General features: G+C 46.2%; 1 protein-coding gene across 2 annotated transcripts; it reads left to right on the forward strand.

Moving 5' to 3' along the window:
* The first annotated feature begins 11,776 nt into the window (after window positions 1–11,776).
* RBM46 (RNA binding motif protein 46) lies at window positions 11,777–454,554 on the forward strand. 2 transcript variants are annotated; one of them, XM_086963306.1, is made up of 6 exons: window positions 11,777–11,924; window positions 20,909–21,083; window positions 56,284–56,751; window positions 173,665–174,447; window positions 231,748–231,813; window positions 453,698–454,554. In XM_086963306.1, the coding sequence occupies exons 2-6, from the start codon at window positions 20,933–20,935 to the stop codon at window positions 453,874–453,876; spliced, it is 1,647 nt and encodes a 548-aa protein (XP_086819432.1). In that variant the 5' UTR covers window positions 11,777–11,924; window positions 20,909–20,932; the 3' UTR covers window positions 453,877–454,554. The 2 variants fall into 2 exon arrangements, with proteins under 2 accessions (XP_086819432.1, XP_086819431.1); XM_086963305.1 differs by having other exon boundaries at window positions 231,748–231,865; window positions 453,698–453,804.
* The last annotated feature ends 122,162 nt before the right edge of the window (window positions 454,555–576,716 follow it).

Raw genomic sequence — 576,716 nt, forward strand, 5'->3', positions numbered from 1 at the left:
AACTGCAGGCAGTGCCCTTCCCTGAGCCTTAATGTGGTATTGCAAACTGGCACCCAAAGGGATTGTGCAGCAGGGGGTTGGGCCTGCTTGTCCCAAGGACAAAATGCACATTAAAACTTGTTGCCCTTGACCCCAAACAATATGTCCTGGGAGTCGGGCTATAGGAATTCCACATCCCTGTATACTTTTATATTCTTGGTATTTCCGGCTCCTGCGCCTGGCACTCCCCATCTTCGACGCCCCTGCTTGGGTTGGTTTATAGCTTCCCTCTGAGGATTGGAGTTTGGAATTTCTAATTCCTGGTTATGATGGCAGACACTGAGTACTGCGAGGAGGAGGATGCTGCGTATGGATACCAGGGCCAGCAGGATTTCTATGAAGGAGAATCCATGGAGGATATCATTGATAAAAAGCTAGACGCCAAATTGGACAAAGCCCTTTCGTCGGCCCTCCTCCCTTTGGCCAAGAAGCCGGATTTACTGGTCCCTGGTAAGCCTCTGCCCCTTCCAGACAAAGACTCTCTTCAGCCCCCCCCCAAGAAGGTGGCACTTGACCTGACCTGGCCTCATGCCCAATCATATGAGAAGATTTACAAATCCAAAGAGTCCCGTTCCCAGGACAAATCTGTGAACTCTCCCCCCCCCGAATGACACCACCACGGATGCAGGCACCGATACTGATTCTTCGGATGCCGCCCCCCGCAAACGCACAAAAAAGCGTAAGCATACTTCTCTGGTCACTCCCACTCCCTTTTCCTTTGACCCGACTGACATTGTCCACCCCAGGTCCTCCGACTGGGTTCCCCCTCCTGCTGTGGCGGCCTACCTGGAGACTCACCTCCGTAAGGGGTTTGATAAAGAGGTTCGCTCCCGCCTTAAGTCCGAGTGTCCCGCCCCAATTTACCCCACAAGGTGGCTATCACACCAGACATAGACCCCTCCATGACCACCTTTCTAAAGAAGTATAAGAAGGACCCTAAGAAAGGGATTGATCGCGCGCTCAGAGCGTGCCAAGATAAGGTCCTGGACCTTTAGGGCCCCTTTGCCAAAATCCTAGAGTTAGCCCTTCAGGCTCAAGAGACTGGTGACGCCATCCACCCTGAGGTTTTGGCGGGCTGGGCTCAACGAGCCATTTGTATGCTTGGTAATGCGAACTGCGCTCTTGCCTCTGAACGACGGAAGTCCGTCCTTCTTCGAATCGACCCTCAATTGGTGGAATTGGCTTCCTCGGAGCCGGGTCCTTTGGCGGAGGGGCAATTGTTTGGTGATAATTTTGTTAAGGACATTGCCAAGTTTGTCAACACTTTATGCGTCCCTGGACAAGTCTCAGGCCTCATTGAAGCGTGTGTTACATCAGGTCTCTGGTAGGGCCGGGCGTGGCAGAGGACGCTCGACCGGCCGCTACTCAAATTCCAGTCCTCAAAGAGGCTACGCCCCTAGAGGAAGAAGGGGGTCTACGCAAGAACCGGACCAGGCCGTATTTTACCCGTCAAGATCACGCGGCTTCAGGGGCCGCTATAACAGAGGGGTCAATCGAGGCTACAAAAACTTCGATAACCAGTCTTCCGGTAAGTCCCTCTCTTCCTTTGCTTCCGCTAGGGGGAAGGTTGCGTCATTTTGTCAAGAATTGGACAATTCTCACTTCAGATGTGTGGGTCCTTCGGACCGTCCAGGGTTACGAGATAGAGATGGTGTCTTGCCCGTTGCAGCCCTTCCCCCCTCGTCCTCTCCTTTTTTCCCATCTCGAACAGAGTTTTATAGACTCAGAACTGGAAGAGCTTTTGACAAAACAGGCCATTGCTGCAGGGCCCTTCCTCCCGGGAGGCTTCTGCAGCAACGTCTTTCTTGTGCAAAAGAAAGGAGGCGGCCAGCGCCTTGTGCTGAATCTGAGAGATTTCAACCCCTTTGTTACGCATCGCCACTTCAAGATGGAAGGCATCCATCTTTTACGAGACCTTCTTTTGGAGACCGATTGGATGGTAAGACTGGACCTGAAAGATGCCTATCTGACGGTCCCAGTCTGCCCATCACATCAGAAGTTTTTGCAGTTCCCTTGGAAAGGGCGCTGGTTTCGTTACAAGGTGCTTCCTTTCGGGCTGTCCTCAGCCCCTTGGGTGTTCACCAAACTGCTCAAGCCAGTGATCTCCCGCCTCCGGGAGATGGGAGTACGTCTGATTGTCTATCTCGACGACATGCTACTCCTGGCTCAGGACCGGTCCCTCCTTCTCACACACTTGGAGTGGACGACGTCCTTGTTGCAAGGTCTGGGATTTGTGATCAATACCAAGAAATAGGTATTGATACCGAATCAACAGATGGAATTCCTGGGCTTCCTGATAGACTCAGTCTCGGCCCAGCTTCTCCTTCCCCTTTCAAAGATCAGGTCCATCAAGAGGGAGATAACGTCCACCCTGGCCAAAGAGAAGATTTCCTTGAGGGTGTTGGCACGGATTGTGGGCCTTCTGGCCTCGTCGATTCAAGCCATCTTCCCCGGCCCCCTGCATTACAGGGCTCTACAGAGAATGAAGATCTTTTACCTACAGAGGAATTTTCATTACGATCACTTGATCCCTCTTTCCCCCGAGTCCAGGGAGGAACTTCAATGGTGGCTGGACCACATGTCAGCCTGGAACGGCCGAGCTATTTTCGGCGCAGCCCCAGATGTGGTGGTGGAATCAGACGCCAGCCAGTGGGGCTGGGGCGCTCGCTGTGGCGAGTTTACCACAGGAGGACGTTGGTCAGCAGACGAACTCTCGCTTCACATCAATTGTCTAGAGTTGCTGGCAGGGTCCTTTGCCATCAGGTCTATCTTACCGCTGAAGAGCAATTGTTGTATTCTCCTTCGGATGGACAATGTCTCCGCGGTGAGATACATCAACCGATTGGGAGGGACGAGATCCCGGATGTTGGTTCACATTGCGAAGGAATTCTGGCACTTCTGCCTGGACCGCAAGATCTCCGTTGTGGCAGAATACCTTCCCGGGAAATTCAATCAGGTGGCGGATTGGAATTCCCGCTTTCTCCTGGACTCCAGCGATTGGAGGCTCCACCCATCGCTGTTTTCCCGGATCATGACTATGCGAGGCCCTTGTCGGATAGACCTGTTTGCCTCGCGCCTCAATGCCCATCTTCCCCTGTTTTACAGTTGGAGACCGGATCCGATGGCAATGGGGACGGACGCGTTCCTTCACCATTGGGGGCACCAGAGGAATTATGCGTTTCCACCTTTTGCACTGATCCCGAGAGTAGCGGCGTCGCTACGCCGACAGAAAGCGACAGTGGTGTTGGTAACCCCATTTTGGTCGACTCAGTCGTGGTTCCCCACACTGTTGGAGTTGTCAGTAGACCTCCCCTTCCGGCTCCCAGTCTTTCCAACGCTTCTGGAGGACCCAGTGGGGGCTTGCCATCCACTGGTCCTGCAGAACCAACTGTCCTTGATGGTGTGGACGCTCTCCGGAGACATGAACGCCTTGCAGGCCTTTCACGAGAGGCTTCCAGTTTTATGCAGCAGGCATGGGCTCCTTCCACCCGAAAACGGTACACTGCTTCGTGGAAGAAGTGGGTGGGTTGGTGCCTTTCAAAACAGGTGGATCCCGTGGGATCAAATATAACGGAGGTACTGAATTTTTTATCTGACTGCGCTACGTCGGGCCTGGCTTACAGGTCAGTTAACAATTTCAGGTCTGCTATTTCTGCTGGTCACGACCATATAGACGGTAAACCTGTGGGGATGCATCCCTTGGTGTGTAAGTTGCTTAAGGGTGTGAGTGTGGCCAACCCTCCTCGGCCCAGGTATTCCACCATGTGGGATGTTAATAAAGTGCTGAATTTGTTGGAATCCTGGCCCGATAATGGTGCTTTGTCTTTAAAGCAGCTTTCTGCCAAGCTTACCATGCTGTTGTGCCTCATTTCATGTCGGAGGGTGTCAGATGTCAGAGCTTTGGATTTGGCTGGGAGGATGTTTTCCCCTCAGGGTGCATCCTTTGTCATTACTAGACGTACTAAGACCATGTCTCGCTCAGTTGAATACCCGGCCTTTCCACACAATGGCAAGCTATGTGTTCTTCAATGTCTTCAATGTTATGAGGAGCGTACTAGTGCACACAGAATTGATCCTTTGGGGCAGTTGTTGATTTCTATTCAAAAGCCATTCAAACCAGTCGCTGCTGCTACCTTAGCCAGATGGGTCAGGTGGATCATGTCAGAGGCCGGCATTGATACTTCTGCTTATGGTGCACACTCTGCTAGGGGTGCGATGGCTTCTAAAGCCTACCTACTGGGTTCTCGCTTGGAAGATATCCTGAAGGCAGCGGACTGGTCCTCAGATTCAATGTTTAAAGTGTTTTATTACAAACCGATTCCTCATGTTTCTGATGCTGTGATTGACGAGCTTTGATGTGAGCTTTGAACCAGCATAATCAGAAGCCTCCGGTCCTGCCATAGAATACAAAATTTTCTAGCTATCGTGACAAGAATTTTAGATTCTATTAAGGACACGGAGGCGAGGATTATCCCACCCGTTGGGACAGTTATGCAACTATTGTTGATTACATGACGTTGGCTAACCTTTTACACCCACCCTTTGAATATTCTAGGTTGTGGGAGTTTTTTCTCAAACTTCTTTTTCTGTTTTAGGAAATGACTCCAACAAGAGTTGATTGCCCCCTGTGGATTTCGGCTGCCGTACCTTCCTGATGGAGGATGACTTCTTGCTGTTCTGGATTTCTCCGTTGAGAATTATTTATGGAACTGTTTCTCTCCGTTGAGAGCTAAAGACTTTGTTCAATGTGACGAGACTGTTCACGAATGCTCGCGCAAAGAAAGAGGAGGCCTGATTAGTGTCTCTATGTTATATATGCTTATGACCATTGTGATTGGTTGATGTAAGAGAGGCGTGGTTCAAAGCCTCATGGGAAATGTTGTTTTTTACATTTGTAGTTTCATTTTCATTGGCTGCTGTTTGTGCAGTAAAGAAATGAGAAAGCATAATCCTCGCCTCCGTGTCCTTAATAGAATCTAAAATTCTTGTTGCGATAGCTAGAAAATTTTGTATCCTCCACTCAACATGCCAGGAATCAGGTGAATCATGAACAAATTTCATTTCAAGGTTACAAAGTCAGGTACAATACTGAAATGTCTCAATGCATTCACAAATGAGAACACAATCGACTCAGGGTAATTCAGGGCTGTTCAACACCAGACATGAAACGCAAGATCCTCCAAAATCAGCTCTCACTAAAGGAAATCATCAGGAAGGCTGAAGCGGGAAAGCACGCCAAAGCAAGAGAACTGCACCTCAATGCGAGAAAGGAGGATAAGAGAAATTAGATGTTTCTCATGTTGTGAGCAAAGCTCAAGAGACAGTAAGAGATGGAAAGAGTGAGGGCAAAGACAGACCAGCAACAAGATATCACAATAGGCTATGAGATGAAAAATAATCGGATACAATACACTCGGCAGAGGAGAATGGCAAACAATAGATTCATTGATTTTGACAGCCAAGCAGAAATAACTTCAAGGAGCCAATAATCAGACTTCCCAGACTATTCCGCAGAAACATCAAGCAGTGGGACAGATCACATAAATTGCACAGATGACAGCATGCCTAACAAACAAGAAGAAGAAACAAACTACAGAAGATTGGGCAATTCACCTGAACTTTGGAAACCGGTATACAAACACACCCGAGACACCAACCCCTCATTGAACTTCTTAGACTTTTCCGAAGAAGCATCAAGCAGTGGGACAAATCACACATGTGGCACAGATGACAGCATGCCCAACAGGCGAGAAGAAGAGACAAACCACAGATGAATGAGAAATTCCCCCAGACTCTGGAACCCGGTATACGAACACACTCGACACCCCTATGTCAATAAGGAGAAAACTGAGAGCCGACAGCTAACTTCACAAGGGGAGGTGAGACAGAACGCACTGGGGCCAAACAAAAGAAAAAAAAACACTCAGCTATCAAATGATGCTCCCCGTACTAGAGAGCACATAAGACACTTCAAGAGATTAACCCAAAGAAACACCCTAAAGATGTCTCAGACTCAAGGAGCAGTTCATCACAGTCATCGGCTCAAAAGATTCACCAGTCAGACCTCACCCAAAAGAACTTCCTCAAAGGAAATCACCAGAAGACTCGTCTGATTCAGAAAGCGTGTCAGCACAATCACTCAGGTCAACGGAATCATCTGGCCCATGCTGTCAATCACCCAAATACACAGTGGAATCAGATAACTTTCTCCCCGTTCAGAGCAACACATCACATGCCGATGACTCAGAACAATCTCTTACCCCACAACACAACCTGTTATTTCAGCTATATTCACATCAAGACATGCAGATTATACCTTCACCTGTGACGGGGTAGGCTGGCTGACTCAAGGAACATGCAGAATAGGAAAAAAACTTATGGGAAATGACCCAGAAATGTTGGGTAAATGTTGTCTCATCACTTCATAAGAAAGGCCAGCACGTGTTGGCAGAGACATGTCATTCTCAAGGAAAGGGGATGAAAAAGGAACATGCTAATGCATGGATGGTCAAAGACTTCAAAATTTCCACAGGCGACTGGGAGTGGGTGAGGCAAAAAAACAAAGTAAACCGGTCCAAGAGCCGACCCCTGCTCTCGTCAAGCGGGGGAGAGGGAAAAAAACTCACCCCACCAACAAGCACAGTTCGCAACAGAAACCACTCTCAACATCCACAGAGCGAACAAACCAATTGAGCAGCCCTAAGAATGCTCACCTCACCAACGACTACACCCTGCAACAGATATCACTCTCAACATCTGCAGACCCACTTTCAACATTCGCAGAGCGAAGAAACCAACTAGAGTGCCCAAAGGATGCACTGAAGAGATTGACTGAATTTGTGTGTAGGGGGCGGGGGGGGGGGGAGTCATCGCCTCTAAGAAAGGACATTGCTATCTAAGAAGATCGGCGATCTAGCTGGTACGGGGAAGTGAGATTCCAGGAATTTCCAGGGAGGAGACTGGAAGCAATGGTTTTCCCTCTCTCTACATCGGGGAAAGTAGAGAGAAGAGGACATGAGGAGAGTAGCTTCACATCAGTATAAAAGCTGAGGATTAATAAAGATGAGTTAATAGTCATATGCTAGATGCTGTATTTTATGCATAGTGTTATGTTTGCCAGTGATGTGAAGAGAAACCTATACCCCATCTTTCAAAAACCATCCAGTTTGCACATCTAAACTTTTTAAAAAGTCTAGAGTTGCTAGATTTACAAATGTGTGCTGCCTCTTTTCACTATCTAGCTCATAAATGAGGGTCACTTTTATTTTCGTGCCCAGGTTGCTTTTTGGCTCTAGTCTGACCTTGAGGCAGAGAGCCACTCTCCTGTCTATTTAATAAAAGCCGGAAAGACGCTAAGAGCGGCTTCTGCAAACATTGTGCCCATGGGAAGTAGACCACTCCCAGCTAGAAGACATGGAGCCTTACGTATCCTAATCCAGGGACGACAATAAAACACGTCAATCTTCAGTGAGTACTGCTACAGTGCCTATTGTTTGGGAGTATCGAAATCGATAAATTAGCTAATGGCAAAACCCCAGAAGGAATTCCACTGACGTGACACCCCACAACCCGGTAGGATTGTTACAAGAGGATAGGACCTGCACCGCCAGACTCAAAGGTGAAATAAGATTTTGCTGAAGCAGACAAACAAACTAGAATAGATGCAGTTTCTTTTGACAACAGATAATAGGCTGGCGTCCAGGAGGGGAAAGGGGAAGGGGAGGCTATATGAGGAATTAAATGAGTGCAGAGTTTATTTGTTTAAAAACTACTCAGGTGCCGTTCTGGGAAGCACTTCAAATGCCCGGGTAACTGTACTTCTTTAATTTGAAAGGGAGAGTCCCTGCGTGTCTAAATACAGGCAAAGTACTTTTAATGATGGAGTATCTCAGTTCTCAGCATCCAATAGATACTCGCTGGGACAGTGAGTAACAGCACTTCTAGATTTCCATTTCAAGTACTGGACTGGGGGAGTATGTTCAACTCATTCAATTAAGGACTGGGACAGAGTAGGATTAAGGAGGTAATGAAAGGAATAAGTTACATGAAGACAGTGACAGAGGTAAACTGAGGGAAGAAAGGGGACTACTGAAATTAAGGAAATGAACAGGCACTGGAGAAAACCCCTAGCACTAATAAAACTATATCTCGCCCCTGGTCGTTAGAAAATATTTTAAATACACCACAAAATTGCTATTTAGTTTTACTAGAAGGAGATGCAAACTTTTGATTCGATAGAGGGAATTTAAAGGAATCGAGTTCCACTTCACTTCCTGCCCTGCCCGCTACTAAACGTCCTAGCTAACTAGACTTTATAAAGCATAAACGTAATACACCTTCAGTACATGCCAATAGTCCCCATTCAAGAGGAAGACGCCCACTTTTGAAGCCAAAAAGAACTTTATTTCAGATGTCTCCCACCTGAAATTGCTACTGATTCAATAGAAATCAATAGGGAAAATAAATGTCCCTATTTCTTTGTCCAAATCTTCCAATTTCCTATTCTAAAATGTTGGCAGGCGTAGCTAGAGCTTGTGGCGCCCAGGGCTATCCCTCAGATTGCCGCCCCTGGGGGTGAGGGGTGATGGGGAAAAAGGACGGCGAGCACATGAAAGAGGTCAGAGAGACACGTAGTATCGCCGCCAATAGTTACCTCGATCATGCAAGCCCAAGCACCGTGTTTGCCGCGGGATGATTTGTTGTGGCCACTCCACTGCCATGGCTGTAGGTGGCCGAAAAACCGAAATGTCCGGGCTGGCGCACCCTTCACCTTGCTGGAAATATAAGTAAATGAGACTGAGTGTGAGAGCGCACTAATGATGTCACTGATTGTTATTAAAACTGCTTCATAAATTTAGTGCACAGTCTGCATCAGCTGTCTGCCTTTCTGTGATACACTGAAGTTCTCTGCAGTCACACACAGTGAGACTACAAGAGTCTCATTCTGTCTGGACTCAGGTCACACACTGTGTAGTTCAGGGACGAGCCACGCATGTGTGACATTTTCATAATTTCAGTGGAATTATGAGTGACTTTTTAACGGCTATGACTGACACTTTCTCATGAGCAAAATCAAGCAATGAAGACGAGGGAAACATATCATATATGTACTATAGCACATAAAAAGGTAAGAGCTGTCATTCATAATGACAATGAGAGAGAGAGAGAGAGAGAGAGAATCAAGGAGAGCAGCACTCTAGAGACAGTAAGTTCAGGGACTTGCAGGTCTGTGGACTGATGCTGGGCGATAAAGTAAAAGGTGTACTGTTTTAAATTGTTTCTTGTGGAAGAATTACCTTTCAAATTATATTTCTAAACGACTCTAATGCATGTTACAATTGTCAGTGTTACAGTGCTTCAGGATTGTGAATGCAAAAGCAGAAGAGCTAATAAAATATAATACAGATCTTCCTTTAAACTAATTTACGAAACGGTCACTGTACTGGGGACCTCTATTCAGCAAAAAGACCAACCTTTCCCTCGCAAAGCTTGATGTTAGACCATCTCACTATCCACGTCACAATATCAATGTAAGATAAAATTATCTTACAATCATCCAGGTATGCGTGTCAAATGCCTGCTCAAGAGTCCCCTGGATATCTCCAGAAGCAGCAGATTGGTTACGGGCTCCTAAACTTCTTAAACCAATTCTGGCCTTGCACGCTCTATAATTGCAGTTAGACTCAGGTCTACAGCAGGCTGAAGGGCAGGCACAGGCCTGAGCCACCATGGCAATAATCAAGTTGGCCCCCAGGCCCACCTCCAGTGAAAGCCGTCCAGGCCACTGTCTCTGGTCTACAGCAGGCTGAAAGGCAGGCTCAGGCCTAAGTCACCGCGGGCCACGGCAATTCAAGTTGGCCCCCAGACTTGCCTCCAGTGAAAGCAGTGGCTTCTGTACTGTCTTGACTCCCGTGAGTCCCGGGCGGGGCCATCCAGTTTTCGTCTCCCTCGAAACAGCAGCTGATAGCACACGGCGGCTAGGGCACTAGCTAGGGCCGATGTGAGGTAAAGCAGGCAGCGCTGTGAGCGTCACAGCCGGGTGCCATGATTAATCCTTAGCGCTCCGGCCGTGATTATTTGTAGCAGCGCTCTGGCCACAGTGATTTGTAGCGCTCCGGCCACGGTAATATGCTGCGCTCTCTCCGGCCATGATTATAGGCAGGCCTCCTGTAGTAAAGTATAAAGGTAGTTCCAAGCAGGTAGAGAGTTGTAGCAGGCAGGTTTATTCGCAGCACAGAGAAACACAGCAGATCACCATCTGGCCAGACAGCAACTGACACAGGTGGAATTCACAGGTAGAATCATTACAACAATAACATGCTGAAAGCTCCATGTAGGAGACAGACCTCCCTCCTCCAGCCATGATAAACTAACCAGCCGCCTTTTTTTTTAGCTCTCTTAACAAACTCAGCGCTCCAGTTGCAGGATGTGCCGTCCGACGCGATGACGCACGTCAGGCTGACTGCGAGAGCCGTGCCACAGGATTGGAATCATCATCATCATCATGATACACAGTGGAGTGGGGGGGGCAACAACGGGCGAGGAGGAGGCAAAGTCCGAGGACACTCACACAAAAGAAGGACTTACTTTTTGGCAATTAATTTGAAAGCACCGCCTGCACTGCAGTCTGCAGTGCTTTCAATTAAATTGTCAAAACTAAGTCCCGTTTGGGTACTTCAGAATCTGACCGTTGAAATCTCTGATAGCACACACGTTTCTTATTTTTCGCTAGTTGTTTTGCTTGGAAGGATCAGGAAACAATATCTCTATTCTTTTAGCTTGGCTGCTGGCTAATTAAAGTTAGAAACACAAAGCCTGATGCTGGAATGCATTTTGCAAATAAAATCAGTATGTTCGGTAGCAAACTCTGAGTACAATTATTATATTATTTCTTGATGAATTTGAAATGTTTTTATGTGCGTTTTCTGCAGGGACTAAAGTGTTGACATTAGTAATTTAGCAATTTTGAATAAAACAGTTATGTCGTTTTCACAATAAAGTATTAACTACTAGTTACGCATTCGAAATCGCAGGACTGACCGAGCATTTTCTGTTTCAAACTCAGAAAAATACAAATAAATACAAGTTTATGTTTCTAAGCTTGGGCACTCTGCTTAAATCGCCCTTTGAGAGGCTGGATACCATCCTTTCTCCAGCATCTTCTGTGCCATCCTAAGAAACACGTGCATCCGTTTAGCGATATGCTGAGATTTGTTAATTCCGGAAAATGAAATAAGAAAAACACTGGTGGCACTGCTTGCGTGCACGCATGCCACTCGAGTCCGCAACGAGGCCATAGTGACTGGGCCGCGGGCGGCAGCGGCACTGGAGGCCCGTTGCGGCCGCGGCCACCATTATAATTTATTTGGGAACACAGTGTTCATTCCCAAATAAAATATAAAGGCCGCCACGGCCGCATCGGGCCTCCAGTGCCGCGGCCGCCTCAAAAATAGTGCCGCCTGGGGCGGACACCCCCCTCCCCTCCGTTAGCTACGCCACGGCATGTAAGACTTTCGCAGATGGAGAATGTTAGAATATTAATCATTAATAATTATTTTTGGGGCATCCCCCTCCTCTTCCACTGTACTCGAAAGATATTCTAGTGACATGAACTCATATAACAGACCGTGGCCCCTCCCCCTGACCCGCGTGCCCCTTCATTCCCGTATTTTACCCTACCTCACCAGTGCTTGTCACTTCTCTCTAGCTTCCCGTAGGTGCGTTGTGGTGAATCGGTTTCCGGGTTATACCGTGTACGTTTCAGGAGAAGCAGAGCGCGAGCGTGAACACGAGCGACAACGTGCTCCAAATTCGGGCCCGTCTCTGCCTCCACCGACGACGGTTGGCGAATAAAGAAGGGAGAGAGCACGTTTGGAAGAGCATCGGTGAGCCGGGGGCGGGGGTGGGGGGGGGGGGGGGGGGGGGTTATTTGGTTGGGCCTTAACGGGATCAGGCGGCGCCTGAGGTCAGATGTGCCGGGATCTTTAGTACAAATGCTTTTTCACAAATCAGACTAGTGTCAGACATAATGAGTAAGGCTCCCGGTTTTTCATTGGTACGGATTTTTACAGATAAATACAGACAGAAAGCAATGTGTTTTCTGTCTGCATTTATTTTTAAAAGTGGATAAGTACAGAAAACTGGGCTTCTCTTATGTGACTGTCCGTGCTTTATTTTATGAATTATAGACCAACAACTGAACAGAAGGACAGCATGGGAAGTTAAAAAAAATGGATTAAATTTCTTTAAATAACGGCAAAGGTCAACATATATTCTTGATTTACCTGTGGATGTATTGTTATGTAATATTTGGCAGCTTAAATAGCTAAAACACGGCAGACATCAAAGAATGACTTTGTGTCAGTTAAATAAATATAAAAAAATTGCAGTTTTACAACTTCATTTATCCGCAAAACACAAAATAAATATGGATGAATACAGTTAGAGTGGGCAAAAAATAAATATGGATAAATACAGACTGAGAAGTTAAAAAGATAAATGCCATAAAACCGGGAGCCCTAAGAATGAGTTACATACGGATGCTGGCTAGACACCATGGGCTCTGTAGAGAAGCCGGGTCCTGTTCTGTGGGTCCGGCTGAAGATAACCTGCTTTCCATCCATTGGTTCTTGGTGCAAAGAGATTCAAATAATGTTGTGTATGTGGTATGGATCTTGATACACAGGTGGGCAAAAAGACCCAGCACGGTGAGGAGGGTGATCATAGCCTGCACTACAGTTGTAATGTTGAAATGCTGCATAATTGTTTATTCGCCCAAATACAGTAGATACCATGATCATAAGGGAGGCTGAAGAAGTTCATGGTCACCCAGTTGCCGATGATTTTCTGTGAATGTGTATGGGTTATACAATATTGCGACCCACATTGGGAGATGGTGCAGGACCTACACTTCTTTTGGTCTCGAGGCTTGTGGAGGATACGGCTCGATGGCCAGTGATTGCACTCAAGGGGTTAATAAGTTTGATCTAGTTTTGGGGGGTGGGAGGGTAGGGATGTGGGGCGGAGATTTGCACCCTTTTTGCCATAGGTTGAGCCTAGGAGTCTTGTATATTCTGCCTAGGGGTGGGGGGTTGGTGGAGTTGTTCAAGCAAATGTTATGTACTGTTGACGTGTTTTGATGGTGTGCTCCTCATGTCCGATGGAACTTTGATATGCTACAGTGGATAATGATACCCTGTCGGTGGACCCTGCAGGCTACTGCCCATAGTCATGTAAAATGCAGGGAGTAAATTTAAGGTCCTCATGTTGAAGGTACGGGGACTAAATAGACTGGAGAAACATTACTGAATACATGCCTTTCCTAAAAATATATGGTATTTTAATTGCGTTTCTGCAAAAAACCCTTATGAGGTGAATGTATTGCGAGCCTGCCGTAAAAGTGGAGGGGACGGGTATATGCCACCTCTTATTCTGGATTTGCATGAAGGGCCCATACATGGGTAGCCCCGTTTAAGAAGTTGCAGCTGGGTGCGGACCCAGAGGGAAGGTACGCCATACTGTATGGGACACTGGAAACTCACAAAATCTGCCTAGGAAATGTTTACTTACCTAAGGTAGATAGCGCAGAATGCTTTGGGGAGGTGAGGATGGCATCACAGGGGTTCACGCCTGCTGAGAATATAACAGCTGGGGATTTCAACTGTGTTCTGGATGCAGATGTAGACAGATTTCCCCCACCATCCTTCAAGGCACAAATCCATGTATGACAAACCCTAAAGCAGATGATGACAGAACTGAGATTGGCGGATAATTGGTGGGCCCAGCACTCATGGGCATGCACATATTCCTGCTACATTTTTTGGAAAAAGGGTATGCACCGGGCATAGTGCTGAGTTTATAGTTGTGCAGCAGCTGTAACATAGATAACTCTAGAATCATAAATCTTATACTTCAAATTATGAAAAAATATATCATTTTGTTATTTTCATTTCATTTTTTTATCATTGTCGATATCAGAATATAAAAAACACATACATACATAAATTCAATGATCATTTGTTATAAAAAAGTACATATCAAATTTCTCCTAAACATAAATTACCACAAGAATATAAATGAGGTATGGTCTGCCCACAAGGCACCAATGGCTTAAAGTTCCAACAAGTGGGTAATCACAGATGTTCATAGTCTACATGAGTTATTTTGAATATCACTATCATTTTGTGAATACCACACATACACAAAAAACACTGGTTACAGATAGTTTTTGCCACCAACACGTTTCGGGTATTAGCCTTCCTGAGGGTGTTCTCACCAGTGGTAAATTAGAAATAGAGAAAAATTTCATATCAACATGTTTCTACATCACCGCTGCTAATGCACTAAACTAGTGTCGCATAATACTGATAAACCCCTCCCCCTCAATATATACAAGGATACTTGAATTCAAGATTCATCTAAGATGGTGAGATCTTTATTAGTAGACCATGAACAGGTTTGTTTGCCCTATATACAAACAGAGGGGCGATGATAAAAAACAGCTCTTTCACCTTAAAGTAATTATAAAATTGATTAAATAAGTGGCGATAAAAGAAATCTTATGGCTCTACCAGAGTTATAAGTGTGAGCGTGTAACTTTAGTGTGTATATATGGGTGAGAAAGCGAGCAATGGTGGAACTGCAATCTTGAATTCAAGTATCCTTGTATATATTGAGGGGGAGGGGTTTATCAGTATTATACGAAACTAGTTTAGTGCATTATTAGCTGTGATGTAGAAACATGTTGATATGAAATTTTTCACGGTGCCAGCAACGTCGTCGTCTTTGCTGAAGCACTATCGTCGGTATAGACTCAAGGCTGCCGTGCGAGAGGGGGTAATGCGTTGTGAGGGGCCCACAGGTAGCGGTGCAAGCAGCGACATCGGTTGACGATCTGGAGTCTGTGGTGCTGGCGTCCATGGGACAAGACTGCGGTGTGGGATGGGCCGGTGGTCAAATAACCTACAAGCAGTACCCCCAAACCACTGGGTAGGCAGCGGCGTCAATGTAAGTTTGGAGAGGTATTGTCGGTGAGACCAGACTGCTGTGCAAAGTGGGGCGGTGCTCTGTGTTCTCCACAAGGAGGATCCACAGGTCACGGTGCAGGCAACGGCATCAGTGAGGGCATCGAGCATCGTCAGGAATACCAGGGCGGCAGTGTGAAGCAAGGTGTGCGGAGTGCTGTGGCCACATGTCATGGTACAAGTAGCGGCTCAGTGGTAGACTTCGTAGTCGTCGGTGAGACCAGGGTTGTAGTGCAAAGTGTGGCGGTGCCTTCAGGTCACGTAGCTGGCAGCTGCATCGTTGACTGCGTCAGGTTAACTTTCCTCCTGTGTGACGGCTGAAACCTCCAGTTCCAAAAGCCGGTACCCAGAAGATGTTGAAGTCTTTGATTTCCCAGAGACTTACAACAGGAGGCAAGCTCTACATCAATCCTTGTAGATACAAAGGATGCAGAAAGCGCAGTCCAGTCCTTTCCCTGCACAAGCAGAAGCAGCAACTGCAGGCCAACTCAGCGAAGCACACAGCAAAGTGGCAGTCTCTCCTCACAGCTGTTCTGGCACTTCTTCCTAGCAGGTTCCTTAGTCCAGCAGTAATCTAAAGTTCGGGGGTCAATACCACATTTTCCTTTGAAGCTGGTACAAACAAAGTTCCGATGGCACACATAAACCAGTTCAGCCTGGCTCAGGCCAGGTTCAGCATATGAGGTGGAGACAGCTTTACGAGAGGCAGCCACAGTCCACTCTGGTGCAAGCGACAACTATTTCCACTACTCTAAATGCAGCTAGGTCTATTCAGCCTGGCCATGAGTCAGCCGGGAAAGGCAAGGCACACCTCAACCCGCCCCTGTTTAGTGTGAATGCACAAACCATCCCCTGTTAGTCTAAAACCCAGACAGATAATACACAAAACAGGCAGAGGTGCATGGATGGTTAGACAAGGAAATATCCACTTTGGGAAAGTGTTATTTCCAAACGCATAATGAAAAAATAATCTTTACTAAAGATGTATTTTTAAATTCTGAGTTAAGGCATACTAAACTCCATTTCTCTATCTTGTCCTAATGGAAAGTTACGCTTGTAAAATGTTACTGTGCATCTTCCATGATAGCCTATGGGACAGACAGCCTTTCCATAGTGAAAAATGAAATACACAGTATTTCACTATCAGGACATGTAAAGCACACCAGTACATGTACTACCTTTCACAGACATTTGTCACCCCGAGTGGGATGGGTATGCTCACCACACCACTGGATTCAAGCAAGCCGGGCTGAAGACGGCTGGAATGCCAAAAACCGGTCATCTGAAGCTTGTTTCCGGTCCAGGGAAGGCATGGCTTGGCAGTTCGGGCTGGACTGTTCCCATGAGGAACAGGGTCAGACTGATTTGCATAGGCCATGTCTGAACTGGGGTGGGGAGGAGTGCAAAAAACCGATGGATTTAGGTCTATATCTCTGTACTGGGGTGAATTTATGACATTGTTCTGCATTCTGTCCATCAACTGTGGTTTTTGCATTTGTCACCCCGAGTGGGATGGGTATGCTCAGACGTGAGTCCCATGCTCTCCACACCACTGGATTCAAGCAAGCCGGGCTGAAGACGGCTCGAATGCCAGAAACCGGTCCTCGGAAGCTTGTTTCCGGTCCAGGGAAGGCATGGCTTGGCAGTTCGGGCTGGAATGTTCCCATGATGCACAGGGTCAGACTGATTTGCATCTGGCCATGTCTGAACTGGGGTGGTGTGGAGTGCAAAAAAGCGATGGATTTAGGCCCAGATCTCTGTACTGGGGTGAATGTATGACATTGTTCTGCATTCTGTCCATCAACGGTGGTTTTTGCATTTGTCACCCCGAGTGGGATGGGTATGCTCAGACGTGAGTCCTATGCTCTCCACACCACTGGATTCAAGCAAGCCGGGCTGAAGACGGCAGGAATGTCAGAAACCGGTCCTCAGAAACTTGTTTCCGGTCCAGGAAAGGCATGGCTTGGCAGTTCGGGCTGGACTGTTCCCATGAGGCACAGGGTCAGACTGATTTGCATCTGGCCATGTCTGAACTGGGGTGGTGTGGATTGCAAAAAACAATGGATTTAGGCCCAGATCTCTGTACTGGGGTGAATGTATGACATTGTTCTGCATTCTGTCCATCAACTGTGGTTTTTGCATTTGTCACTCCGAGTGGGATGGGTATGCTTCAGACGTGAGTCCCATGCTCTCCACACCACTGGATTCAAGCAAGCCTGGCTGAAGACGGCTGGAATGCCAGAAACCGGTCCTCGGAAGCTTGTTTCCGGTCCAGGGAAGTCATGTCTTGGCAGTTTGAGCTGGACTGGTCCCCTGAGGCACAGTGTCAGACTGATTTGCATATGGCCATGTCTGAACTGGGGTTGTGAGGAGTGCAAAAAACCGATGGATTTAGGCCCAGATCTCTGTACTGGGGTGAATGTATGACATTGTTCTGCATTCTGTCCATCAACTGTGGTTTTTGCATTTGTCACCCCTAGTGGGATGGGTATGCTCAGACGTGAGTCCCATGCTCTCCACACCACTGGATTCAAGCAAGCCTGGCTGAAGACGGCTGGAATGCCAGAAACCAGTCCTCAGGAGCTTGATTCCGGTCCAGGGAAGCCATGGCTTGGCAGTTCGGGCTGGACTGTTCCCATGAGGCACAGGGTCAGACTGATTTGCATCTGGCCATGTCTGAACTGTGGTGGTGTGGAGTGCAAAAAAACGATGGATTTAGGCCCAGATATCTGTACTGGGGTGAATGTATGACATTGTTCTGCATTCTGTCCATCAACTGTGGTTTTTGCATTTGTCAACCCGAGTGGGATGGGTATGCTCAGACGTGAGTCCCATGCTCTCCACACCACTGGATTCAAACAAGCCGGGCTGAAGACGGCTGGAATGACAGAAACCGGTCCTCGGAAGCGTGTTTCCGGTCCAGGGAAGGCATGGCTTGGCAGTTCGGGCTGGACTGTTCCCATGAGGCACAGTGTCACACCGATTTGCATATGGCCATGTCTGAACTGGGGTTGTGAGGAGTGCAAAAAAACGATGGATTTAGGCCCAGATCTCTGTACTGGGGTGAATGTATGACATTGTTCTGCATTCTGTCCATCAACTGTGGTTTTTGCATTTGTCAGCCCGAGTGGGATGGGTATGCTCAGACGTGAGTCCCATGCTCTCCACACCACTGGATTAAAGCAAGCCTGGCTGAAGACGGCTGGAATGCCAGAAACCGGTCCTCGGAAGCTTGATTCCTCTCCAGGGATGGCATGGCTTGGCAGTTCGGGCTGGACTGTTCCCATGAGGCAGAGGGTCAGACTGATTTGCATATGGCCATGTCTGAACTGGGGTGGTGTGGAGTGCAAAAAAACGATGGATTTAGGCCCAGATCTCTGTACTGGGGTGAATGTATGACATTGTTCTGCATTCTGTCCATCAACTGTGGTTTTTGCATGGGGGTACTTTAGGCCTATCTGAGGGGTGCCTTACATATAAGTAAAGGGAAGGCTTGGTCCTAGCAATGGGTGCACTTGCCAGGGCGACATGGCAGGAAAAACTGCACGCAGACACTTCATTTGCAGTTCTGAGACACGCTTGAAAAGCTACTTGTGTGAGTGGCACACTCAGAGCTGCAAGCGCACAAGTATCATTTGATTTAAAGGCCCTGGGCACACACATTACACAGTACTAGGGAATTATTAGTAAATCAAATATTCCAATCATGGAAAACCAATAATACACAATTTACATGGGGAGTATATGCACTGTAACACTGAATAGCTGTGGTAAAGTGCCCCGAGTCCTTAAACCAACAAAAAGAGGTCTAAAGCAGGAGGCCAAAAAGCTAAAAGTTTGGGGGTTAACCCATAAAAAAGCCAAGTCTGACAGCGTGATGCTGAGAGTTACTGACACAGCATACCTGGCCAGGTATCTATCTGGCCACTCGTCCTACTGACCTACTGCTTGACTAAACTCATATCTCGAGCGACACTGTGGCGGATGAAAGCAGAGGCCCTAACTGAGCCCGTTTACAAGAGGGTGATCGTTGATGCAGTGCCAGATTACTTTAAACATAACTGGGAAGGTACTCAGAGTAGGGCAACAGAATAGGATGCAATGAAAGCATATGCTCAGAGGGTTTGGTATGGCAGCCACCACAGGACAGAGATTTTGCAGTACAGGAAGAAAAACTGTCAACCTCAGTAATAGCCCTCCCACATGATCAGGAGGTGCACTCAGAGTGGTTCGAAGCCAAGAGACAGACTTATTCCTTATGGGATAGACTTGAGAAGCATGTGAGACTCTCCTTCAGGCACCGCTTAGATGTGGAGGGAGACAGGACATGGTGTATGTTGGCCAGGATGATCAAGCAATAGAAGTGCACAGAACCCATACTGGCTATTATGGATCGATTGGGGTGCGAGGTATCCAAGTAACAGGCCATCAATAAGACATTTGTAGAGCATCTCTGGAGGGTGCTTATTCTGCCCCTTAGTGCCACAAGACCTCTGGTCACAGCCTACCTGGAGGCGCTTCCGTTGGCGCATCTGGATGGTGAGGAACGATAGCCCCCTGACAAAGCAGGAGATACTTCTTGCCTTAGACTCCCTTAAGTCAGCTAAGTCCCCAGAAGGGATGGCCTAACTGTGTAAGACTTTCCCCAAGATTTTGGCCAATAGCTATTGCCGGTATATGAAGGCACTGGAGCAGGGGGAACTTCGTCATTCCATGAAAGAGGCCCTCGTTATGCTGGTCCCTAGGCCAGGGAATGCCCCGCTGGATGTTGCTTCTTATCGCCGTCTTTCCTTGTTAAATGTAGACCAAAGCATTCTCAGCCATGTACTGGCAGCACAACTGCTTCCCTACCTCCCAAAACTGGTCCACCCGGACCAGTTGGAGTTTATCCCCTCAGGATCACACTATGTAATCTGCGACGCTTGGCGCATGTCCTTCAATCTGCCTGCTTGAAATAGGACTATTATGCCTTAGCCTTCCAGGTCATAGAGCGGGCATTTGATTGCATGTGCTGCGAATATATATGACAAGTAAGGGAGAGAGTGTGGCTGGGGTCCAGGTTTGTTGCCTGGATAACGTTGCTGTACACAACACCAGCAGCACATGTGCAGACAGGGAATCCTGTGTCTAAGGAGTTCCTATTGAAAAGGGGTACACAGCAGGGTTGTCTATTGTCCTCCCTACCGTTTGCCCTGGCTGTGGAACCTGTGGCATGTAGAGTGTTCCAGATGCTGAATGGTTGGGAGATTTAGGTGAGTGGGAAGATTCACGTAGTGTCATTATATGCAGATAAAGCATCTACTTGCACCGTGTGCTGTAAGGCTATAGATTTACTGAGAATAGACGTTAAGGTACTCGAGCCCTCGTTGGTAGGCAGGATTAGTCCTAAATGGGGTGGACATACCTCCATAACACTGTAAAATACATTTAAGGTATTCTTAGCATGGTAAAGGGCAAACCAAGGACCTTACGTAGAGTTTGGGAGATGGGTACTCCATTCTAAACATAATTGAAATCTACAAATCCACAATATCCTAATGCACTTGTTAGAAGGCAGACATATATGTAGTCTGCCTTATTACAAGTGGATTAGGATATAATGCACTTGTAATAAGGCGTGACTACATGTCAATCACTTTTGTGATGGTATACCTATCCGCCAAACTCTGAACCAGGCCCTTAATCAGTGACTCTATGGAGATGTCAATATTAGAGAACTACACATATTGGTAGGTATTTTCTTTTCTATTTGGTGTGCAAATATACATTAAATGATACCTGTATATTCTCTCTTTAAATATAATTTTTCCATTCCTGTTACCACTTTAATGTTTTTATTTTGCTAGCATATATTTGAAATAACCGAGACCATGAATGATGACAATGCAGATGGAACAAATGGAGGCAGTAAAGGTCGAACTGGAACTCAGAATGAAGCAGCTTTACTGGCTTTGATGGAAACTACTGGTTACAACATGGTTCAAGAAAATGGCCAGCGTAAATTTGGTGGCCCTCCACCAGGTGAGAATCTGTGTAACATTTCCCATTGTAATTGAGTAGCATACACATTTTTGTAATAACCTTAATTTGAACAGCACAGTAATTTCTAACAGGCGGGAAAAGGGATGGGACATTTGCTATGATTTGTGCCACCAAGCACTTTATACTCTTTCATTTGATCTTATGCCCATTCGCTTGTAGACAGCCTTACGTGTGTGTTCTTCCATAAGGTGTTTTAATCACCACTGGCTTGCCAAAGCTCCATTAAGGGAAGTTGTGAAGGATTCAAGGGCTGCCTACATCATTCTCTTTCAGTGGTTAGGCCGCACTCTAAATAGCGAAAAATCCTCTTTGAAACCACACAGGAAATTTCAGTTCTTGGCAGCGGTAGAGGGCAGGTAATTTGGAAAGGCATTTCCTTCTCCAGAAACATTGATGAAGCTTCAGGCCATGGCAAAGAGCCTCTCAACTGTGCAGTCAGTTATTGTCAGGCAAAATCTTTGCTGGGCCTGACATTCTTGTACATAGGGCTTCTACCCTTTAGCAGGCTCCAAATTAGTCCCTTCCAACAAGAACAAGTCAAAAGACAACTTAAATAAGCCCGATTACTCCAGTATTGGAACTTTCATAGATTCATAGGCTTGAATCCTTCCCCGTCGTTCAGATGGGAGCCCCCGGTATATAAAAATAGCAATTCTAGCACATACAAAGCAGAAACCATTTCAGTTTTGTCCACCCTGTTACGAGCAGAAAGACTCGACCACTATGCACTGGTGCTGATAGTAGTTACCAACTCAGTTGTATTTTAAAATAAACGATAAGCTTTTAAACAAGGTGCTGTCATGCGTTATTCTGTAAAATTATAATATCTTCCATCTTCAAAGCTTATACTTCAGCTTTTACTCATTGTAGACTCATCAATTAAACACGAAAGTAAAAATAAAAATAGCATTTACATGCCCATATTTATTCCACAACACATAATCATCAATCCAGATTTCAAGAATTTGTTCTGATCTTATATCCTTTTCAGTATGCCCAATGCATTTCGGGCCGGACAGGCCCTTCCTCAGGGGCCTTGTATCTATAAAATATATGTAAAGCAATTTCAATCATTTCCTCAAAGAAATAGTACCATCTTCTTCAGTGCTGATCTTCAGGATTCTGGCATCACCTTATCAGATAAAGAGAAAAAGAGTCTTTTTAGAGCCTGTGCCACCAGCTCAAAAAAAGGCTTCACACAGACAACCCTCACAGTGACTGTATTTATTGCCTATAACCCAACCATAAAGCAAAGGACTGGAAGGTATGTTGTACCTTTTCTAATAAAACTTTGAAGGATCATGAAGTGCGCCTTCTTATATGGCTCCAGAAACTTAAATCGAGAAAGGAAGTGATCTCGAGTGAGGACAGTGATGACATCCCCTTCATCACCCAGAAGGTCCCAGAAGAGGGAAAGATTACATGACACCGATTGGTGAATGTCCAAAAAAGGTCCTTAAAAGACATCTCATGGGCGCCGTCCCTCAAAATCTCCTCACAAACATGAAAAGGAGAGAAAGGGGAATTCTTTGGGGGACAAACTTTCCTCTGTGCCTCCTGAGGAAAAGATGTTGATTAAAAGTCCATCGTCGATGGGACAGTCGACGAAGAAGCCTTCACCGTTGTGGGCAAAGCAGAGGTTCGTCAGTCTTTGACGAGTACCGTACCGACGTCAACAGTAGTGTCTATGACTCCGTCGCTGAAAACTTCATCACCGTCGAGTAAGCTGTCGACGATGACATCATTGACGATGCCGGGGATAACTTCGCCGACTACATCGACAACGCTGACGGTGTCTAGGAAGACATCAACAACGATGACAGTGGAGACTGCTGTGTCGACGACCTCAATGACGACGACATTAATTACAACATCTATGGCAGTAATACTGTCACTAATTGTTTCCAATTTGCCATCGATAGCTACCTCTCCGACTGTGGTGTTGTTGGCAGTACCGTCCACGTGATCCTCGACAAGGGAAAAAACACCTGAAAAAAGAGAGAAACCTAGAACGAAACAGATTACACCAGAAGGGACCTCACCCAGCAAGGTTACAACTCTGTTACCTTTTCACCTGTTGGAAGAGCAGGATTCTGAGGAAGAGTATGACGGTCCTTTTAGCTACACGAGTAGCCCATCCCAGCTGCATGTTAAGTGCCAAGAGGATAATTTTGAGGAGGAATATGGAGAAGATCAATGCTATATTCCTCAGCAGGAATACCATCGGGATTATCAAGTAGAGGTAGCATGCATGCCTTCAGCTTTGCCAACCAACCAACAATTTATGTTAGCTGACTATAGAAAAAGATTTCCTCCAGCACTTGCACCTCCTGAATAGTCTACATTGGCTCCTCGGCCACATTCTATCTCTTCTACTCTGAAGAGGGTTCAAGATTTGCAGGCGGAACCTCTACAGAAATCACTTCTATCAGCTCCTCAACAGGAGCCAGGAACTACAGATAATGACCAGGAAGAGGGGGAACTCAGAGATCCTCATAGAGAATCGGACGACTACCTCATTCCCACACCTTCTTCTCCTTCTCCGGTACGCATTGACTCGTCACCAGAAAATATTGGTGGTTTTCCCAATTTACTATGAAGGGCAGCCAAGAGATTTGATCTACCAATGCCAACATCTAAAACTGCGCCCTTTAGGAAATCAGTGAGAGCTATCCCTATTGTGAGTCATGTATCACAAGAAGGACTCAAAGTCATGAAGCCACCAGCAATAGTGACACCAGTGCTATCCAGATTGGAAAAGAAATACAAGCCTCCAGAGGATGCTCCAGCCTGCTTTGTGGGTCATCCCAAACCAGACTTGGTAATCTCTCAGGTAATCTTTCAGTTTGCCGTTACTAGTTGCTTCTGAGAACAATGTCATCTTGCATCCCTCTTATTCCTTTCTGTCGATTAAGAATGCATCCATTACAAGAAGAGCTGGATTTATTTTATTTATTTATTGTATTTGAAACGTTTTATATAGCGCTAGCTAGACACGGAGGTATCATAGTGCTTTACATGAGGTAGGACATTGTTTTAGAACATTGTTACATAGTTACATAGTTACATCAGTTTCTGTAGCATTGCGTAACATGGAAAGGGAAAACAGTATAACATAGTTACATGAGATTATTAAAGCATAGCATAACATAAAGTACTTTAGGGGACACAGAAAGGTCAGGCTGGAAAAGGGGAGGCAGACAAAGAATCACGGTGGAAGTATACAGGGGAGGGAAAAAGAGACACAACGGGGAGACGAGGAAAAATAATGTCCTAAGTCCGGTTGGGTAGGTGACCGCTGAGGGGTGAACCAGAGCCAAACTCCTCTACAGCTGCATAGAACAGCTCCACCGGGCATCGACCAAAGTTGCTCAGGTACCGTGGTACGTACAGATAATTAAGGTTTTTTCCTGGGGGTCATGCATGGTGGTATGGATAATTTTGGCTGACAGAGATCCGAAATACTGCTAAGTTTGCAATGGCGTCTTTTGAGGATGTCCTTACAGTCACGCCAGGGTTGATCAACTCTGTGTCTGGGTGGACCCGACTTAAAAATATTTCCCTCGGTCTCTCTTTTGTCACCATGCCTGCTCCGCACATGATCACTCCTGATGCCTCCCTTGGAGGATGGGGAGCTTCCCAGAAACACCTCCCGGTCAGTGGATGTTCGCAGTGTCAAGACCAGCATCTTCACATCAATTTGCTGAAGCTCAGGGCAGTGAGATTGGAATTGCAGTCATTTGTGCCGAAGATAAGGAATACTACTGTGTTGGTCAGAACGGACAACACAACAACGATGCACTATTTCAACAAGCGAGGCTGCAGAAGATCCTTCCCCCTCTCTCAAGAGGGTCAGAGCATCTGGAAGTGGGCGAAGCAAAAGGGAATCTATCTGAAGGGTGAACACCTTTCGGGAAAGCGAGATACAACAAAGGACACATTAAGCAGGCTCAAATCGACCTGCCATGAATGAGAGATTCATCAACAGACTCTAGACAGCATTTTTCTCAGATGGGGCAGGCCAACACTGGACCTCTTTGTGACATTGCAGAACAAGAAATGCTGGTACTTCGCAAGTTGGCATCACCAACTGAAATACTGGGGGAATGCATTTTTGATGGCATGGTCAGGCATCTTAGCCTACGTTTTTCTGCCGATTCCCCCCCTGCCACGGTTGCTCATGAAGATCAGACAGAGCCCTGCAGGATGATCCTAATAGCCCCATTGGGGCCTCGTCAACATTGGTTTACAGAACTGCTCCTTTTTTCAGATACACAACCTATTCTCCTGCGTCCCATTCCATCTGGCGATTTCCCAGGGACAAGTGTTACACCCAGATCCCAAAATCCTTCGATTAGTGGTATGGCTCATGAACACTGTGAATTTCAACATTTTGAAATCCCATCTGAGTGTAGAGATGTTCTTCCAGAAACTCTGGCACAGAGCACTAATAAATCGTACAGGATAAAATGGAGAAGATTCTGTATATGGTGTCTGTGAGAAATTGGCCTGGTATATGATGTCCACAATTCTAGTGGGGACCTTGCACCAGTCCAAACAACCCTTATTGATGGTAGGCTGTAAAGTCAACCTTATCGAAAGCTATCCTAGTGGTAGCTGTGGAGAGCAGCCTTCAGGCTAAGACTTAGATGGGAGTTAAGCTAGTTGTTTTACCAATTATAATCTCTTGAATGATCAAATGAAAGCACACCACACAAGGTATATATCAAATATATATGTATTTATTCTAAACACAACCCCTCAGGACTCTTTATGAGGTCAGAGGTAAAACTACAATACAAGGAACCTAATTAGCATACAATAGGTTGCACAGTATATGTTATGCTCTTGGGGCCTCACAAACCATATACTAAAATAGTGGAATAAGAACCACGTGAGAGTTAGAAAGCAGGCCTAGGGCCTGTAGAACCGCTTGGGCTACCTATAACCACCTAAGGTTAGAATGCAGGGGGCCCACGGGGTACGCATGCAGTGTCTAAACACAGCCGCGGATCACCATTGACTTTCTATGTAGAGCGAACAAGTTACAATTTTAAAGAATAATGGCACTTCTATGTGAACTATGATGGAACCCTTTTAGACTAGGACTCTTCGAGAGTCAAGACCCACGGGAGCACCGGAGTTCTCGTGTTGCCTCACCCAGGGAAGCCAGGTGCATAGGTGTCTTTTGGTGTCGGGTTTCGTTGTCGATTCCAATGGAGAGCTGCGAACAAATGCTGCAGGCAACCAGAGGAAAAGTGTCCGGGTGGATCGGAGTTGTGAAGATTCTGAAAGCAGAGGAGACAAAGTCTGGGCCACTAGCCAGTGACCAGGATGCCGAGGAGAAGATGCTAGCCGATGTTGGATGATTTCAGGTGAAAGAGGTGAAGCATGACTCTTCAGTGACGAGGACCAGGAGGCGTCGACGACGACCAGGAGCTGGATTCGAGCTGTGCCACAAAGGATCTAGTTGACTGCGATGTCAGAATCCAGATTTGATCCAACAAGCCTTGGCAACAGCAACCCACGCAAGATGACAAGTCTGGAGCAACCAGGAAAGCTCACTAAATCAAAGATGACCCATTTGTGGGGCTTGCTAGCCAACAGACTAGGAACAGCAAAGGGGCCTCGAGCGGAAATGCACAAAGCGGGCCCACGGGACACACGTGGAGTGGAGGTCTCTGAGCTTCGGTGTAAAAGGTGCTCGGGCACGGGCTTCAAATACCCCAATGCACAACTTCAGGATACCTCGGGAAGTAGGTGCAGTTGCAAAGATGCAGGATATCCAGAAGTTCCGGTTCCACGTCTCTCGTGTCCACTACAGGTCTCAGCTTTGCTGGGAGGGCAAGTCAGCATCAGAGATGTCTGGTAGTCCGTGTCTTGTGTCGCAGATTCTTCGGGATCCGGCGGGAGCCTCGAAAATGCAGACCAGCAAATATGCAGTTGGTGCCTGTTTGAACAGGGTAGTCACTCCTTGACAACAAGGGAGATTTCTTCCATCTTCCATTCGAAATGGAATGTTGAAGGTCCAAGATATATGTTGCAGAGTTTCGTCCAGGGTAATCTAAAGTCCTAGAGACTGGGGTTCTATACTTATAGTAAGTTTAGCGGTTGGACTAACTCTAAGGTCCCTCCTATGGTGGACCTGGGGAGAGGGTGGTTACACCCCTTCCCCTTTGCCTTTGTCCAGTTTCGCACCAGAGCTGGGGCTGAGCGCCTCAGCATCCGGTTTGAACTGGGAAATGCATGGAGCACCTTGTTTGCCCCAGCCAGTGCCAACCCACCCTGCCCCAATACACTAACGCCTGTCTGGGGACGTGCCAGCACCTCCCTGGACAGGAAACCTATTGTCCCGGCCTCCCCTGCCGGAGTTTCATCCAGCAGCAGGAGGTCAGGCTCGTGTCTGTGGCAGCAGCATCCATTTTGTGATGCTGGGGCTCTGTTAACTTTAGCCAGGTTTACCAGTAACTACATGTCTTCTCCCTCTAGAAGGGTGGAATTCTACCCCCGCCGCCAGAACTGACGGCTGGTAGTATTCCAAAGTGATTGACACCTTACACGACATGTTTTAATAAAGCCAAACCAAAGTTAGCATTAACCGCGAGGATTATAATGCACTTAGGAGTATATGGTATGGCTATATCATAGAGCATCTATAAGGAGATGGTTCCGAAAGCTGCAGAAGGACTCAGCTCATGCTAGGGCACCCTCTCACACAAAACCAAGCACTCTGCCTCCAGGATTGTAAAGGCCTGCCATAGGAGTGACTTATAGGTTACTATGTGTCTATATATCAGGTAGATATAGGTATACTATATCTAAGTAAGGGGTGCTTACACCACCTCACCCAGGCTGTAAGTACAGACCTGTGGTGTCAGGTTGGAAGGCTAACCAGGGGTGGCACAATACATGCTGCAGCCCCTGGTAGGCCTCTAGAGTCCCTATGCCCTGGGTATCTAAGGTACCATACACAGGGGCTCACAAGGGTGCCTCAGTAACCAATCTGGTATGTACCTAAAGTACATGGTATCAATTTAGAGAGAGGACAGCTAGGCTGTGGGCCTGAGTAGCAGGCCCACTAAAGTCGAAAAACCAGTGAAGCACAGCAAAACGTGGGGGTAACCATAGGAAGCAGACCCTACTCTCCTACACAACCCTACTCCCCAAACGCAGGGGCATTAAAATAACCTTGACCAGTTGAGTCTTCATGTTCTAAGTGGAAATATCTGGAGAGTCCATCTGCATTGGCATGGTTACTCCCAGGTCTATGTTCCACTGTATAGTCCATCCCCTGTAGGGAAATGGACCACCTGAGTAGTTTGGGATTTTCACCCTTCATCTGTTTTAGCCATAGGAGGGGCTTATGGTCTGTCTGAACTGTGAAGTGAGTACCAAACAAGTATGGCCTCAGCGTCGTCAGAGCCAAAACCACAGCAAAGGCAATCCTCTCAACAGCTGACCAATGCTTCTCTCTAGGGGTCAGCCTTCTGCTAATTAAAGCTACTGGCTGGTCCTGACCTTCTTCATTCAATTGTGAGAGCACAGCGCCTAAACCCAGCTCAGAAGCATCTGTTTGAACAATGAATTCTTTGGAGTAGTTAGGACTTTTCAGAATTGGCGCAGTGCACATGGCCTGCTTCAGGTCATCAAATGCCTTTTGACAGCTGACTGTCCACTGAACTTTCTTAGGCATCCTTTTAGAAGTTAAGTCATTCAGGGGTGTCACAATGGAACTATACCCCTTGACAAATCTCCTATTGTATCCAGTCAGGCCCAAAAAAGCTCTGACCTGAGTCTGGGTGGTTGGAGCGACTCAGTCCATTACGGTCTGGATTTTGCTCTTCAATGGTTGAACCCGGCCTCCACCTTCAAGGTGGCCCAGGTACACAACCTGACTCTGCCCTATCTGGCACTTAGTAGCCTTGATAGTTAGGCCTGCTCTCTGTAGGGCCTCCAAAACATGTTTCAGGTGAATCAGGTGAACTTCCCAGGTGGAACTAAAGACAGCAATAGCATCAAAATAAACTGCACAGTCTTCCAGGCCTGTGAGGACTTTATTAACCAACCTTTGAAATGTGACAGGTGTATTTTTCAGACCAAAGGGCATCACCACAAACTGATAATGCCCACTAGGGGTTGAAAATGCTGTCTTTGGCTTTGCATCATCAGCTAGTCTGATCTGCCAGTAGCCAGCTAGTAGATCAAATGTGTTCAGAAATTTGGCAGATGCCAACTTATCCATGAGCTCATCTGCGCTGGGTATTGGATGGGCATCTGTCTTAGTGACAGCATTTTATATTTATGTATTTATTTATTTGTTTAATGCGATTTTCTATAGCTCGAACATTACCCGAAGGTGTCAAAGCGCTTTACAAAAGAACCAGGCGATACATAAGGACTTAGGATTACATGAGTTACATAAAAGATACAAACAGGAACAAAATTTGCAAATGTACAAGTTGTAAAGTCACACAGGGAAGAGATGCAAATAGAAAAAATTGCAAATGTACAAGTTGTAAAGTCACTCAAGGAAGAGATACCAATGGATAAACTCTAAGAATCACATAGGAATGGTAGTGAGTACAAAGGTCTACTACATATACTAGTGGTTAGAGTTATCTCTATATACATATATACAAATAGTAGATTTTCTCAGGATTACATTTTAACCGCGATTCGGCTTAGACAAGCATTGAGACCTCTGTAGTCTACACAAAACATCATCTCTCTCTTACTACCCTGGGTGTGAGGTTTTGGCACTAGGACTACTGGACTAGCCCAAGGGCTATCTGAAGGTTCAATTACTCGCAATTCCAACATTTTCTAGACTTCAGTCCTGATACAGTCCCTGACATGATAAGGTTGCCTGTAAATCTTATTTGTAATAGGCAGACTGTCCCTAGTGTCATTTTTAACAGGCAGACTGTCCCCAGTGTCCACTTCATGAGTGCACCAGGTAGTTTGACTTGGAGTCAGTGAAAACATGTCTGTATTGTTGCAGAACCTGTCTGCAGTCAGTTTGCTGCAGGTCAGTGAGGCTGCCTGCCAAGGCTACACCATCAACTGACCCATCATCAGGGTTCTGAGAGAGCAGGTCTGGGAGAGGGTCACTCTCTTCCTCCTGTCCTTCATCAGTAGCCATGAGCAAGCCCATGTCCGCCCTGTCAACATATGGTTTCTTTTTTTTATATTCATTACTGTATTCGACAATTAAGTCATAAAAGCATCACAAAACATACATTTGTCACAGTATAAGATCCTTTTAAAAAAGACATTTACATTTGTCACAATATAAGATCCTTTTAAAAAACATTTACATAAATATTTAAAATGTTAAGAAAAGATTAAACTTCACAAGACTAATGTCGAATATTCTTTAAAAGTAGGGGATGGAAAGAAAATTTGCAATGGCTATAAACATCAAGTTAATCCTCTCAGTTCAGTTAAGCGTAACAATAACTTCCTCCTCTTTAAAGCTTTCACAATCATCCTTGCTATTGTCAATTCATTTTTGATCGAATGACCCACGCCCATTTCAGAAACTTTGCGATTGCTAAGGCAATTGGGAGGCTGGGGTCCGTACTTAATATTCATATCGCCTCATCATGTTTTTGTGTGCCAATTAATCAACATATTGGTTTTATCCATATATCCCGCGGGGCTGTATATAACGGACAAAAAAACAGAAGGTGACTAGTAGATTCTTTTTTGTCCCTACACTTGGGGCATTTGTCATCATTTGTCCCAGCCCACCTAGCGGTAAACGACCTTATGGGAAGAGTACCTGCCCTAAATTAAAAATAGAGCTTGCGATCTAGGGGTTTCTCAATAGCCTCCCAATATAATTCCAGCGCTGGATACACCTTGAACTCAAGAAATTGCTCTGTGAGATGGGATGAGATCCCTTCGGCACATTTCTCTGTGATGAACATCTCCCAGTATATTGCCTTCATATCTCTTTTGGATGGCAATAAAGCATTTGCTGGGTCATCCGACAGTTTACTCAAACCCATTCTAACTAGCAGAGATCTAATTGATTTCAGCCAGTTAATTTTGTGAAAGCGATCCTTCTTAATAATTTCTTTAAGTCCCCGAGCATAATGATATAATTCCTCTGTTTTCCAGATTCTGCGCCAGTACAATACAGGTCGCAGAGTGGCCAGATCTTGCACTGTTCTTTTACCAAGATCCCAAAACAGGGGAATTAGAGGGGTATCTTGGGGGGCATGAGTAGATTTTCTCAGGAATTCATGTTCTACTAATGTTAACTTCTTTAAATTTGCAAACCCCCATAGTTCGGAGCCATAAAGAACAGAACTTAAGCCTTTTATCCCATAGATCTCGAGGAGTGGTTTTACTGGTTTAGTAAGAGATGTTTTAAATCTTTTGAGGAGGATACTTACCTGCTGCTTGTGCCTTAATACAGTCATATCTAACCGGCTATTCCAGCACATATCACTCTGTAGATTGACCCCTAAATACGTGAAGGCGTCAACCTGCTGTAATGGGCAGTTATTCATATGTATACTTACCTTGAACCGTTTAGTTGCATTGGGGCGTTTGGGTTCGGTAAGGACCATAAATTTTGTTTTTGCAATGTTTATTTCGAGACCGCGCTGGTGGCAAAAGTCTGTGAAGCGCAGCAATGCCCGTTGGAGACCACTAGGTGTTTTTGAAATAATCAAAGTGTCGTCCGCGAACATAAGGATCGGGACGCACTCTCCGGCCATCACAGGGGGGTCAGTAGGGACCAGGGAGTGGTAGTCTGCAGCCCCATTCACGAAGAGTGAGAACAGGGTAGGCGCCATAACGCAACCCTGTCTCACTCCCCGCTCAACAGGGAAAGCATCTGTAACAACGCCTTGCTTACCCCACCTGACCCTAGCATAGGTGTCCTTGTGCAGACGGACAACCAAGGTCAGCAGTTCCGGGGCCATTCCTAGCTTCTCTAAGACTTTCCAAAGCTTTCCTCGGGGAACAAGGTCGAACAACGCCCTCAGGTCGACGAAGACTGCATATAATACCCCTTTTTTTCAGGACAACTGTTCGCCAATATAAAATAATGAATCGAAAAACCTGGTCTCTCGTACTGGTCCTCGGGCGGAAGCCAGCCTGTAATGGGCTCAGGATGTCCCCTTCGTCCATCCAATCCTGAATTTTTCCCAGGACCAGGCGACCCATTATTTTTTGTATAGAATTAATCAGGCTAATAGGCCTGTAATTGCCTTCTTGGGACTTATCTCCTTTTTTATAAACCAGCACAATTTCCGCTCCCTTCCATGAATGCGGAACTGCCATCCCCTGGGGAATAGCATTAGATAGATGGGCGATATATATTCGGCATCTCTCCTTATCATTTAAGTATAGGTCCGTGGGTATACAGGCCATCCCCGCGGCCCGTCCCTCGGTTACTGAGTTCAGGGCTCTATCCACATCCCCTAGACTAAAAGCAACACATTTATAATATGTAAAAAGAAAAGCCGCCGCACTTTGATTATCTTCTGTGTTCCAATACTGGGGCTTAAAATACTTAATCCAAGAATTTTAGGGGATGTTATTTTGCGGGCTATTTGCCCGACCGTCCCCATCCCATTTGTAAGTATCCCAGAATAGCTTTGGGGTTTTGGACAAACATGTGCCTTTAAGTTCCTGCCACAATTGCTCTTCCCATACTCTTTTTGCCCCGCTAGTGACTTTTCTATAGTTACGCCGGGCAGCTTTTATCATTATTGGATTTCTGGATTTAAGCGCTAAGCCCAACTCAACCCGAGTTTCCCTACATAGTTTGTTGTACCAACTCTCTGGTTTTTTCCTTGCTTTTGCCTTGGCAGTAACAGGTTTACAGAAATGGGCTTTAAGATTGGAGAAAAGATCAGCGTGATCTTCCCCAAATGGTTTATACACCATCCCATCAGCTACATCTAGCCCTATTTTACCAAGCACCTTATCTACACTGTCCTTGATGGCATTTATTGTTTCTGGTTGGTTAATCACTTTACCCCACTTGAGGTGACGCTCATCATTTGCTAGAATGGTTTCTGGGGCAAATAGATCTTCTGACAAAACTGCCATTCCCTCGTGACCCAATCTAAATAAGGCTGTCAAGGGATTATGGTCACTCTCAATACAAGTCTTCACTTCCATATCAACAAGTGAGTGCCAAAGCTTCAAATGGACAAGCAAATAATCTATTTTACTTGACCTTATACCATTGTCATATGTTTTTCTCCCCATCCTATCAGAGGGTGGTCGGCCATTTGCGGCCCTTAGCTGGTTACCTAGGCAAAGGCCATTCAACTGTAATGCAGCCTCAGTCCATTTGGCTATAGGGTTAGTCTCTAATTGAGGTACCCCCCATCTAGTCTAGTGTCTTCTTCCTCTGACATATTCAAATATTCCAGTCCCAGGGGTTCAAAAGTTGTGTTTAAATCACCTCAGATTTTTTCCCACCGTGTATCCCTCTAGCATAAACATTAAAAATATACATTTTCATGCTACCCGGGATGCCGAGCTTAACTGCTATTATATCCCAATGCCTAGCTGGGAGTAGTTGAATGCTGCAACTTAAGTGTTGTTTAACCCAAATCACCATTCCTCTCATTGGACATCCCTTTAACCCTCTCACAGCAGGGACATAACAATTCAAGTAGCCTGGTCTAAATACTGGTTCAACAGCCCAGGTCTCTTGAAAAAGACAAATTTCGAATTCATCAATAAAACTTAGCCAGCATGGTGACACTAACCCGCCAGGTTCCACGATATTATTGAGGTCAAGGAGGTTGTACACCTAGGCCCTCCATCTACATCATTCCCTACTACAACGGGGCTAGATTGCTGCAACGAGTAAGAATCAGTAGGGAGGGTGGGACTTATCCTACAAACAGTTAACTGAGTAGGGGAGTTGCAACCAATCTGTAGCTTAGCAATTGCATTATTTATCTGAGGTCTCGTCCCACATGCATCTGGTCTAGCATTTTCATTCACCTGTCCCTTGTTTCTAACTACAGAATCCTTGGGCGATTTTATTATGCTCTTACGGTAGTGCCCTACCTCTTTTTGTTGTCAGTCGCACTCCTCCATTCCCGATAAGACCGAGAATCTATTATATAATTTTAAACTCTGTGGGTCCTGTACTGGTACATAAAAATAAATCAGTGGAAGAGCCTGAATCTGGGATCTAAAATCTACTTGAGGCCAGTTGCAAATGTGCTCTACACATCTCCTATCCCTAAAGTTAATAATGACACAATCGCCCCTAATTGTCTTCGAGCTTCTGCCCATCCAGTTAACCCTTCTAACAAATAGTATCTCTGCATGTATATGGGTTGGCAAAGGTCGATTAGCATTAAGCCAAAAGATACATTTATTTTTTAATTCCATATACGTCTCCCTCTTTCCCTGACCTAATGATGGAACCCCTGCTTGTACTACTACATAAGGGGCTGACCCAGGGGGGAGTTCTATAGTTGCCAAATTAGATACTACGGGCCCGATTCACAGAATGAATTTAAGACTAAATCCTAAACTTACTACTATTTGGTATTCACAGAATGCATGCACTTACTACTTTCGGGATTCACAGAATGAATTTACTACTTTCAGTATTCACAGAATAGATTTAAGACTACTAACTTTACGTCCGCGGCACGTTGCGGCCGAGAGATGGAGATTTCAGCCATGGCTAAATCCCCACCTCCGAGCCGGAAGCTCCGCCTCCAAGCCACAAGCTCCGCCCCCAAGCCCGAAGCTTCGCCACCGTGCCGGAAACTCCGCCTCCGGGCCGTAATTTCCGGCCCGAGTGTGGACATAAAGTTAATAGTCTTAAATCTATTCTGTGAATACCGAAAGTAGTAAGTTCATACTGTGAATCCCGAAAGTAGTAAGTTCACTCTGTGGATTCCTAAAGTATTAAGTGCATTCTGTGAATACCAAATAGTAGTAAGTTTTGGATTTAGTCTTAAGTTCATTCTGTGAATCGGGCCCTTGATGCTCTGAAGGGCCACTGGAGGATGGGTTTGATTGCACAACTGGTATACTAGTCACCACTTTTTTTATCATTGGCGATCTGTGCAGATTGAGTTGCCCCTTCAATGTTGGTTGAGGGATTGGCAATAGGGGGGACTTCAGATGTATTTGCTGTGGTACTAATACTACCATTCGGTGGAACATTAGGAACAACAGGAACAGCTCCTGCAATAATTTGCCCTGCCGGATTTGGCTGTGTACAGTGTAAGCCACCACCCCCATTCCCCACCCGCTTCTGAACCAAAGCCAACAAGAGTTCAAGGCATACTAGTCTATTCTCAATGCAATCCAGTCTCTCATGTATCGGGTGAATTTTTTTCTTGATGATGAATTCCAGCTTTTTCCAGAACAAAACGCCTGGATCGCCCGATGATTCACCCTCCACACTTGGCAATGTATTAGCCTTTTTACTAGCTGGAGTCAATGGGTCTCGACAGTCTACAGTGCTAGATGTAGAGTTCTCCTTGGTTTCTTTTTCTTTTCCTTTTTTCCTTTTTTTTGCTAGAGCTTGTGCTTGAGCTTGAACCCTTGGGCATTTACTCATTGGTGCCATACCCTTTGATTGTAATGCTTGAGCCGTATTGGCACCACTTGTTGACCTGGTCTTGATACTACATGTGGTCAGCCCTTTCGAAGGGATACCTTGGTTTGTCTTCGCTAAAGAATCTGTAGGCCGTTGTTCCGGGGATGCGGTATATCCATCAGGCAGAGAATTGCAACTACTGTCATCACCCCCCAAGGAACATAATGTATCCTCAGGATCAACCTCGTTGGAGACAGGCGACCTAACGCTAGCCAGCCTTCCCATTGACGACCGCTTATCAAAAAGAGGGTCTAAAGATAATCTTTTGTCAGTCAGTTCAATGTCTTTTGCCAGAGCTGACAACACTCGTATAAGAAAATTATCTAAAGTGCCCATTAGTGCCCCTCCAGTATTTTTCCTACTATCCTCTCCTACAGTAGAAGGTGTGGCCATGGTAAGTCAGGTGGAATTCACAAATTTTACTTTTCTTTCCAATTGCTTTTGCAAATCCGGCCACACAAAACAGTCTATGCCTAATCGGAAATTCACTGACCTTATTCCAGAGTAAATGTTAGAGGGTTAGCCCGTCCCGTCCTTGCTCGTACTTGAACCGGCTTAAACGGGCCCGCCCTTGGCCCGGGCTTCGCCCGGCTCGTCCCGCGATGCGCGGTGAAGGTGCTGATTATATGCACCTGGGCAGGGCTTTGCGGGAGTGTGTAACTGTGCCCCGGTGCCTTCTGGGCAATGTGGTTCGCGCTCTTCTCCTGCACTCAAAGTCCCCAAATGCGAGCGTTTCCCGCGGAGCCGGAAACGCGAGAGATGAAGGGGATTGTCAGTGGGGGGGTGCGTGGTTCACCTCCAAGACGTGGCCCCCGCTGCTGCTTCGCACTCCAAAAATCCGCACAGAAGTTTCAGTCTGTTCACATGAAGCACCATATGGGGGCTCCTGGGAGTTCCAAGATCTAGCAAATAGGTAACCTCTTCCTTCTGTTCAACAGTAGTGTGGGGTCCTCTCCACTTGTTTTGCCGAGGTGCTGGGACCACAGGCTCCAACACCCACACTCTAAGTTCTGGCTGGTAAACAGTCAGCACAACCTTTTGGTCATGCCAGGCCTTCTATAATTCCTAGCTAGCCTCATGGTTTTTGGTTGCCTTTTTCATGTACACTGCCATCCTGGAGCAGAGACCAAATACATAGTCCACAATGTCATGTTTAGGGGGTTTGAGAGGTAACTCCCATCCCTCCTTCACTAGACAAAGTGGGCCTATGACAGGGTGCCCAAACAGAAGTTCAAATGGGCTGTAGCCAACCCCCTTCTGAGGAACCTCCCTCAATGCAAACAAAAGGCAGGGTAGCAGCATATCCCATCTCCGCCTGAGCTTTTCTGGGTGACCCTTAATCATACCCTTTAAGGTCTTGTTAAATCTTTCAACCAGACCATTGCATTGTGGGTGATAGGGTTTGGTGAACTTGTAGCTCACTCCACACTCCTTCCACATTGCAGTTAAATAACTAGACATAAAATTTGCACCTCTGTCTGATACAACCTCCTTAGGGAAACCCACCCTTGAGAACACTCCCATGAGGGCTCTTGCCACCACAGGTGCTGTAGTGGTCCAAAGGGGTATAGCTTCTGGGTACCTGGTGGCATGATCCACTACAACCAGGATAAACCTGTGCCCAGAGGCTGTCTCTGAGGATCCATTGGTCCAACAATATCAATCCCCACTCTTTCAAAGGGAACCCCCACCACTGGTAGTGATATAAGGGGGTCTTTGTAGTGCCACCTGCTTTGCCACTCGTTTGGCAGGTTACACAGGAGCGACAAAACTCCTTTGTGTCTTCTGACATGTGGAGCCAGTGAAGGTGAGGGACAAGCCTGTCCCAAGTCTTGTTCTGGCCATGATGTCCTGCAAGAGGAATATCATGGGCTAGTGTCAAAAGAAAGCCCCTGAATGCCAAAGGTATGACCAACCTCCTGGAAGCACCAGGCTTGGGGTCTCTACTCTCTGAAAACAGGAGCCCTTCATCACAATAAACTTTATGGGTGCCACTAGCATTCCATACAGCCTCAGCAGCAGCTTGCTGTCTGAGGGGTTCAAGAGAAGGGAAGTCCAACTGCGCCTCCCTCATATCTGCCCTGGAAGGTCCCCCTGTCCCAAGAGACTCAACCTGATCAGGTTCAAGTTCTTCTAGGACAGTTCCCTATTCAGGCTCACAATCAGCTTCCTCAGAAGGCTGATCCTCACTCTGAGGCAGGGGGGAAGGCACTGCCTTAACCCTACTGCTCCTTTTCCTGGGAGGCAACTGGTCCATTATTCCAGAATCTAGTGCCTGTTCAATGTTAGACTTTTTGACCTGTGACCTAGTCGCTGCAAGGACATGTGCTGAGATTCCTAACATTTCTGCATGAGTCCTAAACTCCACTTCAGACCAGGCTGAAGTCTCTAGGTCATTGCCAAGCAAACATTCTACAGGGAGGTCTAAACAACTAACAACAACCTTCTTAAGGCCAGTTACCTCTCCCCAGGAGAAATTAACAACTGCCATACTATGGGTGGTAGTGACATTGCTAGCATTGGTCACTTGGTAGGTTTCACCAAGTTTGTACTGTCCAGGGTCCACAAAGTCAGGTATCACCATTGTGACACTGGCACCTGTGTCCCTGTAGGCCTGAGCCTTTTTCTCATTGACTAAAGGAGTTTGTCTGCACTTGCCCAGGTTACTGAGACTCGTAGAGGAGGACATAACCATGCCTCCATCACAGATCAAAACAGCTTGAGTTGGTATTCTGACTAGGTCAGAATCCATCTTAATTCCCAGGGTTAACCCTACTACACCCTTCTGTTGAGAACCACCACTTGGAGCTGAACTCGGGGGAACAGTTGCCTTAGGGGCGATGGTGGCTGGACCTGTCTCCTTTTTGGTGCACTCACTGGTCCAGTGAGTATTATTTTTACAAACTTTGCACCATGGTTTTCTAGGGCCTTCTTTCTTTTTGGATTGGGGACCCCGACCATTAGAAGCTTTTTGGGGACCTTGTGAAGACTTCTGGTCTTTAGCTTTCTCCCCACCCTTTTGGCATTGCTTCTTCTGGTCACCACCTTGGTTCTGTACCTTCTGCTTCACCCTGGTTCTGACCCATTTGTCTGCTTTATTTCCCAATTCTTGGGGAGAGTGTTGGAAGTCGTAGTATTCAGGACACCACACAGTTGGTAGGAATACAACTCTTTATTGGTCATCCAACTCTCCTCACTGAGGAGCACCTCAACATTCCACAGTAAGCTTCACAGTGGGAGGACCCACACGGGTCAGGGAGAAGGGGTGTACGGAACATACCAACTGGGTTCTAACACATCTCCCTTCCTCATATTGAGTTCCCACCATGCACGCCAAGGAGATAAAACTTCACAGAGACTAGTGGGCTCCCTTGGGGGAACAGCAGTGAACCTGTAGAAAAAAGGTTATGGCAGCACTTTAGCAATATTGTCACAACTCCACCATTGACCATTTTCAAACTGAACAACATTTTTTAACACTTTGACAATCTTGCTGGGAGCATGGAACTTGCTGTTGTCAGTTCCCAATTTGGTGTTCTTTCTGGCCTGCGCCATGTCCCCCACTTCCCACCTTTGCAACTTCACACCATGTTTCTTATCATACCATTGTTTGTATACATCTTGATGTTGTTTGACCTTCTCTCCTGCTTCCTCCCTGTCCACATTCCTGATATCCCCCCCATTTAACCAACAAGGGTTAAACTTGGTACTAGGCTCCCTCCCGCGTAAAGACACAAAAGGAGAGATCCCAGTTATTCTATTGGGCGAGGTGTGATAAGCCCACAAACATTCCCTCAAACAATCCTCAACGTCACGACCATTTATGGTGGCCAGCTGGATATTTTCTTTGATAACCCTATTTGCCCTCTCCACCATGCCATTGGCTTTAGGGCAATAGAGCGCTGTGGTCTCATGTTTGATTCCAGACATTTCCAGAAATTTCTGCATTTCCTCAGAAGTGAATTGTACCCCATTGTCAGCAACTAAAGTGGAGGGGATGCCCTCTACACAAAACACCTCCTTTAGGAATAGAATTACTGCTTTGGTGTTGATAGTGTGTACAAATTTTTGCTTCACCCAGTGGGAGGTATAATCTATCAGAACCAACATGAATCTCTTTTGTACCCCAAGGTTTTGCATGGGTCCGATGATGTCTAAAGCTAGTTTATTCCATGGCTTGGTTGGAACCTCCACTGGAGACAAAGGTGACTTGTGTATCACTTTTGTCTTGTCGCTTCTGGCACATGCTCCACACTCTTTTACAGTTTCCTCTGTCATGTTGTCCATTTTAGGAAACCAAAAGTTTGTCCTCAATCTTCCTTTCGTGGCACTACGCCCAAGGTGGCCTTCGTGCGCCAGGTCTATCACTCTTTTGCGTAATCCCTTAGGCGGAATTACCCTGTTGTTGCGGTACACCCTCCCATTGATGACACTCAATTCATTCCGTACCTCCCAGAATCCTTCCAGTTCTGCTTCAACATCTCTCTTGTTTATGGGCCATCCTTTCTTTAACCGCTCCACTAGAACTTTGAGTTCACTGTCTTCCTTCATATTCTCTTCCCACTCTTTCTCCGTGATGGCAGGAAAATCCATCATCATTATGGGGCTGTCCAAAACTTCCTCAGGTCCCTCCTCCACCGGTAGTGGTGACCTCGACAGAAAATCGGCAATGACGTTTTCCCTGCCTGGTACGTGCTCGATTTTGAAGTTGTAATGTTCAAGTCCCAAGATCCACCTGCTGATGCGTGGGGTGCAGTTCTCTAAACCTTTCACAGAGAACACATACATGAGGGGCTTGTGATCCGTCTGTATCGTAAACCTTATTCCCCATAAAAAAAACTTGAAGTGCCTGACCGCCCAAAAACACGCCAGGGCTTCTCTTTCTATTACAGAGTAATTTTTCTCTGGTGAGGTAAGACTCCTGGATGCATAGGCAATCACTTTTTCATCTCCTCCATCCTTCTGGATTAGGGCGGCCCCCAACCCGTAGTTCGATGCATCCGTTGCCAGGATGGTCCTCTTGGTTGGATCAAACGTTCCTAATGCAGGTGAGTTGATTAGATCTTTTCTCAGAGTGTTGGCAACAGTCTCCAGCTCCTCATTCCACACAAATTCTTTGTCCTTTTTCAACATCTCTCTCATGGGCTCACACTTAGTTGCAAAGTTTCCCACATACTTTGACATGTACTCCATGAGTCCCAAAAAAGATTTGAGTTCTTCTTTGTTGCGCGGACTAGGCGCTTCCTTCACTGCGCGGATCAAACTCCCTTTGGGCCTGAACACCTGTTCTGTGATGGAATGGCCCAAGTACTCAACTTGCTTCACCTTGATTCTGCACTTTTCATTTTTTACAGTTAGGCCTGCATCCATGAGTATTCCGAAGACCTCCCTGAGTACCTTGTCATGTTCTTCTGAGTCCTTTCCGTAGACCAAAATGTCGTCTTGGAAGCACATGGTGCATTCCACCCCCTCGAGGATCTTCTGCATGACTCGCTGAAAGATGGCCACCGCAGACGCAAGGCCAAACGGCATTCTTCTGAACATAAAGGCTCCAAAAGGCGTAATAAACGCAGTGAGAGGCCTTGAGTCTGGGTGCAATTCGATCTGGTGGTACGCCATGGATAGATCAATTACGCGAAAAATTTTGCGGGACCCATTGTGCTTAGCATCTCGTTGATGACTGGCAAAGGATGTCTCTCCACCCAGATGCAGTCATTTAAACTGCGCAAATCCACACAGAGGCGGATGCCATCACCACTGGACTTGGCCGCGAGAACAATTGGGGCCACCCACTCAGAGCATTCAACCGGTTGTATAATGTCCAAATCGCACAACTTGCGCAGTTCATTTTCTAAAGGCTCCTTCAATTTGAGGGGCACTGTGCGCAGCCCTTGCACTACTGGTTTTGCATTTTGTTTTAGTTTGATCCTATGTTGGAAATTGTGCAGGCATCCTAGTTCTTCCTTGAACAGCTGGTCAAATTCCTCACAGATATTATTACTTCCCAGGAACTTTTCCGTAAGTAACACCTGTTCTGCACTATTGGGATCCAGTATAATCCCCAACTCCTTCTGATGAACCCATCCCAAAAGGTTTGAACCAGACTTGACCACATAGATATTTCCGTGTGTTTTCCTATCCTTAAATTGTAGCTGCACCTCCTTCATCCCCAGTAGGGGTATACTGCCCCTATTGTATCCTGCGGGAGAGATATCAGGATTCTTTAGATCGCTAATCTTGTTTTTCCCCATGGACTCATAGTTGTCTTTATTTATCAAGGTGAACGGAGAACAAGAATCAGCTAACATTTCAATGCGCTCATCGTCAATTAGTACTTCACATTTAGGATATATGGAATTGACAGTGTCATCAACATCTTTAATCTGTAAAATAAGTTTTTCCATTTTTTGTTCAATGCATTTCACTTCTCTATTGGCACCCCTATCAGCTCCTCTTTCATTCTCCCTAGGATGTAATTCGCCATCGCGGCATACCCTGGCGAAATGCCCCCTTCTGTTACATTTCTTGCAGGTGACATATCTGGCTGGGCATTGGAAAAAGGTGGCAAAATGGTTGTTACTGCCGCAACGATAACACTTTGGACCTTTCTCCCTGTGTTCTACTTTGGTGCTAGCATTTTCTCTAAATTTCATCTTGTACACCTCTACTCTCTCTTCTGCATCATTTATGGAGGCTACTAACTCTCCCTCAGGTTTCATTTCCTTGACACATCTTGCGGTATGTTCCACTGACTTTGCTATCTCAACAGCTTCTTTTAGCCCTGGATTCTTCGCTAACAGTTTCTCCTGAATACGTGGATTATTTGTACACCTTACCAATTGATCTCATATTAAAGAGTCAGTAAGGTCCCCAAATTCGCAAAGCTGAGACAAACCCCACAATACAGCAATATAATTTTGTACAGACTCTTGCTTCCCCTGGCATCTCTTAAAAAACTTATGTCGCTCCAGGACCACATTTATTCTGTCCCCAAAATGCTTCTCCAACTTTTCCATGGTCTGCGCAAACACATCCACCTCCCCCACAGCATTCTCATCACGCTCTGGTACAGGTAAATTCTCATACACTTTGCGCCCCTGCACACCCAAATTGTGTAACAAAATGTGCTGTTTCCTTATGGAATTAAACCTCTGTCCCCCAATCGCTATCAGATAGGACTCAAGAGTTTCACCCATTCTTTCCAAGTTATCTCAGGTTCCCCAATGTCATTTAGGAAAGGCGGGGGTTGGTTCATGCTTGCAGCTGCCATGGTGAAACCCTACCACCCGGGGGAAAGAAAAGGGAAAGGAAGGAACCTGGGGGTGGGTGGGGATTTACGTGTCCTCAAGGAATTCTACCTTGACAAAGGCACACACGCCTTAAGTAACGTGAATGATTTTAGAATATTCACACAGTTTAGGCCCTAGGAAGGATGTGAGTTCCTCTGTCCTCAAAAGCTTTCTACACTCGGCAAGGGCACCAATTTTAACACAGTTCGACCCTTGATCCTAGGACTAAATCTGGATAACGCAGGCAGATATAATTCTCACAGGACCAGTTCCTCAGGAGACCAACGGTGGATGGTACAAGCAACTATGGCACATATAAAAAGTTCCCTCAGGGGATACCAACAGAAAGGTCACAATATGGGTGTACGTCCTCACCGCCTCGACTTCTGGGAATCGGCCTCCTCACAGGGTGTACCGGCAAAGCACACACACGGACAATACCTCAAAAGAGACGGAGGAGAAAGCCGCCAGGCTCCGCACTCACTTTGAAGATTAAGGCGGAAAATCCCCACTGAGACGTTGTGAGGGTGAGACACTGCTCACAATTCTTTTCTGTCACACCAGCACGCAAACGCAAAGCAACCCACACTTGCCGCCCAGATGCGCTCTGTCACAAGGATTCTCTGTGGCCAGGCGGGCGGGTTTCCTTGGAGGCTGCGCCGGGCTGAGACACTGCTCGCTGCTGTGGGAAACCTCCGGGCCCGGGATGCGCTCTGTTCCCTGACTGACAAAGTAGGCAGGCTGATCCCTCTGAGGCGGCGCCGGGCTGGAACACTGTTCGGCACTGCAGGTCCGCACTCTTCGTCTACTCACACGCTGAAGGGGAAAGGCACTTAAAACGCCACAGCTACCAGGTACGCCACTTTAACAGCAATGTTCCTTACAAAACTCCTCACTTGTTCACCTGAACAGACTTGGAGGGTTGGAGCCCCAGGGTAAAGGTCGGCTCGGAGATTGAAACGATCACTCAAGACCTATTCTGTCATCACAGGCCCCTGCTCACGTCCTGTCCAAGTCACAAGTACGCCAATAGGACGAGAATCTGCGCATACACTCCTCAAAAACGGCTCGTAAAAAGGCTCCCTTCACGTCCTCCGTCCGCTTTTAAATATGAAACACGTGGGAAACCACTGCTATCCTTCTTCTCGTCCTCCCCGGAATGGATAGTAGGTCCCTACTTTCCACGAGCCTTACTTCTTTTCTCCTTTATTCTTCTGTGTTGAGAGAGTACTCAAAGGGGAGATGACCATCACTGTCCCCTGCACAGTACCGTCGCCAGTGTTGGAAGTCGTAGTATTCAGGACACCACACAGTTGGTAGGAATACAACTCTTCATTGGTCATCCAACTCTCCTCACTGAGGAGCACCTCAACATTCCACAGTAAGCTTCACAGTGGGAGGACCCACACGGGTCAGGGAGAAGGGGTGTACGGAACATACCAACTGGGTTCTAACAGAGAGGTCATATCAAAGTCAACCAAGTGCTGATACAACAACTGGTTTTGACAATTATTAAGAATCTGTTCTCATGATTAGATTATACAATCCTGTATAGTCACACACTTTACTGGCTAGTAACCAGTCTTCCAGAGCCTTAGTAGCAAAGTCAGTCCAGTCCTGAATCTGTGTCTTCTGGGTATCTCTGAACTGCAACCTGTACTGTTCAGTGGTTAGGCCAAACCCATCTATTAGAGCACTCTTCAGGACTTTGTAATCATCAGCATCCTCTTCTCTGACAGTGAGGAGTTTATCTCTACCTTTGTCTGCAAAGGAGAGCCACAAGATTGCTACCCACTGCTCCTGGGGGTACCTTCTGTACTTTGCAGGCCCTTTCCAGTGCATTGATCCATTTGTGGATGTCATCCCCAGTCTGATAGGGAGGTACAATCTTGTTTAGGTTTCTATGGTCATAAGACCTATCCCTACCACTAGGGATATTGCTGCCACCAGGGGATTCTATCCCCATCTTCTTTTTCTCTCTTTCAAAAGCTACGGTCTCCCTTTCCAAGGCAATCTCTTGCCTTTTGATCCTGAGCTTGACTTCTCTCATTCTAGCGTCATGTTCCCTCTTCTCGGGAGAATTTCTTCTCCTATGAGATGAGGCAGAGGACCCTATTTATGACCCAGAAAGGTTAGATTCTACTTAAGGTGATCTTGGCCTTCTAGGTGCACCATTAGTTGCCTATGTGGGGGGATGGAGGGAGGCCCATTTTGGCCCACTTCATCTCCAGGTAGTCCTGTTTCTCCCAGGTTGGGTCTATTGACACCATCCAGGTCTGCATCCCCATCTTCCTCAGAGTCCTGGTGGGGTACTCCACTGCAATCCTCTTCAGTTGATGGTTGCACCCTATCCCCATTACCTAGTCTATCTAAGTCATCTTCCACTAAGATATCTATCAGGTGTAGGGTGGTGGGACTTTGTCCTTGCTTTAATTTTCTTATGACACACAAACCCCTTAACTCCTGGAAAAGGAGAATGTGTCATATTTAGATGTCTGCTACATCTGGCAGAGATGCACTAGCTTCAGCCCTTAAAGCCATGACTAGTGAGGTGTGATGTGTGCACCTACCTACACTACTTGATTTCCTTCTAGAACCTCTCTAGGAGTTGTAGTCAGGGTGTGCTAAGTTCTTAACACCTACAACTTCTAAGTTCAGTAGAACTTATGTATAATAAGCTTGATTTATATGTACCTACTGGTACCTTAATGTGATATTTCAAATGATATTCTCAAGACTATTTGGTAAAACAATGCAAGCTCTAATCCCACACGCTGCACACCAATGTGAGAAGATGGCCTGGTATATGATGTCCACTATTCTAGTGGGCACCTTGCACCAGTCCAAACGACCCTTATTGATGGTAGGTTGTAAAGTCAAACTTATTGAAAGCTATCCTAGTGGTAGCTGTGGAGAGCAGACTTCAGGCTAAGACTTAGAGGCCAGGTAAGCTAGTTGTTTTACCAATTATAATCTCTTGAATGATCAAATGAAAGCACACCACACAAGGTATATATCAAATATATATGTATTTATTCTAAACACAACCCCTCTTATGAGGTCAGAGGTAAAAGCACAATACAAGGAACCTAATTAGCATGCAATAAGTTGCACAGTGCATGTTATGCCCTAGGGGCCTCACAAACCATATACTAAAATTGTGGCATAAGAACCATGTGAGAGTTAGAAAGCAGGCCTAAGGCCTGTAGAACCGCTGGGGCTACCTATAACCACCTAAGGTTAGAATCCAGGAGGAACGGAGATGCTCAAAAGAAAATTGTTCTTTTGATAAAAGACCCCTCACTCACCAACCTGGTTGGTGACATGCTTCATCATCGGTATCCCACCTGGACAGCTGAGTGCCATCCGGGTGTGCTGCAACACCTGATTACAGTGGAGCGGGTAGATTTTTTGTGAGTGTGATGTGAAAAAAGTGAGTTTAAAAATTGGCCAGGTATAACTTCGATGAAAAAACTTTATTCCGAAGCTACTGGACAATGTTAAAAGCAGTAATATCAACTTATGTTGGTTAGATTGACCGACAGTATCTATGTGGGTGCAATAGGGTTTACATGTTTCAACCTGTAGAGGAAATTCCCAGGTTTTCTTCAGGAGGAAGTGTAAAGACACCTGGGCGGTATACACACACTAAGGTGTACCCAACCCTCGGCCATTGTGGCCTAACTGCTACTTACAGTCAGGTTGCCTTGCGTCCAAAGTTAGGCGTAAGGAAAAAAATATTGAAACCTGTGAAAACAAAAGAATAATCACAAACATTCAAATACATACAATATCATGTGAAGTGCTGTGCCCTAGGGCTCACAAATTAGACGTGAGCATTAATGAACCACTACTTGGAAATGTATGAAAGTGGTACATTAACTTATACTCACTGGCGCAATTGATACCGAGTGAATGACACTGCAGTGTTCTTTTTCCCTGTATATTGATCTATTACAGGACTGCCCCAGGGCACAGCACTTCACACGATATTGCATACTTAGAGCACTCTGCTGGCACTCGCTAGCATGTTAGCCATCACCACACCACAATAGTATGCATTTTATTCGCTCAAGCTACACTATCGATGGGGAAAGCATGGAGCACCTGGAACACAGAGAAACCACGTTGCAGGCATGTATTTGAATGTTTGTGATTGTTCTTTTGTTTCCACAGGTTTCAATATTTTTTCCTTACGCCTAACTTTGGACGCAAGGCTACCTGACTGTAAGTAGCAGTTATCTCCTTTGTTATTACATAGAATGCAGGAGGCCCACGGGGTACACGTGTAGTTTCTAAACACAGCCGCGGATCACCATTGACTTTCTATGGAGAACGAACAAGTTACAATTTTAAAGATTAAGGGAACTTCTAGGTGAACTACGATGGAATCCTTTTAGACTAGGACACTTCGAGAGTCAAGACCCACGGGAGCACTGGAGTACTCGTGTTACTCACCCAGGGAAGCCGGGTGCATAGGTGTCTTTTGGTGTCGGATTTCGTTGTTGATTCCAATGGAGAGCTGTGAAGAAATGCTGCAGGCGACCAGAGGAAAAGTGTCAGGGTGGATCGGAGATGTGAAGAAATTGAAAGCAGAGGAGACAGAGTCTGGGTCACTAGCCAGTGACTAGGATGGCGAGGAGAAGATTTCAGGTGAAAGAGGTGAACCATGTCTCTTCAGCCACGAGGACCAGGAGGCGTCGATGATGACCAGGAGCTGGATTCGAGCTGTCCCACGAAGGATCTAGTTGACTGCTGTGTCGGAATCCGGATTGGACCCAACAAGCCTTGGCAACAGCAACCCACACAAGATGACAGGATTGGCTTTAGTGCAGACCAGCAAGGTCTGAGGGACTCCTCCTTTCGAGAGGAGGGGGCGCACACCTGGAGCAACCAGGAAAGCTAATTAAATCAAAGATGGCCCTTTGTGGGGGCTTGCTAACCAACGGATTAGGAACCGCGAAGGGGCCTCGAGTGGAAATGCACTAAGCGGGCCCACGGGACACTCGTGGAGTGTAGGCCTCTCAGGTTCGGTGCAAAATGTGCTAAGGGCAGGGGCTTCAAATACCATAATGCACAAATTCAGGATACCTCGGGAAGTAGGTGCAGGTCCAAAGATGCAGGATGTCCAGGAGTTCCGGTCCCACGTCTCTCGTGTCCGCTACAGGTCTCAGTATCCAATCTGGTATGTACCTAAAGAACATGGTATCAATTTAGAGAGAGAACAACTAGGCTGTGGGCCTGATGAGCAGGGCCACAGCCATACTAAACTTTAAAAACCAGTGAAGCACAGCAAAAAAGTGGGGGTAACCATAGGAAGCAGACCCTACTCTCCTACAGTGTCAGGATTCAAATGTTCATACTCTTTGGTCCTCACCTCATGAGATCCTTCCTTACATCCTGCTATTAGCGAAGTCTGGATTAGCACATCCCTCGATTAAAGTCCACCTAGCTGCTATATCCTCATTTAGGAAGACATCCTCAGGACCATCATTATGGTCAGAAAGGATCATTAAACAGTTCATGAGAGGCCTATTCCACACCTTTCCATCTGTTAAGCTTCCACTACTTCTCTGGCATCTTAATATAGTATTGTCTCAACTCATGAAACATCCTTTTGAACCCATAGTTAAGGCGGACCTTAAGTTCTTATCATGGAAGGTTGCCCTTCTTCTGGTGCTGACATCTGCCAGGAGAGTTGGGGAAATTCAGGCTCTGAAAATACAGGAACCGTTTCTACAGTTTAGGGATAACCTTGTCATTGTTTGTACTAATCCCAAGTTCATCCCCAAAGTTCAGTCGGACTTTCATTTGAACTAGCCTCTTATCCGTAAAACCTTTTTTCCACTTCCAACAACTGCGGTGGAAAGAGTGCTTCATTCGTTAGATATTCTGTGCTGTCTGAAATTTTATCTGCAGAGAACAAAGACATTTCACAAATCAACCCAGCTTTTTTATCCTTCAGTGCGCCCAGAAAGGGCTATTCTCAATCCAAAAGTGCGGATTGCTCATTGGATCTCCAATGCAATCCAGTATTGCCATCAAGCGACAAGAAAGCCTTTGGGGGCACAAGTGCGTGCTCACTCTACAAGAGCAATCTCTACATCTGCTGCGCTTTTTGCTGTAGTTCTTATCCCGGATAGCTGCAAGACTGTAACCTGGAATAGTACCCAAACCTTCACCAAGCATTACTGCTTGGATGCATCCGGTCACAGTGTAGTAGCAGTAGGCCACGTGGTGCTGAGAAACCTTTTCCGGTGATGGTGAGCTCTCTCCTTCACCCCTCCTTCCTTTCTGTTGTAAGACTGCACACAATTTTCTGTATGTAGTTATATATGTTTGTGTTCTGATCTATTACCCTTAAAAGTTCTTATTATGGTACTGTTAGAAGGTGGTTCTGACACTATGGGCCGCCTGGATTTTTTGCTTTTTGAGCACCTAATTGTTGAGCTTTTACTGTGGGGGAGCCTCATAACTTGGGACTCACCCACAGTGAACTCAGGATGTAAGAGACTGCATGGAGATTGTACTGGTGTCCCCCTGGATTGATCAGGCCTCTGCGCAGCAGCTGGAGTAAGGGACACCTGGCTGGTTACATGCAGACATGTGTACATGCGTGTAGGGGCTGCGCAGGGGAGATTCCTAGCGTGTGCAGTCCAGGAGCAGCTACAAGGTGAAGGGTGTGGCAGGACTTGTGCAGAATTGGGTGGTGACATGGAATAGGGTTTATACACTGGGGAGGAACATGCCAGTAAAAATCAGTGTGTTTTACTGTTTTTCACTTCATTATTCCCCTATGGGGATGTGGAGCCCATGTGCTAGATTAACTTTCATAAGGCCTACAGATTCCCGACACGCACTAAAGTCCACTGTAGCGGATGTGAAAAGGAGTATTCTGCAGAGTCCAAAGTCATATTTGTACTGCTTTTGGGTCATCCAGAAATGTCACATTTCTCTAGGTCAGTCATAACCAGGACCAGGCTGAGGGCTGACCTCAGCTGAATGGATTGATAACCTTTCTTCCACAAGCTAAGGACTCCTCTCCAAAAAGAGAAGATGGGTGGGGCTACAGGCTCATCCATCAGCAGCTATCACTGAGTGCCAGGCACCAGGCTGCACCAAGGAGGGAAGGCAGCGAGGGGGTAAGGAGGTTTGTTTCAGAGACCATGTGGCAAGAGACCCTGGACGACGCCATCTTGAACAACCCCAGAGGCTGGATAAGAAGGAGGGAGCAGGGGCAGGGCAGTGATGTGTCGCTGTTTGATAGGACCAACAGAGACTTCCTGCCAGCTCCCTACTCAACGTTTGAAAAGTGCTTGCACATTAAGAGAAACTCTCTCTGGGGTGGGGTCTGCTGAGGCAGAAGGTGCTGGAGCCTGACGATGGGCATTTGAAAAGAGGAACCCCCTGACTGCTCCCATGGGCCCCAACAGTGTCAGCCCAGGACCGGTGCGCAGAAGCAGGGGCCTCTATGCTGCACCATCTAAATTGTTTTTTAAATTTCTATTGTTGCAGGGATTCTGCTTTTATACAGAACTGTGCATAGAGACTTGGGACCTCAGTGAATTAGGGTGTGCCAAAACTCACCTTAGTACCCAAAATCCCCTACCAGACTAGCATCAGTGTCTCATTAGCTCTTTCAGAATACCAATGATTAGACAACCCAGAACATGCGACTTAGGTTACCTCAGGCAATATGGAAAGCATGAACACTCTTTCTTTATACTCTCATACCAGTCCAAAACAGGGAGTAAAAGAAGACAAATTTGATTCTAACGTTGTGTTCTCATGCGCAGCATCTTAGCTAATACAAGCAGACATATTATTAGAAACAAGATTACCAGCATAGTTACTATTCCATAAAATACAAAGGGAGAAAGCATGTTATAATGCTAAATGGAAACAGGTTTAAAATATCCCTATATTTCACCCTCCGTTGCTAGTAGGTTATTTTATATCTACAGAAGGTCTCTTGGGATTACTTAGGCGGCCCCATACCTCTGGTATCAGCAGAAATGGATGACATCAGATTCTCCACCAGCTCTCAGCACAGGAATGTTCTCAAAGTGTGTGTGATCATGCCTACGCAGTGCATTATTAAACGCGCCAATCTCAGAGGTGGCCACAGCTGCATATGTGTTATGTCTAGAACGTGCTCTGATCAGTCCGAACAACAACCACTGTGTTGAAATAACCTTGAAGGCCTCGGCACTCACTGTTCAGACTAAGCTTTCCAAGCAAGTCTGCTAATATAGAAAAACATGTTATTCTCGTGTGAAGCAAAACACTCTGCTAAACTTTAAACATTTAATAAAGTGTTGCTGTGTGCAAAAGGCAGCAGAAAGAAAAAAATGGTGTTTAAACTTCTAATAAGCTCATGCCAACTTAACACTGTGTGAATGCAAGGCTCAGCCCCACGACACAATCTATTTGAAAAGGTATATTATAGTGATCAGACCATGGCAAATCAACAGCCGTTCCAACTGCCATAGAATTATTTGCAGAGAAGATGAGGTTAATTAATTGACCTTTTTCAATTACTTGTTGCTCTAAATTCACTGCTTTCATGGCATAATTAAAATCCTTGAAGTCACAGTTGTTCGCTGTTTCGCATCATATATAAATACCCCCATCATAAAAAATGTAAAGATTTTAGTAACTAAGGGGTCTTTTAAACTTGCTTTGAAAATGGCACAATAGGTGGCTGATATAATAAAAATACACCTCATTTTCTTTCTTAGTGTTTGATTGTAAAAAGCAGTTTCAACCTGATGGAAATAATTGTATCGGGCCCGATTCACAGAATGAACTTAAGACTAAATCCTAAACTTACTACTATTTGGTATTCACAGAATGCACTTACTACTTTCGGGATGCACAGAGTGAGCTTACTACTTTCGGGATTCACAGAATGAACTTACTACTTTCGGTATTCACAGAATAGACTTAAGACTACTAACTTTACGTCCGAACTCGGGCCGTAAATTACGGCCCGGAGGCGGAGTTTCCTGCTTGGGGGCGGAGCTTGCGTCCCGGAGGCGGAGCTTCCGGGCTGGAGGCGGAGCTTCCGGGCCGGAGGCGGAGCTTGCGGCCCAGAGGTGGGCATTTCAGCCATGCCTAAATCCCCACTTCTGGGTCGCAAGCTCCGCCTCCGGGCCGGAAGCTCCGCCTCCAGCCCGGAAGCTCCGCCTCCGGGCGAAAGCTCCGCCCCCAAGCCGGAAACTCCGCCTCCGGGCCGTAATTTACGGCCCGAGTTCGGACGTAAAGTTAGTAGTCTTAAGTCTATTCTGTGAATACCGAAAGTAGTAAGTTCATTCTGTGAATCCCGAAAGTAGTAAGTTCACTCTGTGAATCCCGAAAGTAGTAAGTGCATTCTGTGAATACCAAATAGTAGTAAGTTTAGGATTTAGTCTTAAGTTCATTCTGTGAATCGGGCCCATCCCCTTTAACGATTTGCAAATGTTATTTAAAGAACTATAACAAAGCCACCCCCATCCCCTTTTTACTATCTTGTCGAATCAGCTTGTATCTCTTTGGAACTGCAGCTTAGAGATCCGGACCAGAACAGTCCTTGAACCAAGTTTCACAGAGGCATAATAAAGACAGCTTCTCTGACTCCGAAAGGAGAGCATTCTCCTCCACATGTTTGTTTAAAAATCGACAGTTAAGCAGTATGCCCTTAATTTTAGGCTTTAGTGATTATTTCGGGCATATAGATTCCTTTTTTTTACTGGATCAATATTGTGGTAAAAAATATTGTTGGCAAAAATATTGTGTCAAAAATATTGTTTATATAATATTGTGTTCCTATTCATATAATAGTAAGCATCAAAGTATCGGGGATAAATATAGTTGACTATAATATAATCCATAAATATACAAAAATATAACTTTTTTAATATAAAGATTGTAAAGTAGTAAATGATAAATGTTGTATTATAAAAGTAATATAATATAAATTTGTTTCATTTTACTAATATATATATATATATATATATATAGTAGCTTAATTAACAATATTTATTTTACATAATATTATTTTTAATATTTTCAATATTGTAAATTGTATTACTTTGAAAATATACACACACACACATAACTATATAAAACACATACACAATAAAACCATACAAAGTATAAACGATGCAATAACAAAATAAATATAATCATAGGCAATAAATAAATGACTACAAATACAACCCCAAAAACACATTTAATAAAAATATTATAAACTTTAAAATAAATTTAGAAATTAAACCAAATATCATAAACTATTTTCAAAAAACCTATTCACACTATAAAGTCTAGTTAACCAATATCATGACAACTATTGGAGTAAGAATATTAAATATACTATTCCCACTCTAGCTTCTGAATAAGTAGGGAAAGTGTTGGACTTCAGAGGGGTACATTTCTTATTCCTACCCCAGTGAGTGCAACAATAGCGAAAGCGTTGGAGTTCTGAGGGGTTAAATTTACTATTTCCACTTCAGTCTAAACAGCAGTAGGGAAAGTGTTGGACTTCAGAGGGATTCATTTTACTGTTCGCACTCCAAACTGTGCAACATTAGGGAAAGTGTTGGACTTCAGAGGGATTCATTTTACTGTTCGCACTCCAAACTGTGCAACATTAGGGAAAGTGTTGGACTTCGGAGGAATACGATTTGCTATTCCCACTCCAAACAGTGCAATAGTAGGGAAGTGTTGTACTTCAAAGGGGTGAAATTTACTATACCCACTCCAGTCTGTGCAAGGATTTCTGACTGGTGGAATTTACCATTCCCACTCCAAACAGACCAACGGTAAGAAAAGTGTTGAACTTGGAAGAGGTTAATTTGACTGTTCCTACTGTAGTCCAAGCAAGAATAGGGAAAGTACTTCACTTCAAACATATTACATATATGAGTAACCCCATGAATGTAGAAAAAATGTTAAACTCTTAAATAAAAGTTATTAATTAACATGAAAAATTATAACATGTATTTAAACAGTAGTAACGTAAAATTACTATATAAACTAAAACATATTAAAATCAATAGAACATAATACTTATAACAACTATATTACTGAAAATGATATTAAAAACATGGATATCCTATAAAACTATATTACTTACCTCAAAAAACGATGTTCTTGTCAATGATATTTGTGCATGAAGATATTTGTGTCACAATATTTAATTTCCGATATTTATGCCTTCCACTATTTTAAACCTGATATTGTGTCTAAACACCCTCCTGTGAAATGTGCCGATAAATAATATTGAAGCAAAGAAGAAACGTCTTCAGGTAAGTTCCAACGTGAAGTTTATTAAGGCACTGCACCTATTCACAGGAGTATGCCCTTCATTGAAGCATAACTGTTGAATGGTTATTTCAACTGTTAAGTGCTTCAACGAAGGAAAGCACAATGAGAGATGCTCCTTCAAACATAAACATGTTTGGAGGTGCTTGTGCCGTAGGCAAAGAACACCAAGAAATAAATGAAAACAGACTTCAATTACAATGAAATGAGTCCTTTACATCAACTCAGACTTAACCTGTGGAAAGAAAATGTTGAATTAGGACATATAAAGAATCCTTAAACTTTGTAGGAATTAAATAATTACGAAAAGATCTATGCGAGTTTGAAACTGAAGGAAAAGAAGTAGTGGAGGTTGCTTGGTTTGATGAAATAACATCAGTAAGATTATTAGAACAAACATGTTTATTACCACTTGAAACTGAACGAGTGGAAAATGTGGAAGAGGTGTGATCTTTAAAATTGTGGTGAATGGAGTTGGTGGAGGTATCAGAGAAAGAACCTATAGGAAAATGTGAGCAATCATAATTGTTTACAAGACAATGTATAGAGGTAAGAATTTAGTTGGCCTTTACAGATAATAACTTGACTAAAGCTCTCTTATTCCACCAAACATAATCGTGGATGCTCATCCCATCCTCGTCGCCAATTGTGAAATGTACCGATAAACAATATTGAAGGAAAGAAGAAACTTCTTCAGGTAAGTTCCAACTTAAAGTTTATTAAGGCACTGCAGCTATTCACGGGAGTACGTCCTTCTTCATTGAAGCATACTGTTGAATGGTTAATTCAACTGTTAAGTGCTTCAACAAAGGAAAGCACCACAAGCGATGCACCTTCAAAGATAAACATGTTTGGAGGTGCGCGTCCCTTTGGCAAAGAACAGCAAGAAATAGAATACAGAATGCAGCATATGAACATGTGAATAAACAATGTAAACAGACTTCAGTTACAATGAAATGAGTCCTTTACACCTCCCTACCATATCTGTATCTTCTTTTGTACAATTGCTCCTCCTCCCACAATTAATATTCACCTGATTCCTCTCATGGGTATTTGTTATGGGGGACCAAAAAACGGGCAGCATGTCCGGCGCTTCTGGGAAGCTGATGGCCCAGACACACCTGCATTTGGCGCTGGATCGGACGCTTAGCTGATTCCCCTACATCGTGGAGTTGTGGGCAGCACATCAGACACTAAACCAACGATGGCCTCCTCCTTCAAGATAGTGGGATACCCAGAATCGCCCAAAACTAGAGCTAGATAGCGAATTTAAGCCACAAGAGTCCGACTTACTAACTGGAGGTCTATCCCATGCCATTATTGGAAGAACTGAAGGATTATGAATAAAGATTTCTCTCTGGGGCACATTTGGCGATGGTGGATCTAGGGAAGTCTTAGGAGTTTTAAAATCCTTTCCTTTGCTCGCTCTAGGTTGTGTTGGCTAGCTTCAAGTGTTGGCTACACAGTAGTGCTATTTCCAATTGTGCAGTTCTTTAGAATGAATGGATCCAGAGATAAGTAACTTTTTCTTTTTTCCAGTCTCAAGTATGCCATTATTATGAGATTTATTCTCAGTGTGAGAACCTATTTAAGATAATTTACAGGAGAAAACAAGTAATGTATATGTATAATAATAACTATCTTATTTATGCATTTGTCTATAGGCAATCACTCATTTTCCGTTCCTTCCATTTCATCGGAACTGTTGAGCCGTTATGTTCATTAAAACTAAACTAATTAATGCCTCTTGATTGGTTGTGTTTCAGAAGGATAAGGTTGACTTGTCGACAGTGAGCATCGTTTATACAAGCCTTTGCCTAAGTGCTCAATTAACTCATATAACAGGTTGCACGCATTCTGAGCAGCACTTACTGAAATTCAGAAAGTTGTACCTTGTTGAAGAATGCATGCATATGGGAAGTGTAATTTGAGATGAGCAAATTATGCTATTATGCTTCTTTTTTTATTTTTATTTTAGGGTGGGATGGCCCTCCGCCCCCTCGTGGCTGTGAAGTTTTTGTGGGTAAGATTCCTCGTGACATGTATGAAGATGAACTTGTTCCAGTTTTTGAAAGGGCTGGAAAGATTTACGAGTTTAGACTCATGATGGAGTTCAGCGGGGAGAACCGTGGATATGCATTTGTGATGTACACAACCAAGGAAGAAGCTCAACTCGCCATCAGAATGCTTAATAATTACGAGATACGTCCTGGTAAATTTATTGGTGTATGTGTAAGCTTGGACAATTGCCGGTTGTTTATTGGAGCAATTCCAAAAGAAAAGAAAAAAGAAGAAATATTTGATGAAATGAAAAAAGTTACCGAAGGAGTTGTTGATGTCATAGTCTATCCGAGTGCCACTGACAAAACAAAAAATCGAGGTTTTGCTTTTGTAGAGTACGAGTCTCACAGAGCCGCTGCCATGGCTAGAAGGAAATTAATTCCAGGTACGTTTTAGGAATTCCCTGTTCTTAGTAATCATTTCTTTGTGGACAAGTTATAATTAACTATAGCGTAAACGTTCATCAATTGGTAGTACCCTTGCATTTTTGTAATTGCATTTAGAAAAACAGACAAACTTGCTGGCTGCTAACATTTCCAAGTTATTTTCATTCACATATTCATCAGTTCAAATGTTTATAAAAAGCACAACTTGCGTGTGAAACCATACTGGTGTTTCTGTGTGCCATTTTCACATTTAGATATATATACTTAATTCTGCTTTAGCTATCCAGTCTGAGACCCTGTTTAGTGTCGCAAATTCGTTATTTGCAGCCTGGCAGTGTATGCTGTCTGAAGCATATATAACATGTCCAGGTTGTCTGTGTGATATTTTGGACGTTCCTGATTTCATCAAGATTTCACATAGCACATCCTCATTGGAAGCTTACATTTCGTTTTCTGTGAAAGAATAACTTCTTTGAAAGCTGACCCTTCATCCATGTATTTTCTATTTCTACATCATGAGATATTCATTTATATTCTTAAACATTGAACATCTCCAAACAAGTGCCGGTTCCGGATCACCTTTAGAAGAGAGACAAAACACTCTTCAAATATAAAGAAAGGCATTGCCTATTAAGGGGAACATGTTTTAGCTTTTAGTATAGGAAATAAATCCATACACTCAAGAATATAAAAACAAGAAAACAGCCTCTTTTTTTTTTTCTCTTTTTCTTTTTTTGTCCTCATCTCACCTATAAGCGTATAGCAGAGTGTTACAGCCGTTGTTGCATCTCTGGGCTCCCTACGGCCAACTGCAGTTGCTTAGGTCGCCCGACCAATTCCCTTTTACCAGAGTTAAGGTGTAATCATAGGACCGGGTGCCCAAGCTACTGTTTACCTAAGCAACCTTAATTCCTGAACCATGCTCACAAGGGGTTGCCAAAGATTACTCTGTGTGCTGCCTAAGCCAGCACGGTCGAGGCTGGCCATTGCCAATGCTGATTGAAGCCACTCTTCCGTTCTTGGGGGTCTAGGATCTTTCCATTTTGCACAGATTTCCCAACGGGCCAGCAGAATAAGACATAGCAATAGTCCTCTGTCCATCCCTGCGAGGTCCTTTGTTGAAATGCGATCATCGACAAAGAAGACCAGAGACATTTACTGCTATGTTCAAATCAAAAATCTTACGAAGAAAGTTCCCCACCCCTTCCCAAAACGGGACCAATACCGGGCACTCAAAAAAAACATGAATGTGTCCGCTTTAGGGGCCATACATCTGTAGCATTTCGGCACCGGGGTAGCCACAAACTTCGCAATTTCTGCTGGGGTGTAGTATATTCTGTTGTTCAAAGAAGTGATTCTTTTTTAAACTGGCAGATTTAGTATATTTGTAGAGAAGTGTTAAGGAAGGTTCTAAGAGATCCCCTATAGTGGACTCAAAGGGCGATTGATTCCATGCGGAGGCCTGCGTTGGGATAATCTGATTGTCTGCTTCCACCAGCTTCCTATACCAGATTGAGACTTCTTTCTTCAACGGTTGCGGTGATAGACAAAGAAGTTCTAAATCCGAATCTCTCCTTATCTCCCCGATCTCCCCCTCTAGCCACGATTTTAGTTGTAAAAATGTAAATCTGGATAAACCAGTACCTATTCTGGCTCTTAGTACCTCCCAAGGGTGTATTCCATTCAGGTCCCCCAGGTCTGACCAAATAGAGACTCCAGCTCTCCTAATAGATACAGCCAACCCATCCTTAAGACACAGGGGGTCCCTGGTGAATCCCAGACAGGGGCGTAGTCTGAATAGTAACTTATCCCGCTCCTAGTCCTTACTTTCAACCAGGTTTCAAGTGCATTCCTTAGAACCTTCAAACGCACTTTCTTGAAAAACTTTGGTGCCCCAAATTTGCATAGAAACCCTTCTGTGCTATCGCCCCCCTCATTCTTAACCAACTCTTCAAGCAACAATCCCCATACTGAACCTCCCGGATTAGCCAAGAGCATTCGTGTGGCCTTAAATTGAAATGCTACCAGATACCAGCTAATGTCTGAAAGGGCAAGCCCGCCCTTAACCAACTGCCGCCTTCATTTCTTCCATGACAGTCTCACTCCTTTATTTCCCCATATAAAACTCCCTATCTTACTTTGTATTTTCTTAATGGCCTGCTGTGGGAATGCCAAGGGGATGGCATTGAAAATATAAGTTAGTTTGGGAAGGATGGTCATCTTAACCAGATTTACCTTACCGAATATGGTTAAGGGGAGATTCTTCCATCTAGCAAACAGACAATCTAGTTCCTTAGTAACTTTCCCTAGATTCAAAGGTGCAATTCTGTCAAGATCTTTCACAATCGTGATGCCTAGATATTCGAATTCCGTGCTGGCTTGGCCCCTCCACTGCTCGATATTCCAGCACATTACCTCCGTCTTGGAGGAATTGGCCAGATAGCCGGAAATTAGGCCAATTCCCCCAAGAGGGTCTCAACCCTTGGAATGTTTACTGCTGCATCCCTTGTGTAGAGGATAATATTGCCCGCATATAACACAATTTTTGACGAGTACTGCCTAGATTTAAAGGGAAGGATTTGTTCGTCTAGCCTTATTTCCTGGGCCAACGGCTCTATATATAGGTCAAACAGCAGGGGCGATAGGGGACACCCCTGCCTAGTTCCCCTCTGTATCTCAAAACTAGGGGTGAGTGAGCCATTGATCAAGATCTTAGCTGAGGCTCCTTCAAAGCACTGTCTTAGAGTGTGGATAAACACCGGCCCACAACCCATTGTTTCCAATACCTCCCAAAGATAGGACCAACATACTCGATCGAATGCCTTGGCGGCATCTAGGCAATTACCGCCAAGGGGTCCGCTCTAGCTGTGGCAAGATCGATATTACCTATAAGAAGCTGCGTTTGCTCCTGTATGTATCGTCCATTTAAAAATCCCTTCTGGTCAAAATTGACCAATCCGGGGGCCAATTTGGTCAATCTCCCTGCTAATATACCCATAAAGATTTTATAGTCGAAATTCAGCAGGGAGATCGGACGATAGGAGTCAGCTCTCAAAGGATTCTTCCCGGGCTTAGGTATTAAAACAATGGTTGCCTCTCTCCAGGAGCTGGGGACTTTCCCTGTAGGATTATAAATTGATTATACCAAGGTTCCTAAAACTGGAGTAACCTCATCGGCTAGATGTTTATATACCTCATTTGGGAGGGCATCCAGGCCAGATGCTTTCTTATTTTTTAAAAGCCTAATTTGGGTGCCTATCTCTTCTAAGGAGATCGGGGAATCCAGAAGCTCTTTACCTGTTTGCGTAAGGGAAGACAGAATTTTAGTACTCAGCCATGTCCGAATTTGGTGTTGTGAGGGAGACATATTTTCTTTATATAAGTTTGAAAAAAGGGAGAGCAAGCAGTTGGTAATGTCTACAATATCTATGGATCTATCCCCCTCCTCATATATAATAAGTTCACTGATGTTATTTTTAATACACTCGGATCTGGCTTTCCATGCAAGCAAGGCACCGGTCAACTCGCCATACTCGTAGTTCTCCATGTTCTTATTTACCCATTGGGCCTCACATTTATCCTCCAGCTTACCTCTGAGGTCTTTTCTTGCTAGGTCAAGATCTTCCTGTACCTTTATCGTCCTTTCTATAGGCCCCCTTGTTATACTGACCAGGGCAGCCTGTAAGCTTTTAATTTTACCTTCCATCATTTTAATCTCCTGACTTTCAGATCGATTTTTAGAACATATAAGGCCATGAAGCCGACCCCTTAAATTAGCCTTAAAGGCATCCCTAACTATCTCCATGCTCGTAGAGCCTACATTGATCTCGAAAATCTCTGTGGATGATACTTTAATATTCTGAATAATGTCAGAATCCTCCAACTTTACCCTGTTAAGTGTCCACCGAGGCGGAATTGCGTTGGTCGTTACGTTATAAGAAAACAACACAGGGGCATGGTCTGAAAGAAGAAAGGGAAGAATGAATATTGAAGATGTTTCAGTCAAGATTTCTTTAGTCACTAATATATAGTCAATTCTTGAGAAGTGGTGTTTTTTTACTATGAAAAGTAAACCCAGCAACCTCTCCAATCATCCCTCTCCAGGCATCTACGAGGTCAAGGTCATGAATCACATTTTTCATTTCTCGGCGGATATGGGGTGCCCCAACATAGTGGTTTTGATTTGACCTATCTTTAAGGGGGTCCAGGAGGACGTTAAAATCTCCCCCGACGATCAATGGCAGACTCTCCAGAATCAATTTGAAATAAAGTTTGGAGATGTAAGATGCATCGTCAACATTTGGACCATAAAATGAGGCACAGGTCAACTCCTTACCCTCAATGCTTAAACGTGCTATTATCCATCTCCCTGTTTGATCTGTCTGAATCGAATTAATAGAACACATCAACCCTTTCTTTATTACAATCGCCACTCCCCGGTTGTTTATGGTTTGACTAGAGAAACAAAAGCTCTCCACCCAGGAGGTGTTAGAGAACAATTTTTTTGATTATTCGGCGGTTAGGTGTGTCTCCTGTAAGATACATATGTGCGCCTCAGAAAGCTCTAAATATTTCATAATCAATCTCTGCCTCCTTGGGCATCTCAAACCATTAACATTCCAGGAGATAACGCCCTTTTTTCTATATTGTGCCATCCCTCCTGCCATTTGTCAGAAATCCCCTGTCAGAAACAACTCGTCTCTACAATAAATTCCTAAAGTGAGATGAGTATTTTTTCATTTTATCCTCTTGCTCCCCACCCTGTGCTCCCCTACCCCACCCCCCACCCTGCTGTGCCCCTAAACTCTCATGAGGAACCCTCCCTTCTTGAATAGCGAACCTATATGGCTGCGCCCACCTCATAGCACAAAAAAAACTAAACGGAATTGAGAGAAAAAAAAAACATTCTTTCTAAGTCGCTTTTCTACCCATGTTTTAGTTTAGTTTAATAGGGTTATTTCCCTGCTTTCTCCTCTCTAACCTTCTCCATAAATCCGTCCACTTCCTCAGTTGTACGAAAGAGGCGCATTTTGTTGTTGTACATAGTTCTTAACTGGGCTGCGAATCTTAACTGGGCATTCACCCCCAGGCTTTTTGACTCCTCCATCTTGCTCCTAGCTCCCATTGCTTGGTGGCCGTTACGTGGGATATGTCAGACCTTATCTGAAACGAAAATGGCTCAAGACCTGTAAGTGAGAAGGAAATCGACCCTCCCTTCAGACCTGCAGACAAAATCTATTCTTTAACCGTATACGAGAGGAAGTTGACCAAGATCTTCCTAGGCTTATGTTGACCAGGTTTTTTCCTAAAGGGGTCCTGATGAACCCTTTGGATCTCTGAAGACAGATTTACATCCGATACACCTTGGAGGACTGTCCTTTGCAGCAGCGAGATTATAAATCCCTTAAGACCCAACTCCTCAAGGTTCTTTGGTATGCTTAGGAGTCTCAGATTATTTTTCCGCGAATGGTTTTCCAACCTCTCCAAGTCGTCTTTCAATGATTTATTCTGGATTGCCAACTTTGCCATATCCGCTGTGGCAGACTTAATTGCTTTCTTGATTACTGGTAACTCTGCCTCTATTTGATCAGTTCTCGCGGCCACCTCCTCTAATTCCTGAGCCATTGCCTCACAGGAGGATTTAATTGCTGCCTGGTTAGCTTCAGAAACCGAAAATCTATTTGCCAGATCCGCCTGATTCGTCTCTGAGATTTTAAAGCCGCTAGTCATCTCCCCCTTCATTGCAATTAAGATGTCTGAGAGGGTATGCACCCCTAATCCTGTTTCCGACCTGCTCTGACTGCACACCCCCAGGTTCACTCATCATATTGGTACTTCCCTTAGTGGCATCCATAGTGACAGTTTCGTCCTCAGATGACTTCTCATGCAGATCTTCTTGAGGGGGATAGGGCTGCACATCCTGAACTTCTAGAGCATTAAATCTGTTAGATAGAGTCACTCCAGGGTAGGATCCAGGTGATGTCTGAAGGGGGCTCCCAATAGGCTGCCTGATTTCCCTCTGCTTACATTGCTGAAATGGAGTTAACGGGGGGAAGCCTTGCTGTCGCCGGTTGGCGCCTTAGTTTTGGTTTTAGGTTTAACCCTAATTTTAGACAGCCCTTCTTCCTTTCCCTTTCGGGTGTTTAAGTCAGCCGCGCTGCTCATGCTGTTTGTAGAAGACATGACTCTCTGGTAGGTCTTTAGAGAAGGGGTTATTTTATTTTTAAAAACAATTTTCTTCTTCCCTCTACTTCTCCGTCTGCTTTTTGGGGCCTCTCTTGACTCTATACCTGTCTCCACCTCCATATCCACATCTGCTTCAGCCTCTCTTTTAGCTACACCTTGTCTCTTCTGTAGACCCTTGTCTCCCGTCGCTAAAATAGGAGGAGACTTCCTGGGAGTCACTATTGGCAAAATGATGTCAGAATTTTACAATGTATGAGCAGCCCTGGCCCTTAGAGTATAACGATTCACTTTGGGAGGCACAGGGTGGGGGAGACCTGATTTCATTTTTTCTTCCGTGTCTGGCACCTCTATCCTATTACTCTCCACCTCCACCTCCACCTCCACCTCCATACAACACGGATAATAAGAACAGGAGAAAAGCCGATACTCGACAGCCCTAAAAGCATGGACTCTCCCCAAATTGATTTACTTCCATCAAGCCTCTCACCGAGCCTCCCCGTACTCCCATATAGCAGAAAATTTGGCAGCCCACTTATCTTGCTGATTACGGTGACTCCAAGCTCAGGCTTGGTGTGCTCTGTGCCAAGCAAGGAACAAGACCAGAAGCAGGCAGCGTTGCGCGGCCTCCGCAGCCGAGCAGCCTCCTCCCACCTCCAGTCTTCACACACCCGTTCAGCCCTGTTGGAAGATGCTGTAGGAGAGTAGGGTCTGCAATCCTATGGTCACCCCAGATTTTTGCTTTTTGCTTCACTGGTTTACGACTTTCCCTGGCTGTGGGCCTGCTAATCAGACCCACAGCCTAGCTGTTCTCTCTCTAAATTGACATCCATGTACTTTAGGTGCATTTACCAATTGGTATTGGGTCACTCTTGTAAGTCCTTGTACAGTGTACCATAGATACCCAGGGCATAAGTGAACCCAAGGCCTACCAGGGGCTGCAGCATGTATTAAGCCACCCCTGGCTGGCCATCCAAATCTGACACAACTGGCTGATCAATCAGCTGGGGCAAGGTGGTGTAATCACCCTTTGCTTTAGATATAGTATACCTATATCTAAACCTAAAATGGACACATATCCTCCTATAAGTCACTCCTATGGCAGGCCTTAACAATCCTGGAGGCAGAGTGCTTGGAATTATGTGAGATGGTGCTCTAGCATGAGCTGAGCCTGTCTGCAGCTTTCGGAACCAAGTCCTTTAGCTGTTTCCACGATAACGCTATACCATATACTCTTAAGTGCTCGCGGTTATCGCTAACTTTGGCATAGCATTATCAAAACATGTCCAGTATGGTGTCATACGAATTGGAATACTACCCCCTTGACAATTCTGGCGACGGGGGTAGCATTCGACCCTTCTAGAGGGACACGACATGTACCTAACTGTGAACCCCGGTTAAAGTTAAACTCGAGCCTCAGCATCACAAAAAGGATGCTGCCACCAGATACAAGTCTGACCTCCTGCTGCTGGGAGTCCTTCCAGCGATGGAGGCCTGGACAAAGGGTTTCCTGCCTTGGGAGGTGCTAGCACCACCCCAGACTGGATTTTGTGTATTAGGTAGGACAGGCCTGAAAGGAATTAGACATGCCTGGGGCACACAGGGTGCCCTGTGCATACACCGGCTCAAACCAGTTGCTGGGGCACTCCAGCCCCAGCCCTGGCGTGAAACCGGACCAAGTATAGGGGGTGTAACCACCCCCCTTCCCGGTTTTCATAGGAGGGACCTAGTGAAAGTACAGCCCCCTTTAGGAGGGTAAAGGTAGGAGCTGGTCCCATTCCAAAACAGATTATCCTGAATTGATTTTACAAGAAGAAACTCTGGACTTCGACATTCTGCTCCACAGAAGACTGAAGAAATCTCCCTTGTGGGCCAGGAGTGTCCACCCTGCAAAAGCAGGCACCATCAAGCGTTCCAGCGGTTCACTTTGTCGTCCTCCCAAGTGGATCGAGGCTTCAAAGCCCGACGAGACCCGGACTTCCAGACCTCTCCGACCTCTACCTACATCTGCAGCACAGCTGAGATCCGTGGGTGCGACGAGATACCGGGGGCCGGCCATCTTGAAGAAACTGCACTTCGCTTCCAGCACGACTTCTGAGGTATCCTCGACGAAGTGCTTTGGGGATTGAGAAGTCCCAGCCCCGAGCAGCTCCTGCACAGAAGATCAGCCCTCCAGCATCCACGAGATCTTTTTCTTGATTGCTGCTCGACGCGTTGTCTGGTCGCTTGCCGGCTGGCTAGTGCCCTCCTAGATGACGATCCTTGAAATCCACACTGCTGGTCTGGTTGCTCCAGACTGGCCCTCGCTTCCCTGCAAAGGAGAAGCACCCCGGACCCTCCTGGTCCGCACCAGACGCCAATTCCACTCAACACGTGGGTTGCCTTTGCCAAGGCCTGTTGACCCCGAATCTGGATCCAACACCGCCGAGAGCGAGAGCCTGTGTGGGACAGCTCATGCCTCCATCCTGGTCGTCGAAGACACCTCCTGGTCCACGTGGCTGCAGAGTCAAGCGTCCACTCTTCACCTGATCGTGACAACAGCATCTGGTTCCTTCCTGGTTCCACTCCAGTCACTGGCTATTGACTTTGAACATTGTCCCCTCTGCTTTCAGGTCTTCAGCTTTCCTGATCCACCCTTGGATCACACCGGACATCTTCCTCCTGGTCGCCTGCAGCATCTTTTCTTCTAGGCTCCATAGACTTCAACGCAGAAACCCGACACGACTTTGCACCTATGCACCCGCAGCCTGTGGGTGAGGTAACAAGAGCATTTCGGTGCTCAAGGGTAGATTGACTCTCCTAGTGTCCAGATTCACAGTCGTTTTAGTCCTATCTACTCTTGAACTGTACTGTCCATAGACGTTGTTACGCATCTCGCGTGTGAGTTCACACTCTGCACACGCGTTCCGTGGGCCTCCTATTACTTACCTAAAGTTAGGATAGTGTAGTCCCAGCGATCCTACAGCCTCTGGACAGCTCCATTCCTTCTATCGACTTCCTTATACCACTTGTTTAGGATATGGTTTGTTGCGCCCCTAGGGCAACATTGTAACTCGTGCAACTTAACGTATTTTTCTTAAGAGTCTTGTCATGTGCTTAGCCCTCTGACCTCATAAAGAGTTCAGAGGTGTATGTTAGTTAATAAATATCTTGTTTATTTTCATAACTACCTATGTGGTGTCCTTTCATTTGTTATTCAAGGGGTTATATGTGGTAAAACAGCTGGCTTCACATGCCAAAAGAGTTTAGCCTAAGACTGCTTTGTCCATGCTACCATTAGGATAGCTGGTCTATAAGGTTGACTTACAACCAATCACCATAAGGGTTGTTTGGACTGATACAAGGTGATCACTAGAACTAGTGAGCATCATATATCAGGCCAACGTCTCACAGACGCCAGCGGAACTCCACCGATAAAACAGCCATCGCAGCTTCTGGCATAACCCCTCGAAGGTTTTAAGTAGCGGACAAAGGAAGGAATCGCAAAGTAAATATCCGAAGCCTCAGCTCCCGATTTCGTAAGGCATTGAGGTGGGCGCTGCCGCGGCCGTCCATCTAGCAGGCCGCCATGTTCCCCGAAACCCTGCACGGCCTCATTAAAAAGAGCCAAGCAACTTTACTGCATTGAATGTCAGAAAGTGACAGTCGAACTATTCAGATTCACTTTCTGTTCTATGGACAGGACACGGACCTTAAAGGTTCTGTCCTTTGCCACCTTTCATCATACAACATTTTAGATGTTTAGGCTGTAATTCAAAACCTTTCTCACATGTAATTTTGGTTTCCACTGTCAAAGGAGGCCCTGTTTTCTTACAGAAATCTAACAAAGGAGGATGGAGAGGGGGTTTGAAATATTTTTCCAGTGATAAATTAACACTTAGCATATTTTCTCTGTATAATATATGGGTAAACTTTCCTTGCTCATGGCTTCTGAGGAAAAAATGTATCCAGCATTTCAATCGCTCTGGATAAAAAATCTTCTGAGTGGCACTGGTTTCTATACTGTTGTGAGCACATCAAGAATATTTCAGGGGTTAGACTCTTTCCTGCGTCTTTAATATGTTGCCTCTGATACTTAAAATTAAAGGGTCTCTTAAATGCTTCCTGCCAATATTCAAATGCGTGAATCATTCCCTATTGTCAAGATTGGGAATCATCTGCAACCTTAAATATATCAGTAAATAATGTTAAAATTGCCATATACATTAATTAATAGGAATGTTTGTTTATTAGCACATCCACCTCAATTGAAACAACACATACTTCAGCCAATGAGGTGGAAGTGCTGAGCTTCTTGCTCCTCTAAGAGGCCACCATGGAACATTTTTCATTGTATGTCATTTGTGAGGGAATCTCAGATAAGAGTTCTGCTCTACCCTGTCTGTGACCCTATTCTGATACTTTTCCTTGTCTTCCCTGGACCTGAACCAGACCTAACTTTAGCTTTCAGCGTACTGTGAGTTGTTTCTGATGGATACATCTGCCAGTGGATTCCTCACCTTGTGAATATCCCCCTGCGTTAGCAACATTCAGAAATTCTTTTGTAGCTCTTCACGCCGACGTGGATGACGTCACAGAAGCGCAGCATTGCGCGCGGCTCCGCTGACGTCACCAACTCCTTAAAAGGCCTACGTCGGCCTGATGACATCAGTTCCCTTTTTTCTGCGTCGTCGAAGCTAAAGGTTTCTTTAGAGATCCTCGGTAGCTCTATTTTTACTGTGTTACTGTCAAGAGTTTTCAGTGTTTTCTTGTAACTCTTTCAAGATGTCGTCGAAGAAGACCAGTTTCAAGCCCTGTGGAGAGTGCGGTAAAATGATGTCGTTCACGGATCCGCATGAAGATTGCGTGTGGTGCGGGTCATCTGACCACGACGTCCAGGGTTGTCCAAGTTGCAGAAAAATGAACCCGAAGGCTTTGTGAGAGAGAGGCTAAACTTCTGGTTGCCAAGTTAAAAGGCAAGAAGGAGAAGAAAAGATCAAAGTCTCGCTCCAGGCGTTCTAGGTCTCGCTCGAGGTCGTCTTCGGGGCATGCTTCTAGGTCAAAAAAGAAGCATAAGAAGAAGAAGCATGCGTCTCGGCGTCATTCGGAGAAGGAGTCGGACCCGAAGTCGCCAAGTCGTCGACATCGGAAGGATTATCTTTTCCTTCACCTGCTGCACTGGATCCGGTTCCTCGTGCCAAAGAACAGGTTGAGCTGAATCCTGTGCCTCCTCAGGAGCAGCCGGTGGGTCCATACCCTCCATTTCCGGGCCTGGGACGAGACCCTTCGCATTATTTAAATGCGATGTATGGGGTGTTCTCGAGAGCCATGTACCCCTCTGGAGCACCTGTTGGTCCCATGGGTTCGATGGCTTTTAATCTTGGAGTTCCACAAACGTATGCTCCGACTCCGTTCATGCCTTTCATGCCGACTCCAGCTCCAGCTTGGCATCTACCGGCGCCGCCGAGGTCTTCGACGCCGATACCTTCTTCACCGGCGGCAGTTCCTATTCGACCACCTCATTCGCTACAGCCTGGTCCTTCGGCGCCGAGTTTGACGCCGGCGGCGGTTCCGTCGGTTGCGGATCCGCCGACGCCGATCCGGAAGGAGAGGTCGAGAAGGGAGACTCAACTGCTTCTGGAGGAACGGAGATACGGAGAGATGGAGATGGAAGAAGGCGAGTTGCAGGAATCTGAGTATTTCTTTGATGAGTTGAGGGAAGCTAGTGGCTTGGAACTGTCTCCAGATTAGGAGTTATCTTCTGCTCCAGATGCCCCGTCAAAAGATGTGGCTCCATATCATGTGGTCACAAAGAACGTGAATTTAAATCTTCCCACTGCGGAATTTAAATCTAATATTTTAACAGAAGTTCTCCACTCTCCGTCTTCAGTGATAGAGGCTATGCTTCCTTTCAATGAGGCGTTGACAGAGCCAATCTTGGAAGTGTGGCGTAAAACTCGTACAGCTCCAGCGGTCTCGAAAGCTGTCGCGGGGAGAAATAGGGTGGTTCCTGGTGACCCGGACTTCTTATCTTCTCATCCTTTGCCCGAGAGCTTGGTGGTACAGGCAGCATGCTCCAAGAAATCTGCAGGTGCCTTTCCGCAGGTGCCTGGGGACAAGGAATCTAAAAAGCAATGATCAGTCGGCAAAGAAAATCTTTTCTTCAGCTAGCATGGCTCTTAAGTCAACGAATGCCACTTGTCTCTTAGGGCGATACAGCCATGCTTTGATGGACTCTGTAAAGCAATTAGCCCCTAAGATTTCAGAGGAGGATAGGCAGAAATGTAATGAGGTACTTGTTGACACTCAGGCTGCTGCTTGCCAATTCATCCAGAGTGGTTTGGGCACAGCTGACTCTGTGGTGAGAGTTATGGGCTCGTCTATTGCCTCCAGGAGAAAAGCCTGGCTGAAGTCCTCTGAATTTTCTGCGGAAGTCCAAGCTGCCTTGGTAGATCTGCCGTTTGATCTCACGATCTTGAACCTTTATCTGAAAGAGGAGAGGGTCAAGATGCTCACCCTTGCGCAGGTTCTTCAAGCGATGCTGGAAGAAGACTGGATGGTGTCGATCGACTTGCAGGATGCGTATTTTCATATTCCCATCCTAAAGTCGCACAGGAAGTATCTCCACTTCACTGTGGGATCGCAACATTACCAGTTTGCGGTCCTTCCGTTTGGTCTTACTACTGCACCTCGAGTCTTCACTAAGCTGATGGCTGTGGTGGCAGCACATCTCAGAAGGTTGGGCATTCCAGTATTCCCTTATCTGGACGACTGGCTTATCAAAGCGGAGTCGCCAGAGAAGGTGCTCCATCATCTGCAAGTCACAACTCAGTTGTTGTACAGATTGGGCTTTTCGATAAATGTACCCAAATCTCACCTGGTGCCCTCCCAGCGCAACCTGTTCATAGGTGCGGTACTGGATACTACTGTGTGTCGGGCATTCCCTCCTCCACAAAGGATTCGCGACATACAGGAAATGATTCCTTTATTCTACAATGGAGCGGTTATTCCAGTCCTGAAGGTCCTTCGTCTGCTCGGTCTGATGGCTTCCTGCATTCTGTTGGTCAACCATGCACGCTGGCACATGAGGGCACTCCAGTGGTGCCTCCGCAGGCAGTGGTATCAGCACAACGGAGATCTCAGGGAGTCTGTGAGGATCTCCAGAGAAGCTGCAGCGGATCTGTCTTGGTGGGCGTGGAAGGCAATTTGTCTCAAGGAAAGCCTTTTTAACTGCCTCCATTGGTGGCCACAGTGATAACGGATGCATACACCCTAGGGTGGGGTGCTCATCTGGGGGATCTGGAGATCAGGGGTCTTTGGTCTCCAGAGAAAAGGTTGCTTCACATCAACCTTTTAGAATTGCGGGCAATACGTCTGGCGCTCAAGGCCTTTCTCCCTTCCCTTCGCGGTCAGTCAGTTCAAGTCCTGACGGACAACACTACCGCGATGTGGTATGTCAGCAAGCAGGGAGGAGTTGGGTCGCAGTTTCTCTGCAAAGAGGCTCTGTCTCTCTGGTCCTGGGTTCAGGATCATCAGATTTGTCTGATGGCAAATCATCTGGCCGGTGTTCTAAACGTACATGCAGACAATCTCAGTTGGAGGTTTTCGGCCGACCACGAGTGGAGGCTTCATCCAGAGGTGGTTCATTACGTCTTTCGGATGTGGGAAACTCCTCAGGTGGACCTGTTTGCCATTCTTGAGAATGCTCACTGCCCGTCATTCTGCAGTCTCCAGTATCTGATGCAGGGGCTTTGGGGGGACGCGTTTCAGTTGAGTTGGGGTTCGCAACTCCTTTACACGATTTCTCCCATACCCTCGGGTTCTGAGGAAGATTCGCCAAGACCGGGCCCAAGTCATATTGATCGCCCCGGATTGGCCAAGAAGGGTGTGGTACACAGATCTTTTCCACCTCTCCTCGTGCCCGCCGCTCCGTCTCCCTCTCAGGGCAGACCTCCTCTCGCAGTCGGACGGGCAGGTTCTACACCCCCACCTCCAGACCTTACACCTTTATACCTGGAGATTGAACGGGGCAACCTAAATTCTTTTTCGCTCCCACATGACGTGGTGGATGTCATCTTGTCAGCCAAGCCTCATTCCACGAAGTCTATCTACTCTTATAGGTGGTCCAAATTTGTTTCATGGTGTGGGGAGTAATTTGTTGATCCTTTGAAGGCTCGATTGTCTGACATTCTGCAGTTTGCACTTTCTTTAGCACAGCAAGGGATGGCTGTAGCTGCAGTCAAAGGTTATCTTTCGGCATTACTTTGTCTGCCGGATCAGCCCTCATTATTCAAATCTCCTATTGTTTTAAGGTTTTTGAAGGGCCTTACAAATACATTTCCTCCTACTCCTTTTATTATGCCTCAATAGGACTTGAATCTTGTGCTTACTTTTTTAATGGGTTCACCTTTTGAGCCTTTGCACAGGTGTCCCTTGGGACTTTTGTCTTTTAAAACGGTCTTTCTGATTGCGATCACCTCAGCAAGGAGGAGAGTGAGCTTCAAGCTCTCAGTTCGAAGCCCCCATTCTTGACCACTCATGATGAAAGAATGGTACTTAGGACCAGGGCTGCTTTTCTGCCTAAAGTGGTAACCCATTTCCATTTGAGGCAGTCTATTACCCTCCCTACCTTTTATCCTTCCCCTCACCCTTCCAAGGAGGAGGAGAGACTTCACCGTTTGGACCCTAAGAGAGCGGTGAGCTTCTACTTTGACAGAATCAGAGAGTTCAGAGTTGATGACCAGCTCTTTGTGGCCTTCGTTGGTGCCAGAAGAGGCAAAGCGGTGCACAAGCTCACGCTATCAAGGTGGATTGTCTTGTATATCAAGATATGCTACTCTCTGGCGGGTAAGGAACCTCCTGAAGGTTTGAGAGCTCATTCTACTAGAGCAAGGTCTGCTACATCTGCTTTGTCTACAGGTGTGCCTGTAGAGGACATTTGTAGAGCGGCTACTTGGGCCTCCCTCCACACTTTCACAAAGCATTACTGCTTAGCAGCCGAAGTGAGGAGGGACGGTCACATTGCACGTTTTGTCCTGCAGGATTTTCTGGTATAGGAGGGTGGACACCCTTCTCCGGGAGTGGGGACTGCTGTGGGATTCTATTCACAACGTGAGGAATCCACTGGCAGATATATTTATAAGAAGAACAAGTTACTTACCTTCGGTATCGCTTTTTCTGGTAGATACAGTATCTTTCTGTGGATTCCTCACATGCCCACCCGCCTTCCCGTTGTCCACTCTTCTATACTTGCATTAGTAGCATTGTTTTAATGTATATATTTTATTGTAAAAGGAAATGTGTTGTTCAAATTGCTTTCCAGCATTCTCCACACACTGTGTGTGTATTACTTTGATTATTTGGTACTGTGTAGGATAGGGAATAGGTTTAATTTACTATCCAACACCTTCCCTACTATCCACGTGGACTGGAGTTGGAATAGTAAATTAAACTATTCACTATCCAGCGCCCCAAAGCACTATGCGTTGTAAAGGCATGCGTTGTAAAAACCGCATTGCAAAGGCATGCGTGGTAAAAGCATGCGTTGTAACTGTCACTATTCTCGTCTCCTCAGGATCAGGGTGATGCTGAAAGGGGTCCACCTCCTGATTTCCCCACACTCTGACTGTACAGAAAACACAGAGCGTAGAGGTAATCAAGCGAGGGATAAATCAGGGAAGGTAAGGAAAGGGACAGGAACGGAAGGGACAGCTGAAATGACAAGAAGAAAGAATTATCACATCAGTTCTAACTACTCTCTTTCAATTCTCGCTAATAAAACGATACATACCACATAAATCAGGAGGGGACCTCGGCCTCTCTATACCATAGATACTTCTCTATACACAAGTGCCGCCTGTAAGAAAACAACTGATTACTGATTGTTCAACAACACCTCAAAATACATCAATGAATATGATACCACACACATACCCATATTATGCTTACCTTGAAACGATAAAAGTTCTCTCCAGTAACCCAGCAGAGTAATGTTTTGATAATGCAACCTCAGTTCCAAACACTGAAGTATAATGGATTCAGGATAGTCTTGCAAACAATGCCACGTTCACCAAGGACAAAAAATAGCACACAAAATAGTATTCCTAGCTGGGCCCAACTAATTAGGGAACACTAACAAAAATAGAAACGAACGAAATGCAACCTCCTTCGAGGCTTACCAGTTTAGTAGACTTTATTTACACCAGTCAGTGTTTTTGGGTTGCGAGCGTTTTCTCGCCTTCCTGGTAATCCTCCATTGGCGTTTCTTCCTCGCGGCGTCCGCTCGCGGAAAGAACCAAACACTAAACAGGTTTCCTTTACTCGAACCCCAAGAGAATTAAATCCAAACTGTTCCTGGAAACAGGACGCCAACCACTGTAGACCTGCCCTCGCGGCAGCCGCACGCGAACGGGTAAGTCTTTAGGACATGGAAACGCCCTCTGTAGTTCGTGCTCTCAAAACCAAGATTCTCCACCGATACTCGCGTTTCTCCTTCCGCGGCAGCCGCACACGGAAAGATAACAACAATCTCAATGTTCCAAAGTCTTTGATCCTGGATAGTAGTTCCCGAACATAGAACTCAACACCAACACTCACAGGTTCCAAAGAGTAATCACTTACAAAGCCCCCTAGTGGACACCAGGAATATATAGATTCAGTTCTGCCCCCACTTTAGCATTATGGGATTTGTAGTTCGGCAGGCGCAAATATGCAAACCCTGACAGTATGCCCTCCTTATTAGCACCTTCTAGCCCCAGGTTTCCCCGGATTCTGGGCATGGAACAGTCGAACAGCACGAGGGGCATGCACTCCCATACACGGTTCCCAGGAGTCATCCTCCGAGGTATACCCCTTCCACAAGATCAAATACCACAGCTTCCCTCTTCGGTACTTTGAATCCAAGATACGAGGTACCTCAAACTCCAGCTTGCCGTCTCTCACTACTGGAGGGACCTCCTGACGCCGTCCTGTTTTGGCTGGTTTCAGTAGACTGCAATGAAATACTGGATGTATCCTTAAGGAGGCTGGCAGCTTCAGCTTGTATGCCACTGGATTCACCACCCGCAGTATTTCATATGGTCCGATGAATCGAGGGTGGAAGATGCTGCGGTAGCGAAAACGGATGTTTTTCGTCGGCAGCCACACCTTATCCCCCACCTGGTATACTGGACCCTCCTGACGACGCTAATCTTCCCACTTCTTGTACGAGGACTTCGCCTTTTCCAAGTGTAACTGCACCCTTCTATGGATCTTCAACAATGCCTTCATCCGAGCAGCAACGGTAGGATGGTTTTGCACATCGCTAGGAATAGTAATAGGCAAGGTATCAGCATGATAACCAGTGTTGGCACGAAACGGAGATTCTCCCGTAGAACAATGCCAGGCGTTGTTGTATGACAACTCTGCCAGCCACAACAAAGATACCCATGAGTCCTTTGCCTCTTCAGCGTAGCACCTCAGGTATTTTTTAAGAGTTTGGTTCAGCCTCTCCGGTTGGCCATCAGACTGCGGATGGAAACTCGTAGACAAAGCATCCTTCACTTGTAACGCCTTACACCACGTGTGCCAGAACCTTGCGACAAATTGCGGCCCATAATCTGAAATGATGACCTTGGGGATTCCGTGCAACCGCACCACTTGGGTCAACAACAACTGCGCTGTTTGAGCTGCTGTAGGGAGATTTCAGCATGGAATGAAATGTCCCATTTTTGTCATGCTATCCACCACTACCAAGATGGCATCACAACCTTTATCCATCGGTAGTCCCAAAACGAAATCCATGCTTAACACCGGCCAGGGCCTAGAGGGGGTAGGTAGTGGCATCAGCAAACCCTTACTCCTGGATTGTTCACTCTTAGCTCTAGCACACGTCTCACACTGATCGATCCAATTTTTTACGTCTTTTGTCATTCCCATCCACCAAAACTGTCTTTGTAACGCCTGAATGGTCTTCTGATGACCCGGATGACCAGCAACCATGGCATTGTGAAACCAATTAAAGGCCATCAAACGCAATTCATGCGTGGGAAGGAACAAGGCGTTATTCCGCATTGGCAATCCATGTTTCAGTGTGCGTTGCTTTTCTTTCCCAGCCCACAACTGCCATTGGGATACGGAGCGTTGTTTACGTACCGCTTCGATAAACTGCTCAACTGTAGTGGCACACACCACCCTCTCTGGAGGTAGAATCGACAACTGCTCTCCTTTTGAAGACGCTTCAGAATCCATTTGATGGGACAACGAGTCCGCCTTTTTGTTGTCTGCCCCGGGACGAAAAGTGATAGTAAAATCGTACTCCGCGAAAAACAACATCCAACGCATTTGTCGTTGCGAAAGGTGCCTAGCCGTCTTCATATATTGCAGGTTTCGATGGTCTGAGAACACCGTAACAGGTTGTTGTCCCCCCCACAAGTAAGGCCTCCACTCCTGAAATGACCTCTACACCGCCAGCAGTTCTTTTTCAGCCACTGTATAATTCACCTCCGCAGGATTCATTTTTTTGGACAAAAAGGCGACAGGGTGCAGCTGACCAGTATGTTTGTCTATTTGCGACAGAACCGCTCTTATGGCGATGTCCGAAGCATCAGCTTCCACTACAAATGGGACATCAGATTGTGGATGTCTCAAAATAGGTCCAGAACAGAAGGCCTTTTTTAGCTGCTCAAATGCTTCCCCTGCTTCCAAGGTCCAGCAGAAGGTAACACCCTTTCTCAACAACCGGGTTACTGGAGAGGCTAGCTGCGAGAAATGGGAAATAAATCTCCGATAATAATTGGAGAAACCTAGGAAGCATTGCACATCTTTCACACTCCTAGGAATGGGCCATTCCTGCACTGCCTTTACTTTTCTATCTGCCATCCGAAAACCCTGGGGACTCAAGATCACACCCAAAAACTCCACCTCATTCACTCCAAACTCACACTTGCTGAGTTTACAATACAAGCAGTGTTCCTGTAGTCTTTGGAGGATCAAAATGACCTGACTAACGTGCTGAGCTGGGGTTTCTGAATAAATCAGAATATCATCGATATAGATGACAACAAAGCGGTCGATGTATTCTTTCATGATGTCGTTGAGAAAGTATTGGAATGCCGCAGGGGCATTACAAAGCCCGAACGGCATCACCAAATACTCAAACAACCAAAAGCGTGTCTTAAACGCCGTCTTCCATTCATCTCCGGCCTGAATCCGTACAAAGTGATATGCCCCTCGCAGGTCCAACCGGGTGTATATGTTGGCCTCCTTCACCTGGTCTAACAGGACGGGTATGAGTGGAAGAGGATAACGGTTTTTAACCGTGATTTTATTCAGCTGTCTGAAATCTATGCAAGCGCGCAGCTCATCGTTGGCCTTTGAGATAAAGAAAAGAGGTGAGGCCGCTGGGGAACATGATTGTTGTATGAACCCCAATGAGCAAAGATGTTCTAGATACTCTTTTAAATACTTCGTCTCAGAATCAGACAGCGCATAAACCCGACAGGTAGGTATCTTGGCGCCTTCCACCAAATCAATACGACAATCATAGTCGCGATGAGGGGGAAGCTTTTCAGCCTCCACTTTGCTGAAAACGGCTCGATACTGATGATACTCTACCGGTAAAGCCACCTCTTTCTCTTCTGCAGTGGCCACCTGAAAAAACCTGTGCCAAGGATAACGTATGTGACGCACTGTCCTTCCGCAAACGTTGGTACACACAGAGCTCTGATGTGAACTGGATGGTTTTTAACTTCCAATCCATCAAAGGATTGTGTTGCCACAACCAAGGCATTCCTAGAATGATTTCGTATTGTGGAGCCTCTATCATTATCAGCACAATGTATTCTACATGATCCCAAGGCTGTCCACAAGGAGTCAATTCTAACACCTCTGTATGTTCTACTATGGGACCTGACTTCAACGGAGTACCATCCACAGCCAAAACCAGCTCTGGTTTGTGAGTGGGCACTTTCTTAAGTCCCAAATTCTTCACCAAACCGTAGTCGATGAAGTTCCCCGTAGCTTGAATCCACCATAGTTTTCACGGGAAACTGTTGTTGTCCTGAACCTCGAAACATGGGCAATACTACATGAGACACAGAGTCTGCACTATCAACTACTCCCAAGGACGGTATCCTCCACTCCTTAGGGGGTGTTTGCATACTCTCAGACTCCTCACTTATATCCTGAATTTCATAAGTATCGTCCGCTACCACTGCCACCACCTTCTTAGCAGGGAAAAACAAACTCCTTTTCTGGGGTTTCATAGTACAGTCCCGCACGTAGTGCCCTTTTTTACTGCAATACATGCATAAACCTTGAGCACGTCTGCTTTCTCTTTCGGCTTTGGTTAAAGGAGGACGAACAGCCCCTATTTCCATAGCCTCAGGTCCTGAATCTTTCTTTAGGGGGGCGCTCTCCACCTCATACCCACTCTCGGATCGACCACCCCGCCTACGCTCGCCTCCCCTCTCAGAGAGACGGTGGTCCAAACGCAATGTAAGATTGATCAACCCTAAACAACTCGTGGGTTGGGGGTCAATTTGTGCCAGGACGTCCTTCATGTCTTCATTCAACCCCTGATAGAAAAGCGCCATCCTTTTCTCTTCGGGCCAGGCAGTTTCCCCTACCAATCTGTTGAATGTAGTCATATAGGTTATCAAATCTTTTCTCCCTTGGCGTAGACCCAGCAAATCGCGGTCTGCACTAAGGGTGGTAGCCCGCCTATCAAACACCCTCTCAAATTCCCTTCGGAAGGCCGCCCAATCCGTTAACAAAGGATCATCTTTGCGTACTAAAGGGACCGCCCAATTTGCTGCCTCTCCCGTCAAGTATGAGATAGCAAAAGCCACTCTAGCGTGATTAGTGGGGAAGGAAGCTGGCCTACACGAAAAGTGCAAGGAGATCTGGGTCAAGAACGTCTGTATCTTAAGAGGGTTCCCAGCGTATCTCTCAGGACTAGCCAATGGTATCGGCGGGGGCACTGTGACTTGTATCTGTGGGACTCCTGCCGAAGCGTCAAAAGGATTTCGGGTTTGCCTATCCAACCTTTCTTTAAGAGCCGCTGTTTCGGCTCGAGAATTGACTAACTCCTGCTGTACAACCAATAAGGCCTGCATTACATCTTCTAGTGTGGTCATCTTTCAGCACACCATGACCGGGAGGTACTTTATTTTCTTGGGTAAGTGATTCTGTCACGATTCTCGTCTCCTCAGGATCAGGGTGATGCTGAAAGGGGTCCACCTCCTGATTTCCCCACACTCTGACTGTACAGAAAACACAGAGCGTAGAGGTAATCAAGCGAGGGATAAATCAGGGAAGGTAAGGAAAGGGACAGGAACGGAAGGGACAGCTGAAATGACAAGAAGAAAGAATTATCACATCAGTTCTAACTACTCTCTTTCAATTCTCGCTAATGAAACGATACATACCACATAAATCAGGAGGGGACCTCGGCCTCTCTATACCATAGATACTTCTCTATACACAAGTGCCGCCTGTAAGAAAACCACTGATTACTGATTGTTCAACAACACCTCAAAATACATCAATGAATATGATACCACACACATACCCATATTATGCTTCCCTTGAAACGATAAAAGTTCTCTCCAGTAACCCAGCGGAGTAATGTTTTGATAATGCAACCTCAGTTCCAAACACTGAAGTATAATGGATTCAGGATAGTCTTGCAAACAATGCCACGTTCACCAAGGACAAAAAATAGCACACAAAATAGTATTCCTAGCTGGGCCCAACTAATTAGGGAACACTAACAAAAATAGAAACGAACGAAATGCAACCTCCTTCGAGGCTTACCAGTTTAGTAGACTATATTTACACCAGTCAGTGTTTTTGGGTTGCGAGCGTTTTCTCGCCTTCCTGGTAATCCTCCAGTGGCGTTTCTTCCTCGCGGCGTCCGCTCGCGGAAAGAACCAAACACTAAACAGGTTACCTTTACTCGAACCCCAAGAGAATTAAATCCAAACTGTTCCTGGAAACAGGACGCCAACCACTGTAGACCTTCCCTCGCGGCAACCGCACGCGAACGGGTAAGTCTTTAGGACATGGAAACGCCCTCTGTAGTTCGTGCTCTCAAAACCAAGATTCTCCGCCGATACTCGCGCTTCTCCTTCCGCGGCAGCCGCACACGGAAAGATAACAACAATCTCAATGTTCCAAAGTCTTTGATCCTGGATAGTAGTTCCCGAACATAGAACTCAACACCAACACTCACAGGTTCCAAAGAGTAATCACTTACAAAGCCCCCTAGTGGACACCAGGAATATATAGATTCAGTTCTGCCCCCACTAGCATTATGGGATTTGTAGTTCGGCAGGCGCAAATATGCAAACCCTGACAGTAACTTCATACATCCTGTGCGAAAGCATCCCCATTACCGAGATCCTAGCAGTAGGATCTTTATATAACGCCTGCAATGCTACAATAAATTTTTTACCAAATTCAATTTTGTCTAAAAGTTGCCACAGATAATCCCATTGGACATGGTCAAACGCTTTCTCCGCGTCCAATAAAATCAATGCTAAATCCCTCTTTTCAGTCCCTGCAATATCAAATAACGTTACGACTTTGTTTACGTGTGCCACCGTACCCCGCTTAGGAATAAAACCATGTTGGCTCAATGAGACCAGGGGCGTTATAATTCTAGACAAACAGTGGCCAAAATTTTTGAATATATTTTGTTATTACTATTCAGTAAAGAAATTGGGCGGTATGATCCCACTAGTTCTGGTGGTCATCCTTTTTACAGAACACAGCAATCGTAGCATCTGACCATGACCTGGGTGGATGTCCAGCCTGTGCTAACTGTACTACCTTTAACATCTCTTCTTTAATTAAATAAAAAAACATCCTATAAAACTCCCCTGGAATCCTGTATGGCCCTGCCGCTTTGCCCAGTGCTAAACTTTTAACCGCAGTTTCCAGTTCTTCCATTATGATCGGCCACTCAGGTTACTCCGCAGAAGAGAGATCTAATAATTTTACTCCCTCTTCAAAAAATACATTCTGACCCCCAGCAGTTCCCTGCTGCTGCGTATAAAGAGCAGCAAAAAATTGTTGAAAAATTGAGAGTATCTGCTGGGGGTCAGAATGGGGCTCCCCGTTCAGATCCCTCAGAGCCTGAATATTTCAAGCAGATTCCTTCATTCTAAGTCTCATAGCCAGCCGTTTCCAAATAGTTTCTCCAAATTCGTGACTTTGTTGCTTAAAAGTCAAATACTAGCATTCTCAACACTCCAATACCCCAACACATTAGCCCGATGTTTTGAGACACTGTCTAATAGACCAGCCAAATCACTAAAAGGCCTGAAGCGATACCCTTCATTAAAGCACCTTCCGCCTCTGTCAATGCCTCATAATATCGAGCTAGCTCTAATTTATGTTTTTTTTGCTGGGCTAACCTAAAACTTAAAACTTCCCCCCGAAAACAAGCCTTAAAGGTATCCCAAACTGTGGCAACAGATGCTCTGCCGTTGTTATTTTCGAAAAAACCCTTAATCCAATTACCGATATATTCCTGAAATTCTTCATTTAAACACAATTTCCGATCAAATGTAAAGTTATTTAATATAGTTGCCCCAGTATTGGAACTTTTATAGATTCCCATGCTTTGTATCATTCCCTGTCGTCGGAATGGGAGCCTCGGTAAAAAAAAAATACCATAGTAGTAAGCACAAAGTGAAAAAATAGGCCTAGGCCTCATCTCATTTTGTATCTTATCCACCTCTTTTTGTAAAAGAGACCAAATTCTTGCAATAGCCAATCAGAGCAGCCTCACCCCATAGAACCTTCCTGAGAGAGCCTCAGAGCCTCAGATTTTTTACCGCACGTTGTGCAAGGGAGTCTCCATTGAGCTCTGCTCAATTTTCTTCACTTCTGAGTATATTTCTACAATTTTTTGCCTGTTTTTTCGTCATGTCTGACAAAGAGAAGAAAGCACTTTTTAGAGCCTGTGCTACTTGCTCAAAAAAGAGGATGTTTGTTGAGGACAAACACGAAGACTGCATATACTGCTTATACCCTGACCATAAGGCCACTGACTTCAAGATTTGCAGGACCTTCTCCACCAAGACCTTGAGGGACAGAGAAGGCCGCCTGCTGACCTGGTTGCAAAAATTTAAGGATTGCAAGGAAGTTCAGTCTTTGGACAGTGAGGGCTCTTCTTCTGCTGTGCCATCAAGAAGATCAAAGGAGAGGGGTAGGTCTCCCCCTTCAACATCTAATGAGCCCCATGCGAAGGCCTTGCCTGGGACCTCTGATAGGTCTGATAGGCCTGCTTCCCTAAAATCTCCTCACCACGGTGAAAAGGAGAGGCAGGGACAGCCTGAGGAGTTGCAGCCTACAAAAAAGGCTAAGAAGATCGTCTCTGTGACTTCACCACCTTCAGAGAAAGAAAGAGGGGTGAAAAAGCCTTCATCTATGCCTCAGGACATTGATTCTGACAAGAAACAACGTTCCTCGGCGACGAAAACCACAGGTACGTCGACGATTCCTGTCAAGAAAGACTTGTCTCTAAAACTGGCCTCGTCGATGGGCTCCTCGACGATGGCTTCTACACCTTTGACGATGTTTAAGACGCCTGATTCCTGTTCGTCGTCGACGAAGCTGACTTTTTCAACGTCGATGACGACGAGGGTAGCGTCAACGGCGATGACGACGACAAGAACTACGTCGACGTCGACAACGTCGACGACGCCAGCTACCATGATTCTGACGACGAGCTCGTCAACGACTCCGTCAACGATTCAGCCATCGTCGACGAAAACCATCTCACCGTCGACAACTCAGCCTTCGACAACGAGCACAGTCTCTTTGACGGCGCTGAAACAGTCGACGAAGATTCAACTGTCGACAACGATCCCGTCGACGTCGTCGTCGACGACTGAGAAAATCTGCATTTCTCAAAGGAAGAGGCGTATAACACCAGTTCCAAATCCTGGTCCCACGGGAGGTCGAGGAACCGGTCGCGGGGTCGGAGTCATCGCAGCTCTAGGAGTGGACATCGGTCGTCAGGATCCAAGTCCTCAGGTAAGAGGCATGAGAGGTCGGAGAGACGTCATCGTTCCTCCGATCCACCCCGACGCTGTGATGATGCGGCCGGGGGTTTGGGTGACCCCACCCACGCAGCTCCGACGGAGTCGCAAGAGTCGCCGCCTGCCACACACCTTCGGGTCCCTGGTCACGGCGCGTTGCCGGAAGAGATCGAGCGGTATCTTATGGCCATGAGGTCCCTCCTCCTCAGTCGGGTTCCGCCGCGCCTCCGGGCTAGTCGGTCCCGGCTGGAGGCCCTAGCGGGTTGGGTGCTTCGGCCCCGACGCCGTCGGGTGCCTCGACCCCGACGCTGCTGGCGTCTTCGGTCCCGGCGCCGCAGGACCTCACCGGATCCACTTCCGGATCCGGGTCGTCGCCGGTCGACCTCACGACCTCACCCGCGCCAGCCCCGCGGGTGTCGCCCCCGGCGCCCACTGCGGACGTCGTCCCCAATCTTCCCCTCGGTCCGACTCTGGCGCCAGAACGGCGTCGCTTCCGACGGCCTTTGGAGATTTTTATTTCCATGAGGAGGCCCCGTCTGTTGCACCTGTTTTACAGGAGACGGGTGACGAGGGTGACTGGGAGGGGTTTGAGGATCCTCTGGCACTGGAGTGCCAGTCTCAAGAGGACTGGACATATGAGCTTGGGGAGGCCAGTGGTATTGACACTTCGCCAGACACTGGATTTGTCTCCCCTCCCACCGTGGCTACGGAGGAGGGGGCTGCTTATAGTGAAGTGTTAATGAGGGCGGCCAAGTCCTTAAACCTTGAGCTCCCAGTCGCGGCCGTGAGGACTAACTTCCTCACTGAGGTACTCAAACCGCAGGCAAGGTCCAGTGCGCCTCTAGTGCCGTTCAATGAGGCCTTGTGTGATGTTCTTGTGGGCACTTGGTCCAAGCCCGCCACAGGTCCGCCTGTGGATAGGAACGTGGCCAGACACTACCGCCCGGCACCGGGCGACCCTTGCTTTTTGTCCACCCATCCTACCCCCGAGAGCCTGGTTATCCAGGCCTCTACTTCCCAGACCGCATTCCCGACTGCTCCGTCCGATCGGGAATCCAAGAGATATGAACAATTAGGGAAGAAAGTGTTCTCGTCCCTGAGTTTGGGGCTGCGGTCTGTCAATACCGTGTGTCTCTTGGGCCGCTATACCCACACCCTGTGGGACACGGTTGCGGACGTGCTGCCACAATGTCCGGAGGAGGTCCGGGCTAAACTCGCCCAAGCCCTTGTGGAGGGCCGAGATGCAGCGCGATATTCCATCCGGTGTGGGCTGGATACCACGGATTCACTGGGCAGGGTGATGGCAACGACAGTGGCGGTTCGATGCCACGCCTGGTTGAGGTCCGCCAACTTTTCGGCTGATGTCTAGGCCACACTTCTGGACATGCCGTTCAATGGCCGTCGCCTCTTTGGCGACAAGGCAGACCATGCGCTTGAGCGTTTTAAGGACTCCAGGGCTACGGCCAAGTCCTTGGGCCTCTCGGCCACACGCCAACAATCGGGTGCCTTTCGCTCCTTTCGTGGCCATGGAAGGGGCGCCCCCACACGTGCTGCCAGCCACGCACCGCAGAATGTTCAACAGCGCGATGGCGGCCGTGGAAACCGCCATGGCGGCGGTCGGGGACACCGGTGAGGCCAGTCCACACCTCCCTCCGCAGCACCTGCCTCAAAACCTTCCTAATCCGAGTTTTCAGGCCCATGTGACGCCAGTGGGGGGCAGGGTTCGCCATCACCTCTCCCACTGGCGCACTGTCACAACGGACAGGTGGGTGCTGCAGATCGTCCGGAGGGGCTACTCCCTCCCCTTCGAGGCAACCCCTCCAGCAATGCCACCGCAATTCCACCGCGTGTCGGGGGATCACTTGCAACTTCTGCAAGAGCAAGTCACGGCCCTCTTGGCCAAGGGGGCCATCGAGCGCGTTCCTGGGCCAGAAGTAGGGTGTGGTTCTTACTCCCACTACTTTCTGGTTCCCAAGAAGGGCAAAGGGGGCCTACGCCCTATCTTGGACCTACGGAACGTGACGGCTTCCTCCGGAAGGAGAAGTTCAAGATACTGACTTTGGCTCAGGTCTTAGCTGCCCTGGACCCTGGAGACTGGCTGGTAGCGTTGGACTTGCAGGATGCTTATTGTCACATCCCCGTCCTGCGGCCGTCCTGCCGGCCCACCGGCGTTACCTGCGGTTCACGGTAGGCCACAAGCACTTTCAGTTTACTGTGCTCCCCTTCGGCCTTACCAGCGCCCCACAGGTGTTCACGAAGGCGATGGCAGTGGTCGCAGCTCATCTGCGCAGGTTAGGGGTGTCAGTCTTCCCCTACCTCGATGACTGGTTGTTGAAGGCGGGCTCACCCCAGACAGTCGTCAGCCACCTCCAGACTACGGCCGACCTCCTGCACTTTCTGGGGTTCTCCATCAATGTGCCTAAGTCGCACCTGTGTACCTCTGAGAAGCTCCTCCTAATCAGAGCGGTTCTAGACTCGGCGCAGTTTCGAGTTTATCCTCCCGAACAGCGGGTTCGGGATATTCAGGCTCTGATTCCGATCTTTCAGCCTTTATCCCGAGTCTCGGTCAGGTTGACGCTGCGGCTTCTGGGGCTGATGGTCTTTTGCATCCTTCTGGTGCATCACGCCCGGTGGCGGATGCGGTCTCTGCAGTGAGACCTGAAGTTTCAGTGGGCCCAGCATCAGGGCAACTTGTCCGATCATGTCTTGATCTCGGAGGGCACTGCAAGACAGTTGCAGTGGTGGCTCACGGACCGCGATTGGGTCAGTGGCAGATCCCTCTCCCTACCCCACTCGGAGCACGTGGTTGTGACGGACGCGTCCCTCCAGGGCTGGGGAGGCCACATGGGAGAGGCGGCGATCAGAGGCCTCTGGTCTCCGGCGGAGTCCCGGCTCCATATCAACCTTTTGGAGCTGTGGGCGATCCGACTAGCACTGAAGGCATTCCTCCCCTCTGTCCGGGTGAGTGTAGTGCAGGTGTTCACGGACAACACCACCGCCATGTGGTACTGCAACAAACAGGGCGCGGTGGGGTCATGGACCCTATGCCAGGAGGCTCTCCGCCTCTGGCAGTGGCTGGAACATCAGGGCTTGACCCTGGTGGTTCAACACCTGGCAGGTTCTCTGAATGCCGGGGCGGACGAACTCAGCCGTCGCTGCATGATGAATCACGAATGGCGTCTGAACTCGGACGTGGCGCAAGGCCTCTTTCAGCAATGGAGAGAGCCTTGGTTAGATCTATTCGCCACAGAAGAGAACGCGCAATGTCATCAGTTCTGCGCGTTGGAATTTCCAAGGCGGCACTCGCTCGGAAACGCTTTTCGTCGCGAGTGGAGTTGCGGACTAATGTACGCCTTTCCGCCTATACCACTTCTGCCCAGAGTGCTGAAGAAGATCAGGCGCGACCGGGCCCAGGTTATTCTTGTGGCTCCGGACTGGGCACGAAGATACTGGTATCCCGAGCTACTCAGCATGCCAGTCGATCCCCCGATTCGTCTGCCTTTAGGGGAGGACCTTCTGTCGCAGCACCCGAACCTGTCCAGTCTCCACCTACAAGCTTGGATATTGAGCGGCAGCAGTTGAGGCCATTTGACTTGCCTCCGGAAGTCTGTGATGTCATTCTGGCAGCCAGGCGTCCCTCCACAAAGTCAGGAGGATTCCTACACTGCATAGGTCCTAACTGGGTATTTAGAAGAGCGTATCAATAGTTTGTAGCTGGTTAGAGGTGTGCATGCACAGTGTATAAAATATTGTACCTGCACTTGTGTTAGTGACTACGCAATTCCTTAAGTATACGACTAATAACTGGAGTAATTCCGATTCGATTGATACTTTATTCGATATATTGTCATATCATAAAAGTACATTCATCATAAAAACATTGGCATTAAAACACATTTCATTAGAGTTGTTTAAAATTTTCTACATACAGTTAAAACATAATATGACCCAAAGATACATAGCAATATTAAAATCACAAAATTTAAAAATAGATAGTTGGCGATCGTGTCCGTACGTCCTAGTTACTGGTACCATTACATATCCTTGTGCGGGTGAGCCAAGCACTTGATAGGTATTTAGCCACACCGCAAACAATAAACAGAGGGAGCGTGTTGGTTGTAATAATTCGTAGAGCAACCCAAAAGTCTCTAGTCCCAAGCTCCCTGCAAACTGGTCTAAGCCATCTCTGTCTTGCCCTCTTATATATTTTGAAGCCAAACAGAAAATGTGCAAGGGATTCTGATTTGCAGGGACAGCAAGGACATGCACCGTTCTGTGACCTTGTGGCTCTCCATCCTTTGGTGAATTGATTAAGAGGTAGAGTTCCATATCTCATCTTTAAAAAGATCACTCTGTCTCTAGGTATTGTTATCAAGTCTAGAAAGGGTTCCAGCTTCCTGATTGATTTATGCTCTAGAAATTGTGTGGTTAGAGTACCCCACCTTGGATTTCTCAGTTCTTGAGCCTCTACCCACTCCGAGTACATTTTCTTTATTACTTGCTTTGGAGGTGGTGCCTGGGTAGTCCAGGATTCTATTAGCCCCAGCTTCAGAACCAGCTCTTTAAGTTTATTTATCCAGAGTATTTTGCCACCGCTGTTCAGAGCAATCAATTCATCCAGCACTAGGGCATTGTGGGCAGGCTCTGGGCTCCTCCTTAAACGAACCCAGAACAGCAATGGCCGCAGATGAACTAAATCTAAGATGTTGCGTTTGCCCATATCCAAATACAATGGTTTCAGTGGGGTAGATACGGGTAAGGCAGCCAACTCCCTAATAAATTTATTCTCTGCCTTTACCAGTACCTCAACATTTTCTCCTCCCCACAATACTGCCCCGTATGTCGCTGAGGGGATCGCCCTTCCTTCATATATGGCCAGAGCAGGGCCAATTGGTCTACTGATTGATAATCGCTGGCTAATACCATCAACTTTGTTTTTGGTCGTGTTGATAGCTAATCCACGCTCATCGCAAAACAGACTAAATTTGTCCAGAAGTTTCTGCAGACCCATCGGGGTCTTGGCCAGCAGAAGGGTGTCATCTGCGAACAGGAGAGTTGGTGTTTTCTCTCCTGCCAAAACCGGGGCGTCTGCACTGTCCTCCCTCAGCCACTCCACAACCCCATTGACAAAAAGGGAGAACAGTGTTGGCGCCATTACACATCCCTGGCGTACCCCCTATTCACGGACACCCTCTCCGTTAACTGCCCATGGCTCCCCCTTCTAATCCTGGCGTAGCTATCCTCATGGAGCTTAACTATTAGTTCCAGAAGATAGCGTAGGAAGCCCATATCCAGTAGCACCCTCCAGAGTTTGTCGCGAGGTACCAAGTCAAAGGCACTTTTTAAATCTACAAAGGCCAGGTAAAGTTTTCCCTTTCTAACAATGACTGTTTTCCAATAAATTCCCCAAAACCTGAAGACTTGATCCATAGTCCCCACACTTTTGCGGAAACCTGCCTGGAAGTGGGAGAGTTTACAACCCTCCTCAACCCATCTATATATTCTATTCACAATCACCCACCCAACTACTTTTTGCATAGCATCGATTAAACTAATCGGCCTATAGTTGGCGGGGTCCTCCTTGTCGCCTTTCTTGTGGATTGTGACCACTTCTGCTCCCCTCCAGGAGTCGGGGACTGGATGACCAGCAAGCAATAAATTTATCAAGGGGGCAATAAAATTGGACCATAGCTTAGGATCATGTAGAAACAAGTCACCTGGTATCCCATCCTGACCGGCCGCTTTTGCAGGAATTATTTTCCTTATAGCTGTCTCTACCTCCTGCACTGTAAATGGCTAATTGGTTATTATCCTATTATTACTGGGATGTGCTTGATCCAGACCTAGTGAAGTTACTTCCTTCCCACCTTGATACAAGTTAGAAAAGTGTGTATACCATTGATGTTCCGTTATATGATTGGATAGGGGATCAACACCTTGTCTGTCTAGATTGTTTATCATTTTCCAGAATAATATTGTGTTCTTGGAGATGGCTGCCACCCTTAATTCCTGCCAGTACTCCTCCTCCCAATCCCTCTTGGCCTTCATTATGCAGCTTTTGTAATCTTTTCTGGCCAAGCGCACAGCTACATTATCCTTCCTCTTAATCGCAATGCCTATTTCCCTTCTTTTCTTCCTACATTGCGCCGTATACCAGGGCGTGCTAGCTTGTCGGTTACAATTCTTTGAGGGACCTCTACTCCCCTTTACAGAAAAGAGGGATCCAATGTTCCTTATCAAGGTGTTATAGGAATCTTCAAGGCTAAAGTTAGTACTATCCTTGTTAGCGGCTAAGTTCACAAGAACCAGTTCTCTAGTATGTGATTCAACCATTCCTCCTAAGGAGAGCAGACAATCTTCTTGGCCTAGTATTCTGTTCCACTTAAGTTTACGGTTTCCATCAGACGGGATGAGCTCTTTTGTAATCAGTATAGGAGTTTCTACTGGATCCCTCTCCCTCCCCCATATTATTCCCATACATAATGTATTATGGTCGCTGTCTTGTTTCTGTACAACTTCCATGTCCATTAGTTTGCGCCAGGAGTTGGTATCAAGCAGGATGTAGTCAATACGGGAGGGACAACTCAGTTTATTAAAGGTCATTGCCCCATTTGGGTCAGATGGTGTTCTCCCATTCAATGCACGTAGATTATATTCTACTGTGAGTGCATTCAATTGTAACACTCTTGGTGTCCACTTTTTTATGGGCACCAGGGTTAACAACGGGATGGACCTTGTTCTATCATCCTCATTCATACCCATAAAGTCATCTTTGTCCAAGGGTTCATAAGTGCAATTAAAATCGCCTCCAATGACAATACTGGACAATGGGCGAATACCTGCCAATGCCCCCTCAAGTAGAGTTAATGCCACCTCAAGTAGAGTAATTTCAGTGTTGCAAAGAAAGTGTGTGCTGAATTTGTAAGGGCTTAGGTATTGGTGGAGTGATAGGATACATAGATAGTGCTGGATGGGTGATTGGAGAATTGCTTGGGACATACAGAAGGATTCCTAGACTGCATAGGTATTAACTGGGTATTTAGAAGAGTGTATTATTAGTATGTATCTTGTTGGAGATCTGCATGCATAGTGTACAAAACATTGTACCTGTACTTGGGTTAGTGGCTAGGCCATTCCTTAAGTATATGACTAATAACTGGAGTAATTTCAGTGCTGCAAAGAGAGTGCATGCTAAATTTATAAGCGCTTAGGTATTGGCAGAGTGATAGGATACGTACATAGTGCTGGATGGGGGAATGGACAAGTGCATGGGACAGACAGAAGGATTCCTAGACTGCATAGGTACTAACTGAGTATTTAAGACTGTATCAATGCTATATAGCTGATTAGAGGTCTGCATGCATAGTGCACAGAATATTGTAGCTGTACTAGTATTGGTGTGTCTATGGTTTTGAGAATGGTAGACTGTATTTTAGGGTGTGAGTAGGTGCATCAGATGATCACGTGGATGATGTTATCAGTGATGTCATTTGAGATGTCATCAGTGATGTCACTCACCATGTCATGAGTGATGTAATATGTGACATCATCAACAGTGGGTATGCGACGTTTACAACGCATCCGTTACAACGCCGTTCCATTACGACGCGGTCATAACAACGAAAGTTGTTACACCGAATTGCGCTGGGGGGCGCTCAAGGATAGTAAATCATTTAATTTACTATCCCAACACCTTCCCTACTATCCACAGGGACTGGTGTTGGAATAGTAAATTACATTTTTTAAATTTGCGCCCCCCCCCCAACGCAAGTCGTTGTAACGACTTGCGTTGTTACAACCGCGTTGTAATGGAACGCGTTGTAAAAGTGTGCGAGGTAATGACCTACATCCTCAACAGTGCATTGCGGGGACGATAGTTATAATTAGCACAACTAACTATTAACAGCTGAATTTCTCTTGTTTTGTACGAATGAAATGTCCAACTAACTGTCCCGTCCATGAAACCTGTGTTTTTTTCACTGAATTTCTGAGGTTTTCTAAAGGCTAATTTCTAACTATAATGTCCCTAAAACTTGTGTTTTTTTAGTTAATTTTTTACAAATATGTATTTAATCTCCTCTCACTCTTACAAGGAAGGAATCAGCACTCAGGTTGTATTTTGGAAGTATTTAATCCGCAAGGGACGTGATCCACGAGTTTCGGCTCGTCTCAACCTTGATAACGATACAAGACGTCATTGTAGCATCCTTATTTCAATGTACAAATGCCTCCAGTTGCCAACATTAACAAAAGACGACATAATACTTTAATACAAAAAGCTGGCAGCCATATTGGCCTGGTCACAATGTGAAAATTCAGGAATTGATACAATAAAGAAAAGAAAACAAGTGTTAATATGCACACAATGCATATGGCTGGGTTCAAACTGGAATGTCATGGTGAGCAAAAAAAGGATGGATTTAGGCCGAGATCTCTGTACTGGGGTGGATGTATGACATTGTTGTGCATTCTGCCCATCAACTGTTGTTTTTGATCATGCCACATGTTACCAGAAGTCACTGAATCTCCCCATGTCTAAAACCAAAATGAATTTGTTCTTGTGTGATGTAACCCATGCTCATGTAAAGCACTCCAATACCGGACAAGTCTGCACTATATAAAACTGCAAAAACACAAAAAATAAAAAGTGTTTTGCACACTTCTGTCATTGGGCTACATGTGGGCTACATCTGGGTGATATTTGTGCTACATTTGGGCTCTTTTGTCTCTGGTGGCCATCTTGGAAGACCTATTTGTTATGAAGTTTCCTAATTTCCTCATTTACTATAGTCTCCTCAGTTGGAAATACTTTCAGTTTTTTACTTTGATTCCATCACAAAGGCATCAGATGTGTCACACATTTGCCATAAATTCAGAATGTTAGTACTCTAGTTGCTCATTAGATCACAGTAGTAAAGCTACTAATCACCAGGGAAGTCTGCTGCTGGTATTCAAAGTGCATGTTTCAGTCTGCATGTTAGAATCTTTTAATGAACTAGAAGAGGATTTGAGAAGTCAAAATGTGTCCTAATTTTTCTTTCTGCAGCACTAATCATAATTTCTATGGCAAAATGAAGCCCCTCATTTTGTTCCTTTGCAAATTAAATGTTTCAAGTCTTACCACTTTATTTCAATCAAGATGGCTTCAGGTGTTCCATACTTTTGTCATAAGTAAGATTGTTAGCGCTCTAGTTGTTCTTTAGAACACTCTGGGACATTCTGTCATTGGGCTATACTTGGGCTACATCTGGGTGATATTTGTGCTACATTTGGGCTCTTTTGTCTCTGGTGGCCATTTTGGGAGACTTAATTGTTATGAAGTTTCCTAATTTCCTCATTTACTATAGTCTCCTCGGTAGGAAATACTTTCAGTTTTTTTACTTTAGTTCCATCAAGAAGGCATTCAGATGTGTCACACATTTGCCATAAATTCTAAATGTTAGCACCCTAGTTGCTTATTAGATCACTGTAGTAAAGCTACTTCTCACCAGGAATGCTGCTGGTATTCAAAGTGCATGTTTCAGTGTGCATGTTAGAATGTTTTTAATGAAATAGAAGAGGATTTGAGGAGTAAAAATGTGCCCTAACCTTTCTTTCTGCAGCACTAATCATAATTTCTATGGCAAAATGAAGCGCCTCATTTTGTTCCTTTTTAAAGTAAATGTTTGAAGAGTTGCCACTTTATTCCAATCAAGATGGCTTCAGGTGTGCTATACTTTTGTCATAAGTAAGGCAGTTACAGCTAGATTCATGAAAGAGCCGTTTTGCGAGTCCTTAATAGCGATTATTAAGGAATCGCTATTAAGGACTTGCAAAACGGGATTCATGGGAAACGGAATTCATGTAGGAATCGCAAAATAAATTGCGATTCCTACGCATTCCTTATTTGCAATTGGCTTATTAGCAATTAGCTAATCAGAAATAAGATAGCGATTTCAAGGGTGCCAGGGGTGTCCAAAAGACACCCTTTTGCACCCCTGAAATGCAAATTTACACAGGTGTTGCGCACACACATGTCCAAAGGACATGTGTGTGTGTGTAACATACAACTGAGAAAAATGCACAAAAGTGCATTTTTCTCAGTTTTCGCTATTTACCACGAAGTCTGACTTCGCGGTAAATAGCGGCAAATAATAGCGAATTCGCTATTTTATAATGGTTCATGAATAGCATTTAAGGAATCTCAAATTGAGATTCCTTAAATGCAATCGCAATTTGAGAAATCGCATTTTTATGCGATTTTTATGCGATTTCTCAAATTGCGAGTTCATGACCCGTTGATGAATTTCAAATCCCATTTTTGCGGGCGCAAGCGGCCGAATTCTGCTATTCTCATCGTTTGCGCCCGCAAACATTCTTCATGAATCTAGCTGTTAGCACTGTAGTTGTTCTTTAGAACACTCTGAGATGCTGCAGTAGAACACAAAGGAATCAACTGACAGTCTCCGCCCATGTTGGTTGTACATGTTTTACTGAGAATGTCAGACTTCACTCTCACATGAATGAGAAAGATAATGTGAATCTACAGAAAATATGCTCTCAGTTTAGCTTATAGATCACCTTCTAAACCACTGTGGGAAAACATGAGAAAATAGATTTCTCTCAAACATGATTCTTGATATCCCAGTAGAAGGCTTTTTCACATGGTAATATCACCTTAGAACACACCACAATTCCTAAAATGAGTATGGTACCATCAACAAATGATTTATAATGTAATTAAAGTCTTAAAACCTTCTATTAACTGGAATGTTTTTTAATCAGGTGCTATCATGTATATTGGTCCCAAGATGGCTGCCAACACTTCTTGGATGAAGTGCTGACAGCCAATCAGATCTCACGATGAGATGTGGGGTTAGGCTCCACCCAGATATATATATATATATATATATATATATATATATATATATTACGAAGGTATATATAGACAGTACTGCACTTTCATAATTAGAGGCAAAAGCACAAGTATGTTTTCTATGCTTTTTGCTTAAAGCATATCACATGATGTGTGCACGGTGGGCGGGCAGTTTGAAACTAAGTTTAAAATGCCTCATATGCTGCCAAAAACTTTGGTGTGAGCAAGAGCACGGCTGTGCTTGAAACGCGTTGCAGCGGAGCAGGGCGTTAATAAAAAAGACCTTCCTGCCTGAGTCCTGTGGTCTGTCCCTTCATTTCCTGTGTTCTGGTGCTGAAGGATTGTTGCTGTTATATATATATATATATATATATATATATATATATATATATATATATATATATATATATATATATATATATATATATTTATATATATATATATATATATATATATATATATATATATATATATATATATATATATATATTACCTAATGGCGGTCGCCAGTAGGTAGTTATAGTTAGGATTGGCTACCACATAGGAAATCCGCAACATTATATTGGGAATAACTCTGGCGCCGGTTGAGGAATTTGTGTGCAATTTTCCAAAATTTTGGGCAGCTCCGCTGCGCTCCTTCCCTGAAAGTTTCGGGGGGATTCGTGAAGTGGGGGCTGAGAAAAAAGGGGGGTCCCAAAACGCGTTTTCTTCATGTTAATTTCCATAGGACGGTCTGACAAGTCTACAGTCCGAACCGTTGAACGGAATTACGCCAAACTTGGCAAAATTGTAGGGACTGGTACGCAGATGTGCCTTTGCTATGTTTGGTGAAAATTGCTTCAGTGGTTTTTACGAAAATTTACTTCAAAAACACATATATATCTATAGGCGCACTCCGAGCGCTCACCGGTGCGCGTACAGGGGAGCGCACCTGGCGCGTTACGGGAGTGCGCACGCGGAAAGCTGATTGGCTGTCGGGTGTCTGTCAACATTCTAAACAGTCCGGAGAGTCCGCCATCTTGTGTATCGGTAGAATCGAGACACAAGAGGTGAAAAAGAAAGGGGGAAATAATTAAAAGGGGGCAGAGTAGACACCCCCTGACCCCCTAGGTTTTCTGAGGGGGGCCTAGAAGGACCCTGAAGGGCAAAAAAACCTTTTTTTTAATTTTGAAATTTTCGCGGGGTAAGCACTAGATGCGTTCCCGGGTACGCTCTCCGGTTCGCGCACCCTGAGCGCACCAAGGGGAAAAACAGTGTAAAAAAATAGAGTACAAAAATAAAGTAGGGTGTTTAGAGGAAACTGATGCATTGCTGGAGTGTTTAAAGAAAAAGGGGTAACCCTGTGTCCCTCAGAACCTGGGTAGTTAATGGTTAATAAAACAAATGGTTCTGTCGGGTGAAAACCAAGAGTGATTTATACAGTATTCTTATTATGTCAGAAGAACCCCCTCTTATGACAACACAATTCAGACCCTCACAATTAATGACTCGAGGTCTTATTCATTTGCATTTTCATGTTTATATGAAGTAAAGTCATTCAGTTGTTTCTTGAGTACAAATAGACTGTCAGGGTGAATTATTGTGCAACAAAGTGACAATAGTGAATAGTGCTCCAATAGTCCAGGCAACCAGCGCAGGTTAAAAGGCCTCAGCACAAAGCAGCAATTTAAAAGAGCAGGAGGTCCTGTAGCGCATCCTTCCCATCAGGCACCCCTTTCAATAGCAACCCTCACACAGGCAGAGCTAACCATCATCAGACAATTGTGCCAGCATATAGGTGGTATACGGACCCCAGATGTCGCGGGGACGGGAGCGTTCTGGTAGTTCTTCATAGTAGCACGTCAATTGATCTCGACAATTTGCCATGTCCTTTAACCAAGTTTTTACATCCGGTGCCCGTCTCCCCCCCCCCCAGCAGGTCGCCACACTGCGCTTAGCAAGTTGCAGCGCCAGAGCCACCAACCGGCGAGCGCCCAAAGGAACTCCAGACACCATTCCCAGCAAACATACCCGTGGCGTCGCCTTAATAGACACCGAGGTCATAGCAGACAACGCCTCAGTCACCGCCACCCAAAACCTAGACACTCGCGGGCATGTCCAAGCCAGATGCAGAAAGTCAGCCACAGCAGCCCCACATCGCACACACATAGGGGAGTCACGCAGGCCCAATTTAAAGAGTTGCTCCGGTGTGTAATACCATTGCTGCAAGAATTTATAATGCAAGAGTCTGAAGTTACCATTAACAGCAAACTTCCCGGTCATGGCACAGCACTCTTCCCATTCATCCTCCAGAAGCGGCTCTAGCAGACACGCATCCCATCTAGCCTTCGCAGCAATATCCATACCACCCTCTTCATCTTGTGAAATTTTGTACATCCTTGACACCATTTTGACTCTAGAAGTAGCAGTGTACATGAACTGTAGCGCAGTCTGCATGGGCGGCTCTAACGGAAAAGTCGGATAATGAGCGCGCACTGCGGCTCTCAACCGGACATACACAAAGGTAGCCATGGTGACATTATTCGTGCAGTCCAGTATGGGCGATAATTCCAGAAAGCGGCCTGCCGGAAAGACGTCCCCCATCGTGGTTATGCCGGCATCTTGCAGGAAATGCAGAGCCCCTATCTCACTCGATACTGAGATGTGTTCATGATGAAGCAGTGGCATGGCCGGCGCATAGAGAGGCAACGAACAAGCGCGTCTGCCCAGTTCCTGCCACGCTCTCGCCGTGTTCTGCACCGTGTCCACCTCGTCCCGGTCATATACAGAATGTGAGTTTACAACCATCGCCTTCAACGGCAGCGGTTGCACTGCTGCCGCCTCGATCGCCACGTGCGGAGTATATGGCGGCGCCAAGATCCAGTACGAGGCAAAATGCGCCTGCGCACATAGATAATAGAGCTTCATGTCAGGCACCGCAAAGCCACCCCTCTCATATGGCTTAGTCAGGGTGTCCCATTTCACACGCTGTTTCTTTCCCCCCCCCCCCCCCCCCCCCCCCCCAAGCTAAAGTAGTAAGTAGTGACTGCAACGTTGTGAAAAAACTCGACGTCAAATGGAGCGGGATGTTGACAAAATAATATAAGAATTTGGGAAGCACAAACATTTTAATCAAAGCCACGCGGTCTGCGAACGATAGCGGCAGCCGAGTCCAGCGCGCCACTTGGTCTTCTAAGTTGGAAATGGCCACACCGTAATTAGCCCGAATCATTTCTTGGGCTTCTCTATGTATCCAGACACCCAGATAGCGGACAGGTTCGTCAGCCCATTCCAAAGGGAATTCTAACGGGCATGGGCGCGTAATAGCCATCAGGGGTAGCACTACAGACTTTCCCCAGTTGATCGACAAGCCGGAGAAACCCTCAAACCGCACGTATTCCCTGAGCACCCCATCTAGATATCTGTCAGGTTCTCGAACATAAAGGACCATGTCATCCGCGTACATGGATTCCGCCAGGGAGTGTAGACGGAAACAAAGGGACGAGGATGCATGTCGCTGCCGCAAAATACAGGCTAGCGGTCCCATAATGATGGCAAACAGTAACGGCGAGAGCGGGCACCCCTGCCTCGTGCCCCTTTGTATGGCGAACGGTTCCGACACGCGTCCGTTCACTCGCACTCGGGCCACAGGATTAGTGTACAACAAAGCAATTAGCGACGTGAAAAAGAACGGCACCCCCATACGATGCAGTATGGCCATCATGTAACTCCAGGCAACAGAGTCGAACGCTTTGGCAGCGTCCAAGAGGACCGCCACCGCAGCTAAGTCAGGTTTGAGTAAGTGTAGGACCGCGAACAGTGCTCTGAGGTTATGTGTGGTGGAACGCTCCGGGACGAATCCAGATTGGTCCGGCAACACCATCACCGGCAATAATAGTTGCAAGCGAGTGGCCAACACCTTGGCGATAATCTTAACGTCTGTGTTCATCAATGACAACGGCCGGTATGACTCACAGCAATCCAGAGGTTTGCCGGGCTTCAGAAGGACTACCAGCAAGGCCTCCCTCAGCGTCAGAGGTAGTTGCCCACAGTCAAAGGCCTCCTCCAACACCATCGCCAGATGCGGCAGCAACAAATCCACATACTCCTTATAGAATTCTGGCGGCAAGCCATCCGTACCGGCGGCCTTGCCGCTCGGCAAAGCCGCAATCGCATACTTCAGTTCGCCCTCAGTGACATGGTGCATCAGAAAGTCCTGCTGCCCCTTCGAGAGCCAGACCAGCGCGACGTCCTCTAGATAGTCAGCGATTTCCCCGTCGTTTGCCGTGTCCTTATGTGCATACATGTTAGCGTAGTATCGAGTGAAACAATCCAAGACACCCTCCGCATCGTCACAGTCCTATTGCCCTCCCTGATCTCCTGCACTGTGCACTGTTTAGCCCAGGGTTCGCGTAGCCTGTCCGCCAGGCCCCGTCCGGGCCTGCCACCCTCGCCATAGTACCGTGCTTTGGCACGCTTGGATAGGTACTGAACCTCCTGATCTGCCAGCTCGTTGTACTCCGAGACCTTTAGGCGCACGTCCGCCAGTAAGCGAGCGGAGGGCTCCAGTTCACATTGTCGCTCCAGACTTAACAACTCACGTTCCAACCGTTCCATAGAATTCCTAAGCGATTTGAGTACCCCGGCCTGCATGCCGATACATGTGCCCTGCACTGTCACTTTAAACGCCTCCCACAGCACACCCGCACTGGACACCGAACTAACATTTTTATCAAAAAACATTTCAATCTCTGCACGTAAACCCTCTCGCATAACCTGATCGTTCAGAACACCGGCAGGCAGCCGCCAGGCAAACGTTACATGCGCATGCGACGGTAGCTGGACCTCCATCAAAACAGGAGCGTGATCGGATAAAGTACAAGCCAGATGTTCAGATCTCGCCACCCAGCCACTCACATCCTTCGTCACCAACCAGTAATCCAACCTCGACCATGTATCATGAGCAGAGGTATAGCAGGTGCCTTCCCGCACTCCAGGATGACCCAGGCGCCACACATCCACCAGCCCCAGCACCTCCATCCCATCCCTGACAGCCCCGCATGCACGCTTCATGGACGATTGGCGCGTTTCCTTTTTTATCCAACCCTTGATCCAGCGTCACGTTCAGGTCCCCCCCACAGAGAATCGCCGAGGGAGGTAGCTGATAGATCTTATTCCACAACGTGACATAAAAATCCGGATCATCGATGTTGGGTCCATACACATTAACCAACGTGACAAGCGTACCACACAGTTTTCCGTGCAATATGATATAGCAACCTTCCTGATCGACCTCCTCATGCAGATTCACAAATGGGATGCCTTTTTTAATGAGAATCATAACACCACGGGCATAAGAGGAGTATGAAGTGGCCACCTTGGTACCAGCCCAACGGCAAGCGATCGCCGTAGCCGCCTGTCCACTGAGATGTGTCTCCTGCAGGAAGGCCACCTGTACAGCGTGTCTAGTTAAGTACGCAAGCATCTGCCTAGTCTTTTGTGGTCTGTTAAGACCCCGCACATTCCACGTTATCCAATTCAGCGTACCCCCCCCTAGAAAGAATAGCAGATAGTACATATATTTAACCATTTGGTCTCAAATGCACTTTCCGGCCAATATACAGTAACAATGACAGTCCTTCCATTTCCCACCAGAGGCAGCCCCCAGCATCGCCAAACAAACCCTCCCTGCATGTACCCCCATGTGCAAAACTCCCCCCCCAGAACCGAAAACCCTGGCAACCTGATCCCCACCCCCCACCCACTTCGGCACCCCCAACCTGCCAAAGCCATCCCCAACCCCTCAGTGCCCACACCCCAACTGTCGCACCAAACCAATTGTGGGGAGCTCCCATGCGTGGGGGCGTAGAGGTGCCCAACTCCCACTAGCAAGCTAAGCAGGAGGGGATCGAGCAAACCATCCAACCCGTCCTCTCCAGACCCCCAGCGCCGCGGCACTTGCTAAAACATCCCAGCCACAATCAGTGGAGGAGGCAGCAGTACAGTCATCAGCAATTGCAATATATAACTGGGAGCGGGCACAGCAACAGGACAATAGGAACCCTCCCAGGAAGCAGCCATCCCCAAGACCTCTTCCAGAAGGCAGATGCAACCCATCTATATGGGACTGCGCAGAGGCCCAGGAGCCCATCCTCAACCAACAATATATCAAACAACAGTGCAGCATGTCTCCCCTCCAGAGCCATAGCCCCTCTGTCGTAGCAGCACAATGGTCACATCCCGCCTCCACCCAGCAACCGTGCATCAACCCCAACATGTAAGCAAAGAACACTACATTCGTCACAGCTCTGCGGCCAGGTCACTGTTAAGAACAATACAATAGCGCACGGACCCAGCAGCCCACCATGACAGTGTACAGGCATCAATTAGCCTATGAGAAGAGTGGCGCACAGTGAGGTCTCAACTAGTATGGTCAGCATCAACAATGACGCCGAAGGAGAGCATAGACCTATGCCGCTGCATCGCGCAGCTCCTCCTCCCCATCTTGCACTGCATTAGAATCTTGTTTCCGTTTTTTTTGTTTCTTCGCATACTCCATGGCTGCCTTAGGAGATGTAAAGATGTTATTGTCCGCCGGCGGTCCGATGCGGAGGCAGGCCGGATAGAGCATGGCATATGGAATGTCTTATGCCCTGAGCATTTGCTTGACCACCTGGAATTCCTTCCTCGCTGTCTGTACCGCCACTGTGAAATCAGGATAGAATTCAAGTTTATTGCCCTGATAGTCGATGGCGCCCTTCTCACGAGCCAGTCGCAGAATCACATCTCTGTCTTTATAATTGAGTATGCGGGCAATGATGGGACGGGGCGTCGCTCCGGGCACTGGACGCTTCGCCAATGAACGATGTGCCCGCTCTACTATGAACACTCGGGACAGCTGATCCGCTCCAAAAATGTCTAACAACAAGCGTTCCATAAAATCCTCCATCCGACCCACATTGGTGGACTCCGGCAGCCCCGTGACGCGGATGTTATTGCGCCGGGACCGTCCTTCCAACTCCTCATTCTTGGCCTGGATGACCTCCAAAACACGCTCCATGTTGAACACCTTGGTGGAAGTAGAGGCCAGGCCGTCCTCGGTGGCAGACACTCTCTGTTCAACTTCTCCCATACGCTCATTTTGTCTCTCAAATTGAGATGCCATATGGTCCAGCCTGTGATTCACCGCCTCCATGGTACCTTCTATGGACTGCAGCGTTTTTTGCATCGCCACCAGTACAGCCTCCAAATTAGGTGTACCCCCAGACGCCCCTGCAAGTTCCATGTCCGGCGGCGTCCGCGAGGCCGACGTCGTGGATTTCCTAGCATCAAATGTCAATTTGGGCTGATTCCTTTCAGGCCTGCCCATAGCGCCAGCACACCGTCACCAGTAGCCCACACCGTATCAGCAGCAACCACCAGCAAAGCAGGCAGGATAGCCAGCCACGAAGATAGGTTGGCAGACACCACCACCAGGGAGAAGAAGTGCCAGCAACCAACAGGCAGTACCACCAGCCGGCAACGCGCAGGAAAGCAGGGCCCAGCGTGGAGCTCTCCAGGCGCCAATCACGGCCTTACAGGCCTCCAGCAGCCCCAGTCACCAGGACGGTCCACAGATCCCAAGATGCCTCCAGACGGTATCGCAGCTTCAGGCCAATGCAGCAGCAGCACCGGAGCAGCACCTCAGCCCCCCGGGGGCACCGGCGGCCGGCAGAGCAGGAGCCACGGCCTCCCGGCAAGCCCCGCCGTTTTGTAGCTGACCGCCAGGCAGTCCGCCGTCACACGCAGCACCTTCACCGCCGCAGACCCTGGCAGCCCGCCGCAGGAGCCTCCTCAGCACCACAGAGCCGACACCAGTCACATCGGCCCCCACAGCCGCGCCGGATCGCACCCCGCCCCCACCAGCTACAGCTCGCGCGGAGCGGCCCAGTGCGGCCCAGTGCGGCCCAGCACCACCTCCGCAGCCCCGGGCTTTCCCAGGCCGTCTCCCCACTCACCGCAACCGGCAGACGCCGGAGTCGAGCCAGACAACGACCTCTCTCCTCCGCCGCAGCCCAGTGCCGCTCCTCCAGTCCCGACAGGGCCAACCAGCCGATCCGGCCCCGCAGGGATTCACGCCGGGCACCACAGGATTCCGTCTCCGCGGGCAGAGCTCTAACGCAGGGCCGTCCCAGCACACCACGTTGTCAGGGCCCAGCCGGCAGAGCAGTCGGCAGCACGCACAGTCGGGCCGGCTAGAGGGGTACACGGATAGCCAGTCGCTGCTGCCTCACTCCCAAAGGTAAGCCCGCTACGCTGGGGTGTCACAGGGACAGATTATGCAGGATTTTAAGAAGGATGTTGGCTCGATCTGGCGGAGCCTCACATTCGTGCGGCCATCTTGCCTGGCGCCCTCTAGCGCCCCCCTTGAGTGACGTTTTGATAGCTTTACGGAAATGTAAATTCATTTTCATTTCGTAAATCAAAAATAGTGCTTTTATAAGTATGGTACTAAATGTCTTGCGTTATTATTTACTTTTCATACATATTTTTCTCTCGGTGCGCTCTCCGGAGAGCTTACTGGTGCGCGCACCCTGAGCGTCCCAGCAAAAAATGATTAAAAAAAAAAAACATTGGAAAAATATTTTTTAAAAATAAATTAAGAATAATTAATACTTACACAAAATAGCAAATAAAAAAAAATCGTAGGTTACAAACTCGATATAGAAAGGAATTAGCTTTTAAAAAACCTTTGAAATTCTGTGAAAAAACCAGAGGTTTTACAATCGTTATAGTTAGGAAATAGCATTTAAAAAACCAGTGAAACCTATGTATTTATTAGTGAATATATATATGTGATCAAGGCTTTGTGCCAAAACGTTATGGCGACAGCTGAATAAAATCTAACCAGCATCTGAAGTTTTGTCCGTGTCTGTGTCCAGCGTGATCGTAGTGAGAGCGATTGCGGGAGGAAAAACGGAGGTTGGTTGATATATATATATATATATATATATATATATATATATATCTCTGCCACTCCACTCCACAAGCAGGATGCAGGCGCTCTCTCCTCTCGAAAAGAAACGTGGAGCACAGACCCAGGTAAGTGTAACAATTAGTTGGTTTATTGAGCTGTTACTCAGTCGGCCATTACGCGTTTCGGTACTGACGTACCTTGATCACATGACACAGTAAATGGTCACCTGGTTTCTTATATACCAACATTAACATTTTTTTCTTTCTTTTTTGTGATGCAATTTTAAAGTGACAGTGCTCCTTTTTACAAAGCTGTGCAAGTAACGCTATACTACTGGCATGTTTAACATTTTCTGGCTCATTGGCAAGCTGTAATTCACTTGTATGTGCAATATTACATTATACATTTAGATACAAGCGTTTCTTATTTTCTTGTGCAAATCCGCATTTGTGAATGTGCAACTTATGCAAATTATTATTTCGGTATAAATACCACAAAAGATACCCTTAGATAAAATATGTACACATCTAAGCAAAATTTACATATGTTCTTGTGCAAAATTCGCAATACAGTACAATTCATCACGGTATGAATACCATAGAGCATCTAAGGGATATTTTATATATCTCCTAGATTTTGAATGTTATAAATATATAAATAAATAAATATATATACATTTGTTAAAAAAACATTTTCTCTCTCAAGCTCTATTTTATATTCTAGATATATCTTGTCGGTTTCAATACCAGAAGTGCAAGAACGCATGTGCAAGATTACGCTTTTCTGTATATGTTTGTCACATATTTACGGTATCTTCGGGTTTTTTTGGGGCCAGATGTTTGTTTTTGACAGATTATAGCGTAATCTAAAAATCCTACTCAGAGGCCTCTGATAAGGATAAGTATTTAGTGAAACAGAAAAGAAAAGTGAACTCTTATCGTTAATGTGCAAACCCTGATGATGAAAAAAAGGAAACTTATTTATAGTGTTACAACCAACAACCATAATTTTGTATATTATGATTGTTACTAAAAAAAGTTGCAATTAGACTACTTTTTTATTATTTTTCCATTTTTTTGTTATTATTGAGGCCATTTCTTTCTGATTACACTTATATTTTATGAGATTACACCAGTTTTCATTATATTTCTATACTATATGTGTATAGGTAGTTCTCTTCTATCACTTCAAAAATTCTCATCATTCAGATTAGTGATGTTACATAATCTTTGACTATTTTTATAGGCCTGTGTATAAGTCTTCTGTTAAGTTTAGCCCATAAGGATGTTTGGAATCTAGCTTCAATATAGAGCTAGTTTCCAGTTTTCTTAGTTTTTCATCCCAGTCCCCCCCTCTCTTACTTGGGGGTATAGTGTCAATTAGATAGTATTGGAGTAATCTGACATCTCCCTGGTGTTTCTCATTAAAATGACGGGCAACTGGGTAAGTTGGATCTTTATTCTTGATTGCACGTATGTGTTGCAATATTCTTTTGTGTCCCTGTAGTTTCGTACTTCCAACATATTTTAACTTACAGGGACACTCGAGGATATAGACCACGTATTCAGTTTTGCACGTTAGCATGTGTTTAATTTGTTGGTCACCTTTCCCAAATGCTAAGGCAAAACTCTTTTTATTCACTCCATTTAGGCAAGCTTTACAAGTTTGACACTTGTAAAATCCTTTCCTCTGGTTAAACCAGTTCTTTTTAGGGATTTCTACCGGATTGTTTACTACTAGACGGTCTCTCATATTTGGCGCTCTACTATGGGTGACCGTTGGCTTTTTTGGTAAATGTGGACCTAATATTGGGTCATTTTTTACCAATGGCCAATTCTTCTGAATGATTCGTCTAATTTCTCTGTGTTGTTTATTGTAGCTTACAATCATTCTGAACTCATCTTCTTTTTGGATCGAAGTTTTTAGTACTTCCGTGTTTGCCTTGGCTAGTGCTGTTTTTAGGAGTGAAGTTCTGTCTACCTCGTTGCTTTACTTTATTACATGTTCAATGCATACTCTAGAATAACCACGTTCTAAGAATCTGATTTTACTGGATTCTTTTGCTTTTAATAGTTCTTGCGGGGTGCTGCATATACGTTTAATCCGTAACATTTCTCCGTACGGAATGTTTTCTACTAGATGTTTTCGGTGGTGGCTGGTCGCATGTAAAATGGAGTTTACCGCTGTCGGCTTTCTATGTATTTTTGTCTCCAAATTGCCATTTTCTATATATACCTCAACATCTAGGAATGTCACTTTAGTAGGGCTGATATCTGCAGTAAAGTTCAAGTTGATGTCGTTTTGGTTAAGTTTATCAATGAATATTTCAGCTTCCATTTTCGTGCCTTTCCATATAACAAACAAATCATCGATATACCTCCACCAACATTTCACATGGTCATTTAGTGTGTTGTTAAAATTTCTATGGAGGACCAGTTCCTCCCACCACCCCATATGAAGACAGGCGTAGCTAGGGGAGAAACTGGCCCCCATATCTACGCCTCTTATTTGTTGGTACAACATATGCTGGAAAAGAAAAATGTTATTATGTAAGCAGAACTCCATCATATCTAACAGCATTCTACTGTGTTCAGCATAGACTGCATCTCTTTGATTAAGATAGAATTCTGTTGCCCGCATGCCATCTCTATGACTAATGCTTGTATATAACGAGGTAATATCCATAGTTATCAACAGGAAATCTGATTGCCATTTTAGGTCCTAGATTTTGGCCAAAAAGTCCCCTGTGTCTCTCAAATATGAGGGTAGTCTCTGGACGTGTTCTTGTAAAAAGTGGTCGATATATTGGGACATGTGTTCCGTTAGGCTGTTAATTGCGGAGATGATTGGTCGCCCGGGCGGGTTTGATTGATTCTTATGGAGCTTAGGTATGAAATATAACACTGGAGTTGTTGGAGTGTTATTTTTCAAAAATAGAAATTCTTCCTTGTTTATCAGGCCTTTGCTCTTCCAGGCTAGTAATTTTGCATATAGTTTCTCATTTGTCAATTTTAATATGTTTTGATCACATCTGCGGTAACAGTCTTGGTCCATTAATTGTTTTTGGGCTTCTAGTAAATAGTCAGATTTTTTCCAAATTACTAGGTTGCCCCCCTTGTCAGCATTTCGTATCACCACTTGTCTATTCTTGGATAGCTTGCTCATCAGTTGCTTATATCTTGTTTCCATCTTTCTTTTCTTTCTGTTTTTTGGTTTGTTTATAGCCATGTTTAGTTCTTTGAGTTTTTTCGTGATTTGTTCATGGTAGATGTCTATTCCATCTCTAGGCATGATTGGGACAAATTTTGACCGAGGTTTGAAATTGGTAGTGCATGTTTTGCTATTTTCAACTCTTGGCGCAGTTTCCATTTCATATTGTGGTTCATTGCTTTGTGTTTGCGTTGATTCCATTTCTGCCAGTTCATCAATGAATAATCTTTCTTGGGTATTGAATATTTGGTCTGTTTCATCTTGACCACTTGTCGATGGTATGTCAGATATCGGTTTCTCTTTTTCACCTTTCAGCAAATGGTGTTTTCGCAGTTTTAATTTTCTAATGCCTTTGTAAATATCCATTCGCGTTGATGCATAATCGAAGGTGCTCTCAGGGGCAAAAGACAGTCCCAGGGATAGGAGTTGTAGTTCAGCTGTGTTTAAGGTTATATCTGATAGATTTGTAACCGTTATGTTGTTTGTGGTTGTCATTACATTTGGAGATTTTACTTTCGATTCCACCTGCGAGTTTGATATCTCCTTGTCGGCTCTCCTTTTCCTTGCCCGTCTCCTTTCTCTGCGTTTGCGGGTTGGGTTTTTGATTTTCCCGGTGGTTTTGTTGTTTGGCGTTTCGGGCGGAGAGTTTGTTTCTGTTCCTCGACTAAAAAATCCAGCTCTTCAACCAGCGTGATATTTGTCGGTACTCGCCCAGCTCTTGTGTCCTCTGATTCACTTTCTATTGCAGAGCTTAAGCTGGAGGTTGAGGATCCTCCCTGAATATTTTGTCGGGTGTCTTTATTTGCCTCTCTTATACCACTGAATTTTGAGATTTTCATGTTCTCATACTTTTTGGCAAAAGTAAAAATTCTACCACATTCATAGTCATTTTTATCTCGGTGATACTTGTAGGTTTTACGTTCTCTTATTTTCTCTTCTTCTTTTTGAAGCCTATTTGTCATTTCTTGTCTTAATTTGGCTTCTTCTTCTGTTTGTCCCATATTTTTTATTTCTTCATTCATTTCATCTATTCTTACTTGTAGTTTTGCGCGGTCCGTTTCCGCGTACTTAACCAAAATTATCATCAACTTCCTTGATGACTCCAGATTGGTTTCCGCCCATTCTCTGAGCATGTTTGGGTCAGGTGTCTCGTAGCTTGGTGCCAGGAGGATGCGCAAGCCCCTCGGCACCCGTTTTACATCCAAATATCTCTGCAACGATCTCCCCTCCCACCATTTACTTTGCTCTTGTCTGCACACCTTCTCAAGTGCCCGAAATTTATCTAAGTGTATCACTTCTTGTGTTTGATGTCCCAGGTGCATTCTGGGATTTGGTGTTTACTCGCGGTGTTGCTGCCTCATCAAACATTTCCACCGCTTTGGCCTCCCGATCTCTTAACGTGTCTGCCGACATCGTAACAGCTCATACAATTTACCAATTGAGTTTGGCGTTTTTGTCTCTACCGTACCCGGGTGTTTCTTAAAAATGTTCAAACACTGCCGGTCGCGTGACAATGCTCACTTTACTCGTCACCCAACTTGTAGATGCCGTGCTGTTTGTTCTTACCTTCAGCTTTTCGCCGGCACGTCTCGCGTATATATATATATTACCTACTGGCGGTCGCCAGTAGGTAGTTATAGTTAGGATTATTTTCATTGCAAAATCTCAACATTCTATTGGGAATAACTTTGGCGCCGGTTGAGGAATCTGCCTGAAAATTTGCCTCGCGGCGCTCCGGTCCTTCCCTGAAAGTTTGGGGGGGATTCGTCAAGCGGGGGCCGAGATAAAAGGGGGGTCCCAAAACGTTTTTTCCCCATGTTAATTTCCATAGGGCGGTCGACCTCACTTTTAGCCCGAACGGCTGAATAGATTTCCACCAAACTTGGCAAAATTGTAGGGACTGGTAGCCCGATGTGCCTTTGCTATGTCTCAAGATATGTGCTCCAGTGGTTTTTGAGTAATTTAGGTTCAAAAAATATATATATCTATAAGCGCGCCCAAGTACGCGCACCGGGGAGCGCACTGGGCATGCTACGCGACTTGCGCGCGGAAAGCTGATTGGCTCTCGGGTGTCTGTAAACATTCGAAACAGTCCGGAGCGGCCGCCATCTTGTGTCTCGGTAAGATCGAGACACAAGAGGTGGCAAAAACAAAGGGGGAAATGACCATAAGGGGGCAGAGTAGACCCCCCTGACCCCCTAGGTTTGATGTGGGGGCTATAAAAAGGGCCCCGCGGGGCAAAGAATTGTTTTTTTTTTTTTTGCGGGGGGAGCGCCCGGTACGCACACCGAGGAGCGGACCGGGGAGCGTTCCATGAGGAAAAAAGAATGACAGCGTTTTTTAAAAATGAAGCCTTTTTAGGTTTCGACCTGGCGAGGGCACGCAGTGCCCCTCCCAGATCGAAAACTTTTGTCAACAGTATGGATGTTCGGACTGCCTCTGTTTCCCATTGGCTAGCTTCATAAATGGAGGCTAGCCATTGGGAGACAGAGGCTGTCAATCACGCTTTCCCGGAAAAACGCGATTCGGGGGCGTTTCTCTGGCTTTTTTAAGTCCCGCCCCTTTGCCCTGGGCCGCGCTGTGATTGGCTGCTGGCCCGGGACACCCCCGTGAAGTCATTCCCCGGGCCGCGCTGTGATTGGCTGCCGGCCCTGGACCTGACTAGTTTTGTAGTTTCATTTTAAAGTACTTCGTAGCTGATAAGGGGCAGAAGCGCGTTTGCGAACACGTGACACCCCATTCCTTTAGTGTTTTGTTTGGAGGTGTGTGTTTTCTCACTCTGGGTATGTCGCTAGTATTTTCGCTGAGTGAGAAGTGCTACTGTCGTGTTTTTGTCTTTCCTCCTTTTAACTTGAAGTGAATCTAAACGGGCCCGAGACTGGGGGTGCAGACTGCAGAGCCTTCGAAATCGCTAGTGTGTGGACGGAGAAAATGCGTGAACGGAGCGTGGCCTGCGTGGGAAGAAATGCGGACCAACGCGCCATTGTAAAGCGCGCGCAGGGTATCTTTGGGGCGCATTACAAGGCCGCGGCGGCTCTCCCGAGAGACGAGCGAGCATCGGCCGGTTCCCAGGAAGATTAGCTGCTGAGCTGCCGAGGCGGGGCCGGGTCGGAAGAGCTGTGATGTGTTTCTTGACTCGTTCTTTCCAACGAGTGCCATCTTGCTCGGAAACCCCTCCATTTCTGTGGGCGGCCTGATGACATCATGCGTCTCGCTGGACCTTTATTGGGCCTTTTATGTAAGCCGTAAATGCAAAATATTTGACTGCGACTTACTTTCTACACAAAACTCCCTCCCTCTCAATCTCCCTGTCCCTCCTCTCCCCTTCTCCGGGGCCCTCCGCTCTCCGCTTCGGTGCGCACTCCCTTCCTCTCGTCACATTTTTTCCCCTACCGCTCTAATTCGCCTCCTCTCCACGCGTCTCTCGCGCATGCATGTTCATGGTCTCTCCTCTCCGCACATCCCTCCTCTTCGCTCTTCTACTCTCTCAGGTGCGCATCCCTTGTCTCCCATGTACTTCTTTCCTGCACGCGGAATCCTCTCCCCAGCTACATTACCTTCTAAACTCAACGTCTCTCCCACAAGCACAGTTATTCCTTCCCTCGCTCCACTTAGATTCCTTTTCTAACCTCTACTTCTGCCTCATGTGTTCATTCCTTCTCCCCGCGTGGCCATTCAACACTAGCCGCTCGGTGTCTTCCATATGCTGTCTTTTCTTTACTGTATTGCTTTTCAGAGTGCCGATGTCCTCTGGCTTCCAGCACCTCTCACCTGCACATGCCCCTCTTCCCTATCTCACGCGCACCTTCGGTCCTCCGTGCCTCACTCGCTCCTTTCACATCCCCTCTACTTCTCTTCTATGGACACTTGTACTTCTTCTACTTCTCCACCAGCACAGTGTGTGTTTCCACTCGCCCGTAGCACCGGAGACTGAAGCACTTCCTTCTTAGGGTGACAACCGTCTTGCTGGTCATTATGGACACTCTTTCCAGTTCTGTACTTTTATGTGATCACACTATGCATTATGGGGGGTGTAGTGGTGCTTTGATTCCATTAGAACACAGCTGAAAACAATGATTTGTAGATAAAAACTCTAGTCCCACTAAATCTTGGAAGTGCTTATTCACACACACACATATGCAAACACACACTCTCTCTCCCTCAACAGGTGCACCACTACCTCCTCACAAGCACGGACACATTTTGTAAAACAGGTTCTTTAACCCACCATGCCATCTTACTGGCATGAAATCTCTGATCTGCACAACTCTGCTGCAAACACTTATCCCCCTGAGCTATCTGACTGCTATTGAAGCTTGTAACCGGAAAGTGATGAAGGTAACAAAGGCCTTGTTCAGTTTTGGGCAGAGGCATTAATTCCATACTAGTCTAGACCCTTCTGCCGCCCTGCCATTTCCACATCCACTGGTGGTAACTGTTCTGAATTAATGAAATCTCTGAATGGCTGCTTTGTGGAAACAGCACCTTTTAGAGACTTCCTAGCTGTGCAGAATTCTGGGCCTACAGGCAGAACAGGAGAGACATCCTGTGGCAGTCCCAGGGGATTTATTGCGCTTTACCTGGCCGTGTGAGGGCTACATGGCACCAGGTCAATCCGAAGGGTTACCTTCTCTGAGGGCACAATTAACTCCCCCACCGGCCCACTCCCAACAAGAGGGGAAACCTCTCCTGCATGCCCGTTGTATCGCTAAGGTCATTTCTGTGATCCCCTCTTTGTCTGCTGGTGTTTGTGCATAACATGGCTTATGGGTCGAGGTTTGTTTGGCCACTGGCAAAGGCAGGGATGCCACCACCTGCTTCTGCCTTCTAAGTGGCACCCGGGTGGCAATATCTTGCTGAAAGGAGTCTAATGCTACTCAAAGCTGATGTTAAAACCATGGCAATATTTTCGCAGTGCTTAGTGCTTCGATGTACTATAAAGTCTTATAAATTGTTGTTTATTTTTCATAACATCATTTTTCCTCCCCGGTGCCTCTGAATCCCCCTTCCCACAACCCTCTATGCTTCCAATGCCCCTTAAACCATCCTCGTCCCACACTTGTATCACGTTTTCTAATTGGGGGCACCTTGGTGGGTGCTGGGAAGATATGAGACTCACAACCCTCTAATCATATTGACCAGAATACACCCCCTCCCACTCATCTCAACTCCCTCATGAACATTCTACTGTAGTGATATCTGCCCTCTTCCTTCTCTCCGTAATTCCACCCACCTCATATTTTACAAGTAATACGGGAGGCACATGGATCCGAGCACTGGTGCAATCCCATGCACTTGGGAAGCATGCAGCAGGGCCCGAATTATGCAGGCGTGATGTCCTGGTTTAGGCTGCAGCACACCATGACACTGCACCCGATTACAGTGCGGAAACAAACTCTGAAATACTGCGCCTGCGCGGAGGAGGGGGCATCATAGAAAGACAGCGCCCCTGTCCGAAACTACTACTCCATGTTTGCCCGGAGGAGGAGCATCTCCCCTCGCAGGAGGGCCGTGTGCATCAAGAGATGAGCGGCTGGTGCCATCGGTGGAAGGGATGGCTGGATGCCCTGAGTGACAAGCGGGGATGCTGTGGGCTGCTCTGCCTCTGGCCAATGAGCTCACAGGGAGGAAGAGTGGACAACCCTCCCCTCGGTGACTGAGAAGGGCTGGCGCCACAGTGAGCACGTGGAGATAATGCCCCTTCTCAATCAAAACTGAGGGTTACATTGTTCTTAGTGAGTACGAAGAGATAACTGGATGCCCCCCGCCTCTCTGTGACTGAGAGGAGAGCTGCTCAGTCTCAGAGATTGCAAAGGGATGACGTCTGTATCACTGAGTAAGGAGGGCTGGCATCATGTTTCATTGACTAAGACTAGCTGCCCAGCCGCTGATGGCTGTTCTGTGTCAGTGAGTAAGAGGATAGAGGTGCCTGGTCTCAGTGAGGAGCAAACACTTTGCTCAACTCATTGTGCAGAGGAGAGGGACTGCAATCCTATCTCAGTGAGTGACAAATAATCTATTCCTTTTTTCAGCACTAGAGAAGAGAGAGCCCCAGTGCTTTATTTGTAAAAAAAACATAAGTGGTAGCGCCTTTGCCAGGAGGCCACTGTAGTTTTCACCACCCATTGCCCCGGACATTGCTACCAATGACATTATCAAAACAACTTCTAACCATCAGATTCCTAAACGTTTGACAATTCATATTATTTTAGCCTCCAAAGCTATAAGAATGGCTTAGGTGGCAGGTATGAAGCATTTAAAATGTACATTGAATTAATAAACAACAATTGTTGCGCTCATCTCTAAATTCAACAAACAGCCCTACCATGTGGCAGACTGTCATGAGAGCCGGTGTTGATAAATAAGTGGCGGTACCGAGCACCGGAAACCACTGGCTCAAATTAAGCACTACAGTTGCCATATCTTAGTGAGTAAGAGGGGATGCCTGCCTTCACTCCGTGAGACAGACTGGGAGACGTTGCATGTCTCAGTGAATCAGAAAGGCCCACTTTCCTGACTCTGTAATTGAGACAGAATGTCAGTCTTATTTCAGTGACTAATAAGAGTTGAAAATGAATGTTGGTCTTGCTTCTGTGAGTCTGAAGGGATCTCTCTGTTGTCTCTATGAGTGAGCATGTGAGGCCAACGGTCCTATGCTGTGAACACTCTATGGAGTGCTCGCTATTTTTATAGACGTTCCTCACTAGTTTCACTCATTTTTTGGACCTGCATCCTGCGACCTACGATTATCAGACGCAAAGATGTTTGGTGCTCCAGGCAAAACTGCATTTTGCCTTTTGGGCGGCTCCCAACCACCAGGTTGAATGCATTTTTTCATCCATTTTCCTGTTTTTTGGCACTGCCTTGTGGAGGTCACTGAAGCCTGCTGTTTACCCTGCCCCATGCACACCACAGAAGCAAGAGGTGGGTGTCCGAAGAGCTTCATTTCTCGGGCGAGTGTTCCACGTGGCTGCTTGGCTTGGAGTGTTACCGGTGTCCATGTACAAACCCAGAAAGGCTAGAGCAGCTACACCTTGTTTAGGTTTCGGCCTGGCCGTAGCACTGCAAAGCAGTGCTCCGCCCAGGGCGAAAACTTATGTCCTACAGTATGGGGCTTTGGTCCCGCCTCTGTCTTCCATTGGCTAGCTCCATAAATGGAGGCTAGCCATTGGAAGAGATTGGCTGTCAGTCACTCTTACCCCGTCGGAACGCGATTTGGGGGCGTTTCGGTGTCTTTTTTTAAGTCCCGCCCTCTCCTCTTCCCATTGGCTGGAATTTTACCTTCCAGGCAATGGGAAGGGGAGAGCACAAAAAACACGCCCGAGCTCTACTCCATCGCGCTCTCGTCTTCTTTTTCACTATTACCCACTCGCTTTCCTCAAAATTTGGGACTGCTCAGCCATGCACATGTTTTTTCTTTTAAACGTTTCTTGTTTTTTCTTTCCTACGAGTGCCATCTTGCTCGGAAACCCCTCCTTTTCTGTGGGCGGCCTGATGATATCATGCATCTCGCTGGACCTTTAAATAGTGCCCGTACGTGTGTGGTACGTTTTCTATTCCTCTTTTTATTATCCTATTCTGTCGGACGTCGGGAAGCCGCCCCTAACGCCATTGAGCCGAAGCAAATCAGGTACGCGATTCAGGTTTGAAACGCTTCTCCCGATCGGCTGACTCGATAGAGTTTGCTTTTTTAGACGAGCCTGTGCGTGAGTGTACGCCTTTTATTAATACCGGCTCACATCGGTAACTTTCTACCACGTGCCTGTTAAACGAGTGCATGTAACTTATCCACACGAACCTGAGCTGGAGTGTACGCCTGTCTTTAATGCGGGTCTACACTGATAATATTTTACCGCACGCTTGTTAAATTAGTGTATGTTATCCTTCCACCAGCCTTTATACACCTTTATGGGATTTTACTTATTTGATTTTTACAGCTTCGAGCCTGAGCACTATCCTGTGTGGTCCCGGCGGCATTATATTCTCATACTCGCTGTTAAGGTAACCACAACTGCATATTTTCACACTGCCCCACTCCTAAGTTGCTGAGAAGGTACGCCGGGGTTTATTCGAGTTTCGAGACAGAACATGTGGAGGTGTGCCCGACTATTATTCTGATAGGCAGGACCGCACGCCATAACTGCAACTGATGCATTTGTAGTGGGGGACGTAAAGGTATTTTATGTGTTTCTAGAGATGGGCGTATGATGTTACCTACCGCCCCCCCCCCGCAGTCAGACATGGACCTCTCGCTGAGGCCAGTCCCCTAAACATGACGGCCGCTTTGTCTTATTTTCTGCCACATTTTACAGAATGAGGTCTTTTTGTCGTAGAGATTAACTAAAGACACCGTGGACCATCCGCCCCCCATTGCATAATATGCGCTACGATCTCTAGGCCTATTTAGATACAGGATGGCCGTCTCACGTGCTTTTTTACATTTCGGAACAGAATATATCTGTCTCTGGGACTAATTAAAGGCACCACGTTGACACAACGTCACTGCTGGTTTACATCCATTTATGAGGGCTTGTATCTCACAGCTCTCTGATCCAACAACTATTAAGCCCAGGTAAGTGCTTCCTGCCAGTAACGACAGGCCTAGCTGCCTAACTGCTAGGCGAAAGGAAATGTGAGATGTCCAACCTGAATTTATGTACCATTTTGTAGGTGTGCTGTATGAACCACGGTGGAACCTTGATGCAATCCCTGGTCGAACTAACTGCGAGTAACTCCTTTTATAGAAAGTGTTTTGAGCAACCCCTGCGCCAAAGTATGCTCAGTGTTGGTGGAACGTTTGTGACAGGTATCTTTAGTCCTCTCTAAACAAACTCCCTGTGTTGGATATCTTGGTAGGTAACATCTTGGGATTTTCTCTTTTTCACCCTATGTTGGTAGATAGACGTTTTGCTGTATAAAGTTGGTAATGCATGTATGGTTCTGCTTGTCTTCAGATTAATTACACTGAAAGGAGGTCTGTCACTCTGTCACAAGAATGGTGTCATCAGTGATGTCATGAGTGATGTCACTGAACATGTCATGAGTGATGTAATATGTGACGTCATCAGCAGTGCATTGCAGGCGTGCAAGTTATAGTGAGTCCAACTAACTATAACGTTGGAATTTCAATGGTTTTATGCGAGTAAAATTTCCAGCTAACTAGAACTGGTGTGAAACCTATGGTTTTTTCAGTGAATATATATATATATATATATATATATATAATTTTTTTTTTCATTTAATATCTAAAAAATTACTGAAGAGATTTACACCATTTAAAAAAAGGCACGAGTCTGAACCAAGGACTACCTCTTTGCCAAATTTGGTGTAATTCCGTCCGGGCTGTAGCTGCAAGTAAAGGTTCGTATAGGAAATTGCATGGGGAAAACACGTTTGGGACCCCTCTTTTTTCTCGGCCCCCGCTTGACAAATCACCCCGAACCTTTCAAGATAGGAGCGGACTGGAGCGCCGACAAGTTTTGAAAATTTTGCGAAGATTCGTCAACTGGCGCCAAAGTTATTGCTAATAGAATGTTGCGGATTTCCTATGGAAAATAGGTCCTAACTATAAGTGCCTACTGGCGACCGCCAGTAGGTTATATCTCTCTCTCTATATATATATATATATATATATATATATATATATATATATATATATATATATATATATATATATATATATATATATGTACAAGACATCAAAAAAGTATATACCGCTACAAACAAGAAAAAGTTTTTCATCTCCAAACAAAACAGATGCTATAAACAACTAATCAACAAATTGCAAACTAATCCCAACATCATCGTGAAACAAGCAGACAAGGGCAGTAATGTGGTCCTCTGGCCCAGAGATATGTATTTGAAGGAGGCGGAAATACAACTAAATGATACCACCTGCTATCACAGAAGTAGCATCCAAATTGTGAAAACTACGTGGGTGGACCAATATCATAAGTTACAAGCATGGAGAAGTGCGGGCCTCCTGTCATACGAGGAGTTCCGCTATCTAAAAAAAGAACATCCGGTTATTCCCTCTTTTTATTTAATTCCCAAAATCCACAAAAATAAGGATACACCACCAGGCCGGCCTATAATTTCGGCTATTGACAGTTCAATGGAACATGCTTCCAAATACATCAACTTCTTTCTTCAAGATCACGTCATGTCCTTAAACTCATATGTTAAAGATTCATTTGATTTCCTCAGCAAAATTGAGCGTTTTGCTTGGGAAGCAGAAATGTTACTAATGACTTTGGATGTCTCATCCTTATATACCCCCATAAGACATTGCGATGGACTCAAGGCTTTGGAACACTATCTCAACAAATGTCCTCCCAACCCGATGGCGCATAACAAAATTCTGTTGGACATGACCAAAATGTGCCTAGAGCCAAATTTCTTCATCTTCAATGGGGTCATCTATCAACAGGTCAGAGGTTTGGCGATGGGGGCCTGTTTCTCCCCTAGCTACGCGTGTTTACACGTGGGGCTATAGGAGGAACAGGTCCTAGCTGGCCACACCAGGATTTTATTTCCAACAATATTTTACTATACCTACAATACATTGATGATGTATATCTTGTTTGGAGGGGCAGTATTGATAGTGCAAAAGCCTTTGTGGAAGTAATCAACATAAACAACATCAATTTAAATTTCACTTCCAACATTAGTTCCATCTCTATATGCTTTTTAGATGTGGAGGTATTTGTGGAAGGCAGTAAGTTGTCCACAAGACTATATAGGAAGTCCAGTGCGGGTAATACAATCATACACGCAAATAGTCAATATCCAGCTCATCTTATCTGGAGCATTCCCTTCGGGGAAATGCATCGGATTAGAAGAATCTGCAGTACAGATACCGAATGTGCGGCTGCACAGGAGGCTTGCAGATTGCGCTTCCTTGCTAGAGGCTACTCAAATACTAGTCTGGTGAAAGCTATTCAACAGTCCAATTCCGTCAGCAGGCAAGAAGCTTTAGTTCCTAAGACAGAACTAACATGAAAGCTGACCAACAGCACGTTGGGGCGCTAGAAATTTCCCCACGGGTCATTTTGACCTATAATCGTCAACATGGAGATCTTAGAAAAATCATATATAAGAACTGGACTTTAGTGCAAAGTGACCCTGTCATCGGTCACAAAGTGAGCAAGAAGCCCATGCTCACTTTTCGTAAATCCCCCTCCATGTCGAAAGCTTTGGTCAGCAATACCATCAAACCTAAAATTTGCATTACTTGGATGGCACTCAAAAAGGGTTTTAAAACCTGTCCTCAATGTAAAGCCTGCCGTTTTGGCAGCAATAGGACACATTTCACAAGCCCTTTTCGTAAGGAACCTATTGCTATTACCAAGTGGCTAACCTGCAAGACGGAATATGCTATCTATGTGTTGGAGTGTCCGTGTGGGCTACAATATGTGGGCAGCACCAAGCTGCCCGCTCACAAACGGATACTCCAACACATACGGGCAATTTCGGGACATGACCAAAATTATCCGGTTGCCAGGCATTTCGAAGTTAAACATCGAGGCATATCGGATCAGCTCCAGTACTTTGTTATAGATGCAGCAGAGGCATCAAGAAAAGGAGATGACTGTGAGGCCAAACTCCGTCTCCTTGAAACCAGGTACATACTGGAGCTTAACACAAAGAATCCGAATGGATTGAATGACAGGGAAGATCTATATACCTGCATTTAGGATCCAATATCATGCCAATAAGACCTGTCCTGATATTGTAAATAATGTACTGGTTTTTAAATTAATTTTCTCTCTTTTTAAATTGAGAAATAAGGTGACTTTCGGATAAATTGTTTGTAACTCTTTTAATCCATTTATAAATATCAGGAATCTCTACTGTTTTACATACCTTTTTGCACTTTACAATAATTTTGCACATTCACTTACATGCACTTTATATGGTCTAGCAGACAGCTTTACGTGGCAGGCCCACTTGGGATTTATTTGTTTGAATTATTCAATTTGGATTACATAAGTTACACAATACTAGGTTTTGTTACCAATGTACAGATTTACGCTGTTTTCCTCTTTTCTTGACAGTGGAAACTGTGTTGTTACGAAAAGGGATAATATCATTATTGAGTTACCCAGATATGTATAACATATGGTCATACTATGAATTCTATCGATTTCCTTACATAGACAAATTTTTCGTCATGTTTGTTTAGGAATGGAAAATATTTATTTTCCAATTTAGAGGATAGATGTACCATATATACAGCTTTTATAAATGACTTAACAATGTTAAGGTTATTTGTATATACAGACAGTTTCAACTCGATTTTCACAATATTTTAGAATTGTCTAAAGATATTGGGATCACCGCGTTTTTTGCACAGTATTTCTATCATGTTTATTGTTAACCATGTTGCATTGTCACTTTAAATTGTCTGCTTGCAGGTGAGTAGTTTGTCATGTGATCAAGCCTCCTTGGAGGCAAAACGCGTCATGGCGGCAGCGCTGGCATTCATGCAATAAATCACTCTTTTGCACCAGCAATTATTGGGTCCACTCTTCGTCAATTTTCAGTCGAGCAGTGCGAGTCTGCGGTGTGTGACGAGTTTCCTAAATATATATATATATATATATATATATATATATATATATATATATATATATATATATATATATATATATATATATATATATATATATATATATATATATATATATATATATATATATATATATGATACCAAACTCCTCCACAGAAAGAAGAGCAGCAGCCACACAGGGGAAACCTTTGGAAGCAACTTTATTCAGATTTTGATGGCGAATGCATTTCGGCGATTTGAGCCTTCCTCAGCACCCAAGAAGTGTTACACGCACTTCCAATTATCGCTGAATGTTAAAACAAGCCGCCCCCTCTTGATAAAGCAAGCGGCCAGGCCCCCTGATAGCATACCACGCACCTGTTGCACTTCCTTGCATGCTACGGAACTGCAACTCCCAGAATACAGTTCCAGATTCCAGGTAGGTAGCGCTGTAGAGTTTTTACACAGTGGTTTGGGGCATCGGTATAAATGGCGAAAAAGGAAACTTTGGAGTGCAGTCTTGAAATAAAAAATAAACAAAATTCTCCCTCTGGTTCCTACAACGCCTCAGCCTGCCAGTCCAAGTGTTAATAGCAGCAGGCGCAAGTCTCTCACACATCTCGCCCAATGTCAGTTCAGATACCTGACAACTGCTCCATCTCGTCCTGGACGTCTTGGCGGGCTACGGAGCAAACCAATCCCTTGGATCAAAAACAAAGTGCCTAAGCGTTTGCCAGTATCCTCCAAGCCACTTGAAAGGTGGAGCCACTGTTGTTGCGTCTCTGGCTAACGCAAATTAAATGATACCAAACTCCACCACGGAAAGAAGAGCAGCAGCCACACGGGGGAAACCTTTGGAAGCAACTTTATTCAGCTTTAATGGCGAATGCATTTCGGCAATTTGAGCCTTCCTCCGCGCCCAAGATGTGTTGCACGCACTTCCAATTATCGCTGAATATTCAAACGAGCCGCCCCCTCTTGATAAAGCAAGCGGCCACGCCCCCTGATAGCATACCACGCACCTGTTGCACTTCCTTGCATGCTACGGAACTGCAACTCCCAGAATACAGTTCCAGATTCCAGGTAGGTAGGGCTGTAGAGTTTTTACACAGTGGTTTGGGGCGTCGGTATAAATGGCGAAGAAGGAAACTTTGGAGTGCAGCCTTGAAATAAAATATAAACAAAATTCTCCCTCGGGTCCCCACAACGCCTCAGCCTGCCAGTCCAAGTGTTAATAGCAGCAGGGGCAAGTCTGTCACACATCTCGCCCAATGTCAGGTCAGATTCCTGACAACTGCTCCATCTCGTCCTGGACGTCTTGGCGGGCTACAGAGCAAACCAATCCCTTGGATCAAAAACAAAGTGCCGAAGCGTTTGCCAGTATCCTCCAAGCCACTTGAAAGGCGGAGCCACTGTTGTTGCATCTCTGGCTAACGCAAATTAAATGATACCAAACTCCTCCACGGAAAGAAGAGCAGCAGCCACATGGGGGAAACCTTTCTAAGCAACTTTATTCAGATTTTGATGGCAAATGCATTTCGGCAATTTGAGCCTTCCTCAGCGTCCTTCTATTAACTGCAATGCTTTTTAATGAGGTGCTCATGTATATTGGTCCCAAGATGGCTGCCAACACTCACGATGAGATGTGGGGTTAGGCTCCAACCAGAGAGATATATATATATCTATATATATATATATATATAGATATATATATATATGAAGAACAAAAGGTGCCCTGAGGCGGAAACGAGCCAGCTTGCAGGGTGGTTTGCACCACGAATTTATTTAAGCAGCTTGCACAGTCCAAAGTTACAATTAACACTCCTTACGCGTTTCAAAGCTTCACAGCTTCTTCGTCAGAGGAAATTCACCAAATGTCAAGGAAATGCTGCCTCCAAGCATTTAAAACGCATGCGCTAATTATTGCTCCCAGGTGGGCTCTGTGAAAGGCATGCTGGTGCTTGTAGTAAAGAGACAGGCATGTTTTACCTCCGTGGGTTTCCAATTCATCCGTGACAAAGATAAAGTTCATTAAAACACCCATGTGGACCTCCGGGCCGTGACTGCTGCTGATAACATCTTTCTGCCCTGCTGCGCCTTGATATCCACGGGAGATTCCTGTAGAGAGGCCCCACACGACCAGGGGTGGCAAGTTCCCTGCGGCCAGGCTGCCGCAATTTAATGAAGAACAAAAGGTGCCCTGAGGCGGAAACGAGCCAGCTTGCAGGGTGGTTTGCACCACGAATTTATTTAAGCAGCTTGCACAGTCCAAAGTTACAATGAACACTCCTTACGCGTTTCACAGCTTCTTCGTCAGAGGAAATTCACCAAATGTCAAGGAAATGCTGCCTCCAAGCATTTAAACGCATGCGCTAATTATTGCTCCCAGGTGGGCTCTGTGAAAGGCATGCTGGTGCTTGTAGTAAAGAGACAGGCATGTTTTACCTCCATGGGTTTCCAATTCATCCGTGACAATGATAAAGTTCATTAAAACACCCATGTGGGCCTCCGGGCCGTGACTGCTGCTGATAACATCTTTCTGCCCTGCTGCGCCTTGATATCCACGGGAGATTCGTGAAAAAAGCAGAGGTTTCACACCAGTTATAGTTAGGAATTAGCATTTAAAAAACCTCTTAAATCCACTGAAAAAACCATAGGTTTCACACCAGTTATAGTTAGCTGGAAATTTTACTGACATAAAACCATAGAAATTCCAACGTTATAATTAGTTGGACTCACTATAACAAGAGCGCCTGCAATGCACTGCTGATGACGTCACATATTACATCACTCGGACATCGTCAGTGACATCACTCATGACATCACTGATGACACCAGTCAGTGAATGTGTGTCTTTCTTTAAAATTAATGTTTAATATTTGTATTTGTAGAGGTTGATGGAAGAATAAATGGTTAAATAAGTGTGTAAATGGATGTGTTTTTTAAAAAAAATGATTGGTTAACTGCCTTATTAAGTGTATTTTATTGAATACATATATTAGCGAGTAACTTTTAAATAATGAAATATATGTATCAGTGTTTCACTTTGTGTATAAGTAGCTGCATGGGTTGGTGACTGACTCACTGTTTGTATGTGTTTTGAAGACAGCAGATGTGCAGGACTGTATGGGTGGATGAGTGTGTATATGTGTGTGTTAGCAAGTGAATGACTGTCTCACTATTGTTTTTTTTAGTAACGACATATATTTTAATCTAGTGTATGTGAGTTTTGATGTATATAAGTGAGTATATGTGAGAGTAAGAGATTTTAAGAGTTCCTGTTTAAATAAGTATATGTTTATATAAGTGATTGTTTAAGAGAGTAAGTATGTGTAAGTTTCCTTAGAAGTAAAGAGGTAGTGTGTATAGTTTTATATGCAAATAAATGGATGTTCAATAATTTATTTGCATGTGTGAATATGTGTGTGAGTAACTTTTGGATGACTGTCGGTATATAACAGGATGTATAGATGTATCACTACATATGATGAGTGAGTATATGTATGAGTGACTATATAGAACTGTTTGTAAACGAGAAGATGTGTATATAGATGGTGGAATTAATGAATTGGTTGTTGTAACTGGTATGGGTATTTCCATTTTTTTGAAAATGTTAGTTTCTGTTTTTGAATATCTATTTTAAGGGTTACATTACACTAAAAGGAGGTCTGTCACTGTCACAAGGATGGTGTCATAAGTGATGTCATGAGTGATGTCACTGACGATGTCATGAGTGATGTAATATGTGTCGTCATCAGCAGTGCATTGCAGGCGCGCTTGTTATAGTGAGTCCAACTAACTATAACGTTGGAATTTCTATGGTTTTCTGTCAATAAAATTTCCAGCTAACTATAACTGGTGTGAAACCTATGGTTTTTTCAGTGAATTTAAGAGGTTTTTTAAATGCTTATTCCTAACTATAACTGGTGTGAAACCTCTGGTTTTTTCAGTGAATTTCAAAGGTTTTTTAAATGCTAATTCCTGACTATATATAGGGCCTCAAACTTATGAAATGTAATATTTTTTATAATAAATCCTATAATGTATATTTATATAATACTTTTTTTTGCCCTGGTGCGCCCCGGGTCGCGCACCGGTGAGCGTCCCATTAGCGCTATTGCCGCGAACGAAAACATCATGACGTATCGCGTAGCCGTGTGATACGCACGGCGTAAGCGCACCCGGAAATACTCGAGCGAATACGTTAGCGCAACGTAATCATCTGACGCGCTTACGCGACGCGCCCCGTGGCGCGTCCCGTGGCGCACCCCCGGGGGCGCGTCGCGTAAACGCGTCGGGTCATGTGACCTAAAAATAACACTTTTTATCGGTGCAGAACAGTTTTAGTTTCTAAATGATTGAAGCCCAGGTCATGTGACCTGAAAATAACACTTTTCGTTGGTTCAGGACAGTTTTTTTTTCCAAATGATGAAAGACCCCACCTTTTTTCCTTATTCTGACTTTGTCCTTTGACTGAGGAAGACCTGTTTGGAAATCTATCAGAAATATTTTGTACTTTAAAATGGCTACAGTAGCAGCAGCAGCTGGAGCATCTGCACCACCACCACCACCACCAAGAGGACCACCACAACATTACATTGGTGGTCAAGAAGAGGAGGAGGGGAGAAGGTGGCTGCCAGAAGACAATACCCCATACAAGCCAAGGCAGCACATTGTATGGGAGTTTTTTTCTATCCCAGAGGGCAAGAAGAAAGTTATCGCGCCCAAGGTGACTTGCCTAATCAGTAGCATGGAACTTTCAAGGGGGAACTCTAACAAAAAATATTCTTTTGGTAATAATACCATGATTAGACACATGCAGCGCAAGCATCCGAACAACTATGCTGCCGCATAGGTGAGAGAACTGGCCAGTAACCCTCCCCAATCTTCAACCACCACCTCCAAAAGAAAGCAACCCACTCCATCGGGACCAGAGACAAGAGAGACGATCCCTTGCATACAACCACGGTTTGGGGAATTCAGAATTACATGTATTTTTTGTGGTAAGACCATCTCCTATGGTGAACAGAGCATAAAGCTCATCCTCCTTGCTGGTGACAACCACAATTGCCCCAAAAAACCCAAATTTGTTCCTGATTTATTTTTGCTCCAGTTGAGCTATTTTCAATTCCCTGTTTTTTGTTTCTCCCCATAAAAATAACAAAAAATATAGAAAATAGTTCATAAAAGCCAAAAAAAGTAAAAAATGTTCAAAAAACATTAAAAAAATATAAAACGGGAGGAGCTACGACAGCAAGCAAGATGGCCGCATAGTTTCCCGGCTCCGCTGACCCCCGTCTTTCGCTCGAAGATCCTGTCGTATATCCTGATTTCTCACCCCATATCCGGGTGCATGAACTACTCTGCGGACTAATGGTGCAATCCAGAGATTTTTCCGACATGGTGGAGTGGAGTTATGTTGAGGTTTAATTTGAGGCATAGCCCAGTCTGGAAGCCGGGGTCTCAAGTGTTGGTCTAGCCGGGTCCTAGCGGACCGGAGAGAGCGGCAGGGTCCGGTCCATGGAACTTCCGACATCTTTATGATTGCTTTGCTGCCGATCTGCTGCCTGGAACTGTACCGGAGGTGAGGAGACGAGTGACGCCCGAGGTGGTGTGTGTGGGGGTCCGAGACCCGGGGACCTGGCGTTTGTAGCGCCGGTGCCGTCGGATCGGAGACTTGGTGCGCACTAACGCCTATTGACGATTGGTCCCTCACGGTTCATTCCTGCTCCGCTAATCTTACCCCGGGGAAGGCGCCTCTCCGTGGGGGTCAATATGCTTGATGCTATGCGAAATCCGGCGGAGCGGGTTCAGTGCGGCCCGTCATTGCGGTCAGTGATGGCGGCCCTTGCGGCACTTCGGGCGACTATGAAGACCCAGGCCTGGAATCTGATGTCGGCGGCGGACGGAATTAGAGGATCGGGACCGGACTCTGATTTGCTGCCCCAGACCCGGTGGCCAGTTCCTTACCCTATTGCTACCCCAGCGATGCAATTTGACCCGGTGCTTGGAGCTTTCCATGCCCCTACAGAAGTGGAACGGTTCGAACATGTGGAGATTGCGATGCACCTACAAAGTCGGAATCTTTGGAACTGCAATTGGTGGAGCATTTCACTGCTTTTCCCGATTTGGAGACGTTTGCTTGTAATTGTGATCTGTGTCGAACTGTGTCGCACCCCCTTCCCAGCTGGTCCATCAAGATGGCGGATGGGATAGTGCCTGGTCTTAGAGTCGGGAAGGGGCATCGTTGGACTCTAGCGTCTACTTTGGGACTTCCCATCCTTTCTTCGACTTATAGACTATGTTTCGACAACTTCTGTTTGACCTTTGACAATTTTACGGTGGGGCTCTCTTTATCGGAGGGGATCAGCAAATTTGATCGACGGGGCCAAGGCTGAGACTGTTGTTTGAGGTTTCACAATTTTGATTTATCGGTAACGGGACTGCTTTATTTGGTTAACGGAGTACGGGGCGGGATTTCTAGTTTCCTCTGATGTACTGTTTTATTGTGGTCTGCTTGATCGTGTTAGCATTGCGGGGGATTCTTCGTTAAGACGGGGGGAGAGTCCGGGAATGCGTATGACATAGCCCTCCTCCATTTCTCCTTTTTGGGCAGGGTTTTAGTCCCTTCTTTCTTTCCCTTTTCTTCTTTTTTTTCCCTTTGTTCTTCTATATTTCGGGTTCATTTACGGGGCGACAGGCACGCTGCTAGGGGGTTAGGCCTTAGTCATCTGCAGGGGTGCAGGGTGGGTGGTTGGAGGGGGGGGATTTTGTTTTTACTATTTGTTTCTATGGCCTTTTTTTCTTCTTATCTTTCTTCGCCTTTTCTTTTGTTTCTTCTTTTTCGGGTCAGCGTAGTGGGTCTATTCTTTTGTCAATTGTCGACTTTTTATCTGTGCCTATACTTTCTCGGTACTTCAGTACCATCGGGCGGGCGCTCCACTGGTGCGAACATTAATTGTATGCTTGTTTATCCTGAATCGTATGCCTCAGCGCCACTGTTTTGAATGAAATCGAACTAACTGTGGACCTCCTACTATTTTGCCCGCCCTTTATACACCTTTGTGATATTGTATGGCACCTGATCCTTCTATCTTTATATTATAAAATGGAACCTTTATTATCCTGCTTTTCGTATAATATGCTATGCTGCCAGTTTTAATTGAAGTCGTGCTGTATTCGCCTCCTGGGAGGCCGAGTTTGGTTCTAATTGCTTGGTTGAAATGATATTGATTAGCGGCCAGCCCTGGTGGTTGTAGGCCCATACTTGTAACTGGTTGAAGTATCAATAAAGGTTTTCCAAAAAAAAAAAATATATATATATATATCTATATATAAAACAACAAAAAGAAGAAAAAAAACAGTTCTTTTTAGAACTACCTCCAATTTTTTAAAAAAAGGCCACATTTTTTAAAAAGTCTATCATTCTTTTTTCTCATGGAACGCTTCCCGGTACGCTCCGCGGTGCGCGTACCGGGCGCTCCCCCCTGTGCAAATCAAAAAAAAATATTATTTTTTTTGTCCCGCGGGGCCCTTTTATAGCCCCCACATCAAACCTAGGGGGTCAGAGGGGGTCTACTCTGCCCCCTTATGGTCATTTCCCTCTTTGTTTTTGCCACCTCTTGTGTCTCGATCCTACCGAGACACAAGATGGCGGCCACTCCGGACTGTTTGGAATGTTGACAGACACCCGAGAGCCAATCAGCTTTCCGTGCGCGAACTCGCGTAGCGCACTGGTTAGCGCCCCGGTGTGCGTACCGGGGAGCGCTTATAGATATATATATATTTTTGAACCTAAATTACTCAAAATTCACTGGAGCACATATCTTGAGACATAGCAAAGGCACATCGGGCTACCAGTCCCTACAATTTTGCCAAGTTTGTGGGAAATCCATTCAGCCGTTCAAGCTAAATGTGAGTTCAACCGCCCTATGGTAATTAACATGGGGAAAACACGTTTTGGGACCCCCCTTTTATCTCGGCCCCCGCTTGACAAATCCCCCCCAAATTTTCAGGCAGATTCCTCAAACTGCGCCAAAGTTATTCACAATAGAATGTTGAGATTTTGTATTGAAAATAATCTTAACTATAACTACCTACTGGCGACCGCCAGTAGGTTTTATATATATATCCGGTAGCACGGCACTTCGAGTTGATGCACAACAAAAAGGCCGCTGATTTGCGCTACTTTGTGATAGACACTGTCCCTCCCCAGAGAAGGGGCGGTGACCGTGATCTATTACTGCGCAGACTGGAAACTCGCCATATTATCCTACTAGACACTAAGAGCCCGAATGGACTCAACGCAGGGGAGGACTGCCACTCTTATCTGTAACTTTAATCAATCTATCTATAATTCCAGTTGAGCAACATTTTAAGTAACATAGTATCTGCCTCAGACCAAATATCACATTTTAACATCACATTTTTTCTTTATTATTCACGGGGTTGCACAATTAGCTCGGAGTCCATAAATGAATCAACTTTTAGCATTGTATATGTTAGTAGGTAAAATTGGTACACGATAGGAGTAGTACAAGTAATATACCAGACTTGCAAATAGGTGTATATATTATGTTCGAGGCATGTGGGCTGCTGAATTCATATCTGTGCATAGATCGCTGCCTAGTGTTGGGTCCGGATGATTGCACATTGTTGTCCTGGAAGAGTCTTCGAAGTATCACGAGATAGGTGGCTCCACCCCTGGACTACAGTGGGCATGGGCATCGACTCCATCCCCAAATTGTTTTTTTCCGCCATTGGGTTCGGATGTCTTTGGTTCCCTCTTGTCGGAATTGATAAAATTAACTTAACTTTACTCGAGACCAAAAGGTCTTTAGGACTTGCGTCGGTATTGTTTTGCGTTCGGCTTCGCAACTTTCCTCGGCTCCAAGCCAAGCTTGTACTTCCGCGTGCTTTCGGTGCGGAGGGCCTAGTCGACGCTTCAGACTCTTCGACCATCCATCATGGAACGAAGTCCATTCAAACGATGTCCGGTGTGTAACTCGAAGTACCCACACATCGATGTCCACCCGGTGTGCAACAAGTGCCTGTCGCCGGACCACGACGAGGCCAAGTGTATGGCCTGTTCCAGGTTCCGGTCCAAGAAAACACTCAAGCTCCGTCGAGCTGCGCGCCTGGAGGCCCAGCAATCTGCTCCGGCGCCTACGGACATTCTCGATGCTGGGGAGGTCGAGGATGAAGATATCCAGGACATCTCAGAATCTAACCCCGCGTCGGAGGTCGAGGACGACTACGACGCCGAGGCCGAAGATTTCGGTGAAGTCGTCGAGGAGGTAGGTGACGGCGACGGGGCCTTTGGGGCCATGGAGGATAGCTCGGACGAAGAGCTTCCTCAAACTGACTCCGGGGCCATTCAAATAAATAAGGCCCAGGTCGAGGGATCGCATTCGGGCCTTACCCGAAACCTTGTTGTGGGTTCCTCGGCCCCGCCTGCTGGCCCGGCCACGGACATTGGTACCGATTCACTCCCGGTGACACAGAAACCGAAAGTGAAATCTACGGTCTCGACGCCAGAGATATTGAAACCGAAAGTGTGCATCGCATTGGTTGGATCGAAGACTTCGGAGGCCTCGGCGCCGAAGAAATCTAAGATGGCTGTCGAGCCGAAGAGCCACGTCAAAATGGCCGACCCGAAGGCTACTACGTCGAAGCCGAAAGTTAAGGGGTCGGACGCGACCGCATCGGCGCCGAATACTATCGACGCCGGCAAGGGTCGACTCGATCACAAGAAGATGGTCTACGACCCCAAGAGGTCTATTACCGACCCGAAGAAGCGGCCAGACTACCCAAAGACCCTTTCTGCCCCGCTTCCACACGACAAGGCCAAGGGAGCTACGCCGAGTGTGTCGACTCCGAGGGGAACCTCGTCGGACTCCACTCCGAAGCAAACCTCTAAAGACTCTGTCGAACCGGCGCGTCCATCCGCCGCGTTCGCGAAGAAGGTTACGGAGTCCCTACAGCGCATTAGGGACGGCGCCGCAGCAGTCGAGCCGAAGGACCCTCCGCCGGCCAAGCCTCTGGAGAAACCGGCAAAGGCGCCCACGCCGATCCTTTTCACCTTGCCGCCTAAAACAGCGCCGAAGGCTTTCGCTGCTAAACCAGGGGCCGGCGTGCCCGAGAAGGTATCTTTGACGCCGAAGGCATCGTTGGTGGTCCTCGGCCCACGGCCTCAACAACTTTCAAAGGAAGAGCGTCAAGAACATTTCATCGACGCCTAAACGGGCAGACTTTCCCTCCTGAAGAGGAAAATCACCCCGGAGCCCCAATTGGAGTCGTACAAGATACCACTCAAATGGAAGATGGACTCTGCTGGTAATCCAGCCTTGGTGGAGCCCATTTCACCACAGGCTCACGAACTCTCGCCCACTCACTCCAATGTGGACGCTGGTGAGGGCGACGACGAGGATGAAAACAGCTATCCCGTCTACACAGACCCAGAGGATGTGGCAGAGCCCTGGTCTGCTGGTGGTGAGCCTGGGAACCCGCATTCTGGGCAGGACCCTCAGCTCTTCTCCGTGAAAACTTCCCCCACTGAGGACTCTGCGGCTTTCAATGCCCTCATTGAGCGGGCAGCGGCCAATCACAACGTCGAGCTGCATGCTGACCCTGTGGACGTCGACTTCCTCTTTGACACCTTTTCTGTCTCTGAAAAGACTGTAAAAACACTGCCAATGCTGAAGGGTGTTTTAAAGCACGCTGCTGAGGTCTTCAAAGAACCCACCAGGGCGAGAGTCATCAACCCGAGGATAGACAAAAAGTACAAGGCGGCGCCCACTGATCCAACTTATATTAAGGGACAGTTGCCTCTGGACTCCCTGGTTGTCTCCAATGCCCGGAAAAGGGCCAACTCGCAAACTACGGGTGATGCTCCTCCCCCAGACAAGGAATCGAAAGTCTTTGAGGCTTCGGGGAAGAGGCTGGCAGCACAGGCAGCCAACATATGGCGCATCTCTAACACGCAGGCGCTCCTGGCGCGTTATGACAGGGCACACTATGATACCCTAGAGACCCTTTTGCAACACCTACCCGATGAATATAAGGAAGGGGCTGAAATGTTAATACAGGAGGGGAAGCTGATCTCCAACGCTTCCATAAAGTGCGCTCTGGACGCGGCTGACACCGCCGCACGTGCGATTAACACTAGCGTTATGCTTCGTAGACCTGCATGGCTATGGATATCTGGGTTCAAGCCGGACATTCAAACCACCATCTTGAACCAAACGGTCAACCCAGATCACCTGTTTGGCCCAGAGGTTGATACCACCCTTGAGAAGATGAAGAAGGACACCGACACTGCAAATCCATGGGTGCCTTGCAGTCCCAGCAGTTTCGGAGTGGGTCCTTTCGTCGCTCCAATATTAGAGGCACCTCAAGGGGTCAAGTTTCGCAGTCCGCGCAGTTCTACAAAAGCAACACCCAGACTACTTATACCAACAAGGGTTGAGGTGGATACCGCGGCAACAACGCCAAGGGCAGAGGACGTGGCAACAACAGCTCCAGGTCCTCTACCGCCAACAAACAGTGACGCATTGTCACTGCCCCCCGACCACACAACACCGGTCGGGGGAAGACTCCAGCAGTTCCTGCCCTTGTGGAAGTCCATCACCACGGACAGGTGGGTCAGAAAGCTTATCCAATTTGGTTATTGTCTGGAGCTCACATCCACTCCACCCAACATACCCCCAAGGCACCGTCCTATGTCCGGCGAGCATTTGCACTTATTGCAGCAGGAGGTCACAGTCATGCTGCAAAAAGGGGCAATAGAGCTCGTGCCCTTGTAGGAAAGAGGCTCAGGAGTTTACTCCCTGTACTTCCTGATTCCAAAGAAGGACGGATCCCTCAGGCCCATCCTGGATCTGAGGCCCCTCAACTTTTACATCCTGTCCGAGCATTTCCACATGCTAACACTGCAGCAAGTTCTCCCACTGCTTCAACAGGGGGACTTTCTGGCAACTCTGGACCTGAAGGATGCGTACTTCCACATTCCGCTACATCCTTCACACAGAAAATACCTCAGGTTCACCATCCAAAACCAGCACTACCAATTCAAGGTTTTGCCTTTCGGGGTCACCACGGCACCCAGGGTATTCACAAAGTGCCTGGCGACGGTGGCGGCGCATCTGAGACGTCAAAACATCCACATCTACCCCTATCTGGACGACTGGCTCATTCAGGCAAAGTCGGCCCAGCAGTGCGCAGACCACGTGTCCCACACCATTCACCTCCTGCACGATCTGGGATTCTCACTGAATTACCCAAAATCCCATCTCCAGCCCGCCCACATACGGCAGTATCTGGGTGCAACCATAGACACTCTGGCGGCCACAGCCCAGCCAAATTCAGTGAGAGTCGGCAGCATTCAATCGCTGATCCAAATGTTCAGACCTCAACACTCGCTTCCAGCAAGAGTGTTCATGCAGTTGATAGGCATGATGGCCTCCTGCATCTCCATTGTCCCGCACGCCAGACTACATATGCGTCCGCTTCAGGAGTGCCTAGCACGTCAATGGACTCAGGCTCACAACCAGTTGAAAGACCTAGTGTTGGTGAGCGGCCGGGCATACAACTCTCTGCATTGGTGGAATCCACGAAACCTTTACAAGGGCCGACCGTTCCAGGAGCCTGTGCCAGAGAATATCCTGACCACGGACGCCTCTCTCCAGGGATGGGGAGCGCATGTACTCCAATACACTGTGCAGGGACTGTGGACGCAGCAACAGGGGAAGATGCACATCGATGTTCTAGAACTGATGGCGATCTTCATGGCACTGAAGGCTTTCAAAGTACATCTATGCAACAAGGTCGTGTTGATTCGGACGGACAACATGACGGCAATGTACTACATTCAAAAGCAGGGAAGCACACACTCTCCGCAGCTGTCTCATCTGGCTCAGAGCATGTGGAAGTGGGCCATTCAGAGGAACATCTTCCTCATGACAGAGCACCTCCTGGGCAAGGACAATCAGATGGCGGACCTGCTCAGCAGGCACAGCCACCAGATGCACGAGTGGGAGATACATCCATCAGTACTCCAGCCGTACTTCCAAAGGTGGGGTCATCCAGAGATAGACCTGTTCGCCACAAAAGAGAACGCAAAATGCCAAAGCTTCGCCACCAGGTTCCCACACCCACAGTCGCAGGGCAATGCGATATGGATGAACTGGTCAGGCAAATTTGCGTACGCTTTTCCCCCAGCACCTCTGATACCGCTGGTGGCACGCAAGCTCAGGCAGCACTCGATGACTCTCATCCTGGTTGCTCCAACGTGGGCTCGCCAACCATGGTACACCACGTTTCTAGAACTGTCCGTGGTACCGCATCAAAGGCTACATCTCACACCCAGCCTTCTGACGCAGAGCCATGGCGACATTCAGCACCCAGATCCGCAGCAGCTCAACCTGGCGATCTAGCTCCTGAAGTCCTAGAGTTTGGCTACCTAAACTTACCTCCCAACTGCATGGACATCATTCGGGAGGCGAGGAAGCCCACTACTAGAGCATGCTATGTGGCAAAATGGAAGCGGTTTGTCATTTATTGTGCGAACCACAGCATTAATCCGCTGAATGCTTCTATTCAGAACATCATCAGTTACCTTTTCCATCTGTACAAGTGTAATCTGGCCTATACTTCCATTCGCATTCATCTGTCTGCAATGGCCGCTTATCTCCAAAATAGACAGCACCTTTCACTCTTCAAGGTGCCTGCCATCAAGGCTTTTTTGGAAGGCCTCAAACGAGTCATTCCACCACGTACTCCACCAGCCCCTGAGTGGAACCTCAATGTGGTTCTTACCAGGCTGATGGGTCCTCCCTTTGAACCACTGCATTCCTGCGAGATTCAGTTCTTGACATGGAAAGTGTCTTTCCTCTTAGCAATTACATCGCTACGGAGGGTTAGTGAATTACAAGCCCTCACAATCCAAGAGCCATTTATCCAAATTCATTCCAACAGGGTGGTGCTCCGCACTAATCCTAAGTTTCTGCCCAAGGTTGTGTCTCAGTTCCACATCAACCAAACAATCGAATTACCTGTTTTCTTTCAAAATCCTGAATCGTTGGCGGAGCGGATGCTCCATACCCTTGACGTTAAACGGGCCCTAATGTATTACATTGATAGGACCAAGGATTTTAGAAAGACTAAGCAACTCTTTGTCGCCTTTGCACCACACCACAAAGGTAACCCAATTTCCAAGGCTGGTATTGCTAGGTGGATCGTTAAATGTATCCAGATCTGCTATCTGAAAGCAAAACGTACTCTTACCATTCCACACAGAGCCCACTCCACCAGAAAGTTGGGGGCCTCTATGGCATTCCTTGGAAACATTCCTTTGGAAGACATATGTAGAGCAGCCACATGGTCTACCACACACACATTTACTAAGCATTACTATGTTGATGTGCACTCCAAACAGCAGGCAGCTGTAGGGCAGGCTGTTCTCAAAACACTTTTCCAAACTGCTGCAGCTGGCACGGGCGGCCGCCGCTAAAGGAGGGACTGCTATGTATTCTATGCACAGATATGAATTCAGCAGCCCACATGCCTCGAACCGAATATGCTACTTACCAGTATGCATCTGTTCTTGGCATGTAGGGCTGCTGACATTCATATCGCCCGCCCTCCTCCCCGGCGCCTGTAGAAGCTGCAGTATTCACATATACTCATAGCATGGTCATCATTCACTAAGTTTCACTCTATCTTGGCCACAGTGGCTAAAAAAAATCTGGGGATGGAGTCGATGCCCATGCGCACTGTAGTCCAGGGGAGGAGCCACCTATCTCGTGATACTTCGAAGACTCTTCCAGGACAACAATGTGCAATCATCCGGACCCAACACTAGGCGGCGACTATGCACAGATATGAATGTCAGCAGCCCTACATGCCAAGAACAGATGCATACTGGTAAGTAGCATATTCGATATTTATGATCATTCAAATTGTCTGTGTCTTGCATTATGCAACGACTGCTCCTTTAATATGCACTTTCTCACATAGCGCAAAATCTTTAAGAAAGGTTTTTGAGCTTTAAGAAAATTGGTTATATAACTGACTTATTGTAGCTAGAGAGAATCAACTATGTGTGTATATATATGAATTTTTAAATGAGTATATATTTATATGTATTTATTTATTTATTGATTTTAAATTCATTGCACAATAAGACTCAATTGCACATTTTGTACCAAATTTTTATCATTTTGTATGACCAAAAGATTATTGACAGTGTCCTACTTACGTTTATGTATATCAATGTATTTATGCAGTAACTTATTTCGACAGAACGCTTTCTATTTCTATGACGTTACTGTTGATTGGCTCCGAGTAATTTATAAAGAGCACGCCCGCCTTGTAATGTTGTCATGTGATCAAGGTGCTGTTGGCACCGAAACGCGTCATGGCGGAGTGGTGATGAGCGAATAAATAAAATATACCACTACTCACAGATATCGGGTTTGCTTCGTCTGTCCTGCTGCTGCTGCATGCTGCTGCCGACGTTCTATGCCGAATACATATATATAAAAGAATTTGAGCTGTATTTACCTGCTGTGGGCTCTTTCCTCTTCGTGGGTGAAGTTAGTTTTGGATATGGAGCGGTCACGCCTACGCCGCGGAAAGAGCCCAGCTGTACCACAGACCAGCTGTTACACTACCTGATGTGACGGCAATGGAGCAGGAGCCGGTATTGAATGTGCTGAGGTGCCGGTGTAGAGACAAGACTGCATGCCGCAACCCATTCGGGTAACATTTGTTTTTATTGAACTGTTTGAGGCACACGTCCCACTTGGGTAATAGAGGAACACTGCAAACACCATGATGCCATGCGAGTGGCGACGCCCCATAGGGCGGGGACTGCAATTGATGAAAGGTGTTCAAAAACGCTGCTGCCGCTTCCAGTTCGCTAACCAAAGCCCCTGATGAAATGCTGTGCATGAAACGCGTCGGGCGTATTGGACAATCAGCCAAGCAGCAATCTTTTTCTACATGCGGCAACATCCAATAAAAGAATTTGAGCTGTATTTACCTGCTGTGGGCTCTTTCCTCTTCGTGGGTGAAGTTAGTTTTGGATATGGAGCGGTCACGCCTAGGCCGCGAAAAGAGCCCAGCTGTACCACAGACCAGCTGTTACACTACCTGATGTGACGGCAATGGAGCAGGAGCCGGTATTGAATGTGCTGAGGTGCCGGTGTAGAGACAAGACTGCATGCCGCAACCCACTCGGGTAACATTTGTTTTTATTGAACTGTTCGAGGCACACGTCCCACTTGGGTAATAGAGGAACACTGCAAATACCATGATGCCATGGGAGTGGCGACGCCCCATAGGGCGGGGACTGCAATTGATGAAAGGTGTTCAAAAACGCTGCTGCCGCTTCCAGTTCGCTAACCAAAGCCCCTGATGAAATGCTGTGCATGAAACGCTTCGGGCGTATTGGACAATCAGCCAAGCAGCAATCTTTTTCTACATGCGGCAACATCCAAAAAAAGAATTTGAGCTGCATTTACCTGCTATGGGCTCTTTCCTCTTCGTGGGTGAAGTTAGTTTTGGATATGGAGCGGTCACGCCTAGGCCGCGGAAAGAGCCCAGCTGTACCACAGACCAGCTGTTACACTACCTGATGTGACCGCAATGGAGCAGGAGCCGGTATTGAATGTGCTGAGGTGCCGGTGTAGAGACAAGACTGCATGCCGCAACCCACTCGGGTAACATTTGTTTTTATTGAACTGTTCGAGGCACACGTCCCACTTGGGTAATAGAGGAACACTGCAAATACCATGATGCCATGCGAGTGGCGATGCCCCATAGGGCGGGGACTGCAATTGATGAAAGGTGTTCAAAAACGCTGCTGCCGCTTCCAGTTCGCTAACCAAAGCCCCTGATGAAATGCTGTGCATGAAACGCGTCGGGCGTATTGGACAATCAGCCAAGCAGCAATCTTTTTCTACATGCGGCAACATCCAATAAAAGAATTTGAGCTGTATTTACCTGCTGTGGGCTCTTTCCTCTTCGTGGGTGAAGTTAGTTTTGGATATATATATATATATATTACCTACTGGCGGTCGCCAGTAGGTATATATAGTTAGGATTTTTTCTCTATGGGACTTTTGAAAATTCTATGTCTAATAACTTTGGCGTTTGTGGACGGAATCGGCTGAAATTGTCAGGAAAATGGCACATTTTGTTTCTGAGCAGCCCCTGAAAATTTGGGGGGGTTTCGTCAAGGGGGGGCCGAGAAAAAAGGGGGTCCCAAAACACGTTTTTCCCATTCATTTTTCCATAGGGCGTTTGGCCTCACTTTTAGCTCGAACGGCTGGATGGATTTGCACGAAACTTGGCAAAATTGTAGGGACTGTTAGCCCGATGTGCCTTTGCTGGGTCTCAATATATGTGCTCCAGTGGATTTTGAGAAATTAACGTTTAAAAAAACAGATATATCTGTGACAGCGTCCCGGGTAGCGCTCCAGTTCGCAAATTTTTCGCGTAACGGAGCTTTGCGAAGCGAAGCTGATTGGCTCTCCGGTGTCTGTCAACATTCTAAACAGTCCGGAGCGGCCGCCATCTTGTCTCTCGGTAGGATCGAGAGACAAGAAGAGGAGAAAAACGAAGGGGGAATTTAATGAAAGGGGGCAAGGTAGACCCTTCTTGACCCCCTAGGAATGATGTTGGGGTTATTAAAGGGTCCCGTGGGGCAAGTAAAAAAAAATGATTTTTTGCGGTAGAAGCGCTTTTCGGTTCGCGAATCGGGTAGCGAATCGGGACGCGAAACGGGAATTCGCCATTTTGTGTTTCGTTTTAATTAAATTACAAGATGGAGGAAAAACAATGTGAGAAATGGGTATAAGGGGGTACGGGAGACGTATCCTGACCCCCTATGTTTTCTGAGGGTGGCTGAGGGTCTTCCAGCGGCTGCGCGTGAGTTATTTTTTTTTTTTTGCTGCGTGATGTCTGTTAACGTTCGATTCGAAGGAAATCAGGAAGTGTTGACCGCCATTTTGACACTGCGAGTAAATATATTGTTAAAAATAATTGTTATAAATTAATCCGTATTGATAAACATTGTCTGCGCCAGCTTTTTTTCCAATGCCACACTTTTGTTGTGCACGGCAGCCATTTTAGATGCCTTGACCAGACCCACTCTCTGCACGACGCTGATCCTCAGCATGGCTCCCCACCCTCGCAAGCATCTCCCCCACGCATTGGTCACCCCCGCTCTCTTTTATGCATGGGCAATAAACCTCCCCCCATCTGCGCTGCTCTTCCCTGAGAATTACACCCTGTGCCCGCCCGACACCTCCCTTTCACCCTATTCACTACCGCACCCTCTGACACTCCTCTTCCTTTGTGTCTGATTGTCCAGGCCGGTCCCAGGCTATCACCTAGCCCTGCGGATGTAGTTTATGGCCTCAACTGTAAAGAATCACCCCTCTTCAAAGGAGTTACAGTAGATCAAGGCCCCCACCCCATGAGATCCGTCACACCACACACGTTCCAACTATCTGATAACGATCCTGTATTGTGATTGGGGAGGGGATGCTCACTGTGAGGGTGTGTGGGACCGAGCCTGAAGCAGAAGATTCCAGGGATGACTTTTTGTACATCAAAGTCTTCACAATTATGTGTCACATTAAAAATATATAGCACTCCAACAAAGTAGTAGGATTATAACACTTTAATAACTTATAAATATATACAAAGCACCAAAAACAGTAAACACGTTAAAAAAAAAAAAAATTTAAACTCAGCAACAATGGTCAGTAGCGGTCTGTTGTGCGAATAGTCCGAAGGCAGCACAACGCGACAAGATCTGGACGACACCCCCTTGCCATTCAGTGGTTTTCCGCCCGCTTTTGCTGCACTGTGTCTGGTCAGTAGCGGTCTGTTGTGCGAATAGTCCGAAGGCAGCACAACGCGCCGAGATCTGGACGGCACCCAGGTGATGTCCTTTACTTGCCGCACTGGTTTTGGCATCCTACAATGCTGCACCGAAAAACGGCGTGGGGCGCCCCGGGGGGGGGGGAGGCGGCGTGAACGGGACTCCCCAGGTGGAAGCTCGTCTGCTGTAGTGGGGCGCCCTTTTACCGTTTCAGTCACCAATCAGCAGTTTTCCGCCCGCTTTTGCTGCACTGTGCCTCATCCGCCATTTAGCTGTTTACCGCCCGCTCTTGCGGCTACAGCGTCTCGCTCACCATCTAGTTGAATTGCGCCCACTCTTGCGGTGCAGCGATAGGCGGCTGCCACAGGACTCTTAAAATGGTGGCCAGCTCTTTGGATTTGGGCCTGGTCCACTAAAATGGCCCTGGGACACCTTGGAACTCGGACGCTTGCCTGCTAGGGCATGGGCCCCATTCACGAAAGCGTCCCCTCTTTTGACTGATTGTTCTTGTTGCCTATTTCTTCTGTTGTCATTTAACGGAACCTTTTTGGACTGCCGAAAGGTGTTCGGTCCGACCGCTGGTTGGTGGAGACATTTGGACTATATCCTGGACCTGCCCGGCCTCGCACAAAATGGCCCTGGTATAAATGGGACTCGTAACTCCTTGTTGTGTACTGGTTGCCCAACCTTGATATCACGAGATACGTATGCAGTTTTGAAGCACATGGCGGGCGGGGACGAGAATTGATTGAACATTTGGACATCCCTATTGATATTAAGTTCTGATGTGTTATTGATTACTGTACTATTGAAAGTTCGAATTAACGTCACTCATGGTACTTGCCCGCAAATGTATATCTAGATAATTTTATTGTAACTGGCCCTGTCGTACTTTAATTATAAAATGTACGTCCCCCGATTCCGCAACTGTTAGACACCTTACTTCTTGCAACCTAATGGCCCGCTCGTTACGTTCTTCTACAGTGTAAATGTCCCCTCATCATATACGATTCCAGTTTGCTCCGTGGCCTGCCCACGTGGTTATAGGCCCGTATTTGTATACTGACATTTTCACAATAAAGGTTTTTGAAACAAAACATGGTAGTAGTACCTTTTTTGGTATAGTTTTGAATAATAGCCACTGTTTTCGAATGAGTAAAAGGCAGGTGAAATAAAGCAGCCCGATTACATGACGGTTGAAAGGTATAATACGCAGGAACGCAGTAAAGATAAATAGTCAAGGGCTGTTGTGTTTTCCACTCCTGCAACATAAAGTGATCGATAAGAATCCGATATTCATGCCTATCAGCTACTAAGACAGCAGGCCGAGCCTCTTTTGCTCAACGGCACCCTCATGGGACGAAGAAACGCCCTTTTTCTCGAAATAGGAATATTTTACTTGCAGGACAGTTGTAAATTTCCCGGTAAAATACATTAGCCTGGAACATTGTTAGTGATAAACTGTAAATGCATCTGGGTCCTTTGCTTTACAAGTCAGAGCGAGAAAAAAAAAGGTGGGGCTTTCATCATTTAGGAAAAAAAAATGTTCGAAAGCAATGAAAAGCGTTATTTTTAGGTCATATGACCAAGCCTTTCATCATTAGAATAACAAAAGTAAAATGAACCAATGAAAAGTTTTATTAACAAGTCACATGACCTGTTATGCTTACGTTACGCGCTGCGCGCCGCGCTCTGGATCGTTTCCGGGAAGCTGCGCCTCGCGCACCGGAGCACTTCCGGGTGCGCTAACGCGGCGCGTCATATGACGCATTACGCAACAACGCAGGTCCAGAATATAGTCAAAATGTCTCCACCAACCAGCGGTCGGAACACAACCCCTTTCAGCAGTCCAAAAAGTTCTGTTAAATGACAAGAGAAGGAACAGGCAACAAGAACCATCAGTCAAAGAGGGGAGGGCAAGTTCTTCTCTACCGGGTCACGTTGGGTCAGCGTGCATAAATACGAAAATGTTTTTACCTTCCACGTACTTGACATTTACAGCTTTTGATATTTGCTATTAAAAAACCATTGAAATTCACTGAAAAAACCATAGGTTATAGACCATATATAGTTAGGAATTAGCATTCACAAAACCTTGAAAATTCACTGAAAAACCATAGGTTATAGACCATATATAGTTAGGGATTAGCATTTACAAAACCTTAATTTACTCGCACAAAACCATTGAAATTCGCATATATAGTTAGTTGCACTAACTATATATCGCGCACCTGCAATCCACTGCTGATGATGTCACATATTACATCATTCATGACATGGTCAGTGACATCACTGATGACATCACTGATGACAACACCCAGTGACTGTATATTTCTGTAAGGTTAAAATATGTCTTACATATTGAAGAATGAGTGGATGTATAAGTGTCTGGATGAAGGATTTAGTAGGTGGATGACTGACTGTATGAGTGAGTGATTAAATGTGTCTCACTGAGTGCATGGGTTAGTGACTAAACTGTCTTAATTTGTGCATCATTATGTCTGTTGTTCTGTGAACTGCTGCATGTGTTGATCAGTAGCTATATGAGTAACTATATGGGTTATTGATTGGTTGCCCAAGTATTTGTATGGGAGACTGAGTGTGTGTGTGGGTGGCTGGGAGGTGTGTGACTCTGTGCATAGATGTGTGAGCAGTTGATTCACTATATATATGGGTTTAAAAGTGCATGTGGAAACAGCTGTATGGGCGGTTGACTGTCTGCCTGAGTGTATTGGTGAGTGAATGGATTTCTCAGTGCTACATGTCAAAGTAAGTAAATATGTAAAACACAGTACATGTGAGAGTTGACAAATATAAATAACTGTGCATAAGAGCCAGTGAATGTGTGAGTGGCTGTATGGATCATTGTGAACATGTATCAGGGATTATATAAGAGAGTAAATATGTGTTAGTATATGTTTGAATAAGTAAGGTGTGTATAACTGTATAGTTGAGAAAATGGAGGTGTGATTGATTCTTTGCATGACTGACTAGGTGTGTGAGTAACTCCATGGATAAGTGACAGTCTGTGAGTGTCTGTTTATACTGATTGTATCTAAGGTTTTATTAGAGTCTGAAGATGTTCATTGTATTATCACATAAATGATATCATCAGTGATGTGATCAGTAATGTCAAATGAGATGTCATCAGTGATGTCATCAGTGATATCATTTGAGATGTCATCAGTGATGTCATCAGTGATGTCATTTGAGATGTCATCAGTGATGTCATCAGTGATGTCACTGACCATGTCATGAATGATGTAATATGTGACATCATCAGCAGTGGATTGCGGGTGCGCGATATATAGTTAGTGCAACTAACTATATATGCGAATTTCAATGGTTTTGTGCGAGTTAATTAAGGTTTTGTAAATGCTAATCCCTAACTATATATGGTCTATAACCTATGGTTTTTTCAGTGAATATATATATCTATATATAATATAGATATATATATTCACTGTTTCACTGAAAAAACCATAGGTTTCACACCAGTTATAGTTAAGAATTAGCATTTTAAAAACTTATGAAATTCACTGAAAAAATCATAGGTTTCACACCAATTATAGTTAGGAATTAGCATTTAAAAAACCTATTAAATTCACTGAAAAAAACATAGGTTTGACAGCAGTTATAGTTAGCTGGAAATTTTACTGACATAAAACCATTGAAATTACCACGTTATAGTTAGTTGGACTCACTATAACTTGCGCGCCTGCAATGCACTGCTGATGATGTCACATATTACATCACTCATGACATGGTCAGTAACATCACTCATGACATCACTGATGACACCATCCTTGTGACAGAGTGACAGACCTCCTTTCAGTGTAATGTAACCCTTGAAACACATATTCAAAAATAGAAACTAAAATTTTCAAAAAAATAGAGATACCCATACCAGTTACAACAACCAATTCAGTAATGCCACAATCTATATACACATCCACTCATTCAGCAACAGTTCTATATAGTCACTCATACATATATTCACTCATCATATGTAGTGAAACACCTATACATCCTGTTACACACCGACAGTCATCCAAGTTACTCACACACATAATCACACAACACATAAACTATTGAACATCCATTTATTTGCATATACAGCTATGCACACACTACCACCTTACTTCTAAGGAAACTTACAAATACTTAATCTCTTAAACAATCACTTATAGAAACACATACTTATTTAAACAGGAACTCTTACAATCTCTCACTCTCACATCAATACTCACATATACTAGAATAAAACATATATTTAGTTACTTATAAAGACACTAGTGAGACAGTCATTCACTCACTAACACACACATATACACACTCATCCACCCTTACAATACAACACATATGCTGTCTTCAAAACACATACAAACAGTGAGTCAGTCATTAATGCATCTATGTGCTAAGTAATACCCCCACCGAACCATACAGACACTCATACTGATACAAAAAAAAACATCTAATAACCCATCACACACACATGTAGCTACTCACCAACCCATGCAGCCACTTATACACAAAGTGAAACACTGATACTTATATTTAAATATTTTAAAATTACTCGCTAATATATGTATTCACTAAGATACACTTAATAAGCCAGTTAACCAATCAATTTTTTTTTACAAAAACATCCATTTAGACACTTATTTAAAAATGTATTCTTCCATCGACCTTTACAAATACATATGTAAAACATATTTTTTTTACAGAAAGACACACATTCACTGGATGGTGTCATCAGTGATGTCATGAGTGATGTCACTGACCATGTCATGAGTGATGTAATATGTGACGTCATCAGCAGTGCATTGCAGGTGCGCAAGTTATAGTGAGTCCAACTAACTGTAACGTGGGAATTTCAATGGTTTTATGTCAGTAAAATTTCCAGCTAACTATAACTGATGTCAAACCTATGTTTTTTTTCAGTGAATTTAATAGGTTTTTTAAATGCTAATTCCTAACTATAACTGGTGCGAAACCTATGGTTTTTTCAGTGAAATTCATAGGTTTTTTAAATGCTAATTCCTAGCTATAACTGGTGTGAAACCTATGGTTTGTTTCAGTGAATTTCGTAGGTTTTTTAAATGCTAATTCCTAACTATATATAGGGCCTCAAACCTATGTTTTTTTCAGTGAATTGCAAAGGTTTTTTAATAGCAAATTTCAATAGCTATGAAATGTAATATTTTTTATATTGAATCCTATATTGTATATTTATGTGATTTTTTTAATGTATATTCATGTTTTTTTTTTTTTGCCCTGGAGAGCTCCCGGTGCGCGTCCTGGTGAGCGCACCGGTAAGCGCAGTCTTGCGGCTCGCCCCGGGGCGCGCACGGGTGAGCGTCCTGTTACTGCAATTGCAGCGAATGAAAACATCATCGTGACGTATCGCGTAGCCGCGTCCGCGTGATATGCACGGCGTAAGCGCACCCGGAAGCACTCAAGTGCATACGATCGCGCTACGTAACCATCCGACGCGCTTACGCGACGCGCCCCGTAACGAAGCGCGTCAGGTCATGTGACCTAAAAATAGCACTTTTTATTGGTTCAGGACAGTTTTTTTTTCCTAATGATGAAAGCCCCCACCTTTTTTTCTCATTCTCACTTTGTACTTTGAGTGAGGAAGACTTGAGTACTAATTTGTACTCAGAAATGGCTTCAGTAGCAGCAGCAGCAGGAGCATCTCAGCCACCACCACCACCACCAAGAGGACCACCACAACACCACAGTGGTAGAGATGAAGAAGAGGAGGAGGAGGAGGAGGAGAGGAGGAGGTTCCTGCCTGAAGATACTACCCCAAATTGGCCAAAGCAGCAAATTATCTGGGAGTTTTTTTCAATCCCAAAGGACCTCAAGAAAGTAAATGCGCCAAGGGTTACTTGCCTAATCTGTGGCACTGAACTTTCAAGGGGGAACCCTAACAAAAAGTACTCTTTTGGCAATAACACCATGATTCGCCACATGCAACGCCGGCACCCTAACAACTATGCTGCGGCAGAGGTCAGAGAACTGACCAGAAACCCTCCCCAATCTTCTCCCAGCACCTCCAAAAGTCAGCAACCCACTCCATCGGGTCCAGAGACAAGGGAGATGGTCCCAAACATACAACCCCAGTTTGGACAATACAAAATCGTTTGTATATTTTGTGGTAAAACAATTACCTATGGTGAGCAAAGCATTAAACTCATCAACCGTGCTGGTGACAACCACATTTGCCCCAAAAAACCTTCATTTTTTCCAGATTTTTTTTGCTCCAGTTGAGCCGTTTACAATTCCCAGTTTTTTTGTTTCTCCCCATAAAAATAACAAAAAAAAATAAAATTTTTCATAAAAGCCAAAAAAAGTACAAAATGTTCAAAAAAACAAAAAAATATAAAGCAACAAAAAGAAGAAAAAAAAAACAGTTCTTTTTAGAACTACCTCCAATTTATAAAAAAAAGGCTGAATTTTTTAAAAACTCTGTCATTCTTTTTTCCCCATGGTACGCTCCCCGGTGCGCGTACTGGGCGCTCCCCCCGCGCAAATCGAAAAAATGGCCCCCACATCAAACCTAGAGGGTCAGGGAGGGGTCTACTCTACCCCCTTTTGGTCATTTCCCCCTTTGTTTTTGCCACCTCTTGTGTCTCGATCCTACCGGGACACAAGATGGCGGCCGCTCCGGACTGTTTGGAATGTTGACAGACACCCGATAGCCAATCAGCTTTCCGCGCCCGAACTCGCGTAGCGCGCTGGTACGCACCCCGGTGCGCTTACGGGGGCGCGCTTATAGATATATATATTTTTTTAACCTAAATTACTCAAAATCCACTGGAGCACATATCTTGAGACATAAAAGGCACATCGGGCTATCAGTCCCTACAATTTTGCCAAGTTTGGTGGAAATCCATTCAGCCATCGGGCTAATAGTGAGTTCAACCGCCCTATGGAAATTAACATGGGGAAAACACTTTTTGGGACCCCCCTTTTATCTGGGCCCCCGCTTGACGAATCCCCCCCCAAACGTTCAGGGAAGTAGCGGAGCTCCGCGAGGCAAATTTGAGGAAAATTTCAGGCAGATTCCTCAACCGGCGCCAAAGTTATTCCCAATAGAATGTTGCAAATTCCCTATACAAAATAATCCTAACTATAACTACCTACTGGCGACTGCAAGTAGGTAATATATATATATATATATATATATATATATATATATATATATATATATATATATATATATATATATTACCTACTGGCGTTCGCCAGTAGGTATATATAGTTAGGATAAATTCCCTATGGGACTTTTGAAAATTCTATGTCTAATAACTTTGGCGTTTGTGGATGGAATCGGCTGAAATTTTCAGGAAAATGGCACATTTTGTTTCTGAGCAGCTCCTGAAAATTTGGTGGGGTTTCGTCAAGGGGGGGCTGAGAAAAAAGGGGGGTCCCAAAACGCGTTTTTTGCATTGAGTTTTCCATAGGGCGGTTGGACTCACTTTTAGCTCGAACGGCTGAATGGATTTGCACGAAACTTGGCAAAATTGTAGGGACTGTTAGCCCGATGTGCCTTTGCTAGGTCTCAATATATGTGCTCCAGTAGTTTTTGAGAAATTAACGTTCAAACCAAGATATATATCTGTAACAGCGCTCTGGGCAGCGATCCGGTCCGCTTACTTTTCGCTTATCGGAACTTTGCGCGCAGAAAGCTGATTGGCTCTCCGGTGTCTGTCAACATTCTAAACAGTCCGGAGCGGACGCCATCTTGTCTCTCGGTAGGATCGAGAGAGAAGAAGAGGTGGAAAACGAAGGGGGAATTTAATGAAAGGGGGCAAGGTATCCCCCTCTTGACCTCCTAGGAATGTTGTTGGGGTTATTAAAGGGTCCCGTGGGGAAAGTAAAAAAAAAATGATTTTTCACGGTAGAAGCGCGGCCGCGAACTGGTAGCGAAACGGGAATTCGCCATTTTGTGCTTCGTAAATTAAATTACTAGTTATAAGTGGGTACGGGAGACGTATCCTAATCCCCTATGTTTCCTGAGGGTGGGTGAGGAGGCTGATATATGTTGATACATCTCTTCCAGCGGCTGTGCGTGAGCTTTTTTTTTTTTTTTGCTGCGTGACAGTCCGGAGCGGCCGCCATCTTGTCTCTCGGTAGGATCGAGAGAGAAGAAAAGGTGAAAAACTAAGGGGGAATTTAATGAAAGGGGGCAAGGTATCCCCCTCTTGACCCCCTAGGAATGTTGTTGGGGTTATTAAAGGGTCCCGTGGGGAAAATAAAAAAAAAATGATTTTTCACGGTAGAAGCGCTTCACGGGCCGCGAACTGGGCCGCAAACTGGTAGCGAAACGGGAATTCGCCATTTTGTGCTTCGTTAATTAAAGTACTAGGTATAAGGGGGTGCGGGAGACATATCCTAATCCCCTATGTTTCCTGAGGGTGGCTGAGGAGGCTGATATATGTTGATATATCTCTTCCAGCGGCTGCGCCATCTTGCCTTTTTTCGAATGCCACAATTTTGTCGTGCACGGCAGCCATTTTAGATGCTAGGCTGGTCCCAGGCTATCACCTACCCCTGCGGATGTAGTTTATGGCCCCAGCTGTAGAGAATTCAGACATGCCAATTCTCCTGATTCAGGCGTGTGAGTACTGATTTCAGTGCTAGTCTCCCGCCTCCCGATTTCTGCAAGCAAAAACCCGGGGGCATATTACTAACAACTAGCGATAATTTTTGTCTATAACTTGTTTAGAGACAAAAATTATCGCCGCACATCGGCGATTTTTATCGCAGATAAACCTTGCTATTATCGCAGAAAAGTCAGCGATATTCATGTATTATCGACCTAATGCTCTTAGCCATGTTATCCACCTCCCATTGGATAACATGGCTAAGACCTGCTCAGGGCAGGTGTTAGCTTTTGGAGATATTCGCGCTTAGTGCGAATATCTCCAAAAGTTGGTAATAGAAGGTAGCGATGTTAGGGACTGTTTCCAGTCGCTAACATCTTGGCACGCCACTTTGCATGTCATTAGTGATAAGTATCACTGACATGCAAAGCCGGGCCCAAGATGGTCGCTATCTCCTTTTAGGTGTCACTAACTGGTGTTAGCGACAGCTTGATAATAGGGAAATAATTTTATCTCCGCTTTCATGGTTTTTAAAGCCAAAAAAGCGGAGATAAACCCCCTTGCTAATATGCCCCACGATTCCTTGGGGGTTTCAGCTGATAGGGCTTGGTATTGTGTTACATGGTAATTTTTCCATGAAACGTCAGAGGGTCGATGTAGGGGTTCTAGAAGAGGTGATAAACCATTTAAGCCTCATGAACAAGCGCATGGTCTTTTAAAGATTTCTGAAGTACTCGGGGCGGCGGTGTGTGTGTGCCCTCTTTCAGGAGCGGGCGGGGGGGCACTGCCAGCAACTTGCCAGGTCAGGTAGTGTTCAACACGTGCATCACCCTTTCTCTGCTTGCTATTGCGCTCCATGCTTCGGAAAGGTAAGAAAAAGAACGTGCATTTGAGTTTGAAATGTCCGATCCTGCAGCAGCACACTTCCAAAGCCCACACATGACAATAACCCGATTCAAGGCCCCATTCACCCGTTTTTCAAAAAATAGATAACACTCCAACAAAGTAAGGTTATAAAACTTTATTAACTTTTAACGATAATGAACAGAACAAAAACTAAAAACATTTAAACATTTATTAACACAAAAAGCAACAATGGTTAGAAGCTGTCTTTTGTGCGAATAGTCCCAAGGCAGCACAACGTGCAGAGTTCTGGACGGCACCCAGGTGATGTCGCCTGGGTGCCGCACTGGTTTAGGGATCCTACAATGCTGCTCCGAAAATTGGCGTGGGGTGTCCCGGGTGGGGCGGGGGGAGGCCTCGTCAGTAGCGGTCTGTTGTGCGAATAGTCCCAAGGCAGCACAACGTGCAGAGTTCTGGACGGCACCCAGGTGATGTCGCCTGGGTGCCGCACTGGTTTAGGGATCCTACAATGCAGCACAGAAAAACAGCGTGGGGCGTCCCGGGTGGTGCGGGGGGAGGCCTCGTCAGTAGCGGTCTGTGTCCAGTGTCACATGGCTGACACAACATGTACGACAGGCACCCAGGTGATGTCCAGTAAACTGCCGCACTGGTTTTGGTATCCTACAATGCTGCTCCGAAAATTGGCGTGCGGCGGCCCGGGGGGGGGGGGGGAGGCGGCGTGAACGGGCCTCCCCAGGTGGCGGCCATCTAGCTGAGTTGCGCTCGCTCTTGCGGCCACAGCGTCTCGCTCACCATGTTGTGGAGTTGCTCCCACTCTTGCAGTGCAGCGATAGGCGGCTGCCGCATGGCTGTCAAAATGGCGGACGGCTCTTCGGTTTTGGGCCTGGTCCACTGAAATGGCCCTGGGACACCTTGGAAGTCGGACGCTTGCCTGCTAGGGCTTGGGCTCCATTCTCGAAAAGCGTCCCCTCAGCCGTGAAGATTGTATAAAAGTCTTGGGGGCCCCCGACTCCCGCAGGCTTCCGGTGGGGAGCGGCTGCCATGATTGCTCGCGGAATGACCACGACGGAGCCACGAGATGGTGGTGCTCTCATGCTGACGCCAGCTTCAGTCTGAATGATCCAGAAACAAGGTGGGGCTTTCATCGTTTGGGAAAAAAAATGTTCTAAACCAATGAAAAGTGTTATTTTTAGGTCATATGACCAAGTCTTCCATCTTTAGGAAACCAAAAGTAAAATGAACCAATGAAAAGTTTTATAAACAAGTCACATGACCTGTTCTGCGGCATAGGGCTACAAAAAGCGTAGAAAATCCGTTGGCACGTGAGGCGGCGTCAGTAGCGGACCGATGTGCGAATAGGCCGAAGGCAGCACAACGCGTCGAGATCCGGATGGCACCGAGGTGGTGTCCAGCAAATTGCCGCACTGGTGTGGCCATCCTACAATGCTGCGCCGAAAGACGGCGTGTCCAGCTGAGTTGCGGTCACTGTCAGTAGCGGACCGATGTGCGAATAGGCCGAAGGCAGCACAACGCGTCGAGATGCGGATGGCACCGATGTGGTGTCCAGCAAATTGCCGCACTGGTGTGGCCATCCTACAATGCTGCGCCGAAAGACGGCGTGTCCAGCTGAGTTGCGGTCACTGTCAGTAGCGGACCGATGTGCGAATAGGCCGAAGGCAGCACAACGCGTCGAGATCCGGATGGCACCGAGGTGGTGTCCAGCAAATTGCCGCACTGGTGTGGCCATCCTACAATGCTGCGCCGAAAGACGGCGTGTCCAGCTGAGTTGCGGTCACTGTTGCGGTACAGTGACTCGAACGCACCGAGATCCGGATGGCACCGAGGTGGTGTCCAGCAAATTGCCGCACTGGTGTGGCCATCCTACAATGCTGCGCCGAAAGACGGCGTGTCCAGCTGAATTGCGGTCACTGTTGCGGTACAGTGACTCGAACGCGCCGAGATCCGGATGGCACCGAGGTGGTGTCTAGCAAATTGCCGCACTGGTGTGGCCATCCTACAATGCTGCGCCGAAAGACGGCGTGTCCAGCTGAGTTGCGGTCACTGTTGCGGTACAGTGAGTCGAACGCGCCGAGATCTGGATGGCCAAGTTTCAAGTTTCATCTGGCAGTTTTTCTCCATCCCTCCTGGATCAAAGAAGGTGAATGCTAAATATGCCACCTGCCTCATCTGAACATATGAAGTTAACTTGTATACACTGTGGTGCTATGCTGTCCTATGGCAACATGAGCATCAACATGATGAATACGGCATTCGAAAATCATAAATGCCCTAATGCACCCAAGAAGTAATTTTTTTTTTGCTCCAGTTGAGCCGTTTTCAATGCCTGTTTTTTGTTGTTTCCCCTCCATCAAGAACAAAACAAAAATACAAGGCGCTAAGATCCGAATGGCAAGTCCTGGATGTTGAGTGCCTCAGTTGAGAGTTCTGAGTAGTGCTTGTAAGACTATCTGAAGTTTATTATAAGAATCAGAGTAAGTTGAAGACTGTCTGAAGCTTATTTGCACCTGCTGCAGCTTCACTAGGTCCGGCGGAACTTTTTTCCTTTTCTTTTCTGCTTCTTTTCCTACAATGCGTTTCATCTGAAGACACGACCAGGTCCCTGAATGTGTGCAGGGGGACGCTATTGATTGAATGAAAATGGCGGCTTGACACAAAGCTGACTCAAGTGTTACTGTTGGTGCTATACAGACAAAAATTGGTTTTCAGTTTGTACATTCTTCATGTTTTTTTTTTCCATCCAAGTCTGATTGAGAGTTTGTAGAAAAATGGCTTCAGATTTTCCACATACTACTCTTCAACATTCTTCCTAAATGTAACAATGTGAAACTCACTAGGAGAACGGCTGTTTCTGTTTCCTTTCAAAATGCTGCCACCAATATTTTCTGAATGGAAGACACCATCTTGTAGCATAAAGGGCCGAAAGGGGTTCTGGTCTGGCCGATGGTTGGTGGAGACATTTTGACTATATCTTGGACCTGCCCGGCCTCGCCCAAAATGGCGCCGGTATAAATGGGACTCGTAACTCTTTGCCCGCAAATGTATATCTAGAAAATGTTATTGTAAGTGGCCCTGTCGTATTTTAATTACAAAATGTACGTCCACCGATTCCGCAACTGTTAGACACCTTTGTTCTTGTCACCTAATGGCCCGCTCGTTACGTTCTTCTACAGTGTAAATGTCTCCTCATCATATACGATTTGAGTTTGCTCCGTGGCCGGCCCACGTGGTTATAGGCCCGTATTTGTATACTGACATTTTCACAATAAAGGTTTTTAAAACAAAACACGGTAGTAGTATTTTCATTTGTAAAGTTTTTACTTTTAGTGACTGTTTTCGAATCAGTAAAAGGCAAGTGAAATAAAGCAGTCCAATTACATGACGGATAAAAGGTATAATATGTAGGAACGCAGTAAAGATAAATGGTCAAGGGCAGTTGTGTTTTTCATGTCTGCAACATAAAGTGATCGATAAGAATCTGATAATCAGGCGCATCGGCGACTAAGACAGCAGGTCGAATCTCTTTTACTCAACGGCTCCGTCATGGAAGGAAGAAACGCCCTTTTTCTCGAAAAAGGAATATATTTTACTTGCCAGACAGTTGTAAATTTTCCGGGAAAGTACATTAGCCTGGAATATTATAACATATGTTTGAAAAAAAAATATTGTTCGAAAATAATAAAAAGCGTAATTTTTAGGTCATATGACCAAGCTTTTCATCATTAAATTAACAAAAGTAAAATGAACCAATGAAAAGTTTTATTAACAAGTCACATGACCTGTTATGCTTACGTTACGCGCTGCGCGCCGCGCCTCGGATCACTTCCGGGTGCGCTAACGCGGCGTGTCATAAAACGCATTACGCGACAACGTAGGTCAAGAATATAGTCTAAATGTCTCCACCAACCAGCGTTCAGAACACAACCCCTTTCAGTAGTCCAAAAAGTTCTGTTAAATGACAACAGAGGGGACAGGCAACAAGAACCATCAGTCAAAGAGGGGAGGGCAAGTTCTTCTCTTCCGGGTCATGTTGGGGCGCTACCGGAACTGATCGAATTGGTAGTCTACAGTGTTTCTGGATGTTTCAGACTAAAGCTGGCGTCAGCATGAGACCACTACCATCTCGTAGCTCCGTCGTGGCCATTCCACGAGCAATCATGGCAGCCGCTCCCCACCAGAAGCCTGCGGGAGTCGGAGGCCCCCATGACTTTTGTAGAATCTTCACGGCTGAGGGGACGCTTTTCGAGAATGGGATCCAAGCCCTAGCAGACAAGCGTCCGAGTTCCAAGGTGTCCCAGGGCCATTTTAGTGGACCAGGCCCAAAACCGAAGAGCCGGCCGCCATTTTGAGAGTCCTGTGGCAGCCGCCTATCGCTGCACCGCTAGAGCGGGCGCATCTCAACTACATGGTGAGCGAGACGCTGTAGTCGCAAGAGCGGGCGGAAAACAGCTGAATGGCGGAAGAGGCACAGTGTAGCAAAAGCGGGCGGAATGGCAACTAAAACGATAAAGGGGCGCCTCACTACAGCTTGTCTTCAGGTCAAACGGATTGTGGGACAAGGTCCAGAATTGAAGAGTCATCAAAAGGCAAAAAGTACCGCCGGACCCCGGGAGCCGGCCGCCTATGTCGGGGGCGATCTCAGGCTACACCAGTGCTATAAGACTTGGGGAGGGTGTCGGAGCCAAGCGTCTTCTCCGAGTCCATGGCCATCACAGCGCCCCTCAGGGGCCTCCGTCAAGCTGTTTAGGAAGGTAACATATCATATTGTTTTCTAATGCAGTCAGGTCCACAAACGACACTCACTTACTTTGAGAATAGTGAAGCTGCAGTAGGAGGAAATAAGCTTCAGACAGTGTTACAAGCGCTGCTCAGAACTCTTAACTATGGCACCCAACATCCAGAACTTATGCTATTTGAGAATGGTAGTGACATCGAAGCATCTCGGGGACCAAAACCATTAACGTACTTTCACGTATGAAAATCTTACTTGGGGAGGGGGCAGGAGCGAAGCGCCCCCTCCCAGTCAGCGCCACCACACCGTATGTTGAAAATCTGAAGCCATCGTTCTACAAAGTCAACCAAACTTGGATTGAAAAATCTAGAAAAATGTACAAACTGAAAACCAGTTTTGGTCTGCATAGCATCAGTAACAACGCTTGAGTCAGCTTTGTGTCAAACCGCCATTTTGATTCAACAAAGCACAGGCATTGAAAAAGGCTGAAATTCAGAACTCTAAACTATGGCACCCAACATCCAGGAGCTTGCTATCCGGATCTTGGAGCCTTGTGCTGTTTTCGATCTATTCACACATCGGTCCACTACTGACATCATCTTATAAACCAACGTTATGTAAATAGTTTTTTAATAAAATGTTTTACCCTATTTCTTTGCTGGTGTGTTGTCTATATTTTTAATATTTGCATAGGGTTTGTCATTATTTTGTGCGGGATGGGTGATGGAGCCGAGCTGTCTTGCAGCCCTCATGGTGTGGAGCTCAGTTCATCTCACTATTTTCGTATTTCTCAAGAAGGGTTGTTCCTAATATTTCTATTTTAGCGAGGTCAAAAAGAGATCCAATTAGTGGCCTACTGATTTTGCTCGATTACTTTTATTTTTTTACACGATTTTTCACTATCTGCAAAGACTAAACAGAGTATTGCGACTTTGTGCTTGTTTGTAAATAGAGAATGATCCAAAGAGAACCAATTCTAAAACAGTAAATGCTTGGACAACAATCAATCAAATGGAGAGACAAGGAGGTACGACGGATTACAACGGGGGTAAAGGCCTGCGTTAACTGCCCTTCTGTATCTGCAAAGAGAGAGTACTAACAAAGGCAAAAGAGGGGAGGGGGGGGGGCAGCGTTCAAAGCACATCAGCGTGCATAAATACGAAAATGTTTTTATCTATCACGTACTTGACATTTTAAAGCTTTTCATATTTGCTATTAAAAAACCAATGAAATTCACAGAAAAAACCATAGGTTATAGTGGATATATAGTTAGGAATTTGCATTTACAAAACCTTGAAAATTCAATGAAAAAACCATAGGTTATAGGCCATATATAGTTAGGAATTAGCATTTACAAAACCTTATTTTACTCGCATAAAACCATTGAAATTCCATATATAGTTAGCTAACTATAAGCGCTAACTATATATCGCGCACCCGCAATCCACTGCTGATGATGTCACATATTACATCATTCATGACATGGTCAGTGACATCACTGATGACATCTCAAATGACATCACTGATGACAACTCAAATGATATCAATGATGACATCTCAAATGACATCACTGATGACAACTCAAATGACATCACTGATGACATCTCATTTGTCATCACTGATCACATCACTCATGTGATAATACAATGAACCTCTTCAGACTCTAATATAACCTTACATACACTCAGTATAAACAGACACTCACAGACTGTCACTCATCCATGGACTTACTCACACACCTAGTCAGTCATGCAAAGAATCAATCACACCTCCATTTCCTCAACTATACAGTTATACACATCTTACTTATTCAAACATATAATAACACATATTTACTCTCTTATATAATCCCTGATACAAGCTCACAGTGATCGATACAGCCACTCACACATTCACTGGCTCTTATGTTCAGTTATTTATATATCTCAACTCTCACATGTATTGTGTTTTACATACGTACTTACTTGCACATGTAGCAATGAGAAATCCATTCACTCACCAACACACCCATGCACAGTCAACCGCTCATATAGCTGTTTCCACATGCACTCTTGAACTCATACTCCTAGTGAATCAACTGCTTACACATCTATGCACAGAGTCACGCACCTCCCAGCCACCCACACACACACTCAGCCTCCCATTCAAATATTTGGGCAACCAATCAATAACCCATATGGCTACTCTTATAGCTACTGATCAACACAAGCAGCAGTTTACACAACAACAAACATACTGATGCACGAATTAAGACAGTTTAGTCACTAACCCATGCACTCAGTGAGACACATTTAATCACTCACTCATACAGTCAGTCATGCACCTACTAAATTCTTCATCCAGACACTTATACATCCACTCATTCTTCAATATGTGAAACATATTTTAACTTTACAGAAACATACAGTCACTGGATGTTGTAATCAGTGATGTCATCAGTGATGTCACTGACCATGTCATGAATGATGTAATATGTGACATCATCAGCAGTGGATTGCGGGTGCGCGATATATAGTTAGCGCTTATAGTTAGCTAACTATATATGGAATTTCAATGGTTTTATGCGAGTAAAATAAGGTTTTGTAAATGCTAATTCCTAACTATATATGGCCTATAACCTATGGTTTTTTCATTGAATTTTCAAGGTTTTGTAAATGCAAATTCCTAACTATATATCCACTATAACCTATGGTTTTTTCTGTGAATATATATATATATATATATATATATTCACTGAAAAAACCATAGGTTATAGACCATATATAGTTAGGGATTAGCATTTACAAAACCTTATTTTACTCGCACAAAACCATTGAAATTCCATATATAGTTAGTTGCACTAACTATATATCGCGCACCCGCAATCCATTGCTAATGATGTCACATATTACATCATTCATGACATGGTCAGTGACATCACTGATGACATCACTGATGACATCTCAAATGACATCACTGATGACATCACTGACATCTCATTTGACATTACTGATCACATCACTGATGATATCATTTATGTGATAATACAATGAACATCTTCAGACTCTAATATAACCTTAGATACAATCAGTATAAACAGACACTCACAGACTGTCACTTATCCATGGAGTTACTCACACACCTACTCAGTCATGCAAAAGATTAATCACACCTCCATTTCCTCAACTATACAGTTATACACACCTTACTTATTCAAACATATACTAACACATATTTACTCTCTTATACAATCCCTGATACAAGTTCACAATGATCGATACAGCCACTCTCACATTCACTAGCTCTTATGTTCAGTTATTTATATATGTCAACTCTCACATGGACTGTGTTTTACATATGTACTTACTTTGACATGTAGCACTGAGATATCCATTCACTCACCAATACACTCATGCAGTCAGTCGACCGCCCATACAGCTGTTTCCACATGCACTTTTGAACCCATACATTTAGTTAATCAACTGCTCACACATCTATGCACAGAGTCATACACCTCCCAGCCACCCACACACATACTCAGTCTCCCATACAAATACTTGGGCAACCATTCAATAACCCATATAGTTACTCATATAGCTACTGATTTAAACATGCAGCAGTTTACAGAACAACATATATAATGATTGCCAAATTAAGACAGTTTAGTCACTAACCCATGCACTCAGTGAGACACATTTAATCACTCACTCATACAGTCAGTCATGCACCTACTAAATCCTTCAACCAGACACTTATACATCCACTCATTCTTCAATATGTAAGACATATTTTAACTTTACAGAAACATACAGTCACTGGGTGTTGTCATCAGTGATGTCATCAGTGAAGTCATTTGAGATGTCATCAGTGATGTCATCAGTGATGTCATTTGAGATGTCATCAGTGATGTCATCAGTGATGTCACTGACCATGTCATGAATGATGTAATATGTGACATCATTAGCAATGGATTGCGGGTGCGCGATATATAGTTAGTGCAACTAACTATATATGGAATTTCAATGGTTTTGTGCGAGTAAAATAAGGTTTTGTAAATGCTAATCCCTAACTATATATGGTCTATAACCTATGGTTTTTTCAGTGAATTTTCAAGGTTTTGTAAATGCAAATTCCTAACTATATATGGTCTATAACCTATGGTTTTTTCAGTGAATTTCATTGGTTTTTTAAAAGCTAATATCTATAGCTGTAAAATATATTCTTTATTACGTGACGTATCACGTAGCCCGTGAGACGCCTCATGATGCATCGCATAACCGTGACGTATCGTCTCTGCAGCGCAAACCAAACCCGTAACGTAAGCGCGCCAGAGCACGCTTAAAGATATATATATATTTTTTTTACCTTAATTAGACAAAATCCACACGTGCACATATCACAAACGTTCCAAAAAAAAACAATATGTCGGACTCCCATTACGCTGCCAGTTAGCTGCCCGGTTAACGTACCGGAAAGCACCTCTACCGCGAAAAATCGCAATATTTTTTTCTTTTGCCCCGCGGGCAACTTTAATAGCCCCCTCATCAATCCTAGGGGTTCACCTTACCCCTTTCCTTCATTTACACCTTTTTTTTTTCCACCTCTTGTCTCTCGATCTCCAGACTGTTTACAATGTTAACAGCCAATCAGCTACTCCTCAGACTCCCGTTACGCTGCCGGTTAGCTGCCCGGTTAGCTGCCCGGTTAGCTGCCCGGTTCGCGTACCGGGACGCGTCTCTACGGCGAAAAAATCTGAATTTTTTTTAAATTTTTTTTTTGCCCCGCGTGGCTCTATAATATCCCCCTCATCAATCCTAGGGGGTCAGAAGGGGTCTACCTTGCCCCCTTTCCTTCATTTCCCCCTTTGTTTTGGCCTCCTCTTGTCTCTCGATCCTACCGAGAGACAAGATGGCGGCCGCTCCGGACTGTTTACAATGTTGACAGCCAATCAGCTACTCCTCAGACTCCCGTTACGCTGCCGGTTAGCTGCCCGGTTAGCTGCCCGGTTAGCTGCCCGGTTCGCGTACCGGGACGCGTCTCTACGGCGAAAAAAATCGGAATTTTTTTTAAATTTTTTTTTTGCCCCGCGTGGCTCTATAATATCCCCCTCATCAATCCTAGGGGGTCAGAAGGGGTCTACCTTGCCCCCTTTCCTTTATTTCCCCCTTTGTTTTGGCCTCCTCTTGTCTCTCGATCCTACCGAGAGACAAGATGGCGGCCGCTCCGGACTGTTTAGAATGTTGACAGACACCAGAGAGCCAATCAGCTTCGCATCGCAAAGTTCCGATACGCGAAAAGTACGCGAACCGGAGCGCTGCCCGGAGCGCTGTTACAGATATATATCTTGTTTAAAACGTTAATTTCTCAAAATTCACTGAAGCACATATATTGAGACCTAGCAAAGGCACATCGGGCTAACAGTCCCTACAATTTTGCCAAGTTTCGTGCAAATCCATTCAGCCGTTCGGGCTAAAAGTGAGTCCAACCGCCCTATGGAAAAATGAATGGGAAAAACGTGTTTTGGGACCCCCCTTTTTTCTCGGCCCCCCCTTGAAGAACCCCCCCCAAATTTTCAGGGGCTGCTCAGAAACAAAATGTGCCATTTTCCTGAAAATTTCAGCCAATTCCGTCCACAAACGCCAAAGTTATTAGACATAGAATTTTCAGAAATCCCATAGGGAAAAAATCCTAACTATATATACCTACTGGCTATCGCCAGTAGGTAATATATATATATATATATATATATATATATATATAGAGAGAGAGAGAGAGAGAGAGAGAGAGACATACTGCACTTTCATAATAAGAGGCAAAAGCACAAGTATGTTATCTATGTTTTTTGCTTAAAGCATATCACCTGATGTGTGCACGGTGGGCGGACAGTTTGAAACTAAGTTTAAAATGCCTCCTTTGCTGCTAAAAACTTTGGTGTGAGCAAGAGCACGGCTATGCTTGAAACGCGTCGCAGCGGAGCAGGGCATTAATAAAAAAAGACCTTCCTGCCTGATTCCTGTGGTCCGTCCCTTCATTTCCTGTGTTCGGGTGCTGAAGGATTGTTGCTGTCATATATATATATATATATATATAAATATAAATATATATATATATATATATATATATATATATATATATATATATATATATATATATATATATTTTTTTTTTTTCATTTAATACCTAAAAAACTACTGAACAGATTTACACCATTTAAAAAAAAGGCGCAAGTCTGAACCAAGGACTACCTCTTTTCCAAATTTGGTGTATTTCCGTCCGGGCTGTAGCTGCGACTTAAGGTTCCTATGGGAAATTGCACGGGGAAAACACGTTTGGTACCCCTCATTTTTCTCGGCCCCCGCTTGACGAATCACCCCGAACCTTCCAAGATAGGAGCGGAACGGAGCGCCCCACAAGTTTTGAAAATTTTGCGAAGATTCGTCAACTGGCGCCAAAGTTATTGCTAATAGAATGTTGCTGATTTCCTATGGAAAATAGGTCCTAAAATTAGGTCCTAACTGCCTACTGGCGACCGCCAGTAGGTTATCTCTCTCTCTCTCTCTCTCTCTCTCTCTCTCTCTCTCTCTATATATATATATATATATATATATATATATATATATATATATATATATATACACATATACATATATATACATATATATACACACACACACATAGGGTCAACGTACATGTACGTGGAGTCAGCTATACCGGTGAATATTTTCGTACTCAGTAGTCTGGCTACGATATAGTTTTACCTCGATCTTCCCTCCCCGATATCCTGAAACCACACCCTTTCTCCCACAATTTCCCTGTGGACCCGTGGGTTGTAGCCAGTGGTGTACTATGGCTATGCATTAGCACCTACTAATCCTGGTTCTGCAGACTTGTGTCTTATAGTATGTTTTTCTGACTTGGGGACTATATTTAACAAGCATTTGCAATGCAATAGGTCTCGCGTTAGGAAGGTTTGAGCTATTGGTATTGTAAATGACACATTTTTTATTTATGTTTTGTTTTTGAAAATAGCGAAATTAATAGGTTTGTCATTTACAATGCCAATAGTTATAACTTTCGCAAATGTGACACCCATAGCATTTGTAATGCAATATGTGTTGTATTTACGTGACTTACATGTATTGATATTACAAATAACAATGGCTTTTAATGTTTTTCAATAATTAATACTTAAATAAAAGTTATTGTAATTTATAATGGCAATAGCTTAAAGTTTTGTAAATAACTTTTGTGAAGATTATGTTCAGTGTATTTTATTGTGACGAAAATCCAAGAACAGAAGTGAAATATTAACATCTTTTTGTTACATTTGTAATAAAGCTTGAAACATTGAGAGAACATATTTGAACCAGGTGTTGTTGAATGGTTGCACAGATTGATGCTGTGGTGGCTCTGAGTGATGTTGTGATGGCGTTCAGTGATGCTGTGGTAGCGCATAGTGATGTTGTGGTGCCCCTGAGTGATGTTGTGGTGGTGCGGAGTGATGCTGTATCCTATGCTATGTTTTGTTTTGCTATCCTATGTTTTGTTTTGTTATGCTATGCTATGCTGTGTTTTGTTATGCTATGTTTTGTTTGCTATGCTATGCTATGCTATGTTTTGCTATGCTATGCTTTGTTACGCTATGCTATGTTTTGTTAGGCTATGCTATGATTTGGTGTGTTTTATTATGCTATGCTTTGTTTTGCTATGCGATGTTTTGCTATGCTATGCTATGTTTTGTTGTGTTTGGTATGCTATGTTTTGCTATGCTATTATATGTTTAGTTTTGCTATGCTATGTTTTGTTGTGTTTTGTGACGCTATGCTATGTTTTGTTGTGTTTTGCTATGTTTTGGTAAGCTATGTGTTGTTATGTTTTGTTATGCTATGTTTTGTTATGTTATGCTATGTTTTGTTATGCTATGCTATGTTTAGTTTTGCTATCCTATGCTTTGTTTCGCTATGCTATGATATGTTTAGTTTTGCTATCCTATGCTTTGTTTTGTTATGCTATGCTTTGTTGTGTTTTGTTATGCTATGTTTTGTTGTGTTTTGTTGTGTTATGCTATGCTATGCCTTGTTATGCTATGCTATGTTTTGTTGTGTTTTATTATGCTATGTTTTGTTATGCTATGCTGTGGTGTTTTGTTGTGTTTTATTATGCTATGTTTTGTTTTGCTATGCTATGCTTTGTTATGCCATGCTAAGCTTTGTTTTGTTATGCTATGTTGTGTTTTGTTTTTTATGCTATGCTGTTTTGTTGTGTTGTGTATTTGTATGCTATGCTATGTTTTGCTATGCTTTGCAATGCTATGTTTTGTTATGTATGCTGTTATGTTGTGTTTTGTTATGCTATGCTATGTTTTGTTGTGTTTTGCTATGTTTTGTTATGCTATGTTTTGTTATGCTTTGTTTTATGTTATGTTAATGTATGTTTTATTGTGTTATGCAATGTTTTGTTATGTTATGCTATGTTTTGTTCTGCTATGTTTTGTTGTGTTTTGTTATGCTATGCTATGTTTTGCTAACACCTTAGCTGCTTTGGAACGTCCAGCTCCAGTGCTGAACTTTCCATTGCACAGGTGCAGTTGGAACGTCCAACGGCCGACGGCAGCTCTCCCGAGGTAGTGGTGCCGTCGGCCGCTGGTATAGGCGCAGCGCTTAAGAGGCTAAATTATGCTATATTTTGTTTTAGCTATGCTTTTTTATGTTATGCTATGCTTTGTTATGCTATGTTTTGCTATCCCATGCTTTTTGTTGTTGTGCTATGCTATGCTGTGTTTTGTTATGCTATGCTATGTTTTGTTATGCTATGCCGGTGAGGGTGGGTGAGGGGGTGTGAGGATGAGGCGGTGTGAGGGTGAAGGGGTGTGAGAGTGAGGGTGAGGGTGTGTGGGGGTGTGATGGTGAGGGGTTGTGAGGGTGAGGGTATGAGGGTGAGAAGGGGTGTGAGGGTGAGGGGGGTGAGGGTGTGTGAGGGTGGGAGTGTGAGGGTGAGGGTGTGTGAGGCTGAGAGGGTGAGGGTGTGTGTGATGGTGAGTGAGGGTGTGTGATGGTGAGTGAGGGTGTGTGAGGGGGAGGGGGTGTGAGGGTGAGGAGGTGTGGGGGTGTGAAGGTGAAGGGGTGTGAGAGTGAGGGTGAGGGGGTGTGATGGTGAGGGGTGGTGAGGGTGAGGGTGAGAGGGAGTGAGGGGGTGTGAGGGTGAGGGGTGTGAGGGTGAGGGGGTGTGAGGGTGAGGAGGTGTGAGGGTGAAGGGGTGTGAGAGTGAGGGTGTGAGGGTGAGGGGGTGTGGGGGTGTGATGGTGAGGGGTTGTGAGGGTGAGGGTGAGAGGGGGTGTGAGGGTGAGGGTGTGTGAGGGTGAGAGTGGGTGAGGGTGTGTGAGGGTGTGAGTGTGAGGGGGTGTGAGGGTGGGGGGTGTGTGAGGGTGTGTGAGGGTGAGGGAGAGTGAGGGTGAGGGGGTCCGAGGGTGAGGGTGAAAGGGTGTGAGGGTGAGGGTGTGAGGGTGAGAGAGGGTGTGAGGGTGAGGGTGTGTGACCGGGTGAGGGGGTATGAGGGTGAGAGGGTGAGGGGGTGTGGGATGGTGAGTGAGGGTGTGTGAGGGTGAGGGGTTGTGAAGGGGTGTGAGGGTGTGAAGGGGTGTGAGGGTGTGAGTGTGAGTTTCCCCCAAATTACCCTCCTCGCCAGGGTTATTGTTCGGAGGACCACCGGCTTCTCCTGCAGGAAGAAGTCCTGGCGCTGTTCGGAAAAGGTGCGATAGAGGTGGTTCCAGAGCAGGAAAGGGGTCAGGGATGCTACTCCCGGTATTTTCTGTTCCCCAAGAAGGATGTCAGGCTTCGGCCAATCCTGAATCTCAGGAACTTGAACTTGTATCTGAAGCAGGAGAAGTTCAAGATGCTCATCCTTGCTCAGGTTCTTCAGGCGCTGATGGAAGAAGACTGGATGGTGTCGATCGACTTACAGGACGCGTATTTTCATATTCCTATCTTGAAGTCGCACAGAAAGTATCTCCATTTCACGGTTGGGTCGCAAAACTACCAGTTTGCGGTCCTTCCGTTTGGTCTTACTACTGCGCCTCAAGTCTTCACCAAGGTGATGGCAGTGGTGGCAGCACATCTCAGGTCAGGGATACCTGTATTCCCGTATCTGGACCACTGGCTGATGAAGGCAGAGTCGCTGGGGAAGGTGGTCCATCACCTGCAGGAGACAACTCAGTTGTTGCACAGGTTAGTTTTTTCGATAAATGCACCCAAATCTCAACTGGTGCCCTCGCAGCGCAACCTGTTCGTAGGTGCGGTACTGGACACTACTGTATGCCGTGCATTCCCTCCTCCTCAAAGGATTTGCGACATACAGGAAATAATTCCTTTGTTTTTCAATGGAGCAGTCGTTCCAGTCCTGAAGGTCCTTCGCTTACTCGGTCTGATGGCTTCTTGCATTCTGCTGTTCAACCATGCACGCTGGCACATGAGGGCACTCCAGTGGTGCCTCCGCAGATAGTGGTATCAACGCAATGGAGATCTCAGGGAGTCGGTGAGGATCTCCAGAGAAACTGCAGCGGATCTGACTTGGTGGAGTGTGGAAGGCAATCTGTCACGAGGAAAGCCTTTTCATCTACCTCCATCTGTGGCCACAGTGATAACGGATGCATCCACTCTAGGGTGGGGTGCTCATCTGGGGGATCTGGAGATAAAAGGTCTTTGGTCTCCAGAGGAAAGGTTGCTTCACATCAACCTTCTAGAGTTGCGGGCAATACGTTTGGCACTCAAGGCCTTCCTCCCTTCCCTTCGCGGTCAGTCATTTCAAGTCCTGATGGACAACAACACGACCTCAATGTGGTATGTCAACAAGCAGTGTGTGTGAGGGTGAGGTTGTGTGAGGGTGAGGATGAGGGGGTGTGAGGTTGAGTGGGTGTGAGAGTGAGGGGGTGTGAGGAGGTGTGTGAGGGTGAGGTGGTGAGGGTGAGGGAGGGTGAATGAATGTGAGGGTGAGGGTGTGTGGGGGTGTGATGGGGTTAGGGTGAGTGAGGGTGAGAGGGTTGTGAGGGTGAGGGGGTGAGAAGGTGAGGGTGAGTGACGGTGTGTGGGAGTGAGGTGGTGTGCGGGTGAGGGTCCAAAGTAAATGGTGGCAGGGCAGACATCATAAGACAGAGAAAAGAGACTGCGTGGTCACTGCGTTGGTCAGTTTAAGAATCAGGAGGGGCAGAGTCAGCACAGTCTACGAGGGATCAACGTGTCTAGAGGCTAAGCATAGCGGGTGTAGCATTGCAGCTAGCAAGTCGAGTGTTTTCTGAAAGGTACATCTGCCAGTGGATTCCTCACCTTGTGAATATCCCCTTGTGTCAGCAACATTCGGAAATTCTTTCATAGCTTGGCGCCGACGTGGGCGACGTCATAGAGGCACGGCATCGCGCGCGACTCCGTTGACGTCATCGACACCATATTAGGCCCACGCCGGCGTGATGACATCAGTTCCCTTTTTTCCGCATTGTCGACGCTAACGGTTTTCTAGGGATCGTCCGTAGCAATTGCTGTTACCTGTTATAATTGTGCTTCATTGTCTTCTCTCTCGACATGTCTTCGAAGAAGACCGGGTTTAAAGCTTGTGGGGAATGTGGCAAAACCATGTCCATTACGGATCCACATGAATGCTGCGTATGGTGTCTAAGCTCCGACCATGACGTCGAAGACTGCCAGTCTTGTAAGAAGATGACACCTTTGGCCCTCGGGGAGAGAGAAACCAAGCTTCTCGTGGCAAAACTTAAAGGCAGAAAAGAGAAGAAAGTTCGAGGTCTCGAACTTGGCGTTCGAGGTCGAGTTCTCGTTCGAGGTCGCGCTCGGACTCGTCCTCGGCCCATGCTTTGAGATCTTCAAAGAAGAAACATAAGAAGAGAGCCCATGAGTCCCGACATCACTCGAGGAAGGACTCTGGTTCAAAGCCGAAGTCACAGGTGAAGCTGGTTCAGAAGGTCGTCGTGCCTTCGACTTCGGAAGAGCAGGACGCTGAGTGTGAAGTGTCACATGCGAATTCGGCAGGTTGACTGAGGCAGATAACGAATCCATCTCCGGTTTCGTCCCATCCTTCAGGTCGGGAGAATGAAGGTGAGGAGGAGGTGGTTGGTGAGGGAGATGCTCCGTTGCCCGAGTGTCCGTCAACTCCAGTGCACCAGCCTGAAGAGGAGGTCGACGTCGTATCGACTCCGCGCCCTCAAGAGCAGCCAGGGGGTTCGTACCCAGCCTTCCCGGCCCCGGGTTAGGATCCGACGCAGTTCCTAAATGCAATGTTTGGGATATACTCCAGGGCTATGTACCCCACTGGTGCTCCTGCTGGTCCCATGGGTCTGATGGTGTTTAGTTTGGGTGTTTCCCAGACCTATGCTCCTGCGCCCTTTATGCCGGCTCCAGCGCTGCATTGGCATTTTCCGACGCCGGCGAGGCCTTCAACTCCAAAGCCATCGACGCCGAAGCCGTAGACGCCGATTCCATCAACGCCGAATCCATCAACTCCAATGCCGAACCCTGATGGACCTCGTGTGAAACTACCTCGTCCGACGTCGGTATCAGCGCCGGCACCGGCTCCGACGGAGTCGACAGTGGATCCGTCGCATCGTATGTGAAGCACAGGTCGAGGCGTGAAGCCCAGAGGCTTATGGAGAAAGAGAGGTTTTGTGATTAAAATTTTGAGGAGGGTGAGCTGCATGAGTCTGAGGACCCATTTGATGACATGACTGTGGCTAGTTGCCTTGAACTGTCCCCTGAGTGGGATTTAGCCTCAGTGTCGGATGCACCCTCCAAAGATGTGGCTCCTTACCATGTCGTGATAAGGAAGGCGGCAAGCTTATTGAACATTACTCTGCCTATTGCTGAGTTTAAGTCGAACCTTCTCACAGAGGTCCTTCACTCACCATCTTTAGTGATTGAACCGATACTGCCATTCAATGATGCCCTAGCAGAGCCAATTTTAGAAGTATGGAAGAAACCTTTGTCAGCTCCTGCAGTATCTAGGGCTGTTGCCAGGAGATATAGAGTTGCTCCTGATGACCCGGAATTTTTGTCCACTCACCCTCTGCCTGAGAGTTTGGTGGTGCAGGCTGCCTGTTCCAAGAGATCAACAGGAGCTTTTCCACAGGTTCCTGCAGAAAAGGAGTCAAGAAAACAGGATCAAGCTGCTAAAAAGGTTTTCTCCTCCGCAAGCATGGCGTTGAAGTCTACAAACGCGACCTGCCTGATGGGGCGTTATATCCACGCCCTGATGGATACTGTAAAACAGTTGGTGCCAAAGATACCGGAGGGTGATAGAAAAGACTTCCAGGAGGTAGTCTCGGACACTCAGGCTGCAGCAAGGCAGGTGATCCAGAGTGGTTTGGACACAGCAGATTCTGTGGCAAGGGTCATGGGCTCTTCGGTGGCTACGAGGAGAGCTGCATGGCTAAAGTCGTCTGAGTTTTCTACAGATGTCCAGTCTGTATTAATGGATCTACCATTCAAAGGATCTAGTTTGTTTGGCAAAATAGCAGATGCTGCTTTAAAACGTTTTAAAGACAGCAGGGCGACGGCTAAGAAGTTGGGCCTTCAGACCAGGGGCACCTTTGGGAAACGCTTTAGAGGGTTTGGCAGATCTTCTTTTCGTTCCTACAAGTCGACTTAGCAACAGCCCCAGCCGCAGCAAAACACACTGTACAAGGCGTAACGGGCAGGCACGGGTCGTGCCGGGCGTTACACTGGGGCAGCGACGTCAGGCAGGGGAGGGTCAGGGTGGGGGGATGTAAAATACGGGATAAGGACCATTAGAGGTAAGTATCGAAAATAATAAATAAAAAGAATTTCGTTGCCCACTCTGCATCGCCAAATGTGATGCAGAGTGGGAAACAAAATTCTTTTTTTTTTTTCGATACTCACCTCTAATGGTCCTTATCCCGTATTTTACAACTCCCCACCCTGACCCTCCCCTGCCTGACGTCACCGCCCCAGTGTAACGCCCGGCACGACCCGTGCCTGGTACAGGGGCAGACAGAGAGCATGTCCCAGTGGTCGTCAAGTCGCCTCCTCCTCTTCTTCCTCTTCCCCTTCCCAGCCCCCTGCCAACGCAGCAAAGCAGCCCTAGATCCGCCATTCCGGATCATGCGGGCCCTGTGGGGGGCCGGCTTACCCATTTCCTACGAGATTGGGAATTGATTACATCGGATCTTTTGGTTCTCATTCTTGTGGAGAATGGGTATGTTCTTCCCTTTCTAGAGTTTTCCCCAAATTACCCTCCTCGCCAGGGTTATTGTTCGGAGGACCACCTGCTTCTCCTGTAGGAAGAAGTCCTGGCGCTGTTCGGAAAAGGTGCGATAGAGGTAGTTCTGGAGCAGGAAAGGGGTCAGGGATGCTACTCCCTGTATTTTCTGATCCCCAAGAAGGATGGCAGGCTTCGGCCAATCCTGGATCTCAGGATCTTGAACTTGTATCTGAAGCAGGAGAAGTTCAAGATGCTCACCCTTGCTCAGGTTCTTCAGGCGCTGATGGAAGAAGACTGGATGGTGTCGATCGACTTACAGGACGCGAATTTTCATATTCCCATCTTGAAGTCGCACAGAAAGTATCTCCATTTCACGGTTGAGTCGCAACACTACCAGTTTGCGGTCCTTCCGTTTGGTCTTACTACTGCGCCTCGGTGATGGCAGTGGTGGCAGCGCATCTCAGGAGGTCAGGGATACCTGTATTCCCGTATCTGGACCACTGGCTGATCAAGGCAGAGTCTCCGGTGAAGGTGCTCCATCACCTGCAGGAGACAACTCAGTTGTTGCACAAGTTGGGTTTTTTGATAAATGCACCCAAATCTCAACTGGTGCCCTCCCAGCGCAACCTGTTCATAGGTGCGGTACTGGACACTACTATATGCTGTGCATTCCCTCCTCCTCAAAGGATTCGCGACATACAGGAAATGATTCCTTTGTTTTTCAATGGAGCAGTCGTTCCAGTCCTGAAGGTCCTTCGCTTGCTCGGTCTGATGGCTTCTTGCATTCTGCTGTTCAACCATGCACGCTGGCACATGAGGGCACTCCAGTGGTGCCTCCGCAGATAGTGGTATCAACACAATGGAGATCTCAGGGTCAGTGAGGATCTCCAGAGAAACTGCAGCGGATCTGACTTGCTGGAGTGTGGAAGGCAATCTGTCACGAGGAAAGCCTTTTCATCTACCTCCATCTGTGGCCACAGTGATAACGGATGCATCCACTCTAGGGTGGGGTGCTCGTCTGGGGGATCTGGAGATAAAAGGTCTTTGGTCTCCAGAGGAAAGGTTGCTTCACATCAACCTTCTAGAGTTGCGGGCAATACGTTTGGCACTCAAGGCCTTCCTCCCTTCCCTTCGCGGTCAGTCATTTTAAGTCCTAGCGGACAACACGACCGCAATGTGGTATGTCAACAAGCAGTGAGGAGTGGGGTCTCAGTGTCTCTGCAGAGAGGTGCTGCGTCTCTGGTCCTGGGTTCAGGACCATCAGATTTGTCTGATGGCAAATCATCTGGCCGGAGTTCTGAACGTTCGTGCAGACACTCTCAGTCACGAGTGGAGGCTCCATCCAGAGGTAGTTCGTCAGGTCTTTCAGACTTGGGGAACTCCTCTGGTGGATCTGTTCACCACTCACGAGAATGCTCACTGCCCGTCATTCTGCAACCTCCAGTTTCCGATGCAGGGAGCCTTGGGGGACGCATTTCAGTTGAGTTGAAACTCGCAACTCCTTTACGCGTTTCCTCCCATACCCTTGATTCCTCGAGTTCTGAGGAAGGTTCGCCAAGACCGGGCTCAAGTTATATTGATCGCCCCGGATTGGCCAAGAAGGGTGTGGTACACAGATCTTCTCCACCTCTCCTCGTGCTCGCTGCTCCGTCCCCCTCACAGGGCAGATCTCCTCTCCCATATGGATGGGCAGGTTCTACACCCCCACCTCCAGACCTTACACCTTCATGCCTGGAGATTGAACGGGGCAACCTGAGTTCCTTTTCTCTCCCACACGATGTGGTGGATGTCATTTTGTCAGCCAGGCGTGACTCCACTGAGTCCATTTATTCCTATAGATGGTCTAAGTTCGTTGCTTGGTGTGGGGAGAAGTCCATTGACCCTTTAAGGGCTCGTTTGTCCAATATTCTCCAATTTGCTCTTTCCTTGGCCCAGCAGGGTTTTGCGGTGGCAACTATTAAGGGTTATTTGTCGGCCTTATCGGCTTTCCTTTGTTTGCCGGACCAGCCCTCTTTGTTTAAGTCACCTATCGTTTTACGGTTCATCAAGGGCCTTACCAATAAATTTCCTCCAACTCCTTTTATTGTGCCTCAGTGGGACTTGAACCTTGTACTTACTTTCCTGATGGGTTCGCCTTTCGAGCCGTTACACAAGTATCCCTTGAGGCTTTTGTCTTTCAAGACTGTTTTTCTGATAGCAATTACCTCGGCAAGGAGGGTAAGTGAGCTTCAAGTTCTTAGTTCAAAGCCCTCGTTTCTATCCATTCATGCTGATTGAATGGTTCTCAGGACCAGGGCTGCTTTTCTGCCAAAGGTGGTAACTCCTCTCCACCTGGGACAGTCCGTTACCCTTTTATCCTCCCCCACACCCTTCCAAGGAGGAGGAAAGGCTTCACCGCCTGGCTCCATCACCTGCAGGAGACAACTCAGTTGTTGCACAAGTTGGGTTTTTCGATAAATGCACCCAAATCTCAACTGGTGCCCTCCCAGCGCAACCTGTTCATAGGTGCGGTACTGGACACTACTATATGCTGTGCATTCCCTCCTCCTCAAAGGATTCGCGACATACAGGAAATGATTCCTTTGTTTTTCAATGGAGCAGTCGTTCCAGTCCTGAAGGTCCTTCGCTTGCTCGGTCTGATGGCTTCTTGCATTCTGCTGTTCAACCATGCACGCTGGCACATGAGGGCACTCCAGTGGTGCCTCCGCAGATAGTGGTATCAACACAATGGAGATCTCAGGGTCAGTGAGGATCTCCAGAGAAACTGCAGCGGATCTGACTTGCTGGAGTGTGGAAGGCAATCTGTCACGAGGAAAGCCTTTTCATCTACCTCCATCTGTGGCCACAGTGATAACGGATGCATCCACTCTAGGGTGGGGTGCTCGTCTGGGGGATCTGGAGATAAAAGGTCTTTGGTCTCCAGAGGAAAGGTTGCTTCACATCAACCTTCTAGAGTTGCGGGCAATACGTTTGGCACTCAAGGCCTTCCTCCCTTCCCTTCGCGGTCAGTCATTTTAAGTCCTAGCGGACAACACGACCGCAATGTGGTATGTCAACAAGCAGTGAGGAGTGGGGTCTCAGTGTCTCTGCAGAGAGGTGCTGCGTCTCTGGTCCTGGGTTCAGGACCATCAGATTTGTCTGATGGCAAATCATCTGGCCGGAGTTCTGAACGTTCGTGCAGACACTCTCAGTCACGAGTGGAGGCTCCATCCAGAGGTAGTTCGTCAGGTCTTTCAGACTTGGGGAACTCCTCTGGTGGATCTGTTCACCACTCACGAGAATGCTCACTGCCCGTCATTCTGCAACCTCCAGTTTCCGATGCAGGGAGCCTTGGGGGACGCATTTCAGTTGAGTTGAAACTCGCAACTCCTTTACGCGTTTCCTCCCATACCCTTGATTCCTCGAGTTCTGAGGAAGGTTCGCCAAGACCGGGCTCAAGTTATATTGATCGCCCCGGATTGGCCAAGAAGGGTGTGGTACACAGATCTTCTCCACCTCTCCTCGTGCTCGCTGCTCCGTCCCCCTCACAGGGCAGATCTCCTCTCCCATATGGATGGGCAGGTTCTACACCCCCACCTCCAGACCTTACACCTTCATGCCTGGAGATTGAACGGGGCAACCTGAGTTCCTTTTCTCTCCCACACGATGTGGTGGATGTCATTTTGTCAGCCAGGCGTGACTCCACTGAGTCCATTTATTCCTATAGATGGTCTAAGTTCGTTGCTTGGTGTGGGGAGAAGTCCATTGACCCTTTAAGGGCTCGTTTGTCCAATATTCTCCAATTTGCTCTTTCCTTGGCCCAGCAGGGTTTTGCGGTGGCAACTATTAAGGGTTATTTGTCGGCCTTATCGGCTTTCCTTTGTTTGCCGGACCAGCCCTCTTTGTTTAAGTCACCTATCGTTTTACGGTTCATCAAGGGCCTTACCAATAAATTTCCTCCAACTCCTTTTATTGTGCCTCAGTGGGACTTGAACCTTGTACTTACTTTCCTGATGGGTTCGCCTTTCGAGCCGTTACACAAGTATCCCTTGAGGCTTTTGTCTTTCAAGACTGTTTTTCTGATAGCAATTACCTCGGCAAGGAGGGTAAGTGAGCTTCAAGTTCTTAGTTCAAAGCCCTCGTTTCTATCCATTCATGCTGATTGAATGGTTCTCAGGACCAGGGCTGCTTTTCTGCCAAAGGTGGTAACTCCTCTCCACCTGGGACAGTCCGTTACCCTTTTATCCTCCCCCACACCCTTCCAAGGAGGAGGAAAGGCTTCACCGCCTGGCTCCATCACCTGCAGGAGACAACTCAGTTGTTGCACAAGTTGGGTTTTTCGATAAATGCACCCAAATCTCAACTGGTGCCCTCCCAGCGCAACCTGTTCATAGGTGCGGTACTGGACACTACTATATGCTGTGCATTCCCTCCTCCTCAAAGGATTCGCGACATACAGGAAATGATTCCTTTGTTTTTCAATGGAGCAGTCGTTCCAGTCCTGAAGGTCCTTCGCTTGCTCGGTCTGATGGCTTCTTGCATTCTGCTGTTCAACCATGCACGCTGGCACATGAGGGCACTCCAGTGGTGCCTCCGCAGATAGTGGTATCAACACAATGGAGATCTCAGGGTCAGTGAGGATCTCCAGAGAAACTGCAGCGGATCTGACTTGCTGGAGTGTGGAAGGCAATCTGTCACGAGGAAAGCCTTTTCATCTACCTCCATCTGTGGCCACAGTGATAACGGATGCATCCACTCTAGGGTGGGGTGCTCGTCTGGGGGATCTGGAGATAAAAGGTCTTTGGTCTCCAGAGGAAAGGTTGCTTCACATCAACCTTCTAGAGTTGCGGGCAATACGTTTGGCACTCAAGGCCTTCCTCCCTTCCCTTCGCGGTCAGTCATTTTAAGTCCTAGCGGACAACACGACCGCAATGTGGTATGTCAACAAGCAGTGAGGAGTGGGGTCTCAGTGTCTCTGCAGAGAGGTGCTGCGTCTCTGGTCCTGGGTTCAGGACCATCAGATTTGTCTGATGGCAAATCATCTGGCCGGAGTTCTGAACGTTCGTGCAGACACTCTCAGTCACGAGTGGAGGCTCCATCCAGAGGTAGTTCGTCAGGTCTTTCAGACTTGGGGAACTCCTCTGGTGGATCTGTTCACCACTCACGAGAATGCTCACTGCCCGTCATTCTGCAACCTCCAGTTTCCGATGCAGGGAGCCTTGGGGGACGCATTTCAGTTGAGTTGAAACTCGCAACTCCTTTACGCGTTTCCTCCCATACCCTTGATTCCTCGAGTTCTGAGGAAGGTTCGCCAAGACCGGGCTCAAGTTATATTGATCGCCCCGGATTGGCCAAGAAGGGTGTGGTACACAGATCTTCTCCACCTCTCCTCGTGCTCGCTGCTCCGTCCCCCTCACAGGGCAGATCTCCTCTCCCATATGGATGGGCAGGTTCTACACCCCCACCTCCAGACCTTACACCTTCATGCCTGGAGATTGAACGGGGCAACCTGAGTTCCTTTTCTCTCCCACACGATGTGGTGGATGTCATTTTGTCAGCCAGGCGTGACTCCACTGAGTCCATTTATTCCTATAGATGGTCTAAGTTCGTTGCTTGGTGTGGGGAGAAGTCCATTGACCCTTTAAGGGCTCGTTTGTCCAATATTCTCCAATTTGCTCTTTCCTTGGCCCAGCAGGGTTTTGCGGTGGCAACTATTAAGGGTTATTTGTCGGCCTTATCGGCTTTCCTTTGTTTGCCGGACCAGCCCTCTTTGTTTAAGTCACCTATCGTTTTACGGTTCATCAAGGGCCTTACCAATAAATTTCCTCCAACTCCTTTTATTGTGCCTCAGTGGGACTTGAACATTGTACTTACTTTCCTGATGGGTTCGCCTTTCGAGCCGTTACACAAGTATCCCTTGAGGCTTTTGTCTTTCAAGACTGTTTTTCTGATAGCAATTACCTCGGCAAGGAGGGTAAGTGAGCTTCAAGTTCTTAGTTCAAAGCCCTCGTTTCTATCCATTCATGCTGATTGAATGGTTCTCAGGACCAGGGCTGCTTTTCTGCCAAAGGTGGTAACTCCTTTCCACCTGGGACAGTCCGTTACCCTTTTATCCTCCCCCACACCCTTCCAAGGAGGAGGAAAGGCTTCACCGCCTGGACCCTAAGAGGGCGGTGAGCTTTTACCTGGACAGGACGAGAGAGTTCAGGTCGGATGACCAGCTGTTTGCTGGATTTGCTGGCTACAGGAAGGGGAAGGCTGTGCACAAGCGCACGCTATCAAGATGGATAATTTTATGAATCAAGATCTGCTACTCCCTGGCGGGTAAGGAACCTCCAGAGGGTATAAGGGCTCATTCCACTAGAGCTAAGTCTGCAACATCTGCTTTGGCTAGAGGTGTGCCTGTAGAGGACATTTGCAGAGCAGCGACTTGGGCCTCCCTCCACACTTTCGCGAAGCATTACTGCTTGGATCCCAAAGTGAGGGGGGACGGCCGCTTTGCGCACTCAGTCCTCCAAGATTTCTTGGTATAGCGGAGCGGACACCCTCCTCGGGGAGTTGGGACTGCTTCGGGAATCTATTTTACAAGGTGAGAAATCCACTGGCAGATGTACCTATCAGAAGAACAAGTTACTTACCTTCGGTAACGCTTTTTCTGGTAGATACAGTATCTGCCTGTGGATTCCTCACTGACCCACCCGCCTCCCCGTTGTCCACTCTTCTATACCAGAGTAATTGTAATGTAATGTATATATATATGTATATTATTTTCAAAGGAAATTTTTATTTTAAATGTTTTCCTGCATTTGCTTCACACTGTGTGTGTGTTTCATCTTGACATTTGTGTACTGTGTATACTGTATATATATCTACTGTCATTGGTCCGTCCGTGTGCCTCGAAGGCACGGAAAAAAGGGCGGAACTGATGTCATCACGCCGGCGTGGGTCTAATATGGTGTCGATGACGTCAGCGGAGTCGTGAGCGATGCCGTGCCTCTATGACGCCGCCCACGTCGGCGCAAAGCTACGAAAGAATTTCCGAATGTTGCTGACGCAAGGGGATATTCACAAGGTGAGGAATCCACAGGCAGATACTGTATCTACCAGAAAAAGCGTTACCGAAGGTAAGTTACTTGTTCTTCAAGATGAGTGTCCCTAGAGAAATTGCAACACAGCAACAGCATTTGAGGAGCAAGGCTACTGTAAACAAGCAGTAGGCTTTCACTTTCGTCCAGAAAAAAAACCAACGATAAAGTTGCCGAGAACGCCGAACAAAACAGGCATCCCCGCGAAATGGATGCAAAAAAAATAAGCTCTCGGCATTGCTTTGGCGGGGGCGGGGGAGCGGGAGCGCATTCCTTTGAAGTTGGATGCCAAGGCTCAGACAAATGGTGGTGTGCGATGTGCACGTGGGGGGCGGGGGAGCGGCAGCTTTGAAGTCTGATGCCCAGGCACAGACAAATGGTGATGTGTGATGTGGCTGGCAATGATGTGCACGCGCTGGGCTCACATTTCTTTTCCGCTTACTATAATCTCGCCTATTTATCCCTGCGGGATAGAATAGGCGAGACCTAAAAAGCATTGTTTAGGTGAGCTCTCTATTTTCAGGGCTGTTTCAGAGCATAACCTTGTCATAGTCCTCAGTAGTTAGTTAATTCTCTGCATTACCAAGTCGTGTATTAATACGTCTTCTATTTCTCCACATCTGGAACAAGATTATGACCTTCATGGGTAGATTTTCTTTCTGTCAAATGGATCCATATAAATGTTTTGCAGGAAGTGGAAATGCACTAATTTAAGTCTGGCATTGTTTGAGACCTCTTTCGACTGTGAACATGTTTTTTTTCTTTCTAATTAGATGATGAATTCATTTAAAGCTCTTTACCAGTGTTATTTCCCCCTCAGGGGTATTTGTGTTTTTTGTCTGCTTTTAGTGCTATTTTAATTAATTGAACCTGTCTATGTTCTTATCCCGGGTTTAATATGGCCGCTTGTGTCAGGAACACTTGAAGAGTTCTTAGGAACCCTGTCCCAAATTCTCTGAAATTCCCTGCCAGTGTGGCATATTGGATCAATTAGGTAGATCTTACCCTGAAAACCCCCCAGTCCCTCAGTGAAAGTGATAAATGTGTTGCTTGGGAATAAGTCTCCCAGGTTGTTACAGCCATTTTGCCATCGTTTCAGCGTAGGAGTATTCATGTTACTGCTGCTCCCCAGGTGATTCCAAATTGGTGCACTAAGTATAAACCCTCTTCTCATAAGGAGTATTGTGAGGGGTTTATGCTGGTAGGAGCCCTCCAATTAGTTTCCTCCCAGTTGTGTGATCATACACCATTTAGTTGCTTTCTTGAATTGGCTCTTTATATAATAAAGTTCCAGCTCTAGGAGCGCAAGGCCCCTTTCTTCCTAATGCAGTTTCATTGTGGCTACTTTAATTTGAATCCTTTTTTAGTTTCAAGCTTATGCTATGCCTTGATCCATCACCTGTTCTCCTGACCTTTTCAAATGAAGCATGATGGCCCTAAATAGAGATTATCTGGATGCGTTCTAGATTGGAATCCAACAGTAGGTGAATTACAAAAGCAAAGTTAACTTTTTTAAACAAGAATGTTCTCCACACCCTGCTCTTGCCCCCTACCATGTACATTACACCGGGCTCACTTGCTACCTCGCCCCAGTTACTAGCGCTGTAACACCCCGGACTGCAACCTCCTCCACACTGACCTGGTATTGGACTAGGATATGGGAATGAGGGAGTTTGCATTTGCATCACTTGGTGACTAGGTTCTCACATGTTGATTATGGGAAAGAGCCTTCGAACTAACAATAACAGAGTCACTGTAAAGACAACTTTATCCTTTTTGTTCTAGGTACATTCCAGCTTTGGGGCCACACTATTCAAGTTGATTGGGCTGACCCCGAAAAAGAGGTTGATGAAGAAACAATGCAACGAGTTAAAGTATTGTATGTGAGAAATTTAATGATTTCAACTACAGAAGAAACAATAAAAGCTGAATTTAATAAATTTAAAGCTGGAGCCGTTGAACGTGTCAAAAAGCTTAGAGATTATGCATTTGTGCACTTTTTCAACAGAGAAGATGCCGTTTCTGCAATGTCAGTAATGAACGGGAAATGCATTGATGGAGCAAGCATAGAAGTGACTTTGGCAAAACCAGTAACTAAAGAAGGTAGTTGGAGACAACACTTGAATGGTCAATTTAGCCCCAATTCGGAAAATATTTTAGCTTTTTCAAATAAAGAAGATTTAAATCAAAAATCACTCGGTCGATCTCCAAGTCTTCCAGCTCGTCTTAATGGTCAGCATAGCCCAGCCTCATGTGAATTGGAAAGATGCACGTATCCTTTTTTTCCAGGCACAAAACTAACACCAATTAATATGTATTCATTGAAATCCAATCATTTTCATTCTGCAGTAATGCATTTAGACTATTATTGTAATAAGAACAACTGGACTCCTCCCGAATATTATTTGTATTCAACTACGAGCCAAGATGGAAAAATACTTCTTGTCTTTAAAGTGGTTGTTCCAGCCATTGCAAATAGCACCCACAGTTATTTCATGCCAGACAAACTGTGTACGACGTTGGAAGATGCAAAGGAGTTGGCTGCTCAATTTACACTGCTGCATTTAGGTAAGTGCACTTTCTTGACCTTTTAGATGTAACCTTTTTTTCTTAAAGAATACATGTCTAACCTAGACTACATCCCTCTTGTTCATAAATTCAAATCCATGTTCCGCAAATTGTTCTATGTGTTGTGGTCTCCATAAAAAAATACTGCACAGCCATATTATTTTGTAAGTAAAATAACCAGCATGATTAGGCATGTGCAGCTAAATCTTTATTCCTCATCCCCTTCTAGTATCCAATGTATTTTTTAATAATTTGGTACACGTTGTAAAACAAACCCTGCAGCCACACAGGAAATCCTTTGTAGGTTTAAATTAACATAATGTATTAGTCAGGTTCGTTGTGCCTTAAATTCCAGTGGGGAATGATGTATTTGATATTTTTGGAAGATTCACTTATGTGTAAAATTATTAATTGTTTTTTATCCTGATAATCATGTAAAAGCGGTGAGACTAGCAGGACATTTCTTCAAGGGTCAGTATCGACAGAGCCAGCTGACAGCTTTTTCTTATACACAAAGAAAGACCAAAAGGCTGCACTACTTCGTTTATGAATTTGAATCATTATGAAATCAAACCACTGTTTCTTCTCACCAAAAAGAGAAGCCTCAGTTAAATCACTGACAGCTTTCCCTGAAGAAAAAAACAAAACCCAGTGTGCACAACACATAACAAACGTTCCACCATAGACTTGATCATCACTAAGGAAAACTAGATTGTATGTCAGGCTCCGGAGACGAGGATTAGGCTTAACTTTCTTCACTTTTATTCACCTGCAGCCTTAAACATCATAGCATTTCAACAGTAAAACTACATTTCTCATAAAACCTTACGAAAAGAAGACAAATAGTCCATCCAATCAGGACACTGCACTTCCATAAAATAATCCCTGAAGACCCTCTATGCCCCTCTTTCTCCGCTGCTCTGGCATACTACAGATAAGTTCCTTTGAAATTCTCTATTATTTCTGCTTTAATGTGCTACTACTTGCGGCGATATTGGGCAGGTAACATAGGAACCCGCTGAGTTTCATGCCACTGTTTTTTCAAATTGCCTTTGTGTACAACTAGGGGTTTTCTCTCCACAATGCTCTCTCTCTTACACAGCCGCTTCTGATTGCCATGCTCTGGTGCACAGTGCGGCCTATCTTCCGCTCTATGGTGTTTACCAAGGTACTGAAACCGGTGGTTGAATACTTGAGAACTTGTGGAGTGCGATTGATCGTCTACCTGGACGATATCCTGAACATGAGCCAATGCCGGCTATTCCTGACTGAACATTTGCAGATTACTATCGACCTACTCGAATCTCTCAGATTCATGCTTAACGAGAGGAAATCTTCACTCTCCCCATCTCAATCTTTGCAATTCTTGGGGTTCATAATAGACTTGGTCAAAGCTACCCTCAGTCTCCCATCTTGAAAATTGACCAAGATAAAATACAAACGAGGAAAACACTGTCCAGACTACAGATATCACTATGTCAGTTAGCACAACTTGTGGGACTTCTCTCACCCTCCATGCAGACCATCTTCCCAGGCTCCCTCCATTATCATGCACTTCAGCATTGGAAGACTTCCCATCTTCAATGGGGTCTTATGTTTAATAATCTGTTCTCACTGCAGAGAATTCGCCACAGGTGGAAAATGGTCTTCCGCAGAACAAACCCTCTACATAAAGTGCCTGGAATTAATTACAGGTTCTTCAGCAGTCAAATGCTGCACCAAGGACAAGGTTCAATCTTCTGGCCTTCAAGGACATGGTTCAATGTTCTGCCTTCTCTAAATGGACAATATGGCTGCAGTGAGCTACATCAACCACCTGGGGGAACGAGGTTGAAAGCTCTGTTGGACCTGGCTCAATCATTGTGGAAGTACTGTCTAGCCATTAGATCTCAGTGTTTGCAGAACACCTCCTAGGCAGGTCCAGTCAAGTGGGAAACTAGTAGTCACAGCATTGGAAGGATGACAGCCTGTGCAAACTTTACCCTCCTCCATAGATTTATTTGCCTCTCCGCTGGATTTCCAACTGGACAGGTATTGCAGTTGGAGACCGGATCCCAATGTGGTGTCAACAGATGCGTTTCTCTAACATTGGAGCACGGAGACGGGGTATGCATTTCCACAGTTTGCGATGATAATAAGACTATCCACACCAGTTCGAAGACAACATGTGAATCTGGTGGTGATCACCCCGTCTGGAGGTCTCAAGTCTGGTTTCCAGCTCTGATGAAACTTTCTTGGGATTTTCCAAACTCTCTGCATGGCAACCCTCATCACTTAGTCCCAGCTGGCTCATTTGTCTCATGACCTGGAGGAGTACCAGGAATTCTGGAAAGTCCGATACATTTCACGAAAAGCTGCCTCCACTCGACAAAGCCTGGGCAGATAACACTAATAAAAGCTACTGTTCTGCCTGGTCTCGATGGTTCGGTTGGTATTTCCAGTGCCAAGTGGATCCCTTGAGAATGGACGTTGTCAATATCTTGAATTTCCTGGCATCTCTGTCCTCAGAAGGTTTGGCCTGTAGGTCAATCAATCTATCTCAATTGGCTATTTCAGCGGGCCATTTGCCAATAGCTGGTCATCCAGTTGGGAAGCACCCTTTGGTTGACAAGTTTCTAAGAGGTATTAGGTTATCGGTCCCTCTTAAGCCCAGATACTCCAACTTATGGGACATAAATAAGGTTCTGTGTTATCTAAAATCCTGGCCTTCGGATACGTTCCTGTCGCGTAAACAACTGTCAGCAAAGTTAGCTACCTTATTACGCTTGATTTTCTGTTGAAGAGTTTTGGATATACGAGCGTTGGCTATAACAGGTAGAGTATTCTCCCTCGAAGAGGTGACTTTTCATATGTGCTATAGAAGTGAGTAGATTGTGTCATATCAAATAACAACTAGAGAGAAAGGGCATGAGCAGGCACTTCTGTACCCTAGTCAATATATTAACAACAACTAAGGAGTGACTAAGTGCAAACGAATAAAGAATATTTAAACAGAAAATCGTTTTAGTGTCTTTTTCTTTATATATATCTCTCTTACTATCCCCCTCAAGGACAAAGAAACCCCTTAACCCCTTTACTGCTAAGGCATTATTATTAATCTCATATAATTTCCATTGAAATCAATGGATAAGTCCATGACGAGTTACCCTTGTCATTAGCATGCAAGAGGTTAAAGAACAATATTCCTAAGGGGAACCAATGTCCCTGTGTGATTTCCAGAAGGAAAAGAAAATCTTATCTTTTTTTGTAAAAGGATCCTCACTCACCACTAATTGGTGACATGCTTCATCATTGGGTCCCCGCTGGGGTGGCCGAATGCCCCCCCCCCAGCGTGCTACAAAGCCTGTTTTACAGCGGAGCGGGATGTGGTGAGTGCAACAGTGCCCAAATTAAGGTGCGAGTGTAACTGTGGGTACAAAATTAAAAAATACAAGTTTGTTGCCTATACAAAATTCTTTAATACCGTCCAACCTGTATTTGGTTTAAAACAAAGTGGAGGACAGCTAGGTTCTGTTTTAGGAAACCTGTGTCCTTTAAAACAAACAACTGGTCAACATGTTTCTGCTGCTACAACTGCAAATTCGCTCAGCATTCGTCAGGACCTAAATTATGTCCACCGGTGGTGTACGCGTGCTAAGGCGCACCCTCCCGTGAGACTCTAAATGTGAATTTTTTTTTGAAGTTCAGACCATATTGTGTTATTCATGGTTAGTAGCCGTGGTAGCTCACTGCGATTTGCAGGGGCACAAAAAACCTGTGGAGAGGGTAAGAAAAAGACAATACACAATAACATATAATGACACACACTGACATAGAATAAGCTCATTGTAATAGCAAAAAAAGTGCATAGCAATGTTACATGCACAATGTCAGAATGGTGTCAAAGCCATTGTTTTATTAAGGTGACCATTCACAGGCACTCCAGAATTCACAGAGAGCCTTCAAGGTTTTATGATGTCCCCCATAGGTAGAGTGAAAAACTTCTCCACCCAGAAGTGACTTCAAACGCTGTATTACTGCTGCTTTTATTTAATGTAGGCAGAATGTCAAGGGAGTATACTTTACTCAGCCTATCACTGCCAAAAGTGATAATTAAAAGAAATGTAGCTATCGTACTTCGTCCTAAATGGTATAGTGCCTCTTTTAATAGTACCAGGAAAACCAGTAAAAAAAAAACCTTTGTATGAGTTTAGTGGTGCTTTTTTCAGTAGCGACATACAAACACAAACACTCATTTTACGAGAGCAAAACATTCTCCCCGTGTGTCGAGACAGCGCGGGATGCCTTCACGCGGTGTCTATCTTTAAAAAGAGGAGAGAAAATGTTATCCCTCGAACAGAAAGTGTTTTTCCTTGTTGCCGCTAAATCGGATTAGAGCCTGTGACTTTGAGCACTCGCGACTCCCCGCATTGTACCTGCACTCTGGGCTGCTGTCTCCCCGGAAGTAAGGTATGCTTTCCCGGGATCGTGTTTATCTTGCAGTACGAGGAAGTTCCGATCACGTGGGTAGCTTAACGTCACGTCGTTAACGCTAGGCTTCAACTCTTAAAGAGGTAGTGTCTGATATCATGCTTGTATTCGGGGTTCAAATCCCCAATGGGCTAGATGGTGTGAATATTACAATTCAGACATTACTCGCCAAAATTCATAGTGCACGGTGTTAGTTAATGTGATGATTATAAAAGTGTCCGACATATGGATTTTTTAGTTCAAGGCTAAAAGCCGGCAGTAGGCTCTTCCAGCGGGGCCTTGAGGTTAGACTTGAGTCATTAATTACATATGAACTCAGCACTGGTCAGTCAAATAAAATTGCTGATTGGAAAATAGAGTACCCAGGGGTTTGTACACAACAGTGGAGGCCTATCATGAGATGTTATACACTAGTTCAGATTATGTCAACCCAAACTAACTTGACTGAGGAATTCAGAACAATGATGTGGCCTTAGTCACTATCTTAACACACTGCCCCAAGGAATATCATCGTTCAGCCCGGATTTGTTGGTGCCCAAGCGATAAATCCAACGTTGTTCTTTCTGAAATAACGCTGCTTCTAAACCTGTTTCCAGGTGCTCCAGAACTGTCCAATTTAAGTCATTAGGAGTGTGGTTCTTTTCTAAGAAGTGTGCAGTCAGCTTGGTTGTTGCTCTGTGACAACGGATATTGCTGCGATGTTCGCATATCCTTGTCTTGATGCGTCTTGTCATGCCTATGTACTGTAGGCTACATCGGCAAGTTATTAGATACACAACGTTGGTGGTGTTGCAGTTTGTGTGACTGCGCTGCTCCCAACGTTTACCATCAGCCAGGTCCAAAAATTTGGTGTGGGTTGTGAGATGGCAAATATTGCAATTTCCACACCGGAAATGCCCTGTGACTGGGGGTAAACCCCATGCATTTAGTACATTGGCTTCCCGTTTACCTGGGTTTACCCAAGGTCGTGTGTGTACTAGGGAGTCTTTTAAACTGGTGGCTCTTTTGTACGAGAAGAGGGGCTTCTCCCATTTATTTTTGTTGCTAGTTAGAATTTTCAAATTCTTTGATATGCATTTGCTTACGGTTTTTGACAAGGGGTTAAAAGTCGTGACACAAGTCAAAGGGATCCCTTCGTTTCCAGTTTTGGGATGGTCTTCTAGGAGCCCGTCCCTTTGTCGATTTCTAGCTCTTTTTTGGCTTTTGTCAATTATGCCTTTGGGATACCCTCTGTTCTCCAACTTTGTTTTCAAGTCACTCGCCTGTTGTTTATAGTCAGATAGATTGCTGCAATTCCGGCGTATCCGGAGATACTGCCCATACGGGAGATTCTCCCGCAGGGCCCGAGGGTGGTAACTGGTAAAGTGCAGTAAGTTGTTTTTAGCAGTTGGCTTGTAAAAGGTTTTGGTCTCAAGTTGGTCACCATTCCTGCTGATACTAACATCCAAAAAAGTGATGTTATCCGCCGCATGCTCATGTGTGAATTTAAGATGGTTGTCACAAGTAATTCACAAAAGCCAAAAAAGAGCTAGAAATCAACAAAGGGACAGACTCCTAGAAGACCATCCCAAAACTGGAAACAAAGGGATCCCTTTGACTTGTGTCACAACTTTTAACCCCTTGTCAAATGCCGTAAGCAAATGCATATCAAAGAATTGGAAAATACTAACTAGCAACAAAAATAAATGGGAGAAGCCCCTCTTCTCGTACAAAAGAGCCACCAGTTTAAAAGACTCCCTAGTACACACTCGACCTAGGGTAAACCCAGGTAAATGGGAAGCCAATGTACTAAATGCATGGGGTTTACCCCCAGTCACAGGGCATTTCCCATGTGGAAATTGCAATATTTGCGATCTCATAACCCATACCAAATTTTTGGACCTGGCTGATGGTAAACGTTGGGAGCAGCGCAGTCACACAAACTGCAACACCACCAACGTTGTGTATCTAATAACTTGCCGATGTAGCCTACAGTACATAGGCATGACAACAAGACGCATCAAGACAAGGATATGCGAGGAGGAGGAGCTACGCGGGCATCCAAGATGGTCGCGTGAGCAGAGAGCTCCCGAGACCCGCGCCGCCCTTCCTGATATATCCTGCACATATCCTGATTACTTCAACGGGCTTTTGGAGTACTACTCTTACTGATGCTGTCGATCCTTTTTTGGTCGAAATCGGACCTTGGGGACCAACTTTCTACTGTCCTCAACCTTCCGGCCTATCCACCGATGCAACCGGGGTCTCGCCTGCCTGCTATGGCCGAGCTGTAATGCAACAACAACGGCTGCCTGACATCTGGCCCACCGGTGATGTGCCACTTTCACTTTCGGTTTTCGGCCTCATCGTCTTTGTCTCCTCCTATTTTGACTTCGCCTGCCACTCTCACGGAGCACTCTTTCCTTCATCGGGCTGCAAAGAGACCCCTGGCATTCTCTCTTAACATCACACCTCAGAGTTTTTTGGGCTCATCACCGCCCCGCCGACCTGGGCGTCTTCGGCTGAAGCTGCATGCAACATGGCGACAAAACCAGAGGCGGAGAAACGCAGGAAGGCTATGACTCGGGGTGGGTCGATCCAATCTAATATGATCGAGCGCTATACCCAGCCAAGAGGCTCCCCTGGTGTTGCTAGTGTTGGCTCTGAAGGCCCTCGAACGGACATGTCGTCTTCCACTGAGGTGTCACTCCAAGACCTTCTGGCCGCCATCTCTGGACTTAAGGCCGATATGAGTCAGCAATACGAGGCCATCGTGTCCAAGATAGACACGGTGGCTGTGGATGTTACTCTTATTCGAGCCGATTTGGCTAAGACGAATGAGAGGGTGAAGGCACTGGATTTGAAGGCATCGAGCTTGGTGACCGACATGGCGGAGGCACAATCCGAGATTGGGAACCTGCGCTCCTCACACGACCTACTGCTCAGACGCATGGAAGATTATGACAATAGGGCCAGGCGGAACAACATACGCCTGGTTGGAGTGCCGGAAAGTGATGGTGCTGCCTCGATCGATTTACTGGTCGAGGAACTTATTGTTGCTAAACTCGCTCCGGTTGGACTCAGCAAGTTTTTTGCCGTAGAGCGTGCCTATCGTTTCCCAGGAGGTCAAGTGAAGCCGGGTGGCCCGCCGAGGCCCATCATCGCGAGGTTGTTTCATTATCGCGACAGAGACGCTATCCTGCTGGCGGCTCGTAAACACGGCACGTTGAAATATGACAATAACTCTATCTCCATCTATCCTGACTTCACCCCCCAAGTGCAGCGACAGCGGTCTGGATTCCTCGGAGTGAAGCGTCGCCTAAGGGACCGGGGACTGAAGTACGCCATGTTGTTTCCAGCTCGTCTGCGGATAGAGTTCAGGGAACGAGCTTATTTCTTTGATCAACCGGACCGTGCTAATGACTGGTTGGACTCGCTGCCTACAGAGGATACGGAGAGTGGAGGCCCTGGTGGTGCGGAAGGTGGCGCAACGGCCCAGGAGTAACGTGGGCCCCCGAAGGTCCGACCTGAGACTATGGACTATGTTGAGTAAATTCACTGTGAAATCTAGGTTTATGCCTGGGGCGGTGCGGGTGCGGGTGATTTCTCCCTTCCTCCTCGGGGTGTTCTTTGTGTAGACCAGATGGGGCGACAGGCACACTGCAGTTTGGGGTGGCTTTTCAGTCAGCAGGGGTGCAGGGTTGGGGGTGTTGTAACGGGTTCTTGGTTGGGGGATGGTTCTTGGGGTCTGGGTTGTGTTTTGTTCTGTTTGTTCTGTTCTCTTTTACATGGTATTTCACTGATTGCGAGTATTCCGGCACTGGGGTTGTGGGAGGGGGTCGGGGCAGATTGTCTTTGCTGTGATGGGGGGGGGGTGAGATGCAGGTTCTTTCATGGAACGTCAACGGTTTGGGTGATAGAATCAAACGGGGCATTGTTTTACAGTTTCTGAGGCGCCATGCCCCTGATGTTGTGTTCCTTCAGGAGACCCACTTGATCGGGAATGCCTGTAAGGCTCTCGACCGCCGGGGCTATCGTTTGGTGGCTCACGCTGGTTTCACTTCTGGGTCCCGGGGAGTGGGTATTATGGTGAAATCCTCCCTAGCCCTTGCAATTGACGATGTTACATTGGACGATCGGGGACGATATGCTGCTGTCTCTGGGAGGTGGGAGGGTAAACCAATTGTGTTAGTGGTTGTATATATTCCCCCGGGGCTGCAGGCTACCACCTACGCCGACCTCGGCAAGGCCCTTCTTGGTCTCCCAGATGGATTGTTGATCATGGGTGGGGACTTCAATTCTGTTATGTCTGGCGAATGTGATCGGCTGCCTTCAAGAGTTCTACCGCCTTCCCAAATGTGGCTCAATGAGATGGCCGATACCTTTGGTCTGGTGGACGTTTGGCGTTCACTACACCCGTCTCTCCTACAGTATACCTTCCACTCTGGGGCGCATGGCAGCTTGTCTCGCATAGATTATTTTTTTATGCTGGCTTCCACTCTGTCCACCGTCCGGGAGGTTCGCCATCTCCCACGGGGTATCTCTGACCATTCCCCCTTGATGATTAGGGTCTCTGTGGGTGGTTTGCTTGGTAACAGGATTCCCCCTGTCCCCCCCTGGCACTTCCGAACCCCCCGGCTCCGCTCTGATATGGTGAAGGCGATTGACTGCTACTTCGATGAAAATATGGGCTCTGTCACCTCCCCTACTGTTCTCTGGGAAGCCTTTAAGACGGTTATTAGGGGCTCCGCATTATCTCTCATTGCTGCTGAGCGAAGGACTAAGAGGGAGGCTGTTCAGGCCCTGGAGACTGAGTGATCTCTGCGCTTGAAAGTGGGCTGGGTGGAGACGACACGCCTGCGCTGTTGCACACGCTGAAACTGAAACAGGCTGACTACAAGGCCTGTGTCACTGATGCTGCTAAGTTGATGCGAGAGAATCAATTGGGCCGGCTTTATGATGTGGGTGACAAAGCTAGCAAACTCCTGACATGGCTGGATAAGGCTGAACGAGCGAGTCGTGTTGTGCCTGTTATTGTTCGCGAATCTGGTGTGACTGTCTCCGACCCTGGCGTGATTGTTGATTGTTTTGTGGACCACTTCCGGAAGGTTTATACCCCGGTGAGTGACCGTGATGAGGCTGATTCCAGGCTGTTATTGCGGGATATAGCTCTCCCTACTGTCTCGGAAGAAGATGGCCTTGCTCTGGAGGCTCCCTTTACCGTGGACGAGATTGCTCTCGCCATCCGATCGTTACGCTCGGGTAAGGTGGTAGGCCCGAACGGGTTGCCCATTGAACTCTACAAACTCTGCCCAGACAAGATGGCCGCTCATATGCGCAGCATGTTTCTCGATGCGCTTGAGGCTGGTAGCCTCCCACTTGAGCAGCGCTTAGCTGCCATAGTGGTCATTCATAAGGATGGCAAACCTTGTGACCACTGCACCTCCTACCGTCCCATTTCTCTGCTAAACACGGAACCCAAAATCCTGGCCAAGGTTCTGGCCAATCGGTTGCTGAAGGTGATTTGCGATTTGATCCATCCGGATCAATCCGGTTTCATCCCGCACAGGAACACGGCCCTCAACCTGCGTAGGCTTCATGGTGTTCTCGCGAGGGCTGCAACTCTCGCGGAGCCGGCAGTGGTGGCCTCCCTGAACGCCACTATGGCCTTTGACACCATCGAATGGCCCTATCTCTGGGCGGCCCTCGCCAAGTTTGGCTTTGGCCCTAACTTTATCGCCTGGGTCAAGCTCCTTTACGCACAACCACTCGCTCAAATTGTGGTAAACGGTAGATGCTCTGACCCCTTCCCATTAGGCCGTGGCACTCGTCAGGGCTGTCCGCTTTCCCCGCTCCTATACGCGCTGGCGCTTGAACCCCTTGCGGCGTGGCTGCGGTGGGAACCCTCGATGAAGGGGATCCGGTGGACACCTGATCTCGAGGATCGCGTCTCATTGTATGCCGATGATATCCTCCTTTATCTCACTTCCCCCCAAAAGTCTCTTAATGTCCTCTTCGACGTTCTTACATCCTTCGGCAGGAACTCCGGGTTAGTCATCAATTGGACCAAGTCCTGTGTCTACGCTATAGCCGGGACCTTTGCCCCGCAGGTTCCCTATCTTGGTGTCGACGGACAGTTTTAAATTTTTGGGGATTCATGTCTCTACGGTCTCCTCAGTCCGCTACGAGCGGAACCTGTATGCTCCGCTCCGCCGACTCAAGCAGGATGTGAGAAGATGGCGTGATTTGCCCCTATCTCCATTGGGTCGAGCGGCGCTCTTTAAAATGATGTCGCTCCCCCGCTTTCTTTATGCTCTACAAAACTTTTTCGACCCTGTCCCCGCTCGCTACTTTCGCGAGATCGAGAGTCTGCAGCGACAACTAATTTGGGACGGACGCGCCCGTATTGCATTGTCCAAGCTCACCCTCTCTTGGTACGATGGGGGTATTGCTTTGCCGGATATTAGACGATACTATTGGGCCTCACATCTGAGTGCTATCAATCATGCGACGTACTCTTCGGACCCTGCTCCCGCCTTTGCTCTGGACAAAATGTTATTGCCCGGTGGCAACTTTAATAGGGCTTTGTACTCAAAATCACCTATCCGTCTCCTTACAGGTCCCACGAAGTGTGCGGTGCAGGCCTGGAGAGATGCTACTGTGGCCACGGGCTGGGGTGGTAAGCTGACGCGTATGACGCCGTTGTATGACTCGGATCGGTTGGGCAGCCTGTGGAAGACGAAAGGGTTTGATAAGTGGGACATGATTGGGATTAGTAAGGTGGAGGATCTGTGGGCACGGGCGCGGTAAAATCCTTCGCTCTTCTGAAACTGGAATACCGGCTCGATGACAGGGAACACTTTCGGTATCTGCAGATCCGGCATGCCTTGTCCTCCGTCTTTCCCCCTGGTACTGTTATTCCGCAGTCCTCCCCCTTGGAAGATCGTGTCTTGGACGGACATCTTCCCGATAGCACGATCTCCTTGATATATAAAAAGCTTATTAACAATAGGGCGGACCAACTGGAGAAACTTCGCGCTTCTTGGACTGCTGACGGTCTCGAACTCGACGACGAGGACTGGCAGTCCGCTGTGTCCTCCCCCAAGGAGGTGGCTATTCCGGCTCGGCTTCGTTTTGTCCAGCTGAAGATCCTCCACCGTGTGTATGTGACTGGAGCGCGTCTGGTACGAATGGGTCTAGTTTCGGATGGACGATGCAGGCGTGGGTGCGGTATGGACGGTACCTTCCTCCATATTTTGTGGGAATGCCCGATGGTTTCGGCCTTTTGGTCTAGAGTGCATGATGTTATGGGACGTGTCACCAGAGTCCCCCTCCCCCCCGAAGCACGCCGTTGCCTGCTCAATGTGTGGGAGCCTTCGGATTGTAATGCTGCTCAGACGCTCTGGGTCACCTTGGGCAATATGGTCGCGAAGAGAGATATAGCTCAGCTCTGGGGCTCCCCTAGACCACCATCGCTAAGTACTTGGAAGGAGAACATGGACTGGTGCATGTTTCGAGAAAAAACGGTATATGAGGCACGTGGGCGTCCTAGGAAGTGGTCCAGGGTCTGGGCTCAATGGAATTCTTATCGCGGAGATATCTGCTCCCCCCCGCTTGACTATGAGGCTCCTCTCCCCTCTTCCCCATGATTGACGTTCCGTTTCTTGTTTTCCATTTCCTCTTTGGTCTTTTTTCCTTTTCCCCTTCGTGCTCGCCCCCCCTCACCAGCTGCGCTCCTCTACTTGTCGGTCATATCTCCCCCTTTCCCCCCCCCTTCTACGACCCTTGCCAGTATGATACCATGTGTTTGTGTGTTGTTGTTTTTCTCTACAAAACCATAAAATTAAACCTTCCTTATCCTGTTGGGTATGATGCTATGTTCCATATGATAATGTATGCTCAATAAGATTGCTTTAACGGCGTACTGTCTTCTAATCTCTTCTTATGTCCCGTCGCATGTGTCATAGCGGCCGGCCCCGCTGGGTTGTAGGCAGACGCTGTGTACTGTGTTTTTTATGAATAAAGGTTTAAAAAAAAAAAAAGACAAGGATATGCGAACATCACAGCAATATCTGTTGTCACAGAGCAACAACCAAGCTGACTGCACACTTAGAAAAGAAACACACTCCTAATGACTTAAATTGGACAGTTCTGGAGCACCTGGAAACAGGCTCAGAAGCAGCGTTATTTCAGAAAGAACAACGTTGGATTTATCGATTGGGCACCAACAAATCCGGGCTGAACAATGATATTCCTTGGGGCAGTGTGTTAAGATACTGACTAAGGCCACATCATTGTTCTGAATTTCTCTGTCATGTTAGTTTGGGTTGACATAATCTGTACTAGTGTGTAGCATCTCATGATAGGCCCCAACTGTTGTGTACAAACCCCTGGGTACTCTATTTTCCAATCAGCAATTTTATTTGACTGACCAGTGCTGAGTTCTTTTTTATTATTTTATTTATTTGGAGTCAGCAATACATCACAGAAAAAGGAAGATTTTTAAAAGTACATATTTTGATCATTCAGGACACAGGCTTAATAATTAATTCTCATAATCTTTAAATACAAAAGACAAATAATCATTCCAAACATACATTAGATAAATAGTTAAGACTTCTAAAATGGAAAAGCTCATGTAAAATCATCAGAATATAAATAGGAGGGGGAGACAAGGTGTATAATTGTATTTCCAATATCAATAAACATCCAAATATGCTAATTTAACATTTCATACATTTTTTACATGAGTCTCCCTCCAATTGGTTACCGGGGCCCAGAACCTTCTTCCAAAGTCCCGCACTTTCCCCCTCTTATACTCATATAGGCAGATCTCAATATTGTGTATACCAAGGAGTCTAGATAGCCACATTTGAAAAGATGGTGCAACTGTATCCTTCCACCCCGCAGAGATCAAGATCCTAAGAACAGCGACAGAAATAAATACCAGTGCTTCTTCTTCCTTGCCCAAATTTAAATTCGAATCAGTGCCCAAAATCATCAGGGTAGGGGATAGATCGATCTTATGACCTAGCAGCCCCTCCCATAGTTTTTCAATCTCTTTTTTCACTGGTGTCAAGAGAGTGCAAGAGAAGAACATATGCAGTAGATCTGCTTGGCCACCCCCACATCTTGGGCAATTATCGTCCGCTCTAGCCCCCCATATGTGTAATTTCGCCGGGGTATAGTATAAGTTAAATATCGTTTTATAGTGTTGGGCTCTTAGGTTTGTAGCTCTGAATATTCTTTTATTCTATTCTATAGCCAGGTCAACATCTACATTCGGGTTCCCTAATTTGTTAGACCATGCAACCTCTGTTTTCTCAACATCATCCTTGATCTCAGCCCGAAGGATGTTGTATAGAGGCTTGATTTTACTGCATCCTTTGGACAATGCTTCCAAGAGGGGACTATTTTCAGGGGGGGGTGGTTTTGGTTTAATGGACTTCAGGGAGCGGTCAACCTGGGTATAGGCGAACCAGTGATTATCTGGAATCCCGTACCTCCTTTGTAATACTTCAAAACTCATAAATCCTTCTGCATCCATTATGTCTCGTAGCGTATTGATGCCCAATTCACTCCAAATTTTTAAAACCCTTCCAATCCCAAGCCTTGAAAAGAGGCTGAATCTATGGGTGTGGATATAGGCACTAATTTTGGGAATATTACACAGTTTTCTGCTGGCCTTCCACACACTCCAAGCACTATCAATTATCTTATATCTTACTTTTTTATAAAATCTTCGATCTACTTCACATAACATGATACCAGTAGCCTTTCTTCCCAATAATAATTCATAAATGGAGGGGGGTTGATAAGCTTCGGGTCTAACGTTGTCCGAATTAACATCTAATTGAAATAGTATTTTCATTTGTATTAAGAGACAGGTCCAGTGGTATAGCCTTAAGTTAGGGAGATCCAAGCCCCCCCTTTCCCGCTGGAGAGATAAAAGACTTGTTGACCTTCTTATTTTACCATATTGCCAAATAAATTTGATGAAGACCGACTCCAGTTTTGACATTATTTTTCCCTCAATAAATAGTGGTATGGCTCTAAAGAGATATAAAAGCTTTGGGAACATCGTCATCTTGACTGCATTTATCCTGCCGATCAAGGAGAGGTGTAGTCCATCCCATCTTTTTAGGTCCGTCTCGATTGATTTTATCAATGGTAAATAATTGCCTTCCACTATTTTCTCTACAGAAGCATAAATTGTAACCCCCAAATATATTGCTGCATCCACATATCTAGAGTCTGCCTTTACCACATTTCCTGTACATATTATCTGAGTTTTTGCTTTGTTTAATAGGTAACCTGACTTGGAGCCAAACTGTTTTGTCAGATCGACCAACGTTGACATTGCTTGTTGGGGATCCTCAGTAAAAACGGCCAGATCATCAGCATAGGCTAATATTTTATTTTCAAAGCCATTTATTACCACTGGTTTTAACCTAGGGCATCCCAGAATTGCCTGAATAAGTGGGTCAATATATAGGGAGAAAAGGATCGGGGAACATGGGCATCCTTGCCGGGTTCCTCTTTTAATGTTAAAAGTATCAGATTTCTCACCCATGACCGTGACTCTTGCCACAGGATTAAGATACATAGCTTTTAGAGCTCCGATAATTTTTTGCCCAAAACCTCTCCCTATCAAGATTTCCCACATATAGCTCCACACCACACGGTCGAAAGCCTTTTCCGCGTCTAGCAGGATCATGGCGACTTTCCCCCCCGTGACAGCATGGGCGTCGAATATAGCTATTGCTCTGCTTGTATGATCGGTAGTACCTCGTCCGGGAACAAACCCATGCTGCCACGGAGAGACCAGACCGCCAATGACCCTGCCCATTCTAGAGGCCCATATTTTGGAATAAAGCTTGGTATCGGAGTTAATCAAGGATATCGGCCTATATGACCCCGGATTCTCGCTGGGTTTCCCTTTTTTGTGGAAAATAATGATGTTTGTCTCTTTCCAAGATTCCGGGGTTTCTCCCTTGTATACTATCCCATTAAAGAGGTCAGCTAATAAAGTTATGATTACGGATTCAATACGTTTGTATACCTCCAAGGGGAGGCCATCCGGGCCGGCAGCCTTCCCTGGAGCCAACTCCTGAAGGGCAGTTTTAACTTCCAGTTCGGTAATATCTCTGTCCAGTTCCTCTTGAAGGGAGGGATCAAGACGGGGACCAGAGTCTTCTAAGTTCGTATAATGCCCCCCGATCATTGTTTCTTCATCATATAATTTTTTATAAAAGTCTCTAAAAAACACGGAGGATGTCTGTTGTTTCTGTGTACTCTCTACCTCTTTCTTCTATTTTTTTAATAGTGTTTTTAGACCGTTCCTGCCTAAGTCGCAGGGCTAAGGCTCTGCCGGCGTGTTCTCCAGTTTCATATCGGCTGGATCTTGTAGCCTGATATTCACCCATCGCCTTCTGAGTGGAGATTTTCTGGAGATCTGCCTTGATTGCCATAAGTACTTTATGGGTGTTGCTACCGTCTCCCCCTGATGCAATGACTTTCACATGCTCTTCCTCGATATTCATGAGTCTATCAAGTAATTTTTCTTCTTCTTTTCTATCATCGTTTCTTATTTTGGTCGAATAGCTAATAGTTTCTCCCCTCAAAGCCGCTTTAAAACAATCCCACACTATGTTCCTGGTAGAGCTATATCTATTGGCCGAAAAAAAGTCATCTGCCCAGCTCTTAATATGACCATTATAAAAAATGGGGTAACCCAAAACGGTTGTTGGACCTAGGTAATTAGTATTAGCAAAGACAATGGCCCAACCCGTGATTGTTTGTTGTCTAATAAATCATTTGCTCACAGTTGATCATTTATAAAGTTACATGAGGATTAGAGTTATTTTCCTCTGGGTTGATCAAATCAAAAAAGTATTCATTCTATTAACAAAGCAACCACCTAACACAACTAGTTTATTTACAAAGGAGTTTTAATATAGTACTCCAAACACAGCGAGAAAATTATTTATATACATTTATACAATATTCAAAGCAAACGGTAGAGGAAAGAGCAACGTGCTTCTATCAGGGTGCCGGAAAAAGAAGAAAGAAGTGATTTGAAGGGAAGGAGGTGTAAGCCTAAACAGAAAAGTGACATAGGGTTTTAATTGAGTTGAAAAACAAAACTGGAATTAATCCAGCGTATTATGAAATCAGGCCACTGCTGATGTTATTGCAATTTTGACATTCATACAGTCTTAACTGGCATGTATAATGTTTCAAGAAAATAGTGGTCCTAATTTTGGAAAAAGGGGGGCGTCGACGTTTCGACCCGTCTTGGGGTACAAGGGTGACTGGGAACCTCGACCTGCGGGTCTTCCCCAGGACGTGTGAGGCACAGCCATCGTACCGTAGCTAAAAAGCTGTGAGCCCAATGAGCTTTTTGGGAAGTTCACGATCCTCCTGTGTCTCGGAGAAGGTGAAGTAAAATGGTCACAGTCCCACTCCAAGTTAGTGGTCGTGGACCGTCAACACTATAACTCAGATGATGGTAACAAAAGTGTTAACACTGCTCTTATACGAGGACTCATCCGTTACTTCAGGTGTTCGTGTGTGAATTTCACCGTGGGTAGGGAAGATTTGATCTTCGTCCTGGCGTCTGGCAGTGCTTGTTATCTCTCCGGTATCACTCTCAATGGGAACCGTTCTTATGCGTGGACGTTGTCTCAATTGCCAAAATACGGGCGCGGGTTGTTTGTCAGTGGAACGCGACTCGCCAGGAAAGGACCGCACGTAGCGCAATGACGTCACTCCGACGTGTTAAGCGCTCGAGAATCAATTAACATAGAAGAAGGACTCGCTCAAAAGAGTGAAATTCACACACGAACACCTGAAGTAACGGATGAGTCCTCGTATAAGAGCAGTGTTAACACTTTTGTTACCATCATCTGAGTTATAGTGTTGACGGTCCACGACCACTAACTTGGAGTGGGACTGTGACCATTTTACTTCACCTTCTCCGAGACACAGGAGGATCGTGAACTTCCCAAAAAGCTCATTGGGCTCACAGCTTTTTAGCTACGGTACGATGGCTGTGCCTCACACGTCCTGAGGAAGACCCGCAGGTCGAGGTTCCCAGTCACCCTTGTACCCCAAGACGGGTCGAAACGTCGACGCCCCCCTTTTTCCAAAATTAGGACCACTATTTTCTTGAAACATTATACATGCCAGTTAAGACTGTATGAATGTCAAAATTGCAATAACATCAGCAGTGGCCTGATTTCATAATACGCTGGATTAATTCCAGTTTTGTTTTTCAACTCAATTAAAACCCTATGTCACTTTTCTGTTTAGGCTTACACCTCCTTCCCTTCAAATCACTTCTTTCTTCTTTTTCCGGCACCCTGATAGAAGCACGTTGCTCTTTCCTCTACCGTTTGCTTTGAATATTGTATAAATGTATATAAATAATTTTCTCGCTGTGTTTGGAGTACTATATTAAAACTCCTTTGTAAATAAACTAGTTGTGTTAGGTGGTTGCTTTGTTAATAGAATGAATACTTTTTTGATTTGATCAACCCAGAGGAAAATAACTCTAATCCTCATGTAACTTTATAAATGATCAACTGTGAGCAAATGATTTATTAGACAACAAACAATCACGGGTTGGGCCATTGTCTTTGCTAATACAGCTCTTAATATGGGCAGTAAATCTGGCATCCTCCAGTAATCTCCTCTCAAAAGACCATGGTGGTCTATTTGTTCTACGGTAGCTCCTTTGATAGGTTATTACTAGGGGGTTATGGTCAGATAGTATTCTTGGTAGTTTAGTAATGGTCACCTTATTTATCTCTGATGTAGAGATAAAAAAATAATCCAGTTTAGAGTGCTTCTGCGCAGGATTAGAAAAATATGTGAAACCAGAGTTATTGGGCTCCTTTATTCCCCAGATGTTCACTAGATCTAATGATTCTTTCAGGGATTTAATTGCCCTGTAAACTCGTGGTTTTCGACCAATATATTTTACGTTATTCTCCCAGCTAGCAGAGATATTTAGGCCACCACATATTATTACAGGTGCAGCCCAGCCTGCGAGTTCAATCTCTAAAAAATCAAATATTTCTGGGTCATCGCCATTCGAACCATAAATTACACAAATGGTAAATCCTAACCCCAACTCGGCAATCACCCATCTGCCGTAGCTATCTGCTTTTACCTTCTTAACCCCCCCCAAGGTTTTCTTTATCAGGATAGCCACCCCTCTGACCGTTGAGGTTTGTAGTGAGCATGCAACCAGATCAAACCCATTTATTGACATGAGATTTCGTTTTGCCCATGGGAGGTGCGTTTCTTGGAGGCATAACACATAAATTTTATTAAATTTGATAAAATGATTCATCCTTTGTCTTTTCCTCCAATCATTTAGCCCTCCGATATTCAATGTACATATTTTAATGTCAGACATCTTTATTTCTAGTTTGACCTTTTGTCATCTTCTCCCTCTTTGATTTGGTATTAACTATCGACTGAATCAAGTGGTTCCTGTGTCCTACTATGATCTTGGCCATAGTGATGCATACTGAACTCCATTTTATGACTTTTTCCCCTTTTTTACCCCCCCATAGCCCACCCACCACACCCAACCCCCTCTTCCTCCCACCACCCCCCACCCTGTTCGCCCAGCACTCCCACCCACTCTGTGAGGCGCACAACACTTGTTTGTGCGTGTGATGTTCATGCAGTTGCAAATGAGGATACCAAAATACCATAATTAGTTACAATAAAGTTACACCCAGGAAAAAGAAGATAAAAACAGCTACCATAATTGTGACATAATTGTGTCACAAATTGTGACAAAACCAGCTTAAACACCTCCTAACCAAGCCTAACCAAGCTGACCACACATGAGGAATCCACACATTACATTCCCTTTTTTTTTTCCCCCCTTCTGACCATTTACTATTATTTGTCTAGGCTATCCAAATATTCTTTTGCCTTAATCTCAGATGAGAAATATAAAGTCTTCCCTTCATTAATAACCTTAAGCTGGGCTGGGTTTATTAGGAAGGCTTGAAGTTTCTTCTCTTGAAAAGGCTTTATTAGCCCTCTTAACCGCCAGCGTCTTTCCACTGTCACGTGGCAAAAATCAGGGCGGACAAAGAAAGAAACACCATCGCAGTTCTTCTTTGCATCTGATCTTGCCCTGTCCGAGATTGCCTGCCGGAGTACAAAGTTACCCAGAAAAATAAGCACTGCCCTGGGTTTATCTCCTTCTTTAGTATTTTTCCTTATTTTGAAGGGAATACGGTGGACTCTCTGTATCTCTTTGGTCCAATCCCATCCGGGCAATTCGGGAAAAGCCTGTTGGAAAAGTTTCACGATATATGCTCGGATATCTGACCCTTCTCTTCCCTCCGGAATTCCTAGGACTCTAAGGTTATTCCTTCGGAGACGATTCTCCATCTCCTCCAGCTTCCATTGCATGTCTATAACTTGGGAGCATTGAGCCTCGACTTTAACCGTAGCAGCTGCCATCTCAGTCTCTGTAGCGACCACCCTCTCCTCTAGATTTGACACTCTATCCCCAGTGGTGGCGCATGCCTTGGAGAGCTTTCTCACTACCCCCTGCATTTTTCTCGTGGCAGCCTGTGATTTTCTACTATCTTGGAGTGTCTCCTCGCGGTGCGCCAATATCTCCTGGTGGATTGTCTCAAGTAGTGACATTTGAGTTTGTTCCATATGAGGGCTTCCTAGTAGCGGTTGTGTGGAGGAATGATCCCAGGTGAGCTCCTGATGCTCCTGGTGCTCCTGGTATTCCATCTCCTGACTCCAGTCAGCTTTTTTTTTCCTCAGGGCTGTGGTCGGGATATTATCCTCCAAATCAGTGTCCGTCTCCACACAGGAGCTACGTTCCTCATCCTCATCAGACCATTCTCCTCCGTCGGAAACTGAATAGAATGCCTCGCTGGGATCATTTTCTTTATCGCCGCCTCCCCCACCTATAGCGCCATTTAGTATCGTATCATCTTTAGTAGTAAGGGGATTTAGAGGTTCAAGTAATGCTCCATCTGTATTGCTGGTGTCTCCCCTAGTGAGTTGAGTGCCTGTGTCCAGCTCCTGTGCCTCAGTTATAGCATCAAGGTTTTTATTTAATATAGGGGCTGGATTTAAGCCCGCTGCCTCCGTTACATTCTCAGCTTTATTCTCAACTTCATTTATCTCAATAGTATTAATCTCCACTACTGTTCCTGTTGTTGATAATGAAGTTGGTATTTGGGTCTTTGGGGAACCCGGCTGGTTTAAGTCATCTATAGTCTCAAGTGTTTTATTCTCACCAATATCTTTGCCCCCCTTCTCCTTACCCGCTTTTACCAGGAGGTCCAAGACTGATGTAGCCGCCGACCGGGTCTTGGGAGCCCCCTGCTGACGTTTTTTTTGTTGCGCATCAGGTAAGGTGGTGGTCTCATCGTTGCAAGAGTTATTGGGGGCTGCATTGCCTGCATTACCAGCTTCTTCTTTTGGCATTTTCTTTCTCTGCGTTGATTTGGACCCCTGGTTAACTTTGGGCGCCATTACAGACAGAGTATTCTGCCTATGGCACCTCGCTGCTTGACTGGCTTGGCTGCAATCACCATGCGCTGCTTTGCTTTCTTTTCTCCCTTTGATCCTACTGCTGCAGCAGCAACTCGGTCGCGCTTGATTCTGCTCTGACTGCTGGTGTAGAGCGGCGCTTCCCCAGCCACCTCCGCTGTTCCGTGTCGGGTCTCTCCTCAGCGGCTGACTCCGTGCTTGACTCCTCAGCTGACTTCGCAGCTGACTCCGCCTCTCAGCAATGCGGAAGGCGAAGGTAGCAGGTAGAGACTTCAGAGTCAGCCGAACCGCCCGTAGAATCAATTTCGCCACCACGGCACAGGTGAGAGTCAGCATCCCACACAGCCCTCCGTAAGCCGGCAAATGCTTTCTTCCGCGAGTAATATTCAACCGCGGTTCTTCATTTCCGATGCAGAGCACCTTCAGAGCCTCAGAGTGTGGATTCCCCGGCAAATGCTTTCTTCCGCGAGTAATATTCAACCGCGGTTCTTCATTTCCGATGCAGAGCACTTTCAGAGCCTCAGAGTGTGGATTCCCCGTGCATGTAACTTTGTCCCGAGCAGATTTTCCGTCTGTATCCTCACTGCAGTACTGCACCGGCCGTTCAAGCGGCCGCCATCTTGCCTCCCGCCGACCAGTGCTGAGTTCATATGTAATTAATGACTCAAGTCTAACCTCAAGGCCCCGCTGGAAGAGCCTACTGCTGGCTTTTAGCCTTGAACTAAAAAATCCATATGTCGGACACTTTTATAATCATTACACTAACTAACATCGTGCACTATGAATTTTGGCATGGTTTAAGGAGTAATGTCTTAACTATAATATTCGCACCATCAAACTCATTGGGGATTCGAACCGTGAATATAAGCATGATATCAGATACCGGCTTTTAGCCTTGAACTGAAAAATCCACATGTCGGGCACTATCATTACCATCACATTAACTAACACCGTGCACTATGAATTTTGGCATGGTTTAGGGAGTAATGTCTGAATTGTAATATTCACACCATCTAGCCCATTGGGGATTTGAACCCCGAATACAAGCATGATATCAGACACTACCTCTTTAAGAGTTGGAACCTAGCATTAACGACGTGACGTTAAGCTACCCACGTGATCGGAACTTCCTCGTACTGCAAGATAAACGCGATCCTGGGAAAGCATACCTTACTTCCGGGGAGACAGCAGCCCAGAGTGCAGGTACAATGCGGGGAGTCTCGAGTGCTCAAGTAAATCACAAGCTCTAATCCGATTTAGCGGCAACAAGGAAAAACACTTTCTGTTCGAGGGATAATATTTTCTTTCCTCTTTTTAAAGATAGACACCGCGTGAAGGCATCCCGCGCTGTCTCGACCCACGGGGAGAGTTTTTTGCTCTCGTAACATGAGTGTTTGTGTTTGTATGTCGCTACTGAAAAAAGCACCACTAAACTCTTACAAGGGTTTTTTTTTAATGGTTTTCCTGGTACTATTAAAAGAGGCACTATACCGTTTAGGACAAAGTACAATAGCTACATTTATTTTAATTATCACTTTTGGCAGTGACAGGCTGAGTAAAGTATACTCCCTTGACATTCTGCCTACATTAAATAAAAGCAGCGGTAATACAGCGTTTGAAGTCACTTCTGGGTGGAGAAGTGTTTCACTCTACCTATGGGGGACATCATAAAACCTTGAAGGCTCTCTGTGAATTCTGGAGTGCCTGTGAATGGTCACTTTAATAAAACAATGGCTTTGACTCCATTCTGACATTGTGCATGTAACATTGCTATTCACTTTTTTTGCTATTACAATGAGCTTATTCTATGTCAGTGTGTGTCATTATATGTTATTGTGTATTGTCTTTTTCTTTCCCTCTCCACCAGTTTTTTGTGCCCTTGCAAATCGCAGTGAGCTACCACGGCTACTAACCGTGAATAACACTATATGGTCTAAACTTCAAAATAATTTTTCACATTTAGAGCCTCACGGGAGGGTGCGCCTTAGCGCGCGTACACCACCAGAGGACATAATTTAGGTCCTGACATATGCTGAGCGAATTTCCAGTTGTAGCAGCAGAAACATGTTGACCAGTTGTTTTTTTTAAAGGTCACAGGTTTCCTAAGACAGAACCTAGCTGTCCGCCACTTTGTTTTTAACCTAATACAGGTTGGCCGGTATTAAAGATTTTTGTATAGGCAACAACCTTGTATTTTTTAATTTTGCACCCACATTTACAGTCACACCTTAATTTGGGCACTGTTGCACTCACCACATCCCGCTCCGCTGTAAAACAGGAGTTGTAGCACGCTGGGGGCGCATTCGGCCACCCCAGCGGGGACCCAATGATGAAGCATGTCACCAATTAGTGTTGAGTGAGGGTCCTTTTACAAAAAAAGATAAGATTTTCCTTTCCTTCTGGAAATCACACAGGGACATTGGTTCCCCTTAGGAATATTTTTCTTTAAGGGGTTTCTTTGTCCTTGAGGTGGATAGTAAGAGAGATATATATAAAGAAAAAGACACTAAAAAGATTTTTTGTTTAAATATTCTTTATTCGTTTGCACTTAGTCACTCCTTAGTTGTTGTTAATAGATTGTGTCATATCCAGCATTTCCAGATGTTCCCAAACTATGTGTTGTTAATACAGTAAAAGTTTATGAGGCTATGACAGAGGACCTTCGTCCTCCCGGAGAAAGACAATTGTTAATCGCTCTCTCTAAATCTCATAAAGCGGTTTTTTTCTCCTTCTATTGCCAGATGGGTCAAATGGACAATGCAAGAGGCTGGTATTGAAATCTCACAGTTTGGGGCTCACTCGGTGAGAAGCCTTTTCGTTGGGAGCTAGAATAGAGAATATCCCCATTGTAAACACTGGTCATCAGACTCAACTTTCAAGAGAGTTTACATTAAACCAGTATCAAATCTGGCAACTCTAGTGGTGGAAAAGCTTTAAACTAGCCTAATCCTCGCCTCTGGGTTCTGAAATAGAATGACAAATTTCCTGGCTATCGTAATGGAACGTTTCAATTCTATTAAGGACACGGATGCAGGGATTAGCCCACCCACTCTTCTAACATGGTTAGCCGTCCCACCGACAAAATATGAGACTTTCGGTATGTTGGGGTCATCTAAATGTGTGTAATTCATGCATACAATGTTTTGTTACGGTTTATCTTGTTAGACATGTTTAAGTTGATATTTCCACTCTGCTGATTAAGAATGTTAGAAATGGGATTTCTGGTTGGCTAAGGCTTGCGCCAAAGCCAGGCAGAAACCACCATTCCTACGTCAGGGCAAGGAAGTCACCCGCCAAGACAACCCCTGCTCACCCTCTTGGTAGCTTGGCACGAGCAGTCAGGCTTATCTCAGAGGCGATGTGTAAAGCATTTACGCACGCACCCACCAGCAACAACATCCAAGGCCCCCCACAAAAGGAACTCCACACAAGGTATATGTAAAAATAGCCTTTGTATTGCAAAACACACTAGATAGAAACACCTACTTTACAATGTGCCAACAGGCACGGGCAGAATTTACAGGGGATTATGTACAGGACAGGGCCACAGGCACCACTGTCAGGAATATGCACTTAGTAGAACTAGCACTTAGAACATATAACAATCAGAAGCTTCACACATGATGCATAGAACATTCAGAGGTGTAGGAAAGACTCATGATGTATAAACATACATTCAGCGGTGTAAGGAACAAGTAACATGACGCATCAAAACACATTCAGAGGTGCAGGAGAAACACATGATGCATAAACTTACATTCAGAGGTGTAAGGAACAAGGCACATGACGCATTTAAAACACATTCAGAGGTGCAGCACAGGAGAACACATGATGCATAAACAACACATTCAGAGGTGTAAGAACAAGGCACATGACGCATCAAAACACATGCAAAGGTGCAGCAAAGAACAATTAGCAGAAACCACATTAGCACAGAACTTACATCAAAGTCCAGGTTGCGCCACTGCGCCGAAACCTAAACTTAGCAGCTGTCCACTACTTGTTGGGCAGCTGAGGGACAAGACAGGGCCTAAACGCTGCAACTGGCACTAAGTGCTGTACAGCTGAGTAAGGCCATGGTAGGGATGAAGGAGTACGCCTCACTCCTAAAGTTCAGAGTACATGTCCCTAAAAGAAAGAATCTAAACGGTGCTGCTGCCCATTACTTGCTGGGCAGTTGGGAAGGACAAACTGCGACATGGGCCTTCACTGGCCCTCTGGAGGAAAGACTGCGCAAAAGGGTTGGAGCCATCTGGCTCTGGGAAGGCATTTTGCGCATTTTAGACCCCTCTGGGCTCTGAAACAATAAGGGGGTGTGGGAGCCTCGTGGGCTTAGGACAGGAATGCTGCCAACACTGGGAGCGGCCCGCTGCCAGCTGAGGCCGCTCTACCAATAGAAATGCCCCCGAGGTCGTCGGAAACTCGACTGGCTCTGAAATACACTGTGAGCATGGGAGCACTCTGGCTCCTTGAAGAAATCAATGCCCCCATCGTTGGAGCCACGGGGCTCAGCATGGGCTCCTCAGGCCCTTCAACTCAATAATGTGCCCATCTTTGGAGTCCCCCTCTGGGGACTCGGAAATAATGCCCTTGTTGTGGGAGCCTCAGCAGGCTCTAAACATTCAAAATGCCCCGTGAGCTTCTTGTGGGCTCTAATCAATATCCTGCCATCCGGCGTTGGTGTCCCCCCTCGGGGGACTCTGGACCAACTGTGCCCCCCCACTGCAAACACAGGGCCCCACTTACCGGGACTCCTGGTGCGTCGGGGAGCTCCACTCTCTGGTGCGGTGATAGCGCTTTGCGGGGCTCTCTCACCACGAGACCCCGCCTTCACATAGCGCCCGGCTCCCTTCACCCGGTCCCCCATCTCTGGACTGGGACTCCAGGTGCGACGTCGTGGCAATTCGGGGAGGCGGGTGGGCTCCCGGCCTCCCCACGCAGCACGAGCTCCTCTTTGGGCGGCGGCAACCTCTCCGGTCTCCCTCTTTTTTATTTTTTTTAATTTTTATTAAGTATAACAAGCAAGGCAAGAAAAACAATATACAGAGCGCTTTGTTCAAATTAGGCCAGATAAACAGTACATCAAATAATAAGTAATCATTATGAGGAAGGGAGGAGTACAGGGGCGAAGGAGTAAGCAGACAATAATGCAAACATTGAATGTGGGGTCAGGGGGAGAGTGGGATATCGATGTTATCCACTGCAGGTGGTGTACATATGTCTCCACGATACCTATTCCACAGCCCCCAAACTCTATGCCATTTCCGGGGGCGGCCAAGGGCCAGATACACCGTTTTTTCCCTAAATGTGCACCAGTCCATGTTTTCCTTCCATACTTCAACCGTAGGCGGCCTTTGGGACCCCCACAGTTGTGCAATATCACGCTTAGCAATCATGGCCCCCAGGGTCGGCCACTGGGTCTGGGCTACGTTGTAATCCGTAGGGTCCAAGACATTTAACAAGCAGCGCCTGGCCTCCGGTAAGAGAGCAATACCCTAACTTCTTTCATTACATCATACACCCCGTTCGAATAAGCCGCCACTTCAGGACATTCCCAAATAATATGAAGAAATGTCCCAACCAGTCCGCATCCCCGCTTACACAAACCCTCCTCGGAAAAGCCCATCCGAACCAGACGGTGGCCCATGATGTACACCCTATGAAGAATCTTAAGCTGGACCAGCCGAAGTCTCGCTGGACTCGCGACCTCCTTGGGAGAGGAGATCGCCGATTGCCAGTCCTCGTCATCCAATTCGAGGCCGTCGCGGACTCAGAGAACACGCAAGGGCAACCGGAGATCCGACCTATCGTTGAACAGCTTTTTATAGACAAGGGAAATAGTACTGTCTTGAACGTGACCTTCTAGCAATCTGTCTTCAAGCGGGGACGACTCAGGGACCACCTCCCCCATCGAAAAGACTGACATCAATGCATGGCGAACCTGGACATAGCGGATATACTCTGAGTTTCCCAATTCAAACTCCGTCTTTAAAGTATCAAACGATTTCACTTGTCCCTTAACCCAGAGGTCTCCCACCTTGCTAAACCAATGAGGTCCCACTTATCGAACCCTTTCGTCTTCCACAGTTTACCAAGTCTATCAGAGTCGAAAAGTGGGGTCGCTAAAGTCAAGCGGTCCTTCCATCCCATCGAATTAGTTGCATCTTGCCATATACGAACTGCCGTCTTAGTAGGCCCCGACAATGACTTGACCACTGATTTCGAGTACAGTGCCCTATAGTAGTTACCCCCAGGCAGCAGCAATCTATCCATAGCAAAATCAGGCTTCAATTCGGGACCATACAAACTATGATTAATGGCCCCCAACTGAGACGCCCAGTAATATCGCTTGATGTCCGGGAGGGCAATATGCCCGTCGTACCACAAGAGTGTTAGTTTGGCCAGCGCAATGCGAGGTCTACCATCCCATATCAGTTTCCTCTGAAGACCCTTAACTTTACGAAAATAACTAGCGGGGACTATATCAAGAGTGTTTTGGAGGGCATAAAGAAAACGAGGCAGAGACATCATCTTAAAGAGGGCCGCGCGTCCCAACGGCGAGAGCGGAAGTCTACGGCAACTCGCGACGTCCTGCAGCAATCTGGTTAAAGGTGGGAGAAGATTCAGCTCATACCGAGCCACAGGGTCCATAGAGACCCAGATACCGAGATATTTAAATCCCTCCTGTGTCACCTGTATGGGGCAGTTACGCGGAAGGAGGGGGACGTCACCAGAAAGAACGTACAAATAGGATTTTGCCCAATTGATAATAAAACCCGAGTTTCTACCGAAGGAGGCCAGAACATTGCAGAAGACCATCAACGACTTTCTGGGCGAGGTCAGATATAGCAAAATGTTGTCTGCGTAGAGCGAAATGCGATCTTCATACTCAGAGGACCACCGAATACCCCTCATCAAGGGCTCCCAGAAGATCCAGGCAGCGAAGGGCTCGAGGGCCAGGGCGAACAGGAGCGGTGACAGGGGACACCCCTGACGAGTACCGCGCCCGAGACCAAACGGAACCGAGACTCAACCGTTTACTACAATTTGCGCAAGGGGGTCTTCGTAAAGAAGTGTGATCCAGCCGATAAAACCGGGACCAACACCAAATTTAGCTAACGGAGCCCACAGATAAGGCCATTCAATAGTATCAAAAGCCATCGTGGCATCCCAGGACGCCAAAATGGCCGGCTCGTGTAGCGTTGCAGCCCTTCTGAGAACTCCGTGCAGACGCCTGAGATTCATTGCAGTGTTACGATGGGGAACAAAACCGGATTGATCCGGATGGATCAGTTCGCTAATAACCGTAATCAATCGATTGGCCAGTACCTTTGCGAGAGTCTTAGGCTCGGCATTCAAAAGAGATCTAGGTCGGTACGACCCACACTTGTCCCTCGGTTTCCCCTCCTTATGTATAACAACAATTGTCGCAAGTCGCTGATCCCGGGGGAGAGAACCACATTCACGAGACTCTAAAAACATATCTCTCAAATAGGGAGCTATCTTGTCGGGCCGCAACTTGTATAGCTCTATCGGCAGCCCGTTAGGACCCATGGCTTTACCAGACCACAAGGAGCGGATCGCAAGGGCTACCTCATCAGAAGTTATTCCGCTGTCCATTTGTTCTCTATCTGCTTCTGAACGACTCGGCAGAGCAATGTCCCGTAGCAACAAACGAGAGTCCTCCTCCGGCCTATCTGACACGGGGGAGTACAATGTCCGAAAATGATCAGCGAAGCAATCAACAATCTCCACAGGGTCCGAGACCGCATACCACTCGCCATCTCAATCTCAGGCACAACACGACTAGCTCTGTCCCTCTTGTCCAACCATGCTATCAATTTACCTGCTTTATCTCCCACATCATATAGACGACCCTGTTGCTCTCGACTCATGGCTTTAGCTCCATCCATAACCAACGCCCTGTATTCCAACTGTTTTAATCGCAAAGTATATGTCTTTGTGTGGGTGACCTCCTGTTCCAGATCTAACTCATGGTCTGCTATTTCAGTCTCGACCTTCACTACCATCTCATCTCTCCGTTTCTTAACGCCCACAATCAGAGACAGGGCTTGGCCCCTGAGAACTGTTTTAAAGGCCTCCCAAAGCAACACTGTGGACGAAACAGCCCTCATTCTCTGAAAAATATTGATCAAGTGACTTTATCAAATCGTGACGAGTTTTAGGGTTGCGGAGATACCAAGGGTTGATTGGGGCCACCCGCCCCTCGGTCCCCGAAGACAATTCAATCCGAAGCCACAAAGGAGAATGATCAGAAATTCCCCGAGCCATATGTTTAACCTCAGCGACAAAAGGCGCCTGTGCAGCAGGCACCAAGACGTAATCGATCCTCGAGAGGCTACCATGGGCACCAGAATGGAATGTGTATTGCCGCTGAGTGGGGTGCAACAGTCTCCAGCAATCTACAAGGCCTAAAGTATCAATGAAATCATGAAGCCAATTCTGCGCCCCCTTGAGGTCCCTAGGTGGGTGTCTATCAGAATTACCAGATACAACCGCATTAAAATCACCACCCAGTAGTAATGATCCTTCGGGGAGAGCAAGGATAACCCGTCTTAAGTCTGCAAAGGTAGTTGACTGTAGGCCGGGAGGGACATATACGGAGACCAGGGAAAGGGTCCTGCCCTCCCATCGACCAGTAAGAACGACATAGCGCCCTCTATCATCGAGGACCGTTGCATCAACTTCCAACGGGAGAGAGTTCTTAATAAGAATACCCAACCCCCGGGAGCCTGAGGAGAACCCTGTATGGGCAACCAAGCGATACCCCTTCCTATTCATAGCATGGCATGTATTTCCTATCAAATGAGTCTCCTGAAGTAGGACCACATCCGGGGAGTGACGTTTTAATAGCTGACGCCGTACGCGAGCAAACAGAGCAGGTCGCCGCAGCGAAACAGTCCGCTTTGAAATCCATTAACGAACTGAAAAGCCTTTTGTTTGAATCGAAGATCAATGAAAGGCCGTTCCCCCTTTGATTGTATATGCCACGCAATCTAATGCGAAGAAATCTGACACTCACGAGGCAATCCATTAACTGCAATGATACATGAGTGACGTACAAGTGCCTTGTTCAGTTTTGGCTCCATCCAGTCCGTGTCCTGAGGAGAACCCATAATAATATTGTGGTTCGAAACGCGTTGACCCCAAGCCCGGGAAAAAGAAGAAGGGTGCCACTAGGGTCGTTAAAAATGAATATATTCTGTTACCCCTAGTTTTGCAATTCTACAATTTATTTTCTCATCCCTGGCTTAGTAAGACAGGCAGGCAGTACTTATGAACGGTTTGTCCGCCTGGCTTCTTGTACCTAATACGAAGGACTGGTTCCTAGCGCTAAATAATTGTTAGGTATCTGATTAAACTGTTTTTGGTGTTTTTTCTAAAATCGACAGTATTGATTGTGTATATTTTGAACACTTGTATATTTATTTCACACTTTTTTTGTTTGTATGTATTTTTCACTGTTCGATGACTGTTTGTTTGATGACATATACAAAACAAATGATACAATGTTTTTCTAAAAATAGATAAAAATACTTAAATAAAATAGTTGATCCCCAGAACTGATAGGCTGGGTGTTATCCAAAATTCAGAAACAAATCTGTCTGGCTATTTACTTTGTTGAGTACATTTGAGTGGTCCAAGCCAGTCCAGATATAGGACCCAAACCTTTTTCTTTGCCCTGTTTTAATAGCTGCAGCACTACCCCACGCTTTATCCTATCCCCCAACCCTTTCACATTCCAGCTCATAGCCTCAACCCCCTACCCCCCATCCCATACGAGGAAGAAGATCCAACCCCAAGAAGAATCTAGCACTTCAATCAGAATGTCTTGCAATACTGTGCCTTGCAGAAAAAGAAACTGGAAAACCAACAAATCCCCCCTACCCCCTCACCAACAGCCCATTACAAACCCCCCCACACTGCACCCCTGCATAAGACTAGAAAGCCACCCCAACGTGCAGTGTGCCTGTCGCCCCCACATCTAAACTAAGCTACAGAAAGTCAAGCAGAGGAGGAAAACGACCCACCGATAGCCCCGTAACCCCCCGAAATGTCTCACAGAGTCATATTATACAATTAATGCACCACAGTTCGAAGCCTCCGAAAGACCCCAGGAACCAGACAATGATAGCGCTTATTCCTGGTCCATCGATCCGCCCTCTGCACCACCGGTCTGCCCGTCCTGCGGATGATGGGTTAGTAGAGTATCCAGCCAGTCGGCAACCACTGGCTGGATAATAGGTCGATAAATAGGTCCGCTCTGCATGTTCAATTCGCAACTTGGCCGGAAAAAGCATGGCGTACTTGAGGCCCATCTCACAGAGTCTCTTTTTTTACACCAAGAAAACCAAGTCTCTGTTTCTGAACAGCTTGGGTAAAGTCTGGATAAAAACTGATGATAGAGTTCTCAAACTTTATGGGACCGCCCGCCCGCGAGGCCTGCAGGATAGCGTCTCTATCACGGAAGTTAAAAATCCGTGCTATCATAGGCCGTTGTGGGGCACCCGTCTTGGGTTTACCACCTGGAACCCTGTGAGCCCGTTCCACAGTGAAAAAATTACTCAGTCCCTTGGGTGCAAGGTGATTAATAATGAGGTTCTCCACGAAGAGATCAGCTGCCGAATCCTCCGCCTTCTCCGGAACCCCGATGATACGGACATTGTTCCGCCTAGCCCTTCCTTCAAAATCCTCCAGACGACGCGCAAGGAGGTCATTGGAGGCCCTCAAATTGCGAACCTCTGTGTGTATCTCGACAACATCGTCCGTCAGACCGAAAGTCTTAATGTCCAACAATTTAACCTTTTTGTTGGTTTTCGTTAGGTCCGTGCGGATCAGATTCACATCAATCGCCACTGTGTCGAGTTTGTGGGCGAGAGTCTCCATTTGTTTCCCGAGGGACGATCTGATCCCATCGATGGCGGCCATGACGTCTTGTAGGTTAGGCTCTGCCGCTGAAGTCAGTGGATCTCTCATTCCCTCCAGCGACCTACCCGGTACACTGGGCGAGACCTTAACCTGGGCATAGCGGTCCATGATGTTAATTTGGGTATAGCCACCCCGCCGAGTGGTCTTGGACCTCTGTTTGTCCCCCTCCGGTTTCCCCGCCATTGTGGAAAATAGTAGGTATGGTCCCAAACTGGGGTGGGGGGATAAAGAGCAATCCAAGAGGCTGAGTGGTGGGCTATGCCCGGCAGCAATCGACGTTGGTCAACCTGAGACAGTCAGACAGAGTAGAAAGATGGAGGTCTCAAAGGTCCCTCGAGCGGAAGTGCAGAATCAGCCCGAAAACACAGCTAAAGCGTCTCTCCAAGGCAGGTCCATCCGTGAAATACACACACTCGAGTGCCAAGCCAGACCGTCGCCTTCGGCGAGAGGGATGCACTCCCAGTATCGGGGCTCTCCAGTAGGCAAAAGCGAAAGTGAAAGTGGGCTGGACCGGTCATCTCCACCACCCCAGGCCGATGTTGTTCAATTACATCTCGGGCACCATGCCAACTCCACAGCCGGGCATCACAGAGGCGCAGGCCTTAATCTTCAAATCGTCAAAACTCCGGTTCCCGGGGTCCGATCTGGATTCTGGTTGCAGTTTTTGCCTCCCCAGTGGTTCGTCTTCACGAAGACATATATAAAAGTCAGGATAGTCTGAAGGATATATGCTGGAGGTTACGAGGGTCTAGGGAGCCCTGTGCCCACGCGGCCATTTTGGTTGTGCACGAATCTCCTCCTCTCCGGTCTCCCTCTTGACCCGGGAGACCGGCACAGCGGCAAAGGCTTCCCCCAGGCAGGGGGAAGCGGAAACAACGTCCTCCCGGCCCCGCCAACAACCAGGCTGCGGGCCGGACATCTCCTTCCGGCATAGGAGAGCCCCGGGCTGCGGCGATGAGGCGGGAGACACACAAGGGGTCGGCTCCCTCCAAATAAGCAATAAAGCGAGGTGGGCATGCGCTGGGGGGCCCAAAAGAATTGGCGGCACGGTCCCTGGCAGGGTGGGCACCTGCCAGGGAAAGTCGGCAATTCAGCGGGGCAAATGCTGGGTGGGCACCGGCTGAAAACAAACAGCGCTCCCAAGCGCTAGGCAAAAATAAAGCGCTTCCAGGTGCTAGGGTCCTAAAAGAAAGCAACAAAGTCCTTCAGTAGTCCAGGAAATCAGCAGTCCAGGGGCTGGGCAGGGCCCAGGGAGGCAAGCCTTTCCCTGTGCCCCAGCAGCAGCACGCCCCTGGCAGATTCAGGTATGCACACAAGTACATTTTGTAAGGGGACACAGCCCCTTTTTATACTATCAAAACCTTTCTCTCAGGGGGCAGGGTGTGGGAAAAACCAGTCACAGCTGATTTTGGAGTACTTTGTTTTCCTCAGCCACCCTTTCCATTCACCAGGCAGGCTAGGGTCATCAGTCGCACCACAGGGGGCGGAGCCAGCATAGTGTGGGGAAAGCCCAGCTCTATTCAGGTCCCAAGTGCACCACTCCCTCACATCACACATGCTAATCTCAACACTCACCACCGGGGCAGACCCATGGAGCCTGGCACACCAGCTAGCTCCAGCCAGTCACAAGCCAGCACATTCACTGCACAGACAGGCACACTTCTAGAAGTGGCACTTCCATATTAGACACAAACACGCTGCACGCATCATTGCGCAGCATTCAATCACACGAGTCCGCACATACCAGACTCAAGCCTGCACACCCCACGCATCAGGAACTACCAGGGACACAGACATTCCCCATGCATTCCTATGGGAGGGCAGACCAACCTTACTCCACCACTCAGAGTGCGCACGCACTTTCCACTGGGACACAGTGAAAGTGCGCAGAAACCAAGAATCACTATCCCCAGGTCACATATAAAAAGCAAAAAGTTCAGGGGTGAACCTGCCAGAAGGGCCAAGTCCAACAGTTGATATTTCCACTCCGCTGATTAAGAATTGAATCCCGATCAATTGAAAACAGACATCTTACACTATTATTTCTTTCTCAGAAGAGGAAACCAATGAGCAAGAGTGAATTTCGGAAAAGACAGCTGCGTTCATAGTAGGAAAAAGGAGCATAGAGAGTCTCCAGGGATTATTATATGGAAGTGCAGCTCCCTGATTGAATGGAGTGTTTTTCTTCTTTTCCCAAGGACTTATGGGAAATGTAGTTGTATTTTTGAAATCCTTTAATGTTAAAGGCTGCTGGTGAATAAAAGTGAAGAAAGTTAAGCCTAATCCTCGCCTCCATGGTCTTAATTGAATGGAAACTTTAAATTGGGATAGCTAGGAAATTTTTCATTGCCACTAAAGCATATGTTTGTAGACTGTTTTGGCGATCTATAGACCCCATTTGAAATCCCACTCTCTTATGCTGCCTTAAAAGACAAGCTATGTTGCGTTTAACAAGAAACCGAAGGAACATTTCCTTCCTAGACAAGGAAATCGCAATTATATTAGTCTCAGCAGTATAATAAAGAGGTAGACTGACCATTAGAGAACAGACTACAGCATCACACTGCAGCTCGTGATGAACTAGCACCAATTGTCCTATATATATAAAATAAAAAGTCAGCAGCATGATCCTTTTACCACTTCAATGAAGAGATGATGCAGCTTGTGATGAACTAGCACCAACATATATAAAATAAAAAGTCAGCAGCATGATCCTTTTACCACTTCAAGGAAGAGATGTGGGTGGTGAAAATATTAATCAAGCATTGACGATGCCAGTAGCTCTGACTTATCAAGAAAGTGCCCTTCATGCCCTTGATGGGTTTGGAACTCAATAAGTCATCAAATGTGCTTTATGCCTCATTTTATGACTCATACATCCATTCATATATCCACTAACTCATTCTTGCTTTCACCCTCTACGTAAACCACAATAAAACACATAAAAACTCTACAACATATGCAAGATAAATGAAAAGAATGCAAATAGAAAACAGAAAACATTCTGGCATCTAAACACAGCAGGCAAATGCTTGCAATAATTAAACTAAGCATAGCGGGTGTCTGTCTTGCAGAGCTATAGTCTGTTGTTGTTCTAAAGTTTCAGCATGGCCATCGCTTTTAGAATCAAGGTGTGGCTTCGGTGGGAACCATCGCTCAAGGGCATTAGGTGGTCCCTTGACTTCGAGGATCGTATATCATTGTATGCAGACGATATATTGCTGTACCTCACTTCCCCTCGTAAATCATTGGGAGTCTTGTTTGACGTTTTGAGTTCCGTCGGGAGAAATTCTGGCTTGGTTATTAATTGGGCCAAATCCTGTATTTACTCACTTACTGGAGAATTGCCTCCCTTGCCCCGCGTCTGTCCGATACCGATTTCGCACGTCAGTTTTAAGTATTTGGGGATCTATATATCGTTGGACTCCGCAGCACGATATGAGAGAAATTTGCTTCCTCCGATTATCCGGCTTAGATCGGACATCACGGCGTGGTGTGGTTTGCCGCTGTCCCCGGTAGGGAGAGCGGCCCTCTTTAAGATGATGTCTCTTCCCCGATTCCTGTACGCCATCCAAAACACGCTTGATTTAGTGCCTGCCAGTTATTTCCGCGAGATCGAGGGCCTCCAGAGGAAGCTTGTGTGGGGCGGTCGACCTCGCATTGCACTGGCGAAATTGACTTTGCCCTGGTACGATGGCGGCATAGCGTTGCCTGATATCAAACGATAATATTGGGCATCCCAATTGAGTGCAGTCAACCATGCAATGTACGGTCCTGTCCCGAATCCCGCATTCGAAATGGATAGATGGCAGCTACCGGTAGGCGACTATAATAGGGCGCTCTACTCTAGAGCGGCTAGGAAGAATCTGACTGACCCCACTGGGGTTGCGGTATGGGTGTGGAGTAGTGCAACCGCAGCCACGGGGTGGTCGGACAAGCTGACTAGAGCTACCCCCCTGTACGCGGCGGAGAGACTGGGCAGTCTTTGGACGACGAAGGGATTCGACAAATGGGATCTCATCGGCATCAGTAAGGTCGGAGATCTCTGGGTCAAGAACAGAATCAAAACTTTCGACGAACTCAACCAGGAATATACATTGAGTAATAGGGAGCACTTCCGCTATATCCGGATCCGCCATGCGCTTGAGTCGGTCTTCCCAGCCAGAACCACTATTCCAGAGTCTTCTCCCCTGGAAAATAGAGTGCTTGACGGATACGTCCCCGATAGTACTATTTCTCTCATTTATAAAAAACTTATCAATGACCGCTCGGATCTCCTTGTACAGATTCGTGGGGCTTGGACCAGCGATGGACTGGAGTTGGATGATGAAGACTGGCAGGCCGAGATATCTTCCCCCGAGGAGGTCGCGATTCCGGCGCGTCTCCGGCTGGTGCAACTGAAGATTTTACACCGCGTCTATGTCACGGGTCCACGCCTGATGTGTATGGGTTATTCTGTGGATGGGTTGTGTAGGCGCGGCTGCGGTATGCTTGCTACTTTTCTTCATATTAAATGGGAATGTCCGGATGTTGTGGTATTTTGGAACCGTGTGCATGCTGTTATGGAAGAGGTGACGGGGGTTTCGTTATTGCCAGAGGCCAGACGCTGTTTGTTGAACATCTGGGAGCCGAATGACTACAGCGTTGCTCAGACTCAATGGGCCACCCTCGGCAACATGATAGCAAAAAGGGACATAGCCCAACTGTGGGGGTCTCAAAGGGCACCTCTAGTTTCAACATGGAAAGAAAACATGGACTGGTGCATATTCAGAGAAAAAATTGTATATGTCGCCCGTGGCAGGCCCAAGAAGTGGGGGAGGATATGGGGCCAATGGAATTCGTATCGTGGAGAGATTTGCTCCCCTCCTTTCGTAGAAGTCTCTGACATCCCTCTGTCCCCGTGACCGTGCATTCCATGGTATCTACATCTTATTGTATACGACTTGCTTGCCTACTCTCGGCCCCCTTCCCTCCCCGAGATCCTCCATCCTTCATCAAATTAGCTCCTTTAGCTTTGTCGCTCCCCCTACTGCTTGAGACATCCACTCAATGTATAGTCTATCGCCTCGATTTTTTTGTTTAAGTGTTTGTTTTATAAAATATAAAATGTGAAACCTTTTGTTTATCCTCCTATCACCACAGGTTCTCTATATTGCCATGCGGTATCGCTGCCGGGCCCACGGGTTGTCGGCTGATGAGCTGTGTAACATTTAGAATTTGGTATTTATTGCTACTTGCCGGCCTCTGTGGTTGTAGGTCTGTAATTGTAATGCTTTTCTTGTAATAAAGGTTTTCAAAAAAAAAAAAAAAGAAGTAGGTCAATCACTACCGGAGAATGGTCCGACAGGCCACGTGGTAGTATGGTCGTGGCATCCACCCTTCCAACCCAGGCATGGGGGACAAATAAGTAATCAATTCTGGAGAAGGACTTATGTACTGCTGTAACACATGTGTATTCACGATGTTGGGTGTGTTGGTGTCGCCATGCGTCTACCCATCCCATCCCTCTCACCGTGCCATTCAGTTTAGTAGGTGTATCCGATAGCACCTCACCCCCAGTCTGTGTCGATCCATCCGTGCATTCATCACATCATTCCAGTACCCACCTACCACCGCCATAACATCTGGTATCTCGGCCCACACACCAAGCAATTTTTCTATAAGGGCACCTTGCAGCGGAGGTGGGGCGTAAACACTCCCGAAGACTATCGGCTCAGTGCCTATCCTGCCCTGAACAAACACATATCTGCCCTGTGCATCGACCCACTGAGTCTCATGATTATAGGACAACCTACGGTGCACCAAGATGGCTACCCCTCGAGATCCCCTCACAAACCCAGCATGATACACCTGCTGAAATCCATAGCGCTGTAGACTGAGGGTCTTGAAACCCATAAGGTGAGTCTCTTGCAACAGTAACACATCAGCCCTGTCTCTCTTCCCCTGTCTCAGGACTGCCCCTCTCCTTATCCTGTCCAGCATTCCCCGTACATTCCAGCTCACAACACGCATCGATGCCCTCTGTAGGCTTGATTCAGAAGTGTCAACCGCCATTCATGGGCAGAAAAGTAAACGGCCCAAGCTTCTGGGGCCACACACACACATCTTGCTTCAATAGGACCCGAAAGAACACTGTGCAGATTAACGCATCCCACCCTCCCCTGCCCCCCTTCAACTCACACCCAACAAACCCTCCAACCCCCACCCCGTTCCCAGTCACCCTTTCAACTTCCCCCCTACCCCCCACCCCATACCTTAGTAACATTGAAGTACCTGTCGCGGTATAGATGATCTCCGACCCCCAACGGGAGGTTAGAGACCCACTATCCCAATGGATACCCATGAACTACCCACAGAGCCCCAACTCACCCCCCGCTGAACAAATTCCTCTAAACTGAGGGGTTTCGACCGCCCTCCCGTCTTCGTCCCCCAACCCACGTCTCATGGCTACCCAATTACTTATATCATAGGTGTCATAGTCGATAGATTGCAAAAGGTTTCATCGCTCACGAGATGGGTGCCGGCCCCCGACCCCTCCCAAGGGCTTGTGTCTGTAGTCTGCCAAGTGTCTTTGGGTCTCATGCATCCGGATTCTGAGAGTCTGTAGTTTCGGTCGCCTCCGCCGCACCATCATTAGGAGGAGTATTCTTCTTAGTGCGTGACTTCCAGTTACTCCTGCTCGGCGATCGCCGGGGAGTCCTGGGGGGCCCCACCGTGGATGACGAATCCGAGTCTCGACCCGGAGGGGTATTTACTCTTATGCGGACCGTTTCATCCGTCCAGGCAAAAACTTCTTCCTGAGTATTAAAGAATTGAGTCCGGGACTGGAAGGCCACACGCAGGCGGGCCGGGTAAAGCAGGGCATACTGGATATTGAGGCCCCTCAACCTCGCCTTAGCCGCGGTAAAGGACTGAGGTTGTTGCTGAACCAGTCTGGTGTAGTCTGGGAATATGAGGATTTTGTGGTTTTCAAATAGCAAAGATCCTTCACTCGCGCTTGTCGCAGGATTGTGTCGCGGTCGTGATAATTGAGCAGCTTGGCTATCACAGGCCGCGGGCGAGCTCCCGCCGGCGGCTTCTGGGTCAGTGCTCGGTGCGCGCGTTCAATTATAAAACAAGGTGAAAGGGACTTCGGAGGGAGCCACCCCTCCAACCATTGGGTCAGAAAGGCCTCCATGTCGCCCTTCTCACAGCCCTCCGGAAATCCCACGAACCGCAGGTTGTTCCGCTGAGCACGTCCTTCCGCGTCCTCAGCTCGCAGTGCAAGGCCCTTCTGAATCTCTTCCATGTTGGCCACCTTCTTCTTAAGTGTCGCCACGTCGTCCTCCACGCCTGTAATTCTGGTCTCAGCCTAAGTGATGCGGGCCACGGCGTTGCGCAGGTCCTGACGCAGTAAAGTAAACTCAGCTCCAACTGCCCCTATTTTCGCATCTAGCATGTGTCTGGTTTGCGTTATCGCTGCCATGAGGGCTGCATTGTCCGGGCCAGATAACTGAGGGCCTCCGGATGCCCTGGCTCCTCCAGTTGGCCCAGTAAATTTATCGATCGTGCCTTGTTTTGAGGCTCCTCCACTGTTGCCACCCCTCGTCATGGCTATCACCGGATATGTGCACAAGGTTCAGAGCACAGCTGGGGTTTCAGGTCGGTCACCCTAACCTCTCTGGTCACAGAGCCGTGTCCGGGCCCTTCCCGCTTTCTGAGCCTTTGGGGAGGATATCTTCCGCTCTCAGAGCAGTCTGCGCTGTCGCTTGTGGTGTCACTTCTCCCTGCCCTAATGGCATGGTGCCCCCTTAAGTTTTGCCACAAGCGTTTACTCCATGTCCAATGCTGGGGGCATATCTGTCACAGCTCTGTCCAGGAGCCACTCCGGGGGCACAGTCGCCCCCTCCAAGAGCCGGCAAGCACTGGGTCTGCGCCAGATCGTCCACCTCAGTCACTGGGCCCTCGGCGTCGCCGCCAGCTCGTTGCCATTCAGGGCCTAGGTTTCAGCTCCACTGCACTTCGTCCTCGGAGATCACCCCCATGGCCCGATTCTGCCGCCGAGAGAAGTGCATGCAGTGGCGCGCCGCGTGTGCAATTCAAACTGGTCAGGGTCGCTGCCGGGCTCAGTACAGCGCGCCCGCCTCTTTTGCAACGAGCGCCGCCACTGCCATCCACGACCCGCCGGGGGGTGGGGGGGGAGAAACACCAAGGAGAGTGTGTCCGCAGCACGACAGTCCCCCCTGCGGTCCGACATGACCGTTAGAGGCCGACCCAGCCCCTCCCGCACTCCCGCGGCCCGCACAGCCTCCGATTCCTGGGTTGCGGCAGCAGCGGTGCCGGGAGCTCCGTGTCCTCTGCAAGGCACGATTTACTCACTGCGGGCCTCCGTGTGTCGGGTGGAATGGTCCGTCCACCGCTCCCCGCTGGTCCTGGCTGCGCCGCACTTCAGCCCGGATGCACCCGGACTCGAGGTCCCGGCTTCCACCGGTCTGGTAGGCCTCTTCACCTCAGGTCTCGGGTCGCCGTTGGGCAGGCGTCCGAGGTCCCGCAATTCACCGTCAGGGCTTCCCTGCCACTTCCGATGCCGATGTATCCTAGTTGAGACGTCTCAGGGTTGGGGAGACGTAGGATAAATGTCAGATAAATCACCGGCGGGACGGAGCTCTCTTATGCTGCGTCCGCCATGTTCGCCGCCTTGGCCACCGGGTCCGTTGTTTTTAAAAGTATTTTTTTTTTTACCAGACACTTTATACGGAGCCTTTACTTGGCTCTCGCAAATCGACAGGCGCTCATCCCCTACTTATCGCTCCTTTTCATAAACTTCGAGATGGCCTTCGATACGGTGGAAGAGCACTATCTCGACAAAGTCCTTGCAACAATAGGCATGGGTCAACAATTCAGCCGTTTCGTCCACATCCTTTAATCCAACCCCCAAGCTAGGGTGATGGTCAATGGCTCTCTATCTGAGGTCTTCCCAATATGGAGGGGCAGAGGCAATGCTGCCCCCTCTTCCTGCTCCTTTTTGCACTGGCGATGAAGCCCCTGGCGTGCCTTATTCGCGCCGATGACTTAATACAGGGCGGGTCGTAGGGGAGCCACACGAAGATAAGATCGCATTATATGTGGACGATGTGCTGCTCTATCTCGCAGACCCGGCCCACTCCGGCCCCAGATGTCTCCAATCGCTCTAGCGCTTTGAGAAGGTCTCGGAAATCCGGCTGAACCCAACCAAGTCAACCCTCGTGCCTCTCCATCCCTCTAGGGAGTGCTTCGACTGGGAGTCTACCATCCCTATTAGACAACAGTTGTTTAAATACCTCAGCATATGGGTGGCCCGAATTGGAATGGGCGCTGAACGTCACCCCGATGGTTATGCGGGCAGAACTGATCTCAGTCACAGGCAAGCCCTACCACTTAATCCACTCGGACGGGTTGCATTATTTAAAATGATGATCCTCCCTCGCTTCTTATATATCATTCAAAATACTCCATTCCATTACCCCCGTAGCTGGTTCCGAGAGATCGACTCCATGACCACACGATTCTTATGGGGCATGGGCAGACCGTGCATGCCCCTTGTCCGTTCTTTGTTGGAGGAATGGGCATGACTGACCTGTACCTACACTACCTAGCGACGAGGTTGCTTGTTCTCCATGACTGGTTTACAGGGGGATGGTCTGGCCCCGCCTACCAAACCGATCTTTGAGACATGGACTTTCCTCGGATCCAAGCCCTCCTTTATGGCACACTTGTCCCCCAAGCGCTCCCAGCGGTAACCCGAACGGTCTTCTTGGCCTGGCGTTTGGCCTTGCGTCTCACATGCTGGGAAACTAAATTGACTCAGCAAACGCCACTCTGGCAGGGTACATGGCTCAGCGAGGTGGCAGCATTACAAGGGTTTGCACATTGGGAGCTCATTGGAATCTCCCTGCTGGGCCGTGTGTAGGTAGGGGATCATATACGGTCTATTCAGGACTTACAGAGTTTCTTTTCCGCCACATCTCACAATTTTACAAGTACTTACAAATTTGACACGCCCTCATTACGCACATCTCCGTGGGTACCACGTTTCCTGAATTCAGCTCCCAGAAGGACAGGTCATGAAGGGGAACCTCGGGAGTGGAGGCATATCGCGCATATACAGCACTCTCACAAACAACAGCCCCACATCTCTGGACCCGCTTAGGGCTCGCTGGGTGGGTTGGTTGGGCCCCCTTGAGGAGGAGGACTGGCGGGACGCTCTGATGGCCCCCAAGCAGATCACTACCTCGGCCAGACTCTGTCTCGTCCAGACTTACTACCTCCACACCGCAGACCTTGCTCCAGACCGGCTGCAAAAATCAGTTCTGCGGTCCTCACCTGACTGCACGGGATGCGGCACCACCCAGCGGACTTCTTCCACATGGTTTGGTTGTGCCGCTATCTCGCAAGGTATTGGGATAAAATAGAAACAAAACTTACACACATTTTGGCGTGGCAAGTACCCATTGGACCCGGGCAGACAAATTGTTCCTGCGCACTACTATCGTGGTGGCCAGACGAGACATCGCCATGGCCTGGGCGCGGCCTGACCGCCCCACGATCGCTATATGGCACTGGGGGGGTGGACTGGTGCGCCACTCAGGAGAAACTCTTCTTTGAGGCCAGGGGTTGTCCAGCCAAGTATCAAAGGGCGTGGGGCAAATGGGGACACCAGATTGGTTAAGGGACCGGAGAGGGGAGACGCTTGTTTTTGTCATGATGCTGAGTGCCCGTCAGATGTGCCCACCGTGTGACTTCACATCAGATGCTTTCTATTGTCAAATATGTGATTTTGCATTCAGTGCTGTCAATGTAATTTTTGCCTTTGTTCTATCAAATCAATAAAGTTGATTGTCAAAAAAAATTAGTTTTTTTAACAGTCTCAAAGGGAACATTTGCAAATGTTTACCACTAACTTTCTGTAGTTTGTATAAAAAATTATGTTTTGCAGCCGTAATTAGGTCACAAAACATTAATACTATTGCAAATCAGTATTTGGAAGAATCGCCTTAAACACTTACTAATACACACAGGCATGTCTTCAAACTAAAATTGCCTCGCTTAATTCTAAGTATAGAATTAAGAGAGGATGATACCCAAGCTGCTGCGCGCCAGGTCATTCAAAGTGGCCTGGATACGGCTGACTCGGTGGCTAGAATTATGGGCTCTGCAGTGGCTACGAGAAGGGGAGCTTGGTTGAAGTCTTCAGACTTTTCTCAGGATGTGCAGGCTACTTTGTTGGACTTATCATTTGATGGTACAGGTCTGTTTTCTAAGAAGGCTGATGCTGCACTTGAAAGATTTAAGGATAGTAAGGCCACAGCGAGATCACTTGGCTTACAGACTCAATCCAGAGTTTCCTTTCGTAGATACAGAAGATTTTGGAAGTCATCCTTTTGCTCGCAAGGGCAGCCTCGTCAGCAGCAGCAGCAACAAAATACGCTGTATAACTCTTAAAGAAGAAGAAACGGAGGTCGTCCAAGAGGTCGTCAACCCTCCTCCTCCTCTTCCTCTACCTCTCCTCCTATCACCGCAGCAAAGCAGCCCTAGATTTACCATTCCCAGTCATGTTGTCCTGTGGGGGGTCGGCTTACCCATTTTCTGCGGGATTGGGAATCGGTCTCTACAGACCAATGGGTTCTCAATCTTGTGACAAATGGGAATTCCCTCCAAATTACCCTCCTTGTCAAGGGGCTTGCTCAGAGGAACATCTCCGTCTCCTACAAGAGGAAGTTCTGACCTTGGTAAAGAAAGGCGCGATAGAGGTGGTTCCAGAGCAGGAAAGGGGTCAGGGATGCTACTCCCGGTATTTCCTGATTCCCAAGAAGGATGGCAGGCTTTGCCTAATCCTGGATCTTTGGATCTTGAATCTTTATCTGAAACAAGAGAAGTTCAAGATGCTTACCCTTGCGCAGGTTCTTCAGGCGCTGCTGGAAGAAGACTGGATGGTGTCGCTCAACTTGCAGGACGCGTATTTTCATATCCTGATCCTGGAGTCACACAGGAAGTATCTCCGTTTCACGGTGGGGTCGCAACATTATCAGTTTGCGGTCCTTCCATTTGGAATTACAACTGCACCTTTTTACCAAGGTGATGGCAGTGGTGGCAGCCCATCTCAGGAGGGCGGGGATTCCTGTATTCCCCTATCTGGACGACGGGCTGATCAAAGCAGAGTCTCCAGAGAAGGTGCTCCATCATCTGCAAGAGACAACTCAGTTGTTGTAAAAGTTGGGTTTTTCAATAAATGTACCCAAGTCTCACCTGGTGCCCTCTCAGCGCAACCTGTTTATAGGGGCGGTACCGGACAGTACTGTTTGTCGAGCATTCCCTCAACCTCAAAGGATTCTCGAAATTCAGGAAATGATTCCTTTGTTTTACAATGGAGCGGTCATTCCAGTCCTAAAGGTCCTTCGCCTGCTTGGTCTGTTTGCTTCCTGCATTCTGCTGGTCAACCATGCACACTGGCACATGAGGGCGCTCCAGTAGTGCCTCCGCGGCAGTGGTATCAGCACAACGGAGATCTCAGGGAGTCTGTGAGGATCTCCAGAGAAGCTGCAGCGGATCTGTCTTGGAGGAGCGTGGAGGGCAATCTGTCTCAAGGAAAGCCCTTTCATCTGCCTCCATTGGTTGTCACAGTGATAACGGATGCCTCCACTCTAGGGTGGGGTGCTCATCTGGGGGATCTGGAGATCAAGGGTCTTTGGTCTCCAGAGGAAAGGTTGCTTCACATCAACCTTCTGAGATTGAGGGCGATTCGTTTGGCACTCAAGACCTTCCTCCCTTCCCTTCGCGGTCAGTCGGTTCAGGTCCTGACGGACAACGCGACCGCGATGTGGTATGTCAACAAGCAGGGAGGAGTGGAGTTGCATCTTCTCTGCAGAGAAGCTCTGAGTCTCTGGTCCTTGGTTCAGGACTACCAGATTTGTCTGATGGCAAATCATCTGGCCGGAGTTCTGAGCGTTTGCGCAGTCAGTCCCAGTCGGCAGTTCTCAGCCGATCACGAGTGGAGGCTTCATCCAGAGGTGGTTTGTCACGTCTTCCGGACGTGGGGAACTCCTCAGGTGGACCTGTTGCCACTCACGGGAACTCTCACAGCCTGTCATTCTGCCGTCTCCAGTATCCGTCGCAGGGAGCTTTGGGGGACGCGTTTCAATTGAGTTGGGACTCGAAACTCCTTTACGCGTTTCCTCCCATACCCTTGATTCCTCGGGTTCTGAGGAAGATTCGCCAAGACCGGGCCCAAGTTATATTGGTCGCCCCGGATTGGCCAAGAAGGGTGTGGTACACAGATCTTCTCCACCTCTCCTCGTGCCCGCCTCTCCGTCTCCCTCACCCCCACCTCCAGACCTTACACCTTCATGCCTGGAGATTGAACCGGGCAACCTGAATTCTTTTTCTCTCCCGTCTGATGTGGTGGACGTAATTCTTTCGGCCAGGCGTCTTTCCACCAAGTCAATCTATTCCTACAGGTGGTCCAAGTTTGTTTCCTGGTGTGCAGAGAAATCTATTGACCCCTTGAGAGCTTGTTTGTCCGACATACTTCAGTTTGCTCTTTCTTTGGCCCAGCAGGGTTTTGCTGTGGCGACTATAAAAGGTTATTTATCGGCCTTGTCGGCATTCATTTGTTTGCCGGACCAGCCGTCTTTATGTAAGTCACCTATTGTATTACGTTTTATAAAAGGTCTTACCAACAAATTCCCTCCAACTCCATTTATTGTACCTCAATGGGACTTGAATCTTGTTTTAACCTATTTGATGGGTTCACCCTTTGAACCCTTACACAAGTTTCCCATGAGGCTTCTGTCTTTTAAGGCTGTTTTTCTTGTAGCAATAACCTCAGCAAGGAGGGTAAGTGAGCTTCAGGCTCTTAGTTCGAAACCCCATTCCTGACCATTCATGCTGAGAGAATGGTACTTAGGAGCAGGGCTGCTTTTCTGCCTAAGGTGGTAACTCCTTTCCATCTGGGGCAGTCTATTACCCCTCCTACCTTCTATCCTCCCCCTCCCCCTTCCAAGAAAGAGGAGCGGCTTCACTGTCTAGACCCTAAGAGGGCGGTGAGTTTATACCTCGATAGGACTAAAGACTATTGTGTGGACTACCAGCTTTTTGTTGGATTTGCTGGCTGTAAAAAAGGAAAAGCGGTGCACAAGCGCACGCTGTCGAGATGGATTATCCTGTGTATAAAGATCTGCTACGCCCTGGCTGGTAAGGAACCTCCAGAGAGTATAAGGGGTCATTCTACTAGAGCAAAGTCTTCGACTTTCTGCTTTGGCTAGAGGTGTGCCTGTAGAGGATATTTGTAGAGCCGCGACTTGGGCCTCCCTCCACACTTTTCCGAAGCATTACTGCTTGGATAAAGAGGTGAGGAGAGACGACCACTTTGCGCCGTCTGTCCTCCAGGATTTCTTGGTATAGCAGAGTGGACGGAGTGGGGACTGCTGTGGGACTCTATTCACAAGGTGAGGAATCCACTGGCAGATGTATCTATCAGAAGAACAAGTTACTTACCTTCGGTAACGCTTTTTCTGGTAGATACAGTATCTGCCTGTGGATTCCTCACTGACCCAACGCCTCCCCGTTGTCCACTCTTCTATACCTGCTAAGTGTATATTTTAAAAAATTTGTAATTTAAAAAATTTGTAATGGATGTATTTATATGATCATGCATATTGCATTGATATCACACTGTGTGTGTTGTTTTGAATACTGTGTACTATGTATACTATTACTGTTTAATGTCGGTCCGTCCGTGTGCCTCGGGGGCCCGGAAAAAGGGGCGCAACTGACGTCATTACGCGACGAGGCCCTATTTTGGATCCAGTGACGTCAGTGGGGTCGCGAGCGGAGTCGTACCCTCTGTGACGTCGTCCATGACCTCGCCGGCAAGGAGAGCTACAAAAGTTTCCGATTGGCTGCTGCGCAGGGGATATTCACAAGGTGAGGAATCCACAGGCAGATACTGTATCTACCAGAAAAAGCGTTACCAAAGGTAAGTAACTTGTTCTTCAGTGCCGTCTCCTTGAAAAAGGTGAGCCTATTTATCTCATCCCACCTTCCGCATTGTAATCATATGTAAAACTTGTCAATACTACTTGTTAATCTGTTTCAAGAAGTGAATCTATGAAAGATTAAATTTTGGAGTAGAAAAAAGTTACATGTTTCTGCAGTTTTCCAGTGTTGGTATTCTTCCTAGATTCACATGGTGCACATTCACCAAATAGATGATCCTCTCTTACTTTGTTCCTAGTTATATTCTTGATATTTGTGCTAGATATCTGAGGTGGCTTATGGGAGAGGTGAGGTTGATGGCATTCTCACCTCATTGGCTAAGGTTGGAGACTTTTCTAGTGAGGAGTATGTACTAACATAGGGGCATTGTTCTAAAGTCTTTCAGGTAGTCAGAGCCTTGTATTTTTGTTTTAAAGTTATCGTGGGAATACCACTTTGAGAACTGAGAATGATTTAAACATGCAAATATATGAAAGATATAAATGTTGTGAGAACTGCAGGCACAGGTAAATAACTTTTTTATACATCTAAATACTTGTCCCTGTAATAAACATTATGTGGGCATGACCACTAGAATGGTAAATTAATGAGTACAAGATCTCAAAAGTACATGAAAAGTAACAGACAAGAGGTTTGGACATTTTGGTAGCTAGGAGGTGAATTCGGCTCCTATTGGTATTGACAGTGTGGCATAATGTATTGACTTATATGTTGACATGAACACTTGGAAGTGAATAAAATTTCACTTTTAATGTTATATTTGGTAGCCTTTAATAAAAGATGTTAAACATGGACTATACATGGTTTAATGAACCAGCAATGTTGACAAAATGGTTCTGTCTACATGTTCTATAATTAGTAATTTCAACAATAGATATTCTATGATTTATGTACATGATTGATATTAACTCTAAATGGCAATGGATGCTTCTAACCACAGGTTAGTATTAGATTCCTTACCTTAGAATATCCCCAGGCGTCAGACTGGATCCGGAAACTTTTGCGTAGCAATACCCCTGTGCGTCGGTAGGCGTCTTCCGCGTCCGTCGTCGGTGTCGTTAGCGCCGGAATGATGTCGCCGGAGTACTTAGATGCCGCCCTCGCTCGCTGACGTCACTTCTCCTTTTTTCCGCGCCAGCTAGCGCAGATCCGGAGAAGCTCTACCCCTTAGTCAATTTTTGACTAAACTTTTTTTTCTTTTGACCTGTTTTTCTCGAGTCGTTCGACTCCTACGGTGCCGGTAGGGATGCCCGGGTTCAAACCCTGCTCCAAGTGCAGCCGACTGATGTCGGTTACGGTCCCAATCGCCGGTGTTTTCAGTGTCTAGGCCTCGACCACGACGACCGAACCTGCTCCGACTGCCGGGCCCTGACGTCTAAGGCTAGGCAGTAGCGGTCCCGCAAGCGGCTTGAGCTCTGGCAGTCGGCTCCGCGCCGTTCAAGGTCCCGGTCCCACAGGAGGTCGAGGGACCGGTCGCGGGGTCGGAGCCCTTGTAGTTCCGAGAGTCGGTAGCGGTCTTCGGGATCAAGATCCTCAGGTAAGAGGCATGAGAGGTTGGAAAGGCGTCATTGCTCTTCCGACCCACCCCGACGCTCGCACGACGCGGCCGGGGGTTCGGCTGACACCACCCACGCAGCTCCGACGGAGTCGCGGGCGTCGCAACCTGCCCCATACCTTCGAGCAGGTTGAGGTGTCTCCCTCCTCCGCCGGACTCCGTGGCGCCTTCGGACCCAGCGGTCCCGGCTGGGGGGCCTAGCTGGTCGGGTGCTTCGGCTCTGACGCGTGCTTAGGCCCCGGCACCGTCGGCGACTTCGGTCCCGGCGCCGCAGGCCCTCACTGGATACGGTTCCGGATCCGGATCGTTGCCCGTCGACCTCACGACCTCAACCAAGCCAGCTCCTAGGGTGTCGCCCCCGGCCTACGGGCAACGTCCTGCCCTCAATTCGGTTCCGGCGCCGCTCTCGACGTCATATGGAGAGCACGAACCGGCCCCATCCTTTGAACCTGCATACAAGGAGATGGGTGACGAGGGGGATTGGGAGGGGTCTGAGGACCCTCTGACACAGGAGTGTCAGTCTCAGTAGGACTGGACAGGTGAGCTTGGGACTGCCAGTGGGCTGGACACCTCCCCAGACACTGGTTTTGTCTCCCCTTCCACCGTGGCTGCGGAGGACGCGTCTGCCTACAGTGTGGTGCTGACGTGGGCGGCCAAGGCCTTGGGCCTGGAACTCACCCGTCGCAGCCGTGAGGACTAACCTCCTCACTGAGGTCCTTAAACCGCAGTCAAGCTCGGCTGAGCCTCTGCTGCCGCTTAATGAGGCCTTGTCAGATGTTCTTTTGGGCACGTGGTCCAAGCCCGCTACAGGTCAGCCTGTAGATAGGAACGTGGCCAGACGCCACGGCCCGGCTGCAGGCATCCTTGCTTCCTGTCCACCCACCCCACCCTCGAGAGCCTGGTCATCCAGGCCACCAACTCCAGAACGCATTCCCGACGGCCCCGCCCGATCGGGAATCCAAGAGGTACGAGCAATACGTTAAGAAAGTATTCTCCTCCCTAAGTTTGGGATTACTTTCAGTCAACACTGCGTGCCTCTTGGGCCGCTACACCCACTCTCTGTGGGACACGGTCGCAGACGTGCTGTCACAATGTCCGGCGGAGGTCTAGACTAAACTCAACCAAGCACTTGTGGAGGGTCGAGATGCAGCACGGTTTTTCATCTGGTGTTGGCTGGATACCACCGACTCACTGGGCAGAGCGATGGCAACGACGGTGGCGATTCGTTGCCTCACCTGGTTGAGGTCCGAGGTCCGCCAACTTTTCGTCCGATGCTGTTCGATGTCCGTCACCTTTTCGGCGACAAGGCAGACCATGCGCTTGAGCGCTTTAAGGAGTCCAGGGCTACGGCCAAGTCTTTGGGCCTCTCGGCCCGCACCAGCAAACGGGTGCCTTTCGCTCCTTTGGTGGCCAAGGAAGGGGCGCTTCCACATGTGCTGCCAGCCACGCACCACAGACTAACATCCAACGTGGTGGCGGCCGTGTAAACCTCCGCGGCGGTAGTCGGGGACAACAGCGAGGCCAATCCACACCTCCCCCGCAGCACCCGCCTCTAAAGCCTCCTAGTCCGTGCTTTCAGGCCCATGTGACGCCAGTGGGGGGCAGGGTTCGCCATCACCACTTCCACTGGCGCACTGTCTCTTCTGACAGGTGGGTGTTGCTAATCGTCCAAAGGGGCTACTCCCTCCCCTTCGAGACGTCCCCTCCAGCCATGCCACCGCAATACCACTGTGTGTCGGGGGACCACTTGCAACTTCTGCAAGAGGAAGTTACGGCCCTCTTGGCCAAAGGAGCCATTGAGCGTGTTCCTGGGCTGGAAGTAGGACGTGGTTGTTACTCCCACTACTTTCTGGTACCTAAGAAGGGCAAAGGGGGCCTACGCCCTATCTTGGACCTACAGAACGTCAACGGCTTCCTCCGGAAAGAGAAGTTCAAGATGCTGACACAGACTCAGGTCTTGTCTGCCCTGGACCCGGGAGACTGGATGGTAGCGTTACACTTGCAGGAAGCTTATTTCCACATTCCGGTCCTGCCGGCCCACCGGCGCTACCTGCGGTTCACGGTAGGCCTTGAGCACTTTCAGTCTACCGTGCTCCCCTTCGGCCTGACCAGCACCCCACAGGTGTTCACGAAGGTGATGGTGTGGTCTTAGCTCATCTGCGCAGGTTAGGGGTTTCAATCTTCCCCTACCTCGACGACTGGTTGTTGAAGGCGGGCTCGCCCCTGACAGTCGTCAGCCACCTCCAGACGAGGGCAGACCTCCTGCACCAGCTGGGGTTTTCCATCAATGTGCCGAAGTGGGTGGATTCTGTGGCAGCGTACTTCCACGATAAAATCAATGACATCCACAAACTTTTGCCTCAGCTCCCTCTCATATGTCAGACCATAGTCTCGCCCACTAACAGCTGCAGGGACCTCAACAATTGCATTTCTACACTAAGGGAGTTTCACCATGCTCAGAAACAGAGGTTGAGTTAACCCTGCACAAAATGAAGTCTGGAGCCCCTGAAGACCCTGCCTCTCCTCAAATTCAAATCAAAAATAGCTCCTGTTCTGATCTCTGCCTTAACGAAAACCTTGAATCAGTCCCTACTGCATTCCTCTGTCCCATTACATTGGAAGGAGGCCGTAATAAGACCTATCTTAAAAAAACCTTCAGCCGATCCTAAATTACTCCCTAACTATCGGCCCATCTCCCTCCTCCCCTTGTTTGGGAAGATTATGAAGTCCCTAATAAATAAACAACGCAAAACACATCTGGAGACTAACAAACTCCTGGACCCATCACAGTCTGGCTTTAGGGCATTCCACAGTACCGAAACTGCCCTGCTCGAAATTGTCGACAATATAAGAATGACACTGGATTCCAACCAGTCGGCCATATTGGTCTTGCTCGATCTATCCGCTGCCTTCGACACCATCTTGCATCTCATTCTTTTAGAACGTCTTGCTGAGGTTGGTGTCGAGGGCTCCGCATTATGCTGGATAAAAAGCTATCTGACAAACAGGCGGTCTAAGGTCCAAGTTGATGCTTATTCCTCCAACTTCTATGACAACGATAAGGGTGTCCCTCAGGGGTCAGTTCTGAGCTCTACGCTCTTTAACCTGTATGTGTCCCCCCTCGCAAAGGTTATACGAGCACACGGTTTTGGAACCGTGTCCTACGCAGATGACACCCAAATATTGATTATAATCAATCAGAACCCAGACAAAACTAAATTGAGGTTAAAAAATTGCATGGTAGACATTCATGACTGGATGACCAGGAACTTTCTAATGATCAATGCAGGCAAAACGGAGGTCATGCTCTTTGGAAGGGCCGAAAAAATCTGGTCCGAAGATTGGTGGCCAGCCTCCCTTGGTCCATGCCCCTCGCCCAAACCTTCATTTAGGAATCTTGGGGTAACAATCGACAATAAGCTGTCCATGTCTGATCACATAAGTAAAGTAGTATGCACTAGCTTTGGCCCCATGCGTAGTCTGAGGAAAATCTTTGAATGGATTCCCCTCTCAGCTCGCATGATCATAGTACACAGACTCATTGTCAGTAGGATTGATTATGGGAACGCACTTTTGTCCTCAATAAATACCACGCTCGTGGCTCGCTTACAGGTTCTTCAGAACACCGCTGCAAGGCTGGTGCTCGACCTTCCCTCTCGCACCCTGTCATTGCCCTGCTTAAAAACCTTGCACTGGCTCCCAATACAAAAGCGTATAAAGTTCAAATTATGTTGCCTGGCCATAAATCCATCAATGGTCATGGTCCAACATACCTAGAACAAAAGCTTAAGGTCTACCACCCGGCGAGAACGCTTAGATCATCCAGCAAGTCTCTCCTAAGTGTCCCTAGGGTACGTACGGCCAGAAACGGTGACAGGGCATTTAGCAAAACAGCCCCTGAAGCCTGGAACTCCCTGTCCCTCCAGATTAGGACAGAACCCGATTACCTGAGATTCCGCAGACAGCTAAAAACCTGGCTCTTCTAGCCCTGCCTTTGCCCTGTTCTGGGTCTCTGTCTGGAGGTTCTCTGCAAGCGCTCTGAGACCTTCGGGTGATTTATGCATTATATAAATGCAAATGAAATCAAATGAAGTCACACCTGTGCCCCTCTCAGAAGCTCCTCTTCATCGGAGCTGTTCTCGACTCGGCGCGGTTTTGGGTTTATCCTCCCGAACAGTGGGTTCGGTATATACAGGCTCTGATTCCAATCTTTCAGCCTTTATCCCGGGTCTCGGTCAGGTTGACGCTGTGGCTTCTGGGGCTGATGGCCTCCTGCATCCTTCTGGTGCATCACGCCCGGTGGCGGATGCGGGCTCTGTAGTAGGACCTGAAGTTTCATTGGCCCAGCATCAGGGTAACCTGTCCGACCATGTCCTGATCTCGGAGGGCACTGCAAAACAGCTGCAGTGGTGGCTCACGGACCGCGATTGGGTCAGCGGCAGGTCCCTCTCCTTACCCCAACCAGAGCATGTAGTTGTGACGAACGCGCCATCTTTGTTTAAGTCCCCAATTGTAAATAGGTTTTTGAAGGGCATCACACACATGTTCCCCCCAGTTCCATTTGTGATGCCTCAGTGGGACTTGAACCTTGTTCTTACCTATCTGATGTGTGCTCCCTTTGAGCCACTTCATAACTGTCCTCTTCGCCTTCTTACTTTGAAGACTGCTTTCCTGGTCGCCATCACCAGGAGAGTGAGTGAGCTACAGACTCTTTCTTCCAAACCTCCTTTCCTTTCTGTCCATCCGGACAAGGTTGTTTTGCGGACAAGACCCTCTTTCCTGCCCAAGGTTGTCACAGCCTTCCACATCGGGCAGTCCATCACCTTGCCCACCTTCTTTCCGCCTTCGCATTCCTCTAAAGAGGAAGAGCGGCTCCACCGTCTGGACCCAAAACGTGCACTCTCGTTTTATCTGGATCGCACACGACAGTTCCGGGTGGATGACCAACTCTTTGTTGGTTACGTGGGAGCTAAGAAGGGACGGGCGGTGCAGAAACGGACCATCTCTCGGTGGGTCGTTTTGTGCATCAAGGCATGCTATTCCTTGGCTAAGAAGGAGCCTCCTGTTGGGCTGAGGGCCCAATCCACTCGGGCCACGGCGGCTACTACTGCCCTGGGTCAGGGAGTTACCTTGCAGGACATCTGCCAGGCAGCTACGTGGGCCTCGCTGCATACGTTCACAAGACACTACTGCCTGGACAGCCAAGTCCGGAGGGATGACTTCTTTGGTCGTTCTGTCCTCCAGGACTTTCTGGTGTGATTATTGGTTCGCAGACCCACCACCGGGGTTGGTATTGCTGGGGTATCTATTCTAAGGTAAGGAATCTAATACTAACCTGTTTCTTTCAGATGAACAAGTTTCTTACCTTCGGTAACGATATATCTGTAAGAAACAGTAGTTAGTATTAGATTCCTTACCGACCCACCCATCCTCCCCGTTCTGCGAACCGATATCTAGGGTTCAGGTCATCCCCTTTCAGGGCCCTAGTTTCATGGCACCAGTGTTGGTTCTATCATGGCTCTGCGTATCTGGCGCGGAAAATCTGTGTATAAGAACTGACGTCAGCGCGCGAGGGCGGCGTCTAAGTACTCCGGCGACGTCATTCCGCCGCGGACGACGCCTACCGACGCGCAGCGGTATTGCTACGCAAAAGTTTCCGGATCCAGTCTGACGCCTGGGGATATTCTAAGGTAAGGAATCTAATACTAACGACTGTTTCTTACAGATATATCGTTACCAAAGGTAAGTAACTTGTTCTTCTCACCTTAGAATGCTCGGCAGGAGCCAGACTGGATCTAGTAACTTTTCTCAACAGTGCTCCATGGCGCCGCTATTGGACGTCATGCGGTTATGCGTTGACGCTGTACAGCCCTGGAGGGGACTGAGTAGTTCAACAAATGTGTGCCACCCCTGCACGCTGCTGTCAATGTTTTTTGTTCATGTGCCTTCCTACGCAGATCTAGTGCTCCGTTCCCAATTTTGTTGGACTTCCTGTGAGTTCTACAAAACAAATTCTAGTGTGCTAAGGAACAATGTCCGCATCTAAAAATACAACTTTCAAACCATGATGGAGCAGCTGAAAACATATGATTGTCAGACCTGCACAAAGGGTGTCACTGGTTTCTGGGTTTAAACTGCAACTCAGCATAGTGTATTAAATGTGCCATCATGCACCTGAAGGCCATCCGGGAACAGGAGGTGAAGATATACATCACCAAACACAGGAAGAAGTGACCTTTGCATAAGTTAGGCTCCTGCTCCATGTTGCAGTGCAGACTTGGCCCTGCTCCCAAGGCCGTTCTAACGAATGGTAGGTGTTTTGCTCAAAAGTCCTCCGGTAATTCAAAATCAATGCACAAACATTAAAAAAGGAAAGTGGGACTTGACCTTGTCCTGCCACTCAGAACCTAAGGAAAAGATGTAAGGGTATCATGATGTGAGTCATTTACCTTTAAGGTATTAGGTAATGGAGCTAATGCCTCAGCTGATGTTGGTGTTCCCTAGTTTTCTCATAGTCACAGGCCATCAATGACACCACATTTGATTGAACCTTCAAAGATGCCATGCTGTAGATTTTTTGGTGTGCTTCTGGTTCAATCTGGTGCACATTTGGGTTCAAGGAAATGCAAGAGCACCCAGTCTGGTTACAGCCAATGGATACATCCTTGGCACCATCTGACCCCTTGGCTCCTGTTTCAGCCCCCTTAGGGGCACAAGTACATGCTTCCACTCCAGCTCCAAGACCTGCGTAGCTCTCGTCCATGTTGATATTTGTACCTACACCTCCGGCGAGCCAGTTCTGGCACCAGTGTCATACACTAAACCAACTTTAGCTCAATCTCGACCTACGTTTTGCCCCAGGATTACAAAAAGTGCAGGCACTCATCATGAACCCAAACCCTGATTATTCACCTCTACCAGGGTGTGCATGTCAGTAGAGGCTCCATTATCTTTTTGACTCAGATTCAGAGAAAGGGATACCCAAGATGTAGATGAAGAGGGTAGTGATGTGGCTTTTTACATGAAGTTACATGAGGTCTATTGGTTCAAATCCTCTTCTGAGGCAAGGTTTAATTCGTCTGTTGGGCCAGCAATGGAAGAAAGTGCCTCCTTTGCAGTGGCGGCCAGCTCAGGTTCTGGATTTACAGCTACCTTTAATCAAGACCATAATGAATGTCTTGACCGAAATTTTGCAGCCAGGGCCAGCTACGTCTGAGCCCTTGGTACATTTTAGCCAGGCCTTCTCTGATACATTAATGGCTACTTGGTCACAGCCCTGTTTCTGCCCACTGGTAAAGAAGCGGGTGGCCAGGTCTCCAGTTGCATTTCATTGAGAGTGCTGTAAATGTCAGTGGGCTGTATGGCTTCATGTACCCACAAGGGGTCTAATGCTAGGGGGCGGGTTGGTAAATGGTGTAATGATGGTCGCCCATTCTATCAATTCATCAACAATATTCTCATCTTGTTGCACTCTTCTTATATCTACCTGTTCTGCTGTTGCCCATTCCATGTTTGTAACCCAACTACTAAGCTTCAGTGGGCTTTTATTTAGCTTGTGGATAGCGATGCATCTCTTAGCATGGACAAGTCCCAACAGCACAAACTTCCTGCATAACCACCTTTTTTTCTTCCGAGGGAGTAATCCCAACAAGCAATAGTTCATATTGGGTTGTATCACCTTATTGGTGCCCCCCAGTGTATACTTATTACTTCCCTCCATACATTTTGCATAATACCGCAGGCCCAGGTTACATGGATAAAGTCTGCTTTCTCAGTGTGACATCTAGGGCATCCTGAACTATGCCTGTGATATATTTTAGCTAGTTTAAGTGAGGTAAATACTTCACATGTCCATAATTATATTGTATCAGTTTAAAGTGAGTGTTAACAGTCATCATTTTCCCTCCCTTGCAGATAAATCCCCACTCCTGCTTACAGGGATGTTATGCACATGCTCTGTGACATGGGCTGTGAGATCTTGCAGGCAGTCCCATAAGACCTTCGGGAGTCTTTGGCTCAAATAATTAATGATGGCCAGGACGCAGGCCAATATGTTATCAGTGCTGGTCTAGATTCTATTGATTGCCTGGGGAGGGTAGCTGCAGCAGGTTTGTACTTCATCAGTACACCGAGATGCACTCCACAGGATTGTCTTAATGCCCTTTGATGGGTCACTCTTTTGTTTGGTGAGGAAGCAGACTCTGTATTGGAGCGCTTTACGGAAAGCAGAGCATTCCTTAGGTTCTTTGACCCTTGTCAAGCAGTTTCCACAGTAATTTAAAACCTGCAAAGTCTATTGGACCCTTCCAAATCTAGCAGACAGAAGTCCTTAAGGAGAGCAGAGGTAAATCTTCCACCATCCTGATGGACTTACCTTCATCTTCCATGCCAAACTCAAAATCAGGGTCATGTTGGCTGTAAGTTAACCACTGTTCCCGAGTTGTACTTTTGAGCATGGAGTATGTTTTGGGAAGGATCTGTTGATCAGCCATATCAAAGGGGGAGTTGGTGTATATTTTTCAGTCAGAAAAACCTAAAATTAGGTGTCATACAGATGTTGTAGGAGTCAATGGTTGAGAGTGTGTAGGCATGTCAGTTCAGCATAGCAGAGCTAAATGTGAATCTAATGAGAATGTTTTTATGGGGAAGATCTGTCTCTACTTGGTAAGTAACTTGTTCTTTTGAGCATCTGTTAACCATAAGAAACACAGTCTTTCCTCTGCACTTGTTAAGGATTCCACTATCGATTCTAATAATAATCTTACTGTTTTACACGTTTTTAGGAATTGAGAATGTTTTGGCATTACCAAGGAGTGGTGACAGGAATAAGGTTTCATCAGCGGAAAGAGGCAAGATGGATCTTGATTTTACAGTCTTCAAGCCCGGATGGGATGAGTGATGGTACTGACTGGACCCATTTCTTGTAAAGTGATATCTTTTTTTCACATTGTGTGTTTAGTTGCTCACGTTTGTGCATAGTTTTTAATATCTGCTTCCCTGAAATAACTTTAGTCATTCCACCTTGTATTTGATCCACTGTGCAGTATACAACATCATACTGGAAAACCTTTTATTTCAAGCTTATTTCTGTGGTCATTGATAGGTTGTGTGTTTATTTAATATTATTATAATCCAAAGTATGCCTTCTTAGCTTTAGGTTCATACATTTTGAGTTTAGTCGAGGTAATTTAAGAGGTGTAACAAAATAACCTGATTAACTCATCTTTAGTTCAGCATATTTGCTTTAATTGATTACACTACCTATAGAGCATTATATGATACCACTAATCACATTACTAATTCTTAGTCTGTGTTCTCTGAAGTGGGTAATTCCTGGGGCCACTTGGCTCTCTTGAAAACAGAAACTTCAGATCCAGTAGCAGTCAACCAATACTTCATGCCAGATTAGGAGTTTATCAGATGTGGCCAGGCCGTCAAAAACTGTCTGTTCAACCATCTGCTGCTTTGAAGGTCCGTCTGTCCTATTTAACATCAGTCAGACAGCACTATATGGACCTAACCTCATTCAGAACGTGTGCATGTGTAGACGCCTAGCCTTCCTTCACAACAGTAGTCTGGTCACACACATGCCCAAGACCTGGATGTTCGCTATCATGTCCTTTTAAATAATAGCCAAGGGATACTATGCATGTCACAAAGTAGTTTTATTAAGACACAGTAGTGCCTACATATCCTGTTTATTAGAGATCTGAACATGTCCAATATGCTTTACATTCTCCACAGGAGTTTGAGCCTCATGAGACATTTAATTAAAGGCCTAGTGCCAGATGTATCAAGCTAAATTGCGATTGCAAACGCTGAAATTCGCGATCATAATTTAGCTGTGTGCAATGTAGATAAGCAAAAACCTACTCGCGAAAAAAGGAATCACAAAATTTGCGATTTAGAGAATGGCAATTTGCGATTCCCTAAATGCTATGCTAGTAGCCATCGCAAATTGCGATATTGCTTTAAGGAATCCCAAATTACCACCAACTTCAAATTGGTGGTAAATTCCGATTTCCTCAAGAAATTCATTTTTTTCCTTTTTCAAAGTGCCATGTGGCACCCATACATGCCCTTAGGGCATGTATGTGCGCCACATATGCACACATGCACATTTCAGAGGTGCAAAAGGGTGTCCTTTTGGAACACTTGCACTCTTGAAATTGCGTGCGCAATTTGCGAGTACCTATTGGGTACTCGCGAATTGTGCACGCAAATCCCATTCATTCCTATGGGCCTCTTGACCCATAGAAATGAATAGGAAAGGGATTCCTTAATTGCAAAACGCAATTTGCGATTCAAAATTAAGGAATATGTAGGATTCGCAATTATTATTGCGATTTCTACCTACATAGCATTTTGCAAGTCCTTAATTGAGATTCGCCAAAAATCGCTATTAAGGACTCACAAACTGCTACAATGATACATCTACCCCTTCGTTTCATGTATGCTGGATACAATGTTCTGTCGCTATTGTGGCAGATATCCCATGTCTTCCATGTTACAACTGCGTTATTTACTTTGATTCTGGTAATTCAGCAAACATATCTTTCAAATCCCAACCCTAAAGCTATCTAACAAAACATTTTCGTTTTTAAGGTCATGCTTGTAGTTGGCTTATGCATACATTTGTTTGTTAACATTGTAACATGTTAACATGCACAACTAGAGGTTGTGCATGCAGGAAAGCATTGTTTGTATTGACACAGAAACCATTGTGGAGACACATAGAGACTCCTGTACTGGTCGCTGTCTCGTTTACTCTGTAACTAATGTGACGGATAACCCATCTGCTGACTTACAAATGTTTTATATCCAGTTGCATTTATAACAAAGACAGTATACCTGTCCCATTTGTGGCGTAGTATTCCTGCCTCAAGCCACAAAGAAGATTTATGTGCAACCTTAGTATTACTAAGCTGATGAAACATACCCCTTTATCGTTGCTCCATGGCCTTCAGCTCTCCATCCAGTCAAGGTGGGCCTCTGCCAGAACGCACCACTTCATGGGATGCAGCCTTTGCTGCACCCGCTTTTACTGCTGGGAGGATTTTCCCAGTTGATTTGCAGTGATAAGGCTGGTCCACCGCTTAGGGTCGATCCAATATTTTCGACAGTGGATGCTGTGCCACCTGTAGACCCCATGTTCGGCCACTCTTTTTGCAGTAGCCTGCCAGATCTTCTTCTTCCTATGGCGGCTGATCTACACAGACAAAGATAAAGAAACAAAAAGAAATTCTGTTAATAAACATGTAATTGCAAGCATCATAATTTGTTATTAAACATATTAGCATATATTGTTCTGATATAGTAGTATTACCCAACAATGTTTATCTTTTGATGACAGACATCAGTCTTTGTGCTATGCCATTAATTACAATACTGTGTGCCTGGTTTCATGTTCGGTGGAAGGGTTACTCCATCACAATGTTACAGATATCCCATCCACCTTATGACAAGTACATTATGTCCTATGGCATTTGTAATAAAAAGTGGACAGGATATGCGTCATGTTGTGACGGAGTAACCATCTTGCAGAATTCTAACTCATGACCTTTGTTTTTCATGGAGGGCTCCTCCATCAGAAACGGTACACTGCCCACCAAATTGCTGGTATGCATGCTGTCTTTAGAGTCAATGGACTCTTTCCAACATCAGGGTCCCTGCTTGCTTGGATGATAGAAAGCGTTGGCCACCCTTGGCTTAGCTGTTGTTGCATTCTAAATCACTAATGCTAACCCTTACTCATTCAGTGGAAAACGTGACATGCTTTGTGACACCATGGATGCCCCTAAATATGCCTGCAGATTGTTGTGGCCCTGGGTGACCACCCAGCTTCCCCATGCTAAAGAGAGTCCTTGCATTGCCTGACTACTCTGGTAGCATGTTTGTCTATACATGTGACAGGGAATTTACTCTGGGTCTGATTTTGAGTTTGGTGTAAGTTATTCCATCTGTCATTGTCTAAAAGGACATTACGTTCCCCGTCATGATGGATTTCTTTACACCAGACTTAAAATCAGGCCAAGAGTAGTGTCCCACAGTACAATAAATATGGGAGTATGTGGTTAAGATTGCTATGATCTAGGAAAGTTTGGTGGTCGCCCAAGGGGCAGCCATGTTCATGTTTTTAGGTAATCCAAATGTGAATTTAAGTGGCCATTTGTCTTGCAGTATCTTGTCTTTTGAAACATAAATTGGGGGGTTGGGGAGCTAAAGTTTTAGTGGCAGGTTTCATACTCTGGATGACATTTAATGGTGCAGGTCACCTTTGGATGATTTGAAACAGCCAAGTAGGACAAGATCAACAGCAGGGCTGAAAAATGAGCTTCAGCATGACCACAAGCTTACCATTAGAAAAGGATGCACACTCTACTTTGCCCTCTCAGCAGCCGGTACCAAACAAGTCCCTTGTCCAAATTAAGCTCAGCTCACTCCATCTTTGTTTCCAAAAGATGGGCAGTATTCCGGGTAATGCAGAATTTTTTAGAATGTTCCATTTTTGATGAGTGTAAATGTTAGCCCATCTGCACAACACATGCATCTACACTTCCCACCTCACTTGACTGATTAATCTCTGATTGCCTCCAACAAAGGGCAGAAATTTGAAAACAAACTTTTTTTGTGCTTTTCATTTAACTGTGGTTTTGTCTATTTCCAAAATATGATTTCTAGTTTCACATTCAAAGGCAAACGGAAAATCTTTAGCCCATTAGATAGTTCTGGAGTTTTACCTCTCATTGCTTCACCTTCTTGAACTTGTAGTTTTGCTTTTCCCATTGTAAGTACGAGCCTAATAATGCAGAAATCCAAGATGCTTGCTAAACGTCGAAGACTGACTGGTGGTGTTACACAGTTTGGAACTACATGGGAACAATGAAACCCTGTTTATGTGTTTTTCGGAGGGTTCACTCTTATTTACATCTTGCAAAGCAACACAAATTGACATACCCATCTCTTTCGCTTTTGTATATTTAAAAGGTTTATATCAAACTTATATAGCACTCAATTGAGGTATATCATGGACAAGAGAAATGTAAGCTTCCCTAAGACAAAGTCCTGGGAATGTGGAGTGTTTGTCTATACCCTGTGAGTGTAGGCTGTGTGCATTGGCACTGTAAATACAGGATGTGTACCTGTGAGCAAATTATGTGTCCCAGTTTTTTTGTGTTTGGGTCCCCTGATCACAAGATGTTTCCTTGTCTCTGTGACTAGGGTTTGTGTGCCTGGGCTCTGTAAGAGTAACATATGTGCCTGGGTCTTGTGATCACTATGTGTGTGCAGGATGTACACTTGAGCCATGTGAGTGCAGGATTCTAGTTCTTTTATTATGCCTGGGGCTTATAGACCAGGCCTCTTGCAAAGTTTTTTTAGTGATGCATCCTTGCCATGCACCTTCTAGAGCCCACATAACATTTTCATCTAATTTAAAGCACTGCATCCGGGAAACCTTGTGTAGGCCGTCCTCTGGCAAAAGACAGAGAACAGAGCTAGAAGTGGGAATGGCGCCCATAAACGTGAATGGAAACTATTGGCTAGCTTATGTCATACATAGTTTATCCAATGCCCCCAAAACACATAAAGCTGTCAAGAGCAAGGACACAAGACGGTTGCCAGGTATGGGCAGCCCATTTGAGACCAAGGTGGAAAGACGGATGTATGATGTTACAACGCATACTTGTACCACGCATACCATTACAATGCGGTTTTTACAACGCATACCATTACAACACATAGTGCTTTGGGGCGCTGGATAGTGAATAGTTTAATTTACTATTCCAACTCCAGTCCCCGTGGACTCTAGGGAAGGTGTTGGATAGTAAATTAAACTTATTCCCTATCCTAGAGCGCCCCCCAGCGCAATGCGTTGTAATGGTTTGCGTTGTAATGACTGCGTTGTAATGGTAGTGCGTGGTAAAAGATTCGTTGTAAAGGTTGTATACCTGGAAAGACCAATGGGGGCCTGTTAGAAATGGGATTCCTGGCTGGCTGAGGTTGGCACCAAAGCCAGGCAGAAATCACCACTCTAATCAGGGCAAGGGAACTACTCCTGAGAATGCCCCCTGCTCACACTTTAGGTTGCGTGGCGCGAGCAGACAAGGCTAAACTTCGGGGCGCTAGTTATGCATTCATGACCTTTCACAGTGAAACACACTGATTCCCTCCACAAATGGACACCAGGCTGTGGTTGTGTAAAAAATACGTAAGGCAGTGACCTATCACAAGACCAGTATAACACAGTTTGAGGCCACAAGATCTTTAAATAGGCAAGAGTTCTTTGGAAATTGTTTAAAAATACTTCTTCTTGAGGTTTTAGGTACTCTAGGCCAGTCTTGGGCCAGCTGGACGCTTCATAGCGCTTCTGTGCGCTTTAAACTGGAGAAATCAGCAGGCCCTACCAATACTCACACATCTAGCGTGAGCAAGCGTACGTCGCGTACAGGTCTCCTTTTCATATGACACGTACAGTTCACCTCAGCAATATGAAGCGCACAGTGTACGGGTGAGGTTCCAGGCTCTCACACGGTTTCTCAGTACCCTATGCAGGGTTTGAAGTGTTGTCCTTCAGTTCACAAGTGCCCGAGCTCTCTGTAGCGCTCTTGTGCGCTCAGCACGGGTGAAAACTCCGGGCCCTACCAATGCCTACGCCTCTCGCGTGAGCGGACCTACGCGGCGTACAGCTTCTCGACAGAAATGACAAAGCGTACCCGCTTGGGAGGGAGATGCGAGGCGTACAAGATTTTAGAAGAGGAATGCGAGGCGCACTCTCCCCCTCTGCGCTGCACACACTGGGAAATAAAACGTTGCGGGCCCGAGCCCGGTGCAGCTTAAAGACTCGTTGTGCAGAGGGTCGGTGCGCTGGTCAGAGGACGCGCTGGGCACTGCAGGCGTACGCTGGCTCAGAGAGGGGCGCACAGCGATTGTCGGTGCCCCGAAGGTGAGGGGCAGGCATACTTCTTGAGATAGTCGTCCCTCGTGCAGGGGAACGGCTCGTAGGAGTCTGGTGCGCTTCGGAGCACCAGTGTGACTTGGGACCTTTCCTCCAGCGGGTGTGTGCGCACAGAGAGGCGCGGCCCACGACCTCAGTACCAACTGTACTGGGGTCTCCAAAGGGGGCGGCACGGCCTGTAAAGCCTCCAGGGGGGGTGAAGCTGGGTAGCAGGGCACGTTCCTACGTGCAGGCGGCTTTCCCAGAATCGATCACCAGCCTCGCAGGAATTCCAGCGGGAGGGGGGAGCAAGCGCTTCAGCGCGCTCCTGATGGCAGGCAGGGGCAGAGGAGCAGGCAGCCTGACCCGGGGGCAGAGAGCGACTCCAACAGAGCGAGGCTCTCACGGGTAAAGGGCAGGCGAGCTCCTGAGTGCCACAGCGTAGGAGGGGCAATGAGGGTGCAGTCTCAGCTCCAGCAAGAGGCACACACGGCACGCAGTACAAGGCGAGCGAAGGCACAAGGAACCCACTGATCCTGGGGTTCCGTTCAGGGGGCAAGCTCAATCAAGCCCTTGCAGAAAGTTTCAGCACAAGTCAGCAAAGTCCTCTTTAGGTCTCTTCCTCTCCTTCCTCAGCAAGGCAGACAGCAGGCCAGTCCTTCCAGCTTCTTCTTCTTCCTTCTAGTTGGGCAGAGGTTCGTTGTGGGACACAGGATCTAGTTTCTAGGGAGCAGGGCTCCTATACTTATACTCAGTTTCTTTTGTTTCTTCAGGCCAGGGGGGCCTTTGCATAGCCTATTTCAGTTTTGAAGCACTCTGTTGTGCTGTTCCTGGCTTTTCCTTTCAGTGTGAGGGGCAGGGACATCAGACGCTCCGCAGGAGATGGAGCCAGCATTGTGATGACAGGGGCAGCCAGGAGTACTCTGTTGACAGTCCTCCCTCTTCCTGGGCCAGGTGTCGGGCTGAGTCATCAGTCGCTCCCCAGGAGGTGGAGGCAGCATTGTGGTGGCAGAGCACAGCCCTGTTCAGAGTCCAGGGGCACTTCCACCTCCCACCAAGGTGTAATCCTTGCATTCACAACCTGTCATCCCCCAGCCCTGTCACTCACACAACCCAGACAGCAGATACACATCCTAGGAGAGGCGGGCTGAAATGGTTAGGCAAGCAATGCTAACTTTCTAAAAGTAGCATTTGCAAACACAGGATATTAAAATAAACTTTACTAAAAGAAGTATTTTATTATTATGAGTTCAGGCATACTAAACTTGACCTTCTACCATGTTCCCTGAGCCTGCTGGGATTATAGAGTGTAATAATTCCAGCAGCCCATCTTGGCTTAAGAGAACAGGTAGCCTTACAATAGTGAAAAACGAAATTGTCTGTAATTCACTATTAGGACATGCCACACATATCAGGGCTTGTCCTACCTCACACTTACAATGCACTTTGCCCTATGGCCTACCATGGGGGTGACTAATATGAAGCAAAGGGAAGGTTTGGAGGCTGGCAAGTGTGTGCACTTGCCCAGCCAGCATGACAGTACCAGACTGCACGCAGGTTCTGCAATGGCAGACCTTAGACACATTTTCAAAGGCTGCTTCTGTGGGTGGCGCAACCAGCGCTGCAGGCCCACTAGCAGTATTTCCATTTACAAGCCCTGGCACTCCTGGTGCACTTTACTGGGGACTGACAGTAAATCCAATGAGCCAATCACGGACATTAATCACATATACATTTTCCACAGGGAGAGCATATGCACTTTAGCACTGGTCAGCAGTGGTAAAGTCCCCAGAGTCATTAAACCAACAAAAACAGGTCAGAGAGAATATTGGAGGAAGGCAAAAAGTTCAGGGATGACCCTGCCAAGAGGGCCACGTCCAACAGGGCCTCCTCTACCGTGGTTCACTAAAAGGATGAACATGAGGAGCATCAGTAAAGTGAGACAAAATATTTGTTCTGCCTTTTTGTTATGGATGGTTGTGGGAGGGAGCATGCTAACAACCACAAAGTCAACACATTCCTGTCAGGGCTTGTAGCCACCTTTGAAGCAGCACTTAATGATTCAGTAGAAAAAATCAAAGAATAGTCACTCTTCCATCATTTCAAAAAGTCAGGTCTATGTAGGATTTTAGCCCCGATAACAAAACACTTGTTTTCTTGCTCTCGCTCTCGCTCTTAGGAAGTATAGCTCATGCTAGTCTATACGTCTGTGGGAAGAGCGACACATATCAGAATTGGGGACTGTTTTAACATTTTCTGTACCTCTGCCCTTTGAGTGAGCTATACATGTCAAGAACTGTTATCTGACACTTCTCTGTGTTCTTGCTGGGAAGATAAAGAAGGTAGGATAGTGATGTTTGTGAAAGGTAGAACAGAGAGCAAGGTAAAGTGGGATTTTGGGAAGGATTGGGACCCTTTGCAAAAAACGGTGTTGCAAGTTGTAAAATACACATAATACCTTAATTAGTATCAATTGGAAACAAAATGCAACAACGTCTTAGTGATCTAAATCAAATCTATCTTGTTTTCCTCCAAAGGATTCAGTTCATAGCAGTAATTCTGGACTCCGGCCTAACAAATAAATAACTTCTCTTCTTCAGAGAGGGTGATGTAAATCTCCTAGACAGTTGATCGCTTTATGGCAGAAAAGAATGTGACGTGCTGTCAGTTCCAGATGTTTCTGGGACTATTTCACGCTCCAGAGAGGTTCCCTGAAACTCAATATGGTGTAACACTAATGTCAGCACCAATGATGATCTGTCAAATCCTAACCAAATCAATTCATCCATGTTGTGAACGTAATATGTTGGGCACATGCTGCCCTACTTTTCATAGACTGCTAAGAGTTCCAGCAAGCAACACATTACAGAAAAACTCCCAAGTCACTGTGTAGGTAGATCAGATACACCCCTGCACAAGTTCTCCGCCTTTCACTAGCCCCCTTTCATATTGACAATTTACTGTACATCCTACCCACTAGTTAAGAATGGGAATGATATGTAAATGGAGTATGTACTTTCCTTCGTAGTGACTTCAATTTTCTTTCTGAAGGAAATGCCACATATTGAGAATAATCCACTAGCTGAATAGTATATATTTTTTGAGTTTTATATAGTGCGAACTTGATCCGAAGGTATCAGATCGCTTTACATGAGCACTAGTTTGCTTTACAGACAGACACATTTATTTTGGTAGGCACAGGGAGATAAGGTGATTTGCCTAGAATCACAGGATGTTAGGCATCCCTGTAGGAACTCAAACCCAATTCTTCAGCCTTAAGGTCGACCGATCTAGCTACTAGGTCACGTCCTCTGGTTAAAGAAATTCATCTGGTCAAAAATATTCCATATTTAGCTTATCCTCCAGAAGATCTAGGATTTCACTTTGCCTCCTTAGGGGTCACTCAAGTATTGGCATACATTGGGGCCCTTGCCAAAATGGATTCCCTGCTTGATTTAACAGCGGGAGAATTTGTGGGGAACCCCTAAAATTGGATTCTGTCTTTCAGAAAAAAATTATGTCCTTCGCACACTTGTTTTTTTTTCCCAGTGCCTGGATAATATTTTTAGATTTTTTTTCACTTCACCCATGGTTGGCACATAGGCTTAGAACAAGGGAGACAGTAGTGAAGGTGGTGGTCCACTGTCTTCTAGTCAGTGCAGTGGATTCCACAATGATGGAGAAATCTGTGGCTTTACCATTGCGAAAGCCATGTTCTCCTAACTTTAAGAATAGGCAAGGAGCCCAGGAGTTAGTCAGACTTAGGGTTGTTAAAGGAAACTTAACTGTAATCCTGCTCCTACGTTTTCACCACAAAAAGAGGTCCCCTGAAAACAGAAATAAGAGAAAGAGACTAGTAATAGGAGAAACAGAAGAGACAGATTGAAGGAGGCAAAAAATAATGGAAATAATTTAGACACTCTCCCTGTTCTTTGAGGACTTTTGAAGCAGGAAAAAGAGCATTGTTTTGACGGAGGACGCAGGGGAAGTGGAAGTTCCTAAGACACCCTAGGATGCCTTATTTCACAAGATTTGCATCTGCCTACCACACTTGAGGGAAAAAGGAGAGCTGAAAGCAAGCTGCATGGCCTCTGTATTAAAGGCCATGCAGTGGTATTACAGAAAGAGGTTCCTCCAGAGCTCCTGAAAGGACCTTCCCCACGGCTCCTGGTAAGGGTTACAGCATTTTCATATGCAGCTGCAAAAAAACCCTTATCAGCTGCCACAGGCAAGTGATTTGCTGTTATTGTTAATAAAGTTATAGGAGGGGAGTGGCAGAGCACTTTGCATTATATTTCTTGAGTGACATGAGATAGATATAATAACAAATCCTCTGTCATCCACACCCAAGAATGCTTTAATTACCCAATATAAGAGGCATATGCTCTTTTCCTGAAACCAATCCTTGAAGCACATTCTGGACCAAGGCATCAATCATCACGAGAGCTTGTAAAAATAGTGTGAACTTTAGGGGGAAAAATACATTCTCCTAGTGTTAGACATAGCCAGGTTCCGTTTTTATAATAAGTAAAATAAAGCAGTTTATTTCCTGATTGTCGAGTTTGTGTGGATGATTGTGAGAAAGATTCCTTGAATGGGTGATGAAGTGGATGAATGATTTTGTTATGAAATTAAATGAAAAATGAAAATTTGATTTTTACAGCACACTTCTACCCTGAGGCCTCGTGGCGCTTGGACCAGGCGGGCGGAAACAAATCCAGGCTGTACAGATTAGTGGAAGAGGAAGGTTTTGAAGAGTGTGTAAAAAGTTTGTAGATCAGTTTGCTGCACAGAATGGGTGGCAGAGAGTTCCAAAAGGTGGCAGCATTCCACAAGAAGGAGCGTCCCCCCCATCTGGCTAGTCGTACTTTCTGTGTGATTGCAAGGAAGGCTGTACTGGAACGCAGTCTTCTAGAAGGATGGTAGGGGGTCACTAAAGAACGAATCATAGCCGGGCCTGATTTCCACAACGCTCTATGAGCTATAAACATCACCTTAAATCTGATCCTGACCTGGATTGGCAGCCAGTGGAGCTTCTTCAAGGCAGATGAAAGAGACTGCCTCCGTGGCAGCTCCAGAAGTAAACGGGCCGCGCAGTTCTAGGTCACCTGCAGTTTTTTGATGGTGGCCAGTGGTGCGCCCAGTACAAAGCATTCCCGTAATCTAGGCGGGAAAAGATGAGAGCCTGCACCATAATCCTATGTGCCTGGAAAGGGAGAAGAGGCAACATTTTCCTTAACAACCTCATCAGGCCGAAGCAGGTGGCAGAAAGCTTGGTAGCTTGGTGATTAAAGCAAAGAGCGCTTTCCAGCCACACTCCCAGACTCTTAATCTGATCTTTAGGCACTGGCATAGCGCCGAGACAGGTAGGCCAGACCAAAGCTGCTCTGGGTGAGGGAGACTTACCCAGGTACATCAGTTCTGTCTTGTCCTCGTTTAATTTAAGATGAGAAAGTGGCATCCAGTCGGCTCCCGCTTCTAGGCAAATGCCCAAAGTGCTAGATGATCCCTCAGGGTGGTTAAGAGCAACCACCAGTTGGGTGTCACCTGTATAGGTGACAATTTCGATGCTGAAAGGAAGCACTATCCCAGCTAATGGCTCCATATAGACATTAAAAAGAGTAGGGCTCCAGAAAGATCCCTGAGGAACCCCACAGCTAAGGGGCCATCGTTTAGAAAGAGTAGCACCCTCGAGACCTGAAAAAAGCGGTCTTTCGAAAAGTATTGCAGGCAGGTGAGAGGCAGACCTGTCACCCCAAGATGTTTTAATCGAGAAAGCAAGATGTTGTGATCCACAGAGTCAAAGGTCCAGCAAAGTAATTGCTGCTGTGCCGCCTTGGTCCACGTGCCTCTGAGCACCCTCTGTCACTGCCAAGAGGCCTGCTTCTGTCCCGAGCTTAGGACGGAAACCTGCTTGGGAATCATGGAGTAGATTGTTAGACTCCAGGTGGTGAACCAAGATGGGATTAATATGTTTCTCAAGCAGCTTGCCCAACCAGGGAAGAAGGGAGATGGGGCGGTAATTGGCCATGATGGAAGGATCCAAGTTGGGTTTCTTCAATAATGCTCTAACTTGGGCACATTTCCACGCCAATGGCACCTTTTCTGAGGTGATGGAAGCGTTTAGAACATTCAGGATTACTGACCGAATTACATCCGTAACTAGCGTAAGGTGGCGCGGAGAGGCTATATTGATGGGAGAACGAGATGTTACTCTGGACATTAGTGTGTTCAGTAGTGCCTCATCAAGCAAAGGAAACTCCATTAAAACACACTGTGGATTCAGAAGACTACTCTCAGTACCAGGGAAGACGGATTTGTCCTGAGAAGGAGTAAAAGAAAGGGAAATAAGCTGAATTTTTTGATGGAAGTATTCAGCCTCCTTGTCATAACGTGTTTGGGCCTCTTTAGGATTAGGGAGTTTTTGTGGAACGCTGATAAGAGATTTGGTAATCCGAAAGATCTCCCTAGACGAATTGGCGGCCGTGCTAATCCTGCCCTCATAAAATACAGATTGCGCAGTTCTAATTTCAGCCTTATAGTTTCTGATTGCTTCTCTATAGGCATTTCTACTGTCAGCTTCTGGAACCTGCCTCCAACTCCTTTCTAGTTTTTCAGTTATTGACTGAAGTGTATTGATTGATGAATCACTCACGCTCATTTATGCATTCATCTATCCATGTACCACGCAACCCATTAAACCACAAATACTCAACCACTCCTGAATGCTTAGACTCATAATCCATTCTTCCAACCTTCTATTCACCCACTAACAGAACTATAGAAGCTGAACAATGCAGGAACGAAACACGTAAACTTTACTTTCCAATGGGTCTGATTTAACTGAAGATGGATGTATAACATCATAAAAAAACAAATTTCACTGAGGTTATGGTTTCTTCTGCTGATATACCATAAAGTATGTTAAAAAACATGAAATTGTATTAACAAAACACAATTAAAGAGCAGTTATGGTTATGAAATAAAACCTAAAAACCCCTGAAATTAGCCAGTTATGGTTAGTGTTACACAAACCATAACTCGTGCCCCCATCTGAAATCCATAAATGGAAATGGATTTCCCTGGAAGATGTTTGTGATCTGTGGTGGTGGCTATTGATGGAACACTTTGTCTGCAGGAACCCTTTCTGTCCTTCTCCGGCAGTGGCCACATTTATGACCTGTGCCTCATCTCTCAGTTAGTGATAGGATGCCTGTGGTCTCCCTGGAGCAAGAGTCACAGATCAGCCTGCTCAAGCTTTGGGCTATGTGCCTGCCCATCGAGGCATTTCTGCCTTCTATCGACATCAGGTTGTGACAGAAAACTCAGCCGCAATGTTGAACATCAACAATCAGGGTGATGTAGGCTTATGTATCTTGTTTCGGGAAGTGCTGCGACTGTGGTCTTAGGTTCAGACTCATGATGTCTGGCTGAACCCAAACTTGGAGGACAACAATGTCCGTTGGCATCATCTTCCTGATCACAAGTGATGTCTTCATCTGGTGGTATATCAGTCCATCTTTGTCTATGGAAATAGCCCTCTAGTGGGCCATCTCTGCGACTCTCAAAAACACAGACTGTCTGCAGTTCTGCGCTCTGCAGTTTCCTTTGCAGAAAGCTCAAGGAGATGCAGTCCAGCTGGAGTGGAGGGTCTATGTTCACTATGCATTCACTCTCATCCCTTTGATTCCTTAGGTCTTTGGGAGTTGTGCCTGAACCTGGTGCAAATTAACCTGATTGCACCGGACTGGCCACGCAGTGTGCGGGTATCATATCTGCTACGCCAGTACCTTTGTCCTCCTCTTCTGCTTTTGCTCAGGGTGTAATTCCTTTCACAATAGGAGAGCAGATTCTGAAACAAACCTTGAGAGGCGCCACATTCGTACCTGGAGATTGAGTACATCAAACTGAGCTCCTTTGACCTGCCTGTTCTTGCGGTGGGCATCATCCTGTCACCTCATCTTCTGTATCACATCTGTTTATTCTGTATTTTGTTTTTTTGTTGCATGGTTCACTGAGGAGGAAGTTGATCCTCTCAAAGCAAGTTTCTCCAATGTGTTGCGCTTTGCTGTTTCCTCTCCGAGCAAGACTTGGCTGTGGGAAGTGTTAAAGGTCATCTTTAAGCTTTTCTTTGTTTTGCGGTTCAACTTTTGTTATTCAGTTCTCCTATAATTATACGCTTGTCGAATGGCCTGACCCGTTTGTTTCCCCTTTCTCATGCCTCAGTGGAATCCTAATCTGGTTCTCATATTCCTGCCAGGTTCATCCTTTGAGCTCATGCACAGTTGTCTGAGGCGATTGCTTACCTTGAAGACTGTGTTCTTGATTGCCATAACCTTGGATCAATGTGTTAGCAAGCTGCAGACTTTTTCAGTTAGTAATCCGTTTCCATATTTTTTCCCAGAATAACTGGTTCTTCAGAATAAAGCTTCCTTCCTGTGAAAGATGGTTACTCCATTTCATGCCAGTCAGTACATCACTCTTTTAACATTCTACCCACCTCCTTATCCCATTCAAAGGGGAGAAACAGTACCACCGTAGAGCATCACAGGGCCCTATATGTTTGTTTTGACAGGACCCGCAAGTACCAGATTGATGAGTATGTTTTGTTTGGCTATGACTTTTCCAAAAAAGGCTGGTGATTCAGAAGCAGAAAGTGTTGCAGTGGATTGTATTGCACATCAAAATATACTACATTCTTACCAAAGACAAGTCAACAGGGCGCAAGGACCGCTAATTTAGCATTGTTCAGGTGTATTCCTGAACTCAATATCCACTGGGCTGCAGTGTGGGCTTAGTCTACACCTCTGCCAGGCCTAGTCTCTGAAGAGAATGTTAATTCCCAATTTGCCAGATCTGTGTTGCAGTTCTTCTGGCAAGGTAAGTAATTTGTGAATGTAGCCTGGAGATCATGCCCCGACAAAGGTACCTTCATTTTTTGTAGATCAGACAAAGTGAATTGGCAGGTTCAATTGAGAATTACCCCAGTGTACTTCTCCAGCAATGTAATAGCTGCCTAGCGTGCCAGAGGTTTGGGACCTAGTCCAAAATTAGTGCACTGAGATTGAAATCTTTTAGATGGTCCTTCTTGGATGAGCCAATGGAGTAATCCCTTTAACACATCACCCTCTACTAGGAGAGCTCGCCACCTGTCTTGAGGTATGAAATTGCCATGCGTGGGCTGCACAATTATTTAGAGGGTTAATTCTAAGTAGCTTGTGTGTATTCTTGCATTTGAAAAACATTCCTTGGAACTCAGAACTGCTTATGGATAGAGGCAGGGATTTTTTTTAACTATGCTGGTAAAGTCTCTTTGGGACATTTTAGTATATGGCTCTTTCTGTCAAACCAAACGTGGGATTGAGTAGCTTGGGGAAGAAAGTATAACAATTCAAAGAAGCTGTGGGCATGAGCATACAACTTCATTGCTCTCATTGCTAGTGTCCTCTTATTTTTGATGGGACCAGCAACAGCAGTTACCAGCCCCACCACATCTGTAGGTTTTTCAATATTACACAAATTTCAGTTGTTTAAAAAAGCTGAAATCTCAGGGTGAAAATCTGGGAAAAGGAGGAAACATTTAGGGAATTAGACCCGGAATTATACTTGATATTTCCTCATGTCCTAGTGGACTTACAGGGGCCAACTCATAATGGCTCGATTTGCCCCTCTTCCAGGATTACCAGTACCCAATGTATCAGTAACTCCAGTCATGGCAACATCTGGACCTTTATTCCAGGCCACTTATGAGAGCCTATATGGGGGAGTGTTCTTCAGCCAGAAGTGGTACATGCCCAGAGTTTAGGGGTTCTACTCACAGTCTCACTCCTTCCCTGGCATGTCTTTATACATCATGATGTTTAATCAAGGACCTTCATATAGGCATGAGCACCATTCCTATAATATTCTTGTATGTAGAAGCTACAGTAATTTTATTTCTCTGAATCCCACATCACATTGATAAATGTAGGTGTGTCCAACATGCAAAGTTATATTTTTTGTTGCCTGTCAGATAACCTAGATTTTTTCCCACCATGGCTTCTTGGCCTCTATTGACACAGGCATCCAAATGTTTGCGACACTTGGGCACCAATCCCCATAACATCAATGGTGGCTTGCTTTATTTGTGATACTGTATATGGGGAGTGCTTCACACTTAACTCAATGATTTTACACCTGTATTATTGACCTCACCACAGAGTGAAAAGTCTCCGGGGAAATGAGTGTATGTGGTATATTATCTGTGTATAAGAATGCTTTAATGGGAATGAGAGACATTTGGAAGTAGAGCACCTATGATCAGAAAGTAGTGACTACTGTGGACCCTAAACTACAACTGAATGCAATAGATGCCACATTTCAGTTAGGTAGCATCAGTTTTATTGTTGCCATTATGCCTGTCAGGTAAATCACATTTGTCTATCAAGGGATCAGGTGCCACATTCCAGTCTCTTTCAACCAGTACTCTAGGTGATTGAAATTCAGCAAACATCCTAGATAGTGTACAGACAAACCATAGATTCTGAACGTTATGTGCATAGATGATCAGATTTAGTAGTACAGTAAGCATATTTGTATGAATACGTAATTGGCTCTTGGGGTTCAGCCATTTCCTGAGGAACAATGGGAGAAATGATTTTCCTTTAAGAATGGCAACCCCACTTTGCTTAAAATACGCAGTAGCACTGGAAGGGAGAACTTGTGAATCTACTTTACGCCTGCTGCTAACCACATATCCCCCCCCCCCACCACCACCACCACCACCACAGTCCCTCTTCAGTTTTAAGGACTCTGTTTCTGATAGGTGAGATGGGGGATTAGTATCATAAATGCCAAGTTTTCTGATTCCTTAATTGTGACATCCTTGTGTTTGTGTGTTTATGTGTAACATTTAATTGATGTACCAGCTCCTGCGCATAAGGGGTAATTCACAAGGCTGATTTAAAATGTTTCTCCTCCAGGGGATCCCCATTAATAGACATAAGCACTGACTATTCCTGCCCCTGTGTTGGGAGTCCGGAGCACTTAGTCGCTTAACAGAGTTGGAATTAGAGACAGGAAAACATTTCTTTTACCATTCTAATATATCTTAACTTTTTGTGATATGTCTTTATTGTGAGGAAAAGGCACAGATAGATCCCCACAAAGTCTATATACTATATCTTCCCGAAGATCACCTTCCTTACTCCTGTAATCACTGCCAGACCTTCTTCACAGCAGAGAAAAGTTTGAAGACACTACTAGGTCTTGCAGAGGCCTTGGAAAAGGCCAGTCCCAGAGTGCTTTTTCCTGTTTCAAGGACTCCCCCAGTAGGACCAAGGAAAGGATAGAAGACATCAGAAGATTGATTGACGTCAAGAAGTGTGATGGCAAAAAACATGAGGTGAGAGACTGACAATCTAACTGCATGTTCAGTGTCATCGGATATAATGTTGAGGCACCACTCAAGGACATGACAGTACTTGACTGTGAAAGAACCCCTGTGGTTTTGATTTTAGACTCTAGGATTTGAATTTCTATAAGCATAGTGTCAGCTATGCGTTTCGAGGTTTGGATGATCAGAATCAGCCAGTCTCTAGTGCACCTCCAGGCGATCAGTGCTTATAGAAATTCAAATCCTAGAGTCTAAAATCAAAACCACAATAGCTCCCAAGGTCTTCAGCAAGAACTTATATGACACGAAAAAAAACAACAGAGACTTTAGAGAGCACACACTTACGGTTAAGATGGATAAATTCAAGAAAGATCTTGATAAGTTCAAGTTTGAGAAAATGTATCCTTACTCTAGCGATACTTACACTCCCCCAGACTTTGGTACTAACGCCCGTAGGAAGGGATCATCCTACAGTACATCTAGCTCTGGCGACAATTCATCTGGTAGTGATACTGGCAGTGATAACTCATACACACGAGGTCGGGGTCAAGGCAAAAGGAACTTTAGACATAACTGGAGGGGGAACCAACAACAACAATGGTGGTCACCCAATCCTTGGCAGTTCAGGGGGATGCACCCTTTCTTTCCACCCCAACAACCGGGCCCATTCCAACAGCCCATGGGACCTAATATGCCGAACTTCCCCGGGAATTTCCAAGCAAATAACTTTAACGGGCAGCCTTTTTTAGGGTATGGCCGGGGCAGATCTCGGGGCAGGAAGAGAGGGAACACACAGCCTCAAGTTCACTTCAGCCCCCCATCAACATCGACAGAAGGGAGGACACTGAGGAGCAACTCGTCCAAAAACAAGGAGACCGGACAAAGCAGTGCAGCCCCAGTATAGTCATGAACTTGAGCAGTCATGTTTTGACCCAGGAAGAGGAGGAGGCCCTGAATAAAGGATCGGGCTTTGTGCCCACTCATTATAATGATGAGTTTGAAACCCGGCTAGAACTAGCCAGGTTCCTGAGGAAAATTAGATTACACTTTTTCTTCGCCAATAAGGAAGCAAGTGCACGGAGTGAGGAAGATGTTAACACAGGACTGAAATGCAAGTCCACCTTTACTCCCCCCACCATCTTATGCCTCCCCAAGTACTGGCCTATGAGCAGGCCCTAGAGAAAGAAATGGATGACCTTTTCAGTACCAAACATAAAGTTTTTCATAATTTGCCTAAATCACATCACTCAGCACTCAAATCTCTGACTGATAACAAGGACTTAACAATAAAGCCAGCCGATAAGGGCGGATCGATTGTTATAATGGACACACAAGTCTATAGAGCTGAGTGTCTCAGACAACTCAATATGAGACAATCCTATGCCCCCCTGAACCATGACCCGACAGATGAGCTGAAATCGAACATCAAAACAATGGTGGAAGAAGCATCTTCCGAGGGATGGATCACCCCAGCTGAAGCCATGTATCTTCGCACTGAGCACCCCAAGATGCCTTACGTCTATACCTTACTCAAGGTTCACAAGGAGCAACGACCGCCCCCAGCACGTCCCATAATCTCCGGGATAGGATCAGCCCTGGAACCCCTTTCCACTTTTGTGGACCATTTCTTGAGACCCATGGTGCAGGAAATGCCCACTTATCTCAAAGACACTACCGACCTACTAAGATTGATACCCAACATCGAGTTTGATAGGGATACTGACCTCTTAGTTTCATTCGACGTTGAGGCACTCTATACCTCGATCCCGCAGGATGAGACTCTGGACGTGGTACACCAACTTCTTTAGTCTAGAGAACTAAACAGCATCACTCCCGTCCAAATAATAATGGCCTGTGCCACTCTGGCCATGAAGCAACATTTTTTTCAATTCGAGGACCAGGTTTACCTTCAAACATCAGGTACCAGCATGGGGAGCGTTTATGCCCCCAGCTTAGCGAATCTGTATGTTCACTCGTTCGAACAAAATCATGTACTGAACCAGGCTAATCCTTTCATCGATAAACTAAAAACCTGGAAAAGGTACATCGACGACGTCTTTGTTGTGTGGAGAGGTACCAGCGAGAGTTGCTTAGAATTCTTGGGTTGGCTGAATAGTAGGAATACCCACCTCAAATTCACCATTGAGATCGGTCAACTACAACTAGCCTTCCTTGACCTTCTGATTACAGCAGGACCGGAAGGCCTACAATCGGAGCCCTACAGGAAGCCTACTGCAAGGAACTCCCTACTGCTATTCGATAGCAACCATCCACGAGCATTAAGGGAGAGCCTCCCTTTTAGCCAATTTTTACGGGTACAGAGGAACTGTTCCACGAGGACAGCTTTCAAGAAACATTCGAATGATTTGAGTACGCAACTGGTGGCTCGTAAATATCCCCCCAAACTTGTGAAAAGGTCCATGAAAAGGGCTATGAACAACAATCGGGAAGCTTTACTGGAACCGAGACCTCCCAAGCCGGACTTAGACCGCCTCACCTTTGTTCATACATTCGGGAGCCTGTCGAACAGCATTCAAAGTGTGGTTAAGAAGCATTGGCCAATACTAAACTCGGGGCGCCTTATCCTTCCTCGTCCCCTGGTCTCCTTTAAGAGGGGCCCGAATCTGAGAGACAGACTTGTGCATACCAGGCCACGCGATGAGATGCCTAGAGCCATAGGCACACTGTGGAACCTCCCACCTGTCCAGGGACATCATCCCTGTGGCAACTGCCAGGTCTGTGCACAGACAAAAAAAACATTGGAGATTGACATTGGGACTGCCAGATCTTGGAAGCAAATAAAGTTCATAAATTGCAATAGTGATCATGTGATCTACCTTATCACCTGCCCCTGTGGGTACAAGTATGTAGGCATGACCACACGCAAGGTCCGCATACGGATATCAGAGCATAAGAGTACGATCCGTTGTGCAAGACAAGCCACTAAGCTAACTGCCCACTTTTTGGAGGCCAAACATCTGGCCACTGAATTCCAGTGGACTGTACTGGAACAACCATTCATACCAACACACACAGCAGATGTGGCCGGTTACTTAATGAAAAAAGAACAAAGATGGGTACTCAAATTGAAAACCCATAAAGAGGGCTTGAATGACGACATCCCGTGGTCCACACTATAACTGATTCTTTCCGTAGTACCATCAGCTAACTTCAGCTCCAGTGTTCTGTATAGTCTTACCGACAGCTGGAGGTAGATAGCTGTATCCCCAGCTCGAGGGAGACAGATATACTACATTTCCCGTGACACTGCCACCCTGCTTTTGGCTATATTTAACCATGAAACCGGATTATAGATCCCTCGGCATTTAACTCTCTGGTTAATTATAAGCACTCCCTGACAGCTTCGCTTTTACTCTTTGGTTAATGATAAGCACTCCCTGACATCTTCGCCTCAACCCTACTTAATAAATTTAATTTTTCTGTGGGTCCAGAGTGATGTGTGTTTGAATTTAACCTAGGTTTATACCTTGCCCGTGAGCACTTTCAATACTAACGCTGCTCTGGTTAATTATAAGCACTCCCTGACAGCTTCGCTTTTACTTTATGGTTAATTATAAGCACTCCCTAACAGCTTCGCCTTAACCCTACTTAATTAATTGTCTCTGTGGGTCCAGAGTGATGTGCGTTTGAATTTAACCTAGCTTTACACCTTGCCCGTCAGTGCTTTCATTACTAACGCTGCTTACTTTCCTCAATTCCCCCCTGACAGGACCGTGTGTATTAAGTTCCTGTCACTTGTTTACCCCCGTCTCCTTGACTACGTGACAACCGATTCGGCATGAGCCAGCTACCCGGTACCCAATAGGAATGCAGCACGCATCCTCTCCTATCATGAGACGCGATTTAGCGCCCCGCGTGACCATGTGACCTATAGCAGCGCGGTTACCAAATAGCTTCCCGCCTGCTTGCAACTGGTTACCTTGACTACGGCAAAGCCCATCCCGGCCTGGTAGCGAGTGGGCGTGCACTCCTGTATGCGTCTGCACTTATCCTGAGACGCTACGGAACGCCCCACGTGACCACGTATCCAATGATTGCGAGGCTTATCTACAGCCCCGCGTTAGCTTTCGGTACCTCCCCAGACGGCCAGGACGCCGGCCAGGAGTACCGACGGTTAGGTAAGAGGAGCACTTTCACCCTGCCGCTTTTCCAGCGCATTTTCCGCCATGGGTGCCTTCACTCAGACGGAGCCTTTCCTCAGAAAATGATACCACTTCAGCTGGTTTATGTGACCATGCATCATCGGTTATTGGTAGTGAGAAGTGTTCGGTTCTGTTATGTGCATTCTATGTTTTAACGTGTGTCCCGCATGTTTTCTAGAGCGGTGCTTCATTTTCCCCTGAGCCTCTGCCAGGTGGGGTGAGGCCAGCCTGCCTTACAGATTTAGGTAAGAGCTAACAACATTTGGCATTTGAAATTTCGTTCCAAATGTATTTAAATTTTATTTACATTTATGAAGTGCTTTCTTAAATCAACACTTCGTGTGTGTTTTCTAGTTTAAACCATAACCTATGGTCTTACTGTTTAGCCCATTTGCTATTGATAGCTACACCTCCCCTTTTCTCTCTACAGTGACTTGCACAGACTGTAAGGGCACCCGGAGCATTCAGGTGACCGTGTGCACTTGTTTATGTTTCTTTGGTGTCACCTTTCACTAGATTTACTTTCTCACTTTGGTGCAGTAGTACTTATCTCATATTTGGTCCTGATGAAGGCAAGGACGCAAGAGTCCATTAATTGCTGAAACTTGTCGACCACACTTACCTTAGGCGGTCTACATAAACAGACAGCCTTAGGTTGCACTATTTTTAACATTGGTATGTCAAGCACACCTGGAATAAACTTTGTCTAGTGCTTTTTCAAAACCAATTTTAAATACACTTTTTCTTGGTTTCTCTTCTCACACTTTTTCTGCACTGCACGCCCCAGTCCCACTTTTACTGCCACTCACCAACATCGAGTGGTATACCACACTGTCGTTTCCAACACCTACTGAGGACACCCCCTACCACCGGGTTGACCTCTGAGTAGGACACAATTGACCTCTGACGGTTGGTACGGATAAAATCCCAAATGATGAAGGGCGGATCCGAGTGGTGACTGATGGGTATTTTTCCTCATCCTCTGAGAGCTCTCTGTGACGTAACCTGTGGGTTCTTGGTTGGTTTCTTTAACTCATGGGCTTATTGGCTTGAGACCCTCTGGTACCTTTGTTGTTTATGAGTTCGTATGGGGACTGTACCCAGAGCTTGGTCTTTAAACTTCCCCTAGGTCCTCCCTTACCGTATTGTTTTGTTGCCTATCCACAACCAATCAGAATAGCCTCACCCCGTAGAACCCTCCTGAGAGAGCCTCAGAGCCTCAGATTTTCTACTGCACGTTGTGCTAAGGGAGTCTTGTTAGAAAGAATGTAAGACACAGGAATGTTGCAGTGAGGACTTTATTCCACCATCCACTCTCCAGCTCAACAGCCACAAAAGCGTCTCCAACATTTTAAGGTGAGCTTCGGTAGGGTGTACCAAAAGAGGAGGCAGGGAAGGGGTGGACGGAATGTACCATATGTAAAGATAACTACAACACACCTCCCTTCCTACACAACCTAATGAAGAGAGGCATATTTCAACAGAGGTGTACATAGCAGGAACTTGTAAATGACAGTAGATAAATAATATAGCATAACCAGAATAACTTTTCATGGGTGTCACGTGGGTAGAGAACAAAACCCTCTAAACATCACATTCCAGATCTTACAATTTTATCACAACTCCACCATTGACCATTGTCAAGTTTGACTACATTTTTGAGGACCTTGGTAATGAGGCACTGAGGGTAGAACTTACTCTGGGTTTGCCAGTTATTCTCTCCTAACTTGCACAACATCCCCAATTTCCCAACTAGGTGTTCTCACACCATGCTTCTGGTTATATCGATTCTTGTAATTGGTCTGATGAGAGACTACCCTTCTCGCCCCCTCTTCTTCATCAGGGTTCGCTTTCTTGCCACCCCCTAACCAGCTTGGGTTAAACTTAGTGCATGGTTCTCTTCTGCGAAGCAAGATAAAAGTGGAAATGCACGTGACCAGATTCGGGGAGGTGTGATACGCCCTTAAGCAGTTCATCAGATGGTGCTCCATGTTATGACCATTGACCACAGCTAGTTGAATGTGTTCTTTGATCATTCTGTTGGCACGCTCAACTAGGCCATTGGGTTTTGGGCAGTACAATGCCGTTAGCTCATGCTTTATGTCCATGTTGGTTAGGAAGTCCTTCATGGCCTGTGACGTTAATTGGACCCCATTGTCCATCACAAGGGTAGAGGGTATGCCCTCTTTTGAAAATACTTCTCTGAGGAATTCCAACATCGAATTGATGTTAACACAATGCACAAACTTCTGGGAGATCCAATGTGAAGTGTAGTCAATCAAGACGAACATAAACCGCCTCTGAACGCCCAAGCTGTCCACGGGCCCAATGATGTCCATGGCTACCGTTGGCCATGGTTTGGTGGGTACTTTCACTGGGGAAAGGTGTACCCTGTGAACAGATTTCGACTTGTCGCTCCTTGCACAGCTCACACAGTCCTTGACTAGTTGTTCCGTCATTGTGTCCATCATTGGGAACCAATACGTTGCTCTGACTCTCTGTTTTGTGATGCTGCGCCCCAGGTGTCCTTCGTGAGCTAGATCAACTATTCTTTTCCTGGGTTCTTTGGGTGGTATCACTCTACATTGGCGATAGATTTTTCCCTTAATGATATTCAACTTGTTCCTAACGTCCCAGTATTCTTTCAGTTGCTCTTCCAATCTGCTCCTCTTGTCGGGCCATCCTTTTATTATGGTCTCTTTGAGTTTGCATAACACCATGTCTTCCTCCATGGACTTGTTCCATTCTTCTTCTGTGATAGCTGGATTGTCTACTGCCATAATAGGGTTGTCTAGGGATTCTTCTTGGACCACAATCTGTAGAGGAGATCTAGATAAGTAGTCTGCGATCATGTTCTCAGATCCAGGCACATACTCTACTTTAAAGTTGAAGTTCTCCAACCCTAATATCCATTTACTTATACGTGGGGTGCTGTTTTCCATACCCTTTACCGTAAAAATGGAGGTGAATGGCTTGTGGTCTGACCTGATGGTGAAAAGCAGACCCCAAAGGAAAAACTTGAAATGTCTCACCGCCCAGAAGCAGGCCAGGGCTTCTTTCTCAACTACGGAATAGTTTTGCTCTGCACTGGTGAGGCATCTGGAAGCGAACGCTATAATCTTCTTTTCCTTCCCTTCCTTTTGAAGAAGGGTTTATTAGAGGCGTCTGTGGTTAGAATAGTTGTCTTCTTGTTATCAAAAACCCCTAGAGCTTGGGAATTCAGGACTTCTACTTTCAGCTCATCCTTTATGCTCTTCTTTCCAAAGAAACTTCGAGTCCTTTTTCAGGAGACTGCACATCGAATCACATTTTGCAGCGAAGTTCAAGATGTATTTGGCCAGATACTCCATGAGCCTGAGGAAGGACTTAAGTTCCTCCTTGTTCTTCGGGTAAGGGGCATCCTTCACTGCTTTTAACATACTGTCTTTAGGTCTGAACCCCTCTTCCGAGATAGAGTGGCCCAAGTATTCCACCGATATATATTTTACATTTGTTCTGTTGAACTGTCAGTCCTGATTCGGTGAGCCTCTGGAACACTACTTTGAGGGTACTGCCATGTTCCTCCACGTTGCTAACGTACACCAGGATGTCATCTTGAAAATACATTGCTCGGTCTATTCCACTCAGGATTTGCTGCACGAAGCCAGGCCAAAAGGCATCCTCTTGAACATGAATGTCCCTTGGGAAGTTATGAAAGCGGTGAGTGGCCTGGGATCAGGGTGAAGATCCACTTGATGATATGCCATCGACAGGTCAATCACACTGAAATACTTTGCTTGTCCCATCGTACTGAGCATTTCATTATTATTCGACAGAGGGTGCCTCTCTACCCAGGTGTTCTTGTTGAGACTGCGAAAGTTCACACATAATCGAATTCCATCACCATTGGCCTTGGACGCGATCACCACTGGGGCCAACCATTCTGAGCAATCCACCGGTTGTATTACACCCATCTCACACAATCTGTTCAGCTCCTTCCCCAAAGGATCCCTCATGAGTTGAGGTACAGGTTGTAACTTGTGGACTACAGGCTTGGCATTAAATTTGAGTTTGATCTTGTGCTGGAAGTCATGTAAGCAGCCCAGTTTCTCTTGAAATAGATTCGGGAATTTTTCGCAGATGGCGTCCCCACCATGGACCTTTTCTGTAAGTAGAACTTGCTCTTTGCTGTTAGGGTCTAGGATGATGCCTAAATCTTTCTGCTGCTGCCACCCCAGCAAGTTGGATCCCGACTCAACTATGTATATCTTACCATGTGTTTCTCTGTCCTTGAATTGAATCTTCATTTCTTTCATCCCCATGAGTGGTATGGGTTCCTTACTATAACCAGTGGGGGAAATGTAAGTTTTTTATTAAACGGTCTCTCCTTGTTCTCCCATATTCTTAAAATCTACCTTGTTGAGTAGCGTGAAAGGCGAGCACGAATCAGCATACATGGTCACACTTTTATTGTTCAGTAGAACTTCACATTTAGGATAGATGGCATTTGCAGAACCAGCATCACTTTTCAACTGCAAAAATAATTTCTTTTCACCATCTGTTACACATTTAACTTCTCTGTTGTACACCTTTACTCCTTCTCTGTCCCCATCTCTCGTGTGGGGCTCTCCTTCTCTGCACACCCTGGCAAAATGCCCCCTCTTGTTGCATTTTTTACAAGTTACTTTCCTAGCAGGGCACTAGGGAAAATTTGCTAAATGATTACTGCTGCCACATCTAAACATTTAAATTGCATTTCTTTGCTGTTAAACATCTTACTCACATTTTCTTTACTTACTACCTTGCAAACTTCCAGTTCTTCTTCTTTGGAGCTAAAAGTAGCTACTACCTCACCACTAGGCGTCATTTCTTTTATACACTTGGCAGTGTGTTCGACAGATTTAGCCATCTCAATCGCTTCTCTCAGCCTAGGGTTCCTAGCTAATAGTTTTTCTTGGATGCTGGGATTGTTAGTGCAACTCACCGGTGGATCCCTTATGAGGGAGTCAGTGAGATCACCAAATTCACACAACTGTGTCAGACCTCACAAGGCAGCAACATAGTTTTGGACAGACTCTTGTTTCCCTTGCACTCTGTCGAAAAACTTATGGCGTTCCAGTACAACATTTATCTTATCACCAAAATGTGTTTCTAACTTTTTAACAGTGCATGTAAACAAATCAATATCACCCCCTTCTTCCCTTCCTGTACGATCAGGTAGAGTCTCATATATCTTCCTCCCATGAACTCCTAAATTATGAAGGAGGATATGTTGCTTCCGCAGGGCAGTAAATCTCTCACCGCCAATGGCAATAATATAAGACTCGAAAATTTTGAACCACTCCTTCCAACAAATTTCAGGTTCCCCTATCTCATTTAGGAAAGGGGCGGTTGGCTCATGCTCACCGCTGCCATCATGGATACCCCGGAAGAGGGAAAGTAGAAGAAAATAGAACCAACCCCGACAGGAGGTAAAGAAATGGGTCAAGGGGAGAAGAGAATGAAGGAGGAAGTAGAGCAGCAAACCCTATAGTGACACGAGTAGCAACCTAGCAGGGTGCAGAGCAACAAAACAAATATGGGAGAAAAGGGTGGCCTGGAGGATAGTACCCGGAAAGTACACACAGCAAGAAATATTGAAAATAAAGAGGTCCCACTAGAAAAGAGGCAGGAACTCCTATCCTTTATCTATGAAGCAGAATTTAAAATATAACCCCTAGGAAGGAAGGATGACAATGCAATTTGGGGACGAAACACGTGCCCCACAATACCTTACTATAAGTCCCAGATGAAGGTGACAATCCACCGCTACAAACACCCCAAGAACGAAACTTAAATGCTGGATATCTGTAAATAAACCCCCCCCGAACGCGGGGAGCACAATGACAATAGAAGCAAAAATAAAAATGATACAAGTCCGTGTCAAAAGATTGTGGCCAATAGCTAATAGTTATGAGGCACTCAAAACGGAAGGAGTCACAGAGGGAAAAAGTCACCTTGAAGACCGGCTGTGTGAAGGATGGCGCGTTGACTGGAACTGACGCGATGTTCTTCTTGAAGACCGGCCGTGAGGAGTCTGGCGCGTTGACTGGAACTGACGCAATGTTTGTCTTAAAAACCGGCCGTAAGGGGGCTGGTGCGCCGGCAGGAACTTTGCAACCCGATCCGTGGTATGAGGCTGGGGCGCTGAAAACGTCTTCCTGACTGGAACCAATTCTCAGGGTTGCAATGTAGGAAGTAGACTGGTGTGCCGGCAGGAAATCCTCAGACAGTGAGCATGGCCAGTAGAGGTTGATGAGATCTGGGTATCACAAAAATAAGACGGGGTAGTGAAACCGGTCCGTCCTGGAAAAGCAACGTCCAAGAACCTCCGCAGCTCACCGGTCGCGGACACAGCCGTCACCCGGCAAGATTCACAGGGAGCGCAGCGAGTTCGCTGAGGAAAAGGAACTTGTTGAGACGATTTCTGTAGCAGCTAGTATATCGGCGCTCCCAGAGGGAATCACTGCTGACTCGCCAGAAAGTCCTGGGTAACTGATCACAACAGCGCACTATCACCAGCAGGTCTGTGGAGCCGTCAGATCCGAAAGGTCTCAAGTGCGTATGAAACACGGATATAGGAGGCTAGACTCTGTGGATGGCACGGAGACAGTCAGGAAACACCACTCGACCGTGGTTGCAGCTTGATAAACAGCCTCTTCAAGTATGGACAGGACGGCACAGCTTGCGGAGCACTAATAAGATGTACGAAAACAAGGCTGGAGGCTTTAGATGCGTTGCGGCAGTAGCAAGGTAGCAATAAGGTTTGCTTGAACTGGAGCACTCTTTGGAAAACAGCAGTGTGGACGTACTGGTTAAGATGGTAATGCAGGCAGTCAGAAGACACAGACGAGGGTTGAAGTACCAGCAGGATACACAGCTGGCAGTGTGGAGGTATTCTGAAGGACAACGGAGATACTGGAGTGGAGAGAGTACACAGAGGGGAGATGGTCAAGACTGCCCCCTTCGCAGTGGTCGTCGCCAGTGTTAGAAAGAATGGAAGACACAGGAATGTTCCAGTGAAGATTATATTCGACCATCCACTCTCCAGCTCAACAGCCTCAAAAGCATCTTCAACATTCTAAGGTGAGCTCCGGTAGGGTGTACCAAAATAGGAGGCAGGGAAGGGGTGGACGGAATCTACCATATGTAAAGATAATTACAACAAGTCTCTTCTGAGCTCTGCTCAGTTTTTTCTTTCTACAACTTGGAAAATCAACCTTTTACTCAAGATGTCGGATAAGGAGAAGAAAGCTTTGTTCAAGGCTTGTGCTACTTGTTCAAAGAAAAGACTTTATGTAGAGGACAAGCATGAAGATTGTATATACTGCTTCTACCCGGATCACAAAGCTACAGAGTGTAAGAACTGCAGAACCTTCTCTACTAAAACATTAAGGGACAGAGAAGGAAGACTTCTGACCTGGCTGCAAAAGATGAAATATAGAAAGGAGGTCATTTCCAGCGACAGTGAATATTCATCTTCAGCTTCCTCATCAAGAAAATCTAAGAAGAGGGGTAGGTCTTCCCCATCGACTTCTGCTGAGCCTCCTTCTAAGACCTCTCAAAAGACCTCTGATAGGTCTAGTAGGTCTAGTCCCCGAAAATCTCCTCACCGAGGTGCAAAGGAGAAAGAGGGATTGGTGTCAGAGAAGGTTTCCTCTCAGAAGGGATCTTCTGTTGTCTCTCCACCACCTGGGAAATCAAAAGATTTTAAGAAACCTGTTTCCCTACCTCAGGAACATAAATCTGACAAGAAAGCCCGCTTGTCGACGGTGTCATCTGCAGGTACGTCGACAACAAGAACGAAAATCCAGAAAACGTCTGTTTCTGCCTCGTCGACGGGACGGCAGCGTCGACGACGACAGCATCGATGGTGACAACGTCAACGGTGGCAGCCTCGACGACGGATGCGTCGACGGCTGGGGCTTCATTCTCTTTTTCGTCAACGACGCTGATTACCTCAACGTCGACAAGGATGTCACCGGCAGTGGTGTCGACATCCACGAAGACTACGTCGACGATGGCAATGACGTTGACTGCTTTAATACTGACGACGAGCTCGTGGACGAGGACGTCGACGATATCCCCTGCGTCGACGATGGTTCTCTCTCTGTCGACTGTGCTCTCGTCGACGATGACTTTGTCTCCAGCTATGTCGACGACGATCCCGTCAACGGTGGTCCCGTCGACGGTACAAAAAGTAAAAATTTCCATAAGAAGACGCCAAATCACACCTGAAATGACATCCCCACGCAGAGTGACGCCTTTACCTCCAGCTTTACTTTTAGAGGAGGACTATTCAGATGAGGATGATGATTGTCCATATGGGCCCGTCTCAGTTCCAGGTAAAATACCAGGGTTCTGACTCTGATGGCGACTATGAGGAAGAACAGCGGCCTCCTTCTAGTGAGAGTATGCAGAATCGATCGCAGCAGGGTATGGTCTCTATGCCTTCTTCCTTAATAATTGACCTGCAGATGATATTAACGGATTACAGGAGAAGATTTCCTTCTCAAGTCTCTGAATCCATTCAGACACCTCCTCCACCACCACCACCTCCTTCGGCTGTGGAGGTTCAACCAAGGGAACAGGTACCTGCGGAGGGGAGCCAGGGTGGCCCCTCGGGACAGGTTTGTGGTGACAATAATGACGATTCCTCTGATGATGGAAGAGATGTAATGGAGGTTCAAGATTCGAATAGAGAGTGAGATGAATATATTATTCCAGATCCACCGTCTCCTTCACCGGATCTGGTAGACTCACCTCCAGCTGACATTGGAGGTTTTCATAACCTTATGGAAAGAGCTTCAAAACGGTTTGGACTTAAAATTCCAATGATTCAGTCAGACTGCTTTCTCTATGATTTCAAAGAGCCACACAAGAAATCTCTCCGCTCTATTCCCATCGTAGAGCATGTTTGGACTGAAGGTGTGAAAGTCATGCAGTCTCCAGCAACCGTTGTTCCGGTCCTACCGCGGCTGGAGAAGAAGTACAAGGCCCCTGAAGGATGTCCTGCGTGCCTGGTTGGCCAACCTGGGCCAGACTCTGTGATCTCCCAGGCGGCGCAAAGGAAGTCAAAGAACCCATCAGCCCCTCTGGCTTCTCCACCTGATAAAGAGGGTAGACGTCTTGATAACGTGGGGAAAAGGTTCTCCTCAATGTCAAGTCTACTGGTTCGTGCCTCCAACGCACTTGCAATTTTAGAGCGATATGATCGCCAAATGTGGTGCGATATGTCTCAGTTGGTGGATCAGTTACCAGACACAGCTAAAGCTGAGGCTAGAAAGATTTTAGAGGAAGGAGAACGCTCTTCCTTGGATATAATTGACTGCGCCATGGACATAGCCACAACTGCTTTTCGTGCCTTGGCAGGTTTGGCTGTTCTCAGAAGACAGGGCTGGCTTTGGTCTGCCTGGTTTCGCCCTGAGGTGCAGAATAAAATTTTGGATTTGCCTTTTGATGGTGATATGCTTTTTGGGAAGCATATAGATGATGCCTTACAGGATATCAAAAAGGACACTGAAAAACTAAATCCTTAGGCATTCTTCAATACCGTAAGGTACCATTCCGTGGAGCAAAAGGCAAGAGTTTTTCCGGCTATAGAGGAGGATACCACTAACGATATTCCTCATATTTCAAATCTTCCCAGACCTACAAGCCGAATTATTCACAGAGGCAGGGCCAATCGGCATCTTTCTCTCGGCAACCAACAAGAGGCCGTCAAGGTCCACAGGGGAAGGATTCATCTAAATGACAACAGCGGCCTCTTGGCTCTTTCTACTGTTCCTCCCCCTCCGGTAACATCAGTTCACTTTCACATTGTCTACACAGCTCGATGCTCATTACATCAGACCGGTGGGTCTTGAATATTATTCGATTTGGCCACCCGTTGGAATTTCAACAATTGCCCCCTTCAAGAGCTCCTCGCACCACTGAGTCAAAACATCTGCGACTTCTCCGTCTCGAAGCCCATCAACTAGTCATCAAGGGGGAAAAAGAACTGGTACCTCCCTCTCAAAGAGGAGAGGGTTTTTATTCCAGATTTTTCCTGGTTCAGGAGACGGAAGAAAAGTGGCGCCCAATATTAGACCCAAGGGAGCTCAACACCTATCTCATAAAGTTGTCATTCCGAATGGTTTCTCTTCAATACATTCTACGTCTTCTCAATCCAGGGGACTACATGGCAGCTCTGGATTTAGAGGATGCATATTTCTATATGCCGATCCACCCAGCTCACAGGCGATATCTACGCTTCACAGTAGCCAAGATCCATTTTAAATTCAAGGTGCTTTCGTTTGGTCTCAGGTCCGCACCACAGATATTTACAAAGGTGTTGGCCCCATTGGCGGCGTTTCTCAGGTAGCAATCTCTGGAGGTTTTTCCCTACCTGGACGATTGGTTGATAAAGGCTCCATCCTTTCAAGCAGCGTCCAGGGCGGTCGACTGCTGTATTCAACTGTTCAACTGGTTGGGTCTTCAACTCAACAAATCCAAATCAGTCCTTCTCCCGTCCAGGACAGCCAGATTTCTGGGATCCATTCCGGATACAATCAATGCAAAGCTTTCCCTTCGGAAGAAAGACAAAAGAGACTCATTCTCTCAGCTCGTCTCTTACAAAGGAAGAAAACTCTGTCGGTCCGTCTTTACAAATCACTTCTAGGATCGATCTCATCTTGCATAGCATTAGTTCCGCACTGAAGGCTACGAATGCGTCCTCTGCAAGAGCAGCTAGACAGTCAATGGTGCCAAGCAAAAGGTTCTTTCGAAGACAAAATAACAGTTACACCAGAAATGAAAGAGGCAAGCAGCTGGTGGACAATAAAGAAAAATATTTCAAAAGGTCTCACTTTCAGGATCTCCCCATGTCCCATGGTTCTCACCACTGACACTTCGCTAGAAGGTTGGGGAGCAGTGTTGCAGGATTTACAAGTGAGCGGTCATTGGACGCTCGAGCAGCGCAAGTCCCACATCAATCTGCTGGAACTCAAAGCCATTCATTTAGCATTGCAAGCCTTCCTTCCAAGAATACAGAATGGATTGGTGCTGGTTCGTACGGACAATACGACGGCCATGCACTATATAAACAAACAGGGCGGGACGAGATCCCGAGTTCTTTCAAGGGAGGCCCAAGAAATATGGAACTGGGCAATTCTCCACAGGATTTCTCTCATGGCGGAACATCTTCAAGGTACACTCAATTCAACGGCAGATGCACTTTGTCGTCTGAAATCAATCAGCCACGAGTGGGAACTGGATTAGGACACTCTTGATCAGATCTTCGCAAGTTGGGACACTCCAACCATAGAACTGTTTGCGACCCCAAAAAACAAAAAATGCTGATACTACGCAAGCAGGGATCACCATCGAGGATCACTGGGGAATGCTCTTTCGATAGCCTTGTCTGGCGCATTTGTTTACGCCTTTCCTCCGATACCCCTACTTCCGAGGCTGATCAGGAAACTCAAGGCAGAACCTTGCAGAATGATTTTGACTGCACCAGCGTGGCCCCGGCAGTTCTGGTTCACGGAACTCCTCCTACTCTTTCAAGATCAGCCGATACACCTACCGCCCATTCAGTCTCTATTGACAATGTCTCAGGGTCAGGTGCTGCATCCGAATTCGGTCTCAATCCAGTTGACAGCGTGGCTCCTGAGTACAGAGAATTCCAGAATTTAAACCTCTCTACAGAATGTAAGGAGATACTATCTCAAGCCCGTGCACCGAGTACAAATAAGACTTACCATGCAAAATGGAAATGTTTCTGTCGATGGTGTCAATGGCAGAATCTCCATCGGTATACTTCGGCTCCACACCAGATTTTGCCTTATATTCTTTCTCTAGCTAAGTCGGGTCTGGCACATTCTTCGATCAAAGTACACTTAGCTGCTATCTCTAGATTTAGACGGACATCCACTGGTCCTTCTCTTTGGTCTGCGATAATTATCAAGCAATTCCTGAAGGGCCTTTTCAGGGTTTTTCCTCCGGTCCGGCCTCCGCCTCTAGTCTGGCAACTTAACTTAGTTCTGGCTCATCTAATGAGAACCCCATTTGAGCCGATTCACAGAGCGGATCTTAAATTTCTTTCATGGAAGCTGGCTCTTCTTTTAGCCTTAACATCGGCTAAGTGGATAGGTGAACTCCAAGCACTCCCTATTGTGGAACCTGTTATGCAGTTCAAGAAAGACATTTTAATCCTTAGAACAAATCCAAAGTTCATACCAATGGTCCCGACGGATTTCCATTTGAATGAGCCGGGAGTTACAAAGTCTTTTTTCCCTCAACCAACTTCTCCAGCAGAAAGGTTGTTACATTCCTTGGATGTCCAGAGATGTTTGAAATTTTATCTGGAACGCACAAAAAGCTTCAGGAAATCATCCCAACTCTTTATTTCCGACAGTGCTCCACGGAAGGTGTTTCCGCTTTCAAAACAAGGCATATCTTGTTGGATTTCCAATGCAATTCACTTTTGTCACCAAGAAGCAGGCAAACCGATAGCAAGATGTGTTCGGGCTCATTTGACGAGATCAGTCCATCATCTGTGGTCCTTTTCGCAGGAGTCCCGATCAGAGGCATTTGTAGAGCAGCTACGTGGAGCAGTACCCACATGTTCACAAAGCATTACTGCTTGGACTCTTCAATGGGAAGCGAAGGCAGTCCTGAGAAATCTTTTTCAATGAGAGGTGAGCTTTTCATACAATCCCTCCTTCCTGTATTGCACATTTTGTATCACATACTGTATTCCTCTCTATGGTGACAGGTTACGTTTGTTTCCTATGATAAAAAGTGTGATAGGATGTATTGATACTCATGTAACAAAATGTGCTGTTATTGCTTACTGCTAGCTACTCTGATACAAAGCATCTATGAAAGTTCCAATACTGGGGCAAGAAAAGAATGGTAAGTTTCATAGATTCCTATGCGCCCACCCTCCTCCCCTGGGAAAAGCTCAGCCTTTTACAGATGTAGTTACTGTTACACAACGGCTAAGAAAATCTGAGGCTCTCTCAGGAGGGTTCTATGGAATGAGGCTATTCTGATTGGTTGTTTAAACTTTTTTTGGGCTCTTTTACAAAAAGAGGTGGATAGGCTAAAAAGTGAGATGAGGCCTAGCCCTAGGCTTCTCTTTTGTACCTACTGCTATGGTATTTTCTATTTACTGAGGCTCCCATTCCGACGACGGGGGAGTGATACAAAGCATGGGAATCTATGAAAGTTACCAATACCGGGGAACCAAAGTTACAGGTAAGTAACTTGTTTTCTTATCACACTCCTGAAATGGTATTGTCTGGTACACCATCACCCAGGAGAGTGGCAGCACCTAGATTCTCACAAAGTCTGGTAACATCCTCTAGGCTTTCACCTAGAATCTCCCCATCACAATCTCCTTCTGTTTCCACAAGGCCACTGGAACGAACAAATCCATGTTCCCCTTATTCAACACATAGGTCTGAAAAATAATCCAAACATCGTTCAAGATGTAAATCAAGATCTAGATCTCAGAGAAGGTTTAGAGGAACAACTCCATTTTCTAACTATAGGTCAGGAAGTACCAGTACAAGTTCTAGCAGGAGGTGTCACGATCTCATCATAGAACAGAATCTTTGACATCTTTCTTGGATCTTTGATTCCATCAGAGAATGCTGTCATCTTTGAATCATTGCATTAAAGCACATCATCAAGACCTCTCCTCCTTCTAGCTCCTAATCTTCTTGAGCCAGCAATGCCGTTATTTCTAGCACCTAAGGCAATAACGTGCTCCATCGAGGCTTTTGATAAACAAAAACCACCTCACGAGGACCATCTGTTCCTTAGATCAGACCCTCCACCGGATTCAGTTATTGTTGCTTAGGCAAGGAAGCAACACACCATAGTACCTTCTTCTTCTGTACCACCAAACAAAGGATGCAAACCAATATGTTCTCTGGGGAGAGAAAAATGTGTGGAACATTAGCTTCCACTATGAAAGCTGCCAGTGCTAATGCTCGTTTGGTGAGATATGATCAATCTCTCTTGGACTCTCTTCAAGGTTTAACCACAGACTTCCTAAAGAGGACAGACCAGACTTTCAAGAAGTCTTCAATAAGGGCATGCTTGTCTCCAATTATATAATTGGTTCAGCAGCTGATAGGTCAGATCTGGCTGCCCATAACTACTAAATAGTACAAAAAGGGGGCACCCTCTTGGAGTTTATTTCAGGTCAGGGAGTAGAGGGGAGAAGAAATACCAACACAACTGAAGAAGCTCCCTCTTGACCTATAAATACTTTTATCACGGGAGTTACCTCTCAAACACAGGGCATACACCAACAATGTATACGCAAAATGTGAATTTTTACTCATTTTATTTAATTTTTCTGTAAAAAAGCCTTTTTTTCATGATATCATATTTTTCAAATGCAACAGTTATAAAAATATACATTATTCAAAGAAACTCCAGGGGAAATTCTTTCAACACAATGGAGCTATAAATATATATCCTTGGTTATTCAAATTCATGTAAAAAACAGAATCAATTAAATGTGCACAACCAGGTAAAGAGCCACACACACATACTCATACATACTTCCTAAACATACATTCCATCACAAAAACAACCATAAAGTATCCTATAACGTTGAATCTGTTGTCCAGTTGGTGACCAAAGTCATTAGATTTGAAAGGAAGGGAATTGGTCGACGCATTTCGGTGGAAAAACAGCAGTAAGGACCACCTTCATCAGGACCAGTCAGAGACAATGCGGTATAGGATCTCTAAACCTGGGATGTGAATCTGAAAGAATATGCACAGAAAATTATAATTTACTAGTATGCCCTATAGTACTTAGTGTAATCTCATTTACATTTGAGACAACAACATGGACCAACACACACACTCAAATTCGCACAGCCTTACACCACCAAGTGATACCTTATAACCCACAAAACAGAGTATGATAACCCAGTATCCGAGAAAGAAGAGACATTTCTATACAAGAATGGTCCCAGGTCCAATTGCAAGCTAAAAGGCTTGTAGATGAGTACCTTTCTAGAAAACGTGGGTACATGTCTCATGGAAGTGTTCCTACTGGATTACAGCCCACAGTGACACGATCTAATGTGGGAAGGACATAGACATTACTAATGCTCGCTACGTTTGGTATTGACCTCAACAAAAAAGGAGGTTTTTTATTTATTAAGGAAACATAGTCACCAATAGTTACCTGAAGATTTTCAATGGGTGTGCCAATAGTCAGGGGAACCAGATTCATACTTCTTTTATTAAAGAGGGTAAAACCGTTGTTTGCTGAAAAGTATAATAGTAGCGAATGCTGTTCAACCTTGATTAGTATGTGATGCCTACGATAGATAGTAGCCCAAAAGAAAAACCCTTTACCTGTAAGGTTTGCAAAAGGGCAGAACAAGGCAGAGGACGACTTTTCACAATCTCTAAATATGGCTTATTCTTCGTGCAAGCTGTGGAGGGGACGCCACATCTATAATAAAATAATTGGGAGTCCATAACATATAAATCCTTTCAAAATAGAGGTAAGACCTATTTTTTATTAACACACATAGGCCTACTTACTTTTGAATAATTTTTGTGGAAGCCCTTTGTGTGTCCCATACGCCACCATAGTACAGTGTCACTTTAAAATGCAGATACCTGAAAGAGAACATTCATACAGTGTAAAAGGGGGGGGCTAGCTCTTCAAAAACAGCGTCATCTACTTTGAAGAGAGATGTTATAGTCCCGAGTGTAACAAGCGCCTGCAGCTTAGATACAATTATTTCTAAAAATATATTGCTTTTGTTTAAGCGCACTTGTTGCGTGAGTATCGTGATACGGATAAGCCAACCAACGTTTAAACACGCACGCTCGCGCATAAAGGTGGTTACACCCTCACCGTAGCTATTACTCCTCCTCCCTCTACAAGACGACACAGAAGTTTAAACGGACATGTAGTGTGAGTATCATGATACAAATATGCCAACCAGCATTTAAGCACGCACGCTCGACCATAGGGGTGATTACACCCTCACCTTAATCATATTACTCCTTCCTCTACAAGACGACACCGATAGAAGTCCGACACCTAGACAAACAAATGCTAATATTAGACCCCAACATTCGACTTACGTTTCCAGAAGAACGAGAATTCCTAATCCCCATCACAAGCCGCCTCCGCCTTCGTCCGCAGTTGACTCCACGCTAAAAGGTATGGATCAAACCACCTTCTTAAATATCCCGCGGAGAGTCTCTTAACACGCTACAGCTGTGTTTGTTGTGTGCCGTACGCTCCACGTAATCAAAAACTGCCCTCGGATTAGAAAGATAGTCATAGACAAAGGACTAAGCCAAGTACCGCCATCTTGAAGTGGTGTCGGCGGAAAACCCGGACGCTGCCTACTACACAAGCCCCAAATGACCAAACAATTAGTTATTGCTCACAGGCAAGTGGGACAGATTTCAATTCTTAAAGGAACCATACTTAATCTCGCAGTCTCGACACACAGATTTCAATTCTTAAAGGAACCATACTTAATCTCGCAGTCTCGACACACAGTATATGGAATGGTGCATTTGTTTACATTGTCAGTAATGTGCCAAATGCTCAATAAATTCACTCCGAATGGCACAATCCAAGTTATACCCCACAGTCCTCAAATCCAACTTATAAAAGAAGGAAGATGAATGGGGAACAAATATGTATTTAATATTTCAAAAAATTATATATATATATATATATATATACGTCAGTAGTGATGTATAGCATACAGCTGGCTATTCCTGAATAACAACGGCAATTACACATAATTGCATATTTCAAATGGTTGGGAGCTGGCTCATACTTACAAGAGAGTGGTGGTAACACATATCTAAAATGAGTCACGACGCAGATATGGGCATAGCTGACAACACAGTACCAAATCTGCTACCAAAGGCTCCCTAAAGGAGCAGTACACAATCCTTATATTTCAAATGTTAATAATTACCAAGGATTGGTAATGATCCACTGAATGAAGAGATTCAGTGGATCATTAACAGAGTCAAGGAAAAATATCCAGAAACACTCACGTCGTTTACGCGAAATATCCATGAGGGTACCAACACTCCCTTTTACCTTTTCTAAGATGCACCACCGAACATCATTTTCAGTGTCTAACAAGAGGTGCTTCCATGCGACTGTTATGAACGGCAGATTTGTGTTCGCTAAGGCGAACACGAAATTCACGTCCTGTTTCACCAATGTAGATCATGTTGCAGGGGCAAGAAATGCAATAAATTACATTCTTGCTCCGACAATTGGTGAAGTCCTTAAGTTGAATCTGTTTATCTTTATACACAAAACAGTCTGTGATGCAGGCTGTGTCACATGCGTGGCAGCCACCACACCTGTGATTTCCCAAAACAGGTGGTAATACCGTGATGGTACTTTGCCTTATCTTATTAGGACTTTCAACTCTTGTATGGACTAAAATATCAAGTAGATTAAGGTTCCTGCGGAATGCTACCAATGGTTGTTTCAAATTGGGTTCTTCTTCTCCTATATTCAGTATCTTCCAATTTTGCTGGATAATATTTTTCAGATGGAAGTTAAACGGAGAGTGATTCACCACACAGACCACTTGATCTTTCTTTGCACGGTGATTACTTTCCAATAGGGCGTCTCTGTTATAGTATTTTGCCCTCTTATAGGCATGGCGGACTAGACGATTCGGATAACCTCTGACTAACAGCCTCGATTTAAGAGCATCCCCGTGCCTGTGGAATTCGGACATAGTGCTACAGTTTCTTCGAATACAAAGAAACTCTCCAAATGGAATTGAGTCTTTCTGTATACAGGAGTGGTAACTTTGGTATTGGAGATTTGTATTTTTAGCTGTAGGTTTACGAAACAGACTCACCTCCAAAACCGAGTTAGCCCCAGATATGCAAATATCCAAAAATTCCACACTTTGTGTACTGCTGTTAGCAGTGAAAGTTAAGTTACAATCACTAGCATTAAGCCATAGTAGATATTATTTTAGGGAATCTTCATCGCCTCTCCAGATCAGAAAAATATCGTCAATGAAGCGCCTCCACGTAACAACATTGTCGAAAAATGGAGCCACATCATTAAAGACATTTCTCCTCTCCCACTCTCCCATGTAGATATTCGCGACACTAGGAGCACAGGAAGCACCCATGCTAGTGCCCTTTATTTGTTGGAAAAGAGCCCCATTGAACTCGAAAAAGTTGTTGAATAAGACAACTTCCAGGCATTTCAGTATAAATCCATCCGGTCTATCACCTTGAGTCCTGGAAAGTAGGTCAGCCACTGACTGTAACGCTTGACATTGAGGGATGTTAGTGTATAACGCCTCAATGTCAAGCGTCATCAGTATCTCAGTCTGAGGATTAAATGCCATACCTTCCAATTTCGAGATGATGTCAACTGTGTCGCGAATAAAGGAAGTATAAGTTCGGGTGAGTGGACATAGAAAATAATTCTCAAATTTTGAGAGTGGCTCGGTACTAGAGCCGATGGTAGAAATAATAGGCCGCATGAGATGGTCAGTCACACATTTATGAGTTTTAGGGAGTCCATAGAGGGCTGGTGTGACAGGACAGGATTTGTTTAAAAAATTGAACTCCTGTTGGCAGATATCACCTCTTTCCAGAGCTTTGCTAGTTATATCATCAATAGTCCGTTTGAGTTTCGTGAGATCCCTTGGGTGTGCTTTTCTGTAATGGTGGGTCACTGATAACATGTTATTAATCTTGTTATCGTAATCCACTTTTTTGAGAACGGCAATCCCTCCCCCTTTATCACATGGTTTTACAATCAACTCTTTGTTTGATTTTAAACTCTGGAGGGCCTTATTCTCTTTTACTGTAAGATTGCTACAAACAAAATGAGAGGTTTTTGCTAGCCTACCCACTTCTTTTAAAACAGTTTGCTCAAAGACATGGGCCTCCGGGCCAACCATTTCGAATGTGGGAGTAAATTGTAAAGGGGGTTTGCAATGTGAGCGGTTGGTTTTCACTCATCATTGCAGGGCGTTCTTGAAATAATTTTTTTAGACAAACCTTCCTAAAGAAGGAAAAAAGATCTTGATATAGTTTGAAGATATTGGGATGAGTGCTTGGGACAAACGAGAGACCTCTACTAAGTACGGAACGTTCCTCATTATTAAGCTGCATAGATGACAGATTAAAAATTGGTAAATCATCATTCCTATCTAGTGATGTCATGTCATCAGTGTTCAGCGCCAATATTGGTTGTGTCTGGTTTTGACATATGGCTGTTGATGTAGAGGGGCTCCCTGCTGTGGTTCCCTCCTGTCTGGTTCCCAGCGTTTGTTCCTCACACGAAACTGACCTCTCCCTAAAAAAGGGGATGACTGCCCTCGGTATGTCTGATGCCCCATTGGTCTACCGCAAAATGGTCGTCCCTCATAATGTTGTTCTTCATTGTCGTGGCCTATTTCATTATCAGAGTCAGTTGAAAATGTGTCCGAGAAGTTAAGACCTCGTCTACGATATCTGTTGGAATTTCCTGATTGTCCTTGATTATAGTTATATTCTTGATAGAAGGTAGCTTGCAGGTAAGGATATGCCTTCTCCTGAGTGTACCATCTTATGTCCATTTTTAATTTGTCAGTTTTTTTTGTTAGTGAGGTATATTTCAAAGTTTTTCGTATCAGTATTAATCCTTTCCAATCTAGCCTTCGCCTCTTCAAGTGCAGTAGAGGATTTTACTTTTTCCTCCAAAGATATAATTTCCTTGTTTAAGGCTTCCATCATATCCCTGGCTGTCTGGATGATAAGCATCATCCAGTTCCTGGAGCAGCGGTTAGCAATGAGCGACCACCGCTCCAGGAACTTTCTGACCTCAATGAACAAGGCCGGTATATTCCTGACTCGTAGACCTGACGGAGTAACTCCAGATCTTAAATATTGAAGCATATAATGTGCATGAGACTCCATGCGCTTCAATCTCTTCCTCATATTGAGAAGGTTATTCCACTCCACATTCTCACTCTGTTGTACTGGGATCACACTATCACTGGTAAGGGCTCTACCCACCAATGCTGTAAAATCTTCATCAGTAAACCCGAAGGTTTTAATTCCTTCCATTCCCAGAACTACTGCCACAGTATTTGCGCTAGAAGGCGCTCATGGCTTAGGCTAACAGCTCTTAAACCTGAAGTGTAACAAAGAATCTTGAACTTACCATTCTTGCAGAATGCACTCTTTGGATCAGATGCCGATGGCATATTGTGATATATGAAAACCGAGTTAGAAACATTGAAAGCTATGGGCTTAGAAAAGAGGAAACAATATAGAAAGAGATACAGGCCCTATGACAGATGATAGTAACCTCAGAGGGTTAAAACTCCTCATTGGTCTCATCACCAGCAATGCAACAACGACAACAAAGGCAGTCTTACCTCTAATGTAAGACCTCTAAATGGAGAGGAGAATAACATCCACAACCTGCAAACTCGGAAAGCCCTCCCATGAAACAATGAATCTCTTCTTCCTCAGCACTCAATCACTCCTCTGGTGTGAGGAAGCATTGTAGCACTCTTTACAGCGTGGTTTCCTTTAACTGGAGACAAATGCGTCTTGAATTTTTTTTTAATGGATATTCTCTTGTTTCAAGTCCCAACCGCCATCTGTGCCTCCAGCCAAAATATTGGCCAATCAACAAGGCCTATTGCAAAATGAAGTCATTATGTTACTGCATAGAAATGCGGTGGAAGATGTTTCTCTTTACCAAAAAGATTAAGAATTTATTCTCAGTACTTTCTGGTTTGGAAAAAGACCAAAAGAAGAATTCAGACCCACCCTCGACCTCAGAGTACTGAACAAGTACATAAGGAAAGAAAAATTCAGGATGCTTTCATTGCACAAACCTCAACTACATCAAGGAGACCGGATGTGTGCCATAGATCTTTAAGATGCCTGCTTCCACATTCTAATAATAGCAAATCATCAAAAGTGCCTCAGATTTATAGTAGGAACCAGACATTTTCCGTACGAAGTTCTACCATTCAGACTCAGCTCCTCGAACAATGGTAAAAACAAATGGCTGTAATTTCAGTACATATAAGGCGACAAGAGAGCTTTGTCTACGTTCATCTAGATTGCCTAGACACTTTGGCCAAATTAGATCTTTTGTTAAACCTAAGGAAGCCCACAATTCACCCAGCGCAGAGAATGCACTACCTTGGAGCTATCATAGATACCCATTCTGTAGAAGTGTATCCTTCGGAGGAGAGACTCGTCAATCCAACTGAAATGTCACAATCTATTGTAAACTCATCCAATGGCACAACAAATATCCCTGCTGGGATCAACGGCTTCTTGCATTTATATGGTTCCTCATGCCAGGCTTCACATGAAGCAGTTGTAGCAACTTCTAGAGGACCAGTCTGACCTGTTCTTAGACAGCTTGGAAAATAAACTGTTTTTCTCACAGTTGGCTGTTAACTTCCTTCCATAGAGGACCAGACAGAAGAATCAAATGAAAAGGATCTCATTCCATAAAATCTCTCACTACAAACTCCAATCACGGACGCATCTCTCCATGGATGGAAAGCGCACATGGCCATTTAGGGATCCAAGGATTGTGGTCAGACAAAGAGTAAAACCTACCTTATGGACTTCCTGCAATCCCCTTCATATCGACAGTACTGATCAGTTTTTACCAGTCCAAGACCAGAACAATAATGATAGCACCGGAATGGCCTCGTCAGTAATGGCTTGCGGAGCTCCTTCACAGGCCGGGACTGGCCGTAGCATGCACCGGGCAATTCCCAGGTGCCTCGGAAGGGTGGGGGCTGGTTTAGGGCCCGTGAGGGCCGATTTTATTACAGGGCAGTTTTTGCAGCATGGCTGCAAAATCGGCCCAGTAACAAAATCGGCCGAAAACAGGCCCTGGCAAGGAGCTTGGCTGCACCCCCAACCCCTGGGTGGGTGGGGTGATTGGGGGGCCGCCCGAGCACTTTGCCAGGGCCGGTTTTGGTTCCCAGTCCGGCCTGCTCCTTCACTTAACCAAGCATCCATACAAGAGACTGCCATGCAGACAGAATCTCCTGTACAAGCGTGGAAGCCAGATCCTGCGCTCTAACCTTCCATTACTGAACTTGGCTCCTTAGCACCTGAATTCCTGCAATATTGCCATCTAAAATTACCAAACATTTGCACAGACATTTTACGGGAGGCCAAACGTTCTTCAACTAGAAAATTGTCACCTTTAAGTGCAAGAGATTTTGCATTTGGCGTGTTAAAATAACGATGATCATCCGCGTTTCAAGAAGACGTGATAATCCCTAACTTACTTCATTTAACAAGATCCGGTTTGCAATATTTTTCTCTTAAAATACAGCTTGCGACTATAACTGCCTGCAGGGATGTATGACGGTACAACGCGTACCGTCACAACGCATCCCTTTACCACGCATCCCTTACAACGCAAGTCGTTACCACGACTTGCGTTGGGGGCGCGGATTTCGAATAGTATAATTTACTATTCTAACACCAGTCCCCATGGACCCTAGGGAAGGTGTTGAGATAGTAAATTTACTATTTTTAATCCTTTAGCGTCCTCCAGCGCAAGTCGTGGTAACGACTTGCGTTGTAACGGCCGCGTGGTAAAGGTACCGCATGGTAAAAACTTTGTGGTAAAGGATGTTTACCGCCTGCAGGAATTCCCCTTCACAAACTGCCTTCTTTAGAAGGCCTGTGGTTAAGGATTAAGGTATTAAGAAAGTATTCCCTCCTGTTAAGTCTCCTTCTCCTCCATGGAAATGTAACATTGTGCTAGCTAAATTAAAGAGACGCCCCTTTGAACCAATTCTCAAAGCCTCCTCACAGCATCTTACATGGAAGACAGCTTTTTTTGTTGCCCGCAGAGTACGTGAAAAACAAGGTTTATGTACTACTGATCTATAGACAGGATTCCATAGTATTAGAGTGGTAATGAGAACATATCACAGTTTTCGTTGTAAGGTGGTTTCACATTTTCATATTAACCAAACCATTTATTTACATACATGTTTTCATAATCTGTCAACTCCAGAAGAGAGATATCTGCATTCCCTAGACGTGAAAAGAGTTCTGAAATTCTGCCTAGCCAAAACTAAATATATAAGACAATCAGTTCGTCTTTTCATAAATTATTGTTCAGGAAGAAAAGGTTTAAACTCATCAACGCAGTCTATTTGTAGATTCATATTTTCCTGTACACTACTTTCCTACCTGGTAGCTAAGAAGCCCCTACCTGATAACCCTAAAGCACATTCCATAAAGGGAAAAGCTGCTACTATTGCCCGTCTTAAAAATATTCCCATTTCAGGAATCTGTAAGGCCGCTAATTGGAGATCTGTTCATATTTTCACTAGAAACTTCTGTTGTCAGTCAGTGCTTATGGCTAGTTATGAGGATCTCCTGGGATAGAAGGAAACATTACCCACTTGTAATCCTAGTTCTCTTCCAGGGAAATCCTCATCAAAATCATAAGCAATCCCCCTACATTCCCAGTCAAGAAGTACTACAACTTTCATCAATATTACCCCAGGATCCTCACTTTCCTAACTTTACTACTACTAAATTGAGAAAAATCCTAATTTTAAGACTTTCGGTATTCACAGAAGGCATTTAGGATTTCTAAAGTTAGGAGTCCTAACTTTACTACTACTAAGCTGAGAAAAATCCTTATTTTAAGACTTTCGGTATTCACAGAAGGCATTTAGGAGTCCTAAAGTTAGGACTACTAACTTCAGTGGATACCGAAATGAGTAAGTGCCTTCTGTGAATACCGAAATGAGTAAGTGCAATCTGTGAATACCAAAATAGTAGTAAGTTTAGGATTGAGTCTTAAGTTCATTCTGTGAATCAGGCCCAATTACTCTGGGACGCCCACTTCTACAGGATTACTGGCACCAAATTTTTAAGGAGGTAGACACACACTTTGAAACAGACATCCCACGCTTCCCCGCATACGTGCTCCTGGGGTTACCTAACGCACTGACGTATCCACTGAAATCACGAAGAGGCCGACTGATTGCGATCGCACTGGGTTCGGCAGTGCAGAATATTGTGGCGCATTGGCGATCCAAGCATGTCCCCACACACCTGGGATGGCTACATCGTTTGTGGATCGTTCTGGGGATGGAGAAATTGTCCCTTTCAAGAGCAGGGGAGGGAGCGCGCTATGCGGAACTGTGGAAACCATTCTTGTCCCTATTGGCATCTGAGTTCACGGAGGTAACCTGTCCCAAGTACCTCCGACTTTTGAGACTGTCAGATACAGACACGGAGACAAGCCCTCAGTGATCTGCCATCACAGACTTTGTAGGCCCCCGGCCGGAACGCAAATGAACCATGGACCATGGGGGTGGGGGGTGGGGAGGGTGTTTTTTCTTTGGGGGAGGGAGGAACTGGGGAAGGGGGACGAGGGTTTAGGGTTTGAGAGACATTGCGATTGATTACGACAGCGGCACCAGACTTCCAACGAAGGTGACGCAGGTCATCTAGCTCTCTGGCCTCTCAGTGGAAGGGGGGATGCTATGCATCAGCGAAACGCCCCAACCACCTTAGGTTTATGACGCGGCCGGCCCTGTTGGTGTTGTAGGCGGCTTGCTGTGTATTAGTTTACAGTCTCATTAGGTGGTTGGTTTTTGGGTACTCCTCGACACTGTGAGGTGGGTCTGCGCTCAAACAGTTTTGTCATTTTGGAAATGCCATTATGTATTACCATCTGTTGCACCCTCAATAAACATATGTAATACTAAAACCAATCAGCACCCCAAAAGTGGTCAGACTGGTCAGGCCACAGAATAGTACAGTCTAATCAGTGCTCAACTGCTTCGTCATAAATTACAAGGCCCTCATTTGGCTGGCTGCTGCGCGAAGGGTGCCACTGTCTTACCGATAAGCAAAAAGAGTACAGCCATCCACCAGAAGGCCGGGAAAAAAGTGCTACCACGCTGAGCTTTCTTTTCATCTGATTAAGTAGTGTGAGTAAGTTTTAGAAGTTACCAAGGATTGTGCAGATTACATTAAGGGTGGTAGGATGGTTTGCTGTATAAAAGGGGAAAAATAGTAAGACCTACCATCCATTTTAAATCAGGGATTGGTGCACTGTCATTTGAATCACAAGTAACAGACTTGCACAAGGCGATAAACACCCGAATGGTGGTCAAGCTTTCCTTTTGCAGGTTTTGAATTGGTAAAGCAGAGGATCATCAAAAGATTTTTGTGAGATGTTCTCACTCTTAACGTATCAAGGCATGCATCATTATTTGACGACCTCACACACTGGGGTAGAAGAGGAACAAAGGGATTAGAGGGCCCAATCCCCCCAACCAGGGACAAGCAGGGACAGAGTGTAGTGGTCAACCTAAACAAAATACATCTGACTGAGCTATAATTAAAAGTCCTTATCAAAGATCTTAGATGTGTCCCAACTCAAAGGCATGACAATGTCACCGTGAGAAGAGATATTGCTGAGTTATCCGGATCATATGGTTAAAACCCTATTTTTCTGTCTAAAATTACTCAGTGATGGTAGAAACAAGCTGAAGAATATTTATTGATCACCAAACAAGAAGCTGATTTCTTGGTAGAGGCAAGACCAACTGTGCCATACTTCTATATTTTGCCAAAAACACGTAAATACAAGACACCTTCACCAGATCGCCCTACTTGGCAGACATAGCTTCAGCATTGTAACCCCTGTCAAAATTTGTGGACCATTTCCAGAGACTGTTAGTGAAAAGAATGCAATCTTTTATACAGGACACCAAAGACATGCTCATGGTTTTGAGCCAAAACCAGTTCAATCAAGAGGACCAACTACTTATGATGCTAAATGATGCTAGATGTGGAAGGTCTCTTCAGGAGGAGTCACTATGAGTGCTTAACCACCTGCTTCAAAAGGTGGACTTGACTTCTATAACCCCACGTGAATCTGTGATTTATTGCGCACACACAGCCCTTACAAGAAATTACTTTAGGTATGAAGAGGAGTTCTACCTACAGACCCATGGGACTTTTATGGGCAGTACTTTTGCCCTCAGCATGGCCTGACTGTATGTTCATGCCTTTAAGGAAGAACATTTTTGCAGTGAGGACAATCTGTTCCTTGTCACGCAACAAATTGCAGGAAGTTGTCTTCTTGCAATGCACGACTTGTTAGTAAATCTGTCCCTTAGACTTTAATGAGAGACTACCCGACAAACATTGTTTATCTCCTTTTTTAAACCCCTCTACGCTACTAGGTTTCTAACTCCTTCTTGTATGATATGATTGATGTTATTATCGGGGTAGTAATGGTAGTGCTAGATAGGAGTTCACTGTGCCTTTGGAGCATATGCAGTTCATACAGTCTTTTGAAGAAATTGCAAATCTCACACACCAAAGAGCAGAAACTCTTGTGTTCACACAGTATGAAACACAACGAATATATTCTGTGATTAAGGAAACTGAAAGTGCCAGTACAAGTACCAGATCTATCCAATCCAACATAAAGCAACTTCTATACATATAAAAAAAAAGCCATCAATCAACGTCTTCACGCAAGCACTTCAATTAAATATCACAGAGAATCCCCAGGGGACTAAGAGTATCACTCAAATCCACGTTGTGCAAAAAAAACACCAGATTCACAGAAATGTGGCAGGCAATCCTTAACCAATGTTCCCTGGACCTTATACTACTAATTATTGAGGAGTTATCAAAGCTTTTAGAGGATCTCAACAAAGAAATATCTCAGTTAAAAGAAGAACTGAGGGAAACCATGACTAAAGAGAGTGCGGATGAAACACTGGAAGACCTCAATAAACAAGTCAACGAGTATACAAAGGAGATTAATAGGAGGAAAATTAAAAAATTTAAAAGAGCTACTATAGACTATAAATCAGGTGAAGTATATAAGTGGGCAGACATTTACCCTCAGAGGAGACAACAGAGATCAAACTTCGGACGATTCTCAGATATAGATGCTTCATCATCTGATGATGCGCAACAAAGAGATCAACAACCAAGAGAACAGAGGAGTCAGATAAGTGAAAAGAAAACTCCTTCCACAAGCGACTGACAGTCGTCCTTTTTTATAGAGAGGCCAAAACCCCCCAGACGAGGCAGGATGGGAACCTCAAAGAAACAAATCACAACTTGTTGCGAGAGGCATTCGAAGCCAGAGACATTAAATATTAACATATCTAAACAAATATTTACTGAACTTCAGATTAACACCTTACAAAAAGGTTCTTCTTTTGTAAGGACCTATCATTTCAACATCTTGGAAGCAGAAGTTAGTTGGTATAAATTCATGTGCACCCTAAGATTAAGCACTTTTTCATTAATATAGTGGAAGAGATCCCTCACCCACAAATTGACACTTTGCTTGGATTACGAAACAAAAGCACATTCATAGCTCCAGTCGCTCATAAGGTGTTAGACGCTTTTGATACGATAGAACAAAAAGAACTACGCAACATTTTTAAACGAACAAAACCAAGATCGTCTAACGTCACACAAAAAGAAAGACAAACGTTAATTCAAATAGCTTCCAACCCAGAGGTAATGATTTGTCTAGCGGACAACGATGGAGCGATGGTTATCATGGATACATGTTATTACATAGAGAAGGTACAAGAACATGTACAAGACACCAACACCTACATGGAAGTGTCATTTGACCCTACTGCAGATTATTTTAAACTTTTGACGAAAGTCATTGATGACTCTCTGGAAAAAGAAACAATTACAAGAGAAGACAAGAACTATCTCATTAAAAGCAACCCATCAATCCCTTATATAAAAATGATACCAAAAATACACAAGCTTACCTCAAGACCTCCATTTAGTCCTATTGTTTCCACAGTGAACGCCATACTCAAACCGATTGGTAAATACTTGGACAAACCTCTCCAACCTCTTGTACAAAGAATGTCAACCTATATAAAAGATACTACAGATTTTTTAAACATCCTGGAATCCATAAAATCCAAAGTGACCACTAACACCATCTTATGTTACATTGATGTAAAATCATTATATACTTCCATCTCATGATCTAGGTATCGCTGCGGTTGAAGCTTTTTTAATCAACTGCGATAAAGATGAATAACTCAAAGTATTTTTGATGGAATTATTACATTTCACCCTTTTTCCACAGCTATTTCAGATGGTAAGACGACTTCTACATCCAATCATCAGGAACTTCTATGTGCAACTACGCTGCACCGATGTATGCCAATTTGTTCATGCACCGATTAAAATTGGACCATATATTAAACCTAGAATTATGGCTAAATAATCTTACCATGTACAAGCTATACATTGATGACATATTCATATTATGGAAAGGGACCCAAGTAGAATTATTGGAGGCCATTGAAACACTCAATATGGTAGATGAAATAATTAATTCACCTCAACAATTGCGATTCTCCTATTAACATGACCAGAGAATCTGGATTTCATTAAAGACACGGAGGCTAACATTATGCATATAACTTTTAATGCAACTCCAAACAGCCGCATATGTCATAAAGCAAAAGTTCCAATGGAACAGTAACAACAAAACAATTCTAGAAAGCACCAGGCAATCAGCCTCTTTTAAATAAGGAGAGAAGAAGAAAGGAAATGTCCAAATGAGAAACTCAATGAAGATGCTTCAAATAAACGATGAGACTTCATATAAACGATGAGACTTCATATAAACGATGAGACTTCATATAAACCAAAGTAAGTGAAAGTTCCAAGATCCGAAGGAAAGGGAACAGGAACAAAGGTTCACGAGAGGTTATCTGAAAAGAAAAGAAGTGTAAATAACTCTTGGAATATAAATAAAGATAAATCCTGAAAAGGAATTTAAAGAGTTAAAAATAAAACATTCTATTAAATGTAATCTGAACATTGTAAAAGCAAGATTAACAATGCTAAACAGAGAGAAAAATATTATTAACCATCAACCACCCAGGGAAGGGTGGGAGGGATAATGTTAGCCTCCGTGTCTTTAATGAAATCCAGATTCTCTGGTCATGTTAATAGGAGAATCGCAATTTCATTACAAGACCGGAGGCTACCATTATGCATGTTGGTAGCTTTGTAAAACAACATCAGACATATGAGATATAGGTTTGCAATAATGATGAGCAAAGGTTCTAGAATTTGACCAATCAGCAGCTTTAAGAATATCATCTAACTTACCTCCTGACCAAAAGGACTTACTGGCCATAGCACAATCAGTACAAAACAGATTACATTTTTGGATACATGCATAATCAATGAAAATGGACAAATGATCACCAAGGTGAACACTAAAACTACAGATCGCAATAATCTATTACATTAACATAGTTTTCACCAACCATCATTAAAAAAACATTTACCTTTTTCTCAGTTACTATGACTCAAAAGAATTTCATCTAATTATTCTCTTTTTAAGGAAGGTTCGATGACCTGCATTAGGAAATTTAGAGATCGGAGTTACCCGGAAACCATTTTACAAGAAGCCATCATTAAAGTAGAGAACAAATCACGTGAAAGTCTATTAAAAAAACACTACTTTCAAAGAAAACGCGAACAGAAGTGCTTTCGTGTCCAAATTCTCTACTCGTAATCACCTCATTAAAAAAACTGTGTTAAAATATTGGCCAATGCTTAACTCAGAACTGTATTTCAAGGGCATCTTTGAATTACAACCACGATTCGCTTACCAGAGAACCAGAAATCCTAAACAAATATTAAGGAAACCAATTGACACCAAAGAAAAGAATTTTAAAGGAACTCTATCATGTTTGAATTGTGGAAGCTGTAATTCTATCATTAAAGGCAACACCATTAGGAACTCCAATCGTGGAACATCCATCAAGCTGATAGTGACAGTTACATGTAACAGCGAAAACGTTGTATACGTGTTTAAAAGTCCATACAGATTAGCATACGCTGGAAAGATGGAGCGTAAGACAAGGATACCTTTGAATGAACATAAAAGAAATATACGCACCAGAAATATGAAATCTACGGTTCAATGAATCACAACGTCAGCCAATTAAGATTTTTGATTCTTGAACAAATTCCCATATTACAGGGAAGAGAAAACACTCAGTTTCTCTTGCAAAGAGAAGTACATTGAATTAACATTTTGGACTGTGTTAATCCAAAAGCATTTGAGGCTGGATTTCAGTTGCTTTTTTATAAATTCTTGTGCTAATTACCTGTTAAATATTGAGATGTATGTAATATGAAGGTTCTTAGATTTTTTTCACCGAGATTGATACATATGATTTCGTTGGAGGCATGCAACCAACTTTGAAATTCTTAGATTGTTTTCGGATCTTTGAGATTCACTTCACAAGCTTAGCCTTATTTGTTTATACAAATTGATGTTTTTGACAGTTTTTATTAAAATATGTTTTTCACCTCTTTTCTTTTCAAACTTGCACAAACACTCGGAGACAACATCATTCATTAACCGCATCGCTGCGGCGCGAATTCCCCGCCCATGCTGACTCTGCCTTGCGCTTGCGGAGTCATGGCGGAACGGTTCCGTCGTCCGCACAGCTCACCCGACGTGCATGACGGAACCGTTCCGACAACAGCATCGAAGGGGTTAATAGAAAATTGCATCTAGAACTTTTTTCATGGCACCCTTGTACTTCTTTTTTCTACCACCATTGTCATAAACAACTCTTGTCACCATGGACACTTCCGGCGGATTTCCGGTTTTGTAAACTCACCCGAGATTTTCACTTCACTAATTTTCTATCATTGTTAGGAAACACCACGCGTCGCTATGGATACTTCCGGGTTTCCAGCCTTTTAAACTCACGCATGACTTTCACTTCACCACAACACACAGAGAATGGTCGTTCACGCTGACCTAACTCTAACTTAGGTAAACCTCTGGCACAGCGCCAGGATTGTGGTTCTTTCACGTTTTGTATCACTCGGGGATAATAAAGCCACTTTTAATCTTGAATTTTTGCTCTATGTGCAGTCTACAGCCGCACTCTGTTTTACGGAGCGAAGGCACGATAAATTGGATCAACCACGCTGACTGCATTTTATATATTCGAGTAAGCGGGCAGCACAGCATAGTTTGCGAACATGTTTATTGTTAAGTAGCAGAGTCCTTTCTAACATATTCCACTGATGTGTTTAGTCTATTTCACAGATACCTGGACTCTATTAAAAAATGGATGCACGCGATATTTAGTGAGTGCCCCTGTGGGCGGTATATGCATATCTATACACAATTCAGTAACACTTTGTCACTGTTTTTTTTTTTCATTTTTATTCTGTTTTTTCATCGTTGTTGCACTTTATTTCGCTTTTTTCATGTGAAATTTTGATAGTGATGCAACCGAAGTCGTTAAATCAGTCACCTTGTCACTCGTAAACTGCACAAGCAAGCCACTATCGGTTACTTAATTTCCCTATACTGTGACGCATGGAGCGTGCAGACCTTCCACTTTCATTCACATTAACTTAATGGGCATTATATGTTTCCCCGTATTGGTTTCTAATTGAGTCACTCCTTAGCACGTTGTGATTCTTCTAATTTTTTTTCTATCACGATCTATTTCTTCAGTATGCACATTAGTGAACCTTTGTTTATTTAATGACACAATTGCTTCATTTCATACAAATGGCAAACTTGCCATTATTCTTGTTGTGACCTTGAGTTTCCTCTACGTTTCAGTAATTACGCAGCTGACGAGGGGCTATTGCCCGAAATGCATTGGACACGTGAACATGGATTAGGTTTCAAACTTGAAATGACTTGTTAAGATGAAATAACGGATGATAACCACAAATAAATCACTTTCAAGGTTAAATAAAATACAATGAAAAAACTTGTGCACCATATGACTTTCTTTTCGAGTGCAAGTAGGAGACGCCCCTCATTTTGTGAGATGTGCGCTTTTTTAATTTACTTCATCCTAATACTCAGGAGTATTCACCTACCTACACAACCTACCTTTCCCAGATTAATAATTATTTTTCACACTGATGACTTGATTTGAAAGTACCACTGGGATGATTAAAAAACATTAAAAGTTGGTCATAAGGTGAAATCAATGAATCACTAGACCTGAAAAATATCCTGCTATTATCAACATGTTTCGACCACCAAGGTCTCAAGTCTTCTTCAGGGTTTAAAACAGGAAACAAAAGTTTTCCTAACATAGTACTTTATGGCCAAGTTCTTTTTCCTCATAATGTGTATTGATTATCAATAAACCAATTGATTTCAACAATTTCTTGCTGAAATGCATACAAGCTCTATGATGCCCCATAATGTTGGTATCCATGCTAATGTAAACAATTGAAAGTGAGTATGTGGAACCTAAAAAAATCCCAAATGAGAGAATAGTAAAGTGCAAAATGTGTTTGAAGTATAGCGACCTTGCTTTACTTCTACGTGTGCAAATTTACAAATTAAAAAAAGTGCCTAATGAATGTATGTATTGAAACTTATTGCACTCCTGCCTTAATTTAAATGGCTTATGACTTTGAGTTTTTGCCATTATCGCAGGATTATGTGCAAAACAACAGCATTTGCAAATTGCCTTTTAGTTTCCTATATCGGAGGTTTTAACCAGAAAAATACACGTTTGATAAATGATTCCCACAATTATAAATATGATCTTTCTAAAATCTATCATAAGAACTTAATAAATAAATACATACGATAAAAGTCACATGAATATAATTCATTCATCATAAAAATTTCCTAAAAACCAACAATAAAAAGTACTCATAGTATTTAAAATATTTCATTCAATATTTCATTATTTTCTACGTGCAAAAAGTGGTTTTAAGGCATAGATATTTTTTATTTGAAATCAGGTCATTATAATTCATTGGATATAGATATACATATATGTATGAAAAATTTAGCGTATGACACAGTTTTCATTCAAAAAACCCTTTCTTACAAACCTGTATCCTGGATATACATTCAATAAAAAGATTGCCACTTACCCCAGACATACTAAAATACGGGCTTCATGGCAAAGTGTGGGGGACATCTTCTTCATAGTCACACACTGATAATACAAAATTGTTTGCAAGCAAAGATCTATGACTGAGGGTGAGTGTCTGAATAGTTTCAGCGCTCCGTCCATCAACTCCTTGTGTTTGCTTTGTTTGCCCCAGTTGACAGGGTAGACGTGGGTCCCTTGCTCACTTTGCCACTGGATTTAAGCTAGCCTGGCTGATGAAGGGTGTTAGCCAGAAACCGGTCCCAGGTTGCTCATTTTCGGTTCAGGGAAGACCTGGCTTGGCAGTTCGGGCTGGACTGTTCCCATTAGGCACAGGGCCAAGACTGATTTGCATATAGCTGGGTCTTAATTGAGGTGGCGAAGTGAGCTAAAGAGTGATGATGAATTCAATCAGATCTGTGACTGGGGGTGAGATCTGAAAATTTTCAGCGCTTTGTCCATCATCTCCTTGTGTTTGCTTTAGAGGGCAGGAATGTGCCATATCTACTTAGATATGGTGCATTCCTGCTGTCTAACTGCGCTATCCTCATGCCAATGCGGGCATACTTACGCTACAGTTCAAGGGTGCCTATGTTAATGAGAGGATTGTTTTTTGCAGGAAGGGACATCTTCCTGTGCAAAAACAATCTACAGAGGCAGAGACCTCTGACCCTGCTCGCAGGCAGGTCCCTCCCCACGCTGCTGCATGGCTCTGCCTGCATTGTTTTTGCCTAATCTTGTATTTTTCCCCTGTGCCTAAGTTGCTTTCTTGCCCAGACTTGTTTTTATTCCTCCATGCCTGTACCTGCTTTCTTGCCCAGACTTGTTTTTATTCCTCTGTGCCTGTACTTGCTTTCTTGCCCAGACTTGTTTTTATTCCTCTGTGCCGGTACTTGCTTTCTTGCCCAGACTTGTTTTTATTCCTCTGTGCCTGTACTTGTTTTCTTGCTTAAATTTATTTTTTCCTTCCTGTGCCCAGTTCTCCTGCGGCCCCTGCCTGTTTTTCCCGCTGCTGCGTCCCTGTCCCCCTGCAATCCCATCCACCGCCCGCTCCCGCCTCCCAGCTGCTCCTCCTTCCTACATCCCCTCATATGGAGGCCGCGCAGCGGCCGCGCCAAAGGTGCGCCTAGACCGCGTCCAATGCCTGGACCCCGCGAACGCCACGACGCCCGACACCGCAACAATGCCAGAATACTCCGCGCTCTCAACACCGGACGATCTTACACCTGCTTCCTGAACGCCCGAAAGGCACCAACGGAGCTTTCACCTGCCAGAACTGCAGCTTCACAAGCATCCGCCCCACCATGCTGCCGACCAGGAAAGAACCCAACCACCTCAGATGCATCCTTCTCAACACCCGCTCCACCCGAAACATGCTGTTGAACTCTGGTACCTACTTGACTCAACCTCCCGAGACGTCGCCTTCCTTACGGAGACCTGGCTGAACCCGCCTCGGCACCTGACATAGCAATAGCCGTCCCTGAAGGCTACAAGATTGCAGGGACCGCACCAACAGAGCAGGAGGAGGAATCACCATTGTCCACAGAAACAGCCTCAGAGTCTCGACCAACACCAACAACACCCTCAGCACCACCCTTACAGGAACCCTCATCTACAGACCTCCCGGACCCTGACCACAGTTCAGTGACTCCATCACCAACTTCGTCAGCACACATGCCCTCGCCTCCACGGACTACATCCTTCTCGGGGACCTGAACTTCCACCTCAAGAACAACAACGACACCAACTCCACCACCCTGATCGACAACCTAACCAACCTCGGCCTCAGACAACTCGTCATAACACCCACCCACTCCGCCGGTCACATGCTTGACCCCATCTTCTCCGCAAGCCCCCACGTCTCCTTCAACCACACCACCGAAGTCCACTGGACCGACCATCGCTGCATCCACTTCACCTTCAAGAAACCCACCATGCAACACCGCACCCAACAGATGCCTCGCCGCTGCTGGAGCAAACTCACAGAAGACCAGCTAACCACCACCCTCACCCAGAGCACACCCCCCGACCCCACCGACCCCCGACACCACCGCCCTCAACCTCAGACAGTGGATCAACAACTGCGCCAACACCCTCGCCCCGATCAAGAAACCCTCCAACAGTCACACCAACAAGAAAGCCAGCTGGTTTACTGAAGACCTCCGGCCCTCCAAGCAAACCTGACGAAAGCTAGATAAGATCTGGCTCCGTGAACAAACACCGTACTGCCACGCAGCCCACAAGAATGCCACCTGCAGACACCATCACCTCATCAGATCTGCCAAAAGGGCCTCCTTCAAAGACCGCCTAGACAACAACACGCACAGCAGCAAAGAGCTTTTCAACATCGTGAAGGAACTCTCCAACCCCAGCTCCAACACCAACGACGTCCCACCCTCGCAAGACCTGTGCGACTCGCTGGCCACCTTCTTCCACCGCAAGATCGCAGACATCCACGACAGCTTCAACGCCACGACCGCCGGACAACCACTGAGACCTCCGCCCCCACTACCACCATCCGCACCAACCACCTGCTTTCCCGGACCAACATCAACCACGCCGACACCATCAAGATTATGAACACCATCCACTCCAGATCTCCGTCAGACCCATGCCCACACCACATCTTCAACAAAGCCAGCAAAGCCATCGCACCCCAACTCCGGAAAATCATCAACACCTCCTTCGAGACAGCAACCTTCCAGGAGAGCTGGAAGTACGCCGAGATCAACGCCTTACTCAAGAAACCCAAGGCGGACCCCAAGGACCTTAAGAACGTCCGGCCCATCTCCCTGGTCCCGTTCCTGGCAAAGGTCATCAAGAAGACCGTCAACAAACAACTGATCCGCTACCTCAAGGATTACAACATACTGGACCCTTCCCAGTCCGGGTTCCGCAGCAACAACAGCATCGAGACTCCCCATATCGCCGCCACCGATGACATAAAGTCCCTGCTGGACAACGGAGAAACGGCGGCCCTCATCCTCCTGGACCCCTCATCCCCGGATCCACCCCTTTGGCGTGGGACGACTCCTGGTGGCCGACCGCACTGGTAACCGCCCCAACACCTACCGACCACGCGCGCAACCTAGGGGTCATCCTCGACTCCACCCTCTCCATGACTAAACAGGTCAACGCCGTCTCCTCCTCCTGCTTCAACACCATCCGCATGCTCCGCAGAATCTACAAGTGGATCCCCACTGAAACGAGAAGAACAGTCACAGAGGCCCTCGTCAGCAGCAGGTTTGACTACGGAAATGTCCTATACGCAGGAGCCTCGGCCAAACGCCTGAGACGGCTCCAGCGCATCCAGAACGCCTCTGCACGCCTGATCCTCGACATCCCTTGCCGCAGCCACATCACACCCCACCTGAGAGACCTGCACTGGCTACAGGTCAACAAGAGGATAACCTTCAAGCTCCTCACCCACGCACACAAGGCACTCCACAACACCAGACCAACGTACCTCAACAGACGACTCAGCTTCTACACCCCCACCTCCAGCTCCGCTCCGCCGACCTCGCCCTCGCCACAGTCCCCCGCTTCCCAAGAGCAACCTCTGGCGGCAGTTCTTTCTCCCACCTCGCCGCCAAGACCTGGAACACCCTCACCATCCACCTACGGCAGACCCAAGACCTGCTGACCTTCAGAAAACTCCTCAAGACCTGGCTTTTCGAGCAGTAGCAGCATTCCCCACCCCAGTGCCTTGAGACCTTCACGGGTGAGTATTGCTCTTTACAAATGATATGATTGATTGATTGATTGTTTTCTTCTTTCTGCAGCACGTGTAGAAAGAAGAAAAAACAAGGATATTTCTTCTTTTTACATCTCACCAAGAAAGGCATAGCATTTTGACGCATTCCCATGTTTACTAGTCTTAGTAAGTCTGGGGAAATACCAAAATCTATGGGTGGATGCATGGGAACACCCACACTGCGCCCCTGGAATGCCTTCCCAGGGCAGAGGAAAGCAAGGATTGGCCTTGCTTTACGTTACTCTAGATTTACTAAGGCACTCGGAGCCATGCAAGTTTGTGTTGCCTTGTGCACCCTTTTGTGACGCAATGGCAATGCAAGGGCTTAGTAAATCTGGGACTTAAGGTCTTGTGATTTAGGGCTAGATGTAGGTAAATAGGATTTAGCGATTCTAAAATACCGAATTTTACTGATTCGGTATTTTAGAATCGCTAAATCCTATGTAGGTAATAATTCTGTAAAAATTACCGAATCGTTAACATTCGGGAATTACCGAATCGGTATTTACCGATTCGGTAATTGACATTCATTCCTACGGGAGGCCCATAGGAATGAATGTCAATTACCGAATCGGTAAATACTGATTCGGTAAAATATGGAAATAGTCAAGGGTGGCAGGGTGTTACTTTGACGCCCTGTTGCACCCCTGAATAGTGCTGGTGTGCACATGTGGCATACATACATGCCCTAAGGGCATGTATGCCTGTCACATGGCACAGGTGTAAATGCACAGATTTGCATTTAGAGAGGAATTCCTTATTTACCACCATCCAATAGTTGGTGGTAAATAACAAATCCTTAAAGCACAAAAGCACTCTATAAAGTGCTTCCTACATCTCATTTACCGAATCGGTAAATGATGATTCGGTAAACACCGAATCGGTAAATGATGATTCGGGAAATACCGATTTGTTATTTACCGAATCGGTAAATATACCACCTACATAGGAAAAGCCTATTACCGGTCGGTAACGGCCGATTACGGCCATTACCGACCGGTAATAGCCTACCTACATCTGGCTCTTAGAGTACTGTTTCAGAGGAGATCTTGACTTGAATCTTTCATTAGTTGTACGTTCCATAATCAGATTCATTCCATTTATGTTAGAACTTCTTCATGTTGCTCCTTATGCGTGTCAGAACTGGAGACAGATTGTAGTTTATTTGCAGAAGAGAATATCTCCAAAGGACAGCACACTCACAGTGTGACAAGTAACATACAAGTAACACTATCTCAGGGAAAAGAGGGGCAAGAAAAGAGAGAGAGACAGGGGATGTACTGTAAGTAAGTCAGTAAGTAAGTCAGCTTAGCATACCTTAGGAATTCACAAGGACTCGCTAGACCTGTGAGTTCCTATTGCAAAAGCACACATCATATTAGGAACAGATCTATAACAACCAGGAATCAACCAAAGATACAAATGAATGTGCTGCTTACCGAGGTTGAGTATGGAAAGGTCTTTAACTACCGCCCTCCTAGCAGAATGCAGCCAGAAAATGTAGAGGGGTAGGGAATGTTGGTCAAGTAGAACTTGAGCCCTAAGCTTCTCATTACGTAAGCCGATACCTGATGGACAGTAGCACAAAATGGTAAAAGAGGCAACATTGTCAAAGATCTGCCTAAATCATAGCTAATTACTGAGAGAACTGAGGAAAGGGATAACACTAACCATGTTGGGAAGCACTAAACAAGTGGAAACTGAGTCAGAAGCGGAGAAATCCACCAACCAATATTGCCAAGCATCACAGTAGTCCATGCTTGTCCTTTTAACTGACACTTCCACTTATAGCCACTTATATATAATTTCAAAGTTTATTCGAAGTAGTTGAGGAATTAAGTCAGGTAAAAATCTCATCATATCCTCCTTCTCTGCATTCTCGGGAATGCTATTGAAATACATTTTCACAACTAGAGCAATCCTCCAAGTTCATAAAATGTTTTAAGAAGGTGCCACACATCCTGGCCCTGTTTGGGATTTTGTCCTATCTATCCTGTTAGTTGAGTATAGGCAGTATTTGAAGGTGCATATATCAGCACTGATGGTTTTGATTTCTGAGGACATAGATGAGTCTGCAAAATCCAAGTTGGTCATTGCCTAAACAATTGCGGAGTTCTTTCATGATGGATTTAAGTGTGGTTTCTTGCATCTGCGCCTCCTCTTGTCGAGATGTACCTTTGATGTCAGTTAGTGCTTTAGTGAAGAATAGTTGTCTTGACGGCACATTGACAACAGTTCTGTGTATTGATTTTGCAAAACATCACAATGGAGGTGGATGTTTGAGTTCTAGTATGATTTCTGTTTATCAAAGAATGCCCCCCAAACCATAGGAAAGGAGCACAGGGTGTGCATGTAGGGGTTTGGAATGCAGTGAAGTCTTATCTCTCAATAGTATATTGAGCAAAATCAAGTGCATCCGTGAGAATTTCATATCAGGATTGTTAAAGACACTAGCATACTGTGTTGCGATAGTTTCTCGAGCAAGGATTTGTACCCTGATACGGTTGATGAATTTGTCAAATAGTAATGACCCAGTCACTTGGATGGGGTGCAATTACTGATACCGCGATAAAGTACTTGCATGGGTCATGTAATCTTTCAAGACCAAACTGATTCTCCAGTAATGAGGGATAGCAAGTTGTCAAACCTCTGTTTTGGCAATCATCTGTGTTCGCAAGTAGTTGCATGCAGGTAACTATTCACATCAAAGGAAGTGTTCGTAGATACAGTGTTATGTAACTGCATTGGTTATTTACTCAGATTGTACCTTGTTATGGCAGACCGCGCGGACTCAGGTCATTGCAATGGGGGGTTAGAACTTGAAGCAAAACCTACTGCAGACTGCCCTCAAGGGCCATGAGGAACAGCAATGCACCCCACTATATTCCGCAGAGCCCTCAAATTGCTGGAGCTCCATCTTCTGCAGCATGCCCCCTACCAGAGCTCTCCGGACCAAGGGTCTCTACAGGAAAGTAATAGCCACTTTACAGCTGTTAGCGTTTGATGTTGCCCAATGGAGCTGTTCACATAGCGTGAATAACACGCCTCCTCTGTCTTCTCTTTTGGACCATCCTCCAGCTCCATGTGTGACACAGTAGCTAATGCAACCTGATGCCAGTGAGTAAAATGAACACCAAGCTCACGTCTATGGTCCGCACCATGTCTGTCATGCGGATGTCAATGTTTGTGTTTATATTAATCACTTAACAGTGCATAAAGTGGTTGGTTTCTCTGCTTCTAGATGGACTCCACTTAGTGTTTTTCTGATGGCTAAAAAATACCTCAATGTTTAGGTCTTCTGTCACTCCTGGATGAACTCCATTGTATTTATCTAGCAGCAAAACAGTGTCTCAAGTGTATGAAGTTATAGTGAACTTCGAAGGAAACCGTATAGTATTTTTCTTGTAGCTTAATATTTCTTCCAGAGATTATGCTACTATTGTTCCCAGGTATACTCCATATGCTATTTTTACTGGTGGGTTAACAGTGCCTTAAAGGCCCTGTGCGTCTGTTGCTCTATAGAGTCAATTTATATTTACTGGTGTTTTAGTAGTGTTGGCAGTGGTTTAGCTTCTTTCGTGCCTAGGTGAACTCCAAATATTGATTACCTTGTCATTTAATAGTTCCTCAAATGGGGGTAGGGGCAAAAGCAGAGCAAAATGGCTGCTGTCTGATAGAGCTCCTTGCTCTCCCAAGATATAGCCCCCAAAAAGCCTGAGTTTCCAATTGTTGGCCGTACTAAATGGTGACAGTAGCGGGAGAACGTTTTTTGATGCTTGGGGGTCTGGAACTCAGGCTGAAATTTCAACATATGTAGCTCTCTGACTTTGTAGAAGCCATGTAGTTCTAGGTAGCAGGGGAACCCGAGAGTATCAGGATCCTTGAGTAAATGTTTTTTTTAATTGCTTTTATTGAACAAAAGAAAACATAATTTAACATTCTGTGCACGCCGGGTGGGTCACATAGCATGAGGGTTTTCGTCGCGTCACAGGATACATTACAGTAATAATCACATTTAGGATAAATGGGAGTCAGACATTTCCAATGCGGGTACGGCTGCCGGTGGTTCGCACAGGTCACCCCTGTATGTATTCCAGAGCCCCCAGACCTTCCTCCACTTGCCAGGACAACCCCTGGCGACATATACGTTCTTTTCACGCATCATGCACCAATCCAGGTCCTCGGACCATTTGGAGAGGTCCGGAGCTCGAGTGGCTCCCCACAGTTGTGCAATATTCCGCTTTGTAACCATACATGCCAGGGTCATCCATTGCTTCTGTGAGGAATTAGGGTCAGTTGGCTCCCACACATTCAACAAGCACCTGCGGGCCTCCAAAGGAACCTCTATTCCCATCTCCTCTGTCATTACCTCATGGATCTTGAGCCAATACACACTTACATACTCACAATGCCACAGTATATGGAGGAAGGTTCCCAGCTCACCGCAACCTCTCTTACAATCACCACTCTCTCCACGTCCCATCTTAACCAATCGAGGTCCGGTGATGTAGATCCGGTGTAAGATTTTTCATTGAACTAGCCGGAGTCTCATCTGGATGGCTACCACCTTTGGGGAGGAAACAGCTTCACCCCAATCTTCATCATCCAATATCAGACCATCCTCACCCCACTTTTCACGTAGCCTCTTTAAAGGATCATCCATATGATTTACGAGCTTCCTATATATCAGGAAAATAGTTTTTTCTGGAAGGTGGCCATCGAGCACCCGGTCTTCAAGAGGCAATGCCTCTGGGGGCACCTCACCCCTCGGGACTCGAGCCATCAGAGCATGTCAGACCTGGCGGTAGCGGGAGTGCTCAATATCATTCAGTTCATATTTTGCTTTCAATGACTCAAACGTGTGCATCTCTGTCCCGTTCCAGACATCCTTCACCTGGGAAATACCAATGAACTCCCATTTATCAAATCCCTTTGATTTCCAGAAGCTCCCCAATTGCTTGGAGTTGATCAAGGGCGTTGCTAGTGTTATTTTACCCTCCCAACCCAAAGACTTGTTCTCAATGTGCCAAATTTTTACCGCATGGGCGGTGGGACCCTTTAATTGAAATCTTCCCGTCCCAGCGTACAACGCCCCACCGATATCTCCCCCTGGTGCCTGTTCCCTATCCATGGCAGTCCGTATACAATTTGATTGATGGCCGCCAGTTGGGATGCCCAGTAGTACTTTCTCAGATCATGGAGTCCAATGCCCCCGTCATACCAGGGAAGGGTCAATTTCAGAAAAGCTATCCTAGGTCTACCCTCCCATAAAAGCTCCCTCTGTAGTCCTTCTATTTCTTTAAAGTAGGACACGGGGACTGGGTCCATCGCATTTTGCAGTGCATACAGAAATCTAGGAAGGGACATCATTTTGAACAACGTCGCTCTTCCTGCGCAATGAGAGTGGAAGAGCCCTCCAGCGCACCACATCGCTTTTCAATCGGCTCAGAGGGGAACCTAGATTGCGCTCAAATCTAAGCTTTGCATCAAACTTTATATAAATGCCTAAGTAAGTAAATCCCACCTTCTCTATCTGAAGAGGACACGACTGCGGGATCACTGGTGGCTCCCCGGACAAGCCAAAGAGTACAGATTTCGACCAGTTAATCATAAATCCAGAGTATCTACCAAAGATTGACAGGACATCAAAAAAACACTTCAGTGACCCTCTGGGCCTGGTGAGGTACAACATAATATCGTCTGCATGAAGTGAGATCTTGTCTTCCCACTCCCGCGTCCATCTCAGACCGCGTATTGTTAGGTCCCATCGGACCCATGCCACCAAGGGCTCCAGCGCCAGCGCAAAGAGTAACGGGGATAAGGGGCACCCCTGTCTCGTGCCCCTTTGTAATAAAAAGTCAGCCGATTTACGGTTGTTGACCGTCACTCTCCCTAAGGGCTTAGCATAGAGAAGTCTCACCCACTCTATAAATTCCTCCCCAAAACCCAACTTTGCCAGCACCGCGAACAAATAAGGCCACTCTACTCCGTCAAACGCCATGGTGGCATCAAGTGATACCCACTTTAACCAACCTCATGGCCAGCAATTTAGCGAGGACATTAGGCTCCGCATTAAGGAGGGAAATAGGCCTGTATGCGGGGCAATGCGTCTTGGATTTCCCTGGCTTATGAATGACAACTATGTTAGCAACTCGTTGGTCATAGGGGAGTTCACCCTTTTTCCTACTCTCTAGAAACATCGCACACATGTAGGGCGCGAGTCTCTGGGCATGTAGTTTGTACAACTCAAATGGTATCCTGTTAGGGAAAATCTGTTTCCCAGAATCGAGCTTCCCCCAGCGCACGCTGGTTCTCTGACGAACTTAAAAAGCAGAAACAAACTAACAAACAAAGAGAAAGACTCTGGCGAAAGCACTATGACCCTGAGAGTAAAATACTATATAAAGAGTCACTCACTCGGTACAAACACATGGTTGCCGAGGCAAAAAAAAGCTTACTATGCCGAACAAATAGACAAGGCAAAAAACTCATGTAAGGAGCTATTTGATATAACTAAGCGTTTGTCAGGTGCTACGCAGGATCTCACACCCCCTCCTTCACAACATCTTTGCGATGCCCTATCCGATTTTTTCTTCACGAAAGTCAATGATATTTTCCAGGCTTTCTCCCTAAACACCAACATCGATCCTTATCCCCTTCCTCTTACGCCGCGTGACAATATAATTACACGCTTCGCTGACCTCACTATGGACCAGACGCAGAGCCTCATCTCAAGGATTAAAACAGGGTCAGCACTGGATCCTTGCCCGCTCAAAGTGCTTACACCAGTTATGGACACGCTGATTCCAGTCATTACACAGGTCTGTAACGCTGTGTTCAGGTCGGGCATTTTTCCTGACTCCCTGAAACACACGTTGGTTAAACCCCTACTAAAAAAACTCAATCTTAACAAAGATGAACTAAAAAACTATCGGCCGATAGCCAGTCTCCCCTTCCTGGCCAAGGTCATAGAAAAAGTTATGAACCAACAATTGTCGGAGTTTGTTGAGCGGCACCAGTTGCTTGACAACACTCAGTTCGGTTTCCGCAAATGTCATGGCACGGAAACCGCCCTCCTAAAAGCGGCAGATGATATCCGAGCCATTCAAGATCAGGGGGGGACAGCAGTCTTGGTCCTGCTGGATCTCTCGGCGGCCTTCGACACGGTCGACCACAAGATCTTGGCCGACCGTGTCGAACGATTAGGGGTCCATGAAACAGCGCTGGACCTACTTGTATAATTTTTGGCTAATAGAACTCAGGCGGTATCCCTTGGACCATACCAATCTTCTAAGGTGTCCTTGCCGTGTGGGGTCCCCCAAGGCTCGTCCCTAAGTCCGACACTCTTCAACATCTACGTGTCGGACCTTGCTAGTGTCATCAAAGCTTTTGGGATGAGCCTGACCTCCTACGCCGACGACACCCAATTGGTATTGGCCATCAAAGGGGATGGGGAAGAAGTGGCCACGTTATTCACCAGGGCAATGGTGGCCATAGGTGACTGGATGGCCACGAATTTTCTCAAACTTAATTCAGATAAAACTGAAGTGGTCATCTTCGGTCACCTTTCTCCGAGCTGGTCACCAGTATGGTGGCCAACATCGTTTGGAACTCCTCCCAGTCCAGCTCAGAAATTTGGGCATCATCTTCGATGCAGGTCGAAATTTTATGGCACACGCCAACAAGACTGCTGCAACTGCGCATATGAAACTTAGAATGATCAGGAAAATACTACCTTACCTACCTGACACTGCTGGGAGAACTCTGGTCAGCTCACTAGTACTGTCCGCACTGGACTATTGTAATGCCCTATTTCTAAATGCACAATCCCGGGTGACTAACAAGATGCAGTCAATTCAAAATGCTGCCGCCCGGATGCTGAAAAGAAAGGAGGGGTTTGGCCCAATAGGGAAGAGGGTAGGTAGGGCCTATTAATGCCAAAAAAGAAGGATTTACCTATGCCTCTATGTACATGATTACAACATTTAATGTTCATCAAAGAGAAAACCACACTGTTAGTTAACTCAGACAATTGATTTATGTGAATTATTTTTTGAAGTTCATAAATTGTCCGTTACTTACGACAGGAAAGAATACATAGTCAACTTCACATTGAACACACAAAAAATTTTTTGCAAGGGAAAAAGCACAAAAAACAACGTGTAAACAATTATTGTGTGAATTATAGTGAACATATCACCATAAAGTGCATATACATTGTACACAGTGATTGAGCAATTGTCTCAAAAACAGTAAACAACAAACTTTCATAAAGTTCAATCAGATGATAACAGTTTGGGGGGTACGTCTTATTCAATACCTGCCCAACTTCCTGTAACACTATTTATTATGGTATTGTGATTGTGTGAATACAGGAAAAAGGAAAACCCAACAACAATTAGGACATGCCAATAATTTTGGGCAAAACATTGATGCTAAATGCCAACGCGTTTCGAATGCCAATGTACAAATCATCGGATTCTCATCAGGGCGTGGAGTTTATCCGTTGGTACTGTTTAGGGAGAGAGAACAAGGAATTGGATTTAGAAAGATGAACATTTAAAATAAGGAAGCTTTTTCCAGTTGAATGCATCATCCGATGCAGCATACCTTCGCATAAGGTATGCTGCATCGGATGATGCATTCAACTGGAAAAAGCTTCCTTATTTTAAATGTTCATCTTTCTAAATTGTTTACACGTTGTTTTTTGTGCTTTTTCCCTTGCAAAAAAGTTTTTTGTGTGTTCAATGTGAAGTTGACTATGTATTCTTTCCTGTCGTAAGTAACGGACAATTTATGAACTTCAAAAAATAATTGACATAAATCAATTGTCTGAGTTAACTAACAGTGTGGTTTTCTCTTTGATGAACATTAAATGTTGTAATCATGTACATAGAGGCATAGGTAAATCCTTCTTTTTTGCCGCCCGGATGCTGGCGGGACTCCCCAAGTTTGCATCGGTTTCAAACACTATCAGGGACCTTCACTGGCTTCCGATACGCAGCCGTATCAAATTTAAATCATTGTGCATTCTTTACAAGGCACTCACCAACCATGGACTCCATTTCCTTAAACATAATCTTCATCACTATATCCCAACCCGTTCCCTCCGCTCCTCTCATCACAGCCATCTAGTAGTGCCTCGTACCAGAACAGTCACTTGGGGTGACAGGCGCTTTTTGGTTGCCGCCCCTAAACTCTGGAACACCCTTCCTCTTCACATTAGGACTAGCCCTTCCCTCTTCATATTTCGCAAACAACTTAAGACTTGGCTATTTGACCAATAGTTTTACTCTTGTAAGGTCTTCATAAACACTGATCCATCCCTCAAGTCAGCGCCGAGACGCCTACGGGTATTCGCCGCGCTCAATAAATGTCAATAAATAAGTGGCTTTTCCAGACTTTGGGCCTCTTATGGCCTGCGCAATTTCGTCGGCAGTGAAAGGGGGGGCTAAATACTTCCTGTCTTCGTCAGACAGAGTCGGCATCGCTATATCTTTTATCATTAGGGAGGAGGGTGGGTAACCCAATAAACCCTTGTGGGCTTGGGCCGATAATGTATCATGGATAGCTTTAATCATGTATTTGTGCGAAAAAGCAGCAGCGGACCTTAGAATGCCGCACCTAAACTCCAGTGCCAATTAGTCCATATTCAAGTAGGTTTGTTGTTGTGCTGCCAACCCCGACACCAGCTGCTGTTTGGCATCGCTGTGCTTTCCAGATCAATTGAATAGTTTTTTAGATACTCATGGGGGCGCACCTAAATGAAAGTCCAAAAAAGAATTAAGTAGAAAAATGTTCTTTATTATCCTTGTCCAGCTAAAAAGTACATCAATAAATTATGTAGCGAGTTCAGCCAACGCGTTTCACTCCCTACCAAGGAGTTTCTTCAGGGCGCTACAGATGTTTTCGCGGTATTGCGTTTTAGAGTTCCCTCTGTAATCACACTAGTAATTCTCCGGATCTTTTCTTCATTCCGGTATGGTTCTTAAAGTTCTATGAAGTACCGCTCCTCCCTTGTCTTCTCTCGTTATTGCGGACTTTGTATATTTTGTCCAAGAAGCAGTTCTGGTACTCCAGTGGTTACCCGTCCCTGACTGTATTTGTTCGAGGTGGGTACAGTGCTGTAGTGTCAGTCGTTTGATTTCAGCGTCTCGGCATGGAACCAGCCATGCCGAGACGCTGAAATCAAACGACTGACACTACAGCACTGTACCCACCTCGAACAAATACAGTCAGGGACGGGTAACCACTGGAGTACCAGAACTGCTTCTTGGACAAAATATACAAAGTCCGCAATAACGAGAGAAGACAAGGGAGGAGCGGTACTTCATAGAACTTTAAGAACCATACCGGAATGAAGAAAAGATCTGGAGAATTACTAGTGTGATTACAGAGGGAACTCTAAAACGCAATACCGCGAAAACATCTGTAGCGCCCTGAAGAAACTCCTTGGTAGGGAGTGAAACGCGTTGGCTGAACTCGCTACATAATTTATTGATGTACTTTTTAGCTGGACAAGGATAATAAAGAACATTTTTCTACTTAATTCTTTTTTGGACTTTCATTTTGGTGCGCCCCCATGAGTATCTAAAAAACTATAGCTTTAATCATGGCACTATTTTCTTCCTCGGTGTAAGAGGCCGCCGAGGGGTACACCCCCTATAATATGAGGCAAACTCTTCCGCCACCTCCTGCGGATCAGTAACACTGCACGCTTCACTGACAATTAACTCAGGCACAAGTCTGGAGGCTCTCTCCCCCCTCTCAAGCCAAGCGAATAATTTCCCCGCTTTATCACCATGCTCGTAGATTCTGCTCTATATATCATTGTATTGAGCAACTGCCTTTTCCCGGGCCATGCTCTTATACTCATCCTGACGGAGTTTCAAACGATGGAGACCGTTCCGATTGGGCGACTCTGATATTTCTTTCTCTAAGGACATCACCTCTGTCTCCAGTCTAACAATATCTGCCTGATGTTTCCTTTTATTCCTCGCTGCCAGGGACAGAACCGCACCTCTGATAACTGTTATGTAGGCCTCCCAAAGTATCCCTGCCAAACTTACACTGCCAACGTTTTCATTAAAATACTGGTCTGAGAGGCGTACAGTCTCCTTTTTCACGCACGGATCCTTGAGATACCACGCGTTAATGGAGGCGACTCTACCCGCCGACGGACCACCATTGTCTAGCCGCAACCACACGGGGGAATGATCAGATACACCTCTGCTCATGAACCCGGTTTCCCTAATGGTCACTGCTTCTGAGGCTGGTATAAGAATATAGTCTAACCTTGGCATGCTACTATGCGCGGCAGAGACGTGAGTGAATTGCTTTTGCGTGGGGCTTCGTGTCCCCCTGCTATCTACCAGACCCAATGTTTCTAGAAATTCTGGGAGCCACCGCTGGGACTGACGGAGAACCCTCCCTGGGTGTCTATCAAGCTCCCCATCTAACACAGCATTGAAGTCACCCCCCACGACGAGGGGACCCAGGGGGAGCGTGATAAATACGGCGCCCAGGTCTCGGAAGGTGTCAGATTGCAGGCCAGGTGGATAATACGCCGACAAGAATGTAACTGTCCTACTCTCCAACTGAACGGAAACACCCACATACCTGCCTCTCTGGTCTACCCATGTCGATCGAATCTCAAAGGGAAAGGAGTTTTTTAACAATATTCCAACTCCCCTTGAACCTGTGGTAAACCCTGCGTGTGCCACTAACTTATATCCTCCTTTATTCAGTGCCGTACATCTATTGCCAATCAGGTGTGTTTCTTGCTACAATACCATGTCCGGGAAGTGCCTTCGTATGAACTGATTCACCATCCCCCGCTTGATCCTATCGCCCAGCCCATTAACATTCCAGCTCAGTATCTTCATCCCCAATCCTTTCCTTTCTTGCGACATTTACCCTATTCCCATGACAGTAAACACCCAACGTGAACATACACAATTATTCAATGATTTCAAAGAAATTAAGCGAAAACCAAAAAAAATGACCCCCAACCCCACCCTACCACCCTGCACCCCTGCATTTGGCCTGAGCCCCACCCCAACTCGCAGTGTGCCTGTCTGCCCCCCCACTAATCTGAGGAACTAAAAGTAGTAACAGGGAGGAACCCGATGTCCAGCCCCTTCCTCCACAGCATTATTCCCGAATTATACACATCTGCAAAGTCCCCCTGAACGCTACATTAGTCCACTACACGAGTCCACAAATAAAACACCATTGCTGTCGACACCTTCCTCATCCCGTTCCTATTCCAACTCCCCTTGAACCTGTGGTAAACCCTGCGTGTGCCACTAACTTATATCCTCCTTTATTCAGTGCCGTACATCTATTGCCAATCAGGTGTGTTTCTTGCTACAATACCATGTCCGGGGAGTGCCTTCGTATGAACTGATTCACCATCCCCCGCTTGATCCTATCGCCCAGCCCATTAACATTCCAGCTCAGTATCTTCGTCCCCAATCCTTTCCTTTCTTGTAACATTTACCCTATTCCCATGACAGTAAACACCCAACGTGAACAGACACAATTATTCAATGATTTCAAAGAAATTAAGCGAAAACCAAAAACAATGACCCCCAACCCCACCCTACCACCCTGCACCCCTGCATTAGGCCGAAGCCCCACCCCAACTCGCAGTGTGCCTGTCTGCCTCCCCACTAATCTGAGGAACTAAAAGTAGTAACAGGGAGGAACCACATGTCCAGCCCCTCCCTCCACAGCATTATTCCCGAATTATACACATCTGCAAAGTCCCCCTGAACGCTACATTAGTCCACTACCCGAGTCCACAAATAAAACACCATTGCTGTCGACACCTTCCTCATCCCTTTCCATCTTCCTCCTCTGCGTGATGGTGCTCTTCGGGATGTTCCGACGCTCTGCTGTCCGCCCAGTCTGACGCCACCTCGGGGTTATCGAAGAACCAGGCCTTGCCATCCACTTCCACCCGCAGTTTCGCCGGAAAGAGCATTGAGTATCTCAGTCCCTTGTCCCTTAGTTTCCTCTTTACCGGGAGAAAACTCTGTCTCATTTTCTGCACGGCCTGCGTAAAGTCTGGAAAGAAGGAAAGCGTGGTGTTTTCATAATGCAGCGGGCCCGTGGAGCATGACGATTGTAGAATCACATCTCTGTCTCGGAAGTTCAGCACCTTGGCTATCATGGGGTGGTGCTCCTGGTTTTGGCTGACCTCCTGGCACCCTATGTGCTCGTTCGATTGTGAAAAAATAGCTGAGGCTCCTTGGCTTCAGATGGTTAAGCACAATATCTTCCACAAATAGATCGGGTGTTTGGCCTTCTGCTTTCTCCGTTACACCAAGGATGCGTACGTTATTTCGCCGAATGCGCCCTTCGTAATCATCCAGCTTTCGGCGGGTATCTTCCTGTGCCGCCTGTAGGTCCCGTACTTCCCGTTGCAACTCCGCCACATCATCCACCAAGCTGGAAGTCTTTAGGTCAAGGGACTTAACCTTTTCGCTGGTTTTGGCGTGATCAGCCCGCAATAGGTTGACTTCCAACTTCACAGAATCCAATTTAGCTTCCAGTGCGTCCATTTTCCCGACCATGGCGGCCTGGATGTTGTTTATCGCCGCCAAGAGATCCGTCCTTGTCGGCTCGACCGGTTCGCCTAGTGGGTCCCCTCCGTGCGTCAGAGTCTTTCTCTGCTCCGAGGGCGACCCCTTGGGCTGAACGTATCGATCTATCTTGTGAGTCTGCACATTTTTCGGCCCTCGCCCTGACCGCTTCAACGCCATCCTAGTGTTCACACCTAGCCGAGAGAACCTCGTCAGCACCCCAGGGCTCCACTGTGGCTCCACCACCGGCACTCAAGCCCACATCGGAGGGCGGCTCCCAATTATCCTCGCCAAACGTTCACCCGAGTTCATCGCATCTTCAGCGGATCAGTTTCGGTTTCGGATGTGGGCCGCAACTTCCTGTTAAAAGATCCGCTGTTTATCAACTAGAGTCCGGGGTGTATGAAGCACAATGGTCCCTGGATGAAATGGGGTGTAGGCCTCCAAACTCCAGACGACGTTCTGATGGATAGGAATGCTCGATTCAGTCCCAAATTTCACCAGGGGCCCAGCTTCTTTTCCCCTATCGATTGTAGGGTTCGGGCATCAGGATTAATTCAGGATAGGTTTGACAGAGGGACGGAGTCTCCGGAGCTAAGCCTTCACGCGGCCATCTTGGTCACGCGCTTTGCTCCTCCCCCTTGAGTAAATGTTTTATTTCAAGACAATGATAACTTGACATACATAATCAACATTATTTTTGGCCAAATTGTTATTTATTTATAACAATCAAAAAAAACTCATTACCAATTGTACAATTGGTGTGGTTGACAAACATGCTCGGTGCACTGTGCTAGGTGATAAACATGTGAGACAATAGGGAATCAAGGTGCATATCTTATATCTTAAAAAATGAAAAGCACAACCTGTTAATAATTCCTAAACAATGTAGATGTGTGCAATTAAAGTTGACGTATTGATCTCTTAAGAAATTGCAGGATCATCTTCAGGACTCTTGACTTGACCGAGCCAGCTAGAATAAACATAAGATAGAAAGGAGTAGTAGGAGGACACAATAAGGAGATAGTGTAAGGTAAACATAGCCCAACTGCGTCTTTATAGGAACCCAACTATGATGCAGATTTATGGAAACGTTGCACCAGACGATGGGCACATTACAGAGGTTTCTTCCACAGCAGCCTGAACCGCAAACATCGACCCTCAGCACCAATGCTACCTCCTCCCTGAATCCTAAAACTTCTGCTGCCAACCCTTCTGCAAACAATTATATCTCTTCCCAGCCCTTCATGCTTCCCTAATGCCAAATTCAGTTCAGTGCCCAGGCCGACTGACACCTAGGGAAAGGAAGAAACAGTGTACATCTGTTTCAGACTGTATGACAGATATTGAAAAAGAAGGCAAACATTTTGGGGAAGGACATATTGATGATGATGGGCTTGATGAGTGGGCAGAGTACATTCTTCCTAAGGGTGGCAGCAAATAGCCTATAACCTGATTTGCTTGACCATTATACTACCCGTCTTCACACCCTGATGGAATGAGCAACATAAACATTTGAGTTTCCAGTGACTTGCATTGAGTAACTATGTTTTCTACATGGCTTCAAGGAACAACCTCAGAAAACCACCAGCAGATCTATTCCAATCCTGGAATTTTGCAGTTCCGGGTCTCTGAAGCCAACGTGTACACATGGCACAGGTCAGGCAGTCCTACCCCCCTTGGAAAACAAGGCAACACAATGCTTCACCAGCCCAAAACCATCATTGTAGCAGCGACCCATCTTAGATCAAAAAGCCCTGTTAGTCCGGATTCTCCACCTCCAGACAGGGATGGCAGTCTCATATTTTGGCTGTATAGCTGAGACATCCATAACAAGCATTGGCATAGCCAACACATCTCGCCTTTTGGACCTTATAAGTATTTAGCCATGCAACAGTTGATGTTGTTGCACCAAGGATATTGTGCTGGATAACTAAACACTTATAAGGTACTAAAGGCGAGACCTATTGGCTATACCAGTGCTTGTTTTAATTATTCCCCCGAAAGCTTCTACTTTCCTTAGCACCAACTGGTTTTGGGGATACATTATCCAGGCTTGTTCTGACTGTACAGTCTGGCTATATGTAGTTTCCAATTTTTCCAGCAATTGCTAAATCAGAGTTAGGCCTGGAGCAAGCATCAGCCATAACCACCAAAGCCCAGTGCTGCTTAAATGTTTGGAGGCAACTAACAAATTCCACAGTTTGAAAGTGCCAAACTGTCTCACTATATCTACATTTCAGGAGTGGAGAAACTGTGGAGAGACTGATTGGCTGCCCAAACTAAGCTATTTTGGCCTAGCACGAGCCCAGACCCCCAATCCAAGATGGCCTCCATGTCTCGGTCCTGTGCAGAGGTGCCATCTAGTGGTGATCGCCAGTACAGTTGTAGTTTTTCTCCTGCTACCAGCTCAGCGGGTACTGCTCTTCTCTCACTGCCCAGTGCCCTATTTCTGGATGCGGTTGGCAATTTCAGCAGACTGAACTAGCTGGAGCAGCCTCCCTTTTAACACCCTCAATCATGGCTACACTGGCGCTGCTCGCCTTTCTGCTGGTGCTGCCCCAGTATCGGCGGCCGAGGGCCTCCTGGAGCCTTACGATCGGCTCTACGACAGTGTGGTGGAGGCATACTACCGGAGGGACTGGACTTCGGTCATCCTGTACATGGAGCTGGAGCTGCGAAGCCGGGCAGCCCTGCTCACCCTCCGGGCATGGTGTCATGGGCACTGTGAGGGGCTGATAGAGCCTGGACCCCCAGAAGACCCCCGACCCCTGAAGGACCTGTGCTTTTTCCACTCCGTGCTGTTCCGGGCCGACTGCCTGAAGAGTTGCGAGCAGCGGCTTCTCTGGGCCCCCCTCTAGCCTCTATCAGATCGCTGAGGAGCTGGAGATCAAGTTCACCCAAGAGGAGTCCCTACAACTACCTACAGGTGGCCTACTTCAAGGTGGGAGGGAGCCGGTCTTAATGATTTCAAGTGGGTATCGGCTCACAGTGGATCCCTGGAACAACATATTCTCTCTGTGAAATTGAATGAAGTACTTTTATATGCATGTAAATGTGGTGCATTCTGGGAGTTGTAGTTCCATCGGACCCCATTTGGAGAAGGGAACAGTGTTTACCTTTGCGGAACAATCTATGGGCAGACACCCACAACGAATCTTGGTGTTTGGGACATCAGCAGCAATAGTATGGCAACATTCTGGGTGCCAACCAAGTAGTGTAGGGTATTAGCTAAGGACTTTGAGAGATTTGAGCATTGGTAGTTGCTGTGGGGAGGTGGGCTATATAATGAGAGCCACCCATGCACTATGAGCATTAGTCATAAAGACAAGTGTTACAGGGAGGGCGAGGCAGTACGACAAAGGGCTTTGCTACAAAATGTTGGGCTGTGTAAAAGAAGCCTGTCCGGTGGGGCGCTAGAGGGCGCACATGCAGAATGGCCGCACTTGAGTGAGGCTCCTGCTCGCCTGGGATCATAATCCTTAAATTATCTTTGAAAACCAGCCTGGAATCCCGATCGGAGCACATGAGAGTGTTCGTAACGCTTAGCCCCACACTTGGTGCAAGTTTGAGGCGAATCTTTCGCAGCACTCTGCAGAAAACAGCGTGTACGCATCTGACCGGCAGCAACACCACACAGTGAGTGCACGGCAGCGAGGAGCTACGAGATCCCGCGGCTTATCACCGGAAGTGCAGGCCCGAGTAATGGCGCCACTGAAATAAACCAGATATGCGCTGACCTTCACTTTATGGCGGCTTGAAAGGCGACAAGGTGACATGACCAGGAGGAAACTGTTCCCTACTGTCACAAGGTGAATGGGATATCGTCGTAAATAGACGATCGGTACAACGTAGTGACAGATACACGTGACGCAGTTGGGGGCTGCGCTGGTGCTGGCTGAGCCGCCATTAAGACCTGAGCTGATCGAGACTGCGGCTTAGTTGCGGGGGACGGCTGCGGTCTCGCACGAGCCTCTAGAAAAATCCCACATGGTAGTGGCCTCCTCTGAGACGGTGCTGACGTGTGGTTAGCCCTGGGAGGACCGCCGCTGCCTAACCTGAACCTCCCTACTTCGATAAAAGCACCGCGTTGGGAGAGTTGACATCTGGCCGTTGGTGCGGTTGGTAGACAGGACGTGGCGGTTCTTAGCGGGAGCAGGGGAGCCACTCCGGGGCTCATGCAGGATTGCACTTCGAGACTGCCCGGCCTGTAAAGTTGAGGATGTGCTGACGCTACACACAGAGGCAGTGGGACATATGGCCTACTGGTGTGACTTGCTGATTGCGGCAACCACACGCAACGTAGAATTTGGGTAGCCCAGATCGGAGACAAGAGCTATTCCCACTCGCCAAATAATACCACTCGCTGGAACCTGATTCACACATAACCTGCATCCCTCACAGGACATTGTATATGTGACGCTACGAGGTGGACAAAAATATAGCGCTAGCGGCTCACGTGTCCATGTGTGAGCGGTCCCGGCACAGCTGACTTCGAGCGCCTACAGGGAATGCAGACTCGTTGAACGGCCCTGGTGTACTACTGACCCACTTATATTCTGATATAGATTTGTATGATACTCAAATCAGAAACCACTGGCCCTTTCCTATCTGCAAATCCAGGATTAGACACTTTTGGTATACAATTACAAGCACCGATCTTCACAAGGAGCCACGTGTGTGACAACCCTATTGCCTGCCAATAGTCCTGGACTCGAACACACCATGCGCAAAACGGATAATCGTCAGACTAAGTTGTCCTATGATGCCGGGGCTCCCAAAAAACCGACAAGGAGCACGACTGAGCTAGGTGGATCGCAAAGCCCATCGACGACAGGGGCGGGAGCCAGCTCCTCCACCACGGATATGCTACAGCTTATGCAGGAAATGAGGCAAGGCTTTGCCACTGTTGTGGACAAGATGGATCGCATGACGTCTCAAATGGACGCTATTGCTCACAAACTGGATGTCCACGAAGAGCGACTCACGGAAACTGCAAGACGTATATCGGCCAACGACGATGCCACAGCCTCCCTTGCCATGCAGCTTACAAGAATGGACAATATCCTCAGAGTGATTGCCACCAAGAATGAGGATTTGGAGGCGCGCAGTAGGCGGAACAACATTCGCGTAATAGGTGTGCCAGAATCCACCAACACAGGGCAAATGGAGGATTATGTGGAGAAGGTCCTCCTGGCTGCGATCGGGCCTGAGGCTTTTTCCAAGCAGTTTATTGTCGAGAGAGCACATCGTTCGCTTGGGCCACGGCCTAAACCAGGTGCACCACAAATACCCATCATTGCACGCCTCCTAAACTACCGAGACCGCGATGTGGCGTTGAGATATGCGCGAGCCAACCAAAACGTATCATGCGAAGGCGTTATTTCTCCATTTATCCTGACTTCACACCAATTGTACAGGAGCAGAGGCGTAAGTTTTTGGAGGTTAAAAAGAAGCTTCGCACTCTGCAAATAGATTACGCTCTTCTGTACCCAGCTAAATTGAGACTGACTTACCAGGCGAAGCAGCATTTTTTCATGAACCCTCAACAAGTAGAAGATTTCCTAAAAACTCTGCGACGAGCTCGTGCGAGCAATGGTAATCGTGATGAAGACGGGCAGGAGAATGACGACCTGCTGGCAGGCGACCTCTAACATAAGGTACCGGCACACAAGATATTGGGCTATCCTGAGGGCAATCGCAGGGAGGACTATATATGAGTTGCTATTGTGAATGTCAGATGCTGAAGAACCGAAATAAAGTGGACTGCTATTGGACTGCTGGTGGTAATGTATTCCAGGCACCACCCACCTTCCCTAGAATAAGCCCATATAGGGTTAAAAGAGACACAGGGTGAAGGTGTAGGGGGTGTGAATGTGTGTACCTTAGATGCCTCCATCAGGGTATACCCCAATGTTGATACTTGTGGCACTGCTGTTATCAGGGTGTTTTCTTAATGTTATGGGTGGGGGTGGGTTAGGAACTCTGACAAGTTGGGGATGCTTCAGTGGGAGGGGGATGGGGAGGGTATTTCTTGAGTTGCATTGAGACGTTCAGGGACATGGAAAGTTTTACAGTTTCACTACAGGACAGATAAGGAAGTAACAGACTGGAATGCAAGGTACGTAGATTACTGGATAATGGGCAGAAGATGCCAGGCGCAGCGGGGCATAGTATAGACCTGTCTGCGCAAGTTTCATTGGATATTACCTTGACTGAACTGCAACAGTCCGTAGATGAGAGCGGGGTTGATAACAGGTACTATGATGTAGAGGGCATGGCACGCGTCATTCTTACCAAACTTTCGGCGGACCATGTGGGTGGGTCACAGGGAGTAATCAGTGCTATAGCTCTTTTCAGGATGGAACTCGATTATGGCTGTTACTAATGGAATGTCTCACCTGACTGTTATGTCTTGGAATGTCCGGGGGCTTAATGAGGCACGCAAGTGCAGAAATGTCATAGCTTACCTGGAACGCCAGCAAGTACACATTGCACTATTGCAGGAATCTCACTTAGTACCTAGATTGAATCATGCTTTTGCGAGTAGATGGGTGGCGGTTAGAGTGTTCGCTTCCTACTCCTCGTATTCCAGGGGTACTGTTATTCTAATTAAGAAGGCTGTACAGTTTACAAAGCTTGGTGAACTTAGTGATGCAGAGGGCAGATTTGCCTTGTTGTGGGGAGACTAGGCACTGTACTATTACCATTGCTAACTGTTATGCTCCGAATGTCGACATGCCAGAGTTTTTTTACTGTATTGTGGGGGAAAATTGTTGATATTGGCTCGCAGAAAAAACTTTGGGGCATGGATTTCAATGTTGCGCTAATACCTGCAATGGACAGAGCAGATAGCTACGCGCAATATAATAGGAAATCCAGAGACGTATTGAGTGGTATTATAGAAGAGGGAGGCTTGCTTGACAGCTGTCGTTTCTTACATCCTGGTAGGAAGGAAGGAACACATTTCACATCCTCTACCAACACATGGGCTCGGCTCGATTATTGTCTCCTCTCCAAAGGTCTAAGTGCAGACATGGGCAAGGCCCTCCACCTAGCCAGGACTTACTCAGATCACTGCCCAGTACTGGTCCAGCTGAAATTACCAGGTTATGATGGAGTTAGATCCACATGTAAATTACAACCCACAGCCCTACTTGATACTGTTTTCAGTGCGGAACTGGGAGAGGAGATCACCAGCGTTTTCCCTCGTAACAAGGGGTCAGTTAATAGTGTCGAAACAATATGGGAAGCTTTCAAGGTCACAGTGAGGGGGTTCTGTATTTCTAAAAGCTTTGGGATATTGAGAGACATTAGAAACACTATACGAACATTAGAACACGAGCTGAGAGCCTTAGAGGCGCAGATGGTTGAAACTAATAATGGCAGACTTCACAAAGATTTTAGGAAGAAGTTGTCAGCTTTTGAGGAAGAAGCAAATAGAGAGGTGAAGTTCAGAGGGAAACATTGGGTCGCTCGCAGGTACTGTGAAAGTGAAAGACCAGGCCGGGCACTTGCAGAAATTGTCAGGCATCCTAGGTTTGGAAATAATGTGCAAGAAGTAGTCACAAAGGATGGTGAATACTGTTGGGATACGGAGGGCATGCTCAGAACCTTTCACACGCATTATAAAAAACTGTACACGACTCAAGAGCACACGACGGTCAGTAACAAACAGTATTTTCAGGAAATAGCGTTGCGTTGGCTTGAGGATTGGCACAGGCAATTCCTAGCGGCCCCCCTGGAACTAGAAGAGATTAGGGAGGCAATAATGTCCCTCAAAAATGGCAAGGCATCGTGAAGCGATGGCTTGCCGGCTGAATTTTATAAACATTACATAGACATAATGGCACCAGATTTCAAAGAGGTTTACGAAGAATCCATGGAAATGGGCATCTTGCCCTGCTCGATGCGAAAGGTAATTATTACCTCACTCCTAAAGCCAGGGAAAGATCCATCAGATTGCGACTCTTACCGTCCGTTATCCTTAATCAATTGCGATGCCAAAATACTGGTTAAGGTGCTCGCCACGCGTGTCTCCTTGTTAATGACCAAAATAGTGCTCCCAGATCAGGCCGGATTTGTTCTGGGACGATCCACAAGCCATAATCTGCGCACCCTTTTCTGGCTAATCCAAACCATCGCACCTGACTTACCTGTGGCAGCTGTGTTCTTGGATGCCACAAAGGCATTCGATTCGGTTGAATGGCATTACCTATTTACCGTCTTAAACTAAATGGGGTTCCCCAAAATGTTCATAACATGGATTCAACTGTTATACACACAACCCACAGCTAGAGTCCTGATTAATTGCCAACTGTCGCCACACTTTTCGATCACAAGAGGCACCATACAAGGCTGCCCACTTTCCCCTCTACTGTTTGCTATGGTAATAGAACCCCTTGCATGTCGTATACGACAATTACATTCGACAAGTGCGTTTAGATGTTTCCAGAGGCAAATAGGGTTATCGCTATATGTGGACGACTTGACACTATACGTTAAAGACCCTCAAATGAACCTTAATCCATTTCTAAGAGAGATTCTTGTATTTGGCAGATTGTCAGGCATACAGGTAAACTGGAAAAAGTCACAATTAGTTCCCCTTACTACAGCTGTCACACGGTTTCAGCTAGACTACCCACTCGAGTGTTGCGATTCTGACCTCCGCTACCTGGGCATACAGATATCCACAAACATTGAAGAGACGCTGCGTATGAATTATGGGATGGCAATCACCAACCTGATGGACACAGTGACGTGCTGGATCTCACTGCCGATCTCATAAAGATGATAGTCTTACCATGCTTCCTTTATCTGTTCTCAAACATACCCTACTACCCAGGTCGGTTCTTCTTCAGCACATTACTCTCCGAATTAATACTCCTGTTCTGGGGAGGTAAACAGCCACGCCTTAAATGGTCTACAGTCACACTGCCATATGATAGAGGGGGGTTTGACGTGCCGGACTTCGAGATGTACTACTTGAGCGCACAAGCACAATATGCATTTCATTGGATGGCCCCAACACCCTTCATGCCACAATTAGCAGCAGAGGATTGGGTGGCACATCCGCTCCCATTATCTGGCCTCCTACACGGCCCAGTATCGGTTCTCGACACTAACCCAAACACGGTCACATGCACAGTGGATGCCTGGCAACGAATAGCACGTAAATTACAGGTGGAGCTGCTGTATGCCCCGCATATGCCACTAACCTATAATCCACAGACGCCCCTCTTACAAGAATCGGGGTTTAAGGGGATGTGCAGACGCCTAGTGATTACGACATGGGGAGATCTATTTCACGAGGGCCGCCTAAAAAACAGGGAACAAATGTTCCAGGGACTCCAGGTTACCCCACTAGAGCTGTTCTATTATATACGTCTCTCACAGGGACTCAGACAGGTATTACCGGATTACCCGACTGAACCTATAGTAACCGCCCCGTTAGCTAAGATGTTGAGCTCGGAACAGATGGGCACTTAGGGCCAGATGTAGGTAATTTAATTTTACCGATTCTAAAATACCGACTCATACCGAATCGGTATTTCAGAATCGGAAAATGAGATGTAGGTAAAAAAATCTGTAAAATTTACAGAATCAGAATCACTCGGTATCTGAAATCGGTATTTCCCGTAATTCCCGAATCAGTAAATACCGATTTGGTAAAACACATGCATTCCAATGGGCCACACGGCCCATAGGAATGACTGAGTATTACCGAATCGGAATTCACCGATTCTGAAAATACCGAATCGGTAAATACCGATTCGGAAATTTTAAACCGACAAACATGTGAGCCTGAGAACCAATCAGAAACACCAACCACACCCAAAAACAAAGGTACAGGGGAATCAACCAATTATAATCAAGCACCTCTCCCCAGTACCTGGGAGTGGCCACACCCATGCAGGTGCAGAAACCAACAGTCAAGAGATCAGGAGGACAGACTGAGGATCAGGCTTCCCTGAGCTAAGCTGAACAGCACCATAGAGAGTCAGGATGGACAGAGGGATGCAGCAGAGCGCAGAAGAAAATTGAAATTCAGCCCTGAAGAACTGCAGGTGCTTGTTGCTGAGGTTGTGAAACATTACAGCAAGATTTTTGGGAAACAATCTCTGCATGTTGCAGAGTCAATCAAGCGCACCACCTGGATAGAAATACAGACAAAGGTAAATGCCATTGGTGTCACCCACCGTGAAATTGACGATTTGAAAAAAAGGTGGTATGACCTTCCCTTAATAACAAAAAAGAAACTAGCTGCCCACCGTAAAGAAGCTGCAGCAACAGGGGGAGGCAGAATCCGAGCACCACGACTCACCGACATAGAGGAGCTGGTGGAATCCACCCTTGAGCCTAAATGCATCCATGGCATTGGTGACGCTGACAGCTCCGCAAGAGCTGCAAGGAAAAAAGGTAAGATACATGTACATCATCATGAAACCATTTTCCTATTCCCCTTCCCCACTCTGTGTGCACAAATCAGACTCCAGAACAGGTATAACTAATGGCCAGCAATGCATCATGGGAGACGTAGTCATAGGTAGATACCTCAATGCAGTCAGCATACCACACAGCAAGGGATGCGACACACATGTAGCATAAGCAAATGAGGGACAGGCAAATGTGTGACATTAGTGTGATTTAATCAAGAGACACAGGTGAAGTACTCAACTGACACAATGTCCATGTCTGTCCACGGGAGAGTCTTCGCGCAGCACAGCAACTGAAAGGGAGAAAAGGAGAGAGGAAGCTGGTCCCAGCACAGTACATAGAGGGAATGACACAGAGCAGGCAGCCAAGACACCTGAGGACACAACCACACCACAGCCTCTGTCTCCTCTACTGTTTGGGAGTCAGGAGTCAGGAGCAGCTGCACAGTCCGCCACACCAACAAGTCCGTCACCTGTGCGGGAAAGGGCAAGGCGGCTGGATGTGCCCCCTCCCCGCATACTAGAGACATCTGAGGAGGAAGAGGATGAGGGTGGAATGGCAAGCAATCCACCAGAGTCAGCCAACGCTGAGCAGCAGCCCACTCCTAGAGCTGTGCGGGCCAGTGTCCGAGGACGAAGGTCACAGGAGAGGGCTGAAGGGCGTAACGATCAGGGGGTGTTCTGCGGTCTGGAGGCCACCATGGTCAAGGTCCAGTGCCTGCAGGTAAAAGCAATGATGGGAGTTCAGAGACAGGCACGCAGCACCAACAACAAGCTGGACAATATAGACAAGGGCATAGAAAACATGTCTGAGAGCATGCAGTCGCTGGCAAATGGCATGACAGACATGACCCAGTTCATGACCATCCTGTGTGACAAGTTGGACAGGGACCACCTGGAGAGGCGCAGGGCTCGAGTGGATGTGCGGCAGCAGACAAAAGCCCTAAACAGATTTGCTACTGCAACCTCCCTGCTGTGCAAACGGTCAGTAGCGATGCAGGATGCTATTGTTCAGTGCTGCACCAATTTATCCGTGGGCATGGGCAGAGTGATCTCTTCCATCGAGCTCATGCTCGCACAACAGACAGCCACTCGTGGCGAAACATGTGTGGTTGACAGTGAGGAATCCACCAACAGGAGTGGCGCAAGCACTCCTGTACCAGAAATACGCAGGCGCGACAGGCGTCATGCAACAGACACAGCCCACACAGAAAGCCATGACACACAGCCCCAGCAGTCCCACCCTGTAATCCGTGGACGTAAACATTGACTATGCCCTCCACCCAAAGGAAAGGTTACCGTGGTGCTAACTGTAACCAACCAGTCATGGACATAGAAATTTCGTGTGACCATTGTGTGGAATCAAAGCACTTACGTAGTGAAAACTAAACTACGTACATCATGATCTTTGCCTGTCTGTGTCTCATTACTCACTCAGAAATATTGCTGTGTGATCTCGGCCCGTCTCAGTCTCCCATCTGTAGCTGGTGCTCCTACTGTAGCATGGGGCTCTTCCTGTTCAGTGTCATCGTCAATGTCCTCATGATGTGTGATCTCCACCTCTGTGCCTTCCTTGGTGGCGAGATTGTGTAACAAGGCACAGGTAGCTATGATTTTGCAGCACTGGATTGGAGTGTACTGGCGTGCTCCTCCACTCTTGTGGAGGCAGCAAAACCTGCTCTTCAGGAGTCCAAATGTGCGCTCCACAACGTTGCGTGTGGATCTGTGAGCCACATTGTACCACCTTTCACTTCTGGTGGATGGGTTGAGGTAGGGGGTGAGCACAAAGGGCATATGCACTGTCGCCTAGGGGGGGAAAGATTGACATTAGTTGCATGTACATGATACATTAATCTACTCTTTGTGTCAGGGTGTGTCAATTTCATTTACCTAGCAGGTATCTGTTTCCAAATTCCCAGGCAACTAGGCGTGTGTATATCCCACTATTCTGGAATATGTACGAATCATGGGTACTCCCGGGGAATTTCGCAACTATGTCTGTGATGATGTTGCCGGTGTTGCATATGACCTGCACATTGATGGAGTGCATAGACGTCCGGTTCCTGTATGTGTTCTGTGGCTGCAGGTGGACAGAGTGGCTGCAGGTGGACAGAGTGGTACGTGGGTGCCATCTATGCAGCCTATCACGTGAGGGAAGTGTGCCAGTTGATAGAAATCAGTCTTGGTCTTAGCAAGTTCCGCAGGTGTGTCAGGGAATAATATATAATGCTCCATCCTCTGCATCATGGCGTCAAGGAACCTCCTGAAGAAGCGGGACAAGCAGCTCTGGGACACACCGCTCACTGCAGCTATCACACTCTGGTAGCTCCCAGAGGCAAGTAGGTGTAAGCTACACAGGACCTGCACATGGGGTGGGATGGCGTGGGCCCTGGGTGTTGGGTGCTCCAGGAGTGGGTGTAGGTCCCTGATCAGGTCCTGGATGGTTTGGGGATGTAGCCTATACCTCTGGAGTATTTCAGGCTCTGTCAATTGGAAAAGTGTTATCCTCTGCCTGTACACTTGTTCCTCCCTTTGCCATTCCCTCTCTTCTGCCTGCAGTCTCTGTCGCCTTGCAATGACGTAGAAAGCCGCCATTCTGCTTACACTGTTGCATTTTGGGTCTCTATTTATAGCCTTCACCTGGTTACCACCGGCATTCATTCCATGGTAAATACCGACTCATAAATACCGATTTTCTGTGAATATGAATTCGGTAAATATGTATTTGGAAAATTTTGCTTCGGTAAAAAAACGACTCTTATTTACCGAGTCGTAATTATTCCGACTCATATTCACAGAGTCGGAATTATTCCGACTCATATTTTCCGAATTGGTAAAAAATGGGCTCCTACATCTTATTTCATGGTTACCGGTCGGTCCAAATTTTACCGTTTCTTATTTACCGAATCAGTAAATATGAATTCGGTAAATATGTATTTGGAAAATTTTGCTTCGGTAAAAAAACGACTCTTATTTACCGAGTCGTAATTATTCCGACTCATATTCACAGGGTCGGAATTATTCCGACTCATATTTTCCGAATTGGTAAAAAATGGGCTCCTACATCTTGGGCCCGATGTAGGTAAACGGGATTTTCCGATTTCAAAATACCGAGGCGGGCCGAATCGGTATTGTGAAATCGGAAAACGAGATGTAGGGAAAAAAAAACGAATGAATACCGAATCGGTCGGCATCGGTAATGAGAATCGGTACGTTCCAATTGGGCTCGGGCCGAATCGGAAAGTACCGAATCGGCTAACAACGAATCGGAAATTACCGAATCGGATAACACCGATTCGGATTTTACCGATTCGGTAAAATCCGATTCGTCAAAAGCCGATTCAGCCAATGAGGTGGCTCCCCCTCCCCCACCCAAACAGGGAGTGGCAACACTGGCAGGTGCAGCTAATTAAGAAGTTTCTGGAGAGCCAGCCTGAGCTCAACACTCACAGTTTGCAGCAGTGGGAGTAGGAGGTTGCCAACTGAACTGGAGAACATGGCAGAGCAGTCAGAAAGCCAGAAGTCCTCCAGAAGAGGAAGCCGAAGTTCACCAACACCGAACTTCAGGTGCTGGTCGAGGAGGTGGTGAGGGTGCACCGCCAGCTGTTTGGCAAGCTGTCCCTCAACGTGCCAGACAGCACCAAGAGGAGAATCTGGGCCGACATCGCCCAGAAGGTGAATGCTGCGGGTGTCACCCCCAGGTCTGTAGAAGAACTAAAAAAGAGGTTCTATGACATCCGCAGCCTCACTAAGAGGAAGATGGCTGAGATACAGAGGCAGGCTGGAGGCACTGGAGGAGGCAGGAACCCGGCGCCACCCCTCACCGAGCTGGAGGAAATGGTCTCCAGCACTATTGAGAGGGAGAGTGTCAGTGGAATCGGGACCCTGGACAGCTCTGCGAGAGCCACAGCTACAGGTAAGAAGCATGCGCATCATGACACACCCTACCAGACACCTCCCCATTAGACAGAATGCATAGGCAAACCCCAGCACAGTACTGTCACCAACATACAAGAGACAAGCATCATGGTACATGTAGTCAGCAGAAGTTAGCTAAATATGGCAGTGCAGAATCACAAGACAGGAAACAGTGTGACACAGTGTAAGAAGATGCAAGGACATGTGGAATGCTATAATTGTACTGACTGTAATACATCGGCACTCAGTTTACAAATGCTTCTTTGTACCTAGGGGCCCCATCAGGCGGAACAACAGTGGCATCAGAGGGAGCAGCACCGTCCGACACTGCAGTCGCAGGGCCGAGCACCAGCCAGGCAGGCCAGGAGGAGGAGGAGGAAGGAGACACCCCAGGGCTAGGAATGGAGGGAGTCCTGGTCATTGACTTCGATGCACTGCACTCCCCAGTAATGCCCAGCACACCCCCCTTGCAGTTCTCCCCAGAGAACTCCCCTACAAGGGACACCATTCCGCCTACACCAGCTCCTGCCACAACCGTGGCCTTGCCACCTGTTCAACCTGTCCCGGGAGCAGGGGCTCAGGGACCGCCCAGCTTCACACCCCCACCAGTGGCACCCCAGCCCACTCAGCAGGCCGGAAGCAGCAGTGCCCGGCGCCGTACCATCACCACCACTGCTGCACCAGCACGGGAGGGCAGTGTATTCCTGGGCCTGGAGGGACAGATGGTTAAAATTCAGAGGCAACAGGCAAGATCCACCATGGCCTGCCAACGCCAGCTCCTGCAGCACAACATGCAGATGGGAGAGTTGGTCAAGGGATTCCAGGCCGTCGTGGAATCCAACAAGGAGGTGGCAGCAGGGTTAGGCAGGCTAACCACTGCCATCACCCACTCATCTGCCAGACAGGAGGAGCATGAGCTGGTGCGCAGGCGGGATGCCCGGGTGCTGAACCGGGCCATGGGCCGCCTTGCAGCGGCGACGGCACAACTGTGCCATCGCAGCGCCAACCAGGAATCTGTCCTTAGTCAGCATACGGCTGAGCTCACTAGGGGGATGGCCAGGATCACCACTGCTATGGAGGCCATGATAATTTCAAACACCGCCTCCAATCCGGCCCTGGACCTGGGTGATGCTGGGGACAGCAGCAGCCGCAGCAGCCCGGCCAGCGCTGCGTCTGAGCCACGGAGGAGCACCAGGCGCTCCGCTGATGCTGCTGGGCATTCAGAGGGGGCTGAGGGACACCCCAGTGGGTCTGGCAAGCGGGCAAAAAAATAGCCTGGCAAGGGCGGGTGAGGCAACCAGAACCTTGGACTTTATTTTATTTACCATACTCCATTTTTTGATGCACATCAGTGCTGTAACTGTGGTGCACCACTATTAAATTTTTTTTTTCCAAGCAGCATTTAGCTGTCTTTGCATCTGTACTCAGTCAGAAATAGTTCTCAGTGATCTCCTCACGTCTGTATCTGCCATCACTTGGCGTACACACCCCAGCTGGCTGTGTCAGTGGCACAGCTTCGTCGTCGTCATGGTCCTCGTAGTCAGACAACTCCACCTCAGTGCCCTTCTTCACCGCAAGGTTGTGTAACATTGCACATACAGCTATGATCTTGCAGCAGGTGATGGGGGTATACTGCCTTGCACCTCCACTCTTGTGCAGGCATCTGAATCTACTTTTCCAGATGCCAAAGGTCCGTTCAACAACATTCCTTGTGCGTATGTGGGCCCGGTTATACCTCCTTTGGCTGGGTGTGGAGGGGTTGAGGTAGGGGGTGAGTATGAATGAGCGGAGGGCATATGCACTGTCGCCTGGAAGAGAAAGGGGTCACATTAGACAAATGCATACATGTATTCCACCTACCTACTATGTGTTATGGGGGTCTGATGATGTGTCTCACCTAGGAGGTATCCTTCTCCAAATTCGCCAGCCATCAGCCGTGCATATATGCCGCTCTGTTGGAATATATAGGAGTCATGGGTACTCCCTGGAAATTTTGCTACCAGGTCTGTGATGGTGCACTTTGCATTGCAGATCACCTGCACGTTGATGGTGTGTGTAGATTTCCGATTGCGGTATATGTATTCGGTGTCCGCTGGTGGGCAAATCGGAATGTGCGTGCCATCTATGCAACCGATGATTTGGGGAAATTGTGCCATCTGGTAGAAGTCAGCTTTAGTTTGTAGCAGTTCTGCGTGGGTTGCAGGGAAAGAGATGTATTGGTCCATCCTGTCTATCATGGCGTCAAGGAATGTGTGGAAGAACCTTGACAGGCTGCCCTGGCTCACCCCTCCTGCTGCTGCTACTCCACTTTGATAGCTGCCAGACGCTAGCAGGTGTAGGCTGCATAGCACCCGGACGTGCGCAGGGATGGCGTGTGCCCTTGGGGTGTGGTGGTCCAAGAATGGCTTGAGATCCCTGATGAGCTCAAGTATGGTGTCAGAGTCCAGCCTGTATCTCTGTAGTATCTCTGCCTCTGTCAGCATGAACAGGGTTATCCTCTGTCTGTAGACCTGTTCATTTCTTAGCCATTCCCTCTGTCCTTCCTGCTGTAGCCGTAGCCACCTCGCAATGACATAGAAAGCTGCCATCCTGCAAGTTGCAATGCATTTTGGGACTGTTTATATGGGTTGGAGTTGGTTACCACCTGATTGCAATCCATGGTAAATACCGAGTGAATTCTACCGATTTTGAGCCGATTTCGGTGTTTCTGTGCCTCCCTACATCTCCCCAACTGTCGGAATCGGGGAATTTCCCGATCGGCGATTCATACGAATCGGCATGTTTTCCGATTCGGCTCATGTCCGAATCGGTCTTTGTACCGATTCGGTACATGGACCGATTCGGTGATTTTCCGAATCGGTGTCACTAACGATTCGGTACATGGACCGAATCGGTGATTTTCAGAATCGGTGTCACTAACGATTCGGTACATGGACCGAATCGGTGATTTTCCGAATCGGTCTTTGTCGCGATTCGGTACATGGACCGATTCGGTGACTTTCCGATTCGGTGTCACTAACGAATCGGTACATGGACCGATTCGGTCTTTGCATCCGATTCGGTGTTTTTCCGATTCGTTACATATCCGATTTTCGGTATGTACGTATCGGATTCTTTCCCATTCGGTACTCATTCCGATTCGGTTTTCTATCCGATTCTTTATGTTTTTGGTTCCCTACATCTCGATGGCTGTTTACCGATCGGTAAGGGCCAAAAATCGGTATTTTCGGCCGTTACCGATCGGTAACGCCCTACCTACATCGGGCCCCGTATTTCATGGTTACCGGTCGGTAACGGTCGAAATTACCGATTTTCGGCGGTTACCGACCGGTAATTGGCAACCTACATCTGGTCCTTAGTGTCTAATATATGCTATATAAGAATACACAGCCCAGAGGTCGACAGCCCGGCACGTATGAAATGGGAAGAAGATATCGGAGGTACAATAACTGACGACCAATGGCACTACTGTTGTGCGATGACTGCGCACATATCTGCTAGTTGTCGTCTAAAAGTGATACATTACAAGATATTACAAAGGCTTTATTATACACCAGTGCTGAAGCTTAGATTTCGATTATCAGAAGATGATAGATGCCTTAGATGCAAGGCGGAAGGGGCAGGATTCATACATTTGGCATGGGAATGCCCTGAGGTATGGGCCTATTGGACGGAAATCCACACGGCTCTTCAGACTATTACTGGATGTACCTTTGAAAAAGACCCAATGATTATGCTGCTGGGATATACCATGCAGATACCCAAGCAGCACCGGAAGTTCATATCCTTGGCATTGCTGCTAGCAAAACGAAGAGTAGCGTGCCGCTGGGGGCAAGGAAGGGCACCTAAATTTAAGGATTGGTTATTAGACCTCACATATAATCAGGAGCAAACAGCGGTATATGCAGACACATTGCCAGTGAAATGGGGTCCCTTCCAAGTATATTTACGGAACACTACAGACAACCCTAGTAGTGATAGGGAGATAACTGAAGAGGACACTATAACAATCTCTGACCAATGACAGAAGAATCTTGTACATGGCTCAATGCATGGTATCTACACGGACTTTAATAAACACACATGACATATGCATCATACAGTCCTACTAGTAGCAAGTGTATTAAAGTAATGCGAAACAGATTGCATGATTGCTGCCCATGGACAAACTACATTTTCACGACTTATTTTGCTAGGTTTATTTCATGACGGACAGCTTTGCTGCAAGAAATAAATTTAAAGGATGAATAACCCACTTTTCCTTCCAGATCCTACTTTCCCTATTGACTCTTGGACTCCGGTTGGAATTGATTCGAATGCATGATGTTCTAAATACTATGTACTGTACGTTTGTCGTAGCTGCATTCTTGCCTTGTGCCCGCCTAACATGGAATTCAGATGTTTTTATGTATGTTGCAAAGATGATGACTGTGCAATTGCCCTGCTCATGTACCTGTCTCTGCATTAGATAAAAATATAAATAAAGTAAAAAAAAAAAAAGAAGCCTGTTGGGCGGCACCTTATCTGAGTAATACAAAGTAGTTCGATAAAATAGAAAAGGAACGCACTTTGCGAGGCACCAGTTGATAAGGTATCTATAACAGCTCCTCATCAGCCCATACCTCGAAGTTCACGCATATCAGTGTTATATCTATCACCTAGCGCTGGTTTGTGTGGGGTCATGCACGATTCATTGCCTCCATTACCCGTCGATAATCTTTTTGCCAGTAGTTTAAGGAGCCGTCATTATCTTAGTAACAACATATGCATGACTTAGACTCTAAAGTTTTAAGCAGCGTGATACCCGTCCACAAAGCGCTTCGGCGCCTCGTCAGTAGATGATAGTAATACATACTTCTACAATACAGTAGGGTGGCATACTTTCAGATGTCCTTGAGCTATACTATATAAACAACAAGAACATTAAGGAGGGCCAGAGGGATGTTTATAGACCAGCCTAGGTATTATCCCTCAAGAAACTACGTGTACAACATACAAACCTAGGGGTCTAAAAAGAGGGTATCTGAAACCTCTAAAGAGGAAGTCTTAATGTTTTCATTAATACATCAAGACAGAGTCACGACTTACTACTAGTTTATAAGGGACAGGGAATGTCAAACAAAGGACCACCAGTGATTGCAGAGGAATATCATATAGGATTACAAAGTGCCTTGCCTTCCGCCAAAGACAAGATAGACCAGCCATATCCCTACTTGGACGACTGGATTGTCAAGGCTCCGTCAAATGCAGAGGCTCATGCTTTCACAGTGGCCTGCTTAAGTCTGTTCTGTGAACTATGACTCTACTTGAACACCGAGAAATCATCCACCGACGCTGTGATAAGATTGCATTTCTTATAGACAAATTTGAATTCTGACCTGGGGAGCGTTTTTCACTCTGAAGAAAGAGTGACACAACTCCAGGCCAGGGCAAATACATTTTGCTTGAAATGACAGCATCTGTCAGGATATACAAATCCCTCCTAAATCTCATGTCATCCTTCATCGGCCTGAGTTCTTTCGTAGTCTTTGCATGATGCCTATCCAAATAGAGGGGATCATTTGTGGAATCAGGCAACTGTGTCTTGGAGCGACACAGTGATACTCTCCAGGTGGCTCAAACAAGCCATGCTGTGGTGAAGGTTCGCATCAAACATCAAATCAGGTCTTCCTTTTCAACCATCAACAAACAGGATAATCCATTGTTTATACTTTATTGTTTTCAGCATAAGCCATAACAATAGATGATTAGCAATGACTGAAATGGCATTCATTTCAGACTACTAAAATGCAAGTACTAAATAAAAGCATTACACTTGGGGTCCATAGTGTAAAACAGTCTCGCAGCTTATAAATAATAGATGAATTATCTCATGTAGTACATATACAGGTTGCAATAGATGGCATCCACATTAGCTCATTCAAAAATGAGCTATGCAGGCCAGATATAATGATCCTCTGAAACATATATAATAGGATAATCTGTTGTGTAGCAAAAGGTTAGTCCATCTAAGCATGGTGTTATATTGGAGGATTTCAACAATGGAACAAGCCATTTGCGATCTGCCACCAGCATCTTAGCAAAAAAGTATAAACTGGCACAATGTGACTCGTCTCCCAAAACCTCAACTGCAGAAGTTACTGCTTACAGGAGACTTTCTCCATTTTACCAAGTAGACTGCAGTTGAAAGAATATCTATTCTGAGCTTTAATGTAAGTGTTGCATGCCTCTGGGTGTACACACTCAAGATATTACTGGAATCTAGCTTGTTGCGTTATTGAGAGATAACTAGATGTTAGTAAAGCTTGCCTAGAGATGGTAGTTATAACAGTGGGATTATTCCAAAAATGTTCGAGCCCCAGATCTGTAATAATATTTCTTTCATATGCTGCCCAGGAATAGTTGGTACCACTTCTATGGGCAAATACCTCAAATATAGATTTTACATTTGTTGGCTCACCATTATTTCTATTCAGTCATAACCATTACAACATAGGAACATAATGTAATAATTTCAGACATGGCTTTAACACCTGTCTCCATATAGAGAGTAAATAAAGGGCATGGCTTAAGTAAGGATCTTAAGAAACCATTTTCGATTATTTGCAGATCTCATGTCTTAATGCAACCCTTAATGCTAATGGATTCGCTCCCAGCATTATTTAACCCCTTTAGTGCTAAGGCAATACTATTATTCTACTCTAATTTCCATTGAAATGAATGGTCAGCGCATGACGAGTTACCCTTGTCATTAGAATCCAAGGGGTTAAATTCCAGTATGGCTTTAGTTGTTAGCTTAAGTACAGTTATGGGCTTTTATTGATGTGTGAGCTATTAGCCATTATGCGCCTCCTGCCACGCATTTCGCGTGCCTGGAGGCGCTTAAACATCGGAGGCTCCCTCTAAGGAGCGGGGGTGATCTACGTTGAAGCAGGGCCACTGGACTTACCTGCAACGCCGCATCAGTCGTCCCTGGGTCCCTGACGCTGCTGGTCCCCCTGCCGCCGCCAGCAACATCCCGCGGCCGCAGAGGGGGAGACCACAGCTCCCAGGCTGCACACCGACTGCCACGCATTTCGCGCGCCCGGAGGCGCTTAAACATCGGAGGCTTCTTCCGCGTCGCGGGACGCGCGCGAGCGGCACAGGGCTAAGCCTGGGACAAGGGCGGGACCGTCCTAGGCCTTATAAGGCCGGGCCGAGCCACCCCACTAACGTGTGCTGTACAGCTTCCTTATTCCCAGGTAACTAGGAATGTATCGTGGTATATGTCACTGTCTTCTGACCTGACTGGTTAACTTATTTCTAACAACTGTGACTATGGCCCAGCTACCAGGGAAGGGGAGGAGGCCGACGAATAGCATAACTGGAGGCAGTGTGGCAGGGACTCTGGATAACTTCATCACAAGAGCGGCCGTAGTATTGGAGCGTGAAATTGCCATTACTGAAAAAAGGTTATCTTTGGAGCTTTTGGGGTCAAAACGGTCCTCTCTGGGGAAAATGCAAAATGCCAGGACACCTGAAAAATCGATCCTTACTGAAAAGACTATCCCTACTGAAGTGGGTTCAGTTCTAGGGAATCATACTCAGACTCTGATGGGTGTAATCTAATCACTAATGATTCCTCTGTTAGTATTTCATTTCCTGATGATCACCATCCAATAACATTAACCACTAAGAAAGTCCCCGTTATGGTGAACCAGAACTTAATGGCCACAAATATTACCCAATCAGGGAAAAGGAAACGGGGAGGTGGTAAACAAATGGGGAAAAGATCTAAAATTCCCAAAATAATAAACAACCCAGTGAAAGTAATTCCCGCCCTGAATAACAAGACTATAAACACTCCCCTTGCACTGAAGCAAGCCGCCCCTAAGGCTACCTCCAAAGCCATACTACCTTCTTCTGGGTGTTCCATGCCGGGCTCCAGCGAAATGGCTGGTCTTATGCCCCAAATTGAACATCTGCTAAAATCCCTTATACTGCCCCTTGTAGAGAGGTTGAAGGTGATAAATCAGGATCTAGGGAAGCTACAATTGGTGGCCAGAGAAAAATACCCAGATGCTGGAAAGTCTTAATGCTAACCTAAATAAGGGGGTTCCACCGCCATCTCTTCCCACTCACACCATAACTTCCCTCCCTGCTCCACGTCAGGAATCTAACACTCTAGTTGCAGAGCAAGGGGTCAACTTAGATATAGAGTTTGGAACAAGCAATGTAAGTTCTAAGAAACAGGGGGCTCCGGGGAAATCTAATGTATTGACCGCGAACCTTCAACAGCCAGTCGGAAATATTTGCCCAACTCCACAACCTGCGGCAACAAGACCCTCAGCTGTACCCCCCATAGAAAAATTCCGGTCATCGATCGACCCCCGGAATCGACACCACTGGTGCTGGTTCTTGCTAACGTACCACCCTTGCCTGTTGGAACCAAGGAGGATTATGACCAATTAAGGAATAAGGTCACCCACTGGTTACAACGCAATACAAGGCTGGGCTACATGGCGGGACGTAATGTTATTATGTCCCGACGTGTTTCCTGGATAGGTAGCTCACGGAAAACAAGAAATGGAGACGGCATTGTGGTTAATTTTAACGATCCATCAATAGCAGAAAGGGTGTTTAGAGATGAGAGGGAAGGTGGGGAGCATAGAGGTCAGGGAATAGAGATATTGCCCCTGGGTTTTTTCTATAGGGGAATTGATAAAAATAGACTGGATGATAGAAATGGGGTAAACCGCAATTGGACACCCTATACCAGAGAGCAACAGAGGCTGGGCTTGCCACTGTTAACCTCACTAAGGGAGCTAATCTGGGGTAGATATGCATCTCCGTCCCCATTTGAGACCCAAAACCGATACGCATTAATCTCCGGGCTTAATGACTGTGATTGACTGGGTGGACAAGGTTATAGCTGTTATATTAAAAATCCACCACCAACACTTAGTAGTCTAGCAGTCATTCCTGTGCTTGAGCCTGCATCCCTGATGGCTGAATCAGACAAACCCGACTATAATTTACAGGAGGGGTCTAGTGACGATATTTGCCCTGAAGTAGTTTTGCCCATCTCCCCGGTAGACGTCATGCAGGGGGTACATGAGAATAACCCAACCCACAACGTTCTCTTGTGGAACGTGGCAGGGTTAGGGCGTGAAGTTACGGACCCTTTATGGGTACAGTTCGTTAGTAAGTTTATGCTTATCTGTCTCCAAGAAACGTGGCTAGTAAAATGTGATATCTAGTTGGAGGGGTACCCAGCTTTTTTCTTCCCAGCAACTAGAAGTACTAGTGGTAGAGCTAAGGGAGGTCTTGCTATCTTTGCATCGCTGGCCCTTCGATGCAATATTAAGAACATTCCCACTGCCAACAGCAATATTCAGGCCATTTCCCTGGGACTCAAGGCCGGCTCCCTCCTGGTCTACTACTATCTAGATCTTTAGTACCACATCTGATGGGCTTTTCCATCATCCCAAGTTCACATAGCGACCATAATCCTGTCTGTGTGACTTTAGGCGGGAACATACTGAAGACAAAAGACAGAGTGATAGCTAGTATTAATCTCCAACCTACTGATGGAGGGCGTCGGATTAAATGGAAAGAGATCATCCCGTCCACCTTCCATGAGTTACTTAAATCAGAATGTAAGACAGAATTTTCTTGTTGCCTCAATCAGGAATCATCTCCCTTGTATATTCTAAAATCTTTTGAAGAAATCTCTTCTACAATAGGGGGTATGTTACTCGCACAAGGGAGAAAGAGTCAGCCTAGTGGACCCAAGTGGTTCTGTCACATTTGATCCAAAGCAGCAAGAGACCTCAAGGTCGGGTTAAAAAAGATACTAAGGGATAGGGCTTTGATCTGCATCCTTAGGAAAAACTATAAAAATGCCCTAGCCAAGCGCAAGTTAGAAATAAAGGAAGTATTGTGGACAGAACTTCTTAACACCGCAACTTTGGGCAATAGTTCCAGGTTTTGGAGCACAATAAACCGCTCACCTTTCTTAGCGGAAGGGGCCGGTGAGGTGGGCTCCAATATTATGGAGGAGGAATGGGTGGCTCATTTTGAAGGTATCTTCAAAAATACATCCTGTAAGACTTATATACCGTCAGGACAAACAGGTAAAGAATTAGTGGGTTTTATGGAGCATGAATTCAGGGAGGGCATCGCTAATTTGTCCAACAAGAAGGCGCCAGGACCGGATGGCATCCCCCCGGATTTATTTAAATCAGAACCCACCTTTTGGGTGGGGATTTTGACTGCCGTGGGTAACGCGGCCACCAGAGGAGGATGCCCTGTCTCTTGGGGTGTTTCCACGATCGTCCCGGTACATAAAAAAGGGGATCGTAACTGTACAAAGAACTACAGGCCAATCGCATTGATTGATTCCGTTGTCAAGGTCATTGGGGGGGGGGGGGGTGATTCTTAAGAGACTGTGTACCTGGGCAGAGGAGAACCAGATTATCTCTGGTATACAGTACGGGTTTCGCCCAGGTCATTCCACCACGGCCGAGTGTTTAAATCTCTGTATGATCATAGAGAAGTACACCAAGGCTCGCTCGGGCTCCGTTTTGTTGGCCTTCATGTACCTCTCATCCGCCTTTGATTGTGTAAATCGGGGGGTTTATGGGGGTCCATGGAGGCCATGGGGGTGGAGCGTAGCCTGGTGGACTTCCTGAGGAATCTTCACAGGGATACCAAGGCAAATGTCAGGTACTCTAAAGATTTAAAGGTATCAAGAAACTTTGTAATTGAAAGGGGGGTCAGGCAGGGGTGCATATTAGCCCCGTTTCTTTTCAACTTATACATAAATGACCTGGAAGGTGTATTGCTGGAAATAGGGGCTGATTATCCGTACGTGGAAAGGAGAGGTCTGCCCGTCCTCTTGTATGCGGACAACGCAGTCCTCCTGGCACGCACCCCCAAGGGGATTCAAACCCTTTTAGATGCATTTCATGAATTTATGGACAAACGCAATTTGTCCATAAACAACACCAAATCATATGTGATGCAGGTGGGGTCTCGCTTAAAAAAACAGTACCCGTTTGAGGTGAATGGTACGAGGGTGCTACACTGTACAACATTCTCCTATTTGGGTGTCCTGCCGGGGTCTCCAAACCGGTCCTGTAGGGCCGGACCCATGCCAGATTTTTTGGATATCCCCATTGAGATACATGTAGTTATTTTAAAAATCTGGCATGGATCCGGCCCTCCAGGACCGGTTTGGAGACCCCTGTGCTAGACAATCGGCTCAACTGGGCGGCACTTTTAAACAAAAAAGGGGGGAGGTTATCAGGGCAAACGCAGCACTGTTCGGATTTGCAGCTAGAATGGGTAACCACCCGTTTGCAGCCATGCTCAAAATCTATAGGGCAAAGAGTGTGTCTATAGCAAGTTATGGCAGTGACCTATGGGATATCGCGGGCTGCAGGGCCTTCAGGTTACAGAAAATAACTTCTTGAAGCAGCTCCTGAGTGTCCCAAAGGGAACAGCAAATTTGTCAGTCTATGAGGAAACAGGTATGCCATATATAAGTGATACATTGGCCCTTCGCCCCTTAACATTTTGGCTACAGTGTTGGCTCAACAAGAATCTAGGCTTCACACACAGCATACTAAGAGAAGCCTTGAGCCTTGATAATAGATGAAGATCCCCTGGTTAAAATACCTCAAAGCAAATTTTAAAGAGTTGGGACGTCCCGATTTGTTTTTTAATCCAGACTGTATCACCAGGCAGGATGTTATGTTCATAAAGCACTCCTTTATACAATAAAAAACAAATGGATAGAGAGGAGAGAGAGCTGCTGAACCCCAGTGTGAGGAAACATTTGATGCTTAAAACCTCCACAGCTATAGAGCAGTACTTATCTTGCCCATTGCCAGCCTATGAGCGCTTCTTATTAACAAGGTTCAGATTTAACCTTTTTCATCTTTTATTGGCATTTTCAAGGGGCAGTAACAGTGGGATGGTGTTAGCACCCTGTGGCTGCGACAATTTGTCTCCACAGGACCTGCTCCACTTTCTTTTCTTCTTTAAATATTATACAACTCCCAGGACTATCTATTTATTACCTCTTTTAAAAAGACTTAATTTTATTCAAGTACGCCCGCTCTTTTATATTTGCAACTGCTTAACTTTGATTGTATTACATTTGTGGCCGGGTTTCTTAAATGTGCAATGAAATATAGAAAATGTTTGGACTTTTAATATCATGGCATTCTATTTGAGCCCACTGATGTTGCTTTTTGCCCTCCCTGCCTTGTGCGTCAATATGGTCGTTATTATACAATAATTGATTTTAGCTATTGTATCATGGTTTTAATGTGCATGTGTTGTTTTTTTTAAAGTGTGACTTTTATGGTTTTAAACAAAGAAAACCGAATAAAGTATTTGAACTTGAACTTGAACTATTAGCCATTAATTGGAGGTTGTCTTCTCAGATTGGGGACTGCTTTCACTACCATTAGCTCGGTCTTAGCAGCATGGATGATGAGGTATTTCTTCTTGCAGTAGTTCTCAAATGAGTCCATCAACTTGATTTGTTTCTGGAATGTCTCCAGAATACAAACCAAGAACTGGATTCTCTAGACCCTCTAGCAGCACATAATTAGCCAACATAGGATAAGGGAGGGAACCCAATAGACGTTAACCCACACAACCCACTGACAAATACATGAAGAAGGTTTGTTTTAGGCCAAGGTGAGTCCCCAGGGTGAGTCCTATGGTGCAGATTCCCTGGCTAAATCCAATCTAGCTCGTTCATTAGGTACATGTCTATCCCCAATCCCTGGTATAAAACCATAGGAATATTGTCTTTAGTGGTACTATAAGAATACTTTGAAGTGAAATCATCAGAAGGCTTTTCACCTTTCAGTAGTGCTTGTGCTTGTAGGTGAGTTGTTTCACTCTTCCCCTCCGGACTAAACCCGGATTCTGGACAAATGACTCTGGCGATTCTGATCGGACTCAATTTCTCGGTCCTCTGGACATCAGCACCAATTGAAATCACCCATAAGACTGCAGCCCGCCTCGCATCGGTTGACTCCATAGACTTTGACTGGAAGACATAATTCACAGCCCAGCCATTCCAGAGGCAGCCTCCACTCGAGTAACTCCTTACAGCAGGTCCAGACTCATGGTTTCCTGCTTATGCATTTCCCGCACAGACTCTCTTTTTCTCTGCCACAGTTGTAGTAGAGCACTTTTCAAGAATTTTGTACCCTTCGTCCTGATGATGACCTTGATTTAAATAGGTCGAAACGCTGTCAACTTCACAGCGCCATTCGCGGCAATCAAAGGGCCATTTTTAATCCATGAAATTGTACCTATAATTGTAAAAACGTTTGTTCTTTTTACCGCCTAACGTTGTACCTTAAACACTTGTGTCACTGTTCCGTTCACTCTCTACAACACTTCCAGTGCACATTTGGTTGGTATGGTTACTGCAATCTAGTTGTATTATAGTGCTTCTATAGGCAAATGTAATGTAAATTGATACTTGTATAGCGCACTACTCACCCGCAAGGGTCTCAAGGCGCTTCTACGAATACCGCTGTGGAACCCATCCTGGCTTTCCCTGTGAGGCGTTCACTCCTGGGCACCCCCAAGGTGGAGGCCAGGCATCCTTAGCGTTGTGGGGGCCGTTGTGGAGATTAAGCAAGCTATTGCCCAGAGTTGCAGAGTGGGACTCCATGATTGGAATAGGCACCGAGGCGAGAATTATCAGGTCTGTGGAATTTTGAGCCCAAGACCCGCTGAGACGGGGAATTGAACCCTGGTCCGGGGCTAGACCTCTGCATCAGGGTCTGCCGCTCTAATCATTGAGCCACACTTCTCCACAAATAACAACCCTTCCACCTTACTTGTTTTCCCTCATCCTTTTGTCCCTGTGCTATGTGATTAACACACTCTCTGTGAACAGTCCCCGTATATGATATACCAGTTTAGACATTGTTCTATTGTTATAATACTTACTCAGCTGGGTCAACGGGTTTACTCCTGTTTCTGTTTACTTGTCACTAAAATGTCTGCATCGACCTGCATGTCTAGTGACTTAAATAATCTACTCCTAATTGTAATGCTCTTGAACCATAAACTGGTTTTAAATGATGTAATCCTGGGCAAATATTTTAATTTAATGAGCCGCCAGTTTCTTCATTGTGACATATGGGAGCACCTTCAAAAATGCGAGTTCAGCATCTCTGCTGTACAAAAAACTCTTTTGTTTGATTTAATAGACCAAACCTTTGCTCAATATATAAAACAAATCTAGCCACATATAGGATGTGCAAGACCCACGACTTGCCTCTTAGTTCATTAACAGCATTATAAATGGCGTGGGCAGGCATGTTTCTCAAATTATGTTTAAAATCTATTACTTTTAATAAGTACATATTCAAAGCATGAAGTGGTAGCGCACTGTAATTTGCAAGTGAAGGGTTCTGATTATGTTGCTCTTATTTAAATCTTTGCATCACATTTCTCAATTACCAAAACATTTGCTTTTGTATATCCTATTGATATTTTGAAATATTTGTACTATCTATTTACAAGCTATTTAAATGTTGTGTTAAAAAGGAAACTGGCATCTTACAGCCTTTTGTTTCGCAATAATTTTCAGACAGCTCACTTGACAAAAACCCTCTAATTGTAGTAAGTAGCAATAAGTAAAAAGACAAACTGATATTTGACCTCTTTCCTACAACAAATGTATCAAGATAAAAACGAGATTTGAAGGCATCTTTATTGCTCATTTACTTGAACAGAACAGATGTTCCGCCAGAACGGACCAGAATGTGCTAAAGATAGCTCGACCTGATAAAATCTGACTCGCCATTGCAAGAGGGCAAGTAGATTTTTCGAGGCCTAATATGGAGCCGACTTGACTAGGGGCTCAGGCACATCGTTTGACGGCCTAAGCAATGTAGAGTAAAGCTGTGATGCAGAGAACCACCGAGCTGCATCTGACCAATATCTGCCAAACAGTCAGGTGGGAGCCAGACGACAGTCTGGGTGCTCCCTGGGCGGCAGGCATTTAGGGCTGCTTTGATGGAAGTTTGGACTTAATACAACTCATCAATGGTGTACCCAACCAAAGTCTATAAAGAGACTTATCGTGTACACAGGAATGTAGTAAGTGTTTTTCGATAAACTAAAGGCCCGCTCCTGATCTGCAGCAGGTTGAACCATGGTACGGACCCCCCTGGTGGGGCAAAGAAAGGGCAGGCCTTGCCAATATACATAGAGTGGTTCCTGCAGTTCACCTAATGCCCATCATGTTATAGCTACTCTGCAAATGCCCCATAAAGGTTGGCCAGCAATCTAGATTTCCTCTCTGGGTAATCGCATTGATAATCTTTGATATGCTTGTCATGCATGAGGATGTATTTACACAATGTTGTTGTTGGTTTGTTTAGGGCATGGGCTAGTCAGTTGCTGGCATGTTGTGGTTGCTAGTCTGAATGAGTAGGATTTTGGTAAGCGCAGCAATGGCAGCATATAGGGCTCTCTACACCATGGCATTGCACCACAAGGATAGGTTTCCACAGGGCTAATAACAGATAGAACCTCCAGCCTATATGTTGGTCCAGGCAGATCTAATATATTATGTTTGTGAGAAATGAGAACACTTACCCACATCCTCATGTGGAATATTCGTGGGTTAAGTAACACAAACAAAACCAGGCCAATACTTGCATAGTTAGACAGACATAAGATTGCCATAGACTATCTCCAGGAAATGCACCTTGGTACTAATGCTGGCTGCCATCTGGCAACAAAATTTACACTTAAAGAGCTATAGCCACATATTCCTCCAATGTCAGAGGTAGAGCTCTGCTGCTTAAGTGTGGTATCCCCTTTCGACTGCTCAGTAAATGACCAATAGGCTGGTATAACTTGGTCCAGGTAATTGCTAATGGTAAATGTGTCACACTAATCGATGCATATAACCATAACACAGACAACCCTGAATTTAGACAGATATGGCACAGATGTGCTATACACGCACTAAAAAGGGCAGAAATGTTATTGGAGTCCTAAATAAACACATGGAATGTTTCAGAGCTGCTGGTCTCGCACAAATGCAGTCACACTTCCGCTGGCTGATATAATATTGGCTAATGGACTGGATAATGTATGGCAATAGAGAGAGAACTCTCCACCAAAGAGGGTGTACATATCTAGTGCGCATAATTTTTGGGCCCACTCAATTACTGGATTAGCACACACGATGTGTGCCTTGTCAAGGTTCATTGAGCATCTTCCTCGCTCCAGTAAAGCTAGTGTTTAAGATTCTCTTCCAGGGGATCCTCATCAATAGTCATAAGCATTAGAATATTCCCGCCCATGTGCGGGACCCCAGAAACACTATATTATATGTGCCCCACATATATATACACATATATATATAAATAATATATATATAAAAAACAAGCAATAGCAGCCAAATCACATTAGAGCTGAAATATGCTGTGAAGAATTTCCACCATACATGAATAATAAGCATTAGAAACATGAGAAACAACACCAAAGATTGTTTAGAAATTGTTTTAATGCTCAGAAAGCAGTAGAAATTCTCATAACTCACTGGAAGCATAGGAAGCTCCCAGGCTGCATTGCACACACACAGTCTAAGAAGACTGAAAAGCTAACCTGTAGCTGAATAGCAAAAAACTGACACTGTGCCTTTAAGGCACTCATGACCCCCTGTATCCCATCATGCCCCAGGGGTGACAGTTAGGTCAGTTGTTCTTTCCGGCTCCTTCAGTGAAGGACCCTGGTTACACAGCTCCACTATTTTTCTGGTTTTTGACAGAAAAATTGCTTCTTTTTGACAACTTTTGCTCTTACTTCGACATCTTACATCTAGTCAAGTAAGATACTGCTTGTTTTCAGCAGTTTGGTGAGCATTTTCCTCTGAAAATGCCTTCACTCTTTGATAAATGCCCTTCTTGTGGCAAAAAGAAGGCCAAGTCAGACAGCCACGACGTCTGTATCCTTTGCCTGCCTGAAAATCATGATCCAGGCAACTGTCCTCATTGTGAGAACCTGTCAGGAAGGACTCTCAAGGACAGGGAGAGATTTCGAATTTATGGCCTGGCTCACAGAGCTTCGAGAGGGAGATCTCCAGTGAAGAAGGGCTCCAAGAAGACTCAAGCCTCTTCAAAAAAGAAGTCTTCACACCCTTCAACTTCAGCATCGAGCTCAGCGCTGAGAAAAGATCCACAGGTGGAGTTTTCCTCTTCGAAACTACCGTCGACGGCGGGCTCGCCGTCGAGAAGAAGACCAGGTACGTCGACGACGTCGAAAGAACCAGCTCCGTCGTCAAAATCACCTCCGCCGTCGTCAACCGGGCGGCGATCGGCGTTGAGGAAGGCTACTCCGCCGTCGTCAACCAGGCGACGGTCGGCGTCGAGATCCATTACCCTTCCGCCGTCGTCAACCAGGCGACGACCGGCGTCGAGGGAGGTCACTTCGCCGTCGTCAACCAGGCGACGACCGGCGTCGAGAAGTGTGACCCCTCCGCCGTCGACAGCGACTCGTCGATCGGCGTCGAGGGCGTTGTCTCCGTCAGTGCAGCAGCAGCGCTCGGCGTCGAGGGTGCCCAATACCCCTCCGCCGTCGTCGCACAGGCATTCGACGTCGAGGCAGCGATCTCCGTCGACGGCTAGCCATCGCCGTTCGACGTCGAGGCAGAAAGCTCCGTCGACGACAGGACGAGGTCGTTCGACGTCGAGAGAGAAGCTTCCGTCGACGACAGGACATCGTCGTTCGGCGTCGAGGCTGAGGTCCCCGTCGGCGGCCGGACACCGCCGTTCGACGTCGAAGGAGAGGGCTCCGTCGACGGCTGCTCATCGCCGCTCGACGTCGAGAGACTACAGAACCTCTCATGGACATTCGAGGTCGAGATTGTTTGATCCTCCGACTCCTCGAAAACATTCGACTGCGAGAAAGGAACGCTCGACGTCGAGACACTCGGATATGATCATGGTGACAGAATCTGCTTCTCACCATTCATCTTATCGATCCTCTGGCTCCTCTACTGAGCATTCAAGGTCCAGAAGCCCTATACACAGAACTCCTGAGCGTCGTCCAGATCCTTCGGCGGGGCGCATCAGGCTGTCACCTCGATGGTACAGATCCTTGGACCATTGGCGAGACGCTGGGCCTACCAAGCGTATGCAGGAGTATGCCAGCCCAGACCACAGGTCTCCTCTCCAAGACCTGATGGAGGAGATGGACAAGCGTAGCCCTCCCAGGCGCACATCCCCTGTGACGCTACCCTCTAAAGCGCCAAGAAAATCCCATTCTCCTACAAGGGAACCTAGACTGGAAGGTCGGAGAAGGTCTCGATCTCCTACAAGGGAACCTAGACTGGAAGGTCGGAAACGGTCTCGATCTCCTCGGGGCAGATCTCCCGTGCGATCGCCAGCCAGATCCCCCAGGGCATCCCGATCTCCTAGAAGGGAACATCGGACAAGAGATCGGGTCAGATCTCGCTCCCCTAGACGGGAGGAGCGTTCAAGGAGGTCGCGGGAGCGAAGACTTAGTACTCACCATAGACATAGACGTACTCCGTCTACTTCCTCAACTTCTTCTACCAGATCGTCCAAGAGGGACTACTCCCCGACTTTAACTAACAGTCCAACGTCCAGGTCCTCCCCAGTGGATGATATTGGCACGTATCTGGATGTTCTGCAGAGAGGTGCGCTTAAACTGAACATCGAAATGTCCGTCCCTCAAGTAACGACGACAGTCATTTTTGAAACCTTACACAAGAAGGCCATCTCCAGACCTCTGCTGCCTTTGGTTCCGGGGATTATGGACCCTGTCAAGGAGGTGTTCCTAACCCCGGCAGCAATCAGAGCAGTCCCGGCACGCATTCAGAAGAAGTACAAACCGGCGGCTTCTGACCCGGTGTTTGTGAAATCTGACCCTCCAGCGGACTCTGTCATCGTGGCAGCGGCGAGGAAGACACATGCGGTTGCTGGTTCGTCTTCAGTCCCGCCAGATAAGGACAGCAAAACCCAGGACTCCTGGGCTCGGAAGGTGTGCAACTCTGCTGCTTCCACTCTTAAGGTCGCCAGTGCAGCTGTGCTCCTGGGTCGGTATGACAGAGCCTTAGGGGACTCGATGGAAAGATTCAAAGCCAAGCTACCGAAAGAGGACCAGCAAGACTTTGAGGAAACTGTTACGGAGGGATGTCTGGTGGCAAACCATATGATAAGCAAGGCCGCGGATGGGGCGGTGCTTTCGGCTCATTCCTATTCCCATGGAGTTTGTGCCAGAAGATCGGCCTGGTTGCGCCTTACAGGTCTAAAACCGGATGCTCAGCATCGGATTCTAAATCTTCCCTTTTCGGGTTCCGCTCTCTTCGGTGAACATGCGGACGAAGAGATGACCCGAATGAAGACTGAGCTGGACATGGTGAAGGCGGTGGGCTTGGAGAAGAAAAAGGAATTCAAGCGCCGCTTCAAGACCAACAGGGGGAGAGGGGCTCAACAGAGGGTTCAAACCCCTCAGTGGTCCCAAAACAAAACTCAAGGGAAACCCCAATTTCGTGGCAAGCCCAGCAGAGGAAGGGGAGGTCACCAACAGTCCTCCAACACCACGAGAGGAGGGAAGGCCTGAACAGTGGCTTCCTCTGACGCCGTTGCCCACTCCAGTGGGAGGAAGTGCTTCACAACACCTGGCAGAGTGGGTCAGCATCACAAGAGATCAGTGGGTGCTGAATATACTGCGCAATGGATACAGGATACGTTTCCGTGCTCTTCCAAAGAGCGTCCCTCCGAAGAGCTCTTGCCCTCACCAACTAAGCTTGCTCCGACGAGAGGTAAAAATCCTGCTGCAAAAAAGAGCGATAGAAGAAGTTCCTCTCGCTCTAAGAGGAAAAGGAGTTTACTCCAGATATTTCCTTGTCCCCAAAAAAGATCAGGAGGACAAGTTCAGACCCATATTTGACCTACGACTCCTAAACAAGGTTATCGTCAAGGAAAAGTTCTGCATGTTGGCGCTTCACCAAATATGTCCTCATCTACAAGCCGGAGATTGGATGTGTTCGGTGGATCTACAAGATGCGTACTTTCACATCCCGATTGCGCAACAACATTGCAAGTACCTAAGGTTTGTTGTGGGAAACAAACATTACCAGTACAAGGTGTTACCCTTCGGTCTCAAGTCCGCACCACGAGTCTTCACCAAGTGCATGGCAGTGGTGGCTGCTTTTCTTCACAAGAAGGGTCTCTTCATTTACCCATATCTGGACGACTGGCTCCTAAAGGGTCCATCTCCGGTACGGGTAACGCAAGATCTGCATCTGTGCCTGCACCAGCTTCACAGGCTCGGCCTCCATGTGAACCTGGAGAAGTCAGTCCAGCGGCCTACGCAATCCATCCACTACCTAGGCTCCGTTCTGGACACAAGCATGGGAAAAGCGTTTCCTTCGGAGGAGAGACTCTCTTCCATAAACCAGAAATGTGGGATTCTGCTAGAGTCTCGGCCTCCAACAGCACGACAAGTAGCGTCTCTACTGGGTTCCATGGCGTCCTGCAACTTTCTCATCCCAAACGCCAGGCTGAGAATGCGTCCTCTACAACAGGCTCTGGAGGATCAGTGGGACCAGGCGACAGGACGTTGGGAGGACTGAATCCATCTTTCCCAGGCGACAAAAGAGTCCATCAGATGGTGGACTCGGAGACACAATGTGATGGTGGGAGTGCCGTTTCACCAGCCCATTCCGTCCCAATCTATAGTGACGGATGTCTCCCTGCAAGGCTGGGGAGCACACATGGGTCCGCTTCAGATTCAAGGCCTGTGGTCTGCGCAGGAGCAGACATACCACATCAACATGCTGGAGCTCAGAGCGGTATTCCTGGCTCTCAAAGCTTTCCTGCCAGCGATCACATCCAACTCAGTCCTGGTTCAGACGGACAATACGACAACCATGTTCTATCTGAACAAGCAAGGAGGCACAAAATCTCGCCCACTGTCTCGAGAGGCTCAGGCAATATGGCATTGGCTTCTCGCTCGAGGTCTCACAGTAGTGGCGGTGCATCTTCCGGGCGAGTTGAACGTCAAAGCAGACGCACTCAGCAGGCACTTCGAAGATCAGCCAGACTGGGTGCTAAGCGACGAAGTAGTAGAAGAGCTTTTTCGTTGCTGGGGACGTCCATCCATGGACTTGTTTGCAGACGACGAAAACACCAAGTGCCACGCCTTCGCGTCCAGGTTCCACAGGCCAGGGACGCAGGGGAACGCTCTTCTGTTGGATTGGGCAGGGATGTTCCCATATGCGTTTCCTCCCCTGGCTCTGATTCCGAGAGTGGTTTCCAAGCTCCTCAGGACGGCAGTGGTGGTATCCGGACCTTCTACATCTGTCTGTGTGTCCACACAAACGACTCCCTTGCAGACCGAACCTGTTGAGCAAAATGAACAGGAGGATAATGCATCCGAACCTCCCATCATTGAACCTAACAGCATGGCTCCTGAGGTCCTGCAATACGGACATTTGAACCTGCCTCCAGAATGCATGAACATTTTAAAGGAGGCTAAGAGGCCGTCCACGAGAGCATCCTATGCCTTCAAGTGGAAAAGGTTTTACTTGTGGTGTAGGGATCATCATTTGGATCCGATTAAGGGGCAGGAGGACGTCATCTTACCATACCTCCTTTCCCTCGCAACAGCTGGTTTAAAGTACGCTTCCATTAGAGTGCATTTGTCAGCTATTGTGGCTTACAGGAAGTCACCTGACCAGGTGTCTTTCTTTCAGGTTCCAGTGGTCAAGGATTTCCTCCAGGGATTGAAGAAAGTGTATCCCCCTGTACGAAATCCTTCTCCTCCGTGGGAATTAAACCTAGTTCTATCAAGGTTAATGTCTCCACCTTTCGAGCCCATCCACAAGGCTTCCTTACAACATCTCTCTTGGAAGGCAGCTTATTTGGCGGCAATTACCTCTGCGCGCAGAGTCAGTGAGATACAAGCGCTCTGTGCAAAGGAACCTTATACTGTATTCCACCATAACAGAGTAGTCCTAAGGGCTCATCCATCCTTCTTGCCTAAGGTCATCTCTGATTTTCATATAAATCAGTCCATTTCCCTCCCTTCCTTTTTTCCAAATCCTACGACCCCGGCCGAGCGGTCACTTCACTCCTTAGATCTTAAAAGAGTGCTTAAGTTTTATTTGGAAAAGACTAAAGGGATTAGGAAAACGGACCAACTGTTTGTGAACTATGGTGCAATGAGAACTGGCTTTCCAGCAGCAAAGAGGTCCATTTCCAGGTGGATTGTCTCTTGCATTAAGTTGGCCTATCAACTAGCAGGAAAACCTTTGTTGATGTCTCCAAAAGCGCATTCCACTAGAGGGAAGGCGGCTACAGTGGCTTTCTTGCATGACGATCCCATGTCGGAAATATGCAAGGCTGCAACCTGGAAATCAGTGCATACCTTTACGAGGCATTACTGCCTCGAATCTGATTCCAGGACCGATACTCAAGTAGGGCAAGCCTCCTTGAGGAATCTGTTTGGGTAGTCTGTTTGTCTACTCAGGCTTATTGATGAGATTTCTGTCTTATCTTTCCTTTGCCCGCAGGGATGAGGAGAGGCTCGCTATTCTATTCTAATGCTTATGACTATTGATGAGGATCCCCTGGAAAAGAAGGATTAGTTACTTACCTGTAATCCTAGTTCTGTAGTAGGGGATCTCTGTGTATAGTCATAATCTAGTGAATAGTCCCGCCCATGTGCGTGGACCCCGGCAATCAAAAATAATCTCTTAAGTTGTCAAAAGAATGCAGGAACTGCAAAGACACTTAAGAGAGAATTAAAGACAAATAATGCAGCCTATATCCACAGGCTACACTGTCCAGTACTTCAACTAGAAATTCCACCAAAATTCACCACACACAGCCCAGCCTGCTAGTTTCTACCATAGAGAAACCTGCCTCCCCAGTCAAAGACCCAGGAATGATAGAGAGGAAGGTAGGGACAGACAAGCCCCATAGGCTGCCATTATGTGGCTTAAACAGGATACTGTGCCTTTAAGAGAACCTTCTAGACTTCTCCCAGTATCCCAGAATGCATAGCAGGTCCAACTTACTTTCAGTTCTTTTTTCCGGCTCCTGCTTACAGGACCCTGGCATTGAGCTCTCCCTTTTTCAAGGGTTTATTGAATTCGTTTTTGCACTTTTGTCTTTTAAAAGTGTTACAGTTTATTTCTTGGTGCTCTCCTCTCCCTTTTGTGCTGGTTTTTAGGTGTTTTGGGGCTCCAAAATGCCTGGCCTTTTTGTGAAGTGCCCAGCATGTGAGAGGAAGAAGGCCAAAAGCGACCCCCATGATGTCTGCATCGTGTGCCTTCCGGAGAATCATGGCCCTGAGGAGTGTGCTATCTGCCAGCAGCTTTCTGCTAGGACCCTCAGGGACAGATTGAAGATCAGGCTGGCTGGCCTGGAGGATAGGCGTCAACGTGCTGCAGGTGGGTCTGGGCAGCCTGGGAAGGATCCCTCTGCCTCTGCTGAGGCCCCTGGGGGGCTCCCCGGGGGCAGGAAGTCCAGCCAACGGTCCCATTCTCCGTCGACGTCGAAGGCTTCGACGACGGCGTCGAGAGGGATGACGACGGCGTGCTCCCCATCTCCCCGGGGCTCCGGGTCGAGACGGCGTGGCGGATCGACGGCGAAGGAGAAGCCGACGTCGAGGCCGCCGTCGACGTCATCGTCTTCGTCGACGTCGACATACCGACGCCGAAGGCGCAGGGACGTGTTTCGGCGCTCGCCGTCGAAGCGGCACCGACGCTCGCCGTCGAGGCGACACCGTCGGTCGTCGTCGAGGCGACACCGACGTTCGACGTCGAGGGGCTCCTCGACGTCGGGGACAACAAGGCGACGTCGACGATCGACGCCGAGGGCGGACCGCCCGACGTCGAGAGGACGGCGTGAGAGATCGCGCAAGAGGAGATCGACGCCGAGGAGTCGACGTTCGACGCCGAGGATGAGAGGGTCGACGTCGAGGGGACGACGTTCGACGCCGGAGTCCAGGAAGCGCCGTTCGACGCCGGAGAAGCGTCATTCTGCGTCCAGCAGACAGCGGTCAGCGCCGAGGAGTAGATCTCCTTCTCCCAAACGGCGCAGAGGGGGCTCTAGCCCCAGGAGTCACGCCACTTCCGGTGGTCGCAAGAGGAAGAGGTCGCCTGCGGATGGGGATGGCTCCCCACGACCGTCCCCTAAAGGGTCACCGGGCTCGGTGTACTCGGAAGTGTACACTCCATCTCGACCCGGGACTCCTCCTCCTCCACCCGTACCGAAGGAGGACCCTCCGCCCATACCACCACTTCCTAAGGGGGATTCTGATCCACCTCCGGTCCCACCTCATGGGCCCGCCCCGCAGCCGGTGGTCCCTCCGCCGAGGTCCACTTCGCTGCCGTCGCTGCCTGTTCCTCCCAAGGGGACCCCGAAACCGAAGCCCCGGGAGGCTCCGAAGAGTCCCCGTGAGAAGCCACGGAAGACCCCTCCTCGCAAACCGAAGGAGCGCCCTAGAGCTGGCAGGTCTCGTTCTCGCTCTAGGCGCAGGTCTCCCACGAGGTCGAGACACCGCCATAGGAGGCGCGAATCCCGCTCTCGCACGAGATCTTCTGGGACCAGGGACTATTCACCTACGCTGTCGGGGTCGCCGGACACCAGAGTGTCCCCGATAGACGACCTGGTTGCCTTTCAAGACGTCCTGTTGCGGGGCGCGGCGAAGCTAGGCATTACACTGACGGTGCCTACTCCGAAGACGTCCGTCATTTTCGAGACTCTGCATCAGAGGCACATGTCTCGTCCCCTCCTGCCCCTGGTACCGGGCTTGGAAGAACCGGCTATGGCGCTGTTTCTCACCCCGGCTGTGACGAGAGCGGCCCCTTCCAGGCTACTAAAGAAATACCGGGCTCCCGAATCGGATCCGGCCTTCTTGAGAGCGGAGCCTCCGCCTGACTCCGTCATCGTCACGGCGGCCCGCAAGCAGCACGCCACCACTCCGACCTCCACGGTCCCCCCGGACAAGGAATCTAGGTGGATGGACTCGGCGGGACGAAAGATCTGTGGGACTTCCGCGACAACCATGAAAGCGGCGAGTGCAACGGCTCTGTTGGGGCGTTACGACCGCGCCCTCTGGGACTCCCTCGAGCGCTTTGCGGAGCATTTGCCTCGGGAGCAGCGTGAAGACTTCATGGAGGTCCTGAGTGAGGGTATGCTGGTGGCCAACCAGATAATCAGTGCGGCTGCGGACTCCTCCCTGTTGGCTGCTCACGGGTTCTGCCACGGGATCAACCAACGGCGCCACGCATGGCTCCGGCTGACGTCCCTGAAACCGGACGCGCAGCAGCGGGTGGCCAATCTGCCGTTTTCCGGGGAGACCCTCTTCGGGAAGCACGCTGATGATGAAATGGCCCGCATGAAGGCGGAGGCCGAAACGCTGACGGCTGTGGGCTTGGAAAAGCCCAAGGAGACCAAGAAGCAGTACCGCCCTTTCCAGCGGCGGTTCGGAGGTCAAGGCCGAGGACGGGGACAGGCTTCGGGACACTCACAACAGCAGCAGCAGCAGTTCCGTAAGCCGTTCCAGAAGCGGCAGAGGGGCAGAGGAGGCCAGCAGTCGGCTCCGGCGCCCAAGGGCCAGGCGGGGTCTAGGCCCTAGGAACTTACTTCCCCCGGATCCGTTACCCACTCCGGTAGGGGGAAGCATCCAACTTTTTCTGGCAGAGTGGAGAAAAATTACTCAGGACAAGTGGGTGCTGAATATTGTTTGCAATGGATACAGTCTTCGGTTCACCAGCCCTCCTCCAGCGATTCCCCCGGTCAGCTCGCAGTTTCAGCTGCGCGAGCTTCAGGCGGAAGCGGATATCCTGTTAAGGAAAAGGGCGATAGAAGACGTACCTCTGTCTCAGAGAGGAAGAGGTCTGTACTCCCGGTTCTTTCTGGTTCGCAAGAAGGACAAGAACGAGTTCAGGCCCATTCTGGATTTGCGACAGGCAAACAAGTGGATTCGCAGAGAAAAGTTCCGCATGCTGTCGTTGCACCAGATCTACCCTCAGTTGCAACAGGGAGACTGGCTGTGCGCGATAGACCTACAGGATGCCTACTTCCATGTGCCCATTGCTCACAAACACAGGAAGTTCCTGCGGTTCCAAGTCGGCACCAATCACTATCAATACACAGTACTCCCATTCGGGCTGAAGTCTGCGCCAAGGACATTCTCGAAGTGCATGGCGGTGGTAGCGGCACACCTGAGGAAGAACAAGGTGTTCGTCTACCCTTACTTGGACGATTGGCTGATCAAGGCATCCTCCTTCTCGGAAGCGCGAGCACACTTCCAGAAGACGTGCGTTCTCTTGAACAAGCTGGGGTTGCACATCAACATGGCCAAGTCTGTTCCGACTCCGGTCCAATGCATACAGTACTTGGGGGCCTCCATCAATACGCTGTCAGCAAGCGTGTCTCCTTCGGAAGAGCGACGATCATCACTCCTTCGGAAGGCTCAGGCTCTTATGACGACGCCATCTACAACAGTGAGGACGGTGTCTTCTCTACTGGGATCGATGGCCTCTTGTATCTTCCTGACGCCACACGCACGGCTGCACATGAGACCATTGCAGGAGTGCTTGGAGGACCAGTGGGATCAGAGGAAAGGATCTTGGGACGACGAGATTCGCCTATCGCTGCATGCTCTTCAGTCCCTGAAGTGGTGGTGTTCGGCGGAGAATCTCCTCAGAGGGGTTCCCTTTCACAAGGACATTCCCACGCAGACGGTCGTGACGGATGCGTCTCTTCTGGGATGGGGAGCGCACTCCGGGACTCTGCAGATTCAAGGCACGTGGTCACCGATGGAGGCCACGTATCACATCAATTTCCTGGAACTCAGAGCTGTTCACTTGGCGCTGAAGGCCTTTCTTCCGTCCTTCCGGACCAACTCTCTGCTTGTACAGACGGACAATACCACCACGATGTATTACCTCAACAAGCAGGGGGGGTCGAGATCGCGCACCCTGTCACAGGAGGCGCAGTCGATCTGGCACTGGCTCTTGGCCAGAGGACTGACGATAACGGCCACCCATCTACCAGGTGTGCAGAATGTTCAGGCAGACGCACTGAGCAGACTGCTTCAGGAAAACCACGAATGGGTCATAAACGACGAAGTACTAGGAGAAGTCTTCGCAAGGTGGGGAACTCCAGACGTAGATTTGTTCGCCACCGCCGAAAACAGCAAGTGCAGAGACTTCGCCTCCAGGTACTTCCAGCAAGGGACGCTGGGGAATGCGCTATGGATCGACTGGACGAACAACTTTCTGTACGCCTTTCCTCCCATTCCCCTGATTCCGGCGGTGCTCATCAAGCTGGCCCGGTCCAGGGCTCGGATGATACTCATCGCCCCGGAGTGGCCCAGGCAGTGGTGGTTCACGGATCTGCTTCACCGGTCTCTCCTTCCTCACATTCGGTTGCCGTGCAGGCCGGACCTTCTCACGAAGTTCGGGGGACGGATGTTACACCCCAACCTATCGTCTTTGAGTTTGGCGGCATGGCTCCTGAGATAGTGCAGTATGGCCATCTTAATCTGCCCGATGATTGCATGGACATTCTGAAGGAGTCCAAGAGACCTTCCACTAGGACTTCATATGCTTACAAGTGGAAGAGGTTTTGTATCTGGTGCCAGTCTAAGAACCATGATCCTACGACCTGTAAGGAAGATGTCATCCTTCCTTACCTTTTACATTTGGCGCAGTCTGGCCTTAATGTGCATTCCATTAAGGTTCATCTGGCTGCATTGACTGCCTACAGGAAATGCCCTTCACAGACTTCCTTTTTCCAGATCCCCGTGATCAAAGATTTTCTGGAAGGATTGAAGAAAGTATTCCCTCCTGTCAGGCTTCCCTCGCCTTCATGGGAATTGAATGTGGTGCTGTCCAGGTTGATGAAGGAACCTTTTGAACCTATTCATAAGGCTTCGTTGCAGCACCTGTCCTGGAAGGCGGCGTTCCTCGTGGCCATTACATCGGCCCGCAGGGTGAGTGAAATTCAGGCGTTGTGTTGTAATGAACCTTATACTGTATTTCATGCTGCTAAGGTTGTTATGCGTACTCACCCTAAATTTCTTCCCAAGGTTATTTCTGACTTTCATGTCAACCAGACTATAACTTTACCTACGTTCTTTCAGAACCCTTCGTCCCCAGCGGAGAGGTCTCTCCATTCTCTGGATGTTAGGAGGGTGTTGAAATTTTATCTGGATAAAACCAAAGATATTCGTAGGTCTGACCAGTTGTTTATCAATTATGGATCGGTCAGGACAGGTCTTGCGACCTCTAAGCAATCCATCTCTAGGTGGATTGTGTCCTGCATACAATTGTGTTATCAGAAGGCTAATAAGACCTTAGGAGGTAAGCCTAAGGCTCATTCCACCAGGGGCAAAGCTGCCACGACGGCTCTGCTCCGTAACGTGCCGATTGCTGAAATCTGCAAGGCAGCCACTTGGAAGTCGGTTCATACCTTTGCTAAGCATTACTGCCTGGACACTGACGCCAGGGCAGACGCTCAGGTTGGACAGGCTTCACTGCGGAATTTGTTCGCACAATAGTGGCATTATGTATTTACTCTCCACCGCCGCTTAGTTGTGGGGATGGGCTTGCCATTCTATTCACTAGATTATGACTATACACAGAGATCCCCTACTACAGAAGGAGTAGTTTCTGTCCTGTAACTCCAGTTCTGTAGTAGGGGTATCTCTGTTATAGTCATAAGCGCCCTCCCTCCTCCCCGGTGGAGAATTCTTCATGTAAACAATGCTGCAGGTCTGGCGTTTTATACGCCTTCAAAAAGAACTGAAAGTAAGTTGGACCTGCTATGCATTCTGGGATACTGGGAGAAGTCTAGAAGGTTCTCTTAAAGGCACAGTATCCTGTTTAAGCCACATAATGGCAGCCTATGGGGCTTGTCTGTCCCTACCTTCCTCTCTATCATTCCTGGGTCTTTGACTGGGGAGGCAGGTTTCTCTATGGTAGAAACTAGCAGGCTGGGCTGTGTGTGGTGAATTTTGGTGGAATTTCTAGTTGAAGTACTGGACAGTGTAGCCTGTGGATATAGGCTGCATTATTTGTCTTTAATTCTCTCTTAAGTGTCTTTGCAGTTCCTGCATTCTTTTGACAACTTAAGAGATTATTTTTGATTGCCGGGGTCCACGCACATGGGCGGGACTATTCACTAGATTATGACTATAACAGAGATACCCCTACTACAGAACTGGAGTTACAGGACAGAAACTACTCCTTCTCTGGATTCTCAACACATTAGATCTGAATTTAAATCGCTTGAGCATCACTACCTGCACATTTACACTACTAACAATCAAGCAGAGCTGCAAGCCAAACTAGTGTGGTTCACTGAGGAATCAGAGCAGGAATTGATACACCTACACTAACATGACAAAGCAAGTGTCTATGGCGAGGCGGAAAGACCAAGTATTATACGGGGCACATTATTTCACTCTCCGTGGGCACCCTAGAATGTGGTTAACTGGAGGGATATAGTAGTAATACTGCGTATGAGAGAGAAGATGTGTTAAGAGAATTCATAAACTATTATTCTAGATTGTACACGTCCCAGTAGGCTGGAACCCCCTCTACAGATCATTCCTCATACATAGACTGCATTTCCCTGGCTTGGCTGGCAGGCTTCCGACGCAGATCCTGGACCTGTTGCTCTTGAGATCACATCTGTTATTTATGGACTCCCCATCTGTAAAGCTTCTTGGAATGATGGATTTCTTTTCAGAATTGTGCAAGGCATATTCACAGCTGCTGCACCGTGGCTCTGACAGGTGTACAGTGAGGCTCTGGCTGAGGGAATTCTCCCGCCCTCAATTATTAAGGCCACTTGGATAGCTCTCCTGAAACCCTCCTACTCAATGTGACTCATTCCAATAGTTGTCCATCATCAACGTGATTGACAAGGTTGTTGTCAAAGTGCTGTTGAACCGGCTACTGCTTTTGTTGCCAGATATTGTCCTCCAGAACCAAGCGGGCTTTATCCTGGACAAATCCACAAACTTAGATCCCTGTTTGCCCTAATACGCCAATTAAGCCTGGACCACAATACTGCAACGTTTTTCTGGACACCAGGAAGGCTTTTAGCTCACTGGAGTTGAAGTTCCTATTTGGTGTCCTGACTGGAATTGGCCTGCCACATAGTTTCGTTATGTGAATAAGACTGTTTTATGGGATGCCAACCGTCTTGGTAAAGCTGAATGGCCTTGCTCTCTGGCCCTCTTCCCATAGAATAGGGGCTTAAATGTTACTATTGTTAATTTTATAGTTTCCCTTTAACAGGCTGAGATGCGGTCCCCATGGCCTAATAAGCTTTGGGGAGGTGGCGGCCAGGTCTTGTGGCTAACTCCGTGCGTACCTTGGGGTTGCTTGCATGTGTGAAGGTGGTCACTGGACCTAGCCACAGGCCATACCCAGTAGTCAGTCCTTTCGATGCGCACAGCCAAAGGCCTGCGCAGTGTGTGGTTGGCTGCCTTGGGGCCGATAGGCGTGTGCATCCTGGGGTTGGCTGCATGCAGGGAGTTTGGTGCAGGGTATTGCCGCTATGGCCGTGCGCTACAGGGGTTAGGTTGATGTATGGTAATAAAATATTACTTTACATTAACCCCTTTGCTGCTGATGACGAGCTCAGCTCGTCATCAGCCACGGTGGTCCTGTGCGGATGACGAGCTGAGCTCGTCATGTAACGCGGCTTTTAGAAAAAAGCCGCACAGCGGAAAATTAACCGCCGCAGCGATGTGGTTAAAGTTATAGTTAGCCAAAGTGTTCAGCAACACTGTAACATTTTAATCTCTGAAAACCACATAAATGCACCAGTTATAGTTTTAGTTATCTCAAGTAACTCTAACTCATGTCCTGAGGAAACTACAACTCTAGTCCTCGCCAGCACTGCTAATTACCCTACATATTATATCACTCATGGCGTCTTCAGTGAAATCCTTGCTATTATAACTGCAACATTTGCAATTAAATTATTGATAAGAAAACTGTGCATGGAAGGGGGGAGGCACAGTTATAGGTACTTTAGGACGCAAGTCAAATATACAGGTTAAAACATTACATTGTTACTGAACATTACACCTAAACTATAACTTTACTTTAATCCTTGTTTTGTTTTTGTGGGGGAAATATAAAATATATATATACTTTTCTTTTTTTTTAGTTTTTTTCTTTTAGAAAGAAGACAATTATACAAGTTAGTCACGAAAAAGTGACCATAGAAAATCGTTCCCAAATCTTTTTTTAGAAGAAAAGGGAATGAAGGACAATGTTAGCCAATAAGGTGCAATATATATAGGAAAGATAAACCGGCACTGTGCCTTCAAGGGCCTCACAACACACCAGGATCTCATCATGCCTTGCAGGTGACAGATTATTTTTACGGCTTTTGGGAACACTGTGGCACTGAACGTTGGTTCAAAAAATCATTGGAAAGCTCTACAAAATCTTTGCGACTTAGAATAACTCAATGTTTTTAAGACTTGGAGAATATTTAAACCGTTTTCTGACAGAAAATATTTTATTTTCTCGTCAAAATGCCTTAACATTTTGTAACTTGCCCTTCTTAGGTAAAAAAGAATGCCCAGTCAGACCTTCCCTTAGTTTGCATTGACTGTCTTCCAGGAAACCATTGTCTAGATACCTGCAGCCAATGTTAGAAGTTCTCCAGAAGAACACTTAAAGACAGGGAGAAGATCAGGCCGCATGGACTCCACAGAAGGAGGCAAGCTGAGTTGTCTAGAGGCTTCGGGTAAGGTCAATGTTCCAGCAAAGCACCCTCATTCTCCTCCAAGGGCTCCCCCAGGGGTAGATCCACAGAGAGGAGACATCAGAGGAAGAGCTGACACTTCTGATCGAAATCAAGGACAATGACGGTGAAAACAGGTAACTTATCAACTTACTCGCTGTTGTTAGGTAAGCTTTCGAAGAAGTTGTCGAGACAACTCTTGATGATAAAAGATCCACAATCTCGAAGCATCCTTAGATGGTGAAATCACACTCAACTTCGAAAGCACCACCAAAGCCCAGTCAACATCGGAAACTACTCTCACTCCATGGAGGCCTTGCTCATCATTAAGAACTATATGCCTATCAACAGTAACATGAATTTAAGCACAGTGCAGTGCTGCTTCAAGACCAGGAAATAAGAAAAATAAGAAGAATGCGTTAAATTTCAGATTCAGAGCACTCAAGAACTTATTCACCTTCCAGGGTTGGCCCTTGAAATGCTACTGGTAAACACTTCATCGCCCAAGGGTTCAAGATCTCTGTGTTTCTCACTAGGCACTCCAACCAATACTTCCGCAATCATTTCCTCTGCCTCGAGAATTACTGCCACAACTTCCCTCATTTGCTGACTTCTCCTCATGGAGCTCCAAGAAGCCCTGGGACTCCATGAAGGCACCATCCTGCATCCACGAGGTCAAGAGGTAGATCTCGAAAAACCTCTAGAGGAAGGTCATCATCCCATATGCTGCACAGATGTCCAGTAGAAGATCAAGTAGGAGATCACACTCTTGCCACAGAAGGCAATCTCCATCCTGGACAACCAGTACCCATTAGTCTATAAGAGACTACTCACCTAAACTGACAGACTAGCGTCCAGCAACAGTCTCACCGGATTATGACCTTACAATCTTAATGACGTGGTAGGGGAACAACAAAATTGAACATTATAATGCTCACTCTTACTACTTTAGCTTATGATATTGAGCTGCAGCTCTTATGGGAGTTACAATGCAAATGTCTGGGTTTCTCTCCAAACATTTAGTAACAAGCTCCATAAAGAAGTTAGACCAGACTTGATAGAAGACATTAATGAGGGCATGCTTGTCTCCAACCAAATCAATGGTGCAGCCTCAGACACATGTGAGTTGGCAGCACATGGCTTCTGCAATGGAATCTGTCCAAGGCGAAGTTTGTAGCTCACACTAGTTGGACTCAAGCCAGAAGCACAACAATTAATCCTAAACCTTCCATTTCAGAAAATACTCTTGTTGGTTCTCATGCAGACAATAAAATATCTCATATGAAGACTAAAATGGACACATTAAAAGCTGTAGACTTAGATAAGATAAAAGACTGCAAAAGAAGATACAGACCCTATGATAAATGATACTTTACTCAGAGGAATCAAATGCCTCATTGGTCACATAACTAGCAACACCAGAGGCATCCTTACTGCCCTTGTAAGCCCACCAGGAGTAGAGGAGGCCAAGAACAACAACCAGTGGCCCCAGGTTAGCCTTTTATAAAACAAGGACTTTCTTCTTGTTCTCACATCTCTGTTAATCACTCCACTGGGGGAACTAAAGTAAGTCAGTTAGAGTGACTTCTCATAACAACAGACAAATGAGTTTCAAAAGATTTTCAGAATGGATATTAACTGTATTTCAAGTTCCCTCCCTCCCCCTTTTATTTTACGGTTGGACCATGACTTCTCCCAACATTTTGCCTGCTAACTCCTCATGTTGCTGTATTTTTTGGTTGACCTTAGGACTCTGAGCACTTTACTACTGCTGACCAGTGTTAAAGTGCATGTGCTTCTCCCCTAAACATGGTAAAATTGGTATATACATGATTGGCATATTTAGTTTACTCATAGGTCCCTTGTAAAGGGCTTTACCATATATTCAGGGGCAGTAATGTAAATGCTACTAGTGGGCCTGCAGCACTGGTTGTTCCACCAACACAAGTAACCTTCCAGACCTCTCTCAGGCCTACCATTGCAAGAAATGTGTTTGCAGTTTACTGCCACTTCGACTCGACATTTAAAATCACTTGCCGAGCCTTAAATTCCCATTTTATTACACCTAGGTCACCCTTAAGGTAGGCCTTAATCAGCCCTAAGGGCAGGATGCTGTGTGAATAAAAGGTAGGACATGTACATGTAAGATTTAGATGTCTGGTAGTGACATACAGCTAAATAGGTTTTTCACTACTATGAGGCCTACTCCTCATAGGCTAGTATTTGGAATTCCTTAAAACACTTTTAATCTTTAATTCCTGATTATAAAGGAGTGGCTACATCATGTATCTGTAAGAAACATAAATAGTGGTAGATTCCTTACCTTAGAATTACCCCCAGGCGTAAGAATGGATACCGAATGTTTTCGTCAGCAGAACCCCTGCGCGTCAGAAGGTGGCGTTGTGCGGCTCCGCGTCCGTCATTGGCGTCCTGGTCGCCGAGATGACGTTGCGGCAGCTACTTAGACGCCGCCCTCGCACGCTTTCGTCAGTTCTTTCCTTTTTCGCACCAGCACGCGCAGATCCGGAGAGAACGGTACCCCCAGGCAATTTTTGACTAAACTTAATCAAGGCTTTTTGTCTCCATTCTCTGAGTCGATCGACTCCTGGTGTCATAGAGATGCCAGGCTTCAAGAACTGCGGGGACTGTCAGTGCATGATGCCGGTGATGGACCCGCACTGTGTGTGTCTTTACTGCCTGGGGCGCTACCAGGATCCCAAGTCGTGCCCCGACTGCATGGCCATGGGGGTGAAGACTTTGCGAGAGTGGTCCTGAAAGTTGCTGGAAGCCCGGCAGTCGGCTATGCGCCACTCAAGGTCCCGGTCCCTTTGGGAGGTCGAGGGACCGGTCGCGGAATCGTCATCATCGTTCATCTGGATCTGAGTCTTCGCACTCGGGGTCAGGTAAGTCGAAAGATTCCAAGAAGAACTCGAAGAAGTGTCATTGCTTTTTGACATCCTCTGCCTGTCGCGCGACCTGGCTGAGGGTGCGGGTGGTGCCAATCCTGCGGTTCCGGCAGAGCCAGCGACGCCGCCACCAGCTTACCCGCCCTTTTCAGGTCCGTTGGCGACGCCTGCCCAGGTACAAGAATTTCTTGCTGCCATGACCCGACTCTTAGGGCCCTCTGACCCTGCCGTGGCACCTTCGGTCCCAGCGGGCCCGACTGGGGGTGCTGCCCTTCAATCGCCGGCGGCTTTGGCCCGGCGCCGTTGTCAGTTTTGCCCCCGGTGCTAAATGGCCCTCTTTGATCAAAGCCTGGATCCCGGTCGACACCGATTGACCTTATAACACCTCCACTGACGTCGACCCCCCCCCATCTTCCGGCACCACCTCCGATGTTGTCTGGTGCTGCCGACCTCGTCGTCCCCTGTTTCAGCCCCGAAGCGGACACAGGGCTGGATCATCATCGCTCGACGCTGATGGGGTTATTCTATCCCCACGTCTGTCCTCCTTATTTTCAGCCTGTTGTGCAGACTTCGGAGGAAGGGGAGGACTTGGAGGGGTCTGAGGACCCTCTCGCACAGCAGTGTGAGTATGACCCGGACTGGGCAAAGGAATTGGGGGATGCCAGTGGTCTTGACACCTCTCCTGACCTTGGCATGGGATCACTGAAACAATATCGATGGCAAAAATATAGAACTACAAAAATATTGAGTAAAAAATATAGAATGTCAAAATATCGACTTCCTATCTCCAAACAGGTAAGTCCAAAAATATTGAATCAAAGATATTGTTGTAAAACATATAGATAGTCAAAATATCGAATTTTTTAAATATTTAAAAGTTATTTAAAATTAATGAAATAATAAATATAACTAAAACGTACTTCAAATACTTGAATAACATTAAAATTAATAAATAATTAATAAAAAATGTTAATAGATATATAGTATATATTAGTGCTGCAGAATTAAAAATTAGGGCACATTTTGAGTGACTTCTCAAATCCTTTTCTATTTCATTAAAACATTCTGACATGCAGTCTCCCAAAATGACCACCAGAGACAAAAGAGCCCAAATGTAGCCCAAATATCACCCAGATGTAGCCCAAGTATAGCCCAATGACAGAATGTCCCAGAGTGTTCTAAAGAACAACTAGAGCGCTAACAGTCCTACGTATTACAAAGGTATAGCACACCTGGAGCCATCGTGATGGGAATAAAGTGGTAACTCTTAAAACATTTAATTTAAAAAGGAACAAAATGAGGGGGTATATTTTGCCATATGAATTATGATTAGTGCTGCAGAAAGAAAAATTAGGGCACATTTTGAGTGACTTCTCAAACCCTCTTCAATTTCATTAAAAAATTCTGACATACAGTCTCCCAAGATGGCCACCAGAGACAAAGGAGCCTAAATGTAGCCCAAATATCACCCAGATGTACCCCAAGTATAGCCCAATGACAGAATGTCCCAGAGTGTTCTAAAGAACAACTAGAGCGCTAACAGTCTTACTTATGACAAAAGTATGGCACACCAGAAGCCATCTTGATTGGAATGAAGTGGTAAGTCTGAAAACACTCAATTTAAAAAGGAACAACATGAGGGGGTTAATTTTGCCATAGAAAGTATGATTAGTGCTTCAGAAAGAAAAATTAGGGATCATTTTGAGTGACTTCTCAAATCCTCTTCTATTTCATTAAAAAAATTGTGACATGCAGACTGAAACATGCACTTTGAATACCAGCAGCAGACGTCCCTGGTGAGCAGTAGCTTTACTACAGTGATCTAATGTGCAACTAGAGTGCTAACATTCAGAATTTATGGCAAATGTGTGACACATCTGAATGCCTTCTTGATGGAACCAAAGTAAACAAGCATTGAAAATGCAATAGATCTCGCCCTCGTTTAAGTTAAAGCCATTCTGTTTGTAATGAGGTGGCTTTTTAGCTTTGCTTTTATTAGTGTTTTTTCAACTTTCATGTAAATAACATGCATCTGTATGCATATAAGTATATGTATGCATGCATTTATGTTTGTATTTATATAGATATACAGATGATATATGTTTATATATGTATGTATATATATATATATTCACTGAAAAAACCATAGGCTATAGACCATATATAGTTAGGAATTAGCATTTACAAAACCTTGAAAATTCACTGAAAAAACCATAGGTTATAGACCATATATAGTTATCTCAACGACAAGGAATGATTCAAGCATGTGAATCTATGAAAGATTCCAATCCTGGAGAACTAAAGGTACAGTTAAGTAACTTGTAGGAGAGTAGGATCTGCTTACTATGGTTATCCCCACTTTTTGCTGGTGTTTCACTGTTTTTCGACTTTAGTCTGGCTGGGGCCCTGCTATTCAGGACCCCCACCTAGCTGCTTCCTCTCTAAATTGATTGCATGTACTTTAGGTACACTCCAGATTGGTTACTGGGTAACCCTTTGAGTCCCTAGTAAATTGTACCTTAGGTACCAAGGGCATAGGTACCCCAGAGGCCTACCAGGGGCTGAAGCATGTATTATGCCACCCCTGGGAAGTCTTCAAAAATGGCACCACAGTGCTGCTACTAGCCTGGGTAAGGTGGTGCATGCACCCCTTACTAAGATATAGGCTCCCTATATCTTCCTTATATCACTGACACAAATACTCCTATTGGTTTTGTGTGAGTATGTGCCCATGCATGAGCAGAACCCTCTGCAGTTTTCGGTATCTACTCTCTGATTCTGTTCTATGATGCAGCCAGACCATATACTCTTAAGTGCATAACCTCGCTGTAAATGCTAACTTTGGAATGGCTGCACGGAAATATGTTGTGTTTGGTGTCAAGCACTTTGGAATCCTACCCAGCCAGTCCTGGAGGCGGGGGTAGAACTCCACCCTTCCAGAGGGAAAAAGCATGTACACACTTACCTGACTGGTAATAGTTTAAAAGAGCCCCAACATCACAAAATGGATGCTGTAGCCACAGACACGAGTCTGACCTCCTGCTGCTGGATGAAACTCCGGCAGGGGAGGCCTGGACAATAAGTTTCCTGTAACAGGGAGTTGTAAACACCTCCCCAGACAGGTTGTGTGTTTTGGGCCTGGATGGGTGCATTCAGTGAATTTGTGGAGAAGTGTGGCTCACTGGTTAGAGCAGCAGACTCTGAAGCAGAGATCAGGTCCGGGTCCAGGGTTCAAGTCCCGACGCGGCAGGGTCTTGGGTTCAATGTCCGCGGACTTGATAATTCTCGCCTCAGCTCCTACTCTAATCATGGGTCCCACGCTGCAACTCTGGGCAATAGCTTGCTTAATCTCCACAACGGCCCCTACAACACTGGGATGCCTGGCTTCACCTTGGGGTGCCCAGGAGGGGCATCTCACAGCGAGAGCCAGGAAGGGTTCCACAGCATTACACAGCGCCGGGACGCCCCGTTGGGGCAGCTGTGCGCTTTACAAAATACACTACATTTACATTTACAGTGCTCGGTGCACACTTAGTGTCCCTGTGCATACCCCAGTTCAAACCGGTCGCAGCTGCGCTCAGGCCCTGCTCTGGCACGAAACCTGACAAAGGGCAAGGGGTGTAACCACCCCGACCCTGGGTCCTCCAATAGGAGGGACCCTATGAGTATAGGAACCCAGTCCTTAGGACTTTAGATTACCCTGGACGAAACTCTGCAACATATATCCTGGAACTTTGACATTCTATTTCGACTAGAAGATGGAAGGATCTCCCTTGGGTTCAAGGAGTGCCTCCCCTGTTCAAACAGGCACCGCCGAAGCATCTCGCCGGTCTGCATTTCCAAGGCTCCCGAAGGTTTGGCGACTCAGGACACGGACCTCCAGAAATCTCAGAGGCCGACACGAAATCACAGCAAAGCTGAGACCTGCAGCCCTCACGAGAGACGTGGGACCGGAACTCCTGGACAACGTGCACATTTGCTAGTGCACCCCTTCCCGAGCTTTGCTGAAGTTGTGCATTGGGATACTCGAAGTCCAAGCCCCAAGCATCCTCTGCACCGAAGATTGTTGGCTTACACTCCACAAGTGTTCCGTGGGCCCGCTTCTAGCATTTCTGCTTGAGGCTTCTTCGTGATCCCTGGTCCGTCGACTGGTGGGTCTCCTCGAAGGTAACTCTTTTGTTTCTTGGGCTTTCCTGGTTGCTCCAGACGTGCTCTGACTCCCCTCCAACGGGTGAGTCCCTCAGTCCTTGCTGGTCTGCACCGAAGCCGCTCTTTGCTTTCTGCGTGGGTTGCTGTTGCCAAGGCTTGTTGGGTCCAATCCGGATACCGACACCGCAGCACGTGACATCCATCATGGGGCAGCTCGAATCCAGCTCCTGGTAGTCGTCCACACCTCCTGGTCCTTGTGGCTGAAGAGTCAAGCTTCACCTTCTGCATCTGAAATCACCCGACATCGGTGGGCATCTGCTCATCGCCTTCCTGGTCACTGGCTAGTGACCCAGACTCTTTCCCCTCTGCTTTCAGGTTCTTCAGATCTCTGATCCACCCTTGGATCTAGCCGGACACTTTCCACTTGATCTGGGTGAGGTAATTCGTTTTCCAGTGTTCCAGTAGGTATTGACTCTAGAACTGCCTAGTACTAAAGGGGTTTTGCTCCAAGTCCACTTCTAAGTGGCCCTAATCTTTAAAATTATAATCGCAACTTTCTCCATAGAAGTCAATGGTGAATCGCGGCTGTGTTTAGACACTGCACGTGTCCCACAAGGGTCTTCTGTGTCACTACCTTGGGTGGTTCCTGGTTGCCCCAGCCATGACTGTCATGGCACTTATACCACTTTCTTAGTAAATGGTTTGGTACACCGCTCGGGCTAACCATATATTGTGCTAATTTACTGTGTGCTAAATAAGTTTACTGTATGTACTTTTGCTTCTAGCCTCATAAAGAGACTAGAGGTAAAGGTTTTAAAATAAATACATATATTTTATATATATATACCTGGTGTGGTTCTCCTTTCATTTGGTCATTCACGAGATTATAGACTGGTAAAACAAGCTGCTTTACATTCCTTCAAGACTTAGCCTGAAGGCTGCTCTCCACAGCTACCACTAGGATAGCTTTCTATATAGGTTGTCTTTAAACCTTTCATCAATAAGGGTTGTTTGAACTGGTGCAAGATGCCCATTAGAATAGTGGACTGCATATGCCAGGCCAACTTCTCACATAACTTATTTTCTTTCTTTTCAATAATAACATGTTCCCGGACCACTATTGGAAGTGGAGTGTTAAAATCACCACATATAGTGTGCTTTGTCCTAGTGGACTTGCTGTACATTTTATTTGCTTTTACACCCCTTCCAAAATTCTCATATCTTGTTCTCTGTCCAAGTTGTGGTCTGGTGAAATATAGATGTTCAGAATATCTAGTTTCTTGGTCTAGATTTATACTTGTCAATCTTGTATGTAAAATATTTAATGGAGCATGTGGGATAGGCGGCTGCTGTACTTGGGAGCGTAGTTGTATAGAGACCCATGTTTCTACCACCCTCCCTTCCCCTAAATGTCCTTGTTTTGAGGGCTTATTAGCTGCAAATAAATTCAGAAACATTGTCTAGATGTAATATGTATCCATGTACGATTCAACCCACGAAAACAGCATCTATCATATAACTTGACAAAAGATTGACAATCTGGATCATTGATCGTGTTTTTTAATCCAGCAATGTCCCAGGAGAGCATTGTCATCTGATTGATGGATACTTCTTTCCCAGACTTACTACTTGTACTCTCTAAGGATGTCAGGAGACTGGGTTTTGTTGTCTAAAAAGACTGTTGCAGCATGTTTGGTCTGTTTCCTTTTGCACTCTTTAAGATTTAAGGTAGCCATGTCCCCACTTTTTCTGCCTCCTTTTCCCTTGTGTGTTCACTGCTTAGTGGCCATATTTCCACTGGTCTTGTACTTTCCCTCTTTGTTACAGTCACGTTCCTAACTTCTTTGCTGATATATTTAGGTGTTCTAAATAAACCTTCATTATGTTTTCTCCTTAAGACATAGCATAGGGTTTGTCTTACAGTAGATTATTTTGCCCAGGGTTGTTTTGGGGGACTGTGGGCAGCCATAAAACAGTTAGTCCACATTGATCATGATAAGTTTGGGGATAGTAATTGATCACAATTCCACCTTTGGTGGTGTCTTTTTCTTTCCTTTGGAACAGGATAAGAGATTCTTACATTATATATGGTGTAAGGGTATTCACCTTGGGGGTGATAGTGCATAAAAGATACTCCGTATGCATGATTTAATCATTGGGCTACATAAAGGAGGATATCAGAATTAGTCCACAGCTCAAAAAGTAGAGTGTCCAATCGTACAGATTAATTTTCCTGATCTGGTCCTTATTATGGGCTCCTGTTTGTGTGTTTGCAGTCTCCTACAAGAAAGTGTCAACTGTATTTGGGTTTTCAACTGGGATCAGGTGGGGTTTTTCTTCAGTTTTTACTATGGTGGTAGATAACATTGCTGAATCGGTTACACCAACAAATGGATGTGTTAGGTTGTGGCTTTGAACTGCCTCTTGCAATGGTATCTTATTTTTTTTACAAGCCTAAGAACACTCCTCCTTTTACTTCTCTTCTTCACTCCCATTGGCAGTCGTAGTCAGTTTGCTTGCTATTATCAGAAGGAGCTGGTTCTTTACATAAGAATAATTGATAAAGAGGTTTATCTCATTTTGATGCACTGTGGCTATTATCGACTGGACTTAAGTTGTTAAACTGGCAGTTTGTTTCCAATGAAAAGGTTTTTGTTTTTCGGGGAGTATACAAGATCGTTGTCCATAGTACACTTGTTCTAACTTTTCAGTATCTTTCCAGTTGGTCCTTTCTCATCGCTATCTTTAAATTCATTTTTGCATGGTTTATTATCACATGCTAACTTGTTTACACTAGTGGTCTCCATTTTTAGGTCTGGTATTAGCCAAGATCCTTTGACTAAAATATGTATATTATACTTACATATAGGGACTTTCAGCCACCTCTCTACGTCCTTTGGTTTGTTATTGTGTCATTCAGAGTTTGCTTCTTCCCACTACTGCATATAGCATGAGGCAGTGAGCCTACGTAAGTCGCTGGTTAACGTCAGATTGAGTGACTGTTCATAAGAATACTAAATAGTTCCCTTCAGTGCCAGTGTTTTTGTTTTTACTTTACAATTACATTAGTGTTGCTTTTTGTTAGGTCTCGTTTTCAGGAAGTGCTCATGCGCTGTCTCTTGCGATTCTGTTGTTCTTTAAAAAAAAACGTTTAGACTATCCCTTATTTACCATTTGTTGGCATCATTGTCTCTCTTCTTTGCTGCCTTTTAATTCGGCAGTACATGCAACAGGTCACTACCTGCATCACTTCCTGTCCCTTGTGTGAAGCGTGAACCAAGTACCCATTCACCTTTGACTATGCACCGTGGCATGTGGTTGCAGTGTTTTAAAATATAAGCTTAAAGAGACTACGGCTGTGCCACTGAGATGGCGAACCATGAGGTGTTCTCGCCGCTAGGTGAATGGATAGGCTAGTCTTTGATTAGTTGGTGCTCGTAGAAGGACTGCTTGTGCAGGAGACTGGTATGAAACGGTTTAGGGCCCTGTTAGCAGCTCTGGTACGCAAGGCTTCGAAGTAAAATAAAAATCTTTTCTGCTTTTTTCGATTAGTTTCTGGGCAAGGGCCAGCACCAACTGACCTCACTGGCCACCTGCAGGTCTCCACTCCAACTCATATAGCTTTGAGAAGGATGGAATGTCTGAGACAGTTCTGTGTACTGTACTGTGCTGTACAGTGAGTTGTCACATGCATCAAAGAAGCAAACTATACATTTTTACAGTCTTTAGTACTGAGGCTCTTCCAATCCTAACAAGTTGTTAATGAAATGTTAGCAGTCTACATTCTTTTTTTTTAAATATTATTTTTATTCGCATTTTTAACACACATAAAATGTATCAAGCATGTCACATAAGGCCTTCCACCATACCCTATTCCCCCACCACCCCCCACCCACCTACCTCAGGGTGTATCATAGCAAAACAATACTTGTGTATACAACGCCGTGTCAACGAAATCTGCATAGCACTTAGATGTCCATAACTTCCACGCATTACGACGAAATAACATGTAGGTCCACCCTTTCTCTATCATAGACCCCCGTCTAGGCCATGGTATCTTCTACATTTCGCCCACACTCCATTGAACTTATTGGGGCAGCCTCCGGCTTTGTATATGACCCTCTCTGCCGCTGTGTATATGTCCATACCTCTCCTCCACACCTCTATTCGGGCGGTGCAGGCGTGCCCCAAGCCCGAGCCACATCCTTCTTGGCCAAGTTCAAGTTCAAGTTCAGGAATTTGTATAGCGCACTACTCACCCAGAGGGTCTCAAGGCGCTTGAGGTAGGGTGGGTGCATTACTTATCGAATAGCCAGGTTTTTAGTTGCTTTCTGAAGGAGAGGTGGTTCTGTGTAAGTCGGAGGTGAGTGGGGAGAGAATTCCAGGTTTTGGCCGCTAAGTAGGAGAAGGATCTTCCTCCCATGGTGGATCTGTGGATGCGCGGAATTGCGGCGAGGGCTTGATTGGATGATCGTAGTTGGCGGGTGGGTGTGTAGAAGGACAGTCGTGTGTTGAGGCATTCGGGTCCTAGGTCGTAGAGGGCCTTGTGTGCGTGGGTGAGGAGACGGAACGTTATTCTCTTGTTGACGGGGAGCCAGTGGAGATTTTTCAGGTGACTGGAAATGTGAGCATGACGGGGAATGTCCAGTATGAGTCTGGCTGAGGCGTTTTGGATGCGTTGGAGTTTTTTCAGTAATTTGGCTGTAATTCCGGCGTAGAGGGTGTTTCCGTAGTCCAGTCGACTCGTGACTAGTGCGTGGGTGACAGTTTTTCTTGTCTCGGAGGGGATCCAACGGAAGATTTTTTTGAGCATACGAAGTACGTTGAAGCATGAGGATGAGACGGCGTTGACTTGTCTGGCCATCGAGAGTGAGGAATCTAGGATGAAGCCCAGGTTGCGTGCGTGATCTGTGGGTGTGAGTGCTGTGCCCAGAGCCGAAGGCCACCATGAGTCGTCCCAGGCAGAGGGGTATTATTATTATTATAGGAGCTTATAGAGCGCCTGGTGACGTCTCTCGACGTGTCCCCGCGCTATGGAGAAGAGTGTTGCTTGTATGGAGCAGAGCATCAGACAGTTTAAGTGGTGAAAAGATATGTTTTTAGATGTTTCCTAAAGAATGTTTCACTTTTTTCCTGTCTGATGTTCATAGGAAGGGTATTCCATTCCTTGGCTGCGAGAATGCGAAAGGATCTACCTCCAAGTCTGGCTTTTTTTGATCCTAGGATGAGCACCTCAGTTTTGTCTGAGTTAAGTTTTAGGCGTCTGTTTTTTATCCATTCGGCTACTTCTTTCATACCTTCGTAAGATTGGTTTTGGCGGAGTTAGGGTCTTTGGTGAGGGAAAGGATCAGCTGGGTGTCGTCAGCGTAGGAGATGATGTTAAGGTTGTGTTGACGCGCGATGGATGCGAGTGGACTCATGTAAGCGTTGAAGAGGGCGGGACTGAGTGATGATCCTTGTGGTACACCGCAAATGACTTCGGTAGCCTCTGATTTGAATGGGGGAAGTCGTACTCTCTGGGTTCTTCCGGCGAGGAACGAGACGATCCAGTCCAACGCTTTTCCTTGTATTCCGATGTTGTTGAGGCGTTGTATGAGGGTGCTATGACAGACTGTGTCGAAGGCGGCGGAGAGGTCGAGTAGAATGAGGGCCTCTGTTTCTCCGTTGTCCAGTAGTGTTCGGATGTCGTCTGTGGCTGCGATGAGGGCGGTTTCGGTGCTGTGTATGGCTCGAAAGCCGTTCTGTGAGGGATCAAGGGAGTTGTTGGCTTCGAGGAAGGCGGCGAGTTGGCTGTTGACGGCTTTCTCAATGACTTTGGCCGGGAAAGGGAGGAGGGATATTGGGCGGTAGTTTTTGAGTTCAAAGGGGTCTGCTGTGGGTTTCTTCAGGAGGGCGCTGACTTCGGCATGTTTCCAGCTTTCTGGGAAGGTAGCAGAGTTGAAGGAACAGTTGATAACATCACGGAGGTGGGGTGCGACGATGGAGTCTGCTTTGTTGAAGATGTGGTGGGGACATGGGTCGGTTGGCGAGCCAGAGTGGATGGAATTCATAAGGCGGATGGTGTCTTCGGTGGTGATTGGGTTCCAAGCGTTGAGATTGTTAGTGGGCGGTATAGGTTCTGAGGGGGGTAGGGAGGATTGTTTGTTAGTATTGTTTTTGAAGCTGTTATGTATGTCGGCAATTTTGTTGTAGAAGAAGGAGGATAACGAATCGCAGAGGTCTTGGGAGGGAGTGATGTCGTTTGAGGCTGCGGTGGGGTTGGTAAATTCTTTGACGATATTGAATAGTTCCTTGCTGTTATGGGCATTGTTTTCAAGTCGATTCTTGAAAGCTGATTTCTTGGTGGATCGAATCAGCTGGTGGTGATTGCGGGTGGCTGCCTTGAAGGTGATCATGTTGTCGGTGGTTGGGTTTTTTCTCCATGTTTTCTCGAGAGTACGGCAAAGTTTCTTGGATTTTTTAAGGTCATCGTTGAACCAGGTGGCCTTTTTTCTGTCTTGTTTGGTGTGATGGTTTTTCAAGGGTGCTAATTCGTCTGCGCTGTGAGTGATCCATTGTTTGAATTTGATGGCAGCTTGGTTAGGGTCCGATGCGAGGGCGGGTGGGTTTTGGTTGAGCGATGTGAGGAGTTGGTCGTGGTGATTTTGTTCCATTTTCTTCGGGGAATAGGTTGTGGGGGGTTGTGGGTCGAGGTGGTTTTGTAGCTGAAGTGAACACAACTGTGGTCCGTCCAGTGGAGAGCTGTGGTGCGATCGAAGGAGATGTGTTTGCTGGAAGTGAAGATTGGGTCTAGCGTGTGTCCGGCTATGTGGGTGGGGGTGTCAACAAGTTGTCTGAGTCCGAGATTGGCTAGGTTATCCAGTAGGATGGTGGTGTTGCTGTCGTTATTCTTTTCCAGGTGGAAGTTGAGGTCTCCTAGTAGGATGTAGTTCTCGGAGGCGAGGGCATGTGGACTGATGAAGTCAGTGATGTCCTCGCTGAATTGTTTACATGTTCCTGGAGGCCTGTAGATGAGGGTGCCTCTGAGTGTGGTTCTGGGGTCAGTGTGGACCTGGAAGTGGAGGTGTTCGGCGGTGGAAAGGTTAACGTCGGAGCTGGTCGTGATTTTGACGGTGTTTTTATGGACAATGGCGATGCCTCCTCCTGTTTGGACGGGGCGGTCTTTACGGATGATCTTGTAATTGTCCGGGATGGCTATGGTGATGTCGGGTGTTGATGATGCATTCGTCCATGTTTCAGTGAGGAAGGCGACGTCTGGTGATATAACGTCGAGTAGATCCCAGAGTTCGGTGGCGTGTCTGTGGACCGAGTGGGTGTTCAACAGGATGCACTACAGGTGGTTAGGGTCGGACTTGTGTTTGGGGTTACTGGTTGTGGTAAGGGTATTGACGCTGGTGAATTTGCAGGAGTGGCATGCGAAGGGTCCATGGGTACGTCCTGGGGCAGCTTCGAAGCATTGGGGAGTACGTCCGGGGTTAAGGGCTAGGAGGGTGGCAGCATCATACTTGATGCGGCCAGTGTGCGGTTTGAGGGGGTCTGGCGTTGGGCGCGGTCCAGGCGCGGACGGGCGTAGACGGGCTTACCTTTGGCGCACCTTTGGGGCCCGTCCGCTGCACGTGAACACTGCGCGCAAGATCATCTGTCATATGTGGAAAGTGGAAGGGGAGGGGCGAGGGGCGGTCAGCTGGGAGGCGGGAGCGGGGTGGAGCTCAGGGCAGGGAGGCACAGCCACAACAACCAAAATGGCTGCAAGCAATATTGATTCAGGATTGGGGCACACTCGTAAATAGCGCTATGCAGACGGTAATGGCGCCGGCACAATCAGGCACAAATCTGCAGGCAGCACAGCACAGATACTTATTGTTGTGAAAGCGCACCTTGGGAGTCAAGCGCTACGATCAATTTTAAAAACAGTGATTATTTAATGATAAACAGGCGAGGCAGTCTAGCGCTACGAGCTATGTGCAATGATTAATTAATCTGGATAAAGCGAGCAAGGCAAGTTCAGCACTTAGCAGTCTGGCGGTGGGCGTTGCGATACCAGGCGATGCAGGGAGCAGCAGGGAGCAGCGTGTGGAGCGACCTCTTCTGGGAGCAGGGCGGTCACAGCGCTAACACGGTAGAGTGAGGTAAACAGTATCCGTGGGAGGGGGGGTCAGCTGGGAGGCGGGAGCGGGGTGGAGCTCAGGGCAGGGAGGCACAGCCACAACAATCAAAATGGCCGCAAGCAATATTGATTCAGGATTGGGGCACACTCGTAAATAGCGCTATGCAGACGGTAATGGTGCCGGCACAATCAGGCAAGAATCTGCAGGCAGCACAGCACAGATACTTATTCCACCAAAGCCAGAGAGAGAAAGATCAGAAGTGGGCGATTCAGATCCACATCGTTGGCTATGCCCAGTAGAACCAATCTAGGCTCCATCGGGAGGGTTGTATCTAATATGTCACTGTGGGCTAGATGTAGGTAGAATAGATTTACCGATTTTTAATTACTGAATTTTACCGATTCGGTAATTAAAAATCGGTAAATCTAGGGGGTGGGTATGTAGGTATTCCAGATGTGCTGGAATACCGATTCGGAAGAATTCGATATTTACCGAATCGGTAATGCCCATTCATTCCTATGGGCTTTATTGGTATTTACCGATTCGGTATTTACCGAATCGGTAAATACCGAAATTCACAAGGGTGCAGGGGGTGTCACTTTGACACCCTCTGGCACCCCAAAAATAGGCATGTGCGCCATATGGCACACAGACATGCCCTAAGGGCATGTCTGTCTGTCACATGGCTAGGTGTGCATGCACACAAGTGCATGCACACCTGAATTCGGTATTTTAACACCCAATTGGATTGGGTGTTAAAATACCGAATTTGTAGGGCCTTTGGGACTCAGAAGAGTCCCACCTACATCTGAAATTTACCGAATCGGTAAAAATACCGATTCGGTATTTTACATAATCGGTAAATTTACCGATTCGGTAAATTTACTGATTCTGTAAAATAATGCCCCTACATACCATTTCTGAAATACCGGTCGGTAACGGCCGAAAATACCGATTTTCGGCCGTTACCGACCGACCTACATCTGGCCCTTAGTTCCCCCAGTATCTCTGTCCATGCAGCACTGAATAACACAACAGTCCCAGATGGTGTGGTAATAGTTTCCCTCCCCCCGTACACAGGTAGAGTCAGTGGCCCGCCCCATCCGGTGTAATCGGTGCCTATCATAATAAACCCTATGGAGGATTTTAAATTGTATAAGTCGAAGCCTGGACTTTATCGCAACTTCCCTAGGATGCATCAGGGCGGTCTCCCAGTCAAATGTCTCCATTTCCCCCAGATCCATTTCCCATGTCTCTTTCAGTTTCCCCAAACCGTCTGGTATGTTATTATTCAAAGTCCTGTAGGTCAGGGAAACTAGCTTGGTCGGGACGTGCTCCTCCAACTGTGCATACTCCGGTAGCGGACTCGAGAGCGCCTCTTCAGCGCTCCATTCATGGCGCACCTGCGCATACTTCAAGTATTGCATATTATGTATTCCATTTTCCACTCATAATGCCTGGAAGGACTTCAAGACTCCCCTTTTTAGCAGATCTCCCAAAACAGAAATACCTATGTCATCCCATCGTTTGAACCCTTTTAATTTGTGCAGTTCCTTGAGCCTTGTACAATGCCATATTCGGGTTTGTTTAGTCGGTTTATGAACCCACCCAATTCTCCGGGTTGCCCTCTCCCACAACTCCACGATCACACAGGTTGCTGAGAGCAGTCTTTCCCTTCCCCTACCTCCATATAAGTAGTGCAAATACGTTCAGAGCGTCATTTTCCCCCTCTTCAGTCTATAAGTTGGGTGATCCGCTGGGGCGTGGAGCCAATCATTTATTGGCGATAAATGTTCCACCCAGTAATATGCCTAAATGGGCTATCGCAAGTGGAGGTTCGTGACGGTCGATTCACATGGCGACTTATCAAGGTCTTTTGAACTATGGAACATAACACAAGAAGAATTGGAATTACAAATTCTGGTCTGGATCTATAATTTGGAGTTTGCTGCTAACAAATTGAACTCTCTATATCATTGAGTGGGAGCCAATTTAGAATATATATTTTGGTTCTTTTTGATTGATTGATCCACGATACGAGCACCGGACATTCTATACTAATAGAATCAATACAATAGATTTGAGAGTGCTTTATTAACCTGTTTCTCTTTCTCTGAATATTGGCACTTCGTGCTACTTCACACCCCAGGTGGTGGGTGTACATCAGGCCATACTAGCACCTCCTTTGAGGACTCTGATGTAACAGTGTATATTATATTTCACGTAGAACATTCCTGTTGAGATATGTACTAACATCATGTGCAGACGTTTTCTCTTTTATTAGAGAAACACTACCACTATTCTTTCCTATAAAATATGCCTCAATGTTTGGCAAGGAGATCCCCCCGTTGTACTGATTCCTCTGTAGAGTCTCACGGGCAATTCTGGGTTGCTTCCCCAGCCAAAGCAACACCGGGAGTTCTCCATTTATTTCTCGGCAAGGTTATCATTTTGAACATTGTCGCCCGACTTAGAATCATAAGGGGGAGTGTCTTCCATCTGGCAGCGTCGCCAACGAAGTTTGTGAGGACCCGCTGAATGCTCCTCTGATACGAGAATGAGCGGTCTTTTGTTACGAATACCTCCAGGTATGTAAACCCCTCCTCCGTCCCCCGAAGCGCGACCGGTAAGGTAGGTCCCATACTCTCTCCGCTGGGGCTGTACAGGATAGTGTAACCCGAGTGGGAGCCATATCGGCCCAGCAGAGTGAATAGCCGCAGTATCGAAACCTCTGAGTGGGTGACATATAGGAGGATTTCGTCCACATAAAGTGAGATTTTTTCCTCGACTGCATCGCCCTGGTCCGTCTTAAACCCTGTGATCCCTCTATCTTGCCGTATCTCACACGCCACTATTTCTATGGTAAGGGCAAACAGTAGCGGGGACTGAGGGCACCCCTGCCGGGTCCCTCTCCGTACGGGAAAGTCCGCTGATAACACTCCATTGACTTTGACTCGAGGGTCGGTGTAGAGGAGGTCAACCCACCTCCTAAACTTCGGACCGAAACCAAACTTAAGCAATACCCCCTCTAGGAAGGGCCAATGTACCGCATCAAAAGCTTTCTCTGCGTCCAGCGACAGAAACACATGGGGCTACTCACGATCACATATCTCTATCAGCCAGTTATGTGTCCTCCTTAAATTTAGCCTGGTTGCCCTGTTGGGCAGAAAGCCCGTCTGGTCCAAGTGGACTAGAGCCGAGATCACGCGTCTCAATCGCAGCGCCAGAATTGTCACCAAGAGTTTGACCTCCACATTCAGGAGTGATATGGGATGATATGATGCACACTCCTCTAGCGGCTTACCCTGTTTGTAGATAGGCACAATTGTGGCCATACGCAAATCCGACAGCAGCGCACCCTCCTGGACTGCCCCCGCGAACAAAGCCATCAGATGATTAGTGAGTAGGTATGCCATTTTAAAAACAAATTCTGCGGGGAAACCGTTCGGACCAGGGAATTTCCCCGGGCGAAGTCTCGCTAGGGCCTCCCTAAGCTCCGTGACTGTTATCTCTTCTTCTAGACTCACCTGATCCTCTTCCGCTAAGACGGGGGTCTCAACAGTCTCCAAATAGTACCCTACCTCCGCTATCGAGCCCAGGTCCCTAGCCTTGTAGAACTCTTCATAATAAGCCCCAAATGCCTGATCTATCTGGACAATCAGTCCGCTTGACACAACCCTGTGCGCCTAACACCTGTTCCACCCATCTAGCATCCTGCTCTTTAGCCACGCCAATAATTTCCCAGTCTTGTCCCCCACTTCATACAACCGATGCAGGGTCGCCTGTGCCTGGTTCTTGGCCTCATCCGTCGCCAGGGCTTTGTAATGATGTTGTGCATCTAATAGTAGTCTGAGGGACTGTGTCGTTTTATCTGCCATGTGCTGCTGTTCGAGTTCTAAGAAGCGCGTCTCCAGGTCGTGTAGCTCACCCTGCACTCTCCTACGCTAGCCTATTCTGGGCCCTGTCATGCATGACTGTTTTGAAAGCTTCCCACACGGTCACCTCTGACTGCACCAATCCCAAGTTTTCGGCAAAATACACCTTCGCGTCAGCCCTAAGTCCCCGCAGCAGGTCCTTGTTCTGGAGATCCCATGCCATCAGTCGCCAGGTCCGAACTCCTGACTCCTGATGTCTCGTCCCTATTGTCACAAAGAGTGGGGCGTGGTCCAAGACTCCCCGTGCCTGATATTCAACCTGATCACCAGTGCTAAGAGCATGCCTGGGAAGGAAGACGTAGTCCAATCTAGAATACACCTTATGTGCCCCCGAAAGTAAGAGTAAGTTCTAGCATCCGGATGAAGCCATCTCCATGCGTCCGTCAGCCCTAACGTGTCAATGAATCTCGCCAAAGGGGACAGTGCCTGAGGGTCCGTCCGGTCACCTGACCTGTCAAGAGGGGCATACATAACATCATTGAAGTCACCCCCACCACTTGCAGCGTGTCTGGTGTATTAAAAAGGATATTAGAGACCCCCGCTAGGGTTCTAGCCTGAAGTTCGGGTGGTGCGTAGACGGAGACTACCGTAATCTTTTGGTGTTTCCATGTTCCAGTGATCCCCACATAAGTACCTTGTGGGTCAGTCCATGTACGTGTAACAGTAAAAGGTGGACACTTCTTAAGCAGTATGGCAACCCCTCTGGATCCCAACGTGTACCCTGCTGCGCCAGCACCTTGTACTGTCCCCTGGCCAAAACCCTGAATCTCTTACCATGTAAGTGTGTCTCTTGCAGCAGGACTATGTCCGGGGCCGCCCTCTTAACAAAGGTCATGACCAACCCGTTTTTAATCTTATTACGTAAACTGTTCACGTTCCATGTGAGGATTTTGGCTATACCATTATCTTGTGTAGAACCCCCTCAGGAACCCCCTCAGGAAACATCAGTCCCAGTTTGCCTCTGCATCAGCCGGCTTCGCGTGTGTGGTGTGTAGGTCTATGGAACAGTTCTGTCTGAGAAATGCTTTAAGAAGATAACATGAAACTCCCTCAACCCCCTTCCAAAACTGCCCTCCTTCCCCCCAATAACACTGCATAACCACCCCAAGAACTCCCCCCACACCCCCCCCTTCCTTCCAGTCCTATTGCCATACTAGAGGCAAGATAATACTGTCCAGGTGAAGGGAGGTCTGTCGCCCACCCCGGCTCAACCCCGGAAAATGAAGAACCCGCTCTAAACCTCTAAAAGAGAAACATGCAGAGGCGCAAGCAGGTAAAAACCACAAAGAAAATCAATCCCAAAAAACAAAACAAACAGGAGGGGGGTGTCCAACTTGCTTGCTCCATGGCCACAAAGTCAATGCTCGGTCAGCCGATACTGTCCCATCAGCAGGAATTAGAGTCGAAGGGGTCCCGCTGCGAGGCCCCCACTCCCTGTGTACTTTCTTGTTCCATGTCATGTAGTGCCACCACCAGTGGATGCCGCGAGTGTCCTTCCAACTCTTCTCCTTCCGATGATATCCCTCTGGGCTCCTCTTCCCCTTCCGACTGCGCTTTTTCAGCTAAGCAGCCGCACCGGGAACCCGATGGTCGGCCAGAGTCGAGGGAGGCCGCACTCCGCCGTCTCCTCCGCGCAGTTCCAGATGTAGGATAGGGGGTAACTGCCAAAGTGCGGCCGCCATGTTGTTGTCTCAGTCTCTGCGGCTTTGGTGAACCCCTCGGGCCCTCCCGTGTCCTTCCCCCACGGATGTTCTCTGAAGGTCAGACGCATGATGATTCAGCGGGAGGGGCGCTCCTCCAACCACTGCCGTGCCTCTTCTGGGTTTTGAAAGAAGTATGTTTTCTCCTTATAAATCACCTTCAATTTCGCTGGAAAGAGAAGCATGTACTGAATGTGGAGGTCTCTTAGATTCGACTTGACCGCCTCAAAGGAGCGCCTCTGCTTTTGCACCACCGGACTGTAATCCGGAAAAATCATGATTTGAGCGTTCTCAAGACGGATTTCCTCCATTTTTCTAGCTTCCCGCAGAATCATGTCTCTGTCCAAGAAGTTCAAAAAACGAGCAATATATGGCCGAGGCCGTGCTCCTGCCGGTGGCTTCGCCAGCAGCGCACAATGCGCCAGTTCTATGACGAAGCACGTCGAGAATTTATCCTGCGGGAAAGTGCGAAGAAGCCAGGAGTGCAGGAACTCCGCCATGTTCGTACCCTCAATTCCCTCTCTAAAACCAACAAAGCGGAGGTTGTTGCGTCTTGCCCTGTTTTCCGCATCATCCACCTTCCACTTAAGCTACTTGTGGGAGGACTGTAGTTAAGCCATACCTTTCTTCAAGTCTTGAATGGTGTCTTCAGCATCTCCTATTCTAGTCTCTGAGGCCGTCACTCTCTCAGCCAGATTTCGGAGGTCTTGCCGCAGGAGCGTCACCTCTGTTACAACTTGTCCAATTTTACTCTCCAGGGCCTCCCGGGATGCTTGAATGGCTCCCATCAGCAGGGCAGTTTCCTATCTCGCTCCTGGCGGGTCACCCTCTGGGGGGAAGAGGGGGGGGCGGCGCTGTGTACCGGTCCATAGTTCCCTGCCGGGGGGGCTTAGGGTCGATGTTTTTCTTGCCCATGATGTGCAGGTCACTGTCCGCACACACCTCTCGCAGGTTCGTCGTCCAGGTGCTGCACAGACTCTCTCCACCACGTCTCCCGTGTTCCCAACAGGCAGGGCCCCTATGCCCCAGCTTCCATCTTTTGCCAAAGTAATCTCCACTCCCCGTCACCAATGTCCTTCAATGAGCAGTCCCCGCTTCGGTCCAATGGAGGGAGCACCATTTCTGGTACCACTTCCGCCTCTAAAGGAATGTGCAGTCCCGGGCCCGTGATCCGGACAGTGCCTTTAGCCGCCACCCAAGAACCACCATATGTCAACCCCTGTCAGCACACTACAGCAGCGTGTGGGCGAGAGGGGTGGGGGGCGGAAACTTCAGGCCCCTCCAGTCCCGAACTCCATGGCTAATTAATGGTGGCCCCCCTTTTGTAGGCACTGCGACTCCCCAAGGCTTCCACAGCCGCTCCCGGGGCCAGTGGGGTGCCCCCTGTGTTTCAATGGGCGCCGGTTCACAAGTACCTCTCCAGCCCGGGGCGAACCTCGCACACCGCGGCCCCCGTGTCTCCACGATCTTCAGGCCCCAGCCTCTCGCCTCACTCTCCCCGGGGATGGCCCTCAGCCCGCAGGTCGGCGCCCCCAGGCCGCACAGGCAACAGGGGCCTCCACTCCGTGTCGTGCTCTCCACTGTCTTCCCCTCAGGCCAGGCCTCCTCACTCTAGCCAATGCGGTATGTAGACGTATGGTTGTGGGGGGGGGGCCTCCTCAGGTCTCTCAATCGGCCTGGCGTGCATGCATCCCCCACTCACCGCCCGCCTCCGAGGATCCTCCAGCCGCCCCAATGCCAGGGGCTCCCCGCTGCTCCGTACCTCACCTCGATGGGCCGTCAGGGTGTCCACAGCTCCCCAGATCTGTTCCTCCATGCAGGCCCATCAGAGCCTCCTTAGGCCTCGACACGTAAGTCAGGGATGGCCCGCCATCCAAACGGATGGGCCGGCAAATCAGCTCAGGCTACGGCTCCTCCTCCGATCACTCCACCAGCGCCCCGGGACCGATGCAGCGTCCCGTCAGAGCCTCAGCCGGCCATCGGAGCCTCACCCATGCAGCACGGACACTCCACCTCGGCTGCAATGCGCCCCGCAGGCGACAGCAGCCCCGGCAGGTCCATGGCTACCCTCAGCACGTCGGCAGCGCCATTTTGGGTCGCGTATCGCGGTCCGCTCTCCAGGTGCCTACTTCGCCTGAAACGGGGCGCCGGGGCACTTGCACACCACTCACCGCTGTCGGAGGGGAGCAGGGACCCCCACAGAAGGCAAGATTTATGTTTTTAGGACTTTAGGCGACCATATAATTGTCGGATCAGTGCAAGTGACCAGGAGCTACGCCGGCACACGTCTTACTCGGCCATGCTGCTGGCCACGCGCCCTGTTAGCAGTCTACATTCTAACCCATATCGGTTAAGCCATTTCTTTTCCCCGACATGGGTGACCGAATACCCCTTCCACTCACATCCATATCCAGTAATAAAAACCTACCCTTTACACTGTGAATTTATCACTCTCCCTTTCAGTCCAGAAAAGCCTTACATTCCACATTGTGGAGCGGATTATTAATAATCCACTGGTGCAGGGTTACCACTTTGTCCACATGTTCTTAATAACAAGTAGGGAGGAATCAACAGTGGAGCAAAGTACAAACCATAGGTCATTTATTTGTCATTCATGAATGGGGCTCCGTCCGACAAGCACCATAGAGATACTCAAGGAGAGAGCACACTGAACGATGGTTACATGGGTTTTTACAGCAAAGACCACAAGCAAGGGACGCCCTGAGGTAAATAGAGCTTTGGGAAAAACACACAAATGCGGTAACGGCAAGAATCGACAGCCTCAGTGTCTTGTGCAATTGCTACGTCCTAAGACTGAATAACAAGATATGCTATCTGAGTAGAGTTTACTTGAGGATTAACCATTGCCTGAAAACCCTCAAACAAATTCCCAGCTGTTCTTTTGTGCTGACTTTGCATTTTTACACAGCCTACAATGTCCCAGTCTAGATTCTTTACCAATGTTAATGCAAGTGCGGTGTCAAGGATAGTGCCAGGCTGAAAGCAGGGCAGGGGTGAAAAATGGAGGAGGCACAGCTTAATAAAAAAACAAGAGAATTCAGATTTTACATTTCAACAACATCTTAAAAATTCTCAGACTCTTGCCCTGTATAGGCTGTGCGGTACAAAAGGGGGTGGTGCTGGACGGAGCATCTGAATCAATCAAACACTCACACCCAGTCAAAAGATCTGGGTTTAATCCATCATCGTTCTTTAGCCCACTCTGCCACCCCAGTTCAGACATGGCTATATGCAAATCAGTCTGACCCTGTGCCTCATGGGAACAGTCCAGCCCGAACTGCCAAGCCATGTCTTCCCTGGACCGGAAACAAGCTTCTTTCTTTTCCATCTGTTTCCTTCTTTCTTTTTGTCTTTCCTTTTTTCCTCCTTTCTTTGTGCCTCTTTCCCTATGACCCTTTATTCTTGCCCTTTCTTTCTTATGTTCTCTCTTCTTTTCTTTCTCTTTCTTTCACTTTACTTCCTTCTTCATTTCTTTCTCTTTCCTTCTGTCTGACATTCTTTCTCATTTGCCTTCCTGTCTTCTTTCTTTCCTTCTTTTTCTTTTCTTGCTTCCTTTTTTTCTTTGTGTCTTTCTGTCCTTCTTTCGTTATCAAGGGCAAGAGGCTTGCAGTCGGTGCCAGTCTGTTAGGCAAGACATTTTGATTTGATTAAAATTATGTGGATAACGTAGTTACTTATAGGGGTTTCAGTCAGACTTCATCCATTAGTCTGTGAATGGCATAATTCACAATTTGTCTTCCATCCACTCCAGCATGCAGTAAGGGGCAATGTATCAGACCACTTCAGTCATTGGCTTACTTCACTTTGAGTTACCGCAGGCCACCATTTCATAAGGAACACATCCACACACAGCATTGTTCCCTTCAGTGCGAGGGAGGTCAATGGTAATGTGTTTTTGTGAGACAGAAAAAAACATTTTTAAAGATTTGCAAAAACCACAACAAAACAAGAATTTCAGGAAGGCTTTCAGCCAATGCTAGACGTATTGACTTTGCCAGTGCCTATTCTGTAGTGTACACATGAGGTATTAGCCTTAAAAGTGATCCTCAAGCATGGCAACAACAACTGCACTCTATGCTGGATCATCTTTGCAGGACATTTGCCTTGAAGCCATGTGGAAAACCAGGAATACCTTCATCAGACATTACCACCTGTATGTGAATGCAGAAGCCAAGTCAGTAGTGGGATATGCAGTTCTGCGCAACATTTCAATAAGGTTTTTAATTAAATTAGGCATTCTGCACTAAAGATTCACACACACACAATGTGACATCCATGTTTTCTGTCAGAAAATGAGGGGCACAAAGGCGTGTACTTTCTTTCAAGGTCTAGGTTATACACTATAATGCAATTTTCTCTGGTATATTCAGATACATAGACCTCTCAGGAAATAACCTGCCAGACACTCCCCAGAGGCAAAAAGAACCAGCAAGTTAATAAAGGGCCTAAACCTTTAGCACATTTATCTCAAAAGAAGTAGTGTTATCCCTGAAGTAGCCCTGGGTGGACCTCGCGGAGTTTCACTCTGCAGAATTCCACTGAGTTGGCGAAACATTCCTCCAAATTCCGCAGAGTTCTGTTAGCGGGCGGAGCATTGCTCGGCCACCCACAAAGAAATCCCTTGGCTGCTGAAGGTCGTAAGGGGCCAACAACCCCTTTTCTTGCCACAAGTCAGTACCCCACAGCAGGATTGCTGAGACTAGGGGCGAGCGCGCCGTTAAACTCCATTTAAGAGTTTTGTTCGACCTTTGCATTCCAAGTAGAGTGACAAAGCTCCGCCTGTGGAGCAGAGTTTACTGCCCACCCTTACCCTGGACCTGTTGATTTTTATACACAACAAAAACACACCATTTCTTCAGTAGCAAATCAATTAAAACCCAAAAAGAGGTGTTTTGGAAATATGCTTAAGAAAACCTTTTTAAGCCTTTCCTCTTATTTTCCTAATGCCCAAATTGATCTTCAAGATAATGGACACACCCTGGTAGACATTCCACTGCAATGTCCACCTCACTGATGATGGTCATGTCCCACATGCAAGTTTATTTTCGAAACCCATGCTTGGCTGCGATAGAATCTGTATTCTGACCTTTTAGCTTGACGTTTAGACAGTCTGTACAATTCAAAGCCCACTGAGTAATGTAGATGAAGAAAGAGTAACACATTGAGTACCCTGACTCTATCCTGATCATTATCGAACCCCAAGTTATGGTTTTTGATTACTTTGAGTGTTCAGACTCAACATCTCAAAACATAGCAGGAAAATCATTGCATGGGTGAACTTCCCCTGGGAAAATATGTGCAAACAATAGTTTTAGTCACAGGTGCAAGATTAAGGTCTTGGATTCCACCATCTCTCAGCCACATATTGAATTTTTCTCATTCAGGCCTCATAAATTCTTTAGTTCGATACAGAAAACTGCAAGGTTCAACATCCTTTTTATTTTATAGTACATCATTAAGGAATTCATGCACTTCCAGTTCTACCTTTTCCTCCAGATCCTGAACCAGTTTTGTGTTAGCTTAATACAGCTTTGCTTAAATTGAGGGGCCATCTCTTTAATCTGTTTGGATGATATCAAGTATGTAATGTGGATGACAGTGCTTTTGCTAGCTATTTAAGCAAAATAAATCTTGTAAAGCTAGCCTTCCACAATTAATCTGCAAACCATCTGTCGATTCATCTTTTAATTCACACAGAATTTCATCTGAGCCATCTGGTGACCCTTCCTATGTATTTGAGGATCTGTTTTGTCTAGTGTAAACAGTGCTGGATTACCCTGGATGTGAAGAAATATATAAAATTCAACATGGTCAGGACTAAAGGGGCCACTTAGAGTTTCAGTGGGCGCGGTTCAATGCCATAAATTGGCAGTGGTACTGCTCCCAGCTCGCCAACATGTGGTTCCTATTTCCAAGTTAGAGGGAACTGCAGGGTGCTTTGCCATCAGAAACCCTTTAGCTTTGGCCAGTCTTCTTCTTAGTTATCAGGCCATAGTGATGAATGCCCCACTGGAGTCCATGGGGTTCGAGGAGCCACTGGTCACCCTGTTGCATAGACTGCATGCTGCAACTTCTATTGCTGTACGTTATGGCCCAGGCGGTGAAAAAACTGGGAAAATTACCTCATCGGAAGGCGTCCGCCAGGGCTGCATAATGGCACCTTTCTTGTTTTTAATCTACACAAATGGTTTGGAACAGTTTTTGTTGCAAAAATGTTTAGACTTTCACAAGATAAACGGCAATTATGTGCCGTTACTGTCATACGCAAAGCATTGATATAGCGCACTACTCACCCCGAGGGTCTCAAGGCGCTAGGGGGGGGGTCCGCTACTCCTCGAACAGCCAGGTCTTGAGTTGCTTCCTGAAGGCGAGGTGGTCCTGGGTCAGGCGGAGGTGGGTCGGGAAGGAGTTCCATATGTTGGCGGCGAGGTAGGAGAAGGACCGTCCCCCTGTGGTGGCTCTTCGGATGCGGGGGGCGAAGGCGTGGCCGGTCGATCGAAGCTGGCGTTTGGGAGCGTAGAAGTTGAGGCGGCTGTTGAGGTATCCTGGGCCTTGGTTGTGTAGGGCTTTATGTGCATGGGTGAGGAGTCGGAAGGTGATTCTCTTGTTGACCGGGAGCCAGTGCAGGTCTGTCAGGTGTCCGGAGATGTGGCTGCGACAGGGGATGTTCAGGATGAGTCGTGCTGAGGCGTTCTGGATCTGCTGGAGTCTCTTCTGGAGTTTGGCGGTGGTTCCGGCGTAGAGGGAGTTGCCGTAGTCCAGACGGCTTTAATTAATTCATGTTGGGTTTAGATCTTAGGGTCAATTTTAATAAATCTTATGCTATGGCCTGTGGTCCAGGTAGAATTAAGACCTGTAAATATACTGTGGACAACATGGTCATTGAAAAAGTCACACATTTTAATTATTTAGGAAATCTTTTTAATAGAACATTGAATTGGGATGACTTGATAAACACTCAGATCCAAAAAACAACTAGAACTGTAGAGGCCCTTTTCCGTTTCGCTCGTAAATTGGGGCAAAAACCAATAGTGGATTTGATGACTCTGTATAAATCAAAGTGCGTGTCTGTAGCGACTTACGGAGTAGGGGTGTGGGGATGCCATAAAAGTAAACAGATTCAAATTATGGAGAATAAATTTTTGTTACAAGTCTGTTTTATTTTGGAACAAAACCCCTGGGAGGGGCACAAGAACACAGCGTTAAGCCCACAACCTCTATCCGAGGCCGGCCACGAAGAATGCGCAACAGAATCCGTTTAGTCAGAGTATTTAACACAGCGCCTTGCTTACAACCCCGAGGGGCCGGCCGCGTGGCTTAGGAGAAGCTGTTGAAGTTGTTCAGCATTGAGAGAACCCCAATTACAGTTCAGGGGGAGTAAGTGAGAGAGCAACAAGCCCAGCGTTTGCTAACGACCCAACAGGGGTCCATGGAAACATAGAAGAGCTACAGAGGAGAGAGAGAAAAGGAAAATGAAGGGGAAGTAAGCCAGAGACAGAAGATAGAAGAGTGGTCTTGCTGGCAGGTGTGGTGGGCAGGTCAGCGGATGGAAAGCAGCACTAGGCAACGAGGGCCAGCCTCCGGAGCTCAGTTGTTATAGGAGTCGCCTACGGGTGCAACCGAGTAGGATCTGTAGGGGCAATAGCGTACTCAAAGAGATGTAGGGTCCTGAGTCTAGTGGGCATGTGTCGTGCATGCTCTGTGGAGCACAAATAGCGTACCAGGGGCTTCCAAACTGTCTTGAAGCGGGTGTGGCGCAACCGGAGTCGCGCCGTTAGGAGCTCCATTGCCAAGACGTGCCACAGCCGCACAAACCAGGAGGCTATTGGAGGTGCTTCAGTCTTCTTCCAGTACAAGGCTTTGAGTTGCTTGGCTGCACCTAGCATCTGTAATGTTACAATCCAGTCACTACGGGTTAGGGCCAAAAGGTTTGATGGTCTGATACCCAACGGGATCGTACCTATGGCTTCAGGCAAAGGGAACCCCAGCACCCCCCTGATGTGGCTTAGGACCTCCTTCCAGAAGACAGTGAGGAGCGGACAATCCCACCATATGTGCACGAAGTCCCCCGTCGCATCCCGACACCTCTAGCACAGTGGCGAAACATTGGGGAACATCTTGTGAAGTCGCAGGGGAGTGTAATACCATTGAGTTAAAAGTTTATATGCATTTTTTCTCTGCGGGATGCTCCGATACACCTTGGGGATATCTCTCCACACCGCATCCCACTGTGAAGGCGTAATATCCGTATCGACCGCTGTCTGCCATTGACGCTGATACGGGTGGGTGTGTATGAGTGGCGGGTGCTGTAGAATGTGGTAAATCTCGGAGACCAATCGTTTCAAGCCCCCTAGGGTGCGTGCCAAGCGTTCAAAGGGGGGGAAGGCGCGTGTAGCAGCCCGGTACACACTATCTCCAGAGGCCCAGTGTCGTAGTTGGACGTATTGTAGCCGCGCAGCAGGCTGCAGGAGAAACTCCTCACAACATTGGTCAAACGACTTGAAGGAGCCCCCGTCGAACAGGTCGCAAAGCACCCTACAATCCCCCTGCACCCAGTTCTCAAATGCCTGAATTCGATGGGCCGGCGGGAAGTGAGGGTTTGCTGCTATGTGGGTATGCTGGGACGGGAACGTAGTAAGACCCCTGGAGACAGCGACGGCATCCCAGATGTCCAGTACTGTTTTTGTGGGCACTGCAAGGTACGCACTTCTGGATCGGGCCGCTCGGTGGAGCCATGGCAGGTCCCAAATAGTGCGTCCCATCACCGCCCTGTCCATTTGCAGCCACCCTTTTTCACTCTCTCGCACCCCCCACTCTATCACAAATCGGAGGTGCGCGGCCCAGTAGTAGTGGATCAAGTTAGGACAGGCTAGTGCCCCCCTATCGCGTGGGGCCATGAGGATTTTCTGGAAAAAACGGGGGCGCTTGCCACCCCAGATAAAGGATGTGAGCTCGCGTTGTAAGCTCCGTATGCAGTGCAGCGGGATTGGAGTGGGGAGGCATTGAAATATGTATAGGATTTTGGGAAGGATCGACATTTTGACTGCGTGGAGGCGGCCTAACCAGGACAGCATTAGGGGTTTCCACCGCCGCAGATCGTCTATGACCTCCTTTCGGCAGATCCGCCAATTAACAGAGCTCCAGTCTTCAAGGGAGGGGGTCAAGGTGAAACCCAGGTATTTGATGTGGCGCTCAGCCCACTGGTAGGGCACAATCTCTCTCAGTGTGGGGAGATCTTCCGCCGGGATGGTGAGATTCAGGGCCCAGGACTTGTTGTGGTTAATCTTGAGGCCGGAAGCCCTTTCGAAGAGGCAGAGCGCCCTATGGACTGCCGGCAGGGAGTCCCACGGGCGCGTGAGAGTAAGGATCAGGTCGTCCGCGAACATCGCCACCTTGTTGTCCCGTCCCCCGTGTGCTATCCCGTGGATGTCCGAGTCGCGCCGTATAAGCTCCGTGAGGGGTTCCACTGCAAGAGCGAATAGGAGGGGTGAGAGGGGGCACTCCTTTCTAGTGCCCCTGTGAATCGCTAAGGGCGGTGTTAGGTCTCCATTGACTCTGATTCGAGCGTGGGGCCCTATGTATGGAGCCATAGTCCTAGCAATCATCTTCGGGCCCAGCCCGAGTTTACGAAGTACCGCCCTGAGGAAGGGCTAGTCAACCCGATCGAACGCCTTCTCTGCGTCCAGGGAGAGAAGGCAGGCCGGGATTTTCCAATGTCTCACTTTCCCTACAAGGTGCGGAAGTTTGCGTACGTTGTCTGCCCCCTGGCGATCGTGGATAAATCCAACCTGATCGGGGTCCACAAGCCACTGCAGATACGGGTCTAGGCGTTGGGCGAGGAGCTTAGTGTATATTTTGAGATCCGTATTAAGCAAGGCGATAGGGCGGTAGGACGCACACATTGCAGGGTCTTTCCCGGGTTTCGGTATTAACGCTATCTCTGCCAGGCCCATGTCAGGGGATGGACCCACCTCTTCCGAGAAAGAGTTGAACAGTCTGAGGAGGTGAGGCCGAAGCTGGGCCTGAAATGTGCGATAGAAAGATAACGGCAAGCCATCCGGGCCCGGCGTCTTCCCCAGAGGTATGTTCTTAATCGCCATCGTGACCTCATCCTCCCTAATAAGGTTTTCTAGCTCCGTCGCGTCCCTAGCCGGTATCATCGGCCCCTCATAATCATCCAGGACGGCCGCTATCGCATCCACCGATACAGGATCACTCCTGTACAGGGACGTATAATAGTCCATAAATGCGGCCTGCTTGGATTTCTCCGAGACTACTTTCGATCCGTCCTGCAGTTGGACACTAGTTATGTGGGCCTTGGCAGGGCGTGCTCTCAGCCTTCCCGCCAGCAGTCGGCCTACCTTGTCGCCTCCCTCAAAGTACTTTTCCTTCAAGGCCAACAGGACACCTTCCGCCTTGTTGGTGCGCAGCAGTCTGAGTTGCCCTCTGAGTGTGGTCAATCTCCTCCTAGTGTCTCAAGACGACCGCTCCCGGTCCTGCATCTCGGTTTTCTTAATATCCGCTGCCAACTCAGCCTCCAGTTTGTAGGCAGCACACCTGCGTGCAATCGCCAGGGAGGTGATGTGTCCCCGAATCGTGGCCTTGAAAGCATCCCAAACCACCGGGAAAGGCATATCCGGGGTGTTGTTAGAAGCAAAGTAGGCGTCTATGGCTTCACGGATGCTATCCACATCGTCAGCGTCCCGAAGGACGCTCGGTGGAAAGGACCAACGTGCGACACGCATGGGACGCGCCGCCGGGTCCTGAAGACGCATTTCCACGTGAGCGTGTGTAGAAAAAGAGATCGACATATGCGTCTCCATACTAGTATCGATGCCCGGATGGCTGGCGCAAGTCGCCTATTAGTTTCCATTCTGAATAGTTACCAAAAAAGAGACGGGCGCTGGGAGCAGGAATCACAAGAACAGAGTTTATTTCTCATGAGGAGAGCCTGTCATTTCAGACACGAGACAAGGTGTCATCGGGAGGTGCTCTAACAAGTGAGCTGAGACTCCGTCTTTTATACCTTACAAAACACTTGGCGTTACAATTACAGCATTGTGAAACAAAGAAAAGATATCCCCATAATCCTCGTGTCAATCCTACCCCACATGTGTTCACAATAGGGACCCTTGACTTGCTGATAAGAGGGGAGGGCAATCACGCAACTGAGTGTTCCGTCAACTGTTTAGAATGTGTGCGCCTGATCATAGCCCAGGGGGTGGGGTGGCCAGGATCAATAGTGGGTCCTTTGAAGAGGAGTGACTTCATAAAAAAGGGCAGTAAATGGTATCTCCTGGCTTAGGCGATGGCCTCGGACATGTGTGGTCAGTCGGACTCGGGGGAAGGGGTCATCAAAGGAGTGGTATTCATGCCGCGTGGACACTCGAGTGCGGAGGGAGGGCTTGTCAACAGAGGGGCATTCATGGAAGGAAAGGAGGTGTTGGTCAGGCGCGGCCGTGACTACCAAGGACAGGATCTTGCAGAAGGAGGTTTATGACTTGCCCGTGTGAGGGAGAAGGGGAAGGGGGAGCCAGGGTGTGCACAGAGACAGAGTCGCACACAGAGAGAGAGAGATCTTATGACCCATGCATGAGAAAGCGGTGGTAGTCAGGGGCAGCTGGTGAGGGCTATGTCAGCTGGGGCGAAGGTGGCCTCTTCAAGAGGGAATGGGGGGTTTGCGTGGGTCAAGCAGAAGGGCTGCCTTTCAGGGCAGGGTCGCGCAGAGGGAGAGGGTTTCATTAATCCATGCATGTGAGAGAGAGGGGGGGGGGTTTCAAATACGCGCAGAAGGGAAGCCGGTGTTTCTAATCTTAGGTGGGCAAAAGGCTAGGGTGCCTAAAAATGGCTGTCATGTACACATGGGTACAGGCCTTTGCTGGCAGAGTGATGCAGTCAATGCTTTACGGTATTCATGGTGTATGCAGGGAGAGGGGTGGGAAAAGGGAAATGAACGTTGCTTATGTACATCAATATTTCTAATTTTCTACAGTCGCCCCTTTTTACATAGCAAAGTTCATTTTCGTAATCGGTGAGGGTACATATAAACAGGTGCGGTCGAAGGATTAGCATTTGTCAATACTAACATATGGCATATAATCATGGACAGTTGATGTGTTTGGCAGAATGCAGCACATAGGAGATTACATTTGTCGAGTTCCTGTTATTTCAAAGCACTACATAGCATAAATGTTTCTGACTTAAAAATGTGACCAATGAACATTTTGACCAAGTAGTTGAGGGCGGAATTCAGTTCAATACACAAGATCTCTTCGTCACAGTGTCTTTTTAGTCGAGCCATCACTGGTAGGCTCTAGTCCGTATCCTTTTCGTTGGCGCTGTTGAGCACCGGCGGTGGAGCTATAGGTCCAGCTCGAATTTATCCTTACGCGTTGCAGGGTGCGGTCAGTCCTCTGCTGTTAGACCACAGTCCTGTTCCCTAACCAGTCCTTTTAGCGGTGCCTTATGCTCGGCACCTATATTTCCGTGGCAACACCCTTTTCCCATCTGAACGCCGTTCTTCCTTTTGGCGTGAAGTCATATGGAAAAGGGGGGTGTGTATGGTTCAAATAGTCGATAGGAGAGAGAGCGGAGTTGGGTCAGAGTTCCTGGGACACACAAAAGGGACCAAGGGAGCAAAGGATAACAAGCAGGCAGGCCCATCAATCGGGCCCAAAGAAGGGGGACGGAGACTCCAGGCACACGTGGTTTAGCAGACGGAGGGCTTCAGGGCAGCCCATCAAGCTTCATTTTCCACGTTGAAATTGCTGTCTCGTCCCGTATCTTGTTGCTCTGCAGCTCCACCTTTGGTCGAGGTCACATGTGTCTCGATCTGCGGATAGGCTGTACGTCACGTCCGACCCTTCTCCTCCGGTGATCGTGAATCCTTGAATAGGTACAAAACAATCTTTTAGAGAACTGGTAGACGAAGACATTTATGCATGTGAATTCCTCCCTTAATCCTACGTACTTGGGAGATACGCTCGTCGGTCACAGTCAGAGGTCTATTACCAAGCAGTGCATATGTCGGCATTCCTACTGAGTTCATGCCAAGTTTATTCATCGTCCTTTTTATAACTCAAGTAAGGATAAGTAAGATTCTCATCAACTGTGCATTTCATCATATTCAACATTTCGGAACATTTCCCTTCAAGGCTGGCTAACCTTTTCAAAGAGGGCGGGGGCACTATCGTTGATAGTCAGGGTAAAAAAACAGCTTTTCTCGAGGTGCGACGGTTACTCATGGTCGTCGTGTTTATCTCTGGGACAGCAGCTGGGGTCTATCAAATGGGGCGGGGATGCTTCGGGCGCTCGCGCTTGGGTGCAAAAAGGGGGGTGGGGCAATCTGGGCATTGGGGGTCGATCTAGACGTTGGTGTTCGTCTCTGATGAACAGAAAGTAAGGTGCCATTGACATACAGTTCCCCTATAAAGGGCCAAATTGGGGGACCTTAGTCGTCTTACCTGTCCTTTCTTTCTCAGCCAATTCGAGTTCATTCATTTTGCAGAAAGGAGAGGTAGTAATATGGCGAGGTACAATCATTTTAGTTTTGGTCAATTTCGCTGAACACCTTCGTGTTCAATAATTATCCAATCAGACTGGTGCCTGCGAGGCACGATTTTACCATAAAAAGGAAGATGAAATAAGGAGACTCTCATAGAGTGAGAGTCGTCCGCAATCTAAACGAGCCATTTGGTACACGCATGACATGTAGTGAGAGAGTGAGAGAGAGAGAGAGAGAGAGAGAGAGAGAGAGAGAGAGAGAGAGAGTGAGGGAGAGAGATAGAGAAAGGGAGAGACGTGTACAAAAATAGGTCATTTAGTGCGTTCACAACACAGAACAGTAGGGGGTCAGGTAACGGAGAGACGCAAACAAAGAAAGAACACAAACCCCTACAGTACACACACACACAAACTCAGACGAAGGGAGACAGTACGTGTATTACATATATAAGACATTCACAACAAAAACAGAAAGCAATAGTTGGCCAACAAGATCTATATATATATTTTTTTTATTTTATATATCCTATTTATCTTTTTATTATCCTATTTACCTACGTGCTTAGCTCTTTCTACCTTTCCCTCCCTTTTCCCTCTCGCCTGTTATCTTTTCGAGCGTTCTCAATTGCCAATACTTACACCTTGGTTAGTCGATCAGAAATGAACCTGGTCGCGCTATTTACCCACGGTTGGAGTTTAAACCATTCTCCAGTTCCTTCCTTTGGTCGGAAGTTCTTCCGGCTGAGGCAACGGCAAGTATTGATCGGGAGAACAGTCGGACAGCTTGGCTAGATCTATAAGAGTGTGAGAAGGGGGGCAGTACATTTTGAACATCAGCAACATTTCTAATCTCCCCGATGGGTGCAGTCTTGGTAACCCTTACCCGTGCACGTTTTCCTTTGTCCTTTCCCTACCTAGTCAAACGTTTAGTTACATTCTCTAACGTGTTATTCCGAGCCAATTTTCGTCATACAGTACCCGTCAAGTCTCTATGTCAGTCCATCCTCCCAGTCGCTATGTTCTGAGGAGATACAGTCATGTCAAGTCTACGTCTTTTTTTTAAGAACCTATTGTCATAAGGACCATGCTCATATTCCCTTCTTCCCTTTCTCGTCGGTGGTTCGGTCATCGTCCTCCGATACTTCAGCCGAGGTTCCGACGTGACCTGCAGAAGGGAGGAGAAAGAAGGGGGTGGGGGGCAGCATTCAAACCACATCAGCATGCAGTAATCCGGAAATGTTTTTACCTACCACATACTCGACCTATCTCGACGTAGTGCATTTCTTTGCCATCTCAGCGTTTAAGCCTAGAGGGACCAGAAATGTCAGATAGATAATCACTGACGATCTGCGTATCTACATGAGTTACTTGGTAGTAACCCCTTTTGGTCGGGTGCAAGGGTGGCGGTCAGGTGGCATTTCTGTGGTGTCGCTTTAAGGCTTCTAAAACACTTTTCCGGCTGCCTGTGACACATAATGTGGCTGCTAAATATCGGGTCCTTTTTAACCTTCAGCCTTCATCATACTTTCTCGTTGCTCACAGTAGTAATACATTCAAAACTCATTAATGCAACCGCTACAACTATGCTTTCGTTTTCAAAAATACCTTTAATAAAAAGTGCTGGTGTATAAATACAGGCCTACAACCCAGTGGATCGGCCACGGAGCAGATTGGAAATGTACATAAGAAGAACGAAGTTGGTGGCAGTTCATTGCATAAAGTGCGGCAGTGCAATAAAATCGTATAAAACTTTACTACAGAGCAAGCATGATGCATGTCAAGTATTCAGTCAAAAATAAGTTAATTCATTATCCAGATGCTCGTTCACTGTCTAAATTACACCAATTCATTGTTCCCATTCATAATAAGTACCCACCCTAAATCAGTTCATTGTCAAAACACATGATCAATATCTGTATTTCTTTCTTCTCTAAGCACATAATCACTATCCATCTTATCGACTTTCATTGTACAAAAATGCATACATATCTCAGAGCATCACTTATTCGAGCAATCCAGGTGAACAGGGAGTTCGAAATTTTTCTTTTCGTGTATTGGCGCCATTTTGGGCGAGGTCAGGCATGTTCCGGTATAGTCAGAATGTCTCCAATGACTCATGGTCGGACCAGAACCTTCCGTTGGCAGTTCAAAAACTTTTTCGCAATGTGGTAACAGTCTAACAAATGGACCATCAGTCAAAGAGTGGGGAGGGCAACAACAATTTTCCTACCGGGTCATTCTGGTGTTCCACCGGAACTGTACAAGTCTGTACTTTGGCTGTGTTTTAGCCATTTCCAAACTGAGGCTGGCGCCGGCAGGAGTGTGTCGATGTCGCGGGTCCCAGTGAGGGAGACGGGGGCACCCATGCAGAGGGGTCGGGGCCCCCCCGGTTCTCATAGAATCTTCAAGGTTGAGGAGAGACGGTATGGGGCATGTGCCCGCCCCGGGCAAAAGACCGCTTTTCGATGTGGACCCTCTTTAAGTAAGAGCGTTGGGGTGTCGCTGGAAGCCTCCACCTGGAGGGAGGTGGGGGAGGCTCGTTCGCGCCACCTCCCCCTTCCAGCGACCCCTCGCCGATCCTCGGCTCCGCCGTTTCGATATTGGCTGTGCCGGCTATTGAAGATGGGGGGGGGGGGGGGGGGGGGGGTCGGTGGCTGAGGCAAGACAGCCCCCCCCCCCCTCGTGGCCTGCAGGGCAGCAGGGGAGGAGAGAAGGAGAGGCCATCACGGTTTTCTGGGCCGTCCGCCCCACAGCCTCCCCTTCCGACTGCGGCCAGGCGAGTCCCGCATGCCTCGAGGCCTCGCCTACCGGATGGGCGTAACCGCGGACCTGTGGCACTTCGGGAGTTTCCGGAATGGGGGTAGGTACCTGTTGATTTGTTTCTATTTCATGTGACCGTTATTTGGGCGTGGTGGGCAATGAGGCAGACATGTTTAGGGCAGGAATAGGCAACGGAACCTAGCTACCTCGTGGCTTGCCTTGGTGTCAAGCTTGTCTTCCCTCGCCATTTTTATGTTTCTTATTACGGGTTATTTCTAACGTTTCTTATTTTATTTTTAGCGAAGTTGATAACTCCTCAGTGGCCTACTGATTTCGCTCAACTCCTTTTCTTTTATTTTTATGCCATAACCTATTATAAGCTATAGCGAGTAGTCCACACTTAATGAATAGGTCCTTATTAGGTGTGCCTTCCAGTGGAGCTGGATGGTTCAACTCTAATAAGTGGTCCGGGCTAAACAGGCTACCAACCAATGGGGAGAAGATAGGCATGACGGATTACAACGGGGACAAAAGTCTGCACTACCTATCTTATCACGGCGGGCAAAGACTAGACAGAATATTTCTATTCTCCGTTGTTTGCAGGCGGTGAATACCTCAAAAGAACCAATACCGAACACTTAATGTACGGTCAATCAAAACAATCAGTGGGGAGAATAAGTGGGCCCGAAAAGTTTGCGTTACCCACTCTTTCTCTACCTGCAAAGAGAGACCTTGTTCCTCCCTGTTTGCAGACAAAGAATCTCCAGACAATAATCCACGAACGGTAGTTCGGGAAACAGTGGGGGAGGAAGATAGGCACGACGGATTACAATGGGGACAAAAGTCTGCGTTACCTATCCTCCACTGCTTGCAAAGGGAGAGCCTGTTGTTTCCCCGTTTGCAGACGGTGAATCTCCAGAGGTACCAATCAAAAGAGTAATACTAGTATTATCCAAACCAAACAATCAATTCACAATTTGTCGCATTTACGCGACCTTACCCGGACCGGACCGTGTGGGCAGTTCTTCGCCTTCCTCCTTCCAGCGCCCGATCGTTCTCTTACTCCATGATTTTACCACGGCAATCCTGTGGGATTCCAGTCAGGACAGTAGGTCACTCGAGAGAGGTCCGTTCGGAATTGGTGTAGTTCATTCAATCGGCAGCCGGACGAGGGCCCTCTCAAGGCAGGTATACTCCGATCATTTAGATGTTCACCTCATCGTCTGGATCTCTCTCATTGGACCTTATGTCACTGATGGACCCCGCGTTGGGACGCCAATTGTAGAAAAAGAGATCGACATATGCGTCTCCATACTAGTATCGATGCCCGGATGGCTGGCGCAAGTCGCCTATTAGTTTCCATTCTGAATAGTTACCAAAAAAGAGACGGGCGCTGGGAGCAGGAATCACAAGAACAGAGTTTATTTCTCATGAGGAGAGCCTGTCATTTCAGACACGAGACAAGGTGTCATCGGGAGGTGCTCTAACAAGTGAGCTGAGACTCCGTCTTTTATACCTTACAAAACACTTGGCGTTACAATTACAGCATTGTGAAACAAAGAAAAGATATCCCCATAATCCTCGTGTCAATCCTACCCCACATGTGTTCACAATAGGGACCCTTGACTTGCTGATAAGAGGGGAGGGCAATCACGCAACTGAGTGTTCCGTCAACTGTTTAGAATGTGTGCGCCTGATCATAGCCCAGGGGGTGGGGTGGCCAGGATCAATAGTGGGTCCTTTGAAGAGGAGTGACTTCATAAAAAAGGGCAGTAAATGGTATCTCCTGGCTTAGGCGATGGCCTCGGACATGTGTGGTCAGTCGGACTCGGGGGAAGGGGTCATCAAAGGAGTGGTATTCATGCCGCGTGGACACTCGAGTGCGGAGGGAGGGCTTGTCAACAGAGGGGCATTCATGGAAGGAAAGGAGGTGTTGGTCAGGCGCGGCCGTGACTACCAAGGACAGGATCTTGCAGAAGGAGGTTTATGACTTGCCCGTGTGAGGGAGAAGGGGAAGGGGGAGCCAGGGTGTGCACAGAGACAGAGTCGCACACAGAGAGAGAGAGATCTTATGACCCATGCATGAGAAAGCGGTGGTAGTCAGGGGCAGCTGGGGAGGGCTATGTCAGCTGGGGCGAAGGTGGCCTCTTCAAGAGGGAATGGGGGGTTTGCGTGGGTCAAGCAGAAGGGCTGCCTTTCAGGGCAGGGTCGCGCAGAGGGAGAGGGTTTCATTAATCCATGCATGTGAGAGAGAGGGGGGGGGGTTTCAAATACGCGCAGAAGGGAAGCCAGTGTTTCTAATCTTAGGTGGGCAAAAGGCTAGGGTGCCTAAAAATGGCTGTCATGTACACATGGGTACAGGCCTTTGCTGGCAGAGTGATGCAGTCAATGCTTTACGGTATTCATGGTGTATGCAGGGAGAGGGGTGGGAAAAGGGAAATGAACGTTGCTTATGTACATCAATATTTCTAATTTTCTACACGTGATCCGACAGAAATGTCTGAGATGGAGGCACCCAGCGTGTCTCGGAGCAACTCCAGTGACACAAAGAGGAAATCGATACAGGAGTAAGACCTATGGGTGTGTGAATAAAATGAGTAGTCTCTAAGGTCAGGGTTGTGATAGCCCAACACATCTAGTAGTCCTAAGTCCGCAATCTGTTTGCGCAGGGCAGAGGACATCGCCCCGGAAGCGTTAGAGGTAGCACCACATCGATCCCGCTCTGATTCACACACTAGGTTGAAGTCTCCACCCAGTATCATGTGCGGCTCTCCACAGGGTACCTGCTCCCTCAAGAGTGTCTGGAGATAACGGTCTTGTAGCTGGTTAGGAGCGTACACATTGCATAAGGTGAACCTGCGCCGTCCCGCATATACCGTAACCCTGAGGAAGCGCCCATCCCCACTCTTATAGGGTCGGGCCCTGCATAGTATGGCGACCCCTGCCGTTTTGGTGTCCGCTGTCGCCCAGAACTGAAGAGGGTACTTGGGGTGGGCCATGCGGTGCGTGTCCCCCTGCAGTAGGTGGGTTTCCTGAAGATAAATGATGTCAGGATGCTGTTGGAGGAGATAGCGCCAAACCTGCTTACTATTATTAGGGGAGTTCAGGCCCTTAACGTTAAATGATAAAACCTTCAGGTTACTAGGTATAGTCGCAGCCATAACAAACGTCGGGCAGGATCCGCCCATATGCCTCGCTCCCACCAGCGCAGAAAAAGGAGACCATAGGAAGGTGCCAAAGGGCCCGCTCCCACCACCCAGACAGCAGCCGCCACCCCAACCCCACCCCACCACCCGCCAGACCAGAGGGAAGGGACAGAGGGGAAGGCCAGGGGAGAGAAAGCAAAGAAGATAAGAGGAAGAGAGAGAGAAAGAGAGAGGAAACAGCCGGAGTCCAAGCACACCTCGGATATACCAAGAACATCAAGCAGGGATGTGGAATTCCTATAGCCCGACGCCCAGGACATATTGTTTGGGGTCAAGGGCAACAAGTTTTAATGTGTATTTTGTCCTTGGGACAAGTAGGCCCAACCCCTTCAGCACAAACCTTTTGGCTGCAAATTAAGGGTCAGAGAAGGGCAATGCCTGCAGTTAAGTTAATTTTCGTGTGTATTTTTAATGCTGTTCAAACTTGTATTTATGGTTCATTAATTTAAAGCCTCTATTATTAGGGTGAGCGCTGTAAGTAAATGTAAATTCTGACTGCAATACTGACAGTGGTTCCAGTATATAAGTGTGTACACATGGTTTCAAAGTTAAGCAATATGAGGCTATGCATAATGCTGCCAGAATGCTCTCTGATTAGATGCAAATATTTGCAGAAGCTTGAAAGCAAGATTATTGATCCTTTGCTTTCAATGTAAAATTTTTCTAAAAAAATGAAAGTAGGGAAAAAAACATTTTGCTAAACTACTGTACATTTTCAGGTACCATTTCTTTGCAGCATCATTTAGTAAAATGTGTTAATGCATGCTAGTATTTACCAAAAATATTCATTTTGGAAAATCAGTGTAACCGGTTTCTATAAGATTATGGGACACATAAAAATAAACAAGCATTGCCAAAGCCAGTAGGTCTGAAATTGGTGGTCAGCTTTTTAGTTTTGGCAATGCGTGACTTGTTTTGGCATGTTTTTTGTAAAACATTATTGATGTGAGATCTGCCAGGCCCTCACCATTATAACAAACATTGGCAAAAGCAAAAATTGTTTTTGGTCTAAAAAAAGCACGCACTGCCACATTAGTTATTGACGCTGAACAAAACTACTTTGTGTGCCGATATGCTCCTTGTGAAAGGTGTAGAATACGATCACTCACAGTGAAGCCAGCCGATACAGAGAGAGAGAGAGAGAATTTTAATAAACACAAAAGGTCATGGTTAATGCCAGACTAAATTAGTGGCCCAATTATTAAAGAGTCTCAAAAGTGCACCTTTGTTATATGTCCTTGAAATAAGTGCAGCTATATGGCTTTCGTAAATTCACAAGAATTTACAGTAGTAGGGCAAGAAATTGTACTCCTAGAAAATATTTGTAAACTGAATTTTAGCATGAGTAGATTTGCTCATGCGAAAATCTTATTGTTTGAGAAAATATTAGAGAAGAGTTGCTGAACACCCTTAAAACATGCAAGTTAGTAGGTTTGCACAGACTCAAAAGGGCATTCCAACCCTGGAACTATTGCTTACCACTACCTTCAGTCCCAGTATGTAGATCTGCTGAAAAGTGGCAACATAAAGGGATTGCTAGTATTCAAACACTACTATGGTATGAGCCCTGGAATAATCCAAGAGTCTATATAAGAGCTCATATATAATGAGATTGCTGCCATAATTTGTCACCGAACTACATGGCACCAAAGGGACAAGTGGATTTTGTTACAGGACAAGTAGATTTATGAAGCAACCTGCCCCAAGTAGATATTTTAATAAATTCCACACCCCTGATCAAAGGCCAACAGGCCCATATCGGAATACCCCAGTCACCGGGCATCCTCTACCCAAGGGTTTGGACGCACTCAGGAATGTCACTCCCTATGGGGTACTAGAGGGGGCACCCACAGGCAGGATAAAAGACCTCGGCCCCGGTAGCCCCGCTGCTCGAACCAGGATCAGGGGCATTGCATAGCTAAGTGGAGCATTTGGGCATATAAATGGTCATCGCCCAGCCCTTACCGGCGGACTAGGCATTGCAATTCGAATATAGCCCCATTGGGACCAGGTCCATCCTGCAAGCAGCTCCGGGGGGGCCCGCATGTTGGGGTCAGGAGCAGTGGAGTCTCCAGGTGCAGGCCAGGACGAGGCGCCGCAGGGGCGTATGTCACCTGTGACTCAAGGGGACTGGTGCTCCGGTTGGCGTCCTCAGCAAAGTGTAGGGGTCCAGGCATTCCATAGGGCGTCCGTGTAGGCAGCATGCCAAGACTGGATTGCAAGATGATGGTCAGAGGAGCGCCCAGAGCGCCAGAGGGGGCCACCAAAGAGTACGCTCCAACACGGCCCAGATCATGGGGTAGGCGGATGAGAGGTCTGGCCATCTCGGTCACCCTCAAGGGAGCGGATATGTGCTATGATGTCCTGTTTGACCTGCGACGCGGTTTTCTCATCTACTGGAGAAGAATCGACGGTGTCGCCGAACCTGGGTCCAGTCCGGGCTGGCAGGGACTCTCTCCTGTTGCCGGGATGTTGAGGGGCTGTGCAGCCTCCCGGTAGGATCGGAGGACCCTGCGCTTGTCCTCCCAGCGAAAGATGAGGGCAAAGGGGTGGCCCCACTGGTAGGCTATGTTGAGAGCCCTCAACTTCTCCGTCACCGGCCGAAAAGCTATTCGCCGTTGCAGGGTGTTAGGAGCCAGGTCTTGTAAAATCTGTATTTTGTGGCCTTCGTAGGTGAGGTTGGGTTTGTCCTGGGCCGCTTTCAAGATGGCTTCCTTCTCTGTAAAGTAGTGCACCCGTGCCAGGATGTCTGGGAGGGGGCCCGCTCTACCCGCCGGTCCATACACCCAATGGGCACGGTCCAGAGTCGGAGGGGAGGCATCCTCGTCCCCCCAGACCTCATGCAGGAGTTGCGCTGCGTAGGTCAGAATGTCCGTCCCTTCCTCGTCGAGCGGTACGCCACGGATTCGGAGGTTGTTCCGGCGGCTCCTGTTCTCGAGATCCTCCTGCTTGATCTGCAGTTCAATGTTTTGCTCTTCCAGGGCCGCCACCCTATGCCAACAGCTTTTCCTGGTCCTCCGTACGCGCATCAACTAACTTCTCCAAGCCGTCCACTCTATTGCCAAGTTCAGTGACCTCCTTGCGCATCTCCTTAACGCAGGTTTGGACTTCCGTGCGCAAGGAGCCTATCTCCGTCTTGAGATCAGACATGAAGGAGGCCATAAAAGCTTGAGTCACCGGCGGCGAGTCCACAGCCATCGACGAGGGGTCTTTAGTTGGCGCCGCCGCTCCAGTCTTGCCCCACATAGCCATCATCGACATGCCTTTGGCCGTCGCCGCCGGTTCCTGCTTGCCCCCTTTGGATCTCGTCATCGTCGGGCCTGCAGCGAAGAGCTAAGTGTTCGTGTCCCCAGGCGGCAGCAATCCAGCGACCAGCGACCAGGGCCCCCGTCCGCCACAGGCCCAGGTGAAAGGGCGCCCCCGGACAACGCAGGCAGAAGACAGGGTCCAACAGCTCAGGGCGGAGGTCAAGGCGCCGCACCTGGGGCAAAGAGGCAGGCCGTCAGGGGACCAGATGCCAGTGCACACACAGTTCAAGAGAGCAAGGCCCCAAGTGATGCAACGCCCCCAGCACCGCAGTAGGAAGAAGCAGCCCGCTCTAGTAAGCCGAGGTAGGGACCCCCTCACCCTCTAGGGCTCAAATCCAATGGCGCCAACAGACTCTCCGACTGGCACCTCCACCCAAGAAGTCCAAGGGCACCCCACCGCACCACGAGCAAGGCCTTCAAATGTCAAGGGGCAGGGCAACTCCCAACGGCGGGCAGCACCTCGCCCCACCACCAGATCGCACCCAGCAATAGTTCCAGGCGGCTGGAGGGCCCGCACCCCCCGTTAAATGCACGCCACCAGACGGGGAGGGCAGGCTACAGTCAAGCGAGGCCCGGCTGGACGGTGTGGTGCGCCGCCACAGCAAGCAGGGCAGAGCACTTCAGCCGGAGGCCAGCACAAGTTCCAGGGGCCCTGGGCCAAGTTGCACCTCTCTCGAGGAGAGGTCGCTGCGTCTCACCGTCTGCCTCCCTACAGGCCGCTTCCCTAGGCCCCCAGCCGAGACGGTCTGCCGCAGCCTCCCGCCCCCTGGGCTCGCGGGCGGAAGGGCAATAAATGGCAAGGGCTCAGGGGTGCTCAGCGTCCCCCGCCGTAGAGGCCCGCAGGATTCAATTCTCCCTCGTCGGGCACAGCTTCCAAAGTAGGCCCCAGTTCGTAGGGGGGGGGAGGGGCGCAGGGTGACAGGCCAGGCTGAGGCCCTCCAAGGGCACCAGGAGTGAGGGGGCGCCCCTCGCGTGCAGCCGCACCCCCCGCAGCCCCCAGCGGATACGCCTCACCTCCGCACTTGCTCCAATGTCCCAGGGCTCCACAGCCACGCGACGATGCCACCGCCAGTCGCGGCTCACACGATGCTCAGGGATCGAAGATGGCGGCTGCAGCGGCACCCCGGGCCTGTCTCGTCGCCGAAGTGCTGCCGCGACCCCCAAACAGTCCAGCTCCCAGGGCCTCCGTGCTCACAGGCTTCCCCACCCGCCACCGGAAGCGGCCGGCGCCGGTCTCGGTGCGCGGCCACACCGCGGCTCCCCGGCAGGCCAGCACCAGGACTCCCCGCCGCCGTAGGGATCTCCGCTGCCTTCAGGCCTCCGAGTCTGGCGCCCGTCTCAGCCCCGGGGTCGCGTGGCTCTCCCCGTCTGGGAGCGCCGTCTGCTACACCAGTTCAGGGCCCCCCGCAAAAGCAGCTCACCAGCGCCATGGCGCCCTCTACTACAGCGCCCCCGGGCCCCTTGCACACACTGGCAACCCCTCCAGCTCTGGGGTACCAAGATGGCGGGCACAGCTCTTCACCGGGGCGCCGGCACACAGGGTAGGTTTATTCACGCCTCTCCGGCAGTTGCAGGCCGTCCGATCAGGCCGCTCCGCACTCCAGGGGCTCCTCAACTGCCCCGAATGGACTCGGCTGCAGGCCCGCTCCTCAGCTCACCTCTGGTTGCTGCAGGCCAAGGCCTCCGTAGGCTCTGCCGGGTCTCGGGGCCGCCGTCCTGGCTCCTGTCCCCACTGGGCGACGCCAATGCTCCCGCCAGCAGGGTTACACCCTGGCGCACTCCTCCGCCCGTCCGGACCCCGGCCGGGACCCGCAGACAGCTTGTGGCCGGATCCGGAACGCAGGGGCCTGCCACCTGTCAGAGAGCCAAAATGGCGGGTCTGGATCGCCCGTGGGGATGTCACCGAGCCTCTCCAGCTCTCCCGGCGAGGCGCTCCGCTGTGCTTTCACGTCGCCAGTGTCCACACTCTCCGGGGGTCCCCCCAGCTCTCGGGGTCCCTGTGCAGCCCCCAAAATCCACTAAATATCACTAAAACAGGCAGCAGGGCGCCGGAGCTCTCGGAAGGCACGTCTTAGCTCATCGCCACCGAGAATACATTTTTAAAGCGACTACTATCAATTCCCAATAGTTCTCCAAATATTTTCTTCCACACAGAGGTGGGCTTGCAATCTGTGAAGGACAGAATTCATGTGTCCCCTTTACTCCTCTGGGGAAAAATATGGACCTCTGAGGATCTGTCATTCTCAAAAGAAATTTTAAAGGATTGCACGAACCTCGTCAAGGCCATGTCGATACCCTGGCTACCTTATGTAAAGGAAACTTTCTATAAAATAGGGCTAGAAAGTTTTTATGATAATCCGGCCTCTATTCATTTGAACATGAAGAAGGGCATTAAGATTGCATATTGTACCGTTGAAGGATCGCATAGGCAAGAAATATTAACATCTAACCAAGCGGTTATATCACAACAACAGTTCTATTTGTCTTTCACCTCACACATACAATGGCATTTCTATTTGACTAGATTTCGGTTGAAAACATTACACTTTTTGGCTGCTTTTCCCAAACAAGGGGGTTGGTGTAAGAGACTGCCCCCTTGCCCATGCAATAATGTAGCCCAACAATGCACAGTGCACTTTGTGCTCTTCTGTTCACTTTATAAAGTCCCAAGAGATTGTTTTATCAAACCCCGTTTGAAGGATATTAGACCTTGTACATATATGGAAGGCTTTGAGTGCCTGAGATCATTGTCAACTGCTGCTATATGTAGCTCTGTGCTTAGTTTTATTAGATCTGCACGTTCGATTAGGAACCGTTATGAATTATGAACTTTTTATTGATTTTATGTCTTTTTAAAACATGATATTTTTCATATTGTGTATTTTTCCTATGTTCCTATTGTATGAATATGAAATAATATTAGTGATCTGGAGATGAGAAATGTATTTTAATGCACTGCACTTTAAACTTTTCAGTGACCATGGGGGGTCAGCGTAAGAGATTATTACCAGGACTAGTCAATGATCTACCCTTATAATGTATAGTTTTTCAGTATTTATTGTCTGTGAATTTTGGAATTGTGAATATGATCTGTGAAATACCATTTGTGATAGAATGTATGATACTTGTCATTTTATCATTTTAATAGCATACTTTTATGATTTTTTTTAAAAAGCGAATAAAGTTATTTGAACTGAACTGAATGCCCCACTCTTTTAGTGTGATGGGAGCATTTCTAATTTTTGTTGCCACGGTCGTCACAGGCAGAACTGGGCAGGGAAAACTCAAAATGGCCTCTACTTGCAAGGAGAAAAATCCTTGCATATCAGAGCAATAGCATTTTTGTTGTAATGACCCAAAGTCAGCTTTTGGAGTTTGTTTCAGTAAAACCAAAAATGTCAAGTGAGCAACAAAAACTCAGCCACATTTACATACTTCACCTTCAGTTCATCTGTCAAATTAGTTGATGCACTGAAGACAACGAAGTGAAGACGGAATCTCATAATATGGCAAGTGGTCCTCCAGCAGTTGAACAGAAGCCTGGGCTCTACTCACCTGGTAGCCTCATCATAAATATATAGCCATTGCTCCTTTTCTTTAGTCAGGGCAACAAAGGATAGCACATCTGAAAGGGAGACATGAGTTGAGTTACAACCTGCATAGGGTTTCTCCTGAACAAACCCAGCAGATTGCTTTCAAAGGGAGTTGTGGCACACAGCCAGAGAGGTGAGAGCAACAGTGGTGCCGTTTGCTTGATTTCCTCTTTTAGCCTCCACCAAGGTCGCAATCATGAAGGATGTGGTTCATCCTTACAAATTATTACTACCTGGAGATATAAGTGGGTCTTTAATGGAAGAGGTAAAACTTCAAAAATGTTTTCTTTAAGATGAGTCTCATTCCGTGCTCAGTTAATTTAATGTTATCTACTGTTCGCTAGCCTGAACTCAAAATCACTTGAATTTATGAAAGATCCAATACTAGAGAGGAACATGTCAGACATGTAAATACAGTTTGCAAATGGTGGACTGTTTATTAGATTCACATGCAGACCATACAGCTCTGAAAGGTTATAGGTTTAGCTTTACACACTTGTGTTATGACTGTCTAAAGATGGCTGCTTGGTATGTGGAGTTTCTCTTTCTCCACCTCATTTGTGGTATGGCAGAATAAAACTTAATTATGCTGGACAGATTGCTATATTAAATTATGTTAAATGTTTGATTTCAATACTGCTTTATTAAATATGCCAAGAATTGCCAGTCTAGCAATGGACTTTGAAAACACAAGACTAAATTAAATATGCTAATTTTGAAGAGATGATGTAACAGGTATGTAACCGTTCCTATCCCCAGATAAGTAGTTTGAAGATTCTGGATTCCCATTTGATGGCAAGCTTCTGTTTGACCTTTGTACTGTCAATATTTCGGCCAATTTCCAAACAGCAACAATTGGGGAACATATATCTGAAAGAGACATGTTAGTGATAGATTCCTTACCTTAGAATATCCCCAGGCGTCAGACTGGATCCGGAAATTTTTGCGTAGCAATACCCCTGCGCGTCGGTAGGCGTCGTCTGCGGCTCCGCGTCCGTCGTCAGCGTCATTAGCACCGGAATGATGTCGTCGGAGTACTTAGACGCCGCCCATGCGCGCTGACGTCAGTTCTTCTTTTTTCCGCTCCAGCTAGCGCAGATCCGGAGAAGCTCACCCCCCAGTCATTTTTTGACTGAACTTTTTTGATCTTCTGATCACTCTTTTCTTCGAGTCTTTCGGTGCCGGTAGGGATGCCCGGGTTCAAGCCCTGCTCGAAGTGCGATCGACTGATGTCGGTCACGGACCCCCATCGCCGGTGCCTGAAGTGCTTAGGCCTCGACCATGACGATCGAACCTGCTCCGACTGCCGGGCCTTGACGTCGAAGGCTAGACGGGAGCGGTCCCGTAAGCGACTCGAGCTGCGGCAGTCGGCCCACGCCAAGTCCCGGTCCCACGGGAGGTCGAGGGACAGGTTGCGAGGTCGGAGTCATCGGAGCTCCGGGAGTGGACACCGGTCGTCAGGTTCCAAGTCCTCAGGTAAGAGGCATGAGAGGTCAGAGCGACATCATCGTTCCTCCGACCCACCCCGACGCTCGCACGATGCGGCCGGGGGCTCGGGCGACACCTCCCACGCGGCTCCGCGGGAGTCGCAAGCGTCGCCGCCTGCCCCACACCTTCGGGTCCCTGGGCACGGCGCGACGCCAGAGGAGATCAAGCGGTACCTCATGGCCATGAGGTCCCTCCCTCCTAGGTCGGGTTCTGTGGCGCCTTCGGGCTCATCGGCCCGACCGAAGGTCCTAGCGGGTCGGGTGCTTCGGCTCCGACGCCGCCGGGTGCTTCGGCCCCTACGCCGCCGGCAACTTCGATCTTGGCGCCGCAGGATCTCACCGGATCCGGGTCATCGCCGGTCGACCTTACGACCTCCCCGGCACCGGCCCCACGGGTGTCGCGCCCGTTGTGGACGCCGTCCCCAATGTCTCCTTCGGTCCAACTTTGGCGCCGAAAGGGCGCCGCTGGGCGCCGATTCCATCAGCTTTTGGAGATTTTTATCTCCACGAGGAGGCCCTTTCTCCTAATCCTGGTTTACAGGACACAGATGACGAGGAAGATTGGGAGGGGTCCGAGGACCCTCTGGCACTGGATTGCCAGTCTCAACAGGACTGGACATATGAGCTTGGGGAGGCCAGTGGTCTTGACACTTCGCCAGACACTGGATTTAGCTCCCCTCCGACTGTGGCTTCGGAGGCGGGCTCTACATATAGTGTAGTTTTGACGAAGGCAGCGAAGGCCTTAAACCTTAAGCTCCCCGTCGTGGCCGTGAGGACTAATCTCCTCACCGAGGTCCTCAAACCGCAGTCAAGCTCCAGTGAGCCTCTGCTGCCGTTCAATGAGGCCTTGTGTGACGTTCGTGTGGGCACTTGGTCCAAGCCCGCCACAGGTCCGCCTGTGGATAGGAACGTGGCCAGACACTACCGCCCGGCCCCGGGCGACCCATGCTTTTTGTCCACCCACCCCACCCCCGAGAGTCTGGTCATCCAGGCCTCCAACTCCCAGACCGCATTCCCGTCGGCCGCGACCGACAGGGAATCCAAGAGATACGAACAGTTCAGGAAGAAGGTGTTCTCATCTGTTAGCTTAGGGCTGCGGTCTGTGAATAACGCCTGTCTCTTGGGCCGCTACACCCACACTCTGTGGGACACAGTTGCGGAGGTGCTGCCACAATGCCCGGAGGAGGTCCAGGCTAAACTCGCCCAAGCCCTTGCGGAGGGGTGAGATGCAGCACGTTTTTCTATCCGGTGTGGACTGGACACAACGGACTCACTGGGCAGGGCGATGGCAACGACGGTGGCGGTTCGACGCCACGCCTGGTTGCGGTCCGCCAACTTCTCGGCCGATGTCCAGGCCACACTCCTGGACATGCCGTTTGATGGCCGTCGCCTCTTCGGCGACAAGGCAGACCATGCGCTGGAACGTTTCAAGGACTCCAAGGCTACGGCCAAGTCCTTGGGCCTCTCGGCCCCACGCCAGCAATCGGGTGCCTTTCGCTCCTTTCATGGCCACGGAAGGGGCGCCCCCACACGTGCTGCCAGCCACGCGCCGCAAAATGTCCAACAGCGTGGTGGCGGCCGTGGAAATCACCGTGGCGGCGGTCGGGGACAACGGCGAGGCCAGTCCACACCTCCCTCCACAGCACCCGACTCAAAACCTTCCTAGTCCGAGTTTTCAGGCCCATGTGACGCCTGTGGGAGGCAGGGTTCGCCATCACCTCTCCCACTGGCGCACTATCACGTCGGACAGGTGGGTGCTGCAGATCGTCCGAAGGGGCTACTCCCTCCCCTTCGAGACGACCCCTCCATCCATGCCACCACAATGCCACCGCATGTCGGGGGATCACTTGCAACTTCTGCAAGAGGAAGTCACGGTCCTCTTGGCCAAGGGGGCCATCGAGCGCGTTCCTGGGCCAGAAGTAGGGTGTGGATGTTACTCCCACTACTTTCTGGTACCCAAGAAGGGCAAAGGGGGCCTACGCCCTATCTTGGACTACGGAACGTCAACGGCTTCCTCTGGAAGGAGAAGTTCAAGATGCTGACTTTGGCTCAGGTCCTAGCTGCCCTGGACCCGGAAGACTGGCTGGTAGCGTTGGACTTGCAGGACGCTTATTTCCACATCCCCGTCCTGCCGGCCCACCGGCGTTACCTGCGGTTCACGGTAGGCCAAGAGCACTTTCAGTTTACCGTGCTCCCCTTCGGCCTTACCAGCGCCCCACGGGTGTTCACGAAGGTGATGGCGGTGGTCGCAGCTCATCTGCGCAGGTTAGGGGTATCAGTCTTTCCCTACCTAGACGACTGGTTGTTGAAGGCGGGCTCGTCCCAGAGAGTCGTCAGCCACCTCCAGACTACGGCCGACCTCCTGCACTTGCTGGGGTTCTCCATCAATGTGCCGAAGTCACACCTGTGTCCCTCTCAGAAGCTGCTTTTCATCGGAGCGGTTCTCGACTCGGCGCAGTTTCGGGTTTACCCGCCCGAACAGCGGGTTCAGGATATACAGGCTCTGATTCCCATCTTTCAGCCGTTATCCCGAGTCTCGGTCAGGTTGACGCTGCGGCTTCTGGGGCTGATGGCCTCCTGCATCCTTCTGGTGCATCACGCCAGGTGGCGGATGCGGGCTCTGCAGTGGGACCTGAAGTTTCAGTGGGCCCAGCATCAGGGCAACCTGTCCGATCATGTCTTGATCTCGGAGGGCACTGCGAAACAACTGCAGTGGTGGCTCACGGACCGCGACTGGGTCAGTGGCAGATCCCTCTCCCTACCCCACCCAGAGCACGTGGTTGTGACGGACGCGTCCCTCCAGGGCTGGGGAGGCCATATTGGAGAGGCGGAGATCAGAGGCCTCTGGTCTCCGGCGGAGTCCCGGCTCCATATCAACATGTTGGAGCTGCGGGCGTTTCGTCTAGCACTGAAGGCATTCCTCCCCTCTGTCCGGGGGAGTGTAGTGCAAGTGTTCACCGACAACACCACCGCCATGTGGTACTGCAACAAACAAGGCGGGGTGGGGTCGTGGATCCTATGCCAGGAGGCTCTGCGCCTCTGGCAATGGCTGGAACATCAGGGCGTGACCCTGGTGGTTCAACACCTGGCAGGCTCTCTGAATGCCAGGGCGGACGAACTCAGCCGTCGGTGCATGATGGATCACGAATGGCGTCTGAACTCGGACGTGGCGCAAGGTCTCTTTCAGCAATGGGGAGAGCCTTGGTTAGATCTATTCGCCACAGAAGAGAGCGCGCAATGTCATCAGTTCTGCGCGTTGGAATTTCCAAGGCGGCACTCGCTCTGAGACGCTTTTCGTCGCGAGTGGAGTTGCGGTCCATTGTACGCCTTTCTGCCTATACCACTTCTGCCCAGAGTGCTGAAGAAGATCAGGCTCGACCGGGCCCAGGTTATCCTTGTGGCTCCAGACTGGGCACGAAGATACTGGTATCCCGAGCTACTCAGCATGTCAGTCGATGCCCCGATTCGTCTGCCTCTTCGGGAGGACCTTCTGTCGCAGCAGCAGGGGACGGTCCTGCACCCAAACCTGTCCAGTCTCCACCTACAAGCTTGGAGATTGAGCGGCGACAGTTGAGGTCCTTTGACTTGCCTCCTGAAGTCTGTGATATCATTCTGGCAGCCAGGCGTCCTCCCACAAAGTCGGTATACGCCTGCAGGTGGAACAGATTTGTGGCATGGTGCACAGCAAAGGCTGTGGATCCTCTCTCTGCACCCCTTTCGGAAGTGCTGCTCTTCCTTCTTTCCCTGGCCCAGCAGGGCTCTGCTCTGAGCACTCTTAAAGGGTACCTTTCTGCTCTTTCCGCCTTCTTAAGGCTACCTGATCAGCCTTCCTTATTCAAGTCCCCCATTGTAAATAGATTTCTGAAGGGCATCACACACATGTTCCCTCCTGTTCCCTTCGTGATGCCCCGGTGGGACTTGAATCTTGTTCTCACTTATCTGATGTGTGCTCCCTTTGAGCCGCTCCATAACTGTCCTCTCCGTCTTCTCACATTGAAGACTGCTTTCTTGGTCGCCATCACCTCTGCCAGGAGGGTGAGTGAGCTCCAGGCTCTTTCTTCTACTCCACCTTTCCTATCTGTTCATCCAGACAAGGTGGTGTTGCGTACACGACCTTCCTTTCTGCCCAAGGTTGTCACGGCCTTCCACATCGGGCAGTCCATTACTTTGCCCACCTTCTTTCCGCCTGCGCATCCCTCGAAAGAGGAAGAGAGGCTCCACCGTCTGGATCCAAAACGTGCGCTCTCCTATTACCTAGATCGCACACGCCAATTCCGGGTGGATGACCAACTCTTTGTTGGTTACGTGGGCGCAAAGAAGGGAAAGGCAGTACACAAGAGGACCATTTCGCTGTGGATCATCTTGTGTATTCAGGCATGTCACTCTATGGCGAAAAAGGAGCCCCCTGCTGGATTGCGGGCTCATTTCACACGTGCCACAGCGACAACAACTGCCCTGGGCCGAGGAGTCCCCTTACAGGACATTTGCCAGGCAGCGACGTGGGCCTCGCTGCACACGTTCGCAAGACACTACTGCCTGGACAGTCAAGTCCGGAGGGATGGCTTCTTTGGCCGTTCCGTCCTCCAGGACTCTCTGGTGTGATATTGGTTCGCAGACCCACCACCGGGGTTGGTATTGCTGGGGTATCTTTTCTAAGGTAAGGAATCTATCACTAACGTGTCTCTTTCAGATGCACAAGTTACTACTTGTGTAACGATATATCTGTAAGAGACATTAGTTAGTGATAGATTCCTTACCGACCAACCCATCCTCCCCGTTCTGCGAACCGATATCTAGGGTTAAGGTCATCCCCTTTCAGGGCCCTAGTTTCATGGCACCAGTGTTGGTTCTATCATGGCTCTGCGTATCCTGGGCGGAAAAGCTGTGTATCAGAACTGACGTCAGCGCGCATGGGTGGCGTCTAAGTACTCCGACGGCGTCATTCCGGCGCTAACGACGCTGACGACGGACGCGGAGCCGCAGACGACGCCTACCGACGCGCAGGGGTGTTGCTACGCAAAAATTTCCGGATCCAGTCTGACGCCTCGGGATATTCTAAGGTAAGGAATCTATCACTAACTAATGTCTCTTACAGATATATCGTTACACAAGTAGTAACTTGTGCTTCTAAAAGACTTCCCCTTGTGTGTTGGGCCCTGGTACATCCCACCCATACTGGGTTCTACAGTAAAGACTTTATTGAATTCTCTTGTAGATATTTGAAGCACCAGTCTATGTCTTTTTAACAATTTCTTTTTGAGAATATTTTCCTGTCTATGCAGTTTTTGTGAAATTCCTAGCTTGTTGCTGCACTAAATATTCTGATCTGATAGAGACTACTAGCAGCAGATTCATTCATGTAGAACTATCCCCAGGGGTGAGACTGGATCCGGAAACTGTTTTCTTACCACAGCAATCCTGCGTGCCGGGGTTGCGCTGACATCACGCACCTCCGCCCAGCTTTGGTCCGCATACGTGACGTCAGCAGGGTCACGTAAGACCCGCTTGGCGCAGCTACGTCAGTGTTTTCCATTTCCGCGTGCAACGTGGATCCGGTCCTTTGGGCTTGTTTGGGACCCCCCCCCCCTTTTTTTTCCCCATTTCTCTTTTGTCGGACAATGTGCGAATGCCTTCGGACTTCAAAACTTGTTCTTTTTTGTGGGCGTCTTATGTGGGTGACTGACCCTCACCTCATTTGTATGTGGTGTTCGGGGGAGTCCCACTGATTGTCCGGAGTGTCGACAGTTGAAGAGGAAGTCGCGGCAGGAGTGCCGTATGAAAATTCTCTTGGTCCGTCTCTCCAGGTCGACGTCCTCTCCTCGTTCTACTTCGGCAGACTGCTTCAGATAGGGCAGTGGTCGTCGTCCTCGCCCTTCTTCGATGTCGCGTGAGCGGCGCTCCTCGATGGGTAAGTGTTGCAATTTGTCCGTGGGGGCTGGATCTCGCCCAGCCGGGGGCATGGACTCTCTGCGGGTGGTGCGGTCCGCGTGGCGTTCTATCCATCATTTCCCAGTGTTGGCAGGGATGTGGAATTCCTATAGCCCGACGCCCAGGACATATTGTTTGGGGTCAAGGGCAACAAGTTTTAATGTGTATTTTGTCCTTGGGACAAGTAGGCCCAACACCTTCAGCACAAACCTTTTGGCTGCCAGTTTGCAGTGCCACATTAAGGGTCAGAGAAGGGCAATGCGGGCAGTTAAGTAAATTTTTGTGTGTATTTTTAATGCTGTTCAAACTTGAATTTATGGTTCATTAATTTAAAGCCTCTATTATTAGGGTGAGCGCTGTAAGTAAATGTAAATTCTGACTGCAATACTGACAGTGGTTCCAGTATATAAGTGTGTACACATGGTTTCAAAGTTTAGCAATATGAGGCTATGCATAATGCTGCCAGAATGCTCTCTGATTAGATGCAAATATTTGCAGAAGCTTGAAAGCAAGATTATTGATCCTTTGCTTTCAATATAAAATTTTTCTAAAAAAATGAAAGTAGGGGTAAAAACATTTTGCTAAACTACTGTACATTTTCAGGTACCATTTCTTTGCAGCATCATTTAGTAAAATGTGTTAATGCATGCTAGTATTTACCCAAAATATTCATTTTGGAAAATCAGTGTAACCGGTTTCTATAAGATTATGGGAAACATAAAAATAAACAAGCATTGCCAAAGCCAGTAGGTCTGAAATTGGTGGTCAGCTTTTTAGTTTTGGCAATGCGTGACTTGTTTTGGCATGGTTTTTGTAAAACATTATTGATGTGAGATCTGCCGGGCCCTCACCATTATAACAAACATTGGCAAAAGCAAAAATTGTTTTTGGTCTAAAAAAAGCACGCACTGCCACATTAGTTATTGGCACTGAACAAAACTACTTTGTGTGCCGATATGCTCCTTGTGAAAGGTGTAGAATACGATCACTCACAGTGAAGCCAGCCGATACAGAGAGAGAGAGACAATTTTAATAAACACAAAAGGTCATGGTTAACGCCAGACTAAATTAGTGGCCCAATTATTAAAGAGTCTTAAAAGTGCACCTTTGTTATATGTCCTTGAAATAAGTGCAGCTATATGGCTTTCGTAAATTCACAAGAATTTACAGAAGTAGGGCTAGAAATTGTACTCCTAGAAAATATTTGTTAACTGAATTTTAGCATGAGCAAGTATGCATGTGTAGATTTGCTCATGCGAAAATCTTATTGTTTGGGAAAATATTAGAGAAGAGTTGCTGAACACCCTTAAAACATGCAAGTTAGTAGGTTTGCACAGACTCCAAAGGGCATTCCAACCCTGGAACTATTGCTTACCACTACCTTCAGTCCCAGTATGTAGATCTGCTGAAAAGTGGCAACATAAAGGGATTGCTAGTATTCAAACACTACTATGGTATGAGCCCTGGAATAATCCAAGAGGCTATATAAGAGCTCATATATAATGAGATTGCTGCCATAATTTGTCCTCGAACGACATGGCACCAAAGGGACAAGTGGATTTTGTTACAGGACAAGTAGATTTATGAAGCAACCTGCCCCATGGACAAGTAGATATTTTAATAAATTCCACACCCCTGTGTTGGGGTGTCGAGAGTCCAAATGGAGACATACACGGTGTCTCTGCAGGACTCGCTGACGTCTCCTCCTCCTTCTGGGGTGTTGGCGGATCCCCGCCTTGCGCGGAGCACTCCGCGGCGCTGCCGGCGGCTCCAGCCCCGGCGCCAATTGGCTCGGATCCAGACTTGGAGGATGTGGCTATGTTGGGGTGCGGCTCCTCTGGGGCACCTCCTTCACGCCACAGCGTCCCCCCCTATCTGCACACTCCTGCGGTAGTCCCTGTGGCGTCGCCGTGGCTCGGATCGTATCCCGAGCCCCTCTCGGTCCTTTGACAAGGTGGTCCTGTCTAAGGCCGAAGTGACGCCTCTACGGCGCCGGCAGCAGCTGGCCCGTGCGGAGCCACAGGGGTCGGCGGCCCCTCCTCTTCCCACTCCGGATGAGGAACCCTTGTCCCTCTCTGGGCCCCTCTCGATCCTTCCCGCAGGCGGCGGCCTCGGAAGGCGAGTCAGTGGCTGAATCGTCTCTGGCGCCGCCACATGGGTTGCCGAGCGATCTCCACCAAATTCTGGGCCACGGCTGGCGGAAGACTTCTGGTCATTCCCCGGGGCCATCTCGTGCCCCAACGCATGTGTCTACCTCGGAGGGGGTCGGGCCGGCGTCGTCCCGGGCCGGCTCAACTCCAGCTCCACTTCGGTGCGGGATGACTTGGTGGACTCTTGTCCTCTCTGCCCTGGACATCTCAGAGGTGCTGGGCCGGGCCATGGCTTCCTTGGTCGCTCTCCGTCGCCATGCTTGGCTTCGGGATGGAGCATTCCCTGAGAATATTCAGGAGTGACTCATTGACCTTCCATTTGACTGTACAGTGTTGTTTCCCGGCCGACTCCGCCATCCACAGACTTTTGGCGGGGCTCTGCCCTCCTCCTCCTCCGCCTTATCGTCCTCTTTCTCCTTCTCAGTGACTTGTGAGTTGGGCTGCTGCTGGGCCTTCTTAGGCCAATTGTTCTGGTTGTGGAGTGTATTTTTCTAGCCATCAAGTCCTCTTGGGACTTTGGCATTGTTAGTCTCTGGACAGCCCTTTGTTAGTTATGTATGTGTTAATGCGCAGACCCGCCCTCAGATTCGGCCTTCTGCTTGGTTGGGCTGCTTGTCAAGCCCTTTGCAGGGGTGTTTTTTTCCCCGTGGCTCTCTTGTTTTTTCCTCTGCTGCAGAAGTTCTTCCAAGGAGGATTCCCATGGTTTGAGACTTGCCACACCTTTGTGCAGTAGTGGTAGCTGTTATATGGCTTGCGCCCTTCTTGGGGTTCTGGTTGCCTTTGGGTGCCTGTTCACCATGGCGTTGTGTGGTTGCCTTGCTGCTTGAAGTCGTCTGAGCACCCATTCGTAGTGGTGTGCCTGGGCTCTTCCTCCTCCTTCTCTCCCAACTCCTGTCCAGAGGGCTGGAGTACTCATGTGTTCTCCCGTGCCAGCGCTGCCTACTCTTCTCCGGGGAATTAGGGTTGCTCCTCTTGCTTCTTGCGGCTTGTCTGCCGGCTCTGCCCTAGCTGGCAGGTTGCTCCCTGTCTGGAGTGGGTAGCCTTCTTTTACCTCGCTTCCTTGGGACTTCTGGTCTTCTTCTTCTTCTTCCGCTCTTCCTGCATTTGCTTTGAGCGAGCAGCTAATTTGCCTTGTGATGGTGTGGGGTGCATCGGCCCCTCCGGTCTTGCTCTTGGTCCCTCTGTTGTGAGTGTGCAGGACTCTTCTGCCTCCTCCTACTTCTTCTTCTTCTCTCCCTCCTACCTCCCTTTGGTAGGTGGGGTTCTGCTTGTGTTGGTTCCAATTGCCTGGCAGGGGCGAGTTTCTCTCTAGTCAACAGCTCTGGTTCCCTGTGGGGCCCCTGGTGTGTCTTGACTGGCGGGACCTTTCGCAGACCCTCCTTCCCTGGGTGTATTGCTAGGGTATCTATTCTACGTGAAGGAATCTGCGGCTAGTAGTCGCAATCAGATGTACGAGTTACTTACCTTCGGTAACGATGTATCTGGTAGAGACGATTCTAGCCTCAGGTTCCTTCATGGCCCACCCTTCCTCCCCTGTTCTGCGAGGACCCCTGGGTTAGTCTTCGGTGCTTGCCTCCCAGTGGAGGGGGCTGTGTCTCCTGTGAGTTCCATTCCTTGTTCTGGACGGGTAGCTCCGTCTGGGGGCGGTTCTTTCCTCCTTGGTTCCTTGGAGGATGGGGTTCCGGTGCTCCGGGGCCTTGGTGTCCTGCGGCTCAGGCTCTCCTGGGTTAGAGAGGATTGTTTCTATCCCTGCCTCCCCGCCCCCTCCTGCCTTCCATTGCTTCCTCTGATATGGTGTTGTATGGCGTTTTAGGATTCGAGTGAATTTTCCTGATTCATGCCCTTATATAGGTACAATTCACACTGCCCTAATATAGGCATAGCAATCATTCCCTTATTTAGACATAGCCCATGCAGACCAAATACAGGCATGGCTACTTCCACCCATACCAAAATGTCACAACGATTTGTTGGAAAATCGGCTTAAGCATTCAGGGACCTTCCCTTGCTTGAATATTGATTTGTCCAAGAACTCATGTACTTTACAAAGAACTACTATTCCCTTGGGGTTCTTTCCTGTCGTTTTTATGCCCCACTTAACGTTAAACTAGACACCTTTAAGGGATAAATATGCCTTACTTGCTCTAGCAATACACAGTGGTTTGGAGCAGTTCGACTATCTACTTGCCCGACGCAGCTCGCTACAGCAAGTGCCGAAGGAGGCCGACCCTGCAGCTGACGCACTGATCGAGAGGCTGCATTTCTCTAAGCGAGAATCCAGCTCCAGTGTTTCCAAGCTACCCTTGCGGGGTGTTGGGAAATCGAGTTGTGAAACTGAGATACCAGACCTCCTTTATTCTAAACTAAAGGTATGGAGCTGATTAGAACCTAGAGAAACCTTGGATACATTCTTGGCAAAGAAAAACTAAACCTATGGTACACCACATTTGCTCCTTCCGCGTACCAGACTTAGGTTAGGTACATTGGGGTAGACGTATTTTAGAAGCACCAGTTGAGTACTTTTACCCATTGTTTTTTATGTATGTATTTATATATGGTTTAGAAACCATACAATGCTCTTACAGTATTATTTTATAATATCGTTCTCGCTGTATGCATTATACTTTGCAGTCTGAATTACGATTGTAGCAGTTCACTTTACTTGCATGAGAAAGAAGACTGTTAAAACCTTTTATTGAAAACGCCCGTCTCTCTATTTCTCTGCGACTCTAGAGATACATTTCTTATTCTTGGGAAACAAAGTTGTCATGTTTATGCGGTTGTCAGAAACTAATCCCTTCTTGTGAATTCGAGAAAGTTTCTAGTGACTTCTGAGCTAGCTGGCATTCACTGTTAAGTTTAATATATTCGATAGAGACCTAGTCGACCTCAGTCCTACGTCTAATCTATAGGATATATTATTCCAATGTGCAGAGCCTATTTGGAATATAGGAACTACACTACATTACATGGCGCCCAACGTTTGGTAAGGCCCTAATTTAACCCTAGTTACTAAAGTAACTCAGTCGTGCTTTTCTCAGAGACCCATAAAATACGCCTATGGATGTCTGGAGTGGGTAAAAGGATAAAATATCCGCCATAACTGAGTAGGACGAAAATCCTATGTATTCGTTTTTGGTTTGTTCAACGTTGAAGGATACAGTGTTCCAAAACATTGTGCACCTTATCTTTGTTTCCTTGAAACTTGCTCTGCAACTTTCATTAAACAATGTCAAATAACAGCAACAGCACCGAGAACGGTGGAGCTACAGCGATAATAACGTACCAGGCTTAGATGTTACGGGTTTCCAACAAGATGACCCAGATGCTATGATCATCCCAGAAAATTTAAGGAAAACCATCACTATGAAATGTATAACAAATGGCATATCAAGAGGTGGTAGGATAATTTTTGTTATTGAGGCACACGAATTTCGGCAGACAGAGGTATTCAATTCATGGATTATCTTCCCTGAAGCAAATTCAGTAACACATGTGTTTCAATTCTAGAAAGTAGAGGAACATCCAACGGAATACGTTCCTTTTGAGGATATTGAAATTCCACTAACTTACCAAGAGCATGCGCTCTGGTTTAAAGGCGCCCTACAATATCAAAATCACATTACCAGGCTCGGTCCACTAGGTATGTGAGAGGGGACCCGGCGGGACTCGCCTTTTGGCCGGACTACCATGCCCAGAAACCCTGCGTGGATAGGACGCTGCCAAGGTAATCACGTCCAGCTGGATGTAAGGGAAGAGACACCCACCTCTCGTCTCTCTTCACAGCGAGGTCAGGAGCCAAGGGGTGGAGCAGAAGACGGGGCACCAGTGAAAACGGACGTCAACCAGGAAGAAGCGTCGCGGACCATCATGAGGGTGGAGCTGCACGCGGAAGAAGCTGACCACGCGTGGAAGGACGCCGAATCTCAGAGCCGAGAGCCGGAGCTGAACGCCGAGAGTCAAGACAGCGTTCCTGACAGCGAAGAGGCGGGGGAAATCGAGGACCGCTGGACGGAGGAGTGGTGGTGTCCCCCGGAGGAGGCTGGAGAGCGTGCCGTGACTCTGGAGAGTTACGGCGGGTCCAGTGAGGGAAACCGGAACGGGGAAGTGTTGTTGGGTTGCTGTGGGAGGCGGGCGGTGCAGAGTGCTATTGAGGGAGGAGGGAGGTACAGTACGGTAGGGAGGGGTATCTCAAGAGTCAAAGGCACGTACGTGGTCACTGAGCACAACATAAGAAGCACGTTTTGATTCTTGGGCACTATTTTACTGCACAGGTTCTGAGACACGCTTGTTTACAGTATTGTTTGGAGTACTAGCGGTTTTGATACCACCCTGGGCTATCCTCAAACCCTGTTCTTCCACCTGGGCCTTACTTCACTCCCTGAACCATTCCTAATCAACCCCCCCCCCCTTAATCCCTCACTCATCCCCTTCCACATTTCTGTGCACTACCGGGTGTCGGAAAAGGGGTAAAGTAGTCAGGACTGGTGCACTGATGGGTTACCCTTTCTTTCTTCTCGGTGCCCTCTGGGTAAAACCAACGCCACGGAGTCCACATCACCCCAAGACCTTCGTCTTCTAAGCACATCAGCCGGCCCTTCAAGAGATGAGAAGACACCTACAGAAGAAGGAACTTTAGAACCTGTAGTTAAATCTAAGTCTATGCCATCTGACAATAAATAAGTCCCTTTTCGCGTATATATATCAAGCTTCCGCGTCTATATATCCGACCTGCCCTCCCACACAGTCCAACCTCCTATAAGGATTCCACAACACACCCCTTACCAGGGGAACACAAATAAATTCACCCCACAGACTATACAATCAGTCATTGGTAAATTACCCGCAAAACGGGAACAAATTCCATTCTGGATAGCTCAAAAAATTACTCAATTCGATGCAGTATTTCCTGATACTACCCCTCATGAGAAACACATGATTTTAACAATCTGTTTACCAATATGGATCGCACCACACCTGGAGAACTGCAACTCTTGGGGTACAGTCTTTTCTGCAATCTACACAAAAACACAGGGTGTTTTGTCTATGGCAGTAATACCAGACGTCCTGAAACAGATTCAAAATGAATACGGGGCAGAGCCTGCTTTAAATCTAGGTATGAAATTACTGAAAGATTTCAAACAGGTCTCAACAAGAATATTAGCTAAGACCACGGGTGATTTTTAGTGTTGCTACTGCACTTGACTTGGCTTTTCTGGGATCTTCTGCCAAGCGGTGTGGCAACCTTTTTAATAACAGTTGTGCTGCTTTTAGTTAGTATTTTCGTTCGAAGCGGTGCATTAGTCTGGAGTTTTTTTTTTCACCTACTCAGCTGCCCCTGCTCAATTGTTTTTATCTTGAGGGCTTCGGTCCGAGCTCTGTGTTATCTGCTCAGCTGTCCTGGTGCTCTTAAACGGTTAGTCTCACCTTCCTCTCTCGCTGTGTGCAGCCTCCCCCTCACTGCCGGTGCCTCATCTCCACATCCTGATCCGACGCCGGGTCTTCCGTTCGAGCGGAGGGCCTGTGGGGATACGAGTCACCTGACCTCCCTACACCTGGTCCTGGGGGTGGAGCTTCACCGTAGGCGTCACGTTGGTGGACTACAAAGCCCACATGTCATTCTGGTCGCACAGCGGATGCGGGCAGCAGTCGCGCCAAAGGCAAGCACGTCTGTGCCCGAACGGGGCCAGGGGCCCGGGATGCAGCCCAGATTTTTACCTACTCTCCTTCAGAACTAAAGCGTGTCAGGGTAGATGGCCTATTTCTAAATCTATACAGACCAAGCTAGTCGCCTTGGGCCTTTATTGTCCTTCTGACTTTCCTCTTTTGACCCCTGTAGCTGGGGAAGCTCCTGTCCCCAAAGATAGTGAGAACTTGCCTACAGGGCCCTCTCCTGTTGGTCTTCCTGTGGCATTTTCGGCATGCCTGCTTAATACCCGGTCATTAGTTAAGCACCAGCTTGAGACTTTCTGTTTTCTTGATCAAGTCCAACCGGACTGTCTATTTCTTACTGAAACTTGGCTCTCCCCTGCATCTTCTGCAGATATTTTAGCAGCTCTTCCTGAAAACTACTATCTCCTGCGTTCAGATCTTGCAACAGGTAAAAGTGGGGGCGGGGTGGATGCCATCATCCATTCTAGATGGTCTTTTTCCTTAATGCCTTCTCCAACGATCCCTGCTATTGATTACTTAGTGATGAAAACCTTATCTGTCTCTCCTCCGCTGGTTTGTGTTTTGTTTTACCGTCCTCCCCAATCTATTCCCGCCTTTCCTTCATTGGTGATCGAGATCTTGGCCAACCTGTAAACAACTCGCGGATAGTGATTCTAGGTGACTTTAATTATTGGCCTGGTGATCCCATGGAGGACTATCATTCTAAGGAGTTTTCTGATCTGCTTACTAATCTGAACTTGATACAACTGGTTCATTCACCTACCCACAAGCTTGGCCATATTTTGGACCAAATTTGGGGGCCGATTAGGATTGCGGTGAATCCGCATCCTCCGGGCCGGCGGAAGCCACCGCCGGCCCGAAGGATGCGGATTCACCGCTGCGGTGATTGCAAAGACCCCCCCCGCCAGATTAGGATGGCAGAGGGTCATCTGCGGACGTGAAGACCGTCCGCCGCATTTCCGCTGCGGTCCCGTGGCGGAAAAGCTCTAATATGGTGGCGGTGTCTATCAGACACTGCCAGCCAAATTAGGATTCATGCGGAAACATGCTTTTCCACGGCGGGTTTTCCGCTGTGGAAAAGCATGTGGTCTTTGGTGTTTGGGGGCCCGTTGTGGTGCCCCCAAGATGTCGGGGGTGGGGGGTGTACATGGGGGGGTACCTATGGTACCCCCCAGCATTTACATGCACAAAGCGGCAGGCACTGCACTGTGCCTGCCGCTTTGTGCATGTAAATGTTAAACATGCATTTTTAACCTTGTGGCGGGTGCTGCTTCAAGCAGCATTCGCCGTAAGGTTAAAGGAACCGGATGTGACCACCAGGGAGGGCGGTCACATCCTAATTTGCATTGAGGGACCGCCGCTGCCCATGCGGACGATCCCTCTTCTTCGGGGGTGGCGGACGGACGCAGGTCCGTCCGCCATCCTAATGACCCCCTTGGTCGGCCAATTTGGATACCTCTTCACTCTCAGTCTCTCCTTGTTTGTGGTCTGACCATTACTCGGTCTCTTTTTCTCTGCTATTAAAACCTGTGATGACTTCCCGTTTACCCACCAATGTCAAAGTGAGAAACTGGGGTCGAGTTAATATTGACTCTCTTTGCTCCTCGCTTTCCACTCTCAGTCCGGCTTATGCTGATAACCCAGACTCCTCTCTCCACAACCTGGCCTTTGCCATTAGCTCTTAGCTCATCTCATCTTGTGATGAACTGGTCCCTTGGAGATCAATTCGGCTTAAGCGTCCTCATGACGCGCAGTGCTTGTTTACTCCCTCTCTACAAGCCAAGAAACTTCAGCTTAGACAGGCTGAACGAAAGTGGCGCCGGCACTATGACCCCACTGATAAAACCATCTATTCCACCATTCTTAGGGAATATAAAAATGACATCCTTACTGCTAAAACCCAATATTTTTCCGCAATGATTTTATCATCCCCCTAATAAGCCCAAGGAAATTTTCTCCGTTCTCAACAGTCTTTCTAAACTCGATCGAGTAACTGTTAAACCTCTTCCCTCTCAGGATTTGTGTGATTCCCTCCACGATTATTTTTTCACCAAAATTTCCAGTATTCAATCCCATATTTCTCCTCCGTCCCTCTTTTTCGTTTCTCCCTCTCCCCCTCCTAGTATTCATTCCTACTCACACTTTCCGCCCATACCGACAGAGAATTTTCTCAGTTTAGCGAGCTCCACTAAATCTGGTTCTCCTACTGATAGTTGTCCGCCGCATATCTGTGTCGATCTACCGCTTACTCTCCTTAATAAATCTCTGGCCTTGGGCGTCCTCCCTAATCTTTTTAAATCAGTCATGATCGTTCCAGTGTTGAAAAAGGTGGGAGCTGATCCGACTATCTCTTCCAACTTTCGACCCATCTCCCTACTTCCCTTTTTGGGTAAGGTCTTGGAGAAACATGTCACCAACTGCCTTAGTTCTTTTATAGAGGCCTCTGACTACTTAAACCCTTATCAGGCTGGTTTCCGTCCTACTCATTCTACGGAAACGGTCACTCTCGCAGTGCTGGATGAGCTGAGAGTCAGTGCCGACCGTGGATCTACTCAGGCCCTTGTACTTCTCGATCTCTCGGCGGCCTTTGACACGGTCAACCACCACCTTTTGTTCGGCCGTGTCCAGGCAGCTGGCATCTCCGATGTGGCCTTGAGCTGGGTTTCTTCATTCCTGGAGAACCGCCAACAGGCGGTTCAGCTTTCCCCTTTTTCGTCTACTTTTCGTACAGTCTCTTGTGGTGTCCCCCAAGGTTCTGCTCTTTCCCCTCTTCTCTTCAATCTTTACATTTTTCCTTTAATCTTGGCTTTACGTAATCGGGAGGTCACAGTGTTTAACTACGCTGATGACATTCAACTTATTTTTTCCTTTTCTTCTGCTCCTCACTCTATTTCCCATTTTCAAAACACAATGATTTTTAGCCAGGACTGGATGAGCTTAAAACATCTAAAGTTAAATCCAGACAAGACTGAGTTAGTCTTGTTCGGAGGCTCATCCAAACCCTGGTCCTCTAATTTTTGGCCCCCTTCCCTTGGACCTGCCCCCTCTCCTGTTAAGTCGGTGGGCATTAAAATCAGTGACCATCTTTCAATGCACACCCAGATTAGTATGATCGTTTCGTCTTGCTTTTTATGCCTTTGTACTATGCGCAAGGTCTCCTGTTTCTTCACCATTGAGGCTCTTAAGGCTATCCTTCTCGCCCTGGTTATTTCCCGGGTCGATCATGCCAAATCTCTTTATAGTGGTATTCAGGCCTATGAACTACGCCGACTCCAGCTCATTGAAAATCAGGCGGCTAGACTGATTTATAACCGTTCCAGATTCCATCATGCCCTTCCACTGCTGAGGCAACTGCATTGGCTACCAGTGGTTCATAGATGCCTATTTAAACTAGGGTGTCGTATTTTTAAAGCATTAGTGGGCTTATCGCCCTTCTACGTTGCTTCTAGGCTTTTGACCTATTCTCCTTCTAGGAATTTACTGTCTTCCTCCAAGAATTTCTTGGTTGTTCCTCGTTTTGTTAGGAAGAAACACGGTGGGGTCGAGCTTCTCCTTCCAGGCTCCCCGATTTTGGAACTCTCTCCCTGACAATCTTCGATTTTCTCAATCCTACTTGGAGTTCTGCAAAGGTTTGAAGACCTGGTTATTCATTAGTGCTTTTGAGGTCTAATTTTTACCCTGTCTGCTGCCGACTGCCTTAGCGCCATGAAACCTTTTTGGTATGTGTGCGCTTTATAAATTTCCCTAACTTAAACTTCATATTAAATGAGGAAGCAGCATCCGTGGCGATCCGCCAAAAGTTAAGAGAATTTTATGTAACTGAGCAACCTCAAGAACTAGCCAGAATAATCGAAAAATCCCATGAAGATCTAGGTAGAGACAGTTTGGGTGGTAAACCAGTAAAACCCCAGCTGACTGAAAGTCCTGAAAAGGTCTTTATTAAAAACACTCTCACTGTTCCTAAAAAGAAGTGTGAGAACACTAAACAAACTTCTAAAGAGAAGCTTTCTCAATCCTAAAAAGGAGCCCTCTGAAAGGAGGTATAACCTCAGGAATAGGGATAGTTTGAGAAAACCTGATAGATATCAAGATACTGATAAACGTTCCTCTCGTACCTTTCAGACTTCATCACAGAAATCGGAGAGACCAGGAGGATCAGAACAAAGGAAGAACACTTCAAGTCCAAAGACGATCAACACGTTCTAAAAAATAAGAAAACTCAATTCACCAAAAATAAGGTAGCAGGTCTAAAAATCAGACATGCCGAGGATCTTGAGGAAACAACACAAGAACGGGGAGTGGGCTCAGACAATGTTAGACAGCCCAGCAGTAGTAACCGTAGCTCGCAAGATCTTGAAGTATCATCTGGAGACAGTGGACTTGAATGAGTACATCCAAGTTGAAACTGCTGATACCAGGGTTAGTGTATTCTTAAATCCGTCGGTGCACTCTTATTTCTTCAGAATGTTTAATCATTTCATCTTGTTTAGATTTTGTGCAGCCACTTCCAAGTGTCTTGTCTGTAAACACTCTTATTGTAATACTCTAGGAAGGGTAGGAGGATTCCGCCCTTAGTGGTTGTGTGCACATGTATACTTCGACCTTTTGGTCTTATCCGGTTTATTCTCTGTTCAATAAATTCAATTCACTCTTTATTTTGTTTCAAGGAATCTTATTTATTTCATAATTCCTTTTGTTACTTTTTCAATTTCGTATTATTCTTTATTTTGCAAAAGAAACCCTATGCATTTCGGGTCGTATGTGACCCTTCCTCAGGGGTCTGTGTGCAGAAAAAAGGAAATTTTGGAAACGCCAGTACATGGGCCGCTAACCTGGCTAACCTCATTACACCCTTTTATCTCGCCTCAAAAAAGTTCACCCTCCTAGGAGATTTAAACATGCATTTTGATGACCCCACCAATACGGCTTGCACTAACCTTGTGGACGATCTAACAGCTCTAAATATATCTTTACTGAACTCTGGTCCCACCCACAAGGCAGGGCATCTGTTAGATCCCATCTTTTCAAACATTCCTGAACTGAAATGGACTAACACATCCCCAATTTGTTGGTCAGATCACCACCTTATATATTTTAGCCTTAAATTAGCCACATCCAAACCTAAAAACGCCTGGCGTACCTCTGTCTTCCGAAATTGGAAACAACTTGATATTGGAGACCTTAACAGAACTCTTGCCAAAAATCCTCCAATCCCAGCCTCTGACATAGAAAGCATAGCTCTAGCCACACACTCATGGCTGGAAAGCGCTGTTAACAGTTGCCTCCCACCCTCTAGAGTTAAAAATAACACTCACCGCCCCCCAGCCCCCTGGTTTACTGAGCCTCTCAAAATGCAAAAGTCCAAATGCAAAGCCCTTGAAAGGAAGTGGCGGAAAAACTACGCCCCCGAAAACAAAGCAACATACCACAAAGCCAGGAACGAATACCATTCAGCCTGTACTAGAGCCCGAGCACTTTATGTGGCAAACACCATCAACTCCGTGCAAAATAAGGCGAAAACACTTTTCAGTACAGTCAAAGACCTCGCAGGAGAAAAAACGACTGCACCAGTCCAGCCGCTTGATAAAAAACAATGCAAAGACCTCGCCTCCTTCTTTTGTGAGAAAATTGAAACGATCATATCAGGAATAAAAAGCAACCTCCCTACCCATATCCTTGAAGAGGACACCCCCCCAATTCAAGTATTATTAACACCATTGAACACTGGCCTGCCATCACTCTGGAATCACTTAATTCCATTCTTAGAACCGTCAAATCAGGTTCCCCTCGTGATCCAATTCCTGCCTCTGTTCTTAAACAATTGGACTCCCCCTCTCTGACCATCATTGCTGATACTTTGAACTCTTCACTTCAGCTCTCCGCAGTTCCCTCTCTCTGGAAACATGCCATGGTCAGTCCCTTACTAAAAAAAACGACAGCCAACCCTGAACTTCTTACTAACTATCAGCCCATTTCCCTTTTCCCAATTTTTTCAAAACTGCTGGAACGTCACGTTCATACCACCCTTACCCTCTTCACTGAAGAGAATTCTCTTCTCCACTCATCACAGTCCGGCTTCAGAGCGGGTTTCTCGACGGAAACTGCCTTACTAGGAGTTACCGAAAACATCAGGAAACTCCTAGACGATGGCCAGACAGTCGCACTCATTTTGTTAGACTTGAGTGCGGCTTTTGACACCATCTCCCACTCCAAACTCCTGGCCACCCTAGAGAGAATCGGTATCCTTGGTGAAGCACTAAAATGGATAGAGTCTTTTCTATCACACAGAACCTTTCAAATCACTTCCCCTATAGCTTGCTCAGAGTCAGTAAATGCCCCCCACGGAGTACCACAGGGCTCCATCTTGAGCCCGCTGTTCTTTAATTTATACCTCAGACCCCTGGCTGACCTAGCGGATAAATCCGGGCTCACTCTGATGACATATGCCGATGATTCTCAAATCATCTTCTCCCTATCAGAGGCAAGCCCACTGACCCCATCCTGTCTCAAGCAAGGTCTCCAGAATATCTTCAGCTGGATGTCAACAAACCAGCTGAAGTTAAATGGAGACAAGACAGAGGTCCTCCTTCTGGGGAAAAACAAAGACCTGTGGAATCCATCTCACTGGCCTTCCGAACTTGGCTCCATCCCTACCCCGGCCACATATGTGAGAAATCTCGGTGTTATCATTGATAACACCCTCTCAATAAAACACCAGGCAAACAAAGTGGTAGGCCTTTGCTTCACCATTATGAAATGGTTAAGAAAGATCATATGGATGCTGCCCCTTGCCACCCAGAAGACCGTAGTCAATGCACTTATAACATCTCGGCTTGACTACGGCAACATCCTTTATCTGGGCTCAAATCAAGCCGTTACCAAACGACTGCAACTTGCCCAAAATGCGGCCGCAAGACTGCTTTGCAATCTCCCTAAAAAATCCAGTGTGTCCCAACATCTAATTGACCTTCATTGGCTCAGGGTGGAAAACCGAATAAGGTTCAAAGCCCTGAGCTATATGTTCAAGATTAAATCTGGTACTGCACCAAAGTATCTATTATCTCTCGCAACCCCTTACCTTCCTGCTAGAGAACTGCGCTCCCAGACCTCGGCACTTTTCGCAACCCCAAGATTCATACTAACGAGAATGGGAGGGAGATCATTCTCGGTACTAGGGCCTGCCCTTTGGAACAAGCTCCCGCTTCACATCCGCAAGGAAGATAACTATGCCAGATTTAGAAAGAACTTGAAGACCTGGCTCTTCCACAAATAATTCCTGTCACTTTTCAATTTTCTTCCACTTGTTCCGTTCTGTCATCGGCGCCGGGAAACCCTTTTTGGGTAGCTGAGCGCCATACAAGTTTAAAAAAATAAAATAAATTGAGCTAGCCTCATCAAAATATAAATAATAACATGTACATTAATTCACAGGTAATTAGCTTATATATGTACAATTCGGTATCTATATCATCACGGATACTTCATGTTCAAGTTTCTAATATCTATCAATATATAATGTCACATATCAACCACTATTAACAGTATGTTGCCCCTTAGTGAGCAGAGTTGACATTGTTACCCTCCAGACTCTTAAGCTTAAACTAATCGTTGTTACAATGTGAGCGTTTATTTTAAAAAGAAGGTGGATTGGGGGCGCCTTTTAACATCTAGTATTTCGATTGAGTAACACTCTTGTTTAAGTAATAACTATTCAAATAGAAACTAGGTATAGTCTCAACACGCTAAGCGCTCGCGTCTTTCTTACGATGGTGGAAAGCAAGTGTGCCTCGACACTCTATGATTCTATAATGTCCTTGTGTGTGGATAGTCTCCTATCATTGGCTACGGTTGCCTCACGTGATCGTGCTCCCGGAAAGAATCAAAATATCTAATTATAAAAATTTTCGGGTAATGATAGGGAGTTTAATCTATCTATTCTTTAATGTACTACTTCTGGCTGTGTTATGAGACGTGTAAGCGCTTATATGTTATTTACGATGTAGTAGTTTATTCGAGTGTGTATACTGGTGTTCGAATTAAAAGGAGGTCTCTTTAGTATATTATAATGGAGATTACCCGTAATCTCTAGTTTGTACTTGAATATTTAAGTGCGGCTTTTAAAGTCTGAGGCTAATGGGCGGCCATTTTGGATTGGGATGTGCCTACTATACTCGTATAGGTGTATTGATGTGTGTTACTACATATGTAATCTGTGTACAGTAATATAAAGACATTCTGAGATTTATAAGGAACATGATAATTCAGTCCTGTCATTGAGTCCTTGTGGGTGAAGGCTTTTCATTTTCCGACGGATTTAAGAATTAACTAAATAAACTTGTCTACCCCCCTTCGGGAGCACCACCCCCCAAAAATGAATCTGAAAGAAATTGCGCAAATCACAACAAATAAAGCGGAAACATTAGCTTATACTTCAGAGGAAGCTGAACAAATGTACAGATTGATAAAGGAAACAAGAGCATTTAGCCCACAACTAAGTACAGTAACCCAACTGCTTAAACAACTTGAATATGCAAGTAAACGTGAAATCAACCAAATGTTACACGCAACCACCCTAATACATTATCATAGGAATAAACGCATCCCAAGAGGCCTACGGATAGCTCTAAAACCAATGTTGTGCAGGAACAAAAAAGCATTCATAGAGAAATGGTTCAAGACACAGGGTGCTAGAAGGGACTTATTTTAAAGATATTTTCTATGAATTATTGAGTGGTATCATAATATCACACTCCGTAGTATCCAAGGGATATCAATCTTATTTGACACAATATGAATTTCTGGAAGGTCAGAAGAAAAACAGAGCAAAAAAGGTTATATTTCAAATTAATTCTTTACTTGAAAAAAGTTTTGGGGGATGTATGTACACAAATCAATTAAAGCATAAATAGTCATGAACAAAGATAGACAATGTTTTTTGCTATAGTTCATAACATTATACATCAACTCCGGCTCAATCAAACAGACAACCCAAATTATACAATAAAGCGTGGTTGTAGGTTGGTGTCTAAAGACAACATTAAAGGAGATGATGACAAGATGTCGACGTTTCGGTCTTTGCTGTATTCATCAATAAGACCATCATCAGGACGATGTTTATTCGAATGCTGTATAGGACTCCCTTTATAATTACTGGAGGACCGCTTCAGTTGATATAGGCGGGCCACATTAAAATTCTTAAAAGAAGATTCAATTGGACAACTTATGTTGGTCCAAGAAAACTGGCTATGCAGTCCAGTCGTAGAAATGTTCGATCATTCTGAAGTAACTTCGGCGGCAAAATTGTATTCCCGTGGATTCGTCTGGAATACTATACAGCATTCGAATAAACATCGTCCTGATGATGGTCTTATTGATGAATACAGCAAAGACCGAAACGTCGACATCTTGTCATCATCTCCTTTAATGTTGTCTTTAGACACCAACCTACAACCACGCATTATTGTATAATTTGGGTTGTCTGTTTGATTGAGCCGGAGTTGATGTATAATGTTATGAACTATAGCAAAAAACATTGTCTATCTTTGTTCATGACTATTTATGCTTTAATTGATTTGTGTACATACATCCCCCAAAACTTTTTTCAAGTAAAGAATTAATTTGAAATATAACCTTTTTTGCTCTGTTTTTCTTCTGACCTTCCAGAAATTCATATTGTGTCAAATAAGATTGATATCCCTTGGATACTACGGAGTGTGATATTATGATACCACTCAATAATTCATAGAAAATATCTTTAAAATAAGTCCCTTGTAGCACCCTGTGTCTTGAACTATATGTTGCCCAAGCCTACAAGGGTTGATTGGGTTTCCCTTGACAAAAATACTTCATAGAAAAATGGTATCACATTTTAAACAAATGCAGTTTGGATTTGATCTTGCTAATAGTGGAGGAACTATCAAAAGAACTAAAGATAGTTGAAGAAGAACTAGAAGGAATAAAGAGAGATCTCAACACACATGACGATCTAGCAACAGCATTCGAGGATATAAACCAAAAATTGGATAAATATGCCAAAGAGATCCAAGACAGAAAAATCAAGAAATACAGACGCAATATAATAGACTACAAACTAGAGGAAGTTTATAGTTGGGCAGAAGTGTACCATCAAAAAAAATGGCAGCAACCTCAAACAAATACAAATTCATCCCAAGAAAGTATAGTGTCAGACTCAGACACAGAACATAATAGGAGACCTATAATATTAAGTACCCAAGGTGGCCAAAAGGACCAAACCAACAAAATAGCTTTTTTATCAACAAGCCCGGCGGCAAACAATGCCCCGATAGAAAAAACTGGAGGAGAAACATCAATATCAGGAGGGGAAAAAGAAAAAACAAAAGAAACAGAGGCGGAGAGAGAGTTGAGATCCAAGACAAAGAAGAAGACAAACTTATCATTAACATATCGGATGTTCAACTAACAAAATCCCAGATATCGGTACTTAACAAAGGTCTCACATTTGTACCAACCTACAAATCTAACCCACAAGAAACAGAAATAGCGATATTTAAGTTTCTACGTACCTTGCGACTAAAGAATTTCTTTAATAACGTTCAAACATTTGAAAAACCAGAAGGAAACATCAAATAATTCAGGGTAAAAAGCACATTCTGTGCACCCATATCTCATAAAACTATTGACGCGTACGAAAGAGTCATCATGACAGAGATTAAAAAAGTAAATTACCGAAGTGGTACCAAAAGTAATTTCTCTAAAAAAGAGTGGAGCACACTAAAAAGCCTGACGGATAAGACAGAAATCACAATACAAAGAGCAGACAAAGGGGGAGCCCTAGTAGTCATGAATACTCAATACTACGAAGAAAGTGTGAGAATTGACTTACAAGACACAAATACTTATCGAAAACTGATCCAAGATCCAACAGATACATTTGCAGTTACATTGAAGAACATACTAGACCATGCTTTAGAGATGAAGTGGATCACAGAAAAAACATATCAATTCTTGAATATCAAATACCCACGAAGACCACGATATTATATGCTACCAAAAATTCACAAAAATGCTACCAGACCCCCATTCAGACCGATAGTATCAGCATGTGGATCACTCTCAGAACCAATAGGTCAATATCTGGACTATTTTTTACAACCAATAGTACAGAACTGGAGCACCCATATTAAAGATACCACAGCATTTTTAAACATTCTGAAAAACATAGACATCTCGACAAATGAAGAAACATGGTTATATTCAATAGATGTGACAGCTCTTTACACCTCCATCCCACACAACGAAGGGATGGAAGCTATGGAATGGTGCCCTATTTCATAGTTATTTGCAATGGAAGGATGATTTCTTTGAACAATGCAGTGGAACTTCTATGGGATTTGCAGGGGCCCCATCATATGCAAATACTTTCATGGCTAAGTTTGAATCAGACCACATCATTAACAACCCCAACTGGCAAAAAGGAATGGTGGTATTCAAAAGATATATTGAGGATATCTTTATAATGTGGAAAGGAGCAAAAACAAAACTGGAAGAAAACATTACCATACTGAATCTACAACATGAACGAATAAAGTTCACATATCAAATTGATAATCAAGAATTCGTCTTTCTAGACGTGAAGATTACCATAGAAAACAAACAAATACGTACCAATGTACACAACAAAAGCACGGACAGAAATAACTGCCTACACTATGAAAGTTTCCATCACCACTCCCTCAAAAAACATCTACCACTGTCACAATTTATCCGCCAGAAAAGAATAACATCTGATCCACAAGATGTCCCACCACTATTGACAACCAAATCCAAAAGTATTTAAAACGTGGATACCCAAGATCACTATTGGAAGAAACATAAACTAAAGTAATGATAATGAACAGAGAATCTTTACTCAAGAAAAAACATAGAGCAGAATCAAACCTTACGATATGTGTACTGAAACATTCTGCGCAAACTCATCAAATAACCAGAATAATGAGAAAACACTGGCCACTGATTTTGCAAGAACCAGTTCTTAAACCTTTATTTGCAGATCAAATCACTTTTGTCTACAACAGATCTAAGATTATAAAAGAATTACTTAAAAGGCAGGATGTAAAAACCATGAAAGAGACATACAATGGAATGCAAAAATGTGAAAACTGTATCCATTGTAACAATGTCATGACGGGTCAAACATTTACCCACCCTATGACTGGGAAAACAATTATTTTACTACATTCTAGGACGTGTGACACCAAGAACGTTATATATGGAATAAAATGCCCATGTGGCAAACTGTATGTAGGTCAAACTGAAAGGAAAATAAAAATAAGGATCACCGAACACAAGAGTAACATTCAGCAAAAATATCAGAAATCAACAGTAGCTACATACTGGATGGAAGCAGGATATAATATAACACAACTGCGATTCACCATACTAGAAGTGATTAAACCTCAAAAAGACATTGATCTACACAAAAAGAGACTTAGATCAGAATATTATTGGATTCGGAAAATGGGAAGCCTTCACCCACAAGGAATCAATGCCAGGACTGAATTTCCATGTTTCTTATGAATCTCAGAATGTCTTTATATTACTGTACACAGATTACATATGTAGTAACACACATCAATCCACCTATACGAGTATAGTAGCCACATCCCAATCCAAAATGGCCGCCCATTAGCCTCAGACTTTAAAAGCCGTACTTCAATATTCAAGTACAAACTAGAGATTACGGGTAATCTCCATTATAATATACTAAAGAGACCTCCTTTTAATTCGAAAACCAATATGCACACTCGAATAAACTAGTACATCGTGAATAACATATAAGCTCTTACACGTTTCATAACACAGCCAGAAGTAGCACATTAAAGAATAGATAGATTAAACTCCCTATCATTACCCTAAAATGTTTATTATTAGAAATTTTGATTCTTTCCGGGATCGCGATCACGTGAGGCAACTGTAGCCAATGATAGGAGACTATCCACACACAAGGACATTATAGAATCATAGAGTGAATACCATTGGCTCACACACGGAAAGACGAACACCGAGTATCGAGGCAGACTTGCTTTCCATGATCGTACGTAAGACGCAAGCGCTTAGCGTGTTGAGACTATACCTAGTTTCAATTTGAATAGTTATTACTGAAACAAGAGTGTTACTCAATCGAAATGCTAGATGTTAAAAGGCGCCACCAATCCACCTTCTTTTTTAAAAAAACGCGCACATTGTAACAACGATTAGTGTAAGCTTAAGAGTCTGGAGGGTAACAACGTCAACTCTACTTACTAAGGGGCAACATACTGTTAATAGTGGTTGATATGTGACATTATATATTGATAGATATTAGAAACTTGAACATGAAGTATCCGTGATGATATAGATACCGAATTGTGCATATATAAGCTAATTACCTGTGAATTAATGTACGAGTTATTATTTATATTTTGATGAGGCTAGCTCAAAAGTTCATTTTTTCTGCACACAGACCCCTGAGGAAGGGTCACATACGACCCGAAATGCATAGGGTTAATGTGGAACAATGAAGTCTTTCGCAAAATAAAGAATAGTACAAAATTGAAAAAGTAACAAAGGGAATTATGAAACAAATAAGATTCCTTGAAACAAAATAAAGAGTGAATTGAATTTATTGAACAGAGAATAAACCGGATAAGACCAAAAGGTCGAAGTATACATGTCCACACAACCACCAAGGGCGGAATCCTCCTACTGAAGGACTGGGTTCTTTAAGACCCAGCGGTGCCAGGGCACAACACCTGAAACCTTCGTGGGTAACCTGCTCCGGCGTACGAATCACAGAGACACGGGACACTTCCTTCGGCGTCAAAGATTCAAGGTTTATTTACTGCAGGGAACACAGAAGTCACGACAAGTACACCACGTGCAACTTGGGGAGACTGCTTCAAATTGGTTCTGTGGATCGCTCCTTTTTATACAGTTTTTACCCATAGGACAACATGGTACACAAATGTTTACAACTCAGTTCCCACCATCATCCCCCAGAGGGGTCGCTTTGGTCACTTTGAAATACATGAGGTCCGGAACATTAGTGCGGAAACATTTGGCGGTTCCCAACTGTAAAAACCCATCTTCCCACCATTAGCAAATTCCAATCAGCAGTAAAACAGATCGAAATAGGAACAAAGACAGGTGCAGAGGAAGACGGAGACAGTGGGGAGATCGGAAAGGGTGCAAAAGGGGAGGTATCGGGAAACACGAGATACAGGCATCAAAGGGACGTGCCTAATGAGATGCACGGCTGAGACAATAAATCCGTGCGGCAAGATGAGCCTTGAGCGGCGCCATCTGCCTTACAGTAACATCCCCCTCGTCATAAAGACACTTACAAAGGACATGTGTCTTCCGCAAATATCTTGGGAGTCCCAGGGTCGCGAAGCGGACAGCGTCCGTTCGCTGGCTACTTGAGGGCAAGAGACAAAATGGATGCCGTATCTAAGATGGAACCCGTGGGTACAGATGGAAAACCCACATAACAAACGAACGGTTTAAGCTAGCACAGCGAAACTGCGCACACTTACTAAACTCGTCATTTGCGGTTCATAGATACCAGACTCGACCATATTCGTGCGAGTCGAAAGCACCACTTACAATTGTCACGGAACCTCAGACGCTCCTTTTGCCCTCATGTAGGCAAGCACTAGTCGGAATCATATTCGATATTCATCAAACCATCGAGATGTTGCTGTAGCATAGCTCTGTCCAACCGAGTCCCCTTGGTAACAGGTGGTTGTCTTATACACGTTGTAGCACAGAGGCCACATAAGGCAGGACCACACTGCACACAAAGGCAACACGTGAACAGGAACACTACAACGACTCCGATGATCATCAGAATTTTCCAACCCCAAGTCGACATCAGGCCCCAAAACCATCCAAGTAGCGTCCAATCCCCTACATCCACGTGTATGGATTCGGAGATCTTATGCAACCTCGAGATGGCTTGATAGACAGTAGGAGCATTATCTGGAATAAAAATGCAGCAGCTCGAATGGATCACCTTGCATACCCCACCTCGATCTGCTAAGATGACATCTAAAACCATACGGTTTTGTAACGTCATAAGTCTCTCCGCCTGAAGTTCTGTGGTGATATTACCAAGGGCACTGGCAGTAATATTAGCTGTTGATTCTACCACTCGAGTCAACTGTCTCAGGTTCCTACTATTAACCATAGGTCCCCAAAACGGGAGGAAACCCTTGAAAAAGTCTCCTGCCTCTTGACCGGCAGTATCCTCTTCGCTAATTACGCCTCTCACAACTCTAGTCTTATGATAATCGGCATCTACGGTAAACGTCGGAGGCAACAGATTTGCAATGAAGCATGAGCCCATGAAGTCGGCGGGCAACCATGCATATGCACGATCATAGCAGATAAAGTATGTACCCTTGGCAGCCAGAAACACAGGGGACGAGAACATTGGCAGAATGTAATTTTCAGTGCAAGCACTTGCTCCAAATCGGGCTTGCGATCGTCGGCCACGACCCATGAGACAAAAATTACCAGTGTGGGGTACGACCCATATCGGAGGCGAGCTTTTAAGCTGCTTTTCGCTAGTGAACGCACTATATTCACCTCTACTTAGGACCCTATAGGCTTGTATCTCTTCTTCAGGAATAAGCGAGGGATCATAGATATCACTATCTAAATCCTCTATTGCTATCGACAAAGGTTTTTGATACGAGGTAGGACCAGAGTAGGGGGAACGTGGTTCTCGAATGGGGGGGAAACCCAGTGCGCTTCGAAACATTGTTTGAAATGCTCGAGCTGACCCTTGGGAACTATACGGTAACACCAGATATGGAATTCCCTTATCCGTAGTATGTGGCATCAACCCACACACCCAACAATTAGTAGTGTTAACCACTAACTGATGCTGATGAAGGAGCTGAATAAAGGAATTGTTGCGGAATTCTACACGTCTAGCCCGCTCGTGTTCTGGTAACATATGAAAGGAATGGGGAGAAACAGTAGAGGTAAGTTTAGGGTCAGGAGTAGGTGTAGGTGTAGCAGAAGGTAAAAAGTAAGACATCGTGTAATACACCCCACCCGCCAATAATGCTGAAATAGTCAAAAACAATACAAACAGTTGGAATATGAAACATTTGGTACGACTGAGTTGCTGCAGCTTGAATCGATGAACCTGAGCTCCCTCCACATCATTCAGCTTCGAGAATGCCATTCCCTACGACCGTCCGCAACGTTTCTTGACGCACTTCGTTCTGTGTAGCAATAGTCAATCCCTAGGAGTTCCCAGGAACCGACGGCCTTTAACCTAGCGTCAAGACCTACTATCCAGAAGGAAGTACGCGCGCGGCCCTACGGCCTTTAATGCACAATATGTATATATGCAAAAACAAAGTCTCTCAACTGTGGAAGCAAAAAGTACAAGGAATGAAGCTCAATATATATATATATACAAGAATATTTACAGTAATACGAAGGTTCAAAACTGATCACGGAAAATGGGATTATGCAGTTGTCAATACAACAAAACCAAATCTTTTATTTGTCCTTAGTGCGAGATCGCAAAAAGTATCGGGTTTTCCCAGAACGTGTCTGCTCGTCAAACAAAGGATCCGTTGAGGAGACAGCGTCCTGCTGATCAGTTGAGTGTTCTGGTCTTGAGTTTTCAATGACAATTGTTCAACAGTGTCTTTCTGCTGCGCTGGGGATTCTCCAACAGGCTGTGCGTCGCTAAAAGGTACAAACGCCAACAATGTTTCTGTTTCCGTTGACGCAATGCCTCTCCTTACCCACGGGTCTGCCGGCAAAGGAATAGGGACTCGTTTAGTGTGGGTGGCATGCACCCAATTCTTACGTCCCTCGAGACGAACGGCAGTCCTCGTGGCCAGGAGCACTTGATAGGGTCCGGTGAACCTCGGGTCTAGGTTGTTTTTGCGTGAAAAATTTCTCGTCACCACCCAGTCTCCGGGCTGGAGCTGGTGGCCTGGACCCTCCGTCTGCGTCGGCAATGCTTCGTAGACCTGTTGGTGAATTAACCTCAGTTTAGCAGTCAAGTCATGTAGATAATCGATCAACATTGGGTACTCAAGATCAGAAAACATTCCTGGCCTAGGAACCCCCCACACATTCGCAGGACGGCCGAACACTATTTCATAGGGACTAAGCCCTACTCGGGAGTGTACAGTCGCCCTAGTTGACAGTAATGCTAAAGGTAAAGCGTCAGGCCACGAAAGACCAGTCGTAGCCTGAATCTTCGCTAGTTTTAGTTTAAGGGTGCCGTTGTACCCTTCAACCAAACCAGCTGACTGGGGATGATTGGCGCTATGGAATTTCTGATTAATTCCAAGGTCCTTACACACACTCTTCATCACACTACCCACAAACTCACTTCCGTTATCTGACCACACGACTCTAGGCATTCCATACCGAGGAAAATATTCCTTCAGTAGGATTTTCGCAGTAGACAAAGCAGTATTGTCTTTGAGAGGATAGGCCTCGATCCATCGAGAGAATGCGCAAACCACAACTAAAACGTATTTCAGGTTGTTGCATCGCTCCATATGGATGAAGTCCAATTGAATCACCTCAAAGGGATACAAAGGGGGAGCAAAACTGCCAGGGGGAGTTGGGGTTCCTTTGCCAGGATTGTACATCATGCACACCATACAATTCTTCACCAAACGTTCAGCACATTTCGTGATACCATCATTCTTCCATACCGGAGACAACAATTTACAAATACCTTTCACGCTGATATGTGCTAACCCATGCGCCATTGTCACAACGGCCAGCACATACGCATCAGGCAACAACCATCTTTTCTGATCCGACAAATCAATCCAACAACCATTCGCATCCAACTTTCCCGTACTTTCTTTCCACTTCGCCTTTTCAGTCTCGGTGGCCTCATTCTGAATTTCTTTCACACTTTCGATAGTGTCCTCACACATGCTCGATTCTGTAGGCCACCTAACCGAACTCGTCACATACATTCGAGTGCTAAGGTTCCGGGCAGTCTCCTTAGCGATCTCGTCTGCAAACGCATTACCACGACCAACATCATCCGTCACCTTACGATGCGCACTACATTTAACAATCGCTACTTGCTTAGGCAACGTCAATGCATCCAAAAGATCATTCACAAGCTGGCCATGCTGAATCTTCGTACCATGCGACGTCAAGAAACCTCTCTCTCTCCACAATCGTCCAAAGCTGTGAGCAACTCCAAACGCGTACTGGCTGTCAGTAAACACATTCACACGTTTCCCTTTCGCTAACAGACATGCTCTAGTAAGAGCAATCAATTCTGCAGCTTGGGCAGAATTTTGATTCAACCTCGCAGTCTCAACAACAGTATTCAACGTTACAACAGCATAAGCGGTAGTCACATCGCCATTCGGCAACTTAAAACATGACCCATCCACATACAGTGTGCCATCCGGATCTTCCAATGGGGTGTTTTTAAGGTCCACTCGACCTTTTGTTTCCTCTTCAGTCCTCAAGTAGCAATCATGCTCTGCTACTTCATCTGACTCTGTGCTAATTGGTAACAAAGTTGCCGGGTTCAGAACATTACAACGTTTTATTTGAACGTGGCTTGCCAACAACGTCAACTCGTACCCAGACAACCTCGCACTCGTCAAGTGCTGAGTTTTCGTTCGATTCAAAAGAGTATCGACTGCATGCGGAACCATCACCGTAAGCATATTATCCATGACCAATCCTGCTGATTGTCGGATGGAGACCGCAGCTGCCGCAGTTGCTCTTAAACAACTCGGCAATGCTCTAGCTACTGGGTCCAAGGTCGAGGAAAAATATGCGCATGGACGCTGCTTACCACCAAAAGGTTGCGTCAAGACACTCAAAGCACAACCTTCTCTCTCGTGAACATATAATGTGAACGGCTTACTGTAGTCAGGAGTACCTAACACAGGAGCCGAACACAATGAATCACGCAGTTCAGAAAAACTTTTCTGACATTCTTCCGTCCATGGTAAAGGAGTTGAAACATCCTTGCACGTAAGAGCCACCAATGGTTTCGCTAGCAATGAAAAATTAGGAATCCATTGCCTGCAGTACGACGTGATACCTAGAAAGGCACGCACATCTCTTTGGGTTGTTGGCACAGCCATTCGTGCAATCGCTGCAATTCTCTCTGGGGTCAACCTCCTTCCCTCCTTTGACAATAAGTGACCTAGATAGGTTACTTCTTGACAACAATATTGGAGTTTAGTAGGTGACACCTTGTGATTTAACTCACAGAGATGTTGCAGCAACGACACTGTAGCAATTTTGCAAATGTCCTGAGTATCGGCAGCCACCAATAAGTCATCGACATACTGTATTAAGGCCGCACCGACCGGCAATTGAAACGCATCCAGCTGACCCTTCAAGGCTTGACTGTAAATCGATGAACTTTCACAGTAGCCCTGAGGAGCGCGTTTGAACCGGAAGCTACGCCCACCGAGAGAGAAACCGAAAAGGTCCCTGCTCTCTTCGGCAATCGGGATGCTGAAAAACGCATTTTTCAAATCAATCACCGAAAACCACAATGCAGAAGCCGGAATCAGAGTCAGTAGCGCCGTGATGTCAGGCACAACAGGGAATTGAGGAACCACAATTTTATTCACCTCCCGTAAATCGATAACAAAACGATAAACAGGTGGTTTTGAAGGATCAGTACGTTTAAGAATAGGCAGCACAGGGCTGTTGCACACGTTTCCCCGAGTCTCTTCAATAACATCTTTCTCAATCAGATCATAAATGATCGCTAACAATGCTCGTTCACCATCAAGGGAGATACGATACTGGGGAATACGTGGCAAACGCACATTAGATTTCAACTGAACAACATAGGGCGAGATATCAAGTAGGCCCACGTCATTCGGACCCGTTGCCCATAAAGACGCAGGAAGAGAACTCAATTCCGGTGGGAGCTTGTCGAGAGACAAGTACATGGGAGAGACAACCCTTTCTCCTAACGTAAGCTTTACACCCGCAGGAGAACAATACAAAGTTGCGTACAAACGTTTAAGCAAATCCAGGCCCAAAAGATTTTCACCACAACCTGTGGTTAGAATCAATGGAGCTTCTAGCTCACGTGGCCCAATTTTAAGGGGCAAAGGGCGCGAAACTGGATTGCTAACGGGGGCGCCAGAGAATCCTACGGAAACATTTGTTAAGCCAGACAAAGGTGCGCCAGGGAGTTTCGAATGCTGAATAGAACTTTTCGCTGCACCAGTGTCCAACAGAAAAGGCTCAACGACGCCCGATGTAGCAACTGCGACGTAAGGCCCTCTCTGATCAACCGGAACTGATACCACTCCCTCTCCTTGTCTTTGGCTGTCCTAGTAATTACTGTCGTCAGTCCCCTGATCGACGTAATAATCGTCTACATTATACTGCGCAGATCGTCCTTGCGACGATCCACGTTGATCAAAACAATTATTAGAATTAGATGAGTTATCTGAGCGATCGTTCTGAGTACCAAGACCTCTACCACGTGATGCCTGCTGCGAACCACCACGACCTCCTTTAGATGAGTTACCACTATTACGTTCATTCAAAACAGGGCAATTGAATTTAATATGTCCCTCCTGTCTACAATAAGCACATTGATTGTACCCTAACGATGATCTTTGGGAGGAGGAATCATTACGCGGCTGCGATCGATTCGATTGCGGCTGCGATCTATTCTGCTGGGGTGCATTCTGATTCGAACGCGGAGGATATGCTTGTTGAAGCAACACCTTAGTTTTTAGCTCTTTCGTCTTTTTATCAGCACAGTCGTTCTCTTCTTTCTCCCTATTCTCATAATATTGTGCCGTAGCCAATATCTGAGCAGAGGTAGAAACGGCCCATGCACTTTCCGAATTTTTTAATTTATTGCTCAAATCGGGCAGTAAGTTTGAAACAAATTTATCCACAAACAATCTCTGTCCACCCTCGGTACCCATATCCTGTCCACTATGGTCAATGAATGCTTCCTCGAACCTCGTAAAGAAGTCGGAAACACTCTCATCTTTCTTTTGCTTGCAAGCTGACAATTTGTCCCAGTTTACTCTCATAGCTGGCATAAGCGTTTTCATTAATGTAATTATTCGCTGGGGAAGAGCAGAAATCAACTGTTCAGGCTTAGCACCACCAACTTGCAACCCATCCGCCGCTACGATGGCCGTCCAATCACCACCTAGCTCGGTCGCGTGATTTTCCTGACGAACTTAGCCCATACCGGTTGCGGTACAACATTGCCAAACAACATATCGATATCGGCAAGATTCATTACCGTAGCATCTACGAGCTGCGATAATTCTTTGTAATACCCTGCAGGATTTTTGCGAGGGTCAGGCAAAGATTGCTTCACCTGTAACACTTCCGATCTTTTCCATGGGAGATGTATCCATACTCTCTGAAAATATGGCGGGACCGGAGGGGCAGCTGCGGGGTTACCTGGCATCCAAACCGGTGGAACTTCACGCATGGGATATTGGCCAGACTCATCTGGTTGTTTTTCAATATCCTCAACAAACAATGCATGCGGTATCGGAGCGGGGCGAAAAGACAGCAACCGCTCAATAGCACGTCGAACATTAGTATCTACTATCAGTCCATTTGCGAACTGAAGCTGAAGCTCAGACAGGGCGGTCAGCACCTCGTCAGGCACATCGGCCACTATCTGATCATGAAGGAACTTGCACATTTCATTAAACACATATCTCTGGGTTGGTATATTAAACTGACAGAACGTTTCAAGGACAACACGGGTGGATTTCTAAGAGGGTTTACCATCCAACCCATCGCCATATTATATAGCGCAACACGTTCTCTGTTTCCAGGAAGCTGACTACGTCTCTGAGGACCATCAGAACCAGCGGACCCATGAACAGGCCCGAGCGAATGAAAGAAGCTAGCCGCAAGGGGAGAATTACGAGAACGAGTCGAGGGAGAAGTATAGGACACAGGACTAACAAGTGAAGGAGTAGAAACAGTAGCAACAGCAGGAGTTAACAAAACAGTAGCAGTAGCAGCAGCAGGAGTATGTGGAAGTGGAGGAGCAGTAGGGACAGAAACAGGCAAAGGAGCAGGAACAGTCGGAAGAGCAGGTGCAGGTTGAGGAACAGGCTGAGGAACAGGCGGAAGAAGAATAGGCGGAAGAATAGGTACGGCAGGAACCACAGGAGCTGCAGCTGGGGTACCCTGTACGTACGGAGGTGGCGACTTCATGAGATTAGACATTAAAGGATCCTCAACTGGCTCTTCCTTCTTTTCCGACTCCGTAGGCAAAGCGGGATAACATTTATCTACGGTCATACGCTGTAGTCTGTCAAACACTTCCTTGTCCTTAACCTCCTTATCATGCTGAAATTGCTCTGCTTTCTTTACTATGGTAGCAACATTATCTCGATGATTACGTTTATTTTGTCTGATTTCTTTCTGTCGGGCTTCTTTGCGCCACAACCGAAAGGCATCAAACTTGATTTTCGTTCGAACAATTTAATCTCTAGATTATCTAAGATCGGGGTCTCGAAGCTACCATGAGGTGGCCAACGAAGGTCGCCGTCCTTCTTTGTATATTTAACCCAATAATCATTAAAGGTAATCGGACCTAGTCCATGTTTACTATATAGTTCATAAGTGGGAGTTCCAACCGGAGGTATCGGACACGAGTCCTCCAGTCGGGAATCCGTACCACAAGGTCTGAAACAACTAAACAAAGTACTACGACCAGGCATCTTGCACACTAGCCGAGTTTCACAAACTTCAAGGGTTACGGGATTTACCAAGTCCCAGCAAAGAACAAAACCCTCGGTCTTTGGCGGCTGCAGTCGTCAAACAACACAACAAAGTACGCTAGCAAAGTGTCACCGACAAAAACCCTCACACAGCGTTAACAACAAAAACACTCGCTAAAGTGTCAACAACCAAGAACTCTGGGAGCGACCCACAAATACTTAACTCAAAGATCAATGGCGTCACCAGGAAGGCCCGTCTATCGTCTCGCTATACCAAGGTCTACGCCAGGCGCCAAAACAGGTCTACAGTCAGGGCAGCAGTCCGTCGCAGCCGTCCGGAGGCGGGAATCTTCGCGGGAAAAGTCTTCGGGCCACTTATTTCGACAACTGGATCGATGAAGCGGAGTGCACCTTCCCTCGGAGATTTCACACGAAGTTCCTCACGATCGTCGGGCTTGGACCGGTACCACTGATGCAGCCCCACGTTGGGCGCCAACTGAAGGACTGGGTTCTTTAAGACCCAGCGGTGCCAGGGCACAACACCTGAAACCTTCGTGGGTAACCTGCTCCGGCGTACGAATCACAGAGACACGGGACACTTCCTTCGGCGTCAAAGATTCAAGGTTTATTTACTGCAGGGAACACAGAAGTCACGACAAGTACACCACGTGCAACTTGGGGAGACTGCTTCAAATTGGTTCTGTGGATCGCTCCTTTTTATACAGTTTTTACCCATAGGACAACATGGTACACAAAAGTTTACAACTCAGTTCCCACCATCATCCCCCAGAGGGGTCGCTTTGGTCACTTTGAAATACATGAGGTCCGGAACATTAGTGCGGAAACATTTGGCGGTTCCCAACTGTAAAAACCCATCTTCCCACCATTAGCAAATTCCAATCAGCAGTAAAACAGATCGAAATAGGAACAAAGACAGGTGCAGAGCAAGACGGAGACAGTGGGGAGATCGGAAAGGGTGTAAAAGGGGAGGTATCGGGAAACACGAGATACAGGCATTAAAGGGACGTGCCTAATGAGATGCACGGCTGAGACAATAAGTCCGTGCGGCAAGATGAGCCTTGAGCGGCGCCATCTGCCTTACAGTAACATCCCCCTCGTCATAAAGACACTTACAAAGGACATGTGTTTTCCGCAAATATCTTGGGAGTCCCAGGGTCGCGAAGCGGACAGCGTCCGTTCGCTGGCTACTTGAGGGCAAGAGACAAAATGGATGCCGTATCTAAGATGGAACCCGTGGGTACAGATGAAAAACCCACATAACAAACGAACGGTTTAAGCTAGCACAGCGAAACTGCGCACACTTACTAAACTCGTCATTTGCGGTTCATAGATACCAGACTCGACCATATTCGTGCGAGTCGAAAGCACCACTTACAATTGTCACGGAACCTCACTACCCTTCCTAGAGAGTACCAGGGTTAGTGTCCCACACAAGTTATATGAAGTAACACTCCGGATGGAGGGGGACATAACTAGAAAAATAAGAGCACTCTTTTGGGAGAAGCTCTCTAAGGGTTATGACGTTCTTCTAGCTGAACAAGACTGGCCACCTGAATTTGTCAGGGAGTTGCCACATGACAAAGACATCATTATGCCAGCCTTCTCCAACCATATTCCAATTCACAAAAAATACACATATGCCAGGAAATGGGCGGTCGCCCAGGCACCTGCATTATATAAAAATCATGTGGGATGGGATGAGGATTCTCCGCAACTTAAAATCCAGTTAAAAACTCAACTAACTGCACAAAGGCAGTATGCTGTTAAGCTAGAAGCTAAAAAACAAGTCAGGAAGATCTTAGGTCAACTTGACTTGCCAAGGGGTGATTGAAACATGCACCTCGTCAATGAACAATCCTTTGTTTCCTGTATCCAAACCAGACAATACATATTGTCTAGTTTTGGATTACAGACATTTAAACTCCTGTTGCAAAACTTTTGCAGTACAGAATGCACACATTGCAGCACTAATGAATAACATTGTGCGTAAAAAATATAAAACTACATTAGATATTTCTAGCGGTTTCTTCTGTCAATATATAGCGCCGGAAAGCAGGTATTTGACCGCTTTCTCAAGTATGGGGACACAGCGTTAATTCTGTTGTCTCCGCCAGGGATTCAAGAATAATCCAGGGTTATTTTCAGCCAGAATAACAGAGTTACTACAAACGTATGATGATGAAGCATTATCATATGTCGATGACATCTATCTAACAGGCGATGACTTGGACAGGCACTCGAACAGGGTGAACACCATAATACTTAGCTTCGCCTCTGAAGGGTATAAATTCAATTTCAAGAAATCCAGAATTGCCCACCTCACCGTCCTTTTCCTAGGATATGAATTATCAAGTGAAGGAAAAAGCCTGGGAGCAAACTTTCTAGAGAAATGTGCGCTGCTCCAACCTCCAAAAACGCAGAAAAACTTACAGTCAATTCTAGGTGTCCTACATTTCGGAAGAACTTACATTCCTAATTACGCAGATAGGGTTAGACCTCTCTACGAATTAATCAAACCAGATTTCAAACAAATTAATTGGACTCAAAAACACACAGAAATTTAGCGTTCAGTTCAAACAGACATGTTAGCAACCACACATTTACAAACACGTGTAAACATACGCAGCTTAGTAATCCGAATCATTCCAGGAAGATGCAGATTCAGGTACTTAACCTTTAATGAAGGGGAAAAAGTACCAATTGCATATGAATCACACTTGTACATACAAGCAGAAATGAAATTCACTTCTACAGAAAAAATTCTGACAGCGGTTCAAAATGCAGTAGCAAAAGAAAGAGCCCTCGCACAGGGTAAACGCATAATTGTTGTTACTCCTGTACCTGCTTTAGAAGCAGTGACAAAAGCAAGCATTCCGAATGCAAAGGCTTTACATCCAAGATGGATACAATGGGTTAACACTCTTGCTGCAACAGATGTTGAATACGTTTTTGGCCCGTGTTTGAAAAAACAAGATTTTCTACAATACAAACAAGAATGTTCTCTGCCAACTGAGATTCTGCCTCTTGAACAGTATGAATGTATAATTTATACTGACAGATCAGCACAACCCGCATTTGGGGGTAAACAAGCTTATAGTGCTGCGTGTGTGATCGTTAAAGGTCGCTGGCGCTATGGTAAATTCCGCCCTATGGTCACAAAAATACAATCTCAGAGATTGTACAGCTCAGCAAGCTGAACTACAGGCATTCAAGATGGCGTTAGAAAATACAGTTCACGAATTTCCCACACTCGTAGTGTGCAATTCCTATTATTGCGTTCAATCTTATAATGAATACTTGCAGAACTGGATTGAAAACGGTTTCAAAGATGCGAAGGGTGGCACAATAAAGCATAAGTTGCTTTGGGAACAAGTAGTTCAGTTACGAAAAGAACTTCAAAAAGCTCACGTGATCCATACACTGAGTCATCAACATGATTGGGTTCACGTTGCAGGGAATTCATTGGCTGATTAAGTCGCGAAGGCAGCTGTGCAAACGGCTTCTGTAGCTGCAATCACTCGTTCAAAAATGAAAATAGACAGCGAAAAAATGCTAGCTGTCAATGCGACAAGCAAAGGCAGCGGTGCAGTGTTACCTCATAACTTTCCACTCGAATATTCATACATAATTGATGCCAACTCTGTTTCTTTTGCTCGAATCCCTGGAGTGGGGGATCGAGTTATTCCAAACAGGGAACGTAGAGTAGCTTTGATACACAAAGCTCATTTGGGAGAGGGTCTTATGCATCAGGGGATCTCTAAATCTATACTTGAATTAAGAGACGTACTGGTGGCAAGGGAAGAATAGTCACATTTACACATTTGCAATTAATTGCCATGACTGCAACAGAGATCGCAGCATAGAACACCACCAGATACCTGACTACAGCGTAGCCAGCCCAGTACAGACATCATTGTTAGATAGCATTAGACTATCTACACGCAGATGTCCCTATGGATGCGGTCCCACAAATATTAAGACAAGATTCATTTGGATGTGGCCCCAGCACTCGGCTGATACCCGAACTGTTATAAAAGATTTACGAATCTTTATCGGCACATACGCAGTCGGCACGCTACATTCTGACCAGGGTCCTGCGTTTAGCTCAAAAGCTTACAAGGAAGCCATAGCCAATCTGGGCGTTGCATTGCGGTATTCTAGTCCATTCCATCGTGAGGGATATTCGGTTGTGGAGAGAAAAAAAACAGAACATAAAGCAATCAACAGCTAGGGTACTACGCTCTAGTGACAGGTGGGTCAAACATCTAATAAGTGTCCAACGTAGTCTTAACAATCTGCCAAGTAGTTCTCTAGGGGGAGTCACTCCATATGAAATCCTTTATTGAACTAGAATGATTGTCCAGGACCTTGAACGTCACACTTCAGTGGTAGAACAAAAACCTTTTAATATCAAAGACCGTTTGGCTGTTTTGCAGGACTTAAATGAAACAAGAAAAGGTCAAATCAACGTATTCCTGAAGCCAACGACCACTGAAGAAAAACCACCCATCCCAGCAAGGCCTGCCTGGATTCCAAAGATTGGGGATCTAGTCAGAGAAAAGATCGCGGAGAAGAAGGAATTTTGGCCTTCATACAGACAACCAGTACCTGTTTGAGCAATTCACGGATCAAGAACAGTATTACTACCTCCCCTTGCTGGAAGAAAGGAGAACAGGTTCGTATCCATCGACCTGGTAAAACCACATCATGTGGCCAATCATAAGTAGTAGGCCGAGTGGACTCCAAAGATGTAGCAGACGCCCGAATCTGGCTACAATCCAAGAGGCTCAGACTGAGAGACTGATAACAGTTGAAGGCTCTGCAGCGCAAAACAACGGACTATGTAACAAAGCCATGGAACTTGTGCCTTTTGAGACCCAAATATCAGTTAGTCAAGAAACACCAGTCTACAATGATATAGCATCCGAGTATACTAATATGACAAGTGGTCAAGTGATTCCAGCGGTTTCATCAAATCCGGAAGCAATCCCTACAATTGACAGAACTGCCTCTGGCTACTTCATTAACTTTAATACATTTTCCGATCCGAGTTAACCTAAAATGCCGCCAGCTAAAAAAACTTTCAAAAAACAAATAACAGATCTCTTTCATCAACTGGAAAAGACATATCTGGTTTCGCCTTGTGTTGAAGTATGGATTGTCTTAGGTGTACTTTTCTACTATGGTTGACTATTGTATTTACCTTGGGAATGCTGATCAGTGGGAAATATAGTACAAAGGAAACAGTAAGAAAGAACATCAACTTACTCCTCAAGACGCTTGAATCATCCCATCGTGAACAAAGACTTCTCAGCAGTAAACATTACTGCAATCCCTATACCAGGTAGTATAGTTTGGGACAGAACTGAATATGACATTCTTGGTCCGGCGGAGCTGTTGAAGATTCTACACCAATTAAAGGTTTCCTTGAGTGATTGTGTTTCACCCAGCACGTTTTCTGATGATTGGGACTTTGAGACTGTTAATAATATGATGTCAGACTTAGAAATGTCTGCAAAATGTACAAACCATGAATACTTAGAAGGTTCATCAGATTATGAACCCATGTACTGTTATAATCACTAAGGTCATCATTTCTTGCATAGATCTGCAACCCCTAGAAATATTTTTACTTATAACCAATAGGAACATCGTCCAACGCCACCAAAAGGTAGCTCAAAAACATTTTATGACAACGTTCCATACTTTTCAGGCTTTAATATTTCCAGTCCAGAATCATTTTACTTTAAAAATGTTAATAGGACAGGAATGAAAAGTATGTTGACAAATACAAAGCAAATTTATTCTGCGGCCTTTTACGCTCAGCTGCCTACATTAGGTTTTGACTTTTAGAAAGACACCATTGAGACAAAATCTGTCTGGGGCACAAAAGACAGGCAGGTGCAGGGCTTAGAAGCTTTATTTAGAGCCTGCTTTATCCCAGAACAAATAATATTTTTGAATGACACTGTTCAACAGGCATCTTGTCTTGGATTAGCCAAAATAAAAGATTTAAACAAACCGTCAATACCTACATCTACACATGAATGCAGTAACACTTCAGTGGGGGTGGTCGACGTAAAAACTATTTTACTTAACAACAGAACAGATCCTGATTGGAAAAAATTATTAATCTGGCCCACGGACACAAACAATTGTCAAGATAGATTCCTGAATAAAACACAGGGGTTCGCATTCACTAGGCCAGATCCAACATATGTCCAGAGACAACATCCAGAGATAGTAACATCATACAGTGTGGGAAAACTGTGCCTTGAGTGGCTACAAAAATCTACACTAAAGGAAGTAAAACAACACTTATCTTTACTTAAAGATGCCTTTGATTTGAGGGACTTCTTACAAGGACCTGCGAAACCGCGCCATTAACGTTTTATATACACCGGTATCTATGCCATATATAATGAAGCATGATAAACAACGCAAGCAGAAACTGCAGAACAGATACAAGAAATTGATCATATTAATTTAGAGAAATCTCTCTCTGTAGTTGACAATGGGTTAACAACTCTGTCATCCAGAATATATTCTTTGGACAGCATAGTATCCTCTGCCATTGACATAATGGAACCGGACTTGGTCCTGTTACAGCATGGTCAGTCACAATTGCGCTCTATAATGCTTTTGGGCTAGACGTTGCAAAACCTTCGTTCTGGCTATGTGCCATGGCGTCTAATCAACCACACGTCATTGTTTTCTGAGTTTAACCTTACAGATAAACAAATCATTTTGGCACAGAGAGGGGCAGACTATACAGTGCTGAGCGTTGTAAAACTGGAAAGATTACCATTAGCTGCTTCTGAGAAGCCAGCGACCGAATGGATAATACATGGTACAATCACTCTGCCTCTGACGGTTTTCCATTTTCAGTATTGTTTAAAACATATACCAGCGTGCGTACAGGAAAGGTTGGGTAGAGAATACATCAAGACATCTTGGGATTTACCTCATACACACAAATGTTGGAGTGGGGGAAAATAAGTGTTTCTTAGTGGTACGAATTGTGAAAACACACTAAGTGGTCCACTCTTATGTCAGGGTAGTAGCTTACACGGGCCTGCGATGGCTCGAACAACTTATCCTGCCACCTGCAAGGTTCTCCACCTGCAGTGATAGATCCAGTTTTTAGGCAGCTTTTTAATGGGAGTTACATTATGTTGAATGATCACAGCTGTTGTGGCATGTTGCCAGGAACCCCCTATCTCGTAAGCTTGTCAGCCAGGGTCACTTGCTGTATGCAAGTATTTTTTCCTAAAACTAAGACAGACGGGGAGTCGCCATTTTGACCTTTTCTGAACATCTCTTCTATACGAATTGATACTTTAAGCAGACTGAAAGCCATTCTTTTACAAAAAACTGCCACTGATCTTGGCCAAAGAGACGTATGATCTGCAGGTTGCAAGGGCTTCTGCAGAGATACATGCCCTTTTCTCGACCATAGGAATCAATGGGAAATACCGAATGGGTATTTACCGAATCGGTAAATACCGAATCCAGCAAGGGTGCAGGGGGTGTCACTTTGACACCCTCTAGCACCCCAAGTGCAGGCTTGTGTGCCATGTGGCACACATACATGCCCTAAGGGCATGTCTGTGTGTCACATGGCACAGGTGTGCATGCACACCTGAATTCGGTATTTTACCACCCAATAAAATTGGGTGGTAAAATACCGACTCTTAAGGGCCTGTGGCACTCTGTGGAGTGCCACCTACATCTTGATTTACCGAATTCGGTAAAATTACCGATTCAGTATTTCACAGAATCGGTAAATTTACCGATTCGGTAAATTAACCGATTCTGTAAAATAATGGCCCCTACATCTCAATCACCAATTACCGGTCGGTAACGGCCGAATTCGGCCGTTACCGACCGGTAATTGGCGACCTACATCTGGCCCTTAATGTTTTCTCCTGACACAAGAATAACTTTTGAGATTAGCACACAGCGTTCTTTCGAACTCTGAAATTTGACCTTCAATTTTTTCAGAACAAAAGCTAGCAAGTTTGAAACTCTATTTTAACGACTTTTTCCCAAAAAATAAAATGAACTTTGGCACAAAAAGTAACCTGCTTAAAGTAGAACTAATCTTAGAGAACAAGAATTCCTTGAACACTTCCTAAAAACAATATTAACCTAATCCACAAACAAAAACAGTTTGCATATTCTGCTATGGGATGGTCTCGACCTTTTTCTTCTGTAACTAAGCCAATTCATAAATGTAATTTTCGTGATTCAGTCAGTTAGCATTGCTAATATCATTTCATATGCTTACAATGAAGTCATTTTCCTTAAATGTGTACTACACCAAAATGCTCAATTTTTCGTATACAACTATTTCAAATGCATTTTATATGATTTTTGGGAGTTGTAAACACATGCTCTAGATTATATGTTTTAGTGCTTGAACTTAGATGAACATGATAACGTGGAGTGGGTGTTATGTATAATTTTAGGACCCTATTGTAAGTTTCCCGGTTCATGCCCTTATATAGGTATAAATCCCCATATCCTTATATAGGCATAGAAATCATAACCATATTTAGACATAGCTCATCCAGTCAAAATACGGCAGAGCTACTTCCACTAGTTCCAAAAATCCACAACGATTTCTTGGAAAAACCCGCCTTCAGCAGTCAGGGACTTCCCCTTGCTTGAGTATGGATTTGTCCAAGAACTCATGGAGTTTTCAAAGAACTGAGACTCTTTGATGACGTTATTATGTCCAACTGTACATCAAAGTCGCACCTTCAAGGTATAAATATGCCCACACTCGCCCAAGCAAACACACAGTGGTTTGGAGCAGTTCGACTATCTACTTGCCCAACGCGCCCTACTACAGCAAGTGCCAAAGGAAGCCGACCCTCCAGCAGACGCACTGAGAGAGACGCTGTCTTTTCTCCTGCCGGGAAATCCAGCTCCAGTGTTTCCAAGCTACCCTTGCGGGTTGTTGGGAAATCGAGTCCCGAGACTGACCTTCTTCAATCTAAACTAAGGTACGGAGCTGATTAGACCCTTAGAGAAATCTTGGGCAGATTCTTGGCAAAAGAATACTACATTTACGCTACACTTCACTTACTTCTTCCCTTGTACTAAGCTTAGATTAGGTACACCGGTGTAGGCGTATTTTAGAAGCACCAGTTGAGTACTTTTAGCCTCTGTTATTTATGGATGTATTTATATATGGTTAGGAACCATACAATGCTCTTACAGTATTATTTTATCCTACTCTTTATACTGTATGCATTATATTTTATAAACAGTTTTACAATTGTAACAGTTCATTTCTTATGCTTGAGAAAGAAGACTGGTCAATAAAACCTTTTATTGAAAACGCCAGTCTTTCTACTTTCTCTGCACCTCTAGTGAAACAAAGCATGCACGATTGACTGAGTGAAATATCTATCTATTGTTTCCAAGACTCTGAAGATACGTTTTATCTTGGGGAAACAAAGTCGTCATGTTTATGCGGTTGTCAGAGACTAATTCCTTCTTGTGAATTCGAGAAAGTTTCTGGTGACCTCTGAGCTAGCTGGCACACACAATTAAGTATAGTATATTCGATAGAGACCTAGTCGAGCTCATTCCTACATCTAATCTATAGGCTATATTATTCCAATGAGCAGAGCCTATTGGGAATATAGGAACTACACTACAGTACTTTCCTATGTGTGCCATGACTTCTACGCATGTTCCATGTCTCTGGGGCACAGGGATGGGAGGCTGTCTTATGCTGTCTTATGCTGGCAGGTTGGCGGTGCAGGGCTCTGCTTGCTCTTTCTTCTTTCCCTGTCTTTAGTTTCTGCGGTGTTGTCACTACTCTTGTGGTGTGGTTAGTCACCACTTCTTTCCAATGTTTTTTGCTCTTCGCACACTGTTCCCATGCTCCCACAGTTTTTTATCTGATGGTTCCGCGTTGTGGTGCGGAAAAAAGAAAACTGACGTAGGCGCTCCGGGGCGGGCCTTATGTGACCTCGCTAACGTCATGTACGCAGACGATGCCTGGGTGGAGTCGCGTGATGTTGCCCCGCCCCTGGCGCACAGGGTTGCTGTGGCAAGCAAAAACTTTCCGGATCCAGTCTCATGCCCGGGGATAATTCTACGTGAAGGAATCTGCGGTTAGAGTCGTCTCTACCAGATACATTGTTACCGAAGGTAAGTAACTCGTACTTCCTGTGACATCTGTTTATTTAGGATGCCAGTTTTTGGTTTTAACCCCATTTGTGGACTTCCAATGAGTTATTTTACACTATATGTCCTCTTATTTAGTGGTCTCATTGTGAGAGCCTTGGTTCAAGCAGCTTTGAATTGTGATGGCAACTAATTCTACGACTGTCCTGTAAAGACTGTTCCTCATGGGCTTGGTATTGTACCAGTTTCTGCATTTTTATGGCTTATTGGTGCCCCCTCAGCCTACAGTGCCGTCAATATGTGACTACTACAGTATTGAATCTTTCGTAGATTCACATACTTGAATCTTCCCAGTCAAGGTGGGAGTCCCACAGTAATTATAGTAAATAGTGTAAAGTAAAACATTGAATAGAAACACTTACACAGTAAGTTTTTCTATTCAATGTTTTACTTTACACTAGTAACCTTATCACATCATTTCAATAAGAACCAGACTTGAACTGCTCAGAAAGCAGCTCCTGGATCACTCTTTCCCTCAAGGCCCTCCATTCCTCAGATTTCTTATCCCACATTGTGTGAGCGGAGTCTCCTTGAGTGCTGCTCAGTTCCTCATTGTGACAGCTGATTTTCAGTATGTTTTGACATTTGAGTGAATACTAATAGTCAACTACTAGAAGGTAAGATCTTGGCTGTTGTTTCCTGAGAGAAAACAATGTCAGAAGGATCTAAAAAAGGTCTTTTTTCATACCTTGCAAATCCTGTGGCAAATTCAGGCTATTTTCTGACGGCCTACATAAAGAGTGCCTATATTGTCTGCATCCTAATTATAAACCTAAGGATTGTAAGCACTGTCACACAATTTCTTCCAAAACACTTAAGGACATGAAGCCAGGCTTCTGTGGCTGCTATAAAAGAAGGGAATGGAAACTCCAGTTTCTGGAGGTGAACAAGAAGGGACATCTGTTCTCAATAAGACTTGCAAAAGTGATAGAGGTAGAAGGAAAAAGGCTCTTTTGGGGAACATTTTAAAAAGGTTCACAAATGCAAGAACAAAAAAAAGAGTCCATCTCTATTAGCTGAAAAATCACAGGGAGGAGATACTTTGCCCCCTGCATTAGTGAAGAGAACAACAATAAAATTTCAACAATCAGCTCTCATTAGTGAGGGAATCAGAGGTCAGCTGTAACAATCCGCACAGCCCTGGATGTCAGAGCCTATCATGATGACTGTGTGGAGGATGATGATTTGAAGATGATTGTGAGCCAGAAGAAGAAGAAGAAGAGATTCTTCATAATCAGCCATCTGGCACAGGAAAAGTGCGCAATGAATATGTTGCACCACTTTTGGCTCCTCCAACATTGCCAGCTGTTGGTGCTTCTCCACCAATATAGGCAGCTTCGGTGTGGTCTTACAAAGAGGTTTCAGGAGGTTTGATCTTCCTCCACCTGTAAAAAAATGATTGCTTCCTTTACAACTTCAAGGAGGCATATAGAAAGTTGTATGTTCTATTTCTATTGTGGATTATACATGTGCAGAAGTACTGAAATTAATGTAAAATCCGGCTATAGTAACTGCAGTGGTACCCCACCTTGACAAATAAAAGCCCTGGTGGATTCCCCAATCTACCTCATTGGTCATGCAAGCAGACCAGAGACGCTCTTCGACCACCCCTTGCTGTACTCCTCCTGACAAGGAGGGTTAGGCTTCTGGACAATATTGGGAAAAGATTTTCAGCTATGGCTGAAATGACCATTAGAGCTTCTAGAGCTGCCTACTTTGGGTAGTTATCACGCCAAATGTGGTACGATCTGAGGGTATTCATAGAATCATCACGGAAGACAAACAGCAAAGCCATCCTGCAATAGGGTGAAAGACATATTTCAAAATTACTGATATGTCCTCAATGGGTTTTAGGTCTCAGAAACAGTGGACTTAAGATGCCAACGCTGGCTAAAGCAGACTTCTTTTATACTAAAAAGTTCACTCTAAAACTAAAATATGAGACATGCTTTTTAATAAACGGGCTCTGTTTGGGAAACATGTTGACGAAGCACTCCACCAGCCGTGGCTTATTCAAGGCAGACTTCCTGAAGAAAAATTCTGCCGCAGGACGAAGACAGGTGTCAGCAAGACAACAGTAACAACTCCTTGGCATTGCTTACCACTGCTCTCTTTAGCAGCAAAAGCCATTGCAACTTTTAGAGTAACTGGATTTCCATCTTTTCAGATCGTTGGGTTGTTAGATCTAATCTAGCTTGTTCACAAATTCATTCAGGATCCTCCACAAAATACAACTTGCAGGAGGTCACACCAACATATTTGTCAGTTAAAGGAGGAAATTCACTCAGTCCTACACCAGTAAGCTATAGAGGAAGTTCCTTACTCTCATTGGAGCACAATTTTCTACTTGTGCTTTTACTTTTAAAGAAAAGATTAGGCAGCTTGGGATATGTGCTGGATTTGATACAGCTGACGAATATCTGAAAAAACAAACGTCCAGGACAATCATGTTGCAGGACATAATGTAGTTGCTAAATTGGGATTTCATGACATTGCTAGACTTTCAGGGTGCATGTTTTCATATTCCTATTCACAAAACACAGAAGATACCTAAAGTTTGAGGTGGGCATATGCTATTATTAATTTAAAAAACTTCCCTTGGTAAAGTCTGCGCCAGAAATATTGGCCAAATGCATGTCACCTATAGCAGGTTATTTAAGTAGAAACAGTTACCAGATCATCCTATACCTGTACGACTGGCTGATGCAAAAACCCTTGTTCTGGGGCATAGAGCAATCCACAAGAGCCAGTCTCCAAGTTTCGAGGATTCGTATCTAAAACGGAACAAAGAGAAATCCTGTCTCCATCCATCCAGAAATATATAATTTCTGTGGCCTTTCTAGATGTGATTTCATGCAAAGCTTTTTCAACAGAAGAAATGATTCAAAGAATTACAAATCTAGCATCTTCCCCCTCAAAAAGATTGTACACCTCTTTTCGAATGTACAACTCCTTTTTGGTGATGATGCCCTCCTGCTTCCAGCTAATACTGAACTGTACATGAGAGCATTGCAGGAACAAATCAACAAGCAGTGGATTCAAATGGAAGGATCTTTCAATAATATCATCAAGAACACTTCAGAAATCAGAATCACCATGACCTCTTAGATGGAGAAAAACAATGTATCTCAGGCCTGACATTTGTTTGCTCACAACCTTAGTACATAATTAAAACAGAAGCATCCAAGGAAGGATGGTGAGCACATTTGCCGGATCTAGAAATCAGCAGCAAATGGACATTCCAGGAAACAGAGATGCATATAAATCTCCTAGAGTTGAAATCAGTATCTCTAAGCCTTCAAACATTTCCCCAGAGAAGAAGTAGTTTATTGGTACTGGTTCGTACTGACAGTGCAACCACCATGTTCTACCTGAACAAACAGGGAGGAACAAAATTGCATCTATCCCTGGAAGCTCAAAAGATATGAAAATGGATCATACAGAACTGAATCACCCTGTAGTTGCAGCATGTTCCAGGTATCGACAATCAGTGGACGGACAATCTAAGCGAAAACCCAAGAGAGTGCTACAAGTGTGAGCTAAACCAACATCATCCCGGGAAAAGTTTCCAGCGATGGATAAAGTCAAATCTGGATCTATTTGTGGTAGCTCCCAACTGCACATGTTGTTTTTATGCCCGCATGTATCCTCACAAGGGATTGTTAGATTTGGGGGTCTCTAGTTGGCACAGGTGGGTACTTGTGACAAATAGGGACCCTTACCTCTAGTCAGGTAAGGGGATTACACTCCTAAATAACCCCTGATCACCCCCTTGGTAGCTTGGCACGAGCAGACAGGCTTATCTCAAAAGCAGTGTGTAAAGCATTTGTGACCACATACAGTAACCCAGTGACAACACTACAAATGGACACCACACAAGGTTTATATCAAAAATAAGTATTCTTTATAGAGATTTAACACAAGACTATAACAACAAAAATACACAATACTATCCTTAAGATGCTAGTTTTAGCTTAGTTCAGTTCTTAAGATGCAACACTTTGCGTCAATGTACCTTACAATGCGTTGCGCTTCCACAACAAGTAATGTTGCAGCGATGGAAATGTGGCAAAATTCCGGTGCAAAGAAATAGACGTAAAGATCTTCCAGATGCGGCACGCTTCTCCGATGATGCGAGAAGTCTCAATTCGATGCGTCAGCTGCAGCGGCGACACCCTTGTTCAGCGATGTGACACTCTTCTCCGACGGTTGTGTGAAGCCTCCACACAATACGACAAGTACAGCGGCGACATCCTTGTTCAGAAATGCGACGGCAGCAGCTCCGACGGCGGCTTGCTTCTCCAGGGATGCGAGGCGCTTTCCTCAATGCGGTCCAATGCGACAGCAGCAACACCTTGTTCAGACATGCGATGGCAGCCTCAGTGACGGAGACACGCGTCTTCCTCGTTGTGAGACATTTCTCTCGGTGCGGTGCAATACGACAGCTCCAGAGGCGACACCCTTGTTCAGAAGTGCTTCGGCAGCAGCAGCGACGCGCTTCTTCCTCGTTGAGTCGCGCTTCCAGCTTCTTGTGACACGCAGTTCCTCAGAAGTCCCAAAACAGCAGCAGGCACTTCCAAAGAACTCTGGGGAGCTGGGGATTGAAGTCTGTTGCCCCTGAGACTTCAACAGGAGGCAAGCTCTTGTGCAAGCCCTTAGAGGTCCTTCACAAGTTGAAAGCAAAGTACACAAAGTTCTTTCTCCTCTCTTTGGCAATAAGGCAACCACTGCAGGCCAATCCCCTAAGCAGCACTTCAGCTTAGGAATAGTCTCTCCTCAGTTTCGTCAGGTTCCTCTCCTCAGCAGAGGTTTCTTCCAGTAGTCCAAAAGTGATCTAATTTCTTGGTTTCAGGGTCCCAATATTTTTACCCCAAAATCCTTTGTCCTCTGAGGGCAGAGGGGCTTTTGCCTAGTCAAACCAGTTCTGGAGCACTCTGTTTACATGACTCCTTCTATCCTTTCAAAGTACAGGGCAGAAACATCAGACGCCCCACAGGAGGTGGAGCCAGCATTGTGGAGGGAAAGCACAGCCCTGGAGCACTTTGTTGACATGATTCCTTCTCTTCTTTCACAGTGCAGGGCAGAGACATCAGAAGCACCACAGAGGGTTGAGCCATCACTGTGGGGGGGCACAGTCCTGTTCAGGTCCCAGGTGCTACTCCTCCGACCCATCTAGATGCATATCTCTCTATTCACCACTGGGCTGACTCATTCTGTCTCCTGGGATCCCAAGCCCTTTCACTCAAAAACACCAGACAAGGAATACACAACCAAGCAGAGGCAGAATTTGGATGGTTAGACAAGAAAATACCTACTTTCTAAAAGTGGTATTTTCAAAAACATAATGTTAAAACCAACTTCACTAAAAGATACATTTTATCATTCTGAGTTCAGCATACTAAACTCGAATTTCTACCATGTTCCCTGTGTCAGTTAGGATTATAAAATGCAATAGTCTAACTGCCCATTCTGGCCTATGGAGAACAGGTAGCCCTGCAATAGTGAAACATGAAAATGGCTGTAATTCACTATTAGGACATGCCACACACACCTTATACTTACAATGCACCCTGCCCTTGGGCCTACCAGAGGGGTGTCTGATATGAAGAAAAGGGAAGGTTTTGGGACTGGCAAGTGGGTGCACTTGCCCAGTCAGCATGACAGTACCAGACTGCACACAGATTCTGCAATGGCACACCTTAGACACACTTTTACAGGCTGCTTCTATGGGTGGCACAACCAGTGCTGTAAGCCCACTAGCAGCATTTGGATTTACAAGCCCTGGGCACACTCACCGCACTGTTCTAGGGTCTGACAAGTAAACCAAACCAGTTAATTATGGGATGACTAATTCATACAGCAATTTACAATAAGGAGAACATATGCACTTTAGCACTGATCAGCAGTGGTAAAGTGCCCAGAGTCATAAAACCAACAAAAACAGGTCAGACAAAATACAGGAGGATGGCAAAAAGTTCAGGGATGACCCTGCAAAAAGAGCCAAGTCCAACAGGGATCATGGGGAATGCCTTCCAAATTGAATGGACTTGGATATTTGCTTATGCTTTTCCTCCTCTGCCATTCATTCCCAGGCTGTTGAAAAAGATGAAAAGGGAACCGCGTCAAATTGTCCTTGTCGCCCAGCATGGTTAAGATAATTCAGTACCCAGAACTTCTTCTCATGTCAGACCAACATCATATTTCTCTCAGACCAGTGCCAGAAATGATCACAATGAACAAGGGTCAAGTTGTTTGTCTAACACCAGAGTCTATGAATTTATCGGCTTGGCTCCTGAGTTCAGTGAATTTCATCTCTCAAAAATTCCTCAGGAATTCAGAGACATTTTACCACGAGGCTATAGCCGAATCTACGAACAAATCATAAAAAGCAAAGTGGACCCGCTTTGCATATGATGTTCTCATAACAACTGTCATCCTTTCTCGTCTACTGAACAGATTCTACTGTATCATATTCTGTCCTTTAACATAAGCCAGTCAATGTCCACCTTTCAGCAATTCCAAGATTTTGGATCTAGGCATTTTAAGCGGTTTCTTACAAGCTTTTCCTTCAATTAAAAGAAACACATAATGGCAACTGAACATTTTTCCTAAAAAACATATTTATAACTGGCACAAATCTCTCTCAGGAGCGTCAGGAAGATCCAGCCCTTCACTATTAAGCAGCCCTATATGCAATTTGAGGATGACAGATTAATTTTAAGAACAAATCCTAACCTTATCCCTAAAGGCCCATCTGCCTTTTATCATAATAAACCAATAATTTTGAAAACCTACTTCAGAAACCATACCAACGTGGCAGAAAGAGCTCCTCATACCTTAGACTTTAAAAGATGCCTAAGTTTCCACATTGAGAAAAATAAACCATTTAAAAAATATGAGCAAGTCCTTATAGTATTTGCCCCAAAAGGACAAGCCCTATCAAGAAGTAGTATAGCCCATTTGGTTTCAGCAGCTTGCTTTATGCCATGAGAAAGCTTAAAGACCGTTGTCAGCCAAAATGTGCTTACATTCCTCAAGGAATGTGGCATATGCAAGGCTACTACATGCAAAAACAGGCGTATTTGTTCTCTAGGTGCTACTGTGTAGATGCCATAACTAAGGAGGATGCAACAGTGGGTCAAGAGGATCTTCGCCATCTATTCAAATGAGGTGAGTTATCCTTTATGTATCTAATATTCATTTTGATTATGATTATGCACTTCCCACCACTACATTGTAGCATATGCACCGCTTGCTATTTGGATTCACTCTTGTGAATCTGCGAAAGATTCAGTACTGGAGAAAGAATAAGTTACTTACCTGTACACTCTTGACACTCTAGTATTGATATCTTTCATGAATTCTCATTCAACCCTCCATCCTCCCCATTAAAGGAGCTCACCGCATTGTCTACTTCTTTTGTTTTACCTTTACACTAGTGCTGAGAAATCTGAGGTATGGTGGCCCTTGAGGGAAAGAGTGATCCAGGAGCTGCTCTCTGATTGGCTGGAGAATGGTTCTTATTAAAATGATGTGAATTGGTTACCAATGTCACTTGTTTATGCTTTACTATTCAATGCTTTGCTTTGAAATACTTATTATAATTATGGTGGGAATCCCATCTCGCCGACGAGGAAGATTCAACCATGTGAATCTGTGGAAAATATCAATACAGGAGAATCACAGTGTACAGGTAAGTAACTTGTTCTTTCTTCCATCTGATTTCGGCTTGCCTCTGTCAGTCTCCTAAATCATCCAATCTCCCTTCTGTTATGATGGTCTTTCCTACAAGTGCACCCATGTTTTGGCTGTGTTTAGCTCAGTTGTTTCTTTCAATGAAACAACTTGCCTTGGTGTCTCAAAGGGTGTGGTTTCTTCTGGTGTCGTGAGTGTGCAATACCCCCTCTCCGTCACTGGAGATGCTTCATATTTCTCCAGTGAATCCAGGGAATTTCTATGTGTGCATACAATTAAGTGCATTTTATTCATCATTATTTATCTAGTATTCCTAAGTCTCCTTTCCTGCAGGTGATATATTGTCAATACATGTCTCCAGTTCATCCTCCTTAAAGAGCCTGGAATGGGACTCTGCAAAGGAGCAGTCATGGTGTAAGATTGGGCATTGACATTGTATTGTTGTGTAGCACTTATTTCTTTTACAAGCCATTTTTACTACCTAACGTGGTCTGTATTTTGCATTCTGATGGCCTGAACTCCTGTGTGCTGGCTGTGTACTGTATACAATTAAAAGAACCACTATAATGAGTAACTTTTAAATAGGACCTTTCTTATTCCAAATCATATTTTAAGCATATTGTGTAATTGAAGATAATTGTATGACATTGCATGGTTTGTGTTAAATTGCTTTACTAACTCATTTTTCTTTCAGATTATTGCTCAGTGGATATAATTTCTTGTGTTAATACCGGCCAGCAGTCTGGGGCAACAAGTGATCTTCCATACTCAAAAAGACCTTTTTCTTATCCCTTGTCACCAATAATACCTCTGGTAAATGTCATCCATTTTGGACAGTGCTTATATATTTCCAATCAGGCCTCTTTCTTCTGAATATAAAGTTGGATTTGGATAATAATGACGTAGTGCTGTTGATGTTTCTTTATAAATGATAACACAAATTTAATTTGTTTTACCTTTTTGATGGAATGTGCAGATCTTGAAGAAAAGATATATTTATTGTAAATGGTGACATTGTCACATGTTATTAAGAAGCTTGCGTTTGCTGAATTTGCCATATAATAAAGTTTGAACAGGCATTACATATTTTCTATTGGCATTGCTAATGGCAGTAGCTACAATTCATTCTTGTTTTAACCAAAATGTATTTTATCAAATTGAGTGGGAACATTGAAATCCATTGATTTCCTATTACTTCTTCTTAAACCAAAACATCTACTACCATTGATATCTATTTTCTTCTACTATCAGGAAATGTTATGTTTGCGAAATTAGCTTTCTATGTATTATGAAACAAGTGGTGGAGGTTTATTTGTTTTAAGTATTTTGCTGTACTTCAGACATAACGTTTCAAACAAACGCTGGAATATTATTTGTTAACAAGTGAAGGCGAACACGCTTATTTACCTTTATTTTTGTTCATTTGTGTGATGGAGTTTACAAATAGTCACTACAATGTCTTATTTTTGGTCATTAAGTCACAGTTTAATCTGTTAAACGTATTTAGTGTTTGTTACATTAACAATATGTAGATGTATTACAATAAGGAAAGTTGTGATGTGTTTTTATTGTTGAAATCATGTGTTGTTCAATAACTTGGATTCAAAAGCTGTCATTAAATTTGGTCTGCCTATTAAAGAGTGCTTTGTTTTTGTTCAGTGTCTTTATTGTTTAAGATCTGCCTGCGTTGGGAAAATAACTGCCCTGTGATCCAGTTCCCCCTGGAGGTCTACATGGTGAAGATTGTAGGGTAACAGGGTGCTGGAAAGTGATGAAAGTGAATGACTGTACTGCTCTCAACACACAGAGCAGGGAAAACTTGTTAAGAAAAATGATAAAATATATTCATGAACTTTAAGAGCTGCAAAAGTGTCAACAGCTGTGTATTATGCATGCAGCACCTTTTCACTTGAATAAAACAAAGACTTCATTCACAAGCTCAAAACCTACTCTGTTTGTAAGGGTTCCTATTTTACTTAAACCTTTCCTGTGTGATAATGTTTATTCAGCATATGCTTTTGTGACGGAAGCCAATATTGTGTGATACATGGTGGCAGTATGTATATTGTCTGCCTTGTGGTTTGAAAGGGATGAGGGGATGTGATTTTAACCCAGTTATACAATTAATGGCCTCTGAACATTGTTAGTACATAAATGACACAGATTGGTAGTAGCAGTTAGAAAGCAGCAGGTTCTTCAGGTCTTCCTTGAATAAGAGCTTGTGTTGAGTTTGACTAAGTAGCAAATTGCACAAAGAAGGGGTTAGAATGTGGAGGTGTATGCAGCGTAGTTAAGATTTACACACTAAAAACTAAGAAACAATGACTTCAAAGAATTGAACTGGGGAAAGCAGTTACTGTCAAAATTACAGCTGTATACTTTTGACACTTTCTGAAACGCATAGCATGTAGCAAAATTAATGTAACCCATTAAACAAAAGATTAAAGTGCTTCAAAACATACATGATGAATAGCCACTTGATGCATGATATGAATAATGCATATTCTTGTTGAGTGACGTATACTGAATTGAATATAGTCATTACTGAAATAGCACATAATGGCATATATACCAATGTTTCACGCAATGCAGGGCCGCAGGCAAAGCTGCTGCTTTACATGAAATGGAGACAGCAAAAATGTGCTATATCTACTAAGATATGTTGCACTTTTTCTCTCTCCTTACACCAAAGCCCTATGTGCTGCCTAGCATAAACACAGGCATGCTTGTGCTATGCTGCAAGGGTGCCTGCGTTACTGCCAGGATTGTTTTTGTGCAGGAAGGTACACATTCCTGCACAAAAGTAATCCTAAGAGACATATTCCTCTTTCTCTATGTGCTGCAGAATGCAGCACACATGGAAAAAGGAAATAATGAGGAGAAATAAACATATTTCTCCTCGTTATTGTATGGTAGGTGTTATGTACCATTTTGACTCAATACCAGTATCGATCTACCAACAATTGGTTTCATACGTCAGTTGTACGCCAATGCCACTGCTTGTGTAAGGTATGGCAGTAAGCGGGAGTGCACTCGCCTCTTTAAAATCGAAAAGGGAGTAAGACAGGGTTGTTTTCTCGTCATGTTCCTTTTTTCAATCTATACGAACGGGGTAGAGTCCTCCCTGTCTGCTCTACCGTTGGATGTGCCTAAGTCTGATCGTACCACCCTTCCGATTCTGGCGTACGCTGACGACGGGGTATTGATGGCCAGATTGGGCTTAGCCCTACAAACGCTAATTACAGCCTACTCTGCCTTTATGACTTCCCTTAACCTAAAGGTCAATGAATCAAAATCATTTATAATGGTGTCTGGAGCTGCAAGAGGTGAGAAACATCCCCATTTCCAGTTGGCAGGCAAGAAAATTAAGATAGTTGACTCCTTTACATACCTTGGAGTGCTTTTTGACAAAGCCCACTCATGGTCTAATTTAGGCAGCAAGAGCTCAGGGTATGCAAAGGAGTATTAACGCTGTTAAAAGATTTGCTAAGAAGTTGGGAGGCAGCCCACTGGATGCAATTAAGAATACATATTCAGCTAAAACAAAGTCTGCTGCAATATATGGGGCAGGAGTGTGGGGTATGGCTAACGTTGCACCGCTACAACAAATAGAAGACTCCTTTTTTAAAAATCGTGTGTCCTTATCGCAATCAGCTCTAAATTATATTTTGCACTGTGAATTGGGGCTTCCTTTTTTGAGCGACAACATAAGACAGGCTCCAGTCTTGTTGTGGCTATTTGTATGGTGGAGGTCTACGGTGGATTTGACTCAAACCATTATTAAGGACTGTTGTAAATTAGATTATTACTAAAGAATTGGATGGTTAAATTATGTAGAGGTCCATTTGAAAGTGTTAGGGCTGGGATAATTATTTCGGGACCCTGAGTCCTGCAAAAGGGTTTCAAAGGAAAGAATAACTGATTCATTCATTAAGGGCCCGATTCACAGAACTAACTTACGACAAAATCATAAACTTACTACTTTTGGTATTCACAGAAGGCATTTAGTAGTCTTAAGTTAGGATTTTGTCTTAAGTTAGAATTTTGTTCTAAATTATGTTTTTGTCTTAAGTTAGGATTTTGTCTTAACTAAAACATAAAGACAAAGTTAAGTAAACTTAAGTGTAACTTAAGACAAAATCCTAATTTAGGACATAATCCTAACTTAAGACAAAATCCTAATTTAAGACAAAATCCTAATTTAGGACAAAATCCTAACTTAAGACAAAATCCTAATTTAAGACAAAATCCTATCTTAAGACTACTACATGCCTTCTGTGAATACCAAAAGTAGTAAGTTTAGGATTTTGTATTAAGTTAGTTCTGTGAATCAGGCTGTGACGGGGTGGGCATGTAAGACCCCGTAGCAGGGGATCAGACTATGCTTTGGTGTGCAGCCGCCCCTGTCTCACCTACCTCCATTACCTCCATGCAGCCCCCTGACAGCCCGGACAGAGACGAATGGAAGGCTGGAGACCCGGACTATTGGTGGCCGACGATCCAGGAAAACGACCCGTACACGTTTAAGGGTTGGGAGTCCTCCATGGTGGCCACGCCCCCCTCCGTCGACGTGACGACGTCAAAAGAACCCAGGAAACAGGAAGAGACGGACAACGTTTTCCCTGAGTCGAGTGGACGAGAGGAGAAAGCTAGCCGTTGCCCCGGAGGAGAGGTGATCTGGACGAGCCACGCAGACGAGACCCTGAAGAGCCCAACAGCCGAGACCTCGAAGAGCCCAGGAGACGAGACACAGAGGCCAGGAGAGCCTAGGAGGAACGCGCCGCCCCGCCACACTCCCACGGGAGGTGTGTGGCTTAAACAGGTACGGGGGCGTATGGCGGGTTGGATGGCACAACGTACCCTACCCCCATTAGAGTAAATGTACAGCCCCATGTACAGCCGTCCTGCTTCCCATACCACACGAGCACAAACCCTTCACGAACCATCGGTTTGTAAAGTCACGCGTGCACTTGTTTCCCTCACCCCCGGTCCCTGAGAGCTTAGCGTATATATGCTCCTAATACTCCGTTTCTCTTCTCCCCACGGTACGGACGGAGCTGCCTTCGGGAGAAGATCGGACCAGTGATCCCGGCACCCTGGAGTCTCATAGGACTACAACTTATGACCCTGCAGCATTTGCGCGAGAGCGCCTCACGAGCCGCCAAAGAAAAACTTATTCTAAAACGATAAAAATAAAGCCCTCCCTGAAAAGTCTTCAGCCTCTCCTTCAGTAGAAGCGACCTTTCAGACCTCCCCTGTTACCGAAGTGAGCAGCCCTATCCCGGAGCCCTTCCCCAACCCCGTACACAGGCCTTAAGAGATCAAAGTATGCCCGAAGAGAAAAGAAGCATATTTATCATTCCTCCAATCTTTATGATTTGGTACCACTAAGAAAGGGGGAAGGTTTTCAGTCTTTATAACGTATAAATAATGTGCAACACAGATTTATCCTTTTGCATCTCTGCATGAACATTATCCCGCTACTCCTGGGATACCCCCCAAAAAAATATAAATTAGCAGACCTCTCACCCTGTCCCTGTAATAACCACGCAGTATAGTCATTTTTGCACATTGTATTATTTTGCAAGACCTATACAGATGAAAGGAAAACAATAATACTCCCAATCCTACAATTTTAGGCAGTGTCGGATGGCTATGTACTTTTTAAAAACTCCACGGGACCCATTTGTATGCTGTCATGTTGCCTCATTTTTGTGGGCTTGTTTTAGGAAGAGGAAAAAGGTGGGACAACATTTTAGTAGCAATCAATTAAGTAATTAATTTTAAAATCTGAACAGTTTTTTTTCCTTAACGTGTTCATTTGAATGTACCTGGATCACGGAAACTGTTTAATTCTTATTTTAAATGTGTATATATTGTGTTGGAAATTTTAGATAACTTGTGTATTTATGATCCATTTCAAAAACATGGGTGGATGCACAGAAACGCCCATGCTGGGGAACACATGGCGGCCGGTTAGCGGCGGTTCGCTGTTGATCCGAGGCGTATGGCGGTGTTTTTGTTTCGAGAGAAGATTTGTACAAGGATTATGGAAAGCAAAAATTAATAGTGTTGCAGTGTGGATGGCACTTACGATATTGTAGGTTCCTGCTGCAGGTGGCGGACCCTGTAGCCGGGGTTTTGAGCCAGAAAGAGGAGAGTGCAATCACGGCGGAGCAGCCGTGGGGAAGAGCAGTGCTGGAGCTACACCGGGGGCAAGGATTCTCTTCCGGGGGAGGGGAGGAGGCAGCAGGAAGAGCGAGTGAAGAGTATCCAGGAGAAAAGGCTGCAGAACAGTGCTCGGTTCTTGCTGCAGTAGAAGCACAATTACAGATATTTTCTCCATGGGCTTCAGAGCAGGAAGTCCATGATAAGAGCCTGAAATCTGAAAAGAGTAAAACTAAAGTCGAGAGGGGTGAGAGGGAGTGTAGTGCAGGTGGGACTGTCGAAGTTGGCCCAAGAAGAATTTCAAGGGATACCTTGAGAAGTGTGGCAAGAGGGAGAGTGATGGAAGTCCCGGAGCTGGTGGATGTCCCGCACAAGTGTGAGAAGGAACAAGGTGTGATAAGGAAGGTGCTGAGGTCCAGGGGGGGGCGGCAAAGTAAGGAAAGAGCAGCACAAAAGACAAGCAGGGGTATTTTGGAGCATAAGATTAAGGTGGCCCTTCTCTCAGGACTTATTTCAAAGTATTGCCTAAAACGTTGCTGTTAAGGAGTAATCCTACAATGGCGGCAGCTGAGATCCAACAGGACCGACATAAGCGAAAGAGTCTACTAATATACGGAGGGAGTGCTGAGGGCATTCCAAATCTGGGAGAATAGTCTGCACATTTGAGCCCAAATAGATTTCAAGTATTAGCGTCAGAGTTGCGGGAAGTAGTGATAGCTCCATGAGGTGAGAAAACTCCTAATTTCCCAGAGGCTAGTTTGGAGTCCCCAGACAAGTCAGTGCCGGATAAAGACGGAAAATCTTTACGTTCTAAAGGGGGCAGAGTGATTAAGCATTGGGGAGAGATGCTAGTTTTGGGCAAGAGGAAATGGGTAAGGAGAGGAAACCCGTGGAAAGGGGGAATCCCTCCATCAGCATGCTGCTTACTTCCCCTACTTTAGAGATACAAAACAGATTTGAGACTTCAGACTTGAATCAGAAAGAAATAAGAACTGTGTGTGAAGTATTAGAGAAAAAGATAGACGATTTGAGTGGGAGAACACAGGCATTAGAAGTTCAACTTAGAGACCTCAAGGAAGAAGTTCAGGGTAATAGGAAAGAAATTGAAGGGCTTAGAGCAAGGGAGAGGGAGCAAGACGAAAGGGTGGAACAGTTGGAGAATTTCCAAAGGAGAAACATAAAAATTCTAAAACTCCAGAGTGTAAGGAAGGTGGCGATATTAAAAGGTTTGTGGTTCAAATGCTTAAAAGAGAGCTTCTCTATCGCTAGATATATTCAAAGAATTCATAGATATCCTTTTAGACTAAATGCAAATCGAACCAAACCTAGGAGAGTTTTAGTTAATTTCCTTACGTATACCCTGAAGAAGAGGATCTTAGCTAAGGCCCTGAAAAACAAAACATTAGAACTGGATGGTGCAAGAATTTAAATAAGATCAGATTTATCCGTAGTAACATCTAAGAGGCAATGGGATTTAGGGAAAAGAATGGAGCCGCTTAGGAAGTTGGGTGCTTCAGTCCAGCTAAAATTCTTAGCCCTACTTAAAGGAACTACTTAAAGGAATGTTAAAGAATAAAATGTACTCTTGACGCTTTGTTGAGGAGGTGGATAAGTTTATTGAGGAGCTCGAGTCTGGGGCTGTCTAAAAGTGGGCATCCCGATGAAGGTGGACTTTTTTTTTTTTTTTTTTTTTGCTTTAGTGCAATCTTTACTGCTAAACTAATTAAAGCTTGTGTATTGTTTATTAGTTTATTTATTTGATACAGATTGTATTCAGGGTTATTCTGCTGCACGCTGAGGGGTCACTCATAGGGCTTTTGCCATAGGAAGTTGGTCAGGATTTTCTACGGGTGGGGGGGAGATGAAGGGAGCACAGGGTGGGGAGCATAAGAGAGAAAAATAAAAAAAAATACCTCAAATGCCTAGTTTTATACCAAGTTAGTGAGTAATCTCAAATTTCTAGGAGATGATTGGGAATAGAGCAAATGAGAAAGTTCTGTCCTTGAATGTGAATGGTCTTCGGGTGAAGCACAGAAGAGATATGATAATGCAATATTTGAAGGACTGTCCTGCACAAAGTATCATCCTACAAGAGACACATCTCACGGAGGGGGAAAGAAGGAAGATTTATAAAGCGCAGAGATGGGTTTAGCAGGTCATTTATACAAAGCAGATAGCAGTCACAAAAGGGGGTAACCTTATTGGTTAAACAGGGTTCAAATATCTTAATAGAAGGCAGCGTTTCAAGTATTGCAGGATGAGGACTTGTGGCAAAATTGAAAATTTACTGTGGGCTATTATGCTCCGAATCAAGATGACACAGGTCCTCTGGATGAATTAGTAAACGAGTTGTTGGGTTTTCCCAGATCAGAATATTATGACAGGGGACTTTAATACAGTTTTAGATCACAAATTGGATAGGTCTTTGAATAGCAGAGCTGCAGTAAATCCTAAGATGTCGGAGAGGGTGAGGTTACTGATGGCGCAGTGGGGTCTCTGTGATATATGTAGATGAAAGGCTGCGTTCCTAACTGGTTTTACATATTATAATAAAAAATATAAACATAAGTCACGGATTGACTATTTTTTGATAGACAGGGTTTTAAAGGACTCTGTGTTGAAGGTTAAACATATTGGTGTACACCTGTCAGATCACTCAGCTAACCCATAGAGGTTAGGAATGGGAACTGATAGTTCAAGATGGACGTTAGATTTCACAATTATGGGAAACTGAGACGTGGAGATTTTAAGGGCGGAAAAAGGGAATTTTTCAAGAGGAACCAGGGATCAGCAAAGATTGGGATCATCTGGGACGCGTATAAGGACTTTCTAGCGGTAGGGAAAAGGAGTGCATATCACCGAAAGGTCCTGGAAATAGAAGAGCAGATTCAGACTGGACTGGGCATTTAATTATTCAGGAAGTCTTGGCGGGGATGAAAAAGAGCAGGTTGAAATAATAAATTTAAAGGCAAGTCTGTCGGGTATCATAAGCAATAGAGTCAAGGAGAAGTGGGAGTCTAGCCAGTTGGCGCATTTTAAATTTGGTGAAGGCTGTAGCAAATTTTTAGCTTGGAAGGCTAAGAGTGATCGAGTTAGGAATTTGATTAGTTTAGCAGTGAGGATTCAGGCTTGGTCCTTAGTGATAGTCAGGGAATAGGACCAGCATTTCATAGACATTTGGAGGAAGTTTATAAGGAAGACCTATTTATTACTGAGGGTGGTGTGCTGACCAGGTTGTATCATATGGAACCATTGTCGGATGAGGCAATGGAGGTTTTGAATATAGAGATCACTGTCGAAGAGGTAGAGGAGGCTATTGCGGCAGGTAAAATGGGGAACGCTCCAGGGCCAGATGGCCTTCCGCATGAGGTTTATAAAGCCCAGGCTAGTGCCGTAATACCTACTTTGAGGCTGCTCTTTAATGCAATATTTATGTCAGATAATGTGCAGCCTGAATCTTGGAAACAGGCCACCATCACTTTAATTCCTTAGCCTGGGAAGTCTCCTAAAAGTGTGGATTCTTATAGGCCTATTAGTCTTTTAAACGCTGACTGTAAGCTATTTGCAAAGGTTATGGCAAGGAGGCTAAATGGGCTGTTGCATTTGGTCCATGAAGATCAAAAGGGGTTTGTTAGAGGAAGAGCTTAAGTTTATGCTTATTACTACTAGGAAGGGTTGCCCACTGTCTCCACTATTGTTTGACCTTTATATTGAGCCGTTAGCTAGGAAGATAAGGGGCAGTACTAATATATTGCCTTTTGAATTTAATATTTAGACTAAGAAAATTGGGCTCTATGCAGATGACATCTTAATTTTTACAAGTAATTTACCATAAACCTTGAGATGAGTCTTGGAAATAACCACTTATTTTAGGAAAGTGTCAGGATATGAAATCAATAAGGACAAAACCGAAGTTATGGCTTGGAACATGGGTACAGAGGGAATAGAGTGTAGAAAAAATATGAGATATCTAGAAGTCAGGATTACCCAGAATATTACAGCTCTTACCAAGGTAAATTTCGATAAAGGTAAGAAGGAAATAAGTGCCAGTTTACGGGGGTGGATGCATCTCCCACTAACATTATTTGGCCGAGTAAATTTAGTAAAGATTAATGTCCTTCCGAAGTTAACCTTCCTGTTTGAAACAATCCCCTTAACGTTTAGAAAAGAGTGGTTCATAAAATTGCAGAGTGAAATTAGCTCTTTTATTTGGGCATTGGATTGCTTGGAAGAAACTTGGGAGGAGGCTGGTGAAGGGGGGTTTAGCTCTGCCTGATTTGTTTTACTATTCCTGGGCTTTTTTGTTAGAAAATGGTAGAAAGTTATTGGACACCCCTATTGATTCAGGAGGAGGGAGGATGTTTAAGAAATGGTGAAGAAAGAGAAGGGAGCAGAACAGGGGTTCATGTATAAATACGCTAATCTGAAATATTTCAAGAAAGTAAGGTTAAAGATTTTAAAGGACATGGCTGAACTGTGGTACAAAATTAGAAAAGACATAACAATTCCCTATTTTAGCCAGTTGGCCCCGATTTGGGATGCACCAGGCTCACCGGAATGGACCAAGGACATACTGGCTGTACCATTAAAAGAAGCGGGGATTTTGAGGTGAAGCAATTACTGCCAGATGGTCAGTTGATTTCATGGGGTTGGTGTGAGCAGGTGATAGGGCCAACTTTCTCAAGATTTAAACTTCTCCAGATCCAAAGTTGGCACGTGGTGTTGGGTGTAAAAATAGGAGACCCGAACAAACTTGTGGAACATTGATGTCCAGCGCTGTGTTCAAAAAGGAAAATTGCACTGTGGTATTGGCTGATGGTCGACATGGAAGATGGGGTTTCACCTTGCCGGAGGATCTGTGGGAAGGATGCTTGCCTGGGACCATGCTGGAACACCAATGGCAAGTATCAATGTCTATGCTTCATAAAATAGTAAAACCTACATATCTGAGGAGGAATCATCTGTTTACCATGCACAGGGCTTATTGGACTCCACAAAGGTTATCCAAATTTGGGTCAGAAGGAGTGGTGGTATGTCCTAAGTGCGGTAGTCCGAGTGAAGCCGATCTACGCATGTTCATATACTGTCCGAAGATTCAGGTTTTCTGGGAGGCCGTGAGTAATTTCCAGTCGAGTGTTTTAAATCTCCAGATCAAGGGAAGCGCTGTACTGGTTATATTTGGAAGGTTGGATTTACAATGCATTTTTACTAAGGACAGCGCTAAGCTGTTTTTTTATGCGTTGCTGTTGGCACGCCGGGAGATTTGTAAGGTATGGGTATCTCCGGCCCCCCAACTGAGGAATGTTGGTTGAAATCTATGAGGTATATTGCCAAGTTGGATATTTTGGATCAGGTGAAAAAGAGATACTAATTTGTGACTCCCTTTCTGTCTTGGTGTGGTTAGTCAATGGGGTATTTCGAATAAAGGTCAATGATTAAGCCTTTGTATGCCTCTACTGATTGTAGTCTTCTCTATGTGAGAAAAGTGGCATGCGAATGGGGCTGTGGTCGAACTAAGGAAGAGGCTTCCCAATAAAATCCAAGGGCATGTGCCTGGGAGCCTGTACCTTGCCCCCCTTTTTTCCCTTTAGCCAGCACATGAGGTTTGACAACCTAGGGTTGGTTTTGTTAGAAGAAGGTTGGAAATGAGGCAATTGAGGACATAAAAAAATGAATAAACGCACCTGCTCCACCCATGGAAGGTCTACCACTATGAAGTGTAACGCAACGCTGCACAAGCCACTGCGTTGCTCAACATTTCTTTTCAAAGCCATTCAAGGGGGCAGAAATCTCTCCTTGCGTGGCTTTGTAAATCTTATAGAAGCCTATGCATTGTTCTTGCGCTAAGTAAGGACAACTGATAGGCTTGTGAACCTGGCCCATAGTCTACAAAAAAAGGGATACTAATCCAGCAAGCACCGAAATCAACATGACATGTCTTAAAAGGAATACGATATTAACGGTTAGAGCAAGCCCCAAAATAAATATTTGTATTAAAAAGAATATGAGGTTTGCAGAAACACATGTCATATGTATAGAGGAGTATAACATATTGCATTTAATATGATGCACTGAAATTGGTCTAATCCGTAAAGAAATGAATATGAAAGTTGTTTTCAGTATATTCTATTTTGAATGGATTATGACACATTGAAAACACCTTGAAATACATTTTACACGTAAATTATTGAAGTTGACTTGTTGACATAAATATGACCCATTCTGGACTGAGTAGGTGGTGTATTGAAACGAGATGCTTTAACACATATGACATATGAAAATGAGTATAGGTGTATAAATGAAAAGGAGTAGAATTGAAAGGAACATGAGCAGTGTTGAAATTGAATTAATGTGATCTATGCTAAAGAGAATGTGGCATGCAATGAAACTAATATGACAACTATTGAAGAGAAATAGTTCAAACACAAATTTAAATGAATATCACATGTGTTAAAATGAATATGTGAAAAATGGATATGATACATTGAAAAGAATATGAAACCACGTGAGATAAATGTCGCAAGTAATTTGACGAGTGTTTAAATTATATGACATGCTTTGAAATGGTAATGCCATCATTTCCACTGAATATGATTTGTTGAAATTAATATTGCTTTTCCAGTATTGGGGTATCTTTCATAGATTCACATGCTTGAATCATTCCCCCTTGTCGAAGTGGGAGTCCCACGGTACATAAAAAGCAGTAAGCAATGACTTTAATATTAAAGTTAATGGAGAAAAACATTCACTTTAATATCTCGTCCTAGTCACCAGGAATGGTCCAAATTCCAGCCAATCAGGCGACAGCGCCCTCTAGAACCCTCTCCACAGAGTCTCCAGGCTCTCAGATTTTCTACTGCACATCGTGTGAAGGGAGTCTTCCTGAGCTCTGCTCAGTACTTTGTCTTGGCCTTCTGAATTGCTTCAGATCTTCAGTTCATCATGTCTTCTTTTTTTTTGTCATAAGTAAAACAGACATTATATACATGACATTAGAAGGGTGGACAATTCCAAAGATGAGTAATAAACAGTAAGAAAATAGAAGAGGAAAAAAAAGATCTTATACCTTAAAGCCAAGAGTAAAAGTCCTGTAAGAAAAAGAAACACCGTCATGGTCAAACAACGCCTTATTGCCCCCATAACTGGTCCGTTCAAATCCGATTAAATTTCAACCAAGAACGAGGTCCCCTAATTTGAGCCAAAGCAAGTTCCATCTCTTAGACCTGTCTAAGTAGAGCCCATAATTCGTTAACCCTAGGACTGATAGTACCTACCCAGGCCCTACCAATACATAAACTGGCACAGACAATAATAATAGTTGCCAGGAGACTCCAGTTACTAACAGTTCCACTTCTGATCCCAAGAAAAATGTATTTCTCAGTAAGCTGGTGAATAGGCGCCAAGAGTGGACTGAGAATACTAGTGACCCCCCTCCAGAATATGTTGAACAATCAATAAACATGCCTGAGGTCTGCAGCATGCAGCCGACATTTCAGACAAAATGATTTTTCCAAATTACCAGAAGCCCACTTAGATATAACCGCAGGGGTGTAGTACAACATGTATACCGTCCGATGCTGTTGCAACTTTAAATTAACTGATGTTACCCCTTGATCAAGTATTTCCATGAATGTCCTCAGCAGTTATTTCAACCTGCATGACCCAATTTGTAAGCTGTCATCGTTAGCCCGAAGCAAACACTTTTGATAGACTGAGATGCAAAGCAGGCAGCGGAGCCGACCGGTAAAAAAAGCCAAAAAATAGAGCTGAAAATCTGAGAGCTTGAAACCCCCAGAGCATATGGTAATCTCATAAATTTAAGAGCTTGCTGGGCCCGCCTATACGCCCATATGAAACTACTTATAACACTATTCAATTTCTTGAAGAAAGACGGAGGAGGCGTAGTGGTATACAGCGAAACAAATATAGAAATTTAGGGAGGATACTCATTCTTATAACATTACACCTCCCATAAATTCTTAATGGTAGTCGATGCCAGCTGCATAATTTGGCTGCAACAGTTTTCAATAGAGAATCGTAGTTTAATGTAACAATATCATTAACTTGACTACAGATACAAACCCCAAAATAAGTTACACACCGAGTAACCCCCAGTGATGTAGGAAGAGCATCAGATTTAAAATTAACAAGTGTCTGGGTCTTGGTGACATTTAGCTATAGCCTGAAAAGGAGCCAAATTAATCAGCCTCTTGCGTATTGTATGTGATGGCGTCAGCCGGATTAGTTAAGTAGACTGCAGGGTCGTCGGCATACCCTGTAACCTTAAGTTCAATAACATTAAGGCTAATGGGGGATATCCTTCCGTTGAGCAGTAAGTGCCTTATGTCTGTCTCGGTGTAGAGAGCAAATAACAGATGTGAAAGGGGCAACCCTGCTGTGTCCCTCGTCGAAAATCAAAATTAGCAGATGTCAAACCATTCACTTTGATTCTAGCAACCAGCTTCTTGTACAGTTTCAGTACAGCAAAGATGAACCTGGGGCCCAAACCGAGTGACTGCATGGTAAGCCGTAAGGCCTCCCAGGCCACTTTGTTGAATGCCTTTTCCACATCAATCATAACCATGCCCATTTGTATATTAAGTTTATTCGAAACGTCCAGAGCCACAATAGCAGTGCCTATGTGGGCCGTTGTATCTCGTCCAGGAACAAAGCTGTGCTGCTGTACTGATACCAATTTTTCATAAAGGGAGCTAAGCTGGAGGCCATGATTTTAGAAAAGATTTTAGCGTCCGCATTAATGAGTTATATTGGATGACAGGAGCTTCTATCTTCAAACGGTTTCCCTTTTTTAGGGAATAACCACAATATTCGTTATTCTCCATGAGTCCGGCGCATAGCCCCCATTGATAATACCCAAGCTAAGCTGCAAATAGACTGGAGCCAATAGGTCCTGCAATACCTTATAAAATTCAAGCGGGATGGCATCATCGCCAACCGCTTTACCCAAGGGTAAGGACCTGATAGATTCCTCCAACTCAACCAACAATATATCTTTCTGCAATTCGTCATCATCAAAAAAATCCAAGCGAGGCAAATGACTCGCCTGCAAATATTCAAAACAAGTGTGTTTACAGAATAAGGGAGCAGCTGTATATAAGTTAGCATATTACAGCCTTAATTGCTCCGTTAATATCCATTGGCTGAGTAAATAACTTACCACCCTCCCCTCTAATAATTTTGACATTGGTCCTGGCAATCTTAAGGGCTAGCACCCGTCCCACCCTCTCCCCGTATCCGTATTGCGCAGCTTTATGTTTATGATAGTTAGAAGCGATCTTATCCAATAAACTCATGCTGATTTTAGATTGTATTTTTAACATCTGAAGATAGATTGCCTGCACACCCTCGTCACCAGCAGTAATTGCCCCAGCATGCTGGCACTCAAATTCCAAATGCACCCGCCAAGCCAGTTCACTCGCCTCTATAGTCAGGCGATTTTGATCCAGGATAAAATGTAAAGTTTCCCCCTGACAAATGTGTTCATACAATCCCATGTTGTCTAAATACTCCCTCAAAGCCCCTCTGATATTTGGCACATACTTCGGGTTACTGAGAAAGTATCTCAGGAATCTAAAAGACCGTGTAATTTTCCTAGCTCCAAGTTGTCTCTGTAGGGTCAGCATGACGGGATTATGATCAGAAATGATTTTTGGACAGAACTCCACCGAAGCATTTTGCAAATGTGACCTCTTAATGAAAATCATATCTATACGAGAGTACTGTTTATGTGGATTTAAGTAGAAAGTGTAGCTTGGCAGTGAAGGATACAGCACTGACCAAGCATCGTCAAGCTGGTGAATATGCAAAAGCTCCCGGATTTCTGCCCTAGTTTTAGACATTCTTGCCGAACTTTTACTATTGGTAGTATCTATTTTACTGTCCATTATGCAATTAAAGTCACCCAAGATTATAAAATACCCATCCCAACTCAAGAATTCGACACTCAGTTGTTCAATAATCTCAGGGCAATCCGAGTTGAGACCATATTGACACAGACCATATCGATGCGACCCGCTATAAACAGATGGGCAATAGCCCATCTCCCCCTGCTATCTGACAATGTATGCATCACTGTAGCAACTAAGGTCCTTGATTTCAGTTTAGTAACCCCCCGAATAGAAACCATATGTGATGTGCAAGCTAATGTGTCATAGCCAAGCTGCACCAGCAACAACCTATCTTTATATGCTAAGTAGGTTTCAGTTAGGCCGATTACTTGTGGTTTCAAAATACAAAGTTCCTCCCTAATTAAACACCGCTTACCAGATTGGTTCAACCCTGCGACATTCCAACGCATAGCTGTTAGGTCTGACATTGAACATTATAAAACTCTGACATTCTAATTTGGACATTTACCCCTCTAACTGTTAAATGGCTCCTTACGCCCCCAAACCACCCCCGTCACCCAGCAAAAGGCAACCATCCATCACATGCTTACCCAGCTACCTCAATCAACACCCATCCAGCTTCCTAAATCTCACCCACCCAGATCCCACCCCGTATCCTTGGAAAAGAATCACCCCGTCCCTGCTGTCGCTGACAGGACAGCATCTGTGAGCACCAGCACCCTGAGAGCCGCCCCACCCACCCAACCACTGCACCGTGAAATTCAAAGAAGTCTGTCAACCCCAAAACTTTTTTGTAGAAAAGACAAAAAAATTTTTTTAAAAAGAGGGAGAAACAGAATGTATTGGTCATAAATCAGTGGGGGGGATCCCTCTGATAGCAAGGGCGAGGCTAGAAAAGACCCTACCCAATAAATCAACACTGTCATTATCAATATGACAGTACATTATTTACTATAAATATAACCCCCAATTGTCAGTTTGCTCCCTTCCCTGAACGTACTTAATAGTATAATTTAAGTGAAAAAACGGTTAAATCAACATTATAAGGTCCCTGAATACAGCTTTCCCAAAGCCTGCTTTGCAGCATGCTCAGTATACACCAAATTAACTTGGCTATTTTTAATGATTTTACAAACGAGCCGGTTCTTAAAGGGTCTATAAACTGACGCAGTTTCCATCATCTGTTCATCGTGTGTTTACACATATCCAATCTGCAAAAGATAGAATAGGAATCCACTCTAATAGGAGCAGTGGGACAGGCTTTAATGAAGACAGATTGTCGTACAAGATAGTTTCCCAAAAAGATGAGAAAAGGCAGAGGAAAACGACGATCTGCAGAATTGTTAGCAACAGAAGGTAATCGATACGCCTGTTGGATCTGACAATCCTAGTCTCAGTCGTCCAGATCAGGAAATGCGCTCTTGAGTAGTTTAACAATAAATGCTCTAGGGTCAGCAACTTCCTCGTTTTCAGGTACGCAAAGCAGACGAAGGTTATAGCATTTTTGCCTATTCTCTAAATCCTCTACGTTACTTTGCAGGAAAAAGAGCTGGTTTTTGTGTGCATCAAAGGTCTTAACAACCCTTGTCATGTGGTCCTCTGTGTCTGATACGCGTTGTTGCAGCACCGTAATACTACAGTTAATGCAGCAACTTTATTGTTTACCTCTGCAAGGGTCTGCTTAATCACTGAGCTGTCTGCTTTGGCCTGCAAATAATATGCCTGGGCTTCTTCCCTCTGAACCTGCAACGCCTGTAAGATAGCAGTGACAGAAGAATCTTGTAAGACAGCAGGTGGAGCATTCAACTGAGCCTGGGTAGAAACTAGAAGTGTTAAAGGAGAAGGGCTTGCTAAGTGACCTAAAACGTTATCAGTTGTTGAGGTCGAATCACAGGGCAAGCTTGAGTCTTGACATGACAAGACAGAACCAGAAGCGAGCGTTGGGCCCAAGGTGCGACTGCTAAGAAGTCCAGGATCAGATCCAGGGCTGGAACCAAAGAGTCTCAATATCAAAGTTTTCACTCCATCTTTTGCTGTAACCCATTTGCGAAGCGGGTTATTAGTGATGGCCAGTTTAGTGGAGGCAGATTTAAAGCTGTGCCTGTCGCTTTCTTTATCGTTCCTTTTTTACAAATTCTAATGTCTTTGATATTAGAATTGCGTGTCTTCTTCTTCCCACTAGATGGGCAAATCGATTGGTCTGTTGTCTGTGTAATCCGCTATCAGTGCAAAGTCGTTCAAGAGAGCAGGGAGTGACTGGTCAAGATTTACAAGCATTAGCAGGATGTCATCTGCATATAGGACTGAGGAGGGGTCGCCCAATTTCAGGATGCTCACAATATTCAAGAACTGGCTTACACCCGTTGCAAGGGGTTTCAAGGCTAGGAGAAAGAATAGTTGAGAGGCCAGCCCTGGCGTGTCCCCAAATTGATTATACAATTATTGTACTTTAGAGATGAAGACATTCCCCAGGACAGACCGGCGCAACACAGTAAAGTGATATTCCCATTCAATGCTGTCAAAGGCCTATTCAGCGTCTAGGCAGAGGGCCAGGTCCTCCTCAGGGAGATCCTTTGCCAGCCAGAGGACATGAGCTAGGGTATGTAGATGCTTTTGGGAAGTCCAGCCTGGGACAATGCTGACCTGGGAATCGTCGACCAGGGTGGGAATGGCTCCTTTTCAACACCAATAAAATATTCTGAATTTGAATATTCACTTATCAACTTGTTGAAAATTTACAAAATAATGGACAGATTTATAGTTAAGAAAAGAGAAACATGCCTGGTTACTACCTGGTAATTTTCATTCCTCTGAATCCTGGACTTCCCTTTCTATTCCATAACAGTAGGCAGCTTGTCTGCTCCACAGAAACCCTATACCTAGCGGAGCTTTAACACTTCCCCCAATATGGCGCCACCTAGTCGGTGTGCAAGGAGTGGGAATATATATGTAGATAAGAATGTATTTTTGTATTTTCTCTAATACACATGTATATAAATGTATAGTTTTTCGTATATATAAACAAATATGTATTTTTCTCTTTATATCTTTCTAATCTTTTACTATGTGAAGCAATGTATTACAAACTCGAAGGCTGTGTTTTCTTTACATGTAACGCATCTGGTTACCTATGATGCAAGTGTAGATATTTATGCAATAGTGTTGTTTCCAGTGAATACCTGCCCGTATCAGAGAGGCACTTGTTTTGTATTATTTACATTGATGTTATGTGTTTTTCTAGAATAGTGGACGGCTACCTGATGAAGGCATGTATGCCGAAATGCGCGTTGTAAGACATCTGCCGCACTGCCTAAGTCAACGTTCTCATCTATCGCATGAGTTATGCATATCTGTCTATGGTGTTTAATTTTATTTACATGTTATTGATCTTTTTGGTTTTCAAATGCATTATTATGTCATTGTCCTATCTATTTATATATAGATTGTGTATGAATCAAAACGAGTAAAAATAATCTAAATAAACTATTCAAAATAAGGATATATACTAATCTTTATTTTGCATATTGGGATCTTATAGAGTGTCCATCTCACACATGTCTATATTTGAGACACAATTAGGTATTCATTTTGTTGAATTATCGTTTAGTACCTGTTCTAGCTATAACTTCCTTCCACCAGGAGTGGGAAGTGCGTCATGAAGACATCCTGATAATACCAAAGAAACCCAGAGAAGAAAACCAAACACAAAACAATCACCAGAAAACAAAAACAGGGAGGAAGGGAATTTCATTAAATCATGTACAACAGACAAAACATGAGTGTGTGCCAAAGGCAGCCGAGGCCGCCATCCCCAACTGAAGACGGTAATGGTAAACAAATGTTTGGGGAGAGGCGCATGTGGCAGCATTACAAATGTCACATATGGAGGCACACTTAAACATGGCCCAGGAGGAGGAGGAGACACCCTGGGTGGATCTAGCCTGGATAGAAGGGAGAGGACAGTGAGCAAACTCATAAGCCAAAAGTACAGCACACTTCACCCAACGAGTCAAAGTGGACAAGGAAGGACGAAGACCCTTCCCAGAGAGATCGCACGTAACAAATGAGTAATCCACCTTCCGAAAAGCACTGGTCTGATCCTGATAGATGCGGAGAGCCCTCAACACATCCAAATAATATGGAACCTCATCCTCTGGGTAGGAGGGATCAGGAAAAAAAACAGTAAGGACAATATCCTCCTGACAGTGGAAAGAAGACGAAACCTTGGGCAGAAAAAAATTACTAGGACACAAAATTACCTTGTCAGAGCCAAAGCGCAAAAACAAGGGGAAAACCAGAAAAGCACCAAGCTAACTAACCCACCGCACAGAAGAAACTGCCACCAAAAAAAAAAGAACCTTTGGCGAAAGAAACTTGAGGTCAACAGAGAGCAAAGGCTCAAAAGGGGGTCCAGTCAAAGCCTGCAGGACCAAGGGAAGATCCCAGGCCAGAACAGGAGAGCTCTAAACAGTACGCTGAAGCAAAAAGCTCTGCAAAAGGCAAGCCACCAAGGGGGAGACAGAAGCCACAGTAGAACCCCCGAAGACAAGAATTGCAGCCCACTCAGCATGGAGAGTGGAGACAGCCAGAGCCATGACAAAGTCATCATGTAAAAAAAGTCCAATGCCTATACAGCAGCACAGGAGCAGCACAGGAGGACGAAGACAGACCCTATCCCAAGGCACCAGGAGGTAAAGTGCTTCCAATGACGGCCTTAAGATTTGAGGGTTGAGGGCCTGCGAGACAACTGGATGCTCTCGGCCACCTCGAGAGAACAACCCAGGCCTAACAAATCTAACCTCTCAAGTGCCAAATCCCCAGCCAGAGGCGACGCAGAGAGGACGCGCTGAGAAGAGGAGCACGCAGGGGAGAGAGGCACAGGGGAAATCGCAAATGGGGTCATATAGATAAGTCCAGAAGAAGGGGAAACCAAAGCCTCCGGGACCATTCCGGCACAACCAGATCTCACCCAATCCACACGAATTTTACGGAGGACCCTGGGAATCAAGGCACGTCGGGAAGGAAAACAGGAGTTCCTGGGACCACAGAATGAAGAAAGCATTGATCGCCCAGGCCAGGCAAGATGGAACAAGGCTGCCAATATGAGGGAGAAGGGTAGAGTCCTCGGAGGCAAAGAGATCCAGCCAAGGAAGGCTGAACCGGGAGGGAATCCAACTGAACAGAAGAGGGGACAGATACATGGTCATCAAGGAAGGAAATACCTGGCTCAACGAGTCCGCAGGCCCATTCTCCCTCCCCAGAAGGTAGACAGCCGTCAGAGAAAGGAGATTCTGCTCGGCTCAAAGACTGATGCTCCCGGAGAGGAGTAACAGGGACCGGCACATAAACCCAGCCGATTCACATAAGTGCGAACAACATGGTGGTTGGTCTGAACAGAAACAGCACGGCCCAGAAGGAGGGGAGCAAACCACCCTCAACTCCCGGCAGTTCGACGACTGGAGAGCCTCGATTCAAGATCACCGGCCCTGAGCCTTGGAAACCCCCAGAACCACACCTCATCTCACGGCACTGGCATGAAGAGTAGCCAGAATCCCCAGAGATACAGGAATAAGGGCATTGTACTCCTAGGAGGCAGGATCCCAGTGGCCCAGAATGTGATGCAGGAGGGGATACAAATGGAGACAAGCCCAAGAAAGGAGATGCAGAGTGGAAGCCATGTCCCCTTGGCTCAGCAACCAGAACAGGGCAGACACCTGGGACTGAGACAGAACCCACGAAAGATGCCTGAACAAAGTCAACTGTCTCACCTGGGAGAGGAACACCATCCCCAGATCCATCCGTAAAAGAGCCCCTTGAACTTCAAAGTCTGGGAGGGCTGCAGGGAGGACTTCCTGCGATTGATGGGGAACCCATAGGACTCCAGAAGACGACAAACCTGGTCCGCATCCTTCTGTGCCTGAGGGAAAGATGGAAAAATAATCAACCAATCATCGAGGTAGGGAAAAACCTAACTTCCCCTGTAATGGAGAATACCCACCAGAGGGGCCGAGATCTTTGTAAAGACCCTTAGCGTTGATGAAAGGCAGCACCTGGAACTGAAAGTGCCGGGAGACCACCGCAAAGCGAAGAAACTGCTGATCAGCAGGATGAATGGGCACATGCATATAGGTGTCCATCAGGTCAAGGGAGGCAAGGAAGCACCCCAGCAGCACCAGTTGCAGGATAGACAGCAAAGTGACCATCTTGAAATGACGACAAAGAATGTAGAGATTGACCATTTTTAAATCTAACACAGGGCGCAAGGCCATCGTATCCTTCTTGGAGACCAGAAAGAGGATGGAATAACATCCCAGCCCACTCTCCAGAGGAGGGCCCTCCACAATAGCAGCCTTCTCCACGAGAAGCTGAACACCCTCCAGCAAGGCCGCCCAATTCAGAGAATAACACCGCAGAGGAGTCTCCTGAAACACCGGAAGGGGATGAGAGGAAAACTCGATCCGGTAACCGGGGGACACCGTCCGGACTGCCCAGGCATCGGTAGGACTTAGCCAGCGATGACAAAAGAAGCAGAGGCGACCTCCAACTGAAAAAAGGCAGTTAGTCATTGCTTTGGAGAAGAAGCGGAGGCAGAACCACTAGACTGGGGTAGGGACTTGTCACCAGCAGGGGCCCCCTGTCCATTACCCTGCCCCTTAAAGGGCTGCTGAGCACCCCTGGTGGACGGAAAGCTAAAAGCACGATCATAACCTAAACCAACCCCCCGAGAAGGAGGGCGAACGGGAGCCACAAGCTTACGATTCTCAGCGGACTTCTTGTCCAAGTTCTCCAGCTGGGGCCCAAACACCTTGGAGCCGACAAACGGCAACTTAAGCAGGACAGACTTCTGGGAGGACTCCGCCTTCCAAGTCCTCATCCAGATATGACGGCTTGCAGCAATGGAAGCCCCAGACGCAGCCGCTGCACACAAATTATTAAATGTAATGTAAGAGAGGTATTGTACCTACAGTTCCATGAGAGCCAAGTGAGAGGAAGCATCCTCCCCCTCCTGCAATTGAAGAGCCAGAGCCTGGAAATCCTTCAACAGAGATTGGGCCATATAGTTGGAATAGGCTGTAGCCGATACAGCAAAATTGGAAGCGGCCTATGAACGCTTCACAGTCCCCTCCACCCTATTATCGACAGAGTCAGAAGGAAGGGCATCATCTGACAGAACCATCCCATACGAGGAAAGGCCAGCCACCAAATTATCAACTTTGACCGACTAAGGGAACTCTTCAGAAAAACCCTCTTACTCAAAAAATGAAGGTAAACAGATTTGTCAACATCCCACTACTCTTGGGTAAGTACCTTGAGCACAGTGCCGTGCAGGGGCAAAGCTTCCAGATCAGGCTGATGATACTGTGTGAAAAAATCATCCTCCAGGACATTAATCACAGGAGGAGAGAAACCTAGATTGCCCCTGACATGGGCAAACAAACATCAGAGAACTCAGCTCCCTGGACAAAATGACCACCTACACAATCCTCCTCCTCGGGGTCAACAACATCAGGGAAGGGAATAGGGCGAGGCACCTTAACAGGAGGACAGTCCGCATCCCTTGCCCTGAAAGCAGCCGCAACAGTCTCATTAATGAGGAGGCGCATGGCATCCACAGTAGGGACAGCAGAGCAAGAAGCACCTTGCTCCATGGTAACCGAATGCAGAAGACAGGTGATTTCTGCAACAGACTTGTTATGAGGAAACGAAGTACCACAGCAACTGACCACTGGCGGGAGGCGCTGCAATCAGGATACACCGGACACCACAAATAGGAGCCCGTCGGGCGTGGAACACCCTTAGAGGACGAGGCACATAAGGGAAACAGGCAGAGGACACTGCGCGGCGCAGCCTGCAAGCCCGAAAACCAAGTCCCGTTAAAGAAGGGCGCAAATGAAAACATCACAGAAAAGTAGCCGCTATAGCAGGCTGGCAAGAAATACACAAGTAAGCAATAACGAAGTCGCAAACACTTACCTGACATCCAGCTCTGCTAGGCACACAGAAACTGAGAAGGCAGAAAAAATAAACAGGCTGTCTTCATGATGCACTTCTGTAGTAGGGGATCTCTGTGTATAGTCATAATCTAGTGAATAGTCCCGCCCATGTGCGCGGACCCCGGAGCAATCAAAAATAATCTCTTAAGCTGTCAAAACATGCAGACCTGCATAGACACTTAAGAGAGAATTTAAAGACAGATAATGCAGCCTATATCCACAGGCTACACTGTCCAATACTTCAACTGGAAATTCCACCAAAAACCACAACAGCACAGCCTGTCCAGGGTTTTCCAGAGAAAAACCTTGCTTTGAACAGCAAAACCCTCTGGAATGATAGAGAGGAAGGAGTGGACAGACAAGCCCCATAGGCTGCCATTATGTGGCTCAAAACAGGATACTGTGCCTTTAAGAGAACTTCCCAGAAGCCTCACAGTATCCCAGAATGCAGTGCAGGTCCCTTTCACCTTCAGTTCTTTTTTCCGGCTCCTGCTAGCAGGACCCTGGAGCATTAGCTCTTCTTTTATGAGCTTTTTCTTTACTATTTTTGTGATATTTTTGGATTTTTGTAGCTTCACTCGACGTCTTTGGCCTTTATCTGCATTCTGCTGTGGTTTTTTGGCAGAATTTCTGCAGTCTTTTTGTCTTTAGACTATTTCTAGTCTGACATGTGCTTTGTCTGCAGCTGAACTGAAGGCCAAAGCTGAAGCTCACAGGGTTTGTACTCTGTGCTTGCCTGTGTCTTTGGACACCTGTCTCCTCTGTACCTTCTTTTCTAGGGGGCTTCGGCTTCCAGGTTTCAAACAGAGGAGTTTGAAGGCATCTTCAGCCTCTGGGTGAGGTGAGGGTAGGTCCTCTACCGAGTCCCATGCTGTACTCTCTGGGGTTGTCCCCAGTAAGGGCACGTCTGAGCTATGACGCGGTTCCAGTCGGCACGTGGAGTGCCTGGACGTCATGGAGTGCCTCGACGTCGACGTCATGGAGTGCCTCGACGTCGACGTCATGGAGTGCCTCGACGTCGACGTCATGGAGTGCCTCGACGTCGACGTCATGGAGTGCCTCGACTTCGACGTCATGGAGTGCCTCGACTTCGACGTCATGGAGTGCCTCGACTTCGACGTCATGGAGTGCCTCGACGTCGACTCCATGGAGTGCCTCGACGTCGACGCCATGGAGTACCTCGACGTCATGGATTACCTCGACGTCGACGCCATGGAGTGCCTCGACGTCGACGTCATGGAGTACCTCGACATCGACGTCATGAAGTACCTCGACGTCGACGTCATGAGGTGCCTCGACGTCATGAGGTGCCTCGACGTCATGAAGGGCCTCGAGCATGGAGTGTCTCGACGTCGACGCCATGGAGTGTCTCGACGTCGACGCCATGGAGTGTCTCGACGTCGACGCCATGGAGAGTCTCGACGTCGACGCCATGGAGTGTCTCGACGTCGACGCCATGGAGTGTCTCGACGTCGACGTCATGGAATGTCTTGACGTCGACGTCATGGAGTGTCTCTATGTCAGTACCTTGACGTCATGGGTTTCCCCAACGTCATGGGGTGCCTCGATGTCATGGAGCAGTGTTGCTCGACGTCATGGAGCGGTGATGCAGCGGTGATGCTTGACGTCATGGAGCAGGGATGCTCGACGTCATGGGGCAGGGATGCTCGACGTCATGGGACAGTGAGGCTAGGCGTCATGGAGCAGTGATGCTCCTTTTGCTCTGCCCTCTTCCGTTGGGTCAGGACGTCACCGTTAGGGATGGCTCGGCGTCTCCTTGGTTGACACCTAGTGACATTTTGACGTCTGAGTGTTGGTTGTCATAGAGACAGTCACTGTCTTAGTGATGGGGATGTCGTAGTGAGGTTGGCGTCATCTGTTACAGCCGCAGGGTACTGCCGGCTCTTGAGGCCTGGGTCTGGTTCCAGGCCTCGCTACTTGGTGAGCCTCCCGTCGTAGAGGGGACTTTGTGTTCCCGGCACCTTCCACTCACGACGCAGAGCAGTTGATCAGCGTCGAGGAACCCTTCTGATGGGGAGTTTGTGGTTACTCACCACGTGTACACGAGGGACGTTTGTCCTTTTGCTTAGTTTTGAGTGCTTGCATGCCTTACGTCTGCTGGGTCGCCTCCTGCTCGACCACTACTGGTGAGACCACCGGGGATGTTTCAGAATCCCCTCGATTCCCTCTTCCGTCCACCTCCCCAGGGGCCTTTTGCCCCTCAGTCTGCGAACCTCCGTGCCTTGATGCCAGGGATGCGTCTGCCATGAGTACGGGGAGTCCCTCTCCGACTCTTTACTGGTTGGCGGGACTTACCTTTCGTCCACTACCGCCTGGCAGGAGGTTCTGGCTCCGACCGTGCTCCTGACTTGGTCGCAGGGGTGGCGGCATGTAGGCCTCGCGCTGTGGCCCGCGGTTGTTGGACCGTTGTTGTGAGATCCCTTCGTGGAGGGGTTTTCTTCACTGGTTTGTGGTTCCTCTGCCGAGAGACAGGAGGGAAGCCTTACAAGAGGTGGTCTAATGGGCCTGATAGTTTCAGATCTAGGCATCGGTGCGGGAGCGAAGTTTTTCTCTCCTGCCGACCCCCAGGTATTGTGGGTTTGTCCTACATTGCCATACTTTTATTTGCCTGACGTCTCTGCAGCCTGCGGCTCTGCAGTGTGCTTCTACTCTCCCGTTCTTTGGGCAACCCTTGGGTTGCCATGAGAGTAGTGAGTGGCCCGCATGAAGTCTGAATCGGAGACTTTTGGACGGCTGTAGGTTTGGGGCATGGAGTACGGCCTGAGGCCTTCTGCCCTTTCTAGCGGCGTTTTTCCTCCCAGGATTTGCCGGTGGTCCCGGGCCGCCATTTAATGCTTTACAAGTATATTGTGCGCATACGCGGGAGAGCTTGTGGCTCCTCGGCGAACAAAGGCCGGCTGGGTCTAAGTCAGTCTTCGGTTCATCGGCCCTCCTCCAGCACTTCCTCCGGTCGGCTCGCGGTTTCAGCGGTGCGAGCTCTAAGCAGAGGCCGTTTTCCTGTATAGGACAAGGGCGATAGAGGACGTGCCTCTGTCTCAAAAGAGGAGAGGTCTGTACTCCCGGTTCTTCTGGTTCATGAGAAGGACAGCGACGAGTTCAGGCCCATTCTGGATTTGCGACAAGCAAACAAGTGGATTCGCAGTAGAGGAGTTTCGCATGCTGTCGTTGCATCAGGTTTATGCTCTGCTGCAACAGGGAGATTGGCTTGGTGCCTTAGATCTACGGGATGCATACTCCCATGTACTCATTGCACACAGGAAGTTCCTGCAATTCCAGGTCTGCGCCCATCATTATCAGTACACAGTACTGCCAGTAGGGCTGAAGTCTGCGCCCAGACTATTCTCGAAGTGCATGGCAGTGGTAGCTGCACGCCTGTGGAAAAACGAGGTGGCTTCTCTAACCGTGCCTGGACGATTGGTTGATCAGGGCCTCCTCCTTCTCGGAAGCTCAGGCGCACTTCAGGAGGACGTGCGTCCTCTAGGACGAGCTGTGGTTGCACATCAACATGTCCGAGTCTGTCCCCATTCCGGTCCAGTGCATACAGTACTTGGGAGCCTCCGTCAATACGCTGTCAGCAAGCGTGTCTCCTTCGGTGGAGAGTCGATTATCTCCCCTTGGGAAGGCTCAGGCTCTTGGGACCGCCCCATCTACGGTAGTGGAGACGGTGTCTTCTCTACTGGGGTTGGTGGCCTCTTGTATGTTCCTCACGCCACACGCACGGCTGCTCATGGGACCTTTGCAGGAGTGCTTGGAGGATCAGTGGGATTCGAGGAAAGGATCCTTGGGCGACAAGATACGACTGTCTCTGGGTGCTCTTCAGTCTCTGAAGTGGTAGTGTTCAGCGGAGAATCTCCTAAGAGGGGTTCCCTTTCACAAGGACATTTCCACACAGACTGTCGTGACGGATGCGTCTCCCCACGGCTGAGGGGGCGCTTTCCGGAGACTTGCAGATACAAGGAGCGTGGTCCCCGACGGAGTCCACGTATCACATCATTTTCTGGGTACTCAGAGCTGTTCCCTTGGCATTGAAGGCGTTTCTTCCGTCCTTCCAGATCAACTCTCTGCTTGTACAGACGGACAATTTGACCACAATGTATTACCTCAACAAGCAGGGGGGTTCGCACTCTGTCGCAGGAGGCGCGGGCGATCTGGCGACTGACTCTAACGGCTACCCATCTGCCAGGTGTGCAGAATGCTCGGGCAGACTTGCTGAGCAGACTGATTCAGGAAAGCCATGAGTGGGTCATAAACGACGAAGTACTAGGAGAAGTCTTCGGCGAATGCCGAGACTTTGCCTCCAGGTACTGCCTGTGGGGAAGCTGGGGAATGCGTTCTGGATTAACTGGTCGAACAGCTTTCTGTACGCTTTTCCACCTTTTCCCTTGATTCCGGCGGTGTTCATCAAGCTGTCCCAGTCCAGGGCGCGGATGATCCTGATTGCCCCGGAATGGCCCAGACAGTGGTGGTTCACGGACCTGCTTCACCGGTCTCTCCGTCCTCTCATACGGAGGCCTTGCAGGCCGGACCTTCTCGCACAGTTCAGGGGGCAGACGTTGCACCCCAACCTCTCGTCTTTGAGTTTGGCTGCATGGCTCCTGAGATAGTGTGATATGGCCATTTGGATCTACCAGAAGTTTGTATGGACATACTGAAGGAGGCTAAGCATCCTTCCGCGAGGACTTCTTCTGCTTAATAGTGGAAGAAGTTTTTGCATCTGGTGCATGTCCAAGGACCATGCCCTGTCGACGTGTAAGGAAGATGTCTTCCTTCTGTATCTTCTACGCCTGGCGCAGTCGGGCCTTAATGTCTAATCCATTACGGTTCATATTGCTGCGCTGACTGCCTACAGGAAATGCCCTTCAGACTTCCTTCTTCCAGATCCCTGTGATCAAAGATTTTTTGGAAGGCTGGAAGAAAGCATTCCCTCCTGTCTGGCTTCCTTCGTCTTCATGGGAATTGAATGTGGTGCTGTCCAGATTGATGTAGGAGCCTTTTGAACCTATTCTTAGGGCTTCGTTGCAGCATCTGTCCTGGAAGGCGGCGTTCCTCGTGGCCATCACATCGGCCCGCAGGGGGAGTGGTATTCAGGCGTTGTGTTGCCAAGGACCTTATACTGTATTTCATGCTGCTGAGGTTGTTACGCATACTCATCCTAAATGTCTTCCTAAGGCTCTTTCTGGTTTTCATGTCAATCAGACAATAACTTTGCCTACGTTTGTTCAGAATCCGGCATCTCCAGCGGGAAGGTCCCTATATTCCCTGGATGTTAGGAGGGTGTTGGAATTTTATCTGGCTAAAACCAGAGATATTCGTGGTTCAGATCAATTGTTTGACAGTTATGAATCAGTCTGGACCGGTTTTGCTACCTCAAAACAGTCCATCTCTAGGTGGATTGTGTCCTGTACACTAATGTGTTACCAACAGACTAATACGACCTTAGGAGGTAAACCTAAGGCTCATTCCACCAGGGGCAAAGCTGCCGCGACTGCTTTGCTGCTTAATGTTCCGATTGCAGGATTCTGCATGGCCGCCACTTGGAAGACGGTCCATACCTTGGCTTAGCATTACTGTCTGGACACTGATACCAGGGCAGATGCTCAGGTTGGGCAGGCTTCGCTGCGAAATTTGTTCACACAATAGTGGTGTTATTTCTCGGTTCTCCACCGCCGCTTTGGTGTGGGGATGGGCTTGCCATTCTATTCACTAGATTATGACTATATACAGAGATCCCCTACTACAGAAGGAGTAGTTTCTGTCCTGTAACTCCAGTTCTGTAGTAGGGGTATCTCTGTTATAGTCATAAGCGCCCGCCCTCCTCCCCGGTGGAGAGAGATATTCATGTTAGGAATGCTACAGGTCTGGCGTGTTACGCCTTCAAAAAGAACTGAAGGTGAAAGGGACCTGCACTGCATTCTGGGATACTGTGAGGCTTCTGGGAAGTTCTCTTAAAGGCACAGTATCCTGTTTTGAGCCACATAATGGCAGCCTATGGGGCTTGTCTGTCCACTCCTTCCTCTCTATCATTCCAGAGGGTTTTGCTGTTCAAAGCAAGGTTTTTCTCTGTGGAAAACCCTGGACAGGCTGTGCTGTTGTGGTTTTTGGTGGAATTTCCAGTTGAAGTATTGGACAGTGTAGCCTGTGGATATAGGCTGCATTATCTGTCTTTAAATTCTCTCTTAAGTGTCTATGCAGGTCTGCATGTTTTGACAGCTTAAGAGATTATTTTTGATTGCTCCGGGGTCCGCGCACATGGGCGGGACTATTCACTAGATTATGACTATAACAGAGATACCCCTACTACAGAACTGGAGTTACAGGACAGAAACTACTCCTTCCCCTTTATGTACACCGACTAGGTTGCGCCATATTGGGGGAAGTGTTAAAGCTCTAGTAGGTATAGCGTTTCTGTGGAGCAGACAAGCTGCTCACTGTTAAGGAATGGGCCGGGAAGACGGACGAGAAGGTAATAAGGATTACTTGGAGTTACATGGGCCTCCAGGCCTCGCCTTTAGTCTGTACATCCTGTGACTGTGGAACCTCATGGTCCATCAGTTTGGTCCTTGAAGTATTCTTGCGCGCACAGATAGAGCATGACCAGGAGCTGCATGCCATTAATTGCAGCCTAAGAGCTTTGATTGAAAAACATGTTTACATTCGGGTGTGCATTTTGCATTAATATTGTGATTCTGTCCAAATGACAGTTTGCACGCCACTAAAATGAAGAAAAAAGTTCATTCATGCTGATTTCTGATGGCCAGGTTCAATTGTATTTCTTTTTTTAAATGGATCAAATACTAATGTGATCATACAGCCGGCATTATTTGTCCTGTTTATAACGTTATCAAGTAGGTCTGCCACCGTTTCTCGAGGGGTGTGCACATTTGAGTTTTATTTTCTATTTTGCACTTGTCTTCCTTAAATCGGTGAAGTTCTGGGGTCACATGGTTATAATTAAGCTCATGTTCAGGAGCTCAGGTTAACACTGGCCACGCACACCTAGGGTGTGGCTGGGTTAAACTTTTACGACTGCTTTCAAGTGTTGTCAGGTTTGGCTGTTTCACACATAAAGGGCCACATTTACCCCATTTTGTGCGTGAAAAAACTACCCTGGTGGGTAGCGGAAAGTTGGGCGTCATTTGCCCTTGTGTGCTCAAAATTAGTGGCTCCTGGGGCGCCCACAGATAATCTGTAATATTCAGGGCCATCAATCATTCACAGCGCGAACATGCTACTTATGAAGGCCTTGCTTCTTGTTGATGGCCTGTGATCCAGCGTTCCTATAGAAAAACTGTCTCTCAAACACTACCTATCACCTGAATACTCACCATTATTTATAAAACACTTTAACAGGCCCATAACACCGATGAGACAATTATTGAGCAGCTGAATCAAGTGATTTGATTTATATGCTAATCACATAATATTTACACTAATATGTACAACTGCAGATTATATTTCGTTACCATAATATATAAAACAACTTTTAATTAAATCAAACCACTATGGTTGATAGATCAACTAATGGAAACTAGACCATGAATAAACAAGACCAGCTTGTCATTTAAAATCTAATTTTATTAACTTTATTATTCAAAAAAAGAGCATTTTAAGTTAAAATTCTTTATTTTATGAGCAAATAAGAAAGCAGCATTTTTAATTAGAAAGTGAAAATTAGAACTGACATTTCAAAGTTAACTCAGAAATATGAAGAATTAGCAAAATAACAGTTTCCTTTCCCTAAATCTATTTCCCGGTCTCAATCTGTCTTCACCTAGAAAGGAATAAATCATTATAAATCTGCTGTCCTTACATGCGCCAAAGGTCCATCAGCATAACGCGCACCATTCAGGAATAGGAAAGTAAGAGTTTTTTTCTCCACTCATGATGTCATAATTTATATCTTTCTCTCTAGCTAAACGTTCTACATTTTACATTCTTTCAATGGAATCCAGACGTCTCATTGGCTGACCCATGTCAGTCCACTGTTAGCGGTACAAAAGGGGCTGGTGATGGACGGAGCATCGGAATCAATCAAACACTCACACCCAGTCAAAAGATCTGGGTTTAATCCATCACCATTCTCTAGCCCACTCTGCCACCCCAGTTCAGAGATGGCTATATGCAAATCAGTCTGACCCTGTGCCTCATGGGAACAGTCCAGCCCGAACTGCCAAGCCATGTCTTCCCTGGACCGGAAACAAGCTTCCGAGGACCGGTTTCTGGCATTCCAGCCGTCTTCAGCCCGGCTTGCTTGAATCCAGTGGCAAAGTGAGCAAGGGACTCACGTCTGAGCATACCCTGCCAAACTTATGGCGGCCAAAAGCGGTACAAAAGGGGGTGGTGATGGACGGAGCATCCGAATCAATCAAACACTCACACACAGTCAAAAGATCTGGGTTTAATCCATCCCCGTTCTTTAGCCCACTCTGCCACCCCAGTTCAGACATGGCTATATGCAAATCAGTCTGACCCTGTGCCTCATGGGAACAGTCCAGCCCGAACTGCCAAGCCATGTCTTCCCTGGACCGGAAACAAGCTTCCGAGGACCGGTTTCCGGCATTCCAGCCGTCTTCAGCCCGGCTTGCTTGAATCCAGTGGCAAAGTGAGCAAGGGACTCAGGTCTGAGCATACCCTGCCAAACTTATGGCGGCCATGGTGGCAGGGTATGCTCAGACGTGAGTCCCTTCATCTGTTTACCTGTTCACCTCCGCTGAATCCTGATTCTGTACTGTATTGCTGCAAATACACAGTTTGGAAGTGGCGGTTGTGGTAACTGATGTGGCAACTGACTTTGCTGAATCACTACCTGTCGCTGTAGCTGTTGCTGCTGATTTATCTCATTCTGCATCTGTGGATTTAATGATTGATTTTTAACATAATTTCTGGGCGAATTCTTACATTTGCGCTTCCAGTGTCCAATTTCGCCGCAATTAAAACATGGGAGTTTCTGTTTCAACTCTTCTATATTTCCCATTAACTTTGGCTTATTATAATTACCCTTACATTTTCCTTGATTCTGATCAGCATTTTTGTTTCCTAAATTTGCTATCTGTTGTTCAGCCACTTTCACCTGTGCCCACATTGCTTTTTCTTTCAGCTACTTTTGTTTAGCATCTATCTCATCACTACAGTATTTTGCATTTCTCAAAATATCATCAACTGTATGTGATTGCCACCCAACTATTCCAGTTCTTATCCTTTCACTAATTTCAGGCCTCAAGCCATATACAAACCTGTATATAAAATGGCTCATATCCTTCTCACTCAGATGCTCATAACCACTGTATTGTTTAAATACCAGCAGTAATCTTTCATAGAATGAATGTACTGATTCTTTCGGCTCTTGAGTTGTTCTGTCTATTTTAACCCAATCTACCTCTTTTGGGGGAATCTTGTTTTTCAAAAACACAATTACTTTATCATATAATTTCATTACATCTGGTGAAGGAGCACCTGTTACCTTGTCTCTAGAGGGTTCTTCTTTAGGCCAATCTATAGAAATTTTACATTCCGTCCAAAGATCTGATGGGACAATTATGTCAAACAAACCATCAAGATCAACCCACAAAACTTTTGAAACTTTTACAAACCTTTCTACCTGCCGATACCATTCCACAGGTTTTTCTCTCAAGCGGGGAAAATCATTTGTGAACAGTCAAATGTCCTGTCTTGTCCATGGGACATGCACAAATCCACCTCCTGTTATTTCTCTCATTGGAAATTCAGTTACAACTTTATCTTTTTCTTTTACAAGAAAATTTAAACTTGTTCTGTCTTCATCTCTTTTCTTTGTCCATTTTGCTCTCCATTTACTTAATTCACCCCATTTTCTCAAAATCACAATTAAATCTTTTATATGTGTAATTCTTCCTGAATTATTCATGTTTTCAATGTCTTTTTCAGAAAAATCCACCCTGTAATTTTTCTGCAAATTGTTCTGCTTACTCAAATCAACCTCAAACTCAGCAGCTATTTCTTCCAATTGACCATATCTGTTTTTTGTTTTCCATGTTATAGTTTTGCAAATAAATAATGATTCATCATCCTGATATGTCTTTAAACTGTCAGTTCCAATTGTTCCAATAATTAATTCTTCTATATCTGCTTTCAGTTTTCCAACATAAATTAATTTACCATCTGGGGTTAATTTTATTTTATTAATACTCTTTACTGGCGATTCAGAATCAGAATCTTCACCAATTGGGGTTTTACATGTTAAACTTTGATTAAGAGTTAAGTCAGGCATTCTCATTCTTTCTCGATGTATTTCAGTTAAATCTGAATAACATTTTTCAGTTACTTTTTGTATTTCCGTATTTAATGGAACAGTCAAAGCTGAATGTCTGATTTTTTTTGATCAAATACTGGAAGAACAGGTCCAATCGTTACAGGCACTGTTACTGCTTCCATGCTTTTAGTTAACTGCTGTATTAATTCATTTGCAGAACGAATATATTCTGAAGTATCTGGTATTGGTAATTCTTTATACCTCCCTGCTCTGATTTCATTTCTTGGGGTTTCATTCCTTTGATCTGGAGTTTCAGTGAAATTACTATTTACTGGTGATATATTTGAATTAAGTCCTGTTTCTGCTCTTTCTGGAGTTTTATTATTAGTCAAAATCGTTTCAGGATATGTTTCATCAATAATTTCTCTAGGTGGGGCTCTTGGAGGAGTAGTCCATGTACAAACTGGTTGAAAAGGTGATGGTTTTTTAGTATACATTTCTTCTAAAACCACATCTTCTGAATCACTCTCTTCTCTAGTATTATTTTTCTTTTGGGAACGCTTTTTCCAGATGTCTCATTAATTAGTCTCACTGGGTACAAGCCATCACACATGTCTGCGCTTCTCCATCAACGCATTCTATTCTCTAGCTATTCTTTTTGGAATTCCTCTACTCTCATTCTAATTCATGCATCTCATCTTCCCATTCAACTAAAGCTTCAAATTGTTTAGGTCTAGGGTTCGGTACAAGATTTACCATTCTTTCTCTTAAGTTCCTCAAAACCGTCTTCTGGCCATGCTAAAACACCATCATTCTCAGTATATTTCATCCAATTCTCAATCCAAAGACAAGTATGGTAACCATATTCACCTAGCATATAAGCTGCAGGCGTGTTGTACTTATGAATTAATTTTCCGCCTCGCGTTGCAATTTTCTTGTCAGTTTTAAATTTATTTTTCAACTGCTGAAACGATGTAAGTTTCTTTTTCTCTTTCCTGAAATAGTAATCCATGTTTTTAAACTATTTCCTCAACTTCAGTAAAGATCGTAACAATTTCCTTGTTCCTCCGTAACACTAACCAATCCGTGCGCGAAACTCACTAGCAAGCCAATCAGGTTAGGCTACGTACTAACTTGCTCAGCCAATAGAATTACTGCTTTTCATGATGAGCCAATCAGCTGTAAGCTCGTCTTGTCACATGAACCAATCTGTGCGCAAATACTGTGACATATGTTAGCCAATGACAGCACGCCAGTAGTGACGTATACTACCGCTGCAGAGAAACTGCTCCATCTCTCACTCCTTAAACTGACCCTTCCCTTACAAAAAATTTTCACAGCGCCATATTTTAGAAAACTTTCGATGAAATTCAGTTAATAACTTCACATAAAACAAACCATTTGTCTGTTTCGCTAAAATAAAGTGATAATTTTCTCATACATTCAAGTATCCTTTAGCGTGAAATAGACAACGCTATTTTCTCAGAATATTCAGATTCGTCGATAAAGTTGGGCTACTTTACCCATTCATTTACGCACATTCATACGGAAAAGATCCCTAACCATTCATACATAAATCTTTAGTAGGACTTTAACCCACCAATAGAAATCCTCACTCGCCAGTAAGATAGATAACACTTCCTTACCCTTCACTCAAGCTTGGATAAATTCTACTACTCACTTCACAGTAAGTTTTAAAACAAGACAGAAGTCTCTATACTTGAAAGTTACGATTGCATAGACAATCTTCACTATTGCATTCTACCTTACACACCTACAATTTCCCTAAACTTGGCTGTACGACCACAACACTAATGATATATGACAATACCACTATTTTGAAACAGAAAAAAATGCACTGTGTAACCTCACTTGTCACACTACTCATGCCGGCACAACTAGGAATTTTCACACTGCTGGAAAAAACCTTTTGACTACATATAACAACTTTAAACAAACGTAACAAGTTTTAGACATGTAATCCTATGTAATTACCATGTAACATGTCAGTTACCATAGTAACCATCCTCTGCTACCAAGAAATTGATCCAGCGCTCCTATAGAAAAACTGTCTCACAAACACTACCTATCACCTCAATACTCACCATTATTTATAAAACACTTTAACCGGTCCATAACACAGATGAGACGATTATTGAGCAGCTGAATCAAGTGATTTGATTTATATGCTAATCACATAATATTTACACTAATATGTACAACTGCAGTTTATATTTCATTACCATAATATATAAAACAACTTTTAATTAAATCAAACCACTATGGTTGATGGATCAACTAATGGAAACTAGACCATGAATAAACAGGACCAGCGTGTCATTTAAAATCTAATTTTATTAAATTTATTATTCAAAGAAAGAGCATTTTACGTTAAAATTCTTTATTTTATAAGCAAATAAGCAAGCAGCATTTTTAATTAGGAAGTGAAAATTAGAACTGACATTTCAAAGTTAACTCAGAAATATGAAGAATTAGCAAAATAACAGTTTCCTTTCCCTAAATCTATTTCCCTGTCTTAATCTGTCTTCACCTAGAAAGGAATAAATCATTATAAATCTGCTGTCCTTACATGCGCCAAAGGTCCATCAGCATAACGTGCACCATTCAGGAATCGGAAAGTAAGAGTTTTTTTCTCCACTCATGGTGTCATAATTTATACCTTTCTCTCTAGCTAAACTTTCTACATTTTACATTCTTTCAATGGAATCCAGACTTCTCATTGGCTGACCCATGTCAGTCCACTGTTAGGCCATTTCTGAATTTTGACCAAGTCCGGGCTTCACATAAGCCCTATTGTCTTTTTCTTCCACGACATTCAGCTTCCTTAAAAGAGTAACTTTTCTTCGAGATCAGGACATTACTTCCTAATCTTGGCAGACACTTTCTTCCTGTCCTTGAGCCTTCTCTCTGTGAGCATATTCTATTCAAGCAAAAAATTGTTCTTTCAGTTAACAATGTTTGTGCAGCAAAAATCTCCACTACTGCGTAAATGCAAGGCTCCACTCTGGACAAGGTTTCACGTCTGCATCTCTGTCAGCCATATTTTTCTGAGCCACTTTTTCAGGCCTTACTTCGGAAACTTTTATTAAACAAACACAAGACATCAATTAATTAAAGAATTGAGATCCATTCTGTTACCCTCCCCCTTTGCTAATTAACATGGTTAATTATGTTACCTAGCTTAAGCACAAGAATGCAGCGTTATATTTACCAATCCTTTTCGAATGTCAGGAACTCTTAGAGCTTTTATCACAAAAGACATAACATAAGCACATAAAATAAGCACATGCTATTCATTAAAACTGCCGCATTTAATACTGTCAAAGACAATAGACAAAGTTAGTTTATTAATTGTTCTTTGCGTTTGTAACAAAAAGCATATTAATACCGTGTGTATTTCATGTGTGCATCTTTAAAACTAAGTTGATTAATAAATTCACCACAAGCTTATTTATTAGTCTGTTTACTTTTTTTTATGAGAGATTAACTTCGCAAGTTTGAACAACATTTTGTTCGTTACCTTGCTCCATCACCTGCCTCCAGAGAGAATGGACCAATGATCTTGCAAGGAGTAGGCCTGTCATTTTCTTCCTTTACTTTTCCATTTGCCTCTCTTGGCGCGCAGCGTACTCAGAGTGCTGTGGTCTTGAACGCGAGCGAGGAGGAGTCACGAGTGTCAAGGCAGGGCTGGGTGGCTTATCCTGCAGCCTGCTTCGTTCGCACATGGGAGTCCCTTGGTGCCTCGCAGGTGCAGTAAGGTGAGATTACTGTATGAAATGTCCACTTTTCCTGTGCTGCCTTTGTCAGCTGACCCCTCTTCCTTTTATTCCCTCTCTTTCTGAAGTATGAACAGGCTGTTCTCTCAGCTCCTCACTAAACGTCTCTTACCCTCTGTTTCATTCTACTTTCCTTAATTGGTCTCCATGTGAAATTGCTCCAAAAAAGAAACTCTTTTGGTGGAAATGTCCTCTTTTTCTTACATATTTCTGTTCCAAAGTGCAGCCTTGGGACCAAGAGAAAAAACAGATGCAAAATAGGAAAAATAAATAACTCAATAAAGCATTACACAGCAGTTGCAAAATGGCCAGATTGGACTCTTGCACAAACACATTAGCGCCACTTATGAGAGTTTGTCATTGAAGTGCTACTTTCTTTTTCTTGTCATTCTTTGAACAACATTGTTTTCCTTGGGTGTGGTAGTGCACCAATCCTGGAGGTTCTCCAATACCTGGTTGATGGCTGAAGTGGAAAATGTTTATTGTGATCCTTATCAGATCTTTTCCTTATTTTTGTTTATAAATGTATATATTATATATAAATAATTTATATATTTGTGTACTGCTGCTCTGTGTTCGGGAATGTGGTCTTTTTAAACCATACTACTAAATGTTTTGTATGGATTTAAGCAATGGACATTGAAGCAGGTCCCTTCCGAGCCCTGTAGTCATGTGCTTAACGTTTCAGGCAAAAACACTCATTGATTTCTGAATAATGAGTATATAAATGTTAAGGTAAAAACCATGTTGTTCAGCTTACATTTCACATTCTTTACTTAATCTTGCATTCCCTATGAGTGTTTGCTTTTTCCAGGATGTTGTTACTGTTTTTTTCAGGCAGCATATTACTCTTGTGCATAATTTGAATTGAGTCGCATCCTGGTGTTTATAGCAGGGCACAATTGAGATGTAGCTGAAGGCAATGTTAGTTTCTCTCAATGGGACAGTATGGTGTTCAGTGGGGGAAAGGATGTGACACTATTGCCAGAGCTACCAAATTTGGTACTTACGAACCAGGTTCAGCCTTCATGACCAGTCCATCAGACCACTCTCCTGAGGACGCACATTCCCCTATCTAGACCTTAGAAGCCCTGGAACATAGCACCTTAAAGGTCTGTCCACCACAATCCATACTGAAGTTCACCTCCAGTCTTGGAGGAAGGTTTATGAAGCAGCACACTCTAGAGCAATAATGACTCACTCACTGAAGTCACAGGTCCCTTGAGGCCAGTCCTCCTCACTCCATTGGCATTGGCATTGTTTCAGCAGGAGTAGTGCAACTCACTAGGGATCAGCAATGCAGAATTTGCACACACACCAGACTAAGGGGAATATTTACAAGGGAACGGCAAAGCGTGGCGTTAAGCAAACATTGCTACTGCCACGCTTTGCCATTCTGAAAAAGCAGGAATGCGGCGTATTTACAATGGTGCAGCATATCCCTGCATTTTCTCCAGCGCTGGCTCTAAACTCTGCGTAGCGCCAACGTAGGCACCCTTGCACTACACAAGGGTGCCAGCGTTAAGGAAATGATTGTTTATGTGCAGCAAGGCGTACCTTCCTGCACATAAAAAATCCAGAATGGCGAAGTGTAACTTCTGTGTGCTGCCTGTGCAGCACATATAGAAGATGCATATCATCATTTGTTAAATTATTGTTTATGTGCAGGAAGGGACACCTTCCTGCACATGAGCAATCATTCATGGCGAATTGCTGTAATTTAAAGTTAAGAGCAAGAATAATTAAAACTCTGGCTAGGCAATAGGAGTAAAAGAGCCTCATGAGAGGGCCCAGACCAATTGTGGTTTGGGAGTGAGGCAGTGCTAATGAGGAAGGGGAATGGAGTGGGATGGAACACGAACAGTATGATAGTATCAGTTGAGTTGAGGGTGTGTCGGTGTTGAGGGTTTCTCCCAACATAGATCATTATGTGGTGTTAATTCTGCATAACCTTTCTAGTATTCTTTTTGGGAGCCACATTGTTTAGATAGCATTGAAATTCTTATCCTTAGAAATAAAGTGGTTTATAATCTGCTTTTGTAGAGGATTTTGTAGAGGATTGTAGATGGCATTCATGAATGCCAGGATCAGGTTTGGTTGTGTGGTGACAGAATTACAAGATGAAAAGTCAAAGTGGTGTTTGAAAATGAAGGTGCCCAGTTAACCTCCTCCCTCTATCTGTATATTGAATAGAATTTAGATACATCCATCAAATGTTTTCTGAAGACTACTTTTGCAAAATTTTAGAGTTACGACTTTGGGCTATTTTTTGGGTGGACACTGGTCTGCGTTGGGCTGGATTTTGGCTTTTACTTGAGTGTCTCTGGGCTTGGGATGGGTTTCAAAATTTGGCTGCACTGCCGCTTTCCAAGCGTACAGTGTTTCATTTCGAGACATCTTTGGAGTAATCATATCGGAAAGGGCTGTGATGGTGTCTCTGAGATTCAAATGGAGCACTGGTTTCCTTGACTATGGGGAGAGTTTTCGTGTCTACATACATGCAGTAAATTATGTTACTTTTATTGTTTTTATGTCATCAGGTAGAATAGGCTGCACTTGTTCAGTTAGACGTGGGGTATTTTACTATTGTGCATGATTGAAATGCACGGGCATTGGAGAAGTATTATAAACACGATTCTTTTCAAAGTCGTATGGTTACTTGAATGGGGGTTATTAGTTTGTGTTTGGTTGGGTTAAAGTTGTTTGGGCACTTTAGTGTAATTTTACACAGGTTTAATTGTGGGGACGCTTAGGTATAAATTACATTATTAATTTGAATATAAATATTATCTGGGGTATTATTTTAGTACCAAAATTAGCAGGGTCGATACATGAAAGTCACCTAAGGTGCTTAGGATAGATATGACGTGATGGCACTGTTTATAATGGGACGTTTACCCTAAATATTTTTTAAAGTTGCCCCTGAACAACAGAGTGCTCTCTCATAATGCAATGGCCTTAAATTTAAGGATGAACTTCTCACCGTTACATTTATTGGAACAAACCATTTGTGGTGAGTTATGTTCTGGAATAATTTCAGCGCCAATTAAAATTTAAAGGATTTGAATATTCACACATTATTTTGTTGAAAATAATGGACAAGTTTATAGTGGGAAAAAATAAAGATTACTTGGAGTTAAGGGGGAGATGAACGAAAAGAGGAGAGAGAACAAAAATTTGGCGAGCTACCCTATGCACTTAGAATGAAAATGGAAAACTGCTTTATTCGGCAGAGTCGAAAACCAGCTTGCAATCTGGGGTCCACGGAAGCACGCCAAGCTGGGGAGACTGTTGGAGAGGTCAGGTAGGGTAGAGAGGAGGGGGTGGGTGCAAGAAGGGGGAGATAGTGAAAGGGGCCCACACAGGTTGGCGGGTGGGACTAAATGGGTATAGCGGGCCCCAGCACCCAAGATCTCCACAGCTGCAGCGAGGGGCAAAGTGTCCCCCCCAGAAGGGGACGCACACTCAAGTAGCCCTTCCTCAGGTGCTTGAGCTCACCCCATAGCAAGGGGGAGGGGTGGGACCATACAACAGAAGAGACCCGGAAAGGTCGACATGGGGCAAGGGTCCAGCGCTACACACCCATCATTAGGCCCCTAGAGCATGCCGATCAGGACAGGCGCCAAGGAAAGGCTGCACAGAGGATTATACAATAGGATGCAAGAACTCCCAACAACGGAAGGAGATCAAGTTACCAAGGAAACATGCACCATGTATTAGGCAGTGGATAACATGCAGCTGGCAGCGATTCCCAACACTAGGGAGGCAGGAGTAACATCTTTATCATCAACAATAAGGTCATTTCTCAAAATGGAAAGGTCAAAACAGTAGGCCCAGAGGGGGAGAGAGGAGCCCAAGAAAAAACACCCACCAAGAAAAGGGTAATTTCACAAAATGCAGTAAGCCAGCGGCCAATGAAGGGTAGCCCCCACCCAGGGTGGTGGTTAAAGCAGGGGTTGTGGAGTAGCATCTGCGGACCCAATAGCAGAGCCTATGAAAGCAAAAACAATCACAGTACTCAGCCAGTCAGTGGGGCTGGCAGGCAAGCTAGCCCCCCTCCATCATCTTCCCCCACCAGATCGGGGTGCTCCATAGCCTTCTATAGTGTGAAATTTGTCCCTGCCGGACAGCTGCGTGGTCTCCATCAATGCCTTGATGGAACTGTCTTTGCCAGTTCGAGAAGGTGATGTGAAGGGCCACTCCTGTAATCTGTCTAGTTGGCACTGACGGCCCACTGCCCTGGAAGGAGCCAGGCCCTTGCTTGGGGGCCAGGGGGCCATGTCCTGCAGGGAGTCCAGGAAGGTCTTGAGGACGTCAGGATCCAAGAAGCCCCTGGAGCAGCTTTCCATTGTGATCCACATTCATGCCAGCTCCAGCAGGCCATATTTGATGTCCCATTTGGACAGGGCGAAGGGCCATGAAGCCCGGCATTTGTCATTGGTTTCCCTGGAAAGTCTCTTGCAGTGTGGATCTCATGGCCCTCATAGTCATAGAGACCATTGGTGAGGGCTGCCACCAGAATCTGGCAAACCTGTGCATGCCGCAGAAAACAAACAATGACTACACAGGGCTTGTTCGCTGATATGGGGCATTAGAGGTGATGGACACGCTGTACCTGCAGTGAAGGGGTGAAGGTAAGCCCCAGGAGGCGGGGAAGTACATCTTACAGAAAGAATCCAGCGTTGTCCTGCTCCACCTGCCCTGAAAAGCCAAAGATGCGGAGGATATCTCTCCAGATTCTATTATGCAAGTCTGTGATCTTACAGGAGAGATGGCGAAGTTCAGCCTCCTGCGCCAGTGCACGCCTGGGCCTCCAGCACATCAAGGCCGGACTCTACTCCATCCAGATGCCACTGAAACACCCTAATCTCCTTCCCCGTAGATGAACTTCAGATCAGAAGTAAGGTCTGTGATCTTGGCATCCACGCATAACAGTTTTTAGCCCACCACTACGATTTCCTGCAGGATGCGAGACATGGTGTACTCAATGACGTCCAGTGGGGCTGATGATTTAGAGAGCACTACTGCCTCAGAGAAGAGCGGCTATCTGGATGACTTCCCGGAGACCATGGGAGTAGGGATTGGCTCAGATGACAGAGAGCTGGCAGTCACAGTGGCACTCAGGCGTGGGGTCTTGAAGGAGGCCTCAACAGTGAGAGATGGCTGTAGTCCCTCCTCTAGACATTGGAGGCAGTAGGGTGCAGGTTATCCCTGTAGCTGAGTGGATGGAGAGGAACCCACATCAGACTCAGGCTTCAGAGCAGAGATGCATGAAGATCAAACTTGGGCGAAATTTGGCAAGGTACCCAAAGAACGCCTCCGGGGGCCTTCACAGAGGATGTGGAAGGTTCCTGGAGGAGCAAAGGGCTTTGACTGTAGTCCCAGGCCAAATACAGGTGGTTTCATTCTAGGCGAGAGGTGCGCAGCCCAGTCCCAGTTGTGCTCAGGCCTGGAAGGAGGTGGGAGAGGGGTCCCCAAGGCCTCCATCCAAGGTCCAAAGCAGGAGCATAGGGGGAAGAACAAACTCATCCTCGTCCATGGTGATGACCCCTTGGCAGTCCTGCTCCAGCTGTGCGGGGGCAGGTGGCGGGGTAGAAGTCAAAACAATGTAAAAAGCCGGGGCACCAGGCAAGACCACAGGACACAAAACTAAGATAATGGGAGGCCCCACGGTGCTCACAGGCAGATGAGGGGCGATACGTCTTCTGCAACCTAATAACAGAGTGCACCGGGCCTGTCTCAGCAACAAGGGCAGGGCTCCAGTGCCATCGGATGCGATGCAGCTGCATGTTCAGCTCCTGTGGGAGTTCAAGCAGCGCTTTTCCCAGAGTCAGTCAGTGCTTGAGGGGTTGATGTCCCCAGTGGAAGAAAATACATGTGTCCCCAGTCGCAGGGGGAGGAAAGTGTGCACTGGGCCATCACCGCAGGTGTGTCGGGTGCTGTGGTAGTTTGGGCATGAGTGAGGGCAGATGCTGCGCTCATTATTCAGGCCTTACTGGCCCCCGCTAACCCTACCGTTGGAGGAGAGGGCCCTGTGATGAGATCAGGTGGCTAAGGGGAGTGCCTCCGGTGCCAATCATCCCAGCCCCGGTCAGGTAGGACGGGGGAAGAGTATGGAGGGTCCCTACATCTGGGCAAAGTGGCCACTATCAGTCTGGCTTCCAGGCCCAGCATCCCAAGGTCCACTCTCCCGCTTCAGCCACTAGCGGCACTCAGCCAGGCAGAATCGTTAGCAGGACTCGGCCCCCAGAGATGGGGTGAGAAGTGGTGCAGTGTGGCGTTTGTCCCCTAGGATGGTGCTGGGCTATGGCTTCAGGTGGACATCTGTGTTGGCAGCCAAGCTCTGCCCCATAAATCACTTTCAAGTTCGCAGAACAGACCTTGAAATGGATAAGAATGCAAGTGAAATAATATTTAGCTGACTAGAGCACTCCTTGTAATGGATATGAGTGAGAGCAAAATGGCCATGGATTTGCTGAGTTGTGCATACAGCACATGCTGACTTTAGTTTTAGCTTCTACCTCGACATCTTGCAGTGCCTTATACAGTGGAGATTTTACAGTGTAGTTCAAAGTAAGTTGCATAGCCTACATTTAAAGCAAATTCAGTATTGGGCAGGCCACCGAACAAGAAGGAGCTCCTATGTAAGCATTACAATGTGAAATTGTGTGTGCCAGAGGTTATAAGAATTATAGATAAGGTAACTGGTTCATTATTTTAGTCTGTGTTGCAATGTAAATATAATTTGTGGGGTATACCTTTACTTCTTTTTTTTTACATCAGGAGTCATCACATTGTGGTAAGTACATCATGTGTCTTTTTTCGTTATTTTACTACCTTTATATCTGGAGTACTTTACTTCACAGGTAACTATTTAAAAAATGTTTAAAAGTATTTAACCTGAAGTGGTATTTATGTATCTGTGTGTGTGAAAGTATAAGTTAGGTTCATTTAAAGTATGAAACATTAAAATTATATAACTTTAATATGCTAAGTTAAAAATGGGTTTTGTTAAAGGGAAGATATATTATTCCACAGCAACCATCATCTTCTGGTGATCCAGCCACACTCTTCCCACAAATCCAACAAAGGTGACCACAATATCCAGATGTAAAATTACTTTTTTTTTTAACAAATAGCAACATCCAACACAGGACTACCTGGCAACCCCATGACCCATGACTGTGTTTAAAAGACCATCACATGATCCTAACTCATTTCCTGTTGACAGCATCTAGACTGCCTGCCTCTCAATCATGTGTCAAGGCGGCAGACATGTTGGAGTTACAAATAGCCACATATTGCCAATTATGATAGCACAACATTCCATTTTCAGTCCACGTGCTAAGGATCCAAAACACATTTCCAGAGATAATTCTTGCATAGCATATCACCACTTTTCTGTACATATCTTCACATTAAAGTTGGATTTGAGTTTATAAAGCCTGAAAATCACAATAAATAACGAATGCATATATATTTCAGTACCTTCACATCAGCACAACTTAACAACTTATGTGTTGTGCACATCTCCTAAAATGCCTAATTTTCTGTGCTGTTACATACATATAGAGCACATTGCTCAGAATAATGAAGTGCCTGCATTTTTCAATACATTGCACTTACTTCTAAATAGTTAATTGTCCATGTGTCTTACATCTATTGTTGTCTCCTAATAAGGTGCCAGTGCAAACAATATATATTAGTTTCTGCATTGGATCAGCTCGATATTTAACATTCTTTATTGTTGTATCCAATTAGTATTGCACCATCCACCTAAAGTGAAAATGCATATTTGTAATCAATGTCTCATAGATGTTAAACATGTCCCAATGAAAGTGCAAGTGCTACTAGTAAACAGGTATATCTATACCCTCACTTCTGCCTGAGTACACCTAAAGTGAAAATGCAGATTTGTAAACAGTGTTTTTGAATCGTATATCCTATCCGGATTTAAGTGCAGAGGCTGTTTATAGGTGATTATCTCTACAATCTAATTTCTGACTTTGTGCATATAAAGCTCAAATGAATGTATATAGGTAATTTCTCAAGGACATCTTTTATGTCCAAATAAAGTGCTAGTGCTATTTGTAAACTCTCGGTGCGATTTCATTCCTGAGAAGAACATTCACATGTCCCATTGTATAGAGTCTGTCATCGTCACTCCACCTACGATGCAGGATATATTCTATCAAGGTGCTGTGACAAAAACATATGTATGTCCCTCCCACCATTCTATAAAGTGCTGTGCAGTACATCAAATTATAGAGGTTAAAATCCATTAGATGCTTAATTTTATCTCAATTCTCAAATCAGCCAGGGTCTGACAGTATCCTATTTACCAAGTTTAGATTCTAATAATGCAAGTGCATATTGTCATAACTGGACATGCAGTTCCATATCAAGGTTGTGGCCCCATGGTTTTTTTAGTGCCCAAAAGGACAATCATCCTTGATTCACATTGGTGCAGTTCAAATTATCTGTTGCCTCTGCGTGGATGGACCTTAATATGCTTTATACCACAGTACTGCAAAGATGTTAAATTGCCAGGATGCACCTCCCAAAATTGCTTCACCATGAGGTATGCTTGATCTTGGTGCTTTATTGCCCTGATGTGCTGCAAAATCCTAAGTCTGACCTTATTGACAGTGCTGCCCACATATCACATCCACATTCAAGAACATATACCCTAAACTCAGTTTCACATGTGATCTTTTCCCTGATCCTGCAAGTTCTACCCCCAAATGGATCATAGATTGTACGATTGTCACACTTCTTAAAACCATAATTCCTGCTTGTGAGACAATCTGGCTCTTGATAGAACATAGATCTTGTTAACATATTGCCCAATGATGGTGCTTTGCAATATGATACGCTGGGATGCTGACCTATCATGTCTTTCAGGTGTTCGTCATGTTGTAATATGTGCCAGTTACACTTGATCAGGGAATAGATAGAGCCACGTTCCACATTGTAACCCATAAAAAGTATCATCTGGTCCTGTTACATGTGTCCCCTGGTGTGGTTGTGGAGTTGGTCTGTCCATTTGAGAACAGCAATTGCTCACAACTCTTGGAGAGAACCCTCTGTTTTGCTTCTCTGAGCACTTGTTCTGGATATGCTCTCTCCGAGAACCTTGCAATCATAGACCTGTATTCTGTTTCAATTAGGTCATTATTTAAAATTATTCTACGAGCCCTTAATTGCTGACTACAGGGTATGCTCCATTTCAATGAGTGAGGATGACCACTGTTGGCATGCAACATCGAATTACAGGCAGTTTGCTTCCAGAAAACAGTGGTTTGAATGGAATCACTTACTACTTGCAACTTTACATCCAGAAACTCAATTTCACACTAGCTTTATTTTACAGTCATCTGTATATTATCGGGATTGGTGTTCAAACTTGCAGCATACTCACTCAGCGATGTCTCATCTCCATCCCACAGGATGAACAAATCATCTATAAAGCGCACCCACATCCTAATAATGTGGTGCGCATTACAGTCAGCCCACGCCACCTCTTTCTCCCACCAGCCCGTAAAGATGTTGAAATATATGGGGGTTAAATGCTGCCCCCATCGCGGTGCCTTGCTTTTAGTTTTATATCTTATTGTAGAGAAAGATGTCAGTGAGACAAAAAGGTAGCATCATGAGGAGCATTGTTGTATGTTGAGCAAGTGCCAGGGATCTTGATCTTAAAAGTAACGGCAGGCCTCAATGCCATAACTGTGGGAGATGTATATAATGAACAAACATCAGTGGATTTTGTTATTTTCTTTCATTAAAAAAATCATTCATATCTTGTATATACAATGCAAGACCCATGACGTAGTGACATAACAAATCTAAAAACCTGGAGCTGTTCTCTAATAAACACCCCATCATACTAAACCCTGGGGGGGTTCGAAGAATTTTGTGCACCTTGGACAGTAGATGACTGGTGTTTTGGGATGATTGGTCTTTAAATACAGATATTCTTCAGTTGAAAACTGTCCTAGATCCGTTGAACATGGCATGATATTACCTTTGGTGATCACAGATGGGATTGCTCTTTTTTTTATTGAAATCAGACATGGTACAGTAGGATAGCTTGGTAAAAAAAATACGATACAGTAGGCACAATATATAAAGAAAGGAAAATGCAAAATTCTAACATTATCATTTCATTGTCATTCGTTATGAGCATAATACAATCTGTTCCTTTAGCCAACACCTTGTCTATTTTGTTCCTCCATCCAAACAATCAGTGGCTTCCAGACTTTCATGCCTTTCTTCATAGTTTTTAAACCTTTACATTTATACAACACAATTTCCTGCCTCCCCATAAATATTAGCGGATTCAGCCACTGACAGTATGTAGGTGGTTCAGAATCCTTCGATACAGGGGCAATTAGGAGACGTGCTATTGATAGACTCAAGAACACAAAATCCCTCTGTAACACATCAAGTTGCAGCTTTGCGTCATAGCTCAATAACATCAATGTAGAGGAGATCTTAACATTTCTCCCCAATGTCTGTAACATAAACGACTCAATCCCCGTTTTTAAGTTATCTAATTTTGCACATGAATAAAACATATGTATCATGTCGACTGGTCCAATGTGACATCTAGGGCAACCATCCGATTCTCTTTTACCCGATTTGAAAAGTTTCAATGGTGTATAGTATAAACTATACATCATTTTCTATTGTTGAGCTTTTAGGTTTAGATGAAATAAAAACATTTTTGCCCATCTCCAACACCTTATATTTATCAACCTCCCCATCACTTAATTTACTTGGCCAGTTTACTTCTGTTTTTTCCAAATCATTGGGCGTGAATTTTAGCAGCTCTTGATAAAAATCCTTAATTCTATTCTTAGAATTGCTCATAAGCTGCAGCATTGGTACCGATCCAGAGCTGATACTCTCTTTTGCAATACCTCTTATGCAGTTCCTAATTTGTAAGTATTTAAAGCACGAATCACTCTGCAGGCCGAATTTTTGTGCAATTTCTATAAACATCACCATTTCTTGATTTGAATAAACATCTGCCAAGGTTACAATCCCCCTTTTCTCCCACTTTCTGGCTATATCATCATTTATAATTGGGCGCAGGAGGTCAGAATGCCAAAGTGATGAATACTTAGAAAACCTGCTTACCCTACAGGTTTTCTCTACCCTTCTCCAAATTTTAATTACACAGTCAATGCATTTGTAGCCTTCTTTTGATATTTTGTCAACTCATCATGACGTTGAAATATTCCGCCTGCAGCTTCCCCAATCGCCAATCGATAGATACTTGGCACTGCAGCCATATAATTTTACACATTCTTATAATAGTACAGAGTACCTAAATGTTGCAGGGCTGTAGCCCAATAATATAGCTGTATATTGGGAGCATTCCACCCTCCCTGATCAATCGGTTGAATCAGATATTTGTAAGCTCGTCGAGTTTTCTGATAGCTCCAAATTAAGGGGCCGATTAGGACCGTGGACGGACCTGCGTCCGTCCGCGACCCCCGAGGTGGAGGGAACGTCCGCAGGGGCTGCGGTGTTCCCTCCAGTGCAATTACGGCGGTCACATCCTCAATATTTAACATTGCGGCGGGTGCTGCTTGAAGCAGCACCCGCCGCAAGGTTAAATATGCATGCTTCGCATTTGCATGCACAAAGCGGCACCCTGGGGGCCCACAACAGGCCCCCAAAGAAAACACTGTATGTCTTTCCACGGCAGAAAAGCTGCTGCGGAAAGGCATTTGTTCTGCCCCATCCTAATATGGCTGGCGGTGTCTGTTAGACACCGCCTCCATATTAGAGCTTTTCCGCCGCGGTCGTTAGGCGACCGCGGTGGAAAAGCGGCGGACGGTCTTCCTGACCCCCCAGCCATCCTAATCTGGCGGAGTTCTTTGAAGCCTCCACAGTGGTTTTTCCACATCCTCCGGGCTGGGGGACACTTCCGCAAGCCCGGAGGATGAGGAAAAACCACAATCCTAATCGGCCCCAAAGTTAGTGAACATCCCCTCTATTTGCCGTATTTTTTTTCCGTTAATTCTATTCTGATGGCCCGGATTAAATATAAAATTTTGGCAAAGATTTTCATTTTAATTTCATTTATCCTGCCGATTATTGTACGGTGCAGATGGTCTAATCGTTTCAGCTCCCTATTGATTGAGCCCATCACTGGATCTATATTTACTGTCCAGATATCACCAACTTTCGCTGTTAGTCTGACTCCTAAATACGTTGCTGACTCCTTCACTCGAAGGTCTTGTAATATACAGTGGGGGGAGCAGATGATTTGTGTCTTTGAGCTGTTTAAAAGATATCCCGATCTCCTCCCAAATTTTTCTGCCAGCTTTTCTACTTCTGCAATTGCCTCTTGTGGAACTGGTGTTAGCAGGGCAATGTCATCAGCATATGTCAATATTTTTGTCTCATATCTATGAGAAACTACTGGTTTGATTGTAGGATTATTAAAAAATAGGGAGATAAAAGGATCCAAATATAATGCAAAAAGGATTGGGGAACACGGGCAACCCTGGTGAGTACCCCTTTCTATCTTCAGCCTCTTGGATGTATATCCTATTATCTGAATCTTGGCATGAGGCTTATGGTACTTAGCCTGAATTGCCCAAATAAATCCTGGACCAAAGTCTCTCTCAGCCAAATTATTCCTCAGGTAGCCCCAAGCCCCCCGATCAAAGGCTTTCTCTGCGTCCAGGAGGACCACAGCCACCGCTCTTTTCTCTATCTCAGCAATATCTAATATTGATATTACTTGCCACGTGTGGTCTGTGGTCCCCAGGCCAGGAACAAAGCTGTATTGCCATGGTGAAATAATTGCAGCTATGTTCTTTTGTAATCGGGTGGACAAAACTTTCGAATATATTTTTGCGCCTGTATTCATAAGCGAAATCGGGCGATATGACGAGGGGAGTTCTGGGGGTTTGTCTTTCTTTAAAAATACTATGCCATCTGTGTCCTGCCATGACATTGGGGGTATTCCATGGTATTGGACATCTAAAAATGGGTCTTGTATAAGATGTGCTATTTGTGCTGCTAGCATTTTATACACCTCAATTGGAATTTTGTCTGGCCCAGCCGCTTTTCCAGATGAAAGAGACGATAATGCCAACTGTACTTCTTCTAGAGTGATTTTTTGCTCTAGTTCTTGAGTGGTTTCGCTATTTATCCTGGGAAGTGGTATTACACAATTATCAATATCTTCTAGATCATCTTGACCCCCTTGATCCGCTACCGGAGGTTCTGTCTGGTATAGTTTACTATAAAATTCCTTGAAGATTTTAATAATCTTTTCAGAGTCTGATACCAGCACACCATTCGCATCTTGCATTTTTGATATATTATTTCTAACGCTTTTTTGTCTCGTTCTTAGAGTTTTTTTTGGGCCACTTTCTCCTGGAAATGCTGATTAATTTCGGCTTTAGCCAGTGCTATCTTACATAGATGTTGTGATAGCATATCTTCCGCAGCTCCATTGCAGATTATTTGTATATGCTCTGATTCCAATTTACAGAGTTTGTTAATTAGTTGATCCATCTGTTCTTTACGTTCCCTCCGAGTGTGAGCTACAAACCCTATTACTTCCCCCCTCAATGCTGCCTTATACGTATCCCACACCACTGCTCGGGATGCGCTAAATCTATTACAATCAAAGAACGTTTGGGTCCAGTCTTTGATATATGTACAAAACTTATCGTCTAATAGTAACTTTCTGTCAAAAGTCCATGAGGTTTGTCTATTCAAACCCAGAACTTTCCTAATTTCCAAAATTAGCAGATTATGATCTGAATAGAGCTGTGGAAGTTTTATTATATTCAGATTATCTAACCAGTGCACAGGGGCCAAAAAATAATCCAAATGAACATATTTCTTGTGGGGGTGTGAGTAATATGTAAAACCCGGTTTCAACCCACTGTCAATGGTATAACAAGTCGAGAACCCCATTTGTTTAAGTGGTGGGATATCTGTTTCATTGGATGCCGATATGCGTCCACCTATATCTCCTCCCATATCCAAACTGTTGCTTTCCAGTATCTCTAGGATGTAACCAATACAGAAATGTGCAGTATTGGGGTCAGGGTAACTCATACTGGTTGTGTTTTCGCGGTTCTTCAAGGCAAAATGCTTCCACAATTTCAGCTTTCTGACAAATTTGTAGGCCTCTATCCTTCAATTAACAAAGTCAGGTCCTACCTAGAGGCAAAAGCTTAGGCCATAATTCAAGAGCTTCAGTTGGCCCGATGAATGAGAACACCAGAGATGTTAATAACAGTGTTGTCTGCATCCCCTTCCATTCCACTCTTGGATGTTAGTCCTGAGGTTCTTTCTTAGCTTTGCCCTTTCCTTTTCCTTTTGCCCCTCCTCATTTTGCATTGCCGTGACCTCTGCCTCAAAATATATATTACCTTCTCACGGTTGCCATTGGGTAGTTATAGTTAAAACCAAAGTTTTAATAGGAAAAGTGTTTTTGTTTTGCGAATAACTTTGGCGCCGCTTGATAAATCTTCCTAAAATTTTCAAAAACTTCCCCTTTTTGGTTCAGCTGCTGTGTTGAAAGTTTCCGGGTGATCCGTCAAGTGGGGACCGAGAAAAAAGGCGGTGTCCCAAAACGTTTTCCCCCTGTTATGTCTATGGGGATTTTTCATTTTTTGAACACAACTGCAGCCCAAACCGCTGAATGGAATTACACCAAATATGGCAAAAAGATAGATGTTGGCCCAGAAAGCGTGCTTTTTGTTATTTGGTATAAATCCGTTATCTAGTTTTAAAGATTTTTAAGTTTAAAAAGTATAGATAACTGGGAGCCCAACAGCCTACTGAGACCTTACTGAAATGTAATTGTCCAACACTTCAACCAGGAAGTGTTGGCTGCCATCTTGTGACTCAACTTAAAGCCAAGTCCCACAAAAAAAATTTTAAAAAAAGAAAAGGGGACAGGGACCCCGCCAGAGGATAAAGCATTTTAAAATATTTTGCCGCAATCACGGGTGGATCCGCTTATTCGCGGCAAAATAAAAAAAATAAAAAAATTGTGCAGGCTCCCGCTCGTCTTTCGAAAGAAACCCCTGGGAGGGCTAAATCCTGGGGGCATGTTTATAAAAATATGCATGGGGTGCTCATGCAGCACCCCTTGCAGCCCCAGGGACTGACACTTCCCCAGGGATTTATGTATTAATAAATGCGGGGAACGCGCAGACCACCCTGCAGCTCCGGGGACTTCCATTCCCTACGGCCTTCATTACAATATATTGCCCTGGACAATCCCCGGGGACCACCACCTCCCTGGGGCTAAATATAAAATTAATGGGAGGCCCCAGGGACTGCCACCTCCCTGGGGCAATCAGTAATAGAAATGTGGAGTGGGGCCCTAATAAAGGGGTTTATAAAGCACCTGGTGACGCCCTCCCGGCGTGTTCCCACGCTGTGGAGAAAGAGTCAGAGAAAGGTGAAGAGAGGCAGGAACTAAAGGGAAAATAGGTAGGTCTTCAGGAGTCCTCTGAATTTGGTTTCAGTGTTTGCTAGCCTAATGTTAGTGGGGAGAGAGTTCCAATTGTTGGCTGCCAACACACGAAAGGAGCGACCACCCATTCTGGCCTTTTTAGTGCGGGGGATTTTGAGTAGGCCTGTTCCCCTAGAGCGAAGGGTTCTATTCGGCTCGTAAGGGACGGCTAGATCTGTCAGGTAGGACGGTGCTTTGTGCGTGATGATCCTATAGCACATAAGGAGCGCTTTAAACAGAATTCTCTTTTTTATAGGCAGCCAGTGGAGAGTGGCCAGAGTAGGTTTTGAGGCAGCTCTTTTAGGTAGTCTAAGGACTAGACGGGCTGCCGAGTTTTGGAGCACCTGCAGTGTCCTGATGTTCTTTTCGGTGGTTCCAAGAAGTAGCACATTGCCGTAGTCTATTTGTGATGTTACTAGGGCCTGAGTCATAGTACGTCTGGCCTCAAGAGGCAGGAGGTCCAGAGTGCGGTTGAGGGTTTTCATAACCCCAAAGCATTTCCCTACAACTTTATGTACGTGGCTGTCGAAAGAGAGTTTGGGATCCACCCAAATACCCAGATTCTTTGCTTCCCTACAAGGAGTGGGTAGGGGCCCAAGACAGGATGGCCACCATTCTTTAGTCCAGCTAGTGTCCTTGCCTCCTATCACTAAAACCTCAGTTTTAGAGCCGTTGAGTTTCAGGCAGTGTTGGGTCATTCAACCTGCAAGATCCTGCATACATGTTTTAAAGTTGTCAGCAGCTATGGTGGGAGCTTGGGACAGGGAGATAAGCAGTTGGGTATCGTCGGCGTAGGAGACTAATTCTACGCCGTACGATTGAACCACCTCTGCCAGCGGAGCCATATAAAGGTTGAACAGGGTGGGACTCAGGGCAGAGCCCTGAGGCACCCCCTGTTCTAAGGCTATGCTGTCTGAGAGGTGAGTGCCTCTCACAACCTGAAAGCAGCGGTCGGTGAGAAATGCTTTCAGCCAGCCCAGTGCCGCCTTGGTGACCCCGGCTTTGTTTAGACACTGTAGCAGGATGGAATGTGCTACAGTGTCAAACGCGGCACTGAGGTCGAGCATAATAAGTGCCATGGTATGACCCTCATCTGCTCCTGCCCGTAGGGTTTCGGTCGCTCTCAAGAGAGCTGTCTCGGTAGAGTAGCCCGACCTAAAACCTGATTGCGAGCTGTGTAGAGCATTGTGGGATTCAAGATGGACCATAAGTTGATTATTGGCTACTTTTTCCGCCACTTTTGCTAGGTAAGGTAGCAAGGAGATGGGTTGCAGGTTTTCCAGGGTGTCCTGGCTAACATTAGGTTTCTTTTTTATAGGGAGTACAATAGCTTTCTTCCAATCTCCAGGAAGACAGGCTGAGGCAAAGGAAACTTGGAGCACATGTCTAAAGTAAGGCTCCAATACAGTTAGACTTGCTCCTAATACCTTAGGAGGAGCAGGATCCCGGGGGGAACCCGATTTAATACTATTGCAGATTTTCGTGAGTATTTCAGGAGGAGGGACAGAGAAATATCGTAGGCATGATTCGGTGAGAGCGGGATCTTCACTCTCAACAAAGCCATGACCAGATGTCAGATTACCAGAGAAATTGGCATATATGTCAGTAATCTTACCAGCAAAGTATTTGGCAATTTTGTTACAAGTATCCACCGAATCACTGTGGGATGTGTTATTAGTGGTTACTACTGAGATTTCTTTGGAAATCTTAAAAAGCTCTTTCGAAGAATTTTCTGCTTCTCCTATGCGATTTTTATAGTGTAATGCTTTGGTGATTCGAATCTTTTTATTATAGTCCTTTTGCGCTTTTTTATATAGATTTTTAATTATCGGGCAAAAGTTGGTTCGCCATTCACGTTCAAGTTTTTTGCACGCTAATTTAGCTGACTGGAGTTCATTGGTAAACCACGGGGTGGATTTCCTCGCCTTCTTGGTGTTTGCTAAGATTCGAATAGGGGCAGTGCTGTCCAGGGCCGTTAGAATACAATTTTGTAATTGATTATAGGCAGTTTCACAGTCTGACCCACCTGGAGGTCCTGCATTTTCGAGTATCTTAATAAAAGTGTCTAGGGAAAAGTTTTTCCATTTCCGACATCGGTAGCGGTGTTCACTGTCTTTTTTAAGCTCTGTCTCAGATATCCGTATTTGCAGCGGAATTAAAAAGTGATCAGACCAGGGTACTGGTAGTGGAGGAAGAGATAACACTCCGGTCCAGTTCCCAAATAAAGGGTCCAACAGGTGTCCTAGTTTGTGTGAGGGGTCCTGATTCTTAAGATCTAACTGTAGGGATTCTAATTCAGCCCTAATGTCCAAAGCATCTTTGTCAAGGGGATCATCGAAATGAACATTCATGTCTCCAAGCACTAAGAGTCTGGTTTTTCTTAAGGCTACGTGACCTGTAGCCTCCACTAGGCTTGCCGTGAAATCAAACAGCCTGCCTGGGGGTCGATATACAAGAATACCCGAGAGGGAGTGTTGTGGCCCTATTATGATAGTGAAAGAACCAGCTTCACTGTGATCTATCGTCAGGGAAGATATGGAACATTCCAACGGCGCTTTGGTTGCGATAACAATCCCACCACCCCTGCTGTCCTTCCTATCCAGTCTGGATAGCGAGTACCCAGGTGGCATGGCCTCTATTATGTCAGGGTCTGAATGTTCTCCCAACCAGGTCTCCGTAAAGAACAGGATGTCCAGAGCCTCATCCTCAAGTAAGTGATAGATTTGCGTGCTATGTTTACTGAGAGATCTGCCTAGGCACTCCTCACATCCCCAGGGCTCAAATTATATATATGCAGGCGGCCTATCGCGGAGTCCCGGGGACCACTTCCTCTCTGGTGCTCAAAATGATGGCTCTGGGGACCTCCACCCACCAGTGCCAGCTACAACAATGTTTTTGGGGTCCCCATCCCTGGGACATTGCAGTTTGTTATAGCTTGGCTGGAGCACCGCTCCCGCCAAGCTATAGCAAACTCTGCTCTGCTTCTAATAAGTGAGAGCAGAAAATGCTCTTGCTTACTAGAAGCGGTGCAGAATTGCTTTTGGACAGAGGGAGCAGCATGTTAGCAGCTCCTTCTGTCCAAAAGCAACACTAGCCCCTGCAGTAGGCTTCCCCACTGTCTCCAACTTGAAATATTGGGTGCCCGGGGTGGGACCAAGGCACCCAGTATTGTGACCAGGCCCTGGAGGATGGGGTCTTCAGTTCCAAAATCAGCCCACTGAAGGGGAGGCCATGCGGCCCCCTTTCTTTAATTAAAAACCTGAGTACCCGAGGCCGTAATTAACCCTGGAAAGGGGGGCTGTGCAGTCACCCTCCCATTCTAAAAATGTCTGACCCCAGGGAACTGGGTTTCTGGGGCCTAATATGGCCAAGGGAAGGGGGGGGGGGCACACAGCCCCGCTTCCTTTATAATAAAAAAAAAATGCTACTGGTATGATGCTGGAGGCTCGCCCCCTTTCTGTAGCACTGCACCTCCTGGCTCTCTGCTGGTTAGAGAATGAAGACCCCTTGGCTGCTGAGGGTCCTAAGGGGCCAACAAGACCTCATGTTACTTCCAGTAAGTCCCACACAACAGGATTGCTGTGGGGTGATCGGAGGCCACTCCCTATTTCTTCATCACTCTAGAAAATGCACCTGTCGGCTCACTGCTGATGGGGGACGACGTCCCCTTGCCTCCTGAGGGTCTCAGAACTAAAGTGGGCTTCTTCCCCTAACCAGTAGTGCACCAGAAGGTGCATTTGCAGAGTGGTGGTACAAGGGGACGTGGAATTCAAAGACCTCTCAGCAATCCCATTGTGTGGTACTTACTGGAGGTAACAGGAGGGGTAGTTTGCTCACACGGACCCTCTAGAGCCAAAGGGACTTCATCCTCCAGCTAGCAATGCACCAGGAGGCGTGTTTTCGGACTGGTGGAGAAAGGGGGCGTGGCCTCCAAAGTCCTCTCAACAATCCTGCTGTGTGGACCTTACTGCAATTAGTTATAGTTAGAACTGAGTTTCCTTAGGAAAAGCGTTGTTGGTTTTGCTAATAACTTTTTGTAGCAACATAATAATCCAAATAAAGCAGAAACGAGTGTAGAATAAACCCATGCTTTATTATAACAAAATAATCATCAATGCCTCAGCCACAGCTCATCTTCCTCCTCTCTCAGAGCCGTGGGCGATTCACATTGAATCTTATCTCCCCGTCATTCCAGGGGCATCACGGGTCTCTAGACAATGGGGAGAAGAAACCAAACAGAATAAAGAGGAGAGAGGGGTGGAGGGAAAGGAGAAATAAACTCCCCCACGCTGGAAGATACCACACTTTTGTTGACAAATCTTCACAATATTTTCAGAACTAGTTTGCCACTCACTTCAGTTGCTGTTTGGAAAGTTTCTGGGTGATTCGGTATGCGGGGACCAAGCAAAAGGGGAATCACAAAACACATTTTCCCCATGCCATTTCCTCAAAGGGATTCTGAACATGCGTTGAGCCCGAAAGGCTGATCGGAATTACACCAAATTTGGCAGAAAGATGTATCTTCACTGAGGATCCACTAATCAGTTGAAAAATTCATTTGAAAAAAGTGTGGTCATCTCCCTAAACTCGGCCGAATAGAAGAAAGGGGAAAGTCTGTGCAGCCTCCCTCCCAGGCCAATTTTGGCCCGGACACCCCATCCCCCAGGGGCCACGCAAAGGCAAAGGTAGGGAGGCCTTGGGGCCCCCTTTCCTGGTGTCATTAATGGCCATGAGGACCCCTTCCCTCAGGGCTGGCTCCTGATATGTCCCTGGGTATCCACCCCCGGGACATAGCAGGTTCCCTTCTAAAACCAAATTACAATGCTCCCGCCAAGCAAGAGCAAACACAAAGTCAGCTCCCAGTTGGCAGGACCTTTAAAAATGCTGCAGCCAGCTGAGAGGGGACCTCAGATCTGTTTCAGAAACATATCTGACTATTGTTAATTTTTAGCTGCTCCCTGCAGGTGGGAGCAATACCGGCTCCTGCTGAATGTGGGGAGCTATCTGGGGCTGCAGGGGCCTTGGGGATACACCTGTGGCCCACACCAAGGATATGGCCCTGGGTGGGCACCAGGACACTTCCCCTTAGTTGGCCGGGCCCAGGGAATAGGGTACTTTGGGCCGAATTTGGCCCAGTGAGGAGTCTCCATGCCCCCCTTCTCATTTGCAATATGGCCGAGCAGCGAGAGATGGGGTCCCTGGACCCCAAATTGCCTGGGGAGGTAGGCTTCATTCCCCCTTCCCCTTAATCACTGGCATGGACCCCATCACTTTTAATCAATTCAGCCGGAGGAGGGGGGTTGCATGTCCCCTCCCTGTTTACAATATATTGGAGTCCTAAGAGATGGGATCCCCGGGGCACAAATCGGCCCAGGGAGGGGGGCTGCTTACTATCCTCACCTAAAAAGAAAATACGCCAGGGCCCAGGGATGAGGTCCCCAGGGTCAAAATCGGCCCAGAGAGGGGGACACTTGCCCAACCTCCCACACAAAATGTGCTGGGTTCTGGGAAATGGTGTCCCCAGGGCTGAAATCAGCCAAGGGAGCGGAGCTGCATCCCCTTCTCCCGGGTTGGCTGCCTTTGGGTGTTGGCCAGGCGCTGTGGCCACCCCCACCCCCGCGCTGCACACAGCCAAAGGCAGACCAGTCCCTGCTGCCAACCACCTGCTGCACACAGCCTAAAAATTAACGTATGGTAATTAAATATCACTTTACGGTTTAAAAAAACCTAGAGATTCACTGAAAAAAGCTAAAGGTTACTAGAAAGTTACAGTTAGAGTGATATCCCAATAAATATGCCTTGAAGGCATCCCAGACCACTGGGAAGGGCGTCTCAGGCAGATCGTTATGTTCGAAGTAGGAAATAATGGCCCCTCGGATGTCCTCAACATCCGCAGCGTCCCGTAGGGCACTCGGCGGAAGATGCCACTTCCGTTCCCGGGGAGGGCAGGCTGCCGGGTCCTGTATGAGCAATTCAACGTGAGCATGGTCGGAGATTGAGATATCAGAAATTTCTACCCCTATGACATCGCGGGAGAGATCATGGGACATAAACAGAAAGTCGATGCGAGAGTAGGAGCGATGAGCGTGAGAATAGTATGAGTATTCTCTTTTGTCCGGGGAGAAATAGCGCCATGAGTCAAAGAGCCCAAAGAGCCCAAGATCCGCAAATTGCTTGTGTAGTTCCGAGGACATTGCCCCAGCGCCAATAAATGAGCCCTCGCTCCGATCCAGCTTCGGGCTCCAGACTAGGTTCAGATCACCCCCACAATAAGCGAGGAATCGTTCTGCGGCACATGTTCTCTCAGGAGGTCTCTAAGGTAGCGGTCCTGCGCCTGATTGGGAGCATAGATGTTACACAGGGTGAGATGTCGTCGCCCCACCTCCACACCCACTCTGAGAAAGCGCCCATCACCACTCCCCGCCTGATGCCAGCCCTGCACAATATCGCTACCCCTGCTGTCCTTCTGTCTGTAGCCGCCCAGAACTGGAAGGGGTACTTAGAGTGCGCCATGCGCGCAGTGTCAGCTTGTAGAAGGTGAGTGTCCTGCAGGAATATGATGTCTGGATTCTGGCGGACGAGATAATGCCACACCTGTTTGCGCTTATTAGGCGAGTTAAGGCCCTTTACATTGAGGGACAGAATCTTTAGGGGGCCATGCGCGCTCCCAGCTGTACTAGGTGCCATCATAAGTTGCTGTTACTCCCACCACCGCTAATTCACTCGCACCGCACATACCACAGGCATGGGTCCGCCCCCACTCACTCCCCATCAACATCCAGCATCCCCTCCCCAGGTCCCCACTAGAAGAAAAGAGAAGCAGAAGGGAGAGCAGTGAGAAATAGAGGAAGGAAGAAAGAGATAAAGAAGAAGCTTGCAGCCAGAGAGGCCGGTCATTTAGACAGAACAATCGCGGCCAACAGGGCCGAAAGTCTCTGACCCCATTACAGGGCATCCTACACCCGCAGGTTTGGACGCTCTCCGGGATGTCACTCCCTAGGGGGCAGATCAGGGGGGTTGTGGCGGTCTCAAAGTACAGTTGGTCATGGGGCTCCCACTGCCCCCGACCCCAGCCACTGGAGTCAGGGCATAAAGCGAAGAGACTCCCCACAGCTCGACTCAGAGTTCATCACCGGCAGGTGCGAGACCACCGCACTAGGAGGAAAGCAGCACGCAGAACACGCTTCAAGGTGTGAGAGAGCCCCCGTCAGACTTTGTCTTGTCTCCTTCAAGAAACCGAATGTGGGCTATAATATCTTGTTTGGCCTGGCTGTGCGAGTTCTCCACCGCAGGGGAAGGGCGCCGGCGCCTCTGTACCGTAGTCCAGTCCGGGCCTGCCGGCGTCCTTTTTCGACTGGGAGGCCGAGTTGGGCTCGCCGGGGGAGATGTCGGCATGCGGAGAAGTTGCGCCGCCTCGGTGTAGGATCGCAGGACTCTGCGTTTGGCCTCCCATTGGAAGATAAGTGCAAATGGATGCCCCCACTGGTAGGCGATGTTCATGCCCCGCAGCCTTTCAGTCACAGTTAGGAATGCTCGCCTTCTCTTCAGAGTGTTAGGTGCCAAGTCCTGAAAGATTTGAATCCTGTGGCCCTTATATCGCAGGTCTGATTGAGCACGTGCACTCTTCCATATTGCCTCTTTTTCCACGAAGAAATGCACCCTGGTCAAGATGTCTGGCAGGAGTGCCGGCCTCCCCACCGGAGCTGCCACCCGGTGCGCTCGAGTTGGGGGTGAGGCATCCGCATCTCCCCGGACCTCGTGAAGGAGTTGCGCCACGTAGTCCATGATGTCTTCCCCTTCTTCCCCGAGCGTAATTCCCCGGATGCGGAGGTTGTTGCGCCGACTTCTATTCTCCAAGTCCTCCTGCTTGATCTGGAGTTCGATGTTCTGCTCCTCAAGGGCCATCAGGCGCTGCCACAGGTGTTCTTGATCCTCCCTACGCGTGTCCATTGTTTTCTCCAGTCCATCAACTCGGTCCCCAAGCTCCGTCACCTCCTTCTTGAGTTCAGTTACACAGGAATGCAGCTCAGACCGCAAGGACCCTATCTGCACTTTTAGCTCATTCATAAAGGCGGTCATGAAGGCCTGTGTAACTGGCGGGGATTCCGTGTCAACCCGGGTTGGGCCCTCTCTGGCCGCAGGCGCTCCTGCTTTACCCCACATGGCCACCACAGTGTTATCCTTGGGGGCCGCCGCCGGATCGGCGTTGGTGCCTTTATTAGAGCGCGTCATCGCCCCCCACAGTTGGGCAGGTCGGGCGGATCATGCCCTTGCTCGGGGAGCGGGTCGGGTCTCCAGCAGGCAGGGGTCAATCACACCACAGCTAGGTGTGAGCGGGAAATCCGTTACGCTCGTGGATTTTGCAGATTTTTGGGAAATCCGCAATCCGCGATTTTTGCGGATTTCCCGCAAAATCCGCAAAAAAAAATCCGCGAACGTAACGGGTTCAAAAGTTGAACCCCCACTCATGCAACTATTTTACAATGGCGCCAGCAAGCTGCCAGCGCCGTTGTAAAATAGTTACAAAGTTAGCTTGCACAGGAACCACTAGATAAAACGAAGCAGGTGCTGCTTTATTTTATCTCAGTGCTTCCTGTGCAAGCTAACTTTGTAACTATTTTACAACGGCGTTGGCAGCTTGCTGGCGCCATTGTAAAATAGTTGCATGGCTGGGCACAGGTCAGGTCTGCAGCTCACTCAAGGGACCCCTGCGCCCTTCGGGGCGATTGCATAGTAACACACACTTGGTCGCTCGAACTAGTTGATGCTCAAATTCAGTGACTCATTCATTAGCCCAAAAACAATCGTAAGCGTCGTCGAGGCTGGACAGGTGTGCCTTCTTCCCAAATCTACAGTGGAAAATCAGCTGTCATGCTGGATAGGCTTTGCATCCTTGACTTTCACGAGCGCAATACCCGAGCTTCTTTCTCTTCATCTGCTGAACTGATCTTTCTCTGACCTTTTATTCACACAAGAGGCACATACCCTACTGGGCACATTGTGTTCGCACGGGTTTCTGCAAGTTCGGTACCGACCGGTATTTGGGTTTTCAGATGTAGGGGGCCTATATTTTACCGATTCTGTAAAGTTACCGAATCGGTCTAGAATTGGGGTGCTAGAGGGTGTCAAAGTGACACCCCCTGCACCCTTGCAGGATTCGGTATTTACCGATTCTGTAAATACCGAATCTGTATTTCACATTGATTCCTATGGGCTTCAAGGCCCATAGGAATCAATGGGAAATACAGAATCGGTATTTACAGAATCTGTAAATACCGACTCTGACAGATTCGGTAATTTTTTGCCTACATCTGCCTCATTCCAATTTACTGACTTTTAAATACCGAATCGGTATGACTCGGTATTTAAAAGTCGGTAAATCGGATTTACCTACATCTGGCCCTAAATCATTTGTTTATTAAAAATACAAGTATAAGATCAAAACGTAACAACTAAAACATGACATCCATACAAGGGACAAAGCTGTTTAAGTATACGTACAAATCTAGACAGTATTCATCAAAAGGCAAGCTCGGACAGCAGTTTTCAAGAAAGCACCTATATGAAAAATAGACTCATCATCATTAAGTTGAAGCAGCATACTAGATGCTACCCTTAAATCAGTATTATTATGCCTCTTGATTAGGGGAAGCAAAATACCTTTTCTATACAGAGAATTGGAACCACACAAAAATAAAAGTGCAGCATGGATTGACAGAACTCTAATTGCCCGGGAAAGGTAAAGAATGTTTACCTGGAAACCTAAAGGGAAGTATAAGAGACATTTAACATTACCAGCCCTATGGTAAAATAATAGGCTGCGCTCCCAACGGCCCAGTAGTTTAATCAAATACCTTGCAGTCAATCTGTCTGTTCCGATATTCCTGTAAGCCGCCACACTCAGCTTCTTAGTCTCCGAAGCGAATCGTTCATCCTGAAAAAAGTTTAAACAGGGCTAACTGCAATTGCCTTTTACTGATGGCTTGGCAACCCCGACTTTCAAATAGATGCTAGTAGCCAGCATTACACAAGTGGGATTCCACCACTTCCAACCAAGGAATGTGCTTGCCTTTATTGCAGGTGAGGCAATCTAAAATAAAATCTCTTAAGACTTGCCTCCTTGTTTCTCCAAACCGCTAACCATAATGAAGAGGGGCGATTACTGATTTTTTTTTTTTGCCCTCATTTGCCTTAGCCCTCTTATGAAAAACACCGACCACCTTGCGTATCTAATCTGAACGTGTTCAGAGGTCTTTATATAACTCGGATCAAGACACAATTTGGTTGATTGGCGGAAGGAGCATCCAGAGTTGGAGGGTTAACTAGTTTACTCCGCCGAGGTATTTTCCAACCTTTTGCACCATATTGTTTGCCTGGGGTACCCGTAACACTGATCCATGGAGCAGAGAAGGCATAATCATAGGGCCTGGGGAAAAAAAAACAAAAAAAAACGGGCATCCTATTTCCACTGTGCCAATAGATCCTAAAATGCAAGATTTTTCCTACTACAGGATCTAGCAAATCCACTCTAGATATTTCATACAGGGAAGTCAACCAACATGAATGTGTTTGAGCGGATGCATCTACCCAGAACTTACAAATTTGCCTTCTTGCCAGAAGGATTGCGTAAAAGAGGAAAGATCTTGCGTGACCAGAAATGTTGTCATCAATGCCAGAAATGATTAGAGGGAGACTGATAGTCAATGAGACGTTGAGAATGGAGTCCAGAGACATCTTCACTTCCTCCCAAAAAAGCCGAATGGAGGGGCAGTCTTTAAACATGTGCACATCTGATGCTTCTGACAGGCCGCATTTATTGCATGCTTTTCCCGGCTGAAATTTCGATAATTTTAAGGGGGATAGATACGCTTGATGGGCTGTGAAGAGGTGGTTAGGCTTCAGCCTTGCAGGTTTGACTAATTTATGCAACAGAGTAAATGAGTCCGTCCAAACCTGCTCACACTGACTGTCCAGCTCGTCTCCCCATAACCCATCGGCGAGTTTAAAATCCCCATCTACCTCCTCCAAGATTGCCCAATACCAAAGTGAGACCTCTTTACTACCCCCTGGCCTCGCTACCAACAGTTCTTCCAGGTTGCTGTCTTTCCCCAGAGGAATACCCTGTCTAAGCTGTGCATGGGACCAACTGTTCAGCTGCATGTATTTGAACCTGGATAAGCCAGGGCCAACTCTCCCTCGTAGCTCTTCCCAAGACAACAAAGAACCCCCTACAAACAGGTCTCCCCACTTTGAAATACCAGAATCCTTCATGGGAATAGTCAAATTATCCTGGAGGCAAGATGGAGTACCTGATGATTTCCACAATGGTGCAAGATTTGAAAAATAGCTAAGTCCAAATTTCCTTCTAATTGTTGCCCTAACTTCTGGCTAACGATTGGAGGGATTTTAATTTAACTTTCTTGAAAACATGTTGGTCCCCAAACTTAAACATAAGGCCCTCAGCTGGTAGATCAGCGCCTTTTAACATGGCCCGAAACATTTCTCCTCCCGGTGTAGTAGAGGGTGTTTTTAAAAGCATTCTCGAATGCGAGAGCTGAAAAGCCCATGCATAGTACTGAAGGTCAGGTAAAGCCAGCCCTCCTTTTTCCCTCCTGCGCCTGAGCTTGTTCCACGCCAGTCTAGTGGCTCTGTATTTCCAAATGGAAGAGTTTATTTCCCGTTGACATTTGTCTAATTGCTTGATGTCAAATGCCAGAGGGATGGAGTTAAAAAGGAATGTAAGTTTGGGCAAGATGGACATCTTCACTAGATTTATCCTCCCCAAGATGGATAAGGGGAGGTGGGCCCAGGACTTTAACTGCCTTTGACATTCTTTAAACACCCAATCTAGATCGTATTCAGGGATTTTCCCTACCTCCTATGTAATTCTGATCCCCAAATAGCGCAAGGTGGAAGCGACATTAAGTTGTAAATTGCTTATGTTCCAGGCCATGATTTCGGTCTTGTTTGCGTTTATTTCATAACCTGAAACCTTGCCAAACTCCTCCGCCCTCTTGATAACTGTTGGAAAAGCTAGGTCAGGGTCAGCTGTCAATATAAGGATGTCATCTTCCCATCTTCCAAATTCAAAAGAAGGTATATTAAGATCCTCTCTAAGAACCTGAGCAAAAGCTTCGATATAGAGGTTAAAGAGGAGGGGGGAAAGCGGAAAGCCCCGTCTAGTACTCCTTGTGATCTTAAAAACCTCCGTCAATGAGCTGTTAACAAGCAGTCTAGCTGTCGGGCCATATATAGGAGTTCTATCACTCGACAGAATCTATCTCCTAGATTGAATTTTTTCATGACCACAGCCAAATAAGCCTAGTTCACCCTATCAAAAGCTTTAGTTGCGTCAAGGGTTAAAACGGCCAAGGGGAGAGAAAAGGTGGATGCGATATCAATAACCCCGACTAGATCGTACGTGAGATCCACTAATTGACGCCCTTTTACAAAGCCCTTTTGATCTTGGTGAATGAAGGTATCAGCTTCACCCCCCAACCTTTTTGACATGATGGCAGCAAAGATTTTGTAATCATTGTTGAGGAATGATATTGGGCGGTAGGACCCACACTCAGTCGGGTCTTTCCCTTGTTTAAGGATCAGAACTACCGTCGCCTCACTTCATGAGTTAGGGGGATCATATCCCTTCAGCAGGATGTTGTTAAAAACTTTCACCAAGGTTGGAATGATGACCTCTCTGAGAGAACAATACAGCTCCCCTGGTAAGCCGTCTGGGCTGGTCGCCTTTCCTCGCTTAGACTGAAGAATAGCCTTACTTACTTCCTCCTCAGTAATTTCTGCCTCCAATCCTAATCTTTGGTCATTTGAAAGTTTAGGCAAGAAGACCCTGTCAAGCCAGGTGTTCCTCTCTGCACTGTCCTCACTAATATCCTCATATATAGTCTGAAAGAATTCCTGAAATGCATTCCCGATATTAGAGTTAGATAGGCGGGAAGATGTCTCACCCTCCACCCTAATCTCTTTAATATAATTTCGCACTTGGTCTATTTTTATTTTCCAGGCGAGTATTTTGCCTGCTGCCACGCCGAATTCAAAATGAGAAATTTTACTCGCTTCCCACCTTCTAGCGACCCTCTCTTGGAGAATAATTTCAAGTTGATTTTTAAGGGAATCTAGTTTTTCTTGGTCTTCCCTTGAATCTATATGGGCACCTACCTTAAGCTCAATAGTATTCATGTCCGCTTCTAAACCCTTGATGGTATCCCTAAATATCCTTCTTCAATGGGAGGCTCTATTAGTAATACAGCCTCTCCAGAAGGCTTTCAAAGCATCCCAGACGATGGAAATATTTGCTGAATTTACATTTACCTCGAGGAAGTATTTAGTCTCCGACTGGAGAAAATTAATTTCATCCTCCTCTAATAAGATGGTACGATCAAAAGACCATGAACTATGCCGATGTTGCCGGATGGGAATTAGACTGAAGACGATTGCCGAATGATCAGAAAGGTGGGATGGCAGATATGCTATGTCTTTCACTGAGTCTTTAAGACTGTGGCTGAACAGTGCATAATCTATTCTGGACTTATGTTTATACTTTAGGTTCTTAAAGGAGACTCCCAATTGATCCCCCGCCCTTTCTCTCTATATATCAGCTAGCCCTAGCTGTGCCATTATTGTCAGAAGCGATTGCCTGGCTTTAGAGGGGACACAGGCTCTGGAATTTGATGATTTGTCTAGCTTGGGGTTTAACACGATATTAAAATCCCCGACCCAGATTACAGGGTCCGGGAAGTCAGAAAGGTGGCAGCGGATGGTGTCTAAATATGAAGGGTCGTCCTGATTTGGACCATAATAGCCCACTAGGGAAAACAGCAAACCCCCTAAAGAGACTCTTAATATAAGCCATCTCCCACTGTGATCTTCCCTACATTCCAGTATTTGGGCGTTAGCTTGTTTTTTAAATATAAACAGAATCCCTCTGATGTTTTCAGTTTGATCCATACACACAAAAGTGTCTACCCATCTCTGATTTTTTAATAGTTCTGTAGTCTCAGATTTGAGAAGATGAGTTTCCTGTATGGCAATGACCTCCGCTGAGGAATCTCTCAAATATTGAAGTATTCTATCTCTTCTACCCTTCGTGCGCAGGCCATTGACATTCCAGGATAAGTAATGAAACAGCGTCATGGGACCATATCCTTCACTGCCACCATCCCCACAGGCACCTTATTACAGAACCCTCGATGTATCCCTAACCTGCTGAGCTCCATAATTCAAGACCTGGGTGCACTAGGGGCCAGATGTAGGTGGCCATTTACCGGCCGGTAACAGCCGATTTCGGCCGTTACCGACCGGTAAATGGGTTTTTGGGATGTAGGGGGCCAATTTTACCGATTCTGTAAATTTACCGAATCGGTAAATCTACCGAATCGGTAAAATACTGAATCGGTATTTTTACCGATTCGGTAACTTCTAGATGTAGGTGGGACTCTTCTGAGTCCCAAAGGCATTTAAAATTCGGTATTTTACCAACCAATCCAATTGGGTGGTAAAATACTGAATCCAGGTGTGCATGCACATGTGTCCATGCACACCTATGCCATGTGACAGACAGACATGCCCTTAGGGCATGTCTGTGTGCCACATGGCACACATGCCTGTATTTGGGGTACTAGAGGGTGTCAAAGTGACACCCCCTGCACCCTTGCTGGAATCGGTATTTACCGAATCGGTAAATACCGATTCGGTAATGCCCATTGATTCCTATGGGCTTCAATGCCCATAGGAATCAATGGGCATTACAGAATCGGTACTTACAGAATCGGTAAATACCGAATCTTAACGATTCGGTATTTACCGATTCTGTAATACCTACACCCCCCCCTTCTATTTTACCACTTCTTAAATACCGAATCGGTAACATTCGGTATTTAAGAAGTGGTAAAATAGAATTACCTGAGATTAAATGATACTGAAAGGGTACCAGCATATGAGGCATTTTTAACATGTCACCCCCTCTGCCCCCTGTGCCCGTGCCCTCCCCCCACCCCCTGGGAAACCCAACCCTACTTACACTGGCCTGATGTATGACCAGTATTTGCGCCCTCTGGCTAACCTCCTCTGCTCTTCCCACTAATACTGTGTATCAAGTGCTAAGAAGAACTCAATTCCACCTAAGAAACTGGGTCTTTACTATGTATATTGTATTCTTAGTTTATTTCTCTTATATTTTCCTTTTTCCTCGTGTTTTTTTTTAAATATTTTGTATCCTATCTCATCCCTCTTTTTTGTTTTCTTAGACATGTGTTGTTCAAAGAAAATTCCAATTAATGTGTCAAAATTAATTTCTTTCTTTTTACTTTTCTCCCTCTTACTTAACACTAAGAGATCTAATATGATGAAATAAACTCCATCACCCTGACTGTATTCAAGTTCAATTTCCTTCTCTCCCTCGTGAAGCATCACTTAAGGATTCCAGCAGCTCGTCGGCCTCATATGGGGGATCTTATATTGTACATTTTATTATTATACATGATCCGCAGGAAAGCGGGAAATCTCATTTGCACAGTAGCGCCGGAAGCTCTAAATTTCTCCATCCTTTGGCCCCATTCCCACTGCCGATCCAGGGTAGTTTTAGATAAATCTGAGCGTACCTCAAATGGAAAATCTGGACCCTTTAATGATTTAGCTTTCAAGGCCAGATTCAAAATCCTTTCTTTTATCGTGTAAGTGAGGAAATTAACTAATATTTACCTAAGGGTCTCTGTGCACCCTTTAGATGTCTTTTTCCAAGAGATCAGACGACGCCTCAAGATTTAGCGAGTCTTCTAATAATGCTACCACTAAGGTCTTGATGTCACTCCCTTCCTTGCCCTCTGGAACCTTCAACAGGCGGAGATTGTTCCTCTGTGAGTAGTTCTCTAATGTTTCCACTCTTTTCCGTATGGCGCCTCCATCTCTTCATAAGGCTTGAATTTTCACTTCAGCCGACTCCAGGTTTGCCTTGGGTTCCTATACTGAGCCCTCCAAGGATTCAGTACTTTTATTCAGTAGATCCACTTTTTTCTCCAGGACCTCACAAGGTGCCCTTATCTCCGATTGATTCTCCGCTGAGACCATAAATCCATGTTTTATGGCTGCTTTCAGAGAGGTAAGAAGTCCCTCTATCGAGGCCCCAGCTAAACTCTCTGCCCCACTTGAGCCATGAGCTTCTGACCGAGAAGACGCCGCAGGCAAAGAAGAAGGGAGCCCTGAGGATTCTGACAGTGGCTCCTCAGAGTGGCTAGGGTTGTCTGGGCTGATCGAGTACTTGGCTGACCCGAAAGGTGTTACAGAGGCTTCCATCTGTTCCGTATGTTCAGCCAAAATTTTTAGAGTGACAGAGGATGTATCCGAGGGAACCTTACACACTAGGGGAGTCGTATTAGAGGCAGAGAAGGGGTTACCCAGATCAATATGGCCTATGGGGTTAGTAGAGGCCACTTGTTGTTTAATATTCAAAACCTGAGGCTGAACACTAAAAAACGAGCGCAGGGAAGGGGTAATGCGCACCAAGCTGGTTTTTTTGCGTCGCTTTCTGTGCTTTTTTGGATTTTTTAATTCTGGCCTCCTTAGCACCTCTCGCCTTTACTTGACAACCCTGCTCCAAACTGAACCCTCTCTGAGGTCGAAGATTGCAAGTATTGCCGCCTAATACACCACCTGGTGCGCTATCAATACCCTCAGTGCTTACAGCACACCCTGTGTCGACTTCCTGTGGAGCCTGTATGGCCTGTGTGCCCTTACCCCGTTTAGATTTTTTTCTACCCCCTTTCTTGCCCGGGGTATTATTTGAGCTGGGGGGACTGACTCCTATAACCTCCGCTAACAGCACAGTGTGCCATGCTTTCTGCACCGGGGAAACCACACTCCTACCGCCTTTACTGCCTCCCCCAGGTCCGTCCCATATCTGTGCAGGTGCTTCGGCTGAGCCCGTAGACAGCCCCTCCACTGGCGAGAAGAAGGCGCCAATTCCGGGTTTGCTGCTAGTTCTGACGCCGCCCGCACCGCCCCAGAGGAGACCGCGGGCCGCCGCTCTGCGGCCGCGTCTCAGCTCCACGGCTGCTTCCAACCAGTGCAGCAGGAGGGAGGGGTGCGGAGACCGTGCGGCGCGGCCAAGACACATCCACTGCAACTCCTGTCAGCCGGACCTCAGAAAAGAGAGAAGGAAGGTAATCTACAATTTTCTTAGCACCATCGATGTAACGCTTGCGCCATTCAAGGGGAGAGAGACGGGCTGCCTGAGAGGACGCGCACTACCGCTCAGCACGCGGGCACCATGTTTCCTCCCTTAGGGTAGATACTGATGTGATCTTCAATAAAGGATATATTCTATTCGCTGTGACAAATAACATTGGAAGTGGATATTGGCGCCCCCAAGACTCTCCTGCCTGAAAACATATTACATTTGATAATCGCATGAATAGTATTACATTTGATAATACCCATACCTCAGACCTATATGAGGCCATTGAGAAGCACTGCATTTAAAAAAATCTGCTGAAGTGGTAAGAGAACACCACCTCTCCTGGGTTGTGGTATGTGCCATCCAGGACCCATTGTCAGCAAACATTAGGCCCAAATACGAAAAAGTACTAGTGAGTTTTAAACTAAACTCACTCACAGAGAGGGATGCCAAATTGTGCTTTCTTGGGCCACATTCCATAATATAAGATTTGGTAAAATTAGTGCGTAAATGTAACATGGCCATAAAGTTTACAAAACCTTGGATCAACAAGCACAGAGCCCTGCGAGTAAGAGCAATCAGCACTGCATTGTCTACGTACAACACAGATGATAATGGAGTGCCCTTAACTTCTAGGACATCAGCGGTGGTGATTTATAAAAAAGGGTTACTATATATAAAACTAATATAAGGGGAGCTAAGACACATTCTTATCTCATGCCCTGCAAAATACCGACATCTCTAGACACTGAGTATGTATTCTAATTCTTGCCCCTTGGGATAAGAGAAAGACCCTGTGTTTTGATATTTGTCCCTAGAGCATTTGACCCTGATTAAATGGGGGATAAGTAACATCCACCCTTGCCCATTGGGATAAAATAAAGACCCTGTGTTTTGATATTTGTCCCTAGAGCTTTTGAAAGACAAGAAAAATAGACACTCGGATCACCAAATTTCTGGCCAGGAAAGGAAATAACCCCTAGGTAAGACCCAGCACAAAAAAGCTGAGGCTGATATAGCAGATAAGAAAAGGACAGAGTAATTATTTTCTCTCTTTCCTGGATTACAGCTTGTCATATTTGGGATCTGAAGAGTTTTTAAGCATACAGAACTTTGGAGGTTCCATCTGCAGCCAATAGATATGCGCACAATGAAATCTCTGTGGGAGGGGGCGCGCCACGGTATTAGAAAAAAACCCATAAGAGGCATTGTAATAGTGGTCATGTGGGGTTACCAAATAACAGGGTGATGAATGAGAATGTATAAATTTAAAGACAGCAAAGTAATGAGTACCACCATGAGCAGGGCCTAATGGAGTGTCATTATATATTTTCTAGATGTACATGTAATGAACAAAGTCCTGAAGAAGGTGCAAGATTGTGTAGGTCACTGAAACGCCGCGTCGACAATTTGTTTGTTTTATTTTTAACTATAAAGTGACCAAAAGAATTGTTTGCAATAAATTGTGTTTATTTATGATTTTAATGGAAATGTTTTTTTAATTGTGATTACTGATTTGGAAATAATGTACACCATGACCCCAATAGAATACTGTTATTTTAACTATTTTTTCAATTAATCATTGATATTTTAAACTCATGTGTGAGAATGTGCTCTTGTTGAAGAACTGTCCCAAAATAGTTTTGTACATTTGGTAACTCTCGCATAGACTATACTCATGTTGGGTGGGAAGGGCGCACTAAGATCTAGTGAGCCATTAGGATCATTATCCTTGATAAAGTGAGGAAAACGGAAACCTGCTGTTTGTTGACGTTCTAGTTCTAGCCTTTACGTCCCTGTGCAAATAAGCTAAAGAGTGCACAAGTGCTTCATCCATCCCATAGGCTAAAATATTTGACCACAGCTTTGAGCGATTAATGCAATCAAATGCTAAGATCAAATCCTTAAATGCCAGATATAATGGGGAGTTTTTAGCTATGGTATTTCCCAATGAGCAGATTAAGGTTAAGGCACTGCTTAACTGTGCCTACCTTAGACCTAAAACCATACTGGCAAGGATATAAGATGGATTTTTCTTCCATTCCTTTTTCTGATTATATAGGACTCCTCCCAAAGTAGTGTCTATTAGAGAAATGGGCCTATAGCAAATGGGATGCTATCAGTCGCCATTTAAAAAAATTGGACATTAATAGAAGTTAACCATGTACTCGGTAAAGGGAAATGGGCCAGACTCCTAAAAACATTCAATAATGGAGCACAGAACTTGGAGTTATGCTCAAAAAGATCTATTGATACCCTATCCGGGCCTTTCCCCCAGTACTCTTATTTATCACATCTTCAACTTCACCCAAAGTCACGGGGTCTACCACTTGAGTGGGAGTGACAGGGAATTCACTTTCGGCAGAAATGGGAGCATACATTTTTGTGAAATGCAATTCCCAAGTCTCGCTAGAAATGTTGCAACAAATTGGAGTCACTGCCTTATGATACAACTGCTGCATATCTTTTACAGCTGTCCAAAATAGTTCACTATTCTTTTTCTTAGCCTTTGAAGCTAGTAAGCTCAACTGTTGGTCCAATACTGCCTTCTTTCTTGCTGTGGTTGTCTGTATATATATATGTTTTGCGTAATGAAGCCACCTCTTGGGAATTCCTTGAGTTGGCCATAAGGGCCAAACGAGGTTGACAATCAGCAATAGAGCACTTGTTACTAAACCATCTGGGCTTATTAGCTGTTGGATGTGAAGGTCTCAATAGCGCTTTCTTAATGGTGGAACATAGCTGAATAGATGCTACAACAGCTGGATAGGTGGTGTCAAGTTCAGTTAAGCAAGCCATTACAAAGACAAAATTCTCCTTGACCACTTTCTGGAATAAATGAGGGGGTGTGACTGGTATCCATGTTAATCTTAGGCCATCAGTCGAGGATTCAAGATTACCTGCTGCACATTCTCTATTATAATGAGGTTTAGGATCATTGTGAATGTAACCTGAATTGGTTTGTGATCCCCGTAATTTGAAGGAAAAACTGCCAGAGAACAGCAATTCCTCCAGATTGGGAGATATAAAAAAAGTAATCAATTATAGATGCACAGCCCCGGCCCCTATATGTTGGCAATGAATCTAAGCTGTCAGCATCAATGTCCATGACATTACCTGGGTCGCAAGATGTCACATATGATAGCAGCTCTAAGCATCTGGCATCGAAAGTTTTCTGATTATAGTAGCACTTGTCTATGGTAGCTATGCTAAAAAGGCAGGAGGAAATGTGCATTGGTTTAAGCCTGCCATTAAAATCCCCACATAAACTGAAACTCTCCTGTACTTAGCAAACCACAGACTTTCTTTCATCTTTTATTTTTGTTATACCACTTCTAAGTGGTAACTTTTTTGAATCCTTTCCATGTTTCTTATAAAGAAGCTCAATTTAGCAAGTTTTTTGCAGTTCCGCGGATCCACTGTTGGTCTCAGTGCGGCCCCTTGTGAAGTCTGTGGTGGATCTGCAGATTTACACAAAACCCCATAAAAGCATACAACAATCGTCTGTTAATGCTTTTCATTTATATTTTATTTTGTAAAATATTTCCAATTACAAGACATACACTCCCTGCTGAGCAATTTTTGTACACCAGTCTGCTTTTCAGTTTCACACTGCAAGTCTCTTTTGTTGCCTTCCACCACACTCTTTCAGCTCCATTTCCATAGTGACCTTGGGCCCGATGTAGGTAAACGCGATTTTCCGAATTCAAAATACCGAGGCGGGCCGATTCGGTATTCTGAAATCGGAAAACGAGATGTAGGGAAAAAAATGCGAATGAATACCGAATCGGTAGGCATCGGTAATGAGAATCGGTACGTTCCGATTCGGCACGGTCCGAATCGGAAAGTACCGAATCGGCTAACAACGAATCGGAATTTACCGATTCGGCTACCACCGAATCGGATAGTCCCGAATCGGCGAACACCGAATCGGTAAAAGCCGAATCGGTAAAATCCGAATCGGCAATCATAGATTCGTAGCCATGAAAACACACCCATGGCGAAAAAGCCCATAGGAATGCATTGAAGGAACCGAATCGGCTTTTACCGAATCGGAAAATACCGAATCGGATTTAACCGATTCGGTAATATCCGATTCGGTAAAAGCCGATTCGGCAAAAGCTGATTCAGCCAATGAGGTGGCTCCCCCTCCCCCACCCAAACAGGGAGTGGCAACCCTGGCAGGTGCAGCTAATTAAGAAGTTTCTGGAGAGCCAGCCTGAGCTCAACACTCACAGTTAGCAGCAGTGGGAATAGGAGGTTGCCAACTGAACTGAAGAACATGGCAGAGCAGTCAGAAAGCCAGAAGTCCTCCCAGAAGAGGAAGCCGAAGTTCACCACCACCGAACTTCAGGTGCTGGTCGAGGAGGTGGTGAGGGTGCACCGCCAGCTGTTTGGCAAGCTGTCCCTCAACGTGCCGGACAGCACCAAGAGGGGGATCTGGGCCGAAATCGCCCAGAAGGTGAATGCTGCGGGTGTCACCCCCAGGTCCATAGAAGAACTCAAAAAGAGATTCTATGACATCCGCAGCCTCACAAAAAGGAAGATGGCTGAGATACAGAGGCAGGCTGGAGGCACTGGAGGAGGCAGGAACCCGGCGCCACCCCTCACCGAGCTGGAGGAACTGGTCTCCAGCACCATTGAGAGGGAGAGTGTCAGTGGAATCGGGACCCTGGACAGCTCTGCGAGAGCTACAGCTACAGGTAAGAAGCATGCGCATCATGACTCACCCTACCAGACACCTCCCCATTAGACACAATGCATAGGCAAACCCCAGCACAGTACTGTCACCAACATACAAGAGACAAGCATCATGGTACATGTAGTCAGCAGAAGTCAGCTAAATATGGCAGTGCAGAATCACAAGACAGGAAACAGTGTGACACAGTGCAAGGAGATGCAAGGACATGTGGAATGCTATAATTGTACTGACTGTAATACATCGGCACTCAGTTTACAAATGCTTCTTTGTACCTAGGGGCCCCATCAGGCGGAACAACATTGACATCAGAGGGAGCAGCACCGTCTGACACTGCAGTCGCAGGGCCGAGCACAAGCCAGGCTGGCCAGGAGGAGGAGGAGGAAGGAGACACCCTAGGGCTAGGTATGGAGGGAGACCTGGTCATAGACTTCGATGCACTGCACTCCCCACAAATGGCCAGCACACCCCCCTTGCAGTTCTCCCCAGAGAACTCCCCTACAAGGGACACCATTCCGCCTACACCAGCTCCTGCCACAACCATGGCACTGCCACCTGTACGACCTGTCCTGGGAGCAGGGGCTCAGGGACCGGCCAGCTCCACACCCCCACCAGTGGCACCCCAGCCCACTCAGCAGGCCGGAAGCAGCAGTGCCCGGCGCCGTACCATCACCACCACTGCTGCACCAGCACGGGAGGGCAGTGTATTCCTGGGCCTCGAGGGACAGATGGTGAAGATTCAGAGGCAACAGGCAAGATCCACTATGGCCTGCCAACGCCAGGTCCTGCAGCACAACCTGCAGATGGGAGAGTTGGTCAAGGGATTCCAGGCCGTCGTGGAATCGAACAAGGAGGTGGCGGCAGGGTTAGGCAGGCTAACCACTGCCATCACCCACTCATCTAGCAGACAGGAGGAGCATGAGCTGGTGCGCAGGCGGGATGCCCGTGTGCTGAACCGCGCCATGGGCCGCCTTGCTGCGGCGACGGCACAACTGTGCCATCGCAGCGCCAACCAGGAATCTGTCCTTAGTCAGCATACGGCTGAGCTCACAAGGAGGATGGCCCGGATCACCACTGCCATGGAGGCCATGATTATTTCGAACACCGCCTCCAATCCTGCCCTGGACCTGGCTGATGCTGGGGACAGCAGCAGCCGCAGCAGCCCGGCCAGCGCTGCGTCTGAGCCACGGAGGAGCACCAGGCGCTCCGCTGATGCTGCTGGGCATTCAGAGGGGGCTGAGGGACACCCCAGTGGGTCTGGCAAGCGGGCAAAGAAATAGCCTTGCAAGGGCGGGTGAGGCAACCTGAACCTTGGACTTTATTTTATTTCCCATACACCATTTTTTTTTGCACATCAGTGCTGTAACTGTGTTGCAACACTATTAAAATTTGTTTTTTCCAATCAACATTTTGCTGTCTTTGCATCTGTACTCAGTCAGAAATAGTTCTCAGTAATCTCCTCACGTCTGTATCTGCCATCACTTGGCGTACACACCCCAGCTGGCTGTGTCAGTGGCACAGCTTCGTCGTCGTCATGGTCCTCGTAGTCAGACAACTCCACCTCAGTGCCCTTCTTCACCGCAAGGTTGTGTAACATTGCACATACAGCTATGATCTTGCAGCAGGTGATGGGGGTATACTGCCTTGCACCTCCACTCTTGTGCAGGCATCTGAATCTACTTTTCCAGATGCCAAAGGTCCGTTCGACAACATTCCTTGTGCGTATGTGGGCCCGGTTATACCTCCTTTGGCTGGGTGTGGAGGGGTTGAGGTAGGGGGTGAGTATGAATGAGCGGAGGGCATATGCACTGTCGCCTGGAAGAGAAAGGGGTCACATTAGACACATGCATACATGTATTCCACCTACCTACTATGTGTAATGGGGGTCTGATGATGTGTCTCACCTAGGAGGTATCCTTCTCCAAATTCGCCAGCCATCAGCCTTGCATATATGCCGCTCTGTTGGAAAATATAGGAGTCATGGGTACTCCCTGGAAATTTTGCTACCAGGTCTGTGATGGTGCACTTTGCATTGCAGATCACCTGCACGTTGATGGTGTGTGTAGACTTGCGATTGCGGTATATGTATTCGGTGTCCGCTGGTGGGCAAATCGGAATGTGCGTGCCATCTATGCAACCGATGATTTGGGGAAATTGTGCCATCTGGTAGAAGTCAGCTTTGGTTTGTAGCAGTTCTGCGTGGGTTGCAGGGAAAGAGATGTATTGGTCCATCCTGTGTATCATGGCGTCAAGGAATGTGTGGAAGAACCTTGACAGGCTGCTCTGGCTCACCCCTCCTGCTGCTGCTACACCACTTTGATAGCTGCCAGACGCTAGCAGGTGTAGGCTGCATAGCACCTGGATGTGCGCAGGGATGGCGTGTGCCCTTGGGGTGTGGTGGTCCAAGAATGGCTTGAGATCCCTGATGAGCTCAAGTATGGTGTCAGAGTCCAGCCTGTATCTCTGTAGTATCTCTGCCTCTGTGAGCATGAACAGGGTTATCCTCTGTCTGTAGACCTGTTCATTTCGTAGCCATTCCCTCTGTCCTTCCTGCTGTAGCCGTAGCCGCCTCGCAATGACATAGAAAGCTGCCATCCTGCAAGTTGCAATGCATTTTGGGACTGTTTATATGGGTTGGAGTTGGTTACCACCTGATTGCAATCCATGGTAAATACCGAGTGAATTCTACCGATTTTGAGCCGATTTCGGTGTTTCTGTGCCTCCCTACATCTCCCCAACTGTCGGAATCGGGGAATTTCCCGATCGGCGATTCATACGAATCGGCATGTTTTCCGATTCGGCTCATGTCCGAATCGGTCTTTCTACTGATTCGGTACATGGGCCGAATCGGTGATTTTCCGAATCGGTGTCACTACCGATTCGGTACATGGACCGATTCGGTGATTTTCCGATTCGGTGTCACTACCGATTCGGTACATGGACCGATTCGGTGATTTTCCGATTCGGTGTCACTTACGAATCGGTACATGGACCGATTCGGTGATTTTCCGAATCGGTGTCACTAACGAATCGGTACATGGACCGAATCGGTCTTTGCATCCGATTCGGTGTTTTTCCGATTCGTTACATATCCGATTTTCGGTATGTACGTATCGGATTCTTTCCCATTCGGTACTCATTCCGATTCGGTTTTCACTCCGATTCTTTGTGTTTTTTGTTCCCTACATCTCGATGGCTGTTTACCGATCGGTAAGGGCCAAAAATCGGTATTTTCGGCCGTTACCGATCGGTAACGCCCTACCTACATCGGGCCCCTTGTTTCCAATAGTCTCTGCCTACCAGTAGGCCAAAAGATCACAAGACTTTCTCTTAACAGGTACTAACTTTACATTATCTATAGCAGGTGTGGTTGACTTTGTAGTTCCAAGCATATCCGTACAACATAACTTAAAAACAAAAATCCAAAGCCAATCACAGAGGTGGTTACTTTTTTAAATTAAAGTCACTACCTAATTTTTGTTCCCTGAAAGTGTCAAGAGACTGAGGATGAAGATCTAGACCAAGGTCCATCTACATTTCTCGAGGGTGAATTTTCTTTTTGTGACAGAGGCCAGGAATCGGCTCGGAAGTATGACATCTTTCAAGAACACTACCCGTATGACAAGACTGACGAGCAACAGCATTGGGCACAGCAAACTACAGGGGGTCCCTATGTCCCAGAGAAAATATCTCTTCTGAAGAACCCCACCAAACTACAACAAAGGGAAAGACTGGTGTTACCCCCCTATTACACTCATAGATTCATTGGCTGACATCGATAGTGACCAACAGTCGGAGAAAGGGGAAAACCCCTTTGATACAAAATGAAGGGTCCGAGGGATAAATTTAAAGATCGGAACGGATTAAATCCTCCTAGTTCTAATACTCAAAAACCAATGGAATCCGTGAACTAAGAAGAAGCGTGCCTCTAGAAACAATTCTGAAGACACCAACAGCCTAAGGTGCCGACTTGTATTAGTTATATAAAAGAAAACAGAAAGATGCAGAGAAGGTGATCAATATACAAAATGATGGGGTTTGCAAGAACCACCTCGGGATAACTGGTGTCGCATCATCACACATTCAAGTGCCCAGTGTCATCATTTGGGATTCCAAACAACTCTCTCACGTCCCTCCTCGATCCCAGAGGGGAACAGAAAGAATGAGTTGTATCCTCTTGCGCGGTTCTCACAAAGGAAAGAAGATACAGAAGGGACTCTTTCTTTTTATATTTTTATCTGAAATATTTCCTAAGTGCAGTGCAAGAAAAGTGAAAGAACGTGTGATTTAAAATAGGATAGACAACAGAGATGGAGTATGTAGATAATCCTTTTTCTTACATTCTCTCATTTGTTTTCCTGCTTAAAACCAGTGTAAAGGTGAAAAAGAAACAGCTATAAATGAATCACTGCTTCAACGGTCAACATGTTTCAGCCTCTAGGATAATTCTCCCTGGCTTTCTTCAGGACCTAGACAAACACAACTTTGTCACTGCAAACCATAGGATTTCATACATACAGTTTAAATTCTGCTATATCAGTATTTGGATCCTCAATACAAGCATGATGCATTACGGTATCTGAAACAATAAGTGAGGGTGAGATAAATCTGCATCTAATAGCTTTGCGACATACTTTTTCTTTAGAAATGCAGTGGTAGGAGAAGATATTATGGGAAATGCTTACCATTGCTTGTAAAGGACTAGACCTCACCTTTCTCGGCACCAGCTCAAGTTTTGAAGAGGCCCCACTCTATGGGATAATCATAATCCAACAACATCAGTTTATGGGAAAAAAACATCTATATATGGTTATAGCTATATTTTATGCCATCAAACCATTCATTGTTATAAAAAATGGGCTGACTGTTTAGACCACATAGCTAAAGTCAAGGCATACCTCAAGCCCAGCAAACGATCACAGAATATCAAAAAGAACCCTGAATTTGAAATGTTGCTATTTAAAGTTGTCGTAATGAAAGATTGTCACTGTGTTCTTGGCACTCATTCTTTCTGTTCCCCTCTGGGATCGAAGAAGGACATGAGAGAGTTGTTTGGAATCCCAGATGATGACACTGGGCACTTGAATGTGTAATGATGGGACACTAGCTATCCTGAGGTGGTTCTTGCCAACCCCTTCCTTTTGTATATTGATCACCTTCTCTGCATCTTTCTGTTTTCTTTGATATTACTAACACTAGTCAGCACCTTAGGCTGTTGGTGTCTTCATAATTGTTTCTAGAGGCCCGCTTCTTCTTAGTCCACGGATTCCATTGTTTTTTTAAATCACCAACTTGCCTTATAGGTCAGCCCTGTCCAAACTGTGCAATAATGCTGGCGGTCCAACAATGGGCTAGAAATCCATCTCCACCTTGCACGTCCCCTCCTGACAGAGAAGGTTACAGACTGGACAACATTGATAAGAGATTTGGGCGATATGATCATCAGATGTGGTCTTAAATGTCAGCATTACTAGAGTATCTCCTTGAGGACAATAGAAAAGATGCCCAAGAAAATCCAATAGAAGGGGAAAAGCCCTCCTCATAATAGACATGGCCATGGACATCTCCTCTAGTGCCTTTCGACAGATGGCTGGAGCAGCAGTATTGCATCGCCAAGGGTGGATGAAAGTGACATTGTTTCATCCAGAGGTGCAGGCAAAAATCCTAGACATGCCCTTTGATGGAGAAAACTTACTTGGAAAACATTTAGACAAAGCCTTGCAGTCCAAAAAATTGGACACCACTTGTTCACTATGTACGTTGCAACAGCAGTGATTCCAGTCTTTTTGTGGCAGTGGCCAGTTTTCTTCTTGAGTGCCACTCAAGCAAAGTATGTATCAAACCTACTCCCCACAAGGTTTTTGATCTTCTTACTCTTTGCAATAACCTTACAGAGCAAACAAAGGATCCTCCTACTCTAAGCAGTCGGTGTGTCAGCGTCCATTGGCTGGAGGAAAGTCACAGGATGGTTCCAGGAGCCAACGATGTACCTGTCACCTCAGTCCCACACCAACAATTCAACAATTCCCCCTAAATTTTACAATCAGTGGAAGAACATCTCTTTCGACAAATGGGTGTTAAATGTAATTCAGCATGGTCACACTCTGGAATTTGTTCAAAAGCCTTCCTATCTCCCTCCACGCAGATCATGGCTAAAGGAGGAAATTCGTTTGTTTCTCTCCAAAGATGTTATTGAAGAGGTCTTGCTATGTCAACACAACACTGGATTGTATTCCAACTTCTTCCTCATCAAAAAGAAGTCAGGAAAGTAGAAGCAAGTAATGGGATCTACGGCTCTTAAATAAATTCATCAAGAAGGAGCCTTTCAGGATGTTATCCCTTAGGGAGATTCTGCAACTAGGAGTTACAGGGGATCAAATGACCTCCCTGAGTCTGCTGGATGTGTATTTCTATATTCCCATCCAGTTAAAGCACAGAATGTTTCTTCCGTTCCCGGTGGCAGGGTGCCATACCAATTCAAAGTGCTTCCTTTCAGGTTGAGGTCGGCTCCCAGAGTTTTCACCGAATTCATGGTTCCAGTGGCGCCTTTTCTCAGAAGATCAGAACACCAGGTTTTCCCATACCTGGATGATTGGGTAATAAAAGGTCACACTTTTCACTTGTCAAAGCAATCTACTCAGGCCTGTATGCGGATTTTGAATTCTCTGGGCCTCAAACTGAACAAGGAAAAGCTGTCCCAAATTCCATCCAGATCAGATGTGTTCCTGGGAGCAATTCTAGATACAAAAGTGTCAAAAGCTTTTCCTACCAAGGACAGGATTTACCATCTCAAATCTCTCACAGAATTCCTATTCGCAAGAATGTCCACTTCTGTAAGTCCATGTTGGGGATGATATCATCCTGCATCCCATAGATTCTGAACTGTCGTCTTCAGATGCGACCATTGCAGGAACAACTGGACGATCAGTGGTTCTAGTGCTAGGACATCTTCAAAGAAACTATTTCATTTCAGTTACACCACAGATGAAGTTGGCAATGTTTTGGTGGATGAATCCTGAAATTATATTCCAGTGTCTCTTATTTTTTTACGTCCATCTGTATGTATTGATGATGATGGACGCCTCCTTAGAAGGAGCTCCAGCTTCTCAGTTTTGGTTGGAACAGACAACACATCAATCATATTTTGTCTCACTAAACAAGGCGGGACACGATTACAGGTTCTGTCTGCACAAGCGCAACAGATATGGGGATGGCTACTGGCTAACAACATCATTTTAAAAGCAGAACATGTCCCAGGGGTGCAGAAGGAAAGGGTGGACACCCTAAGCAGGACAAACAAACAGTGCCATGAGTGGGAACTCAACCAACAGTTACAATGCAGGTTTTTAGCATTGGGGTTCTCCAAATCTTGATCATTTTGCTACTTGTCACAAAAAGAAATGTAACCTATACTCCAGCAGGTTCCCTCAAACGGGTTCTTGGGGAAAAGCATTCCTCTTAGCATGGCCTGGGATGTTTGTGTATGCGTTCCGTCCATTTCCAAGGTCATTCACAAGATGAAGAGACAGATGAAGAGGGAAACTTGTCTCACATATTAATAGCCCTAGCGTGGCCTAGTCAGTATTGGTTAATCAAGCTTCTTCGCCTATCAGAGTGTCCGCACATCCCATTATATCAATTGGAGGATCTTCTGTTGATAAGCGAGAGGGCATGTTGTACATCCTCAGATTCATTCTTTAGACTTGTCAGCTTGGCTCCTCACGACAATAAGTTTGGGACACTAACGCTTTCTGAAGATTGCAAGTCGATTCTACGAAATGCTCATACTTTTAGTCTGCAACATGGAAGAGGATTTGCTCCTGGTGTGGCTCTCATTCTCACCATCCTCTTGCATCTACTCCACAGCAGATTCTCCCTTATCTGCTACAGCTAGCAAAATCAGGACTCAGTCACTCATCTATTGTAATGTTAATGCAATGTAATGTATTTTGTACTTGTAAAGCGCACTAATACCCCAACTGGGGTGTCCTGGCGCTGTAACGCATACCGCTGTGGAACCCTTCCTGGCTTTTCCCTGTGAAATGCCCACTCCTGGGCACCCCCAAGGTGAAGCCAGGTATCCCAGCGCTGTTGGGGCCATTGTGGCGATTAAGCAAGCTGTTGCCCAGAGTTGCAGAGTGGGACCCAAGATTAGAATAGGCACTGAGGCGAGAATTATCAGGTCCGAGGAAATTGAGACCAAGACCCGCTGAGGCGGGAATTGAACCCTGGTCCCGGGCCAGACCTCTGCATCAGGGTCTGCCGCTCTAACCATTGAGCCACACTTCTCCACTATTAAATATCATCTGGTGGCTATTTCCATATTCAGGAGGCATTCTGCCTTTATGGTCCAATAGACTAGTTATCAAGTTAATGAAGGGCCTTTTTTTGGGTCTACCCTCTGATAAAGCCTCCTCCTGTGGTTTTTCAGGTAAACAGAGCCTTATCTCAGCTCATGAGAGCTCCGTTTGAACCGATCCACAAGGCTGACTTGAAACTTCTCTCTTGGAAAGTAGCATTTCTTTTGGCCCTCACTTCTGCAAGAAAAGTAAGTGAGATCCAAGCCTTCACAATTCAAGAACCACAAGTAAAATTTTGTGAGGATACTCATCCTCTGAATTAACCCTAGATTCCTCCCGAAAGTGGAAACATCCTTCTGCTTAAATGAGCCCATCATTCTACCGACATTCTCCAGTAAACCGTTTTTGCCAGAGGAGAGAGCCTTGCATTCTCTCGATGTCAGACGCTCTCCACCTCGAGAGAACCAAAACTTTCCAAAAATCTTACCAGCTCCTGATTTCTGTTACCTCCCCAAGGAAAGTTCAAGCTCTTCCGCGAACAAGTATTACTGTTTGGGTGTCTGCCATGAGAAGGCAGGCAGACCACTGTCTGCAATGGTTAAGACACTTTCTAGGCAGAAGGTCACTGCTTCTTCAGCCCTGTTTGCAGGAGTGTTGCTGCCTGACATCCGCAGGGCAGCTACATGGATTAATGCCCACACCTTCAGGAAACGCTACTATATAGATTCCTGGAGAAAAGCAGATGTGGTAATTGGACAAACTGCGCTGAGACACCTGTTTTCATAAGTTATGCAGCCCTTGCACTCTGTTCATATGCATTACTGTGTATGATGTCTCTCTCTTACACTCTTTCACTCTCTCCTACCTTTATTGCTGCTTTTTCAGATAATACTTGTCATATCCCTGTGTTTGATGCACTTTTATGAGTTTTACAGTACTACCTTACCCACCTCCATTGTTCACTTGGTACTTCTTGCTAGTCTGATTCAAGCAGGCGAATCTATGAAAGATTCAATACTGGAGAAAAAAAACGAATTACTTACCTTTGACCCTATCACCAGGTAGGTCGCCCCCTCAGCCACCACACGGTCCCCCTGTGCTGCCGCTGTCCCGCTGTGTAGCTGATTTTCATTGCAGTCCTCTGCCTCGGACTGTTCTTGCTTTGTTTTTCATTTTCTGTGCCCTGGTCTGACTCTCCCTCTTCATTTTTTACTAATGTTCTCCTCATTCCTTCTCGCCACCCCAGTGCCCGTGCCCTCCCCCCTGCCCCCACCTGCTCCCCCCTCACGCTTCCCGCCGCTGCCCCCCTGCGGCCCCATCCCCCTAGTGCCCCATTCGCCGCCCCGCTCCCGCCTCCCAGCTGCTCCTCCCTCCCACAACCCCTCATATGGAGGCCGCGCAGCGGCCGCGTGCAGCAGGCGCGCTGCTGGTTCGCTAAAGGCAAGCCCGTCTGCGCCCATCCGCGCCTGGACCATGCCCAGCACCAGAACCCTTGGACCCCGCCGAAACCAAGAAACCCGACTGAGATACGACACCACCACCCTCCACGCACTCAACACCGGCCGACCAGGAGCCTGCTACCAAGCCACTCCGAAGCGCACCCACGGACCCTTCTCCTGCCAAACCTACAAATTCAACTGCGTCCGAACCTACGCCCCACCACTCAGACCAGGCTACAACAACATCCAACTCAAGTGCTTCCTGCTCAACAGATGCTCCGTTCACAAGCATGCCGTCTAACTCTGGGACCTCCTCGATACAACAGCACCAGACATCGCCTTCCTCACAGAAACGCCTCCTCAGCCCCAGACATCGCCATAGCCATCCCGGACGGCTACAAGATCACCCGAAAGGACCGCGTCAACCAAACCGGAGGAGGAATCGCCATCATCTACAGGAACACCATCGACGTCACGACCAACTCCGAAGATGCCCTCACCATGGCGGAACACCTATACTTCCAGATCCTCCCCGACCCCAAGACCACCCTCAGAGGAACCCTCGTCTACAAACCTCCGGGCCCAGGCACACAATTCAGTTAAGCCATCATCGACTTCATCAGCCCACATGCCCTCGCCTCATCAGACTACATCCTCCTAGGGGACTTGAACTTCCACCTGGAGAACAACAATGACAACAACACCACCACCCTGCTCGCCAACCTCGCCAACCTCGGACTCAAGCAATTGGTAAACACCCCCACCCACTACGCCGACCACACGCTCGACCCCATCTTCTCCGCCAGCAGCCACTTTGCCTTCAGCCACTCCACCGGACTACACTGCACCGACCACAGCTGCATCCACTTCACCTTTAAGAAGACCACATCCCACCACCGCCCGCAACAGATCCCCCGTAGATACTGGAGCAAAGTCACCGCAGACCAGCTAACCACATCACTGAGCCAGAACCCACCTGTCACCACCACTGACACCAACGACGCAGCCCACAACCTCACACAGTGGATCGCCAACTGCGCCGATGCCCTTGCACCACTGAAGAACCCTCCAGGCAAGCTCGGAAACAGGAAAACAACATGGTTCACTGTCGACCTCAAAGAATTGAAGAAATCCTGCCGAACCCTCGAGGAAACCTGGCGCCGCAAACAGATGACAGAAAACATGACAGCCCTCAAGAACGCCACCCGCAAATGCCACCAGCTGATCCGCGCCACCAAAAAGACATCGTTCAAAGAACGGCTGGACAACAACATACACAACAGCAAGGAACTCTTCAACATAGTAAAAGAGCTCTCCAATCCCAACGCCAACAGCAATGACATCACACCTTCGCAAGACCTCTGCAACTCCCTCGCCACGTTCTTTCACCGCAAGATCGCCAATATCCACAAGAGCTTCGGCGCCCAGATCCCACCCCCAGGCACCGAACCAACGCCCCCTACAACCACCCTCAGCGCTTGGACTCCCATCAGCACAGAGGACACCGCCCACGCTATGAACACCATCCACTCCGGCTCACCTTCCGACCCATGCCCTCACCACATCTTCAACAAAACTGACACCATCATCGCTCCCCACCTACAGAACGTCATAAACAACTCCCTTGCGTCTGCCACCTTCCCAGAGAGCTGGAAGCACGCAGAGATCAGCGTCCTACTGAAGAAACCCACAGCGGACCCTAAAGACCTCAAAAACTTCCGCCCCATCTCTCTTCTTCCCTTTCCGGCGAAAGTGATCGAGAAAGATCGTCAATAAACAGCTGACCGCATTCCTCGAGACCAATGGATCCCTCGACCCATCCCAGTCTGGATTTCGAGCCAACCACAGCACCGAGACCGCCCTCATCACAGCCACCGAACTCGACAACAGGGAAACCACCGCCCTCGTCCTCCTAGACCTCTCAGCCGCCTTTGATACAGTCTGCCATCGCACCCTAAAAACCCGCCTCCACAACGCCGGGATCCAAGGTAAAGCCCTGGACTGGATCACCTCATTCCTCTCTGAGAGAACCCAGAGAGTCCGCCTCCCTCCCTTCCGCGGCCAACGAGATCTGCGGCGTACCCCAAGGCTCATCGCTCTGCCCAACCCTCTTCAATATCTACATGAGCCCCCTCGCCACCATCACACGCAAACACAACCTCAACATCATCTCATACACCGACGACACCCAGCTGATACTCTCCCTCACCAAAGACCCAGCCACCGCCAAGCTCAACCTCCAGGAAGGAATGAAAAACGTCGCTGAATGGATGAAACTCAGCCGTCTGAAACTGAACTCAGACAAGACGGAGGTCCTCATCCTCGGACCATCCCCATCCGCCTGGGACGACTCCTGGTGGCCCACAGAACTGGGCACCGCACCGACACCCACTGACCACGCACACAACCTCGTATTCATCCTGGACCCCTCTCTCACGATGACCAAGCAAGTCAACGCCATCTCATCTTCATGCTTCAACACCCTGCGCATGCTCCATAAGATCTTCCGGTGGATCCCTACCGGAACTAGAAAGACGGTGACCCAGGCCCTCGTCACCAGCCGCCTAGACTACGGGAACGCCCTATACGTAGGAGCCACAGTTAAACTTCAGAAAAGACTCCAACGCCTACAGAACGCATCCGCATGACTTATCCTCGACATCCCCCGCCACAGCCACATATTAGCCCACCTGAGAGACCTACACTGGCTCCCCGTCAACAAAAGGATCACGTTCAGGCTCCTCACCCACGCACACAAAGCGCTCCACGATACAGGTCCCAAATACCTCAACAACCGCCTCACGTTCTACACTCCAACATGCAAACTCTGCTCCGCCAGCCTCGCCCTTGCCACCGTCCCATGGATCCGCAGAACCACCGCCGGAGGAAGATCATTCTCCTACCTGGCGGTCAAGACGTGGAACTCCCTCCCTGCCCACCTACAACTGACCCAGGACCACCTCAAGACCTGGCTCTTTGAGCAGTAGCGGCACCCCCCTCCCCCCCCCAGTGCCTTGAGACCCTCACGGGTGAGTAGCACGCTCTACAAGTGTATTGATTGATTGATTGATTGATTGGCTTACCTCTAGACTGTGGTTCTCCAGTATTGATATTGTTCATAGATTCACATGCGACCCTCCCTCTTCCCCATTAAGGCTCACCTTTTCACATCTCAGGTTTGTCCTGTATTACACTGATGCTCGAAATCTTAGGTGTGGTGGCCCTGCAGGGAAAAAGTGCTTCAGGGTTTCTGCTCTTATTTGGTTGAAGTTTGGATGTTTTCAATGTGGTTTTGTGATATTGCTTACTGATTATGTTACTGTTACCGTATGATATCAATACTGGAAAACCAAAGTGTACAGGTAAGTAACTTGTTTTTTAATTGAGTTCTAGATCTGCAGATCTGGTGCGGATTCATACTGGGGTAGTGTGTGAGTATCTTTATGGGTGTGTGAGAAGATGAGTGAGTGCCTGTGTGGGTCTGTGAGTGTGTGTATGTGTGGTTCTCTGGGTCTCCGAGTGAATGTATCAGTGACTGTATGGGTGGGTGAGCGGGTGTGTTAGTGACTATGGCTTTGTGTATGGATGTGTGAGTGGGAGTGGTTGTGTGGGTGTGTAAGTGTGTGTGAGTGGGTGTATGTGTTTGTTTAATTGGGGTCTGCCATGAATTCACATGGGGGGGGGCTGCACTGAGCATTGCGGTGGATCCACGGACTTAACTGCGTGTAAAGCAATATTTCTTCCACTATTTCTTAACCCTGAGGGGTCCCTCACAGTCTTCTCCTTCAGTCGCATGGGGACAGGATACCTCTATCCTGACTCCTTATATCCTATTTCAACTTTATCCCCCCCTAACCGTGTCTGTATTCACAAAATTGTTGCAGTCAGCCAATCACTGCATTACTGTTGATGCATGGATCCACAGATCATCTGAGGTGGATCCACAGTGAATCTGCATCCTTGAATGAATGAATGAAAATTGCACTGTATAGCGCTAACTACCCGGAGGCCTCGCAGCGCTTGTGACTGATTGCTTCGTGCGAGCTCAAGGTAGTTAGCAGGTATTGACGTACAGGTGCGTTTTCAGGGCTTTCCTGAAAGACATGTGGTTGCTGTTGCCTCGAAGAGATAGAGGGAGGGAGTTCCAGAGTTTAGTCGCAGTGTGGGAGAAAGAGCGTCCTCCCCAGCGGGCTTTCCTGACTCTGATGGAAGTGGCCAGCTGGAGGGTACAGGAACGGAGGGAGCGGGACGGGACATAGGGTGTAGCCAGGGGATGTAAGGTTGCAGGACCTGTGCGATGGAAGGCTTTGTGTAAAATACACATGGCCTTGAATTGAACTCTTGCCACTACGGGGAGCCAATGAAGCTCCTTTAGGGCATTTCTCGCTGACTGCCAGCGAGGAAGGTTATAGAGTAGGCGGGCCGCACTGTTTTGGGTGACTTGGAGCTTCTGGGTGACGAAAGACGGGGCTCCCATATAAAGAGCATTTCCGTAGTCCAGGCGAGAGAGTATAAGGGCCTGGACCAAGACCCTTCTTGCCTGAAATGGGAGCAGCGGAAGCACCTTCCGCAACATCCTCATAAGCCCGAAACAGGTGGCGGCGGTCTTAGTAGCTTGGACCGAGAAGTCCAAAGCTGTGTCGAGCCAGATCCTGAGGCTCTTTATTTGGGGCTTGGGGACGGGAGGCGGGCCCAGACATGGTGGCCAGATGGATGCAAGGGCCGAGGGAGAAGGGTTGCCCAGTAGGATGATGTCTGTCTTCTCCCCATTGAGTTTTAGGCAAGAAGCCTGCATCCATCTAGTGACAGCCTCTAGACAGGGGCCTAAGGTGTGGGACGATACCTCCGAGTGGTCTAAGGAGACCACCAGTTGGGTATCGTCCGCGTAGGTGACAATACGCACACCGAAGGGGTGGACTATCCTGTCTAGGGGTTCCATGTAGCCATGTAGGCATTATCCTTACATATACAAACATCTTTTTTCTTTAATAACTCCAGAAATATTGAACAGAATTACACCAAATTACAGAATTACTCTTTCAGGACCAAGACCTTTCTGCAAAATTTGGTGTAATTCCATTCAGGGGTTCAGGCTGTTGTTGTGTCTAAAATCCTTATGGAAAATTGCATGGGGACAATGTGTTTTGGGACCCCACCTTTATTTCAGTGGCGGCCGGCATGGATCTGTGGTAGGGAGGTGGGCAAAGATGGGGAGGACAAGAGGTAAATAAAAGTTAAATGAAACTTACCTCCTCACCATGTCCTCCTCGCTACATCTATCCTCCGGCGGGTCGGAACACAGAACAGGAAGCACCCAGGTGAAGGCTTCCCTGAGCCAATCACAATGCTGCAATGCAGCGTTGTGACTGGTCTGAATGCCGTGGTTCGCGCTCAAAGGGGGGCATGGAGCCTGGGCATGTTCTCCACCAATGCTGTAAGGCAGCCTAGGTGGAAAACATGCTAAGTGTGCATGAATGTTTGGCCGTGCATGAATGTTTGGGCGGCCCTGTCGAGCCGGCCAAATGTTCATTCGCACTCAGGGAGTGAAAATCACTCCTACCCGCCCATCCTCAGCTCTGACAGCAGAGCAGCCTTGCCCCACCTGGCAAAGCTGAAGCGCCTGCAACAGGAAAAAATAAAATTATACTAACTTTCAGGTATTATCATTTCATTTTTCCTTACACTGCTGGAAAGCAGTGTGGCAACGCTCCTCCACCTTAGCATAGGCCTTTCTCAACTCTGCATGATGAATCACTCCAAAACTTTCCAGCTGAAGTGACTGGCAAACTAGTTTGAATATTTTGTGAAGATTCGTCAAATGGCGCTCAAGTTATCAGCAAAATAAAAAAAAAGATTTCCTATGGAAGCTAGGTCCTAACTATAATTTAGAATATTTTTGCTGTATTGATATCTGCATATGCTTTTCATTTGATTGCATGATGAGGATTATTTAATGTTTAAATGCCATTTCAAATATTATGATCTATGCAGTGTTTTTGTGAATTTCTAGGTTTTGTTTGACGCAAAATATCTAATTATTATCACCCCTATTTAAAACATGACTTTGAACTTTGTTTTTTTTAAAGTGAACTTCCAGGGTTTTTTGTTATCATAAGGTAAATTATTACGAACATATATAACTCTACCTAAGGAAGCCTGAGTATGTGGAGGTAGTGAGCTCTTCATGAAGAGCTGCAAAGAGAAAGCAGCCTCTGTGTAGTAGTGGCTCGTCCACCTAATTGGGCTTGGGTGTCTGAAGGGAGCGGGGTCATAATGAACAACCACTGTAAAAAGTGCAAGATGTGCGTAGTAGTGGCTTGCCCACCTAAGGGGGATTGGTTTCCTAGAGATAATGGGCACTACACACAGTCTGCTCATTGATCGCAGACTGCATAATAGCGACTTTCACACCTAATAAGGCATGGATCTCTGGAGTGAGTGGGCTCTAGGCACAGTCTGCGCACTAAGCACTGACTGCATAGTAGTTGCGTGCCCACCTAATGGAGGGACTGGTAGCAAACATCTCTGACTTGGTGGGTAGAGGTACCTCGGAATGATGGAGGCAATGTCCTCAACCATCCTGATGGAGTACCACCCACCCGCAAAACTCTAAATCATCCCCTGGGTGTTTTCACACCTTTTCCCTCAGAAAATTAGCTCTCAAAACTTTAATTTTTTGTTTTCACAGCACATCTTTGTCAACCGTCTAGAGTTTAAAGCCTTTTTCTTGCAATTCTGCAGTATTTGTTTCAGTCAGAATGTAATTTATCTTCAGGAAATGTCCCTTGTGGGAGTAAGAAAGCTGCCTCTTACCCATAAAATGTGTGTATGTTGTGTCTGAGCTATTCTCATTCCGTAAAGTAGTGTGAATTTTTGACAAACTATCCAAAGTACATTTCAGGACAGAGAAGCTCGAAGACCTGAGGGCTGAGGAGAAGAAAAGACCAGATAAGTCCTCCGGGGAACATTGCAGTTACAATGCTGATGTATCATAATTTTTTGAGAAACCCATTGGAGGGCGATCCAGAGACAGAAAAGGTGAAAGGAGACATCCTCCCCATCTGTCTCACTAGTGATGGCATGTTTGTAGTTGAAAACCATGGCATCATCGTCTAGAGAATTTATTCTAAAGTGCTCACTGTTGAAGGGCTCAATGTTGACTTCATGATTGCATCATCAGCACTACTCCTCCAATTCATCTAGGTTGGAATGCAACGGCATAACTACCAACATCAAAGCACTTGAGGCAGCCGACAGCAGCATGCTCACCGTCAATACAGTTCATTCTTTCAATGTCCTGTCCGTGATAGCGGCATCTGTGTCAATGCCTTTCTGGGAGTCACTCAAATCAACATTGAGGTGTTTGATGTCGACATGTTCACCAATTCGCAAAAATAGAAATAAGACTAGATGTAGAGTTTGGCAGACAGGGTACTCCATGACAAATGTAATGGAGTACTCAGTCCGCCAAACCTTCAGTCCGCCCTCTCAACTATGAGTTAGGTGGGCTATCTGTTTTCTGATAGCAATGCCCTTGCTGGGTCTTTAATTTGAAACCTTCAGATGGAGTAGGGGCTGCCAGAATAAGGGTTCAGACACCTGCCCTATTTAGAGTGGTCCGTCTGATGTCCTTTTTTCTGTCTATCACAAACAGAAAAAATAATATTGACCCTCATACCTTGTAAAAAACTGCCGGGGTGTGGAACTTTTAGTTTTTTTGATATTCAGGAACAAAGATGGATTTGGGTGTTTGTTTCTGACCATCAAATATTTGGTGTGCAATCAACATAAAGACAGCAGATGTATGCCAACCTTTCAGTGCCTTTAGTGAAGCCAATGTGACATATACTCCTGTGAAGAGAAAGAGATTCTCACATAGCCAACAGTGAACTCCTAAATTTGGCTGATGACAGTTAGATCCAGGGTAGTGAAGTAGATTACCTCTGCCACCTTAAACAGATGATGGGCTGCCCACCAGATATAAACCAGGCCCTTCGATTATCTTATGCAATGGTATCATCCACACAGCCTTTGGAACTTCAGAGATTCATAATTCCTGCTGAGGACCCATTTCAGCCTCTTGACTTTACTCGTCTGCCACAGATGGTGTCGTGATCGATATCCATCAGAATGTCAGTGTCACATAGGCAGCTTTCAGAACTATATGTCTACACTCAGGATCATAATTCTCCCAAAGAATTATCAAGCATGCCACAAATGCCCAAGAGGTGTAGTAGACATACATCTCCGTCAGGTTCCTCGCTGGATAAAGACTCCCCATCCTCTTATACTTCAATATTCCCTTTCGCATCTCCAGCAAGAGTATCACCATTGGATGATATTGCGATGTTTCATGACATACTTGTAAGAGGTAAATTGACTAAATTATTATTTCACTTGAGGCTCCACTGACACATTCACCAAGCGCCTTACCGAGACCTCTTCTCTGATTGATTCTAGGCTTTTTGGCACTTTCAGGAAAACATTTTAAACATCTGCAACAGAGAAGTGCAAGCCCCTTCATCAAGATCTGGATATTCCAAAGACATTTCTGAAACCAGACATCAGACATTGAAAGTTTGGTCACAATGTATTGTTTTGAGGGTCATATAAATGAAGATATTGACAGCATGTGCTGAGTGTGGGGCTACAGATCGATAAGACTAACCATAGTGTCTATAGATATAATTCCACTCTACAACATAATATTGATACCTTCTAGGAATTGATCATGAAGGATACACAAAAATTGCACAAGAATGACTAGATGATGACAAACCATAATTTAAGTAGCTCAAAGGGAGATCATTATTACCTTGAAGCTTCATCACAAAACCCACTAATAAAGGGGTGAATGTGGTAACACTGGATATATCAGATTTCAGCCAGCAAGCAAACCAAGTGCTGTTGCTATGATGGGATTGATGTAGCAACATACAGAGGTATGATGGTGTTGTATTATAAGTGTTTGTGGGATTCTAAAGAAAAGGGCCTCTTTGACTATGATGAAGACTTTTTTGCAAGAACTGATAAACCTGTCATTCCTTAATTTTATTACCAAACGTGTGCATACTACCCACTAAACCTCACTGGAGAACTTTTGTTTCCTCAAACTGAGGATTCCTGGTGAATATGATCATCTATTGAAATCATTGTGCGCTACCTTTTGTAAAAGGCTTACCTTCATAATTGAGGGACAGCTGTGTTGTTTTGAAGAAAATTGTCAGTATTGATTGGGGGTTTACTTTTCTAATGCTCACACTGGGTGAAAATTCACTGTAAACCAGTATCAAACATGAAAAGGGCCTATAGACTTGCAAACTCCTTTTGAGAAGTAGGCCTGTGATGTATGATTATACTACTATGTTTTTGGACAGCAGTAGGCTATGTCATGAGATTAATATTTTTATTTTAGAGGACAGCTACTTCAGCCAAATATATGTGTGTCCTCGATGGACACCTGCTTTATCCCCGTCTATGTGAGTCTATTCATGGGCTAGTGAGAGGAGCAGGTAGGTCACCATGCTCACCAAACATATGATTGTGGGCTAATTATATAGATGCCTATTTATCATATGGGATGGTAACAAAAAAGAGGTTGAGAAATGTATGGCCCTGCTTTGCCACCAATTCACTTCCAACATAAATAAAAAGTAATAGACTTTTTTGATCATACTCATTGAGATCAGGAAAGACAAGGCAGGTAAAAGTATACTGTATTCTAAGACTCAACACCTGACAAATCTGACCAATCTGAAATGCAGCATACGCATGGAGAATTACTTTGGGCAAAAAGTAACTGTAGTAACCAGGAACCCTATGAGAAGGAAGAGAGATTAATGTTGACCCAATTCAAAAAGAGGGGCTATCCCAATATGATTTTGAATGAAGCAGTCCAGAAACTTTCCTCTAACACAAGGGAGGGGTTATTATTTAAATCAAACAGAGAAACAGGAATCCACCAACAAATTAGATTTATCACTACAAAAAACAACAAATCCTGAAATGTGAGAAACATAAAGCAAAACATGGGAAGGTGCTAAAAGCAGGCCAGATTATTGGCAATGAGGTTAGCCCTCATATGTCAGAATCACACTGCATAGCTAGATCATTGAAGAACATTTTTGTTTACAGTTCTAGCTCATAGAACAATAGTTAGTTGCCAAGACTAAATGGTTCTAGCACTGCTTCCCACTCACTGGGTAGCAAGTTGGTGTTCCCATCACTGTGGGGTTGGAAGAAGACTTTGTGGGCCTCTGATCTTAAGGGTTGTGGCTCAATATGGATCAGCCATCCGCTTATTATGTAGTTCAAACAAAACTCCCCAAACTACCTCCCTGGAAGGCAAAGAGACTTATGGGTTATTGGCAGAGGGGTCCAGCCTGAAACCAATCTGGAGCAGCTTCTACTCCTTTTCATGCAAAGAAAATGGTTCCTGGTGTTTACAGGTGCTTTTTGCACTAATGGGGAAGAAAGATCGTTGAGGTCCTTGGTAGGGGAGCAATATTCCATTCCTGTGGGACTGCCAAAAACCTGTGCTTAGTTGGTAGATACCTGCTCAAGGATTGCTTTCCACAGCGATCCCCAAACAAGCATCCACTAGATACAGGTACATTGACAAAGGGCGAGTTCTTTCCTTTCTAGAAATACCTTTCCTGGTGCTCAGGGGGCTTTCTGCCCCTGAGCACTGATTACCATGCAAGCAGGCAGAGGCAGGTGGAACTAGAGCACATCAGCTGCATTTATTTTTGCTTACAAAAGAATTGGTAGCAGTGGTATACAATCTTCCGTGCCTCCAAATATACAGGGTATGTAGGATTGATACTATGTCATGTGTGCTCTAGAGGTTAATTGCTATGCTACCATGATAGTGTACAGTATACAAAAAAAAGGCTCCTTCACATAACACAAATGTATAAAATATAACCAGAGCACTACAAAAGTTTTTTGATGGTCTGCTATCACAGCAGGTTAAAGTTTATTGGTTAAGGTTCAGAGATCCACCATTGCTCGCACTTGTCTGTTTTCACGCCGATCCTGATTCAGCGTTTTCACGAGGAGGACACGAGGATGATGCCGGCTGCTCTTGGCTCGGCTCACCGGCATCGGCACCAGATTTCAGCTTCGAGCTTCCAACTTGCTGTCCCCGTGCTGTCCCCCGCTGCCCCCCAGCAATTCCCACATAGCGGGGGGGGGGGTCTAACACTTCACCGGGAGCTGACAAGCTGAGGTGCCGCCGTCACTGAGGGGTAACAGCGCCTCCCCCTGCCAGGAGAGCCGCAAATGCAAACGCCGAGAAAAACAGGGCCGCCAGAAGCCGAATATACCCCCCGCTGGTCGCCAGCACAGTCCAGCACAGTCCAGCCCTAGGCTCCGATCCTGGACCAGGCCCCGGCTTGACCCTGGCCTCATCTGCGGAGTAACGTGCAGCGCAGAGCTGCCCACCGGAATATGAGATAATAAAGAACTTTGAGGAGAGGATCATCGAAGGCGCAAGGCAGGCGCAAGGCGAAGGAGCGGAGGTAGTGGTAATCCCCGCACGTCTAGAACAGAGAGCAGAGCGGGTGCAGGCATCTGAGGTGAGCTGAGGTGAGGTGAGCTACTCCACCAGACCACCCTTCTACCATTCTACCATCCACCAACACGCTGCCGCCCAACCCCTCCCCGGCGCTCCATTATTCATTCTGCTATCTGTTTCCCGCCCTCCAGCAGCCCAAAAGGAGCAAAGCTACAAGCCTAACGCCAACTGTAACTTCACCCAGCCCTACGAGACCTGACCAGACGTCATCTCACCACCCATTTAAGGGGGCTAGGGTGCCAAACACTGGGTTGAAGCAGGGGTGAATACCTGTGCTGTAGGTGGCGCAGGCGAGCGAAAGTCTGTGAGAGCCAGAGAGCCGGAGTCAGTGTTCAGCGTTCGGCGACCGGAGGAGCTTTTCCGTCCCCATCTTCCTGCCCCCCTCTGCCTCCTCCCCCCTGGGAGCGCCCTGAAAGCTTTGGTTGATCTTCCACCGTGGTTGGCCTCCCCATAGCCTCCCTATAGTAACGGAAAACCTCGGAGCATCTGCCCACTAGCGGGAAGCTAAAACTCCAGCAGGATAGCAGGACATCCGGCATATGGGGGTCAAAAGGAAGGGCCGACAGCCCCCGTCCCCGGAAAAAAAGCCCCACGACCCAATCTCCAACTAGCAAGACAAGAACACGGATGATGAGGAGCAAATCATTAACTGACAGCCTAAATGAAGAGCCGCAAGCGACCGACCAAAGAGGTTCCATCAGAACATTTTTCAAGAAAAATGATCCTCTTAATGGCAACCACGGTTCCTCCCAGGCAGCCATCCCAGGCATTTCATACCCGGTCCAAGACAGCAGTACCAACGATCATAGCAGACGGCTGTCCAATTCCATCTGCTCCTTTAAGGATGAGATATCCCCTGCTAGGAACCCACGACCAACCAGGAAAAGGCCAGTGTAGCCCACGAGCAACTACATTTTAAGTCAATAGCAGGACAATGCAGGGGTGGAACCCCCGAAAAGGCCCCCAGACAAGATGCAGGACAACATAACCACCAAGACCACAGATACAGTTCCCCCTAAAAGCGGTCCCACTGCAATGATAACAGTGCAAATCCACCGAACTAAAGCTCCTGGCCCATCCTTCCAGACCCTGGACACAAGTAACCCCCAGCATGAACCTAAGAATCTTAATTTTACGGACTTTCAATCAGATTCCCCCGCCCCTGTGCTGTCAATCGCTGGGGAGCTTTTGGGTTCTTTCCTCCATAACCTTGAACAAAAGATGGAAAGAACCCTCGACCTAACTCCAATCCTGTTGTGGCCTCTAGAGTCTCCATGGGCCCACCAAACGAAGGCCGACTACCTCCCCTGCAATAGTAGCACAGACACGACCCCAGAGAATCCATCTCAGGTTGAGATAAATAGTGCAATCAACAAAGCTCTCCTGTGGCAATCAACGAAGATGGAACTACAAATAGATCTCTTGCAGGCAATAGCTGGGCGCTTAGTAGACATAAGCTCTAAGGTGGAGGCCCTGGATAACAGGATCTCCCAACATGAGCCTTCCAACTGGGGGGCGTGTTCCTGCCGCTGTTCAAATCTTATCGAGAAGTGGGCCTCTCTTCCTGAGCCGATATAGTGAAATTAGCGAAAGAGAGAACGGCGGCACCGATGCCAAACAACAAGAAAGATTGGGCAAGCAAAATAGTCACACTCCGAGGGAGACACAGTCACCCTGGACTTCAGCCGGGAAGAAGGTCATAGCTGAACACGGCAAAAACACAGAGCACACGACCATCAAGCCAGACAGCAGCCCATCAACATCCATAATCACTCAAAGCTTAAACCACAGAGACAGCGACGCCATCGGAATGGTCCCGCAGGAAGACTCGTCAGGCACAACGGATACACAGGATCCCCCCTATCAAGGAGAGCAAGAAAGAAGCTAAAAAAGCAACGGAAAAAAACAAAGTTAAAAGTGAGACAGCCACAGCTATTGAAATTCCAGCATCTGCCGCCAAAAGGGGAGACAAAAGCGACCCAGTTGTACCCAATATTCACTGATAAAAACTGGGGCAAAAGGATCCCCCCAGTCTCCTTCCCAAAGGAAGTTCAATACAAACGACCACATTAACAAGCACCCCGAGTACCAAGGGTGAAAAATCTCCAGCAAGGCAAACTACCCCCATGGCTAACCAGCTAACGGCCGGAACAAGCCCATTATCCTCAGAATGGCCCCACAGACAATTCTGTCAAAACCTTTGCTAAGTGGCAACTCTGCACCTACCACAACTAAGTACTCAGTCCCAGTCCACTACTGCGACAAACTACGGTCAAAATACGTGCCCGTCAGGAGGCCCTCCCTCAACCCTTCAAGGGAGTATCAGGACGGTGCCTACCCCAGCAGAAACTGCAACAAAAAATGGTGCTCGGGCTCAAACGGCGAGTGAATCAGCAGCCGTGCACGAGTGGTCCTCAGTCCGAGATTTTCCAGTATGGGTAACCATGATATCCTGAACCGGAGCAACATTCTACGTCTTTTCAAACATCTGGACACCCTAGATAAGACACAAACTGAGGACATAGAATGGGTGAAATTCCTGAGTTTGAAAGGGGACACACACAGCGACTCCACCGTGTTGGAACCAAAGAATAAAGAAACACAACAAGCTATTGAGAAAAACTCTATCCTTCTCGCGGAGTGGGGTATTGAAGTCAGATATTGTCGCCCCCAAAATGCCCACTTGTCCTGGCCCCAGATAGCGGGAGAAAGGCCACTCGATCGGTCCTTCAAGGAACAACCAGCTTGGGAGATCCAATGGAAGTCAGATGGGCCGAAGTGTCCCTACGGGAATTAGAATCCTTTGCCAAAACAATCAACAGATTATACGCACCATCTCCCCCATCCCTGAGCAAAAGGGATCTGCAAGTAGGAGGACACAGCATTCCTAACTATCACAAAAGTCAGCGTGTCAGAGGAGGCGCCAGGCCTGGAACCACTGCAAATTCACAATTAACTGTAATCTCCTGGAACATAGCAGGGATTAGCAAAATCTGTAAAAAGGAAAACTTGAAGCAGTTCTTGGAAAGTGGAGACATAATCTGCCTCCAAGAAACTTGGGCCTTGACTTCCACTCCTCTGGCCGGGTACTACAAACTTCATGTACCAGCAACAAAAAGGAACATCTTCGGTCGCCCAGCAGGTGGCCTATCAGTTTTTATCAAACAGGAGTGTGCCGTCACTGCTACCACCATAAACGTAAACTCCCTTGGTCTACAAGCCATACAGATAAGAGGTCTGAGATCCAATAAACATCCAATTCACCTGCTGGTATTAAACTGTTACATCAACCCAGCAATACAATTACAAAAGTGCAATTTAGTGTAGGAAACAGCTGCCCTCAGGATATACGAGAACATAAAAGACTTTTACGCAAGGCTCTCGTAGTAAAGAAAAGAGGGGGCAGCCAAATAGAGGGGACATCGATAGTTACACTGAGGGCTTCTTTGAGGAAGAAGCTATGGGAACTCAAAAAAGCCAACATGGAAAGCAACTGGCTTAAAGTCTTCTCCCTCTTCAAACATAAGAACCCAGCACGACTCTGGAGATTTATTAATCAGCTGAGCAACTAAGGACCAATGAGAGAAAATGGGGCAGCCGAAAAAATTTGGGTGCAATATGTGAAACAGCTTTATGCAACAGAATCCACTAAAGAAGTTCTATCAAGAGACAAGCATATTAGTACAAAGCCTAAAGCCACAACTTCGAGCCCAAGCAAGGACTCAAGGGACAATAGTCCGGCCGACGCTGATGACACCATATCAACTTGGACAAACATCCAACAGGTTGTCGTATTTTGACGATGGCTGGGTTAGCGCTTAGCTTTGCTACACGATTCCCGCTTAAATTAGCTATACATAGAAACGCCATTTTGTATGTGTTGGCGGCCATCTTAGATCATGAACGGCCTCGTGGCCGGCGTGCCCTTTAGTCCGTTGTCCGTTCCACTGACCACTTCAGTCTGCCCAGCAACAGGCTATTTTTAGTACTGATCAAGCCACACATGCGCAGTTCACACTGACCAGTCGTTCCTCAGGAATGTGCCGCAAACTGACCAGTGGGTTTGAAACCCTCCAATGAGCTGGCAGTATTCCAAAATATGCCCTTATATGTACATAATGTTCTGTAACTTTGTGCCGCGTGTACGTTTTATTACCTGTAGAATCATATAAAAGAAGGGTCACACCGATGTTCGGTGTGATACCTCTTGCATTACCGAAGGGTGCTGTATGAGTGTACCACCACCCCATGGGGTCTTAATAAACTTGTTCTTTGACTTTTACAGTTTCCGTGCCAACAGTTCTTGAATGTAAGTGGGTTATCTTCGGAACATGTAGGCCTTGGGAACCCTAATTACTTCAAATTGGCGACCACGAAGGGACTCATCGGCGACTCGGATGCCCGAAGGAGAGGTCGTGACGAAGGCTTGGAAACTCGCCATGGACGCGCGCTGCCACGAGTGACCCGAGTCTTGGCTGCCACAGTGTTTTTTCCTTTCCTTCCGATCTGACCTTCCAGGTGGCGCCGGTCTCCGACTGAGTTTTCGAGTGTCTGCATCGCTGAGAAAGTGCCGTTTGGCTGATTTGGCTTACAAGACCTTGGCAGTTGGAATCTGGACATTTGAGAATTTGGGTAAGCTTTGTGTTCGGTAAGGTAGTCTTCGGACGCTTACTGAAGTTCTGTGATTTGTGTTCGGTAAGGTAGTCTTCGGACGCTTACTGAAATTCTGTGATTTGTGATCGGTAAGGTAGTCCTCGGACGCTTGCCGAAGTCCTACGTTTTGATTTGAGTTAGCTAACATTGTGAATTTGTGATCTTTGAACTTATATGTGTAGTGCACTTCACATAGGCAGGCATGTAGAGATGTTTCTCTAACTTTGTTTTTTTCCCTTTGAGCGGCACATTTGTGTGAAGTACTGTAAGTGCCTTTTTATACGGTGTCACGCTTTCGTGATACTTTTTGAACATGCCTGTTTTCAGCACACTCCGAGGGATGTGCTGTCTTGGAGAGGGTACCTCAATTAGGTTAGCGGAAGCACAGCCGGCTCCCCCAGAGGGAACACCAAATCGTGAGATGTACATCAAGCATGGCCTTCCCCCTTTTATGTACAGCAAATTATGGCATAAGTATACAAAGGCCGATCCTGAATTGTAATGGCCTCTACATGGGTCGTTCGATTTACGTAAAGTACAGTTTGTAGAGCAATGTTTGTTTCAACGCAGGTCTAGACAAAATATGTTTGATTGCGTGCGAATGTGGGAGAAAGCGGTGCGCGAGCGAATGAAGCGTGAGGTTGCCTTGGCGGACAAAGAGCAGCGCAAGGCTGCTCGGGTTAAGGCTTTACAGCTTGAGGAAAAGGAGGCTCAGGAGAAGAAAGAAAGGGAGGAACGGGAACGTAAATTGCAGACGACTGGTCAATTTCCTATCCGCCGACCACTTTATCCTGTCCTTAATAATGAAATTGATGATTTTTCTTTGTTAGATCGGTCACCGCCTCCGTATGTTTCGCCGACGGCTCCAGCTGGGGATTCAGAGGACGATGGACAGGATAAGTCAGATCACAAGGGTATATCTGCTCTCAGGTTTACTACGGCGAGGTCCGCTCATTTGCGTAGTTGGGCTCGTAAAGTGAATAAGAATTGTGTTTCTCAGGAGCAGTTGTTAACAGAAAAGAAAGCGTGGTCGGATCTTGAATTAATGTATTTTCTGTCTAGTTTGGCGGATGAAGTTGTAGGCGCGTATCGGGAACTTTCAGACACGTTAGAATCTAAATCGTTGTCAGTGTATCGTGAGAATTTGCCTAAAGGTGATTTTGATCTTTCAGATGTTGACGACCTATTCAAGCAACTGATCGCGCTATGGGATGAGACAGCCGGATTGCGGGAGGAGCGGAAAAGGAGGCAAAAGGAGTCCGGTTCGGGAAATAATGGGCAGATTAAGGAGTGCTCTCTCCGTGGTTCAGATAAGAGTTCTGCATTGCATGTTATGCCTATGCGTGAAGCCGCGCCTTTGTATGTTCCACCCAAAGGGGAAGGTACGGATGATGATAAATTGTCAAAGGATGCGAAAGGGTATTTTGTGTATAATTGGGTATATACGCCGTGGAATAGAGCAGACGTTATGGCGTTGAAAAATTCGTTACCTGATCTTCGAAAAAATCCGGCGGCATTTTATGAAGGGGTGGAAGGGGCTATTTCGTCTTGTGTGATGACTCTTGTGGACATAGATTTGTTCTTTGGGTTAATTCTGCCACCTGATATGTGGCGGCAAATTCGTAAAAATAATGATGAAACGATATTGGGGGGCACATGGAAAGAAATTAATGCTGCAGATTTAGACAGGGAACCAGCATGTAAGCCTTGTCAGTTAATTCTAGATCTCCCGGCAGCTATTCTGACTAAATTAAAGACGCTTGTTCCCTCTAAAAAGATTGATTGGACTATGTTGACGTCGTGCAAGCAGAAACCCGATGAAACGGTCTCAGATTTCTTTACACGTTTTGAGGAGGCATTTCATGATTACAGTGGTCAATATTTGACAGACGATACGGGTCGGCATTTGTTTGTAGATAAGTATGTGGCTAATCTCCTACCGGAGATTGCTAAACGATTGAAGTCGAGTGAAAGTTCCTGGGCCACGGCGACCCCTGCGTCCTTGTTAACTATGGCTCAGTATTATGAGCGGCAGGAATTGGAGGCTAAAGAAAGTGTAGAGAAAAAGGCGAAGGAATTGAAAACGAAGGTGATGTTGGCGCAGGTTCGGGGAACACAGGGTAGAGGGAATGATAGAGGTAGACGGGGTGGAGGAAATACATCGTATGGTCGTACGGACATAGCGGAGGATCAGTGTGCTTATTGTAAGGAGTTTGGGCATTGGGCCGAAGATTGTCCGGTACTTCGTGAGCAGCGTAGTCAGCGTGGTCGAGGAGGCGGAAGGTCAAGAGGAGGTTATACGGGAGTGAGAGGTGGCGGAGGTGATCGTGGAAAGGCTGAGGAGAGGGGCCGTGGCCAGGATGAACGAAATACGTTTGATAGGCGGAATCAATATCAGATTTCGGAGGGAGAGAATGTGGAACACCAGGATTATGTGCATGCATAGGACTGCGTAGGATGGGGTAAGGAATCAGTTGAAGTGCCGGTAGATCAGCAGGGTCCATATGTAACAGCGGGTATTCTGGGTTCTACTGATCAATTTCTAGTCGACACAGGAGCTACACGTAGCGCTTTGTCGAAAAACTTGGTTCCGAGGGCTCCCCTGTCTGGCGAAATGATTACATGTGTAGGGTTTGATGGCACACCCTCCCCCAGCCCGTTGTCCAAGCCCCTTGCACTATGTCTTGACAAATACTTTAGTTTTGGTCAATTTTTGTTATCACCCCATACCCCAGACAATATCCTGGGTATTGACTTGCTTAAATATTTTCGAGCGACAATACGTTGCGCTCTGGAGGGAGTGCGGGTTATCCTGAATGATAATTATCCTGACCCCGACAGGTTTTACGCAATCTCAGATATTTCAGCTTTGGCCTCTCTCCCGCACACGTTATGGGCGACCTCAGATACGGATGTGGGAGAGATGCGTATTCCACCGATACATATTACTGTTAAGGAGGGGGCCCCTCTACCACGAGTGCCACAGTATAAGATTTCGAGAGAAGGTGAAATTGCATTGACACATATTGTTCAGGATTTGATTTCTGCAGGGGTTGTGGAGGAGGTCCCTTATAATGTTTGCAACAGTCCTATTCTTCCGATCCTTAAGAGAGATACTGACGGCAAAATCTATCGCTTTATTATTGACTTGCGAGAGATCAACAAAATTGTCATTCCTCAATACCCGGTGGTGTCTGATATTACGACCCTGCTTACTTTGGTTCCACCAACGGCCACCACGTTTAGTGTAATTGATTTAAAGAATGCGTTCTTTTCTATCCCTGTTCATCCTGATAGCAGATACCTGTTTGGCTTTACGCTAAATAATAAATCGTATAGATTTTGTCGTGTTCCCCAGGGATATACTGAAAGTCCTAGCATCTATAGTCAGGCTTTGAAAAGACAGTTGGATTCCTTTAAATTGCAGTCTGGCGTTGCTCTTATCCAGTACGTGGATGACCTTCTGCTGGCTGCTGACTCTTATGCACAATGTGAACAGAGTACACTTGCGTTGCTTTCCTTTTTGGCACAGAATAATCATAAGGTTTCGAAGAAGAAGCTTCAATACTGTAGACCTCAGGTGACCTACCTCGGTCATCTGTTGTCTAAGGAGGGGCGTGCATTAACATCTGATCGAATTCAAGCAATTTTAGACACACCAGTCCCACGCACGCAGAGAGATGTACGTGCCTTCATAGGGTTGACGTCCTTCTGTAGACAATGGATCATGGGTTTTTCACATATCATAAAACCTTTGCTAGCATTACTGTCCAAAGCTACACCAATGCCCCTTGAGTGGACAGATGAATGTCAGAAGGCTTTTGAACAGCTGAGGCAGGCCCTTTGTTCCGCACCCGTGTTAGGCACACCAGATTATACGAAACTTTTCACATTGTACGTGCACGAGAATGATGGGTGCGCGTTGTCAGTATTAGTGCAATTACACGGGGATAAGCAGAGACCATGTGCATACTTCTCTGCCGTTCTGGATCCTGTAGCACGAGGGTTGCCTGGGTGTTTTCGAGCGGTAGCAGCAACAGCAGTGGCCATACGACAGAGTGAGGGAATAGTGTTATCACATAAATTGTTGGTGTTAGTTCCTCACGCAGTAGATGCTCTGTTAAACCAAACAAAGACCCAATACCTCACAAGTGCACGGCTAACAGGATATGAGCTGACACTTTTGGCGCCACACATTACACTGAAAAGATGCGCTACTTTGAACCCTGCCACTTTATTGCCCTATCCGGCTGAGGAGGGTCAGGAAGAAAAACATCATGATTGTGTTTTCCTGACCGAGGAACAGACAAAGGGTCGTGTTGACTTACAGGATGTCCCACTTCCAGATGTGGATGGGGAACTGTGGGTCGATGGATCGTGTTTAAGGCTGCCAGATGGCACGACTTCCGCAGCCTATGCGATCACGACACTTAAGACAGTGGTAGAAACAGCTAGGATACCACAAAAGTCGGCTCAGGCAGCAGAGCTGATAGCCTTAACAAGAGCCTGCGAACTGAGTGCTGGTTTATGTGTGAACATATACACGGACAGCCGGTACGCCTTTGGAGTGGCACATGACTTTGGGCTACTTTGGAGAGAACGTGGGTTTTTGACATCTCACGGAGAGCACATTATGCACGGAGAACTAGTGCGTGATCTCCTAAATGCGCTGCTAGGCCCAAAGAAAGTAGCGATAGTAAAATGCAGTGCCCAAAAAAAGATTACGGATAAAGTGGGTCAAGGAAATGCCTTTGCAGACAGCATAGCTAGACAAACGGCTATGTCCCGAACTAGCTCCCCCATGTATGTGGTACAATCGCAGGCTGAGCGATGGAGTGATGCTAGAGCAGAAATATTAGACATTCAAAAATCAGCTACTGAATCTGAACTTGCGACATGGGCAGCCGATGGGGTACTAGATGACGAGGGTTGTTGGAGAAGCAAAGTCATGGAAAAGTGGAAATTGCCTGCAGCTTACTTGCAGGCGATGGTCCAGATGACACATGGACTGGCGCATGTCGGAGCTCTTGCAATCACTCGGCTCTTAACACGAGTTTGGGAACATCCCGAGATTGCTAATACTGCAAAGAGAGTAGTGCAGACCTGCCTGGTATGTCTACAACACAATCCTGGAAAGGGGACCCATACTCCGAAAGGAGGGTTCGTTCCACCTTCTGCACCATTTGAGGTACTCCAAATGGATTACATCCAACTTGAGCGCTGCAATAACCTGAAGTACGTCCTAGTGGTGGTATGTGCTTTTAGCAAATGGGTTGAGGCCTACCCCACGAAAGACAACACGGCTTTGACAACAGCTAAGGTGTTGCTTAAGGAATTCTTTCCTCGCTTTGGAGTTTGCAAATTTCTGTGGAGCGATAATGGGCCTCATTTTGTTGGAAAGATTGTGGAATATGTACCGAAGGGGTTAGGGATTCAGCAGAAGTTTCACGCTGTATTCCACCCTCAGTCAGCAGGTCTGGTCGAGCGGTACAATGCAACGTTGAAGCTTAAGCTGGCCAAAATTGTGGCGTCTACATCGTTGAAGTGGCCAGATGCTTTGCCGCTAGCACTTCTCTCTCTTAGATCAGTACCCCACTCACGAACTGGCCTTACGCCCTATGAGGTGGTGTTTGGGCGCCCTATGAATATCTGGGGGGTGCCCAAGCCGCGATTAATACATGATGTGCCTTGTGTTATGATGAATGATTATTTGGCACGATTAACAAATGATTTGCTCTCTATTCACCAACAGGTTCGAGAAGCGCTCCCTGACAACTCTACTGGAGAGGGCCATGATCTCCGCCCTGGTGACCACGTGATGATTCGTTCGTTTGAGAGAGCAAGCAGTCTGGAGCCCAGGTGGAAGGGCCCCGAACAGGTCCTCCTTGGAACCCGCACCACTGTACGAGTGACCAACAGGAAGCGGTGGGTGCATTCGACACATTGTCGCCGTGTCTCTCCGGACCTGGTGACTCCTGCTGTGCTGACCGATTACAAAGAGATCCTGGAGAAAGAAAAGAGCCCAGCTGTGACGTCGGCCGAAGTTGAGGGAGCCTTCCCGGACCACACTGTTGCCGGACGAGAACGCTACAACTTGCGTCCTCGATAAGAAGATTTTTTGTATTTTTAATGACTGGTTGGTTACCGCTCCAGGTTTGTGAAACGGAAACCGGGTATTCCAAGGGGGGGGGATCAGTTCTGCCAGTGTAGCGACACCCGTCTTGGCCCGGAGAAGAAAACAACGGCTACCTCGGAGTTCAGCACCACATTTTTCTTTTTTAGGTATACACGTATGTGTATGAGACACTTTGTGACTAAATCGAATTATTGAGACTCAGCGAAGGTTTTCAGAACTATGGCATTATCAGCAGTGCGAGATAAGAGACTCGTGGGTGCCATTCTCTTTGTTCTGACTATCGTAGTGATTGCGGCAATAGCCTGGGTAGTCGAACTTGTGGTACCTGCACGTGAACATTTGCTGCCAACTACCCCGGCTCCATCTGAACATTTCCATTTCACCCTGCCCTATCATGAAGAACGGCACCGACAGACTTATCTGAACAATAGTTTTATTCAGATCCTACATCACACACACAATATGACAAACACTTCAAATTGCTGGGTGTGTGGGATGTTGCCTGGGCATCAGAAGAAAGGGGGTACTCCACTCATCCCTCTACCGTTTTCGCATAATGGGTCTTGTAATGCATTTTATACTCTCCTCTTTACTTTGAGATGGCCCACGAAAGGGGGAGTGCTTTTTCGTTTTAATAAATTGTGTCATCATGATCGGGATGGGTATCCACAAGCTGAGGGTACTCGATTTGAATATGAGGAGTACCGCCCTGACAATGTGTCTGCTTCACGAATGTATAGCAACCAGCGAAATATCAATGTATCGAATGCACATGTTATCAACGTTATCGCTACCAAAGCAGACCTATGTATACGTAATAAATGTGTAATTTCTGTTGGGAGAAGTGAATGTAACACTACACTTACGTTTGATAGTCCTACTGGTATATCGTTTGTCACTTCCCGAAATACTTACTTTATCTGTGGAACGAAAGGTTATCATCAGCTTCCTTTGGGATGGTCAGGCACTTGCTGCGTGTCTTTTGTATTGCCGCCTGTATTCATTGCCCCACCCATGTATCACAACAACTACATCCTCTATCACGACTTTGTTTTGAATCGTGATAAACGCTCCCTTGTCTTGGACGATGTTGACCAAACGGACACTACCTTGCAACAATATGTGGACTTCAATTTGGGTTTGTTCTCTTTCGTCGGGGCAGCTTTGAACAGTCGAAAGATCCGACGACTAACTCGTGTTGTTGAGGCTGTGGCTAATGATACCGCAATTGCACTTGGAAATATCACTGAAGAAGTACAGATTTCTAGAATTGTTGCGCTTCAGAATCGGATGGTTCTGGATGTAGTGTTAGCTGATCGTGGGGGGGCATGTAGAATCATCGGAAGTAGCTGTTGCGTTTACATACCTGATAATTCACCTTCTGTATATGATGCCATCACTAAACTACATAAGATAGCGGCTGAAATACATCCAGATAATGGTACTTGGACTCTGTCAGGATGGTTCTGGTCAATACTCACCACCTGGGGATGGAAACTGTTAACGATTCTATGTATTATTGTGGGAATTCTGTTTTCTATTTGTTTATGTATCCAGTGTGGCCCAGTTTTTTGTTCTATGTGCCTGTCAGTTTTTGTACCCCCGAGACGAGCTCTTGCCCATGATAAAATGATGCTTCATAAAGAAGTAACACAAATAATGCTAATTGACATAGAAGATGAACACCCTGACTATGTCCACTATGAGGTAGCTTCAGCTAAACGCTAAAAGGGTCGTCTGTCGTATTTTGACGATGGCTGGGTTAGCGCTTAGCTTTGCTACACGATTCCCGCTTAAATTAGCTATACATAGAAACGCCATTTTGTATGTGTTGGCGGCCATCTTAGATCATGAACGGCCTCGTGGCCGACGTGCCCTTTAGTCCGTTGTCCGTTCCACTGACCACTTCAGTCTGCCCAGCAACAGGCTATTTTTAGTACTGATCAAGCCACACATGCGCAGTTCACACTGACCAGTCGTTCCTCAGGAATGTGCCGCAAACTGACCAGTGGGTTTGAAACCCTCCAATGAGCTGGCAGTATTCCAAAATATGCCCTTATATGTACATAATGTTCTGTAACTTTGTGCCGCGTGTACGTTTTATTACCTGTAGAATCATATAAAAGAAGGGTCACACCGATGTTCGGTGTGATACCTCTTGCATTACCGAAGGGTGCTGTATGAGTGTACCACCACCCCATGGGGTCTTAATAAACTTGTTCTTTGACTTTTACAGTTTCCGTGCCAACAGTTCTTGAATGTAAGTGGGTTATCTTCGGAACATGTAGGCCTTGGGAACCCTGATTACTTCAAGGTCATTAAAACCATCAAGCGTATGAGGAACGACGGGCCTCGGGGCCCAACGGGGTCCCATCGCCGGTCTTCAAACAGGCACCTGAGTTCTGGGCACAATTCCTAATCCCGCTCTTCAATTACACCTATCAGACCGCTACCACCCCGACTCCTTTAGGGGTACCATATTGGGTCCAATTTCTAAAAAAGGAGATCGCCTTGAGCCTGCGAACTACAGGCTCATTGCCGTGCTCGACTGGGAGGCCAAGGCATATGCACGCCTACTATTGAGTGACTTAGAAAAATGGGCCGAAGCGGGAAACATAATACCCATGTACCAGACCGGATTTAGGGCCCAGGCATCTACTATGGACATTGTCCTGGCGCTAGCACATCTCTCAGCCCAGGCAACCTTGAAGAACCATCCCCCTCTATTTTGTTGCTTTGTGGACTATAGCACAGCCTTCGATAGAGTGGACAGAAACGTTTTTGGTGGAAACCAGAAAAGTGGGGCATACCATCAAAACTTCTGAGGGCAATAAGGTCACTATATGAAGCCACTTGGGTGCGGGTTAAAACAAGCACTTGAACAGTTTCCTCCAAAATAACCACAGTAAACTTGCTGAAGCAAGGGTGTGTGCTGGCCCCCATTCTTTTCAATTTATACACGGCGGATCTGGGGGAGGCCCTTAAAGGAGCCAGCCTAGTAGCCCCCAGATTAGGAAGTGTGAGGCTACCAGTTTTACAGTATGGCGATGATACAGCCATAATGGACCACACAAAGATAGACTTACAAAGAGCATTAACTACACTAAACAGCTTTAACATCGCCTAACAGTCAATCAAGGGAAAACTAAGATCATCATCCTTGGGTCCTATCATCGGAAAAGGCATGTACAGTGGCAACTGGGAAATGCCCAAATAAACTTAGTGGCCTCATACATCTACCTAGGGGTCTGGCTCACTGAACGGGCCAAAGCAAACGTACACTTAAAACAGCAGGCCTCCAAAGCTAACAAGGTAACACATCTGTTAGGACAACTAAGTCAGAATTTGATCAGTCCATCTGCTAGCCCAATTCTGACAGCCTTGAGAGCAAAGCTCCTCCCTGCAATTTGTTACGGTCATCTCGCCTTTCCAGGGAAGCTGGACGCTCTCCTCATTTCAGCCCAAGTTAAGGCTTACAAGTCGGTGTTCCACATACCAAGGACAGCAAGAAGAACTAGGCTGAGACTGGAGCTTGGCCTAGCGAGGCCAGACTTGATCTGTCAGGGGACGCTTATAAAGTTGTATCTAAGGATATTAAGGGCCCGGCTAACTCCCTAAAATTCCACCTGAGATCCATCTTCGAAGGGCCAGCCTCGACATGGCACATCAGGCTGGGAAATGCAATCAAAACCTTGAAGATTGAGGAACAAAATATCCCGCGGCAGCAAATTCCATTGAATGCTTGGAAGAGAGTAGTCAACAAACAAGTGTATGAAATTTCTTTTGACCTTGACTACAAAACCCTTCGCCGAAGCCCCCACCTGGTTCCATTGAATAACTCATACACGGTAGGAAAAGCGCAACCATATCTAAGCGAGGCCCTTACCACACAGGCCTGAAGTAAAATTCTTTACATAAGACCGACCACGCTTGGGATAGCAGACTTCAACCCAGCATGGGCTCAAAGAGGGGAATCCATAACTTGCAGGCTATACCCCTACAAGAGGGAATCTTGGCTGCACCTTCTCTGCTGCTGTCCTTATCTCAACAATGAACGCCGGCGACTGCTGCGTCCGATCTGCCTCAATTGGAGTATAAAATCATGCTCTGAAGCATCAGCCCTGTGCTGGTCAATCACCAACACAATGACCCTAGCGAGATTGGCCAAATTTGTCCACCAAATTAGGTTAGCTTTAAAGCTTAACAACGAAAGTATTCCAACACATGGGAAGCACACGGCGAAAGCAATGGACTCAAGCTGAAGGGATCTCGCTACAAAGTACCATTGATATCGTCCCTCCCGCAAGCCTCCTAAAGAAAGAAAGAAACGTCCACTGCACAGACTCAATCCAAGGCATACAAGGTTGGAAAAATGCCAATCATATGGGACTCAGTCATGGGCGCTGTATCCTTTTTAAACTTTGCTTGCTTGCTCTCTTAAAACGTTTTTTTTTTCATTCTTTTTTTAGCTTTTTTTGTTTTTTTTTAATTGTCTAGTACAGCAGCATACATTTTAACAAAGAAGCTTACAATCACTGTTCCCTGTACCTTTCCCTTTTACTGTAAAGATTTTAATTAATTGTACAGTTAACAATAAACTACTACTACTACTAAAAAAAAACGAGGTTGTTTAACCACTGGAAGACAGCCAACACGTGTTTTGTCTTAGACAACTTTTTCAAGGCTGAATGAAAAAATAACTAACTGAACAGTCAAAAAGGAAGACCACGAGAGTCTGACATAGTAAAACGCAACCCAAACAATTAAAAGATGTTCCGGAACCTCAAAGTAATATAAAGTTGAACTCAGATAACTGTTTGTTGTTGGGCTGCTTTACAATTCTTCAGAAAGCTTCCCCTATTTGGTTCAGCTGCTGTGTTGAAAGTTTTGGGGTGATCCGTCAAACGGGGGCAGAGAAAAAAGGGGGTCCAAAAAACACGTTTTTCCCATGATATGTCTATGGGGATTTTTTTTAACACGACTACAGCCCGAACCATTGAACAGAATTATGGCAGAAAGCTAGAAGTTGGTCCGACACTTCAATGTTGGCAGCCATCTTGGGACTCAGTTGAACCGAGTCCTTCCCCAAAAAATGTTTTAAAAAGAAAAGGGGGCAGGGTAGAACCACCCTGATGCCCCTGGCCTCTGTAGAGGGTCCTACTGGAACCTCTCAAAGCCAAAATAAGCATTTGTTCTTTTGAATTTTTGGCAGGATCTGCAAATATGGTCGAAATAAATTTAAAAAACTAAACGTAGGCTCCCACGCTTTGTTCATTATTGGCCCCCGGGAGGGCCAGGCCCCAAGGGTATTATGTATATACCAGAGGGGGGAACTCGGCCCCCCCCTCATGGAGTTTAATATACCCCTGGAACCACCACCTCCCCGGGTTTTCTTTATTCTGTTGATGGGGGGGCCTCTCGGGCCCAACCCAGCCCCCGTACCCGCCTCCTCCCTGGGGCCTAATGTTCACTAATTGCGGGGACGCCGCATTGACCCCCTTGAAGCCCTGAGGGCCTCCACTGCCCTGGGGCTTTAATGGTAATTGATTTGGGGGTCCATGTAGACCACCTTGCAGCCCCGGGGGCCCACACCTCCCTGGGTCTTTAACAGTAATTGATGCGGGGGCACTCAGACCCCCCTGCAGCCCTGGGGACCACCACCAGCCCGGGCCTTTAAAAAAAAGAAATATGGGGAATGTGTGGCCCCTAGGGAATGCTACCTCCCTGGGGAAAATTAGAAGATAGGAGGGGGCCAGGTCCCAGGGACATTATGCAGATAACACCCGGGCCGCCCTCCTGGAGCTTAATATGCCCTGGGACCACAACCTCCCCGGGTTTTCATTTTTTCTTAGATATGGAGGCCTCTCGGACCCCCCAGCCCCATGAACCATCACCTGTATAGCGTTTAATGTTTACTAAATGTGGTGAGGTCAGACAGACCCCTTGCAGCCCTGGGGGCCTCCACCTCCCCTGGGCTGCAATGAAAATTGATGCAGGTAGGTCAATCGGATCCCCCGCAGCCTGGGGCTACCAGATCCCCGGGGCTTTAATGGTAATTGATACGGGGCACACAGACCACCAAACAACCCCAGGAACTACAACCTCCCTGGCCTTTTACACTAACTGATGCAGGGGCACATGGACCCCCCGCAGACCTGAGGACCACCACCTGCCTGGGGTTGTAATGAAAAGTAATGTGGGGGGTGCATGGCCCTCTGTTGCCCAGGGAATGCCTCCTCCCTGGGGAAAATTAGAAGATGGGAGTGGGCCGCACTGCCCTTCTCCTGGAGCCCTAGATGGCCCAGGAGACTGCCAGGGCTAGCTCCAGAAATGTCCCAGGGTGCCAACCCATGAAACATTGCAGTTTGCTATGGCTTGGCAGGAGCTTTACCACTTCTGCCAAGCCCTAGCAAATGCTCTACTGAGTCCCTCAGGACTAATGTGGATTTCTTCCCCCAACCAGTAGTGTGCCAGGAAGTGCCTTTGCAGAGTAGTGGAGAATGGGTGTGTTGCCTCCAACAACCTCATAGGAATCCAGCTGTGTGGGATTAACTGGACTTGGGAACCACCACCACCCCGAGGCAAAAATAGTTTTTTTTATAAATGGGCGCCCTCCCTCCCGGGCCATTCTGAGCTGCAGGGACTGCCACCTCATCGGACAGACCCTAATACAAGAAAGGAGCACTCCTGGAGTTAATAATGGCCGGAGTTTTACTGCTTCCACCAAGCCTCAGCAAACGCTTCGCTTCCATCAAGCAAGAGCATTAAAAATGCTCATGCTTGCTGGAAGCGGAGTAGAATTGCTTTCATATGCAGGGAACTGCCTTTCCAGCATCTCCCTGTGTCTGAAACCAATGCCGGCTCCCGCAGGAGGTGGGGAGCCGGCAGGGACCATAGAGACCTTCAGGCTCTCCCGCGGTCCCAGTGGTGAGTGGGTACCCTAGGGACACCCCCAGGAAGGTGGAGTGGCCCCGGGGGATGAGGTGCCTGGGGCCAAAATTGGCCTGGGGAGGTGAACCCCTACCCTAGTACTAAGTACAAACTCTTTAAAAAGGGCAGGCCCTGGGGGATGGAATGCCCAGGGCCAAATCGACCCAGGGAGGGAGCTTTATGGCCCCCTGTGGTATTCATTTGAGATGTCATCATTGATGTCACTGACCATGTCATGACTGATGTAATATGTGAGGTCTTAAGCAGTGCATTGCAGGGGTGTAAGTTATAGTTAGCTCAGGTAAATGTAACTGCTGAATTTTCATGGTTTTGCATGAGTGAAATCTGAGCCTAACTATAACGTCCCTGTAACCTTTGTTTTTTTCAGTATAAGCAACAAGATCTATGGACTGGTTGAGAGAGAGAGTGTGCCGCTGAGAAGTTGTTCAGTGAGTAGGATGTGCCTGAAAATAGTATTACTCAAGAGATACAGGGAAGGGGTGACCAGCCTGTAGTGATGTAATGTGATCATTGGAAAAGCTACAGAAAAGAGAAATATCAAAATGGTGGGAGAGCAAGTCTCTCCAGGGATATGTAGAGGTTGGACATGTTCCGAGAGGCTTGCACATACCGATAACGCTTACTTTTGAGAATCCTAATATAATCACCTGATCTGTTGAGGTGATGGCCCCTGCTCGAGAGCTTCTTGTTGTTACTACTCCAGTCCCAGAGGAACATCACTATTACACTCTTCCATATCATGAGCAGAAGCATCGTCAATCTTATCTCAATAACACTTTTGTTCAGATGTTGCATCATACCCATAATGCCACAACCACTACTATCTGTTGGGTATGTGGAATGATACCAGCGCATCAAAAGAAAGGAGGAACACCTTTTATTCCACTTCCTTTCTCGCATAATGGCTCTTGTCGAGCCTGGTACACTCTTTTGTTTGCAACTAGAAAACCTACAGTAGGTGGACTTCTTTTCCGTTTGAATAAGGAGTGTTATCAGGACAAAGATGGGTATCCTCAAGCTAATGGAACTAAATGGGAATGGGAGAAATACCGACGGACAATATTTCCACGCCATATGTCTTCACCAACACAAGAGACTCTGCCAAAAGTGAACAATTTGTGATTACTGTTTCAAAGACTAAAGCTGACTTGTGTGTACAAAGTGTTGGACGAATTCCAGTTGGAATAAGTAATTGTATTAGGAGGAAAGTGAGACTATTAACTAGAGTTGTAGAAGCTGTTACTAATCAGACAGCTATAGCGCTTGGAAATATTACTGAAGAACTGCAAGTTGCCAGAATTGTAGTGCTCCAGAAAAGAATGGTGGTAGATGTGATGTTAACCGATAGAGGTGGTGCATGTAAAATTATTGGTAGTCGTTGTTGCGTCTTCCTTCCTGATAATTCGCCCTCAGTATATGACGCAATTTTTAAACTGCACAAGATAGCTACAGATATTCACACAAACAATGGCACCTGGACTTTTGTTGGATGGTTTTGGACTCTAGTCTCTGCTTGGGGTTGGAAACTATTGACTATTCTATGTATTATAATTGCAGTGATTTTTACTTGTATGTGTATTCATTGTGGTCCAATGTTATGTTCCATGTGTATCACTGCTTGCATACCAACCAGGAAAGATGTTGTCGAAATGAAAGCGCAACACATGTTAAATAAGGAAGTAGCTGAAATTATGAGAATAGATATACAGGATGAATATTTAGATTATCCCAGAAAAGCGAATGTCTTAAGCTAATGCTGAAAGGGTTGTCTGTTGTAATTTAACAGCGACTAGGTTAAGCATTAGCGGAAGACATCTTAGTTTTAGCTACTATCGTGACATTCAGTGGACTCCATTTTGTATTTACAGCAGCCATCTTCTCTGCTACAAGCTGCCGCGTGTCGACCATGTGCTTTGTCCTATCTTCCTGTTGACGGCGCTTGAAATCTGCCCGGCAACAAGTTATATTCAGCATCCCCCACTTTCGCGCATGTCCAGTAGGGTCCACATCCGTTAGTGATTAGCTCCACAAAGGAACTTGTGTATTAGCTTTCAAAACTGTTAGCTCCTCCCACTGATCGATTGTGGCTTTCAATATTACCTTACATGTACATAAATCATGCTCTTGTGTTTGTACCGCCTTCTTTTGAGCCCCTGTGCGGGTATAAATAAACCACGCTTTGTTAGTTCGTGGTGCTACTTCTTGAAATACTGAAGGGTACTGTCTGAACCGTAGTACCACCTCATGAGGTGTAATAAAGGTTACTTTTTCTATTCCAGTTTCTGTGCCAACGTCTTCCCATTGGTCTGAGGACTTTGTGCAGAGAAGGGCGAACCCCTTCCACTGGTGGGTCTAGCTGAGGCCTTTCCACGACAGTGGTGCACTGATGCTGAGGTGGTGCAAGGGTAATGGTGGGGTGGAACGAATACTGCCATAGGAAAGTTTGTGTGAAGACGTTATTGCTAATAGTTCTATTCTCTACTGCTCAGTAAAGTTGACAAAGCATAATAACACGATCTGATGAAAGCCAGAAAAGGGTAAAGGCTTTCATTTCATGGTGGTCATCTGGACTGGGTCCATTACCTTGGGCAAGGCTCCATATGTTAACTGCCTTGTGAGCAAAAGCTCCTTAATAAATGTTGTCTAGTTTATTTATGTTTTAAATCCTTGGACCAACAGTAAGAACCATCAAAACCACTGTTTCCTGGTAGGTATGCACACATTCACTTTGTTACCTTGACCTACTCAAGAAAAAGTGATGTATATAGTTCTCCTGATTAATGAGTGTTTTTGTTGAATGTCTAATTTGCAACAGTCAGAAAAGGCAGACAGATATGTGGTTAGATAATGACTTGTCAGGTGTAAATCTATAAATAGAGAATCAAGTGTGATCGATTGAACACAAAGGACGCGCACTTTCAACTTTAACCCATGGGTTTTCATCAACTTCAACTGCTTAGATAGCGTGTTTGAAAAAATGAGATTTCACTGTCTTTTTAGAACATGGCAATTATTTTAATTCATAAAGCATGTGTTCAAAATGATCATCATTTCCAATATGAAGTTAATTTGCAATCATTGGAGTTTTACAGTGTTACAATATGCCCAATGCATTTCGGGTTTCTCAAAAACCCTTCGTCAGGGGCCTGCAATAAACGAAAAACATACAAGACCTTAGCATTCAAAAAGTACGGTTTTAAATGTTCAAACATAACGTTACAGTCTGTGATTAACATTCTCAATACACTCAGTACAAGTTCTAACCAGTGGGTAACAGTCCGTTTTTAAAGCGTAAAGTATATGGGATCGGCCAAAGAGTGTGGCAAAGGGTTAGCTTTTAATAAAACAAAAGTGCGGGTTTTAGTTCGGGGAATTACGGGATGTTAGCGTGCTGCGCTATAACTTACGGTTTAAAGATGATCGCTGTATTCTCGGTCGGCGTTTCCCAACGCGGAAGAACATGGATATTGGGTTAGCCTATCAGGTCGGTGTATATAGGAAAGTGACGAAGTCACGTGATCGCGAGCGTACGGAAGTGAACCGTACGTTCGGTATGTTAACCGAAAAAAAATTGAAAAGTGAAACCAACGTTTCTACAAATAAACCAGGCGGTTTTATGAAAAAAAGAGAGGGATGGTATACCAAATAGCGTACTTAGACATGAAGTCTAGTTGCATTCGTGATCGAGTGAGCTACGCTGTCATTGGTCAATGCTGGTAACGCATGGAAAGGGGAAACGAGGTGGTGCATTGATTGCGAGAGCGAGAGGAAGAAAGACTATCTTCATAACAGTAACAGTGTAATAAACATGATGTGACAACATGATCAGAGAAAATGAAACTTATTTGGGTAAATGAAACAATTTTAACAGTAAATGGAAAATCAATCCGAATGTGTTAAAAACGAAGTTATAGCATAATCAATAGTAAAATTATTGAGGAAGTAGGCTCAGCCTAACAAGTCTGATGTTGTGCATATATACAAAATTTATAGAAAGCAAGACATTTCGATTCGATCATTAATTCCGATCGGTTGCAATGCATTAAGCTTTTTGATCCAGAAAAATTCAGCTTGCAGACGCTGTTTAGTTGAGTCCCTGTCACAGCGTTGCGGCAATATCTCGAGTATAGTGTATTTCAATTGTGCGATTTGGTGGTTACAGTCTATCCAATGGGTGCAAGAGCGGATTTCATGTTCTTTGTTCGAATATTGCTGTTATGCTCTGATATCCTTATTTTGACTTTTCGTTCTGTTTGTCCAATGTATATTTTACCACAGGGGCATTTGATTGCGTAGACCAGGTTTTTTGAGTCACATGTACCTGTATATTTAAGCTTGATTTCATATCCTTGGGTGGGGTGCATGAAAGTATTTCCAATTATGACATTATTGCAGTGAGTGCAATTTAGACATTTGGTCATTCCTTTATATTGAATGGGTTTTGGTTTCTTGGTGTTCAGGATTTCTTTTAAATTCATAGATCTACTATGTGCGAATGTTATGCGTTCGCTAAAAAGCTGATGTAGATCTGGTTCTGATTTGATTAGCATCCAGTGTCGATTGATGATTTTTTTGATTTTTTTTGGTTTCAGTGGAAAATTTCAAAACGCATACTGTTTTTTGGTTGGTGGTTTTTTCAGTTGGTTTCAATAGTTTATCACGTGGTAATTTTGCAACTTTCTTGATGGATTCTTCTAAAATCTCTTTAGGGTAACCTCTTTCCAGGTATTGATCTTGTTGTGTAATCATAGCTTTCTCCAGTGTTTGGGGATTGGAAGTGATCCGTTTAATACGAATAAACTGTGATGTAGGTAGATGATTCTTCAGGGTTTCTGGATGGAAGCTTTGATACAGTAGACTGGAGTTGCGGTCTGTACTCTTTTTAAAGACTTGTGTGTGCAATTTGTGGTCAGTGATTTCAATTTGTACATCCAAAAATGATATTGAGTTGTTGCTGATGGTGTGGGTGAATTTGATTCTGGGGTTGAGTTGATTGAGGTTATTGATGTTGGTTAAAAGATGTTCCTTGTTTCCCTTCCAGATAAGGAATAAATCGTCTATGTATCTTTTGAAAATTGTGAGATTTTCAGTCCAATCAGTGTTATTCAAAATGTGGTCGTGTTCAAATTTTGTCATGTACAAATTTGCGTAGGAGGGGGCTCCCCCAAAACCCATTGAGGTACCGGTGCATTGATTATAGAACGTTTTATTCCATTCGAAATAGCTATGGTAAAGTGCGAAATGCATCAGTTCAAGCAAAAAGATTTTGTTCGCTTTACAGTGTTCTTCTTTTAGAAGATTCCATTCCAATGCTTCCAGTCCTTCGTTATGTGGTATTGAGGTATACAGTGATACCACATCTATGGTGCATAGCCAGTATTCAGTGTTTTTATCTAGGACTATGTCTCTTAGAAAATTCAGAAATGTGGTGGTGTCTTTGATGTATGTTTGGGTTTTTTGTACTATCGGTTGTAAAAACCAATCCACGTATTTGCCTATACTTTCCGATATTGATCCGCAGGCTGACACTATGGGTCTGAAAGGTGGTATTTTATCGTTTTTGTGTATTTTTGGCAACATGTATAGCCTGGGTCTCCTTCGGTAATTAGTTATTAGAAAGTTCTTAGTTTGTTCGTCAATCCATTGCATGGTTACTGCATGCTCAAGAATCATTGAAAGAACTTTTTGGTAGTCTTCAGTCGGGTCTTTGTTTAACTGAATGTATGTACTGGTATCATTCACATGTTTGTTCACACTTTCTTCATAGAAACTAGTGTCCATTATTATGAGCGCTCCGCCTTTATCAGCTCTTTGAAATGTAAGTTCATGATCATTAACAAGGTTTGAAATTGTACTCCATTCCATTTTGGTCAAGTTACTCTTTTTCTTTTCGCAAAAGTTGATTTTTTGAATGTCGGCGAGTATTGCTCTTTCAAAGGTATCGATCGTTTTGTGGGAAAATGGTGCACAGAACGAGCTTTTGGGTTTAAAGGTTTTTTCTTGATCTGTAGTACTTGAAGGCGCGTCTTTGAAAAAATATCTGAGTTTCAATGTTCTGAAAAATTTGAAAAGAGCTACTTCAGTTTCGGGCAGACTGGTTCTGTAGGTGGGTACAAAAGAGCTTCCTTTGTTCAATACTGTCAATTGAGTTGACGTAAGTTGTTTAGAAGAGATGTTAATGACTAGGTTACTTTTGATGTTTGGCTCCTTGTCCTTTTTGCTATTTCTGCTGCAGTTTCTTCTGCCTCTTCTGTTACGTCTGTAGGTGGTGCATTTTATGCTGGGCTTATGTCTAAAAAAGACTGTTTATTGGAAGATGTTCCTGGTTGTTGAGTTTTTTGAAGCGGTTGCCTGGTTTGCGCTATGTCTGATTCTGAAGTTAAGCTTTCTTGTGATGAATTACCTGGTGTTTTTGATTTTGGTTGTTGCCATTTCCTTTGGTTGTATATTTCAGCCCAGGTATATACTTCGTCATACTTATAGTCTATGGTGTCTCTTTTGTATTTTCGTACTTTACGATCGTTAACCTCTTTTGCATATTTGTCAAGTTTTTTATTCACATCTTCCAGCATAGTTTGTAGATCTGGTAACTTTTCTAGTTCCTTTTTCATGTTATTGAGATCGTTTTCAATTTCTTTCAAGACATTTGCTAGTTCTTGTATAATTAGAAGAATTAAGTCCAGAGAACATTTGTTCAGGATTTGATACCACTTTTCTATGAATAGTTTGTTATTTTTGCACAACATCGGCTTCAGGGCGATTCTAAGTCCTCTGGGAATTCTTTTGTTTTTGTGTTATGTGTATGAGTGTGGTTGCGTGGAGTCTTTGATTTATTTCTTTTTTGCTTAAAAATTCAAATTGACGGATTAATTGAGCGGTAGTTGAAACATTAGGACTGAATGCTCTGGTCTCTTGTATGAGTCCGTATATTTCTTCAGCTGCCTCCGTTGAGAAGGCTAATTGTTCTGCTTGTTTTGAAGTGATCTGAGCTATATCATCAAATTGCATCTTTGTCACTTGATTTATAGGGTGCACAAGAAGATGGTTTAGACTGGAGTTTGTAAATAGTAGTTATTAGTATCTTCGTGCGCCTTGGTTTGATAAGAATAGTAATGTTCGATTTGTGTTGGCGCTATCCTTGTTGTACTGTGTCTGTCAGTACCTTTGTACTGAAACCAAGAAACCAAAACCCATTCAATATAAACCAAATGTCTAAATTGCACTCACTTCAATAATGTCATAATTGGAAATACTTTCATGCACCCCACCCAAGGATATGAAATCAAGCTTAAATATACAGGTACATGTGACTCAAAAAACCTGATCTACGCAATCAAATGCCCCTGTGGTAAAATATACATTGGACAAACAGAACGAAAAGTCAAAATAAGGATATCAGAGCATAAGAGCAATATTCGAACAAAGAACATGAAATCCGCTCTTGCCACCCATTGGATAGACTGTAACCACCAAATCGCACAATTGAAATGCACTATACTCGAGATATTGCCGCAACGCTGTGACAGGGACTCAACTAAACAGCGTCTGCAAGCTGAATTTTTCTGGATCAAAAAACTTAATGCATTACAACCGATCGGAATTAATGATCGAATCGAAATGTCTTGCTTTCTATAAATTTTGTATATATGCACAACATCAGACTTGTTAGGCTGAGCCTACTTCCTCATTAATTTTACTATTGATTATGCTATAACTTCGTTTTTAACACATTCGGATTGATTTTCCATTTACTGTTAAAATTGTTTCATTTACCCAAATAAGTTTCATTTTCTCTGATCATGTTGTCACATCATGTTTATTACACTGTTACTGTTATGAAGATAGTCTTTCTTCCTCTCGCTCTCGCAATCAATGCACCACCTCGTTTCCCCTTTCCATGCGTTACCAGCATTGACCAATGACAGCGTAGCTCACTCGATCACAAATGCAACTAGACTTCATGTCTAAGTACGCTATTTGGTATACCATCCCTCTCTTTTTTTCATAAAACCGCCTGGTTTATTTGTAGAAACGTTCGTTTCACTTTTCAATTTTTTTTCGGTTAACATACCGAACGTACGGTCCACTTCTGTACGCTCGGGATCACGTGACTTCGTCACTTTCCTATATACACCAACCTGATAGGCTAACCCAATATCCATGTTCTTCCGCGTTGGGAAACGCCGACCGAGAATACAGCGATCATCTTCAAACCGTAAGTTATAGCGCAGCACGCTAACCTCCCGTAATTCCCCGAACTAAAACCCGCACTTTTGTTTTATTAAAAGCTAACCCGTTGCCACACTCTTTGGCCGATCCCATATACTTTACGCTTTAAAAACGGACTGTTACCCACTGGTTAGAACTTGTACTGAGTGTATTGAGAATGTTAATCACAGACTGTAACGTTATGTTTGAACATTTAAAACGGTACTTTTTGAATGCTAAGGTCTTGTATGTTTTTCGTTTATTGCAGGCCCCTGACGAAGGGTTTTTGACAAACCCGAAATGCATTGGGCATATTGTAACACTGTAAAACTCCAATGATTGCAAATTAACTTCATATTGGAAATGATGATCATTTCGAACACATGCTTTATGAATTAAAATAATTGCCATGTTCTAAAAAGACAGTGAAATCTCATTTTTTCAAACACGCTATCTAAGCAGTTGAAGTTGATGAAAACCCATGGGTTAAAGTTGAAGGTGCGCGTCCTTTGTGTTCAATCGATCACACTTGATTCTCTATCTACAAAGGTACTGACAGACACAGTACAACAAGGATAGCGCCAACACAAATCGAACATTACTATTCTTATCAAACCAAGGCGCACGAAGATACTAATAACTACCAGTAAATCTATAAATAACCACTTCTAGTGAAATGTGATGTTTTAATCATCTTGGATCGGGATAGCAGACCCGACTCAGACCACCACTCAGGAGGCCTGCGATACTTTAAACTTGTTCTTTCTGGAAAAAATCATAAAAATTAAAATGACCATTCCACACCCTCCCCTGTCATCCCCACCGGATACCTCCTCTACAAACTCCATGACTCTCTCTACCCTTCCCGCTTTGGACTCCACTTCCTTAGCGGAACTTGCCATCCGTGTCAAATCCGGTTCCCAAAATGACTGCTGTCCACCATCCGTTTTGCAGAATGTATGTCTTAACCTACCTG

This window comes from Lissotriton vulgaris, chromosome 3_1 (genome assembly GCF_964263255.1).
Source record: "Lissotriton vulgaris chromosome 3_1, aLisVul1.2, whole genome shotgun sequence".
Lineage (NCBI taxonomy): Eukaryota > Metazoa > Chordata > Amphibia > Caudata > Salamandridae > Lissotriton > Lissotriton vulgaris.

What these genes read in the sequence shown, in the direction of transcription:
- RBM46 (XM_086963306.1), top strand. Translation starts at nt 20,933, where the DNA reads ATGAATGATGACAATGCAGATGGAACAAATGGAGGCAGTAAAGGTCGA. An exon ending in ATTTGGTGGCCCTCCACCAG is followed by an intron (nt 21,084 to 56,283) that starts GTGAGAATCTGT and finishes TTTTTATTTTAG; the next exon opens with GGTGGGATGGCCCTCCGCCC. An exon ending in ATTTACACTGCTGCATTTAG is followed by an intron (nt 174,448 to 231,747) that starts GTAAGTGCACTT and finishes ACACGTTTTTAG; the next exon opens with GAATTGAGAATGTTTTGGCA.